This window comes from Bos javanicus, chromosome 2, assembly GCF_032452875.1.
Source record: "Bos javanicus breed banteng chromosome 2, ARS-OSU_banteng_1.0, whole genome shotgun sequence".
NCBI lineage: Eukaryota > Metazoa > Chordata > Mammalia > Artiodactyla > Bovidae > Bos > Bos javanicus.
In genome coordinates this window covers 84,232,757-84,793,791 of record NC_083869.1, presented here as the reverse complement: position 1 = coordinate 84,793,791, position 561,035 = coordinate 84,232,757, and the positions used below count along the sequence as shown (strand labels likewise).

Below are 561,035 nucleotides of genomic sequence, written 5' to 3'. Positions count from 1 at the left end.
GATGACTCTACACATGGACATCACCAGATGATCAGTAGCAAAATCAGATTAATTATTCTTTGCAGCCAAAGATGTAGAAGCTCTATACAGTCAGCAAAAACAAGACTCTGGCTCAGATCATCAGCTCCTTATTGAAAAATCAGGTTTAAATTGAAGAAAGTATGGAAAACCACTAGGTCATTCAGGTATCACCTAAATCAAATCCCTTATGATTATACAGTGGAGAAGATGAATAGATTCAAGGGATTAGTTCTGGTAGGCAGTGTTTCTGAAGAACTATGGATGGAGGTTTGTAAATTGTACAGGAGTCAGTGACCATCTCTAAAAAAAAGAAATGCAAGAAGGCAAAGTAGTTGTCTGAGGAGGCTTTATAAATAGCTGAGGAAAGATGAGAAGTGAAAGTCAAGGGAGAAAGGAAAAGATATACCCAACTGAAAGCAGAATTCTAGAGAATATCAGGGTGAGATAAGAAGGCCTTCTTAAATGAACAATGCAAAGACATAGAGAAAAATAATAGAATGGGAAACACTAGAGATCTCTTCAAGAAAATTGGAGATATCAAGGGAATATTTAATGCAAGGATAGGCACAAAAAATAACAGAAACAGTAAGGACCTAACAGAAGCAGAGGAGAGTAAGAAGAGGTGACAAGAATACACAGAAGAACTGTACAGAAAAGGTCTTCATGACCCTGATAACCACGATGGTGTGGTCACTCACCAAGAGCCGGATATCCTGGAAGGTGAAGTCGAGTAGGAAACATTACTGGGAACCAAGCTAGTGGAGGTGATGGAATTCCCCCTGAGCTATTTCAAATCCTAAAAGATGATGCTGTTAAAGAGCTGCACAAAATATGGCAGCACATTCTGAAAACTCAGCAGTGGCCACAGGAAAGGTGTTTTCATTCCAATCTCAAAGAAGGGCAATGCCAAAGAATGTTCAAAGTACCATACAGTTGCACTCATTTCACATGCTAGTAAGGTTATGCTCAAAATCCTTCAAGCTAGGCTTCAGTAGTATGTGAACTGAGAACTTCCAAACACATAATCCAGGTTTAGAAAAGGCAGAGGAACTAGAGATCAAATAGTCAACATTTGTTGGATCATAGAGAAAGCAACGGAATTCCAGGTAAACATCTGCTTCTGCTTCATTGATTATGCCAATGCCTTTGACTGTGTGGATCACAACAAACTGTAGAAAATTCTTAAAGTGATGGGAATACCAGACCACTTTACCTATCTCCTGAGAAATCTGTATGCAGGTCAAGAAGTAACAGTTAGAACCAAACATGGAACAATGGACGGGTTCAAAATTGGGAAAGGCTATATGTTGTCAACCTGTTTATTTAACTTACATGCAGAGTATATCATACTGACATGTGGTCAGCATGTGGTGACTGACCTGTGTGACTGGGGAGAGTCACTTTCCCTAGAGAGAATGTGGTGAGTGTGCTGGCATGATCAGAAAAGATCTCCATCCCTGGTCATTTCTTGGGGTTCCCTTGGAGTGACTGAGGAGCACCACTGTGTTAGTTTTCTAGGGCTGCCATAACAAATACCATAGGCTTGTTGGCTTAAACAACAGAAATAAATTTTCTCACAGTTCTTGAGGCCAGAAGTCAATGGTTTAAGTTTCTTCTGAGGCCTCTCGCCTTCTTTTACAGATGACCACTTTCTGACTGTGTCCTCCAGTGGTCGTCCTTTAGTCTGTGTAATCTGTGTCATAATCCATTTTTCAAAAGTTTTTTTTTTTTTTGTAAATTGAGGTATAATTGACATTAGTTTCAGCTGTACAACATAAGATTTGATGTTTGTGTATATTGCCAAATGATCACCACAATAAATGTAGTTAACATCTGTCACTTTACATAGTTACAAAAAAAAAAAATCTTTTTCCAGTTATGGGAACTTTTAAGATATACTCTATTGGCAACTCTTAAATGCGCAATATAGTGTAATACGGTGACTATAGTCACCACGGCGTATATTACATCCCCATCACTTGTTTATTTTATAACTATAAGCTTGTACCTTTTGACCCCTTCACCTTTTTCTCCTACTCTCCAGTCCCTGCCTCTGGCAATGATCAGTCTGTTTTCTGTATCTACAAACTTGGTGTGAGTATGTGTGTGTGTTGTTTTGTATTTAATTCCATGTGTCAGTGAGATAATACAGTATTTGTCTTTGTCTGTCTGACTTATTTCTATTAGAATAATGCCCTCGATGTCCATTTATATTGGATAAATGGCAAGATTTCATCATTTTTATGGCTGAATCATATTCCATTGTGTGTGTGTGTATAATATTTTTTTCTTTATCCAGTCATCTATTGATGGACATTTAGGTTGTTTCTCTATTTTCTCTATTTTGACTACTGTAAATAATACTGCAATGAACATGGACTGCATATACCTTTTCCACTTACTGTTTTCATTTTCTTCAGATAAATACCAGGAAGTGACATTTCTGGATCACAAGGCAGTTCTGTTTTTAATTTTCAAGGGAACCCCCATAGTTCCATCACCAATTTACATTCCCATATACAGGGTACAAGTGTTCCTTTTTCTCCCCATTCTTACCAACATTTTTTTTTTTATAATAAGTATTCTGAGAAGTGTGAGGTGATATTGCATTATGGTTTTTATTTGTATTTACCTGATGATCAGTGACGTTGAGTATGTTTTTCAAGTACATGTTGGCCGTCTGTATGTCTTCTTTGGAAAAGTGTATATTCAGATTGCCCATTTTTAAATCAGATTGGGGTTTTTTTTGCTATTGAGTTCTATGAGTTCTTTATGTGTTTTGGATATTAACCCCTTATCAGATACATGATTTGAAAACATTTTTCCCATTCAGTAGGCTGCCTTTTCATTTTTGCTGAGGTGTAATCTTCTCATCTTGGATTCTGGCCCACCTGTATGCTCTAGCCTACATGCTCAGTCACTTAGTTGTGTTCAACTCTGTCACCCAATGGACTATAAAGGCCCTATCTCCAGTGTCACATTCTGAGGTACTGGGGGCTAGGACCTCAACGCATCAATTTGGTGGAAACACATTCAGCCTATAACAATCACCATCTCTGGTCAGTGTGTGGTGTTCAAGGATCAGTTTATGGAACTGTGTGGTCAGCGGCAGTGACCACAGAATGACCAGGAGGTCACATGGGGATTTCCCACTCAAGGAATGAAGGCAAGGACATGCACCTTTGACATGACTATGAATGACTTTAGTAAATAAGGTAGGATGAAAGGGTGTTTTGACTCCTGAGTTTTACTGCAGAATCACAGATGGTACAGCCTGTTCCTCAATACCAGGAATTTCTTGTTACTTGTACCACAGAGCCTGAGACCAAGTAAGCATAGCTGAATGCTCTTGATATAAGATGATTCAGCAGGTAAAGAATCTGACTGCAATGCAGGAGACATAGGAGACATGGGTTCAATCCCTGAGTTGGAAAGATCGCCTGGAGAAGAAAATGACAACCGTCTTCAGTATTCTTGCTTGGAGAATCCCATGGACAGAGAAACCTGGTGGGCTACAGTCCACAGGGTTGCAAAGACTCAGACACGACTGAGCAACTAAGCACACAAGTGCTAGCCGGCAAATCTGACCCCAGGAGCAAGGATTAACAATCTATTGAGGGACATAAGAGAAACACAAGGAACAAGTATAAGTCCTGCACCTAGGAACAGAGGGCAAAGAGATGATCAGGCTGGGAGTAGAAAGCAGAAATCAGTAAAGATTTGTGATTTCTGGAGGGTGTAACTTCTTCAAGTTGGAAATTTATGAATAAGTGCTGATGAGGAAGATGGTGAAAAGCTGGAGCCTAGGCAGAGGTAGGAAAAAACAAGACATGAAAAGACTTACCAGCCTAGCAGGGATTGGTTAGAGCAGAGGGCTTGTGATCACAAGCAAGTTTGGTTTAAAGCAGTGATGGGAGAGGGAAAGGTCTGCAGTGTAAAGGGATGTGGTTAGATGGGATTTAGTGACAGAAGGGAAGATAGACTGTGAGGAGACTGCTAAGAGCTGGCTATTGATCAAATGTTGACACTGAGGAGGTCCAGAATTAAACACACACACCCACACACACACACCCCCCCACACACACACACACAAGCATAGACAAAACAGAAATCACCACCATACTGCAGGCATGAGATTTCTGTAGGTTACTGGCCCAGTGCTAAACCTTCTAGGAACTGCCCCGTGTTCCTAAAAGAAAAGATGGAAACAACAGTCTCACTGCTTTTTTATTCTTAGATAACGATAGCTGAAAAATCCATTTCAGCATGCAGCTTTATTTTTTGTCCATCTTAACTTTAGGCTTGTCAGTCCAATTGTTAGCAACAAGAAAGTAGATAGATGAAGGCAATATTCTCCAAGTGACAAGGTTTAGGGAATAGACACATTAAACTGGGATGAGTCAGTTAAGTAACAAGAAGACTTTTGTGAGTCATTTTATGTACTTATCTTGGGAAAAAATACAATATGGAAGAGGAAATGGATGGCTTGATGGGAATTTGCTTGGAGAAGTCTGTTAAAACACGATTCCCCTCCCCATATATGTTCCCAATGTTGTTGTTGTTCAGTCACTAAGTTGTGAACTCTTTACAAGCTAATGGACTGTAGCCTTCGGGGCTCCTCTATCCATGGGATTTCCCAGGCAAGAATACTGGATTGGGTTGCCATTTGCTTTTCCAGAGGATCTTTCCAGACCAGGGATCAAACCTGTCTCTTCAGCATTGACAAGCAGACTCTCTACCACTGAGCCACCAGGTTAGCCCTATTTTTCCAATAGTCTTATACAATTATTAAAATAGCCTTCAACTGTGTCTTCCACGAGACTTGCAAATTTTTCTTTCTCTTGAATATATAACATACCCTGAGTAGCTTGCTGAGGGGCTTTCATCTTCTCACTTAGCACCCTAAATGCATAAAGAGTCATTCATCTTATTTGGACTCTCCTTACACTGACTTCCGGAGAAGGCAATGGCACCCCACTCCAGTACTCTTGCCTGGAAAAATCCCATGGACAGAGGAGCCTGGTAGGCTGCGGTCCAAGAGGTCGCTAAGAGTCGGACAGGACTGAGCTACTTCACTTTCAGTTTTCATGTTCATGCACTGGAGAAGGAAATGGCAACCCACTCCAGTGCTCTTGCCTGGAGACTCCCAGGGCCGGGGGAGCCTGGTGGGCTGCCGTCTATGGGGTCGCTAAGAGTCGGACACGACTGAAGTGACTTAGCAGCAGCAGCAGCTACACTGACTTCAGCCACGCCTCAGAAGACCTCAATTCGCTGGAGCGGACTTGAGAGGTGGAGCCCAAGTTCCATAAATCCCCAAGCGATGTTGATGCTTGCCAAGTTACAGCAAACTGGAGTCTCCACTGGCCGAGTGTGTTCAGGTGATAAGGAAGATGACTGGGAACAGTCTGAAAACAGGCACAGAAGTTTGGGAATGAGTCCGAAGCAGCGACTAATTTTGCTTCTTCCCGGTCCCTAGTCTGCAGATACTCAGTCCTAGTGGCTTGACCACTCTGAAGGCCGGGATGCACTCGGTTGGAGTTACAGCCGTTGCGCGGTCAAGCTACTGCCCACCTCACTCTTCTCTCGCCGTCATTGCTGGAGCGCCCCACCTGCTGTGCAGCTCCGCCTAGCCTCCTACGGCCGGCGCCTGCCGCACCCCCTCACCGCTGAGCCCTGCCCCGCAGCACGCGCTGTAGGCCGGCGCTCCGCCCCTCCCGTCACGTGACAGCCCAGCCCTCCGCGCGCGCTCGGATTGGTTCTCGGGACCCAGGGGGTGGGTTCTAGCCTACAGCCCTGCCCCGCAACGGGGCTGCAGTTTTCAAACCTCAACTGTACGCTCCCGTCACCGTCTTCGCCGCCGTAGTCGGGAGCCACCTCACTGGGGAGGTCAGGTCACAACTGTTGGCCGTTGTCCGGAAGGGTAAAAGTGGGTCCTGCCACGCTCGGAGCTGCGCGGCACCTCAAAGGGCTAGAGCTGGAGAACGTGTCCTGTCGTGGCCACCTGTGTGGGGCGGGATTGGAGCCCCCTTGGAGGGGGCAGCCCCGGGAGAACCTGCTGCGGCCCGAGCGGTCAGTGTCTTCCGCCTCGCGCGTCCTCAGTCCTGCTGGGTTTGGCGGGTAGGCTCGGGGCTGCGACTCCAAACCCCTAAAGCAGCCCCCTTTACGGGTGGAACGGAGACCCAGAAGGTGGGAGGGGTCCCGAGGAGGGATGCCGGCAGTGTGGGCGGATCCGGGGTCGGCTCAGACCTCCGGCCTGGGGAAGATGGGCTCAGACACCGTCGTCCCCGGGTGGCCCGACTGCTCCGGACCCCTTGCCGCATTCCGGCTGGAGTCCTGCTTCTCTGGTTCCTTTGGGTGCGGCGCTCGGGGTGGCGGCTGGACCTCCCCGTACCTTTCTCAGCCGGGTCCGTGTGTGTGTGCGTGTGTGTTTGTGTGTGTGTGGCCCGGTCACTCCCCGGGTCGCATTCCGCGGGACACCCTTCGCCACCGGCTCGTTCGCGTCCTTTCCACGTCGCGTCGTCGTGGTCCCTTCAGGTCCCACCCAAGTTCACAGCTGGGGTGTGGGGCCCAGAACGTGTTCACATCTGGACTCATGGACCCGTCCTGCTCACAGCTGCCTTTCGTCGGAAGAAAGTTTGTGCTCATCTTCTGGGACATTTTCAGTTACTACTTATGAACAGATTTTTTTAAAGTCAGTGAATAGAGAAGTCGAGTTGCAGTTGTTTCCGTGATTTCCTGCGATCTGGTTTTATTTTGACGCCGTGTAATACAACAGCGTGACGGCTACGGTTTTGACATTTACTCAACTCTATTTTATGTAGGGAAAACGCTTCATTTGAATTCCCTTAGAGACGAAGCTGAAAGAGACTGTGGGCGGCTAGTAGCTGATGTTAGTTCTTCCTCTGGCTGTGATGGGACAGAGGCCCTCCAACATCAATCTGCAAATGGAAATTAAGGAAAAGAAAACATTTTAAAGCCACATACTGATAAGATTTCAATTATATTAGGTCTGTGTGTCACATTCGCTGATTGTTTTGCCAGCGTGTAATGTTTACATCTCTGGACTGATGATATGCAGTGATGTGTGATACATTGATTGCCCCTTTAGGTTCTCAAGAGTTTGAGAATGTGTGCCTTGAGACACACATGGTCTACTGAGATGTCTGGGCAAGTGGCAGCATATATAACCTGGCATTTTAGCCTGGGCACACAATCTTATTAAAAGATGATAAACCTACTTTGTCATTGATTCACCACTGGTTTTATAGTAAATTGTCCAGAAGTAGTTTTCAGCAACTTCCAAAGTGTTTGTTTTACAAATATTAAACCACATGCCCATAAAATGCTGTGTGTTTGAAAAAGTTGGTCCACAGAAGCAGTGTCCTAGTTTAAAACTCCTCTTCTTTCCCCTTCATCCTCCTCTGAGCAGATGTTCAATTTTTAATTTTTTTTCTGTTTTAATAGCTGAAGTTATTAATAGCTGCTTTATTCTTGAGGTACCTATCATACATTTTACATCACTTTTCTAAAATATGGGCTTGAAATTAAGATGAGCTATATATACGTGGCAATATATTCAAGTTTTAAAAGTAAAAATTGTGTTATCAAAGTCCTTTCATTTTTGTGTGTGGACAGAATAGTTGTAGATTCTCTTGAGCTCATTGAAAACTGAATTACCGGTTGGCTAAGATACAATCTGGCTTCCCTCATAGCTCAGTTGGTAAAGAATCCACCTGCAATGCAGGAGACTCTGGTTCGATTCCTGGGTAGGGAAGATCCCCTGGAAAAGGGATAGTCTACTCACTCCAGTATTCTTAGGCTTCCCTCCTGGCTCAGCTGGTAAAGAATCTGTCCACAGTGCGGGAGACTTGGGTTCAATTCCTCAGTTGGGAAGATCCCCTGGAGAAGGGAAAGGCAACCACTCCAGGATCCTGGCCTGGAGAATTCCATGGACTGTGTATTCCATGGGGAGACAAAGAGTCAGATGCAACTGAGCAACTTTCACTTAAGATAGAATCAGTTTTCAGGAAAGTTGAGGCTTGACTAATTGATCACTGTGTCAGAATATTAATAGCAAACCTGAAGAAGATACAGGCATTTGATGGCATGTTTCCAGTCAAACAATTCTATCTTTAAACTTGCACTGAGAGTTTTTTTTACTAGTGTTAAGTAAACATTTAAATACGTTTTAAATGCTTGGTTTTTGAAGCTGTTTGATAATTATAAGAGAGAATTTCCTTATCAAAATTTCCCTGTTTTTACTTAGAGACCCAATTTTAAATGCAGGAATCAAGGACATCCATTGCTGACACTTTCACTTAATCCTAAAATTGTCTTACAATTGCATGTATACTATATTGCAGTGCGTATTGGCAGCTAAGTAGGACAGTGCTACTAGATTTATTGCTTTTAAAGGATTTTGGGTTTTGTTTTTTTTTTTTAGGAATTCTTTGTGTTCTGTGGGTATTGGTTGTGTCAAAAACATTAACAATCATTTATGTACTTACTTTCCACTTGTGAAAACTAAATGTTTTAGTTATTTTAGTTTTTTACAATTTTGATGACAAAATTCAGTGATTTTAAGTATTTTGTATTCTATGAAGGACTTTTATCAAAGGATTTCTTTGACTATTTCAGTTAACAAATGTGTGTAAGAATTAAGTTACATGTTTTTACATAAATATGTTGTGACAAATGTAATTGTCAGGGCACACTTTATGAACTTCTGATTTTATTTATTTATTTATTTATCATTTTCCCCCAAAATACATGTAACCATGAACTTCAGGACCACTCTAAACATCTAAACTAGTGAGTTTCTTTTCATTTATATGCAGCATGTGTTGTGGTGTCCTAGACCCTTTGCAACTTCTTTAAAAGAGCAAATAGTTAATATTTTTAGCATTTAAAAATTTTAATATTAACAGTGAAATGATAGTTTCATCTTTAATCCTAGGATCATATTTCATTTTGCATTGTAATACTTACTGAATAAACAGTACTTCAGAGATGCTATAAGTAAACAGTACTTTATTTTGCAACAGAAACTTAATTTTCCATCTGATGAATGAAAAGCACTGTATGTTTGTTGGCCCACTATATTTCCGTTCTCAACATCTTTTCATCCTGGTTCACAATTATAGGGTTTAACTCTCCTTCTGAAGGTGGAAGAGACAGCACCTGGCCTTACTGAAGTGACACAGAATCAGGTCTAAGGTCATTACCTGGGACTTTAGCCCTTGGATAGTGTTTACTAGACTGGTTAGACTAGAGGCAGTTAGCTGGCTTCTTGTTGTGATTTTTCAAAGGATTAAATTCTTGGATTATACTTTCTATTCAGTCTTTAAAAAAAAACAAACCGATGAACCTGTTAGTAGAATACGTAGAAGGAATGGTCTCTTCCGTGAAATTGAAAATCATCATCGTCCCTTTGCCTACACCAATGCCTTTGCTTCTAATCAATGACTAATTAGAAATGGATCCTTCTGCCACACTAGCAGAAAGTTCTTTATTTTGATGGACTCCAGACAAATAAATCTCCAGTTCCTCTGTTTCATAGGGAAAACTTGGTAGCTGTAAATGCTCATGCAGAAAGAAAAAGTTTTTTTTCCCTGTAATCTTGTGCCTTGCTTTGCTTTCCATTGCCTTTCAGAGTTCTTCATGAGGATCTTAATTTATCCTCATGATCCAGGACAAGTATCTGGATTTCCTGATTGAAATAGCTCTTAAAATATTGATGTTCTTAGCTGAAGTAGGGCTATAACAACATGTGGCTGCCTAGTCTGGAAAGATAGGTAAATGCAAAATAAATGATCTGTTGGTATTATATTGCAATACATAATATAATAATTTTATCCATGTTTCCAGACTTCATGGCTGTCCTGTTTAAAACTGAAGTTCTCTGATAGCAATTTAAAATATTTCTTATTTTATTTAGCCAAATATTGAATTAAGCAGAGATTAGCTGCATTTGAAGCCCCAATATTATAATTTCAAGATGGATCTCAAATTCTGCTAAACCCTCAAAGACATGAGATGTACCTAAAAATTCTTCTTGCTGTATCTCTTAATTCTTAAGAAATATTAAGTTAATATTAACTTAATATTCCATATTAAGTTCAGTTCATTGGACATTTTAAAAAATTCCTACCAGGTGCCAGACACCATGCTGGGAGTTTAGGCATGAAAGCAAATGGTTGCTATCCTTTAGACACTAAATGTAATTGCAGTCTAACGTGTTACATGTTGAGGTAAAGAGGTATGTCAAGGGTCCTCCTGTTTGGAGCATAAAGGACAGGCATTAAAGACAACCTGTGAGTTTTAGGCAAAGCTTCCTGGGGGAGATGACAATCTTTGTTGAGTTAAGATTAAATAAAAAGTTAACCATTTAAGGAAAGGTAGAAAGGATGTTCAGACAGAAAATGTAACAGAGATGTGGAGGCAAAATATGACATACAAGTGTGGCAGGAAATGATACAAGCTGGCCATGAAGGGTTTTGTGTGTCTTGGTGTAAGGGCTTGAACTAGGTACCAGGGAGCTAATGCAGGGATCAAAGCAGACAATTTTATTTTTTAGATGTTTTTATTTATTGTCATATGATGTGTTAGATTTTATGAAATGTTTTTATAAGATAACTTTGAGGTGAATATTATGATGAGCATGTTTAAATAGAGCTATTTAGAGGTTTATAAGGTGGTTTTTTTTTTTTTTTTTTTTTAGTTTTACTATTGATCACATCATATTTGCTTTCTCCCTTCTAGTAAACTTAGGTCCAGATCAAGCCTAACATTTTCCCTCTTCCTCCCTTCACTGATCCCATCTGAATTCTTGTTGTAATTATTGTAATGAGAGTTAATGAAGAAAAAAATCTCTGCAAATAAACTTGAGATTCCATTATTCCTAGCAGTACTGTGTAACTGGAAGCTTTATTGTACCTTGCCTTGTTCTATTATCCTCTTACTGTTTTTAGTGCTTGATTATAATTGTGTACCTACTCACACATACACATTTTGCCTACTAAGTCCCTTGAGATTTTTTTTTTTAATGTAGCCTAATAAAGTGTTATGGGCTTCCCATGTGGCTCTAGTGGTAAAGAACCCACTTGCTAATGCAGGAGATGTAAGAAACAGGAGTTCGATTCCCGAGTCAGGAAGATTCCCTGGAGGAGGGCATGGCAGCCCTCTCCAGTATTCTTGCCTGGAGAATCCTATGGACAGTAGAGCCTGGTGGGCTACTTCTGTAGCCTGGTTGCAAAGAGTGGGACATGACTGAAACAACTTAGCACAAGGCAATGGCACCCCACTCCAGTACTCTTGCCTGGAAAATCCCATGGACGGAGGAGCCTGGTAGGCTGCAGTCCATGGGATCCCTAAGAGTCGGACACGACTGAGCGACTTCACTTTCACTTTCCACTTTCATGCATTGGAAAAGGAAATGGCAACCCACTCCAGTATTCTTGCCTGGAGAATCCCAGGGACAGGGGAGCCTGGTGGGCTGCCGTCTATGGGGTCACACAGAGTCGGACACGACTGAGGCGACATAGCAGCAGCAGCATGGAGTAAAGTTCTTTAAAGTGATACACTGGTAATTTGGGCTTCCCTGGTGGCTCAGACGATAAAGAATCTGCCTGCAATGCCGGAGACACCAGTTCAATCCATGGGTTGGAAAGATCCCTTGGAGAAGGCAGTGGCAACCCACTCCAGTACTCTTGCCTGGAAAATCCCATGGACAGAGGAGCCTGGTAGGCTGCAGTCCATGGGGTCGCTAAGAGTTGGACACGACTGAGCGACTTCACTTTCACTTTTCACTTTCATGCATTGGAGAAGGAAATGGCAACCCACTCCAGTGTTCTTGCCTAGAGAATCCCAGGGATGGGGGAGCCTAGTGGGCTGCCGTCTATGGGGTTGCACAGAGTTGGACACGACTGAAGTGACTTAGTAGCAGCAGCAGAGTAACTAGCACAGATTATTGGTAATTTAGAATCGGTTATAGGTCTGTGAATTATGGTAGAATGCAAGAAAAGGTCGATGATTGCTTGTTGGAGTTAAAGAGAATTTGGTGAGAAATTTAGGAAGATGCAAGACAGAAAATTAACTGATAACCTTCATGTACTCAAGAATTAAATCTTATGTATAGGATAGCATGGTGTTTGTGGAGGGATTGGTGGACAAATGTGACATTCTTGCTCTGTTATATACAAAATTGGCCAAAGGATAGGAAATAGAAAAATATCTAGGCTGTGGCAGCTGGTGCAAGTGCTGTAAATAGAATGAAGATATGACTTATGGCATGCTGTATGGATCCCTAAAGCAGTTTGTAATATAGGTGTATTAGCAGTCTGTAAGTAAGTTTAAAGTCTAACCTTCAGAAATGTGTCTTTCCTTTTTTCGGGGACATAGCTTGTGTTTCCAGCATGTTCAGAGCCAGAGTGAAATGTAACACAATTCAAAAAAATGATTTTTATACCAGCATGTGTTTTAAAAACTGCTGATTGTCCAGTGCTGCTTTCAGCTGCATTTATAGCCATACAAATATACAAATATCTATAGGCCATTCATCCATTGTGATGACCAACAGTACATGTGAGGGGAAAAAATTTGTTAGGGTAAAAGACTAAGCATACTCCAATGTCTAGTATTAGTTAATGCTGTTAAGTAGCTTGATTATTAGGCCATGTTTATATTACCACGATTTATTCCAGTCCTAAAAAAAACTAGCTTTTATTTTCCTTCTAATAACTAAGTAGGTACTATAAAACTTAATACCTGTTAGTATAGTATTTAAATATCACACTTTGGATTTTTTTTTTTAGAGGGATCCTGAAGTGAATTTGAATTTTCACAAGTAATATAATAGTAAAGGCATATATCTAAGATAAGGTTACAAATTATTATTTATTATATAGAACTTTGACATTAATTCAGAATTTATAAAATTGTTTTTCCTGGGTGGTATTAAACAGGGTATTGATTCTTGCTTAGTATTTACCCTAAATGCCTGTATGGTCTTTGCATAAGAATGGACCTGTTACTTGCATAATGAACACCATCTGCTCTAAATAAATGCAGAGAAAACATTGAGGCCTTAAAAAATCTGAACAATAATGGCTCATGTACTTTCAGCCAAGTAAACCCTTAATGTGTAAAGAGATATGTTTTACTGTTGCACGTGGGTTAATTTCTGCATGTAGTCACAGCCATCTTTTTTAGCCAAAGGCATTTGTTAGTTTTTTGTCTATACTAGCTTGATATAGATAACTTAAACAAAGGAGAGTATAAATACTGCCATAATTTCACAATCCAAGGATAACCACTGTTAATATATTGTCATAGTTTCCTGTATTTTCATCTATTTGCTTTTATATTATTTAAAACATATTTGAAAATTATATATAGCAAACATATATACTTATAACGAAATTAACATACTATATATAAAGTTTTGTCTTCCTTTTTTCATTATATGAGTTAAAATATTTGAAAGCACAATTTTTATTAGGTATGTAATATCCTGTTATTTAGGTATATTTAACCATTTCCTTATTGTTAAACTTTCGGATGCATTCACTCTGAAAGCTTTTTGGTTTTTTTCCACTATTATAAATCATGCTTAATTAAGCATGTCTTTGACAACATCTAAGATTCATATTGATTCTTTTGAAACTTGAGAACAGAAAATAATTATAAAATATATCTCTGTTTTACTAGATTCTTATGAATAGATTGCTTTTTAGCTGATGCATTATAGCATAAGATAAACATCATAGATTCTAGAATCTAGATGAGGTGAACATCTTAGAATCAAGAGCCTATACTCTGTCTCCATGGGTAAATTTGCTGTGTTCTTGTGCTTATGATTCCTAAGGCCTGATATGGAACAGTGTTGGGAATGTAGGCCAATTTGTATCTTTGATACAGGTATATCCCCTCTTTCTGTATATATGCTAATAACATAAATATTATCATAAGCATACAAATCTATAGACTTTTAAATTTAGGGAAAAAATTTTAAAGCCCAAGAATGACCTGAAGAAAAAAACACTAAGCATAGAAATTGGTAACCATATTGATTTTTCAGAGAGGAATATGTGAACAGTGAAACTGAGTGCCATCAGAACTAAAGTATATAAATAGTTCATCAAAACAATAAAAAAGACAGATTTTAAGAACTAGTTTAATCTAACTTGGGGTGAGAGTTTTGTACATGGAAATAGGGTACAGCTGTTCAACAGTGGCAGGGACTGTCACTGGAGAAGATCTTTCAGAGAGTACTAACAGGATTTGTTTATTGAACTCCATGATGTGCTTTCACGACTAGCACTGTACCAGTATCATTCTTCATGAGTTTGTATTTTAATTTTTATTATTTAGAGCACTGCAAGATAGATTCTATGATTCATCCATACTTTAGGGGCAGCAGAATTGCAGCTTTCCTCGCTAGTAATCAGGAGAAATGCAAAGTAAATCACAAAACTGTCTGAATGGGGCATATGTTGGCAAGGAAATGATAAGTTCTCCTACCCAGGGCTAGCGGGGTGAAAAGAAGGGACCAACTCTGTCTGTGATTAATCATTTATTTTTAATTTAAACAAAATAATAAGATTGAAACCCCCAAGTGTTTGTTATATTTGTATCCCTTCCGACACATTTGAAATACTACTTTCTTTTTAAAAGTAGCTGTATTACTTTGCTAGGCTGCTGTAACAAAATACTGTAGATAGGGTGACTTAAGCAACTGAAATTAATTTTCTTACAATTCTGGAGAATAGAATTTTGAGATCAAGGTGTCAGCAGGCTTGGCTTCTCTGTGGCCTTTCTCTGGCTTGTGAATGGCCTTCTCCCTGTGTCTTCATCTGGTCTTTCCCTGTGTTTCTGTATCCTAATCACATTTTTTTAATGAAGATACTTGACTTGGCGTATTGCTTTAAGGCCCACCCTAATGGCCTCATTTTAATTTAATTGCCCATTTAAAGGCCCTTTCTCCTAATACAGTCACTTTCTGAGGTACTAGGGGATTAGGACTTTAAGGTAGGAATTTTAAAGGGAGGGACATAATTCACCTCAGAACAGCAGCAAAGGTAAATGCCTCATAACTGGTATGATGGATAAATGGGATTCAGACTCAGATGTGGTTCAGTCCAAATGTTATTTTCAGAATGATACTCTGCTAATTTTGGAACACTAGAGATGTACCTCAAAACTAGTTAGGTCTTTGTTTTTCCAAAGTTTGAGAGAAAAAAATGCCGACTTAAAACCAAGGAAATACGGAAACTGAAAACACTCCCCTCTAATCACACTGTTCACTTGCTAAGTTGAATATAGGTGGCATTTGAATATAGGAAGGTATAGAACATGTCAAGTAGGAAATAAATGGAGGAAAAATGTGACAAGAAGGAAAAAACGTAGGGATTCTTGTAGGAGTGTGCTAGAAGAATAATACTGGATCTTCTATTACATAGGCATAGCAGAAGGAAGTATCTAAAAATTTGTAGTCTGTCATTATGATATGAATTCAATTAATGTGAAATAGTAGTTTTAATATTAAAACTGAATGCTTGTAAATATCATAAAAGTTCCAGATAAATATGAGCTTCAGATACAGATTAGAACTCCAGAATAGGGCTTTATGTGTAGTTGCTCACTCATCCGACAAAATTATACAGCTCTTCATACATAGCAGGCTCTGTGCTGGGTTCTGAATCTAAGACCCATGAAACAAGTCTATTTCTTTTAATGACTCAGATGTCAGTAATATAACTCACAACATGTGAATTTTCCACTATATTTGTTTGCTCATGTAAAATTAAATTTAAAATGAATAATTGTTTTTCTGTGTTAAATTATCTTGTTATGTGAAGATACAACTTTAAATAATCAAAGTTTTAAAATGAAATTGAATGATTATAGTACAATTTTAACTTTTTAAAAGAATTTGGTAGGTCTTACAGGCATTTTCAGTAGTTTTATTCTGAAATGAAATTCAGTAACTTAGTTCAGGTACCATAGGTGATACCAATTTATATGTCTGGTCTTTGTTTTTCTTCTTTTAGGGTAGAATATGCTTTTAAATCTTCTACCATCTTTTTTTTTTTTTTGGTTGCACCTTATAGCTATATTTGGAGCTGTACAATATAACGCATATCCTCTCTGAGATAACATCTTTTTTTTCCCTTAATTGCATATAAGTTATACCCTGCATCTTCTCTTTTTTTAAGCAGATAAAAATAAGTGACTGAAGAAGCCTATCTGGGAGTCATCATGTTGAGGAGAAGATTTGATTGCCGAAGTATTTCAGGCATGCTAACTACCACTCCTCAAACTCCAATTAAAGTGGAAAACTTTAATAATTTTTATACACTTACATCTAAAGAACTGGGAAGGTAAGGAAACTTTTGATGTGTGTGTGTTTAAAATCACAGGATTTGTCTATCCTTTTATAAAACTCACTTGATTATTATTTAGCAATGATTAGAAAGAAAAGTCCTCATCTCTGCTGGTACTATATAGGGATCTAGTCTTAAGTGACCTGGAAATCAAATCCATGGAGGGTTAGTGAGCATGTATAATATATCGTACCTCACTTCATAGCCCATGGTGGAAAGTCAGGGCTCTTACTGGAGTCTGTCCAAGGAAGAGGCAGCTTAGCATAGTGGACTGTCACATCCAGATTTGGGGTTAGCCATTTGCTATTTGATCTCAAATTACTGTTCCTCTCAGTACTGTAGTTTCCTCACCTGAAAAGTGGGGATGAAGGTAATCATATATATTTTATATGGTTGTTGTGAGTCTTAAACAAGTTAATATTTATAAAATAGTAGAATGCTATAAAGTCTTTTTGAATAGCTTTTCTAATTCTTAGAATATTGTGCTAGCCTAAAAAAATGTGGGGATTCTCTTCCTCTTTTCTAAACAAAATGAATTAATTCATATTTGATAGTATAATTCCATATGACAAACAATGCATGTTCTGTAAGTAAAACCTGTATTTATTTACACTGATACTGATCCGTTTTGGTTTAACGAAGGTGTAAATTCCTTCAGGCCAAGGAGTGACCTGAGATTATGAGATCTAAATTTAACACTACCATTTGAATATACATGAAAATTACAAAAGATATACCAAATAATTTGTTATGTATTCAGCATTTTGAGCTTTAAATTTAAATGCTTAACAAAGGGAGGATGGTGATCATTTTCTGTCTTTAGTTTGATTTTTATGTTAAAATAGTAAAAGCCCATGTTTGTGTTGATGGATGCACAGAAAAATAGTATGGATGATTTTTTGTCTTTGATAATCTCAATGTGAAAACAAAAATTGACTGAAACATGGCAAGTAATTCTGTTCTTGGTGGTCTTTTATGTCAAAGATGAAGGCAGGTCCTGGCTTTTTCACTTGTCAGATATTGGGAGCAGTCTTTCTTTTACAAAATAAGGGTGATAATATCTATGTCATTAGACTAAGAACTAAATATGAAAGCATATTTATTTCATAATTCCAGGCATATTTATTTATTTAATTTTGTGTGCAAAATATTTGGGCCTTTTAATGGTTTATGAAAAGATATAGTTTTTAAAACCTTTCAGGGTATTTTCAAGAAATAGTTTAGTTCTAAGTCTGTAATTATTTCTCTTTGCATTATACAGGAAAGAGTAAGAGTTAGTTGACTGTATCTCATTACTCATTAAATAGTCATAGAGTCTTTGCTTTGGAAGAACTTCAATGGTCAGTGGCCTTCTAATATAATTTTTTATGCAGTGCAGCAATTTTTCCTGTAATTTTCCTGACAAGTTTTTTTATCCAGCCTCAATTTGAACGTCTCAGGAATAGGGAACTCACTTCCTCAGAATATGTCTGTTCCATTTTGTGGGCACTTAGACACAGAATTCTGTTTTCTGCTAATCTCTACCTAATATACATAGTTCCCCTTTTGTAGCTGCATATAATACCCATGTAAAAATTCTTTAGAGATTTGAATGTAGCTAAATGTTGCCAGTTTCCTTAGATGCTCATCTTATGACCTGATTTCCAGACAGTGTTCCTTGATCCATGTATCCTCTTCTGGATCACTTTGTAGCTTTTTATCCTCAGTCTTAAAATGAAACAGTCTAGAATGGATGCAATATTGTTAATATCTTACAGTCCGGAATACAACAAAACTTTATTGAGATAGCCTGTGTGGGAGCTAGAAAGACTGATTTTTTTTTCTTTGATGGTTTTGGAGAACATAAACTTTGGGAACAATATTAATAATTTGAAATTGTTTTGTAAATAGGGTGCCATCATAAATCACAATCATAAACTTGACTCAGTTTATAACATTTTAGAGCAAAAACTCATGATAAACTCTGATGAAAACAAATTCAGATTCCTAATATTTCATCTTTTAATAACTTCATGAAAGAGACCTTTTTTCTTTTAGTTGATATGGCCTAATGAGTCACCTGGTAAATATTGATATGTCTCGTTAATAAACCTTGATAAATTGAAGTCATGACCTTTCATCTGCCATGAACTTGCTGTAAATTCTTTCAATATTTTACCAATTTTGATATTATCCCACACTTTTGCAAAGTGAAAATTAGGATCATAACCTTGTTTCTTCTGAGGCTTATACATTTTGAAACATATAAACATAATAATTCTAGCATGTGATAATTACAAAATTATCTTTATAAATCAGTTTTTAAATTAGTTTTAAGATGTTTAATGTTGTAGAATTTTTCTTTAAATTAGAATAAGATATGTAAAAGTTAGCAGTTAATTTTTGACTGTTCTCAAAAAAGTTTGCATTGTTCCTGTTTTTTAACATGTTGGGTAAGTTTTTTCCACCCCTCCCCCAACTGAATCAAGGTTTCATAGGACTTCTTGTGGTTAGAAGGGTGAGGCAGATGCAGAAATAAACGTCAGCTTCTTTTGTGGCTTACCCTCCCCCCTCCTTTCACATTTTATTGTCTGTTCTAGAATGTAGAAGAGTAACTAACCAGACCTTTTAGCTGCTGGAAAATCTAGTTAGCCTTGCCCTTTTAGGTTATACATTAAGTACTACTGTTAAGGTTTTAAAATTTCCTAAATGTTTCTGTTAAATTTCATATAGGGACATTATGTGTTAAGTATTATTTTATGAGTGTGCTTAGGCTCTCAGTCGTGTCCGACTCTGTGCAACACCATGGACTGTGTAGCCCACCAGGCTTCCCTGGCCATGGGATTCTCCAGGCAAGAACACTGGAGCGGGTTTCCATTTCCTTCTCCAGGGGATCTTCCTGACCCAGGGATGGAACCCACGTCTTACATCTCCTGCATTGGCAGGCAGATGTTTTACCACTAGTGCCACCCGGGAAGCCCTAACTATTATTTTGGATACTTCTAAATGACAATTAGCATATTAGAATGGAAAACAAATACTTGGTTTTTTCCACTAAGTCATCTGATAATTATGGTAAAAATATTTAAAGAGCCTCTGGAGAAGAGAATGGCTACCCACTCTAGTATTCTTGCCTGGAGAATTCCATGGACAAAGAAGCCTGGTGGGTTACAGTCCATGGGATCACAAAGTGTCAGACACAACTGAGCGATTGACACACATACATGAATATGTGTGTAAAATTTTGAGTCTCAAAGAAGGTTTAAAAATGTGAATGCTTTAAGTACAGTATACAGAAGAGCACAATGTATGGTACTGCACTAGGTCCATAGCTCTCGCATTCATTCAACAGATATTTCAGTTTCTATTATGTGTTAGTTAGTGAAGTGTAGATTTTATGATTAATAATTAGGACAGATAGGGTTTCTGCCCACATAGGGCTTTTACTTAGCGATGAACATTGACAAATAAGTAATTTCCAATATTGTTTGGTCATCTTTGCTCTGCATTAATGAGTACTATTCTTGTAAGCCTCATGAGAAAACCTGAAACAGTTAAGTGTTATTATTTAATTTTGCTCTTTGTTTCTGAGAGAATTCTGGCTTGTAAATATAATTATAAAATTACAGCAGAACTTAATTGTTACAGCTGGTACTATAAACTATTTCAGATGGACAGAGTTCTTGGCTAACTAGCTTCTGTTTCCTAAGTTTTACAAGGTGAATTTCTTCATAAAACTTAAAATTTCCTTTTTGTTTTAGACAGATTTTCACTTCTGAATCTAAATAAGAATTGGCAGAAGTGAATCTACTTCTTTAAAAAAAAAAAAACTATCTTAAAGGAAGGAATTGTTTTGTAGTGGTCAGAATAGAAAGCTAGGATTTCACATCCTGCAATTTAAGTCATGGCAGTCCATTTCCATATATGACCTTTCATGAGTCATTTACTCTTAGTCTGACTCAATTTATCCAGTATAAAATCTATAAACATGGACACTCTGAATATAAAACAAAGGGACTGATTGAGTTTTTTTGTGAGCTCATTGAAATGCTTTGATTTGTATTCCTTTTGCATATGGTGAGAAAATACAAATTAAACATTCTCAAATCTTAAATGAAAAGTTCTATCAAAAAAATAACTTTATGCATGCAAATTTTCTGAGTTGATATTTATTTTGATATATGTAAAAGAATCAAATTATAGCATGACCACTTTCTTAAAATTTTTTTTTTTTTGCATTAGTAGCTTTACCTTTTCATCTTGATTTCCAGTCCGTGCTTTTCATTGGCACCAATTTTGGGGAAATTGAGAATATAAAGAGTAGGGATCTTTGTCATCCTGCCCTTGACAATAGTAAGTTAAAAATGCATAAGCAATTTATTCTGTCCCTGACTTCTACCCCAAATCCAAAGTATATTAAAAATAGGTTTTTATTTATACCTGATTTGTTGGTATTCAGTAAGTCATTCGAGCCTTAGGATAGAAGTTCTTAATTTTAGAACCCATGAACCAGGCTTAGGAACTTTATGGATAGTCTTTGAAATCTAAAAACCCTCTGGAACTTTATGTAAAAATTTCTTTTTAAAGGCATGTGTACATTTTCTGGGTAGGCAGTCAATAATTTTTATTAGTTTCTTAAAACAATCTGACTCAGAATAGCTTGAGTCTTTGGGAAACTAGATGGGAAAACTATAGGCTTAGAATACACAGGCTTCTCTTGTGGCTCAGCTGGTAAAGAATCTGCCTGCAATGTGGGAGACCTGAGTTCGATCCCTGGGTTGGGAAGATCCCCTGGAGAAGGGAAGGCTACCCACTCCAGTATTCTGGCCTAGAGTTCCATGGCCTGTGTATAGTCCACGGGGTCTCAAAGAGTTGTACACTACTGAGCGACTTTCACAGTCTTTACTTTAGAATACATAAGTTTGCCAGAGTCTTTCAAAAATTGGCTGAAATGTTGAGCACTGTTATTGGATAGAGCTAAAACATGTTTATTCCTAAAATAATAAACATGACTTTAATAATGTGTTTGTACATAGCTTTTGATAACCATGAATTTTCTTAGCTAATCATGAAGTGTCTTTGGATACTTTCCATAAAACATGTACACTTTTGATATCTGTTACAAGCTTTGTGGACTACTGAGCAATACTAATAGATACTCTGGTAAAACAACTGACAAATTGTGATAGAAAGCTTCAAAGGTTGTCAAAAGTGATGTTGAAAGGCAAAATGTTTACACTAAGAGAAGTAAATAAGATGAATACCCATTTTTGCATTTAATTTTTTTTGTTTGAAGGAAAGCTAAAATTTTTAGCAGAGGGAAATAGACCAAGATACATATCTTCTCTGGAGTCTGCCAGACAGAATAATATTTACTCTATAGGATTGTTATCATACTTAAACAAAATAATTCATATCAAGAGTATGGCATGGAGTTGGTGGGCAAATGAGATCTCTCCCTACAATGGTAATGTATCATGTTAATAATATGATGGTGAAGAATAAATATAATTATGTCTTATATTACATTTGCCATTTGTATTTTAGTCTGATGATACTATAAATTTTATAAAAGTACATGTAGTATTTGATTAGATTAAGAGAGCAAAGGTAAATTCCTAATGGCATGCATGTTTGAAGGATTGATAAAGTTATAACAGTATCTGTGTTATACTAACTTTTGTTCTTACTTTTCCCCCAGAGGAAAATTTGCTGTGGTTAGACAATGTATATCAAAATCTACTGGACAAGAATATGCTGCAAAGTTTCTAAAAAAGAGAAGAAGAGGACAGGACTGTCGAGCAGAGATTCTACATGAAATTGCAGTACTTGAATTGACAAAATCTTGTCCCCACGTGATTAATCTTCATGAAGTCTATGAAAATACAAGTGAAATCATTTTGATATTGGAATAGTAAGTATACTCTTTAAAAAATTTAAAGTATACTCTTTAAAAAAGTTTATAGTACCTATTTGAATTGGGGGGTAAGGTTGCTTGAAATGTCAAGAACAAAAATGATAAAAGTATAACAAGAACTTGTAAAGATTCCTGTTAATAAAATATTAGAGGAACATAGTATATATTCATATATTTTCAGAAAACTTATAATGTGTAGCCTCACACAGATACCCCAAAATGAATTAAACAGCATTCAGTAAACAATGACAATACAATGTTTATAGAGTATAGTGAAATTGAGTATACTTTTGTTGCCAGTGGCACAGAAAATAGAAGTTTTCTGCAAAACAGTCTGATGGGCAGATAGGATTGAAATAATTTATATATTCATTTATTTGAAAAGCACATCCAGTGAAGTTACCCAAGGAGAATAAAAAGGTAAACTTGCGTGAATGAAAGGTAAACCATGTAGTTTGATTTTAATCTTCTACACATTAACTTTATTGTGTTATGGGAGTTTTTTAAATGATATTCTTGACTTCCTTACTAATTTCTAAACTGTGCTTTAGAAAGCTGTATAAGACAAATGTAGATATAAGTAGTATATAGTACATAGATTTATGTGACAGTGTAACTGTACTAAAGTACTGTTATCATATCCACTCACAGATGCACAACATATATACAAGCACATAAGCAAAAAAACATAAATACTCCAAATTTCTGAATTTCTTAGTTGAGTTCCTTCAAGGGGCAAACTTTTCAATAGAGAGGAAGGGTAGAAATATATCTGAGTTTACCTTTCAAGACAATAATGATATAAGTGGCTTCTCTGATTACAGAGAAATTTTTTCTTCTCTGTAGTCACTGCTCTGGGTGCCTTGTTTTAACAAAGGGTCTGTTAGTCTGCTGCTCCTCACTGCTTTCCATTTATGCTTCCAGTTTCTGCTAACTTCTGCTTCTTGTGTTATCGCTTCTTCTCCTCCTTTTAACTCCTCTTCATTTTCTGTTTACCATAGCTTCATCTTTGGAAAGCTATGGTAAATTATGGTAAAGAGCTTTCCCTCTTTCGTGGGAAAAATGGCAGTTCTACAAAAGACACTGATCAGCTGGTCAAACGAAGAGGTAGAGACAGTGTGATTGGCTGACAGTCACAGGGTTTGTTTGATCTCGTTACTGAAACAAACAAACCCTTAGGATACTTTTCCTGGTATAAACGTAACATCATTTATTGTGTTAGATTTAGAAAGTATAGAAAATAGAAATCATTTGTAAACAGTGGTTACTTTTATGACATATTCCTCTATTTTGAAATTATTTTATTTTTTATGTATGTATACTTTCGGAAACAAAATCGTGATCTATTAAGTGTATGGTATTATAATCCTTTTTTTCCACTTAAGAATATGTTGTGTGCATTTATCTATATCTATATATATATATGAAATAGTGTTTCTAAAAATGAATTTTAATTTAGCAAAGACTTTTAAAGTTGGCTTCATAATCAGAGTTTAACAAGCAGCCCCCAAATTCAGAAAGGCTGGATGTTGGCTAGATTTGGAATTAATATTTGTTGACTCATTATAATAATAGCTAATATTTATTGAATATTTACTGTGTATCAAACACTGTATTAAATACTACAGGTGATCCGCTTTGATCCTTATAACATCAGTTGTACTCAGTACTTTATGTGACTTACCTGATTTGATTCTTACAGCAAGCCAGTGAAGTTCGAGCTGTCATTTTTTGTTATGTATCACTATGTTACAGTAGAAGAAACAGAAGCATGTTTTGTCCCAGCTCAGGTAACTGGTTAGGCAGAGTCTGAATGGCAGTCAGGCTGCCTTGTTTCAGTAGGTACTTCCACAGGCAGCCTGCTGTTCTCTTATGTCTAGGCACTGGGAAGTGCTTTACGTATGTTTTCTCAAGTGGTTTTCTTATATTTTATTTTGAATTTTAGAATTAACGAGGATTCTGTCTATTGAATTAACTTTAGAGAGTGTAATGTCAGTGTTGGTATATAAATAATTATGAAGTGTTCAAGAATGAATTTTTCACCTAGGCATTTTATTCTGCCATATACTGCTGTATACTGAAGAATTTAGATCTCTCTGGCATTTCCCATAGTTTTGGGTATTTTCCATATTTTAATAGTGGCTAGGAATCCATATTCCATACAATTTTCTTTTAATTTTTAATTATTTTGTCTGATTTCTTATCAGATGTGTCTTATAAAGGGCCTAGCAAATAACTTATTCTAAGAGAATCTGAAGTATCTCTTCATTTTCTTGTCTGCTTATGATTGCATTATTAACTTTATCTGTAGTGTCCTTGCAGGAATATATTTTGACCACTTGTTTTGAGAAGATTTATTTCATTAAAGCTGAATAACATAACCAGAAAGGGAAGAAGTGAGGTATCCTAAGTAGCTTGGCCTGTGGAGTCCCTCTTCCCTCAGGAGACCTTGAGCAGGGTTTTGACAGATAATTGATGTGTAAACTGAGGGGCCACATGTTAATCTGAATATTAGCTATTCACAAAGATTAGTTTCTTTTTTAGATGAATGAATTTCTAACGTTGTCTTCCGGTACCTAACTTTGAAGGCCACTACTAGATGTTTTATAGCAAAGTAAATTTTTCATACTCAGATTGTCTTTACTGTGAAATCTTGAAGTCAGATCTTGAAGTTAGTTTCTTAGGAACTTTCTGGGAGTTTTGGGGGCTGGAAGTCATTGAGATATGAAGTAAACATTATTGAAGCATTACCACATGTGCCTTAGCAGCTGTCCCACAGATTTCTCTGAAATACTGTAAAGTGTGAAGCAACAAAGCCCTGCAGCTTCTAATTGGCATGCTCTGTACAGATGACCCGATGGCCTGCAAGTGTGAAGGATCAGTCCTATGATTTTCAATGAGACTCAGATTTGTGACCACTGATTCTTTTTCCATCTTGTGACTCCAGATATATATGACATACTTCTTCCTCTTGACAGTCACCAAGACTAATGGATTGTACTTTCAGCTGCTCTGAAGAATGACTGTCTATTCCATTATTCATTCATTCAATAGACACTTACTGTGTACCTTCTATGTGTCAGACACTCTTCTTGTTGCTGTGCATACAGGAGTGAACCAAAGGGGGGAAATAGTGTTCTGTGAAATAAATGAGTTTCTGATTTATCATATAGAGTAGGTTTTACTTGAGATATTCCCAAACATACCTTATAAGTTTTTATTAATAACCATCTAGATTTTTTTGCATGATTTCTGACAGTTTTTATTTCATTCATTTAGATTTAGTCCTTAGAAAAAAATCTGTTGAGTTCAGTTATATCTCTGTTTTACAGATGAGGAAGCTCAAATAAGTGATTGACCCTAAATTATATTGCTGGCAAATAGCAGATTTACGATTTAAATTTAAATCATTTGATTCTAAATCTAGGAATTTTTCATTATGCATTTGTTGGCATTCTTTAGATTTTCAGTTCTTATAAACAAAGGAAAAAAACTGGGGTTCTGGGCCCAACTATTCTTTGTAAAGCTGCAATGCAGGATATTGGTTAAGAATGTAGATTCTCATCCATATTATACAGATTCAGATTCTGCCCTCTCACTTAATTTCACCTATTTGTACTTATTTCTTTATCTGTAAAATGGGAATGATAGCCATGATTCACATGATTGCCTTGAGAATCAAAATATCTATCTATATACAGATGACAGGTATGTTTATATATAATGAATAAATGAGTAAAATAGAGCAGAGCTGAACTCATAGGTAAATACTAGCACCCAGACTTTAAACCATTCTTGTCATTTATTTTATTTCTTAAAAATCCCTCCCAGTACCATCCACCACCCCCCATTAAATGTGTGTATATAGAGAGATTAGAGTTTAGGTGGCCATATCTTTTACTTAAAAGTATATAGTATTTAAAAGTTGCCATTTTTAGATCAATGATTTTTCAAGTTTCTATTCTTTGAATTCTATTTCAGTGCTGCAGGTGGAGAAATTTTTAATTTGTGTTTACCTGAGTTGGCTGAAATGGTTTCTGAAAATGACATTATCAGACTCATTAAACAAATACTTGAAGGAGTTCATTACCTACATCAGAATAACATTGTACACCTTGATTTAAAGGTAATGTAATGTCGTTTTAAGTACCACTACATCTCTGTTCCTTCTCTGCTCTTGTTTGCACAACTAACTGCAGACTGGTATTGAGAGGAAACAACAGGTCATGCTTGTCTAGACTGTGCATGTGCTACGTGGACTTACTTCTGTACTGATTGATAGAAGACTGCATGTGTGAGCAGCTCAGATTAATCACTGGGCTTTTAAAAACCATCATTACATATGTTCTAATGCTACTGTCATGTCACTCCATCCTGTTCTTACTGCCATATCTTGGACTTTTTATTGCCACATCTTGGACTTTTTGTCTTATAAAACTATCTCTGAAATACTTAATTTTCAGCTACCTCTTGAAGGTAACCTGCTAGTCCTTACTCCTTTGCTCCCATTATACTCATTCATCTTTCTCTTGAGGCTTTTAGTCTTTTGGCTTTTCCTTTCTCCACACGCCACCCCAGACCATTCAGGCCCCTTCCCCCTGAGGTACCACTTCAGCCTCTCGTTTTACTATCCTTTCTCCTTATCCTTCCTCTGTAGCCATACAAGAACCTTGAAATCTGAATCAAATTGTCTCTCATTGTTTGAACACTGGACTCTTCCCTTCCTGGATGATCTCCTTTTCATATACCCTCCCATGCCTCTTTCTATCTCAGGTACAATCCTGGGAATAGTCAGACACAGAACCATACCACTGTACGGAACCATTAGCTCTTTCTGGGTGTAAATGTATTTTTATTTGTTCATGCCTTCTTTCGTGCTATTCCCTAGACCACTTTTCTCACTGGCATGCTTCTGTTTAGCCTTCAGGATTCATCTTAAGCATCATCTCTACTGCAAAGCCTTCTTGGACTTTCTTATGAGCAGAATTAAGCAGTCTTTACTACTGAGTATTCTGTATATCATAATCAGTTAATCAATCAGTGTATCCATCTTTTTTTTATTAAAACCAAGAATACTCTTGAAGTGTATTTTTTTTCTTTATTTGTCATTGACTATATAGCTCCTCCTAAGTAGTAGTTCAGTAAATGTTTAGTGGATGACTCAATAAATGTTTAATAGCTAAACAAATTCTACTTAAGTTACCTCTGATTTGAGTTTAGTATTCTTTTCTTGTTTTATATTATTTATCATTTCTTGTTGTGCTTTATTAGCCCCAGAATATATTATTGAGCAGCATATATCCTCTTGGGGACATAAAAATTGTAGATTTTGGAATGTCTCGAAAAATAGGAAATGCATGTGAACTTCGGGAAATCATGGGAACACCAGAATACTTGGGTAAGAATTTCCTTTATTTTATATACCACTTTGAAATGTATTAATAAGTGATACGTATATAGAACTATTTTAAGGCATGTAACTCCAGGATATATTTGGTTCAAGGATTTTAGTGCATTGAAATTCGGTTTTGACACATTTAAATGAATTGTAATGAATTGAGACAATCACAGTTTACAGGACATTGGACATATAAGTTAAAAGTTTAATGTTTGTGTGTAAAAGCTTTGTACATAAAGAAAAACAGGTAAAAAGGAAGTTAGGAAGCAGAAGAAAATAAAAAAAGGGGAAAACTGAATCAGTGTTACTGCATTTGAAGCCTTTTTGTTTGGTAGATGTCACTTTTACTTCTGTCCTAGTGAGGTTTTTGCTGAGAGTTGTAAAAGGAGGATTTTGAAAAAGAAGGGTGTTATGTAGAATCTATTAGTAGATAATCTAGGAATATTGTACTAAATCAACAAATTAGATCATGGAGATGAAAGATGTTTTTAAGTCCTGTAAAGCAGCGCATAAATGGTAAAGTATTTTAATTTGTACTAACAATCTTTTTACACTTTTTTCTTGTTGCTCATATTGATATCCCTATGCAGGCATTGAAAAGATACGAGTAAACAGAATACGTGCTACTCAGCAAGGGAGCTGACTTTGCCAAAATGAAAAACAAAGCAAATTACTAACTTCTGAATGCTGATAGAGGCTACAGTGTCCTAGAATAATGATTGTAATTATAGATAATATAGCTCGCAGAAGTATGTGAAAGGTAGCAGGTGGTGCATGCAGGCTGACAATATATGTGACTCACAGGCTTTATTAACCAGACTGTTATGCTTGGAGAAGTTATGAAATCATACTGTGAAACTAAAAAGTTATTCAACTATAGATACTAGTTTGGACTCTACTAATTTGAAATTTATAGTAATGCTCAGAAAGTATAGACAATTTATGTTGTACCATTAAATTCTTTTGGTGGGGGGTGGGCAAAGGAGGAGACAGTGGAAAATTAATTGCTTAGGAAACTAGGTTTTAGATAGTGTAAAAGGGATATTTAATCTGTTTGAAAATCTAAAGCACTTCCAGGAAGCTGGTTTGTTCATAGTGTCATTTTTGAATGCATATGAGTCTATTTACCCTGAGAAGAAAAACTGAAATTATTCTATTAAAATAACTCAAACTAATTCCTAACAGAGTCATAAAACTAAAATTGTAAAAAGATTTTAGCTTTTACTTCTTCATAATTGCTTTTTCTGAGGTTAATCTTAATCGTTTAAAAAAAAATACTGCATAGCTACTGGTTACTCCCAGAATATCATTGGTGCTTTTGAACCATCTGGTTATATAATTTTCTCAACACTAGGTATATCTAAATGTCCAATCACAGGATGATAAATACTGTGCTAAATTTCTACTGATATATTGGTAATTCTTTAAAATTAAATCCAGTTTACTGCAAAGTAATTTTCATGTCTTTAGATTTGTCAGTATTGAATTTGAATTTTATTTTATCTTTCAGCTCCAGAAATCCTGAACTATGATCCCATTACCACAGCAACAGATATGTGGTAAGATTTTGTTAGTTACTTGTATTCCTTTATTAAAAGCTGGTTAGTACATATTCTGTGGTTCTTTGGTTCAAAATGTAAATAGTAAGGCTATCTTTAAAAGATTTTATTTGAGTATCATTATTATGCCACAGGAAAAACATTTACCTGTTCATTCTTTTTAATAACACTTTGGCTCTGAGCCAAAGTACAGGAATAAATAGGAAAATCCCTTTCCTGGAGGAAGACTCCTTCTGGTAAAAGAACAAAATAGTCACACTATTGTGCTGTATGTTCTATAATAAAGATAGAATACTATTTAATAACCTTAAGGGAAGCAGCAGACAAGCACCAGATGGGAGACATATGATCTAGGTCTAGGAGAACTAGGAAGATATTTGCTCAATAGAAAAATGAGATTAGATCCATTTAAAAGTTTAGTTTTATAAGAGTGTATTTCTTGGGTATTGTGAGTTTATATGGTTGTCACAGAGAGAACATTATAGGGTAGAGATGGCATTGACACCAGAACTTTACTTGAGACTACAGTGGCAGACTGACTCCATCAGACCAAGAGGAAGAGTTTAGTTTGCCATGTAGGGGAAGAAATGGATTTGCTAAGAAAAAAGGGTCTTGTGGCTAAATAAGTGGGTGAAATAGGTGCTATATATGTATTGTCTTTTTCTGGTTCCTGAACACAGGAGTTGTCGTTAACATATTTATGGTTCTAAAAGTTTTGCAATTAAAAGGAAATCTGTCTGCCCAATACTGTGCTTTACCAAACCTGCAGTCTCTGTTTGTATGGAATCCTATTTATGTCTCACAGATCACTACTGTGTCATTGAACACCATTTTGGAAATGCCACTCAGGACAGCTTTGTGTACTTGATAAACAGGTATCTGTGTGAAGGGCAGACTGTAGATATAATGATACATATTTAATACATTATTTTTATATAACATACATGTGCATTCCCTCAGTCTTTTTCTGTGAGGCAAACTTTGAGACAGCATAATTATTTCAGCTTTAATAGTATACTATGGGAACTTTGAAAAGCAGTTTAGTTTAACTGCACAAGATTTGAGGACAGGAATATGTTGAGAATCAATTTTACTTTATATAAATGTTTTAAGATTAACACACATTTTAAGTTCCCATCTTCTCAGTTATTTGTTTTTTCAGGAATGTTGGTGTAATAGCATATATGTTATTAACTCACACATCCCCATTTGTGGGAGAAGATAATCAGGAAACATACCTCAATATTTCTCAAGTTAATGTAGATTATTCGGAAGAAACTTTTTCATCAGTTTCACAGCTGGCCACAGACTTCATCCAGAGGCTTTTAGTAAAAAATCCAGAGTAAGTAATATTAATTTACTTAAATACTATTACAAAATAAATTACATATGATTATTAAGAAAGACATATTATAAAACAGTATAAAATTATTGGATGTATGCTGTCTCAAGTTTCAGGTAAAATGGGAAGAGAGGTGGTATGAGAGATCATTAAATGGCAAATCCATAACTTCAAACATAGGACATATAAAATATATAACAAGAAATCTTGAAATGAAGAGAAGATTTGGATTATCTCTTCTGTCAATCTGCTACTATCCTCTGAAATTCCTTAAAATGATTAGTAGTAGAACTGATGGCTCAGCAGTAAAGAATCCACTGCAACGCATGAGACACAGGAGACGTGGGTTCAGTCCCTGGGTAAGGAAGATCCCATGGAGGAAGAAATGGCAACACACTCCAGTATTCTGGAAAATTCCATGGACAGAGTAGCCTGGTGGGCTATAGTCTATGGGGTCACAAAGAGTCAGGCACAACTGAGCAACTGAACACACACACCAAAGATTTATAATATACATGGCTGGTTATGATGAGACTTTGTTATGAATTATTTATAGTGAAATAACCATAGTTGTATAACAAGTTCACATACTGATTGTCAAGTTTTTAAGCAGCAGATACTCTTTGCCTACTAAAGAAGGTACTTGAAAGTATGTCTTAAAACTCTTACCTCGCTCATTGGCAACTTCAAAGCAGGAAAAGAAAAAGCTGACCTCCTTTTCTTTACCTGGATAAGTCCTGTATGTGTGTACTCAGTTGCTCAGTTGTGTCTGACTCTTTGCAACCCTATGGACTGTAGCCCACCAGGCTCCTCTGTCTATGGAATTTTCCAGGCAGGAATACTGGAGTGAATTGCCATTTCCTCCTCCAGGGGATCTTCCCAACCCAGGGATGGAACCCATGTCTCCTGCATTGCTGGTGAATTCTTCACTGCTGAGCCATCTGGGAAGCCTCCGGGTCAGCCCTTTTTACCTTAAAATGCCTTGGCTGCATGTAACTCAGAAGCTGTGATATACTGTCTTGGGCTGGGATCCTGGTTTTGTTACTTGTCAAGTCTTCTCTCTCTGACAGTTACTTAATCTCCTGGAGGATTCACTTTCCTTATTTGCTTAAAAAGAAGACCTACGCTTAATGCAAGTCTTAACAAACACTGACTAGCTCTATTTTGGGCTTCCCAGGTAGTGCTCTTGGTAAAGAACCCACCTGCCAGTGCAGGAGACATAAGAGTCATGGTTCGATCCCTGGGTCAGGAAGATCCCCTGGAGGAGGACATGGCAACCCACTCCAGTATTCTTGCCTGGAAAATCCTATGGGCAGAGGAGCCTGGCAGGCTACCATTCATAGATGGTTATTTAATAGAAATAGTGATTATTCTATGTGTTTATAGTTTTAAACTGTTTAGTTTTCTTAAATATTTTTCAGTCTGTAATGAGCACCTTAATTTTTTTATAATCATAAAAATGGAACATAAAAACAAAAACTAAGGAAACCTACGTTCTAATGGTAATGGTGGTTATGTTAAGGTTGAAGTTTTCTTTCTTTCTGAAATATTGTGATATTTGACCATGGTGCTTTCACAAGAGAAAACAAAATTTAAAAACTAAAAATATTAGATAAACATCTTTGAAGAGTAGTCTGTTTTCAAGATTTAACTGTTACTACTTTTTAAGAATAAAGTTTTAAGAATAAAATTTTATTATTAATAAAATTAATAATAGAGATTATAATTTACTTACATGTATTTTCCTTCAAAGGGTTTATAAACCCAAGAGTCCTTATAATTTTACTGATTTTTATTTGCAAGGCTAAAATATGTTCCCAAGTGTTTTGATTAGATAGTCCTGTCTGTAAGCTTCATGATAAATTGAATTTTTAGTACATGTCAGACTTAAACTGTAGGTTTCCACTTTTCTTATTCCATCCTGTACTATGGATATGTATTATTTTCAGAATAAATTTTAAAAAGCCTATAATGTACTGAACTACAGACATTTGCAACCCGATTTTTAGATCTCAATCTTTTCTTGGTGCTTTCGTTCAAAGGAAAAGACCTACAGCCGAAATCTGCCTTTCTCATTCTTGGCTACAGCAGTGGGACTTTGAAAACTTGTTTCACCCTGAAGAAACCTCCAGTTTCTCTCCAAGTCAGGATCATCCAGTAAGGTCCTCTGAGGACAGGACTCACAGGCCCTCTTGTAATGGCACCTGCAGTGACCGGGAAGACAAAGAGAACATCCCAGAGGACAGCAGCACGGTGTCCAAGAGATTCCGCTTTGACGACTCGCTGCCCAGCCCCCACGAGCTTGTGTCCGATTTGCTCTGTTAGCACTTTCCTCCTCACCCCATTTGAACTGAGTCTGGAATCTGAAATCCACTCCAGTGTGAGATTGTGGTTTGTAGCTTCATATATGGCATGTTTATATTGTAAATGCACTTTTGCATTGAAGAATTTAGGGAAATGTTTGAATGCTAAATTAGTAGTGACTAGCACAATTTCATTCCCTATACTGAGATATCAACTCTTCAAAAAATATTTAAATATATAACAAAAATAAAATTGTACGTGTGAGTTTACATGTTAATGAAAGAGTTTCACCCTGATGAATTTATCAGATGAATGAGATGAATCAGAATTATCAAATGAATTTATCAGAATGTCTTCCATATCAGGAAAAAAGTGATTTGGGTTATATTATGGTTGATGTAAACTAAACAAAATGAAGACATTTAAATTTAATAGATTCTCCAAGGTAAGCCCTACACCATGCCTCTATTGACATAATTTTGTTTAGGATGACAGTCTCAAGTTTAAATAAAAATATAGCTATTCTATAGATGCTCGAGATATTTAACACTTGAAAATGTTTTTAAATCATGGATATTTTGAAACTACATTACATATGATCTGCTATATGAGACAGGTCCTTTAACCAGAGCAGAGGAGGGGTTAGAAACTGGATTTAGGGATATTCTGTACAAGTTAAAACAGAGAAAAGAACAGCATGGCATCATTTTTAACTCAAATGTCTTTTGCCCACTCTCACCATACTTCAGATTTAACAAGGTCTGAAGGATGGAGAATAGAAGCTATACAAGTGTAGAGGGTTTTTGTCCTCCAGATTCTCTAGAGTAGAAGATACTTAGATGAAACTGAATGTGCTCTGTTTTCAGTCAATGAAACATATTAATTGAATGTAGAAGAAAGTACTGACAGAAACTTAACACAACTTGCAGAATTTTAAGTATCTTCTGAGTCTTAGAGTACAAGCCAATCATTCAGAGTTGTAAAAGTATGCATAAAACATATCATAGCACACTAGGACCGCTAGCACAATGCCAGTCAGCAGTAGCAAGGTGAATGTGATCATAAAACAGGATGACCTCAAGCTCTTCTAAAGTTGCGAAGAACTCTTCCTAGTGTGTGACAAGGCTCAACAGAGTGGCCTTTAATGGTGTTTTGCTGGGGCCACTGCAAGTAGCAGTCCAAGGACAGCAGAATTATGGGAGGCCAGTGACTATGTTCAGTCCTAAGGGGGTGGGGATTGACTCCTACTGGGTAATCTTTGATGACTTTCCACCTGGAGACTATTTAAACTCATGTTATCAAGTTAAGATAACTATAAGTTTGCAACCATAATACTGTGTCAAAAGAAATTCGGTTTTGTCAAAAGAAATCCTTGCGTTTTTTCCCTTTGAATTATATGTTATTCTAGAAAGACTTCTTGAAATTTTGTGAGATTCCAAATAACTTAAAAACTTTTAAATAATCATCAGATTGCTTTATTTAGGTAAATGGAGAATTCCTTTTACATCTTCAACATTTCTTGAAGGAAAAGTTATTTCTGCTTGTGTGTGTATATATGTGTAAATGTGTTTGTATAGATGTATGTATATATGTATAGATAGATGAAATAAGTCCTTAGACAACTTTCTGTTAGAGATTCTTCCCTCCAGTATATTGCACTCAGCTCAGGTGCTTAAGAAGCTCTCATCTTAAGACATGTAAATATACATTTAACTTCCTTAAGAAGTAGTTATCGGTTCAGTAAACTAGTCACTGCAGAAGCTAATTGGGCTTCTGTATATCTAAAACTGATGAGTTTTTTCTGAATCGTTGGTTGTCCATTTATTTGCCTTCAGTATTAAGCTAATGCAGGTAAAGTTTAGTAAGTCATTGGAGAAAGAGGAAATTATTACTTTTACAAAAGACCATATTATATTTTTTAATTTCCAGAGGAATTATGCCATACTAAAAATCAAGCAATGTTTGGATTTTGAATTATAAACTGTTTCTTAAAAAATATTTTATGCTAATTACTTTTATTCTGAGGAATCTTAAAATAGTTTATCTGCTTCCCCTTAGTTAATAGAATACACAGGGTTATAAATTCCCATACCTTTTTCCCTACCAATTTTCATTATAAAAGCAACTAGTTGTTACCCAAACAGTATAAAAGTTCAATTTTTTCATAAAGATGAACTTAAAATTTTCTCTGATTGATATATGAAAATAAACCAATTTTTAGAGGAACTTATTCACAAATAACTATTACTTATTAAATTTTTTCTTGATAATTATAAAATAATTCGTACTTTCTTCCCGCAAGATTGAAAGCAAGTGTTAATCAAAACGGTTGATATATGTCACTGAAGTGGGAATATGGAGATCCCCTCAGAGGTGAATAGATGTCAGTAATCATCTGAAGATTAATGTTATATTGTGATGAATTTATAAAGTATAATTTGCTTTTTGGTTAGGATCTTTGGATCAATGGGATTAAAAATAGAAGAGGTATAGCTGACAATCATGTGTCATTTCAACTTTTTCCCCCCACACTAAAAGTAACCTAACTCTGAGCAGTAAAATTATCACGGCACTTTAAAGAAAGTAAGCAGGACCTGTTCTCCAGGTTGTAATGAGATAAGGCACCTGTGCCAGAATATAAGTCAGCACACTGCTTCCTTTATCAAGAAAGTCTTGTTATAAAAGAAATAGCCAATTAGTGACATAATAGATTTCCATTCTGGCACAAGTTCTTTCTTTCATTTTGAATGAGTCACAAATCATTCATAGACCAAAATTTGAATAGCCTTTCTGTAAGTAAGTAACATTTATAACTGTTGATATTTTATAACTGTTTACATTTCCTCTGTTTGTATTTGAATTTTCAGTTTGACATCTGACTTGGAAACTTGTCCTTATTCATTGTTGTATAAGCAATTGTACTTTAATTTTGAATTGTATTAGAATAAGTTATCTGACTTCCAATTTGGGGAATTATTATTAGTTTATAATTTTATGAAAGTTTAAAGAACTTAAAACTCAAGTATAAATTTCACATAAATTACAATTGCCGTCCATCTCAACTTTTATTCAGTAATCATGTTGCTTAAGGCATATTGCCTACAATTGTTTTGAATACTCCAGTAAAAGAAAAATTACATCAACTTAATGATCCTTTTGGTTACAAATTAAAAAGCATTTTTTTAACATTTGTGGTTGTCTTTTGCTTTAAAGTACTTCTAAATTCTTTATTCCTAAATGCTAACCTCCTTGCCTGGAGCCTCTCTAGTCTTGAACTCACATCGTCTTTGAACTCCTTTTCTAATACAGCCATGTTTATTAGACCCAGTCTGTTGGATAAAGCACATAAATTTGAAAACAAGAAGGGCTGTTAACTTCTTCTAAGTAATAATACTTTTAGAAAATGTCAATGTATGGCAGTGCACTGTGTTGCATAGAGATGAGCAAAATCACCATGTAAGAAGTATGAAGTGTGATGAGAGAAATGATGTGCAGACTTGACAATTCGTAGGAAGGATGTATTGATAAAAATTTGGAACTTTTTTTCAGTTGTGTGAGCACCTTCAGGTTCCATATCTTCTTTTTCTGACACACAGGCACTCCCTAGTTTTTCTCTTTAGCCCCTTTTCCTCCTAGTCACTGAAGTTACATGTGTTATCTTTATTTGGATATGCTGCTGCTGCTGCTAAGTCGCTTCAGTCGTGTCCGACTCTGTGCGACCCCATAGAGGGGAGCCCACCAGGCTCCCCCGTCCCTGGGATTCTCCAGGCAAGAACACCAGAGTGGGTTGCCATTTCCTTCTCCTTATTTGGATATAAGTATCCTCAAATGTAAACTACCTCTAAGTAAATTGATGATCATATTCTCCCTTTCTGTATTACCTCCTCACCTGAACTTCCTGGATTCATGTTATCTCCCTTAGTTAACACAGCATTAAATCTCTAGGTGTCATTCTAAAAATTTTGTCCTCTTACTGCACCGCTTTCTATTAATTATTAATTTCTATCAATGATATTTATTTATATATTTTGTATTCATTTCCTTTCAGCTCGTACTGGTACACATTCTTTCACTTATATCTAGACTGTCTAGATCATCCAGAAAAATGTCAACAAAATTTTTCTATAAAGGGCCAGTTATTAAATCTTTTAAGCTTTGCAGATCAGACAATGCCTTGTCACAACTACTGAATTCTGCTTTAGGAGTATGAACTGTTTAAGAATATCTCTAATGTGCAAGGGTGGGCGCAAATGTGGTCAGCATCAAATGCATAATATCTCACATTTAGAGTCCATGCCAACTCCATGCTGTGGTCTACTTTCAGAATAAGCAAAAAAAGGGATTGTTTTATAATTAGTCGGAAGGATTCCGCCCTCTGTGGTTCACCACTAGAATTTAAATTTAGTGATTGCAATGCCCCTTTGAAAGGCCAAAAGAAAGATATGTGCTAATTATATCAATATTTCTAGCCAGATGGTAAAATACAAGTGGGTCACCAATTACAGATAAAATTGTAAGTTGTAGAGTCACTCTAGTTATACTGAGTAAACAAATGAGTGCAAAATGTATGTGGAAAAAATTACAAGACAGTGTTATTGAACAAAGATTCTTCATGTCACAGATGTATCTTCCTCTATTAATCAATCACTATGAGTAAATTTATGAGGCTTTCCTGATTTTAACTGAATTCACTGCCTATACAGTCATAGGAAATCAAATTTTAGAAATGAAACATTGCAATTTACTTGTTTCTTCTTTTGAAAGAAGTTGTTAGCCCTATTTATTAAGAACGTGATTGGTTTTTTAATTGGGATTTGCACAAAAAGGCTTCTGAAATAAATGAATATTTAAGTAATCACAGACTAAAGACCATTGAAAACAAGCTATAAAGGGAGAAAAAGAGCTGTGCCATTTATTTAGGGGCCTTTTGGGCTGCTTTAACCTGTGTGAACATCAATTACTTCTTCAACAAAACAGCAGTAATCAGCTGTTTGCTTCTTTGATTAGTTCTGGTCCTAATTCATTTAATACTAATGATTAAGCATGGGATACTGCAAATAAACCTGTCTCCTTTATTCCCAGAAATAGAATAATTACAATGGCCAGTGGCTGAGGCCATTTATATCATCAAATTTGTAAGAGATTTAATTACTTAGGCTTTGCTCCCGTGTCCCAAACAGCATACAACATTGTATCTAAGTATCTGGTGAATTTTGAAGATCTTCATGGTATGTGAATAGGTGTTTGTGTGTTTATATAAAAATATTGCCTGTGAAGATATCTATTCAGAGATATATAAGATGTTAATTAAAAGAGGAAGAATATAGTTTACTAAGGGCCCAAATTAGGGATACCAAGGGAACATTTCATGCAAAGGTGGACACAGTAAAGGACAGAAATGGTATGGACCTTAACTAAAGCAAAAGATATTAAGAAGAGGTGGCAAGAATACACAGAAGAACTATACAAAAAAGATCCTCATGACCCAGTTAATCATGATGGTATGATCACTCACCTAGAGCCAGACATCCTGGAATGCAAAGTCAAGTGGACCTAAGGAAGCATCACTACAAAAAAAGCTAGTGGAGGTGATGGAATTCCAGTTGAGCTATTTCAAATCCTAAAAGATGATGCTGTGAAAGTGCTGCACTCAGTATGCCAGCAAATTTGGAAAACTCAGCAGTGGCCACAGGACTGGAAAAGGTCAGTTTTCATCTCAATCCCAAAGAAAGACAATGCCAAAGAATGTTCAAACTACCACACAATTGCATTCATCTCACATGCTAGCAAAGTGATGCTCAAAATTTTCCAAGCCAGGCTTCAACAGTACATGAACAACTTCCAGATGTTCAAGCTGGATTTAGAAAAGGCAGAAGAACCAGAAATCAAATTGTCAACATCAGTTGGATCATTGAAAAAGCAAGAGAGTTCCAGAAAAACATCTGCTTTACTGACTATGCCAAAGCCTTTCACTGTGTGGATCACAACAAACTATGGAAAATTCTTAAAGAGATGGGAATACCAGACCACCTGACCTGCCTCTTGAGAAATCTGTATACAGGTCAGGAGACAACAGTTAGAACTGGACATGGAACAACAGACTTGTTTCAAATAGGGAAAAGAGTATGTCAAGTCTATTTATTTTTATCCTGCTTATTTAACTTATATGCAGAGTACATCATGAGAAATTCTGGGCTGGATGAAGCACAAGTTAAAGATTGCTGGGAGAATATCAATAACCTCAGATATACAGATGACACCACCCTTATAGCAGAAAGTGAATAAGAACTAAAGTGCCTCTTGATGAAAGAGGAGAGTGAAAAAGTTGGCTTACAACTCAACATTCAGAAAACTAAGATCATGGCATTTGGTCCCATCACTTCATGGCAAATAGATGGGGAAACAGTAGAAACAGTGACAGACTTTATTTTGGAGGGCTCCAAAATCACTGCAGATGGTAACTACAGCCATGAAATTAAAAGATGCATGGTCCTTGGAAGAAAAGTTATGACCAACCTAGACAGCATATTAAAAAGCAGAGACATTACTTTGCCAACAAAGGTCCGTCTAGTCAAAGCTATGGTTTTTCTAGTTGTCATGTATGGATGTGAGAGTTGGACAATAAAGAAAGCTGAGCACCGAAGAATAGATGCTTTTGAACTGTGGTGTTGGAGGAGACTCTTGAGAGTCCCTTCAACAGCAAGGAGAGCCAACCAGTCCATCCTAAAGGAAATCAGTCCTGAATATTCATTGGAAGGACTGATGCTGAAGCTGAAACTCCAATACTTTGGCCACCTGATGTGAAGAACCGACTCATTTGAAAAGACTCTGATTCTGGGAAAGATTGAAGGTAGGAGGAGAAGGGGATGACAGGATGAGATGGTTGGATGGCATCACCAACTCAATGGACATGGGTTTGGGTGGACTCTGGGAGTTGGTGATGGACAGAGAGGCCTGGTGTGCCACAGTCCATGGGGTTGTAAAAAGTCAGACATGACTAAGTGACTGAATTGACTGACTGAAGGGCACACATGAGAATTATATTTGACCCTTTTATTCAAGCTGTTTCATTTAATCTTTACAACTCTGCAAATTGAATACAGTTGGTCTTTTGTTATCCACTGGTTCTGCATCCATGGATACAACCAACAGCAGATGGAAAATATTTGAAAAAAATTCCAGAAATTTTCCAAAAGCAGAATTTGTGTTGTGACGATTGTATTAGGTCTTATAAGAAATCTTATTATTTAAAGTATATTGAAGGCTGTGCATAGGTTTGTTATATGAAAATATATTTTTTATAGGGAACTAAGCCATCTGCAGATTTTACTATTCTCAATTCTCCTGGAATCAATCTTTCACAGATACTGAGGGATGATTGTATTTCTTTCATTTTGTAGATTTCCTCAAACTGAGTCTCAGGGTTAAGCAATTTTTCAGTTACCTAATTATCACATGTGAGGATTTGAGCTCAAGTCCACCTGGGTTCATATGTCTTCTCTGCCCTTTCTATCACACCAGATTGGAATTAAATTTTCCAGTATTAAATTTTTATTTATTTATTTTTATTTTTTTAAATTTTATTTTATTTTTTTAAACTTTACAATATTGTATTAGTTTTGCCCAACATCGAAATGAATCCACCACAGGTATACATGTGTTCCCCATCCTGAACCCTCCTCCCTCCTCCCTCCCCATACCCTCCCTCTGGGCCATCCCAGTGCACCAGCCCCAAGCATCCAGCATCGTGCATTGAACCTGGACTGGCGACTCATCTCATACAAACAGGAGAAAGTGATTAGAATCTGCATCATTTAGGAAAATAGATTAAATTTTAATTTATACATGCTTGATTAAAAACTGAAAATGTATCATAAATCAATTAAAGTTAGGACTGAATCATCTAAGTCATAGTATTTATTTAGTGCTTGCTAAGTAGGAAAGACTAGTTAAATATTTATTTGACTGTGCCGCAGCAAATGGGATCTTTAGTTGCAGCATGCGGAACCTAGTTCTCTGATGAGGGATTGAACCCAAGCTGCTACAGTAGGAGCACAGTATCTTAGCTACTGGACCCCCAAAGAAGTCCTAAAAGCTGCTTCTTAGATAGACTGCATAAGAAGACCTTCTTCAGGCAGAATGGGCCCTGAGGCACAAAATGCCAGATTCATTGAAGACACCAAAAAAATCTCCAGAGATAGGTGAGACAAGGGCTGGAGAGGAGGGCAGCTGCTGGGGCAGGCCTTTTACTTGAAGGTCATGAGATGTCAGTTTTAAATGAGAGTTTCACATAATCTTTTTAAAAATATGTATTTGGCTGCACTGAATCTTAGTTGCTGATGCAGGATCTTTTTGTTTAGGCATGTGGGATTCTAGTTCCCTGAACCAGGATCAGACCCTGGGCCCCTGTATTGGGAACACAGAGTCTTAGCCACTGGAACACTAGGGAAGTTTCAGTTTCACATTATCTTAATTCATGTTTTTCGTTGTCTGGACACTGTGTGGAGAGTATTGAAAGGAGGTAAATTTGAAAGCAGAGACCTACTTGGGAGAATTATTTCAGTCACCCTGGTAAGAAATGGTAGTGGCTGAGGAAGCTGAGAGAAATGGACAGATTCGAGTGAGATTTGAGATTTAGAACTGCTAGAGTTCCTAATTACTTGGCTGTATAAGATGATAAAGCATATAAAGGATGATTTTCAAGTTTTTCTTCTGAGTAACTGTAGGGAAAGAGCAATGGCACCCCACTCCAGTACTCTTGCCTGGAAAATCCCATGGACGGAGGAGCCTGGTAGGCTGCAGTCCATGAGGTCGCCAAGAGTCGGAAACGACTGAGTGACTTCACTTTGACTTTTCACTTTCGTGCATTGGAGAAGGAAATGGCAACCCACTCCAGTGTTTTTGCCTGGAGAATCCCAGGGATGGGGGAGCCTGGTGGGCTGCTGTCTATGCGGTCTCACAGAGTTGGACACGACTGAAGTGACTTAGCAGCAGCAGTTAGCTGTAAGGAAAGAACAAATTAACTAAGAAGGCGTGGTCAGGCTCTCTCGCCCCACATTTTGTGAATAACGAATATGTAACAGTTGAGATCACTTATAGCATTGCACATTCGAAACAACAAGGTTGGTCACAGGCTACTTTGTGTGGTGCACCTATGTAAGCACCATCCGAGGAGGCCTTGAGACTGCAGAGAGGTTATGTTATGTTATGTGAGGTTAGACTGTGGCTGTTGCTACGGCTCCTGTGCTGCTGCTGCTGAGTCGCTTCAGTTGTGTCTGACTCTGTGCGACCCCATAGACAGCAGCCCACCAGGCTCCCCTGTCCTTGGGATTCTCCAGGCGAGAATACTGGAGTAGGTTGCTATTTCCTTCTCCAATGCATGAAAGTGAAAAGTGAAAGTGAAGTCGCTCAGTTGTGTCTCACTCTTAGTGACCTCATGGACTGCACCCTACTAGGCTCCTCTGTCCATGGGATTTTCCAGGCAAGAGTACTGGAGTGGGGTGCCATTGCCTTCTCCATGGCTCCTGTGCTAGCCAGGAGGAAATAAACAAGTCTGCAGCTCCTACTTCTGGAGTCTTCTTCCAGCCTCTTGGCACACACCTCACCTTTCATGGGTTCAGCAGTGTGCACAGTGAGATACTCGAGACAACTGGCACTATGAGCAGGATCAGCAATACAGTAACCATTTCAATGGTAATCAATCTAGTAATATAGGTAACAGTGAAGGAGGAGCATGTTTGAGAGGAAAATGAGTTTGGCTTTGGAATGTGTTGCTCAATTTGGGTCAACGTTGTGGCTGGCCATGAAGCCAAGGTGTTGTCCCTGCATAGCTGACTGAATGAGGAAACTAACTGCGGGTAGGCCAGTGAAATTGAACAACGCCCTTCAGTGCCTTCCGCAATGCAGCTCTCCATATTAGAGTCATATTAACCTGCAGTGAAGTCACGTCTTCAGTAAGGCATGGTTTGGGAGAAGGAGAGAGGTAATATAGGATGAAAAGAACTGATTGGATGAAGAATGGAATGAATTCAGACAGGTTTGTTTTTTTTTTAGTAGCATACCCACCATTTCTATCAACAGAGATAGGAGCATAAGACACTTAGGTGTTTATGGATTGCCCTGCCAGAGTGGTGGTAGGTAAACCTGTCTCTACTTCTGTAAGCACCTCATTTGCTTCTTTATGCTCCCTTCCCAATTCCTTTAAGGCTTTGTACTCAGGTTTTCTCCCTCTTATGAAAATTGCATCTCAGAAAGGAATATATTCATGCAAAAGTGAAAATGACTAATATAAGCTTTAAAAGTCATCCCTAGTGGCAAATTATATTTTCTGAAAAATAACCACAGAAATATTTATGGTCGCTCCCCTACCCCAGCCCCACTGTGTGATTGTAGGAATAGGTGTCATTTGTGGGTTGTCTAAAATGCCTGTGAAAATTAAACAACAAACAAAGGCCATCTAAATTAAACTGGCTAGACTACATTTATCTTAGAATGGTTAGAAATGGAAATAACCTTATATGTGAGATTTATGTAGAGTTTTTGTCAAAATGATTGCAAATGTAAATAAATCTTTTTCCAGTTCCTGGATAAGGAAGCTCACATTTACTTTGAATTATAGTAAAAGCCTGTGAGTTAAATTAATTTCTCTCAAAAATAACTCTTTCACTCAGGAAGCATAGTCTAAACTCTATTCTTAAAAAGGCAGGGATCTATGAGTGAACCATCTGAAACTTGACTAGAGACTGTAGTAATTATCTCCTGTGACTGTAAGAACATTTCAAACACGTTTAAAGAAATTTGATACCAAAGAGTGCTTTGCAGTCAGGCAAACTCTCTTGCCAAAAATATGGTGGGTCCTTACTGGTACACTTAAATTATGAAAAATGAGCCAATGTCTGAACATTTTCCACAATGCACTGAGTACTCTTTTTAAATAACAGCTTTATTGAAACATAATTTTCATACCAAATGGTTCACCTATTTAAAGTGCGCAATTCAATGATTTTTAATATATTTATTAAAATATATCAACCATCACCACTGTCTAATTCCAGAACATTTTCATCTCCCCACAAAGAAAACCCAAACTTCTCAGCTCTAGGCAACTGCTAAACTACTTTATGTCTCTGTATGTTTGCCTAGTCTACACATTTCATATGAATGGAATCAAAAAATGATCTTTTGTGACTAGCTTCTTTCACTTAGCATCGTGTTTTCAAGGTTCATCCATACAGTCATATATATCAGCACTGCATTCCTTTTTATTGCTGAATAATATTCTTCTGTATGGATATATCACATTTTGCTTACCCATTCATCAGTTATTGAACATTTACCTTTTTACTTTTTGGCTGTTAAGAATAATGTTGCTAATACAAGTTTTTGTGTGCATATATATTTTCAAAGCTTTGTGTGGATATATATTTTCATTTCTCTTGAGTATATAACTAGGAGTAGAAATGCTGGGTCATATGGTAACTCTATGCTTAAACTTTGAGGCACCACCGTGTTTTCCAAAGTGACTATATCAATTTACATTCCCACCAACAGTATGTGGGTTCCAGTTGCTCCATATCCTTCCCTATACTTGTTACTGTCCTTTTGATAATTGACATCCTAGTGAGAATAAAGTTAAATTTCTTATGGTTCAGATTTGCACTTCCTTAATGACTAACGATTTTGAGCATCTTGTCATGTGCTTACTGCTGCTGCTGCTGCTGCTGCTAAGTCACTTCAGTCGCGTCTGACTCTGTGCGATCCCATAGACGGCAGCCACTGGGATCCCCCATCCCTGGGATTCTCCAGGCAAGAACACTGGAGTGGGTTGCCATTTCCTTCTCCAATGCGTGAAAGTAAAAAGTGAAAGTGAAGTCGCTCAGTCGTGTCCAACTTGTAGCGACCCCATGGACTGCAGCCTTCCAGGCTTCTCCATCCATGGGATTTTCCAGGCGAGGGTACGGGAGTGGGGTGCCATTGCTTTCTCCGCATGTGCTTACTAGCCATTGATATATCTTCTTTGAAGAAATGTCTATTTAAATCTTGTGCCCATTTAAAAATTGGGCTATATTTATCTTTCACTGTTGACTTTTAGTTTTCTACATAATCGAGATTCAAATGAGTCTCTTTAATTTCTGAAGAACTGCATTAAAGAAAATAAATATAAGATAAATATTTTGTGTCAGCACCAAAACTGAGACAGATACATATGTGTGCAAATAAATATAATGTATAATACTTTCATGTTTTAAGCAATGAAAGCTCATTACTTGAAATAACAGAGCACCTAAAGTGTACAAATGTACTAAAGAATGTGCAAAAGATACAATAACAGGAAACAAAGTTAAGCAAAATGACGATTGTGATGTGTTCTCCATGACCTTGGATAATTCTATGATACACTGTGTGAAAAGACACGCCCATGCATATACGCACAGTGTAATCTCAACTCCGTTAAAAACGGACATATAGGAAAAAGTCAAGAAAAAGTAGTCAGTATACTAATCATATTGGCACATGGGTGGTGGAGTGATAGATGATATTTCTTCAGGCTTCCTGGTTATCTACAATAAGCATGCATTTCTTTTATAATCAGGTATTTGATAGGGGAAGGGGCAAAGCTGCTTCAGCAAAAAATGTAAAACTAAAATAATATATTGTCCTTAAACTCTGATGATTTTGGAAGTTCTTCATGACACTTTATTATATATCTTTTTGAGTAATGCCAGGAAGTTAGTCATTTTAGCGACAAAATCCCACAACCATTTATCTTGGACTTTATTCTTCCAAGACTTTAAGATACTTCTTGGAGGGTAGCTTGGCACACTGAAACATTTCCTTGTTCATAAACAATACTTGACAGTATTAACACATTCCACCACCTTGAAAGGTCTGTTAAATCCTGATCAAGGACAATTTTTGTTTGCCTTTTTTTTTGTTTGCTTCATATATTATTGAAAGAGCTGCCTATCAAGCTTTGAAAAACATATTTTGTGCTTCCATAACTCTATGTAGTTTCTTTCGTCTCAGAGGCCAGGGATATTCCCATGATGTAGGCAGGCCATGGGTCTCTGGCCACAATTCTTGCAACTGCTATCATTTCAAGACAAACCACTAATTGCTGAGGAATTCTCTGGGAGCTAAAAAAGAACTTTGCTTCCCTGTATACTTCTTGAGCTCTCCAGCATATTTCTCTTGTTCTCAGACCCCCACTTTTCATTATACATGACAGTTCTCATTCCCTACTCTCCATGTGAATGTATTTTAAGGCAAAACTACTTTTGAAAAACAGAATATTCTGTTGGGTTTAGATTTGTAACGACAGAGTACTGTTGGCACCGAACTGTGGACACATCTCCAAAACTGTTGTTTGTAAATGTGAGAGCAATTTTGCTAAAAATAAGGACCTTCTTTGCAATATATAGAGGTATGGATAGAGAAGCTGGTGTTGTCCTTTATTTTTCAAATGCCCTTTCATTTCCTGCTGTGTGCTGATGTTTCAAAGCCTCCACATGAATTAAAGTTCCAATGAGATTTGCCATAGTGGTTTCTTGGGAATGTCCATAAATATTTTTTTGCTTTGGTTTTTGTTCTCAGCAGAAAATGTTGCTTGTGATTATCCCTTTTCTAAATTATATCTCTCTTTAAAATCTGAAAAAAATTAGCTTTTGTCTTTTCCAGGAGGCAAACATTTTTTCCCCCCCTGACCTGCTCAGGACTGAGGGGTTTTATTACTTTAGGGAACATGGAGCTAGAGTTTTCAATTACTGATTTGACAAAAAGCATCAGTAAATTTACCAACATTTTCCTGGATTAAGTCAACTTTTCTTACATTTTTACTGTAAGTGATCATTGTTTTTACCAGGTTAATTATTTTACCACATAATGTGGTCACTGTTTCTCATGCTCAAGCTCTGAATAAATAAATCAGGCCCTTCCTTGTATTGAGACACTCATCTCCTGGCTTTAGCAACGTTTACCAATTTACTCAGTGACCTTCATCTGTCTAGGGTCTTAAGAGTTTGGTAGCATTTAAACAACCTTAAAGAAAAGAGAAGAATTATGGAATTCAAAAAGGATCCCTTGAAGCCTAACCCCTGCTGGGATCTGGGTCACAAAGCAGTGAGTATATTGTTCCCCAAGGCTTGGCAATATTAAATATGGTGAACGAAGCCTCTTCTTCCACTGCTTTTTTCTTTTTTTTTTTAACAAAAGAATTCCATTAAGACACACACACACACAAAGTAGGAATGCAAGGGTATTTCCAAGTTCAGTTCCTTTCCAAGGACTGCACTCTTTATTCCCTGGGGAACATGAGCAAGTAGAGCGACGTGGGTGGTTGGTGACGGATTTTGCTGTTTGACATCCTCCTCTGGCTGGGCACAAAGACCTGAGTAGGAGGCTTCAGATATACCGATCAGATAAGGAACCAATGGATGGGAATTATGGCTAAAGTTCACTTGTTTTGCATGTGTATTTCAAATTCTATTTTTGTTACTCCTTCTCTCATTTAAATCTCACACTCGCTGGAAGGAGTAGATATTATCGTTATTCCTGTTTTCCTGGAGTTAGTCGGCCAAGGTTATGCAGCCATTGAGGGGCAGTGACAGGAATGTAGTGCATCCACCCTTTATACCAATGAGTGTTGGCTTTCTACCCCTATTATTTTGGACTCAGTTACAAAAGTACCTACATCTGTCAGCTCTTCCTATTATTTCCACGTGCTTCCCATGGATAGGAGTGCAAGTTTGCAAATCTCAGCTCTTTGTCCACTGAAATAGCGCAAAACTACTATATTATACAAAATGTCTATGTTTACAGTGTCTTCAACAAATATTACATTCTAAATTACTTGAGATTGAATTGATATAAACTAGTAAAATATAAATTTTAATAAAGTTACTATCACAGAGATTTCAGGGTGAATACTAGGTATCTATTTTCTTTAATAGCATTTAGAACTTTATATTTAAGAAGTCTTGCATTATAGTTTATATACTTTTTAATAAAAAATACATTATAATTTATAATTTTTATTAAAGTGGTAATGCATTCACCTTAGAAAATACAGAAAAACAAAAATTGAAAAATAATGAAAAATAATTAGATCCCTTGTTTAGGTATAACCACTATAATGATACTTAATAAATCACAAATGTATCATTGCCACAAAATATATTTAATGATTATATTCTACATTATTGTATGGATATAGCATCTTCTATTTAACCAATCTCCTATTTTGGGACATTTAATTTTTTTTAACTTCATTATTGAAAACAATATAGCAATTATTCTTGTAGGCAAATCTTTGTGTACATTCATTGTTATTTCCTTTGAATATAACTTCTTAAATGTAGAATTTTAAAGTAAAGAATACATAGAATATTGGGAATTTTTCCCTTATGGGAAAACTGAATTAATATTTTAAGGTCCAACAGCTAAGTGAGAGTGCCTCTTACTCTATCCTTGCCAACATTGAGTACTTTCAGTTTTCAACAGATTACCAATATTATAGAAATATTATATTTTAATTTTCATTTTTTATCATTATGAGGCCAGGCATCTTTTCATGGTTTATCAGCCACTTGTATTTCTATTTTTATTACATTTTGAGAAGCAATATTTAAGAAAATTTGCCCAGTCTAAGGAACATCAAATATTGTGATGATAGGTTAACAAAAAAATCTTTAGATCTTTATTTTAGAGGAGTCTGCTTCCTTTATGCAGATGCCACAGGCATAGAATTTTGGGTTGGGGGGGTCAAACCTTAAAATTCAACACCAAGCTATGGCTTTGGTCAGCTTGGTGTGTTTTTCTGCTCTGATGGCCATGCACATGGACACTGCGTGAACATCTGAAAAAAAATTGTACAAACAAATGATTAATCAGACCCAAAGTAGACCTTTTCCTGACCTGACTCAAAACTAAAATGCTGAGTTGACAGTTATTTGTGGCTACAAAAATATCATTGGCAAATAATCTGGGGCTATCAAATTCAGTTCCATCTGTAACTAAATTAAAGACCCACATCCTTTTCTCCAAGGAGATTGGTATACCAAATGTCTTTGATGTTGAATAGTATTAAACAGTGCTTCAGCCAATGAACGAAGTTTCTATTTGTGTCAAGGGTGATAAGCATGAAGAGTGGTAATATCATTATTTTCTATCTAACAACTTAATAATTGAACAGAGATAGTGGGAAAATTCCTGCCAAACAAATACAAATGTTCTGTCCTGAGAAAGTGAGTTATAGTTTTGTGGCATCTTAAAGGATCCAAAACAAATGCAAAACAAAAATACTTCAGATGGTGGCAATTATAGGTAAAAAGTTCCATGGAATCGTGCATATGTTTTGGGTCATAAAAAACACTAAAAACAAACAGTTGTTTCTGAATAGGCAAGGTAATGCCAGTATTATTCCCTCTTGTGTTGTTGGTGTGCTTTCTAGGATTTGGAAATCATCATTTGACTGGTATATCTGCTTTCAGCCCTTACCCAGTGCTGCAGGCTCACACACATGCACACTCTTCAGTCAGGTTTGCAGTTCCTTAGCCATAAATTCCTCAAGGTACCAGACTTTGCATGTCCCAACTCCAACACCTAGTCTGGTACAGGGCAGTTGCTCACCAAGTGTGGGTCATGGAACGAAAGCACAAACCTGCCAAAATGCCCCAGAGTAAAGCATTCTGGCAGACCATCCTGGCATCATCCCCTCCACTGTCGGATAAGAAGACCAAGGCTGATAGAGTTGAGACTTATCCAAGGTTGTATAATTACTGACAGAGCCAAGACCTGAGCTCACATATCCTGGTCCTAGAATTATATTCTTAACCAGCTTCTGCATTTTTAAGCCTCCAGTCACTATCATAAAAGTAGATTTCCATTCTGTATTTATTTATATCTTCTCTCATTTCCCAGATAATTCAAAGCAACTGATGAATGTACACCCCACTCCAGTACTCTTGCCTGGAAAATCCCCTGGACAGAGGAGTCTTGCAGGCTTCAGTCCATGGGGTCGCTAAGAGTTGGACATAACTGAGAGACTTCACTTTCACTTTTCACTTTTGTGCATTGGAGAAGGAAATGGCAACCCACTCCAGTGTTCTTGCCTGGAAAATCCCAGGGACGGGGAAGCCTGGTGGGCTGCCGTCTTTGGGGTCGCACAGAGTCAGACACGACTGAAGCGACATAGCAGCAGCAGCAGCAGCAGCAGATGAATGTACAGTGAGGGAGAGAGAAAAGATTATGCACTGGGAAACTATACACCAGGATTATAATAGCTAATGTTTCATGAAGTACTATGTGCCAAACATTGTTCTAAGTGCTTTATGTAAATTAACTCATTTAACACATACAATGACTCTGTGAGGTAGTTACTACTGTTTCATAATTGTACAATCATAGGAAATGAAGCATAGAGAATTCCAGTAACTTTCTCAGGTCACAAAGCTAATAGGTGATGAAACCTGGCTATAAATCTAAGTAGTCATGGCCTCAGAGCCAAGCTAGTGCTGCTTTTAGATATCCTTGGGGTCTGTAATTTACCAACGTCTATCTTCAGATCCCTGCCCTGGAGAGCCATGCCTGTACATCTGCTTTCACATGTGGTTCTGAGAACCAAACTATAGGCTCCTCTCTCAGACTTATTACACTTCCACTTTTGATAGACACATATTTATTGAGATCAAGATGTGGTGAGATTTTTTAGTTGTGCTCAGGAGGAAGCTTGATTCATAGCAACTCTGGGTCCAAACTTTGAGCTCTCTTATTTACTGGTTGGGGCTTCCCTGGTGGCTCAGAGAGTAAAGAATCTGCCTAATGCAGGAGAAGGAGTTATGACCAACCTAGATAGCATATTCAAAAGCAGAGACATTACTTTGCCAACATAGGTCTGTCTAGTCAAGGCTATGGTTTTTCCAGTAGTCATGTATGGATGTGAGAGTTGGACTGTGAAGAAGGCTGAGTGCTGAAGAATTGATGCTTTTGAACTGTGGTGTTGGAGAAGACTCTTGCGAGTCCCTTGGACTGCAAGGAGATCCAACCAGTCCATTCTGAAGGAGATCAGCCCTGGGATTTCTTTGGAAGGAATGATGCTAAAGCTGAAACTCCAGTACTTTGGCCATCTCATGCGAAGAGTTGACTCATTGGAAAAGACCCTGATGCTGGGAGGGATTGGGGGCAGCAGGAGAAGGGGATGACAGAGGATGAGATGGCTGGATGGCATCACCAACTCGATGGAGGTGAGTTTGAGTGAACTCTGGGAGTCGATGATGGGCAGGGAGGCCTAGTGTGCTGCGATTCATGGGGTTGCAAAGAGTCGGATGTGACTGAGCAACTGAACTGAACTGAATGCAGGAGACCTGAGTTCGATCCCTGGTTTGGGAAGATTCCCTAGGGAAGGGAATGGCCACCCACTCCAGTGTTTTTGCCTAGAGAATTATGTGGGCACAGGAGCCTGGCAGGCTGCAGTCCATGGGGGAGCAAAGAGTCGGACATGACTGAGTGACTAACACTTATGTGATCTTGGGCACCTATATTCTTTGTGCCTCAGTTTTCTCATCTGTCGCATTTTGACAATATTACTAACTATCATATGTTTAGTGTGAGCATTAAATCTGACTGTGGATGAAAAGCACTTGACACAGTATTTGGCATACAGTAATAATTGATATTAGCTCTTATAATTAATTATAAGAAAATATAGCACTTTTAAATCTCTACAGCTAGGCCCCAGTGTGGTCACTTTCTCAGAGAAGAATCTGGATCATCAGGACTAAGAACGTAAAGTCAGGTCTAGGTAATATAACCACTGACTATTTGTAGTTTAGTGTCAATTAAACCTGAGCTTGTGATTCAATTGGCTGACTTAAATTTGGAAATACTAGCTCATCCAGACTCAGGTATAATTTGTCTTTTGAATTTTTATAGCTATAGGCTTTCTAGATTTGTTTATTGTTTTAAATGTAAATTTTTTAAGTATAATGCTAATTATAGAAATTAGAAATTGTAGAAATGTATAAAGGGGAAAAGTCATCGATAACCTCATCTACTAACAAATGTGAAAATTGAATAAATCATAATTATCAGTTGTGTCACATTGTTGTCAGTGGCTCAGCATAGACATCTTTTGTTTATTTATCACTGTATAGCGTAATGAATAGCAAAAGACCTTGTGCCCTGTCAGGAGCTACGGGGCAGGAACTGACCTCTATCTATTTGTATTTTCCCTATTCCTCCTAACCCCATGCCTCGCTGCCAGAGGGAACTACTGTCCCACATTTTTGTGTTTATCACCACTTTGTTTCTTAGTTTTGTCACACACACACAAGCATACACATGTATACCTACGTGTGCCTAAATAATGTAATATTTTGTTTAGCTTGTTTTGATATATTTATTAAGATCCATCTATGTTGCCTTACGGAGAAGGCAATGGCACCCCACTCCAGTACTCTTGCCTGGAAAATTCCATGGATAGAGGAGCCTGGTAGGCTGCAGTCCATGGGGTCGCTAGGAGTTGGACACAACTGAGCGATTTCACTTTATTTTTTCACTTTCATGCATTGGAGAAGGAAATGGCAACCCACTCCAGTGTTCTTGCCTGGAGAATCCCAGGGACAGGGGAGCCTGGTGGGCTGCTGTCTATGGGGTCCCACAGAGTCAGACACAACTGAAACAACTTAGCAGCAGCAGCCAGCAGCAGCAGCATGTTGCCTTAATATGACTCGTCTACTCATTTAAAAATTTAAAAATATGTTATCATGTGCCTATGTGCACGCTAAGCTGCTTTAGTTGTGTCCGTCTCTTTGCGACCCTATGGACTGTAGCCCAACAGGCTCCTCTTTCCATGGGATTCTCCAGGCAAGAATACTGGAGTGGGTCCCCAGGGCTTACTCTAGAGGATTTTCATGACCCAGGGATCAAACCTACGTCTCTTGTGACTCCTGCACTACAAGCAGATTCTTTACCACTGAGCCACCAGGGAAGCTCATCATGTCCCTATACCATAACTTATTTAACCTTTCTTTTGTTAATGGAATTAGGAGATATATTTCTTCCAGTCTTTAAAAAATGTTTTTTAATGTTGTTAAGATAAAATGCCAAACACAATGTTGCTTCTGCCTTCTGCCCACCTTGTACTAGTCAGTATATTTAAGAACTTTGTCATTTTGTTTTAAATTTTAGAGAGAATAACATTTTTTGCAGTGGATGTATCACAATTTGCATGTGTGCCTGCCTGCTAAGTTGATTCATTTCTATCCAACTTTTTTCAACTCTGTGTACTGTAGCCGCCATGAAATCAAAAGATGCTTGCTCCTTGAAAGAAAAGCTATGACCAAACTAGACAGCATATTAAAAACCAGAGGCATTACTTTGCCAACAAAGGTCTATCTAGTCAAAGCTATGGTTTTTCCAGTAGTCATGTATAGGTGTGAGAGTTGGACTATAAAGAAAGCTGAGCGCTGAAGAATTGATGCTTTTGAACTGTGGTGTTGGAGAAGACTCTTGAGAGTCCCTTGGACTGCAAGGAGATCCAACCAGTCCATCCTAAAGGAGATCAGTCCTGAACATTCATTGGAATGAGTGATGCTAAAGCTGAAACTCCAATACTTTGGCTACCTGATGCTAAGAGCTGACTCATTGGAAAAGACCCTGATGCTATGAAAGACTGAAGGCAGGAGGAGAAAGGGACGACAGAGGATGAGATGGTTGGGTGGCATCACTGACTCGATGGACATGAATACTAAGTAAGCTTTGGGAGTTGGTGATGAACAGGGAAGACGTGGGGTCACAAAGAGTTGGACACGACTGAGGACTGAACTGTAGCCCACCCGACTCCTCTGTTTATAGGATTCTCCAGGCAAGAATACTAAAATGGGTTACCATGCCCACTTCCAGGGGACCTTCCTGACCCAGGGATCGAACCCTGGTCTCTTTATGTCTCCTGCATTGGCAGGCAGGTTCTTTACCACTAGCACCACCTGGAAAGCCCATATCATAATTTATTTAACTGTATTTTGATTCCCAGGCATTTTAGATTGTATCTTATCTTGGCTAACAAAATTACCATATAAACAAATATTATTGGATATAAATTTGTTGGCGAATTTTGTGTTATTTCCTGGAAATGATTTTTGGAAGTGGAAGCATTGAGTCAGATACACAAACATTGTCAAACTCTTGTCATGTAAGGTAACATAGTCACAGGTTCCAGGGGCAGGCCAGGGCCATCTCTGGGACAGCTTTCAGCCCTCCCCTGCAGGTAAACTGAACCAAGCTTGGAGATGAAAGGGATGAGAGCTGCTGTCACAGCCAGATCACCCGTATACTCTGGAGAGAATGAGCATGATGAAGACGTTGTTAAATTGCAATTATTGTCTCCTTTATATTACCAGGCTCTGCTGTAATCTTTTCTAGTTGGTAGCCCTAATTTAACCCAAGATGATCAATCCTTCTTGTCTCATCTTCATAATAATAACATTTGACATTTAAATTGAGTCTCTGTGCTCTATTTTAAGAGCTTTATCTGTACTAAATCATCATAAACCTCGACAGTTGTTACTGCTGCTAATCCCATTTTACAGATGAGCAAATTCAACTGCAATTGCCTTGATTCACACAGCTCACTGTGCATGTGTACTTATTTTTAGGTAGGAGCTGATAGCCTGTGACTTGTAGCTCTCTTCCAGAGGTGGAAAGTAAATTTAGGTTCCTACCACCAGCAACCAGTAAGGCCAGTAAGAATGCTTTTCCTTGGCAATGTTCACCATATCCAATGGGGTTTAAATGATAGGAAGTATATCCTCTCCCTAAACAAGAAGTACAGAGGTAGGGTTGAAGGAAGGGTTAATCCAGCTGCTCAGTCATGTCAAGCTTCCTTTTATTAGGAAGGAAAACATTTCCCAAAGCCTCTAAGCAGTGCTTTCTTTTTTTTTTTTTTTTTTTACTTGATCCCTACACCAATCACTGGCCGAGAGGAATGGTAGGGCATGAGTCATCCCTGGGCCTGAGCCGATCTGCTGTGAGCACATTGCTGCCTGAGCTCTGAATGAGGGCACTGGTCTGTCAGCACAGGGGGACGAGAGGAGGGCAAAAGGACCTGCCTCCTGGGGCACACACCTCCACAGAGTGCAGAAGGGAAGCTGTCCAACACACTTAGAACAGACAACTCTCCAACGGATCCCAGGGTTATCTCCTGCCACAGGAAAACAATAGGCCCTGGGACCATTCATTGCTGCCATGAAAACAGACTTCACAGCTGCTCCTCGGCCGCATCCAGGGGGCAGCGCAGGGGCAGGCTGTCCCCACAGCCCAGTGAAGCGTCGTTGGGAGTGGTGTTTGCTTTCCTCCTTATCAGCACAACTCAAAGGATCCATGTGGTAAACAGTTCTCAACAACTCTGAAGATAATATTTTTTTCACAAGGAAGGAAGAAGTTCTTGTCATGGCCCAAATATGCACCTTTTCTGATAAGGCAACTTTCATATTGACTGGAATTTTTTTTGAAGTCTGTTTGCATTTTCCGCAGAATAACCTATTTTACCAAGAGTCGAGCACGTGACATCTAATTTATCTTCCGAGAACAGAGGCAAAGCTGAGTCATCCACACAGGAACTCAAACCTTCACTGCTTGTGGCTACAGGAGGCCGAGCAGGAGCCTATGCTGATAGCTCTCTGCTCCCGCTCCCACAGCATCAGCCCATGTCAGCGTCTGACTCTGGATGCTTACTAAACAAGTCATTCCTGCATCAGCATTCCCATTGCCATTGGACCATTTCCATGTTCATTTCTTAAGAAAAGTAGGAATGTTTAGCCTGGAGGTTCAGTCAGCTAGTCACACATATTGAAGCCGTGCTCTTTCTGTCTGAACATCCAGACAAGGAAGAGCAGACTCCTCATTGTTAATCAGTGACCCAACAACGGGCTGTCTGCTGGGGGGACTTCTCCTGTCTGCAGCGATGGCCTGGCCATGCTTCTGGCACAACCAGGGATAGGCAGGCTAGAACTGACAGGCATGTTAAAAAATACAAAAGGAGGCAAGCTGCAGGGACCACCTCTGGTTCTGACTTCAGCTCACATCACTGTGTCTCTTGCCTCCACTGCCGTTTCTGCTTTTCCCCTGTGGATCAAAGTCCCAGGAGCGATTACCTCTCAACAAGTTCAATGGTGCCCTGTGTACAGGTGGGGTCCTCCTTGAAGTTTGAGCCAGAAGGTGTTTTATGTGTAAATACAACCTTATGAAGAGTCCAACACGTTTCTGATAACTCCTAATAAATGGTCCTGTAGGTCAGCAGAGTCAAAGATGAGGTTAGATGGGGAAGTTTAGGTTTGGGGAAGTATTAAGAGCTTTTAGGCCCATTTGGTCACAGAGGTGCCCCCGCAGTCTCTGCTCTGTGGAGTTACCTTCAGTCTCTGGTCATTTTCACAGGCCTCCGCCAGGACTTGGCTGAATCACTCAGGTGCTGGAGCATCCGAGAAAGTCATTTCTTGTGCCAGTCACCCATGAAGAAAGCTGAGGGAGGCACTGGAAACAGTGTTCTTGTCTCTGTCACCCCTCCCCTCACCCTACAAGTATTGCTTTGCACTTTTCTTTGCTGCTTTGTATTGATAAATCCACACAGTGCCCTGCTGGCAGGTCTAAGATAATTCCTCTAATTGAAACTGAGAGGTTATCTGCTTTGCTTAGTTTAGCATGAGTCACTGGTATGCCTGAAAAATGAAGTCCTAGCTTCTGTTATTGACACTGGAAACTGCACAAAAGGAGTGAATCCCTGCAGTTGAGGGCACACATCGTGAGCCTCACACCAGTGGTGCCCTGGCTATGCAGGGCAATGAAAAGAGAGTCAGATCCCTAAGGTAAAGGTGATCATGAAAACCCCAGATTTTATTAGAGCAGTCTTTGGGGAGCATAACTTATTGAACTTTAATATTATGGACTTGAAGGAAAAGATTTCCTTTGTAGTAGGAAGCCTCTGTTATGTTTTGAAGGAATTTTCCAGTAAATCATCTAACAGCTGCTTTACTGTACAGGCCTTGAAATTTTATCCTTTCATTGGTTACATACTCTTTGGCTTTTGGAAACTTCACATGCGTCTCTCTACCAGTAATATTTTGTTCCCAAAATATCATCTCCTGGGGAGGATTTAATAAAGGCTGACCCAACAAGAAATGTTTCTGAGCAAACCTTTTGGGTATCTTTGGCTAGGTACCATGTCCTATTTAAGTACATCTCTATATAACATTCCATGGACAGAGGAACCTGGCTGGCTACAGTCCATGGGGTCGTAAAGAGTAGGCCATGACTGAGCACATCAGCACTATGTAAGATTATTACTAAAAATCCAAAAGACCATCCTATAGAGATAATGATTTTGTGGCAGTGTTCACCATCTTGTAACAGAAAAAAGTTTTGTATGTGAGTGTGGAAACAGTAACTATACTGGATGCTAGAACTGGTATATGGTCTGTGTGTGTGTGTGTGTGTGTGTGTGTGTTGGAGCAGTGGAAAGGCATGATGAGACAAAGCCTTGGCAGAAATGCGACCAGTGAAACTCTCTCCTTCAAACTGCAGATGGAAGATTCCCTTGACAGAGGAGAAAAAACCCTCCAGCAGGGATAGAAACAGATAACTTGCTCAATGCCACTTTACTGAAATGAGCCTGCAATTTTCCAAATTTATTCCACATGAAGGTCACCTGGAAGGTACATGATACAGAACAGAGTCATGATGTGTTGATTTCTAGAAGAGGCTCCTGGTCAGTAAAGATTGAAAAGTAGAAAAAAAAAATTAGACTAGAAACTCACCAAGCATGATCTCAGTTCCTAGGACAAGAATTATCATTTAAATTCTTTATGAAAGAAAGATTCCCACTGACAGGACAAGACAGAATTGGAGGGAGAGAGGGAGAAGCAAAAGACTTTGCTCTGAGAAGCCCACTGGACACTGGCCTCAGTGTGTTATTAGGCAGAAATATAGGAGGGCACGTGCTTAGAGAGGAGCTCGTCAATGAAAGCATTTTCAGATTTTTCAGTGACAAATTAGAAAGAATAAGCAGGAGAAAAGAAAAGAAGACTTGAAGACAGGTCATAGGAACTATCGAAACTGAAGCACATGGAGTAAGAACTGGGGTGGGGGGAGTGGGTGGAGCCTCAGAGGCCTTTGGAATAGATCCAGCGATCTGTGTGTGTGTGTGCATACATACAAACACATAAGGTTTACTCTTTGTGTTGTACATTCTGTGACAAATATATAATTACATATATTCACCATTATGGGTATCAATTTTTTATTTTTGTAATTAGAGAAAAGCTTATAAAAACAAAAATAATGATTATTACATACACTACAGTGATAAGTATTTCATTGACTCTAGTAGGCTTAATTTACTCTAAAAGCTATGGCTTAATTTCACTGAAAGTAGACTAACTCTGAGTGTTCATTTCTATTTATTTCTTCTACTAATAATACCAATTTTAACCTAGAAATATATCCTCTTTCCCTGTTAATTTATATGTGTATCATTTGGGTCTGAGAAGGCAATTAATTTCATTGAGGTCATTCTTTTCCAAAATATAGAGCAAATGGAATATTTTTGCATCTGTTCAATTACATGTCTAAAACTATGCCAGGTATATTTGGGGGATATCAGGCCTGGGAGGGTCAGGGAAGACTGCAGAGGAAGTGGACTTTGAACATGGTAACAAAGAGAGAATAGTATTCAAGCAAACAATAATGTTAATACATTGGAAGTTGACATTATATGAATTCTTATAACAATTCATTATATGAATTGTTTTAAAAAAATAGACCATTTGGATGCTTGAGCAAACACTTAATTGATAGAGTACCTTTGAATTTGCTTGGGATAAAGTTAAATAAAAAAGGATATAGAGGAAAAGTAAGCTCAGTCAAAACATTGTTGTTTTTAAGTCATTAAGTCACATCCAACTCTTTTGTGACCCTGTGAACTATAACCTACCAGGCTCCTCAGTCCATGGGATTTCCAGCCAAGAATACTAGAGTGGATTGCCATTTCCTTCTCTGGGGGATCTTTCCAACCTAGGGATCAAACTCAGGTCTCCTGCTTGGCAGGTAGATTCTTTACCACTGGACCACCTGGGAAGTCCCAATTGAAATTACGGGGGATCACAACCTGAGTAGTGCCAGGAAGTATTTAACAGGAGGCTTCCTGTGTGCTGTTTTGGATCTGTCAGGAATTCTCTGCTCCTTATTAATTCCTGAATATCCTGAGGCCTTCGTGAACAGAGCAAGCCCCGTGCAGGGGCTTTATTGGCTTTCTGTGTAAACCAAGGAATATCAGCCTCTTTCTCTCCTTTACTTTCTTATCGTTGACTCCAGACCACCAAGTTCCGGTCCATTAAAGGACCTCAACAGAGTAGAAGTTGTATGTTGCACAATATAGACTGTATAGGGAAGAGAGTGGTGGGAGATAAGACTGGATTGGTAAAGAGGAAGGAATTGGAAGATAGTCTTCTGAAATAGAATTTGATGACATCAAACCCCAAGATGGAGCTGTTCTGCATCATTTTAGTGGTTTTTTTCTTTTTTTTCTTTTTTTGCTTTTAAGTGTGTATATAGGATAGACTTCTAAGGGATTCCTGCCCACAGTAGTAGATATAATGGTCATCTGAGTTAAATTCACCCATTCCAGTCCATTTTAGTTCACTGATTCCTAGAATGTCGACGTTCACTCTTGCCATCTCCTGTTTGACCACTTCCAATTTGCCTTGATTCATGGACCTAACATTCCAGGTTCCTATGTAGTATTGCTCTTTACAGCATCGGACCTTGCTTCTATTGCCAGTCACATCCACAACTGGGTATTGTTTTTGCTTTGGCTCCATCCCTTCATTCTTTCTGGAGTTATTTCTCCACTGATCTTCAGTAGCATATTGGGCACCTACTGACCCGGGGAGTTCCCCTTTCAGTATCCTATCATTTTGCCTTTTCATACTGTTCATGGGGAAGAATACTGAAGTGGTTTGTCATTCTCTTCTCCAGTGGACCACATTGCATCAGACCTCTCCACCATGACCCATCCATCTTGGGTGGCCCCACACGGCATGGCTTAGTTTCACTGAGTTAGACAAGGCTGCGGTCCATGTGATCAGATTAGTTAGTTTTCTGTGATTATGGTTTCAGTGTGTCTGCCCTTTGATGCCCTTTCGCGACACCTACCATCTTACTTGGGTTTCTCTTACTTTGGACGTGGGGTATCTCTTCACGGCTGCTTCAGCAAAGTGCAGCCGCTGCTCCTTACCTTGGACGAGGTTGCCCCTCCTGACCTTGAACGTGGAGTAGCTCCTTTCGGCCCTCCTGCACCCACGCAGCCGCTGCTCCTTGGACGTGGGGTAGCTCCTCTCAGCTGCTCCTGCGCCATCGCAGCCTGGCACTCTTGGTCGCCTCCCCTGACCTTGGGCGTGGGGTAGCTCCTCTCCGCCTCGCAGTCCATCGCAGCCGCTGTGCTTCTGGATTATCAAAAAAGCAAGAGAGTTCCAGAAAAACATCTATTTCTGCTTTATTGACTATGCCAAAGCCTTTGACTATGTGGATCACGACAAACTGTATAAAACTCTTGAAGAGATGGAAATATCAGACCACCTGACCTACCTCCTGAGAAATCTGTATGCAGGTCAGGAAGCAACAGTTAGAACTGGACGTGGACAACAGACCGGTTCCAAATAGGAAAAGGAGTACATCAAGGCTGTATATTGTCACCCTGCTTATTTAACTTCTATGCAGAGTACATCATGAGAAACGCTGGGCTCGAAGAAGCACAAGCCGGAATCAAGATTGCCGGGAGAAATATCAATAACCTCAGATATGCAGATGATACTACCCTTATGGCAGAAAGTGAAGAGGAACTAAAAAGCCTCTTGATGAAAGTGAAAGAGGAGAGTGAAAAAGTTGGCTTAAAGCTCAACATTCAGAAAACTAAGATCATGGCATCTGATCCCATCACTTCATGGCAAATAGAGAAACAGTGGAAACAGTGTCAGACTTTATTATTATTATTTTTTTTTTGTCTCCAAAATCATTGCAGATGGTGATTGCAGCCATAAAATTAAAAGATACTTACTCCTTGGAAGGAAAGTTATGACCAACCTAGATAACATATTCAAAAGTAGAGACATTACTTTGCCAACAAAGGCCCATCTAGTCAAAGCTATGGTTTTTCCAGTGGTCCTGTATGGATGTGAGAGTTGGACTGTAAAGAAAGCTGAGAGCCGAAGAATTGATGCTTTTGAACTGTGGTGTTGGAGAAGACTCTTGAGAGTCCCTTGTCTAACCAGTCCATCCTAAGGGAGATCAGTCCTGGGTGTTTATTGGAAGGACTGATGCTAAAGCTGAAACTCCAATACTTTGGCCACCTCATGTGAAGAGTTGACTCATTGGAAAAGACCCTGATGCTGGGAGGGAATAGGGGCAGGAGGAAAAGGGGACGATAGAGGATAAGATGTCTGGATGGCATCACTGACTCAATGGACATGAATTTGGGTAAACTCTGGGAGTTGGTGATGGACAGGGAGGCCTGGCGTGCTGCAGTTCATGGGTCACAAAGAGTCAGACACAACTGAGCGACTGAACTGAATTGATAGGATAGACTAGGGACCAAAGCAAACAAAAGAAACAAACCAACCAAAGAGCCCCAATTTAAAGACTGATACAGTTACCTGAGCTTTTGGAGTGTAGATTTAAACAGTTGCAGTAGGATTAGAAAAAATAAATGATCTGTAAGACTTTCTGTGGAAAAGTAATGACAGAAATGGACAGGATTTGGAGGACAAGGAGAAAACCAAGATGAACTCAAGATACTGAATACAGACTGAAGAAAAAATGAAAAAACTGGGAAGAGAAGATCAGTTTTGTTTCTGTAGCTCTGGAAAGAATTACATTAAAAGGGAAAATTCATGTGGATCATTGGACATAGATGTTCAAGTGACAGAGAACATAGCAGGGGTCACAGACTTGGGAGCCATAAGCCTTAAGGTGATGAAGAAGCTTTAAGAGGAGATGAACCATTGGTCTGAGATCTGAAGGGTGAGGGGACCCTCTGAACTTTAAGGAATACTTACAATTGGATGGACAAGCAAAGAAGAGCCAGAAAAGCACGAGAGAACTGAAAGGAGGCTGGGCAGTCACACAAGATCACGAAGGAGAGCACTTTAAGCAGGAAGTAATTAGCAACATCGCATTCTGAATAGTGGCAGTTTTAGTTTAGTCACTAAGTCATATCTGACTCTTGAGACCCCATGGACTGTAGCCGTCCAGACTCCTCTGTCCATGGGGCTCTCCAGGCAAGAATACAGGATGGGTCACCATTTCTTTCTCCAATTCTGAATAGTAGTTAAGAAAAATGAAATGTGGGTCAAGGTCAATTGATGATATTAGTCTAGTTGAATGGACTGAGAAAATAGAAGCCAGAGTATAGAAGATTTTCAAAGAGATCAAGTGGCAAGAACTGGAAAATGGAGTAAATGGGTAAAGACCACTCATTTAAGGAATTGTATATGAAAGGAGGGAAAAATGGTGTAGAATTTAGAAGATAATATCAATTAAATTTTTGAGTCAGCATCTAAGAGACTTGTGAATGATTAAAAAGAGGGGGAAGGTTTCTGCTTCCATATTTTTTTCTGCATTTATTTTTTAAAAGCTGTAACATTTACCTGAGTATTCTTTAGGAAATAATTACCATATCACTCATTTGAAAATAATGTTGCTTCCATTATAATATTTAGTATTTGAAGGCACATTCCTGTAGTGTTTGTTTGAGGAACATGGAACCTTGTCTAGGTGCTCCTTAAAGGGAATGGGGCCAGCCTAAAACAGAGCCACATTGCATGTGGATCACATCACAGAGCTGCTCAGTAAAGATTTAGGACAATGACTTTCTTGTATTATGGTCTGACACTTGGGGAAGAGGTGATTCATTTCATGGGTGAGTCTTTATCCACTATGACCTTGAAGAGCATCCTTATTCCAGCTTCAGCACCCTTTTATTCTGCAGTTTGAATAATAATGATAGGAACAGTCTCATTGCTGCCTCTATGTACACTGAGGGGGGAGAGTTCAAGCCCTGAGCCTTTGGAGTGGGAGCACTGACTCCAAGACCCTAGACTACTGGAGAACTAACCCTAGGGAGTATCAAATAGTGAGAACTCACACAAAGGAAACCACTTGAATACAGGACCCGGCATTACCCAATCACCAGTAGCACCCTGTGCAGGATGCCTCGTCTAAACAATGAACAAAACAAAAATACAAACCCAATCATCAGCAGACAGGATTACCAGCTCACTCAGCCTTGACCAACAGAGGAAAAACAAGCAAACAAACAAACAAAAACTCAGCACAAATCTCACTCTATACAAAGCTTACACAAACCACTGGACCAACCTTAAAAGCGTAGACCAACAGGAAGAAAGAATCCAACCTTGAAGGCTGGGAAAAGGAGACCTCAAACACAATACATTAAAAAAAAATAATGAAAAGACAGAGAAATACTACACAAATGAAGGAACAAACTAGAAAGACAGAAGTCCAAATAAATGAAGAGGAAATAGGCAAACTACCAGAAAAAGAATTCAGAATAATGATAGTAAAGATAATAAAAAACCTTAAAAACAAAATGGAGAAAATGCAAGAATCAATTAACAAAGACCTAGAAGAATTAAAGAATAAGCATTCCTAGAAGAATTAAAGAATAAGCATTCAGAGACAGACAACACGATTACTAAAATTAAAATACTATAGAAGGAATCAATAGCACAGTATCTGAAGCAGAAAAATGAATTAGTGAGCTGGAAGATAAAATGGTGGAAATAACTTCTGAAGAGCAGAATAAAGTAAAAAGAATGAAAAGAACTGAGGATAGTCTCAGAGACCTCTGGGACAATATTAAACACACAAACATTTGAATTATAAGTGTCCCAGAAGAAGAAGAGAAAAAGAAAGGGAATGAGAAAATTTTTGGAGATTATAGTTGAAAATTTCCCCACCATGGAAAAGGAAATAGTCAACCAAGTCCAAGAGGCACAGAGTCCCACACAGGATAAACCAAAGGAGAAACATGCTAAGACACATACTAATCAAACTAACAAAGACTAAACACCAAGAAAGAATATTAAAAGCTGCAAGGGAGAAGCAACAAATAACATATGAGGGAAACCCCATACACTTAACAGCTGATCTTTCAGCAGAAACTCTGCAGACCAGAAAGGAATGGCAGGCTATAATTAAAGAATTGAAAGGGAAAAATCTGTAACCAAGTTATTGTACACAGCAATGATCTCATTCAAAACTGATGGAGAAATAAAAAGCTTTTCAGACAAGCACAAGTTAAGAGAATTCAGTACCACCAAACCAGCTTTACAACAAATGTTAAAGGGAGTTATATAGTCAAGAAATACAAGAGAAGAAAAAAGATCTACAAAATCAACCCCAAACAATTAAGAAAATGGCAATAGGAACATCAGTTCAGTTTAGTCACTCAGTCGTGTCCAACTCTTTGCAACCCCACAAACCACAGCACTTCAGGCCTCCCTGTCCTTCACCAGCTCCCAGAGTTCACCCAAACTCATGTCCATTGAGTTGGTGAGTCCATCCAACCATCTCAACTTCTGTCGTCCCCTTCCAAAGTATTGGAGTTTCAGCTTCAACATCAGTCCTTCCAGTGAACACCCAGGACTGATTTCCTTTAGGATGGACTGGTTGGATCTCAATGCAGTCCAAGGGACTCTCAAGAGTTTTTTCCAACACCACAGTTCAAAAGCATCAATTCTTCAGTGCTCAGCTTTCTTTATAGTCCAACTCTCACATTCATCCAGAACTAGTGGAAAAACCATAGCCTTGACTAGATGAACCTTTGTTATATCAATAATTACTTTGAATGTAAATGGATTAAGTGTGCCAAACAAAAGACACAGACTGGCTGAATGGATACAAAAACAAGACCCATATATATGCTGTTTACAAGAAACCCACTACAGACATCAAGATGCATATAGACTGAAAGTGAGAGGATGGAAAAATATATTCCATGCAAATGGGAAGCAAAAGAAAGCTAGAGTAGTAATCCTCATATCAGACAAAACAGACCTTAAAATAAAGATTACAAGAGATAAGCAAGGACACTACATAATGATCAAGGGATCAATCCAAGAGGAAGACATAACAATTGTAAATATCAATGCACCCAACATAGGAGCACCTCAATACATAAGACAAACACTGCTGCTGCTAAGTCGCTTCAGTCGTTTCCAACTCTATGCCACCCCATAGACGGCAGCCCATCAGGCTCCACCGTCCCTGGGATTCTCCAGGCAAGAACACTGGAGCGGGTTGCCATTTCCTTCTCTGATGCATGAAAGTGAAAAGTGAAAGTGAAGTCGCTCAGTCGTGTCTGACTCTTAGCAACCCCATGGACTGCAGCCTACCAGGCTCCTCCATCCATGGGATTTTCCAGGCAAGAGTACTGGAGTGGGGTGCCATTGCCTTCTCCGAAGACAAACACTAACAGACATAAAAGGAGAAATTTACAATAGCACAATAATAGTAGGAGACTTTAAAACCCCACTCACAGCAATGGACAAATCATCAAAACAGAAAATTAATAAGGAAACAAAAGTCTTAAATGATACATTAGATGAAATGGATCTCATTGATAGCTTCAAGACATTCCATCCAAATGCAGAAGAATACACGTTCTTCTCAAGTGCACATGGAACAGTCTCCAGGATAGACCACATCTTGTGTCTCAAATCAAACCTCAGTAAATTTAAGAAAATTGAAATCATATCAAGCATCTTCTCTGATGACAATGCTATGAGACTAGACATCAATTACAAGAAAAAAAACTGTTAGAAACACAAACAAATGGAGATTAACAGCACGTTTCTAAATAACCAACATGTTACTGAAGAAATCAAAAGGGAAATAAAAAAATTTGTAGAAATAAATGACAATGAAAACACGACAACTCAAAACCTATGGGATACCCCAAAAGCAGTTCTAAGAGGGAAGTTTATAGCAATACAATCCTACCTCAAGAAACAGGAAAACCATCAAATAGACAACCCAACTTTACCTAAAACAACTGGAAAAAGAAGGAAACCCCCCCCCCCCACAAAATCAGTAGAAGGAAAGAAATAATAAAGATCCGAGCAGAAATAAATGAAAAAGAAATGAAAGAAACAAGAGTAAAGATTAATAAAACTAAAAGCTTTTTCATTGAGAAGATAAACAAAATTGACAAACCTTTAGCCAGACTCAAGGAAAAAAGAGAGAACAATCAAATCAACAATATTAGAAATGAAAAAAGAGAGGTTACACAGACAATGCAGAAACATAAAGAATTATAAGAGACTATTATGAACAACTATATGGCAATAGAATGGAAAACCTGGAAGAATGGAAGAAATGGACAGATTCTTAGATAATTTCAATCTCCCAAAACCGAACCAGGAAGAAATAGAAATTATGAACAACACAATTATAAGCACTGAAATTGAAGCTGTGATTGAAAATCTCCCAAAAACACAAGCCCAGGATCAAATGGTTTCACAGGAGAATTCTATTAAACATTTAGAGAAAAGATAATGCCTATCCTTCTAAAACTCTTTCAAAGAATTGCAGAGGAAGGAAGACTTCCAAACTCATTCTATGAGGCCAATCACCCTGATAACAAAACCAGACAAAGACAACACAAAAAGAGAAAACTACAGGCCAACATCACTGATGAACATAGATGCAAAAATCCTCAACAAAATTTTAGCAAACAGAATTCAGCAACACATCAAAAAGTTCATACACCATGATCAAGTTGGGCTTATTCCAGGAATGCAAGGATTCTTCAAAATATGCAAATAAATCAATGTGATACACCATATTAACAATTGAAAGATAAAAACCATATTATAATCTCAATAGATGCAGAGAAAGCCTTTGACAAAATTCAGCATCCCTTTATGATTAAAACTCTTCAGAAAATGGGCATAGAAGGAAACTGCCTCAACATAGTAAAGACCATGTATGATAAGCCTACAGCAAACATTATTCTCAGTGGTGAAAAACTGAAAGCATTCCCCCTAAGATCAGGAACAAGACAAGGGTGTCCACTTTCACCACTATTATTCAACATAGTTCTGGAAGTCCTAGCTACAGCAATCAGAGAAGAAAAAGAAACAAAAGGAATCTAGATCAGAAAAGAAGTAAAGCTCTCACTGTTTGCAGATGACATGATACTGTACATAGAAAACCCTAAAGATAGTATTGGAAAATTACTAGAGCTAATCAGTGAATTTAGCAAAGTTGCAGATTACAAAATCAATACACAGAAATCACTTGCATTTCTATATACTAACAATAAAAAATCAGAGAAATTAAGGAATCAATCCCATTCACCATTGCAACAAAAAGAATTAAATATCTAGGAATAAACTTACCTTAGAAATCAAAAGAACTGTACAAAGAAAATTATAAGACACTAATGAAAGAAATCAAAGATGACATATACAGATGGAGAGATATTCCATGTTCCTGGGTAGGAAGAATCAATATTTTGAAAATGACTATACAAGCAAATGCAATCTACAGATTCAGTGTGATCCCTATCAAATTACCAATGGCCTTTTTCACAGAACTAGAACAAAAAATTTCACAATTCATATGGAAACACAAAAGGCCCTGAATAGCCAAAGCAGTCTTGAGAAAGAAGAGTGGAGCTGGAGGAATCAACCTTCCTGACTTCAGATTATACTACAAAGCTACAGTCATCAAGACAGTATGGTACTGGCACAAAAGCAGAAATATAGACCAGTGGAACAAGATAAAAAGCCCCAAAATAAACCCATGCACCTATGGGTACCTTATTTTTGACAAAGGAGGCAAGAATATACAATGGGGCAAAGACAGCCTCTTCAATAAATGGTACTGGTAAAACTGGACAGCTACATGTAAAAGAATGAAATTAGAACATTTCCTAACACCATACACAAAGATTAACTCAAAATGGATTAAAAACCTAAACATAAGACCAGAAATTGTAAAATTCTTAGAGGAAAACATAGGCAGAACACTTGGTGACATAAATCAAAGCAAGATCCTCTATGACCCACCTCCTAGAGTAGTGGAAATAAAAACAAAAGTAAACAAGTGGGACTTGATTAAACTTAAAAGCTTTTGCACAGCAAAGGAAACTCTAAGCAAGGTGAAAAGACAACCCTCAGAATGGGAGAAAATAATAGCAAATGAAACAACTGATAGAGGAGTAATTTCCAAAATATACAAGCGGCTCATACAACTCAATGCCAGGAAATGAACAACCCAATCAAAAAGTGGGGAAAAGACCTAAACAGACATTTCTCCAAGGAAGACATACAGATGGCTAACAAACACATGAAAAGATGCTCAACGTTGCTCATTATTGGAGAAATGCAAATCAAAACCACAATATATGTCACCTCACACTGGTCAGAATGGCCATCATCAAAAAGTTCTACAAACAGTAGATGCTGGAGAAGGTGTGGAGAAAAGGGAACGCTCCTGCACTATTAATGGGGATGTAAACTGATACAGCCACTATGGAAGACGGTATGGATATTCCTTAAAAAACTAGGAATAAAATCACCATATGACCCAGCAATCTCACTCCTATGCACATACCCTGCGGAAACCAGGGTTGAAAAAGACACATGTATCCCATTGCTCATTGCAGCACTATTTACAATAGCTAGAACATGGAAGCAACCTACATGTCCATCTACAGATGAATGAATAAAGAAGTTTTGGTATATATACACAGCCATAAAAAGGAATGCATTTGAGTCAGTTCTGATGAACCTAGAATTTATTATATAGAGTGAAGTGAGTCAGAAAGAGAAAGAATATTGTAATCTAATGTACGTATATGGAATCTAGAAAAATGGTACTGAAGAATTTATTTACAGGGCAGCAGTGGAGAAACAGACATACAGAATAGACTTATGGACATGGGGAGAGGAGAGGAGAGGATGAGATGTATGGAAAGAGTAACCTGGAAACTTACATTACTATATGTGAAATAGATAGCCAACAGGAATTTGCTGTATGGCTCAAGAAACTCAAACAGGGGCTCTGTATCAACCTAGAGGGGTAGAATGAGGAGGGAGTTGGGAGGGAGGTTCAAAAGGGAGGGGATATATGTACCTATGGCTGATTCATGTTGAGGTTTGAGAGAAAACAACAAAATTCTGTAAAGCAATTATCCTTTAATAAAAAAATTAAAAAGAAAAATAATGATAAAATTTCATTGTCTGTTTCCATTCTATGTATGTAAAAATGGAGTCATGAATGCCAACTCTCAGAGTTTTACAGGTGTCACATTACCACTCATACTTTTACTTACTGTTAATAAGATTTGACAAAGAGTTTTTTAAAAATGGCTTGCTGGTGATGAAAGTATTTATCATATACTCTGCTTTATCTGTGAGTGATAATCATTACATCATGGTAACTAATCTGTTCCAAATGAAAATGAATACTCATCAAAAATCATGGCAGAGATACCAGAGTATATGGTACAAATGTAAGCCTAATGTTATGCTTTTGGATTCTTTCTTTTTATGAATCTACGGTTTAAATAGAAGAGATAAATTTCAGATGTTGTCTTCAGAATGATCTAAACTACTTACACAGTTAATGTGAATGAGTTTCATTGTCAAGCTGCATACCACAAAGTAAACTGAACGCAAACTGACATGGAAATGCATCTAAACACAGCCTACCTCATGTAGAGCACTATGACAGAAAGTTAAGCACTACAAAATACGACATAATATCAACTGTGCCTTTTAAGAACCTACCTGGCTGGGGAGAGGAGTGTAAATGAAATGTTTAAGTATGAATGCCAGGCATGAATTGCCAGATGATTGAATTGGGTAAATGTTAGAGGTGTTTGGAGAGGTGAGTTTATTTAGGCAGGGAATATCTCTTGGAAAAAGGAGGATCTGAAATGGACCTTCATGGGAGTGGGGAGGTGGAATCTACATTTGTGGAGGGAAAAGGGAAGGCATTCCTCCAGGGACAGCAGTCCTCAGCAGACTTCCAATGCCACCTCTGCTCTCCTGACTCACGGGCCCATATTTAGGAGTGGTTGATCACATGGAAAGGTCCTATATATATCCTTGTCCTGTAGAGCACAGGACAATATAGCTGTGATGCAGCTCAGGTCACATTCTGTACACAACCCCAGCACTTGACCAATGCCTCAGAGCATGCAATATGTGAATATATGATTTACAGTGTTTTTTAAAGAGCATTTCACATGGAAGGAGAGGGAGACCCAGGGAACTTGGAATGCTTGATTTTTTCCCAAGGAGCTAAGCTAGATGCTTTCCCTACAATATCTGAATCAGCTTCACAATTCTAAAAGGTTGTGATTTCAATTTAGAGAAAAGAAAATAACAGTTCAGAAATGCAAAGTAATGTTTGCCTTCACCACCAGTAGAGATGAAGTTATGATTTTTTTTTGGAGATATAATTGTCACATAACATTGGTTTAAGTTGTTCAGCATAATGATTTGATATATGTCTGAAATGATCACTTCAATACATTTAATTAACATCCATCCAAAGTCAGGATTCACACCAGTTTGATTTCAGAAAATCACTTCTTTTCCTATACTAGATTCCTTCTCTATGAATAGAAAAGATATTTTTACCTGCTTCAATTACCAGAAGCATTTCAGTGTTGAAGTTACAGAAAGGAGGACTTATTAAATTAGTTACAAGGTCAAAGAAAGTATTTGGTAGGCTGAGAGTTGTTGGATCAGGCTCATATTCAACCTTTGATCAGGAAAAGAGGACACTCTAGAGTATGTTCCTTGGAAAGATTACCAAAGTAAATACAGGGAAAGTTTTCTAGCTGCCCCAAGCAATCATGAAAACACTACATATCTATGCGATTACCTAGCAAAGTTGAAGAGCATTTTATTGGGCAAATAAAAAGCCCAGAATGAAGTCGGTGCCGATGACCTTTAAGTCACCTGAGAAACACTGAACATAATGAAGTACAGCACGTTCCCAGCGTCCACAGACATAAGGCCCAGAGTCAAAGCTTTTGACACTTCAGATTACAGTGAGCACTGCCAGAATTCCTTGGGAGGAAGAACGGATGCTTGTCTAAATAAAAATGGCCTGAATTCTGTATTATTGCTTCACTTTGCCCAAGAGAAAAATGATTAAGATGTCACTGGAAAATATAGTATATAATAAACATATATGAAATAACTTTTCAGCAAAACGTGGTTTAACAGAGAAATTGGGTTACTTTCCAAACATGTGTAATTTATTTTACTGTTAAGATATGATTAATTTATCAATGATTGCAAGAATATCAAAATTTTTAATATTCTATGGTAAAAGACTAATTGTACAGGAAAAAAAGTTTTTCCTCTCTCTGATTTGCAGCTGTATATATCTCCCTCTAGTGTTCGAAGAAACCAAGTGCCATCACTTTGTGTTTTTCCAGATCTGGTTGTGATTAGTCGAAGGTCAATGTGTGGTAAGAAAGCAGCATCGTCACTCGTTTTTATGGGAATTGCTCCATATATAGGTCGGTATTTTCACAAACAAATACCACATGCATGAATTGTCAACCAAATGTCATAGGGTTCTTTTGTATCTAAGATATCCGCTGGAACTCTTTGTTCTTGCATAACTCTGTTAAAGGGTTGACAGAGTATGTAATTTTTAAATTCCTAGTTTTCGGAAAGAGAATATGAGAGCCTTGGGGCTTGATCCTTGGACCACCTTTCTTTCTTGTGTCTGTTTACTCTGTCTCACTCGATTCCTTTCAATCTCATGGCTTCAGTTACCATCTGCCTATGGCTGAACTTCTAATCTGTCCCTTGCCCAGAGCTGTACCCAGAGTTGTATAGCTTTCAGTGTCCTCAGTGTCTCACTTGGATGGCTAATAGGCATCTTACATTTACTGTGTTTGAAAATCCAGTGTTTTTTTAAATTTTCTTGCACTGTCCAGCATGTGTCTCCCCACCCCTGCTTTCCCTCTTTCAGTTAAATGCACTACCATCTACCAAGCAGCTCAGACCAAAACAAACAAGTAGCCAGACAAACAAAAAAACCCAGTCATTTCAGCCTAGTCTTATTACTTACATCTTGTCTATCAGAAAGTCCTACTGGGGTTTTCTCCCAAATATATCCCTTCTCTCCATATCCACTACTTTCTCCAAATTTGAGCACCACTGTTACTTCCCTGACCTACCCCAGTAAAAGTGTTAGCTGTGTCTGACTCTCTGTGACCCCTCCAGGCTCCTCTGTGCATGGAATTCTCCATGCAAGAATACTGGAGTGGGTTGCTATTCCCTTCTCCAGGGGACCTTGCCAACCCAGGGATCAAACCCAGGTCTCCTGCCTTGCAGGCAGATACTTTACTATCGGAGTCACCAGGGAAGTCAAAACCCCAAGAGGCTCCTAACTGGCCTTCCTGCTTCCACTCCCACCCCATTTCAATTCACAGTTTCTCCACCTGTTTAAAATAAGATCCTTCTTCACTTTGTTCCTGGCCTTCTTCAGGCCCTTGAATATGTCACATTCATTCTCACATTCGGGTTCATCCATTAGCTGGGAAACTCACTCCTGACATCTTTGAAAGGCTAGTTCCTTTTTGTCATTCAAGTCTCAGTTTAAATGTCTCCTCCTCAGAGAGAATTTCCTTGACTGCAAGTCTGTCTCATTACCCTGTTTCATTTTCTTTTTGTACTTTCACCATCTGAAATAAGTAATTGATTAATATACCAATTTTGTCGTGCTAGTTGTCTCTTTTTGTTTATGAGAACAGGAGCCAAGGTCTTGGCTGCCCCACTGTCTCTCTCAAGCCTAGAACAGTCCCTGGCCCATAGCTGGTGTTCAAGACATATTTGTCCACTGGGCAAGATGAGGATGAGTACAGGTTCATAAAGAAAAAAGGCATGGGCAGAGAATATGGTATTCTGAGCTCTGCTTTAAGTTGTACACTCGATTTTCTCAGCCTCACACCACGCCCCACAATCAAAAAAAGCTGTCACACCTCCTCAAAAGGAACATGTGTAACTCACACTCCTTCCTTTCACACATGTTACAGTTTCAGAAGTGGAAGATGAAAAGATGAGTAGTAACAAATAACTTAAGTCAGAACTCAGCAGCATAAACTTACATAATATATTTGAAAGGAAAATAAAATATCTTCTCATAAAAGATTGCCTTAGAACCAGAACAAATTTGGGCATAAAATCCTTAAGCAAGCATTTGTTCATGTCTAATAAAATCATTTTAGCAAAAAAATACCCAAACCATCAAAGAAAACACAAGGTCATAAAGGCAACTGATCTTGACACTCCAGGAACCAAAGTATCAGCAAGTCAACTTCTCTTCTTCATGTGGTCTTTCATATTTGGTTAAACTGAAGTAACCAGCTTCTATTCCCAGATGCCTTCTCTTATATGACTTCCATCTTTGTAGATTCGTAAGTCAAAAGCCTATAGATCATGCTACCCAAATTAAGCACTAAGTAATTGCATGATGCAGTCTTTCAAGGAGACAAATAACAGGAGTGATAAAGTGTCTTTCTGTAACTTTTGAGGAGTCCTATGGTCCAACACATCTAGTCAAAAACTTATTCCTAATATTTTTGGAAATACGTCAGGGTTTTGAGCCTGCCTTAACCTGAATGGTGAAGACAGAGATTATATCTCAGCTACAGTCTACTTGGTGACATTACTGACTGCTATGAGAACTACCATGGGAATTCAGTGCCAGGAGCCACATTCCTCTTGCTTGACAGGGATCACGTGTGTGCTGTGTGCTGTGTGCTAAGTCGCTTCAGTCGCATCCAACTCTTTGTACATAGACCCATGGACTGCAGACCCATGGACTTCAGCTTGTCAGGCCCCTCTGTCCCTGGGATTCTCCAGGCAAGAATACTGGAGTGGGTTGCCATGCCCTCCTCCAGGGGATCTTCCTGACCCAGGGATTGAACCTGTGTCTCCTGCATCTCCTGTATAGGCAGGTGGGTTCTTTATTACTAGTGTCACTGGATCACAATGTGACAAATACAAAAGAACTCTCTTTGCCAAGTTTTAAAAAAGTATTTCTTTCCATGATTCTGGCAAGGTGCACAACAGAAGACAAATTTAGAAACAGAATTCTGCCAATGAGAGATTGACCCCATGGGGAGCTAGAAATGAAGGCAATGTAGAAAGTCAGAATTCCCTGATGCTTCTTTCAATTATGGTTTTTGAGTTGAGGGTGAACGGACTGTGAGACAGCAGAGGACGGAAGAAGAAAAATTTGCACATGGGGAAAGTGTTCAGTTCAGTTCAGTCACTGACTTTTCCAGGTTCACCTCTGTCTAGATGATTGCTGTAATTCCTTCTGTCTCTCGCTGACCTGTAGACAAGTGCCCTCCATGAAGCAATCCAGTTGGTACAGGGATTCTACCAATTACCCTAATTCCTTCTAAACACCTGGGAGCTATTGGGATTAGTTCTTTTGTCAGCGTGTAGGGTGGTCACTTGGAGAAGGCAATGGCAACTCACTCCAGTACTCATGCCTGGAAAACCCCATGAGAGGAGGAGCCTGGTAGGCTGCAGTCCATGGGGTCATGAAGAGTGGGACAGGACTGAGTGACTTCACTTTCGCTTTTCACTTTCATGCATTGGAGAAGGAAATGGCAACCCACTCCAGTGTTCTTGCCTGGAGAGTCCTAGGGACGGGGGAGCCTGGTGGGCTGCCGTCTATGGGGTCGCATAGAGTCGGACACAACTGAAGCGACTTAGCAGCAGCAGCAGCATGGTGGTCACTGGGCTTCCCAGGTGGCTCAGTGGGTAAAGAATCCGCCTGTGATGCAGGAGATACAGGTAGACCGAGTTCAATCCCCAGGTTGGGAAGATCCCCTGGAGGAGGGAATGGCAACCCACTGCAGTATTCTTGCCTGGAGAATCCCATGGACAGAGTAGCTTGGTGGGCTATAGTCCATAGGGTCACAAAGAGTTGGACATGACTGAAGCAACTTAGCAGGCACATACAGGGCGGTTACTAAATCAATGACACCTCTGTATATCTTTTGGTTACTGCCAGTGGTGTGAGCACTTAAAGGTTTTTTTTTTTTTTGGTTTGCTTCTCATATTCTTACTTTCTACATTTTTTTTTTCTTCTCTTTGGCTGACTCAACCTTCCATTAATCTACGAGTATTCAGATCTTTTCATTGTGCCCTGGGGCTATGAAAGCATCCTACACCTTTCCCCAGTCTCTGAACCTTACCTCTACCTCCAGGTTTTGACTGAAGTTTGTCTCTCCCTGAAGATTTTTTTCCTATGTGGGATTTTCAATTCTTCCACATCCCAAGTTCAGGAGAAGGGGTCTTCAGCATTTATTCTCTGTTTTCTAGTAAAAAAAAAAAAAATCTTAACTAATTTTAGGTTCATAGCACCTGCTCTTCTTGTCTCCTGCTTCATTCATTGAGGACTCGCTCATGGTTTTCCTTTCCACTCTGCTACTTCAACATTCAGGGGAACAAGCATAGTCTTAGCAACTTAGTTCCTTGATCACCCATGGCCAAAGTCCTTTACTTCCATCATCTGTGTCTATGGCTATGGGGACCTTGTCAATACCTGGAATTGCGTGATTTCTGAAATGACAGTCAGTAGTCAACACCCTCATTCCTATCCTTTCTGCTTTGATGGTTAGTGCGTCCCAATGTGTTACCCTCATGAAGACCACCACCTAGTCTATTCAACAGCCCTTTCTCCTCTACTTATTTTAGGTTCAAGATTATTTCAACTTCTCTCTTATCAGATGCCCCATTCTCTTGTTCTGTTGTTGCTGGAGGTCATTGAGAGCATGTTACTGCAAGTTGACCCATAAGGTGGACCCAGGCAATCAGAGGCTCCCCACCTGCTCCCCCGTCCTTGAAATGTATGTTCTTCTGTTCTCACAGTGGGAGCTGTTTTCAAAGACACAGTCTTATAGAGCAATGCGTTGTTGAGACTACTTGGACCATATCTATGTGACTGAACCCTATTAATGCCTCTATATAAACTGAAGATACTGGCAGGTATGTGCAGAGATCTACGCATCTTGTGAGCACCCAAGACAAGTCTCATGTGTAAGTTCCCTGGTTTATTAAGCCTGGCACCTGCCAATCTTGAGTGCCCTGTCTGCTTCTTTCTTTAGTCTGTCTGTGAGTCAAAAGTCATCCTGCTGACATACCAGCCTGGTAAATGTGTTTTTCTTTTCTGAGCCTGAGCCTGGTCTGTTGAACATCTTTGGAGTGTAGGTTTCTGTCACTAATTCAGTGGCTTCAGCTTCATCTGGGTCTTTCCTAAATTTCCCCGATTGCTTCTGTTCTCTTCCCTTTTCTTCCAAGTAGTCATTTCAAAACTTCTCTGTTTCACTTAAATTTTCCTTTAACCCCTGACATATACTTTTCATCTAGTTCTTTTCAAGTGATTTTACTTTCTACATCACAAAGAAAATGAAACTCACTTTTGGAAATGCCCCCCCGACTACACACCAGCAAACTGGTGTAGTCAACACCCACACCCACACCACCACCCACATCTCCATTCATCCTTCTTACTTTTATGGGTGTCCTACAAGGTGTCTCTTCATCTGGAAGTAATTCTATCTCCTTTTAACTTTTCCTTCATCTTCATCCTCTCCCTTACTATTTTCATAAAATAGAAGCAAAACACTCCTGTTTGAAAAAATAAGGTCCTTGTATCCATACCTTCTTGGAGAAGGAAATGGCAACCCACTCCAGTGTTCTTGCCTGGAGAATCCCATGGACGGAGAAGCCTGGTAGGCTGCAATCCATGGGGTCGCACAGAGTTGGACACGACTGAAGTGACTTAGCAGCAGCAGCAGCATCCATACCTTCCCACAATCCCCACTCTATCTCACTTGTTCATAACTCAAATGTTTGTCTAAACTGACAGTCTCCCCCCGCTTCATTCTCCCACCTCTGGTATCTGGACCCACATCCCCCTGAAATCCCTTTGCCACATTCACCACTGACTTGTGTATTGCTTTATCCAGTGGATACTTTTGAATCTATGTGCCAAAGCATTTGACAGTATTGACCAAATTCTCCTTCTTGAAATATTTTTCTCTTTGGTTTTCATGAGTCTATATTCTCAGTTTTCAATTCTCTTTGGCCACTTTTCAGTTCTCCTTCCCAGGTTTCCTTCTGTCTAACATTGTTTGCTTTTTTATACTAGATTCTCCTCTGTTCTTGTTTTATACACTCCCTGGGTCATCTCATCTATGGATGAATGGATTGAATATCACTTATATGATAGAGTCTCAAATCCATGTCCTTAGTTCCCAAACTATCTTCTGAGCTTTGACTACTATGTATAATGAGTTGTGTGCTCAGTTGTGTGTGGTTCTTTGTGACCCCATGGACAGTAGCCCACCAGGCTCCTCTATCCATGGAATCTTCTAGGCAAGAATACTGGAGTGGGTTGCCACATCCTACCCCAGGGGATATTCCCAACTCAGGGATGGAACCTGTGTCTCTTGCATCTCCTACTTTGGTAGGCATATTCTTTACCACCATGTCACCTGGGAAACCCCCCAACTATGTACATTATCTACTGGCCATATGGGCACTTGCGTGTCTTGCAGATGTCTCATGGTTGCCATGTCCCTCACTGGACTCATCACTTTCTCTTTAAAGCCCACTTCTCTTCCTCTTTTCTCTACCTCATCATTCCATATGGGTATACAAAGCAGTAAAATGATCCTCAACATTATTTCTCCATTTTAAGCATTCACATTCTAATGAAACCGCATCCTAAATATCTCTTGAATTTGTCTACTTCTCTCTTTTACTTCCATTATGAGCCCAGTTCTAGCCACCATCATTTCCTGCGAACTCTCCTAATAGCCTCCTATCAGGACCCCTTCTTGCCTTCACCTCACATTTCCCTCTTCACTATAATGAAGCTAGTGTGCTCTTTCAGAAATGCAAATATGATCCTGTTATTTCTCCTCTTCCTCCTCCTCATTTGGCTTCAATTTTCTTCTTTTTTAAAAAAAGAATTTAGTCATTGTAAAATATACATAACACAAAATTTATATTTTTAAACCGTTTTTAAGTGTACAGTTCAGTGGCATTAAGTACATTTACCTTGTGTATCTATCACTGCCATTCATCTTTGGAACTTTTTTCATCTTGCAAAGCGGAAGCTCTGTACCCTTTGCTAAATAGTATCTCATTCCCCCTACTCATAACCCCTGACAACTACCATTCTGTTTATATAAATTGACTGTATACCTTATGTGGATAGAAGCATAGCATATTTGTCCTTCTGTGACTAATTTTAGTTAGCATAATGCCTTTGTAGTTCATCCATATTGTAGCATGTGTCAGAATTTCCTTTCATCCTAAGTCTGAATGTATTACTATTGTGGCCATCAATAATGAATTGTTTAAGAAATTGTGGAGAAACTGCAACAGAACACTATGCAGTATCAAAAAGAATGAGTGCCTGATATGGATCCATCTCTGAGATATATTGTGAGTAGGAAAAGCAAATTACAGAATAGATTGTGTTGTATGCAAGCATTTGTGCAAATGAAAGAGATATATATGTTTGTGTATAGACATTTCTCAAGGTCTGCCAAAGAAAGTAGTAACACTGGCTGTCTCTGGAGAGGTGAAAGATGGGTCAGGAATGCTAGGGAGACAGATTTTCGTGTAAAATTTTGCTCTATTTGGGAACTTTTCATGTGCCTGTATAACTTTTAAAAATAAATACTAGTGTGCACATGCTGAAAACTTTCCCATTGTATTACCACATGTTGTTTACTCATTCATCCTTTGATAGACACTTGGGTTTCCTCCACCTTCTGGGTTATTGTGCATAATGCTGCTATAAACATGGTGTACACATATGTTTGTGCTTTCAATTCTTTTAGGAAAATACCAGAAGTGGAATTGGATCATATGGTAATTCTATTTTTAAATTTTTAAGGAACTGCCATACCGTTTTCCATAATGATTGCACCATTTTGCATTCCCACCAATAGTGTGAAAGTGTTCCAATCTCTCCATATCGTCTATATCCAAGTGTTTCATCTTTCCATGTCTCATGGTTTTGATTTGCATTTCTCTGATGGTTAGTGAGTCAAGCATCTTTTCACATGTCTATAGGCCATTTGTAAATCTCGTTTTGGAAAATGTCTTATTGAATCCTTTGCCATTTAAAAAAATCAGATTGTTACTGTTGAGTTTTAGAAATTCTCTATATATTCTGGTTATTAATCCCTATCAGATGTGTGATTTGCAAATATTTGCTTCCTTCTGTTGGGTATATTTTCACTTTGTTGATAGTGTCTTTTGATGGACGAGTGTTTTAAATTTTGATGAAGTCTAGTTTGTCTATTTTTTCTTTTGTTGCTTATGCAATTTGTTTCATATCCAAGAAACCATAGCCAAATCCAGTAGCATAAAGATTTTTCTCTATGTTTTCTTTTAAAAATTTCATATTTTTATCTGTTACCTTCAGGACATTGATCCATTTTTAGTTAATTTTTGTATATAGTGTTAAGCCAGCTTCATTCTTTAACATGTGAGTATCCAGTTTTCCCAGCTCTATCTGTTGAACACTTTTGATTCTGTAGGTTTTTACTAAATTTAAATATTATGAAGTGTGAGTCCTTCAATTTTGTTCTTTTTCAAGAGTATTCTAGCTCTTCCAGGCCCCTTGAAATACCTTATGAATTTTAAGATGAGGTCTTATTTCCGAACAAAACAATTTTCCATGGCAGTCATTAATCCCTGAAGTCTAAACTCCATACCACTGTTAGAGGGGCTTCCCAGGTGGTGCTAGTAGTGAAGAACCCCCCTGCCAATACAGGAGATGTAAGAGACATGGTTCAATCCCTGGGTTGGGAAGATCCGCTGGAGGAGAAAATGGCAACTCACTCAAGTATTCTTGACTAGAGAATCCCATGGACAGAGGAGCCTGGTGGGCTACAGTCTATAGGGTTGCAAACAGTTGGACATGACTGAAGCTACTTGGCACATACATGCACTCTTACTCAGTCCAAGCTCATACCATTCACCACATGACAAGCCAATAGAGACATAAGTTGTTGGGGCAAGGTAACAACTTTATTTGGAAAGTCAGAAGACAGGGAAGATGGTGGACTAGTGTTGCAGAGAAACATCTTAACCAAGTTAGAATTCAAGTCTTCTTTATACTCAAAGGTGAGAGGGTGTTCTTGTTGTTGCAAATTTCATGGTGTCAGAATTCTTTGTTCTTGCAGCTGTCCAGGTAGACCAGGTCATGATGTTCCTGGAAAGCTCCCACAACACAAATGTTATTTTCTGTTCTGCAACATTTTTTTTTTCACTCTCTGTATGAATGGAAACTGTTACACCTTTACAGGTCAGAGCCTTGAGAATGGGCTATCCTGTGCATTTCAGGCTATAGACAACATTCTTAACTTGTAGTGAAAACAATAGAACACAAAAGTTAAAAGAAACAAATCCAAAATGGAGTCAGATTTGTTTTTCACTATTACGTCCTGTTTTAGAGAGGCCTTTAAAATACAGCACCTGCGTGTCACCTCAGTTTCATCTCCAGATTTTCTCTAAATTGCTCATCTACTCTCCAAACTTTCAGAACTACTTTCAGTTATTCCAACAGCCATCCACCCTTGTTTAGGGCCTTTTATTATATGCTGTGTGCTAAGTTGCTTCAGTCCTGTCTAACTCTTCATGACTCTACGGATTGTAGCTGCCAGGCTCCTCCAGGCAAGAATACTGGAGTGGGTTTGCATGCCCTCCTCCAGGGGATCTTCCCAACCCAAGGATCGAACCTGCATCTCTGAAGTCTCCTGCATTATTAGATGGGTTCTTTATCACTTGTGCCACCGTGGAAGGCTCTCTCTCTCTCTGTTTGTGTGTGTGTATGTATGTATGTGTCAATTCAGTTCAGTTCAGTTGCTCACTTGTGTCGGACTCTTTGCAACCCCATGAACCACAGTACACCAGGTCTCCCCGTCCATCATCAACTCCCGGAGTCCACCCAAACCCATGTCCATTGAGTTGGTGATGCCATCCAACCATCCCATCCTCTGTCATCCCCTTCTCCTCCTGCCCTCCATCTTTCCCAGCATCAGGGTCTTTTCAAATGAGTCAGCTCTTCACATTAGGTGGACAAAGTATTGGAGTTTCAGCTTCAATAGCAGGCCTTCCAAAGAACACGCAGGACTGATCTCCTCCAGGATGGACTGGTTGGGTCTCCTTGCAGTCCAAGGGATTCTCAAGAGTCTTCTCCAACACCACAGTTCAAAAGCATCAATTCTTCTTTATCAATTCTTCTTCATCAGCTTTCTTTATAGTCCAACTCTCACATCCATACATGACCACTGGAAAAACCATAGCCTTGACTAGACGGACCTTTGTTGTCAAAGTAATGTCTCATCTTTCTAATATGCTGTCTAGGTTGGTTATAACTTTCCTTCCAAGGCGTAAGCGTCTTTTAATTTCATGGCTGCAATCACCATCTGCATTGATTTTGGAGCCTAAAAATAAAGTCAGCCACTATTTCCACTGTTTTCCCATCTATTCCCCATGAAGTGATGGGACTGGATGCCATGATCTTCATTTTCTGAATGTTGAGCTTTAAGCCAACTTTTTCACTCTCCTCTTTCACTTTCATCAAGAAGCTCTTTAGTTCTTCTTCACTTTCTGCCATAAGGGTGGTGTCATCTGCATATCTGACGTTATTGATATTTCTCCTGGCAATCTTGATTCCAGCTTGTGCTTCTTTCAGCCCAGCATTTCTCATGATGTACTCTGCATATAAGTTAAATAAGCAGGTTGACAATATACTGCCTTGACGTACTCCTTTTCCTATTTGGAACCAGTCTGTTGTTCCATATCCAGTTCTAACTGTTGCTTCCTGACCTGCATATAGGTTTCTCAAGAGGCAGGTCAGGTGGTCTGGTATTCTCATCTCTTGAAGAATTTTCCACAGTTTACTGTGATCCACATAGTCAAAGGCTTTGGCATAGTCAATAAAGCAGATGTTTTTCTGGAACTCTCTTGCTTTTTCAATGATCCAGCGGATGTTGGCAATTTGATCTCTGGTTCCTCTGCCTTTTCTAAAACCAGTTTGAACATCTGGAAGTTCATGGTTCACGTATTGTTGAAGCCTGGCTTGGAGAATTTTGAGCATTACTGTGAGATGAGTGCAATTGTGCAGTAATTTGAGCATTCTTTGGCATTGCCTTTCTTTGGGATTGGAATGTATGTGTGTATATATATACACATGTGTGCACATGTGTGTATGCATATATATATATATATATATATATATATAAAATCTGCTTTCTGTGTTTCAACACAGTTTGGCTATGCACTTTTCACATCCCTTCCACATTTTCAGGAGGAAACTAAGAAGTTTGTATTTTGTGTTCTCCTTGAGGACCGCAATTCCATGTTGAGAGCACTGCATTTTAACTGCTTATTTCAGTACTCCCCTAGCCTGTGCTGAAGGGATGGCGCCTTGGTAACTTTGTACTCCTAGTGCCAAGCACAGCATCTTTCATTCAGTAGACTATCCAGGAATGTTGGTTGAAATGAATTCTTGATGGCTCTTTTTCTGGTATTTCTTCCAAGGGATAGTTTTCCAGTGTGTGGGAAAAGTCAACAGGGGGAGTTGGAAACCCATGGAAAATAGAAGAAAGGTGTTTACTTGTTCTAGACTTTGCATGCTTTGTTCTCCTACTTTGGCCCACATCAGCAGTGAAATTTGCAATCATTTCATTCCATGAGTAGTCCTCTGAGACCTTCTAGGTACAAAGTTAAATAGGAAAATAGGAGTTAAGGCAGGGACCTGGAGCACCCAGCCATGTTAGGAGGTTGCCGAAGTGTGATAGTCATCAAAGGGTATTTACTTCTCCAGGCAGAAGGAGGAGCACCCACCGCCTTTAGTTGTTCAATGCACCCGCTGCGGAAGTACCAGTTTGGCTCAGGTGCCACCCAGCGCCTTGGAAAGTGCCTGCCACCGGAACGCACTGCTAGTTCCACAGTGCGGTCCCAGGAGCACCCCATGACCGGAAAAGGAACGTGCGCGGGTCTGTTGCTTAGCAACGAACGCAGCCGGGACGCTAGACGGCCCCCGAGCGGAGGGAGCAGAGACTGCCGTGTGGCCGGGGGTCGCATCTCTCTCCGAGGGGTTTCGTGGGGGCGCTGGCAGGAAGGATCCAGGAGCCACCCGGTGCCGCCAGCGCGTCCTTGCAGCCATGAGCAGCGAGCAGGTGAGAGGTTGGCTCCTGGCTAGGCTCCTCCCCGCGGCGAAGCTTCCCTAGTATTTCAAAACTGATAGAAGCCTAGGTCTTCCGGACTTCCCAGTTGTGACCCCGCAGGCTACAGCTTCTTTATCGCGCTTGTGCTCTGGGATACAGAGATTTTCCGGTGAGAACTTTTATATAAACTCTTCCCAACCGTTTGTACTTGGTGTTGTCATAACAACCAAACACATCAGTGGAGCAGTGCGTCAGCAGTTTAAAGTACAGTTCCAGAGTGCTCCCATTGTACTAATGGTGGGTGTGTTTGGCTGGGGAAAGCTTCGGGTGGGGAATTGCCTTTGATTTGGGCTCTAGGACTGGAATACAAGCCCCTTCAGAGCGGTGCAATTTTGGGCAAATCACTTGATCTTTCTGTCTTCTCTCGCTTTTATGCAAAAGGGAAGAATCAGAACAACTTTTCTTTCCTTCTAAGGATATTATGAAATTCAAATAATATAAGATACCATGGTGTGGTCAGTGTCAAATGGAATTTCTTCTTAGGACAAGATTCCCATGGCATGTAACAAAAGATGCATATAAAACCTTGTGTTAGTCACTCAGTTGTGTCTGACTCTTTGCCAACCCATGGACTGTATCCCACCAGGCTCCTCTGTCCATGGGATTCTCCAGGCAAGAATACTGGAGTGGGTTACCATTCCCTTCTCCAGAATATAAAACTTTGTTGTTGTTTAGTCGCTCAGTCGTCTCCTACTGTTTGCGACCCCACGGTCTGCAGCACGCCAGACTTCCCTGTCCTTCACCATCTCCCGGAGCTTGCTCAAACTCATGTCAATCCAGTCAGTGATGCCATCCAACCACCTCGCCCTCTGTCATCCCCTTCTCCTGCCTACAGTCTTTCCCAGTATAGGGTCTTTTCTAGTGAGTTGGCTCTTTGATTCAGGTCACGAAAGTATCGGAGTTTCAGCATCAGTCCTTCCAATGAATATTCAGGATTGACTTCCTTTAGGATTGACTGGTTTCATCTTCTTGCAGTCCAAGGGACTCTCAAGAGTCTTCCACAGTTCAAAACCATCAAAACCTTGGCTAATCATTGTTAGTCAAATCCATTTCACCAGGCTTCACTCATCAAGTTCCCTTTTAATTTTTGCCACAAAAGACTTGCAGGCTCAGAGTTGTTTTCCAGGAGGTTGGAATCAGCTGTGACTATTTATGGATGAGCTAATTAAGACTGGGTAGGCTCGCTCACCTTCCAACTGGCCATGTGCAAGTATCTGGCTTGGTGACCTTTTGACATCAGAGGGCTGACAACTCCACCCTTATACCCTGTTTGTTCTTGTTGAGTCAGTATGTTGTCCTGTTCGACTGTTTGTGATCCCATGGACTGAAGCCCACCAGGTTCCTCTGTCCATGGGATTCTCCAGGCAAGAATACTGTAATAGGTTGCCATTTCCTTCTCCAGGGTGTCTTCCCGACTCAGGGATGGAGCCTACCTCTCCTGTGGCTCCTGCATTGCAGGCAGATTTTTTATCACTGAGCCACCGCGGAAGCCCCAGATCCTGTTCATCACATGTATCTTAGTTACACCTTGAAGAACTAATTGGGCTTTGGTGGCTCAGTGATGAAGTTCAGTTCAGTTCAGTTGCTCAGTCGTGTCTAACTCAGTGATGAAGAACTGGCTGCAATGCAGGAGCCACAGGAGACATAGGTTCCATTTCTGGGTCGGGAAGATCCCCTGGAGGAGGAAATGGCAACCCATTCCAGTATTGTTGCCTGGAGAATCCTGGCAAGAGGAGGAGCCTGGCGGGCTAGCTATATAGTCCATAGGGTCACAAAGTGTTGGACACGACTGAAGCAACTTAGCACGCACAGAACTAATTACAACGCTTACCACACCAGTTCCCAATCGCCTTTTCCTGGCACTAGGCTCCCCGGGCCTCCTCCGAAGGCCCTGCTGCTATCCCATGAATACCCCAGCCCCCAGTTTTGAGATTTGCTGTCTTGTCTCTTCCTTGGCTGCCTTGTGAGTTAAGCCCTGTTTTTGCTCCCAGTCTCATTGTTTTGGCTTGTTCTGCCTGTGGCCAAGGAACCTTGCTCTGTGACATAGTTGCAGTAGTTACTTTACAGAACTGTTTATTGAGGAATAGCTGTAAACAAGTGCTGAACAATGATCCAACTTTTAAGTGTCAGAAGAGAATAGGAAGATGTTAAGTGTGGACCTTATTCTGGGCTTGCTAGAAAACAATGGTTAACTCCCGGCTTGTATGGAAGAGGCTCTCTAAGCCTCCTGGTACTGAATGGAAAACAGTTGCTTTTAAGCCTGCAAACTTTGCTTAGCTTCTTGGTTTGACACTGAACTGTAATTCTTTCCTTTACAAGGCTTTATAGTATTTGAGGTGGGGGGTGGTGGTGGTACTGTTAGAGTTTACTGTGAAAACGTTAAAAGTAACATTGAGTTCTAGATTACATGAATCAATATTTTCTTGATGCTTGCATCAGTCTCTGAGCTAATCTTGAATCATATTCTATGGTGTAGAAATTTAAAATACACATTTAGGATATTTTCAGTGGTATTTCTCAGTAGCTGTTATTTCACAAAGCCCCAATTGACCAGTTTACAACTAAAAAGCTTCCACTAAAAACCATTTGGCAGTTAAGTTTTGCTTTATCTTAATAAAAGGGATGTTTGGAAATTATACTTCCCTCCCTGCAAAAGAACCTATATTATTGAAAAAGCAGTGGGCTTTTGAAAGAACAGGCATAAGCCTGTCTAGAATTATTCACATTTTCTATATACTATATTTTTTTAAACAGCAGAGGTCCCTGTCTCACTGCTTTGGTTGATCTATAATTTAAAAACTCTTGATACTTTCACTTATGCTAAGTTTGAGTATAGTTTTCCTTTTGAAAGGGTGGAAGTTTTTTATATTTTAACCTGAAACAAACAGAATGGATTAAACTTTTGGAAATGCCATTTTTATGTGACATTTACTTATGTATTCATTTAGTTTGAAAAGTGAGCAGGTGGTAAAATCATATTTGTTGAAGGAGATTTTAATATGTTCAGCTCATTAGTGGAAGGTTTAGAGTGATATGGCATTTTTCAGGAATAGCAATTTTAACTCTTAAATTGGGTATTTACCAGAAATATAAATCTCTTGCAACTGCTCATTTCATTTTTAAAATTACTTAAAACATAAGGCATTTTGAGTTTCAGTTGAAGAACTTTCCAGTGTTTAAAAATACAAATATCCAAAGAGCACGAAGCTCCCCCCCGCCAAAAAAAAAAAATCCACTACAGATTGTGGGCAAAGAAGAGGGAAAAACTGTCAGCCCATCTCTGCCCAAGTGCTTTTTCTAGTTGTTAAATTAAGTAGTTTTGCATTTATATGCTCATTCTGTTTTCCTTCATCCTATCTTCTTGATGGTATTACTTTAAAAAGGAGATGAGAGTAAAACAGTTGGGTATGAAGCCAACAGCTTGGTGATAATTTTAACAACCATAACTCAGAACATATTATAACTATATTTAAACCAACCTTATTAAATTTTGAGGGATGGTAGTTGATTAAACCAGACAACTTCATAACATTATTGTTGATTTTAACCAGGCACATTCATAGATTCTGGTCATTTCATCAGAATGGTTAAATTTGGATTATACCAGGCTTAAAATATCTCTGCCAATAGACCAGTATCTGAAAATCAAACTAAAAGCCCACTTAAGGAAGACTTTAACTCTTAAGCAGTTTTAATTCTGGTCATGTAAAATTATATTAGGAACCCAACAGGAAACAGATGGCATGCTCAGAAGGGTTAAATTGAAGAAAACTTATAAAAAGACCATTTGGAGAGGTGTGGGCAAGGTTAAGGGAGGAAGCCAACAGAGATAAGATTGCACTTAAGGATTAATAACAGGAAGTCTCCATTCCTAGGTCTTGCACTTCTGCTAAATTGATTCCTAAATATTTTATCTTTTCAATACGGTTGTAAATTAGTTTCTTAATTTCAGTTTTGGATTATTCATTGTTAGCATCTGGAAATACAGTTTTTATTTGTTCACTGTTATTATAGCATCTAGAAATACAATTTTTGTGTATTAATATTGAATCCTGTGATCTTGCTGAACATTCATTAACTATAATAATCTTTTGTAGATTTCTTATGATTTTCTGTACACAATATCCTGCTATCTGTAAAGTATGTTTTAATATATTTTAGATGGTAATGTGTTTTACTTTATATTAAACACTCAATAACATTTGGTTGAATTAATCAATTTCAGCATTAAGAGAGTAACAGTTTGGTTTGTGTGTGTGTTTTCATGCAGGATAAACCGCCCAGCAAAGAAAAATCCAAGACGCAAGTCAGATTTTTACCACAGTTGTCTACGGTAATTTACCAATATCGCATCACTTAAAAAAAATTTAAATTTACTTATTTTTTAATCGAATGATAATTGCTTGACAGAATTGTGTTGATTTGTGCCAAACATCAACATGAATCAACCATAGGTATACATATGTCCCCTCCATCTTGAACCTCCCTCCAACTCTCTTCTCCATCCCACCCCTCTAGATTGTTATAGTGCCCTGTTTTGAGTTCCATGAATCATACAGCAAATTCTCATTGGCTATCTATTTTACATATGGTAATGTAAGTTTGCATGTTACTCTCTCCATACATCCCACCCTCTCCTTCCTCCTCCCTTCTACCTCCCATGTCCCTAAGTCTGTTTTCTGTATCTGTGTCTCTATTGCTGCCCTCCAAATAATTTCATCAGGACCATCTTTCTAGATTCCATATATATGCATTAGTATATGACACATGGTACATATTTTATTGCTTTTGTAATAATGTTGTTTACTAGTTTTCACACTTGCAAATAAGTTACTGAATTTCTGATTAAAAATTTCTGTGCTCCATTTCTTTTCTGATGGAGAATACCTAGGAGGTATATATCTTAGGAAAAATAACTGTCTTAACAAAGGAGCTGTAAGCTGTAATTACCTAGTATGTGCAGAATACTTGAGTATTCTGAACAAAAGAATTGTGAAGATGAGCTAGCAGAAGTAGTTCTAGAGTTGAGAAACACGGGGTTGGATTACAGGTTTTTCACTAGTGGCTCTATGACTGTTGCAGAGTCACTTATCTCTCTGAGCCCCAGTTTGAGTTTAAAATGAGAATAGCTAACTTGGTTTCTGAAGAGATGTCTCTTCTAGCACTTTTAGCTACAGGAGATTTTTTAGATCTTCCCATTCTTTTTCATGATTTTGATGTTAAATTATCGTTGTCATGTGGAAAAGTTAGTTAAGAGACATTTTCAGCTGATCAAGTGCTGGACAAATTAGATTTTACTGCAGTAAGATTTATTGTCAAATAATTATATTGAGTTTAATATCATTGAGTTATATTCTGGTGATTCCTGGAGGTTGAGTGTAACTGGAGGTTCAAAGCAAACATTATTTGTTTTGGAACATATTTGAAAATCTCAGAATGAACTATGAAATGGAATGTGAGTGGCTTCATACAGAGAAGATTTCTAATACTTTGAAATTAAGGATTCTTTCAGATTAAAAAAAAAACTCCAAAGAAATATTTTAGGTGAATGTGCTTCAACATTTCAAAGTACATGTTTTAATTGTGAACCTATTTGTATTGATGATGTTAAGATTATCACACCATGTTGTATAAAATCATAGCATCTTCTTTTAGATTTGTAAATATCTAAAATATTCTATGTTGAGACAAAGATATGTAAAATGGAATGGACATTTTTCTCTTTAAAAATTTAAAAAATTTTAAGATGGAATAATATGGCAACTAGTTTAAAAAGATATTATTAGTTTATAGATTTAGAAATATCAACTAAACTTAAATTTACTTACTGAATAAGTATTCAATGGCCGAGATTAATAATCCTTTCTAGCCTGTGAAGCATATAATTGTTTAAAATGCTTATTTGGCTGATTTAAACCTTACACTGTGCTCATATTTGACTGTATCTTGCAGTTTTTCTTTTGTATCATTTGAGTTTTATGTCTTCTTAAGAGACCACCTGACCTGCCTCTTGAGAAACCTATATGCAGGTCAGGAAGAAACAGTTAGAACTGGACATGGAACAACAGACTGGTTCCAAATAGGAAAAGTCGTCTGTCAAGGCTGTATATTGTTACCCTGCTTATTTAACTTCTATGCAGAGTACATCATGAGAAATGCTGGGCCAGAAGAAACACAAGCTGGAATCAAGATTGCCGGGACAAGTATCAATAACGTCAGATATGCAGATGACACCACTCTTATGGCAGAAAGTGAAGAGGAACTAAAAAGCTTCTTGATGAAAGTGAAAGAGGAGATGAAAAAGTTGGCTTAAAGCTCAACATTCAGAAAACGAAGATCATGGCATCTGGTCCCATCCCTTCATGGGAAATAGATGGGGAAACAGTGGAAACAGTGTCAGACTTTATTTTTCTGAGCTCCAAAATCACTGCAGAAGGTTACTGCAGCCATGAAATTAAAAGACTCTTACTCCTTGGAAGAAAAGTTATGACCAACCTAGACAGCATATTCAAAAGCAGAGATATTACTTTGCCAACAAAGGTCCGTCTAGTCAAGGCTATGGTTTTTCCTGTGGTCATGTATGGATGTGAGAGTTGATCTATAAAGAAAGCTGAGTGCCAAAGAATTGATGCTTTTGAACTGTGGTGTTGGAGAAGACTCTTGAAAGTCCATTGGACTGCAAGGAGATCCAACCAGTCCATCCTAAAGGAGATCAGTCCGGGCTGTTAATTGGAGGGACTGATGTTGAAGCTGAAACTCCAATACTTTGTCCACCTAATGTGAAGAGCTGACTCATTTGAAAAGACCTTGATGCAGGGAAAGATTGAGGGCAGGAGGAGAAGGGGACGACAGAGGATGAGATGGTTGGATGGCATCACGGACTTGATGGACATGGGTTTGGGCGGACTCTGGAAGTTGGTGATGGACAGGGAGGCCTGGCGTGCTGTGGTTCATGGGGTTGCAAAGAATCGTACACGACTGAGTGACTGAACTGAACTTAAGAAATAATATTTGAAAGTTATTTCCTTTATTTTAAAAAATTTCATCTCAATGTTAAGGTTTGCACTCAAACTTTTCTGACATTAAAGATTTGGACAGGGGGATACTGATTACATTTGTTTAAATTTTTGGTAAAAACTGATGTGTTCTTAAGTAATAGACATTGTAAATGTTTGGAAGAGCAAATGGTAGAATTGGAGCCATCAGGCTAGTTTAGGAATACATAGCTTTTCTTTTTTTGGCCAGGGGTGAGGGGGTGGGGGGCAGTGGTGGTGGGTGTGGGTGTGGGGAGGGATTGCAGAAAACACTGAAGTTACCAGCAGTTTTTCTTTTAGCCGATTCTACCCTCATAGCTTCCATGACAGTAGACTCTTTCACTAAAGGAAGAAAGGTGCTGGGAGTGGGGTTGGGGTATTCGGCGCTGCTCTGATTACCCTGGGTCATAAAGAAACAGACTGCTTGCCCTGTGGTCTCTGGTAGAGCACCCACTTTTTTCCAAAATCAGCTTCTAGTACTGTGTGCTCCACCCATCCAGCAAGTTTTTAAGCATACTGTGTGATGACCAAAAGTTTGGAGTTCTCACAACTGGCAGAAGTTGCTGGTATTTAAAAAGTTACAGATTTGCATCCCATAAATTCGATGAAAAAATAAGCCCCAGGCATCTAAGCCCCAATGAGTACTTGAGCATATAAGGCCTTTCTATCTGAAAGACCTTGAATGATTTTCATTACAGACCTTCATGCTCTCAGGGATGATCCTTGTTAAAATCAAGGGTGCCCAGCACTGGTAGCTGCCAGACTCTCAGAGCTGGGGACCTGACTCTCACCCTTGCTGCCCACCTCACTCAGAGCCCTCCCACGAATCTGAAATCCTTTAGGGAGGAAGGAGAGAGTGAAAGAGTGGGGAGAGGTGGAAGGATAAAAGAGCATTGCTTTTGATGTCTTGGATGATTTCCTGTGAAAGAGCCTGAAGATAGGACATGTGTGCAGTTGAAGAGGTGATCCCAGAAAGCAGGAGTAAAGGATCAGGGAGAGTAAAACTAGGAGAAACCAATATGAGGCAGCTGGGATGATCCTGCCTGAACTTCATCCATCTGAGGATGGTTAGGGTGGAGGATGGTAGCGTCTAACCCATAAGCTGTCATCCTATGTTGATGAAGGTTATTCTTGAGGATGTTAATATTCCACCTACTTCTGGCTGCTCATGTGTGAGTGCAGAATGGGCTACCCTGAGGGTCTTGTGCATGCATACTCAGTCACATCTGACTCTTTGTGACCCTATGGTCTGTAGCCCACCGGGCTCCTCTGCCCATGGGATTCTCCAGGCAAGAAAACTGGAGTTGGGTAGCCATTTCCCTCTCGAGGGAATCTTCCCAACCCAGGAATCAAACCCATGTCTCCTGCATTGCAGGCAGATTCTTCACCACTTGAGCCATCGGGGAAGCCCCCGTGTTATAGCATCAAAGAAGCCTCACAGCACAAAGCATGAGACACTTTTCTGAGCAGCTCTGCTCTTTCTACATGAATTGAAGGCAGTACAGAACTATTCATTGCAGCCACATCTGAAATCAAGAGGTGAGGCCAAGAGGATGTGAAAGAAAGTGTAACAAGAGTTGTCTTGATGGAAAAATCAATGGAATTCTTAGTCCAGCCTCTCAAAAGTTACAAAGCAGAGAGAAGGAGTGGCATATGTCTAAGTCATCTCATGAATTGCTTATCAGCATTAAAAATATGTAGATATTTCTTTACAATTTACCCCTCTGATTTTATTGAAGATCAGCATTACTTAGCTAGATGATATTCTGGCTAATGCGTGGCTGCTCTTTTTGGTTTGCCAGAGGGCCACTATTTATAAAATATTATATGTATATGTATAATTTTTTGCTGCAATGCAGGGCAGAGAAAAACATGAAGGCTCTCACCACCCTTCACCTGGGGTGCTGCTGAGAATGGGGTGGTAGTTCAGTGTGCAAAGGGATGCTGTAGAGATTCCAAGAAGTCAAGTGTATGGGAATTGGTGTACAAGGCTGGGCTTATCTCCGTTGTACTTTTGAAGTAGCTCTAATGCAATAGACCTCATCTGAGTTGCCCCTGTATCCCTGTATGATAATTTTAGGGAACTTGGACTATGTATTTCTTTCCTTCTATCATTTGCAGCTGTACTCTTAGGCTTTTGCTACATCCTCATTCTCTCCAAGGAGAAGGCAATGGCACCCCACTCCAGTGTTCTTGCCTGGAGAATCCCAGGGACGGGGAGCCTGGTGGGCTGCAGTCCATGGGGTTGCTGGGAGTCGGACACGACTGAGCGACTTCACTTTCACTTTTCACTTTCATGCATTGGAGAAGGAAATGACAACCCACTCCACTATTCTTGCCTGGAGAATCCCAGGGACGGGGGAGCCTAGTGGGCTGCAGTCTATGGGGTCGCACAGAGTCGGACACGACTGAATCGACTTAGCAGCAGCAGTAGCATTCTCTCCAAAGGGAAGCCTTTCACTCTGAGGACACCTGTTGCACTTTTAGCTCATATATGTTTTGCCCTTGTTTCCCTTTATACCCTATAGCCTACTGGGGATTAAAGAAAACAGAGTCATTTGTGGTATACCATGGTATATGCATGAAACAGTCACCTAATTTGGTGTTTGTTCTTTGGGAAGTATTGTTTGAAGCTCATTGCGGTTTTCTTTCACTTCCTTCTTCTTCACTTCCTATGTTGTTGAGATACAACTGCATATATCTCACCCTCTCCTTCCTCCCCCTGCAGCTGTGTTCATATGTTCATTGTCCTGTTCTCTGTCCATTGCTGCTCTGCAAATAGGTTCATCAGTACCATCTTTCTAGATTCCATATATGTGTGTTAGTATGTAATATTTGTTTTGCTCTTCATGACTTACTTTACTCTGTACAAGAGACTCTAGGTTCATCCATCTCATTAGGACTGACTCAAATGTAGTCCTTTTTCTTGCTGAGTAATATTCCATTGTATATATGTACCACAGCTTCTTTATCCATTCACTGTGGATGGACATCTAGGTTGCTTCCATGTTCTAGCCATTGTAAATAAATGCAATGAGCATTATATGTCTTTTTCAATTTTGGTTTTCTCAGGGTATATGCCTCAGAGTGGATTTCTGGGTCATATGTTGGTTTTATTCCTAGTTTTTAAAGGAATTTCCACACTGTTCTTCATAGTGGCTGTATCAATTTACATTCCCACCAATAGTGCAAGAGGGTTCCCTTTTCTCCATACCCTCTCCAGCATGCGTTGTTTGTAGATTTTTTGATGAGGGCCGTTCTGACCGTGTGAGGTAGTATCTCACTGTAGTTTTGATTTGCATTTCTCTAATGATGAGTGACTTTATTTTTTTGGGCTCCAAAATCACTGCAGATGGTGATTGCAGCCATGAAATTAAAAGACGCTTACTCCTTGGAAGGAAAGTTATGACCAACCTAGACAGCATATTAAAAAGCAGAGACATTACTTTGTCAACAAAGTCCATCTAGTCAAGGCTATGGTTTTTCCAGTAATCATGTTTGGATGTGAGAGTTGGACTATAAAGAAAGCTGAGTGCCGAAGAATTGATGCTTTTGAACTTTGGTGTTGGAGAAGACTCTTGAGAGTCCCTTGGACTGCAAGGAGATCCAACCAGTCCATCCTAAAGGAGATCAGTCCTGGGTGTTCATTGGAAGGACTGATGTTGAAGCTGAAACGCCAGTATTTTGTCCACCTGATGCGAATAGCTGACTCATTGGAAAAGACCCTGATGTTGGGAAAGATTGAAGGCGGGAGGAGAAGGGGACAACAGAGGATGAGATGGTTAGATGGCATCACGGACTCAATGGACATGAGTTTGGGTAGACTCCAGGAGTTGGTGATGGACAGGGAGGCCTGGCATGCTGCGGTTCATGGGGGTCACAAAGAGGCGGACACGGCTGAGTGAACAGAACCGAACTGAATAATGAGTGATGTTGAACATCTTTTCATCTGTTTACTAGCCATCTGTATGTCTTCTTTGGAGAAATGTCTGTTTGGGTCTTCTGCCCACTTTTTGATTGGGTTGTTTGTTTTTCTGGTATTGATTTGTATGTGTTGCTTGTATATTTTTGAAATTAATCCTTTGACAGTTGTTTCATTTGCTATTATTTTTCCCATTCTGAGGGTTGTCTTTCCCCTAGTTTATAGTTTTCTTTGCTGTGCAAAAGCTTTTAAGTTTAATTAGGTCCCAATTGTTTATTTTTGTTTTTATTTCCATTACTCTAGGAGGTGGGTCATAGGGGAATCTTGTTGTTGTACATCTTTTTTGGACAAATGTTTATTCAGGTCCTCTGCCCATTTTAAAAGTTGGGTTATTTGTTTTTTAGCATTGAGTTTTATAAGTTCCTTGTATATTTTGGATATTAATTTCTTATTGGATACATCATTTACAAACAAATTCTCTGATTTTGAAAGTGAGAGGCCTTCCATTTGTTCATAGTTTCCTTTGCTGTGCAAAAGCATCTTAGTTTGATGTAGCTCCACTTGTTTATTTTTGCTTTTGTTTCCCTTGCCTGAGGAAACATAGAAAAAAAATATATATGTATCACTAAGATTGGTGTCAAAAGGCATGCTACCTATGGTTTCTTCTAGAAGTTTTACGGTTTCAGATCTTATATTTATGTCTTTAAATACATTTTGAGTTTTTCTTTTATATTGTATGAGAAAGTAGTCCTGTTTGATTCCTTTGTTCAGTTTCCTAATATTGTTTATTGAAGAGACTGCCTTTCCCCTTTGCATATTTTTGCCTCCTTTGCTGTAGATTAATTGAATGTTGTTTCAATTGAATGCACTGTAAAACTACAATAGTCAAAAACAGACACACAGTGCAATTTGAAATAATAGAATGTGATACCTCTAGCTTTGTTCTTTCTCTAGATTGTTTTGGCTCTTCAGGGTCTTTTGTGTTTCCACATAAAACAATTCTTCCAATCCATGATATTGGGAATCAGAGATACTGAAAAATACCTTATAAACTGAGAAGAAACTTTGAGGTTGAAAAATGAGGCAGGCAATTCATTAAGTGCAGGTAGGAAGTATATTGTGGGTATCTTACACACAGGCAGGAAATATTGAACAAATGATCTAGAGGCATTCACAGGTGCACTTAGACCACTGAAAGGGTGCGGGGGAGTTTAAAAGGACCAAAGCCAAAGACAGAATCTGACTACTGGAGAGAAGCATGTCAACACAGATGGGAACTGGGGATTTTCCCTCCACCTGGATGTCTTATGACCATTAACCATCTGTGTCAGCAGAAACATAGCTCCAGTTTTCAGGTATCAGACGAAGACAAAGGTAAAAGTTAAATGGGAATTCATCTGGCTTGGGCATATTCCTTGTGAATTAGGCTAAAGCTTAATCCTGTATAAAGGAGAGGGGGTTGGACAGTGGGCCTAAGTTAGAGTTGACAAAAAGGAGTTAGTTTGGTCCAGTCATACTCATGAGCATGGTGTATCTTTGCATTTCCTTGTCTTCAGTTTCTTATCAGTGTCTTGCAGTTTCCAAATACAAGTCTTCTGCCTCCTTATACTTATTCTCATATATTTTATTCTTTCATTGCATTGTAAAAATATTGTTTACTTAAATTCTCTTTCTGATGGTTTTTTAGTGTATAGAAACAGCAGATTTCTGTATTAATTTTGTATTCTGCAACTTTACCAAATTCATTGAGTTTTAGTAATTTTTGGTAGCATCTTTACAATTTTCTATACATAGTATCATCTCGCCTGCAAACAGTGAGTTTCCATTCTTCCTTTTCCAATTAGGATTTCTTTTCTTGTCTGATTGATGTGGTTAGAACTCCCAATACTATGTGGAATAAAAGTGGAGAGAGTGGGCAACCTTGTCTTTTTCCTAATCTTAGAGGAAGTTCTTTCAGCTTTTCACTGTTGAGTATGATGTTAGCTGTGTGCTTGTCATACGTGGCCTTTATTATGTTGAGGCATATTCTCTGGTGGCCCAGATGTAAAGAATCCACCTGCAATGCAGGAGACCTTGGTTTGATCCCTGGGTTGGGAAGATCCCCTGGAGAAGGGAGTGGCTACCCACTCCAGTATTCTTGCCTGGAGAATTCCATGGACAGAGGAACCTGGCAGGCTATAGTCCATGGGGTTGCAAAGAGTCAGACATTGCTGAGTGACTAACACTTTCACTTATATTCATTCTGCACCCACTTTGAGAGTTTTTATCATAATTGGATGTTGAATTTTGTCCAAGACTTTTTTTCTGCACCTATTGAGATGATCATATGGTTTTTATTCAGTTTGCTAATATGTATCATGTTGATTGATTTTGCAAATACTGAACCATCCTAGCATCCCCAAGATAAGTCCCACTTGTTAATGGTATATGACTCTTTTACTGTATTGTTGAATTTGGTTTGCTAAAATTTTGATGAGGATTTTTACGTCTATATTCATCAGTGATATTGACCTGTAATTTTCTTTTTTGTGGTGTCTTTCTTTTTTGTGCTGGATTGGTTATCAGGGTGATACTGACCTCATTAGAATGAGTTTGAAGGTGTTCCGTCTGCAATTTTTTGGAATAGTTTGAGAAAATGGGTACTGATTCTTCTTTAAATGTTTGGTATTGACTTGTGAAGCTGCCTGGTCCAGGATTTTGTTTGGAAGAATTTCTGTTTTATCACTGATTCAGTTTCATTACTGGTAATTGGTCTGTTTAAATTTTCCATTTCTTCCATTCAGTCTTGGGAGATTGTACATTTCTAGATTGTCCATTTTATTGGCATGTAACAGTTCATAGTAATCTCTTGTGATCCTTTGTATTTCTGTGATATGTTATAACTTATTTTTCATTTCTGATTTTATTGGGGCCTGATTTTATTTATATTTCTGATTTTATATTATTTTTATATTTTCTGATTTTATTTATATATTTCTTGATGAATTTGGCTAAAGGTTGATCAATTTTATCTTTTCAAAGATAAAAATTCTTAGTTTCATTGATCCTTTCTATTTTTTGTTTTTTTCTGAGTGTGTTTTGTAAAGGTCTGTCTAGTCAAAGCTATGGTTTTTCTAGTAGTCATGTATGGATGTGAGAGTTGGACTATAAATAAAGCTGAGTGCCAAAGAGTTGATGCTTTTGAACTGTGGTGTTGGAAAAGACTCTTGAGAGTCCGTTGGACTGCAAGGAGATCCAATCAGTCCATCCTAAAGGAAATCAGTCCTGGGTGTTCATTGGAAGGACTGATGCTGAAGCTGAAACTCCCAATACCTTTGCCACCTGATGCGAAGAACTGACTCATTGGAAAAGACCCTGAGGCTGGGAAAGACTGAAGGCAGGAGGAGAAGGGGACAGAGGATGAGATGGTTGGATGGCATCATCGACGCAATGGACATGAGTTTGAGTAGGATTTGGGAGTTGGTGATGGACAGGGAAGTCTGGTGTGCTGCAGTCCATGCAGTCACAAAGAGTCGGACATGACTGAGCAACTGAACTATTTTGTATATTTCTGCTCTAATCATTGTTTTTTTTTTCTTCTATTAATTTGGGGTTTATTCTTTTTCTATTCTTTAGGTATAAGGTTAGGTTGTTTGCTGAGGTTTTCTTATTTCCTGAGGTTGGCTTGTATTATTGCTATAAACCTGTCTCTTAGAATTGCTTTTTCTGTGTTTCATAGATTTTGGATTGTGTTTTCATTTTCATTAGTCTCCAGGTACTTTTTATTTCCTCTTTGATTCTTTACTGGCTCATTGGTTGTTTAGTAGCATATTGTTTAGCTTCCATGTATTTGTGGGGTTTTCTTTCAGTTTTTTTTCCCTTATAATTGATTTCTAGACTCCTACAGTTATGATCAGAAAAGATGCTTGATATGATTTCATTCTTCTTTAAGTTATAGGAACTTGTTTTGTGGCCTAGCATGTGATATATATCCTGGCAAATGTTCCATAGGCACTTAGAAAGAATGTGTATTCTGCTGCTTTTGGTTGGAGTGTTCTATATATATGATCTATTAAGTCCATCTGGTCTAATGTATTGTTTAAGGCCAGTGTCTCCTTATTACTTTTTCTGTCTGGATGATCTGTCCATTGATTAAGTCAGGTCCTAAAGTCCCTTACTATTATCGTATTATCATTACTTTCAATCTCACTACTTTACCTCTTAGTCTTCCTTCTAGTTTTGTAAGTGGTTGATCTTTCTTCACTGTGTATGTGATTTTTTTCCTTTCATAATTTCATATTTCACTTAAAGAACTCCCTTTAACATTTCTTATAAAGTCAGTTTTGTGATGCTGAACTCTTTTTAGTTTTTGCTTGTATGTAAAACTGATCTCTCATTCAAATCTGATTGATGACTCTGCCACATAACGTATTCTTGGTTGTAGGCTTTTTTCCCCTTTCATCCATTTAACTGTATCATGCCACCTCTCTTCTGGCCTGCAGAGTTTCTGCTGAAAAGTCAGTTGATAGCCTTACGAGAGTTCCCTTATCTATAACTAGTTGCCTTTCCCTTGATGCTTTTAATATTCTATCTTTAATTTTTTTTTTCCATTTTAATTTACAGTGTGTAATGTTGAGGCCCTCTCTTTGGGTTGATCTTGTTTGAGACTCTCTGTGCTTCCTGGACCTGAATGTCTATTTCCTTTCCCAGATAAAGAAAGTTTTTGGCTATTATGTCTTCAAATGTGTTCTCTTCTTTCTCTTTTATTCTGGGACCCCTATAATGTGAGTGTTGGTAAATTTAATGTTGTCCTGGAGAACAACATTAAACTCATAAACTTCTTATTGAAAACTTTTTTGCTTTTCAGCTTGAATGATTTCCATTACTCTGTCATCTAGTGTTGATCTATTCCTCTATATCATCTGTCTCCTAATTTTGCCTAATTCTGTATTTTTATTTCTATATAATTGGTAAGTTGGATACTTTCCCCAATCTTGGAGAAGTGGCCTTATGTAGGAGATGCCCTGTGGGGCCCAGCAGCATACTCATCTCTGGTCACCAGAGCTCAGTGCTCTAGGGTGCCCTCTGTGTGGGCTATGTGGGCCCTTCTGCCATGGCAGGCTGACTACTGACTACCTCCTCTCCAGACTGATTGGTTGCGAGGCCCTACCAAGTATGGAGGCTGCCAACAACTGGTGGACAGGGCTGGGTCATGAGAAGGCTGGTTGCACAGCTCCAGGCAGTCCTGGAGCTAGTGCCAGCCCACTGGTGGGTGGAGTGGGGTCTTGAGGGGGGCTGGCTGCAAGTCTTGGTGTCCCAGAGCTAATATCAGCCTACTTGTGGGCAAGGTGCCAGGACTGAGGGTGCTCCTGGGACTGGTGTTCATTTGCTGTTGAGTGAGGCAGTGTAATGTTGCTAGTGCTGGTCGACTGGTGGTTGGAGTTACATCTCAGGATCTCTGGCTTTGAGGGTCCCAGAGTTGCTGTTGGCTCCACTGGTGGGTGAGGCCAGGTCCCAGTGTTAATGCTGCCTCCCTGGTGGGTAAAGCCAGTTCTTGATGTGTCTGTCTGCAAGGTCCAGGATCTGGGATCTGATGTCTGCCTGATGGTGAGTGGTCCAGTTCCTGGGCCCCTCTGATGGCTAGGGCCAAATTTCTAGGTGGCTGGGAGCTGAAAGGGGTTGATGGCATCTAGTCTGCTGGTGGGTGAGGCTGTGTACCAGTGCTGGTAAGCTAGAGGGAGGGTTCTACAACAGCACTTGCTAGCACCAAGGTCCTTATGGTAGAATGAGCTCCCCCAAATGGCTGTCACCAGCATTTGTGTCTCCAAGTTGAGTCCCAGTTGCCTCCTTCCTCTCTGGAAGGCTGTCTGGTATCAGTAAGTGGGTCTGACTTAGGCTCCTTTCAAATTATTGCTTCAGCCCTGGGCCTTGGAGAGTGTGAGATTTTGCATGTATCCTTTAAGAGTAAAGTCTGGTTTCCTAGAGCCTTCTGGCTCTCCCAAAAAACAAGTATGCTGGCCTTTAAAGCCAAACATTCCAGGGGCTTGCCTCACTGGTTGGAGGACCTCTTGGCTGGAGAGCCTCATACAGAGCTCAGAGAGATTCCTTCAGGAGAATCTCTGCAATTGAGATTATTCTCCTTTTTGTGAGTCACTTGACTATGTAACATCTCTGTCCCTCATACATGTCTTATTGTGGTTTCTTCTTTATATCTTTAGTTGCAGAATATGTTTCTATAAGTCTTCAGGTCATTCTCATTGAGAGTTCTGTAACTATTTGTGATTTTGGTGTGCCCATGGCAGGAGGTGATCTCAGGGTTTTCCTGCTCTGCCATTTTTTAAAGGCTTGGTTAACCAATTTATAATTTTTATTATGATAAAGTCAATTATTTTAAGGTCAGTTTATCCAACTCTGTAAGACTGAATTATTAGTAGGCCGAGATGGAGCAGATTATCAGGGTAGGAGAGCAGGATAAATACATACACAAATTATATTTCAGACAGAATTTAAACAATAAGAGAATTACCAAGAGAGTGCTATACATATTTTAAAATTGCTCACCTGCAATTGGAGGGTTTTTTTTTTAAATCTAAATTTAGTATTGGTCTTGAAGAAAGTGTTGATTTTAACAGGGATATTGAGAGACACATTGGTGGCTCTGTTAGGATACTTAATTCTAGCTGAAATAACAGACAGACCCTCAAATCTCAGAGACTTAACCTAACAGAGATTACCCCTTGATCATGTGAAGTCAGATGAGAATCAGTTAGCTCTCCTTCACCTTAGAGCAACACTGGCAGAAACACTTGCCTCCTCACTGGCTGTGGCAGGAATGAGACTGCTATGAATGAGGCACACCTCTTCTTAAACTACCTGATGTGGTGGTCACTTTTCATTGGCTGATTAGAGTTACAAGGCTATGAAGTAACTATAACAGATGCTGAGAAGTGAAAAGTTTAGAGCATATTGAGGAGGCTTTGAAAACCAAGATGAAGACTTGTGTTTACTTTAATACAGGGCCTTTTGATCTTTCTGACCAGGGGAGCAGAGGTTCAGAGCTGTGTCTTAACAAGGTTATGTGACCTTCAGTCGCTAGCATTTTCTGTAAATCAAGGTCCATTATCTCCTATTGCCTGGTTTATTAAAAGCTGTTGAACTATCCTCGGTAATGACTCTGGTTTCCTTCTCACTGACCTTATTTATTGCTACCAGGACGGTTAATACACCTTTGTGTGTCATTGCGTGATAAATACCACGATGGTGTAATTTATCACACAAACTGTGATGCCATTGAGGGTGCAAGTGCTACTGCTAATGCTTAGGTAAGAGGTGTGAACCGGGACTGTCTCCAGCAAACCGGGACTGGAGGTTACTCCAAGAGGAGACAGTGATGGTTCTCTGCTGCCAGCCAGGCCGATCAAGCCTCCAAGCCCATGTCTTCTATAATATAGCAGCAACCCTATCCAGCCCTTTCTTGCCCCTGATTTACATCTTTACTCAAACAAAATGTCTGAAAAGAGGCCTCACTACCGTAATCTAACCAAGTGCTTCTCTGTCTTTCCCCACTCAATCCCTTTACCCAGTTTTATTGTTTCCTTTGTACTTACCGCTTCCTGAAATTGTGTTATATTTATTCTGAAGTAGCTATCTCTATCCCCACTAGAATGTAAGCTCCACCAGGGGAGGGACTTTGTTTTGTCCATATCCAGTGCCTTAAAGAGAGCTCGACACATGGTAGGAATTCAGTAAATCATTTTCTAATATTTGAACTGTGGTGTTGGAGAAGACTCTTGAGAGTCCCTTGGACTGCAGGGAGATCCAACCAGTCCATTCTGAAGGAGATCAGCCTTGGGATTTCTTTGGAAGGAATGATGTTAAAGCTGAAACTCCAGTACCTTGGCCATCTCATGCGAAGAGTTGACTCATTGGAAAAGACTCTGATGCTGGGAGGGATTGGGGGCAGGAGGAGAAGGGGACGACAGAGGATGAGATGGCTGGATGGCATCACCGACTCAATGGACATGACTTTGAGTGAACTCCGGGAGTTGGTGATGGACAGGGAGGCCTGGCGTGCTGCGGTTCACGGGGTCACAAAGAGTAGGACATGACTGAATGAGTGAACTGAACTGAACTGAACTGAATAAGAAAATTGTCATACCTTCTACTTCACCATCAACCCCAATATCCCCTCCCAAGTCATCATTTGTGCTACTGTTGTTGCTTGTTGCTGTCTTCAGTAAGCTTGTTGCTGCTACTCTGTCTTCAGTAAGCTTGTTGCTGCTACTCTGGGAGATGCAGTTGAGACTCAAGGCTAAGTTTCCATCCTTTCTCATTTTGGAAGTTTCTTTGAATACTGTGTTCCACACCATCTCCTATCCTGCATGAAAGCATATAACTTTTAATACTGACTGAACTGTGTACTTTGTGGAGGCAGAGACTACCTCATTGAAAAAGTCCTCATGGAGACTTCCCTGGTGGTCCAGTCATTAAAAATCTGCCTTGCAATGCACGGGATGTGGGCTCAATCCCTGGTCAGGAACTAAGACCCCACATTCCCCAGAGCAACTAAGCCACTGTGCCATGACTAGAGAATCCATGCACCACGACGAAAGATCCCATATGATGCAGAAAAATAAATATTTTTTTAAAAAGTCCTCATGCATACAATACTCACAAAAGTGGTACACTACTTACTCACAGAGCTGTAAAGAGAACTGAATGAGGTAATTTTTGTAAACTTCTCAATACATAACACATGGTGTGATCAATATAAAATATATTCTCATCAATATAAAGATTGACAAGATAATTAAAATTCTTTTTGTACTGTGTACTGTATCTTCAAAATCTATACTGTTAAACACATCTCACTTCATATGAGCCATATTTCAGGTGGTCAGTGGCTCCAGGTGGCTAATGGATGCTGTTTTGGATAGTGTAGCTGAAAACATAGAAATGGCAGATACAAAGCCATTCCTTCTGGGACTGTGGGAGAGAGGCTCAGGGAAGAGACTTGGAAGATGCATTCCTTCTCTGAAGCCTACATTAAGATCTCTTGGAGAGGAAATGGCTGTGGCCCACCTGGGTGGCAAAGGCATTTGCTGAAATTTTGTAGGCTTAGGCTGGGAGGTAAGAAAACCATGTGCTTGCATGTGGAAGAATTTGAAAGGAAATCTCCCTCTGCCATGTAAGGGCAACTTTCTGGAAAGCTGCCCTTAGGGATGCCCATGAAAACCTGCCACCCTGCTGGAGGGGGTCTGCCACTGGGTCAGCCACACACCACAGGCTGGGAAGGTGCCATGGGCAAGGATGCTAACTGGCAGCCATACCATGGAAACAATGATAAAACCCTGGAACCAGAAAGAGAGTCCCCTCCTCTCACAGAGTTGTTTTGATACCTTTTATTAGTTCTGGTTGGCAAAAGACAGATGTTCAGAGTCCTGTTCAAGAATCACAAAGGAGGGCAAAAAGGGTAGATTTGGAGCTGAGAGCAAATAAAATGACCATTAGCAAAAAGCATAACATATATGTATTTTTAAATTTATTTATTTTTAATTAAAGGATAATTGCTTTACAATATTAAATTGTATTGGTTTCCGCCATAGATCAACATGAATTAGCACAATTTATATTATTTGCTTTATAGATGGAAGTATGATTCTCGATAGTGCCTTCTCTTACTAAGTGAAATTCCTACCATGGAATCATACTCTACTCAAACGATCAGCACTTTTTCCTGAAAGTTGCTGCTAAGAAGTACATGTTACTTCCAGTAACTTGAGGATACGTTAACCTGAATACACTATCAGCTTAGTAAGTGGAGCATTCTGGTTATCAGAAGACAAAAATGGTATTTTAGTGATAGAGAAGGGAGATGGAGCAGAGTAAGACCTGGACACTAATGAGATTCAGATAAATTCCAAGGAGATGATGTAATGGACAAGAGGCTTTGCACATTTTTAAAGCTTTCTGATAGGTATTGTTGGATACGATTTTCCTTTCTTGCCTTGCCATATTCCAAGACAAACATTGAGAATTTAAAAAAATAGTAGAGTATGCCTTTGAATGAATATTTTGGATACTAAGTGCTTTACTCTAAAATTTGATTGTGAGAATAAGTTTTAGCTCTAACAGAGTAAACCTTTTTTTTTTTTTTTTTTTTTGCATGTAGGATAAATCAGCCAGCAAAGAAAAACCTAAGACACCAGGAAGAATTTTACCACAATTGGCTACGGTAATTTACATGTACACTCCCATTGGGTTTTAGCCCTTTTTAAAATGTTATTCGTTTTCAAACTCGTAAATAAGTAACTAAAATTATGATTTTTAATTTTGTGCTCAATTTGATTATTTTCTGTTTGAGAAATTCTGAGGTGCACATAAAATAAAAAATAACTATCTTAATAAATGTAACCTATAATTTCCTACTATTCTCTACTGAATATTTGAATATTCTGGATAGAAATGTTTCCAAGGTGGTCTAGCAGAAATATTTCAGTGTTGGAATTAGGGAGTGAAGCTGGGGGTTATGTCTTGTCACTAATGACTCTGCCATCTAAGGGAGTCACTTACATCTCTGAGCCTCAGTTTCTGAGTTTGAAAGTAAGAAGGGTTATTGATTTTTGAGATGCATCTTCCAACACTGAAATTTACCATCTTTTTAAAATTTATCGTTATGATTATAAATTGTCATTGTTCTGTGGAAGAGGCAGTTAACAAACATTTTCAGTTGACAAGTACTGGGAAAGATATACTTGACTGTAATAAATTTTTCCATTTAGTAGTTACATTGAATTTAATGACATTCAGTGTGCTCTTGTAACTCCTGGAAGTTGAGCTTAAGTGGAGGTTCAGTGCAAATAATGTTGTTGTTTTTTTTAAATTGTGATAAAATATGCATAACATACAACTGATCATTTAAACTGTTTTTAATCTATAGTTCATTAATATTAAGCACAGTCGTATTGTTGTACAGCCATCACCACCATCCGTCTTCAGAACTCTTTTTATATTGCCAAACTGAAACTCTACCCATTAGACACTAACTCCTCAGTCCACAGCAACCAGCATTCTTTCTGTCTCTATGTATTTTCCTATTCTAGGTACCTCATGTAAGTAGAATCATACAGTATTTATCTTTTGATGTCTGGCATATTTCACTTAGTATAATACTCTCAAATTTCGTCCAAATGATTATTTTTTGAAAGATATTTTAAAAGCTGAGAACAAACTAATAAAATTGAATTTATGTTGCTTTATACAGAAAGATTCCTGATAATTTAAGATGGAGGATGTTTTTCACTTATAAAACTTGACTTACTATTCTTAGATAAAGTAAATGAACATTTCAAAATATACATTTTAACTGAAAATTTTTTTAATAATGCCAGATTATGCTGCCAAGTTCTATAGGATTGAGGCATATCTTTTCTGTGGTTCTATAAAATCTATCTTAAATTTTCTAGCTTAAAATACAGGACTTGAAATGGAATAGACACATGTTTATTTATTTATTTTTTTTAAAAATCAGCCCCTGCTGCTGCGCATCGCCTCACCACACGTTCTCAGCTCAGTTTATGTGTCTACACCCTCTCTGCCTGTGAGGGCCAGGGCCCGGCCGTCCGCAGCTGCTGGGCTCCAGCCACCCTGATCTGGGGTTCCCCTAGACACATGTTTAAAATTTAATAAATTTAAAAACAAAATTACCCTCAGTTTGTTGCATCTTGTTAGTATACAGGTTTAGAGATGTAAACTCAATTAAAATTTTCTGACTTACTAGTCAGTGGCTGAGTTGAATACTAATCCCTTCTTGTCATTGGCATATACTAGTCTGAAATGCTTTTGTTGGCTATTTAAACCTGGTTTCATGTTCTTATTTGGCCATATCTTGCATTTTTCAGCCTTCTTTGAGTTTTATGTGTTTTAGGGGAGATCATATTTTTAAGAGATTTTAAAAAGTTCACTGACAAACAACTAAGAAACTTTTATTTGAATATTAAAATTTGTTCTTGGATAAAATTTTCCAGCAGTAGTTAAAACTACTGTAGTAGTGATTTTCATTCCAGGCCTTTGTTTCTGGTGGTGATCCTTGTTGTTGAAATCAAGGGTAACCCAGTGCTGGGGGCTCTGATCCTCTCTGAGCTGGGGACCTGATTCTAAACCTTTGTGAACATCTCACTCACCTGAAATCCTTTATGGAGCAAGATCACAGCAGAAGATTGGCAAGGCAGATGAAAGGATGGAAAAGCATTGACTTACTGTCTTAGCTTACTTTCCTATGAAAGAAGAGCTTGAAAAAAGGATTTGTGTGCAGGTAGTTTATTTAAAAGTAGCAATAAAGGATTGGGAAGAGTAAAACTAAAAGCCAGTGCAAACATGGGCTATCAAGTTCTGAATATGAAAGGAAGACACAGATTCAATTGTCAGTGCTTAAAAATAAGTACATTTTACTTCAAAGGCTGCCCATCTGGGTTTCTTGAAGAGCCGTAGGTTCTAGCAATAGTGGGTCTGTATTCTGGCATTGTAGTAGCTGGCTCGAGCTAATTAACTGTTGCATTTTTTTAAGACAGAGGTTTTCTCCCTAGGCCACAGTCCCCAAGGCCCTGTAACGTTTCCTAGCACTGAAGCTGGGTGCTGATTAGCTATCATCACTAGCTTTACTCCCTCTTTTATGATACTTGCCAGAACTGTGTAGGTATAAGAATTTATGACCCCTGCCTTAAATGATAGAATGAACGTGTGAGTTGCCAGGGTAATCTAGTTGATAAAGTCATGAGAATAGGAAGATCCTCTGGAGCTGGAATGTAGAGAAACTCATTAGCATTGGGGTCCAGCAAGATAGAAGGCTGAAAAATCACTTGCCAATGTCTGGGGCTGAGTAAACTCTGTGGAATAAACACCCATGTTAGGTAATAGGCACCCACATCAAACCAACAGCAGAGCGAGCATTTGCTAATGTATTCCAAATGTCACACACCATGCCATTCACAGGCTTTAATGTGATTTGCTGTTGTGTGTTTATGCCTTTTTTCAGTTCAGTTCAGTCACTCAGTCATGTCTGACTCTTTGAGATCCCATGGACTGCAACATGCCAGGCCTCCCTGTCCATCACCAACTCTCAGAGTTTACTCAAGCTCATGTCCATTGAGTTGGTGATGCCATCCAACCATCTCATCCTCTGTTGTCCCCTTCTCCTCCCACCTTCAATCTTTCCCAGCATCAGGGTCTTTTCAAAAGAGTTGGTTATTCACATCAGATGGCCAAAGTATTGGAGTTTTCAGCTTCAGCATCAGTCCTTCCAATGAATATTCAGGACTGATTTCCTTTAGGTTGGACTGGTTGGATCTCCTTGCAGTCTAAGGGACTCTTAAGCATCTTCTCCAATACCACAGTTCAAAAGGATCAATTCTTTGGTGCTCAGCTTTCTCTATAGTCTGACTCTCACATCCATAGACTACTGGAAAAACCACAGCTTTGACTAGATGGACCTTTGTTGGCAAAGTAATGTCTCACCTTTCTAATATGCTGTCTAAGTTGGTCATAACTTTTCTTCCCAGGAGCAAGCATCTTTTAATTTCATGGCTACAGTCACCATCTGCAGTGATTTTGGAGCCCCCAATAATGAAGTCTGCCACTGTTTCCCCATCTATTTGCCATGAAGTGATGGGACCAGATACCATGATCTTAGTTTTCTAAATGTTGAGTTTTAAGCCAACTTTTCACTCTCCTCTTTCACTTTCATCAAGAGGCTCTTTAATTCTTCTTCACTTTCTGCCATAAGGGTGGTGTCATCTGCATATCTGAGGTTCCTGACATTTCTCCTGGCAATCTTGATTCCAGCTTGTGCTTCATCCAGCCCAGCATTTCTCATGATGTACTCTGCATATAAGTTAAATAAGCAGGTTGACAATATACAGCCTTGACATACTTCTTTTTGTTCCATGTCTAGTTCTAATTGTTGCTTCCTAACCTGAATACAGGTTTCTCAGGAGGCAGGTCAGGTGGTCTGGTATGTCCATCTCTTTAAGAATTTTCCATATTTTTTTGTGATCCACACAATCAAAGGCTTTGGCATAGTCAATAAAGCAGAAGTAGATTTTTTTTCTGGAACTCTCTTGCTTTTTCGATGATCCAGTGGATGTTGGCAATTTGATCTCTGATTCCTCTGCCTTTTCTAAAACCAGCTTCAACATCTGGAAGTTCATGGTTCATGTACTATTGAAGCCTGGGTTAGATAATTTTGAGCATTACTTTACTAGTGTGTGAGATGAGTGCAATTGTGTGGTAGTTTGAATATTCTTTGGCATTGCCTTTCTTTGGGATTGGAATGAAAACTGACCTTTCCCAGTCCTGTGGCCACTGCTGAGTTTTCCAAATTTGCTGGCATATTGAGTGCAGCACTTTCACAGCATCATCTTTTAGGATTTGAAATAGCTCAACTGGAATTCCATCACCTCCACCAGCTTTGTTTGTAGTGATGTCTCCTAAGGCCCACTAGACTTTGCATTCCAGGATGTCTGGCTCTAGGTGAGTGATCATACCATCATGATTATCTGGGTCGTGAAGATTTTTTTTGTATACTTCTGTGTATTCTTGCCACCGCTTCTTAATATCTTCTGCTTCTGTTAGGCCCATACCATTTCTGTCCTTTACTGTGCCCATCTTTGCATGAAATGTTCCCTTTGTTTCTCTAATTTTCATGAAGAGACCTCTAGTCTTTCCCATTCTATTATTTTCCTCTATTTCTTTGCATTGATCACTGAAGAAGGCTTTCTTATCTCTCCTTGCTATTCTTTGGAACTCTGTATTTAGATACTTATATCTTTTCTTTTCTCTTTTGCCTTTCACTTCTCTTCTTTTCACAGCTATTTGTAAGGGTTCCTCAGACAGCCGTTTGGGTTTTTTGCATTTCTTTTTCTTGGGGATGGTCTTGATCCCTGCCTCCTGTACAACATCATGAACCTCTGTCCATAGTTGTTCAGGCGCTCTAAAAATCTAATCCCTTGAATCTATTTGTCACTTCCACTGTATAATCATAAGCGATTTGACTTAGGTCATACCTGAATGGTCTAATGGTTTTCCCTACTTTCTTCAATTTAAGTCTGAATTTGGCAATAAGGAGTTCATGATCTGAGCTACAGTCAGCTCCCGGTCTTGTTTTTACTGATTGTACAGAGCTTCTTCAAGTTTGGCTGCAAAGAATATAAGATGTCCTAATTTGTTGGAGAAAATGTCTGTGTTTATACATTCTTATGCATTTCATGAAAAAAAAAAGCCTTTTTTCTGTCTTGTTTTGTTGATGCTATCTAAAACTTCATATTTCAGGTGAGTACAAAGCCCCAGTGGCAGCAGGCAGCTCCATCGTTCCATTTGAATGTAAAGCAGGATGAAGATATTCCAGAGCAGTTTAGTGTTAAAAATGAACAGTCATATGGTAAGAACTCTAATATTCTGTCTTAGGTTTAAAGAAGTTTCCTGGAGGGAAAAAAAAATCACAACATGTAGTTAAAGCAATGAAAGTGGAAAGTTATAATTATGTTTATATCAAATGGAAAAATTTACCCCAAAAGTGTTTCCTCAGAAAATACTTGATATCATGTCTTAGTTGTTTCAGACTATTGCAAATGCTATAAAGGCTGATATTTTAGGAATTGCAATGTTTATAATAAAACTTTGATTAACTGTTTTCAGAATTTGCCTCTGTGTCAAAGACTAATATTTTTTCTAAGGGGGATTGTAATAGGTTGTAAACATTACTTCTAAATTATTTACATTAATATTTTTATTTTGACTTATTAGATTGATTACAGTAAATGTTAACATCTTTTCCTCATAGTTCTTTAAATTTGCTAAAATAATTTTACATTCTGTGTTTATAATGATTTTAATTTTAAGAAGGTTCTATGCAAAATCGTTGAAAATTTGAGTTTATTTGCATTTATCAAAATATAAAATTAATTGAGTATTCTTGAAATAAAGCTTTCTATTATGATGACATCAAAGGAGATTGAGATTAGTTTAACTTCAAGAAAGGAAATGTGGTTACTTAAGAACTTAAAGAATGTAGTTTTTTCATTAAAAGATACTTCAGTGTTTTATTTTAACCTCTTAAACATTTTAACTTACTTTTAAAGATGACTAATTTACACTTTTTTTTTCTTTTCTTAATTCAAGCTGAATACAAGGAACGCTTTGGGAAAAAGGGCAGGTTACTTGACCAGATTGATGATAGTCATGCTGGACCATCTACTTCCAGAGGAAAGAGCAAATCTCCACATAAAGAACGAGAGAACTTCAGAAGCACTCTTGTTAATGTCATCATGTAAGTTCTGTGAGCTAACCAATGTGTGTTACCCTAGTTAGAGTCCTTGGAAACTCTTTAATCTAAAATTACAAGAATTCTGTGCATCTCTAAGGATTCCTGAAAGCCTTGTTGAAATAAGGTTAGGTTATAAATAATGAAAGATTGAGCTTAACTCTATTAAGGTGTCCCATTTTTAAATATCATGAGCTGAAAAGGTATGCTGATGAGAATGATCAGTGAAATTCTGTAATGGGGGTAGAAGAGAGTTTTACTCAAGCCAAATTTAGGACTATAGTCTGGGAGATGCAGATTCAATATGCATCTGAATTCGTAGTCCTCTAGACTACAAAATGGGGGAGGCTTAAAAAGGCAAAAATCAAGAATTATATTTGGAACTGGCAAAAAGGAAGGATGCTTGTTCAGTAAGGATTGGTTGGGGTACAGAATAGTTGCATAGTTACAAGGAATTGTAGCTGACAGCTGCTGCTGCGTCGCTTCAGTCATGTCCGACTCTGTGCGACCCCACAGATGGCAGCCCACCAGGCTCCCCCATCCCTGGGATTCTCCAGGCAAGAACACTGGAGCGGGTTGCCATTTCCTTCTCTAATGCATGAAAGTGAAAAGTGAAAGTGAAATCGCTCAGTCGTGTCCGACTCTTCGTGACCCCATGGGCTGCAGCCTACCAGGCTCCTCCGTCCATGGGATCTTCCAGGCAAGAGTACTGGAGTGGGGTGCCATTGCCTTCTTTGAGCATAACTGGTGGTATCCTTGAGGTTGATAACAGTTCAGAAAATACAGGTCCTCAGTTATGCGGGAATATGTCTGAAACCACATGCACCTGGCTCAGTTTTAAATGCCTGAAACAGTTACTCCATTTAGATTTTTAAATTCAGTCTTCTCTTTAAGAAATTCAGTCTTCTCTTTAATGATTAAAACAGATGTACAACGCATGTTTGGTAGGTCATAAGACAGGCTGTTGAGAGTTAGCATGAAGTTCAAGCCAAATCATGTATAAGCCAGAATGACTTCCCTGAACCTCAATATGTGAAAATTTCTTCTGTCAGGTGTCAATATTAATACTTGTTATTGGTTGAGAGAATGGGCTCAATGGGCTTTCTGGTTTTAGGTATGGTGGTTAGTGGAAGATTTAGGGCAGTTTTTTCCCCCATCTTGTTTATTCAGGTGATGAGGTGAGTTCCCTGTAGTTGTAGATCTTTTTGTGCATAAAAGGAAGGAACTGGGGTAAAGTGATCAACAGCATGGTCAGGGCAGGGCTTGCCCAGTCTAAAGTGCAGATCTGTTTACAGAGTGCAGTACAGATGCAAGTTACCAGTTCCTCTTTGCCTGTTTTTTTTGTTGTTTTGTTTTTCCATTGCCTGGTGCTAGTTGTTCAGTAGCCCGTTTCTTTCAGTATGACTCAAGGTGCACACGTTGCCATTTGTGAACAGAGTTTAGTGACACATTACACTGTCACTCCCAGGAAAGCCCCGTTTTACTGTCCCCATGTGACATCTTACTGGCTGGATAGCCCTCCCTTGAGGGGAGGGCAGTGGTCACTGTGTGCTACAAAAGGAAGGCAGTCTCGTGGGCTCCTGTGCAGTTAGAACCCAGGCAGGCGCCTCTGTGGAGTGGCTAGGAGTTGGCTTTTGCCAGGCACCACTGGACATTACCAGCTTGGCCCACTTATACCACCTTTTTTCAGTTAAGCTCTCTCAGATCACACAAACTGTAAAATCAACACTTCAAGCCATGGGTGGGTAGGCCTCTGGTTACAAATTCTTAGAAGCGACTCTTTCACTTCCCAGTGTCCTGGTCAAAACAGACGGTCTTTTTGACACTACGTTCCTGTGCCTGTCATTTTTGGCCCTCCCCTGGTTGAAGATAGAGCCCATTTGGGGTTGCAGCTTTATACAGGGGTGTGAATTTTCCATTTAACTCTAGCCTACAAAGTCATCTCCTGACCCACATGAACATTAAAGTCCAAGGCTCTCTCCCACAAGGGCGGCCGTAACCTCAGGGCTTGGCCGTTCTCTGCCTTATCATTCCGTCTTTTTCCTCCTGAGTATTTCCTTTTTCCTTGAGAACTTGGCTATGCATTCAAAGGAACTTTGTGACATTCAGTGTTTATAGAATTGTACAGGGAGATTTTTCAGATTATCTTTTCTGCCGAGTTGTAAGAAACAGAAGTATCTTTTTAACCATAAAACTCAACGTCCATTGAGTCAGTAATGACATCCAACCATCTCATCCTCTGTTGTCCCCTTCTTCTACCCTCAATCTTTCCCAGCATCAGGGTCTTTTCCAATGAGTCAGTTCTTCCCATCAGGTGGCCAAAGTATCGGAGCTTTAGCTATCAGTCCTTCCAATGAATATTCAGGATTGATTTCCTTTAGGATTGGCTGGTTTGATCTCCTTGCTGTCCTAGGGACTCAAGAGTCTTTTCCAACACCACAGTTTGAAAGCATCTGTTCTTCGGTGCTCAGCATTCTTTATGGTCCAAGTGTCAAATCTGTACATGACTATGGAAAAATCGTAGCTTTTAGACAGTCCTTTGTCAGCAAAGTGATGTCTGTGCTTTTTAATACACTTTCTAGGTTTATCATAGCTTTTCTTCCAAGGAGCAAGCATCTTTTAATTTCATGGCTTCAGTCACCCTCTGCAGTCATTTTGGAGTCCAAGAAAATAAAGTCTGTCACTGTTTCCATTTTATTCCATCTCTTTGCTATGAAGTGATGGGACCAGATGCCATGATCTTACTTTTTTGAATGTTGAGTTTTAAGCCAGCTTTTTCACTCTTCTCTTTCATCTTCATCAAGAGGTTCTTTTGTTCCTTTTTGCTTTCTGCCATTAGGGTGGTGTCATCTGCTTACCTGAGATTGTTGATATTTCTCCTGGCAATCTTAATTCCAGCTTGTGTTTCATCCAGCCTGGTGTTTCACATGATGTACTCAGCATATAAATTAAATAAGCAGGGTGACAATACACAGCCTTGATGTACTGCTTTCCCAATTTGGAACTGGTCTGTTGTTCCATGTCTGGTTCTAACTGTTGCTTCTTGACCAGCATATGGGTTTCTCAGGAGGCAGGTAAGTTGGACTAATTACAATTCAGTCTGAGTTTCTGGACTTCAGTAGCATGTTTAATCCCATTATTAGTTATTGGTATTCTTTTATATGTAAGCTTAATTCTAACAACTTATTTTGTATTTTTTTACTATATGTTGCCTTATTTAATCTTTTTTATTATTTCTATTGAATTGGATTTTCTATTTTCTTCCTTTATTCCTATTGTCTTAAAAGTTATAAAATGTATTTTTATTGTTTTAGTGGTTACCCAAGCATTTGAAACCATGTATTACAGTTTATAGGGGGCTTCCCAAGTGGCACATTGGTGAAGAATCCACCTGCTAATGCAGGAGATGCAGGTTTGATCCCTGGGTTCCAGAAGATCCCCAGAGGAGGAAACAGCAATCCACTCCAGTATTCTTGGGAAATAATCCCATGGACAGAGGAGCCTGGCAGGCTACAGTCCATGGGGTCACAAGACTCTGACACAATTGAGCAACTGAGCACACACACACACACACACACACACACATTGTAATTTATATTTTCTTAAGTTTAAAATGCATTTGATTCATTTTCTTCCTGAATAATATGAAAGGACTTTGGAGTACTTTAGCTTAGCTCTGAACTTTCCTTGCATTTTTCATGTGATTGCTTATTTTATTTCTACCAATAGTTCTATAATACTTTAGTTTTACCAAGTCCTTAAATTCCCCATTCTCTTTTTTTTCCTAAAGTTAACACTTATTTAGATTTACTAACATGTTTTCTAGTTTTTTAGAAAATAGTCTTTGCATTCTGCTTCTTACCTCTAGATTCATTTTCTTTTTTGCTGAAGTCCATCCCTTAGTAGCTCTTCCAGTGAGAATCTGTAGAGAGTAAACCCAAAACTTTCATTTTATAAAGGTCTCTACTAATTTTGCCTTTCTCTTGAAATGATGAGTAAGCTGGCTGCAGAGTTAAAGGATAATAGTAATTTTCCCCTACAAATCTGGAAAACATTAGATTGAAAAATATTAACATTTTCCCCATTTGGTGGTGGTGGTTTAGTCGCTAAGTAGTGTCTGACTCTTGCACCCCATGATAGTAGCCTGCCAGGCTCCTCTGTCCATGGGATTCTCCACGCAAGAGTCCTGGAGTGGGTTGCCATTTCCTTCTCCAGGGGATCTTCCCAACCCAGGAATTGAACCTGGGTCTCCTGCATTGCAGACAGATTCTTTACCAACTGAGCTATAAGGGAAGCCTCCCCTAGCTTTATTGACAAATAAAATTAAAGCATATGATGTGATGACTTAATATACACTGTGAAAGAATTTCTACAGTCAATTTAGCACATCCATCACCTGACATATTTAAATCCCTCCCTTTTTTTGATAAGAATCTTTAAGTTTTACTCCATTAGCAAATTTTATTTACACAACACGGTATTTTCTATAGCCACATAATGGCATGTATTATTGTTGATGAGAAGCCTGTGTTGCTTTATTTGTTATTACTTTGCAGTCTGTGTTTGTACAGTTTGTCTTTTCCTTTTTTTCCCCTGAATGTTATATTTTCATAGTCTTCTATACAGGCTTTAAGAAACATAGCTTTATTAAGATATAATTTATATACCATTAAACTCACCTATATTAAATGTACATTGAATGAATTTTAGTAAATTTCTATTGTTGCACAACCTTCACCAAAATCCAGTTTTAGAATACTTCTGTCATCCATAAATTCCCTTTTGCCCATTTCAATTAATCCTCTCTACCACCGGTTGCCCGAGGCAATCATTGATCTGCTTTCTATCTCTGTAGTATTATCTTTTCTAAAATTTCACATAAATCGAATTGTACAATATGTATGTATTTGAAATCCATCTTGCTTATTGTTTGGGGCTATTATAAATGATGCTGCTATGAGTTTTGCATGCACGTCTTTTCGTGGACATATGTTTTCACTTCTGGGTAGATACCTAGTTGTAGAAATTCTGTGTTGTGTGTTGATAGGAGGTATATGTTTAAATTAAGACAATTCTAAATTTTCTTTTGCAAATCATCATACTATTTTACACTCCCATAAGAATGAATAAAGAAGTTTCTAATCTCTCCACAGTCTTGCCCATGCTTTGTCTTGTGTTTTGTCATTCCAGTAAATGTACTGTTGGATCTTATCACGGCTTTAAGTTGTTATGTCTCTAATGACCAATAACGATGGACATCTCTTTTGTAGTTGTTTGGCATTCACATAATTTCTTTGGGGAATTGTCAATTTAAATCTTTTTGTTTTTCAATTTTAAACTTTTTGCCCATTATTAAAAATCGGGTTGTTTGATTATTGCACTGTAAGAGTTTTTTATATATTTTCTATGGAAGTTCTTTATCAGATACATCCTTTGAAACTATTTTCTTTCAGTCTGTGGTTTATCTTTTAGTTTTCCTAATGGAATTTTTTAAAAAGCAAAAGTTTAAAGTTTGAAGCTTGATTTATTGATTTTTTAATAGTTCATTCCTTTAGAGTCATATCTAAGAACCTTTTCCTATCATAATATTGTAAATATTATGTTTTCTTAGATGTTTTAGCTTAACTCTAGTTTTAGTTTTGGCTCTCACATTTATATGTATGCTTTATTTCAGTATCTATGTTGTGAGGTAAGTGTTAAGGGTTTTTTTTTTTTGCATATCAATATCCAAATGTTTCAGCCCCATTGGTTGAAAAGACAGTTTTCATTAAATTACCTTGGCACCTTTGTAAAAAATCATTTGACTGTGTATAGGCTTCTATTTCCCTTCAACTGTCTGTGTTTACACCGCTATCGTGTTGTCTTGATCTCTATGGCTTTATATTAAGTTTTGAAATCAGGTAGTTTAATTCCACAAAATTCTCTTTCAAAATTGTTTTGGCTATTCTAGGTCTTTTGCATTTCCATGTATGTACACTTTAATATCATCTTGTCATCTTCTTTATAAAAAAAAGAAAAGCATACTGAGATATAGTAGACAATGTATTGAATCTGTAAATCAATTTTGAGAGAATTGCCATTTCGATAATATTGAGCCTTCCAGTCCATGAACATGTTATTTCCCTCTATTGATTTAGATTTTATTTAATTGCTGTCAATAGTGTCTTACATTTTTAATGTACAAATCTTAGACTTTGAAAGACTTATTCTTAAGTGCTTCTACTTCTCTTTTTGATGTGAATGAAGTTTTTTAATTTCATTTTCTGGTTGTTCTTTGTCAGTATATAGAAAAATTGACTTTTGCTTGTTAATTTTGTACCATGAGACCTTACTAGTTACTAGTTATGGAGCTTTTTAAAAGTTTCCTTAGAATTTCCTACATATCAACCATGTTCTCTGCAAATATAGATTTATTTCTTCATTTTCAGTTTAGATGTTTTTCTTTTCTTTCTCTTTCCATTTTGCTCTTGGTAGATCTTTCAGTACATTGTTCAATAAAACTTGTGACAATGAAATTTCAAATCTTATGGGGAAAGCATTCAGTCATTCACATTTATCTATCATGTTAAATGTAGGTTTTTAAGATATTCTTTATTAGATTAAGGTAGTTTTTTGTGAGGTTTTGTCATGAGTGGGTGCTGGATTTTTGTCAAATGCTTTTTTGATGTCCATTGTGATCATCATTTGATTTTTGTTATTTTTTAAATATGGCAGTTCAGTTCAGTCAGTCTGTGACCCCATGGACTGCAGCACGCCAGGCTTCCCTGTCCATCACTCTGTCTCAGAGTTTGCTCAAACTCATGTCCATTGAGTCAGTGATGTCATCCAACCATATCATTCTCTGTTGTCCCCTTTGCCTCCTGCCTTCAGTCTTTCCCAGCATCAGGACTTTTCCCAGTAAGTCAGTTCTTCACATCAGGTGGCCAAAGTATGGGAGTTTCAGCTTCAGCATCAGTCCTTCCAATGAATATTCAGGACTGATTTCCTTTAGGATGGACTGGTTGGATCTCCTTGCAGTCCAAGGGACTCTCAAGAGTCTTCTCCAACACCATAGTTCAAAAGCATCAGTTCTTCAGTGCTCAGCCTTCTTTATGGTCCAACTCTCACATCCATACATAACTACTGGAAAAACCATAACTTTGACTAAATGGACCTTTGTCGGTAAAGTAATGTCTTTGCTTTTTAATATGCTGTCTAGGTTTGTCATAGCTTTTCTTCCAAGGAGCAAGCGTCTTTTAATTTCATGGTTGCAGTCACTATGTGCAGTGATTTTGGAGCCCAAGAAAACAAAGTCTGTCACTGTTTCCTTTACATTAATTGCTTTGTATATGTTAAAGAAATCTTGCATTTCTTTTAACTTCGTCATTGTTTATTTTTGTGTAATCCCTTTTATACATTTGTTAAACTTTTAAGGATTTTCACGTCTACAAATGAATAATATGAGACTGTACTTATCTTGTGTTGTCTTTGGCTTTGGTATCAGAGCACTACTGGCTTCTTAAAATGAGTTGGGAAGTGTTTCCAACCACTCTATTTTCCAAATGAATTTGTGTAGAATTTGCATTAGTTATTCCTTACCTGTTTGATAGAACTTATTAGTGAGACCATCTGGACCTGCACTTTTATTTGTAAAAAGGTTCAGTTCAGTTCAGTCGATCAGTCGTGTCCGACTCTTTGCGACCCCATGAATCGCAGCACGCCAGGCTTCCCTGTCCATCACCAACTCCTGGAGTTCACTCAGACTCACGTCCATCAAGTCAGTGATGCCATCCAGCCATCTCATCCTCTGTCGTCTCCTTCTCCTCCTGCCCCCAATCCCTCCCAGCATGAGTCTTTCCCAATGAGTCAACTCTTTGCATGAGGTGGCCAAAGTACTAGAGTTTCCACTTTAGCATCATTCCCTCCAAAGAAATCCCAGGGCTGATCTCCTTCAGAATGGACTGGTTGGATCTCCTTGCAGTCCAAGGGACTCTCAAGAGTCTTCTCCAACACCACAGTTCAAAAGCATCAATTCTTCGGTGCTCAGCTTTCTTCACAGTCCAACTCTCACATCCATACATACTAATTCAATTAGTTCATTTGATATAGATCTCATCATATTTTTTATTTATTCTTGAATCATGTTTAGTACTTTTTTGCCTTTTAGGAATATTTTCTTTTTATTTAAATTGTCTAATTTGCTGGGATACAGCTGTTCAGATAACTTCCTTGTTCTTAGCCTTTGTGCTCATTTCCTCCCTTCGTACCTGTTGACTGCAAGTCCAGACCTTTTCCAGGAGTCTCTAAGGCAGATTTCAATCTCTCCTGCATGAGTTATTGTCTCTGGTGTTTTAAATTGTTTCAACTCTTCTGTGTCTTCTTTTCATGTTCCAGAAATTTGTTGAAATAATTCCTCAACTGATGACCCTCTAGTTGCTTCACAATCATGGGCTAACATTACTACCATTTTCACAGAAAAACTTGAAAAAATAGATGTTTGTGTTACTATCTTGAATCAAAAATCTCTATTGATATAGAGAAAAAAATATCAATTTTGTTCTTTCATTTTTGTAAAATAAAATACATCATATTTTCCCTTTAACCAGGTACAGTGTTTCTAGCATTGATTGATTTATTTCTGAAAGGGATGTTGGTTTGATGAAAAGAGCATGGCACTGTAGAAGCACTTATGGATAATTCAAATCCTTGTTTTTATATTTAATTAATGATGTGTAAAGGGGAAGTTATTTAATCTCTTTGACATTGTTTCTTCATCTATACAGTGGGAATAATTATCACTGTGCCCTGTAATAGTAGGTGTATGATTTAGAGAAAATATATGTGGAACTATTTAGGGCCTGACTAGGTGATCAGTAAAGAGCTTCTATTACTGTCTCCAGTGAGCAGAATTTTCGCCTGTGGCCACAGAAAAATAGAGTCATGGAGTGTTAGAGCTGAAAGGATCTTCATTCTGATGGCAAGAATTTCTGCAGCCTCTCTTGTTGCCGCCAGCCTCCTATCTCCTCCCCTCTCCCAACCTTGCTGCATCCTTTTAGGTCCATGTTACTCTCATAGAGGATGAAATTTGAATGCCAGGATTCAGCAAATTAGATAAGATAAGCATTTCTGCCATTAAAAAGAAAAACAACCCAGTTATTAAGGTCATATACTTTATAGTGGCAAAATCTGAGCCCAGATGTCCTGATTCCTGAAGAACATGATGGTCAGTAGTATCTTTTTACTATGCAAACACCAGAATAATAAGGTGATTTCTTTTGCCGTTAAAATAACCCTTCCCTTTCCAACCACAGAATATCTTGACGCTCTCACCAGTCCTTACATACGCTTATTCCCTCATTTGATAAACATTTATTACTTTGTCTTAAAAGACAAAAATCCTAAATCCTAAAGGATTTCAGTTCAGTTCAGTTCAATCACTCAGTCATGTCCGACTCTTTGCGACCCCATGAATCGCAGCATGCCAGGCCTCCCTGTCCATCACCAACTCCTGGAGTTCACTCAAACTCATGTCCATCAAGTCGGTGATGCCATCCAGCCATCTCATCCTCTGTCATCCCCTTCTCCTGCTGCCCCCAATCCCTCCCAGCATCAGAGTCTTTTCCAGTGAGTCAACTCTTTGCATGAGGTGGCCAAAGTACTGGAGTTTCAGCTTTAGCATCATTCCTTCCAAGAAATCCCAGGGCTGATCTCCTTCAGAATGGACTGGTTGGATCTCCTTGCAGTCCAAGGGACTCTCAAGAGTCTTCTCCAACACCACAGTTCAAAAGCATCAATATGTTCTTTTTATTTAAATTGTCTAATTTGCTGGCATAAAGCTGTTCAGATAACTTCCTTGTTCTTAGCCTTTGTATTCATTTCCTTCCTTGGTACCTGTTGACTGCAAGTCTTGACCTTTTTCAGGAGTCTCCTAGGCAGATTTCATTCCTAAATCTACATACTGAATTAAACTGAGACATTACCTGAGACACTGCTTGAGACATTGCCTTGACTCTTTTCTCTGGTCCATTTAATTGAAAAGAGTAAGTGTAAAGCTCACAGAATAGTGGATTCCTAGATTTTCAAAAGATAAAATAAGTCATAAGATCCATTCTGAGTACCTACTTTGGTATGATATTTAAGACAGATATTTAATAAACCACCTGTCTCCACTCACTGGACAGTTAGTGGGAAAAAGTATTTTATTACACTGTCACTAACCTGTATCCATCCCAGATGAAGTTGGGATCTGCAGCATGATACAGTCAATGATAAAGAGGATAAAGCTGTTTGAGAACAATTTATTGCTTTGAAGATATGAACATAGGAGCCCCACAGGAAGTCGCAAAATGTGGATCATATCTGGTACAGATTTTGAAGTAAATTATAGCTAGAAACATTACAGTATTGTGTGAACAATCAGTCAATAATAAATGCATCGCAGCGTATGAACTTCTATGTCACTTGTTGCTAACTTTGCTGCTAAGTCGCTTCAGTCGTGTCCGACTCTGTGCAACCCAACGGACAGCAGCCCACCAGGCTCCCCCGTCCCTGGGATTCTCCAGGCAAGAACACTGGAGTGGGTTGCCATTTCCTTCTCCAATGCATGAAAGTGAAAAGTGAAAGTGAAGTTGCTCAGTCGTATCCGACTCTTCGCGAACCCATGGACTGCAGCCTACCAGGCTCCTCTGTCCATGGGATTTTAGTCATACATATTTCAGGAATAATGCAAGAACATTTCTATAAAATTTCAGGAGAGAGATGATTTTGGAGCAGTGAAGAAGAATGAATAAAGCTTATCAAAAAGGATGTGGCCTCTGATTTAGATATTTCAAATCACTTCTAGTATACCTGGGTGTGTGAGACATTGTGTCTATGAATAAAGAGAAAGTAATCTGGGAGGAATATGGTACCAAGTAAATGTTTTACTATTTTAAAAATGTTCAGTAATGTACTTTTCTTATTTTTATAGACTGCAGTCTGATAAATCTATTGATATATGTTCTAACTGACCTTTATAGACATTTGAATAGTGTGTTTGTCATTTTCTTAGGCAACAAGATGCTGCCTTAGACTCAGCGACTCCTGATGAAAGCACACTTCCAAAACTAACCACTTCTGCAATAGAGAAAGACATCTTGGTAACAAGATATTTCTTTGTCAGTATAATTAAAAGTAAAGGAAGACCTTGAAGGTGCTTTTATGCTTTTGAGATTATTCTGCACTTCTTCCTTATGGAACTATGTGAATGTGAGAGTAAATATGAAGTTCTATAAAATTGCTCTGTTGGATGAATGGAGGAAATCGTACTCTCCCTTGTCTCCTAAGACCACAGAGAATCTCAAGTCTCCTTGCTCCTATGTTAAAGCTAGCCTCATCATGTATAGCTTTTCCATGTCTTTATTCTATGAGAAATTATCTTAGTTATGTAATGTACATTTCACAAACCATATCAGCTTACTTTATTTTTTTGTTTTTTTTTTAGCTTACTTTAAAAAAAGTGATTCTTCAAGGATTTCAAATATAAAAATTTTAAAAAGTAAATATCAAAGACTTTAACATTACTAATTTGAAAGTATTTTGATATTTGAATTCTTTTCTAAGTGACTTGTAAAAGCTTGTGAAAATACATTGAAGTTAAATGCCCATTACTAGAGAAATACTGTCACATCTTAAAATGAATTTCTCATGCACACATTTAACAACATTTGAAAATTATGGTCTGGACTACCAATAGGCCAATTGGAAATTTCATAAATCCTATGGTATAATATTTCTGAGATTAATGAATAGGGAATATTGATTCACTTACAGCTTTTAATATCTACTTCTGATTGACAATAATACAAGGTCCCTAAAGCCAATTTTCACACAATTCTACTTCCACGTGGGTTCTGTTTAGCGTATTACATATTTGGTAATCTAACTTCTTTGAACTGTGGTGTTGGAGAAGACTCTTGAGAGTCCCTTGGACTGCAAGGAGATCCAACCAGTCCATTCTGAAGGAGATCAGCCCCGGGATTTCTTTGGAGGGAATGATGCTGAAGCTGAAACTCCAGTACTTTGGCCACCTCATGCGAAGAGCTGACTCATTGGAAAAGACTCTGATGCTGGGAGGGATTGAGGGCAGGAGGAGAAAGGGATGCCAGAGGATGAGATGGCTGGATGGCATCACTGACTCGATGAACTTGAGTCTGAGTGAACTCCGGGAGTTGGTGATGGACAGGGAGTCCTGGCATGCTGTGATTCATGGGGTTGCAAAGAGTCGGACACGACTGAGTGACTGAACTGAACTGAACTGAACTTCATGTTTTATAACATAGTTATGAATTAAGATAAGAGCTTTGACTTTCATGAGATAAAAATCATCTTTTTAATATAAGTAAGTAAGTGAAGTCACTCAGTCATGTCCGACTCTTTGCAACCCCATGGACTGTAGCCTACCAGACTCCTCTGTCCATGGGATTTTCCAGGCAAGAGTACTGGATGGGTCGCCATTTCCTTCTCCAAGGGATCTTCCCGACCTAGGGATCAAACCCGGGTCTCCTGCATTGCAGGCAGATGCTTTACTCTCTGAGCCACCAGGGAAGCCCCAAATAGGAGAGATCAGATAATACCAGGGCTTCTAAGGTGGTACAGTGGTAAAAAACCTGCCTGCCATGCAGGGGACACAAGGAAAGTAGGTTGGATCCCTGGGTCGGGAAGATCCCCGGGAGTAGAAAATGGCAACCTACTCCAGTATTCTTACCTGGAGAATCCCATGAACAGAGAAGCCTGGCAGATTACAGTCCATGGGATCATGAAGAGTTGGATTCGACTGAATGACTAAACAGAGCACACACAAATAATGGCAATACAAATTGCAGAAGACCATTTTTTATAATTTGTAAATTATTTGTTCTAAAACTTTAATTTTGCTAAGTAGTTTTATTTTTGATAAATACTTCTCTTATTATAGTACTAAAGTGAAAGTGCTAGTTGCTCAGTCATGTCTGGCTCTTTGCAGCCCCAGGGACTGTAGCCCACCAGACTCCTCTATCCAGCAAGAGTGGGTGGCCATTCCCTTCTCCAGGGGATCTTCCCAACCCAGGGAATGAACCCAGGTCTCCTGCATTGCTGGCAGATTCTTTACCATCTGAACCACTAGGGAAACCCATTATAGTACTAAACCCATCTCCATTTCTTGCTCTCTTTTCTATAGAGATATTACTATTATATCCACCATGGAATTGATACGGACCATGTAGCACCAATGGAAGATTCTTGGCTGGAGCATGTATTGAATTTAGTCCCCCAGCATCTGAAAGTCCTCACTAACAGCATACTTGCATTGTCTGATGAAATGAGAGAAGATTATCTTCTTAGTGTAAAAAAATCCATAGGTAAATCAGTGTTTCTCTTTGCTTTATGATTTGAATGTATCATATTAAATATGAATTTTTGAAAGTTTAAAATTAACATCTATACTTGAAGCTATTTATTATATTTATTATGCTGTTTATTGTTTTGCTGTTATATTGCTTCAGGTCTCAGGCAAATTTCATTAATAAAGTGTAGCAAAAAAATTTCAAAACAGTCTTTCTATTTGTAGGGGTATATCCCCTCAACAAAGAACATAACTGAAAATTTTAATGTTAGTTAGCATTCAGTTCAGTTCAGTTCAGTCACTCAGTCGTGTCCGACTCTTTGCGACCCCATTAATCACAGCACTTCAGGCCTCTCTGTCCATCAGCAACTCCTGGAGTTCACTCAAACTCATGTCCATCGAGTTGGTGATGCCATCCAGCCATCTCATCCTCTGTCATCCCCATTCTCCTCCTGCCCCCAATCTCTCCCAGCATCAGGGTCTTTTCCAGTGAGTCAGCTCTTCGCATCAGGTGGCCAAAGTATTGGAGTTTCAGCTTCAGCATCAGTCCTTCCAATGAACATCCGGGACTGATCTCCTTTAGGATGGACTGGTTGGATCTCCTTGCAGTCCAAGGGACTCTCAAGAGTCTTCTCCAACACCACAGTTCAAAAGCATCAATTCTTCAGCGCTCAGCTTTCTTCACAGTCCAACTCTTATATCCATACATGACCACTGAAAAAACCATAGCCTTAATATTACTGATATCATAAAGTAGAGTGTGATCAGCTACAAAATTATTGCAACGGATCAGAGGTTAGCAAACTACAGCTCACAGGCCCAATTTGGCCCACTTCCTGTTTTTGTAAATAAAGTTTTGCTGAACACAGCTACACACATTAACTTGCATATTGTCTTTAGCTGCTTTTATACCATAAGAGACTGAGTAGTTGTGATATAGATCTTGTGGCTCACAAGTTGAAAATACTAGCAATCTAACCCTTTATATAAAAGTTTGCTGACTCGTGGTATAAACCAGTAGACTCTAAGACTGACTAATAATCAGCATCATTTAAAAAATGCTCATTTCTGCACCCATCTGAATTAAAACCTCTGGAGGCAGGTCTTTCATATCTATGCTTTTTTAAAGAAAGGTTCTCCAGTTGTTTGTGGTGGTAAGCCTGATATAACTGACTCTGTGTCAGAGCGGGAGAAATCATATTGCTTTGAAATGGTCTGGGAACCCTTCAAGGAGGAGACCATTCATTGCATTTAAGACTGCTTTGAGTGTGTCAGTCATATCAAGAGCCAAATTCTTGCCCCTGAAGAGTTCATAATGTAATAAGAGGGATGGACAGATTACTAAATGATAAAGCGGAGTAGCAAGTACAGTGAGGAGAGAAATGGAGAACATGTTCTAAGGGAGAAGAGGCCACGTCTGATTTGTTAGGAAGGACTCGGGGGTACCTGGACCGAGTCATGAAGGATGAACATGTACTAGGAAACGTGCATGGCCTAAGAAGTGGTGGGAATGATAGTAGACAAAAGTGAAAGGCTCTTCTGGGCTTGCAAGCCCTTCTGGTGGCCCAAGAAAAGGGTGCATTTCAGGAAAGAATATTAAGGGCTTACAAAAGGCAACTTCTTAAAAGCATTTGAGGGTAAAGGAGAGTCACTGAAATATTTTAAGCAGAGGGGTAGTAACATATTTGCATTTTAGAAAGAGCATCTTCAAAGAAAAGTAGGAAGAATAGAATTAACTGAATTAAGGACCACAGAAGCAGAGGGAGCTCACTTTACTGATTTCTTAACAAGATAGTTCTATGATCTTAAGCAATTTAAAAGAGAGCAGAGCAATATTTATCTTTCCTCACTGAAGAGAAACTACTGCTCTGTATTGTTGATTTTCAATTCAATAAGACTACTTTCAGTGGTACATAGCTCAAAAGGAAAATATAGTATTACAAGAAATGATTTTCAAATGAAAGAATGGGACATCATTAAGAAAGAGTACATACATTCTCAAAGACACAGACATCATAGATTTTCTCAAAAAAAATTTAAAAATCTCTTGTGTTTATAAATACACACATTGCTCATTATTTTAAAAAGCTTAATGTAAACAATTTTAAAGGAGTTAATTTTGCAGTTGTTTGGGAAATACTGTAATTACTGTAAGATTGTTGATAGGAACTTTTCAATTTTCTTTTAGTTGATTTTGTTTTGAAAGATCCTAGAGAAAAGGAAGATGACAAAAAGGTAGAAGAACTTCCACCCCATCGTGCTGAGTAAGGAATCAATTTTCTCTAAGAATATTGACTTTGTGATCATCTCTGTGTATGTGGATATCTTTATACACTGGTTATATTTTCTCATATATATGTTTATATGTGTACTTCATTTATACAAGTGGTTGTATTATCTTTATGTATTTAAGCCCTAATATGTTATGTCTGGGCTTCCCAGGTGGCTCAGTGGTAAAGAATCTGCCTGCCAATGCAGGAGACAGGGGTTCCATCCCTGGGTCATGAAGATCCTCTGGAGGAGGAAATGGCCACCCACTCCAGTATTCATGCCTGGAAAATCCTATGGACAGAGGAACCTGGCGGGCCATAGTTCATGGGGTTGTAAAGAGTCAGACATGACTAAACATGAACACATTATGTTTACAAATTGTTGGACAAATGGATAGACAAGCAGACGTACTGACAGATGAATGCCTATGTGGTTAAAATATAAGTATGCTGGTGAAAGAACTTGATACAGTTATTTGTATTTGCACAGCTCCAAGCATGGGCTTCAGATATGATGCAGACATGAAAGCTTGATGGCATTTTGAATGCCTCAAAGCACATTGGGAATGTTACAGAAAATATGCAAATATAGAACATATTTCATTTGATTACATGGATTAAAATATAGAATGCCCATAATACGAAAATTCACTTGCTATATATTTTCCCTAAAATAATTAGCGTTTTTAGGAATACATTTCTTAAATAGTTTCAATAGAACTTATGTGATTAAGTAACCACTTCAATTTTGCTTTGTTTCTTTTATATCATTTAAAATTGCCCCAAATCGTTTATCTTAACAACTAAAAACAGAGTCAATATATTTTCTATGGAGAATATTTTTCTCCCAGGTATAGACAAAAATTATCCTTTGTAATTGTAAAGGTGGTATGGCCACAAATGACAAACTGAATTAAACTTACTATATATTACAACTAGACTAAGTGTTTAAAATTAATGAGTAAAAAAAATTACAGGCATAGAATATAAATGTTTAAATACACTCTGAAAGATGAAGATGGCCCATCTTTAATATATAAAAGATGATTATTCAAGTTGGAGGAGTTACAAAATATTATTATTAAACCCTCTATCATTCGTGTCTGACTCTTTACGACTCCATGAACTACAGCCTGTCAAGCTCCTCTGTCTCTAGAATTGTCTAAGCAAGAATACTGCAATGGGTTATCATTTCCTTCTCCAAGGGTTCTTCCCGACCCAGTGGTCGAACCCTGGTCTCCTGCATTGCAGGCAGATTCTTTACCATCCAGCCATCAGTTACAGAATACATGTCTTTAAATAGAATGTTAGTGTTCCTGATTTTGTAATGACCTTTAAGTCAGAGGTGAAATTTAAGGAGATTTCCAGGCTAGACTATATTCTTAAAATGTTTTAAAACTGATAGGGGTATAAAATGTTTAAATGTTTCCTTTTAAAAAAGTCTTTGAAGATGTACATAAAACATAGCTGGCTATTCTTTTCTGCTTAATTACTGTTAGTTATTTGTGGACTCCATCAGATCAATCATTTAGGGAAAAAATGTCCTTATATAATAAAAATTCAAATCTAATTTTATATGCATTAGAAAGTATACTAAACCATAATGAGTATGACCTTTATATACTTTAAAGCATAATTATATAACATGTTTTATTATTACCATGAGGGATCGTTTAAATTAAACTCAAAAAAGTATTACTCAAAAAGTATTTTGAATATTAGAATATTTTTTGATTTTTAAAGAAGATAATTAAATATTTTCTCTGTTTTCAGGATGGAAATTCTTCCAAAGCCTTGGAGGAAATCATTTTTAGCTGCAAGCACTTATATTCGGGATCACTTGAATGCAATGAACCCTACAATGTTGTCGGTGCTAGATTTGTGGCACAGTACTTTTAAGTAAGTATTTCTGGCCTTACTGAAGTTTTTTTTTGTTGTCTTTTTTTTAAGAGAGATGAAAGCTATTCTATCTTAATTATTTCATTTATTATTTTAACTATAAATTTTAAAAGTCTTGCAAATTTAACCCAAGTATTTAAACATGGTTGTAAATAACATAGAATTATATAGAGCAATAAGTGAGCATCACCATCATCTCTAATCCAATTCTCCCTTCCCCACCCCCCACCCAATTACCACATTTATTTTAAGGAGTAGTCATAGTTAAAGGACCGAATTGCCATACCTTGTTTTAAATCCCATGGAACATTAGCTGCTACAATAATCTGTATTGTTCAGAGACCTAGGAAGTACTGCCCATGTGACTGGCATGAGGTGAAGTTTCTGGGCAACTGTTGGAGATTATACCTCTCTGTGTGGGTGATGTCATGGTGTGAACACTGGGGGGCACTGTGGTGCTAAGGGTCTTGGCCCTAGGGCTGAGGACAGTGTACCTCACAGTTTAGAAGCTCGAGCTTTGTATGCTTCCCCTGTGCCATCCCTTCTGAGGCACTGGGGGGCATCCTAGCAATAGGCACACGTGGACATATGTATTTATAAAATATGCAGAAGTAATATAGTTTTATATTATTTTTGTCAAAGAAGACCTCTCAAAACCTGGGTGGATCTTTGTCTAGAGGACACGGCACCCAGGTCTCCAGGGTGGTCTGTGAACCTTTTCTCACCCTCCCAGCCAAAGCCGCCACAGTTTACTAGCAATCTGCTCTCCAGGGTCTCTTGGTTCTTAATAGTAGGTATTGTTATGAGGGCACAATAATGAGCACATTTTCTTGCCTCCTGCAGACCAGCGAAGGGAAAGCTAAGAGCTCTGTGTGCTACAGAAGTGCAGCTGTTGTTTCTATTCTGGGAAGCCCCCTGGACATACACTGGGGAGGCCTCGATGACCAACTTCTCTGAATTCCTTCCGAAGTTGGGATCCTTAGCACACAGGAGCACTTAACCCAAACCGGGAAGTCAAGCCACCCAGAATCACCCCAGCTCTGCCACCCTCTCATCAGAGGCTCTCCAGTTCCCACCTGTGAGATGAATGTGGGTTTGCGGTGTCTGAGGCCCCTCCTCACCCTCCTTCTGTTCCTCTTTCCCCTTCTTCCTTTGTTTAACAAATTTTAATTTAATCTCTTTGTACAGATACATATGTAAAGTGCAATGTTCTTTACTTTACCTGACTTCATCAACCTGGACTTTCTTTTCCTCATGGCTTCCCTTCTTTCCACCAACCCAATGAAAGAAATGCTAACCATTAGTGGGGCATCTTCTCTCATATTTTGCTCTGGGCTCTTGTAGCCAAATGTATATGTGTGGCCACACACATGTGTATACATGCTGCTGCTGCTGCTAAGTCACTTCAGTCGTGTCCGACTCTGTGCGACCCCATAGACGGCAGCCCACCAGGCTCCCCCATCCCTGGGATTCTCCAGGCAAGAACACTGGAGCAGGTTGCCATTTCCTTCTCCAGTGCATGAAAGTGAAAAGTGAAAGTGAAGTCGCTCAGTCGTGTCCGACTCTTTGCAACCCCATGGATTGCAGCCTACCAGCCTCCTCCATCCATGGGCTTTTCCAGGCAAGAGTACTGAAGTGGGTTGCCACTGCCTTCTCCAGTAAATAGTATATGTTATGTGTCCAAAATTAGTGTTCAGGGTTGTAGTGGCAGAGATAAAATTGGCAGAGATATATTTAGTTGTAGCAGCTAAAGCAAGGACAAGTGAGAAAGGAGCTTTGTGGTCTGTGAGTGGGAAGACAGCCCTACCAACTCCTATGTTGCCTTTGTTGGTGTAAGTCATTTTCACTCTGTGTGAATATTAAGAGTGGGCTGGGCTGTCATAGTGCTGCTCCTCTGAGTAGAAGCCAGCGTTGGACACACAGGGCATCCTTACTCTGAGTCTGCCCTGAATCTCAGCAGGTCTTGAAAAAATAGGCCATCTTTGTGTGACCGTCTGGTGGTAAGATGGTCAAGAATCTGCCTGTAATGCAGGAGACCTGGGTTTGATACGTGGGTGGGAAGATCCCCTGGAGGAGGGAATGGCTACCCAATCAGTGGGAGATCCGAGCGACTAAGCATACATGCTCTGTGTAACAATGAGTAAGGGGTGAGTTGGGAATGGTAATACAGAAAATCATCGGAATGACTCTAAAATGCCTGAATGTGGAACCCTAAAGGGATGCTCTCTAGATGAAAATGTGCAAATTCTTGCCATTCAATATTTAGGCTTATAGAACCCACTTAATGTCAAAAATCGTATTTATAATGTAGTCAAAAACGTACATAGCACCCAGGTATTTTTGCTTGAAAAATGATGTATGCCAGGACACACACACACACACACACACACACACACATATATATATATATATATACATACAATGTATATATTAGTGTAGAAATTATCATAGAAATTACAGTAGAAATCAGAGGATGTCAAAGAAAAGATAAAGTGGATTTTTTAAATTCATGGTTTGACCAAGGTGAGCCCAATAAAATATTACTAAAACACCATGGATTAATTTACTGTACAGTACTCAGAGAGGATACAACTTGATTACCCTTTAAATTAAGGGTGCTTAAAAAGGTGCTTAAACTAACTCATAATAAGAGAAATACAAAGAGATTGAAATAAAAACTACATTGAGATATCATTCTATTTTCCATTGGATTGACAAAATTCCAGTATATTAACATCATGCATTGTTAGTGAAGCTTGGAGAAATGGGCACCCTTTTGAGGGGAATCTGGTCATATCTATCAGAATTATAAATTCATTTACTCTTGAATCCTGCAATCTCATTTCTGGGAAATTAGCTTACAGATGAAAACCTGAAAATATAGCAAGTGATAGAGATTAAGGGTTCTTTATTGTACCAGGTGTTAAGAGGATAAGCCTGGAAACAGCCAAGTAACCATTGATAGTAGACTGGTTCAATAAATGATGGTGCAGTCGCACAATGGAATACAGCCATGAAATACAAATGAAAACAGTATCAATGTGCTGCTATGGAAAGGTCTCCAGGATGTTTTAGTAAGTGAAGAAAGCAAGTGCAGAGCACTGCCTAGAGTGTGCTACTTCGAATGCAACAAAGGGGGATAACTGGCAAGAGCACAACACGTTTCTAAATTCATGGAGCAAGCAAGAAACGTGAGCACTTGGGGTGTGATTGAAGAGGCAACTTGGGCCCAGTAAGAAGTGAGATTGTAGCAATTCTCTGGTGGCTCAGAAGGTAAAGCATCTGCCCGCAATGTGGGAGACCCAGGTTTGATCCCTGGGTTGGGTAGATCCCCTGGAGAAGGAAATGGCAACCCACTCCAGTACTCTTGCCTAGAAAATTCCATGGATGGAGGAGCCTTGTGGGCTACAGTCCATGGGGTCACGAAGAGTCGGACATGACTGAGCGACTTCACGAAGAAGTGAGATTAGCTTTGAGAACCAGAAATCAAAGTCAGAGGCTGACTTGATGTTAAGTCCAGAGTGTTGGGCCAAGACTGCTGAAGACCCTTCTGCCTGAAATCAGTGATGGATCCAAGAATTAGGGTAGGTTACAGACTGTGATGAGCATCAAGTGGCGGGTGTGAGGATGGGAGGGATCCATGACTGACTGCTGAGTCTCCAGAAATTGACATCTGCTTGCTTGCAGCAGGTAAAGGATAGGAAGAGTTCAGAGAAGAACCCGACATTCAGTCTGGATGATTTGGGACTGTTATTTGTTGAGTATCTTTTTTTTCCTAACTCTTTTGTAGTTTTAAACCAGTGATTAAAACTATTGTTCTACTCCTAGATTGTTGTAGGAATTGTCCTGAGAAAGTAGGACCAATGTCCGGGAGTATTTTTCCCATCTTCTTAACAATTCAGCTTTTTGACCAAATAGGGGGCGTTATCAGGGATTTCATGGGAAAGTTCTATAAAACTTTTGTAAAAGCCTATCAGTCTCAAAACAGGAAAGATGGGTGCCCTGTGCTTAGAATTGTCTCTTGTCTCTAAATCAAACACCAAGGAAATGCAGGGAAAATTGGTCTGGTTGCTCAATGGCACAGTGGATTCCAGGGCTCCTGCCCTAGCAACTGCCCTTATTCAGGGCTGCTTCACATGGCATGCCCCTGCACCCTGATTTATAGGTACCGCTTTAAAGCAGAAAGTCACGTTGAACATGTTGAGCTAGAAGCCTAAAGAGAGCAGATTATGTTTAGTATGTGCCGTCATGCTACATTTTAGAAATATTTTATGTAAAACTTTGCTTTGCTCTGCTCAGTTGTCCAGAATAACGCATTACCAATGATTCTTCAGCAATGGCTATACCGACTTTGAGCATAATATATCACTGATGTCATGTACTGAACTCATTATAATCTAGGAGATGGACTTCCACTTGTGAAAGGAATCTAAGTAGATGTGAAACGTGTTTTATTTACTAACCAACATTTTATATTGGTCTTTAAGCAAAAATTAAATGTAATGTTTTAGTAGTGTTTACTGCCTTTCAGATAACATAGAAAACATTTGATCATGTAGAAATTGAAAAGCAATTTCTTTAGGAAAGTAATCTGTAGTTAAATTGAGGTGAATAACAATGATACTAATAGATACTATTGCTCTTTAATGTGCTAGAGAAAATTCTCGAGTGAAGCATGTTTGTAACAAGGATCATAGTGTTGTAGTCAGAACTGAAAACTATTGGCTGAAGTAAACACAGTTTTCTGAAAAAAAAAATAAAAATAAAAATCACACAAGTTCAAAAGATTTTTTAATACACTGGATCATAATTAGGTGTGAGAACTCCCTCACCTCATGGATTTCCAATATCCAGGATTGTTCTCTTTTCAGAATGGGTACAGTTTTTGTTTTAGGAGGAGTGGACCTTGTAAGCTTTGAGCCCTACCTCTTTTCCTGTTATAATTATTCTAGTTTGAAGAAAAAGTCAGTCTAACTAGGCATAAAATTTCAGTTATTATATCCTTCTATTGTATAGCATGCTTTCATTATATCAAACTGTGTTCCTGTTGAATTTAATTATATTATTTTAAAATTAAAATAATTTATGTTCTAGAATATTTTTAGGAAACACAAATTTTAGTGATAAAACCTAGGAATATTGTTTTTGAGAAGGGAACAACCAACTAGCAAAATATCAAATACCAAACAAAGCCACTCATACATATATCACTGTTCATTGACATCTCTTGCAGAAAGTTACGGTTAGTTGATATAGAAGAATTTCACAATCGTCAGGATGCATTGGAGCTGTCAACTTTTCAGACAATTGTCATGAAACACATGGAATCTGCCAAAGAGACTCTACTGAAAATGTAAAGTTTTGAAATTTCATGTACAAAAAACATACATTTTAAAATGTGATGATTGAGCTACTATAGTTTAACTGCTTTCAGAAAATCTCATTTTAACAAGTTTGTAATCATTTCTGATTGAGAGTTAAATATGATGTCTTTAACTGTCTTGCTCTGTGATGTCTATCCAGATGTTCTATGCAGCATAGATAGTATAGAAACTAAGATGGTTATAATTGATGTTTTTTTTCCAGTGTCTTGTTTCTACCCTCTCCTCTGAGTGTAGGGTTGGATAACACGGGGGCGGGAGGGTAATGATCATCAACTAATCGTTCTCCAGATACTTCTTTGAGTCTGCTATGAATACATGCAAAGTAATATGCCTATTACATCTTGATTTTGAATGGAGGATACAGAAGAGTTTAAAGACGATTATAGGGGAAAATATTCTTTAAAGGAGTTTACAATTGTACTGGGAGGTTAGACCTATCAAATGAGAATTAAACATCATTTTGATTTGGCCCTTCAAAATGCAATAGCCACATATGATAATTATTGATACTGGTGCCAGATAATATGTTCTGAAACAATACAGGAAAATTGTCTCTGTTAGAGGTCATTAAGTTATTACAAATAGAACATTGAAATTGGATCACATTTAAGATAACAGAGGACATGAAACTCCAGCTTGGTTTTATGATTTCTGAAAGGTACTTATAAAGGTATCTTTTAACAGCTTATGGCTAAATCTTTCCTTTCTGTTTTTTCTTCACTAATACATTAGAAGCAAATTCTTTGTTTGATATTACTTGAAAGAACTTTAGACTTTTATATAATATTAGTATTTATTTCTTATAAAAAATAGAGGAGAAGTGTGGAATGAAACTTCATAATTAATTGCAGAGAAGAATATGACCTCATAAGCACAGAATAAAAATAAATATAACTTATTCTATAACTTTAAGGTTCTACTCCAGGAATACATTTCCACTGCAAATTTTAGTAGACTGGATGTCAAAGAAAAGAGTAGAGGATAAACCTTTATTGAATTATTTTGATGAAAGATGTAGATTGATTAACTGTATCTCTTGATGCTGCTTAATTGATTCTGAGGGAAGATTGCTCTGACCATACTTTAAATAGGGATCCAGAATGTGTTTTATCGTGGCTGAAAGGCAGAACATCGGCTCACCACAGTGGAGAAACAATTAGTAAATGATTAATCATGACATCTATGCCAAACCCTAATGTCTTCTTAGTCCTCATCCTTCACTTCTATTCAGCAGTTGCTGTAGTTTATCACTACCGCCTTCTCTAAGTCTCTGTTCTGTGTCCCTGTGTCTATTTCTTTTTTGATCTCTTTTTCTGACTCTACTTAATCTTACTATCTTCTCTAAGAGTAGAGGCTGTGCAGGTATTTGCTTTCATTTTTCTTCTCTATATTCTCAACAGTTTCATGATTTCTTCTCTCTTAGCTGTCTTAAGAGTTTATGTTTTCTGAGCTCTGTGTCCCTCTTATAAAATTTCTACTGTATATCTCCAGTTGAATGAAATGTCAGCACCTGATTCTCGACATTTCCATAACAGTATTTACTCTTTATTCCAGACCTGCCATTCTTCTTCTTCTGGACCGTTCCCAGGCCAAGTTGAAAAGTTTTTTACTTTTTCTATCTCTTTTACTCATCATCTACATCCTCACCATCCCCAGGCTGCCTCTAGCCATATTCAGTGTATCTCTAACTATTCTTTTTTTGTTGAGATACATTTCACTTGTCTTCATCTCTTGCCTGAGCTACTGGAAACTTCTCAGTCCCCTTAGTATCTGCTGTATCTGGCTTTGCTCTCTCCCCTTAGTATTTGCTACCTATCCTCTTTACCTGTTGCTTTAGCAATCGTGCCCCATTGCAGAAGGATATGCTGTTTATTCATAGAACATAAGCTTGTCCCAAGTTCTTGTGTTTAGCTCCGAAGTTCTGCAAAGTCCTGCATACTTTGCCCCACTTACTTATTCCGATTTTCTAGTCTGTTAGCTCTGATATGGATAGCAAAATGATTAGATATATTAGCCCTACCTCTCCCACCTATTTTTCATATCTTGTACTTCAGATCCTTTTCTCATTGTCTTTGCTTCATTTTTATCTATTCTTTAGTGAAATTGCCCTCTTCACTAGAAAACTCTTCTCTATTACCTAGGTAGAAAATATGACTCTATCCTTTGATTTCAAATGTATCTGCTTTTCTGCTATGACACGTTGCCTTCCTTATTCTAAAGATAAAGGATTATGTCATATTTTTCATATCTCCTGAGGCACTGTCCCTAGCACAGAGGCACAAAACATGTATTTGTTAAAGGGACAAATACATACATTTAAAACTTTGATCTCTCTGGGAGCATTCAGGCAACTCCTGAACTTATACTGACTGCTTAAAAATTCTATCTTATAAAAGAGGTACAAATATTCCTTAATTTTAGTGTTGGGCAGTGGTTTTGTAAACTGAAAACTTGGCTTATCACAACGTGTCTGTGAATATTAAATTCATTGTTTTCCTTTTATTACAAGGATGCATATACATTTGAAACTTGTTTTAAATCAGTCACTCTTTTAGAATTTCTCATTAAGGAGGATAAGAAAAGAACATACTTGATTTTGTTGTTTTGTATCTTGTTTTCAGCTATCATTGTGAAATAGAATAGCATAAAATATCAAGTGGGTTGAACCAAAAAAGGCTTCCCTTGATTTAATGTTACTCATATTTTAGCTTTAAATTGACAAATCCATGGGAGGCATGCCTTGTAATATCCAGTAAAGATAATTTTTATAATATCCAAAGAGTGTCATACATGGAGTTCAAGTTACGTTTTTATCACAGCATCATGTCATTGAGCCATTTTCCATTGTCTATGATTAAAATTTCTTAGGAAGGATGAAATATGCTAGCACTTACATTTCGGAAAGTGGATAATGTCACTTGGCAATATACCTCTCTATGAAGACCTTTGGATGTTCAGAAGTTACTGTCAATGTAAGAGGAGTAATTCACTGAAAGTATTAACTTTTAAAAGTCTTTTGTTCTTTGAAGGTGGTTTCCAGAAGTGCAGAATATTTATTACCAAGGTAATAAAAAAAAACTATTGCCAACTGGTGACAGCAGTGCCAAAATGGAATCTTTTTTCAACTGTGCTGCTACACTTATGACTTTACAGCTGCAGGAACTCGCTTTGGTTTCCATGCAAGATTACACAGACTTAATTGCACAACCTCCAGTAAGTAAGATTCAGTCATACCAATATTCACTTACCAATTTATTTTCAGTTCTTTGAGAGTGGATAATTATAACTTTTACCAGTGAGAGATCAGAAAGTGTATCTTTAGACCTATTACACTTACCTGTTTTAAAAAAGACTTAATGTCAACCTACATGTGTAGAATATATTATTATTATTATATTAGTGAGGTTAGTGGGAATAAGTGAAAGTTCCCATCATTGGGAAATTTGGGTCATGATGACTGGGGAAGATTTCTTCAAACAACTCTTTTCTTACTGTAAGAAGGTCCTGATACAGGGTGAACAGTCTGGGAATTTGAATATTCTCCTCTTGGGCTCCTTCTTGCATGATTCTAGAGCCCCACTGCTGTACACATCTTCCTTTTTCTGGCATCTTGACCCTATAGTAGATACCAAAAAGTCTAGCTGGGAATGGCTCTTATCTTTTTTGGTACAGCTCATCCTTGGGTTAACTGTCTAGGTCATGAGAGGAAGGGTGTATTCTAACTGGACCAGTGCCCTCCTTAGTCTCTCACAATTGATATGCATATTTATGGATACTTTATAATATATATATATTTTATATAATTTCTTTGTTGCAGGATTCTGTTAGGGCCTTTGAACATCCAGGTTTTGTCATGAGGCTGATTCTTGATAACGACACCATTAAGTTTGAACCTGATTTCAATGATTATACAGACATCCTTCTAAATGTTTATGATGTCATGATTAAGGCTGTAAATTTTGTGCCAAGAGTTGAGACAAAATTGTATTCCAAATGGGTAAGTAGCAACGATATTCTGATTGCTTGAATTTGCATGACAGTATTTCCTTCAAATAACTTCTAGAAGGTGTAGACTGGTATCCTCCACTTAACAGAACATAAATGACTTAATCACATTGGCTTATAAGGCAGTTTTGCTTGAAAACATACTATTTTCCCATTAGCTTCTCTTTAATACCGGTTTCTTAGAACAGTCTTTCATTGAACTCAGCTGAAAACTTTCTGAGGGGGAAGAATTAAAGTTGTGATCAGGTCTGGCCTCCCTTCTCTCTTTGGCCAAATATTTAGCAACATTCTGCTGAACTACAATATTTCAACAGTAGTTATTGCAATCTAGTATATGAAATGAGCATGTCTGAAAATTCATTTACTTAAAAGCTTTTCAAGTTTCCTAAGTCCAACCGTTAGCTTTCTTTTTCCTTTTTTATTTTTTAAATAGTTTATAAGTATTTCATGCATAAAAAGAGTACAGGACTCTTTAAAGTTTTAAGGCTAATGTTTAAAGTTTTAAGTAGTAATAAAGTTAACACCTTCATGCCTTCAATCTGACTCATACAATGACTGTGACCTTTAAACTCTGCCCTTCAGTTGTCCTTCCCTGTTCTTAGTTCTGTTCTTCTACCTTCTAGCAAAGGATTCACTATCTTTCATTTTATAGTTATTATTCTGAATTTTTAAAGATAAACTTACTATCAATACACAGCTGCATATTACATTTCTTTCTAGTTTTTCCATATTGTTGTATAGATGGAGTCATCTTATAAATAGTCCATGACTTGTTTTATTTTACTTAACATTGTGATTGTGACATTATTCATTTTGAGAATATTATTGTCTCCATAGATATAACTTTTATTTTTGCTTTCTCAGGGCCCATTAACTTTTTTTTTTTTCAAATAAGCCTGATCATTTTTGATAGTCTCTTGTACTTGGTTATATATTCATTACTCTTCTCTGTTTGCTGATCTGAGTCCTGCTCCTGGTGGTTTATTTCTGTAAGTGCCTTTCCTTTATTACTGTGGCCTTGTACAAGTGAGAACTTTATGCAGGACGTCTTTGAGGCCTTGATTTGAATTGGTTCCTCTGGAATTTACATATTGATACGTGCTCTTGAGGCCCCTGCAAACCCAGTACCCTTTTAAACAAAACTTTTGCCTGAGGATTTGGTGGACAATACTGATAGTATGAACATTTACCCAAATCTGTATGAGAACAGGTCTGTGGCTACAAATTCTTAAGACAACCACTCTTTTTCTTCTCCACTGAAAAACAAGGCCCAGATAAGACATTTTCTCTTTATTGCCCCCTCAACTTGCAGCATTCTGAAATTTTATGTCCCGAGAACCTGCATTTTGAGGTTGTGTCACCTCTCAATGTTCCTGGTTTTTTGTAGGGATACCAGTTATGACTTCCCACCTTACTTATTTTATGATGAATATTATTAAGATTCACATTGTTGTTGTTCAGTCACTGAGTCATGTCCAATTCTTTGTGACCCCATGGACTGAGTACACCAGGCTTGCCTGTCCTTCACTATCTACTGGAATTGCTCAAACTCATGTCCATCGTGAGTCAGTGATGCTATCCAATGATCTCATCCTCTGTTGCCACCTTCTCCTGCCCTCAATCTTTCCCAGCATCAGGGTCTTTTCCAGTGAACCAGCTCTTTGCATTAAGTGGCCAAAGTATTGGAGCTTCAGCTTCAGCATCAGTTCTTCCAGTGAATATTCAGGACTGATTTCCTTTAGGACTGACTGGTTTGACCTCCTTGCAATCCAAGGGGCTCTCAAGAGTCTTCCTCAGCACCACAGTTCAAAAGCATCAATTCTCTGGCATTCAGCTTTCTTTAGGGTCCAACTCTCACATCCATACATGACTACTGGAAAAACCATAGCTTTGACTATAGGGACCTTTGTCAGTAAAGTCTGTGCTTTTTAATACACTCTCTAGGTTTATCATAGCTTTTCTTCTCAGGAGCAAGCATCTTTTAATTTCATGGCTACAGTCAGTGTCCACAGTGGTTTTGGAGCCCAAGAAAATAAAATCTGTCACAGTTTCCACTTTTTTCCCCATCTACTTGCCATGAAATCCTGGTACCAGATACTGTGATCTTCATTTTTTGAATATTGAGTTTTATGCCAGTTTTTTCACTCTCCTTTTTCACCTTCATCAAGAGACTCTTCAGTTCCACTTCACTTTTGGCCATTAGAGTGGTATCATATGCATATATAAAGTTGTTGATATTTCTCCTGGGCAATCTTTATTCCAGCTTGTGATTCATCCAGCCTGGCATTTTGAATGCTATGCTATGCTATGCTATGCTAAGTCACTTCAGTCGTGTCTGACTCTGTGCGACCCCATAGATGGCAGCCCACCAGGCTCCCCCGTCCCTGGGATTCTCCAGGCAAGAACACTGGAGTGGGTTGGCGTTTCCTTCTCCAGTGCGTGAAAGTGAAAAGTGAAAGTGAAGTCGCTCAGTCGTGTCCGACTCTTAGCGACCCCATGGATTGCGGCCTAACAGGCTCCTCCGTCCATGGGATTTTCCAAGCAAGAGTACTGGAGTGGGGTGCCATTGCCTTCTCCGTCGAATGATATACTATGCATATAAGTTAAATAAGCAAGGTGACAATGTACAGCCTTGTTGTACTCCTTTCCCAATTTTGAACCAGTCCATTCATTGTTCCACGTCTGGTTCTAACTGTTGCTTCTTGACATATAAGTTTCTCAGGAGACAGGTAAGGTGGTCTGGTATTCCCATCTCTTTAAGAATTTTCCACAGTTTGTTGTGATCTACATAGCCAAAGGCTTTCATGTAGTCAATGAAGCAAAATTAGATGTTTTTCTGGAATTCCCTTGGTTTCTCGGTGATCCAATGGATGTTGGCTACTTAAGCTCTGGTTCTTCTGCCTTTTCTAAATCCAGCTTGTTTATCTGGAAGTTCTTGGATCATGCACTATGGAAGCATAGCTTGAAGGATTTTGAGCATTACCTTGCTAGCCTGTGAAATGAGTGCAATTGTACGGTAGTTTGAACATTCTTTGGCATTGCCTTTTTTTGGAATTGGAATGAAAACTGACCTTTTCCAGTCCTGTGGCCACTGCTGCATTTTCCAAATTTGCTGGCATATTGAGTGTAGCATTTTAACAGTATCGTCTTTTAGGATTTGAAATAGCTCAGCTGGAATTCCATCACCTCCACTAGCTTTGTTTATAGTAATGCTTCCTAAGGCCCACTTGACTTCACATTCTAGGATGTCTGGCTATAGGTGAATAACCACACCATTGTGGTTATCCGGGTTGTTAAGACCTTTTTTGTATATTTCTTCTGTGTATTCTTACCACCTCTTCTTACTCTCTTCTGCTTCTGTTAGTTCCTTGTCATTTCTGTCCTTTACTGTACCCATCTTTGTATGAAATGTTTTCTTGGTATCTCCAATTTTCTTGGAGAGATCTCCAAGTCTTTTCCATTCTATTGTTCGCCTCTATTTTTTTTGCATTTTTCACTTAAGAATGTTTTATCTCTTCTTGCTATTCTCGGGAATTCTGCATTCAGTTGAGTGTATCTTTCCCTTTTTCTTTTACCTCTTGTATCTCTTCTTTCCTCAGCTATATGTAAGGTCTCCTCAGACTACCACTTTGCCTTCTTGCATTTCTTTTTCTTCAGACTAGTTTTGGTCACCACCTCCTGTACAGTGTTACGAACCTCCACCCACAGTTCTTCAGGCACTCTGTCTACCAGATCTAATCCCTTGAATCTATTCATCATCTCCACTGTATAATCATAAGGGATTTTTTTTAGATCATACCTGAATGGCCCAATGGTTTCCCTACTTTCTTCAATTTAATCCTGAATTTTGTAGTAAGGAGCTCATGATCTGAGCCACAGTAAGCTCCTGGTCTTTTTGTTGTTGTTGACTGTATACAGCTTCTCCATCTTCAGATTGATTGTATTCTTTGCAGTCGATTTCATTGTTGATCATCTGATGATGTCCCTGTGCAGAGTAGTCTTTTGTGTTGTTGGAAAAGGGTGTTTGATATGACAGTGTGTTCTCTTGACAAAGCTCCCTTAGCCTTTGCCCTGCTTCATTTTGTACTCCATGGCCAAACTTGCCTGTTACTCCAGGAATCTCTTGATTTTCTCCTTTTGCATTCAATTCCCTATGATGAAAACGATATCCATTTTGGTGTTAGTTCTCGAATGACTTGTAGGTCTTCATAGATCCATTTAAGTTCAGCTTCTTCAGCATTAGTGGTTGGGACATAGATTTGGATTTTTATGGTTTTGAATGGTTTGCCTTGGAAACCAATCAAGATTATTCTGTAGTTTTTGAGACCGCACCAAAGTACTGCATTTTGGATTATTTTTTTGAGTATGAGGGCTCCTCCATTTCTTCTAAAAGACTCTTGTCCATGGTAGTAAATATAATGGAATCAGTAAACTAAAATGGACAAGCTTCACATTAGACCCAACAATTTCACATAAATTTTGCATATGCATATCACACATTGCATAAATTTTACAATATGTATTTATTTATCCTAAAATTCTTTTTCAGAAAGGATGACACCAAACATCTATTGTGCCCCAAGAGTAGGGTTGAGATGAGGGTGAAGGTGGTGGGATTCACTAATATTCTCATGAAGCATCTGGTTCTTAAAAAGTGTGATTTCTTGAAATGCCCACTAGGGGACATAGTGGGCAAACGCACCCTGGATACCTGACCAAATTACCCAGTTCGCTGAGGAATCCTTTGATATTATCAGTTTAAAAGCTGTAGGATATTCACTACTGGCAATGATTTTTGTTTGTGATAGTTAAACATCCCTTCTCTGGAAAACAGGCAAAGAGAGAGAGAGAGAGAGAGTGTGTGTGTATTTAAAGTATATCTTGGTTCAAGATAATAAACCATATTTGCACATTTACTTGTCTGTAGAGATTTGTTTGCTTATTTAAAATTGTTGTCTGATAGTTTGTCCATGTTATTCTAATGGTTGTAGCAGAATGCAAATTTTGCAACTAGGGATTTTAGTCTGTTCTAGTTGCTGTTCACAGAATCAAAACTCAGGGTCGAATCAATGAGTAAACAGTCTTTCTTTGTTCCAGATAGATTACTCCTCAAGGTGACTAACTATTGTGACCAAAGACTATAATCAAATGACATTGAACTGACTTATTAAAAAAAAAAATAATGTACAATGCAAACACTACCTTTTAAGCTAGCATATACAGTTGCACAAATAAAATGTGAATTTTGCTGTTTTGATATTCTAAATCTTAATCTGTGCATGTTCTCAAGTGACTGCTCTTTGACCCATACAGAAAAACAAAATACACCTAGATAGCCTCTAAGAAAAACAAAACATTATATGAAACCTAGGTATTTAAAATATGCTGTGATTAGACTGAATTTCCTTCTGTAGACATAGATTAGAAAAATCAGAGTACCTTGAGAGTAAAAAGACAATCTGCTAAGATGGGCATTTTTATATAGCTAAATGATATGGTGTGCTTACTTTGTGGCTCAGCCCTCAAGAATTCGCCTGCAATGCAGGAGATGTGTCTTTGATCTCTGTGCCAGAGAGATCCCCTGGAGTAGGGAATGGCTACTCACTCTAGTATTCTTGCCTGGGAAATCCCATGGACAGAGGAGCCTGTGGCAGGCTACAGTCCATGGTCTTGCAAAAGAGATGGACATGGCTTAAGTGACTAAACAGCACAATACAAATGATATGGTTACCTTAATTTAAGGTATTTTAAATGACTCATATGGTTTTTATCCTTTTGTTTAGGAAAGTAAGTCTAAACCAACAATCTTGAAGCCAATAATTCTGAATGAAATTGTCGAAGCTCATAAAGAAAAGATTAAGGAGGTGGTTGTGCGTGAGAGCGTGGCACCCATTGAGCACCTCAGATTTTATGACAAGTATAATTTTTTAATTACCAGAAAAGCTGAGCAAGATGCTGATGCTTTCCTTGCAGAAAATCATCATTATGAGAAAATAATACAAGAAATTCGCAAATACCAAAAACTCATAGAGGATATACAGTACACATCTAGAAAGGTAAATCTCCCATTTTGTACAGCTGGTCTTTGTACCTAGTGATCTTTTCCCTGGTTTATTAGGATGTATTTCTACACTGTACAGTGAAAGAATCAGACTGTTATTGTCAACAGACAACTATGTACTGGACTTTTCTATCTGCCAAGTATATGGTAAGCCCTGGCTAGATCAGATCAGATCAGATCAGATCAGTTGCTCATTCGTGTCCGACTCTTTGCGACCCCATGAATCGCAGCCTCCCTGTCCATCACCAACTCCCAGAGTTCACCCAGACTCACGTCCATCGAGTCAGTGATGCCATGCAGCCATCTCATCCTCTGTTGTCCCCTTCTCCTCTTGCCCCCAATCCCTCCCAGCATCAGAGTCTCTTCCAATGAGTCAACTCTTTGCATGAGGTGGCCAAAGTACTGGAGTTTCAACTTTAGCATCATTCCTTCCAAAGAAATGGAAATAGGCAAAACAAGATTCTTCTGCTCAGAGAGCTGAAGGTCTACCCTGCAAGCCTGACTTTTAAGTACTTTCTTTAATTTGACCCTTCAAAAATATCAAGAACTAATTTTTTAAACTGCTTTGGTGTTTGTAAATACTTTGGAAAATAATGGTAATTATACCAAAATGTGGTTACTTCTGTTTAGTAGAAGACTGGTAATTAAACATTTTCTACTTTTGTCCTTTTTTAAATATTTTCCAAAATTACTACCATGAACATTCATTACTTTTTGTACAGAGCAAATATAACATTTAAATCTTGCACTGTCTATATAGCAATAACTTAGTTCTCCGAAGTTTTTATAGCCATTATTGTCCTGAAATAGAATTGGCTTAAGATATACTATTCAAGGAGATTTACTGAGAAGATAGTGGTAGCGTATTTAAAAACCCCAGCCTACATCATATTAAAAAAAAACTCAATTGTATTAGATCATACACACAAAATCAATATTGTGGAAAAGGCAAAATTGTGGGAATCATTTATGTCATTTCATGTTTATTAAACTTTTAATACCCAACGTTGCAGACTGTTCGTTTAGGAATGTTTGAAGTGCGCTGTGAGGAATTAATCAGAGCTTTGGTGAAGCGAGCAGATGTCATTTGTGGAAAACTTATTGCTAAAATGTTCAGAGATCATCAGGAAGTAAATACAAGGTATTGTGTGTAATACTTTTATTTGGTGTGGGGGCGGTTTAAATAGAATCAACTGTCACCTAAAGTACTGGATAAAGCAGTGTCATAAATGACCTTAAAGAAAAGATAAAGCCAGACTTACTCCTACTTGAATCTATTTAGTATCTTTTTTTCACCATGAATATGTCTTCCCAGTTGTCTGAATTAAGGTGATATTAAAATGCGTTTGCATTTCTTTTGTACAAGTCATGTGGACATTATCTAACTTCATATTTTTAAGTTTGTGTAATCAGTACACAGTGAGTTTTCAAAGTGGATATTCAGAGTAGTTGTCAAGGATCCCAAATTTGGAACATCATTTTACTGTAATTATCCTTCATGTCCATGGGAACATGTTATCTTAACTACAAACTCATTTGTTGTTCAACTTGGAGATTTTAAGGAAAACTAACGCTTGTTAAGTAAACTCAAAAATTCTGATTGTAAAGCAGAATACCTATTTAAGACTAGAAGTGTAATTAGTGTAGTTTTCTAACACTGGTGATAATGTGGCTCCATGAGCCTCTTTCATGATATCAGTTACACGGAATAAACCCCCCCAAAATCAGAATTTTGATAGTTATAGTGTTAGAGAAAATATTATTAAAAAGAATATTTATTTTAGCCTTTGTAGAAGCCTGGAAGAAGGTCAGGCACAGCATTAGGGACATAGACTATGAACAAAGCTGCTGAAGTTACGTTGCAGAAGTGGACACCCAATCCAGTGAATTACAACAGGATGTATTGAACCACACAGAAAAAGAACAGTAGTGAAGGAAATGATCAGTTTCCTTCACAGTGAAGGTTGGAGGAGAGGGGAAAATCAGGGAAGGCTGAAAAGTGGCAGTGATACATGAATTCCTTTTGAAGGTTGAGTCCACCAGGTGAACAGTGTGGGTGAAAGAATTCCAGTTAGAGGATATAGTATATAGAAGCAAGTGAGGTATGAAATGGCATGATGTGCTCCAGGAACAAGGAGTGGGTTATGTTGCTTTCACAGATACTGTGAGGGATGAGAGGGGGGGTCGAGGGGAGGCTGAAGAGGGTGGCACCACATGCAAAAGGGCCAGGACTTGGGTGGCTTATCTAAGACCCAGAATCATACATTCATCTTAAAGTACCCTTTCCTCTGCAAGTGTAGAATAGTGAATGTCTTTTACTTATAATATTTCATGCTGAGTGAAATATTTTATTTCATAGCGATTTCCCTGCCTCTTAGCTGCCCCTAGAGCTCATGCTGGTTCTACTTTTTCCCTTTTTCTCCTAAGTATGCCTCTCACCAGACTCAGAGTATGTACAGAGGACATACCAGGACTATTACAGGAGCTGTTAGGTACAAATACCCTCAACTCCTTGCTCTCATGTGTCTCAACTCACCTCTGCACAGACCCCTTCCTGTCTGACTCCCCACATTCTCACAGGGCAAGAGTCTGGCAACCATTCAGTGTTCTTGTCTCCACCCATAAGCCCAGCCTCATTGCCTCCCATCTCTCTGGACCTGTGTTTTTGAGTTGTCCCCTCTGTGTCTCATCTTAAGTCTCTCCTTCACTGGTGATTCTGCCTCTGAAATTTGCAAACATGTTCAAAACCCTCTTCCATTCTCCATCCTCCACTTCAACTCAACATCATCACCATTCATTCCCTCTCTTTCACCTCACAGCCATTCTTCTTGAATAAATTTCTACACATTATCTCAACTTTCTTAACCTCTCACAACTCTTTTTTTTTTTTAATTTCATGGTAAGTTCATTATTTGTATTGCCCACAACTCAAGTCAGTAGGAAATATTTACATACCAGCAGAAGTTTATGAGCACACCAGCCCATTTTAACTGTGCCTTCCAAGTAGACCACCTTTTTGTGCCCTCTCAACTAAATCTCTGGTAGTATCCTTGAAACTCTAGGTTGGAATTGATTGTTCATAGTCTTGTCTTTCATACTGGAATGTGGACTGTCTGAGAACCATTACTACATCTTCCACGTTTCTGTATCTCTGTCACTTAATACAGTAGTTAGGAACATGATGAATGATTAAATGTGTATTGAATGAATAACTAAGTGAGCACAAATTTGCTTTTAATTAATTAGATGTCATATACATAAGATAATCTATTTTTCATGTAATGGAATATTAAAATAGTATACATGAATATATTTAGGAATAAAATTTAATTATATAAATGGCTTTTGTCTGGTTTTTCAGATTATGTGAGGAATTTGAAAAGATATCTGAAAAAGCTCTTAGCACACCTCCAAATACAGCAGAACTAATGGAAATGAAGGTATTGTTTATAATCTCTGTATAGTCATATGTGTGAGTAAATTGTTTTTCTTATTTTTCCCAGTTTTTTATAATTACTGACATGATATATAGTAACAAATCACTCCAAAAGTTAAAACAGAGGCTTAAAATTGTAAGTTACACACATACACTCTCTCTCTGTTTCTCTTTGTCTGTCTGTCTCTCTCTGAAGCTTGGTGATGCACGCTGGATACTCCTAGATGGTTCTGACTTAGATCAACTAGTTCTCAGATGGATTGACCATTATCATTATCTTCAGTAACTTTCTTCTGCTCCACTTTCCTCTCAAACTTCAGCAGTCTCACCTGCGTGTGTTTTCATGGAGTGATAGAGACAGAAAAGCAAGCCCAATTGTACATATGGTTTTTAAGTTTCTACTTGTGTCAGAATAGCAACTAACCTATTGACCAAAGCAAGTCACATGGCCACAGAGTCTGTGAGAGGACACTCTAAGACTAGATAGTGGAAGAGGTGAAATATTGGAGTTATTAGTGCAGTCGTCTGTCTACGAGGATCTTTTTGAGAGCACTATTAATAATCATTACTACGCTAACAGGCGTAAACCAGGGCTGTCTTGGGAAACCTGAAATATGTGGTCATCCTTCATTTCTTAAACCAATGAATGTTTAATCCTTAAATAATGTTTTGCTCTGTTTTCTATAGATTATCTTTTATTCTATCATATATTAAACATTTCTGTGGTAGTTTGCTGAAAAATATTTTGAGCATAGGACTTATGGTACTGAAAATATTAGATAAGTCTCCTATGCTTGAGGTCTGCCTGATGGTGAATAAAATAATATAAGACACCTGGCTAATCATCTTTTCCATTTGTGTAACGTTAAGCTTTTATAGGAGTTTTTTTTCCTTTTCTAGCAGTCGCAAGATCCAAAATAGACCTTGTGTTTCTAGATTTTAAAATATTTAAGCAAACCCAGCAAAACACGTAAAATCATTCAAAAGTTTGTATAGGTAAGAAATTACAAAAGGAGTTCATATGATTATGTACATTAAATTAATCACTTAAATAAAATTTTATTAAAATCATTAGAACCATCTTTTATATATCAGCCTCTGTATATAATTCCTCTATTTCCTTTTCAAGTATTTATACTTGGATTGGGGCTCTTGGCACCTGAATGTATGTGTGTGTATCAAATACAAACATACCTATTGTATTTTTTTTAGAATCTTTTATATTTTATGTTAGTTCTTGTAAAAGTGATATTTTAATATGAATGATTTTCAAGGTAGCTAGAGAGATCCATAGCTGGAAATTCCTTTGAAAAATAATGAATATTGAGTATGAAGAGTGTTACTTATTTACGCCCTTAGCCATCACTGGAATTATGTAGGAACTTGGAGCTATTTGGTGTGAATTTCTGTTTATAGCAACATTTAACAGAATTAGCAAATAGGGCTCACTACTGATGTTATATTTCTGTATCTTGAAAAAGTTTATTTCTGTAAGGTCATAAACATCTCATTTTACTCAATACAGAAGTCAGTCATTTTTTATCAGTGAGAGGAAATAAAAATCCAGTTGTTTGACTGCTTAGAAAGCTGATTAACCAAATTGCAACAATGTATTTTCAATTAGACCTTTATTTGGATTTGCAACAAAAAAACAGCCTAATTAGAATGACATATGGAAAGATTTCAAGACAATGTCTTTTTTTTTAACTGAAAGATAATTGCTTTACAGTATTGTGCTGATTTCTACCAAATATCAACATGAATCAGCCATAGATTTACCCATGTCCCCTCCCACCTCCCTCCCTATCCCACCCCTCTAGGTTGTTACCGAACCTCAGTTTGAGTTCCCTGAGTCATACAGCAAATTACCATTGGCTATCTATTTTACATATGGTAATGTATGTTTCCATATTACTCTCTTTTTCTCTTTATTTATAAAAGTGAAAAATAATATGGAATTGTATGAAATAAAAGTTCCTCTTTTCCATAATTTCTTTCTTTGAGGGTAATGGTTCTCTCCAATTGTGTGTATGTGTATGTAGATAGGTAGATAGCAGAGTGACAAAAAGGAAGAGCAGGAGAGAGCTGGTTATAAGAAATTTAAAAGAACTTTAAAAGCATTAAAAAAAGGTACTTACTTCCTGGACAGGGAGATATGGGGTATAACATAGGTTGGTATAAGTAATTGCCAGTTTTCTCATTTTTCTGTAGGGTAGTAGGTTTCCTTCACCATTTATATTTTTAAGATATACGCATAAGTTAATGGTTCAAAAGAACTTTGAGAGAACCACATGTATATATGTACATACACATGGGCACTTCCATGTGCATGCACATGTGTACACACACACACACACACACACACACACACACACACCTATATATTCACCCACTCACACAAAAAGAGATCTGCTTTTGCAAAAATACAATCATTACTCCTACAAATTATTTTATTCACTTAATAGTATACCTTCTCTGTACTTCTACTAAGTAAATAGGCCTCTTAGTTTCTTCCAAAATCAATAGCCAATTACTTCAGTACAATATATTAAATGATTTGTCATTTCACTCCTGATTTGAAATGCCTCTTTTTCAACAGTAAATCTCCATACATACTTAAATCTATTTCTGAGCTCTATTCTTGTCCATTCTCTACTCCTGAAGCCAAACAGGAACTGTTTTAAATTACTGCATCTATAGTGCATTTTGCTGTTTAGCAGAGCTAGTCTCTATCATTTCCCTTTTTCATGATTATCTTTGCCTTCTCAAGTATTTGGGTTTCCTTGATGGCTCAGAGGGTAAAGTGTTTGCCTGCAATGTGGGAGACCCAGGTTCGATCCCTGGGTCAGGAAGATCCTCTGGAGAAGGAAATGGCAACCACTCCAGTATTCTTGCCTGGAGAATCCCATGGACAGAGGAGTCTGGTAGGCCACAGTCTATGTGGTCGCAAAGAGTTGGACATGACTGAGCGACTTCACTTCTTTCTTTCTCAAATATTTACTCTTGAGTACTTTCAGAGACTTAGAATCATATCAAATTTAGTTTCTTTTAATACCCTTGCAATTTTGATCGAAATTGCATTGACTTTCTAGACTGGAGGAGAAACTGTTAGTCGCTCAGTCGTGTCTGACTCTCTGCGACCCCATGGACTGTAGCTCACCAGGCTCCTCTGTCTTTCTGTGGAATTCGCCAGACAAGAATACTGGAGTGGGTTGCTATTTCCTTCTCCTGAGGAATGGCTTCCTTCATAGCTCAGTTGGTAAAGAATCCACCTGCAATGCAGAAGACCTCAGTTCAATTCCTAGGTTGGGAATATCCCCTGGAGAAGGGATGGGCTACCCACTCCAGTATTCTTGGGCTTCCCTTGTGGCTCAACTGGTAAAGAATTTTAAATAGTAAAGTAACATGTTAAATAAAACTAATTGTTGTTTTTGAAATTTAAAATCTGTTCTGTTTTTGGGGGGTATAAACTAGAATTCTGCCAAACTGTTGCTTATATATACTATCTTGTAACATGCTTTCTTGAGATATTTTTGTGTTCTAGAGATGAAGATTCTTACAGATGTGATACTGGGGACTGTGAAAGTGAAAGTCACTCAGTTGTGTCTGACTCTTTGCGACCCCATGGGCAGATTCTTTACCAGCTGATCCACAAGGGAAGTCCACTGGGGACTAAGGAAATCGGCCTGCAGTGCAGAAACCCTGGGTTCAGTCTCTGGGTTGGGAAGATCCCCTGGAGAAGGGAAAGGCTACCCACTCCAGTATTCTGGCCTGCAGAATTCCATGGACTGTAACTATGGGGTCACAAAGAGTTGGACACAACCGAGTAACTTTCACTTTCTCTAGGGATCGAACCCAGGTCTCCTGCATTGCAGGCAGATTCTTTACTGTAGCCACCATTTACATCTTTATAATGTTATGTCTTAATATGTATTTCAATATTTGGTGCTTTAAAAATGTCCCTCAATGAAGTACTGTAGTCTTCCTAATAGGTTTAGCACATTCCTTGTTAAATTTGTCTATAGTTATATTTTAGTTTTTTGCTCAGCTGTGTCTGACTCTTTGTGACCCCGTGGACTATAGCCCACCAGACTCCCCTGTTCATGGGATTCTCCAGGCAAGAATACTGGAGTGGGTTGCCAAGTCCTCCTCCACAGGATCTTCCCAACCCAGGGATCGAACCCTGGTCTCCTGCATTGCAGGCAGATTCTTTACTGTCTGAGTCACCAGGAAAGTCCATATTTTAGTTTTTATAACTAAAGTCTTGCTGCACTTTTGTCCAATGCAGATTTGCAATTTTACATTTGTTAACGATGGTTATGTGACTGTCTCCTCCACTAAACCTTAAGCTCTCTGAGGGCAAAGCCCAGGTCTGTTTTTGTCACACTGAATTGCCAGCACTTGGCACAGTATCAGACATACAGTAGGTGCCACAAAATGCTATTCTGAAAGAATTAATGGTATCACTCAGCGTCTGCTTCTTATGTTCCAGAGAACTACAGCATTCCTTGGTTTTCCAGTGCTTTTTGTCTGTTGTTTAGTATTTCTGTCCCCCCACCACCACCCCCTGCTCTGTCAGTAAAGGTTTTCAGGAGGGATGAGAAGCAGACTGTGCTGTAGTCCCCGATTTAAACCAAAAGTCTGTCCTAACAAGTCTGTACCTATTTATGCAATGTATTTCTGCAGGCTATTTTTTGACATGAGCTATTCCTTAAAATGCCATCTGTAATTTTTTTCCCCTCAGGCTTATATTCAGAAAGTAGAGACAGTTGATATGGTTGAACTGGGACAAAGATTGGTGGATTCTAAAAACTGCCTCACCTTCCTCATTGAGTGTACCAACTTTTCCCCAGCTGACATTAGGCTAAATAATAATGTCTTCCAGTGGTATGGAAGAATGGAAGAAATTTTTGATGAACATAGGAAAATCATTAAGGAGAAAACAGAACAATATCAAGAAGGTCTTAAGGTAGGCATCGTGGATATTTTAAATTATTTTCATTTTCTGGAAATATTTAGCTTCCTACATAGCACTGTCAGCGCCTCTATTTCACAGTTCACATGTCTTAGCTCTCTCTTCCCATTAATCTTAGTAGAAGATAGTATGCATATTGGATGAATGTGGCATCATTTCTTGATTTTTCAAGGGAGAAAACTTTTTAATATACTGCCCACAAATGACCATTAATAAAAATATTATCTTATACAGTTTATAGTATTCTCTTGAGTTTACTTTTGTTAAGGCCAAAGCTCCCTTGGTGAGGTATGCCTTCACACTGTGTAATTGCCAACTTGCCTAAGTACTCCACCAACTCTAATGTTCAGTAATTTGAACCTTTTGTGTGTGTCCTACAAACAAGATGCTTTGTGGTTCGCCCTGTCTGTCCAGCCTCATCTCCTACCTCTTCCCACTCCTTGCTCTTGTCTCTTCAGTAGCCCTGAGCAACTTCTGGTACCCACTCTCCTACACCTCCCATCTCTTGCCCACACTCTCCATTTCTTCTTCTTCTTTTTAATGTTTGTTATTCACTTGCTTGCGCTGGGTCCTCATTGCTGCACAGGCTTTTCTCCAGTTGCAGTGCACAAGCTTCTCACTGTGGTGGCCTCTTGTTGCAGCGCACAGACTGCACGATGCACTGGCTTTGGCAGTTGTGCACACAGGCTCTGGAGCACAGGCTCAGTAGTTGTGGCACATGGGCTGAGTTGCTCTTAGCATGTGGGAGCTTCCCAATCAGGGATCCAACCCGTATTTCCTGCACTGGCAGGCAGATACTTATCCACCGAGTCACCGGGGAAGCCCCACACCCCCCATTTCATCTGGAGTGCCCCACTGTCCCTCACACATGCCTGTCTATCCTGCAAAGTCCTTGACTTCCAGAGAAGCCCTTTCAGTCAGACCTCAATGCTTCTTCTCCTCTGCTCCCATGGTAGTTTTAACACATCTCCATTGGGCTAATTATATTATTATTTTCAGTTTTTTCTCCCACCAGTTGGTCACCTCTTTGATAGAAGGACTTTTGTTTTTACTTTTTCTCTATTTTTTAATCCTCCTGGCTAGCACAGTGCCTGACACACAGAAATGCCATCAGTGCTTCACAGCTATGATCTGAATAAGTGACACCGTATTTTCAGTCTCATTTTGCAGATGAAGAGACTTAAGGTTCCCAGGTGAAGGTGAACAGACTTGTTTCAAGTCAGCCAGTAGAGCTGTTCTTTGATAGCAAGCCTAGCCTCTGTCTGCCACACTATAGCAAATACAATTTATTGGCAGAATATGTTTGGAGCATAAAATATAGACTTAAAAATTTCTTAATCCTTCATTTTAAACTGTAAGGGTATATTTAAGGATTTATTTCTGTTTTACATTTAGGCCACTTTAAAATTTTTTAAAACCTGTAGAAAACATCATGAATATTAGATGCTTATGCTACAATATAATAGATTCTTAGGAAATCACTGGGTGACCCAGAATTATCTATACTTTGTGGTAATGTACACCATTCTACAAACTATACTTCACATTAATGAATTTTTCTTCTCATTTTCCTTCTCTCACTGGGCCAGAGCAATAAATTGCCCAGGAAACTAAAGAGGACAGAAATCAACCTAGATAATCTATAAAATATAAAATTATTTTTAATAACCTAGATTTGAGTTTTGAGTGTTTTATCAAGAGCTCTTAAGGACCATTTAATTTGGAATGTCTTTCCAATGACAATTTTGTAAGAAACCTCTCATTAAAAAAACACACATGTTTGTTTTACACTGGAAGGGTTTAGTTTTTAGGCTTTTAAATCTGTATATATTTTTCTTTTCTTTATTTCCTGTGAAGTGAACTCATGGGACAAGAAAAATAAATTCAGAATGCCTTGTTTTAGCATTACTAATTGAAGAGATATCTAAATATTATAATGCAAATAAAGAAATTCAGTTTTTTCCAGTTAGTAAAAATGCTGCAGTTGCCTTTATAAGTCTTTAAAAAATTGGAGTTCTCTTAGTCCCATACTTGATTATCATGAGATTTTTTTCAAGTGAATATATATTAGCATACTAAAGAATACCATTGTTTGTTCTTATACATTTTATTAGTTAGAATTTCTTACACTGATGATAGAGGGGTAAACTTTCTCTGATTTATGAATTATAGGAATCTTAACCTATTAGGTTTAAATCCAGACTCTTAAAAATTCTACATGTTTTGGATCCCAGTCATCTTCAAGATTGTCCCTTTCTTTATATTTTGCCAGTGATGAAGTGTAATAATTCTGATAACCCCTATAAATTCCAAAACTTTCTCTTGATGCTTAAGGGTTTTTACTCTTAAAAATAGTAACAAAAAAATTGTTTTTTATTAGTTACGGTGTGAACGGTTTGTGGAGGAATTGGAAAGTTACGCTAAACAGTCAGAAGAATTTTACTCCTTTGGAGATCTTCAGGATGTACAACGGTACCTGAAAAAGGCTCAGACACTGAATGGAAAGTTGGATTTAGCAGCAGACAAGGTATAATTTAAAAATTCTTCTAGGGTGAATTAGTTCAACAGAAAGAGCATTTGACTTTGTATTGGGCATTCACCTTTAAGAAATGGATTCAAAGAATTTAATGACATTTAATTAGAGATTAACATATATGGCACAAATAGATTTTATAGCCGTGCTTCAGAGAGAAGCAACATTGCTGTTTTCTATTGATAGTGATAACATTTTAGGGGCCTTCCTCTTTTATTTTACAGATAGAGTTGTATGTGCATCTGCTTTTGAAGTTGTATTTTGTGTCACTTGATCATTTACATTATGTGATAGCGCCTGGTTACTGTTTAGATTTCCCACCTTCATGGAAGCCAGCTTAGATTTCATGGCTGTGTTTTAATGGTCCATTGTTTTCTCCCATCAAGCCACTTTGTTTCCAATACTACTATCTCGGAAACCAGTTTTCTCAATTAGAAGCTGGGTGGGGAAAAGCCATACTCTTTGCCATGTAAGATGTTTGAAATTTTTAATTATATTTTTTTATAAAAAGGGGAAACAGAAAAACGGGCTTCTGTGGTGGTTCAGTGGTAAAGAACCTGTCTGCCAATGCAGGAGATGCGGGTTCAATCCCTGGCTTGGGAAGATCCCCTGGAGCAGGAAATGGCAAGCCACTCCAGTATTCTTTCCTGGGAAATCCCATGGGCAGAGAGGCCTGGTGGGCTACAGCCCATGGGGTTGCAGAAGAGTCAGACACAACTTAGCAACTGAACAACAAAATATGAAAACAGACCATATTACGATTCTCTAACATTTCTAATATATTGCAAGATTTTGATATTTTAGTTCAGGTAATTAAAGCGTTTATAGTAGTCTCAGATGTGTAAATATATGTTGAGAAAAGAAACATTGTAGTTTTTTTAAAATTGATGCCACTGAAATTTTAAGTAACATGCATAATTTGCATATCTAGCTCACTCTTTTCAAATCAGTAGATTACTCCTGTATACCCCCTACATCCTTACAACTTCACTACTTTACTAAGAGGAAATTAATGCTTTCTTTGCATCTCTTATCCTACTTACCTTTAAGACCCAGCTTCAGTTGTAACTTCTCTACAGGAGCATCTATGATTGTGCTATTTCAGAAGGTTCTCTTGTCTTTGAGTGATAGCATTTAAAAAAAATATACTATTCAGTTTATATTAAATGGCTACTGTTCTAAGGCATTTCTTCTGTTGCTTATTTAATAAATAATTGGTATTTAACTCAACTGGATTACTAACTCCTTGAAATTGGCACTTTGCAATATACTTTTTTTCTATTTTCCATAGTACCTAACACAATGCTGTGTGTTTAAAAGTATTTAAATTCTTATTAATTAATAAAAGAAGCTATATCCTCAGTATATCTGGAAGGGCAGAGACTTCTTTATATGTATAAATTTACTATTTTAACTAACTTAAGAAGTCACTGTTCTCTGAAAACTGTAATAAAAAATAGGAACAGAAAAAATGAACAAACAAAATACCTAGGAAAAAGAGATTATTCTTTTCCAGGCATGGCCTAATTTTAGTTTACCTTCAGCATTTGATGAGAGATTTTGGGGGTCACATTGGATATATTTTTAAAACCTAATTTTGAATATCATTCCCTTTCAGAGTAGTGTGTTTAATACTTGTCCTTCCAGATTGAGCAGTTTAATGCTGAAGAGGAGGCATTTGGTTGGCTACCTTCAATATATCCTCAGCGTAAAAAAATCCAAGATGGTTTGAACCCTTATCTCCGTCTCTATGAAACTGCTGTAGAATTTAGCACCAAATATAGAGCATGGACAGAAGGACCATATAACAAGGTGAATCCAGACCAAGTAGAAACAGACGTTGGAAATTACTGGAGAGGACTCTATAAGCTGGAGAAAACCTTTCACGATTCTCCCAATGCGTTGGCAATGACCAAAAAAGTAAGAGCAAAGGTGGAAGATTTCAAGCAGCACATTCCTCTCATTCAAGTGATTTGTAATCCTGGTTTGCGCCCCAGGCACTGGGAGGCCATGTCCAGCATTGTTGGTTATCCGCTGCAGCCAGCAGATGATTCCACTGTCTTCTCTTTCTTAGATATGAATCTGGAGCCATATTTAGATAGGTTTGAGGGTATTAGTGAAGCAGCTAGCAAAGAATATTCTCTCGAAAAGGCCATGGAGAAGATGATTAATGAATGGGATGCAATGGAATTTGTCATTCTTCCTTATAGAGAAAGTGGGACATCTATTTTGTCATCAGTTGATGAAATTCAGATGTTGTTGGATGACCACATTATTAAGACACAAACTATGCGAGGATCTCCCTTCATTAAGCCTTATGAAAAGCAAATGAGGTAACGTGATATTTTTATGACAGTGTTTGTAGTATGTTATCAAAATTATCACTCATATATAATATACAGTTCTTTTTGAAAATTGAGTCTGCACTTTATACTTAATATTTTAAATAGTACATTGAAAGGGATATTAACCTTTATTTCTTTTAGAAGAGTCTATACTTTTGCTATCATCTATATTTAGGGCAAAGGTAGTAGACAGTGTCCAGATATATTCTTTTTTATTGCCCACAGTCTGGTCTCATATATTTGATGCTCAAATATAATCTTGTGCCTATGAACATAGTTTATAGAACATATAAACAATAAATTGAAGATATTATGTATTTTTCCAGACTAATTAGTTTGGTGTAGATGACCCTTATCCTGTCAATTTTTTTCAGTTTTTGTAATCTGTATTGAGCAGTTTATATTTTACCTTAAAAAAGAGTAAATCCAAATCAGACTGCCATCTTTATTGTGAATTTACATGGCAAGGGAAAGCTATATGCTTGGAGATATCAGCCTCTGGTTATGGGTACATTATCCTAAACCTGAGCTTGCCCAGCATTTGTTGTTGGCTCAGTCTCTGATTGCTCTGCCTCCTGCCCAGCTTGCTCCAATGTGTTCATCAAGAGTAATTTTTGAACTTCTTTGAAATTGGCACGTCTAGATTCTATTTTTAAGAATTATGCATGGGCTCATTAGCTAGTAAGAAATTTTCTGCATTAGCAGGGATTAGATAGAGAGAGAGAGAAGAGCACCAGAAGGAAGCAAAGGCATTCATTTCCTTGTGTGAAAGACAGATTTATTGATGAACATGGAAAGGAATGGCATTTTTAAAAGACATTTTAAAATGCCTGCTGACTTTTTGAACTCCTATATACATTTCTTGGTGTTTATAGTCTAAAATTACAGATCGCCACTTATAAATGATGAGTAATGTATTAATCTACACATAAAGCCATCCCATATCTAAGTTTTGTTGCCTTTAACCAATCATTCTTCTTTATGGCTGCGTTATCTCATAGCATAGTGATAACAACTGTCTAGGTTCAAATCTGGCTCTTTTGTTCATTAGCTTGATGCTTACCTCTATGTACCTTAATATCCCTACTGGTAAATAAATATTACATTCTGGACCCTGCCTCTGAGGGTTGTTGTGAGGATAGAGCAAATACACACAAAGACCTTAGAACTGTGATTGTAAAATTGTTAGTTTATGCTATAATTATAATATTTATTCTTAAGGAAATTTAGTCATTTTTCCCTCTGTATTTATAAATGAGCCAATAATTCATTTTAATTCAAAAATGCCACACGAATATATGGGGTCACAAAGAGTCAGACACGACTTAGCAACTGAACAGAACAGAATATACTTATGATTGTGTAGAATTTTCTTTAAATGCCTGTTATATCTTATCAATTGAATATTTTCTCTTGGAAAGATAGCTGTTATGGGTCCAAATTTTTAAAAAAATGAAAAAACAGAATTCATTCATCCAGAATGAATCTTGGATGTAATTACCTTTCCTAAGAAGAAGTTCAGAGTGCCTTTGATTGAGAATACCATTACTATCTCCAAAATCTCATTCTTAACTCATACTCTTTGGCATGGAATTGGATTGCAGAAAGGTTTATTGAGATGACATATATAGAAACCAATCCGTTTGTAGATAGGTGCATCTGTATTAGCATAAATGTTGATGCTATTATTTAGATACAGACTTTATAGAGCCCATCTAGTGATTTATCTTTGATTGTAGGTAGATGAATGGAAATTGGCATAACAACATTGCATATACTGTTAACAGTCTAGTTTTGAGTTTTATTGTGTGAAACATTTCTTGATTTGCTATTGATAAGCACCACTGTGTTTTGCTCCTCAGGGAGTGGGAGGGCAAGCTCTTGCTGCTTCAGGAGATTCTGGATGAATGGCTCAAGGTCCAAGCCACGTGGCTGTATTTGGAGCCCATTTTTAGTTCTCCAGACATTATGTCTCAAATGCCTGAGGAAGGGAGGCGATTTACAACGGTGGATAAAACATGGAGAGATATAATGAAAAGTGTCCTACAAGTAGGTACAAATCTGTGAGAACATGATTATTTTGTTGAAGTAACATTTTTTCCAAAACAATCCAAGTAAGCCATTGTCTTTCCCCCACATATGTAATATCCCACATTAGATATTATTTTAGAATCCCAGGAGCAAGAAACATCAAAAGGAAAATAGGTGTTCTGTCCTGATTACTTCTTGAGGTCCAAATTGAACTTGCATTATTTAATGACAGTGGTTCTAGCAGTGGTTCTTACCAGATGCTCTGGTAGAAAGATAGCAACGCATACCCAGCATGGGATGTCCTGTCTATTCTCTGGCTCCCACATTATGGCTGCACCACCTCTGAAGTGCTCTGCGGTGAGAAAGAAAGCAGCATGCCAATCACTCAATCAAGAAGTTTCTCTGTAGGGACTTAAAAAAAAAGAGCTGCAAAGATATATATATATATCTCTAAAGAGCCCAATAAATACAAACAAAATGCAGTCTATCAATCAAGCAATGCACAGATACAGTGGAGAAATTATACTTTAAGAGAATTTAATGAAAACCAGTAACACTCAAGAAAGTATGGTTTATGTTCAGTTCAAAAGACATGCCTGCAAAGCATAGTTTGTGTGTTAGTGGATGTTAAGATTAAAATAGAAGAAATATTAGTTATTATATCATTAAATGAATGTGAACTTCTCTATTGGTATTTTGATCAAATATTGATACAAGTTTATTATAAAGTAGGGAGAGGATTATCTTAAATTTTTTTCTATCCTAAAATGGAAATATGTTTATTTTTATAAACTTTTAAAATTGTGACTATAATCCTAAATGTTGATAATATTGTAACAATGACAACTATATGATTTGATAGGAAAATATCCCATAAGATGGACATGGGTTTGTTTATTTAATAAGTTTATTTTATGTAATAATACTTGAAGCAAAACATTGTATAAACCAAAATTTTGTAGAATTAATCCCATTGGAATTCCATATTTAAAGAACCTACTGATAAGTCACATTTTTTTAATTCATTTCTAATTAATTTGCTTTGTAAATTTAGCTTCTCCTTTTATGTATTGTTTCCTTACAACATGGAAAAATCCTTGTAACATGTATATGTTTTTGTTTGGAAGAGGATGATGTTGCCCCCCATTTTCATTGCCCCCCCCCAAAAGAATAAAGCAGATGCTTGTATTCTTCTAGTTAATATACTTTTAAAAGTTAAAAAAAATTTTTTTTGGCATTTGATCAAGAGAAGTCACTCAGTCGTGTCAGACACTTTGCAACCCCATGGACTGTAGCCTACCAGGCTCCTCTGTCCATGGTATTTTCCAGGCAACAGTACTGGAGTGGATTGCCATTTCCTTCTCCAGGGGATCTTCCCAACCTAGAGATTGAACCCAGGTCTCCCGCATTGCAGGCAGACGCTTTACTGGCTGAGCCACCAAGGAATCCGAATCAGGCATTTCACCAAAATGCTCTTCAAAATTCATATTGCTAAGAAAATTTAATAGTTCAATGCCTTGAAAGAGCAGCTATACTGAGACTAGTAATAATGGAAACAGACTTTTAATTCTATAAAACTGCTGAATTAAAAACATATTAACAAAAAAGCATTACTTACTCTCATTCCCAAATAAACAGTTTTCTTTGCATGACACTTCATTTACTTTTGCTATAAGTTTTGATTATCTTCCTCAACTTCCTTTACATTTTCTTTTTTTTTCAGTATGTTAGCATCAGGACAGCTTTTGTCTATACTCTCCAAAGCCTTAAAAATAAACCTAAGTCCATATTCTCTTAGGAAGGCTAATGAGGATGATCTGTACAATCCAGAGGTCACTGGATTAAGTGCTTGGTACAAAAAGTCATCACTTTCACCCTTCAGTTCAGTTCAGTCACTCAGTCGTGTCCGACTCTTTGCGACCCCATGAATCGCAGCACGCCAGGCCTCCCTGTCCATCACCAACTCCCGGAGTTCACTCAAACTCATGTCCATCGAGTTGGTGATGCCATCCAGCCATCTCATCCTCTGTTGTCCCCTTCTCCTCCTGCCCCCAATCCCTCCCAGCATCAGGGTCTTTTCCAATGAGTCAACTCTTCACATGAGGTGGCCAAAGTATTGGAGTTTCAGCTTTAGTATCAGTCCTTCCAGTGAACACCCAAGACGGATCTCCTTTAGAATGGACTGCTTGGATCTCCTTGTAGTCCAAGGGACTCTCAAGAGTCTTTTCCAACCCTACAATTCAAAAGCATCAATTCTTCAGTGCTCAGCTTTCTTCCCAGTCCAACTCTCACATCCATACATGACCACTGGAAAAACCATAGCCTTGACTAGACGGACCTTTGTTGGCAAAGTAATGTCTCTGCTTTTGAATATGCTATCTAGTTTGGTCATAACTTTCCTTCCAAGGAGTAAGCATCTTTTAATTTCATGGCTGCAATCACCATCTGCAGTGATTTTGGAGCCCCCCAAAAATAAAGTCTGACACTGTTTCCACTGTTTCTCCATCTATTTCCCATGAAGTGATGGGGTTTCTAAATGTCCTTTTAGAATTATGCCAAGAGAAAAGGCTCAGAGGTTAAAAACAATGTAAATGATATTGTTAATATAAATGGCTTGATTGAGGTTGTTTTGATTCCTCATGGCATAAACATGAAATAATTTTATGTTTTGGTATCTTCTCCCAACTATGCTTGGCCAAAGGCTGTTTCTCACTGGGAAAGGATCTCCTACTGAAAGTTCAGTGTAATTCCAGAATTTTCCAGCCACTTTTGGTTAGGATAATTTTGCCTTTGAAGACTGAGCTATACCTATTTGAGAACCTCAGTCTCATGTTATATTTAGAGCTCTTCTCTTCCACATAGTCAGGTACACCTGAGGCCTCTTTGGAGTGTGTGGGTGGGGACTGTGCTGTCCTGCACTGCTTTTCTCTTTCCTGTTCTTATCACCAGGTACTGGGACAGGGAGGAGGTATGGATGAGGTAAAGGGAGGGGGAGAAAGTAGAAAGAGGAAAGGAAAAAAATAAAGGGAGAAAGAAAAATTCACTGGTGTAACTGATCCAGCCAAATTATCTGCTCTTTTTGTTGGTGGTCATGATTTGGATGACATCATGTCTCTGATGCCCACGCGCTGTGCCTTTACTCTTGGTCATCACAACTGGTCTAGATTTTTGACCAACTATGGGCAGGTGAAGTCCACAGATTAACTCGTAGTGCACAGGTGAAGACCCGGACAAGTTCTGGTTGCCAAGAGATTCTACCTTGAGCATCTCCCCTAGGTTTTGTCATCCTTGGCTTCATCTTCACACTGATTGACCAGTGATGGCTTTTGCCACGTTCTTCTCATATGTATTTTGCCCCATGCTACAGCAGTATTTCACAGGTTTGTAGCCCTTAGTTTCACCTGGGGTCTGCAGCACGTGGGATCCATCTTCTCTACCTCTTAGTAACCTTGAGCACATGGCCCTTGCCTCTCTGGTCATCCCACCACACCATCTTCTCCCAGAGCCTTTTTTTGTTCTGATAGCACTGGAGCAGGTCAGCAGACTGGTGATAGCACAGACTTCTGGATGAAGACATTAGCCTTCTGTCTTTACATGCACTTGAAACGTTTTCTAGGGGCTCTCTGAGAAGAGAGAATGTGGGAACTAATATGGGAACAACGAATTGCCTATCATTTGGAGTTGAAAGAAGTGGATGATCATTTGCATTTATCCAAATATTACTTTTGATCCACATGAATCTTTTTTATTTCCTGAGTTCAGTTCAGTCGCTCAGTTGTGTCTTACTTTTTGTGGCCCCTTTCATACAAGGCAGGAAAAGACACTCTTGAAATTCTCCCCAAACTTTTTCCTTTTATAGTCTAACCCCATCTCAATAAATATGAACACTACTCTTTCTGTTTTTCAGGCCAAAAGCATATTTTTGGCCATTATTTTTTGGTCATTATTTTTCTTTTTCCTTTTACTATCATAAATATGACTTGGCACCAAGTATCTCACCAGTTTCTAGGGAGCTCGAAAGCTAAAAATTATGTCTTCCAAACTCCTTAACAGCTAAGTTTCTGGAAATAAATTTGATTTTGATGGTTAGGTGGGGATTTGGAAGGCATACAACAGCCATCTTCTTGCCATTTTAGCTATTTCTGCTGTCAAAAAATGTCTCTTTTTTTCCTTTTCTTAAATGTCTGGCCACCAGTTTGATGGGTACTTAAAGATGATGATGGTGGTGGCTTCCTGACCCCGCTCTCTGATCCTAGAATCACAGCCACCACGGTGTGTTTTTGAATGCAGTTGTCCCACTGGTGGTGTCCTTTTGTTCTTACTGGGGCAGAAATAACCCTTCCGGAAGATCAGTTCCACAGGGTTCTCAGAGTTTTTCTGGAAAATCAGACTGGAGTGTGCTCCCTTAGACCTTTTAGTGATTTTTTAATCACTTAATTCCCTATGTTAAATTTCGTTTTTGCTTAATTACCTAGAAAGATCCTGCACTGAATTCTGAATACAGGTATCAAAACCTCAAAGTTGGGATCTAGGATTGTCTACCTGACCCACTTGGGCTTTAGGGTGGTTAAAATCTAGTTACCATCTGAAAGTGGAACACTGGTTGTACCTAGCAGGCGGGGCAAAATTCCCTTACTCAAATTATGCTACTAGTCTCGTGAAGAGTCTGTTTCACAAGCAATGCTTTGGTGGACCAAGTGGCTGCTGGAACAGGTCAATACAGTACAAATTTGAAATACAAGGGATGTGAGATGGGCGGAATTTTTTCTAAAACCCTGGGAAAACTAAAGAAATGGTCTAATTAAAGGCTTAAATTCTCTGCTCAAGATATGGTCAGAGGATTAAGATGCTTCTATGATTGCCCTCAGAGAGCCTCTTAATTCTCATAGCTACAGTTCTGACATAGCCAAAAATGACAGTCTGATCCAGCAGGTTGCCAAATTACAATGTAATTTAATTCACAGCCTTGTCAGATCTGTTCTGCGAACGATAATTTCCTTATTGGGAAAGAGTGGGATGGTGAGAACTAAGAATTGGGGATATTTGAGGGAACTTGATGAACTCTGGTTGCCCTGACTCTCTTCCCTTGCCAGAAGCCTTTTCAGAATTCTAAGGAGTGTGGGAGGTATTGTATTGTAATAGTGCTTGTCTGGGGAGAACCAAAGTTAGATGCAGTCTAATGGACTGATGTGACTGCACTTACCAGACATTCATGTTTCAATGAGCTAGTCACGGAGATGTGAGTCATTCTGTTTACTTACTTATTTCTGCCAAAACCTGCCTTAATAAGATTTAAACAAAGACTGGTTTATAGGTTTCTGCAAAATATGCTTGCATTATTCAGAAGCAAAAATTACAACCCCTCCCCACCTTAGGGGATTGACTCAAAGCGTACTAGGAGGGGAATCCTTTCAGAGGGTACAACTTCAATTAATATTAGTTGTTTGGGGTTTTTTTTGACCTTGCCTATAGAGATGGTCAGAAGTATGGATCTACATTGATCATAGTCAGTAGTAAGCAGTTTGGCTATATGATCAAGGACTTAGAAGAAACAAGATTGAAAGATTGGTAATAAGGAGATCTATCAGGAATCACAGAATGACTAGAATATATTTGTGCTCCATGTAAATGTGTAATAAAAGGTAGTGCTGCCAAAGGAGGCACTTAATAGAGTTGACCAGTTGATCTGTTTGTGAATGTCAACCAGCATACGCCATTGTATGCACAGTGAGCTGTGAAATGGAAAAATCACATAATATATTGCCCAAACTGCAGAACTTCTGAAAGTCAGAGCAATTAATAAGTAAGCCAGGAAAGCAAGCATAAGCCAGAAGTCTCCGCATCAAACTGGGAATATGTGGTCACCCAGGCTACAAGCAAAGAAGTCATAATGGCAGAGATGGGAATTATGGAAATATTTGTCATCATGGGCTGTCCCTTACCCAACACTGCAGAGCATCCAAGCTGCCAACATCAGAAACAAACAAAATGCTTCTGACACAGGATCACACCTGAAGGGACCAGGCAGCCATTTAGAAGGAATTAAATACAGTGCACCTGTTTCAAAATAGAAGGGATCAGTGATTTGTCTGCACCAGAGGACTTTCCTTTCTTTTCCAAGTTTCTGCCAACACTGTCATTCATTGACTTACTGAATGACTTATTGTCTCAGTTTCCATACGATACTGCTTCTGCTATGGAATTCACATTACAGAGGAAATGAGGCAGTTGACTGATACTCTTTAAGATTTACAGATCCTAATGTGAACATTGACCTTATAAAAAGTGGAATGTCTCATGTTGAAGACTCAGTTGCTATATGAGCAGGAAGAAAATAGCTTGTGAGTTTGGCATGCAGTTCTAGAGGATACATAGCCCATATTCTCAACCAGCTCCCATAGGCACAGTTCATGGATCTGGGAATTAAGGAGTGAAAATGATGTTGACTTTTCATACTAGTTCACCCAATAAACGACTCACAACAGTTCTGCTTCCCAACTTTTGGTCTTGCTAGTTGAAATATCGTAGTATACAGGGGATAAATGCTTCTGTATGGGACATAGCAGTAGTTTCATTGAGCAGGAAGTTCTTGATTTACTCACTTTACCCTTTTACCTCTCTGTCCTTATAACTTTGCACCTTACTTACTCTATTCTAGCCACGCTAGCTTCCTTTTTTGAATCACACATGCCAAACATACTCCACCCTAGAACCTTTGTACCTACTGGACCCTGTTCTTCCAAATATCTGCAGAGCTGATCAGTGTCTTTGCTTCCTGGAGTCTTTTCTCAACTATTCCCTTTATAAAGAGGCTCACACTGAGCACCGTGTTTAAATTGAAACCTGCCTCTGCCTTTTCTGGCCATCCTGATGCCCCCTTTTCTTGTTTGCAGCATTCATCACCTTCTAACTGACTGTATGATGTATGAATTATTTTGTTATTTATCACCTGTCTCCTCTTGGAGGCTGGGGTCTTTGCTTTGTTCACAGTTGTGGCCCAAGCACTGAGATAGCCAGCTCTCCAAAAATATTTGTCCAGAGTGAATGAATAATTAAATTGAGATTGATCCTTGAATTATTGCTAGTTCTAAGAATTCTGAGTTCATTCTGAACAACCTTCTCTAAAAATTCAGTGTTAGATAAGTCCTGAGTCCTAAGAGCTGGAGTAATCCTAGAAACATCCTGCATCTTGAAAGGATTTCTATTTTTGGTAAGGTCGAAGGATCTGAAAGTTGTAAGAGAGCAGAAAGATCTACTTGGTGAATCCATGTTTCCTTTCTAATACTTAATAGGTTTAGTGAAGATCTGACCAGTTTTCTGTTGTCTAGAGGTTTCTGATTAGGAAGTTTATGCTTCTGGAAGTTTAGTGAACTGGCTTGAGCTTAATTCCATTAAGTGTACTTTCTATGCAGCCTCTCATGGCAGCAGTAATTAGAATGCCCTCTGTATACCCCCAATTAAAGTTTCAGGCCCTGATATCACCGGCGTTTGGTTTAGAAATGTAAATTAGCCAGTAGCTTGTCATTTCAGCTGATGAGAGTGGTGATACTTGGGAAGCAAAAGAAGACACCTAAAATTTGTAGAATTATCCTTTAACCAAAAAAAATATGGTAGTTAATAATTTCTTTTCCTCTCCAGAAGATGAAAAGTAATTAAAGTGTCAAAGGAGTTGCACTTAGTTTCACATTTCTGGTAGCTTCCTGTTTTAATATCTTACTGTTCTATCTTGACAGCATTAGCTAATGAGTTGGTACAGTAGGAAAACTTCAAAACTTTCTTTTGTTGGTACAGAAAAACTGAGTTGCTTTGTGTGTCTGTGAACTGAACTCATCCTCATTCACTCAGTCAGTCAACAGATATTTATGGAATGCTTACTCTGTACCAGAATGTTGTGGCAGTGCCAGTGTGGAACTTAAAGCCAGTTTTATTTCACTATGATAATTATCTCACCAGAAGGAAGGCAGTTTATAAAATGTTCATTTTAGCTCCATTGAATAGATAGCAGGGTGTAAGTGACTCGCTCCATCCATTCCCCCAGGGTAGTGTCTGTTTGTCTGTTTTTCTTCAAGAGACATTTGTAGAAGGTGAAATGGAAAGGGTGATTTTGAGTGTATGTGTGTTCTAGGCACCATACTAGGTGCTTCCAATATTTTGTCTAATTTGACCCTCATAACAACTTTGACAGACGGCTTTTATCCCCATTTTAAAGATAAAGAGACAGAGGCTCCGGTTAAATGATCCAAGGTCACACAGTAGTAAGAATGATGTCGGTTAGGAACAAGGCTGTGATTTCCTTCATCAGATGCAGTTTCTATTCTGTTTACCTTCTCATGGAAAGAGAGTTCCTAGTCAGGATAATGATTACTTGTCTATATTTTTTTCTTAAGACCATATACCAAGATACATAGGTTATCACATATATTCATTCAGAACTAGCATATTTGGTTCAGAGTCTTAAGCTGATCTAGATTAATAGGTTTCACCTGAGGAATTCAATAAAATTTTTTTCCTGCTCAAATGCTAAGTGTTTCCAGAAGTATTTCTTTTGTAATTATAATATTTAGGGAAAGAAATATGAACCATTGTTTTAAATAACTGAATTTTTTAACTTTAAAATCTCCAATCTAAAATAGCAAATTGTGGTATATTCTTTGGCTGAAAATAAAACATTGTTAATTTGTGAAAGGAATTTTTCGCATTTATTAACAACTCTTTTTTTTTCCCCCAACAAAGAAAAACATACTTCTCCAGAAGGTGGCACTCTAAGAACATCATTTTAGTTTTTTAAACGAAGTACAAGAATACTACTCCATACTTTTTTTTAATGAATTGCACATTAAATTATTTTCCTGAGTCTCTGTCATGCTGACTTTTGTGTGCACTTTAAAATGTTTATTTGAAGTATAAAACTCTTAGGAAATATAATAAAATGCCTTTAGAAAATTGCACCACTTTAAAGATAAGTGAATTGTATGTGTTGCATATTTCATATGAACCTGTTCTACTGAAAAAACAGGTATTAATGATAATTATTTTGTTCTTTGATTAAATTTCTGTGTTCCCATTATATTGTTATATTTTAAAACAAAGCAGAAAATTATCTTTCTTTCCAGTCACATTGAAAATCTATTAACAAAAACATTTTCCTGCAGTGGAATCAAATTTCTGTATGAAACAATTTACAGTTGAAATTTTTGATTGATCTTTCAGTGAATAGCAAACTCACTTTGGCTAAGTACCAAAAATAAGTTTAGTTAACTGAGGATCCAGTTAACATGGCTTTTATGTAATTAAAGACGCTGGTTAGATCTACACCATGCAAGAGCACTTTTTAAAAAAAAAAGTATTCACTTTAAAATTTGTGTAACCTTTGTTATATTAAAACCATGCAATCTCAAATATAATATGAAGTCAGTATCTAGCATTTTTGAGTTGTGAATTTTCTTTTATTTTTAGGATAAACATGTTCTGTCAGTTGTAACTATTGAGAGGATGCTGGAGAGGCTGAAAAAATCCAATGAGCTTTTGGAACTCATTCTTAAAGGACTTAATGAATATTTGGAAAAGAAACGTCTCTTCTTCCCCAGATTCTTTTTCTTGTCTAATGATGAACTTCTTGAGATCCTATCTGAGACTAAAGATCCCACTAGGTAAGTAAGGCATATCAATATTACTATATATATCATAATGCATACATCATACATGGCTAAGTTGATCTGCTTAAATTTAATTTTCAGAATAATGCAGAACTTGTATATGATTGTTGTTGTTTATGTTAGTTGCTCAGTTGTGTCTGACTCTTTGCGATCCCATGCACTGTAACCCTCCAGGCTCCTCTGTCCATGGGATTCTCCAGGCAAGAATACAGGAGTGGTTTGCCATTTCCTTCTCCAGTTATATATGATTATGTTTATGTAATAACTTAAGACTGTTGTAAATCATTCCTGTAATCAACTTATTTGATGATTAAAACATAAGAAATACCATTGAATGATATTTTTCTAAGTCTGGGGTGGGTTTCTCTTTTTATCACATATTGTGTTACAGGTTTTTCAGAACACATCACTATTCTGCATCCCATGCAGAGGAAAAGTTAGTGCCCTCTCGGTGCCTTGCAGTCACTCACCAGGTGCTACACCATGATCCTTCCTATTCATCCCCCACTAGTTTTCTTCTTGTTTATTCTGCTACAGTCCTTGCAGTTCTTCCATAGAAGAGTCAGCCTCCTCTCAGCATATTGTTCTCTTGGCCTAGGATCCTCCTCACCCAAATATTCATAAGACTTCTTTTGTTGTTGTTATTCAGTTGCTAAGTTGTGTCCAGCTCTTTGTGACCCTGTGGACTGCAGCACGCCAGGCTTCCCTGTCCTTCACTATCTTCCGGAGCTTGCTCAAACTCATGTCCATTGAGTCAGTGATGCCATCCGACCATCTTATCCTCTGTCATCCCCTTCTCTGCCTGTCTTCAATCTTTCCCAGCATCAGGGTCTTTTCCATTGAGTTGGCTCTTTGCATCAGGTGACCAAAGGTTTGGAGCTTCAGCTTCAGCCTCAATCCTTCCAATGAATATTCTGGATTGATTTCCTTTAGGCTTGACTGGTTAGATCTCCTTGCTGTCCAAGGGACTCTCAAGAGTCTTCTTCAGTACCACAGTTTAAAAGCATCAATTCGTCAGTGCTCAGCCTTCTTTATGGTCCAGGTCTTACATCCTTACATGACTACTGGAAAAACCATAGCTTTGACTATACAGACCTTTGTCAGCAAAATGATATCTCTGCTTTTTAATACACTGTGTAGGTTTGTCATAGCTTTTCTTCCAAGGAGCAAGCATCTTTTACTTTCGTGGCTCAGTCATCATCTGCGGTTATTTTGGAGACCAAGAAAATGAAATCTGCCCCTGTTTCCATTTTTTTCCCCATCTATTTGCTGTGAAGTGATGGGATTAGATGGCATGATCTTAGTTTTTTGAATGTTAACTTTTAAGCTAGCTTTTTCACTCTCTCCTTTCACCTTCATCAAGAGGCTCTTTAGTTCCTCTTCACTTTCTGCCACTAGAATGATATCATCTGCATATCTGAGGTTATTGATATTTCTCCCAGCATTCTTGATTTCAGCTTGTGTTTCATCCAGTCTGGCATTTCACATGATGTACTCTGCAAAACCTGCTCAAATACCTGCCACTCAGGAAGGCCTTCCCTGGTCACTAGATTGCAACCCCTTCCAGCACTCCCTAATCACCTTTCCTGATTACCTTCTCTGCCTTTTTTTTTTTTTTTTTTTCAGCATGCTTCTTTTGTCATCTGGCTTACTGTATAATGTGCCTATTTGCTTACTGTTTGATTTCCTCCAACAGAACATAAGCTCCATAATGGCTGAGGTTTTTTACCTTTTTCTCCCTACAGCTGATTCTTGACTCTTTATAAGGGTATCTAGTATATATCAGACAGTGATTAGATATTTGTTACAATCCTTAGTTTTGTGTCTTGTGCTTTCAGAGTAAGAGATAAGTAATCCAGAACATGCCAAAAAGGAGGAATTTAGTCAGTTCCATCTATATTACAGTGTGTAGACCAAAGTTGGGCACCTTCCAAGTAGTTGATTTATTTAAAGTTCTAATCCTGTTGTATAATTTGCAAGCAGTCTCTGAAGATCCCAGTTGAAATATCAACGTACTTTGGTGCATTTGAAGATTCTTCAGATTAGTGTTTTATCTGTTGGTCAAGATTGATTTGATCCTTATATTACTTTTAATGTCTTTCAATTCATTGTGCTCGAAGCAAAGCCTCATGTAGCTCTTATAATAGCTGTAATTTTATAGGTCTTTTGTGATTATTCAATTAATGATGACCTACCACTTGACTCATGTATGTATATTCTGTATATATGTTTTTTTTTTCCCTTCAACACTTCATCTGCAGCATCTAGCAGGGACATCATGCATAATGCACATTTATGAATTTTGAATAAAGTTTGGAATACACAGAACATTGATATTTAGGGAATTCTTTTATTTGGTTAATTCTTTTAAATATTCTTTTTCCTGACAGAGTGCAACCTCACTTGAAAAAATGCTTTGAAGGAATTGCAAAGGTGGAATTTACAGAAAGTTTGGACATTACTCACATGAAAAGTAGTGAGGGAGAGGTGGTGGAACTCGTAGACACCATTTCAACAGCTAAAGCCAGAGGTCAAGTGGAGAAGTGGTTGGTTGAGTTAGAGAGAGTTATGATTAAATCCATCCACAAGGTAGCTGGCTATATTTATTATTATTTCTAGTAAAGATGATAGAATGTTAATGTATTACTGATAAATGCACTGTTATTTAGAAACTGAGTCATAAATTATCAAATCAATTATAATAGATTGAAGGCAAAGATATGGTCTGTGGTATTATTTTTGTAATGACTCACTTGACAAGCAATGCATATTACAAAAAACTTGGGTTTTAGTCTTGAGTCCGTCTCATTTCTTGTGCTTTTGATATTAGATACACTTTAATCTGGAGAAGGCAATGGCACCCCACTCCAGTACTCTTGCCTGGAAAATCCCATGGACGGAGGAGCCTGGTAGGCTTCAGTCCATGGGGTCGCTAAGTGTCGGGTACGACTGAGCAACTTCACTTTGACTTTTCACTTTCATGCATTGAAGAAGGAAATGGCAACCCACTCCGGTATTCTTGCCTGGAGAATCCCAGGGACAGAGGAACTTAGTGGGCTGCCATCTATGGGGTCGCACAGAGTCGGACACGACTGAAGTGACTTAGCAGTAGTAGCACACTTTAATCTACATGGTCTATCTTTAGTCTTGTCCAGGAAGCACCTCTCTACAGTTTCACATCAGTTTCGATGGTGCTTTCTTTTGTTCTGTGCATATGTAACATATGTACCAAAATGTTAGAAAATCATTAACAGTTACTTCACATCTCACATTAACACATTATCATCTCAATCATTTGTAATATTTTTTTTTTGCTACTAGAGAATTTTAAGTCATGGAGGCAAATAGACATTAGTTGAGCAGTTAAATTCATTTTTTACCATAGTGTGAACTTATCATGCAAGTTCCTTACCAGGAGTAAAAATCATGATTCATCAGGGAAGCTTGAGAGCAAGAACTAAAAGGAAGCATGGCATCAGGTCCTAATCAACACAATTTTCACTAAGTTTTCAAATTCTATCATATATTATTGAAAAACTCATTGGAATCCAGGTATTTAATATACATCATGTACCTTAATGCCCCTTTCTCTCAAATATAATTTGAGTATCTGCTTGAATTATATTTTTTCAATAGGTATAAAATCTTTTGGACAGTTTCCCACTTCTCCCTCAGTTCAGTTCAGTTCAGTCGTTCAGTCATGTCTGACTCTTTGCGACCCCGTGAACCTCAGCATGCCAGGCCTCCCTGTCCATCACCAACTCCCGGAGTTCACCCAAACTCATGTCCATTGAGTCGGTGATGCCATCCAGCCATCTCATCCTCTGTTGTCCCCTTCTCCTCCTGCCCCCAATCCCTCCCAGCATCAGGGTCTTTTCCAGTGAGTCAATTCTTCGCATGAGGTGGCCAAAGTACTGGAGTTTCAGCTTCAGCATCATTCCCTCCAAAGGACACCCAGGACTGATCTCCTTCAGAATGGACTGGTTGGATCTCCTTGCAGTCCAAGGGACTCACAAGAGTCTTCTCCAATGCCACAGTTCAAAAGCATCAATTCTTCGGCACTCAGCTTTCTTCACAGTCCAGCTCTCACATCCATACATGACCACTGGAAAAACCATAGCCTTGACTAGACGGACCTTTGTTGGCCCTTACTATTTTTGGTTGATATAATAAATTAGACTGATTGAAAAAGTGGATCTATGGATCCACTGAAAACATATGTAGCAAAGCACATGACTTAGACTTCCTGAATTTGCAACTCTCAACTCTCTGTGAATGAAGTCTACATCCACCCTGTCAGCATAGCCTTTGTCATCAAAGGGAGCGAGATATGGAAACATAGGAAAAACTTTAGAGGAGTTATGTAGTTTGCCTAATGTGCATGTACACATGTCGCGTGGCTGAGTGGGGATCTGATTAAGTTCAAAGTAAGTAATTATCTGAATTTGAAGGATCTCATTTTGGATTTACTTGAACTTACGTTTTGTAATAAAATTGCCTTTGTTTTTCAATCCAAAAGTATCTAAGACATCTTTGGCTGGTCAAAGAAATATTTCATACAATATAGTTCATACAAATAGATTATATATCAGCAAAATAAAATGCAATATAAAATATTTTTTTGCTCACAGGTGTATGAAAAAACTTTAAATAGTCTTCTCACATGATTTGAATATTCATAATTGGCTAAAATGTCAGAAGTAGAGCAGTACAAGTTAATCCATTTAGGAGTTAGCTCTTCATTGTTTAGCTTGTTCAAGTAAAGTGTGAAACTGTTTACCTGTAAGCATTTTCTTTTTCAATTAGGTAATTAAAGATGCAATTCTTGCCTATACACAAAATGAACGAATTAACTGGGTAAGAGAGTGGCCTGGACAAACAGTGCTCTGTGTATCCCAAACCTTTTGGACGTTAGAAGTACAGACAGCTATTGCAAAAGGACAAGAGGTAAGTTTTTATAGACCCAGGGTTTTTCAGCATTTCTTTAATAGTGATTATTGCCAAAATACAATTATTCTAAAAAATTAAGACCATCCACCCAAAATCCAAGGATACTGGAGCCTCAATCTTGTTATTATATACATTTTTATGCTTTCAAAAATAGTGATAGTAGGACAAAGAAACTTCCTAAACTTAGAAGGATTAGGAGGAATTACATAATATAATTCTCTTTTATGCCCTCAATAAAACTACACTATGAAGTATGCTGTGCTAAGTTGCTTCAGTCATGTCTGACTCTTTGCGAGCCTATGGACTGTAGCCTGCCAGGCTCCTCTGTCCATGGGATTCTCCAGGCAAGAATACTGGAGTGAGTTGCCATTTCCTACTCCAGGGGATCATATACCCATGTGAATGCAGAGTTCCAAAGAATAGCAAGAAGAGATAAGAAAGCCTTCCTCAGTGATCAATGCAAAGAAATAGAGGAAAAAATAGAATGTGAAAGACTAGAGATCTCTTCAAGAAAACTAGAGATACCAAGGGAACATTTCATGCAAAGATGGGCTCAATAAAGGACAGAAATGGTATGGACCTAACAGAAGCAGAAGATATTAAGAAGAGGTGGCAAGAATACACAGAAGCACTGTACAAAAAAGATTTTCATGACCCAGATAATCACAATGGTGTGATCACTCACCTAGGGCCAGATATCCTGAAATGTGAAGTCAAGTGGGCCTTAGAAAGCACCACTATGAACAAAGCTAGTGGAGGTGATGGAATTCCAGTTGAGCTATTTCAAATCCTGAAAGATGATGCTGTGAAAGTGCTGCCCTCAATATGCCAGCAAATTTGGAAAACTCAGCAGTGGCCACAGGACAGGAAAAGGTCAGTTTTCATTCCAATCCCCAAGAAAGGCAATGCCAAAGAATGCTCAAACTACCTCACAACTGCACTCATCTCACACACTAATTGGAGAAGGAAATGGCAACCCACTCCAGTATTCTTGCCTGGAGAATCCCAGGTACGGAGGAGCCTGTTGGGTGCCATTTATGGGGTCCCACAGAGTCAGACATGACTGATGCAACTTAGCAGCAGCAGCAGCAGCAGCAGCACACACTAATAAGTCAGTCAGTCAGTTCAGTCCCTCAGTCATGTCTGACTCTTTTCAACTCCATGAATCGCAGCACGCCAGGCCTCCCTGTCCATCACCAACTCCTGGAGTTCACCCAAACTCTTGTCCATCGAGTCGGTGATGCCATCCAGCCATCTCATCCTCTGTCGTCCCCTTCTCCTGCTGCCTCCAATCCCTCCCAGCATCAGAGTCTTTTTTGATGACTCTTTTCAGAGTCAACTCTTCACATGAGGTGGCCAAAGTATTGGAGTTTCAGCTTTAGCATCAGTCCTTCCAAGAACACCCAGGACTAATCTCCTTCAGAATGGACTGGGTGGATCTCCCTGCAGTCCATGGGACTCTCAAGAGTCTTCTCCAACACCACAGTTCAAAAGCATCAATTCTTCGGCACTCAGCTTTCTTCATAGTCCAACTCTCACATCCATACATGACTACTGGAAAAACCATAGCCTTGACTAGATGGACCTTTGTTGGCAAAGTAATGTCTCTGCTTCTGAATATGCTATCTAAGTTGGTCTAACTTCCTTCCAAGGAGTAAGCGTCTTTTAATTTCATGGCTGCAATCACACTAGCAAAGTAATGCTCAAAATTCTCCAAGCCAGGCTTCAGCAATACATGAACCCTGAACTTCCAGATGTTCAAGCTGGTTTTAGAAAAGGCAGAGGAACCAGAGATCAAATTGCCAACATCCGCTGGATCATTGAAAAAGCAAGAGATTTCCAGAAAAAGATCTATTTCTGCTTTATTGACTATGCCAAAGCCTTTGACTGTGTGGATCACAATAAACTGGAAAATTCTGAAAGAGATGTGAATACCAGACCACCTGACCTGCCTCTTGAGAAACCTGTATGTAGGTCAGGAAGCAACAGTTGGAACTGGACATGGAACAACAGACTGGTTCCAAATAGGAAAAGGAGTATGTCAAGGCTGTATATTGTCACCCTGCTTATTTAACTTATATGCAGAGTGCATTATGAGATACACTGGTCTGCAAGAAGCACAAGCTGGAATCAAGATAGCTGGGAGAAATATCAATAACCTCAGATATGCAGATGACACCACCCTCATGGCAGAAAGTGAAGGGGAACTAAAAAGCCTCTTGATGAAAGTGAAAGAGGAGAGTGAAAAAGTTGGCTTAAAGCTCAACATTCAGAAAACTAAGATCATGGCATCCGGTCCCATTGCTTCATGGGAAATAAATGGGGAAACAGTGGAAACAGTGTCAGACTTTATTTTTCTGGGCCCCCAAATCACTGCAGATGGTGATTGCAGCCATGAAATTAAAAGATACTTACTCCTTGGGAGGAAAGTTATGACCAACCTAGATAGCATATTGAAAAGCAGAGATATTACTTTGCCACCAAAGGTCCGTCTAGTCAAGGCTATGGTTTTTCCAGTGGTCATGTATGGATGTGAGAGTTGGACTGTGAAGAAAGCTGAGCGCCGAAGAATTGATGCTTTTGAACTGTGGTTTTGGAGAAGACTCTTGAGAGTCCCTTGGACTGCAAGGAGATCCTGGGAAGCCCTATGAAGAGAAGATATTAATGGACTTGTTTTGACTATTTTTATTTTTTTGTATTATTTTTTAGTTAACATTTTGAGTAAAGTTTCATTTTAATTATTCTAGAAGATATATGAATATACTATTATTAATTGAATTGCTATTATTAATTACAAACAGAAACTGCCTTCAGTGCAACATTCTTATCCTTAAAGTAGGATTTCAAGCAGATCAACTTTCACTTGACTGATGGGCCAATCAGAATCCAGCAATTGCAGATGTTGTTTAAAACCATGAGTTTAAACATTTTTTTTTTTTTTACATGGAGTTTGGCATTATTGTGTGTAAGGTATTGTGGAACACTGAGTGTTGGGTTTGAGAGTCTTGTATTCCTTGTAAGCAAGCAGATGTCATAGAGGAAGGAGCTGAGTAACACATGCTTAGTTGATTCCAACTTACCAACAAGTCACTTATTTCTCCTCTGGGGAAAAATGAAGATGCGGGGCAGGAAATCGAGGATTTTAGGGGGAAAAGTCTTTCTTCCTGGAAATCAAAGCACGGGAGTGAGGGTTTCTCTTACTGCAATAAGCCCTTGGATACTCCTGGAGTCTTGGCTCTCTGTCTCCATGTGCATTTTCCTTTTTTACCCAGTGGGTCCAGAAACTTCATTTCGTCTTTTCACTCTGAAGCTACCATTCAGCCACCTCCCCACACAAAGGGATTCCTCCACTGCCAGTGTGGGTTACTGGGGATATGTGTGGCCTTCTGGTTCTTACTCCTTGCTGTCCCCAAACCACCAGGACAGCTTTCTCATTCACTGTTGTGGGAAATAGAGGGGACAAAGGAACAAGTGTGAACAAATTGGGCAAATTCACGGGCATCTTCCATGTTTCTTCAGTTTAAATGTGTCAATTAAACTGCACCCGTCTGCCAAAACCATATTTTTCTCTGGTAGGAGTTGAAGTAGAGGATTTAAGTGTAAACCTTTCTTGTTTCTACTTACGTCCCAAGCATAATTTGAATCTCAAGAGACACACAATTCAAGTCATTCCATTTCAATGTGTCCTCTGCTCAAAACTGCTGCTGCTGCTGCTGCTAAGTTGCTTCAGTCGTGTCTGACTCTGTGCGACCCCATAGACGGCAGCCCACCAGGGCAGGTCCCCTGTCCCTGGGATTCTCCAGGCAAGAACACTGGAGTGGGTTGCCATTTCCTTCTCCAATGCATGAAAGTGAAAAGTGAAACTGTCATTTTTATTAGTTTTTATTAGTTTATTATTATTATTTATTTTTTTATTAGTTTACTCCATTTTTTCTGTCACTTAATATGGTACACATATAGAACCATTCACACAGAAAGACAAAAGGAGAATCCATGCCGTGAGTGACTGTTATTCCAGGGGAACTCAGCTTCATAGATGTAGGTCCTCTAAAGCTGTAATTTAGTGGGATTCTTCTCCAATATTGGAGAAGGAAATGGCAACCCACTCCAGTGTTCTTGCCTGGAGAATCCCAGGGACGGGGGAGCCTGTTGGGCTGCCATCTATAGGGTCGCACAGAGTCGGACACGACTGACTCGACTTAGCAGCAGTAGCAGCAGCAGAGAGTCTTTGCCGTTGCTTGCTAGATTGTTCTCTTCTGTTGTATTTTGTGGTGTTTTACATAGCTAAATTTCATGGAATGAAATTAGGCTTTGTATGTGTCCTTAAAAATTCTTTTCTTTTTCCTCTACTTGTGAATACTCTGCATGAGTATGCCCTTCATCTGCTCCTGTGTGCCTTGTCCCTGTCACTTCACATGCGTATTTGGCTTATTTAAGTTCTGTAGCAGCATCAGGAGGGGCACATGTTTTAGGATCCAAAAGCATTGATGATTTAAGAAAATTTCGTATGTAGTTCTATCTTGGGAGGATAGCATATGTTTTTGTATTTTATGTGTTGATAACTTTTCCCCTAATTAATGTGTGGTTCACATCTGAAACCGATGACTTTACTTGAGTAGCTGGAGACTTCTTGGCAGCCTCAGAGAAGACTAAGCATTTCCACTCGCTGCAGACACCCCAAGTTGTCTAGAGCTTAATGCTATAATGGCACCTTGTTGTCTGTCCTGCTCCCAGAGGACCTGTTCCCCTCTGGATCCATTTCCATTTATTTATTCAAAGAATATTGACTGTGGAACTAGTCAGTATGAGGCATTAGAGGGCTAAAAATACATGAAGTAATAAAAACTTGGGTTATTGAAAATATTTATATGATTTTAAGTAAATGTATCATTGTGCATATCACCAATTCAATGGACATGAGTTTGAGCAAGCTCCAGGAGTTGGTGATAGTCAGGGAAGCCTGGTGTGCTGCAGTCCATAGGATCAGAAAAAGTCGGACATGACTGAGCAACTGAACTGAACAGAGGTATGATAAAAGTATTTTATTCCAGACCAGGTTCATTTTGGCAGATTATATAATAGTAGTTATTTTTAGATTCATTAGTTTACTGTACAGAACAGTTTACAATGAGGAAAATATAACAAAAACAATTTAGTATCATGATTTTTTCAATTTAGCTGATCTGAATTCTCATTGATTCATATGGTATAGTTCCTAAAGAACTTAATTTATCACAGTTTGAAGCTAAATTTTAGTTCTAAGTTTGGCTTTTCTAGTAAAGAAAAAATATATTCTGCTAATGTAAATAGTAGATTCTTGTTGTTCAGTCGCTAAGTCGTGTCTGTGACGTAATGGACTGCAACACACCAGTCTTCCCTGTCCTTCACTATCTCCCGGAGTTTACTCAAACGCATGTCCATTGAATCAGTGATGCCATCCAGCCATCTCATCCTCTGTCGCTGCCTTCTCCTCCTGCCCTCAGTCTTTCCCAGCATGAAATCCTACTCAGAAGCTTTTGGTACTCACAGCTCCCTGTGAGTACTAGAAGGACTCATGGGATCTAAGATGGAGCATTTGGAATTAGAATCTCTGTTCATCACTGTTGCAGTTTCTCTCTTGTTGTCTGTTTTTCATCTCTGCTGGTCTCTATGGGCTTTATTCTGCAGTGAGGGTGAAGGCTTTCAGTAACTTCAGATTGGTGTACTCAGAGTCTTCCAAGTCTTGTGAAAAGCACTTTTCTTCCTATCAGTATAGTAGTCCTTGGAAAGAATTGTGATTCTCTCTGGTTAGTCACACATACCCTCCTTCATGTTGCTTTGGAGATGGGACAATATGACTGACAGCTCACCACAACCACAGAACATACAGGCGTGAAAAGCGGAAAGGGAAGGGTGTTGGATAGCCACAGACCATGTATGTTTACTCAATCTGGCCTGATTGAGATTGTTCACCTAATTTGTTTTTCTTGTTCAGTTGCTAAGTCATCTTCAACTCTGTGACCTCATAGACTGTAGCATTCCAGGCTCCTCTATCCTCCACTATCTCCTGGAGTATGCTCAGATTCATGTTTATTGAGTCAGTGATGTTATCTTACCATCTTATCCTCTGCTGCCTCTTTCTCCTTTTGCCTTCAGTCTTTCCCACTGAAAGATTTTTCAATTGAAAGATCGTTGCCATTGAAAACCTAATACCTTTGTAGTAAAAAGAAATTGATTATTTTTAAGTTATGTAGTATTGCAAGTTATGATAAAAATGTAGATAATACTCTACTCTGTATATGTGCTAGGTCAAAAAATTTTTGTTCAAAGGGATTCTGACCACATTGAGTAATTATATCTTATTTTCTTTCAGGCCCTTGAGGAATATTTGGAAAGATGTAACAAGCAAATTGATGATATTGTCACGTTGGTTCGTGGCAAATTGTCCAAGCAAAATCGTGTTACTCTGGGAGCCCTTGTGGTGCTGGATGTCCATGCTAGAGATGTTCTCACAACACTTGTTAAAAAGAAAGTTAATGATGACTCGGACTTTGAATGGTTAAGTCAGCTTAGGTACTATTGGCAAGTAAGTAATATTACCGAATGTTATTACACAGCAATTTCAGATCACACCTGTTTAATTTGTGCTTGCTAGCTCACATAGGTGATAGTATTGGTAATACAGGATTTTTCTTGCTGATGGCTAACTATACCCAAACAAGCCTTCACCACATTGAAGATTAAGGCAGCCAAAATTTGTATGTCATGTGTATGAAAACTATGTGTATATCTATATCCAAATACATAGTTACATAGAAATATATATTCACATATAGACACACACAAACTATGAGGAATTATAAAAACTTACTCAGTTGAAATTAGTCATTATGCTTACTGAATCTGCAAAATGTTGAAACTAATCAGTTAAAATTTTTTTTTGATTCCTGATACATCTAAAGAATATACAAATCAGAATGTTTTAGTCTGATTTAGTCATTAAACTTTTCTCATATTGATCAGTTGAAGGAACCTAAAATATGATCTGGAGGAAGGCTTTTATCAGCAGATCTGGGTGGCTGGTGATGGCAGTCACCATCAGGGAAGCGGGAGGAGCAGGAACAGTACAGTGAACAAGCTTGGGCCTGTTGAGAGTGGGAAGAGAGAGCTGATGATTGGAGATACAGACTCGAAAATTCTCATCATAGTCACTTTTGTGAAAGGTTTTGGGGATGTATGCAGTGGAAGGAGAAGAGATAAAAGAACCAGAGCCCTGGAACACTATATGAGGCTATGTGCATGGTGGTTAGGAGCCCAGACTGTGCATTCATAGTTTCTAATGCTATATCTTCCCCTTACCAGTTGTGTGACATTGGAAAGTTAAGTTGCTCTCTTCAGGCACCAGCTTCCTTAGATATAAAATGGTGATGATGATAATACTCTACAGTGAAAACTCATGGAACAAATGATTGAAAATATAGAAGAATAATGAACTATCTAAAAGAATAATTAAGAAAGCAATCCCGTTTATAATTGCTCAAAAAAATAAAATACCTAGGAATAAATTTAACCAAAAAAGTGAAGGCCCTATAAACTGAAAAATGTAAGACGCTAATGAAAGAAATTTAAGACATGAATAAAGGCAAAGATCTGTGTTCATGGATTGGAAGGATTAACATTATTAAAATGTCCATCTGGCTTACTTCACTCTGTATGATAGGTTCCAGTTTCATCCACCTCATTAGAACTGATTCAAATGTATTCTTTTTAATGGCTGAGTAATACTCCATTGTGTATATGTACCACTGCTTTCTTATCCATTCATCTGCTGATGGACATCTAGGTTGCTTCCATGTCCTGGCTATTATAAACAGTGCTGCGATGAACACTGGGGTACACGTGTCTCTTTCCCTTCTGGTTTCCTCAGTGTGTATGCCCAGCAGTGGGATTGCTGGATCATCAGACAGTTCTATTTCCAGTTTTTTAAGGAATCTCCACACTGTTCTCCATAGTGGCTGTACTAGTTTGCATTCCCACCGACAGTGTAAGAGGATTCCCTTTTCTCCACACCCTCTCCAGCATTTATTGCTTGTGGACTTTTGGATCGCAGCCATTCTGACTAACGCATATATGTGGAATTTAGAAAGATGGTAACAATAATCCTGTATATGAGACAGCAAAAGAGACACTGATGTATAGAACAGTCTTATGGACTCTGTGGGAGAGGGAGAGGGTGGGATGATTTGGGAGAATGGCATTGAAATATGTATAATATCATATGTGAAATGAGTCACCAGTCCAGGTTCGATGCACGATACTGGATACTTGGGGCTGGTGCACTGGGACGACCCAGAGGGATGGTATGGGGAGGGAGGAGGGAGGAGGGTTCAGGATGGGGAACACATGTATACCTGTGGCGGATTCATTTCGATATATGGCAAAACCAATATAATATTGTAAAGTTAAAAAATAAAATTAAGAAAAAATGTCCATACTTCCCAAAGCAATCTACAGATTTACTACAATTTCTATCAAAATTCCAATGGCATATTTCACAAAAAAAAAAAAAAAACAGAACATTCCTAATATTTTTATGGAAACAGGAAAAATCCCAAATAGAAAAGCAGTCTTGAGAAAGAGCAAAGCTGGAAGCATCACACTTCCTGATTTCAAGTTATATTACAAAGCTAAAGTAATAAATTAAGCTAAAGCTAAAGTAATAAAACCAGTATGGTATTGCCATAAAAACAGATACATAGATCATTGGAACAAAACAGAGTCCAGAAATAAATCTACATATGTATGGTAATTTATGACGAAGGAACCAAGACTATAAAATGTGGAAAGGACAATCTCTTTAATAAATGGTGTTGGGAAAACTGGAAAACCACATGCAAAAGAATGAAGTAGGACTGTTATCTTACATCATACCTCAAAATTAACTCAAAATGGATTAAAGAATTGAGTGTAAGACCTGAAACCATAAAACTCTTAGAGAAGTAAGCTCCTTGACTTTGGTAATAGGGATTTTTTTTTTTTAAATTTGACACCCAAATCAAAGCCAACAAGAGCAAAAAAAAAAGAAAAAAAAAACAAACAAACAAGTGGGACTACATCAAACTAAAGGCCTTTTGTACATCAAGGAAGACCATCAACAGAATGGGAAGGCAACCTACTGAAAAGGAGAAAATATTTGCAAATTATATATCTGATAAGAGGTTAAATCCAAAATAAAGAACACATACCATGGGATCTCACTTATATGTGGAATCTAAAAAACAAAAGAAAATAAAACAAAGAACAACATGAAACAAGCTGATATATAAAATATACTAGGGGTTCCCAAAGGCTGGGGGTGCGGGTTGAGAGGTGAGAGAAATGGGTGAAGGGAGTCAAAAGGTTCAAACTTCCAAGTACAAAACAAGTAATTCATGGGGATGTAATATATAGCATGACAACAATAGTTAATAATACTGTTTTGCATGCTTGAAACTCACAGGAAAAAAATTCTGTTACTATGTATGATGATGAATGTTGATTTATTATGATGATCATTTTGTAATAAATATAAGAATGGAATCATTATGTTATGTACCTGAAACTAATATAATATTGTATGTCAATTATACCTTAATAAAATAGTGTTAGCAAACTTAAAGAAAATATGAGAATGAACAAATATATTTTCCAAAGTTCTATGGGAAAAATTGAGGCCAGTAACTTCAAATCTTATCCAAGGAAATTAGATATTGAATTGTTCTACTTAATTAAATGATGTCTGAAAAGTCAATTTTAAAGATATTGTTTATAGCATGGCTATTATTTATTAAAGAGCTTGAGATTTCGTATTATTTAAATTTTACAGTTTAAGCTAACTTCATTTTATCTGATTTATATTAGGAAAATAATTTAGAAACAAAGATGATCAATGCTGGCTTACGATATGGATATGAGTATCTGGGCAATTCCCCTAGGCTGGTTATTACTCCACTCACTGACAGATGTTACAGGTAAACTCATTAATTTAAAGATCTAATTGGAAAAAAAGCTTTCACTTATCTCTAGATCACTTAATTTTTTTAAGGACCAAAATATATCCTCTGTTATCTTTCCTGGACTATTCTTTTCTCAACTTGATCTTCAATTTCTTTTTTTTTTTAATTTATATTTATTATTATTATTATTTTTTTACTTTACAATATTGTATTGGCTTTGCCATACATCAACATGCATCCACCATGGGTGTACACGTGTTCCCCATCCTGAACCCCCTCCCACCTCCCTCCCTATCCCATCCCTCTGGGTCATCCCAGTGCACCAGCCCCAAGCTTCCTGTATCCTGCATCAAACCTGGACTGGCGATTCATTTCTTATATGATATTATACATGTTTTAATGCCATTCTCCCAAATCATCCCCCCACCACCTCTCCCACAGAGTCCAAAAGACTGTTCTGTACATCTGTGTCTCTTTTGCTGTCTTGCATACAGGGTTGTCGTTACCATCTTTCTAAATTCCATATATATGCATTAGTATACTGTATTGGTGTTTTTCCTTCTGGCTTACTTCACTCTGTATAATCGGCTCCAGTTTCATCCACCTCATTAGAACTGATTCAAATGTATTCTTTTTCATGGCTGAGTAATACTCCATTGTGTATATGTACCACAGTTTTCTTATCCATTCATCTGTTGATGGACATCTAGGTTGCTGCCATGTCCTGGCTATTATAAACAGTGCTGTGATGAACATTGGGGACCTTCAGTTTCTTTCTCTGCTGACTTCTTCCTCTCGGCTCTAGACCTCTCAGCCCTAAGTATTGTTGGGCAGTGCTATTGCTTTTTTACATTGTTAGTTTCTCCTTCCTTCTTGAAACTTTTTGACTGTTCCTTTGGATCATTTGAGGCATCCTGTTTCATCCCTTAAGTTGTATTTTCATGTAGTGCTTTGTGTCATGCTTCATGGTTTCCTGAATGTTCTCATCTACTCTTAGACTTTTTAAAAATTTTATTTATTTATGTATTCGGCTGCACATGGTCTTAGTGGTGGCACGTGGGAGGCTTGATCTTTGTTGTGATATGAGAACTCTTAGTTGTGGCATGTGGGATCTAGTTCCCTGACCAGGAATTGAACCCAGGGCTATCTGCATTGAGATGCTTGGAGCCTTAGCCACTGGACCACCAGGGAAGTCTCTACTCTTTAGGCTTTAACAGCCTACATCCTGAAGATCCCCAAACCAGTGCCTCCAGCCAAGGCCTCTCTCCTGTAAGGTTTCACCACACACATACTGGTAGATATCTCCATTATATATCTCATAGGTGTTTACATGTACATTATTTTCTGTTGTCCTGAATAATAAAAGACCTTTATTTTTAACTTCCAGTTTGCATTCACCATATTCCAGATTTGTTAAATACTAAATTAAACTTCATTTTTTCATTTTCTTCCAATGTAACTAGTTTATTGACTAATTTCAGGATGCAAGCAGAAAGCAGTTTTATCCTTTTTTATCACTATTCTTTTAAACTTGCTCTATCAAATATTATCCCCATTTATGGATAAAATCTAGGATACTCTACTGTTTCTCAGATATTCCCTACTCTTTCTGGTGACTCTAATATATTAATAAATAGAATTATTCTTTTCAGATGTTAAAAGTCCATTTAGGTATAAAATCAGTTACTATTTTTCATCCAATTTAAAACGTCCCTTCCTCCCAGGTCAAGCTTGACTCAAGCTTGTGGCCTGCATTTGGGAAGGTACTGATAAATGTGGTCAATCTTTTGTCATTATTATCCCTATCCATTGCACCCTCCCCTCAATAGCCCTTCTTTTGGCCTCTCCAGCGTTGGAATTTGATAGAGGAGAGGCGAAGGAAAGGGAGAGGTAGGTTTACAGGTGACCGGTGTCTTGGGTAACAACTACCTTTTGCTGTCTAGTGCCCGCCATGATGGCACAAGTTCAGACGTACCAGATGTCCCAAGGGATGTTTATGTGGATTTGGGAAGCCCCCAATCACCTGATCCTCCCACCTGTGGAAAATGCCTTCTCTGGCTGGCTGCTGGTGACTTTTGCTTCAGCCTCTACTGAGGTCGACTACACACAGACCCTCTTCCTGGGGTCTTCTCTGATTCTACGTGGGTCTACTGCACCTGGGCCCATTCAGCTTAACTCAAGACTGGCTCCCTACCAGTGGGATCTAGACCTTGTCAGATGATACATGTGTTTTACCATCAGTAAGAGTGCATCTTTCTTACTGTCCCTGTTTTCTCCTACTCTGCCATCAGCAGAAACTGCAGGCATCCTCTTGACTAAATATTTTAAAGCTCTCAGCTTGGGGGTTTAGTCGAAATTCTAATACAAGCTGATCTCTATTTATATACTGTTACACATTTTTACAACTAATATGTAGGTGAGTGAAGTTGCTCAGTCGTGTCCGACTCTTTGCGACACCATGAACTGTAGCCTACCAGGCTTCTCAGTCCATGGGATTTTCCAGGCAAGAGTACTGGAGTGGGTTGCCATTTCCTTCTCCAGGGGATCTTCCCAACCCATAGCTTTGACTATATGGACCTTTGTTGGCAAAGTAATGTCTCTGCTTTTCAATAGGTTTATTGTAGCTTTTAATACGCTATCTAGGTTTGTCATAGTTTTTCTTCCAAGGAGTAAGCATCTTTTAATTTCATGGCTGCAGTCACCGTCTGGAGTGATTTTGGAGCCCAGAAAATAGTCTGTCACTGTTTCTGTTGTTTCCCCATCACTTTGCCATGAAGTGATGGGACCGGATGCCATGATCTTAGTTTTCTGAATGTTGAGCTTTAAGGCAACTTTTCCCCTCTCCTCTTTCACCTTCATCAAGAGGCTCTTTAGTTCCTCTTTGCTTTCTGCCACAAGGGTGGTGTCATCTGCGTATCTGAGGTTATTGATATTTCTCCTGGCAATCTTGATTCCAGCTTCACCCAGCCCTGCATTTCGCATGATGTACTCTGCATATAAGTTAAAATGCCTTTTGCTCTTCTTTTTTTCTTGGTCTTCACTAGATTGTTGTTGTTCAGTCTCTCAGTTGTGTCCAACTCTTTGCTACCCCATGGACTGCAGCACAACAGACTTCCCTGTCCTTCACTGTCTCCCAGAATTTGCCCAAACTTATATCCATTTAGTCGATGATGCCATCCAACCATCTCATCCTCTTTTCCTCCTGCCCTAAATTTTTCTCAGCATCAGGGTCTTTTCCAATAGATTAGCTAGGTGTAAAACTGTAGATGAACAGTAATTTCCCCTTAGCTCTCCAAAGATACTATTCTACTGGCATTTATTGCTACTGCTGATTAGTCTGTTATTCTAATTATTAGTTTTATTCCTTTATAAGTAACTTTCTCTGTTGTAGTTTTTAAGGTTTTCTGTTTATTGTTGATGTTCACTGGATGTTATTAGATGTGAAGGAGTTTTTATTTATCCTACTTGGGACTTTTTCTAGTTAATATCTTTCTTCAGTTCTAGCAAATTTTCAGCCATTGTTTTTAGAATTTTGCCTTTTCCCCATTCTTTTCCTTCTTTTTTCTATGTCTTTAACTTTTCTTATTGTTGGCCTCTTTCCCTGGGTAATATCCTCCTACTTATCTTCTAGTGTGCATAATTCTATTTCTGCATGTTTTCTCTGCTATTTATTCTGTTCATTGAATTTTCAAAAGTTCAGATATTATGTTTTTCATTGCTAGATTTCAAGTTTCCTCTTTTATGAGATTGACTTCTTTTTTTCCCTCAGAATTGTCTGATGTCTATTGCTTTTTATTTAAAATCTTCCTAAACCACCAGGATACGAAAGAAGGCAGAGTGCCATATATACAGTAGCCCTCTCAGACCATTGTCCAACTGCCTAACTGCCTTTGTCATTGCAAGTCTGATTCTTAATTTTGATCTCTCTTTCTGGTTTTAACTGTGAGCTCATTTTAGTAGGACTGTTTCCCCAGGTGGTCTTCCATTTCTCATTTGTGGAGGTGTCCATGTGGAACAGTTTTACATTTGTCTCTGTGGAGGGCTCTAGGGTTTTCTCTGGTCCAGAACAAAATTTTAATGTTAATTTCTCAGTTTGGGTTCATGTGCCCATCAGTAGCCATTCTCTTCTCCAGTGGATCTTTCTGACCCAGGGATCAAACTGGGGTCTTCTGCATTGCAGGTGGATTCTTTACCAGCTGAGCTACCGGGGAATGGAAATTTGATGGCACCCTTTATGAATGATGTCGATTTCTCACTGGGCACTGCATGAAGTATAAGCTTCCTGTCCCTTCATTGACTCTTCTTTGTCTCCTGAGTAGGCCGCTAAAGTAATTTTAGTTCCCATTTATACCCAAGGCAACCTTTCAGATCTTCTGGGTTTAAATAGTGAATCCAGCTCCTCAGCTTGCTCAGTTCTAAGAACTTTTGTTTCTGTGTGGGTATAAATGCACTGTTTATTTACAAATTCCAAACCAATGTGCATCTCTACAGCTTTATCACCTAATTACTTTTCCAGCTATGCATTGTCTCTTCTTTGATAATTTGCTTTTCATTCTCTCAAAAATGGTTCTATATTTCCAAAGTTATCATTTTTTATGTAGCATTTCCATATGCTTGCAGTAGGGTAATTGCATGGTTCAGGATCAACTGAATTCTCCAGAAGTCAGCATTGAATTTCAAAGATGAGTTTGTTCTGATTTTGTCACATATACAGCTATTCAGAAGTAAAATATAAAACAGACAAAGATTTTCATGGGTTAGGAAGGAAGGAATTTTTGCTGAGGAAGTATAAAATTTGGCTCTTGATTTAAAGTTTTTTCTGAATGTATATAAAAATCACATTATTATACAAAGATTGTTTATTTCTTATATTTCAGAACCTTATTTGGAGCCCTTCATCTGCACCTTGGAGGAGCACCTGAGGGGCCAGCTGGCACTGGAAAGACTGAAACTACTAAAGATTTAGCCAAAGCTGTAGCCAAGCAGTGTGTTGTTTTCAACTGCTCTGATGGGTTGGACTATCTGGCTCTAGGAAAATTCTTTAAGGTTTGAGTTTACTCCTCATTTATGATATGATAACTTCTCAGAAAGACTTTTTATAATGAAACATAATTTGATGCATATAAAAGACTTCCTGTAAGTAGAGTTATATCAAAAGCTTATTTGAGAAGGAGTTCTACTTCCCTCTCAGATAGTAAAGAATCCACCTGCAACATAGGAGACCCAGGTTCAATCCCTAGGTCAGGAAAATCCCCTGGAGAAGGGAATGGCAACCCACTCCAGTATCCTTGCCATAGAATTCCATGGACTGAGGAGCCTGGTGGGCTGCAGTCCTTTGGGTTGCAGGGTGGGACACGACTGAGCTGACTAACACTTTCACACTTTCTACCTCCCTCTTCAGTCCTTGCTTTATAAAGGGTCAGTATTCCTGATAGTAATGAATGAGTGGTATCCCTTCAATACACTGGACAACTAGAAGTTTGAGAACCATTAATTTAAGTGAAAGTTGCTCAGTTATGTCCGAGTCTTTGTGACCCCATAAGTATAGTCCATGGAATTCTCCAGGCCAGAATACTGGAATGGGTAGCCTTTCCCTTCTCTGGGGATCTTCCCAACCCAGGAATTGAACCCAGGTATCCCTCATTGCAGGCAGATTCTTTACCAACTGAGCCACAAGGCAAGCACAAGAATACTGGAATGGGTAGCCTATCCCTTCTCCAGTGGATCTTCCCGACCCTGGAATTGAACCTGGGTCTCCTACATTGCAGGCAGACTCTTTACCAACTGAGCTATATTGCATCATGTAAATACTGAGTTCTCTAAAGACTTCATTATTAATAAGTTATGATTCAATAATTTACTTTTATAGACACATTCTATTTAATCTTTTTGGTGAACTTGAAATCCTTTTGTTTTTTTCTTATTCTGAGTCAGACTCCCACTCTTACGAGTTAGTAAGATTGCAAAAGGGGGAGTGAAAGATATAAAGTCCCTGGCTAAGTTCACTGAGTAACCTTTGAACATCTGGTCATTTTGATGCCTTGTTGCTATAGTTTGTTGTTCTTTAAAATATTAGGTGGCACAGTTGAACACAAAATTATCCATGTGGGATTATGAGTTCCACTTGCTTGTTTTTTTAATTTCTATTTTTGTATACTTTGCAAATTAAAATTTAATGATTCTTTAATCCTTAATTTTCAAAGAAGCTCCAGAAAAAGTTAATATTGAAAAAATACTCAAATCATTTGTGTACCTATGACTGATTTGTGTTGATGTCTGGCAGAAACCAATGCCATATTGTAAAGCAATTGTCTTTCAATTAAAAATAAACAAATTAAAAAAAAATTACTAGGCTATCCCACAGTATAAAAACATTATAAATAAAGAACAAATAAACATGTTTTAGGATAAAAAAAAAACCTACTCACACTAACAAAACATAACAACCGTACCCTATGAGTAAACTATTCCTGACTGAAATATGGCCTAGTCATTTTATAAAAGATTTGGAACATAAGAAGTTTCTATATTTTTGACACTGAAACAATTAGAATAATAGTAAAAGAAAGGAAAATATTATAATAAGTAAAATATGAAGAAAACATTTGAATGATCAGTAGCTATTTCAATCATCCTCTATAATGATATACAACCTCACTGTAATGATTATTAAAGAAATAAACAGCAAATCTAAAAGATTCTCTGTGTACTTTAAATAGCCATTATATTCCTAAATGTTTCAAGAAAATTCTGGTATGCACTAAGTTTTCAAATCCATATAATAATATTCTTAATTCTTTGAAATAGATTCATATATTAAAATATTGGACTCTATGGGAGAGGGAGAGGGTGGGAAGATTTTGGAGAATGGCATTGCAACATGTAAAATATCATGTATGAAACGAGTTGCCAGTCCAGGTTCGATGCACGATACTGGATGCTTGGGGCTAATGCACTGGGACGACCCAGAGGGATGGTATGGGGAGGGAGGAGGGTGGAGGGTTCAGGATGCGGAACACATGTATACCTGTGGCGGATTCATTTTGATATTTGGCAAAACTAATACAATTATGTAAAGTTTAAAAATAAAAAAAAATATTGTTTTGTTATTGATAAGTATTGACTATATGGACAATTTATATTAGAATCATGCTGAATAATGGGGGTACAAAATTAAAAAGACAGAGATCTTACTAGAACGTCACAATCTGTATAACTCTGAAGACGTGAATTCATAAGCATTTTGTTCTCTGTGATTTCTAATCCTTTTATTATATCATGTGTTAGATTTCTAAGTCTTAGAGTCTTCACTAAATGGTGAAAATGTACTATTCTTTGACATGCATGGTGTTCATGTTTAATCCAGTGTGTTTGAGTAGATGGAACTGTACATAAATCCAAGGTTAGCCACTATTAGATATGTGGCATTGTACTAAATACTTAACATCTTATGTGACATAGCCCTACTTTCCTTGTATAAAAGATATATACAAAGTGCCATGCATCATGTCCTGCATATTATAGGTACTTAGGGAAATACACATACATACATATACAATCTGGAGGATGTACACTCAATAATCATTTTTGCATTTCTTAAAAATTTAATTTGAATTTGGACTCAGCTACTCAAGTTTGACTTTCCAGTTTTTCCTATGACCACATGGCACATAGTTACTTGTGAGGTAGCTGTAAGTTAGAACTGCAAGCTGGGGCCTCTGACAGCGTTAGCTGGTCATTAAGGTACTCAGGTTACAGGGTAGTCTCATTGACAACAGGGGTCACCTTATTTAAAGGATTATTACAATCCATTCTATGGAGTCCATAAGGAAAAAGCGAATAAAATCAACTTGTAACTAAAAAATAAGAAAGGCTTTGAAATTATAGATATACATCTAAATGCCAAAAAATACACAGAGAAAGTAAAAAAAAAATCAATTGGAAAATTTTTCAATTCATCAGACTCTTTATTCATGCAGAATAATGAATTGGTAATAAAAGAGTAAGCTGTCTTTAAAGATAAAGGTGAATAAGCAATTTCCTTGATAGGATATTAAATCTGTGAGGAGATGAGGTGAAAATACAACATTTCAATGTAATATTCAATCAGATAAAATTGAAATTTTTCATTACTCTTTTCTCCCAGGGACTGTTATCTTGTGGTGCCTGGGCTTGCTTCGATGAGTTTAACAGAATTGATTTGGAAGTGCTGTCTGTGGTTGCTCAACAAATTCTTACTATCCAAAGAGGTAACGGACTAGTTTGTCTCTGCATTGTGTGAAAACAGTAGAAATATAGGACATAATGAATGGCACGAGTCACATTTATATGTGGAATTGCTAAGTCATTTCATTCTTGATTACCCACAGGTATTAATGCAGGCGCTGATTTACTCGTGTTTGAAGGAACTGAATTAAAACTTGACCCCACGTGTGCTGTCTTTATAACAATGAACCCTGGATATGCTGGACGATCAGAACTGCCTGATAATCTAAAGGTACAGAAAAGGCAATTATATAATCTGTTTCCTTGCTGTGATTTACAAAGTTAATATATAAAAAGAACATGCTCTTCTTGAATTTTACATAAAACATTTCCTTTTAGATGTTATATTTTAGACAACTGTTTTAGAAAAATTTTAAAGCTTTGATTACCTTTAAAAAATATGAAATTTCCAGAACTTCTATTTTAAAACTGATGATAAGTATAAAAATTGGAAAACATAGGAAATATTGGAAAAGGTACCTATTCAACTGTTTGCTGCTGCTGCTGCTGCTGCTGCTGCTGCTAAGTCGCTTCAGTCGTGTCCGACTCTGTGCGACCCCATAGACGGCAGCCCACTAGGCTCCTCTGTCCCTGGGATTCTCCAGGCAAGAATAGTGGAGTGGGTTGCCATTTCCTTCTCCAATGCATGAAAGTGAACAGTGAAAGTGAAGTTGCTCAGTTGTGCCCGACTCTTAGCGACCCCATGGACTGCAGCCCACCAGGCTCCTCCGTCCATGGGATTTTCCAGGCAAGAGTACTGTTTACTGTATGGTATTCCTCAATATTAAATGTTGAAATCAGACAATTGTGAATACTGGGGGAAGGTCTGTTCATGTTAATATTATAATATGAGCATTTTTCTATCTTCATGAACATAATTCAAACTGTAAATAAGTTTATTGAACTGTGTTTACAGTTTGAAATTTCTATTGCATTTAGTTTTCCTTCTTTATAGATAATACTGCAATGGGAAATTTTTACTTAAGTAAAAAAAGCCTTAAGGCTTTTCTCTATTTTAAGGTATTTCATTAGGAGATTCATAGGACCAAGAGCTGTGTTGCTGAATTGCCTCTAACAGAGGTTGAAACAATTTACATCCCATATCAATTCTCAGTTCTCCTTAATATCTAGCATTTTGTTTTCTTGTAAGAACAAAATAGCTAATTGACTAGACTAGAATCTTCATTAAAAAAAAAAAAAACAACTTTGCTTATTAGTGAAATATGATCTTTCCCCCTTATCTTTGTTAGACCTTTTATATCCTTTTCTGGTGAACTGCAAGTTTATGGCTAGTGCATGGAGAAAAAAGGCTGAATAATAATAATACAGTGGTAATTGCAGATCCAAAACCAAGTTTTCAGACTCTAAATCCTACATTCCTTCCATTATTCACATTTTTAGAATGACAGCTTCTTAGATTAGGTGAGGTATTTTTCTTTTCCACCAAAAAAATTTTTGATTGGACCAACGGCTGCCAAGAATTTTTGTGGTATTTCTGTTCCTTGGACTTTTCTTTGCTTGATGTGATGTTTTAATACTTTGCCTTTGTGAAGGAAAGTATGATTTAAAAATGGAAATTGGTAAATCCTCCTTCATCTAAGAAGCATTTTGCGACTTTTTATTCCAATGTACATTTGGAAAAATATACATTCCAATATATATTGGAAAAAAGCAAAATGGCTGTCTGCACAGGCCTTACAAATAGCTGTGAAAAGAAGAGAAGTGAAAAGCAAAGGAGAAAAGGAAAGATATACCCATTTGAGTGCAGAGTTCCAAAGAATAGCAAGAAGAGATAAGAAAGCCTTCCTCAGCGATCAGTGCAAAGAAATAGAGGAAAACAATAGAATGGGAAAGACTAGACATCTCTTCAAGAAAATTAGAGCTACCAAGGGAACATTTCATGCAAAGATGCGTTCAATAAAGGACAGAAATGGTATGGACCTAACAGAAGCAGAAGATATTAAGAAGAGATGGCAAGAATACACAGAAGAACTGTATAAAAAAAGATCTTCACAGCCCAGATAATCACAATGGTGTGATCACTCACCTAGAGCCAGACATCCTGGAATGTGAAGTCAAGTGGGCCTTAGAAAGCATCACTATGAACAAAGCTAGTGGAGGGGATGGAATTCCAGTTGAGCTATTCCAAATCCTGAAAGATGATGCTGTGAAAGTGCTGCACTCAATATGCCAGCAAATTTGGAAAACTCAGCAGTGGCCACAGGACTGGAAAAGGTCAGTTTTCATTCCAATCCCAAAGAAAGGCAATGCCAAAGAATGCTGAAACTACCGCACAATTGCACTCATCTCACACGCTAGTAAAGTAATGCTCAAAATTCTCCAAGCCAGGCTTCAGCAATACGTGAACCCTGAACTTCCAGATGTTCAAGCTGGTTTTAGAAAAGGCAGAGGAACAGAGATCAAATTGCCAACATCCGCTGGATCATGGAAAAAGCAAGAGAGTTCCAGAAAAACATCTATTTCTGCTTTATTGACTATGCCAAAGCCTTTGACTGTGTGGATCAGAATAAACTGTGGAAATTCTGAAAGAGAAGGGAATACCAGACCACCTGATCTGCCTCTTGAGAAATTTGTATGCAAGTCAGGAAGCAACAGTTAGAACTGGACATGGAACAACAGACTGGTTCCAAATAGGAAAAGGAGTACGTCAAGGCTGTATATTGTCACCCTGCTTATTTAACTTATATGCAGAGAACATCATGAGAAATGCTGGGCTGGAGGAAGCACAAGCTGGAATCAAGATTGTTGGGAAAAAATATCAATAACGTCAGATATGCAGATGACACCACCCTTATGGCAGAAATCGAAAAAGAATTAAAGAGCCTCTTGATGAAAATGAAAGAGGAGAGTGAAAAAGTTGGCTTAAAGCTCAACATTCAGAAAACTAAGATCGTGGCATCTGGTCGCATCACTTCATGGCAAATAGATGGGGAAACAGTGGAAACAGTGGCTGACTTTATTTTTCTGGGCTCCAAAATCACAGTAGATGGTGATTGCAGCCATGAAATTAAAAGACGCTTACTCCTTGGAAGGAAAGTTATGACCAACCTAGACAGCATGTTAAAAAGCAGAGACATTACTTTGTTAACAAAGGTCCGTCTAGTCAAGGCTGTGGTTTTTCCAGTGGTCATGTATGGATGTGAGAGTTGGACTATAAAGAAAGCTGAGCGCCGAAGAATTGATGCTTTTGAACTGTGGTGTTGGAGAAGGCTCTTGAGATTCCCTTGGACTGCAAGAAGATCCAACCAGTCCATCCTAAAGGAGATCAGTCCTGGGTGTTCATTGGAAGGACTGATGTTGAAGCTGAAACTCCAATACTTTGGCCACCTGATGCAAAGAGCTGACTCATTGGAAAAGACCCTGATGTTGGGAAAGATTGAGGGCAGGAGGAGCAGGGACGACAGAGGATGAGATGGTTGGATGGCATCACCGACTCAATGGACATGAGTTTGGATAGACTCCGGGAGTTGTTGATGGACAGGGAGGCCTGGCATGCTGCAGTTCATGGGGTCGCAAAGAGTCGGACACGACTGAGTGACTGAACTGAACTGATACATTTGGAAAGCTCTTTTGGTCTAATTTTTTTATTCACTCATGTTTTTCTTTTATTCAGTAGGATTAATCTGAATACATAAGTATTCGTAAAGGCAAAATATCTGGGGCCATCATGGGTCGAGTCTGTTAATGCCCTGTGTGGACTCCTCCATGTTTTATTTATTGTGCATTTTGAAACAGTGGTGCTTGGAATAGTTTCTTTCTATTTTAGGTCAAAAGCTGTTCTCAAATTCGAATAGGTTTTTGTTGTTTGCATTGTTCCTTTTGTGCAGTCTTCTTGGTTAGAGCTGCTATAAAACATGTCTTTTCAAGTATATATGGAAGTGCCTAACAATTTGGAAAAATGTCTTAGCCGGAAATGAAAGATATATAGATATAAATGTACGGGCTTCCCAGATGGGACTAGTGATAAAGAATCCATCTGCCAATGCAGAAGAGGCAAGAGACACAGGTTCGATCCCTGAGTTGGGAAGATTTCCTGGAGTAGGAAATGGCATCCCACTCCAGTATTCTTGCCTGGAAAATTCCATGGATGGAGGAGCCTGGCAGGCTACAGCTCATGCATCGGCCTGCAGACAATCAGACATGATTAAATGTCTGAAAACTATCTATTTAAAGCCTGCTGAGACCCAGAAAGTGTTTTAATGTCTTCAGGATCATCCTTGAAGCTTCCCTCTTCTTCACCCAGCATTTTCAGCCAGTTACCAAAACCAGTCTTGTAACTCCTGCTGTTCCTGGCCAGTGCTATGGTCATGCCTTGCTCCCACCCCTCTTCAGTATTCTCTTACATGTCTTACTGCAATGTTTCACCTATCACCATTGTGATAGCTCTTTCTCTCTATATATATATGATGTATATATGTTTCACAAATTCTTAAACATATATATATATATATATATATATAAAACATATTCTTATTTCAGTCATCAGCTTATGGTCAGTTGGGTTGTTTCCATGTCTTGGCTGTTGTAAATAGTGCTGCTGTGAACACTGGGGTGCATTTATCTTCTCAAATTAGAATTTTCATTTTTTTCCCCTAGCTGTATGCCCAGGAGTTGGATTGCTGGAGCCTATGGCAACTCTTTTTAGTTTATGGAGTACCTCTGTACAGTTTTCCATGGTGGCTGCACAAATTCACATTCCCACCAACCATGAAGGAGGGTTCCCTTTTCTCCACACCCTCTCCAGCTTTTATTATTTGTAGACCTTTATATGATGATCATTCTGACCACTGTGAGGGGATACCTCACTGGAGTTTTGATTTGTATTTCTCCACTAATTAGAGAAGTTGAGCATCTTTTCAGATGCCTATTGGCTATATGTATGTTCTTTGGAGAAATATTTATTTAGGTCTTCTGCTCATTTTTTGATTGGGTTTTTGCTTTTTTGCTGTTGAGTTATATGAGATGTTTGTATATTTTGGAAATTAAGCCCCCGTTGGTTGCATTGTTTGCAAATATTTTCTCCCAGTCTGTTGGTTGTCTTTTCATTTTATTTATGGTTTCCTTTACTGTGCAAAAGTTTTTAAGTTTGATTATTCCCATTTGTTCATTTTTGCCTCTATTTCCATTGCCTTGGAAGACTGACTTAAGAAAATATTGGTACAATTTATGTCAGAGAATGTTTTGCCTGTGTTTTCTTCTAGGAGTTCTATGATATCCTGTCTTATATTTAAGTCTTTAAGCCATTTTGACTTTTTTTTCTTTTGGTGTGTGTAAAATGGGAGGGAATGTTATGACTTCTTTGATTTACAAGTGGCTGTCTAACTTTTCTAACACTACTTGCTAAAGAGACTATCTTTTCACCATTGTATATTCTTGCCTTCTTTATCAAAGATTGACTGTAGGTGTGTGGGTTTACTTCCGGGCTGTCCATTCTGTTCCATTGATATGTCTGTTTTTGTGCTATTTTGATTAATGGAGTCTTGTAGTATTGTCTGAAGTCTGGGTGGGTATGCCTCCAGCTTTGTTCTTTTTCCTCAGGATTGCTTTGGCAATTCTGAGTCTTCTATGTTCAGTTACTAAGTCATGTCACACTCTTTGTGATATAAATTTTAGGATTTAGTTCTGTGGAAAATGTTATGAGTAATGTGATAGGGATCGCATTAAATTCATAGATTGCTTTGGGTAGTATGGAAAATAGGCATATTCTATATCTTCTGATGTCACAAAGTCAATAACATGATACATTGTGGCATCCAACTCTAAAGGCACAAGAAGAAGAAAATGCAAGTGAAACTGGGCTCAGTTCCAGTGACGGAGCCTGGCCTCTGTGACACAAGGCTGCTTTGCACGACAGAAGTAGGAGCTAAAGGACGTGTGAGCATCTGGGGAGATTTGAGGGAGTCTGGTGTTCCAGGTGAACAAGAAGTCAGGGGTTCATTGAGGGTTTTGTCCTACAGTCAGGAGGATTTGCAGATGCTAACACATTCTGATACATAGCTTTCCTCAGAGTAAGCAGTGTGAAACACTCCGTTAGTATAGAGAAAAAAAGTGAAATAGATCCTGAATCCTCCATTTCACTCAAGCAAAACCTAGCTCATTTCTGAACAGGTCGCAGCATTATAAAATCTATTTCTAATCTCTAAAGGAAGAAATGGTAACAAGTTACTGCTTGAGATTTTGTTGTTGTTCTTCCAAACATGTAGTTCTTTGAAAGCCTCCTCTAGGAAGTATTTATAATTCCTTATGTATTGCCCTTCTTCTTCCACCCTATAGGGCAGAGGCAGTAGAATAATTATTCTCAATCGTTTATTTCTGCTGAGGTAAACATGGAGGGTAATGCTAACACTGATTACATGTACTGGAATTTATTCAAGCTCTGGCAGTTTACCTGGATCTATACTTTCCCGTTCTTTTTTTTTTTTTTTTTTACACACAAGAAAGTATGCCATGGGGTAAGCCAGAATCCAAATTAATTTTTAAAGCACTAAATTACCCTTTCATTTCATGCAAGGATGCTCATGATAAAGGACATAAATGGCAAGGACCTAACAGAAGCAGATGAGATTAAGAAGAGGTAGCAAGAATACAAATAAGGAAAGCAAAAAATATCTTAATGACCACTATGGTTTGGTCACTTACTTAGAGCCGGACATCCTGGAGTGTGAGGTCAAGTAGACTTTAGGAAGCGTTATTATGAACAAAGCTAGTGGAGGTGATGGAATTCCAGCTGAGCTATTTCAAATCCTAAAAGATGATACTGTTAAAATGCTGCACTCAGTATGTCAGCAAATTTGGAATACTCAGCACTGGCCACAGGACTGGGGAAGGTGAGTTATCATTCTGGGACCAAAGAAGGACAATGCCAAAGAATGTTCAAACTACCATACAGTTGTGTTCATTTCACATGCAAGCAAGGTAATGCTCAAAATCCTTCAAGCTAGGCTTCAGCAAAACGTGAGCCGAGAACGTCCAGATGTACAAGCTGGGTTTACAAAAGGCGGAGGAACCAGAGATTAAATTGCCAGCATTGGTTGGGTCATGGAGAAAGCAAGAGAGTTCCAGAAAAACATCTGCTTCATTGGCTATGCTAAAGCCTTTGACTGTATAGATCACAACAAACTGTGGGAAATTCTTCAAGAGATGGGAATACCAGACCTCCTTACATGTCTCTTGAGAAACCTGTATGCAGGTCAAGAAGCAACAGTTAGAACCAGACACGGAACAATGGACTGGTTCAAAATTGGGAAAGGAATATGAGAAGGTTGTATATTGTCACCCTGCTTTTTTAACTTATATGTAGAGCACATCATGTGAAATACTGTGCTGGATGAAGCACAAGCTGGAATCAAGATTGCCGGGAGAAATACCAACAACCTCAGATATGTATCTCATGTCACTCTAATGGCAGAAAGTGAAGAGGAACTAAAGTCACTTGATGAGGGTGAAAGAGGAGAGTGAAAAAACGGATTTAAAACTCAACATTCAAAAAACTAAGATCATGGCATCCTGTCCCATCACTTCATGGCAAATAGAAGGAAAAGGTGGAAGCAATGACAAGTTTTATTTTCTTGGGCTCCAAAATGACTGTGGACGATGACTGTGCCATGAAATTAAAAGACGCCTACTTCTTGGGAGGAAAGTTATGACAAACCTCAGTTCAGTTCAGTTCAGTCACTCAGTCGTGTCCAACTCTTTGTGACCCCATAGACTCCAGCACAACAGGCCTCCCTGTCCATCACCAACTCCTGGAGTTTACACAAACTCATGTCCATTGAGTCGGTGATGCCATCCAACCATCTCATCCTCTGTCATTCCCTTCTCCTGCCTTCAGTCTTTCCCAGCATCAGGGTCTTTTCTAATGAGTCAGTTCTTTGCATCAAATGGCCAAAGTATTGGAGTTTCAGCTTCAGTATCAGTCCTTCCAATGAGTATTCAGGACTGATCTCCTTTAGGATGGACTGGTTGCATCTCCTTGCAGTCCAAGGGACTCTCAAGAGTCTTCTCCAACACCACAGTTCAAAAACATCAATTCTTTGGCACTCAACTTTCTATATAGTCCAACTTTCACATCCATACATGACTACTAGAAAAACCATAGCTTTGACTAGATGGACCTTTCTTGGTAAAGTAATGTCTCTGCTTTTTAATATGCTGTATAGGAGAGTGAAAAAGTTGGCTTAAAACTCAACATTCAGAAAACTAAGATCATGGCATCTGGTCCCATCACTTCATGGCAAATAGATGGGGAAACAGTGGAAACAGTGACAGACTTTATATTTTGGGGCTCCAACATCACTGCAGGTAGTGACGGCAGCCATGAAATTAAAAGAAACTTGCTCCTTGGAAGAAAAGTTATGACCAACCGAGACAGCATCACAAACCTAGACAGCTAATTAAAAGGCAGAGACACCACCTTGCTGACAAAGGCCCCCTGTAGTCAAAGGTATGGTTTTTCCAGTAGTTATGTACGGATGTGAGAATTGAACCATTAAGAAGGCAGGGTGCCGAAGAATTAATCCTTTTTAAATATGGTGCTGGAGAAAACTCTTGAGAGTCCCTTGGACAGCAAGGAGATCAAACCAGTTAATACCAAAGGAAATCAACCCTGAATATTCATTGGAAGGACTCTTGCTGAAGCTCCAACCCTGATGCTGAGAAAGACTGAAGGCAAAAGGAGAAGGGGGAGGCAGTGGATGAGATGGTCAGATAGCATCACTGACTCAGTGGACATGAATTTGGTCAAAGTCTGGGAGATAGTGGAGGACAGGGAAGGCTGGCGTGCTACAGTCCATGCAATCACAAAAAATTGGACATGACTTAGTGACTGAATAAGATAAAAGAAAGTTTGTATCACCCTAACTTAGGCATTGACCAGCTAAATCACTAGTTCATTCATTCATTCTCTATTTTATTGATTAAAAAAAAGTTATTGAGAACCTACCTTTTAAAAGAGGTACCAACTTTATAGTAATTCTCTTGCATTCCCCACCCCCCCCAGGTATGTAGTAGTTTTAAGCACGTGCTTAAACATCTCTGTTACAAGTTATTTGTTCATGCTCTATACTTTTAATATTTTATTATTTCCTTTCTTGAATTCTAAACTTATTGATAAAATAGCAATGCTAAGACCTCTAGCTAGTAATTAATGTAATGCATTGGAAGGATCTTGCTTGATGCAAGTCTTTTCTTCTCAATTAAGTGTCATAACAGATCACTAAGGCAAAATGTCCTTATTCTCAACATGCCTTGTGTTTTCTGTAACTTAGCTAGTTCCCAAAAGGTATTTATAACCTGTCTGAATGTGACTGTAATTCCGTACAATTATTATTCATTATTTGAATATAATTGTAATTTTATGTAACACTGTTGTTCTCCTGCTTTAGTATAGGAAAGCCATGTTTTCATGCTTGAGCTATTGAAATAAGTTCTGATTGAAACTCACCTTTTAAAGTTAAATTTTCTTATTCTTTCCAAATATATTCAGTTTTCTATTTGCCTTCCATCACACAACATTTGTCCCACAACATTTAAAATACCATGAGGAAAAATTATCTTAGAATTAGGAAAATGGATTTATCTCTAATAATAATCATTCCATACTTGTTTTCAGCTTTTTTCCCTTTATTATGCTTGAACTGACATGGTGACTGAAGACGCAAAAAGGTTAAAAAATATCTCAAAATTCATCACTTATGTAACATACCCTTGTTATTAGGAGTTACCTTAATCAATTAGATATCTAGAGATCTTCACTTAGAGCACAGTCTCCCAATACCAGCCACTTTCTAACAGCTCCAATGAGAAACCCAACATCTTAGCAGAGTCTGATGCTTTTTCCCTGTAACATGTCACTTTCTACAAAGGAATAGAATATAATGGATACTTAATACTTAAGTAAGTTGATAATTCACCAAAGCCCCAGGTATGACATAAATTTGAAGTGTTCTCAAAGCATAATTTCAGAAAAAATATTTGGATAAAAAGTTAATGGTTTCTTCATTATATAACAATAATAAGAAGTCACATTTTAAAATGTTTTATCTATAGGATATGGATATTATAACAACAGTATTACAAAAAAGCTATAACACTGTAGCATGCTATAAAGAGTCGAGCTATCTTCATGATGGCCTGTTTATAAAGCACCTTTTCTCCACTCCCATAGGCGCTCTTTCGGACAGTAGCAATGATGGTGCCTGACTACGCTATGATTGCTGAAATCGTCCTGTACTCCTGTGGCTTTGTCACAGCTCGGCCACTGTCAGTGAAGATTGTGGCTACATATCGCCTGTGTTCAGAGCAGTTGTCGTCACAGCATCACTATGACTATGGAATGAGAGCTGTGAAGTCAGTGCTTACCGCTGCCGGGAATCTAAAGGTAAAAAACTCGAGTAACTTCTTTATTTATTTATTTATTTTATTTTATTTTTTAACTTTACAATATTGTATTGGTTTTGCCACTTCTTAACTCATTCATTTCCTGTTTGTAAATCACAGGACCATGTGTCTTTACAGAGCTCCAATAACTGATTGGTTCCATCAACTGGAAAAAAAGTTCCCTATTGTACTAAAATAGTTGATCATTTGCATACATGAAAAAGGAAATTTTATGATTTGTAAAACCTTAGCCATGTGATTTGGAGAAGGCAATGGCAACCCACTTCAGTACTCTTGCCTGGAAAATCCCATGGAGGGACGAGCCTGGTGGGCTGCTGTCCACGGGGTCGAAAAGAGTCGGCCATGACTGACTTCCCTTTCACTTTTCACTTTCATGCATTGGATAAGGAAATGGCAAACCACTCCAGTGTTCTTGCCTGTAGAATCCGAGGGACGGGGGAGCTTGGTGGGCTGCCATTTATGGGGTCGCACAGAAATGGACATGACTGAAGCGACTTAGCAGCAGCAGCAGCAGCAGCCATGTGATTAGTGATTTGAGTTCCATCCCACAGTTTTAATTATATGAAACTGAGTACTACTGAGGAATAAAATTCCTTGCTGCTGAGAAATACTTTGAAAGCATTTAGTCTATGTGAATATATGTAACTTTAAAAGCAACAATGTGTGTATAATTAATACAAACGTACAAAATTCCTAGACATTGTTATTTAATAACTATGGACTAGCAGTAATGTATTTGCAAGGTGCAATGGTAAAAAATCCACCTGCCAAGGCAGGAGACATAAGAGATGCAAGTTCTATCTCTGGGTCAGGAAGATCCCCTGGAGTAGGAAATGGCATTCTACTTCAGTATTCTTTCCTGGAAAATTCCATGGACGGAGTAAGGAGCCTGGTGGGCTAGAGTCCAGGGGGTTGCAAAGGGTCAGACATGAATGAGCATGCACACACTCATACCACCTGTAACGGATTTGCAGTATAATGTGTGCATTTTAAGATAGTATGAATCATAATTATATTGATAAAAAGGCCAAATATTTTAAGATTTGGGTAACTTTTCATTGGAAGTATTTTGTAGAAACATAAAGTATAACTGTTCTTTTTTCTTTATGAAAGTAAGCAAGATAGGCCACGTGTGCTAAGTCGCTTCGGTCATGTCCAACTCTTTGAGACCCTATGGACTGTAGTCTGCCAGGCTCCTCTGTCCATGGGATTAATTAACAGCAAAAGGCAAACTTTGACCTTGTAGCTTATAAAAATTTTCATGTTCATGACTGGAAGATTTTAAAATATATCCTGTGTGATTAAAAACAATGGCATGCATTTTTGACTTCTAGATGATGTTACCAATAATTCTGATATATAGTAGTGATATTCTATTTCACATTTGTCTAACGACTTCAAGTCATTACTTTTAGTAATAAACAAATGCAACTAGAAGCAACAATTTGTATTAACCTGACGTGTCATGATTGCATTGTGGTCAGATAATGGGAAGGATAATGCTTTGTCCTACTGTATGTCATCACTGACATCTTGACTGTGGAATTGAACTATTAAAGTTATGCAGCAAATGAATTCTGCAAATGAATCCTATCATTCTTTGTCAAAAGCTAATTTAGAATTGTTGAATGTGTTGGCTTGAATAGTTTGAAGTTTGTTTCTATTTTATCAGGAAACAATTTAAATGTTTGTTTTAAGATGACAGCCTTTTGACAAAACAGACTTCTGACACTTCATAATTGATGTGTGGTTGCTGCTGCTGCTGCTGCTGCTAAGTCGCTTCAGTCATGTCTGACTCTGTGTGACCCCATAGACGGCCGCCCACCAGGTGCCCCATCCCTGGGATTCTAGGTTGATGCAAAGACAAAGTCCATATTAGCAGAGCCAGCTTTAGGTTTGGGAGCTCTGGTAATTCAGAGACAGCAGGACTTAACTGCCAGGCATCATTGACTTTGTACAGTTAAAGCCAGTTAAGTAGAAGTATGGAATTTACTAGAAAGATTCCAGAGAACAGGATGAGGGTTCTGGAAACCTAAACTGATGATGGCGGGAATAGCTTTGGTGTGAAATTTTGAATAAAGTATAGAAGTTGAGAGAAACATTTCTGAGTTCAAATTTTTTTGTGAATTACATGAACCATCTTATGGGCATGAGCAACAAATTGAGTTCAGCCACGTTTTTAGTAAACCCTGGGTGTTTTGGAATTTAATATATATTTTCCAAAGCATCCTCCACTCAAGTGACAGTGCATTAACCAGCCCTCTCCACTCTGCTGGGGGAACACCCTCAAGCATGCTAGTACCAAGTGTGCAGTCAGAAGGTGGCATGCCACCCTGCCCTCCCACTTATGGTCAGGTGGCTTGTTCCCAAAACTTTCTGAAGCTAGTTGGTTATGTTATTATTGTTATGTCCTTTAATTAATTGTCATTGAAACTGATGGTATATGAGCATGAAAAGAAGAGGTTTGTATTTATGAAAACTGAGTTCCTTGTTTAAGAAAGACTGAGTAAAGATGAAATGCTAAACAGTTTAGTTGGAATTAGGTGTGGATAAGAAAAGAAAGACTGAAAAACAACAATTCATGGGGATGCTACATTTAGATTGTCTCCTAAGTATCTTTGAAGAGAATGATTATCTTTAAAAAACAGAAACAACAAAACACAAAAAACTAGAGTGATGACTCATTATTGATTGTTTTTGCTTTGTACAAGAAAAATTGTGCAGAACTCCACCCTCAGAGAAAAAGCCTTGGCACCAAAATATGGGCAAATAAGTGAATATTTATATGTTTTAACTTTAAATCTTTTAATGAGTCCCCATTTTTAATGATTATTTACACTTTATCAACTGACTGCTGGTTTTGAATGCATAGGACAAGCAAGGTCTTACCCAGGATAGAAGCAATGGCAACTCCCAAACTCATTGAAAATCATGACCAATAGCTTTTTACCCAGAGCATCTGTGAGAAGGCAGTTAGTTAAACTTCAAATTTCATTATAAACTAGTATAAAATTCAACAAGTATAATCGTCAGCTTCTAAAATTAATAACAGCCCAGTGAAATGAAAATAAATAACATCTTTGCATGGGTTTGAATGCCCTCTGGGGCCTGGGTGCTTGTGTGTATGAACATGCATGGAGTGCGGTTAACAGATGCAGATGTCATCATGACTATATTTTCTTTCAGCTGAAATATCCAAATGAAAATGAAGAAATTCTGCTGCTTAGATCTATTATTGATGTAAATTTGCCGAAATTTTTATCCCACGATTTACCACTCTTTGAGGTAAGAACATTTCTTACTCTAATGTATCAAAACTCTTCTAATAATGTATTTATCAAGTGTCCAAGTTTTCAAGTCCCATTGAGAAACTTCCAGTGTAGAAAACAGAGAAAGGTAGGTCACTCCATGTTTTATTTGAAATGTTTTTAGCTAGCTTTGTTGTTACAAGTAACTTTTAACAACTTGGGATTTTTTTAAGTAGTACTTTTTTTCTACTGCAGAATATAATAAGCATCCAAAAGTCACAGAAAGTTTGCTTATAAATCTCACTAGGAAATAGACTCCATGGAGGAAAGTAATTGGTGAAACACACCATTGAATCCTTTACACAGAGGGATACTTTGCAAATGTTTGTCAAAATTAATGATCGAAGAAGTGAAAAATAAGCTTAAGAGTGCAGTGTCTTTTATGAAATTGGTTTTTTTTTTTTTTCAGGATAATTTAAGAACTAGGGTTAGTAATATTGTTATATTTTAAAAATTAGATTATAAGTAGTAGTAAAGAATTACAGAGTGATGGTTAAAGTTCCTGTATTGCCATGTGATGTCACTGTTTTTCCTTCCCCATTCCCAGTAGAAGTGCCTGGGGGTGGTGGGTAGTGGGCTGCTGACACATGGGAGAGTTACTCTGTCTTGCACTGCCTTGAGGTATGGACAGTTAGCTTCTGATGTGTAGAGACTGAGATCAGAAGACTCTCATGGGGAGGACAGAAGTGGCACTGCCACTGTGGTGTGCCCCAGTGCCCTTAGCTATCCATAGGAACAATGTTTCATCATTCTGAAAGAAGCTCCCGTTAGTATTTGGAATTGACAGTGCAAATATTTTATAGATCAAGTTTTCAGGGAATTGGTTCAAAATTTCTTGTTAAAAATTTCCCTCAGTTTCTTTGGTACTAGTACACTGTACAGATTTTCCAGGAATAAATATAAGTAAAGCTCTATTTATTTTTATGAAGTAGAGGTATATCTTATTTAGATGTGTCCTCCTATAGCTGTATATTCATTCAGCAAATATTTCTCGAGCAATATTTCACAAATGGAGCATAGCTGGCATTTTCAAATAGGACAGTTCCCTGTTTTGAGAGACTGTCCCATATGCTACAAACTCTTGGCATCCCTGGTCCCCCCAGTGTCTCTGGACTTTCACAGTAATACAACCAGAAGGACAACTCCATGTATTCCCAACTCTCTACCTGGCAGAGAGGAACTGGTGAAAGGAACTGGTCTTGATTGAGACCCACTAGCTACCAGATATGATCTGGAATTGTCTGCTTCTTTAAGGTTAACCATAAATAATTTGAACAATCTGAGAAGATATTTTTGTTTACTTGGCAAACAGTATGCATTTACAATGTACCCAACCCTGTTCTAAGAGTTTTATGAATAGTTACTCCTAAGCACTGGTGACTCAATGATAAAGAATCTGCCTGTGATGTAGGAGATCTGGTTTTGATTCCTTGGTCAGTAAGATCCCCTGGAGAAGGGCATGGCTACCAAGCAAGGCTTTAGCAATACGTGAACCCTGAACTTCCAGATGTACAAGATGGTTTTAGAAAAGGCAGAGGAACCAGAGATCAAATTGCCAACATCTGCTGGATCATCAAAAAAGCAAGAGAGTTCCAGAAAAACATCTATTTCTACTTTAATGACTTTGCCAAAGCCTTTGACTGTGTGGATCACAAGAAACTGTGGAAAATTCTGAAAGAGATGGGAATACCAGACCACCTGACCTGCCTCTTGAGAAATCTGTGTGCAGGTCAGGAAGCAACAGTTAGAATTGGACATGGAACAACAGACTGGTTCCAAACAGGAAAAGGAGTATGTCAAGGCTGTATATTGTCACCCTGTTTACTTAACTTCTATACAGAGTACATCATGAGAAACACTGGGCTGGAGGAAGCGCAAGCTGGAATCAAGATGGCTGGGAGAAATATCAATAACCTCAGATATGCAGATGACACCACCCTTATGGCAGAAAGCGAAGAAGAACTAAAGAGCTTGTTGATGAAAGTGAAAGAGGAGAGTGAAAAAGTTGACTTAAAGCTCAACATTCAGAAAACTAAGATCATGGCATCTGGTTCCTTCAAAGTGAAGTGAAGTCGCTCAGTCATGCCCGACTCTTTGAGACCCCATGGACTGTAGCCCACCAGGCTCCTCCATCCATGGAATTTTCTAGGCAGGAATACTGGAGTGGGTTGCCATTTCCTTCTCCAGGGTATCTTCCCAACCCAGGGATCAAACCCGGGTCTCCTGCATTGCAGACAGATGCTTTACCACATAGGTTGCTGTGAAGTGAAATGAATGTCGCTCAGTTGTGTCTGACTCTCTGTGACCCCATGGACTGGGGTCTCCAGGCCAGACATGAATTCCGCAGACATGAATTTTCCAGGCCAGAATACTGGGGTGGGTTGCCATTCCCTTCTCCAGGGGAATCTTCCCAACCCAGGAATCGAACCCAGGTCTCCCACATTGCAGGCAGATTCTTTACCAACTGAGCCACCAGGGAAGCCCTAAGTTGCTATAATGCTTATGAAATAGCCTTAGTGGTTTATAAAGGAATGTTTCTTAGACCTTAAAAGTGACTTTATATTCTCATATAAACTATATGTGGAATTATAATTCTTTCCAATCCTATATTATGTGATTATATTATTTTTCTAAAGCTTCCATAACAGAGAACCACAAACTTGGTGGTTTAAAACAACAGAAATTTATTTTCTCACAGTTCTGGAGGAAAAAAGTCTGAAATAAGCTGTTGGTTACCTCTGAAAGAAGGTAAAGATTCTTTAGGAAAGAACCCTTCCTTGCTTTTTCTTAGCTTCTGATGGCTACTGACGATCTTTGATGTTCCTTGGCTTGTCATTGGTGGTTCCCTGGTGGCTTCAGCTTCTGTCCCCATCACTAGAGTGGCCTTGTTTCCCAGGTGTGCTTGAGTTTGCATCTTCCTCTCCTTTCTGTTGTATAGATACCAGTCACTGGAGTTAGGGTCCAGTAGGATCTCATCTGATCTAATTACATCTGCAAAGATCTTATTTCCAGACAAGGTGACATTCTAACATAAATTTTTGAGGAACACTAAAAGGATTAACATACTACCCACTACACTGATTAAAATACTGTTAAACTTATTTTTATATATGATATGAGGTATGGATTCAAGTTCATTATTTTGATAAATCCGGGTATCCTAGCATACTTTGTTCAAAGACTATTTGTTTAATCTTTACTGGATTGTTTTTGCTTGAGAATGAGTTTTCATATGTGTCTGGATCTATATCTGGTCTCTCTCTTCTATTCCATTGTTATATTTTGTCTATTTTTATGCTAGTATGATACTGTTTTTATAATAAGCCTTGAAATCAGATAATGTTCATCTTTTAACTTTTTAACTGGAAAATATGTAAAACCACAACATCTGAAGAAGAAAACAGGAAAAATCCCTTGTGAATTTGGGTTAGGCAAAAATTTCTTAAATACACCACCAAAAGCACAATGCATGAAACAGTAAATTGATAAAATAGGCTCATCAGAATTAAAAAGTTTGCTCTTTGAAATACACTGTAGGAGAATGGAAGACAAGTTAGAGGTATAAAAAACACTTGCCTATTAGATGTATGGTGAAGCACTTGTAAGTAGAATGCTTAACAAATGGTCAAAACTTACCATGAAGAAAATAAACCAATTACAATAGGCAAATGATTTGAGACTGAGCAAACTCCGGGGGATGGTGAAGGACAGGGTTGCCTGGTGTGCTGCAGTCCTTGGGGTCATGAAGAGTTGGACATGACTTGGTGACTAAAGAACAACAACAACAAAAAATTTGAACAAACATTTCACCAAAGAAGACATACATATGGCACAAAAGTAACGCGAAAGTGTTACTCTTTAGCAAATGCAAGTTGAAGCCATAGCAAGATACTGTTACACACTTATTAAAAATACTGATTATACCAAATATTGAAACTCACACTGCTGAGGGGAATTTAAAATAGGACAACCATTTTGGAAAGCAGACTGTTTCTTCAAATGTTAGACACGTACCTGCCATTGTTGTGTTGTATCAGTCATTCATTAGTGACTGACTCTGCGACACCATGGACTATAGCCCACCAGGCTCCTCTGTCCATGGAATTCTCCAGGCAAAAATAGTGGAGTGGGTTGCCATTCCCTTCTCTGGGGGATCTTCTTGGCCTAGGGATTGAACCCAGGTCTCCTGCACTGCAGGCAGATTCTTTACCATCCGAGTGTACTATCCAAGTATTCCACTTCTCAGTATTCACTTGAGAGAAATGAAAGCATTTGTCCATGCAGAGACTTGTGTGTATGTGTTTATGGCATCTTTATTTATTTCCAAAACTAAAAACAATGAAAATGTCCATCAGCAGGAAAATGGGTTTAAAAACCGGCACCTCAGTATGGTGGACTTCAATGCAAAGAACTATAGATATATGCAGTGACGTGTTTGAGATTTCAAATCCTTATGCTGAGTGAAAGAAGCCAGATTTAAAAAAGTAGTACCCATAATGTGTAATTTCATCCATATTAAAGTCTAGGCAATGAAAATAAAAATAGAAACAGAAAGCAAATTAGTGTGTGTGTTGATTGTCTGGGGATGGAGGTGGGTGTCAGGGAGAGGAGAGAGGAGGATTACAAAAGATCATAAGGAAACTTGTGGCAATGGTTGATACGTTGATTATCTTCATTGAGTTGGTGGTTTCACTTATCAAATTATGCCCTTTAAATATAAGCAGTTCATTGTATGTCAGTCATACCTCTATGAAGGTGTTAAAAATACTGAGCTATTATTTAATGGCTCTATTTTCATCAGTATTAAATATGAGGATGTGAGAAATTTTATCAAGTTTATAAACATATACATATGTGTATAGATGTACACATATACATGCAAACATATATAGAGAGATAATATGAGAGTTTATAGCTATGTAATGTTAATATAAACATCTGAATCATCTATCATCAGGGAATTACTTCAGATTTGTTTCCTGGGGTGAAATTACCAAAACCAGATTACAACGATTTGCTGGGAGCTATCAAAGACAACTGTGACTCCATGAATTTGCAAATGACCAGATTCTTTTCTGAGAAGATTCTTCAGATATATGAAATGATGATTGTGCGTCATGGCTTTATGATTGTTGGAGAACCATTTGGAGGAAAAACCAGTGCATATCGCGTCTTAGCTGGAGCATTAAATGACCTATGTGAAAAGGTAAGTGTGGTATTGATCCATTAATTTACCAATAGTCAGCTTTGTGTAGGATAGAATGTATGGTCACTTAAAAGGATACTTTAATGCAGCAACTTAAAATTATCAAAATACAGAGAAAATAGAAAAGTAATATGATTCAAGTAGGAAGTTCAGCATATAAAGAATATGCCACATATTTGCCTCAAAGCCTTAGGTTCCTTTTTAAAAAGTTTAATTATAAAGGTAACATGTTCATTGTATAAAAAAGTCTGAAAATGTGAAAAAATTTTATACTTTCATAGAGTATTTTATAATTTCATAGGAGAGTGTATTTTATTTTCTTGGTGTTAAGATTCAAATTCAGATTCAATGCAAACTTCCTCTAGTGCTGTCTGTTAGTGGTATTGAATTGAAGTGTGTGTGTTGTGTGTATGCGTAATATAATATGTATATAAGCATAGTAAATAATGATAATTATATTATTCAAAATTATTGTCTTAGTTGACTCAGTTTGATCTACTTTGATATGCTAAAGGAGTGAGGCTATTTTAAATTCTCCAACTAATACTGCATTTGTGTCTACTTATCTTTGTATTTCAAATAATTTTTGCCACATATATGTCAATGTTTGTAGCCAAATGGGATTTGTATCATTATACCTTCATTGTGGAGCCTCCCCCTTCAGCCAGTATAATACTGTGTACTTGTATTATTTGCCATGGATCTCCTGTGTCTAATTTCAGTATTGCAACCCCCGCTTTTCCCCTGGATACATATTTGCCCATGCTTGTAATTGTGACTCTGACTGTCACTGTGATTTACTTTTTTATGGGGAGTAAATAGTTTGACTTTTATTTTCTCCATTTGATGGCCTTTATCTTCTCATTGGGGAATTTAGATTCGTTTGTATTTATTATCAAACTGATGTGTACTTATTTCTGTCATCTCTCCCTCTATGCTTTTATCCTTACATGTGCTTTCCTCGCTTCGCCTCCCTTCCTTTCCCTTTATCCGTCTTGCCCTCTTTCGCTGAGTTTTTGTTTGCATTCTTCCTCCTTTGTTGTTTCATTATTATATGAACTAATTATTTTGCTATAAAAAATAAATCTCTAAAAGCCAAATGTGGTGCCACTAAAAGATTTAAAAAGGTGAAGGCTATGACCATGTATTCTGGTACTATAAAGCCTCAAAGTGACTCATTACCAGGAAATTCTAAGAGTGACATTGTGGTAAGGTAAATGGGGCTTCATAGTCACTGCCTACAACCTGCAGCTTCACACTGGCTTTGCTGCATTTGGGACAAAAGTCTTTCTTTGATGGCAGCAACTTTGTCCTGACTGAGATATTCTAATGGAGCTTTCCCATGCTTCCGAATTAAGGATGACATATTGTTATTCCCTTCCTGGGAACAAAGAAGAAAGCAATGACCTTGAGTTTATTTTACTGCTTCATATTATTATTCCCATATCTTTTCTTCAGTTTGGTATTTCATGCCCCAAGCTCCACTGCTGGTGGGCAGAAAGCAGTGTGGGAGAGTTGAACTTAGTGTGTTGTTACATTCAGGTATGACCTAAATCAAATCCCTTATGATTATACAGTGGAAGTGACAGATAGATTCAAGGGATTAGATCTGATAGATAAAGTGCCTGAAGAACTATGGATGTGGGTTCATGACATTGTACAGGAGGCAATGGTCAAGACCATCCCCAAGAAAAAGAAATGGAAAATGGCACAGTGGTTGTCTGCGGAGGCCTTACAAACAGCTGAGAAAAGAATAGAAGCAAAAGGCAAAGGAGAAAAGGAAAGATAGACCCATCTTAATGAAGAATTCCAAAGAATAGCAAGGGGAGATAAGAAAGCCTTCCTCAAATATCAATGGAAAGAAATAGAGGAAAACAATAAAATGGGAAAGATTAGAGATCTCTTGAAGAAAATCAGAGATACCAAGAGAACATTTCATGCAAAGATGACCACTATAAAGGACAGAAAAGGTATGGAAGCATAAGATATTAAGAAGAGGTGACAAGAATACATAGAAAAACTATATTAAAAAGATCTTCATGACCCAGATAACCACAGTGGTGTGATCACTCACCTAGAGCCAGACATCCTGAAACGAGAAGTTGAGTGGGCCTTAGGAAGCATCACTAGGAGCAAAGCTAGTGGAGCGGATGGAATTCCAGTTGAGCTATTTCAAGTCCTAAAAGATGATGCTGTGAAAGTGCTGCCCTCAATATGCCAGCAAATTTGGAAAACTCAGCAGTGGCCACAGGACTGGAAAAGGTCAGTTTTCATTCCAATCCCCAAGAAAGGCAATGCCAAAGAATGCTCAAACTACTGCACAATTGCACTCATCTCACATGCTAGCAAAGTAATGCTCAAAATTCTCCGAGTCAAGCTTCAACAGTACATGAACCGTGAACTTCCAGAAGTTCAGGCTGGATTTAGAAAACGCAGAGGAATCAGAGATCAAATTGCCAACATCCATTGCATCACTGAGAGAGCAAGAGTTCCAGAAAATCATCTACTTCTGCTTTATTGACTACACCAAAGTCTTTTACCGTGTGGATCACAACAAACTGTGGAAAATTCTTCAAGAGATGGGAATACTGGACTACCTGACCTGCGTCCTGGGAAATCTATATGCAGCAGGTCAAGAAGCAACAGTTGGCACTGGACATGGAACAACAGATTGGTTCCAAATCAGAAAGTAGTAAGTCAAGGCTGTATATTGTAACCCTGCTTATTTAACTTCTTTTTTTTTAAATTTAAATTTATTTATTTTAATTAGAGGCTAATTACTTTACAATATTGTATTGGTTTTGCCATACATCAACATGAATCCGCCCCTATGCAGAGTACATCATGCAAAATGCTGGGCTGGATGAAGCACAAGCTGAAATCAAGGTTGATGGAAGAAATATCAATAACCTCAGATATGCAGATGACACTACCCTTATGGCAGAAAGCGAAGAAGAACTAAAGAGCCTCTTGATGAAAGTGAAAGAGGAGAGTGAAAACGTTGGCTTAAAACTCAACATTCAGAAAATTAAGATCATGGCATCCAGTCCCATCACTTCATGGCAAATAGATGGGGAAACAGTGGTTGACTTTATTTTCTTGGGCTTCCAAGTCACGCAGATGGTGACTGCAGCCATGAAATTAAAAGACGCTTTCTTCTTGAAAGAAAAGCTATGTCCAACCTAGACAAAATATTAAGCAGAGACATTACTTTGCCCACAAAGGTCAGTCTAGTCAAGGCTATGGTTTTTCCAGTAGTCATGTATGGATGTGAGAATTGGACTACAAAGAAAGCTGAGCGCTGAAGTATCGATGCTTTTGAACTGAGGTGTTGGAGAAGACTCTTGGGAGTCCCTTTTACTGCAAGGAGGTCCAACCAGTCCATCCTAAAGGAAATAAGTCCTGAATATTCATTAGAAGGACCGATGCTGAAGCTGAAACTCCAATACTTTGGCTACCTGATGTGAAGAACTGATTCATTTGAAAAGACCCTGATGCTGGGAAAGGCTGAAGGTGGGAGAAGGGGATGACAGAGCATGAGATGGTTGGATGACTTCACCGACTATAGACATGAGTTTGAGTAAACTTCGGGAGTTGGTGATGGACAGAGAGGCCTGACATGCTGTAGTCCATGAGTTCACAAAGAGTCGGACATGACTGAGCAACTGAACTGAACCAAACTGAAAAAGAAAATGGTTGTGAATAAGTAGAGCACAGTGAAACTATTCTGTGTATGTTGTAATGATGGATACATGATATAATGTATTTGGAAAAATCCATTGAACTGTCCAATACAAAGAGTAAAGCTTAGTAAGCCATGGGATTTGGTCAATAACAAGGTATCTGTATCAGTTCATCACTCATAATAATGCACTGCACCAATGCCAGGCTTTAATAATAGGAGCAACTGTGCGTGGGGTGGGAGGTGGAGGGAATATATATGAATATATATACAGTACTTTCTGTTAAATTGTTTTGTAAACCTAAAGCTCTTCTAAAAAATCTATCAGTTAGAAACATAAAAAAGGTTATGCCCTAGGTCTACTAATATCTCTTATTAATTCCACATAACGGTTTTCAAAGTTTTAGTGGAAACTGTCAACTTACCAATATAAACTTTTTCACAACATGAAAATGGTACATATTTCCATATCTTTTAATTATTTAATTTTCACTCAAAGAATGTTTTGCAGTGAGAATCATCCAAGTTCAGCCCATGGGGCAAATTCAGCCCCAGGCCTGTTTTTATAATGCCAGTGAGTTTAGAATGGTGTTAACATTTTTAAGGTTTGTAAGGCAAAACAGAAAAGAATATCTAACCTGTAAAGCATATAATAACTACTGTTTATAGATCTCGACCAACATTTACTGATTTATTCCTAAGTATCTTATGAGTTTTTAAATCCTATTGTAAATTGTACTTATAAATTTTATTGTTAAGTTTTTCATTGACATTATTTAGAAAATACAATCGATGTTTAGATAATGACCTTGTACTCTGGAACCTTGTTAAGTGAACTCTTTACTTCTGATAGTTTCCTTTAGAGTCTTTAGGATTATCTACATACACCATCATGTTTTCCATGAATAAAGACAGTATTCTTTTAAATAAATAAATAATTGTTTTCTATTAAGGGGTTAATGGAAGAAAACAAGGTTCAGATTACTGTTTTAAATCCTAAGTCCGTCACCATGGGTCAGCTGTATGGACAGTTTGATTTAGTGTCCCATGAGTGGTCCGACGGGATCCTTGCTGTCAGTTTCAGAGCATTTGCTGCTTCATCGGTAAGTGCTAACACTTTGCATGTCTATTTGGAAAGGCTGTGAGAGCTCTGATTTTTTCAGTTTCAAGTAAACTTTTGTATTTATAGTTCAAGGTACATGTTTAAAGTGCAGTACTGAATAGTCTGGCAGAGTTTCTATGAAGAGCACTTGTGAGTCTCTACAAATAGACGGCCAGAGACCATGGGGGCAGGCATGTCCTCCTCAGTATGCACAGAAGAAAGGGCACAAGGAAAGGAGACTGAGGAGAGCATTTCTGGTGCTCATTTTCCAGGCTAGGTGACCCAGCAAGGGGAGCATCTGAATAACAGGATCCTTTTGATCCATCAGCAACATTCTTTGCCCTGCTGCTCAGCTGGCTGTCACTGTCACACCTACTAATTGTTAGATAGACTCTAGTGCTGAAAGAGCAAATTGCAGACCAATTCCAGTACTTCCATCTAGTGTGCTGGGAGAGCATGAGCTGTCTGTGGAAAGAAAAAGTGAGGGATGTGCCAGCTGCTGACCTCTGGGAAGGGGAGTGGGAACTTGCCCCTTCCTGGCATACCCTGCTGAGGGGCTGCTGCCCACTCTAAGAAAGGCCACAGACCAATAAATGCTAACTTGGTTGTTGTGTTAGCAGTCTCTCCATGGACTATGATCAGATAGAGACAGCTTGTTAAGGCTAGTCTTACAGGAAAAGGGGCCTAGGCTAGAGACATTTAATTGTTTTGTTAAATCATATATATATATATGTTAACCTTTATTCTGACTACCATACATCCTAAATTTGGTGCTGTCTACTCGTCTACTCATTTAAGGACAAGACAGTCATGAGTCAGTGTAATGACAGAAAAGCATTAAATCGCAGCTGAACTTTTATTTTCCTAAAGGACCTTGAGCCATGAATAACATGAGGATCGGCTCTAATGGGGCAGAGATCTTGTGCAGTGTCAGGAGGCACAGGTGGGGCACACAGAGATCTGGGACCACTGATGAAACTTCTCAGATCCTTTCTTGTCACAGTAAATGTGCTCTGGCCCAGATTAATGTGTGAAGTCTCTAGATAATGTGTGCTATTGCATCATTTATACAGAAATAATCATGAGATACCTCTCATTTTATATTTAGCTACATAGTATGTGTTATATTTTCCAGGAAGCTACATCCCATAAATATTAGTCTCAGGAAGGTTAAGTAGCTGTCCCCAAGTCACACAGCTGGGAAATAGTAAAGCCAGACTAAAAGTGAGGTCACTCAGTTGTTGCAGGGCCCACCTGCTCACCGCCAGGGGAGTGTTTCTCAGAGTGGAGCCTAACAGGCTTAAGAACCCAGCAGCAGGAGGAAAAGTTGATCTGAAGGTTTTCTCTCCAGGACAACGCACTCTTCCATGCTTCCTGAGCATGGCCAGAGCTAGCTTCTGAGTGTGGGTATGATTAATGCTTTTGATCACAGGATGAAGTTGTTGAGGTGGATTCAAATCCCTCACTACTTCAACGCAAGTGTGCATTTGCTGAAGGTGAACCCGAGGCATCATCTGTGTCCACAGGATGGCTTCTTCATTAGGGTCTGGAAAAGAGAATCAGTTTTTCTCACTGTGGGACTGTGAACATTATATTGATTTTTAATGCCAGATATTATACGACCACAAGACAGTTTAGCCCAAGAAGGATGTGTATGTGGGTGAATTCATTCAGTGGAGGGAACAGAAAATTTGACTTAACACACAAGAATAATTGATCTGTATGAATACTAAATAGAATGTCTATACAGTCAGACAGTCTGAATGAAAATTGTTTTCCCTGGCAGTTGCATTTTTTTTTCACTTTTCTAAAATATGTTGTATATGACTTCAGAGACATTAGAAAACATGTTATAATTTGTTATAAGATGTTATAATTTGTCTCATCCATGGCACATATAGGCTTCTTTAGTGCATATGTATGTATATTCACACGCATATGCACTCTTTTCCAAAGGTGCCTTTACATTTTGATGGTGAAATTAGTTTTAGGAGATACATTTTAAAATTGTAAAATAACATGAATGAACTGTTTCCTTCCATAACCATTTTTGCCCTTTATTCACCATCTGAATGAACCAGACACCAGATAGAAAGTGGTTAATTTTTGATGGGCCAGTAGATGCAGTATGGATTGAGAATATGAACACTGTGCTGGACGACAACAAAAAGCTATGTCTGATGAGCGGGGAGATTATCCAAATGTCGCCACAAATGAATCTTATTTTTGAGCCGATGGATTTAGAAGTTGCTTCTCCTGCCACTGTAAGTTCTCAATTTTCACATCTGCTAATAAATTTGAAATGTTTTAAATGTGTTTATTGCTTAGTAATTTTGACTCTAGCTGAAAAAAAGTATTTATAGAATTCATTTTAACAGCCATCTGTGATTCTCCAAGGGCAGACATGTCTGTTGACATACTTTGACAATAATAAGAGTCAGGGGTATTTCCCTCTTTGTCTAGGACCATTTGGTAAAGTCATACATGAAAATTTAGATGAGGAAATTTTATAAAAGTATGCCTTTTCCCCCACGAGTTTCCTGAAAACTGTAAGAAATAGATGTACCGAGTCATCCTTCTTTTATAAGCAGTACCTTGGTGGTAAACAGTGATTGTTTTTCCAGGTTTCCAGATGTGGGATGATATACATGGAGCCTCATATGCTAGGCTGGAGACCGCTGATGTTGTCTTGGATAAATCTTTTACCTGCTACAATCACTATTATTCAGAAGGAATTTATAATAGGCTTATTTGACAGAATGGTTCCTGTTTCTGTTGAATTTATTAGAAAACATACAAAGGTAAGAGGGATGAAAGTTTTAAGATTTAAGAAATAAATGGAAAATCCAAATTAGCCATATATATACATTTTAATGTCTACTTTATTGTCAACTACCAGATATTAAAATAATTTCTTAATTATTTTGATTAAAAACTCTTATTAAAGTTTAAAATTTTTAATTAATATAGTTTCTCAAAAAAGTATTTTAAACAAAGCATCATATGGTTTGAGAAAATGTATGGATGATAATCTTTTCCCTTAAAAAAACAAACTTGAAGTCCTACCTAATCACATCTAGGTGAAAATATTCTAAAAGATGATCTCTCATTTCTGATGAACTATCATTTTAAAAATAGTTTCCCTCTTGTAAAACTAGAATTATAATACTAACACCTTTTCGTAGATGTTATGGCTGTTATAACTAAATGAGTTCAATAAAAATTAGTTGATACTGATACTGTTTCAATTAGTGCCTCATTTAAACTGCTTCATGGACTTTTTTCTCTGATTTTTCAGGAATTATCTCCTACTTCAGATACAAACTTAGTCCGATCCCTAATGAATCTGATAGACTGTTTTATGAGTGACTTTGCTGATGAAGTCAAAGTAAGAGAGAGAAATGATCGAGAAACTTACTCTTTACTTGAGGTAAGTCCATGTACTCTTTACATGAGATAAGTCTTTGAATCTTGCAATAGAAAAGAATTGATTGCTTTCCCCAGTAAATTTTCCTAAGTAATTAACCTCATTTTTCCTGGAACTGGAGGCTGGATAATGGGTGGAAGCTGAACAGTGAGAAAGAATCAGATCCCAAATACCAGGTGCTGATAGGAAAACTCCTTGCCTGGTGTTGTATTAAATCATGAAGTTTGGGTGGAGCCCAGTGACCCCCACAGATCTGCTACTGATACCTTGAATCATTTGGCCCAGTCTCAAAGATGATGGCAGCTCTGTTGGTAAAGAATCTGCTTGCAGTGCAGGACCTGGATGCGATCCCTGGGTTGGGAAGATTCCTTGGAGGAGGGAATGGCAACCCACTCCAGTATTCCTGCCTGGAGAGTATCCATGGATAGAGAAGCCTGGTGGGGTGCAGTCCATGGAGTCACAAAGAGTTAGACAAGACTGAGCAACTGAGCACAGCACACGGCAAAGATGATCAGTCCCCAAAATGTCAATGATCATTTGACAACAAGATTCACTTCCCTCTTCAACCTCCAAATTATAATTTTTTTTTCTTCCCTAATGTTTCTCCTTTCTCATGAGATATAAATATTTAAAATATATGTGTGTATATAAATATTAAGAATGAAGAAAGCAAGAAGATATATAATCTATATTGTTTTAAATATAGCAATAAAATTATCAACAGACCTTGAATCTTCTTTAATAAAAAACTACATATTGCTAATGGTCACACTTCTAATATAGTCAGTGTTACTTTTCTGCTTATTTTTTTTATGAAATGCATTTTAAATTTCATTTAAAATAGTTTTCAAAAAGAGTCTGAATAATCTAGGAGTAGATGAATAGTGTCAAGCTAGAGTTCACAACTTTTATGAGTATAGTCAGAACTGTTTTAGCTTTGGCATGGAAAAGGAGATTTGATTTTAAAACAAGCAAACAGACCTTCTTATTTGAGCGGTCTCTTGTTCTGTTCCCTCTGCCTGAGTTTGATAAGAAAGCTTGCAGGACTGTGGTTCTAATGATATAGTCAATGCTCGGGTAATTATTACAACAGGTAAATAAAAGTATATGAATTTGTTTTACTTTACAAAACATTGTATCAAAATTTAATAAACATATATTGTGAGTTGATTATTCTTTATTAAAATATGCTTTTTTACTTTAATAAAAAGTTATCTCAATATTCTTTTTAATATCAAAGTTCAGCTGTATACTTGAATTAGCACCTGATTTACCAGACTAATCATTCTAAGTTTTTACTATGCCTAGAATTTATGCTTTGCATTATATTGTCTTCTCTGACAGTCAGATTTTATGACATGTAACTTAATAGAAAAACTAATTATTACAAAATCCCTAGATTACCTACTACCATATATCAGTTTATTCATTTCCATTCAAAGATATTAATCTGGCTGATCTGATTTAAGCTTTAAGGATGGATTAAAGTTATTCTTTAATGCATTCTATCTTCTCATCTCTCCAAATCAGGGCATTTTTCTGTTTTCTTTGATCTGGTCTGTCGGTGCTTCTTGTAAAGATGATGATCGGTTGAAATTTAATAAGATTCTTCGAGAACTAATGGAAGGCCCGATTTCAGATATAACTCGAAATAGATTTAAATTACTGAGTGGAACTGAACAAACATCTTCAAAACGACTAACTGTTCCATTCCCTGAAAAAGGAACAATTTATGATTATCAGTTTATCACTGAGGTAAGAGTTTTGAAGCAAGATCTGCACCTGTCAATCAGGCAGGGTTTCCCTGGGAGACACATGGCTCAGAATGGCTCTGTGGCCACCTTGTCACCACTGTCTACCTAAGAGACAGCATGGAGTAGGAGACGGTGTGCTGGATGTGAAGTCAGGCACATCTGGGTCTGGTTTCTTTCTGTACAGCCTTGGACTGGTTTTTAATCTCCCTAAGTCTTGTTTTTCTCATTGATAAAATGGGATAAATAAAAGTGCTGATTGGGCCAGTTGTGCCACTGCATAAAATCACACATTAGGACATCCAGTCCAGCAGCAGGTGAGGACTGCTCAAGGACACACCTCTGGGAGGTTCATGGTGAAGGTTAGCACATCACAGGCTGAGTTCCTGCAGGACCACAGATGGATTGTTAGGAATTCAGCACTTCCCAAACAGAATGGACAGTATACCCTGGGGTGGTGTTTGTTCACTTGTTTGTTTAGGCAGTACAGTAATTGAGGGCAAAGTTTAGGCATACGTGTTATTTAAATATGGGCTTCCTGGGTGGCACTAGTGGTAAATGACCTGCCTGCCAATGCGAATTCTGTCCCTCCTGGGTTGGGAAGATCCCCTGTAGGAGGGCATGGTAGGCCACTCCAGTATTCTTTCCTGGAGAAATTCATGGACAGAGGAGCCTGCTAGGCTACAGTTATAGGGTTGCAGAGTCAGACACGACTGAAGTGACTTAGCATGCATGCGTTATTTAAATATATGCAGATTTTAGTGAAATTGGAATCACTCTATATCCTCACTGGGCAGTTTCATATCCTTCTTCTTCTTCCCTTAATAAAGAGAACAACTCTATTTCACTGATGCTTCTTTAATAAAGCTTATTTTTCTAAAACTCCCTATATTCTACCATTTCAGTGGACCATGATCAATTCAGTTTCCTAATCTTGCACATTGAAGTGTTTTTGTTGTTTTAGTTTTAGTGCTTTGGGGAGTATTCTTGTATTTAAGTCACCCAGGACTGATCTCCTTTAGGATGGACTGGTTGGATCTCCTTGCAGTCCAAGGGACTCTCAAGACTCTTCTCCAACACCACAGTTCAAAAGCATCAACTCTTCAGAGCTCAGCTTTCTTTATAGTCCAACTCTCACATCCGTACATGACTACTGGAAAAACCATAGCCTTGACTAGACTGACCTTTGTTGACAAAGGAATGTCTCTGCTTTTTAATATGTTGTCCAGGTTGGTGATAACTTTCCTTCCAAGGAGTAAGCGTCTTTTAATTTCATGTCTGCAATCACCATCTGCAGTGATTTTGGAGCCCAGAAAAATAAAGTCAGCCACTGTTTCCACTGTTTCCCCATCTATTTACCATGAAGTGATGGGACCGGATGCCATGATCTTCATTTTCTGAATGTTGAGCTTTAAGCCAACTTTTTCACTCTCCTCTTTGACTTTCATCAAGAGGCTTTTTAGTTCTTCACTTTCTACCTCAAGGCTGGTGTCATCTGCATATCTGAGGGTATTGATATTTCTCTCAGCAGTCTTGATTCCAGCTTGTGCTTCTTCCAGCCCAGCATTTCTCATGATGTACTCTGCATAGAAGTTAAATAAGCAGGGTGACAATATACAGCCTTGATGTACTCCTTTTCCTATTTGGAACCAGTTTGTTGTTCCATGTCCAGTTCTAATTGTTGCTTCCTGACCTGCATATAGGTTTCTCAAGAGGCAGGTCAGGTGGTCTGGTATTCCCATCTCTTTCAGAATTTTCCCCAGTTTATTGTGATCCACACAGTCAAAGGCTTTGGCATAGTCAATAAAACAGAAATAGATGTTTTTCTCGAACTCTCTTGCTTTTTTGATGGTCCATACACTAGGACAAAAGAGTTCCATATGTCAAGATCCAGGGACCTGGGGCATTTTTGGAAACAGTAGACTCATCAGTGGGGCTGGGTTGTGGGACACTTGAAGATGTGAAGGAAGATGGGTCTTAATTTTAATATACTTTGAATGACCACGAGTTTAAACTGGATTTTGTAGAATGGAGAGGGCAGTGGTGTTTTTCTAAGGAGAGTTAACATATATTTGAAATTTTTTTTTATAGACACTGCCTTAGCAAATGAAAACTTTAGTTCACAAAGCTAATAGGATACAGTATAATGTTACTTCATAATAATAATAATCTCATATTAAGAAATCTTGTCTGTTCTGAATATCTCTTACACATCAACATGAATTTAGCTAATAATATTGAGCCATACACTTAAAAATGGTTGAAGGTAAATTTTAGGTGTTTTTTCTTTACTACAATTAAAAAAGGAGACATACTACCATAAATAAAATAGATAACCTATAAGGACCTATATTTAGCACCAGGAACTTTACTCAGTACTCTAATGATGTATATGGAAAAAGAATCTAAAAAAGAGTGGATATATGTATATGTGTAACTGATTCACTTTGCTGTACAGCAGATACAGAACAGTGTAAATCATCTATACTCCAATAAAATTTTTTTTATTTTTTTTATTTATTTTTTATTTTTTTATTTATTTTTTTTTTTTAAAGAAAATTTTTTTAAAAGAGAAAGAAATCTTGCTTGAAATAATAAGCTGATGTTGCAAGTACCATTATAAAAGTCAAACAAATGCAGCTGGTGGTCTGTGTAGAAAAATATTCTATATTGGTTAACATTTATTGAATAAAATTCTTTACTCTTTAACACATTGATTAGATCAGTTTTCTCAGTGCTGTTAAAGAATCTAATATTTGGCAAAAGTAACTGATCTTTGGGTTGATATAATCAGTGGTTCCAGGACATCAAATTATTACATCATTGCCATTTCATTTTTATCCATACAAAACCCCAATTTCTCTTTAATTTAACACAAAATTTAAAAAATTAGAGTGAAGAGTTTTAAAGGATAAAAACAAATATGTACATATTAAGGATTGTTGGTCTTGATCTTTCATCTTTTCTGCAGTGATACAGAAGTACAGAGCTTCTGAACGTATTTTACAACATGACATTCACTATTTGGTTATTTGTTATAAACAGGGAATAGGAAAATGGGAACCATGGGTAAAGAAGTTAGCCGAAGCTCCTCCAATTCCTAAGGATGTGATGTTTAATGAAATCATTGTGCCAACTCTGGACACAATTCGATACTCTGCACTAATGGAATTGTTGACCACCCATCAAAAGCCTTCAATATTTGTAGGACCAACAGGAACGGGAAAGAGTGTTTACATTATTGTAAGTATTGTAGAAATATACATATTAAAATGTGCATAATAGTCCAAAGAATATTATTTCTTTAATGACCTGAACTGGTAGGCAGTGTTTTTAAAATACTTATGTATTTCTACATTTCTATGTTGGAACCATAGAGAATTTTTGAGTAATTATCAAATTATCAAAATTACCAAAATGTCTCTTTCCAAAGAGAATTTATCTTTGGAAATTTATTAAAGATATGCTACTTTATATCACTAAATTATTGTCCATTTAAAAGGTATTTTAATGAAAATAGCTTATATAAGACAAAGAATTTTATCTGCCTTAAAAAAACAGTGTTTTGGTTGATATTTAATTTTCTAAATTATTGAATATGTGAACATTGCTTTGTGGTAATAAGACTGATTTTCTTTAATAATTTCTGGGATCATACCCACTGTGTGTTAAGAAATTGTTACCTGTTATAAAAGATATGGCCCAAATCTCAGTACCTTTATGAAACCTGAGTTCTCTTATGTTTAAGGGGTCATACTAATCAAAGACCAGTTCTTGCCTCTAGTTTTAGATTTCTGAAAGCAGAAGGCTGGCTGGAACTAAGAGTGAATAGCACCTCCAGCCTTTGGCATGGCAAGTAAGTGCAAGTTTCTCCCGGGTCAGTTGGACAATGTGAAATATAAGTGAACCTGATCATTCTTGGGCCTCCATTCCATATAATTGCCCACAGCAGGGAGGGAATGCCACTACTCCTCTTAGGTCAGCAAACTTAGGTCAGCAATGTGAATGTTCCTTTGGAGTATCTAAGGAACCTTCCCATCTGCTCTTCTCAGAGAGTAAACATTTGGAAGCTTCCATGGGAGCAGGCAAGATAGCCTTAATCAGGAGGAATCACAATGACCCCAATGAATAGGACTTTTGCCTACTCCCTCCAGCTGTGCTTACTACCCAGCTGTGGGATAAGAAGAAGATAGAGGAGGCAGGTGAAGGAGAGGGGAGGGCCTGTTAGTGGCCCCTCCCCCGTTGCAGGTTCCCAGTCAATTCTTATTTTTCCAATTGTGGTAGTACTTGTTTATAGTTCTTTATTGATTCTATGTTTAATACAGTCCCCCCTTTGGGTTATATAGTCAAATAATTGTTCTGGTATTATTTGTTGAATAATTTCTTCCCCAACAGATTGAAATGTTGCTTTTCTTGTACTAAATGCTGTATGCATCAGGGAATATCCAAGAGTGGGGAGGGAAGAAGTTTGGACTGAGATTTTAAATCAAGGTGTTGAGTTGGACTGAATTTAAAAAAAAATAAGTGTACAGAAAGCTGAAGGATTTATCTAAGATACTATCAAGAGTTAGGAAATGAAGACATGATTCAAGGAGGCGGGTGGGGAAAAATAAAGCCTTCTGTCATTTGTACTCCCATCAAATGGCAGTCCAGCTAATAAACTGCCAAGGCCAAAAAAAAAATTACTTTTCACAACATTGGAAACATACTTCGCATATTATTTTGTAATCTGATTTTTTTCTTCTTAATGTACTGTAAATACTTTCCTGTTTTATTATTCTTCTACAAGATGATTTGTAGAACACAACATCTTGGTTAAGAATCATTGTAATTGTACCTGCTTTCCAGCAAATTCCATTTTGAAAGTACAAATTATATTATGTAAGCTTCCTAACTTATAGTCAGATAACTTGTAGAAAGATAATAAGCTGTATTACAGAGAACATTGATCTGCAGAGAGACAAGTGGCAGTCTAAATTCTTGTCTCATTTCTGAGACCTTAAGCCAAGTTTCTTTAGCTCTGAGTCCCTATGATTTTATGGAGAGTAGGAGTGTGTACTGGAAAAGGAACTGGCACCCCACTCCAGTACTCTTTCCTGGAAAATCCCATGGATGGAGGAGTCTGGTAGGCTGCAGTCCATGGGGTTGCTAAGAGTTGGACACGGCTGAGCGACTTCACTTTCACTTTTCACTTTCATACATTGGAGAAGGAAATGGCAACCCACTCCAGTGTTCTTGCCTGGAGAATCCCAGGGACAGGGGAGCCTGGTGGGCTGCCGTCTATGGGGTCGCACAGAGTCGGACACGACTGAAGCGACTTAGCAGCAACAGCAGCAGCAGCAGCAGCAGCAGCAGCAGCAGGAGTGTGTACTCTGCATGGTGTTTTTAGAAATCAGAGAAGCCATGTGCCTAGGGCCTGGACAGATAAAGACATTCCATTGACTTGGTAGCTGTTATGTCTATTGATTCCATCTCTTTTCACATTATGACACTTGAAGATTAAATTTGAGTACGTCAACAATGATGCTTAGTGTTATTTTTAAGTGTCAAAACATAATGGCAACTATGGCTCATCTTATTATTTCTTGCTATTATACAGAATTTTCTTTTAAATCAACTCAATAAAGATATCTACAAGCCTTTGCTGATTAACTTCTCAGCACAAACTACAGCAGCTCAAACTCAAAATATTATCATGTCAAAACTGGACAAAAGAAGAAAGGGAGTTTTTGGTCCTCCTTTGGGCAAGAAAATGGTAATTACTCTCTGTTTCTATACATATAATATGGCACTTTCGCTATTCCTGGGCATTATTACATTCAGAACAAGGAAACCAGATATACTAGGACTTGACATCTTTCTGTAGTACAGTTTTTATTAATGTATCACAAGTGTTGGTTAAGAAGTCTTCTTAAAAGTGTTTTTATATTGTATGTGCATTTGGCAACTTGACATTAAAAACAAGCAGTTGCCTTTTGAATTCAAAGTAGAATATTCACCTGGGAAATTATCTACCTTCCTAATTCTCTCATTAACATTTTTACTCAGCAGAGTCTTTGCTGCTTGCTCTCTAGGCCTTTAAATAACCAAGCTATCAATTGACTTTTCTGTGTTCCTCTGCCAAGAATACCCTTCTCAGCCTTACTCTTATCACTCAGAGTTTATAATCATTTGAAGATCACACCTTTCTCATTTATTTAATGTATCGAAGTTGTACAAGGAAAAAGAGAAGGCATATTGAGAAACAAGTTATATGAGAGGATTAATAAGTTCTAAACTGTTAACTATAAATGTGAGTAATAAGACTGTCTCCCTGTTCCTTGGTAACATGGATGCTAAGAGATAGTCCTGATGTGCAAAGAAATCATCACTTCTCACTTATGCACTTCACAAAAAGGAAACTTATTCTTTGCCTGAACATTGTTTGCACCACAGGACACTATATTAAGATGCTAATGTTTTCTAATACCTTTTCTCCTTTCATTCTCAGGTTGTCTTTGTAGATGATGTCAATATGCCTGCTCGAGAGGTGTACGGCGCCCAGCCTCCCATCGAGTTACTTAGACAATGGTTAGATCACTGGAATTGGTATGACCTGAAAGACTGTTCTATGATTAAACTAGTGGACATTCAAATTATGTGTGCTATGGGACCTCCAGGTATGTGTTCAGAGTTTGTGATCACTCTGGCTATATATAAAGATCAGGAGAAAGAGAAATGCTGTCAGACAACCTGAGTTACAGTGTTTTGTGTACATATTTTCTATGTCTCTTTGTTTGTTGTGACCTAACAGTGACTGCAATGATCAGCGCTGCACAGTGGACTGCCTTCTTTGTGGTCTGTGCTGTGTACGCTGTGTTTGGTCGCTCAATTGTGTCCAACTCTTTGCAATCCACTGGACTGTAGCCTGCCAGGCTCCTGTGTCCATCCAGTTATTCAGGGAAGAACACTGAAGTGAGTTGTCCTTTCCTTCTCCAGGGGATCTTCCTGACCCAGGGATCAAACTCATGTCTCCTGCATTGCGGGCAGATTCTTTACCTGCTGAGCCATCAGAGAAGCCCTGTTTGGGGCGATTCTCTCCAAATCATACGGCTCTCCCAAATCCTTTTTCTTCCATGTTCTCTTCCATGTTTGCTCCCCGTTTCCTCTTCCTGCATTCTGAGGTCTCAGATCCCCTGAAAATCCAGATTCTCCTGCAGAAGCTCATTTTCCTCTGTTTCATTCCTTAAAGTTTCAGCTGTATGAAACATCCCTGCTTTCCCCTATCCCAATCACTTCCCATTTTAGTGAGTCCCTGGATTTAGACAGACTGTGGAGGGAATTTAAGTAGGAAATGATGAAAAGAATGGATCATTAGATATTCTTTATACTTTTCAAGGGAAGTTTATAAACTCAGAGATCTCTATGTAGGAAAAAAATTTCTTTTATTCTAGAATATCTGAAATAGCTTGATTTAACTAACTGGACATCTTTAACTGTTCTTTTCCTGAACTCAAGCTGTTGTTCTATATTTTTGATAACTCCCTTTTTGTGCCATGTCTTAGGGAATTTCTCCACTAGTTGCTTCTGAACTCTTGACCTTTATCTGACCTGTAATGCATACAGTTTGCTCTGAGTAATTGCTCTCAGCACCCTCTCGGGGCCACTTTGAATGCTATTCCCCCTTCTTTTTTTTTCTAATTCTGTTACTCCTGGGTCCCAGGCTTCAGTTCTGCTCTGCCTCTTCCCATCCCCCAGCAGTCATTTGTAGTAAGTATCTACTTTCCCTGCCTCTTCGGGGACTAGACAGGGGAGCAGACTGAATCCATGAGATATCTTTTCCTCTTGGACCTCATTTTCTAAGAAAAGACCACCATTTCTGAGTGTTCTCTGGGAGGAAAGGCTGAAGACACAGCTGGGTATATGATCTTACACCTTTCCTTCTGTAGCCCTTTCTCCATCTCCTTAAACTTGCCCAAGTAAATCAGTGTTTATTATGAGCTTCTAAATACATAGCAATACCTAACTGTTTTGATCTATAACTGTAGACTACTAGTTATATGCTTTCACACATTATGTTTTTAGAATCAGCACAGTATAATGCAGTGATAAAAGCAAAGTACAGATTTACTTGGTTTAAAACAAACATAAAACCTGAACCTATAGGTTTTTAAGCAAAATATATATTAAAGATATTATTCATTTTTAAAACCACTCTTTACTGGAGATTTCATGTTAGAATCCCTTTAAAGAGACAGTGCATTTTATTGATACATGTGAGGATGATAATATAAACCAATTTTATAAAATGGTTTTACATTCTAAATCTGTTTTTAAAATTTCATATTTGAAATCATAATAATTATTTTGTGAAAATGAGATATTCCTCCAATTTTTAAAATCGAAAGCAGCCAGTGAAGTGGCCATGTGAACCACAAAGACTAGTCTTAGGGAAATTTATTTCAAGATGTGAGGGAAGAATGAGGCTGTATGTCAAGGTCATGCTGAATTTCAGCCATGTGAAAATGACCTTACAGTGTGGTCAATCACAACCATCAGGATTATATTAACATTGCATACAATATTATATTAATATTATATAGTATTGTCCTAATATTGTATTGTAATGAGAATGTTTGACAGTTTACTACCTTGGGCTGTGTATGAATCATGGAGAAGGTGGACACTGGGTCTTTCTGTCTGGTTGGATTTCCTTTGGTAAATAGACCTGACCAAGATTATATCCGATTGAACTTATACAGATCATTTTCAACTAGAAAACAGTACTTTGAGGTTGAGGGGGAAAACTGTTTTAAGATCAATTTTATCCAAATAATTGATTTCTTCTCTCTTTGTGCCATAAATTTGTCCATCTTTCACGCTGTTTTATGCTGTAAAGTGTAGAGAAAATACTCTGTTATATACGAGTAGCAACGTTAAGGATTGTCCTTTTTGATATTTAGGTGGTGGTCGAAATCCAGTAACTCCTCGATACATGCGGCATTTCAATATTATAACAATCAATGAGTTTAGTGATAAATCTATGTTTACAATATTTTCTAGAATCTTAACCTGGCATTTAAAAACCTGGTAAGTAATTGAAAGTGTGTTTGTTTTTTCCTTAGTGGGTATAAAATCTTTGGGGAACATGTCAGTATAAGTAGTGCTTCTCAAACTTCCACAAAAGCACCTCTAGACAAGGAAGAAGGTAACAGGCAGCAGTTGCTTCCCTCTGCTCCCATCTCCAGGAATGGGAACAGAACACAAAAAGCCTGCAGGATCTTTCTCTTTTTCCTTTATTTGAATGAAGTCTTAGATTTTAACCTAAAAATTCATACACATTTTGCATCCCACTTTATAATATGTCCATATTGGAAGGATCAATATTTTGAATTTTTGCCATGTAGTTCAGTTAATGCTGGAAAGATTGCCAGGTTTATCCTGTGACTTTGACAGCCTCTAGTAAAACTCTTGAGTTCCCCAGGGGTGTCCATGTCTAGGTTTGAGTGTAGCCTTGGAGCCTGTGCCCTGGGAAAATGTTGCTCCCTAAATCTGGACACTCAGCACTTCTCCATAAGATTCTTGGGGGTAGGGAGCCAAGTGGCCCTGAGCAGTACAAGTGTTGGCTCCCCGACGTGGACACCATTCTTAGGAAATTGTCATTCCTTGTCTTATGCAATGGTGATGGAAGGGAAAGCTGACTGCTCATCAAGCCAGAAGTGAAATAAAGCCAATTTTTTCAAATGGATATTCTCTCCCCAGGTTCTTCTACCTTAATCATTCCTTTGCCCTTTAAAAGAAATCTTGGTTCACTATTTCACTTTGTTTTAACTCTCTTTTTTCTTTTTCCCCTTTCTTTACTTTTTTCTGATTTTTTTTCTCCCTTCCCTTTCTCTGAAAATACCCATTTCACCAGTGTTCTTCATGGATCCTATCTATATGCAGCTAAGAATGCCAGGTAGTGGAAGAGGTTAGGAAGCATCATCTAGTAGATCCTGGGTTTAAGTTACATAATATGGGTTCCTTGGCTGGCTCTTCTGCCCATTTATTTAAGCAGTTTTAAGCTCATTAAACTGGTCCTGCTTACTCATGGAGTTCCTTTGAACATAAAATAATGAATGGAAAGTAGCTTTAAAAGAAGCAAAAACTCTATTATTATTATTATAGCAAGAAAGGGTAATTTTGTAAACTAAATCAATTGATGTAATATAAGAAAAATTCATGTTAGTTGTACTAAATATCACTATGTGTCATAAGTCTATGTTTCTAACATATTCTTTCTTTTCACTTAAAAAAATTTTAAGTTATAAATTTCCAGATGACTTTCTAGATTTGACAACACAAATTGTAAATGGTACAATGACTCTGTATAAAGAAGCAATGAAGAATCTCTTGCCTACTCCAGCTAAATCTCACTACCTGTTCAACCTCCGAGATTTCTCCCGTGTCATTCAGGGTGTATGTTTGTCAAGACCAGAAACAGCAGAGACCAAAGAAGTGATTAAACGTCTTTGGGTTCATGAGGTAAATCTCTGTGCTACTAACACATGATTATGCAAGAAACAAAGATTTTACCATGCCAAAAACTGGGTGAAGAAATATCCAGCAATTGTTGAAATGCATTCCACTATTTGGCATTATGAAGGTCAATGGTCAGGATAATTTTTTAAAATACTTCACACTAACATATTCTATGACACTTAAGATGCTTTATCTCTGATTTTCAGGACTTTCTATTGATTTATAGGCTGTTTCAAAGGAGCTATCATTTTAAGTCTCCTTTAAGTGACTTTAATCCTTTCAGTTTGACTTCAAATAATTTTGAGACAGAAATACTTTTGTTTTTTGTTAGTTCATGAGTGTTAGCAGACTTATTCATAATAGCCAAAAAGTGGAAACAATTCAAATATACATTGGCTGATGAACAGACAAACGAATGTGGGCTCTGTGTGTGTGTGTGTGTGTGTGTGTATACATACACACAATGGAGCTCTTTTCACATACACACAATGGAGCTCTTTTCAGCCCTAAAAAGAAATACTGATATATGTTACAACATGAACAAACCTAGAAAACATTACACTAAGTGAAAGAAGCAAGACACAAAAGGCCAATACAATATAATATTTTTCCATTTATATGAAATGTCTGGAATAAGCAAATGCATAGTGATAGAAAGTAGATTAATGGTTGCCAGAGGCTGTGGGGACATGGAGTCGGAAATAGTAAGGAGTGACTGCTAATGGGTATAGGGTTTCTTTGGGGGGTGTTGAAAAAGATCTAGAATTAGATGGTGGTAATGGTTGCACAACATTGTGAATATTCTAAAAGCTGTTGAATTATATGCTTTAAAAGTGAATTTTATGATATGTAAATTATACATAATTAAAAGAATTTGTAATCAAGACTTTAAGATAAATAAGTTCAAAGCACAAATACAGGATAAATTCTTCCCTGCAAAGGTTTAGATTTATAATGGAAACTTTTAAAAACATAAGGGATGGCAATAGAATAAAAGTTCCCTGTGGGGGAGGCAGGAGGGCAGCTATCCACAGAAGTGAGAGTGAGAGAGTCTGCTGAGGTACTGAGGATGTTCTGTATCTTGATCTTGGTGGCAGTTATGTGGGTGTATAATGTGTGAACGTTCCTGGAGGTGTACACTGAAGATTTTTGTACCTTATGGTAAGGAAATTTTAAAAAAGAAAAGGAATCTTCCTAGTCATCATCCTCAAAATTTGTAAGTCAGCAGATACAGAAGGGGGCCCTAGATGCAGGTGTGATGACTTTGAGAAACACTGTCTTGGGTTCTCGCTTAATTGCAGTTAGATAATATTATACTTGATTCATGCTTAAGCATCGATGCCCAATATATGTGGTTGGCTTAATTTAGCTTCCTTTCCTCATTAAAAGAAAGGGGGCTTCAGTGTCTCAAGCTGAGGAAGTGACTGTTGTCATATTTTGGGAAACCCAGTCGTCCAGGAGAGTAATAGCTTTTGGACTACTTGGTCATAGTAAGTGGGAAGCTTCAATCATATCATTTATGCAGCCACTGGTGTTATGAAAAGGAATGACACTAGTATGTCAACTTGACAGCAGTGAAAATACTAAAATCATTATTCTTAAACATAATCAGGCTGATTCCAAGGCAGTTTGTAATAATTATTTCTCAGTTCTTAGTGTTTTCAGACCTGTTGTCATTTCATTTTTGCCATGCATCTATGAGATTTGCAAGGCAAGTATTACCACTTCTATTTTATAAGGTGAAGAAGCTGATGCAGACAGGATTAATGTTAGAAATTTTGCTGACAGAAATATGCATTACTTGTATCATATGAGTATTAGTCTGCTAGTGTTGTCATAATAAAAATACCACAGACTGAGTATCTTAAACAACAGAATTTTACTTTCCCATACCTCTGGAGGCCAAAAGTAAAACAATGAAGGTACTGTCTGTGTGGATTTCTGGTGAGGCTCTCTTCCTGGCTCACAGAGGGTTTCCTTCTCAGTGTCCTCACAAGGTCTTTCTTCTGTGTTCCTGCCATGAGAGAATGAGGGCTCTAGTGTCCCTTCCTTTTCCTACAAGAACACCAATCCTGTAGGATTAGGGCCCCACCCACCTGACCTTTTCAAACTTAATTACCTTCTTAATGGACCTCTCTTCAAATACAATGACATTAAGGGATAAGGCTTCAATGTATGGATGTGGGCACAGGGGAAACAGTTCTGTCCAAAACAGACTGTAAAGTGAAAGTAAAAGTCTCTCAGTTGTGTCATACTGTTTGCAATTCTACGGACTATATAGTCCATGGAATTCTCCAAGCCAGAATACTGGAGTGGGTAGCCTTTCCCTTCTCCAGGGGATCTTCCCAACCCGGGGATCGAACCCAGGTCTCCCACATTGCAGGGGGATTCTTTACCAGCTGAGCCCCAAGGGAAGCCCAAGAATACTGGAGTGGGTAGCCTGTCCCTTTTCCAGGGGATCTTCCTGACCCAGGCATTGAACCCAGGTCTCCTGCATTGCAGACAGATTCTTTACTGACTGAGCTATAGAGATATTCATACCACTTTAAGGAAGTATTAATAGTTATGTAGTAAACTTGATTAACTATTTTTGCAGTCTCTCAACATGTGCATGTAAGTGGAGATCTATTTTAGTACATTGCATCTGCAGTTACTTACAACAAAAATAATTAACATGTCCAAAACAAAGTTTTATCCATCTAAGACATTCTTATGTTTTCTATAAAATATGCTTTTATAAAGACAGTAATATCTATAGATTTGCCAATAAATTCAAAATATTATATGGCTGGGAAAAGGAAACAATCACTGCAAGGGAGTTGCAAAACCCTAGACACCGGGGCCCAGTTCTGTTACCTGTATCTGTATGACCAGCAAAGGCAGTCACCTCCCTTCTCTAGTCTTTTTTCCCCTTCTCTAGTCCTTAGCACCTTAGTCCTTAACACCTCTATAATCTGCTGCAGTTTCCCTAATCTACCTTCATTTATCGGTAACAATGTAACTATGTTTTATTCCAAATATATGATCAAATTTAATATTTAAAATAGATATTATGCCATTCCTTGTTTAGATGTGCTTTTAATAAAACCCATGGAAATCTCTTGAGAGTACTTTTTATATTTACTTCAGATTAGCACAGAAATAGCACTTTAAAATAGGAAAATCACTTCTTAAAGCTGCTTTTTAATTATTGTACAGGTCCTGAGAGTGTATTATGATCGCCTTCTGGATAATGCAGACAGAAGTTGGCTTATCACCTACATTCAAGAAATCTTAAAAACATATATGGAAGAAAATTTTCATGAGCTTTTTCAAAGTTTGGATTTTGATAATGATGGGATAGTGGAAGAAGATGATTTACGCAGCTTAATGTTCTGTGATTTCCACGATCCCAAGAGAGAGGATACCAACTACAGAGAAATTGCAGATGTGGATGCTCTCCGGGTGATAGCAGAAGCTCACCTAGAAGAATACAACAACATGAGCAAGAAAACAATGAACCTTGTCTTGTTCCGGTTTGCCATCGAGCACATCAGCAGAATTTCCAGGATCCTGAAACAGCCTCGCAGCCATGCTCTTCTGGTTGGTGTTGGAGGGAGTGGAAGGCAGTCCGTCACCAGATTAGCTGCCCACATGGCTGATTCTTCAGTATTCCAGGTTGAAATTTCCAAGGGCTATGGTAACTCTGAGTGGCATGAAGATTTAAAAGTGATCTTAAGAAAATGTGCTGAAGGGGAGATGCAGGGTGTTTTCCTATTTACAGATACTCAGATTAAAAAGGAGTCGTTTCTAGAAGATGTCAACAATCTGCTAAATGCTGGGGAGGTTCCAAATCTCTTTGCATTGGATGAGAAACAGGAGATATGTGATAAGATGCGTCAGATAGATCGCCAACGGGATAAAACCAAACAAACAGACGGAAGCCCCATAGCTCTTTTCAACATGTTTGTTGACCGCTGCCGCAACCAACTGCATGTTGTCCTTGCCATGAGTCCCATTGGAGATGCCTTTCGGATTCGTCTTAGAAAGTTCCCTGCTCTAGTAAACTGCTGTACCATTGACTGGTTTCAGGTATTGTCATGTAAATTTTAGACAGACTTCTAGAAATATTGATTCTCCATCATCAGCATGACTTATTTTAAAGTCCACCCCACCCCCCACAATTGTGGCTCAGCAGAATTTTCTGATCAATAATAATATATTTTATGAATTAAAATTCAAAAATCATTATAACAGAAAAACCTTTTATTACTAGTGTATACAGTCATTGACATCAACTTATTGTAGAAAGTTTTAGGATAAAGTTGTATATCTGTCAGGTTCCTGACAGGGAAGAAAGAATACCTGGGAAGGCCTCACTGAGGAAAGTTGAATGAAGGAACTGTTCATGAAGGTGTAGGCAGGATTAAAGGAACTTGAGAGGGATGGTGAGGCAGGAAATGGTAGAGCATAGCAAGAAGATGTTACTACAGCTGGGTTTAAAGGGGCATAGGGAGGAAAATGTGTTACTGGAACTTGAAGCTGTGGAAGTAGGAAAGTCTGACGGGATCAGGAACCCCAAACCTAGAGTTCAGCTTCTGCTAGAAAGCAAGAGGGATAGAAATGCCTCTACCTCTCTCTTCTCCCACCCTCCAGTCTCTTTCCATTAGAAAACCTGGCAGAAAGTCAAAAGGAAGAAACTCCCAGTGACCACTTTTTCTAATGAATTTCAGTATCAGAAGTACAGAACATACAAGGGCATAGGGTAGGAAGTTTGTGAGCTGTGGCAGAGATCCTGTGAGGAAGATCTAACACACAGGAATTTTTGACCTTGGGGAATTTACATAACCCCTTTGTCCCTCCAATTTCTGCTGAGATTTCATGAAAAAACATATTTATTGAACCCTTGCTTTGTAGCGGATCTTATTCTAAAGCTGGAGATGAGTCAGAAAATGAAATAGACTAGGCTTCTGCTTTTCTTGAGTTTACTTACATGCTTGCAAATTAGTGAAAAATAATTCCATCATACAGGGTAGCATAAATGGAGTAAAAGGTTTTCTGAATCAGTGACCTTTAGGAGGAAACATAAAGGACAAAAAGTGCCAGTACTGAGAGGATCTGGTCAGAGACAAGAAATTAGTGAAGACAAGGAGCTTCATAGGAAGATTGAATAGAGTGAGAAAAACTCAGGACAAGGGCATAGTACCTGAGGGGGAAATTACATAGAGTGGGGTTGGAAAGGTGGAAAGGGCCAGATCAAGTAGGGATTTACAGATTAGCTTTGGATTTCGTTTTGAATATGTTGCGAAGTCTTCAAACAGTTGTAAATTGAGAGTGTGAAATTAGCTGTTAATAGTCTGCATTTGATGAGATCACTCTGGCAACTCCACAGAGCACACAAGCAGGGTGGACAGTTAGGACACTGTTGAAATATTCCAGAAAAACTATAACAGTTGAACTGCGATGGCAATTATAGGTGTAGAAGGAAAAGAGTTGGAAGCTATTTTAGGGATGGTGCCCATAGAACTGGATTTTGAGATGGATATAGAATTGAGGTGTTTACTAAGTTGGGAAGATCACAACCATTTGGGGGGAGATATGACCATGATTCAGACTTGTTGAGTTTGAGGCAATTATGAAAGAAATCAAGGAGGCAGTTATTCATCAACTTCTGGAGTTTAGGGTAGAGGATAGTAACATTTACCTCGGAAATTTGGGGAGAAATAAATGAGATAATAATAGTAGAATGTGCAAAAAAGATACACATTCTATAAATTTGGTTCCTTTTTTCTTCCTTTCTCCTGCAATACTCATGTACAATTTCTCTAACTCCTGAACAAACCAGAAAGAGTTAACAACATTACATGCATTAGCTACTGGCTCCCTGTCCTAAGCAGTCAAGTACTTGGGGGAAGTTTCTCCTGAGATTCTGTCCCACCCCATTTCTCATCCTTTCCCCTGCATTTCCACCATCTGTGAAGGACCTCAGTAGTAACAGACTCCTGTCAGTAACTTCGATGATATGCTAAAGCGTTTATCTTACATTCAGTCCTGGCCTGAAGACGCACTACAGGCAGTTGCCTCCCGCTTCCTGGAAGACATTGAAATGTCAGAGGAAATACGAGATGGCTGCATTGAGATGTGTAAAAGCTTCCACACTTCTACTATAGATTTATCCACATCCTTCTATGTTGAACTTCAAAGATACAATTATGTGACACCTACCTCTTATCTTGAATTAATCTCTACCTTCAAACTGTTGTTGGAAAAGAAAAGGAGGTAAAAATGAAATTTCTTATTCCTAAGTAAGCTATGGTGGTTTTAAAACATTTATGTGGACAAAAATGACATAGCAAAAATGAATATTTTTATTTCATATATGTGTATACTGTGAGTTTTGTTGAATCATTTAATGATTTACTCCACAAACATTTTTAGGTTAGGGAGCAAGGCTTATTCTTTTGTGCACATGATTGCCTAGCACGTCATAAATGTATAATCATATTTAAGGAATGAAGATGTGCCACTCAGAGCTGCAGTAAGGCCCCAGGGTACTTTGGCAGTGTACTGGGTAAACATCACTAGTGAGTAATTTTTCTTCAATAAGTAATTAGATAATAAATAAACCTTCTCTTTAGGTACTGAACAGCTGGAACCTAGAGACAGTCACTCAATATACATAGCTAGCTTTCCTTCTTTAAGTAAACTCTTATTTGAGAACATCAATACAAACATCAGTAAACTTATATACTATAGAATGTGTCAATATGAGCTTTTTTGATGTTGTTGACGTTAACCTATACATGCAGAAAAGTTGATTCAACGGTTTCTTTGATTCTAAAAATTAATACTCCGTCTCCTTGGGTCAGGAAGATCCCCTGGAGGAGGAAATGACAACCCATTCTGGTATTCTTGCCTAGAAAGTTCCATGGACAGAGGAGCCTGGTGGGCTACAGTCCGTGGGGTCACAGAGTCAGACATGACTGAGCACATAACACACTTTCCACACAGACACACATATATATTATAAGATGTAAAAGTAAATTACTTATAAAGTTAGGTGTTTAGAAGTTTTACTAACCACCTTTAAGGAGGTCTTTTACTAGTGAAATTTATTTAAGCAATTTATATATTACATTTATAAATTTTAATATTATTATTACCCTGATTTAACAAACTGAACTTTCCTAGGTACTTAATTTATATAAAATCTGGTAAGTTAAACTTACACATATGGTAAGCCTTAAGTTTTTTTAAGTGTTTGACTATTACCTATAGACTTGATGGGATTTTTTTTTTTACTTAAAAATACAAATTAACTCTGTTGCTCAATTATGCTCAATTATCAGGGCTTCCCTGGTGGCTCAAACAGTAAAATATCTCCCTGCAGTGCAGGAGACTCATTAGGAAAGTCTCCTGGCGAAAAGAATGGCTATCCACTTGAGTATTCTTGCCTGGAGAATTCCATAGAGAGAGGAGCCTGGAGGGCTACAGTCCATGGGGTTGCAGAGTTGAACACATCTGAGCAACACACACACATATATATATATTGAGGTACAAGTTCAGTTCAGCTCAGTTCAGTTGCTCAGTTGTGTCTGGCTCTTTGCCACCCCATGAACCGCAGCACGCCAGGCCTCCCTGTCCATCAACAACCCCCAGAGCTCACCTAAACTCATGTCCATCAAGTTGGTGATACCATCCAACCATCTCATCCTCTGTCGCCCCCATCTCCTCCTGCCCTCAATCTTTTCCAGCATCAGGGTTTTTTCAAATGAGTCAGCTCTTCGCATCAGGTGGCCAAAGCATTGGAGTTTCAGCTTCAACATCAGTCCTTCCAATGAACACCTAGGACTGATGTCCTTTAAATATTAAATATACTTGAAACACCAAATGTGCACAGAGTCCTTGACAAAAAAAAAAATAAGTTAATTTTTGCATATTAACTGTAAATCTTTCTAAATTTTCCTATGGCTATCTCATTATCTCAGGCATTTTGAAGTACTTTTTCTTGTATTATCTAAGATGCTATCTAGACTGGTGGGAAACTTCTCAGCAATATTTACAGTGACTTTGGTAATGCCTTCTACAGCAGAGGTGTCATAGCTTCCTATGCATCATGGTCCACACCCCATATTGAATCATACCAATAGCATTCTTTCCATCTCCTAGTGAAATCTGCAAGTTCCACCCAAGGCTACTACATAACTTGACTGAATTTTATTATTTCTTTGACTGTCAAGATATTATCTTTCCATTTAGATCTTAGGATTTTAACCTAATGGAATCTTGCTTTTCTCCCCCAGTATTTTCCTATCCAGGAGGATCAAAACCTCTTGGAGAGTCTGATTAATTGGGAGGTATCACTTATATCTCTCTTTGACTATATGCTCACAGTATTTCAGGCCACCCTAACTGGAAGAAAGATTGTAAAAATGAGATACAAACAGAGAAAAGTTGAAAATAATACTTTTCTAGGCATTTTTATATATTCTTGATGACATTGCAAATTTCCTCTTCTTAAAAATGTTCTCCTTTGCCTCTACTAGAGTTCCCCACCATATAGTTCAGTTAAGTCACTCAGTCGTGTCCAACTCTTTACAACCCATGGACTGCAGTGTGCCAGGCCTCCCTGTCCATCACCAACTCCCAGAGTTTATTCAAACTCATGTCCATTGATCTGGTCATGCCATCCAACCATCTCATCCTCTGTCATCCCCTTCTCCTCCTGCCTTCAATCTTTCCCAGCATCAGGGTCTTTTCCAATGAGTCCGATCTTTGCATCAGGTGGCAAAAGTATTAGAGTTTCACCTTCAGTCCTTCCAATGAATATTCAGGACTGATCTCCTTTAGGATGGACTGGTTGGATCTCCTGGCTGTCCAAGAGCCTCTCAAGAGTCTTCTCCAAAACCACAGTTCAAAAGCATCAATTCTTCGGCTCTCAGCTTTCTTTACAGTCCAACTCTCACATCCATACATGACTACTGGAAAAACCATAGCCTTGACTAGACGGACCTTTGTTGGAAAAGTAATGTCTCTGCTTTTTAATATGCTGTCTAGGTTGGTCATAGCTTTTCTTCCAAGGAGCAAGGATCTTTTAATTTCATGGCTACAATCACCATCTGCAGTGATTTTGGAGCCCCCCAAAATAAAGTCTGTCATTGTTTCCATTGTTTCCCCATCTATTTGCCATGAAGTGATGGGACCAGATGCCATGATCTTAGTTTTCTGAATATTGAGTTTTAAACCAACTTTTTCACTCTCCTTTTCACTTTCATTAAGAGGCTCTTTAGTTCTTTGCTTTCTGCCATAAGAGTGGTGTTATCTGCATGTTTGAGATTATTGATACTTCGGCTGGCAATCTTGATTTCAGCTTGTGCTTCATCCAGCCCAGCATTTCTCATGATGTATTCTGCATAGAAGTTAAATAAGCAGGGTGACAGTATACAGCCTTGACGCAATCCTTTCCCAATTTGGAACCAGTCTGTTGTTACATGTCCAGTTCTAATCGTTGCTTCCTGACCTGCATACAGATTTCCCAAGAGGCAGGTCAGATGGTCTGGTATTCCCATCTCTTTCAGAATTTTCCACAGTTTCTTGTGATCCACACAGTCAAAGGGGTGGCATAATCAATAAAGCAGAAGTAGATGTTTTTCTGGAACTCACTTGCTTTTTCGATCATCCAGCAGATGTTGGCAATTTGATCTCTAGTTCCTCTACCTTTTCTAAATCCAGCTTGAACATCTGTAAGTTCACGGTTCATGTATTGCTGAAGCCTGGCTTGGAGAATGTTGAGCATTACTTTACTAGCGTGTGAGATGAGCGCAATTGTGCGATAGTTTGAGCATTCTTTGGCATTGCCTTTCTTTGGGATTGGAGTGAAAACTGACCTTTTCCAATTACAGTAACCCTGTAGTTACTCTTCCCTTAATAGCTGAAGTCTTCAGATATCTTTATAGCCAAGTAGTATTGTAACCTTCGGAGAAGGCAATGGCAACCCACTCCAGTACTCTTGCCTGGAAAGTCCCATGGATGGAGGAGCCTGGTGGGCTGCAGTCCATGGGGTCGCGAAGAGTCAGAAACGACTGAGAGACTTCACTTTCACTTTTCACTTTCATGCATTGGAGAAGGAAATGGGAACCCACTCCAGTGTTCTTGCCTGGAGAATCCCAGGGATGGGGGAGCCTGGTGGGCTGCCTTCTATGGGGTCACACAAGAGTCAGACACTACTGAAGTGACTTAGCAGCAGCAGCAGCAGTATTGTAACCTAGAAGCAAGCGCTCAGATTCCCTCCCAGGAAACCAGTGTTTTAGCCAACAAGGGGTCCCGTGGGTTGAGCCACCACACTGAAACTGCTTCATGGTGGCCGGGGGCCAGACCTTTCCTGTGCTTGCTCCACAAGGGTTCCACTGAAACCAAACTCACAGATTATATGGTATCCTCTCTCGAGTCTCCTCAGTTCACATTGCTGTAACATATTTTGCTCAGAGGAATCAACTTATCACAGAAGTGTAACAGGTCCCAACTTGCAATGTTTTCTTTTTTTTTCAGTGACAGCCTTTTCAGTTTTCTGGCTCAAACCAGTTAATCACTCAGTTGAAGAGTATGCTTCCATCTTTAGACAATTATCGGGTTGGTTAGTTACCAATGCCAACCTACTTTTTGAAGAGAATTTCTAAAATGCGTCACTTTTTACTTTGAGACATTATGGCATCTCAGATATTTAAAATGAAACAAATTATAAAGAAGCATTTTTTCTACTCATGATGTGTAATTATCTCTGTAACATATATGAATGCAAATCAAAAATTTAAAGTATATTAAAATATTATATTATTTTGAAATCAATTATTATTACTTTATAAGAATTTTGTACCAAAAAAGAGTTGAACTTTATTCTTTGGCCACTTTTATTTTAAATGAAAAATTCCTATTTCAAGATACTTAACACATATTAAAATTATGTGCCACATTTGGCAATGTTCAAACACTATATTTTGGGTACTGAAGTTTATTTAAAATAATTGATTATAAAAAGATCTTAAGGAAAATATTGTTGTTGGAATAAACTTCCCAAGATGACTAATTACAGAGGCACATCATTCATCTTGATGGAGGAGGTTCCTTGCTTTATACTTAGTATATTTTTCTTTTGAATTTGTTATATGCCTGGATACTGTGATAATACTGGCAGTACACAAAACCCCAAGACATACTGTCTGCTTTTAATTGTACACAATCTAAAATTCTAGAGTTCATATTTTTTACCAACTGTTGATTTATGCAAAAATCTTTCAAACCACTTTTTTAAAGTTGAAGTATGCTTGGTTTACAATGTTGTGTCAGTTTCAGGGGTTAAGCAAAGGGATTAAGTTATATATATGTGTGTGTGTGTGTGATTTTTCAGATTCTTTTCCATTATAGTTTATTACAAGATATTGATTATAGTTCCCTGTGCTATACAGTAGGTCCACTTGTTTAGTTATGCCTTGAAAAAAATCTGAAAAGCTAAAGAATACTTATTTTTTTCCTTGAAGAAGAAGCCTAGAGCCTGACAGCTAGCCTTGTTTTATCTCTTTGCTTTCAGTGAAGTCATGAAAATGAAAAAGAGGTATGAAGTGGGTTTGGATAAACTGGATTCTGCTGCATCTCAAGTAGCCACAATGCAATTCGAGTTAGAGGCTCTACATCCTCAGTTAAAAGTTGCTAGCAAAGAGGTTGATGAAATGATGTTGATCATTGAGAGGGAATCGGTAGAAGTTTCCAAAACTGAAAAAATCGTGAAAGCTGATGAAACTATAGCAAACGAACAAGCTATGGCTGCCAAAGCCATTAAAGATGAATGTGATGCTGACCTGGCGGGGGCTTTGCCCATATTAGAGTCAGCACTGACAGCCCTTGACACCCTCACTGCACAGGTAAGAGCGCAGCTGTGGGCTTGCTGGGAGACCTGTTAGCATAACTTAAGGAAGTGCTTACCATTGTGTGCTGCAGTTTGGTCTATCTTTCCAAAGTCTCCACGTTGAATGTGATTAAAATCATTTTCAAATTGGCCAAAAGATTCCCTAATTGACCTGGAAAAAGAAATGGACATGCAAGACTAAGACAGTTTTGAAAAGAAAGTTTCCAAATGTTCTAAACAACCATACAACAATCATTATTTCAGGAACTTTGCAGAGCAACTTTAATTGACAGGGGCATGAATATACACTTTTATTTTATGTACACTTTTTCATATTTAGAAACTGTAGCTAGATATGCCTTACAGTATATATGGTAAGGTGGGGTGTCAGTGTTTGTCAGTGGGTTTTTTGTGTGTGTGATACATATGACAAGTTATGTATGATTTTTAATAATTTATAATAATTGTTAGTATAAAATTTATAATGTTATAAAATAAAACAAAATGTTTTGTTTTATAATATAGCTTTGACAGTATTAAAAATTAAAACATGAAAGGGAACATTTCATTTAAGAAAGATTAAGATGAATTTTGAAAAATAGCGTTGGCAATCTCAGCTAAACTTTTGCGTAAATTACTAGAAGATGGGACATCCCTTGTGGCTCAGCTGGTAAAGAATCCACCTGCAATTCAGGAGACCTGGGTTCAGTCCTTGGGTTGGGAAGATTCCCTGGAGAAGGGAAAGCCTACCCACTCCAGTATTCTGGCCTGGAGAATTCCATGGACTTTATAGTCCATGGGGTGGTAAAGAGTTGGACACGACTGAATGACTTTCACATGCACACACGGGAGAGGATGTGTTAGATCCTTTCTTCACACCTTCCTCCAAAATAGGTTTCAGATAGAAATTTAAATATAAATAGTTATATTATATTATAAAATAGTATCAAATGTAGGTCAGATGTTAATAATTGTGGAATATAAACTAGGACTGAAGATTTCTTTGGTATAAGAGAAATCAGAGAAGAAAACACTAAGCAATATTGTTTGTAATATATGTGCTCTGGATACTCTCTTGTATTTTTCAAAAATAAGAGAATTTTTGTACCTAAAAATGTAATGGTACATTTTTGTACCTAAAAAAAGTAATGAATTTTAGTACCTAAAAATCAACACATTTTATTTCATATAAACACCACGGATAGAAGTTTAGAAACACTAAGGGAAAAAATCTTTCAACTGCATGGCAAATAAAATATTAATATACTTCTGTGTGTAAAGCTCTTACAAATCACTAAGGGAAAAAAGTAGCTCTAACATAATATAGTAAATAATATAAAGAAGTACCAATTCAAAAAGGAGGAAACACAAATAGTTAATAAGGGTATGAAAATACATCATATCTCACTTGTATTTAAAGTCTATACAGTTCATGGAATTCTCCAGGACAGAATACTGGAGTGGGTAGCCACTCCAGTAAAACCACTGGTGGTTTCTTTACCAGTTGAACCACCAGGGAAGCCTAAGGAATACTGGAGTAGGTAGCATGTCCCTTCTCCATCGGATCTTCCCAACCCAGGAATTGAACCAGGGTATCCTGAATTGCAGGTGGATTCTTTACCAGCTGAGCTACCAGGGAAGCCCCCAAAGAAATACAAATCAAAATAAAATTTCTTTTGCCTGATAGAATGCTTACCCGTGTTGTTAAGGGTATATGTAATAAAACAGGCACCCTTATATATTTTCTGCAGGTCAGTTTGTCAATATTTGTCAAAAGCTTTAAAAAAAAAATTAAGATTTTAATTGTAATAGTAAAAAAGAAAAAGGCATGGAGTGTTAGAATTATGGTTCATATCTATACATCAGAAAGCTATGCAGCATTAAAAATGATGTAAATGTTTACTAGCACAAGAGTATGTTTATTATATATTATTAAAACAGAACAGTTTAAAACAGCATGTATATTAGATATACTATGATTCCACCGGTTAAAATAGGGCAGATACACTGGTTTATAGCATATACACATGAAAAAGATGTAGAGAAATATAAAGTAAGATGTTTACAGGAGTTAACTATATGTGATTGGTTTTACAGGAGACATATGTACAGTTTCTCTATATTTCTCTGTTTGCATCTATAACTTGTATAGTTTTTAAGAAGCAGCAAAGCTCTTACTTTGGGACAGTCAATAAAAAGCTCTTTCATGTGTTCTTGAAGTGGATTTCATGTCGTGAGTGATCTCAGGGTATTTTCCCATTACTCTTTTTTATTTTTAACTTTGCCTTTGAGATAAACTTCTCAGCACTTCATGATACAATTCTATCACTGTCAGCAGTTTCTGACACTTCACTGTCAGTGAGTAGCGAGTTTCTATCTTATGGCTTAGTTTGAAAATAGGAACCACACAAGTCAATGTAAACAATTCTTGCATGTTGTTATTTCAAGGACATTACAGTGGTAAAATCCATGAAGAGTCCTCCCGCTGGTGTCAAGCTTGTTATGGAAGCTATATGCATCTTGAAAGGCATCAAAGCCGACAAAATCCCTGACCCAACAGGTACAGGGAAAAAGATTGAGGATTTCTGGGGTCCTGCCAAAAGACTTCTGGGTGACATTCGATTTCTGCAGTCACTTCATGAATATGACAAGGACAATATTCCTCCAGCTTACATGAACATCATAAGAAAAAATTATATTCCAAATCCAGATTTTGTTCCAGAAAAGATAAGAAATGCTTCCACAGCAGCCGAAGGTCTGTGCAAATGGGTCATAGCAATGGATTCATATGATAAGTAAGTAGTGAGAAAAAAGAAAACAAACTTTTTTTTTCAGGTTGGTTCTTCAGGTAATATAAAACCTATGAACTACATAGGTGAGAGACTCCTCAGAAAGTCAGGTCTAATGTCTGCTCTGACATGTTTACTGGAGGCAAGATTATACCAACTACATAGTATAACACAATGATATTTACACTTTTTGGACTCAGCAACATTTTGTTGTTTTTGTTCAGTGGCTAAGTCATGTCTGACTCTTTGCGACTCCATGGACTGAGGAGCACCAGGCTTCCCTGTCTTTCATTATCTCCCAGGGTTTGCTCAAACTCATGTCCATTGATTTGGTGGTGATGACATCTAACCATCTCAACCTTTTACACTCTAAAAAATGATTATAGACCCCCAACCTTTTTATCAATATATTAGAAATTAAAAGTGAGAATTTTAAAAAAATTATTTACTGATTCATTTCTAAAAAGCAACAAATACTTTACATAAATACTTCTTTTTTAAAGTCCACATTTTCAAAAAATTTTGGAAGAAAAGTGGTGGCATTTTATACTTTTGCAAATTTCTTTACTATGTTCTTTAAGAGAAGACAGCTGGATTCTCAGATCTGCTTCTTCATTCAATCTGTGGTGGGCTGTTGTTTTGACTAAAGTATATGAAGAAAATACAGCCTCACACAGATGTTTAGTTGACAGGGAGAGCCTCATTGGAGTCCCCAGGGGGAGGGGACATGTCTTGGACCACATTTTGAAAACAACACCTAACGTACAGTCTTTGATGAAACAAACAGCCTATATGGATGATTATATGAGAAACATTTATATCATATACAAAACAGTAAAAACTGTTGGTTATTCCTTTGAAAAGCAACTATTACAGGATATCTTTAAATCTCACAATTCTATTTGTGAGATGTGTACATCTATATTACATGCTATATATGTTTTGGACAATGATGTATTCTGTTAATGATAAATTTTAATTTAGTGTTTTATCATTTATTTGGATTTCCCTGATGGCTCAGCTGTAAAGAATCTGCCTGCAATGCAGGAGATGTGGGAGACACAGGTTAGATCCTTGGGTTAAGAAGATCCCCTGGAAGAGGAAATGGCAATTCACTCCAGTATTCTTGCCTGAAAAATCCCATGGACAGAGGAGCCTGGTGGGCTATAGTCCAAAGGGTCACAACGAGTCAGACACAGTTGAGCAACTGAGCACACATGCACACATACATTTATTTAGAATGGTAACCCCGCTGATTCCATTTTCTAGAAGAGAATTTAGATCTGTAATTTCCCCTATATAGTCCCTTTTATTACTGACATACATATTTATAAGATATCTGGTTTTAGTTAAGGGTATATTCTGATATTTGAAAAAAAGTAAAATATAAAGACAGGAGCATCATTGTTATATGTATATAATAAGCCTAGAAGAGAAAAAACAAAAGAGTTGGGGAACTGAAGAAGTGGGTGTATACAGTATCATTTTAACTATTTTGAGATGAAAATAAAATAATAAGATTAATCTACAAAATAATAAGAATTAAAATGAAAGAACAAAATGACATAAATAAAATACCCTTCCTTTCTTCATTGTTATTAAGCCTTAATGAGTTAGACTGGTTTACATAAACACTGTAATATTTTACATGTATGTGCTTATTCTCCTTTTCCAAAATCACCAAAATTGACACTGGCAACAATTTAATATTTATCTATGGTTTAAAAAAAATCACTTATTTAGGGGTTTTCCTGGTGACTCAAACAGTAAAGAATCTACCTGCAATGCAGGAGACCTGGGTTCGATCTCTGGGTCGGGAAGATACCCTGCCTGGAGAATTCCATGGGACAGAAAAGCCTGACGGGCCGTAGTCCATGGGGTCGCAAAGAGTCAGACATGACTGAGCGACTAACACACATATGCAATCACTTATTTGAAAATATTATATATATTTGATATCTATTTTGAGACTCATTTTATTGCTGGTATTAACTTTGTTAAATGTAAGATATAGAAATCAGTATAGGTTTTATGTGAAGATGTGTTTTGAGTTATAATAAGGATTTTAGAAAAGTAATTCATGTATTCTACTATTGTGTGAAAATTGTGTAAATCTTAATTATGTTGAATTGGTTCACAGTGCTCTTCAGGTCTACTATATCCTTCTACCTTTCTGTATGTTCTACTAATTTGGGGAGTTTGATATTGAAACTCTACCTAAAAATCTTAATGTATTTACTTAAAATAATTGTAATATATAGTAGAGCTATACATAATCTTGTTCTGTATTTTCCAAGTTTCCTGTAAATGTGTTATCATTCTTTCATAATTTAAAAAAATTAAAAAGTAAATTCAGTGATGGAAAGTACACTAGAATATTAAACATGTATTTAATTTTCCAATTTTACTTTTGGCAGAGTGGCAAAAATTGTAGCTCCCAAAAAGATAAAACTGGCTGCAGCTGAAGGGGAGCTTAAAATTGCTATGGATGGTCTCAAAAAGAAGCAGGCAGCACTTCGGGACGTTCAGGACAAGCTGGCCAGGCTTCAGGACACACTCGAACTAAATAAACAAAAGAAAGCTGACTTAGAAAACCAGGTATAGTATAATACAGAAAGACATAGGCACATCTTCAGTTACTCTAAATAAGAATAATGTTCACGCAGCTACAAAAACAGCAATACTGTTTTCTTCCTGGTCAGGAGTTGGCAAGCAGTGGACCACAGGATAAACCCACCTTTGTATGGCCCACAAGCTAATAATAACTTTGACATTTTTAAATGATTATACAAGTTTCTATATAATATCCTCAGTTTTGCCTCTTGGTCCATGAAGCCTATAATATTTATCTTCTGGCTCTTTATCCCACAAAAAGAAAAAAATCACCAACCATCTCTACTATAGATTACTAGAATATTGAGCTAAATTATTTAAATCATTCTTCATTATGAGTGAGAGAATGGAAAACCAAACTGTTAAGTAACAGTTATGTGAAAGTTAATGGCAGAGCTGAGATTAGAACTCAACACCCAGAACCATACTGTGTCCACTGGAAATGTTTTTAAGACTAAAATCATTACTCCAACTTAGTGATACCTTTTGTAAAAAGTAATTGCTAGGATCTGATTATGTTCCCCAGAAAAGTCCAAGTATCTTGATATACAGTCAACATTTATTGAGTGCTTATCATGTGCAAGGCACTGTTGTTCTGAGAGCAATGTATATTATGTTACTGATTCTCACAAAAGCTTTCTGAGGGAGGTAATCTTTTTAGATTATTTTCTAGAAACTAAAGCACAGAAAAGTTAAGCAACTTGCTCATGGTCAACCCAGTTTCTAAGTTTAGATCCAAGTCCAGGCAATCTGACTCTAATACTTTTCTCTTTCCCATCCTACTAGGCTGCTTCTTTCTGTACAATATGTGCACAAATTCTGTATTTGTACAATCTGTGATATTGTGCTAATCTTAAAAATGTGTCCTATTATTTGACATGGTCTTCAAGTGATCAATTTTTGTTTAAATAATATAACTAACAGATAGATATGTGGTTGCTCACTGTAAACATTTTTCAACTGTGCTGTATGTTTGAAATTATTTGTTTTTCATAATAAAATGTTATAAAATTATGGTAATGTAAAATGAATATGTGTACTAAAAGCTTGCTTTTGGAAGAGAAATTTTGGTTAAAATTTTTTACATAGTAGTTTCTGATGACAACTTTATTATGGTCCAAGACCTGATTTAACATTTTAGTTGAGAGAAGAATGTGTGAAGAAAGAAACCAGGATGCAAAAGGTAATAAAAAGAGGGAAAATTAAAAAAAAAAAAAGAGGGAAAATTAACAGGAAAGGTTTTTAAAGAAGTGTCAAAAATCTTACTAATTACATACCTTCTGCTTTTTTTAAACCCATCTTGATATAAACTCTTATGGTATTCTATATGTTTAACACTAAAGGCATTTGTTATTATTAATATAAATATTAATAGCATAGGAAAAAGTACAAGCCAAATTCTCATTCTAAAATAATCTAAATGTCTCTATTTTTATCAATAATTTACTTCTTTTCATGTAAATTATTTTATTTTGAACTTTAAGATAACCTTTACTTAATCTTGTCATCCTCTAAAAATAATGATAAGTCACTTATAATTAATCAAAATAATTCAGATATTCCACTGGAACATTGCTATTGCATGGTTTAAAATGACTTTTGCCCAAGTTTTCCACATTTGTAATTATCCTTCCTCTTTTTTGAAAATAACATTGCTTAATTATGTATAATCAAACTTGGTTGACAGCCTTATGCACAAAGTAGGCTCTCAGCTATTGACTGATGTCCTAATTTAAGGTTAATTGCAAGTGTCTGAGTAGGCTGACACAATTTAGCAGCTTGGAAACTGTGCTTTGTAAGTAAGCATAAATTATTAAAACCTTTAAACATTTAACCTTTAAAATTATCATTAAATCAACTGTAAGTTAAATTAGGGGGAAACGTTCATAGAATATTTAAAATAAAATGCACTTTGATTATTAAAATGGAGGGCAAAACTTTCAGTGTCTCATAACCGTAGCTCATTTCCTTAAATAGAGCAGTTGTTTGTGTTATATGATAAATACCTGTTATGAGTTTCACAAATTAGATTAAAACACTCTCTTTACTATGAAAAAAGTCTAAAAGATCATGGACTCTCCCGTCTTCACAGTGAACTACTACTGCACGTTTTTCTTCCACAGAGAGCTAAAAAAGGAAAACTCGAGGTGTGACTTTGTAATTTAAAAATGTATCCCTGGGGTTAAAATCTGGCAGAATTTTTAACTTACTCTACTTGTAGGTGTTGATAAAAGTTTACTTCTATTTTTGAGGTTGACCTGTGCAGCAAAAAGCTAGAACGAGCTGAACAATTGATCGGAGGCCTTGGGGGTGAGAAAACACGATGGAGCCAGACAGCTCTGGAGTTGGGGCAGCTGTACATCAACCTGACGGGGGACATCCTTGTTTCTTCAGGGGTCGTGGCTTACCTTGGAGCCTTCACATCTAACTATCGACAGGTAGGGAATACTTGTCCACCTCTAGGGTCTCCTCTTGATCCTCCTGGTACATCCAACATTAGTCTTGGATTTTTTGTTGTTGTTGTTTGGATTTCTTGCTAAGTATGAGGGAGAAAAATGTTCGCAAGTGATTTTTAGTTGTGTATTTTAATTATTCAGTAAGTTAGCTTGGTGACAAAAAAATACTATATTAAATACTCTTATAATTGTTTTAGAACTGTTTTTGAAACAAAAAGATCTACTTTAGCACATCATGTGAAATGGTAGGCCCTAGTAATAAAATTTTAGTTCTTATAAACAAGTATAAAGGTATCAGGATTTTTTTTGATGTTTTTAATCAACTACTCTCAATGAGTCTCAATAATAAATCATTTTCAAATGATTTCAGAAGCTAAAGCATCTTAAACCTTCAGTTTTAGTTTAGGAAAAGATGAGCCTGCCTAAAAACAATTGATCAGGGGCATCTTTCCTAAGAAAATAAATACCAAGTTCCCTGCTTCAAATTCCTACCCCTCTGATGAATTCTGCCTCAGTCTTATCCTTGACCCCACTGCTAACCCTACTTCTTCTCCCGGCTTTTTTCTTCCACTTTTCAGTTTCTTTCTCAATGAGACCCAGCATATTCTTCAGCTCTCTTTAGGAATACAACCCAGGACATGGCCCTTCCAAAGCAGAAGAAGGCAATGAGAATAAAGAGAAATTTGAAGCATTTGGCAATAGCTTCTGGTGTCAAGGGAGGAGAGAAAAATGAAAACCCACTTCTAAAGTGGGGCTTTGTCACTTTACAAAGCATTTGTTTTGTTCATGGTCTCAGTTGAGATTCACTTGATTTCAAGGTTTCTCTTAAGTAGGGTTGATTCTTGGAGGCCACTATTTTGGTTTGTTTGCTTGCTTTTAACCAAACTGGTTTAAATTCCTCATATTGATCATGCTTCTGTCTTCAGGCTTCTGAGTTCTCGAAGCCCTTGTCCTGGCACATGAGTTTCATATTCTTCTTAGCTTTCTGTCTTCATTTGTGTCTGAACAACTATCTACGATTATAGCCTCTACATGAAAGTGAAAGAGGAGAGTGAAGAAGTTTGCTTAAAACTCAACATTCAGAAAACTAAGATCATGGCATCTGTTCCCGTCACTTTATGGCAAATAGATGGGGAAACAATGGAAACAGTGACAGACTTTATTTTGGGGGGCCCCCAAATCAGTGCAGATGGTGAGTGCAGCCACAAAATTAAAAGATGCTTGCTCCTTGGAAAAAAAGCTATGACCAACCTAGACAGCATATTAAAAAGCAGAGACATTACTTTACCAACAAAGGTTCGTCTAGTCAAAGCTATGGTTTTTCCAGTAGTCATGTATGGATGTGAGAGTTGGACCATAAAGAAAGCTGAGCACTGAAGAATTGATGCTTTTGAACTGTGGTGTTGGAGAAGACTCTTGAGAGTCCCATGGACTGCAAGGAGATCCAACCAGTCCATTCTAAAGGAGATCAGTCCTGGGTGTTCATTGGAGGGACTGATGCTGAAGCTGAAACTTCAATACTTTGGCCACCTGGTGAGAATAACCAGCTCATTGGAAAAGACCCTAATGCTGGAAAAGATTGAAGACCGGAGGAGAAGGGGATGACAGAGGATGAGATGGTTGGATGGCATCATCAACGCAATGGATGTGAGTTTGAGTAGGCTCTGGGAGTTGGTGATGGACAGGGAGGCCTGGTGTGCTGCAGTCCATGGGGTTGCAAAGAATTGAATATGACTGAGCGACCGAACTGAACTGATAGCATTGACATCTTGTAGTTCAAATAATTAACATTTAATATGACACTATTTACCTAGTCTTAGACTTGTTTGCTTGACAGTTTTAGAGCCTGAGGCTTATAATGATTAAGAAAATTGCTCATAACCACACAGCTGGTTAATGACAGAGCAGAAATGAGACTTGTCATCACCCGAATCCTCACTGAGCCCTCTTTCTACTCTTCTACGTCAACTTGGACTAATGGAAGAAGTAGCTGCAGAGCTTCCTACACTTCTCTGTTAGTCCCCACTGTACCCTGAGTGTCTGCACTGCCTCCAGTGCCATGCTGAAAGTCAGCATTCTGGGGCACCCCTCCAAATCCAGCCCTCTCCAATGACTCCTTCCAAAACACAGCATCTTGTTCTCACTCCCTAGTCACCTGCTTCCACTAGAATGAGGGCTACCAGTTGGACCACCCACACAAATGCTTCTGAAAAGCATTGAGACCAGAACTGAGACCTTGAAATTTACTGACAGAAGCAAAGCAACACTTCAGCTAGACAAAAGATCTAAGCTCATAGCTTCTTCCATGAACTCACATCCACTGTCCCCACCTCTGATTCAAGTAGACACATCATCCCATCCCATCTAAGAAGACTTGAAGGCAATTTTATCTCTTCCTTGTTTTACTGTAGCAACCTAGGCTTTTACTTATCTAGTCTCTACTGTCACTGTTCCTTCCTTTGAATTTATTCTCCACGTCCTACACTGTAATCATTTATCTCTTTCTCCTGGGTCAGGGCAGCTGGCAATTTATGCTGCATCAAAAGTTTCCCATTTGATTCTAAACACAAGGGTAATAGTAGCAACTTCAGTTCTCTACCCAGATCCCCACCTGGCTTCCTGTGCTTTCACATCAAACAACCAGTGCCTGTGGTTTACTTTGGCTGACTTCCCTTGGGTTCTTAGAACCCACTTTGCCCAGCATCCAGTCCCATCACTTCATGGGAGATAGATGGGGAAACAGTGGAAACAGTGTCAGAGTTTTTTTTGGGGGGTTCAAAAATCACTGCAGATAGGGACTGCAGCCATGAAATTAAAAGACGCTTACTCCTTGGAAGGAAAGTTATGACCAACCTAGATAACATATTAAAAAGCAGAGACATTACTTTGCCAACAACGGTTCGTCTAGTCAAGGCTATGGTTTTTCCTGTGGTCATGTATGGATGTGAGAGTTGGACTGTGAAGAAGGCTGAGCGCCGAAGAATTGATGCTTTTGAACTGTGGTGTTGGAGAAGACTCTTGAGAGTCCCTTGGACTGCAAGGAGATCCAACCAGTCCATTCTAAAGGAGATCAGCCCTGGGATTTCTTTGGAAGGAATGATGCTAAAGCTGAAACTCCAGTACTTTGGCCACCTCATGAGAAGAGTTGACTCATTGGAAAAGACTCTGATGCTGGGAGGGATTGGGGGCAGGAGGATAAGGGGACGACAGAGGATGAGATGGCTGGATGGCATCACTGACTCAATGGACGTGAGTCTAGGTGAACTCCAGGAGTTGGTGATGGACAGGGAGGCCTGGCATGCTGCAATTCATGGGGTCGCAAAGAGTCGGACATGACTGAGCGACTGAACTGAACTGGAGAGCTAAAATTGCCTGGGAATTTACTTCCCTTTGAGATGGGCCTTAATGAAAGACAGATGTGAGAGCCTGAAGGTCTGTCTCCCTTCCTTCTGGTTGACACAAATCCATGGAATAACTTACACCCACTATAGGATAAAGCTGAAACTACCTGTGCAGAACTTTGGCCAATCCACCACCTTTTATTGGCTTCTTCCCCATCCTTATACTGACTCTCTTAATATCTCTTCCTTAATAAATCACTGCGGGGAGCCAGCGGGAGGCACTCCGCCCGTGGCAAAGGTCGTGAGGAAGGAGGCTCGACATACGCAAAGGCGGGATTGAGCCTCAGGAGTCCCCCTGGAAATCCTCGAGCATCTACCCCCATAACCAGAGCCTGCCTACTTTACTACTTTGTGCTCTCACCTACACCTCTGACTTTACGGGGGGTTGTCCCCCAACACCTCTTTCGGAGAAGGAGTTAACTTAGAGCTCCAGTTAATAATAATTCCTGGGCATGACAGGAGTGTTCCAAACTTACAAACTCCTCTGAAGGTTCTCTAGCCTGCCTGACAGGCTTGTCCGGCCACATGTGATTGCTCACAGCCTCCCAACCGTGAGAGGCACGAGATGCTTTAAACCTTCTAAAAACAGGTTCCTTAGAAAAGTTAGAAAACCATTAGTATAAGTATAGTGGGCTGATTAGAAATTGTATTGGTGAAGGGTTTTTCATTTGTTGAGCCAATGTTTGTTGCTAAGACTCCACATCCCCTGCCCTTATACACATTAATGAATATATAGAAGAAATAAGTATTAACCTTTGATATAAATCACGTTAGACCTTAGGCTAAGTAAATTATTTCCTTAACTAAAACCCACTACACCCTCACCCTATAGGAATGTAACTTTATTTGGGTGGCGTCTGTTTTAAGAATAATCACCCCTGGAGAAATAAGTGTTGACTGACCGCTGTCACAAGGAGAGGGTCATAAATTGTCAGCAGGCCCCCTGGCCAGAAGATGATGTAACACCCCTAATACCTCTGTATACATTTGTATGAAGCACCTGACTTTGATAAAAGTCAGTACTGCTGACCCCGTGTGACTTTTGTATAACATCTCAGTGTATAAAAACAGACTCTGGAAAATAAAGAATTGGGATCAGTTCCTCGAAAGACTGGTCTCCCCATGTCTCTCTCTCTCTCTCTCAAACTCTGGCTGAGTCTCCATCTGGAGTGCAGAGCTCGCCATGCTTACTAACTTTGCCTGGGCTTCTAAGATCCAACCAGGGAGGCCTCAGTGTCTCCTCTCCTTCAGGAGAATGGAAGGACACCTGCGGCCTACGTAAGTGGTGCAAGCTTCTTGTCTTGAAGTTTTATTGGTTTCCCGCGTAAACCGAGCTACTCAGCCTCTTTTCTCCACTGAATTTTCCTGCTGAGCTATCCTCATTCTATTACTCTTTATATCTCTAATTAATATTTAAATAAGTCGCCGACACCATCCCCGCTTCAAATACCCTGGATCAGCTGGGGCTGGACCCCGACAAATCACTTCACGTAAATCTTCATGTCAGAGTCTGCTACTAGGAAACCCAAGTGAGGCAAAAGGCTTTAAAACAATCTTGGTTTTTTTATTTTTTCACTCTAACATCAAAGGTTTTGGATACCAAGAGCCCATAGTAAGTAGCTACAGCCCCTCTGTCCAGTCTTGAACCTGAGTAGTTGTCAATTATTCATCCACCCTTTTAGATTTTCTAGTACTCCTCATGATAAAATGTAGAAAATTCCAATTCTCCTGACATTACTGGGGCCACATGTTTGATTGTAATGCCCATGCCAGTCTCAAAGACAAAATTCTACGTTGCTGTAAGGACATACAGGCCCTGGAGTTGAATTAATTTGAACTTTTCTTTTTTTTTGGGGGGGGGGGAGCGTTTAAAATTGATTTTTAATGTTAATTTTTCTTTTTTTTAAATTAATTAATTTATTTATTTTACTTTACAATATTGAATTGGTTTTGCCATACATCAACATGCATCCACCATGAGTGTACACGTGTTCCCCATCCTGAACCCCCCTCCCACGTCCCTTTCCATACCATCCCTCTGGGTCATCCCAGTGCACCAGCCCCAAGCTTCGTGTATCCTGCATCGAACCTGGACTGGCGATTCATTTCTTATATGATATTATACATGTTTTAATTTGAAATTTTAAAGAGATCTTTTCCCTACCGATAATCAAAGTCAAAACTGCTCTGGTGGTGGTACATACTTTCACCAAATTGTTGTTCAGTCACTCAGTCACATCTGACTTTTTGTGACCCCATGGACTGCAGCACACCAGTTTCCCTGTCCTTCACCATCTCCTGGAGCTTGCTCAAACTCATGTCCATTGAGTTGGTGATGCCATTCAACCATCTTGTCCTCTGTTGTCCCCTTCTCCTCTTGCCTTCAATCTTTCCCAGCATCAGGGGCTTTTCTAAGGAGTTGGCTCTTCACATTAGGTGGCCAAAACATTGGAACTTCAGCTTCAGCATCAGTCCTTCCAATGAATATTCAGGGTTGATTTCCTTTAGGATTGACTGGTTTGATCTCCTTGCTGTACAAGAGACTCTCAAGAGTCTTCCCCAACACCACGGTTCAAAAGCATCAATTCTTCGGTGTTCAGCCATTTTTATGGTCTGACTCTCACATCCATACATGACTATTGGAAAAGCCATAGCTTTGACTATATGGACCTTTGTCAGGAAAGTAATGTCTGCTTTTTAATACACCGTCTAGGTTTGTGATAGCTTTTCTTCCAAACAAGATATCACCCTGAATGGTCAGTTTTCCATTTCCACCATCTATTTTGCCACCTGATTATTAGCCAGGGTTCTTGGCTTGTATTTTTATGTGCTCGTTCAGAGGCCCTCATGTTAATTTAACTTATTCTCTGCTGCTACATTCCTATAGATGTTGAATTGAGCCACTTAAATTTCTAACCAGAGTTCATCTGTGATGACATACTATACCTGTCAACTGTGGCTCAGACCATGAACTCCTTATTGCCAAATTCAGACTGAAATTGAAGAAAGTAGGGAAAACCACTAGACCATTCAGGTATGACCTAAATCAAATCCCTTATGATTATACAGTGGAATTGAGAAATAGATTTAAGGGCCTAGATCTGATAGATAGAGTGCCTGATGAACTATGGAATGAGGTTCATGACATTGTACAGGAGACAGGGATCAAGACCATTCCCATGGAAAAGAAATGCAAAAAAGCCAAATGGCTGTTTGGGGAGGCCTTACAAATAGCTGTGAAAAGAAGAGAAGCAAAAAGCAAAGGAGAAAAGGAAAGATATAAACATCTGAAAGCAGAGTTCCAAAGAATAGCAAGAAGAGATAAGAAAGCCTTCTTCAGCGATCAATGCAAAGAAATAGAGGAAAACAACAGAATGGGAAAGACTAGGGATCTCTTCAAGAAAATCAGAGATACCAAAGGAACATTTCATGCAAAGATGAGCTCAATAAAGGACAGAAATGGTATGGACCTAACGGAAGCAGAAGATATTAAGAAGAGATGGCAAGAATACACAGAAGAGCTGTACAAAAAAGATCTTCATGATCCAGATAATCACGATGGTGTGATCACTGACCTAGAGCCAGACATCCTGGAATGTGAAGTCAAGTGGGCCTTAGAAAGCAGCACTACGAACAAAGCTAGTGGAGGTGATGGAATTCCAGTTGAGCTATTCCAAATCCTGAAAGATGATGCTGTGAAAGTGCTGCATTCAATATGCCAGCAAATTTGGAAAACTCAGCAGTGGCCACAGGACTGGAAAAGGTCAGTTTTCATTCCATTCCCAAAGAAAGGCAATGCCAAAGAATGCTCAAACTACCACACAATTGCACTCATCTCACACGCTAGTAAAGTAATGCTCAAAATTCTCCAAGCCAGGCTTCAGCAATACGTGAACCATGTTCTGATGTTCAAGCTGGTTTTAGAAAAGGCCGAGGAACCAGAGATCAAATTGCCAACATCCGCTGGATCATAGAAAAAGCAAGGGAGTTCCAGAAAAACATCTATTTCTGCTTTATTGACTATGCCAAAGCCTTTGACTGTGTGGATCACAATAAACTGGGGAAAATTCTGAAAGAGATGGGAATACCAGACCACGTGATCTGCCTCTTGAGAAATTTGTCTGCAGGTCAGGAAGCAACAGTTAGAACTGGACATGGAACAACAGACTGGTTCCAAATAGGAAAAGGAGTTCGTCAAGGCTGTATATTGTCACCCTGCTTATTTAACTTCTATGCAGAGTACATCATGAGAAACGCTGGACTGGAAGAAGCACAAGCTGGAATCAAGATTGCCGGGAGAAATATCAATAACCTCAGATATGCAGATGACACCACTCTTATGGCAGAAAGTGAAGAGGAACTAAAAACCCTCTTGATGAAAGTGAAAGAGGAGAGTGAAAAAGTTGGCTTAAGGCTCAACATTCCAAAAATGAAGATCATGGCATCCAGTCCCATCACTTCATGGGAAATAAAAAACGCAGACGATACTTAGTAAGTATTCAATAGTGTGCTGTCTTAACTCAATCTTGAATCATGATTAACAACTCTGAATTCCCCTTTATGGGCAGTTTGCTAAGCCCTCACCTCAACCATTTGCCTTATCAGGCTATGATAATCCTGGGTTACAATAGGCACATACCCAACTTCCAGAGGGCTTCCCTTGTGGCTCAGCTGGTAAAGAATACACCTGCAATGTGGGAGACCTGGGTTCAATTCCTGGGTTGGGAAGATTCCCTGGAGAAGGGAAAGGCTACCCCCTCTAGTATTCTGGCCTGGAGAATTCCATGGACTATATCGTCCATGGACTCACAAGTAGTCGGACACGACTGAGTGACTTTCAGTTTCACAACTTCCAGAGACCCCCCAGATACCTAGTCCCTTCTTCCCAGTGCCTGTGGAACTACTCCAGAGACCAGTCCTCAGGAAGCCCAGGAAACCTAGCCAACTCCACCCCACTCTGCTTGACATTTGTAAACTGCCCCCTGCAGTTCAAGCTCACTATTACCCTGTGTCAGGTGTAGCCTCCTGTTGGGGAGGTTTCTCTTATTTGGAGCTTTGAGTAATGGAGTTCTGCCTCTCATCTAATGAGTGACTTTATGTTGTGTCCCACCATCCAAGAAAGCCTTAATCATACCTAAGATCATATAATTATGACAGAAAAGCCTGGTAGGAAACACTTGAATCAAAATAAAAGTATCATCTATAAATGGACAGTGTGAAATTCTGTGCCATGGATGGGCTGCAGTGAGAAGAACACAGTATCATTTTGTCGATATTCCTGACAAAGGTTCATAATCTGAATTGACTCTTGAGAGAACATCACACAGACGCAGCTGTGGGCCATTCTAGGGAATAACCAGGTAATCAAGGTCATGAAAGGCATCAATTGTCCCCAAACCATCATAGTGTTTTCATGTACCAAAGGAATATTGGTCCAATCTACTCAGCAGGAACCTGAGGGAGATGGTAGTGCCTACCATGCCCTCTTGGCTAGGCACACACTTGGCACACACAGCATCTTTATTTGCCCATGGACTGGTATCAATACCACATATATATGCCCCTTCCTAACCTATTTTCTCTCCAGTCATGTTTTTCACTATTTCTGAACCCTTTGGTCTGTAACCTCATATTGGACCTTGATTTCTGATTTTCTGAGTATGAACCTAAGCTTGATGCACCATTTTGTATTCTTGAGCATCCTAGCACACTGTGCCCCAGGTGAGGTATCCAAAACTCCAGTGTGTGGCCTGATTCTTATTTGTGCCCAAGAGCCCTGCTATAGTCCCACCCCCAGAATAAGTGAGAGTCTGATACAGGTGTTTTCTGTGTCCCCTACTGGTTCAAATTGGATTTACTTTCGTACCACAATATTATAGTAATACTGATTTTCATAACTTAAAGAAAATATATAGAAAAACATGGTAACCTCCATCTACTTTGTCAAATGAAGCTTTAGAATCATAATTGGCAATTATTTTTTCCATATACGAAGTTCTGAATTCACTAGTAAGTGATCTATCTAAATTTTACCTTAACAGTAGATATAATTTTCATTTGAATACATAGTAGAGCTTCTGAATTATAATTTTACTTAAAAATATGATGAACACAAATCAACTTTTAGGTAGTTTCAACCATGATTTGTTGGCTCAAAGTATAATTGAGGATTTTACAAAACAGCCTCATTTTTATATCTCTCTGTGTATGTCTCAAAGAACCAAATCAAGGAGTGGACAAATTTGTGCAAAAGAAGAGATATCCCCTGCTCTGAAGATTATTCCCTTATGAATATCCTGGGAGAAGCAGTGACAATTCGAGCCTGGAATATTGCTGGATTACCTTCTGACTCATTTTCTATTGATAATGGGATTATCATAATGTAAGGAAATTTTTTTTTCTCACAAATGTTCTCTGTCAATCAATAGATTTGTTTATCTGTATACCTTTTTTTAATGCAGCTAGTAAACTTTTATAGTATTGAAAAAAATTGCTTAATAAATTAGTTAAATTAAATATGGATGAGCACATCCTTCTCCAATTAATGTTGGAGCAGTTGAGTATTGGAGACAGTAGTAATTAAACTAAAAACCTCAGATGACTTTTGCTTAATTTTTAATCAATTTTTAGCAAATAGCGCAAAACCCTGCCATAAGTGAATGAAGTCCCAAATTTTTATTCTCATAGAACACAGGGTTTGGTTATTGTAGGTTAATGAAACATCCAGGGGTAAGTTTGTGGTGATGATGTCTTAGTCCCTGCTGGGTGTGGGACCACCTTAAGTGGTATGGATATATTTCTGGGTCCTGGACTGACTGGGGCTTTTCAAAAAGTGGTGCTATTCCTAGAATCTCCTGGTTAGTAGATAAAACCCATGGAGATGAGGTTGGGAGAATACTGGAGGCTCATCCATCCTTACCTTTCCTTGGGGTCTTGCCTTTCAGAAGCCAAGAACTTCACTCTGCCCTACGGTAAGGACAACTATTAATTGTGTTATGTTCAAGGTCACATTATGAAGGGTCTTCTATCACTGGGCCAGTCTTCTTGGAGGTTTTAGCATGTTAGGAATAGCACAAGTAAACCATCAGTAGCAAACATTCGGTTTTGTGTTACATGTTTTGATTAGTTGTTAGTTTACTACTGATAAAATACTTGATATGATATTACTTAAAGTAAAAATGGTTGAGGCATGTAAATGTTTAAAACAGAATTAGCCACCATGGGTAAAAACCAGTTATTATTAAGTTTTTATGAGTAATATTTATGAAAATTATTCTACAAATTAAAATTATAGTGAACAAATTTCTTAACTGTTCAGCAAATGATCCTGACGTATGGATTTTTATAGCATTTATTTACTGGATTATTGTAAAAGGACTAAACTTTCCCAGGAAATACTACTCAGCCACAAAAAAGATGAAATCCTGCCACTTGTAACAACATGCTGTTTCCCTCTCAGAAAAAACCTTTGCTCTTCTCAAACGGTTGTGAAAATAATTGATAATGTCCCATGTAGTAGTAGTTATGCATTTATTATTTTGGTTTGTGATTTACATTCCTTTGTTCTACCTAGTAGGACATCTAAACCTATTCCTATAACTGTTATCTATTCAGTGGAGAATAATACACTTGTTAGTTTCCAGCAAATAACTACCCTTTCTTTTAGGTCCAGTCATATTTCAATAATACTGGAACTGTTGATGAGTATTTCCACTTTTAAGATTCCAAATCTTTCAGTGATTATTTTTCAAGATGAACTCCCATTTCAGGAAGTAGAAAAATAGTTTTAATGAGCCATAACCCCTACGTGTTTGCTATTTGTTTGTAAAAGTGTTGTATTCTTAGCAAGAAGTAATGGTAGAAACCTTACTAAGAAGGAAATAGTAACATTTTTCATTCTTGGTTTTTTTTGTCAATGATTTTGGTAATCTTTTACTGAGAGGTTTCAGGAAATAGGTTAAGGTGATCATTTTGAGGGTCTCCCAAGTGACTCAACGGTAAAGAATCCATCTGCCAGTGTAGGAGATACAGGTTTTTATCCCTGACTGGGAAGATTTCCTGTAGTAGGAAATGACAATAGGCTCCAGAATTCTTGCCTGGAAAATTTCTTGGACAAAAGAGCCTGGCGGGCTACAGCCCAAAAAGGGTCACAAAGATTCGGACACAACTGAGGGAGTGAGTGCGCATGCTTGATCATTTTGAAGTGTCAGATAAGTGTTCCTTGTCAGTGTCTTCTTCCTTCCCCAGAGATACTTACTTGATAATAGTATCTAATACAGAGCACTTACTAAAGACCTGATTTTGTGTTAGATACTTTTCACATACTATCTCAGCTGAAGGAGGAGTCAATAATTTAGGAAACTGGAAGAATATATAAAATTTGGACAAGTTAGAACATACTTAACTTTTAGAGCTACTGACACTTGAAGGTCCTTGGCTGATCAGAATTTCAAGGACTAGTGATAACACTGAATGTAGTTGGATAATATCTGAATGTTTCACAGGGAAAGTATTGGGATTATTTAGCAGTTTGGTGAGTAGGTCATACCTATATCCAATATAACTCTGCTTCTAAAAAATGTCTTTAAGTTTTAATTTCTACAGGAGTCAGATAAATTAGGTTTATTTCAGCAGCAATAATAACTGAGAAGAACACCCACCTTTATTTGTCTGTTTTGATCTAATTTTGTGTATGTATGTGTGTGTGTGTAAAGAGGAAAACAGCAAAATCCTTTGAAATGCACCACTGCTATATATCTAAATTCCTTCCTTCCATGCAGACTACATATATCATCATGTTGTTCAGTCACTAAGTCGTGTCTGACTGTTTGTGACCCCATGGACTGCAGCATGCCAGGCTTCCCTGTCCTTCACTATCTCTCAGAGTTTTCTCAAACTCATGTCCATTGAGTTGATGATGCCATCCAACCATGGTGTGGTTGATATCATTGAAATTAGATGTAACAGATTATTATTTTTCTGTTTTTACATCTGATTTTTTGTTGCCCTCTTCCCCATTTCTTGTTATTTTAGAATATTTGAATGATCCACCATTTTTAGTATCCCATTTTAATTAATCAATTTTTAACTATAATACTTTGCATTATTTTTCAGTACAAATTTTCACAATCTATCTAGAGATGTTATACCATTTCGGTTAAAACGTAGAAGCCTTGTAACTGTACAAGTCCCCTCCACCCTCCCCTGATTATGCTATTGTAGTCATAAGTATTGGAGAAGGCAATGGCACCCCACTCCAGTACTTTTGCCTGGAAAATCCCATGGATGGAGGAGCCTGGTAGGCTGCAGTCCACGGGGTCGCTAGAGTCGGACACGACTGAGCGACTTCACTTTCACTTTTCACTTTCATGCATTGGAGAAGGAAATGGCAACCCACTCCAGTGTTCTTGCCTGGAGAATCCCAGGGACGGGGAAGCCTGGTGTGCTGTCGTCTCTGGGGTCGCACAGAATCAGACACGACTGAAGCAACTTAGTAGCAGTCATATGTGTTACATGCATTGAAACTCTGCCCGTCCACACACACTCAGTGTTTTGCCTCAGTATTCATATACATTTGAAAGAACTTAAGAGGGGGAAATAGCCTGTTCTATTTACCATTTTTGCTCCTCATTTATTTCTAAAATTCACTGTAGCATCATTTCCCCTAAGGGTGAAGAACTTTAGCATTAGCATCTGTTTAGAGTAGATCTGCTGGCCCATAATTTTGAGAACATCTTCATTTTGCCTTTATTCTTAAAGGATATTTTCGGTGGACATGGAATGCTGGGTTGACCGTTCTTTTCTTTCAACACTTTAAATATGTTTTACTGTGTTCTTGTTCCATGATTTCTGATATAAAATCTGCAGTCTTTTGAATAATTGACATCTAAATGTAATATATCATTACTCTCTGATGCTTTAAAAATATATTTTTTTCAAATCTTTGGTTCTCAGCAGTTTGATTATAATGAGGCTGGGTGTGGGTGGGGGTTTTTTGGTTTTTTAGTTTATCCTTTTCAGAATTGAGTTTTGTGAAGCTGTGAATTTACGTGTTTCACTGAATTTAGGCAAGTTTCAACAGTTTTTTAAAATATGTTTTCCACACCAATCTGTTTCTTCTTTCTAGCCCAAATGACATGAACATTAAACCTTTTAATATTTTCTCACAAGTCTTTGAGACTCTATTTCTTTTTTTACTATCCTTTTTATTATTCAAATAGGGTAATTTTTATTCATAAGTCATCAAGTTCACTGATTGTCTACTATTGAGTTCTTACAGTGAAATTTTTATTTCAGATATTTTCCTTTTCAGTTCTAAAATTTTCATTTGATCTTGTCATACTTTCTATTTATCTGCTAGAATACCTCTTTCCATTTGTTTTTAAAAGTACTCACCTTTACCAAATGAAGTGTTGTTATAATAACTGCTTTAAAGGGTTCTTTTTTGAAGTCAAATTTATCGTTGCTTTCCTTTATTCCTTTTTTTTAATATAAATTTATTTATTTTAACTGGAGGCTAGTTACTTTACAATATTGTATTGGTTTTGCCATACATCAACATGAATCTGCCACGGGTGTTTGAGAATTAGTCACATTCTGGTGCTTTGTATATTGAGTAATTTTGGATTGAATCCTGTAATAGCAGCATGAACAGGTTATGACACCCCTCAGACTCTAGGCACAACAGAGGTCCCCTTTTCCAGCTCTTCTATCCAGAGAGAGAGATTTTCACTCAGTGTTTTAGGTGACTGCGTCACGAGCGCTCTGCTGTGGTAATGCTGTAATGTGGCAGGGCTGACCTGCGGGCAGGGGAGAGAGAACAGAGAGATCCCCTCAGTGCTCTCTGGCTCACGCGTGATTATTTTCTCAGTCTTCTGTTTTGAGTTTCTGCTACCTGTGCCTGCTGCACGGATCCCTGCATTAGGCCTATTCTCAGATCAAAACCAGAAGACAGAAAACACACACATGCACGCACACATGTACAAGAAGGTCACCACTCCCTTATCGGTCATTCCTCAAGCTTTAACTTTTCTTCCGTTCACTTCTTATTACTTACTTTTTAGAATCTGCAAATAGTTGATTTTTGTATTTTGTCCTACTGTCTTCAGTGTAATCAGTGACAGATACAGGCTCTAATGAACTTCGCCAGGTTTGGTCAACACCAGAAGTCCTTTCTTCTGATTTTGAGATGGTGTTCTTTGGACCAGTATTCTTCATTGAGGTGTAATCTCTTATAAACTGTTCATTTTTAGAATGTGTTAACTTGTATGGTCTTTATCAGATTTTTTTTTTTTTTTTGGCTGTTGCCACTTCAGTGGATTATCACATGCAAATTTTATGTGATTTAGGAAAAGAGGATAAAAAGAGTCAGCATGGTTCCTCCCTCAGGATATATAATTTAGTTGAGTGATGCAGCTAATAAATTATAGAATTACCATAATAAAATATCATTATATGGAAGTACATAAATGTAATATGGATGAATGGCTAAAGAAGTTGCATGACAAAAGATATCAAGACAGGCTTTGTGGACTGATAGCATTTGAGTTTGCCATGAAATGTAGGTAGTACTTGAACATGAGAGGATGGGAAAAGGTACATTTTGGACAAAGAAACAGCATGAACATGGTATTGTACCTAAAAAAATGTGGAAGCAACAGAAGGAAGAGTGAGTCATTTTAGTTTCTTTAGGGAAGCATAAATGCTGTCTAACGCTCACATAATCCTCCAACCTTAAATATATTTCTAAAGTGTGTAACAGAATGAACTCTTAGATGTAAGTTTTGTTTCTAATTTCCCTCTCACTTCCTTTAGTTTCTTATGGATAGGATCCCCTTTTTATTAGTTTGTTGCATCTAAGATATTGCACTATTCTTTTGGTCTCATTTCTTCCTCAATGTAATTAATATTATAACATGAGTTCTGTCCCCTCACCCACTACGAAACCATATGTTGAAGATATAATCCACTGTGTTATTATATCTGGAGATAGGGCCTTCAAGGTGATAGTTAAGGTTAAATAAGGTCATAAGTGCAGAACCCTTTTCCAGTGAGAATGGTGTCCTCCTAAGAAGAAGGAGAGATACCGTGGACATACGTGCAGAGCAAAGGCCACCTGAGACACAGCAAGAGGTCTGTGTTTTCTGCAAACCAAGGACAGAGACCTCTGCTAGCACCTTGATCTTGAGCTTCCAGCCTCCAGAGATGTTAGAAACTAAGTTTCTGTTAAGACAGTCTGTGGCAGTTTGTTATGGCTGCCCAGGCAGATTAATACATTATATAATGCTAATATTGGAGAACTGTGGTTACTTCCATTTGGGACAAATTATCCAATGAAATTCTAAGTTTGTATTATAATGAGATGGAAATGAATATATTATTCTGGTTCACCCCAAGCTTTTTTTTTCTTTTGTCCCAGTCACCTTTTATTTCCTCCTCCTGCTCTTCTGATGCTCTGCATGAATTTGCTGTGCTAACTTATGGAAGAGTACTCTTCCCTAAAGAGTATCTTTAGGGAAACTGGCCAAAGTGACAACTCGTGTTTATTGAAACTTCTAAGAAAAAGAAAAAGAATGGTTATCTTAATGCTGTTTACGTTTCACAGAAAGCAGAAAGCTATGTGGTTGGATACTATGTCCAGATGGCTGAAACTGGTTAACTCTTTGTGACCCAACAACACCCTGAACTGTAAACTGGGTGCCTTGTGGTGGTTCGCTGCTCTTGTTCTTATCCCAAAAAAGGAGATATGAGTGAGAATAAAGCAATAAGTATGAGCTCTCTCATGGGGCAAACCTTGACTTTCATAGAATATATTTCAGTCCATAAGAAGCTCACACTCTCTGGGCAAGTATGTAGTGAACTATTGGATTGGCAAAAAAAAAAAAAAAATCACTTGGGTGTTTCCATAAGATCTTATGAAGAACTCGAATGAATTTTTGACCTACCCAATACAAATGTGACATTAAGTTTACAAGTGCTGGAAGTTACGGGGTCACAATTGTGTTAACACTTAAGGGTTGATTGTCATTATGAAGATTAGATGATACAAAATTTTGCTTCACATCTTTATTTTTTAGATCATTATATCTTTAATGGTCTAAATTTCAAAGAGATATGATGTCTCCATCTTTTCTCTTTCCCTCTTGTACAAATGCTGGCAGATAGAAGATGAAGAAATGAAGTGGCTTGCCCAAGGTCACAGGAGTAATAAACAGCAGGGCCTAGTGAAGAATTGGAGTTTCCTGATTTCTGGTCCTCTTGACGGTTATCATTGTGATTTAAGTAGCAAGAACAGCAAACATTTTCAAAAATATCCTTTAACATTTAAGAAATTGTTATTTTCCAAAAGGAGTAAAAGAACTTGTGTTAAGTTTGCCAGATGGCTTTTATAGTTGTCATTCTAGTAGCCTGTTCAATTTAAATGTCTCTGCTTCAAGAACCACAGTTTCTCAAAACAAGTTACAAAATAAAATAACACTGTAAAGTATAAACTGTAAGAAAGTGATACATGCATCTTTAAATAGAGACAAATTGTGACTTGACCAGCATTGTCTTCCTTTCCCTTTCAGGAATGCAAGAAGGTGGCCTCTGATGATAGATCCTCAAGGTCAGGCTAATAAATGGATCAAGAACATGGAAAAAACCAATAGTCTTCACCTAATTAAATTAAGTGACCCTGACTATGTCAGAACTTTGGAAAACTGCATCCAATTTGGTACCCCTGGTATGTAGTTGAACAATAAGCATGAATTACAGAAATATCTGGAAAGGGCACTGCTGCTAAGTCGCTTCAGTTGTGTCCGGCTCTGTGCGACCCCAGAGACGGCAGCCCACCAGGCTCCCCCGTCCCTGGGATTCTCCAGGCAAGAACACTGGAGTGGTTTGCCATTTTCTTCTTCAATGCATGAAAGTGAAAAGTGAAAGTGAAGTCGCTCAGTCGTGTCCGACTCTAGCGACCCCATGGACTGCAGCCCACCAGGCTCCTCCATCCATGGGATTTTCCAGGCAAAAGTACTGGAGTGGGATGCCATTGCCTTCTCCAGGAAAGGGCACAGTTAAACCCAAAATGGCATAGGGTTTTTTTTTTTAAGGTATTTGAATCAGGCTCATCTTAAATGATTACTTTGTTAATATCTTTCATTATTTATTGATAATGAATCAAGTGAGAACTTTAGAGATTATAGCTCTAACAAGTTAGGATGCTTTTCTTTTCTCAAGATTCATTTGGGATGCGTCTTCTAATTTAAATTAGCTGATTTCTAGTATAGCTAATTTAGCTGTTGTAATTTTTGTCTGTTGTTTGCCCTTCCTTAGTTCTCATGATAGCTCTACTTCTACAACGAAAAGGGCCACCTGATATGCCAAAAATATTTTAACACATTAGTCCAAATATTTCTTTATTCTTCTCTCTACTTATCCTACAAAAGTGGCAGAGAAGTGGGTATGCATTTTATGTGTCTGACTTGTCATTTACAATGGAGAAATTAAAAACATGCCAAGAATTTTTCAATGAAATTCTAAACACAGGCCACACTTGTCTATGTAAACCAAAGTACTTATGATTTGAGTACGTTGGGGTTATTAGTCACATTTTGACTCCATATTGTCTATCAAATTTTGACTATTTACTTGACCAAGTAAATTGTCAACATTAGGAAAAGACAACATGTTTAGCCCTAGGACAAGTTAAGCAAATCCCAGTTGTAATAGAACCAGTGACAGATGGAAAGAATAAAAACAGATATACCAAATAGACTTACTGACAGTTTATTTTTGCATTATATTAATTTATTTTTGCAATATATTAATTGCAATTTTAGGCTTGGTTTGGATAAGAATGAGATGAAAAAATCTAAGTCTACCTATAAAATGTTGTGTTTATATATATGGACACACACAAACACTTACACAAGTAGTATTTCATTCATCTGACTGGTGTTCTTATAGTATAATGATATGGAGTTACCAAAAAAGAGACAACCTGATCTCTGTATCAGATATTTTGCTTGTTTAATGGGCAGGATCAGACAATATATCTGTTATAAAAGTATAAATTGAGCATACTTCACTAACCCTTGTTAGGACCATTGTGCACTGGCTCTGGAATCAGAGTACCTGCCTCTTTTACTCAGAACTTGGTTCAGTCACCTTTCTGAGACTCAATTTCCCCATTTATATTTTGTGCAAGGAAGAAATGAGTTACTGTAATTTGGGTACTTATGACAGTGTCTGATAAAATCAACTTATATTAGTTTTTTTGTTTGGGATTTATTATGTGGTTTATGTATCAGTTCAGTTCATTTTAGTCCTTAGTCATGTCCAACTCTATGCGAGCCCATGGACTGCAGCACGCCAGGCTTCCCTGTCCTTCACCAACTTCTGAAGCTTGCTCAAACTCACATCCATCGAGTCCATGATACCTTCCAACCATCTCATCCTCTGTTGTCTCCTCCTCCTGCCTTCAATGTTTCCCAGCTTCAGGGTCTTTTCCAGTGAGTTAGTTCTTTGCATCAGGCGGCCAGAGTATTGAAGTTGAGCTTCAGCTTCAGCATCAGTCCTTCCAATGCATATTCAGGACTGATTTCCTTTAGGATGGACTGGTTGGATCTCCTTGCAGTCCAAGGGATTCTCAAGAGTCTTCTCCAGTACCACAGTTCAAAAGCATCAATTCTTTGGTGCTCAGCCTTCTTTATGGTCCAACTCTCACATCCATACATGACTACTGGAAACACCATAGCTTTGACTAGATGGACCTTTGTTGGCAAAGTAACATCTCTGCTTTCTAATAGGTTTGTCATAGCTTTTCTTCCAAGGATCAAGCGTCTTTTAACCTCATGGATACAGTCACCAGCCGCACTGATTTTGGAGCCCAAGAAAATGAAGTTTGTCATTGTTTGCTCATCTATTTATCATAAAGTGATGGGACCAGATGCCATGATCTTAGTTTTTTGAGTGTTGAGTTTTAAGCCAACTTTTTCATATATTATCTCTTAATTACATTAAAATCATACATAGTTACATATAATATAGTTTGTATAATGAGAAAGGCCATACAGACAATCTGTCCACTGTTTCTTAAACTATGGGTCACAACTGTAGGAGAGAGAACCAACATAGTGGGTCAAGACCAGCATTTGTAAACGAAATGCAGTGGAGTAAAACATATTAAGCTATATAGCATAGAGTAAGCATTATTTCATGAAATTTTTAAAGTTTTATATGCACATGTGTATAGTAGATCAAGATTTAAAATGTATTTCTTACTTGGAGTTGTGACCACAAAAGTCTAAAATCTAATTGTAATCCTAATCCGTCAGTTCAGTCGTGTCCGACTCTTTGTGACCCCATGAATCGCAGCACGCCAGGCCTCCCTGTCCATCACCAACTCCCGGAGTTCATTCAAACTCATGTCCATCGAGTCAGTGATGCCATCCAGCCATCTCATCCTCTGTCGTCCCCTTCTCCTCCTGCCCCCAATTCCTCCCAGCATCAGAGTCTTTTCCAGTGAGTCAACTCTTTGCATAAGGTGGCCAAAGTACTGGAGTTTCAGCTTTAGCATCATTCCTTCCAAAGAATACCCAGGACTGATCTCCTTTAGAATGGACTGGTTGGATCTCCTTGCAGTCCAAGGGACTCTCAACAGTCTTCTCCAACACCACAGTTCAAAAGCATCAATTCTTCGGCTCTCAGCTTTCTTCACAGACCAACTCTCACATTCATACATGACCACTAGAAAAATCATAGCCTTGACTAGACGGACCTTTGTTGGCAAAGTAATGTCTCTGCTTTTGAATATGCTATCTAGGTTGGTCATAACTTTCCTTCCAAAGAGTAAGCGTCTTTTAATTTCATGGCTGCAATCACCATCTGCAATGATTTTGGAGCCCCCAAAAATAAACTCTGACACTGTTTCCACTGTCTCCCCATTTATTTCCCATGAAGTGATGGAACCGGATGCCATGATCTTAGTTTTCTGAATGTTGAGCTTTAAGCCAACACTTTCACTCTTCTTTTTCACTTTCATCAAGAGGCTTTTTAGTTCCTCTTCACTTTCTGCCATAAGGGTGGTGTCATCTGCATATCTGAGGTTATTGATGTTTCTCTTAGCAATCTTGATTCCAGCTTGTGCTTCTTTCAGCCCAGCATTTCTCATGATGTACTCTGCATATAAGTTAAATAAGCAGGGTGACAATATACAGCCTTGACGTACTCCTTTTCCTATTTGGAACCAGTTTGTTGTTCCATGTCCAATTCTAACTGTTGCTTCCTGACCTGCATACAGATTTCTCAAGAGGCAGGTCAGGTGATTTGGTATTCCCATCTCCTTCAGAATTTTCCACAGTGTATTGTGATCCATACAGTCAAAGGCTTTGGCATAATCAATAAAGCAGAAACAGATGTTTTTCTGGAACTCTCTTGCTTTTTCCATGATCCAGCGGATGTTGGCAATTTGATCTCTGGTTCCTCTGCCTTTTCTAAATCCAGCTTGAACATCTGCCAGTTCATGGTTCACGTATTGCTGAAGCCTGGCTTGGAGAATTTTGAGCATTACTTTACTGGCGTGTGAGATGAGTGCAATTGTGCAGTAGTTTGAGCATTCTTTGGCATTACCTTTCTTTGGGATTGGAATGAAAACTGACCTTTTCCAGTCCTGTGGCCACTGCTGAGTTTTCCAAATTTGCTGGCATATTGAGGGCAGCACTTTCACAGCATCATCTTTCAGGATTTGAAATAGCTCAACTGGAATTCCATCACCTCCACTAGCTTTTTTCGTAGTGATGCTTTCTAAGGCCCACTTGACTTCACATTCCAGGGTGTCTGGCTCTAGGTGAGTGATCATACCATCGTGATTATCTTAGTCATGAAGATCTTTTTTGTACAGTTCTTCTGTGTATTCTTGCCACCTCGTAATTCTAATAACCACTACATTTTATTAACAAGGTAAGTAAGATGACAGAGGATGTTAGTTATGTGGTTTAACTAAGACTGTGTCTTCAGGTAAGGGAAGTTTTAAAACTAGTCTCCAAATCTTCTGCCTTTGTCCAGTGCTTTCTGTGTCACTCACAGTTGCTTTAACCTACTTTTTGGAATGAAATACTTTAAAAATGGATGATGATTATTCACAATGCCTTCTACCATTAATCATCAGGGAGAAATGAAAAGTTTTAAATCTATTATAGAAAGAGAAACAGATGGCAGATTTTATAACTGTTTTTATATTTAGCCTTCAAGGAAAAGAATCAGTTACTATTATAATTTTAAAACAGAACCAACTAAAGATTCTTCCATTTAAGAAGTTCTCTTTAAGTTTTGACCTATTCCAGGAAAGTGACTTCTGATCCCTGCCAGGTGGGCTGGGTAGAGAAGGCAGAGGTTTTGCCTTCACCCACCTGCCTCTGCAGACCTCCCTTTTTTGTTGTTTATATTGAGCTTTAAGATAGAATCCTCTTTGAAAAAAGTATCCTGCTGCTTAAATAAAAAGTTTGAAAGCCAATGTTCTAGAAAATAAAGGTACATCTGTATTAGCTACACCAGTGGTCAAGGTGTGTGTAGAATGTTATTCATGTTAATATTCTGATAAGTTAACCAGTTCACACTTCAATAAAGCTGGAAAAATAAAAGAATACTTTTTAATTTTTTAAAAAAGAAATCAGTTTTAGAGGAGCTTTTAATGGCTTTGCATTAACTCTGTGAAAAAAATTCTTTGCATTTAGAGCAAAACTTATCGTTATTTGAGCCTTCCTTGGGCAGAACTACTTCTGGTTCAGTGTTTGTTTCATTTTCTCATTTCTTTGTTCATCCATTCATCTTACAAATATTTATTTTGCAGCTGGCATGTGCCACTGAAAACACAGCATGAAAATACAGACTTGGCCTCTGCTGTCTTTGAGCTTATTTGTTTAAAGAGAGATACAGAGATTATGCATGGGATGAGGGTTAGATGGGAATACATGGCAGCTGGCAGTACATGTAACAAATGACATATTTTCACATCTCTTAGCTTTCATCTGTACTCTTCCATAATTTTGGTGAATTCCTTCAAATTTAATATGCAGTTCAAACATCTCTTTCTATGACATCTCTCTCAAGCTGTTCAATCAAGTGCCAAGATTAAAACATTTGCAGATTTCTACAACTGACTTTAGTGTTTTGTATATAGTTGTTTCTCAACACCAGCTCTTTGAGGGTAGTCAGTAAGTGCCCACTAATTGCTTAATCAACTTTGAATGTAATATGCTGCATAGCTGAACACAGTATGCAACTTTTTTCCTACTAATTTGAAATCTCGCATAGGATAATGTAGATTGTAGTGTAGTGTTAGTAGCTCAGTCATGTCCAATTCTTTGCGACCCCATGGACTGTAGCTCGCCAGGCTCTTCTGTCCATGGGATTCTCCAGGCAAGAATACTGGAGTGGGTTGCCATTCCCTCCTTCAAGGGATCTATCCTGACCCAGGATTGAATCCAGGTCTCCCACACTGCAGGCAGATTCTTTACCATCTGAGCCAGCAGGGAATACTATATTGTAGATAATTCATTAAAAAAAAAAAAAACACAAAAACGACGTCAGTTACAGTGGCTCAGTGGTAAAGAATCCGCCTGCAATGCGGTAGACTTGAGTTTGACCTGAGTCGGGAGGATCCCCAGGAGAAGGAAATGGCTGTCCATTCCAGTATTCTTGCCTGGAGAATCCCCATGGACAGAGGAGCCTGGCGGGCTACAGTCCATGGGGTCACAACCAAGTGACTTAGCACACCGCACATATGAAACAAAAACCTAGGATGACATTAACATGCAGAGTAAAGAAATAACAAAATTTCACACACACACAAAACAACGAAAGACTTGAGTAAGGCATTGTTTTTTCACTGATCAAATCATAGTCTCACCTTGTACCAAAATGTGCTTCAGATGAACTAAAGAGTTAAATATGAAAGACAAAAAGAGAAGACCTAAATGCTAAAATAAAACTTGAGGGAATAACAATTGTCTTTGGAAAAGAACTTTCTAAGAAAATATTTTCTAAGAAAAACATTTTTTAAGGTAAAAAATAATAAATTTGACTCTACAATTTATAATTTAAGCCAAGAAACATTGTATTAAAAAAACTTAGAGAATATCAATCACAATTTATGGAATTTATTTGTATCCCAATTTAGCAATCCAACACTAATCAAAGTATTTTAAAACAATGGGTAAACATATCCCCTGACTTGATATTTGATGAAATTGTGAATTACTGATAATTTTTAAGATATATTAATTTTTAAATAAGAGTCCTTAACTTTCAGAGACACCTACTCAAATATTTGCAGATGAAGTTTTATGATGACTGGGATTTGTTTGTAAATAATCCAGAGTGAGATAAGGAATAGATGAAACAGGATTGGGTGACATTGGCAAGAGTATACCATCCTTTTTACCTCTGAAAAAAGTTTGAAAATTTCTACAGCAAAAAGTTGACTTTTAAAAAGAAATATAAACAGATTTAAAACCAAGCAGAAAACTGGGGGTGATGTTTGCTACAAACAATATTAAAAAATACAAATCAAGTTTTAAAAGCTAGCACATTGTGACACTTGGTGCCCACTGTTCCCTGATAATCATTCTTGCCTCCTTACTATTAGCATCTCCTGTGTTTACCTGGGCACATTCTATTCAAAGTAAAGGAATAAATTTCCTAACTTCTGTGAATGTAAGTAGAAGTGCCATTTGTGATTCCCAGAAAATCCCTTAAATGATGCTTCTTTCTTTTCTGTTTCTTTCTTTTTTTTTTCTTTCTGATGGCTGCAATGTGCATTTTCTTTGAAAGACTAATTTGGCCCAAAAGATAAAGCCATATGCCAAAAATGGTGAAGCAGCAAGATAGCAGGAACTTGGATCTCTGAGAGTTAAACCCACTGTGCTTTCAGTCCTGGACAGATGACCTCAGGCTCCCCTTTACATGAGAGATAAATTCCTTCTTGCTGTGTCACTAGTACTTGGGGTTTTTTAATCACTTGCAGCGAAACCTAATGGTGAAAACATGCCACACGACAGGAAAATAGGCAAATATTTTAGCATACAGTTTCTAGAAGAAAAAGTATAGTTAGGCAAAGAGCACCTAAAGCATCAAGCCCAAAATACACATTTTGATTGTATTTTTTACCTATCAAATTATAGAAGTCATGAATGTAGTTTTGAATGCTTGCAGTATCACATGGTGGTTAAGAGAGCTGTGTAAGGAGACAGATTGCTTGGTTCAAGTTCCTGCTTTTGTCATTCACTAGATGAAAACTTTATTACAGTCACCTTGCTTCAGGTTCCTCATCTGTAAAACTAGGGTAATAATATTTGATGCTTTTCAAAGTTGTGAGGATGACGAGAAAAGGCCAACATGATGCCTAGTGTTTGTGAGTACAGTGATATTGAATAAAACAGGTTTAAAAATAGAAGAGCTGCAATGAACATTGAGGTGGATATATCTTTTCAAATTTGCAGGATCATATGGCAACTCTATTTTTAATCGCTTGAGAACCTGCATACTGTTTGCCATAGTAGCCGCACAAATTTACATTCCCACCAACAGCAAAGGAGAGTTCCCTTTTCTCCACACTCTCTCCAGCGTTTGTTATTTGTGGACTTTTTAATGATGGTATGGCGCACTTCTTTATACTCAGAAGACAAAAATAGTTTTATGGGCAACCAGAAACAGCAGCAATTTAGAAGGCTGAAAGAATTTTGAGAGTTGGAAGTTTATAGTCACTATTTAAAATAACATGAAATCTTTTTCTGATTTTATTCCAGTGTTGCTAGAAAATGTGGGAGAAGAACTGGATCCGATCCTGGAACCTCTTCTACTAAAACAGACCTTTAAGCAGGGTGGAAGTACATGCATACGACTTGGGGACTCTACCATTGAATATTCACCAGACTTCCGCTTTTATATTACTACCAAGCTAAGAAATCCTCATTATCTTCCTGAAACTTCAGTAAAGGCCAGTATCTAAAATAAATGTTTCTTTACCAGCTTTTGAAAGTCTGTATTTTCCTCCTGAGCCATGAGGAAAACAGGTCTTTCTAAGTAAAATGGATTTTGTCCTTGTTTGGCATTTCCTGAAATTGCTATAATAATTTCCAAATGTTGCTTTTGTGTGTGCATGTCAATAATAAAGGAGCCTTCAGTATGCAGTGAAAAAAGACCATGATAATTTAATTTCTGCAATCAATATTATTCTTGGATTTTCACTGTTAAAAATAGATGACACACATGCACATTCTTTCTTTGCCATAAATGATAATATGCTAATTCTTAGAATGGGGATTCAGGAACAGAGCTTCATTCTTTCTCAGAATAAGGTTGCTTTTATCTGATTTTAAGGAACTTTTAAAATACTCAACATTCCTTTAAAAAGTAAAGTTAAAATTACAGTCAGTGACTAAAATGACTTGAGATGTTGAACTGTAACCAAGCTTCAGGAGCTTATTCCATTCATTATTCCCAGTTCCTAGCCCGGGTTGGCATTTGATGTTTGACACATTTTTGTAGAATGAATGAATGAGGGAGGGAAGGATAGTTTTCATTTATAGAAGCCCAGAGGAGAGGACGTTAAGAAATATTCAGATTTTGAAAGAAACATATATAGAGATGAGATTTATTCAGAGAATTCAAACACTGTTCATTATTAGAAATATTTAAATTAACATAGGCATCTCTCTATAGAGCCAGAGAAAACACGAAGATGAAGTAATTCATGCTCTCAAAGGTGAAAATACATGAAAGGTAAAAAGCTCTCAAGAGGCTTACACTGTAAATAATGTATATGTCAAGTGACATTTTTTATGACTAAAAAGGCATAGAGTGACTCAGAGTTGGAAACACACTTTAGACTGGACGTTCAGGGAAGCCAGGAAGACTGGGGGAAGGTGGAGTGACCCTTGAGCTTAGTTTTTAAAACACAGTGTTAAAATATGAAAATTCTTAGCCACTGTTTTTAATTATTAAAATAAATATGTTATCCAAACACTTAAAAATTGTGTTAAGTACTACTAGGAGAGGCAACATCTGCTAGTAGTGAAGAGCACGGATTCTGGAGTTAGACCTCCTTGATTCAAATCTCGGCTCTGTCACCTACCAGTGGTGTGGCTTTGGCTATGTCGTTTAACCTCTCTGTGCCTCAGTTTCCTCATCTATAAAATGGGAATAATTAGTGTCTAGCTCATAGAGTGATGTGAAGACTAAATAATCTATGTAAAATGCTTATAATAAGACCCACTAATAGTAGTACGATTGTTAACTATTAGAATTATTATTTAACTTTCAAATTTAAGTGGAAAAGAATGACTCATAAAAGAAAATAAAATCCTGAAGCTGCATTACCAAAAAGCTTTTTTAATAAATCACATGGAATATCTTTTTTTACTTTTCAGTAAAATTTATGAAAAGATCACAGATAACATAAATAACAATTTATGTACAGTAATAACTAGTTATAGTTGAAGTCATAAACCACTGTGGATAGGGAACTATTTTATGATTGAAATCCTTGAGATCCCTAGAGTGTCTTATTGCTTCATTATTTTTAATTGCTGGGATTGATTAAAGAGGGATTAGAAAACATAGTGAGGCAGTTACTTGCTTTCATTTACAAATTAAAATACTTCCTCTTGATCTTATTTTTAGGATCTTTTATGTACCTTTTGCTTTCAAAAGTACCCAGGGGATGATACTGTGCTGCTATAATTCATTTGAATCTAAATGAAAATGAAATTTGAAGCCATATTTGTATGGTTTTAAATGTTTGTTAGCAAAATGGCTAGATTTGCAAAATCTTGATGTCAAAAGATCTAACATGAATGGGATATGAATGAATACCTCCTTGTGTCTGAGGTAAAAGTTGTCAAACAGACATTTCTCTGAGCACTGTGACACTGGTTTGGGGATTGAAACGAATGTAATCTGTATACTTGGTTTCTCAGCCTAACAGGGAAAATCTCTTAGAAACATTAATGGTAATTTTTCCATGACTAAATTCTGAAGCAGTAGAGAGTTGCATGACAACATTTAATCATTTTTAATCGCTCAATTTAAAGGAGTGTTGCTTATTACTCCATATAAATGTATGATTACAAGTGCCTATGTAATCACACTTAGTGGAATCCAAGGCCTGCCATGGGGCAAGCTGGGGGAGAGGTTTAATTGGAAGACAGTACCGTGGAGAAGGTGCCTGGTTGTGTGTGGAGGAGGGCGTCACCCTCACAGGGGTACATCAAGGAGCTGTTTTACACTTCCTGCTCGCAGGTAGGAAATTTCTCACAAAAACAGAATTACTCTGTCTCCAAAGAGGAAATAATTCTCTTACAAGGAAGGTGGGAAAACACAAGTTCTCCCAGCTCAGCAGTCAGGGCTGAAGCATATGCAGATGGTTTATAGTCTGCGTGTCTGAGATTTCACAGTCAGTTCAAGGTAAGTACATTGAAAGGCATGTGAAAGGGAGAAGTGGAAAGTGATGCTCAGGACACAGGTGCAGACCTTAATTCAAGACGTGAAGGCAGAAGACTGCACAATAGATGCTTAAAAAAGCAGGGGAACAAGGGAGGTCAAATTAAGCCAAGATCAGGTGTTTATTGGTTTATGGATCCATTGGTGACCAGAGCTAGAAAGTTGCTATAATTTATTGCTGTGAGTATTGATGGGTATGTTGAGGCAGGAATGAGAGCAGATTGTAGAGGGCTAAGGAATGAAGTGAGGCAGAAACAAAAGAATATACAAATAACATTTTCAGTTATGCATTTAATAGTTACGAAGGCACAAAGAGAGATCCTTCAAGAGCTGAAGGAGATTGTGTGGATGATTTGTTTTTTGCTTTTTACAAAGAGAGACCTAAGCATGATTACTTTCCCACTTATAGGAAAGACTTAGGAGAGAGGTAACTTTAAGACTCAGGCAGCAGAGACCTGTGTGTAAGAGCCATTAAATGCTGAGATGAAGCAGGGTTAGCGGACTGCATCCTGAGGGATGCTGGTGAACTGTGTATTCCTTTGTTCATAACAGTGGCTGAGTATCATATTGTAACATGATACAATATAATGTGCTATATTGTGATATGATTATATTATAGTATGTTGTGGTTGCTGTTGTTGTTTAGTCACTAAGTTGTGTCCAACACTTTGTGACCCCATGGACTGTAGCCCACCAGACTCCTTCATCCACGGGATTTCGCAGGCAAGAATACTGGAATGAGTTGCCATTTCTTTCTTCAGAGGATCTTCCAGACCCATGGATTGAACCCTGGTCTCCTGCTTGATAGGCAGTTCTTTTCCCGTGAGCCACCTGGGAAGCCCCTAGGTTTTTCTGAAACATCTTAAGGAAAAATCCAAACGAACTTTTTGGCAAACCTAATATATACTCATGACAAGTCATCACTGTGTTCTTTTTTCTCTTATATCTGTTTGTTTCTCTTATCTCCTCTGCTTTTGGACACCACAAGGCTCCTTAAAACATAAATCAGCTGGTCCAGCCAATATGTAGGTTGGCCTGCAGCCTGATTCTGACTGATTTTAGGATTAATGGGTTGTCAGAAGTTGGACGAATTTGAAATAACAATTAACTGATCACCAAACACAACTCTCTGAAGTATTACATTTATGACCATGAGAAACTTTTGCAGGTTTTTAATTCAACAATCCAGTTTGCCTATATCCTTAATCACAGTCTCCACAAATTTACCTTTCATATATACTGTGCTCAGTCACTCAGTCATGTCTGACTCTGTGCAACCCTATGGGCTGTAGCTCACCAGGCTCCTCTGTCCATGGGATTTTTCAGGCAAGCATACAGTAGTGGATTGCCATTTCTTCCTCCAGGGGATCTTCCCAACCCAGGAATTAAACCCACATCTCCTGCGTTGCAGGTGGATTCTTTAGTGCTGAACCATCATGGAAGCTCCTTCATGTATACTACTATGATATTAGAGTCAACTTTAAGATTAGAATTTGAAGCATATAAGCAGAGGCTTTCTCAACAGAAATATTGATGCAATTGTTGTTTACTCTCATTTACAGGTGACACTGTTAAACTTCATGATCACTTCTGAGGGGATGCAAGATCAGCTTTTGGGAATTGTGGTAGCACGAGAAAGGCCAGATCTTGAAGAAGAAAAGCAAGCCTTAATATTACAAGGAGCTGAAAACAAAAGGTTTTATATATTATAAAATACAGAATTATTCTTAACTTGTTTCAAGATCACTTAGAATCAATTAAAGTACATATTAAAGATCTACGTTGTTAAATTTAATAAGTGCATTGAATGAAAAGACTTGAGTGGAAAATAAAAGGTATTACAGTCTGTATGTTAATTTGGAAAATTGCATTGCAGAGTATATTTTTACATACAAGTTCTCAGGCACTGAAAGGATTAGAAGACCTGCTGCAAGTCAAGGCAATGTATTTTCAACTATTCCACGAAGTTTTACCACAGAAGTTTTAGTATTCATTATGTAGCTGAGGATATGTGTTTTTACTGGAGCATAGTCTGAATGAATATGTTGCATATCACTTTCTGCTTGTTCTATCTATATCATAGGTAGAAAGGGTAATGCCCTATAAGTCATGAAAAATTTCAGAAAATAAATGGAGTGATACTTTCTATTCAATTGGGAGCTGAGCTACTTGATGGCGGAGTAGATGGCTTACTATCTCTCTCTAGTTACCACATAAATGATCATTAGAAAGAGAAGTGGAGCAGAAAGGCCTGTCTTTTTGACATTTTGCAAGATAAGAAATTAATTATATGGCATCACCGTTCCGGATATTTGTCACAATGTGATGTATTTCTTTAGATTACATGCTCTCTGTTTCTTATAAAAGAATATATACATGAAGTGATTTTTAATGATTTCTTCTTCTGAGAAATATTTTTTTTTATTCCAGGCAGTTAAAAGAAATAGAAGACAAGATTTTAGAAGTTCTTTCATCTTCGGAAGGCAATATATTAGAAGATGAAACTGCCATTAAGATATTATCTTCCTCCAAGGCTTTGGCTAATGAGATTTCTCAAAAGCAGGAAGTAGCCGAAGAGACAGAGAAGAAGATTGACAGCACCCGCATGGGCTATCGACCTATTGCCGTTCATTCCACCATCCTGTTTTTTTCTATTGCTGATTTAGCAAACATCGAGCCCATGTACCAATACTCACTGACCTGGTTTATTAACCTTTTCATCCTGTCTATTGAAAATTCAGAGAAGTCAGAAATTTTGTCAAAAAGGTACGTAAAAGCAATGCTAATTAATACAAATAATAACTAATGCATGAAATGTAGTAATTGGTGGCCTTCACTGTTGTTTCAGCATGGTGTTCACCTTACAACCATATAGCTAGAATGCACTTGATTAATCATTGAAACAGAAATAAATTTGAGGGTTAGACATTGAACAGATGTGTCCAAATTCAGTCTGCCAGGAAATTGTTTACAGAGATATGGGATTATAATGTAATACTGAAAAGAGGAAGCATTATTCATCATTTGCAAAATGTATTTATGATTGGAGGTATGGAAAGAGGAAGTAATATCCCTTAAAGATACAATTCTTACTTTCTGTGAGCTTGCATTCCAGAAGTTACAAATTCACATTTTAATATACACATATATAAAACTGACAGATAAAAAAGTTTTAAAAAAAACCGTCTGCTGCGATTGTGATATTTGTTTTCATAAATACCTATTTTTCTGTTGGCTATTGAAATAAGTAATGGAATAGTCTATGAGAGAATAAAAATTTCATTTTTTTTGTTATCAGTGAGATAAACTTTAGCTCAGTTAAAACATGTTTTTAATAGAGTCTAACATTAAATTATTTCTTAAACAAGATAATAATTACAATCTTTGCCCTTTATAACTTTATTGATCAACACAGAGCTAGATACTTCAGTTTTCTAGCTGTTCATACTCACAAAGGAAAGTCAATTTACTAATATCATTCACATTTAAGAATTACCTTTTAGAAGTCCAAAATGCTCATCTCCTAAGTCTAAAGTGAATTCTTTCATTTATCATGGTAGAATTTTGCTAAATTTTAAATATTCTTAGACTGAGTAATCTTTGGTTAGTATCATTCATTATTTTACAAGCCTGTATAGGAGACTAATGAAGGTGTAACACTGACACTTGGCTTAGCAAACAACTTTTCAAATACCTGCCCATGAGAAAGAGAAGAAAGGGAGGAAGAGGATATCTTTGGGGAAGGAATGCACGATGGTAGAGTTTAAAAGTTTCTCTTTATATTATGAAATTTGAAAATATTTCTCTCAGTATCTGACATTTTCAAGATGTGCAAGGATTACTGAAATACAGAAAACAGAAATTTAAGTGACCTTTCTTATGAAAGTTCCCAGCCATTTACATTATGTTACTTACTTGAACAAGCATGTCTGGTTTTCACATTAGATTCTGAGTTCCCTGAGGCAATAATTTTTTTTTAATATTCCTAGAATCTAGAACTTATCACAGAGCTAATCACATAGAGTGACACAGTAAATGATGTTCTGCTTTTTATCACAGTTCTTAATTTCTATCTTGATTAAAACAAGACTACCAGAGTATTATCATTTTAATTAATTTAAAATCTGTTGGAGTCTAGAGAAAAACTGATTTTTCTCTTAAAGACCTATTTTGTATATAAGTTTTATAAATTTGGACAATTTTAGACTTTAAAAATAGTTACTGGTTTCTTTACTATCTCATTTATATGAAATTAGTATTTACTCACAGATATGATATCTCTTTCTTCATAATTATAATATAGCTCCTTACAATTTATAGAAAATCAAATTCTTTTACCCAGATGTAAGATTTGAATAAAGTCCAGAAAACAAAATGTGCCTTTTTCTTTTAGTTAAAATCCTTTCATTTGGAAACAATGAAAATCATATTTATGACTACAGTGATCTTAAAAATATAATTCTGGAACCAAAGAGTAAATATTAAAAAGTACATTTGAAAACTTTGAAGTTATTACTATACATAGAGAAACATGCAGAAATCAGAAGCATTTGCAAAATAAAATTTTATGTGAGCACACCTGTGTAACTAACACCCAGGTCAAGACATAGGACATTATTAATGGCCCAGAAACCACTCCGTGTCCCCTTCTAGTCACTATAACCCACATCCCCCCAGGTAATCACTGTCCTGACTTTTCAATGCTAGAGATGAGTGTTGCCTAATTTAGAATGCTATTTAAATGGAATTACATGGTCTGTGCTCTTTTTTATCTGACATCTTGCACTTAACATTGTGTTTGTGAAATTTATATTTTTGCACAGTGCAAAGAAGTGGTTTATTCACTTTCATTGTTAAATGTGGGTGCATTCCCTATGATCCTATATTGTTGGGGAAGTGTAAAAGCAACTCTTCTCCCAATCCAGAAAATTTCTCCACAAAGTAGTTGAGAAAGAAAACAATTTTTTACTGATTAAGTATTAAATTAGAATGTGATCTGCAGCACCAGCAGCAGTTCACTAAGAGAGTACAAAGACAGAAATCTAACTTTCCCGACTTTAGCAAACTGGCTTCATCCAGAGGAAAAACAAATGTCTTATCTTTATGATAGGATGTAGTTTGGCAGCTCAGAGTCAGGTGCCCATGAAGTTAGCTCATGAAAATGGCTCAGATCTTTAGAAGGGACATTCCTGGGTCGTAAAGTTGACAAAAAGCCTACCTATATTTCAAAGAGAAGGTACTTACAATTTTAAACTTTCAAAAGTAAATGCTCTAAGGAAAAAGAGGAGAGGGAAATCTCGTCTTAACATTTTCAGTATAAAAAGATTGGGCCTCTTATTTTTATTTGTCCTTTCACTATACCACAAATTTTACATTCCTTCTACTGCTGAGGACATTTGGGTAGCTTCCAGTTTGGAGCTGTTATGAATTTTTGCTGTCTTGTACACTCTTGTATGTGGCTTTTGTATGTACATTTATCTGGTAAGTACATATCCAGGAGTGGAATTAATCATAACAGAGTATATATATGTTTCATTTTAATAAATATTGCCAAATAGAATTCCAAAATGGCTACCACAAGGGAGACTCTACTAGTAATCTTGTTTAATCTTCCTTTTTTTATTTTTAAGTAAAAAGTAGGAGGAAGCAAGATCTCATTCAGAAATTAGAGTTCTCATAGAAATCATTTTTTTATTTGTCAATCATTGACAAACATCAGATAATCTATTAAATATGTACAATTTTTACTTATCAATCATACCTCAATAAAGCTGGACAAAAAAACATTAGATAACCTGTGGTCTCTGGGCACTGATTAGTTTATAGCTAAAACAAAAGCATAGGAAGGATATGACTATTAACAGTAGACTACTAACTTGTTGGAGAATCTTAATATTGGTCTAAAATTATTTCTAATTTTCTTTCATGAGAGATAAAAATATCTTTTTTTGTTTGTATTCTGATAGTTACTATTCATAATAATTATTATTTAATAATACCAAACATATGTTATAACTAAATATATAAATATTATGTATATACTATGAAATAACCATAATAATTGGAATCATCTGTCTTTATAAAATTTTAATGCATTCGAATTTATTATGGAAAATAAATAACTGTAGCAAAAAAATACAGAAACAAAAATCTAACTAGAATATAACTTTATTACAGGAACCACACTGAAATCAATCTCTCTGACTCTCACTCTCAAAAGTACATGCAAGATCACACATGCCTGTGTGCACACACAGAAATTTTTCTTTCCCTTCTACTTCTGTCAAGATAATTTTCCCATGTTATTAAATATTCTTTTGAAATATAATTTTTAGCAGCTGTACAATATATTTTTAATGAATGCACCATAATTTTCTTCATAATTTTCTTATTGTAAGATTTGCAAGTAGTCTCCAGCTTTTGTATTATAAATAACACAGTAATAAATATAAATGTCACCATCATCAATTTTTTCCTTTGGCTAAATCCCCAAATTAGAACAAATGTGTTCACTTCTTTCAGATTCCTGATATAAATTCCTTTTCTGTAAGGTTATTCAAATGAACAAATTCATCAGAGGGAGCATGAATACCTTAAACACTGTATCACACATCAGCATTGAAAATAATAATTTTTCTCATGTTAAGGCTTACTATGAATACCAATCACACAAGTTAGCATTTACTAGGATGTTGTTAGTTGCAAATATTGTGATTATTCATATTTCTATGACTTGTCTATGTGGTAAATAAAAATGTAGTTTATCAAGTTGTATTATTAGTCCAGCTTTTATGGATTTATAAACAGAGTAGCCCTCTTCTAAACTTAATTTAATAAAGAAACTATTAACTTTAGTCTGTTCATTTATAATAATATATCATATAGAACATATGTAAAAGTTTATGAAATATGGAAATCCAGTTTTACCCCAAGAAATGTTTTATAGTTTTAAATAGTCCAAAAACTGTTAAATGTAATAGATTAATATACCATGCATTGACCTTTTTTCCAAAAGGAAGATTAAGTTTTGTAAAAAAAAGTCAGTTGATGGTAAAAATGCAATTCTACTGAAGTATTCCTACATTGTGTAACTCTCAAATTGGTGCCCCCAGTTAATGAGAATCCTTGATTTGTTCTGGGAATAATTAACCAGAAAGTTTATTAGAAAAACACACATCTAAATGGTTTATAATAGGTTTCCCCAAGAGCATTTTTTGAGAGAATAATGCATTTTTATTTATTTACTTTTCTTTCTGTTGACCCTTAGGCTTCAAATTCTCAAGGATCACTTCACTTATTCCCTTTATGTTAATGTCTGCCGATCCCTCTTTGAAAAGGATAAACTACTTTTTTCCTTTTGTCTAACTGTAAATCTGCTGATACATGAGCGATTGGTCAGTACTGTTTTAATTTATGGGGAGAAAGTATTAATGTGAATTCATTAATTTATGAATTTGTGTGGGAATATATATAAAAGGATTGTTAATAGTTAGCAATTATTATAGTGAAGGCAAGATATCACAACTAGACTGAATTTCACAGAGGTGAAAAATAAATTAAGCAGAATTCCTTATGTAACTATTACTACTTAAATTTTTGTATGGTTTAGCTTAAAATAGTTTCTGTCAGAATCTCATATATAAGGATGCATATAAACTTACTAAATGTATTGATATATGTACCCCAAGTAATAGGATAAATGGTCATGTTTTTAGGAACTTTTGCAAGTTTGTCAAAGCTAACCATTGGGCTTAACAATACCATTCAGTAATTTTAGCTATGTTTCAAATCTGTTTACTTAAAATATGGGAAGCACTTTAAGAATGGAAGAGAGGTGTGTAAATTCATTATTTTATACACATGTGTTTAAGCTTTATTAAATTCATATGGCGAAGTATTAGTTGAATTTTGAAGAAACATTTTAGTATTTCTTGCAAAAATTTCATAGCAGTAACTCATTATATTTTATAGAAAATAATTGAAAACATGGCAGATACATGGCTTTCTGTCTTCCCACAACTTTTACAGACAATAAAACTCTTAGCAGTCATTTTGGAAGGCATATATTAAAAAAGAATAAAATTCAGATTTCCATGTTTAGATGAGAAATTCTGGAGGAAAATTATCAACAAGTAGCTCTCTAAAATGGAACTATTTTGAAAACTAGTTATAATGAATACATTGATTTCTTATGAATCAATACTGACCTATACCAATAACTAGAATTTTATGGGGGAATATTTGAAACTTGAAAATCAGTCAATTTTTTTAAAATGGTTGTAAGTTACCTGTGTATATGATGAACTCATTTCTGACTCTTCACGCTACTTTGTTTTCCAAAGATTAATAAAGCTGAGTGGAGATTTCTGTTAACTGGTGGCATTGGCCTGGATAATCCTCATGCCAACCCTTGTACATGGCTTCCTCAAAAATCTTGGGATGAAATATGTCGACTGGACGATTTGTCTGCCTTCAAAAACATTCGTCGGGAGTTTATGCGCTTAAAGGATGGATGGAAAAAAGTATATGACAGTTTGGTATGTTTAACTCTCTTGCTTGTTTCAAAGTTTTTAAATGGAGAAAATAATGTCAAATAATTTATTCTTGTCTGTAAGTAAGCATTAAACAGCTCGTCAAATATAATGTTTCGATTAGGCTATCCCCACTTTCTAATTGGTACTGTTTGTACTTCTCTTTAAATTCTGTGGAATCTGTAAAGATGCAAAAAAGTTGCCTGGTCCTTAAAAGTATTCTTTTTGGATTTTCATGCCAGGTTTTTATTATCAACTTAGACTTTGGCAGTCATAATGGCAGATGACTTAAAATTTTATAGAACAGGTTTTGTTTAGATTTTCTGAACACAGGGCACAAACTAATAAATATTTTTGTCATTTGATGAGAGGGAAAAAATATTAGTTCCCAAATAATTTTCATGAGACCTGATCTTGCTAGTTGGAGATTACTGTAGCTAACATATGCCATGATGCTCAGTTTCCCTTCTGGAATATAAACAAATTGTTGCCTTCCTTCACTTTTTTCCTTAGCACAAGGGCTAACATTGTGATTCCCGGTTAATTTTTTCTACTGTTTCTACTTTTTTGATATTTTTCTTTCCTTGGGCTTAATATGCAACAGTTCTTTTGGGGGGTGGGGATTGGAGGGGAGAAAAAGCAGGATGCGTAGAGAACACTTTGGTGACCTGTTTATTGTACTATACATGATAGAATGTGTCTGCACATGAATTTAAATATTTTGGTTTGGATCTCTTTTGGATTGATCCTTGTTAATAATAAAAATGCTTTTTCCAGAGGCAAATATGTTTTTGTATGTAGTTGAGTCTAGTTTAAATAGAAATTTCCCTATGCTGAAGCATGGAGATTTCTGACCTGAGATACTATAGCTTTCCCAGCTGTTTCAAAAACACAAGGGTCTTATTTTCCCATGTGTATTCCTCCTCTTGGGATCTTGATACATCTCTTCTTGCATATTTGTAATAACATTCTTTGGCTGCTTCTTTACATTGTGTGTGTGGCGGGGGGAAGGGGAAGGAACGCTCATGTGCTCAGTCGCGTCTGATTCTGCAACCTCATGGACTGTAGCCTGCCAGGCTCCTCTGTCCTTGGAATTTTCTAGGCAGGAATACTGGAACAAGTTGCTATTTCCTACTCCAGGGAATCTTCCTAATCCAGGGATCCGACTTGAGTCTCTTGAGTCACCTGTATTGGCAGGTGGATTCTTTACCACTGTGCCACCTGGGAAGCCCCTTCCTTAATATACACATTTGAAAATATTCCTTTCTTGAAAAGGTATCAAAATTTATCAAAATAAAAAGTAATGCATAGCCTTCATTGTTTGCAATAAATGTTTATTTTTGTAATAGATAATGAGAGTAGTTTTTGCTGACTATATAGAGCTTCTCCATCTTTGGCTGCAAAGGATATAATCAGTCTGATTTCGGTGTTGACCATCTGGTGATGTCCATGTATAGAGTCTTCTCTTGTGTTGTTGGAAGAAGGTGTTTGCTATGACCAGTGTGTTCTCTTGGCAGAACTCTGTTAACCTTTGCCCTGCTTCATTCTGTACTCCAAGGCCAAATTTGCCTGTTACTCCAGGTGTTTCTTGACTTCCTACTTTTGCATTCTAGTCCCCTCTAATGAAAAGGACATCTTTTTTGGGTGTTAGTTCTAGAAGGTCTTGTAGGTCTTCATAGAACCATTCAACTTAAGCTTCTTCAGCATTACTGGCCGGGGCATAGACTTGGATTACTGTGATATTGACCGGGAGCTGACTGTGGCTCAGATCATGAACTCCTTATTGCCAAATTCAGACTTAAATTAAAGAAAGTGGAGAAAACCACTAGACCATTCAGGTATGACCTAAATCAAATCCTTTATAACTATACAGTGGAAGTGAGAAATAGATTTAAGGGACTAGATCTGATAGACAGAGTGCCTGATGAACTATGGACAGAGGTTCGTGACACTGTACAGGAGACAGGGAGGAAGACCATCCCCAAGAAAAAGAAATGCAAAAAAGCAAAATGGCTGTCTGAGGATGCCTTACAGATATACCCATTTGAATGCAGAGTTCCAAAGAATAGAAAGGAGAGATAAGAAAGCCTTCCTCAGCGATCACTGCAAAGAAATAGAGGAAACCAATAGAATGGGAAAGACTAGAGATCTCTTCAAGAAAATTAGAGATACCAAGGGAACATTTCATGCAAAGATGAGCTCAATAAAGGACAGAAATGGTACGGACCTAGCAGAAGCAGAAGATATTAAGAAGAGGTGGCAAGAATGCACAGAAGAACTGTACAAAAAAGATCTTCACGACCCAGATAATCACGAAGATGTGATCACTCACACTCACCTAGAGCTGGACATCCTGGAATGTGAAGTAAGGTGGCCTTAGGAAGCATCACTACGAACAAAACTAGTGGATGTGATGGAATTTCAGTTGAGCTATTTCAAATCCTGAAAGATGATGCTGTGAAAGTGCTGCCCTCAATATGCCAGCAAATCTGGAAAACTCAGCAGTGGCCACAGGGCTGGAAAAGGTCAGTTTTCATTCCAATCCCAAAGAAAGGCAATGCCAAGGAGTGCTCAAACTACCGCATAATTGCACTTATCTCACACGCTAGTAAAGTAATGCTCAAAATTCCCCAAACCAGGCTTCAGCAATACATGAACCATGAACTTCCAGATGTTCAAGCTGGATTTAGAAAAGGCAGAGGAACCAGAGATCAAAGTGTCAACATCCACTGGATCATCAAAAAAGCAAGAGAGTTCCAGAAAAACATCTACTTCTGCTTTATTGACTATGCCAAAGCCTTTGACTGTATGGATCACAATAAACTGGGGAAAATTCTGAAAGAGATGGGGATACCAGACCACCTGACCTGCCTCTTGAGAAACCTGTATACAAGTCAGGAAGCAACAGTTTGAACTGGACATGGAAGAACAAACTGGTTCCAAATAGGAAAAGGAGTACGTCAAGGCTGTATATTGTCACCCTGCTTATTTAATTTACATGCAGAGTACATCATGAGAAATGCTGGGCTGGATGAAGCACAAGCTGAAATCAAGATTGTCAGGAGAAATATCAATAACCTTAGATGTGCAGATGACACCACCCTTATGGCAGAAAGTGAAGAACTAAAGAGCCTCTTGATGAAAGTGAAAGAGGAGAGTGAAAAAGTTGGCTTAAAACTCAACATTCAAAAAACTAAGATCATGGCATCCAGTCCCATCACTTCATAGCAAATAGATGGGAAAACAGTGGAAACAGTGGCTGACTTTATTTTTCTGGTCTCCAAAATCACTACAGATGGTGATTGCAGCCATGAAATTAAAAGACGCTTACTCCTTGGAAGGAAAGTTATGACCAACCTAGACAGCATATTCAAAAGCAGAGACATTACTTTGCCAACAAAGGTCCATCTAGTCAAGGCTATGGTTTTTCCAGTGGTCATGTATGGATGTTTGAGTTGGACTATAAAGAAAGCTGAGCGCCGAAGAATTGATGCTTTTGAACTGTGGTGTTGGAGAAGACTCTTGGGAGTCCCTTGGACTGCAAGGAGATCCAACCAGTCCATTCTAAAGGAGTTCAGTCCTGGGTCTTCATTGGAGGGACTGATGCTGAAGCTGAAACTCCAATACTTTGGCCACCTGATGTGAAGAGCTGACTCATTTGAAAAGCCCCTGATGCTGGGAAAGATTGAGGGCAGGAGGAGAAGGGGACGACAGAGGATTAGATGGTTGGATGGCATCACCAACTCAATGAACATGAGTTTGGGTAAACTCCGGGAGTTGGTGATGGACAGGGAGGCCTGGCGTGCTGCTTTTCATGGAGTCACCGAGTCGGACACGATGGAGCGACTGAACTGAACTAAATGAGAGTAGTTAGTTGGCAGGGTTTGAAATGCCTTTGGAGAAATAATGGGAAAAATTCTCCTAATGCACATTTATTGTAGTAACAGGAAGCATTTGTGCTATTGATTAATGTTCATATTGACACTAACCTACTTATTTAATGTCTTAGTTTTGATTTTATGTGGCAGTTAAAATTTTCTTTTTATTTCTTATTTCATAGCTTTGCCCCAACCTAATAAAATTTACATTAGCATTCTTAATTTCATTTAATCATTTTATCTTTTCTTTAAACTCAATTTAAAAGTCAAAATACTGGGTTTTTGGGTTTTTATTAAGTCTTCCAAATAATATTGAATTATATCCACTGTCATTTTAGGAACCACATCATGAGGTTTTTCCTGATGATTGGGAAGATAAAACGAGTGAGTTTCAACGGATGCTTATCATTCGTTGCTTGAGGCCGGACAAGGTAAATGCTGTCTTTGGAAGCTGCTCAGTGAATTCCAGACCTTCCTAGCTCCACATACCAGCCAAACATGTGTTTCCTTAAGTAATCTTTGGGGGTGGGGTGGTAAAGGAGTCTGCAGGAAATAACCCCAATTCCCTCTAATGCAGTCATTTTGTAAAAAGTGTATATTTATTATAACTGTATTAAATTCGTAATTAACCAGATTATGTTTAATAGTTTATTTATGTTACGGCTCTTCCTGTTATCCCTGGAGAAGGGAATGGACAATCTACTTCCTTTACATTTTTGTTCTTACTGTTTTGATGAAATTGGTCAATGTTGTTTACATGAAGCTGATTTACTACACCTTCTGTTTCCTCAAATGCTATCCTGTACATAGTTCTTTACTGGCTTTTGGAAAGCTAGTAGAATATTGTTTTTAAGATGTTCATAATCACTCACCACAAAGGAAAATGTTAACACTATTAATTTTCATTTCTTTAAGTAATAAATTATATAACCAGTGGATCAGCTGACCTGTCATATCAACAAATGAGAGCACTCATTGATATCCTCATTTGTATTATTAAACTCTATTTAAAAAAACAAACTATTCACTTAAGTGTAAAGACACGTATCCACAGAGATATCCACATAATTCTGAGGAACTGTAGACACTGGGAATGTTGGAAGAAAAACTGAAAATATATTCTAAATGTCCACTGTTACTACTCAAGTAAAAGTATACATAATTACTTCAAAATTTACTGTATTCACAATTTGAGTTGCTAAGGATATAAGATAATGCTTCCATTCTAACAGCAATAGAAAGATCAACACTTGTATGATGAAGACAGTCTTTATTTTTTAAAAAAATTTTCTACACATCAGTGATAATACAAGATAGAGGCATTCTTTCCTCTGTAAGTCAGGGTCTGTTCGATGAACACTTGTCATTCTTTCTTGAATTGGCAGTGTGGCCTTAGCCAGGGCCAGAGTATCCATTAAGCATAGAACCTCGGGTCCATGATACTCTTAGGAGTTCATGAAAGTAAAATGAGAAAATATACCAGTCTGTTATATTTTAATTATACAAAAACAGTTGAAACATACATTTTTTCTATTTATTGATGGAAGAAGGGGTCCACAATGTGCCAAGGGTCCCTGAATATCATAGTGCTGCCCAGCTTTTAGATGTTGGAAATAGTTCTCATTGTTGAAGATCATTATTTAACTGCAGCTTGGGGGCCCTTTTAAAAATGAATCTTCACTGAAACTATTAGTGTTAAGCCTCAGAAGTTTTCACTGCAAATATTAAATATGAAAGAATATGAAATAGTTCAAACTCTTGTCTAATATGACTTCTTCCTTTAAAACTTTTTTTTAATTTTCAAAGATTTTTTACTTTGTTTTCTAAGATAAAAACTGTTACACTAAATGGCTCTTTGTGTACCATTAACCTTCTTCCCTCAATATTTGACAGAGAAGTTTCTGATCATAGTCTATATTGTTTAGTTAAAAGTGATTAATGAGCTGTTTCCTAACTGCAGCAGTTTCATCTATAAATTTCTTTTCCCCAGTTTGTTTTTAAAAATTTGACATTTTAATCTGAAAATACATTGAGTACCAAATAGATCAAATATTATTTTCCATAGTCACTCTCTTTTTCAAGTGAGTATGAGGGAGCTGGGAAATTTAGATATTCAAGCTGAGGGACTTTTGTTCATTTTTTGAATCAGTCGAGATTAATCTTACAGTCCTACTTCTCTTAACTCTGTTAACTCCTCTGCAGAATGCTTTAGCACTGTGTGTTATAACTTTTTCTTATATGTTTACATGTCTCCTCTAGAGTTTCCTTTGCATAGGTGGAAGAGTGTAAACATTAATACTTCTCAGCAATATTCCTGGTTCTCTCCTGTGTATACTCGAGGTGGGGGCATTGTGGCCATTAACCTTGTTTTGGCCAGTAAAATGTGAGCAAAAGTGTCAGGGTGGAAGCATTTAGCTATCATTGTGAGATTTTCCAGAATATTCCTCTTGCCATCAAAATTGTGGAATCACATGTTGATATTTAAGTGCCATAAACAGGCTGGAATGCTGAGTCAGAGCAGGGAGAGTTTGTTGCCTGGACACTCAGATGACTTTTCTGAGATGGTAAGCTTTTGTTGTGTTAAACCACTGAAATCTTGAAGCTGTTTGCTACTATAGCATAGTTCAATTTATCCTAAGTTAGCTAGTTACCATTTAATTAGTTACTATACTATCATACCTGTAATCCTTAATATATAAATAATTATCAGATTTCCTTGGTGGCTCAGATGGTAAAGAACCCACCTGCAATGCAAGAGACCTAGGTTCGATCCCTGGGTTGGGAAGATCTCCTGGAGAAGGGAATGGCTACCCACTGCAGCAGTATTCTTGCCTAGGAAATCCCATGGACAGAGGTGCATGGAAGGCTACTGTTCATGGGATCACAAAAGAGTCAGACATGACTGAGTGACTAATACTTTTTGGACATCTTTCATGGGTCAGATGGTAAAGAAACTAGTTACCATTATCTATACCATCATACCTACAATCCTTAATATAGAAATAATTATTAGTATGCTCTTTTATTACTTGCAATCTCAAACCCTTCAATCTTGCTGTTACCAGGTACTTTAATTCCTAGTCATAAATCACTGATTTTGGAACTATGTATTTAAAAATGATATATGACTATAGTATTATGCTTTGAAAAGAATAATTTTCCAAAGTAAAAATGGTATTAGCATGCCAGAGAAAGGAACAGTGCTATATAAGGCTAACAATTGGGCTGCTGCTGCTGGTGCTAAGTCACTTCAGTCGTGTCCGACTCTGTGCGACCCCATGGACTGCAGCCCACCAGGCTCCCCCATCCCTGGGATTCTCCAGGCAAGAACACTGGAGTGGGTTGCCATTTCCTTCTCCAATGCATGAAAGGGGAAAGTGAAAGTGAAGTCGCTTAGTCGTGTCTGACTCTTAGCGACCCAATGGGCTGCAGCCCACCAGGCTCCTCCATCCATGGGCTTTTCCAGGCAACAGTACTGGAGTGGGGTGCCATTGCCTTCTCCCAACAATTGGGCTAGTACTACATAAATAGATTTTATTTCTTTGCTATCTCTAAGTCATGAGATATATATCTCCACTAGGGAAATCTGTAATTGTTTGATCTCTAATATAAAATATATATTATTTGTCACCATAGTTTTTTTCTGTCTCCTTTCCACGGCTCTCCCTTCAAAACCGACTCCATCCCATGGTAAGAAGCCACAAATGCTAGGTTCTCTAATGCCATAGTTTGGAAAAATGTAAAAGATTTTCACTAAACCACCAGTAGAAAAAATGAAATGTTTGCACTTTCCTTCGATTTCAGTAGTTTATACTGCTTTATTGACAAAAGCATATCAGATGTATAAATACTGAGGTATGGAATGTTTTGAGCCCATTTACAAAATGAAGAGCTTCTGGCCAGTTTTCTCCTTCTGGACTGTAAACAAAAAGCAAATTAAACAGCTTTTAATAAGAAACTTATCAAATATAAGCTAATATGTTTCTCTAACCTCAGATAAATCTTGTAGGAACTGGAAAGACACAGAAAAACATACATAGAAGACCACAAACTTCTTTTCTGCCTTTGGGAAGATGGGTTCCTAAATTAGTCTGTAATTTTTGTTCCTGACAGATTTTATTTTATAGTTCTTACACTTGCATAATCAGATTGCAGAAGCAAACCCAATTCCATCACCTTCCAAATTGAATAGCTTGCGGTTTCATTTGCCTCAGAAGTTACTGTTTAGTCTTGGGAACAGCTGGTCTCATTCAGTTGTTTTTTTGTTTTTTAATTTTTGTGTTGACTATTGTGTTTTAATTTTTTTAATTGGAGGAGAAAATTCCATGGACAGAAGAGCCTGGCAGGCTACAGTTCGTGGGGTCACAAAGAGCTGAACACGACTGAACGACTAACACACACACACACACAACTGCTTTACAATGTTGTGTTGGTGTTTGCTGTATAACAGCATGAGTCAGCTATAAGTATACATATATTCCCCCTATCTTGAGCCTCCCTCCCCCCGTCCCACCCCTCTAGGTCATCACGGAACACCAATCTGAATTCTCTGTGTCATACGGCAGCTTCCCGCTAGCTAGCTATTTTACACAGGGTACTGCATATATGTCAGTCTACTCTCAATTCGTCCCACCCTTTCCTTTTCCCACTGTATCCACAAGTCCACAATTTCTATGATCTTATTTAGTTTTAATGTTAAAAATAAAACAATGAAAATTATCATTTGAGCACCCCTAACTGGGTCTTCCTGTACTACGAGAAGACTCACTTCCCATCTGCCATGTTTGCACAAATTCAGTGAATGACCCCAGCCTGAAACACTCAGAGCTCAGACTTCCTAAAAGTGAAACCATGTACTTAAAAGCCATGTGCTTTCGATTTGTTTGTAAAATTATAATTCAGTGAAGAGGTTAGCCTTGAGAGGAGAGAGGTTATTAAAAACTATTTTGTTTTTCTTTGTTAATTGTTATTGTTCTTAACCTAGGGAGAAAAGACAGCCATAGGAAAAGAATAATAGGGAAAAGGGCGAGGACAAGGCCTGAGACAGGAAGTGAGGATATTTTCAGTTTTCTACCATCAGCTTGATATCTGTTCCCATTCAAAATATCTGAAACATGAAATAATTTCCTTGGAATAGAAACTTTATGCATAGGTGAATTTATTGTTCAGTAATATTTTTTAGAATTCCTATAATTAGAGTCTCACCTTCATAAAAGAGAACATCCTAATTTATTCATTTACTCAGTAGATTTTTATTGTATAGGAACAATATATGAGTAATCTGCTTAGGTATATCCATGCCATTGTGGCATTTACACATTTGTTATTACTCTTCTATACCTTTCTGTAGTTTTAAATTTTGTATTGATGTACAGTTGACTTAGAATATTGCATTAATTTTTGGTATACACCAAAGTGATTCAGTTATACATATATATATATGTTCATTTTCAGATTCTTTTTCATTATGGTTTATTATAGGATATTGAATATAGTTCCCTGTGGTATAGAGTAGGATTTTGTTGTTTATCTGTTTTATATACAGCAGTGTGTATCAGCTAATCCTGAACTAATTTATCCCTCTCTCACCTCCTTTCCTCTTTGATAACCATAACATTGTTTTGTATGTTTGTGAGTCTGCTTCTGTTTTGTAAATAAGTTTACTTGTATCGTATTTTAGATTCCACGTGTAAGTGATAGCATATGATATTTGCCATTCTCCAACTTCACTTAGTGTGATCATCTCTGGCTCCTCCATGTTGCTGCAAATGGCATTACTCCATTCTTTTTTATAGCTGAATAGTATTCCATTGTACATATGTACCACATCTTTTTGAAAAGTTTTAATTTTGTATTGGAACATAGCTGGTCCTACCACTTCATGGAAAGTAGATGGGGGAAATTTTGAAACAGTGTCAGATTTCTTTCTGGGGGGCTCCAAAATCAATGTGGATGGTGACTGCATCCATGAAATTAAAAGACACTTGCTCCTTGGAAGAATAGCTGTGTCAAACCTAGATAGTGTTTTAAAAAGCAGAGGCATCACTTTGCTGACAAACGTCCATATAGTCAAAGCTATGGTTTTTCCAGTAATGTATGGATGTGAGAGTTTGACCATAAAGAAGGCTGAGTGCCAAAGAATTGATGCTTTCAAACTGTGGTGTTGGACAAGACTCTTGAGAGTTCCTTGGACTACAAGAAGATCAAACCAGTCCATCCTAAAGGAAATCAGTCCTGAATATTCATTGGAAGGACTGATGTTGAAGCTGAAGCTCCGATACTTTGGCCTCCTGATGCAAAGAGCTGACTCATTGGAAAAGACCTTGATGCTGGGGAAAATTGAGGGCAAGAGGAGAAGGGGGTGACAGAGGAAAAGAGATTAGATGATATCACTGACTCAATGGACATGAGTTTGAGCAAACTCAGGGAGATGGTGAAGGACAGAGAAGCCTGATGTGCTATAGTTCATGGGGTTGCAAAGTCAGACACAACTTAGCAACTGAACAAAACAACAACATAGCTGATTAACAATGTTGTGATAGTTTTGGGTGGATATGTACCACATCTTCTTTATCCATTCATCTGTCAAGGGACATTTAGGTTGGTTTCATGTCTTGGTTATTCATACCTTCCTGTGTTTGAATGAATCTAATTGTGGAGACATTAAAAACATTTAAGTAAAGATATTTAAGTAAAGATATTCCTTCACTGTTTCTTGTCTCCCAACCCTCACACACAACCCTCACACACTTAGTCTTTCTTTCCCTCTCTCCCTGTTTCTCAATACACACATTTACCTGCACATATATCTACATCAGGACCAACACTGTTTTTAAGGTATATATATGTATATATGTATATGTATATATATCACCCACCTTTTATTGTTTAAATAATGTATACTTTCCATCTAAAAGACAACTGTGCCTTTGACTCTTTATCAATGGTTACAAATACACAAACAAATGGACAGTCTTTTGTTATAAAATACCTTTGAATATAAGTTTTTAAGGTTTTAGGCAGATTTCAAATATTCCTTCAAATCCTTTCTTTTCCCTTTCTAGGTTATTCCAATGCTGCAAGAATTTATAACCAACAGATTGGGGCGTGCATTCATTGAACCACCCCCATTTGATCTCTCCAAGGCATTTGCAGACAGTAACTGCTGCGCACCCCTGATATTCGTACTGTCTCCTGGAGCGGATCCCATGGCTGCCCTTCTGAAATTTGCTGATGATCAGGTACCTTAAAACTCTATTGTTTTCAGCTGCTTGTGTCAATAAACTGTGGCTATTCAGACAGGGCATTCTCCTCTACTGCTCCCATAACTCAAGGACCCTTCTACTGTGGCATTCAGATGGTAATTGTTCTAGAAATAGATGGGAGTCACAGACACCATCTCCTAAAAGTGTAGATGAATAAGGATATAGGAGAAATGAATTCCAGGCAAACATTCCCACAGATTTCCTTAAATGAACTTGAATGGAAATTAGAGGCTATAGGCATTTTTACCTGAACTTTATGCAAGTAACCAAATTAGTTAAGATATAATTATTCAAAGATCTGGAGGAGACTGGGGTAAGTTCATCTCTTTATTCATAGTTTTCAGCTTTGAATTTTAGGAGTTGCTGCATGGTAGCAGGGCTGGTCCATCTCCTCATATTGAAAGTCTGTTTAACTTTTTTCTGCCTCTGATCTCAGCAATCAAAGACCCTACAGGATGTTTTGTTCGTTGCCATGACTGTTTCCTTCATGCTCTGGCTTGTGTTGTATCTGTTTATTGGCTTCTTAATCAGGAAAAGTTTTCTAGAGCTGTGTGTGCTTGGGAGCTCTGAGGGATGCAGCATGATTAAATTTTAATGTATTTAATATGAGCATTTCCTGTGATGATAATATTGATTCTTCTTCAAAATTTGATTTTAAATGACATCTTCACTATCCTCATACAGGGATATGGAGGAACAAAACTTAGCTCTTTATCTCTTGGTCAAGGCCAAGGGCCCATAGCAATGAAGATGTTAGAAAAAGCTGTCAAAGAAGGCACATGGGTTGTTCTTCAGAACTGTCACCTTGCCACCTCTTGGATGCCAACCCTCGAGAAAGTTTGCGAGGTAAAAATGCAAGCTTATTTTGATGAGATGGTCGTCTCCCAGTGTAATTAGTGATGCATATACCATTTAAATAACTCCACTCCTGTCCTGTGATTTGTGGGTTGCAGGTTTAGTGGCCTGGCTGGATTTTAGGGGAGGTGGGCTCAAGTTGGGAGTGGGAGGACAGCCCATGGCCAGGCCTTGCCTAATTCCTCCTACTAAGGGCGAGTTCTCATCCCATGGGTCAGAAATATCCTTCATCCAGAGGCACAGGCTCAAAGATAAGAATAAACCACAGGGCAAATAGAAAGCAATTTTTTACAGCAGTGGAGCAAAAACAATGAAAAAAGCTTTTCGGGGGAAATTCATGTGGCCCCTCTAAACTGGAAGGCTTCAGGATGTAACTTTTCTGAAATTCACTTGTCACCCACACAGCCTGTCACTCTGCCACAAAGGCTGAATCTGAAACCAGAAGAGCACTCCTCCCACCCACCTGTTGTAGTGGGTCATGATACTTCCCTCTCTTTGTGGTCAGAGATTCCAGAAAGAAAACCCCATGTAGCTCAGCTGAGTAAATAGAAAACCTGGCACTTGGTTTCAACAGAGAAAAATGTGTCCAAATAATTACCCATGACTCTAGCCCTCTCCTCACTTCCAGTCCTTCAGGCTTAAACTGATAGAACTTGCATTATCCAGACATCCACCTGACGCTAAGGAGCAGACTGTGGTGTTCTTTATGCCACTTGTCACCATTTTGCTTTGTCTGTCTCCCACTAGAATGTAAGCATGCACTGTTTTTGTTCCCTGGTTTACCTCTAGCACCTTGAATAATGCCTGGCTCATGGGACATAATCAGTCAATAATTACTGAACTTGTGAATGAATAATGCTTCACTGCTTAGAGCCTTTCCGTGGCTTTCCATTGTGTGAAGACAATGTTCATGCCCCCATCATGGTTTCTTCATCTGAGCATTGCCTGCTTCTCAGGCATTTCTGTCTTGACTTCTGTGCTCCAGCCACTTGGCCTTTTTTTCACGTTCATTGGGAGAACATGCTTTCTTGAGAATGTAGGCCTCCATAATAAATCTTATTTCTATCTGAAAAACTTCTTTAGTATTTTTTGCCTTACTAACATCTTCTCATGCTTTGGGCCTTATATTAGAGGCTTTATGTTTGTGCCTGTTTCCTCACAGTTCCTCTGTCTCTGGGCTGTTCTCTTGGCCTGTCAAATCATATCATATACCCATTAGAGAGTCAATGCAAGAGACAAGAGCTGCCTTCAATGATGAGTGAAGTTGACCCAAAGTCCCATGAGTCATGCCACCTAAGTCACCAGGCATAGGCCAGCCAGCAGGAGAAAAGGATGGCACCTTCACTGTTCATTAAAAAGCATCCTTCCAATCTCCCCACCCACCCCTTTACCACATGAATGCTCAAAATTTTTTTTTACTGATAGAGATTTGCAATTTAAAAAGCACAGATATGACTGACATGGACAGTTTGGAGGAGTTAGTGAAACAGGAGAGAGGGAAAGCCCGGTGATATTATTCCAAGGCCTGATAGTGCCTTCACAACAGTCATGAGCGTTCTGTCATCCTTTATCCTCCTAGCAGGCCTTACTGTCCCCATAAATAAGTATCACTAATAATGGTGTGGTTTAGTGCTTCAGGATACACCAGTTATTGTCTTTCAAACCTCCCCCTTTTTGTTCATCCCTCCTTGGCTTAATATTGATTTATCTGAGTGTGTGGCTTATTCTCACAGCTTGGCTACAGCAAGAGGACATCATTCTTAATATGGCTCTGGGGCAGAGAAGTATTTCTATAAATATTTCAGCAACAGCAGTGAAGACACAAGATTTTTTGAATGTCTTAGTCTTTGTCATGGCCAACTCTGAATTATGTAATACCTTTGTAAACTTTATGGTCATGTGTTTTAATTGTATCAGGGAAAGTGGCAACCCGCTGGGCCTTCCCAGTGACGTATGTCCTTTCAGTGGCAGTATTAGATTTTAAGGCTTTTGCCTTCAATTGCAGCAGTAACCCCTATTTTGTACAGCTGTTTCCTCCCACTTCTGGCCCACATGATCCAGAGATTTTCCTTCCATTTTATGTATCTTATATATCTGACTTTTTGTTTTTGTTGCAGGAGTTAAGCATAGAAACAACGCATCCAGATTTCCGAATTTGGCTGACAAGTTACCCATCTCCAAATTTCCCCGTGTCTGTGCTGCAGAATGGAGTGAAAATGACCAATGAAGCACCGAAAGGTTTACGGGCCAATATCATTCGCTCCTACCTCATGGACCCGATCTCTGACCCCGAGTTCTTTGGCAGCTGCAAAAAGCCTGTTAGTAATGGCTAAGTCTTGTTACCTCAGCCCCGTAAAGCAACTCAAGTGGCCCCCGGTGGTCCTGGATGTGTGTGCTGAGTAAAACTGCAAATTAAATAGGCCTCGTGCACTGCGGTGCAGTTGGTTTTGATTACTGATTATTGACTGTGCCGAAGTCAATTTTATTAATATTTTATTTTAATCTTACCACTAGGCTCATTCCTGCTCAGCTGATATCTAGTGGGGTATTATTAATTATGCAGCCTTCTATTTAGAAAGTCAGCTGCAAGCCATTCGCCATACAAATCTGCAAGGTTGGAGAATCCTGTTTCAGGATATTAGCTGAGCCCTTTGCTATTTGAAGCCATATCTTTAAATTAAAACATAAAAATATTTCCTCCATATAACTATAATGAGAGCTAAAATGATTTTACTCCCTGATTGATGGGACTCATAAGGGTCTTTTTTTTTTAGCATCACCAGGCAGGCAGGGAAGCCACCCACTGCTTTCATGATTAGAATTCTATGTGTGAATGTCTGTGACCTAAAATTGTTTCTCAGTGTTTTGCCATAATTAAAAATGAAAGAACTTCTTTTTAAGAGGGTTATGAACCATTGTAAGTTTTTGCCATTAAAAAACCCACACTCTTGATGTTGGAATATGTTTTAAATACACATCAAAAGAAAACATTAAGAATAAAGAAGTGCTTTCATTAAACAAAAGTCTGGGGTAATAAAAAAAGGGAGCCCGTATTTAAATGTAAGTCAGACCTTTATAGTTCAAGCCCTGCTGTATGACAAACTTTTGTATTGATTTGGCCCAGAGAGAGCAGGTTACTCCCAGGTAGGTGATGAGGGCATTTCTGCACATGATAGCTAGACAGAAGCCCTTTTGCAAAATGTCACTCCCTTCCTTCTAGATCCATAGGTCTCTCCGATAGTTGTCACAAACATGAGAAGTCCAGACATTTATGAACTGAAATTCAAACCAAAAATCTCAAATGCCGAAACAGCACACCATAGTTCATATATTTTAGTTTTTCATTTGGAAATAATTTTAAACTCACAGAAAAGTTGCAAATATAAAAGTAATATAAAGAACAGCCCTGTGCCCTTTACTTATATTTGCTTCCTGTTAACATGTACCATCTGCAGGAAAGTTAGATATGTCACTGCCCTTTATTCCTAGATAAATATTTCAGTCTTCTTATTTCTTAAGAACAGAGATATTACCTTATCCTATTACAGTTATTATTGTAGTATTATTTTAGCAGGGATACACTATTGTATCTAATCTACCCAAATTTGTGTTTGTGTCCCAAATTTGTCAGTTGATGAAGTAATGTCCTTTAGAACATTTTCCCTGATTTACCGGGGGATCGGTTCAGAGTTAGGATCACAGTTAGTTGCCATGGCTTTTTTGTCTCCTTTAATCTGGACCATTACCTCAGCCTTCCTTTGTCTTTGATGGCCCTGACATTTCTGAAGAATTCATCTCCCTGGACTGTTTTTAATAGAACATGTCTCACTCCTTGAGATTAGTTTTAGGTTACAAGTTCCGAGCCCCAGTGCGACAGGGGTGAAGTCATGTCCTCAGAGGCTTGTACTAGGAGGCATGCAATGCCCATTTATCTCTCACTGATGATACTAATTTTGATCCCCCAGACGAAGTATGGTTTGATTTCTTCACTCTATAATAACTGCTTTGTCCCTTGCAACGAATAATCTGTGAGAAGACACTTTGGATCATGAAGATATCCTCTTCCTCATCAAAATCTACCTGGGACCCAGATTTAGTAGTCAGTGATAATTCTTGCTGGACCCACTTATTTCCTCTGGTGATTCCAACTCCAGAACTCCCTCTGCATTTGACACTTGACATGCTGTTATCAGCAGCGGCCCTCCCTTCTATCTCATCTATTTATCTTTTATAGGTGTGAACTCATAAATTCTTTACATCTTCTCCAGTGGTTAGTAATTCATTACTATTCCTAAGGTTTTTGCTCAAGTTTTGTCCAGAATTGGTCAGCAGGAGCTGCTTTTGTCCTTGTTATAGGTCCCGTTGTTTATTACTATTATTTCTCTTTCTGTTATAAGCTGCTCCAGGCTGATCTGTACCCCAGTCTTGGAACCAGCCATTTTTCTGAAGAGCGCTGGTTCCTGTTTCATGGGGAATGGTATCAGAGACCAAGATTTGGGTGTTAGACATGTAGCATTTGTAGTTCTTATCCTTTTAGAGAGAACTTTGAAACATATACATGTAATCACAATATGTGTATGCAAATCTACATACACACATATAGTGCATACAGACAACCCCGTGCACACACAGACATTCATATACATGTTTTAGAAGTAACAAGTTCCTACCAGTACCTCCAATTTCTGTTGCTCTACCCTGGGTTCTTTTCAGCTTTTCTTCATTCCATATTCACATGTCCCTTCTTCAATGGTTAGAAGCCTGGCTCCCACCTCAACACATTTATTGATTTGCTCAGTTCTCTAATATATCCAGAAGAGTTGCAGAATCAGCACAGCATGTTTAACTTTGCTTCTCCCCACTCTGTGGTTAAACTTATGCTCCTTTCTGCTCATCTCACACTTTCCCTTTCAATTTTATTCCACGGGGGCAACCTTCACCCTGCCCTTGTTTAAAACTTTGGGCAGTCTCCTGGCTTTCCTGATTAGTGTCAGGTAATTAAATGACCTAGAGTCATTTTAAACTGCAGAGCCAGTCTTGAATCAGAAGTCAGAAGGTACAACATGATACATTAATTGATATTTCAACTTTTATTAAAAACAGGTTTCTACTCTCTAGTATCTCACCTTGAGCCTGGTGAGGCTTCATACCGTAGGGGAAAAAGGATAGAGTTGGCATCTTTCTCTTTTTTTGTTGAAGTGTAGTTTATTTATAATACTGTGCTAGTTTCAGGTATACAGCAAAATGATTAAGTTTTTTTCAGGTTATATTCCATTGTAGGTTATTATAATGAATATAATTCCTAAGTGCTATATAGTAAATCCATGTTGTTTATTTCATGTTTGAAAGTGAAAGTGTTAGTCACTCAGCCATATCTGACTCTTTGTGACCCCATGGACTGTAGCCCACCAGGCTCCTCTGTCCATGGAATTTCCAGGCAAGGATACTGAAGTGGGTTGTATTTCCTTCTCCAGGGGATCTCCCCCAGGGGTCACACCTGGGTCTTCTGCATTGCAACCAGGTTCTTTATTATCTGAGCCACCAGGGAGATTTATGTTTATTTTATGTTTACTAGTTTGTTGATCCCATACTCCTTCCTCTTTTCTTTGGTAACCATTAGTTTGTTTTCTGTGTCTGTGAGTCTGTTTCTGTTTTGTAGATAGATCTATTTGTTTTATTTTTTAGATTCCATATATAAGTGATATCATACTGTATTTGTTTTTCTCTATCTGACTTTTTTCACTAAGTAAAATATTTTCTAATTTCATCCATGTTGCTGCAAATGTCAATATTCCATTCTGTTCATGGCTGAGTGATACTCCATTGTGTATATGTATACATCATATCTTCTTAAGCCAATTATATGTTGATGGAAGCCTAGGTTGTTTCCATGTCTTGGCTGTTGTAAATAGGGCTGCCATGAACCCTATTGTAAAAAGAGTGCACGTATTATATCATTTTGAATTAAAATTTTCTTTTTCTTTCAGATATATACCCATAAATGGAATTGCCAGATCATATGGTAGTTCTATTTTTAATTTTTGAAGGAACCTCCGTACTGTTTTCCATAGTGGCTCTACCAATTTACATTCCTACCAACAGTGTACGAGGGTTCCCTTTTTTCCTCACTTTCTCCAGCGTTTGTTACTTGTTGTTACTTGATAGCCATTCTGACTGGTGTGAGGTGATAATACTGCATTGTGGTTTTGATTTACATTTCTCTAATAATTAGCAATGTTGAATATCTTTTCATGTGCCTGGAGCCCTTTTGACTTGGCTGGGATTTGAAGCTGACTGTTTCTGCCTTGTGAGTTCTCTCAGGGGTTCTTCCTTGGCTCCCTTTGCTGCTTGACTTCTCTGTGACTCCATCACCTCGGCAGCACCTCCCCTTCATCTGACTGTCTCCTCTCAGCCTTTGATTCTCCAGCCTTTGCTTGATACCAGCTCTTACTGTTGGGATTTCCTTGCCCCATGACATAAGTCCCCTTGAGAAGAAAAGCACTGAAATGACCACTGGCTGACATTCCTAGTCCAGCTCCCTGTCTGCTCCTTGGGATTCACTCCAGATTGGCCCATCATGTGAAGGAGAGCTACTGATTTCTGCACCAAAGTCCACAGTCCAAGGCCGTAGGCTGCTCCATACTCCTAGGCATGAATTTTTCATTTTTCCACTCTATCCCATGGAGAAGGCAATGGCACCCCACTCCAGTACTCTTGCCTGGAAAATCCCATGGACGGAGGAGCCTGGTAGGCTGCAGTCCATGGGGTCGCTAAGAGTCGGACATGACTGAGTGTCTTCACTTTCACTTTTCACTTTCATGCATTGGAGAAAGAAGTGGCAACCCACTCCAGTGTTCTTGCTTGGAGAATCCCAGGGACAGGGGAGCCTCATGGGCTGCCGTCCATGGGGTCGCCCAGAGTCAGACATGACTGAAGCGACTTAACAGCAGCAGCACTCTATCCCAGATGCAGGGTGCATGTATCAGCTCTCTGAGTGGCCCCATGAATTCTTTCCTGGTAGCTTGGACCCAACATACTCTTCTCCTCTTCCTGGATATAAGGACAAGGGGACTCCCAGTACAGCAGCTGCACTTTCCAAGGAAATCTCTTCACAAATCCTTTCTCAGGCTCTAGTTTGACCATTCTTATATCCTTGTGAAGGGTACAAATAATTAACATATTGCATTGTACATTCTGATTTCTGAATCAACACTGAATTTTTGTTTGACAGTGACTCTAGAACTGTTATGGGCTTCTCAGGTGGCTCAGGGGGTAAATAATCCACCTGCCAATGGAGAAGACACAGGAGATGCAGGTTCAGTCCCTGGGTCGGGAAGATCCCCTGGAGGAGGGCATGGCAACCCACTCCAATATTCTTACCTGGAGAATCCCATGGACAGAGGAGCATGGAGGGCTATAGTACATAGGGTTGGACATGACTGAAGCGACTGAACATGCACACACGTGTGCACATAGGACTTCTGGAGTAACATAAACACTGTGAGGCTCCCAAAACTTCTATCCAAAAGTGCTTATAGAGTTTCTCTATTGATTTGAACTATCTCCTTTGAAATTTCTCCATGGTGATCTGGGAACAAACATTGGAATTCATAGCTTTTGCCTCGCAGTGCTTAAGTTGAAATCCTCCAAAATCATATATATAATCATATATCTGGAGAAGGAAATGGCAACCCACTCCAGTATTCTTGCCTGGAGAATCCTATGGACAGAGGAGCCTGGTGGGCTACAGTCCATGGGGTTGCAAAGAGTCAGACACGACTGAGTGACTTCACACACACACACACATATATAAGGTAACATTGAATTAGACAAGCTCACTATACTTTCTGAAACCTGGTGTACGTGGAAGCTGTGTGTGTCAACTGAGCATGTATACAAATGAGCATATTTTTGCCTAAATAGCCAGTGAAAAAGTTAATTCTGTTTTAGTTTCACTTTGACATGGATATATTTATAAGCAAAAGTAATTACTTTGGTTTTAAAGTATGATAAGCATAATGCAATGTTGGGGAAGAAAGAATGATGCTATACCATTTCTTCTCATTACAGGAGGAATTCAAGAAACTACTATATGGCCTCTGTTTCTTTCATGCTTTGGTACAAGAGAGACGGAAGTTTGGCCCCCTGGGGTGGAATATTCCTTATGAGTTCAACGAGACTGATCTCAGAATCAGCGTACAGCAGCTGCACATGTTCCTGAATCAGTATGAGGTACTATAACAGTTACAGCAAGGACATTACCTGTTGTGCACTTTATCACAGAGTGTTTGTACAGTGAGCAGGGACGTCTGATTAATTTCTCCTTTTATAGAATGAATAGCAGGATATGCATTAGCTAACAGGGTTCTGAATGTATCGCAGTGGTCCACAGAGGAGGTGGGACCTAGGTAGCAATGAGAAGCTGTATCAGCTACTGCAGCCTTAAAACAAAGTTGCTGTCTCTTTGGAATTTAAAATTGTTCCTGTGCAGTTTATTTTTGTTTAAACAAATGAACAAGAGGATTTTTCCGTGAGGGGGAAAATAATGAATAGCAGGATAGTTTCCCAAAGTTTCTTTAAATAGGATTTTGTTGTAATAGGATATTATAAATGCCCTAGTAGGTAGTTAGGATGTAGTTTATCTATTAACAATATGTATTTTATCATTTATTTTGATACATAAACACCTATGGCAATTTGAAAATACTGTACGTATTTTGTAAAGGGTTTGGGAAGACCATACATCAGCCAGTCTCCAAAATAGAAAAAAAAAAAAAAAAGACTGATTTCCCTCTGTTCATGGCTTTATTTTGAGGGAAATGTCATAATACTATTTTTCTAGGGTTTGGGCCATTTGTCCCAGATGAGACAAACTACTTAAGCCAGTGGTGTTAACGTGAGGTATAGATCCTGGGAAGAAGCCCACAGCGTCATGTTGTCATATCAACCACATTTTGCCCCCTTGCTCTCCCTGCTCTATCTCTTCTCTCTATCTGTCTCTCTTGTTCTCTCTCTGTCACAGGCATGTGCACACACGCTTTTTCTCTCTTTGCTACTTATCAGTTGGATTTTAATGTTTGAATTAAAAATAAAAAACTGTTTGGGTAAGTCAGTCTAAGTGTCCTACACGACTTTTGTTCAGAATTATCTGGAAATCTTTTAATCAATCAAAAGTGTATCAAAAAAACACTTTAGTTTTTGAAACTTTTAGTGAATTGTGATTATTTTTTTAAAAAGGTTTATGAACAGGAAGTCACTGAATTCTTTTTCTATAAAGCAAAGGAAAAATCGAGCAAGATAAATAACAAGAGTTCAAATAACATATCTAAACTAAAATGAACATTTTATCTGGTCTTCTGTGTTTCTGTGGACAAATTTGTATTCTATACTGAAATGAAATAAGTTGAGAAGGCCTTTGATTTTGCAGCATTAAAATTTGGTGAAGCATTCAAAAGAAGCATAGGTTTGATGAACTTCTTTCTTATAATAATATTTATTTTAAAATTATACTAAGAATGGAGGCAAAAAGTATAATGATATAGTGCATGTGGAAGTATCTGAGGTAAAATAGAGTTTTCAATACAAACAGAAAGAACGAGGAGCTCCTTTAGCAATTTGTTCAAAAATCTGTAGAGTATATTCTAATTTAAAATATTATAAACCTATAGTGGAGTCAATTAAAAGTGTCAACAATTTAAAATTAAGTAACCATAAAATGAAACTTTGAAAAACATTATAGACAGTTTTACTTTAAAAATTAAAAATCTATGAGACCATATGAAGCAGAAATTTTATAATGATTGTCTTCAGTTTCTTTATAATTTTAAAAGCAGTGTTTGAATAGAACCACTTACAGGTCTGCCAGTATGAAAATAGATTTACTCACACACACACTACTTTTAAATTCCATATTACTAATCATCTTTAGTGCCCACGTTCATTCTCAAAGTGTTAAAATTTTTTGACAATAGTTTATTTGGTCACCCTAGCTTTTTAAGCATCTGAACACAAACAAGGAGGTAAACAACTCAATGGATGTGATCAGGGAAGGTTCCAGAGACGAGGAGTTGCTTAGGAGTCAATGAATAGAAGGTTTTCAGGTAGATGATATAAAGAAGCAGCAATAAAAAGGTTTAAAAAAGTACAAATAGGTGAAAAGGTTTGGTGAAGGATAAGTGATTTGCAACAGTTACAACTGGACATGGAACAACAGACTGGTTCCAAATAGGAAAAGGAGTATGTCAAGGCTGTATATTGTCACCCTGCTTATTTAATTTACATGCAGAGTACATCATGAGAAACGCTGGACTGGAAGAAACACAAGCTGGAATCAAGATTGCCAGGAGAAATGTCCATCATCTCAGATATGCAGATGACACCACCCTTATGGCAGAAAGTGAAGAGGAACTAAAAAGCCTCTTGATGAAAGTGAAAGAGGAGAGTGGAAAAGTTGGCTTAAAGCTCAACATCCAGAAAACTAAGATCATGGCATCTGGTCCCATCACTTCATGGGAAATAGATGGGGAAACAGTGGAAACAGTGTCAGACTTTATTTTTCTGGGCTCCAAAATCACAGTAGATGGTGATTGCAGCCATGAAATTAAAAGACGCTTACTCCTTGGAAGGAAAGTTTTGACCAACCTAGATAGCATATTCAAAAGCAGAGACATTACTTTGCCAACAAAGGTCCGTCTAGTCAAGGCTATGGTTTTTCCAGTAGTCATGTATGGATGTGAGAGTTGGACTGTGTAGAAAGCTGAGAGCTGAAGAATTGATGCTTTTGAACTGTGGTGTTGGAGAAGACTCTTGAGAGTCCCTTGGACTACAAGGAAATCCAACCAGTCCATTCTGAAGGAGATCAGCCCTAGGTGTTCTTTGGAAGGAATGATGCTAAAGCTGAAACTCCAGTACTTTGGCCACCTCATGCGAAGAGTCATTAGAAAAGACTCTGATGCTGGGAGGGACTGGGGGCAGGAGGAGAAGGGGACAAGAGAGGATGAGATGGCTGGATGGCATCACTGACTCGATGGACGTGAGTTTGGGTGAACTCCGGGAGTTGGTGTTGGACAGGGAGGCCTGGCGTGCTGCGATTCATGGGATCACAGAGAGTCGGACACGGCTGAGCGACTGAACTGAACTGAAGTGATTTGGAGCATCCTTGTATGCCATGCTAACTGATTGGGAATTATTATATTGTTATTGGTCTCCTCTTAGGAGAGCATTTGCATTTTAGAAGGACCACTGTAGCAACAGAGTAGACTTAGATGACAGGCTAGTTTTGGGTGATGTGAGTTGAATTGTGTCCCCTATGCCAAAAGATATGTTGAAGTTGTAATCCATGGTACCTCGGACTGTGAGCTTATTTAGGAATGGAGTTGTTGCAGATATTATCAAGTAAGCTAAGATGAGGTCATACTGGAATAGGGTGGATCCTTAATAGAATATGACTGATATCGTAAATAAACCTTCCCTGATCACATCCAGTGAGTTCTTACCTCCTTGTTTGTGTTCAGAAGTTTAAAAAGCTAGAGTGACCAAATAAACTATTGTCAAAAAACTGTTAACACTTTGAGAATGAACGTGGGCATGAAAGATAATTAGTAATATGAAATTTTAAAATATTGTGTGTGTATTATGTGTGTGTGTGTGTGTGTGTGTATGATTCATAGCGGGACATTTGCGTACACAGAAAAGATAGCCAGAGGCAGAGATTAGAATTATGCAGTGACAAACTAAGGAACACCTGGGGCTACAGAAGCTGGAAGAGGCAAGAAAGGATCCTCTTAGAAGTTTTGGAGGGAGTGTGGCCCTGCCAACACCTTGATTTCAAACTTTTAGCCTCCAGCACTATCAGGCAATGAATTTCTCTTGTTTTAAGCCGTCTATTGGGAGACCTAGGGAACTAATACAGAAGACCATCACAATAACCCATGCAAGAGATGCTGAGAGTTTAAACTAAATCATTTGGACTAGGATGGGAAATGTGGAAGAGATATAATAGATATGTAGGGACAAGGATTGAAATGACCTAGATATTAAATGGTAAAGGGTTAGGAAGAAGTCTCTTAAAGTCATGTTTTAGGTCTCAGTTGGTGGTCCATCCACTTATTTATCCAGACAGGAAATAGTACCAGGAATTAATAGTTGTATAGTAGATGGGTTAGTGAAATGGGGATGGTTGAGTGGATAAATAATTTAGTCTTGTACATTTTATACATCTGAGATATCTAGGTTGATAACCATGATATTTGATAGGCTTTTGGCATATAGATATAAAGCCCAGGAAAAGAAAGCACAAATAGAAAGCTGTAAGTTGTTAATGTGTAGGGAGAAGCCTGAGAACACCTGAGATTTAAAAGAAAGGCCGGGTAGAGTAAAAATGAACTAAAGCCTGACTGCTGGTGAGCATCCAGTGTCAGTAGTAGGAGAGAGGACAGGAGAAATGGAAAGTGCAGACAGAGCAGCCAGAAGAAAAGGTGAGAGAGCACACTGAGTAAATAAGGAATATCAGGGATTGTCTGTCATAGCAAATGCTACAGGGACTCTCTCACTGACATACAGAACTGACTGACCAGATTCCTGCTGTTAAATGACAATTGAGCAGCACTTCCCATTCCTCCAACAGAGTAATCATACAACAAACCGAACAAAACTGCTATGCACTCATCTCATATAACCCATCAAGAGATACAGAGATTTTTTTTTTTTTTGAGGAATGTGATTCACAGTTCCCTTTGATATTGAATCTAATGTGATTCTTCTTCAGCAATCAAAATTTTGTTCTTTGTATTGAAGTGCAATTTACCCGCAATATTCTATTAGTTTCAGGTATACAACATGATTCAACATTTGTATATATTGCAAAATGACTGCCACAATACTTCTGGTTATCTGTCACCATAGAACTAAAAAAAAATTTTTCTTGTGATGAAAACTTTTAAGATTTACTTTCTTAGCAACTATCAAATTTGTAATATGATATTACTAATGTCACGATGCCGTACATAGATCCCCTGAATTATAACTGGAATGTGTGTCTTAGTCTTTTTTACTCATTTTGCCTTCCCCGCAACCCCTTGCCCCATGGTAGTCATCCATCTATTCTCTGTATCTGTAAGTTTTGTTTTGTTCATTTTTTTTTAAGAGTCTACATTTAAGTGAAATCATACAGTATTTGTCTTATCTCACTTATTTCACTTAATACCCTCAAGATCCATTCATTTTGTCACAAATGGCAAGACTGCATTCTTTTTATGGCTGAGTAGTATTCCATTGTGTATTCACATCTAGTTCACATCTCCTTTATCCATTCATCCATCAATGAACACTTACATTGCTTCCATGTCTTGGCTATTTAAATAATGCTGCAATAGACATAGGGGTGTATATAGCCTTTCAAATTAGTGCTTTCATTTTCTTTGAATAAATACCCAGAAGTGGAATTGCTGAGTCATATGGTGGTTCTATTTCAAAACATTTTTTGAGGAACCTCCATACTGTTTTCCACAATGGCTGCACCAATTTACATTCCCACCAACATATGTATTATTTCTTGTCTTTTGATAATAACCATTCTGACCAATGTGAAAGAACATCTCATTGTGATTTTGATTTGCATTTTCCTGGTGATTAGTGATGCTGAGTATCTTTCCATGTGCCTGTTGGCCACCTGTATGTCTTCTTTGGAAAAATATCTATTCAGATCCTCTGCCCATCCTTTAATCAGATCATTTGGGTTTTGTTATTGAGCTGTATGAATTCTTTATATATATATATTAATTTTTTAAGTGAATAGGAAAAATTATAAAAGAAGAAAATGCAAGTAGGTATATATAATGTACTTGGCTGATGGGTAATTCCCAGAGGTGTGTGTATGTCATTGTGTGTATGTGACTGTGTGTGAATAAAAGTCCCACCCCTCACTGTCACCCTAACTTCACCCCAAAGCAACCAGTTTCACAGTAAGCCCTGTCCAGACTTCTTGTGCACAAATAGTTAACATATATACATATGTATAGTATATGCACAAATTTTCCTCAAAAACATAATCGTATTTGCATATCATTTTCAGCTTGCTGTTCTTACTCACATATGTTGTGGACAATCATAGTAGAGATCTTTGTCTCAATGGCTGCATACACAGCTTCTCCTTTTTGACTATCAGGATTTTATTTCCTTTTTATTTCTTACTATTCAGTAATGGTGGTGATGGTTTAGTTGCTAAGTCGTGTCTGACTCTTGTGACCCCATGAGCAGTAGCCCGCCAGGCTCCTCGGTCCATGGGATTCTCCAGGCAAGAATATTGGAGTGGGTTGCCATTTCCTTCTCCAGGGGATCTACCCAACCTAGGAATTGAACCTGGGTCTTCTGTATTGCAGAAAGATTCTTTACCAACTGAGCTATGAGGGAAGCCCTCCACTATTCAATAATAAGCAGAGTTAAAATGAGTAACTTCATATATTAATATAACCTTGCATACTCATTGCCTGATTCTACACTCTCTCCCAGTCCATGGTCTCAACCCTCTTTTTACAATGAAGCAGGGAAGCAGTCCCAGCATAGAGCTGCTATTTCTACAACCCCAGACGATGGACCTGGGCCTCTAAGAGAACACATTCCTGGGTTTGATTGATTGGCCCTGTTGTGATGAAGCAGCTGAGATAAACACCAGTTTACCCATCAGTTCTCAGGGGAATGTTGGCAGGTTTAACCCTTTATACGTAAATCAAATTCTTCTCTCTCCAGATATCATTTTATGTCTGCCTCACAAAGCACTCCCAGGGGCCAACTCATCCTCATATACTAACTATTTAATTTGTGCAGGAGTTTTTTTTTTACCACAGTTTTATGACCTATCAGCAAGGCAAACCCAAGCAGTGCCTGCATCTGCAAACTCCCCTCATCACCATGCCGGCTTCTCCCTCCTGGTTCTGCTTGTTTCTCGACCAGGTCTTGGTCCTGAGGTGTTCTCCTAAATTCACTACCTTCCCTTCCAGTTCTACCAGAGAACTAGTCTCAAAATTCCCAACCCTGAATTCAGTAAATTCTTCCTGTGTAATTAGTACCACCTATTCTTTCCAAAAGCTATTTTTTTCTGTTGAAAGGATTCCTCAAAGTGGATCACTGGGATGTACGATGTATACACTTAAACCTTTAGCAGATAACTGCAGGAAGATGTGTAGAACAACAACAAAAAAAAGCGATAGGAAAATATCCTAAAGTAAAAATTTTCTATATTTTAGTAGCAAACATTTAAAAACATCGCTATAATAAAAAGCCATAAACAATTAAACATCATAAAAACAAAAGACAAGACGACTTGGAGAAAATATCTAAAATTTGTATAACAAACTGATTCTATATCTTTATAGAACTTTTAATAATAAGAACAAAGATACTCATGTGAGGAAAACAAAAGAAAAAAGTGGATTATTTAACAATAAGAAATACAAGTGGCAAATAAATATTTCTCAAATGTCAGTATCAAAAATAAAATTAAGATATGTAGCGTACAGTATGGTGACTATTGTTAAACTATACTGCATATTTGAAAGTGGCTAAAGAAAACAGATCTTAAAAGTTCTCAACACAAAAAAATTTTTGTAACTGTGATGATGAATGTTAAATGAGCTTGTTGTTATCATGTCACAGTACATACAAATACCAAATCATTATGTGGCATACCTGAAACAAATATGTTATATGTCAATTATATCTCAAAAATTAATTTAAAAATTAAAAACAATTCTATTGCTTAATTATCATTTTATCTAAATGATAACAGTTTTGTTGTGAGCAGTGAGAGAGAATTCTTTATATTTCTGGTGGGTATGTAAGTATTTAGGCTTCCCTGTTAGCTCATCTGGTAAAGAATCTGCCTGCAATGCAGGAGACCTCTGTCAGGAAGATCCCTTGGAGGAGGGCATGGCAACCCACTCCAGTATTCTTGCCCGGAAATCCCCATGGACAGAGAAGCCTGGGGGCACAAAGAGTTGGACATGACTGAGCAACTAAGCACAACACATGTAAGTATTTATGGTTAAGCTAAATAAAATTGCAATATGAAAAATCAGTTTATTTGCATTCATAAACATTTAGAAATTATGTATATTAGTGAATACAATAAGAAAGCAAAGTAACAGGGAAAAATATCTCTACAAATTTGATGGTCAATTTATAAAAGAGTTTATACAAATAAAATAAAACTATTAAAACTTTAATTGAAAAAATGGATAGGAGGCTACTTCATAGGAGAACAAATGTTATTAGAAATTAAAAGATCGTAAATTTTATTAGTATTTTAGAAAATGCAAATGAACATAGTATTATCTTTGGGCAATCAAATTATCAAAGATTTTAGAACTGTTTTAGCAACTACACTTGCTAAGCTTGCTACACTAGTCTTTCAGGAAAGTAGTTTGATAACATTAATCAATTGCTTTTTATAAATTCCTTTCCATTGATGTTATAATTTCCTTTTTAGGAATCTAGACTAAAGAATCATTAGAAAATTTAAGAAATGTATATTTAGTGAAACATAAGTTAACAAAGTAGAAAATTAGGAGCCACTAAAGTCTTTAATGTTAGAATATGATTATTAAGATAGTACTTCCCAGTGGCTCAGAGGTTAAAGCGTCTGCCTGCAATGCCAGAGACCTGGGTTCCCAGGTTCGATCCCTGGGTCAGGAAGATCCTCTGGAGAAGGAAATGGCAACCCACTCCAGTATTCTTGCCTGGAGAATCCCATGGATGGAGGAGCCTGGTAGGCTACAGTCCATGGGGTCGCAAAGAGTTGGACACTACTGAGCGACTTCACTTCACTTCATTAAGATAATATTTTCATATACTATTTTAAGGAACAGTAAAATATATAATGAGATTTGGTGAAAAATTATATGCAAAATTGTACATACAGTATGATTCCAGTTGCCAAAATATCAATATATACAGGTATAAAAAGGTGGTGAAGGAAATTAAAACTGATTGTCTCAGATTTGATTGGTTTTGAACGTCACTTAGCAGTGCTGGATTTTCAAGGATGGGATTATGTTCTAATTTATTTTGCATCAGGCACATAGTAGGTGGTCCACTAATGCTGGTCGAATAGTAGGTGAGTTCACAAGTTAGGAATCTTCCCTGGTGGCTCAGACGGTAAAGCGTCTGCCTACAAGCCTACCATGTAGGAGACCCGAATTCAATCCCTCCTCCGGAAGATCTCCTGGAGAAGGAAATGGCACCCCAGTCCAGTACTCTTGCCTGGAAAATCCCATGGATGGTGGAACCTGGTAGGCTACAGTCCGTGGGGTCGCAAAGAGTCGGACACGACTGAGCGACTTCACTTTATCACAAGTTATAGAGGATTTCTTTTCTTTGTACTGACGGATTGAAAATGACAGACCACAAAAAGAGAGAGACCCTGGGAAAAATCACAGCAAATTAGCTGGGAAGTGAACATATAAAGGGAAACTGTGGTGATGCAAATGTTTTGTAAACTGTTTAATAACATGAGCAAACAAGAAACACTGTTTTGTATGATGTGGGACTGCTAAGTCTTGCCTGGTTGAGCAACTCGAGCTCTCTATAGGAACTGCCCTACGACGCCCTACGCTACATGACCGGCGAGTGCAATTACGGCGGCCGCGTGACTGACGACTGGGACCGGCGCACGCTGCGCAGCATCCTAAACAAATTCTTCAACCCGGAATTAGTTCAGAATCCGCACTATAAATTCGACTCCAGTGGCATCTATTTTGCGCCTCCTTCTGGGGATGTAAGTACATATGCTCTTCAAGAAAACTGAAAGCCGTAAAGCATGAAATTCCTCTGATACAGAAAATGGTGAATTTTTTTCCAGTGGCCTTTTTTTTTTTTTTGGTTAACTATTGTGTGACCTTCAGTCTTACAGGGACAGAGCAAACCCTATGCAAAGATGGAGTTAGTGGCTTCCTGTTTGCTGTAATGTGAGGACTATCAGAAACGTTCCTCACCCAAGGATGTCTTCCTTGGTGACCTGAAATTCTTACTGTGAATTCAGTCCTTTGGGTCAAAAGACATTGGCCCCATTTAAAATGGAAATACACATGAGAAGGGAGTTACAAAATAGTATTAACCGTAATAGTTAATATGTAGATCATGCTTAATTATTTACAAAGCAGTTACATGTAATTATCTCGTTAGAGCATCAAATTAACATTGATGCTATTATTCCTTCTCTTTTACAAGGAAGAAAGTAAGTTCACTAAACTTAAATGACTTGCCCAAGATCCCAAAGGTAGAAAGGGACAGAGCATCACATCTGCTTCACAAGACCAAGGTTGTCGGCTCCTATTTTTTCCAGTCCTGTCTAACAGATGCATTTGCCTTCAGATTATCACAAGTAGACTTCTGGGGACTGCCAGTATAATTAAATTGGTTCTCATTTTATTCCCAGAAGTCAAAAGGGCACATATTGAAAGTTAAACACATAGCCGCAGGCAACAAAGGCGCATACCTTGACTCCACATCCACTTGGAAGAGTTCTAGCTGAGGGCAGACACTGAGAGAGAAGAGAAACACCAGTACCAGAGTCCAGGTCACAGATTGGGTGGGGCAAGTCAACACAGGGCGTCATGGTAACAGGATTTCCAGTGATGAATCGGAAAGTAAGAAGATGGCAAGATAAAGTCAGGTTGTGTAATTAGCCCCATATTGAAAAATCATCAATGACCAACTGCCCCACCTCACTGTATGTGTATGTGTATATATATTTGTATATGTATATATATGAATGTGTATAATTATACATATCCTTCCCTGATTATACATATCTTCCCTGGTGGCTCAGATGGTAAAGAATCCGCCCTCAATAAGGGAGACCTGAGTTCGATCCCTGGGTTGGGAAGTTCCCCTGGAGGAGGGCATGACAACCCACTCCAGTATTCTTGCATAGAGAATCCCCTTGGACAGAGTAGCATGGCAGGCTACAGTCCACGGGGCTGCAAAGAGTTGGACATGACTGAGCGACTAAGCGCATATGAGCATCAAGAGAAGTATGGAATCTTTTTTTAAAAATCTTTTTATTAAACTTTTTATTTTATATTGGAGTATGGCTGATTGACAATGTTGTGATAGTTTCAGGTGGACAATAAAGGGACTCAGTCACACATGTACATGTATCCATTCTCCTCCAAACTCCCCTCCCCTCCAGGGTACCACATAGCATTGAGCAGAGTTCCTGTGCTCTAAAGAGAAGTATGGATCCCTAGGTTGGGAAGATCCCCTGGAGAAGGAAATGGCTACCCACTCCAGTATTCTGGCCTACAGAAATCCATGGACAGAGGAGCATGGCAAACTACAGTCCATAGGGTCTCAAAGAGTCAGACACGACTGAACGACGAACACTTTCAACACTCATGGAATCTTGTTGGAAGTTTATGTAAATATAAAATATGTGTGCATGAGTATAAAAGATTTATATTAATGGTGGTTATCTCATGATAAAATCTCAGATAATTTTTACTTTTCTGAATTAAGTGGATTTATCATAATAGTAAATAGAAAAATCAGAGTAAAGCTGAAAAAGAAACTACTGTGGTAAATTAAGAACAGTCATCAGCAAATGCAGCACAGAAAGATTTCTGTGGAAGAAATTTCTAAATGAAGTAGCCACGATATTCCTCTCTCCATTTAAAAATTCATTTCAACTGAGTGGGGCATTTTTTTTCCTCTTTCTAAATGTATCCATATCTTCCCCTGCCCCACTTTTTTTTAATGCTTTGGGCCTGGATGAAAGAAAATGAAAACATTCAGTGTCCAGTCTGACAGGCTCATCCACTCAATAACCTGAGTACTGAAAATTACCTCTTTTCAGTGAGCACGTTCTACAGGATAATTGATTTCTAACCTCCTGGCTCCTTGTTATTTATCTTTGCAGCACAACAGCTACATTGAATACACAAAGACACTGCCTCTGACCCCAGCTCCAGAAATCTTTGGGATGAATGCCAATGCTGATATCACTAAAGATCAGTCAGAAACTCAACTGCTGTTCGACAATATTCTTCTCACACAGGTGTGTGATCTGTGCAGCAGCTGGATTCTGAGGCTGGAAAGGATGATCCCCAAGCAGCATGAGCCCACACGGGAGAGGCCCAGGCACAGAATTACATCTGTTCAAGTGGAGAACCATTTTCAGGAAAAGAGGAAAAAAAAAATACGTACCTTAAAAATAAGTTTAAACATAGAGTAAATGAATGTGTGAGCTTTGTTTTCATCAGGCTTTTGGTTTGGAAAGCATATTTGAGTATCATTCTGCTGCCAGCAGTTCTTTGAGGAGCATTATCTCTGAGTATTCTTTGATATCATTCTGCTGCTAGGAATTCCATTTTGCCTCTCTTGGCTTGAATCATGCCCCAGAACATATAATATGTCCTTTATAAATTTCTTAAAGTGGAAGAAGACTTTCAAAGGTGCCTGGAAGCAGTTTGATGCCAGAATTAATCTAGAATTTTCCCTATTTAATTTTCTAGTCTCTTACTAATGCAGTGTTTTTAATGGCTTATCTTTATCAATGTTCCAGAACATTTAACCTAGTTTGCATAGTTTTTTTCACATCAATATTTTATCAGATTATATAATATTTAAAATATAATAGTAAGTATGAAATGAATTAAAAGATTTAGGAGAACTATTGCCTCTGAGACATGCAACTCTGTTAGTGAGAGCATAAATGTAGGGGCACATCAGAAAACGACCTCTTAAGGCACCAGGATTCAGCATGCCATGGCACAGGTTAGTTCATTTGAATGAAAGATGTTTAATCTTACTTGTCTGTTAAGAGATCTTCTCTTGTATTGTTTTCTGTTAGAAGATATGCTTGTTTGTTTTAGTTCTGAAAGCAAATTAGTCCAAATGGTGAGTTCCCTTAATGATTACACAAAATTTTAGTAAGTTAAGGATGATTATTCATCAAGTAAATTATTCCCCTAACTGATTTCAAGCTAATCTTTTTTTATTTTTATGGAATCTCAAAGTAATAATAATGGTTAATTATTTTATAGTGCTTCTTGTATGGGAGCACTGTTCTAAATGGTTTATGCATAACAGTGTAATGCTTACGACAGTCCTGTGAGGTAAGGTGCTAATTATTCCCATTTTGCAGCGAAAAGACAGACACAGAAAGATTAAGTAGTTAACTCAAGGTCAGCTAGTACAATTTGAAGCCAGGACTCTGAACCAAATAGTCTGAGTCCCACTAGTTTGGCTCCAGAATCTGTGTTCTAAGCTGTGTGATACTCTTTCTAGATTCTAAAAATGGAATAAACCTCAAAGGCAGATAACCAGAGATGCTAGGGGAACTAAGAACTGGAATGAAAGAAAGAAAGAAAGTTAAAAAACCGGGTTGAAAGAAAGAAAATGAAGTCGCTCAGTTGTGTCTGACTCTTTGCGACCCCATGGACTGTAGCCTCCCAGGTTCCTCCGTCCATGGGATTTTCCAACAGTAATACTGGAGTGGGTTGCCATTGCCTTCTCCAGGGGATCTTCCCAACCCAGGGATTGAACCCGGGTCTTCTGCACTGCAGGCAGACTTTTTACCATCTGAGATACCAGGTAAGTCCAAGAACCAGACTTCTCTGGTGGCTCAAATGGTGAAGAACCAGATTAGGAGAATGAAATAGTGTGCTATCATTGATGAAGAGTTCATGGAACTTCTGGCTCTGGTCTGTTGTAAAATAACATCTGCTAATAAGGCAGAAAGGACAAAGACCGTATTTTAATGTCCCTTTTATATGTTAATACCACTAAGATCAGTTATTGCTCGAGCATGAAGTCATATACAGACAAGAATACGTAGATCTTTAGCAACATTCGTGCATGTAGTATGCAATAGTCTGACAACAGGAGAGTTATAGAGTCTTTGGCTTTTTTTAAACTTGACGGACTGTGCCATATTACAGAATACATAAAGCAGTGGTCTTATTCCAACAGAAAATGACTCAGAATCAAACAAACAAGTTTAAATACACTTGGGGTATTTTCTTAGTATGTGATTAAACAACGTCTTTCAATATTCTCCAAATCAAATTGTCAAATACAAATTAATGTAATGGGTAGGCAGGAGTTCAGTGATTCTACATTGAGTTTACCACAGTTCAGAGGCAACAAGATAGACCAAAACAGCAGAGCAAGGTCATGAGGACAGGACCTTCACATTGTGTATTGAAATAAAATATCTTTTGAAGTGAGAGGAGCTAGTGAGGTTGAGAATGTTACTTTTGCAGAGCTGTCTTACCTATGGTGAACTGCCTGACTTGCTTTTGACTAAGAAAATTGTTTCAACCTAAAATATTGTTAAACTAGAAATGGAAAGGTTGAATTCCATGATGTCTCCTTGAAAATGGATCCCACTTATCTTTATTTGATTAATAAAAGGAAAACAACTGTTAGAAGATTTCAAGTGGTATTTGTGAAAACTCTTAAAAGACGATTAAAAAAGAACCCAAGTTAAATAATTACAAATAACACCCTTTTGCTCTTAATTCTCAATATCAGTTGGATATTACTTTTAAAACGTATCTCCCCAACTGTGTGATTTTGGTGTGTGAGAAATAGGTATAGGAATGTGTGTTACTAAAATATTTTTCTTACATTTTTGAAGGGTTATAGGCCTAGGATTTATTTTGGGGGGTGGTGGTTGGGGGGTTTGGTGGAGGTGCAGCTCTTGTTGGAAAACAGAAATGTTTTAAATGAGTTTATAGTACATTGTATGCACATCAAAATACAAATAGAAATCAGCATATCATTCTTCAAATGCAACAGAAATAGGTATTTCACTAGTTTTGACCAAATATTCATTACTTTCTTTGTTATCTGTAATTTGTTTTATATATTTGGTTGTAAACCTAGTACTTTGGGATTGTGGTAAAGGATTACTATATTGGCATAGTCCCCCCCCCCTTTTTTTTCTAGCTTGTAATTAATACTAACATTTAATTTTTTTTAATTTTATTTTATTTTTAAACTTTACGATATTGTATTAGTTTTGCCAAATATCGAAATGAATCCGCCACAGGTATACATGTGTTCCCCATCCTGAACCCTCCTCCCTCCTCCCTCCCTATACCCTCCCTCTGGGTCGTCCCAGTGCACCAGCCCCAAGCATCCAGTATCGTGCATCGAACCTGGACTGGCGACTTGTTTCATACATGATATTATACATGTTTCACTGCTATTCTCCCAAATCTTCCCACCCTCTCCCTCTCCCACAGAGTCCATAAGACTGATGTATACATCAGTGTCTCTTTTGCTGTCTCGTACACAGGGTTATTGTTACTCTGGATATATGAACAGGAGTGGGATTGCTGATCACACGGCAGCTCTGTTTTTAGTTTTTTAAGGAACCTCCATACTGTTCTCCATGGTACTGAACCAAGTTATATTTCCACCAATACTGTGGCAGGGTTCCCTTTTCTCCACATTCTGTCTCCAGTATTTTTTGTTTGTAGATTTTTTTATGAGGATCATTCTGACCAGTATGGAATGAAACCTCTTTGTATTGTTGATGTGCATTTCTGTAATAGTTATTGATGTTTAATTTTTTATTGCACATTTTTATAGGAAGGTGTTAGGGTACCATTAAAAATCTTCCTAGAAACTTAAGTAGAAGTTATTGTCAATATGTATGGAATAGATCCAATATAGAAACTAGAAAATATAAAATCTGAAATAAAACTAAACACAATTTCCTGGGGCTGAAAAAATATGAGATGCATTCATTTATATTCTAATAGTGCGTATTCTCTCTCCATGCACACACACACACACACACACACACACATTTATTTTGAGGATTTAAAAGGTTTTCTCAGAAAATATAGATTCATTTATATGGTGCCACTATAAACATAAGAAATAAAAGTTGAAATGAAATTCCCCTTCCTTGCTTACAGTGTGAATTACTAAAGTCTGCTCTATTTCTATAACTCTTCCAACTGCTTGGAAGATTAGAGCTTATTTTCTTTGCCCTCTTGGGTTCAAGGAGAAAGCTATATCTCTGTTTTTGGCAACCAGTAGGCACCAGAGTTATTATTAGCAAATATATTTTTGGCAAGCTTTCTCATAGCAAAACCAGATTTCCTCCTTCTGGGCTTTGATGCCCATCATCACTTGACCACCCCACCATGGTGAATGCTTTTGCTCCCTCTGTCCACAGCATCTGCCCTTCCCTCAATTCCTAGAGAGCATAGTGCTTCCTCCAGACCTCCTTTTGCCATTGAACATTGTACATAACCTTCTAACAGTTGTTTTCCTCCTGAAGCTTCATTCCCCATGCCTGTTACCATCACGTCAATAAATCTTATGTGGAGAAGAATCATAGCTAAAATAACAAAGTAGTACTCATTCTTACAAAATTTACTTTAGGAATTTTCCCATCCAGCAATTCTTAGACCTTTGTGAGCATTTCTGATTCATAGTTTGAACTCTTCCCAGTCTCGTTCAGCAGATGCTGGTGCAAAATCATCGGATGAAGTGGTGGATGAGGTTGCTGGTGACATCTTGGGTAAACTTCCAAACAACTTTGATGTTGAGTCTGCAATGAGGAGATACCCAACCACTTACACTCAGAGCATGAACACAGTGCTTGTTCAAGAAATGGGACGGTTCAATAAGTTGCTGCAGACCATAAGAGACTCGTGCATTAACATCCAGAAAGCAATCAAGGTAAGGGCAAGTCCACCAAGAAAAAATTCATTGAAATAAACAAATCGTTCATTTACTCAGCCAGCATGTATTGGGCACAGATTCTGTGAAAGCACCTTTCTTGGTTCTGGGATAGAAAGAAAATCCCTGCCCTTAAAATGTGTATGGAATTCTGGGGCTGGCAGTTAATAAGTGGGTAAGTGAGTATAGAATATGGTACATAAAGCAGTCATTTGCTGGATGAGATACATGCTCAGAAGGCAGAAAGCATTAAGAGGTAAGAAAAACAAAGCTTCTGCCCTCACTGAGCTTACCTTAGTGAGGGAGACAAACAATTAACAAATAAACTTGCAGTCAATGGTAAATTCTATGGAAAAAAATAAAATGGGATAAGGATGTGGAGGGTAAGAGGTGGGAAACGCAGTCATTTGGAGTCAGGCCGTTCTGAAGAGAGGCCTGATGGAAGGGGCAGGCCATGGAATGTCTGGGCAGTGGGTTGAGCCAGCAGGAAGGCCCTGAGAGCAGCAGCCTGGCATGGCCGAGGGGTACCGTGGGGAAGGCTGGCTTGGCTCGAGTGGAGTGAGCACAAGGGAGATGGTAGAACAGAGAGAGGAAGGCACAGGCTCGCGATGGCCTTGTCGGCCAAGGTTGGGATCTTCAATTCTATTCTACAGTGTAGAGGCAAAGGGAGGCCTTCAGAGGAATTTAAGCAATAAAGTGAAATGACCTGTTTTGTATTTTTAAAGATTGCTCTGACCTCAGCGGAACGGATTGTAGGGAAACCAGAACATAGGCAGAAGCCAATTATAAGATAGAGGTCTTCCAGCTGAGTTGGTTTCTTGTAGGAGCCGTGGAGGTGGAGGAGAGTGGTTGGATATGAGTTATTGTTGAAAGAGGAGTCTATCTGGCCGGCTGTGGTATGACCTGGCAGGGCTGTTTGGCTAAGTATTCGGTATCCTGTGTTTCTCCTTAACCTGGTTCTCCCTATTTCCTTCCTGCAAAATGAAGGCCTGGCTTTCCACATTCTAGGAGATGAAAGGGGAAAGAGGCCCGAGGGAGCTCGGCAGCCGATATACATGGATCCACTTAACTCCCAGTTTGGGTATGGGAATTCTGACACCAACTAAGCCTGGCTGGCATTCTTCCCCTCCAAGGGTTTCTTCATTTTCCTTTCCAGGTTTCATTCAAAGTAGGTGATGTGTAGTTTTGTGGGGAAAGACCCAGGAGTCTGTTTTTTAAGGCAGATCTCAACAATCTTCATTTTAGCACCACCTTCTTCTCCTCCCTAGCTAAGGCCATCACTTCCAAATATTTGGAATATCCTAGTTGATTCTCAGCTTTGCCCTCTACCAGTTTAGGATCGAGTTTCTCCTGACAACTAAGTCAGCTACCAACAGTCCCATGCTTTCTAGCTCCCAGTATTGTTTTGCTTCTTCCTGCACCTGTAGGCTTATGGGGGTTTTTTGGAGGTGTAGTATTTTTTGTTTTCAGGGGGTGGATTTGGCCATACCACACAGCATACAGGATCTTAGTTTCCCACCAGGGATCGAACCTGTGCCCCCTGCAGTGGAAGCATGGAGTCTTAACCTCTAGACCACAAGGAAAGTTCCTAGGCTTGTGCTTTTAAGAAGGAGCCTATTATACAGAGTGAAGTAAGCCAGAAAGAAAAACACCAATACAGTATACTAACGCATATATATGGAATTTAGAAAGATGCTAACAATAACCCTGTGTACGAGACAGCAAAAAAGACACTGATGTATAGAACAGTCTTATGGACTCTGTTGGAGAGGGAGAGGGTGGGAAGATTTGGGAGAATGGCATTGAAACATGTATAATATCATGTATGAAACGAGTCGCCAGTCCAGGTTCGATGCACGATACTGGATGCTTGGGGCTGGTGCACTGGGACGGCCCAGAGGGATGGTATGGGGAGGGAGGAGGGAGGAGGGTTCAGGATGGGGAACACATGTATACCTGTGGCAGATTCATTTTGATATTTGGCAAAACTAATACAATTTGTAAAGTTTAAAAATAAAATTTAAAAAAAAGACAAAAAAAAATTCCTTTACTGTTGTTTCAGGGTTTGGAGAATGAGGAAAATGAAATGTGGGTGTTTAATCCATTAAATTTACTCTAAAATTTTCTCCATATGTTAGTTGGAATGATATTGTCAGCTATGGAGAAAACAGAAATGATGGCAACTGGCCCAGTTGCAAGATCACATAGGAATTTTCAAGGGCTTCAAAGTTTTACCATCTGTTAGGATCTTCAATTTTATTCTAAAGTGTAAAGGTAAAGGGAAGTCTTCATTATGCAATGAAGTAAAATGATCTATTTTACATTTCAAAATGGGATAAAATCAATTAGACTTCACAGTTGCAATCCAGGATATTCAACCTTTCAAGGCACTTTGTATCATTTTGCTCATTTTATAGTTATCACTATCCTTTTAAGAAGGCCAGGACAGAGGTATGTTAGTTGTCTATTTAATAGATAAATAAACTAAGTCAAAGTTAGGCTGTGACTTAATAGGCAGTGAGGAGCCAAGTGTTGATTAAGATCTTCCAAGCTGGGCCGAATGGGTAAAGGTAGTCAAAAGGTACAAACTTCCAGTTACAAAATATGTCCTGGAGTTACAATGTACAGCTTAGTGACTACAGTCAATAATACTGTATTGCGTATTTGAAAGTTGTTAAGAGAGTAGATCTTAAAAGTTCTCATCACACAAAAAAATGTAACTATGTATGGTGATGAATGTTAACTAGGCTTATTGTAGTGAACAATTCACAATATACACAAATATTGAATCATTATGTTATACATCTAAAACTAATACTGTATGTTAGTATTATTTATATTTCAATAAAAGAAGCTTTCCATTAAAATTTGATTAGATTAAAATTAATATTTTTCTAAGAAATAATTCAAAGATTCCATGTCTTGTGAGTCAAAGAAAATACCTTTTCTTTCTCCCTTTTTTTTTTTTGCTATACTTAACTAATCATAACTGTAAACAAGTTTAATTATAAAATTATTCAAATGCTAGAATACTGTCATGTCAAACAATGGTTAAATGTGTTTCAGGGGCTTGTAGTGATGTCTACAGATCTTGAGGAAGTGGTTAGCAGTATTCTGAATGTCAAGATCCCAGGAATGTGGATGGGGAAATCATACCCAAGCCTTAAACCACTTGGGAGCTATGTGAATGACTTCCTTGCAAGACTAAAGTTTTTGCAGGTGAGTTCATCCGAATGCTCATATATTAGGTTTCTTTTGATTTCATTTTCTTCACTAGGATTTGCGACCCCATGTACGGTAGTCTGCCAGGGTCCTCTGTCCATGGGATTCTCCAGGCAAGAATGCTAGAGTGGGTAGCCATTCCTGTTCCCGGGGGATCTTCCCGACTCAGGGATCAAACCTGGGTCTCCTGCATTGAAGGTGGATTCTTTATCATCTGAACCACCAGAGAAGCCCATAATGAGCATTATTGTCTAGTTTTTATGTGTATCCCAAGCATAAATGACCACTACTCAATATCACATATAGTTTACGTAACTGTTGCAGTAAATTGTCAAAATACAAATATTGGAAGTAGAATCTCTGGAAGCTTCTTTAGGAGAGGTGTTCATGTTCAGTGAAATTAGAAATTCAAATCAATGACATTTGAAGAGAAAAAGGGACTCTCTGTGTTGATATTTCTACTGACTATTTAGCTTTAAGAGATCCCTACAATGGAGCATCCTGCAAGGCCAGACAAGCTACTAGTAAGGAAAATGATTTCTTCCTTGTGCAGCAGTCTTCCAGGTCATGAAATCACTAGATTGCTATTTCAGCCCAAGTCAGTAATGGGCCAATTGTCTTGGAAACGTAGAGTGGGCAGAAGCCTGTCTCCTAATTACCTGGCAATATTGGTTCTTAACTATGTTCTTATTAACAATTCTATTTGTTAGAAGTATTAATTTCCTAAGTACTATATATAATGCATCAAAAGTTGCCTGTGAGGAAATTTCTCCAGGGATGGACTGACTAAACTCCCTTTCTATAATATAGGCCTTCTGTAGTACTAGACTTGGTACTAAAGAATTAAGACTGTTCTTGAAAAATGAAGACTCTACCTTGGATGCTTATGGGGAAAGTTCTTCAAATTCACTTCTTCAGACTGACTTCTATAATTTACCACTTAGTCAGTCAATACTCAACTACTTGTTATATGATATGAACAGAATTACCCAGGTATCTTGATACTTACAAAGATCTCAAGCTCTCACTACCCTGTATCTTCTGGGTGTTTGTTGTACAATATAGTGTCTTCATACATTAGATTCATTGTATTTTAGTGAAGTAGAAGGGAAAACTTCTAAAGGAATATTCTACCGGGTACTATAAACCAGAGAAGAAAAAAGTGAAAAAACATTATCATCTAATCAAACCTTGTAGGAAGATCTTCCTTTATTCAACTAAACATGATCTAGCAGGCAACAATGTATATTAGACACTCACTATTGTAGGGAACTTTTCTGAAAGAATCACTGTGCTGCACTCAGTCATGTCTGACTCTCTGTGACCCAATGGACTGTAGCCCATCAGGCTCCTCTGTCCATGGGAGTCTCCCAGCAAGAATACTGGGGTGGGTTGCCATTTCCTCCTCTAGGGGATCTTCTGGACCCAGGAATCGAACCTATGTCTCTTACATCTCCTGCATCAGCAGGTGGATTCTTTACCACTAGCACTGCCTGGGAAGCCCAAAACAATCACTGGGCATGTATAAAACAGTCATTTGTATATGCATTCATATCACTGCACAAGCTGGTGCAATGGATACGAAATTGACGCCAGAACACATGCTGAACATGCTGGCTGTTTTTCAAACTTTGAGAGTATGGCTTTTTATTCCTCCAAGTGTTAGCTTATTAGTTTACTAGAAAATAACAGGGGGAGTGTTTGGGGCAAATTTTATTAAGCAATGTTGTATTCAAAGTTGAAAGGCTCCAGCGTCTGGACACTTGTGCTTTGATACCACAGCAATGGTACGAGGTCGGGCCTCCTCCAGTCTTCTGGCTTTCTGGCTTCTTCTTCACACAAGCTTTCCTGACTGGTGCCCAGCAAAACTATGCCAGAAAACACACCATCCCCATTGACCTTCTTGGGTTTGACTATGAAGTAATGGAAGACAAAGAATACAAGCATGCTCCAGAAGATGGTAAGTGGCAGCAGTGGAATGAGTTGGCTTATATCTTGACACTGAACAAAAACGTCACCTTCTTGCTTAATTTTCTCAGCTGTTAAAAAGGCAGAATGAGCAAAAGAGCAAGAATAAGAAAAAAATGGGGATGAAATGAATCTGAATAAAGAGTATTTGTCCCTTGCATTGTTGTAGTTTTACACTTTGTAATTCTGAAGTTATTTCTAAAAAAATGTGTTGGCTAGAAAGTAATCATCAAATTAACATTACATGGGATAATCAGCCATAATCTTTTTATGGCTTGTTGTTTTAATTGATATACAGTTGATTTCCCATGTTCTGTTCATTTCTGATGTACAGCAAAATGATTCAGTTACACATATATGTATATATAATATATACATGTTTTATAAGTATATATATATATATACACACACACACACGTCCTTTTATATTCTTTTCCATTATGATTTATCATAGGATACTGAATATAGCTTTCTGTGTTATGCAATAGGATTTTGTTGTTTATACTTTCCATATATAATAGCTTACATCTGCTAACCCCAAACTCCCATTCCACCCCTTCCCCAACTCCTTCCTCCTTGGCAATCACAAGTCTGTTCTCTATGAGTCTGTTTCTGTTTCATAGATAGATTCATTACTGTCATATTTTTAGATTCCACATATAAGTGATATCATAGGGTGTTTGTCTTTCTGACTTCACTTAGTATGACAACTCCAGGTCATCATGTTGTAAATGGCATTATTTCATTTTTAGTGGTTGTGTACATGTACCATGTCTTCTTTATTCATCGATGTATCGATGAACTTTTAGGTTGCTTCCATGTCTTGGCTATTGTGAACAGTATTGAAGTGGACGCTGGAGTGCATGTATCCTTTTAAACCATGTTCTTCTCCAGATATATGCCCAGGAGTGGGATTGTGGATCATATGGTAGCTCTATTTTTAGTTTTCATTATTCTGAGAGATGAATCAAAAAAAGATATTGCTGCAATTTATGTCAGAGTACCTATGTTTTCTACCAATGTTTTCTACATTCTACCTATGTTTTCTTCTAAGAGTATTTTAGTATTCATTATTATGTCTGTAATCCATTTAGAGTCTACTTTTGTGTATGGTGTTAGTGTTCTAATTCATTTTTTTTTAACATGTAGCAGTCCTTTTCCCAACACTATTTATTGAAGAGACTGTCTTTTCTCCACTGTATAGTCTTGCCTCCTTTGTTGTAGATTAATTGACCATAGGTGCATGGGTTTATTTCTGGGCATTCTATCCTGTTCCACTGATTTGTATTTCTGTTTTTGTGCCAGTACCATACTGTTTTGCCGACTGTAGCTTTGTAATACAGTCATAAGTCAGGGAGCATTGCTCTGGCTATTCAGGGTCTTTTGTGGGGTCTTGTGTATTTTGGGGCCATGAAAAAAGCTACTCACTCTTAAAGTGACTTTTAAAGTGGCCACAATGCCATTGTAAATCTATCTAGATTTAGTATCATATATTCTACATGTGTTTGCCTAAGATTTGTCTTAACTGAATCACCCTCTAGCACCCAGTAGTTCAGGTATCAATGGGAAAAGCACTACAAAGCAAGAAGCGGGCAGGAAGGAGTGAATAAGGGCTGGGGGTGCTGCCACCTCCACTCTGTGCTGACCACAACTCACAGAAGCAAAGTGACTCACAGACCATGAAAGTGAACGTCACTCGGTCATGTCCAACTCTTTGTGACCCCAAGGACGATATAGTCCATGGAATTCTCCAGGCCAGAATACTGGAGTGGGTAGCCTTTCCCTTCTCCGGGGGATCTTCCCAACCCAGGAATTGAACAAGGGTCTCCTGCATTGCAGGTGTATTCTTTACCAACAAAGCTATCAGGGAAGCCCCACAGACCAGGAAGGGCTGTTAAAACAGGACCCAGTTAGTATCTCCTGTCATTTTGTTTTGTGTTTTCCATATGGCCCGTGAGAGACAAAAATTTATTTGTCCCCATCACATTTCTTATAAAATTGTTGCTAGGTTGGAGGGAACTTTTATCCCCATTGCCGCTGTTCTTAAGCGGTTAAGATGAATTCTTCTCTTTACTCCCTCTGACATAATCTTTCTTTTCCAAGTAAGAAATAGATCACCCATTAGTTAAAGCCAGACATGTACTGGGCTGTGCTTACCAGTCAGCAAGGTCAGAGTATTAAAAGCTCTCTGGGACCTGACTGCAATCTCCTCTACTTTCTCTGTTCCCATCTATTATTGTGACTGGCCTGCAGACTAAGATCTGGCTGGAGATGTGGGCATGTAGGATGTGCTTGCAGATCTCCCTGGCCCCCTCAGGCAGATCCACCCCTGACCTGGCTCCAGGCTCAAGATGCATTTTGCAATTCAGCTTTACTAGAGTTATTCTTGGGAAGTTATTGGATGAGTGCTTTACCAGCAAATAAAATTGACCTTTTATTCCAGCTATTCTTTCCATCAGTTAAAACCTAGAGAGAACAGAGGGTAAGTCTTCCCCTCAACATCCATCACTGGGCTATCCACATGTGGCCTTTTAAATTTATAACTAAAATTAAATTTAAATCTCTTGGTCCCACTAGCCATGTTTTCTATGTTTTAATAGCCAATCATATTGGAAAACATAGATATAAAATATTTCCATCACTGGAGAAAGTCCTATTGGACAGCACTGCCCAAGTGGATTTTCATATCCTATTTTCACAAACTGCTTTCGTCAGGAGAGCTGATTTGATTCTAACTGTACAAGATAGAAACAGACATTCAGTTCAGTTCAGTCGCTCAGTTGTGTCTGTCTCTTTGCGACTCCATAGACTGCAGCACACCGGGCGTTATTATTTTACAAATATCTTCCAATTGTTCTCTGGATAAAAAAACATATATAGAGTTAAATGAATTGTTCAAGATCACACCTCACATTAGGAACTCTTCACCTATGTCTTCCTAAGTTCTTCAAGGCCTCCCTTCATATCTGTGCAACAAATTACAATGAATATTTTTGTGTGCAGATACCCATATTCAATTCATGAAACTTTACACAAGTGGATAGCCAGGGATGTGATCCAGGTTTCATGGATTCCTTAATTTTTGTTCTTCAGTTGATCATGTATGACATTGCCTTTGGGATTCTCATACAGACTGAGGTGCAGCCTTGGAGTGAGAAGATTCTAAAAGGGGAGGAGAAATTTAACTCTCAGGACATAAGACATCAGCAGAAGGGTGTTTTGTTCCCATGCTGCCTAGAAGCCACTGGGTCCCTACAATGACATTAAGAACTTCTGTAGATTTTGTGGACTCGACATTATAGTCATTGGTCAATTAAAATAGAAACCAATGTTTACCCAAACAGAGAACTTCATGTAAACTAATTTAAAATTCCTTTCCTCTTTTTGTCTCCCACATCAAGTTTTACTAGGCAAAGTATAGCTATTCTTAAGAATATTAACACAAACTCAGAAACTGACTTTAGAGCAGATCTTCGTTTGCTGAACTAGTGTCACTTGGACAGTAGTCACCTGTAGGAATTTCAGCTTCACAACTCAATCTCAATCTGTATGTATATGCAAAGTGTTGTATTAACCTGCTTCTTTTATATTTAGGTGTTTTCATTCACGGACTATTTCTGGACGGAGCTTCCTGGAATAGAAAGATCAAGAAACTTGCAGAATCACATCCCAAAATTCTTTATGATACAGTGCCTGTGGTTAGTATTTTCTAATGATATATATGTGGGGGGCTATTTTATACACATACATACACATATGCAGTCAACTCTTTTTACAGTAGTTATGTTTTATAAACTTGCTACCAACATTAGTGAATACCGAACTCCTAGGCAAAATATAAGGTTTTTGCAAAAAACCTAGGCAGAAACACCTAAGCAAAAATCAGGTGGCCACATTTTTGTTAACTGATCAATATATAACTTTATTTTGTGCTTTTGTTTAAAGATACCTTATTTAATATATACTGTTGATTCATTAACATTGAACTCATGGACTATAACTCATTCCTAAACAGTATTTATAAGGCATATCGCAACCTTCTTGTATGAGGAACATAGATAGCACCTCAGCCCTACACTTAGGGGCCTTTTTAAACAGAACAATTACCAACTGAAAAACAAAATGCAAAAAGCTTAGCATCGAAAGGATACTTGTTTATATTATAGTTGCAAGAGTTGAAACAAGGTGGCAGAATGTCACCAGGTTCAACTTCAGTTGGGAACATGCTTGCTGGTGACTTAGTTTTTGCTGCTCTGGCATGCTTACGAATGAACATGAAAGCACAGAATATCGATATTAGGATTAGGACTAAATTTTAGTGACAGGCAAATTTGCAAATATGGAATCCAGGAGTAATGAGGACTGACTGTATACATGTGTCCACATCCACACATAGGTTTATGATTTCTCTTACATATACATTGACCTAAAAATGTGAAACTTGCAGATTAAAAGATCAGATCAGATCAGTCGCTCAGTCGTGTCCGACTCTTTGCAACCCCATGAATTGCAGCACGCCAGGCCTCCCTGTCCATCACCAACTCCCGGAGTTCACTCAGACTCACGTCCATCAAGTCAGTGATGCCATCCAGCCATCTCATCCTCTGTCGTCCCCTTCTCCTCTTGCCCCTAATCCCTCCCAGCATCAGAGTCTTTTCCAATGAGTCAACTCTTCTCATGAGATGACTAAAAGATAGTTATATGAAAACCATCCATTTAAAAAAATTGTTTTCTAGGCACCAGTCTTTAGCATGGGCATACTAAGCTATATAAGTACTAAGTTTCCAGCTGTTACTGCATTATGAGAAGATGGCTAGAGAGATTTTCACATAATTTGAGGGGTCAGTCTGGGATAGTGATAAAATATAGGCTGAGTTTTACATGAACTTATATGAATTCTGTTTGTGGGACACTGGGAGCCACTCAAAGACAGGCAATAATCCTTCAGAGCAGTTCTAACAGGTACAGAGAGGGACCAGCTGACAGCCGATTGCAAGAAACCTGCCATATATATACCAAGATACTGTGGACAGATAAAGTTTCAAATAAGAGACCCAAACTGAAAGTCACAAGGGCAAAATGTCTGCAATTTCAGGAGTCGATCTGGATCAATTTTTTTCTTTCATATAGAAACTCAAGTTTGTGAATAGGATTTTAAGTAGATAATCTTCTGAAAAAGAAGTCACTAGTAAGAAAAACTCCCATTAAAAAAATCCACTTAGTTGAAACAAACCATGTCCAACTTGAGTGTGAAGTCCTTGTATTCAACAGTATCTGAAGAACAGCTTTCTAGATCTCCACAATTATGTGGCAGAGAGACTAGTACCCTTATTAGCGCCTTTACACAGTTTGTGCTTAAACCTGAGAAACAACAACAAAAAAAGGAATTCCAAACAGTGGGGACGTCAAGAATTGCTATTAGTACTGGACAAAGGTATTCAAGTTCTAAAAATGAAACACTGTTTCCCCTTTTTGATCATAGTTTGTTCTTTACTCTTATATTCAGAAATTAACTTGCTCTAAAATTTTATTGAGATTAGTGAGGTTCAACTATACTTAACATTCTAGGAACTTGACTAATGACTCTTTAAGAATAATCATAGAGTTGTATTGCAGTTATAAAAGCAACTGTGTTTTAAACAGCACAAAATAATAGCCCTTTTAAAATAGTCACCTAACATGGGGGAGGTGATCTAGTTCAACAGTCACTGATAAAAATCCTTTCAGAGTATTTTGGGATTGGCCTTTAATAAAGCAACATAATTTTGAATATCAGTGGTAGCAGTTCTCACCTTTGAAAAGTATATCTGATTTTATTATTAGTGTAAGCACCAAAAGTCATCCTCAGGTAGGTACGGTAGGGAGATGATGAATAGATGGGTAGTATGCTTTCTCAGAGTAGATCACTATTTTTTCTTATTTAGCTTCTAAACTGGTTCTGAAGATAATTCTGAGAGCTCTAAATGTTTTAAGCAATGGCAGCACTGCTGACAAAAATAAAATCAATTTAGCCCATAGAAATTTGCAGACATAACTAACCTTATGCCAGTAATCCCACATTAAGTTCAAATATATATAAATATAACAAACAGCCTTGACTTAAATTTTGTCTACTTCCTTCTAGATGTGGCTAAAGCCCTGTAAGAGAACAGATATACCAGAACGACCAAGTTACACTGCCCCATTGTATAAGACAAGTGAGCGGAGAGGAACACTGTCAACCACTGGCCATTCTACGAATTTTGTGATTGCCATGATTCTTCCCTCTGACCAACCCAAGGAACACTGGATTGGACGAGGTGTAGCGCTGCTGTGTCAACTTAATTCATAATTAGAAGGTGTCATTTCCCTGTTTTCGTATTCTTTGTTAGATGAGTCAGTAGAAAATATATTTTACTTTTTAAAGAAGTTATTTGGTTTAAGTCAATTTGACTAAAGTTATACTTAATATTTAAAATGACTCATACTTCAAAGTTAGGAACTATTCTAACAGATTAAATAAGACACACTGGTATAGTTGCTCTTTTTGAATAACTTTATTTGGGGAGCGTTCCATAAGCATTAGGAACATACATAAAATGACACACCACTGTTGACAATGAAAAAACAGCATTTGATCATTTCCAGCTTTATAAATTTTAAAAAAATGATTCCGTTACAACAACAACAAAAAGTTTAGATATTTTAGCAAGTATCACCTTGCAGGACCATAATCACATTTAAGCCACTGACTTACTGTTAATGGAAAAAATTCACACTGCATCTAGTTACTATAGTATTTCTAAGCATAATCACAGCTGATTGAATGCAATGTGATATACACCAAAATTCATATGAATGTCACACAGTGACAGCATTGTACAAGTAACATTAATGACCTCCAACAAACACATGTTAAATTAGACTGGTCAAGCTAAATGGAATGTTGGAGCCAAACAGAAATGTAGTGGAATTCAGATTGTCTAGTAAGACTTGAAATTATACATTAGGATGATGTAAAAACTAAATACTGGTGGAACCCCAAGAAAAATACTAGCAGCAACTGTTACAGCCCTCTTAGAAGTTTAAAAAAAATCTAGCAAATAAAGATACTACCATTTTTGAGAGAATATAAAACTTTATATACTTCAGCATAACCTATTTGCTTTAAATCAGGCATTTGTTTTTAAGACTGGGAGTATATTCCAGCTGTTGCTTTTCATAAAAGTTTTAAAATTAAGCAGATTTAATGCTGGAATGCAGAATTCTCCTTGGGCATAAAGACCCCAAAATGAACTATAAATATACCTTGGTTCAGAAAGCAAGATATCTGAATCACTTGAAGTTGGCAGTACTAAATAAAATATCAGCACCTTTTAGCTAGGTTGCTTGAAGGGTCAAGCAATGAGATGAGGACTGTCCTAATTCAGTGCCCAATGCTGAAAGTAATCTAAGTATAAAACTCCTACTTGTTATAGAAAGCCATGAAGAAAGCAAGAAATAATTTTTCAAATTCAAGCATAAATGAAGGAACTAACACCTAATGAACCCCTTGCTTACACCATACAGGAGAAACACTGGCAATACTCTTAATACCTGGATGCATGTGCTGCTCAGTTTTGTTTTAAAGTTCATGGAGTAAGAGAAAAGGAACTGGGGAAAGGAGGAGGACCAACTGAAGACAGTTTAAATGGAATGGAACGAGTTTGGCTCTTAAATATCTGAACAGTAAGATTTTTAAAGCCGCTACACAGGTAGCCAAGCAGATCAAAACAAAGCTGCCCGCAGGTAGTTCAAATACAGTTTACCTGGCATAAATGAAGACCATGTGGCACAAGATGTAAACAGAAAAGCTACATGCATATGATTAGTACTACAAATTATTAGGTCAAAATTCAGGATAAATGTGGCTTGCACTTCTCACAAATCATTCACCATTTATGGCAGGAGAACAGGGCACCTAAAAAAGAGACTAATTCCTACCAGGCACGAAAAGCACATGTTGGCACAAAATGATAAGTGATTTCAGCCGAGTTACTTAACTGCATCTTCCAAGTCACCCGGTACCATGACAGCCAGGGCATCAATGGAGATCACCCTCAGAACCATTCTTACACTCAACGTACAGATTATGGACATGGTAAACTTGCTGACTTACAGCCTTACTGCCAGCCACAGCATGTGCTCTAGCTCCCAGTGCCAAACTGGTAGAGCACTGGGTACATTTAAAACTTAAATTTCCCAAATAACTAATTATTTCTGTTAAAGTAGGGAATCTGAATATTTAGACCATGTTTGGGTTCTTCATTTTGCTGATATATTCTAAAGGGTTACAGTTTTAAGGAAAAAAAAAAAAACATTTTACCACATGCTCCAAACCCCTTACCCTCACCAAAAAACCTGAAACAAAAATAAAAGTTAAAAAAAAAAAAGCCCAAACACCAAGTATAATATTAATACAAAGAACCATTATGAATCTGTCATTAAACTGAAGCTCACACAAATGTACAGTCACAAATTTCAGTAGTTTAGGCTGCAAGTTTAAACCCTATGCAAATATATACAAAAATAGTAACTCTAGATTTAAAGAATAAGGGCCTTTTCCCAATGCTAAATCCATACTCTAATGCAGCCTGAGCTTTCCTCTAGGTGCTACAGTCCTACTTTATGCAGCTTCAAAGCTGTGTCATGTTGATCCCATATGTAGCTGAATTAAAGGACACTACAATTCACTTTTAGCACAAAGAAAAGTCTGCCCGAAGTCCATTTAAAATATTTTTAAAGTTTAAGTGATTTTTTTTCTTTTTGGTTCAATTTCTATTTCTGCATAGCCACAGAAGTTTCTACTAATAGAGACTACTTTAGTGTTTTTTATATGATTATTTCTTTATAAAAAGTCTTAATCAAACCTATATCAACATTGGTTCATGGAGTCCCATTTTCTCCTTTCTTTATCACAAGTTTTATATTTTTAAAAGACCCCTTCATGCAGGGAAAACAGTACTGAGCACTGGTCTTTGTGGTTAGGCTCAAATCTATGAACTTGTAAGTAGTGCAAGCCACTGACTTTTCTTTGAGCAATGTGCTTACAGTACAAGGAACAGATGCAAAGCTGCATGGTAACATTCTCATCATCAGCAGTGATTGCTGGGAATGGTCAAAACTGGAGGTCAAACACAATTTTGTCTTCATAGAGGGCAATTACCAGCATAATGGCAAATCCAAACAGCAATCCTAAATTCTGAAGAATGAATTGCCCCACTGGACAGAAGCCATGTTCTTCATTGTCACCATCACCATGCAACATTTCTGGAAGCTAAAAAATATTTTTTAAATATTTTAAAACAATTTTGTATAATCTCATTTTTTAAAACATTTTCCTATTTAAGAAAGTTAGTGACTAAAGCACAACTACTAATAATTTTGAACATGGTGCTAACCATATTTTAGTCAAACACTTAGAAATTTTATGCTCTAGCTATGTACTAAATAAAGACTAAATCTGTGCCCTCCTCACCTCCCAACAGAACACATCATATATGTATTAGTTACTTTTTAAAAGTTTTACTGTCTGCCAACATTTCTGCTAAAGTATAAAACTTTAGCAGTTTTGCCAATGAAACTCAGGGAAAAAAACACCACCATTCCCACACTTACTGATATATCTTAAGCTCACTGAGAAAGTAAGATTCCTTTGGGGGATATTTCATTCAAAACTATCATTTATTCACCCTTTTCCATCTAAATTCTCATTTCCAACTGCACATTTCATCAAGGATACACAGTAACAAGACAATTCCAAAATTGATACCTTTATGCTCTTAAAAGCCATTATTTTTCTTCCAATAATAGACAGAAATAGTGTATCAAGGCTGTGCAGCAGTACTACCAAGTTATGCATGCTATCTTCACAAGGTATTCTATTCTCTTAACAGTGGTAACATTTTTAAAATTTGAAAGTTTCCAATATCTTTAAAGGCACAGTACACTGAAAAGTATAGTTCAGCTTCTAAAGCACAAGCATATACCACATTTAAAAATAATCCATAGAAAAGTATAAAACTAAAATCTTTAATGTGTCTAAGTAAAAAGGATTTGCTGAAGAATGAATGTATGTGCATTATTATAAGCATACATTCTTCCCACCCAAACATAATCAAAATTTAAAAAGAACTATTTCCAATTCTCATATTCATTTTTGTTTGTTGTTTGTTTTTCAAGTTTGGAGTGAATACCTACAGGACACTGATATGCTATCTACTTGACACTAAGCTTTTACTCCAAACAGTATCTTGGTACTCTGGGGTTTAGGGAGGAGAAATGCAGTGTTAAGTACATAATGTCTACAAGGAAGAAATATCATTATTCATTATTAAATAATGAGTACAATTAATCCAATTACCATGCTCTGACAGTGCTACAGTATATTTAACAATCTCCTGAGAGTCCTATTTAAGAACTACTTCATGCTGGTTATATGTTCGGTTTATAGAAGTCTGTGCAGTAGTGTATGCTAATGGAGGTTACTGTTCTTATCCAGCAGAATTAAGTAGTAAAGACCATTATAAATGTCAAAGGTGAATAACTGTGACAGACATTATATGGTCCACAGAGTTTAAATATTTATTATTGTTTCTTTTACAGAAAAGTAAAAGAAATAATAAATATTTAAACTCTGTGGTTTGCCAACCCCTAGATTAAGACTACAACTGGCAGGTTCTTACCTATCATTTTAGAAAGAAGACTACTTTTATTGTTACAAAAACTTTTTTCCCAAGATTTTATGGTTACAAAAACTTTTAACTGTCCTTAGTATTTAAACATAAACAATGTACATTTCACAGAAATATTCCCTCTAGACATGTGCAGATACCAACAAGAAGAGGCACCACAGTGCCTCCCTCACACTCAATTCTGTCCTGAATGCTAACACCAGTACTGTCTGTCATAACCAGTTAAGAGCCAGCCAGTACCTACCTGTATGACCACAGGTGTTAACATGCAACAGTGCTTGTTGATAAACAGGTGCTATCCAAAGCTTCCAAAAACCAGAAACTTCCAATTTGTTATCTGTCTAAAACTAAAACTACTGGTATTGATGCTGTCTTACTTAATGACTATATAAATCAATATAAACTTCTTCCTTTTAGCTAAAGTGATCTTTATAAAACAAAAATGAGATAATGTCTGTCATTGTTGCTTAAACCTTTTAATGGTCTCCCAAAATTCGTAAGATAGACTAACCTTTTTAGCATGGAAAATTGTATGACTCATGATCTGATCACCATCTACATAATTAATGTCACTGTAGATATATTACCTAATATATGTCCTAAATGAGTCCTAAAATATATGTGGATAGTTTGTCCCTGTCTTTTAGAATACTTAGGTGTTTTCAATTGAGACATTATAACTACTCTGCAAAAAGTATTTTTTTTTGAAATATGAAATATGATTTCATTTTTATTTGCTTGCTTTATTAGCAATAATCATTTTATTTCCTCAGAATATAGTCCCAGGAGTAGACTGACTGGTAAAAGAAATGTTATTTCTTACATGCCCTTTCCTCTTGATTCTGATAAACTCTTCTACCTCTTTAAATACTTGGCTCAAATTTCCTATTCCAGAAAAACTTGCCTAATTTTATTTCCCAATTTTTTAGCTAGACTCTAATTTCACAAACATGGTACATCAGTCTATCATAATGTGCATACAAAAGATTGTAATTGATGGCTACTTTTCTTTTTCATTAGACTATTAATTCCTTACTATAATGACACTCTTGTTCTTTTTACAAGTTTAGCTCTCTAATATAAGAATTAGCTCATTCACTCTTCATTCAATTAATTATGAATTAATTATACATCTCCAGCAGTAACTGAAATATTATAAAAATGCCTGCCTTCCGAGAACTGATTGCCTAATGGGGCACAAAATGAACTCAATAAATAAAAAAAATGTTCAGTGTGTTATTAGTAAATTTAGATGCAAGTGCAAATGAGAAAAAGTAAAGTAGGAATAGAGGATGTGAAATGTTGGTGTGGAGACTGAAATTTTAGATAGGGTGCCTCAAGAAGTAAGGGAACTGGCTGGGAGAATGTCTCAGGAAAATATTCCACAGGAGTGATCAGCGAGAGCCAGGACCCTGAGGCAGAGTGTGCCTCCTGGGGGAGCAGAAGTGAGGTAAGGTTAGGAAAATCAGGGATGGAAAAGGAGGATAAAAAACCTTGAAGATCAAAACAAGAACTCTGTGCTTCTGCTTTAATGAGATGGAAAATCACTGAAGGGTTTGAAGCTCACAAGTGATATGATCTAATCTAATCTTACAAGGATCACTTGGAAAAAAAAGTCACCCAAGGTGTGGTGATAGATATAGAGTGTGGTGGCTATGACAAGGGCAAAAAAGCAGGGAGAACAGTTAAAAAGAGATGATGGTGCCTGGAAGGAGACTAGAGTATAGGTGATGAGGAGATGGAGCCCCAGTAGATGTGGAAGGGACAGAAAAAGGAGAGTCAAAGAGTGATACTCAAGGGTTTGATCTGAGAAAGAATAAAGAAGAAGAAAAAAGTTATTGTTAATAGATGGAGGATTTTAAAAAAATAGATGGAGGATTCTAAAGGAAGTGCTGGTGTAAGGAGTAGGGTTGGCAAATATCAAGAGCTGGTTTCTGAATATATTAAGTTTATAACACCTTTTAGATATTCAGGTAAGCTGGTAGATAATGCTAATTTGGAGTTAAGGAAATGGCCTGGGCTAAAGATGTAAAGAAAATGAAAGTGTTAGTCACTCAGTCATGTCCAACTCTTTGTGATCCCATGAACTGTAGCCCGCCAGACTTCTCTGTCCATGGAATTCTCCAGGCAAGAATACTGGAGTGGGTAGCCATTCCCTTCCCCAGGGGATCTTCCCAACTCAGGGATCAAACCTGGGTCTCCTGCATTGCAGGCCAATTCTTGACTGTCTGAGCCACCAGAGAAGCACAAAAAATGTGATGTGATACACCCTCATTGTGTGTGTGTGCTCAGTTGCTCAGTCGTGCCTGACTTTTTGTGACCTCATGGGCTGTAGCCTATCACGCACCTTGGTCCACAGGGTGAGGGTTGCAAAGTTAGAAATTATCAGCCAATAAATACTTAAAGCCATGAGACTTTAGCCATGAGACCAGGTAAGATTACTGAGAGGACTTTCATCAACATTCAGAGGTAAGGGAAGAGAAGAAAATCCAGCAAAAGACTAAGAAAAGGCCAGAAACATGGGAATTCAGGAAATGGTGGTGGTACAGAAGCCAATGGCCAAGGAAATATTCCAAAGAGAAGAGCATGATCAACAGCCAGATGCTGCTGTTAGGAAAAGTGAAATGAAGACGAACAGGGTAAGTGACCAGCGGATTTAGCAATGTTCTGGTGAATGGTAGATCTGACAAAGTAACCTGGCAGAACAGTCAGGAAAAAAACCTAATGAGCTAGACTCATGAGAGAAAAGAATTAAAAAACAAGAATGGGTAATTACTATAACTGGGAAGGAGAATAATAAATAGGGCAGTAGCTAAAACTGAAACTGGAATTTAAAAAGATCCTCTTCCACCCTCCCTTTTTAAGATAGGAAAAGTAACACGAGGTTTATACACTGATAGGAATGATCCAGCAGGAGGGAAAAATAAATGACGCAGGAAAAAGGGAGAAATTTAAGGGAGTTGGGTGAGAGAGGAGATAGATAAGATCTAGAGAACAGTTTGAAGGAGCTGGATCTAGTAGGAACACAGACGTTTTTTCATAGTAACAGGGACAAAGGTAAACAGGCATTGACACAGGGAAATGAGTAGAAATGGTGACAGGAACTAGTGGGAAGTTGTCTCAGTGGCTTCAGTGTTCTCCATGAAATAGGAGGTAAGGTCATCAGCTAAACATGAGGACAGTAAGTGAGGTGTTAGAGGCTTAAGGAGAGAGGAGGTAAATGGCTGCTTCTGGATATAAAATAAAAATTATTTTTTCTTACTGTCCAAACTTGCTATAATAAATATTCTGTAATTAAAAATTTAGGCTATATAACTGAAACGAGACTATCTACTAGAGTCTACTAGGTAGAAAAGTGAACACAGTTATCTAGTTAAAAACAGAAAGTAACCAAATTATTTTGCAAACACACTGCCTAACACATATAGGGTATAAAAGTAAAATTAAAATTAAACTAATTAGTGTTACAGATTTATTAACTTTAAATTGAAGTTAGAAATAAGGGCAATTACATAAACCCCTTGGAATATAAACCATTTTCTGCAGAAGGCTGGAGAAATATAGTACTTCCTTCCTATTTGCTATTAAGCAAGCTCAAAGAATTATTTTGTTAACCATAAAAAAACACTTCCACCTCAATATTACAAAACCTTCAAAGTACTATAGTAATTTTTTAATTATACCTTTAAATATTATTGATGGTTACTTTGAGTAGTAATATTATTTGATCAAAAATGTTCAAGATAACTGGTTGCCAAAGAAGGAATCCTCCTACTTAAATGTCTTAATAGATTATTTAAGATATCATATGTCTTTAAAATGGGTTATATTTATTAGTCTTTCAAACTACATCCAAAGAGTTCTTCCATTTTTGGAAGTTCATTCTATTTACAGGTTTAGTGTAAGAACAAAAATATAAAATAAGCTGTCTTACCATATCCACCAAGGCTACGTAGAGGAACATGCCTGCAGTGATTGCAAAGATCCAAAGTGTGATGTTATTGGCATACTGACCAACAGCTGTGCCTATGAGCATGCCTATGTAGGCCATCATGGCAGAGAGGAGGTTGTATACAATTGCTTGCTTTACAGTCATGCCTGCTTTAAGAAGAACTGCAAAATCACCTGCAGTTAAGACATAAGGTAAGTTTTAAAACCACAGGATTTTACTTACAAATTCAGGAAAACACCAACAAAAAAACAAAATTAAGAATGACATTAAAAGATATACCTTTATAACTGAAATTTTATAATGAAATTTTACTTATTAAACCTTAATACATGCAAAACCTTGGGTGAATCTCAAAGGCATCATGCTGAAAAATAGTCTGGAAGGTTATATATGATTCCATTATATGATATTCTCAAAAAGATAAAACGATAGTGATGAAGAGCACTTGGGGTCACCAAAGGGCAAGGATAGAAAAGGGATGTGACTACACAGGGACAGCATGAAGGGGTTTGTTGAGATGATGGAACTGTTATCCTTGATGGTGGTAGCAGTGACACAAATCTATATACATGTTAAAACTCAAAGAACTGTATATCAAAAAGCAAGGTCAATGTTACTTGATAACTGAAATGAAAATTTTACAGAACACCAAAAAGACATAAGAAAAAAGAACTTCACCACAGCACTTTTTGTGAGCAACAAATAAAGCTCTCTACTCTGATGTCTGCCCCTTCTAAGGGAAATGGGCTAAGAAAGAACAGAGGTAACAGATTCTAAGTATATTGTATGCAGTTTACATTTATGTTTTCTTTATTCCAAAAGAAAAGTTAAATCTTAATTCTGAAAATCCTAAAAATGTAAAAAGAATAGAGAGACTTTTCTCACTCATCTGTCTAAAGCTGGTAATAAAGGATTAAATATTGATTAGAGAGACATTACTAGAAGGGCAAAATGTTGCTAGAACTAACAGTCTTGAAGCTAAAGGGTCAAAAGCAATAGTTTCATTAATTGTAACCTTTTTTGTTTTAGCTACTAAATATACAAACATCCAGTCAATTACTGAATGTTCAGTAGATGCAAGTTACTATACAGAATACTGAGGGCTGTTTCCCATGAGAATAACTATTTCTTTCCCATGAGAAGAATACTGTTTCTTTCCCATGAGAAAGGTACCTTACATGACTAAAAGCACATGATCTAGGGGGGTGTGTGTGTAAGTTATGATTACATGATTCTCATTTATAATAGATAAGTAGAAGTTAACAACAAAGAAATTAGTGCAAGGCATTATTTTCCATGTTCTAATGAAATGCTACAAACTACATCCTGCAACATTATTGGGAAAGATAATACAATCGAGATTACCTACCAACGGCTTCTAAACTGCCATTCTCCAGTTTCCACCTAATATTACTATACATCCTATAGCTTCTCTCTCTCATCTTAAATACTTAATTCTCCTGCTGAGACTTGGATTCAATGTCAATTTTTATCTCTTCTCTAGAGTTTTAATTTCCTCTGGCCTTTCTTCCTCAGCTTCCTCTAGGGAAAGAGTTCCCTAACTTCTTCCTTTACAAAGTTCCTCACCATACTTTCAATAATTCACCCATCTATTGTGTTAAAGGGACAATTTCATTTAGCAGGGTTTAGGTAATATAAAATGAGACTACAGAAGTGACATTTAGATTATAAAATACAGTGTTTCCTTTTATAATTTCAAATAGAATTTTTAAAGGAGCATTATTGAATACTCATTGAACCAAAGTATTGTTAAGTACAAACATCAGTTCTGATGCCTTCCTGATATTACTGGGTGGGAAGATGATTACTTTCATCCCTGAATAACTACAAAACAGCATGAATTAACTAGACAAGATGCCAGATGAGATATTTAGTTAATACTTTTTAAAATTAAGGTATAACTTACATATATAATCCTCCCCTTTTGTGATGCTGAGTTTTAACAAAAGTATATATTTTAAAAAAGTATATACATTATGTAAACATAACTATCAGACTCTGTTTCTTTACCTGCCCAAACCCCCAAATTTCCTTAGGCCCCTCACTTCTAGTGATCTGCTTTCTGTCCCTACAGTTTTGTCTTCCCCAGAACATCACATAAATTATGTAGTCCTTTGAGTCTGGATTTTTTTTTTTTTTTTCACTTAGTGTGATCTAAGATTCATCCATGTTACAATTTATATCAGAAAATCATGGCTTTTTACCACTAAGTAATATTGCATAGATGAACAATAGCTTATTTATCCCTTCAGTAGCTTAAGGACATTTAGGTTGTTTCCAATTTTTGGTAATTATGAATAAAGCCACTATACACATTCATAAATAAATTTCTGTATCAACCAAAATTTTTGTCTCCTGTATGTAGACAGGAGTTCTGGTTGCTCCTGATCCTTTCCAGCCCACAATGACAAATCCAGTACTGAATTCTCATGTGTTTATCTGTTATCTGCATAACTTCTTTAGTGAAATGCCTGTTCAAGTATTTTACCCATTTTTTTTAAATTGTTGAATTGTTGGTTTCCTTATTACTGAGTTGAGAGGTCTTTAAACTTCCCAAAAGACTTTGATCAGATATATATTTTCCGAATACTTATTCCTAGTCTTTGGCTTGTCTCTTCATTCTCTTTAAGTGTCTTTTGTGTAGAGTTTTTACTTTTTAGGAAGTCCACTTTATTGCTTTTTTCCTTAGTAGAGCATGCTTTTGGTGTTGTATAGAAGAACAACTTGCTTAATCCAAAATACACAAGATTTTCTGTGTTTTCTTCTAAAATTCTTTTATATTTAAAATTTTTTTCATTTAGATCAATGATCCATTTTTAACTTTTGTCTATGGTAGGAGGACTTTTTTTTGCAAGTAGATATCCAATTATTGCAGAAACATTTGTTGAACAAACTATTCATCCTACATGGGATTTCCTTTGCACTTTTGTTGCAAATAAGTTGCTATATGTGTGTGGATTCTATACCTTGTTCCACTGATTTATGTACCTATTTTTTAACTAATATAAATTGTTTTGATTATTGTGGATTTACAAGTCTTAAATTTAACCTTGGTTTACTTTTTAAAATTCTTCTGGCCATTCCTTTCCCTTTCCATGAAAGTTTTTGTAAAAAATTCATTTATCTCCAAAATAGTCTATTGAGATTTCAATTGGGAATGTACTGAATCTATAGGCAGAATTAGTATCTTAGAAATGCTAAGTCTTTTGGTCCATAAACTTACAATAGATCTTCACGTAAGTTTCCTCTGATTTCTTTTGTTGGCAAATTGTAGTTTTCAGCATACAGATTCTATTGTATATTTTGTTAGATTTAACCAAAGTATTTTGTATTTTTTGGTGTTACTGTGAACATTACTTTTTAAAAATTTCAATTTCTAATTGTTCAATGCTAGTATATAGCAGTATAAATGACTTTTATATGGTGTTCTTATATCATGATGGATCATTTAAGAATCTATCTTTGTCCTACTTTTATCTCAGGTTATAATTTCCTCAAAGTTATCTGCATATTTTTCTACCCTTCTCTTCTCAGTAAGAACCTATATAAACATTTGAAAAATAAAGGAATCCTCAGCTGGAATTTACACTGAATAAGCAAATATATTCATCTTTTGACAAATCAATATTCTTTCCTTTCTGCTGACAATGGATATCATTAGCACAAAGAATGAGGTGTGCCTACCAAAGCTGTTATATTAATGCAATCCAATGTTATAATGTTAATATCTGCTAATATGAAATCTTTGAGTTTTTTTTAAGTATATACTGTAAGGTTTTTTTTTGTCTTAACTAATGCATGTATACACATGTATAAATCTAAACAGTGAATGTTCAATTTTCCCTGGACAATTTATTTAGCACATTATGAATATCTTATTTTGAATTTATTTAATTCTTAATACTCATGAGAAGGAAGGAAAAAATGGACAGCATTATAGACAGCCACTCTAAGCTGAGTCTTAACACATTATTGACCAGGGATTTTTTTAAAAAACTAATGCCTGTGGCATTAATACATCTCTGGTCAATAATGTATTAGTAACACAGTTACATTTATTTATCAAAATGTTATTTCCTTAAGTTAAAACATTGCTAAATGTCAAGAAAAGAGTTTGGATCATCTACCTTTTTGGATTATCCTCAATCTCACTTCCCCTTTATACATTCTTATATAGGTTTTCTTATAAATTATTTTTCAAATGTTTCAAATATAGCTCCTTATGAAAAGGGTAGAAAAAAGTGGAAAGAATGCAAAAGAATAATATTACAACTTACTTAAATTCAGCTACACAAGTTTGGCAAAAACAGAAGAAGGAGTAATAAATCAGGTAATCTCATACACCACAGCAAACATGAAATGAGAAATCTGGGTTTTCTATTTCCTCTGATGGCTTCAGTTTCTGCACACCTCTTTCAGGGGACCTCCCTATATTCTAAGGTTTAAAAGTACATGTTTTTTTTTATAATACATTCCCAAACATACAAAAACCCTACCTGGAACACAATTAGAGAAAGAGAAATCTGTTCAGAAGAGGAACATCAAAATTTGGAATTACTGGGTGGACTGAGGATCAGTCTCCAAGGTACTAGAATGTAAGTGATCCTTGAACGATGCAGGGGCCCAGTTGAAAATCTGTGTCAGTTCTTCATATACTCTATTCCACATGTGCAGATTCAACCAACTGCAAATCGTGTAACACTGTGGTATATACTATAGACCTTTAAGACACAGTAATGGGCACTTTGGTAAAATAGGGCCTCTACTGATTAGATTATCCACTCATATTCATTTGGAGAAGAACGGAGTGTAGAGAGAGGCATAGAAGCTTCTGAGTCAAAATTCCTAGACAAGGAGAAAAACCAGTCCCTTGGAGGCTGAGACAGATGCTTGGCAGTTGTGTAACTTCAGTGGCTCAGTTGGTAAAGAATCTGCCTGCAATGCAGGAGACCTGGGTTTGATCCCTGGGTAGGAAAGATCCCCTGGAGAAGGAAATGGCAACCACTCCAGTACTCTTGCCTGGAGAATCCTATGGACAGAGGAGCTGGGCAGGCTACAGTCCAGGGGATCCCAAAGAGTTGGACATGAATGAGAAATTAACTTTCACTTCACTTTCATATACTACAGAAAAAAAAATTCTGCACAGTTCAAACCCATGTTGTTCAAGGGTCAACTGTACATGTTTTTTCCCTTAGGGTATCACTTTAGTATAAAAATCTCAGAATAGTTTTAAGAATTCATAATCAAAAATTTAGCTAGGGCAAAACAGGTTTTATATCAAAGAATCCTAGAATGTGACATATTAGGCTGCTTTGCCAACATCTTAAACTGCTAAGTGGAAAGAGAATTTGTCCCTATCCACCTGCCTAGTGTTTGTTGCAGCCTCAAAGGCATGGGTTTTTCTCTTTGCCTAGAAATTCTGACTCAGAAGCTTCTATGCCTCTCTCTACTTTCTGTTCTTCTCTAAATAAGTATGGATAATCTAATCATAGTAGAGACATATATCTGGCCCTGTTTTACCAAAGTGCTCATTACTGTGTCTTAAAGGTAAAAACTTCCTTTAGACCATCTCCACATTGTAGATGGATAAAAAAGCCAAAGCCCTTCAGGCCCACTCCAGAGGAGGAAGCTGGGTCATTTCTTTATGATCTTCCTTTCCCAGGAGCTTAGGCAACTAGCATGGGGCAGTTTGTCAACTTAGCACAAGGCACTGGGGAAAACATACATTTTCATGTCTCCTCTCCTTCTGGCAGAGCAGATGTACGTCTGGATTGGAGTTTCCTCTTACAGCAATAGTGTTAGTTGCTCAGTCGTGTCCGACTTTTTGTGACCCCATGGACTGTAGCCAACCAGGCTCCTCTGTCCATGGGATTTCCCAGGCAAGAATACCAGAGTGGGTAACCATTCCCTTCTCCAAGAGAGCTTCCCAACTCAGGGATCAAACCTGGGCCCCCTGCATTGCAAGCAGATTCTTTACTGTCTGAGCCACGAGGAAAGGCCCAAATAGTAACATCTTAATCTCTGGTTTGTGGGGTAGAACAGGTAGAGATTTGGAGTCTCAATATTTCACTGAGGTGTCTTGGCTCAGGCTTTCACCAGAACTCTGCACTGGGTAAACAAGGGCTTACCTAGCCAGTAAGCTATGTACTACATTTGTCTTATGTGTAGTTATCATTGTGTGTCACTCCTTCAATAAGAAAGTACAGGGGGAAAAAGGAGTAAGGTTGAGGAAGGCAACCCTCCCTCATTTCCAACATCTCTGCTGTCAATTCTGTGCTGAAATGGAGCATGGCAAGTGGTTAAGAAGAATTCGGTATAACCATACTTAATTATAAAGTGGCCTGACATATTCCTTTTAGGGGGTAGTGGGTGGTAGGAAGGAAGCTGAAGGCTTTCCTGGCATACTATGGATGTGCATGTGACTATCCAAGTTTATTACTAAGCAAACTTAAAAAAAAAAAGGGTTAAAACAATTAGGCAATGTTTCTTATATATAAAAACTGACAGACAGTCTTGATTTGTGTTGCTCCTGAAATGCAAGGAAGGTATTTGGTACATCATTCTCTTACTAGCATAGGAAAGCAGTTAAATATAACTGAGAAATAATATCTCACAATGTGAGATATAATATCTGCACACAAAAAAAACCTACATTATAAGCAAATAGGATGTCTAAAAGGGAAATATACTAAGCATTAAAAGAAGGACCTAGAGAAAGTAAGTGATAAAGTTTAGAGGAAAGATAAACCTGAGGCATGGTGTACTGGAAGGCAGTACTGAAGTTAGAGGGAAAAAGACTTAACATGCTACACTAGGGACAGCCCTAGCAGGACAAGCCAATTAGGAGGGAATAAGCAAAGAAATAGGTCAGGCACCCAGAGTGCAGGTTTGATGAACTAACTGTGTTTGGGTGAAGTCGAAAACAAGTAACAGCAATTCGGTGAGTGAGGCTGAAAAGGTAGCTGGAAGCCAGATGTGAAGGTCACTGAAAGGAACATTAATGCCTCTCAGCTTTTACTTTATATGTAAAGGAAGGGGACTGAAAGATTTTGATTAAGTCACATCTAGTCATAGAGTAACATAGGCATATGTCAAGAAAATAGGTATATAAGATACACTGGAACAGAATGAAACCAGAACTATAAGTACTCCCTAAGGAAAATGCCCAAGGAAAAGACAATGAAGGGTCTGGATAAAGGATTATGGGGCATAAACAAGATATATGATTATATGCCGAATGTTGACAAGGTAAATAAAACTATAGGGAATCAAGTCCTAAAGAATCAGCACCAAGTAAGCAGTAAGAGATTTTTTTTTACTTTATATGAGCAGTTAGTAATTAAGAAAATTATATAAGTTAATTCTACTCAAAGTGGGCCAATCAGTATACTACCAATCAAGATAAACAGTCAAAATGATAGACATTTCAGTCAGAAGGAGGGGCACATGAAGAAATTCCTTGGATACTCAAGAGATGCAGTTTTTTTTCTTTCAAATTTATGTCACCTTCATATCCCTCATATTTTCTATGTGAATGTACGTTCATATTTTTTCTTCCATTTTTCAATTTATAGGAGGAAACCAAAACATAAGAGAAATTTAAAAAATGATTGCTGGATCAAAAAATGCCTATTAATACAATAAAGAAATATCACTGTACACCTTATAAATTGGCAAAAATTAGAGAGTTAATGCTAAGTGTTACCAGGGATGAAGAAACAAAGGAATTCTCAGTTATTACTGCTAGAGAGGACATTAGTTTGGTCATTCTCGACAGTGATATGATACTCTCAGGCATGCATATCTTAGGATCCATCAGTTCTGTTCCCAGGTATATACCCCATACGATGTTCTCACAAGGGTCTCTCAGCATCAAGTCTACAGATGTTCAATGCAGCATTATCTGTGGTGGCAGGATACATGGTAAGTCCAATTACTGGGTGCTAAGTATGTAAAAGTGTGGTAAATACACACCTTCAAGTACTAGGCAGAAACAGCATTAAATTAATTCATGGAGTTAAAAATACACTGATTAGTAAATAAGAAACAGAGTGGGCTATAACAATATTGTTTATATAAAATAAAAATACATAAAAACAATACACACTTTTGGAAGCACATTAACAAAAATTTCAGTAAATAAGAGAATGATGATACTGAATACTTGCCATCAGCCATTTTTTATGTTTTAACATCTCTAAAATTTAGATGCATTTATATTAACTCTTACATTTGATGAAATCTGATAAATTTTAAGATCATGTTACCTAATTCATGTGGCAGTTCATGACAGAAGACAGCTATAGAAGTACTGATTCCTCCCGTCAATCCAGCACTGAAAGCCGCTCCTAAGGTCAGGGGGGTGGAAAAAATCCAAGTGACATTTACAGATCTTCTCTTTTTCTATTTTCATTCATAATGGCAGGTGCATTCTCTTTTACCTAATTTCATAATGATGAGTGACTCACTAATCTCATACACTATAGGTTTTGAACACACAGAGAGTAAAGTACAACAGGTATGTGACAACCAGAGAAAGCTAATCAATGAAATAAATATACCCTATTGAATTAAATTCTCTATTTGTGTAATCTTCTAATTCACCCACAGTGTCAGAGCAGTAACAGTTTTAGTGTTTCAATCTCTGACCTCAATTTTAAGTCACGTAAGTCTATAACTGTGCTTGTTCTTACAAACTAATATTTATAGATATTCAAATATTTAAAAGCATCCATATCCAAATTTTTCTAGGTCTAGAGCATGAATGGTATAAATTATTATTTGTCAGAATGTCCTGAAAACTGAAATCAGAGGTATACATGCATTTGCTACTACTAGTAAAATTCTTTATTCTTTAACAATGACAGCCACTGTAGCTTCAAAAATATGGTCTCTCCTGAAAGAAACCAAAGCCTACTTCTGAATAATTATTTAATAGTCTGGATCTCAAAAGAAAATTATGTATTAATCACTTTTAATGTTCTCCTAAACTGGTAACATCAGTTTATATTAACAAGACTCTAATATATATTTGAATTTGATATAATGGATTTTTACCATTGTAAAGTTTTTCTTCACTTTTTAAAGTATAAAAAAAATTTTAAACCCAAGATTCAAATTCATTTGTTCTCATTCGGAAATGTATAAATGTATTTGGAAATATGTTAAGGTAGCTTTTTCAATATGGTAACTATCCCTTCAATAAGAAATCAAGTTACTAAAGAAGTATACTGCAGACATTTGTTTACATGTTCAAAGAAAAACCCACTGAAAGTATACCTTTATGCCCCCAAGTAAACTTACCAAAGACGCTGACATCGCCTTTGGAAAAGCCAAATGACAGGACTAATATATAATAGTATACTTGTTAAGCTCCAAGATTAGTACTAAAACAGTGGAAAACAGAAAATGGTCTTAAGGAATAACAAATTATAACCCAAGTTTTAAGCCTACTTACCAATTGCTAACCCATCACTGAAATTGTGGATGCCATCTCCCATGATTACCATCCAAGCAATATTAGCTATTCCTGTTTCTTTCAGATCTGATCCAGAATGACAGGGACCATGTGAATGATGAGAATGTTTGTGGTGCCACTGATGATTATGCTTCCTCAGCACAGTTTTACTCTCATCATGGTGGTTATGTGCAGCAGCATGGAGGTCATGCTCATGAATGGCATGCATTCCATCACTGTGAGAATGGTCCATGATTTTCTCCTCTTCTATACGAAGGTAATTTTTAGGAGGGGATTCTTGCTGGCCTTCTAAATCAGTCAGTTCAGTTTCATTAAGTCGATCTTCAGAAACAACCGAGTCATCAGTTCCTATATTTATAATGGCAAAGGATATGCTTTATCAACAAGTACATGAATGCATATTTGCTTAATTTAAACCCAGACAAAATAGCAGTGTAATGAACATTTCCTAGGTGAAAGTCTTTTATAATTCCTAAATAGATATTAAAAAACCAAATAAATAAGGAAATATACATATGCATACACATAAACTGGGGTTTTGAGAGTCTAAAAGATGAATCAGATGAAGTAAATGAAGGGAACTGAAATCAATAGCAGAGAGGAGAGAAACTGGCACTCATGAAGACATGTGAAGCTTAAGGAGCACATCACCAACAGTTGAAAATAAAAGTGGAAAGTTACTGTAGAATTCCCATGGTAACAAAATAAACCCATAATTTTTCAGAGAACAAAGGAACCTTAAAGTTTACCCACTCTAACTTTCTCTTATCATTTAAGAAAACAAAGAAAAGTTAAACCACTTGCTTCCTCTGGGTGCTTTACATATCTGAACAAGACAATTTCTAGATCTTTATGAAAATGAAGTTTAAAAACCCATAAGTGATAACATCTGTCACATTTTTTTTAAATGAAAGTTGGCCTCTCACCTAGTTTACAAAAGCTATTATATGACAAAGATTTGCTTCACAAATGTATTTTGGGGCAGAGTCTACAGTTAATATCTAGGTTGCCTCTTCTACAGAAAATCATTAGTAATCAGGGGAAAACATAAGCTCACAAACGGGAAAAATTATAGTTAAATATTAGGTTTTCCTGAAAATTTTAAGCTACCTCATTACATCAATACAAAACACAATAGATGAATGGATGAGCAGAGATTTTTATGTACAAGATCACTCTCCTTTAAGTATAAAGGCCTACTCTCCTTTTCTCACATGAAAACAATCATATATGGAGGGCACAGAGATTTTTGCATTACCAAGAAATAAAACACTAAAGATGTTTTGTTTCATTTTTTTTTTTTTCTGTAAAAAGTGCAATATCTTCCTTGCCTGGTAATATAATGAATTGGCCCTATATCCCAGTATAATAAATAAGGCTGAAAATAATCATAACATGAACAAAATCAGTTGAGACACATAAGGAAATAAAAGAAACTAATATTAGAGAAGCCACAAAGACAAATTTCAAACAACACAGGTACAGTTTAGATGTAAAATTTCAATTTTTATATTTTAAAGGTTTCTCTTTAGTCAGAACTGTTGTCTACCGGCAAGAGGCTTGAGCTGAAGCCAGTCAGCATCTGGTGTATTATTTAACTTATGATCTGAAAGCTTCCTTCCAATAGCCGATTCTTCTGTGTTCTGCTTCATAAACCATTTCTCTTTTCCCTGAAAAAAAGAAAAATCTGGTATGAGCATTAAATTTGCAGGCACAATTAGTAACAGTATTCACTGTTAACATCTATGGGAATAAATGGTGGTAATTTTATAAAATATTTATAAAAGGAGAAAAAAACTTTTAGAAATTAATCAAAAGACCTAAGCAGATGAAAACTCCAACCAAAGTTGCATGTTTTTTTTTTTTTTCAAATATTCAACTAAATGGTCCAATTCATATACTTCCAAGATAAGAATAGGGTAAAGAGTACTGTATTATTATGTGCAACCCAAACAAAATGCATGAAATATATGTAATATTGCTCTCATTTAATACTGTGTAGAATGGGAAATTTTAAAAAATGAAAGCTTATTCCTTTTAATTTCTTTCTGTATTTATCACAATGTCACTTTCCCCTATATGTGACAATAATAGAGACAAACTTGAATTAAAATCTTAAGGCTACAGTTTACCTTTATGACACTTGGACAAGCTAAGTTTATTAACCCTAAAAATATTCATCTATAAAATGAAAATGAGATTCTTACAAGGATTAAATGAGGTGATATATGAAAATGACCAATTAATTACTGACTTAACAGCTTTGCAATAAAGACAACTTTCCTTTTTCATTTAATCTGTTCTCTACTAATAAAGTCTGTTATATTTCATTGTTTTGAATTTTCCTACATTATCTCTTAATAGTCTGGCTTCTTCTCATCAGTCTATCACTAACAACTCTTCTGACTTAAATTTATACTTCTAATCAATGTTCACTTTTTAAAAAGTAAATAACTATTTTAGAACAGAATAAAAGTAAATCCTTGCTGGTTTTGCTTATAGGCTGTGAACTACGTTTCAGATGTTTAAATCTTCTAACTGCTGCGTAAGTAGATTTGTTATGGCTAGCTGAACATGCAGTAGAGTCTCCAAAAGATGGTTACCATCAATTTCTTTTCTCCCTGTATAAGTATTCTATTCCATCCATAAGGAATCTTACGGTGGAATCTATTCAGAAAACTAAGATCATGGCTCCACACCATGTGGAGCAAAAGAACTGTCCCACTGAATCCTGCCTATTTTGGGGGCTTGGGGTTGTTCTGCTTCATAGCAGTAGGTAATAGAAACTGAGGAAACAGAAAATGTTCAAAAGAAAGTAATATGGAGACACCCTAAAGAGAAGAAAAGAAACAGCAGTTTTAACATGAGATGAAGAAAAAAAAAGGAAGGAAAAGACAACAACAATACAAAAGTCAATGAGACAGATATAGAAAGTAAAACACCAGCTGGGAGTCTGTTTAACTGCTTTGTTTCTGACTGTCGATTTTCCTAAAAACTTGCCAAGTGACTACCCACAAAGCCCCAACTTGCTGAAACTAGTCAGCATCTGGTATGTTACTTGTGTTCTGAAAGCTTCCTTCCAATAGTTGATTCATCTACGCAGAACAACAAATGTCTGTTCTACTCAAGTATCATTAATTGCCTTTCTTCAAAAAACACTATATACTTTTTCATCTTAGGTTACTTATTGTCCTATTTATTATAAAGGAGGTGAACTGATTTATCTACCTAGACTCTCTGGTATACTTGAAGAATTCCTTACTATTACATTTAGAATGCCACATAGATTTTTACTTCCCACAATTTCAAATTTATAAAAAATTGCCATGTTTTGACAATTCTCTTCTCATCCATCAGTTTGCTTTATAAAAATGTGTTCAATTTTGTCAGTAAGTCTAGGTTCAAAACGCGTTCAAGATTAAATTATAAAAATTTATTTACTTTGAACTTCTCTTAAAGGACTACATTTCATGGTTCACGTATTGCTGAAGCCTGGCTTGGAGAATTTTAAGCATTACTTTACTAGCATGTGAGATGAGTGCAGTTGTGCAGTAGTTTGAACCTTCTTTGGTGTTGCCTTTGGGATTGGAATGAACATTGACCTTTTCCAGTCTGTGGCCACTGCTGAGTTTTCCAAATTTGCTGGCATATTGAGTGCAGCACTTTCACAGCATCATCTTTTAGGATTTGAAATAGCTCAGCTGGAATTCCATCACCTGTACTAGCTTTGTTCCTAGTGATGCTTCCTAAGGCCCATTTGACTTCACATTCCAGGATGTCTGGCTCTAGGTGAGTGATCATACCATCGTGGTTATCTGAGTCATTAAGATCTCTTTGTATAGTTCTTCTGTATATTCTTGCTACCTCTTCTTAATATCTTCTGCTTCTGTCAGGTCCATACCATCTCTGTCCTTTATTGTGCCCATCTTTGCATGAAATGTTCCCTTGGTGTCTCTAATTTTCTTGAAGAGATCTCTAGTCTTTCCCATTCTATTGTTTTCCTGTTTCTTTGCATCAATGTTAGTACACACAATCGAAGAAAATTAGAGCCTCACAGTAAATCCAAAACTTTTTTATAACCTTGCAATTTGTATTGTGTTCTAAATTTGTTATTTACAGAGAGGGACTTTAAATTGTTTATCAACTTCTTCTGGATTCTCTCATTTAAATAATTATCTTAATCACATTCTCTTCCCCATGTCATGACTCAAGACCTCTTCACCTTTCCTCTAAATATCCTGCAGTAATCTCTGATTCATTTCCTTCCAGTCAATTTTACCTTGGCATCGCTCCCACCATTGTCAATTCTTCACCTATCCACATGACCTTTCACATGGCCCTTCACAAGCCAAAGGCTGTTAGATCTTTTCACTTTTCTCTAAGTTGATCCTTCCCAGGTCCTTTGACCATTCCTGAGATAACACTTCACTGAATGCACCATCTTGATCAAATCTCCTCTAGAAGCAATTAAATACAATGCCCTGACTAAAATATGGCCATTAAAATTAAATACACTACTTGGAATATAATATGAAAATACAGATGAGAAGTAGAATTTATTTCCCTATGCATTTAGATAACAACTGGAAATCATGATGCATGAGTCAAAGTTTCAGAGCTAGTTTGTGGCTAGACAAGAAACAGAATCACTTTTCCTGAATCCCAGTTCAGAGTTCTGTTCTAAGCCATATTTCCCAAGAGGATATATACAAAACACATACATACACAAACAAGAACATATCTGTAAAAAAACAGCATTAAAGTTCTATTATAAGAGTGGACTGTATATATTATGATGACAATGACTATCCACTGTTCTTGAAGATTTTTTTTTTTAATATTTGTAGCTAACTAAGAAAATGTAAAAATTTTCTAACTTGTTACTTTGTGAAGCTTTCTAAAAATGTCCTCTAGGATTTACTTAAACAAAATATACTGAAAACAATCAGCATCAATATCACAATCATTTTAATGAGATGTATTCAAGAACAGCCTTAGAGACAGATGTGAACAGGAAGTGTGTAAATCATAGTGAATGACAGTATCTTATTTTCTTGTGGGAAAAATTCTTTTAGATATTTGTCTTATTCTAGTAAATGTGACCCAAAAGACAGTTCATGACAAACAGGGCATTTAATCAATAGTCCAAGTACCATCTCCGAAGTGTTTTGTTACTTTAAATGAACCACCAAATCCTTAATTTCATTAATAATTTCTTCCTACAAAGCCCTCTGAATCTAAATTCTTTTTACCTTTAGTACTTACTTACACTACTGGCAAGGTATTTCTGGTATAGAAATTTGTTGTGTGAAAACATTTTCATTAAAAGATATGTCAGTGAAAGCCTCTAAAACTTGAAAATATTACCTATGAAGACCAATTAGACTTGCTTCTATTTATATATTTTTGCATTTTTAGTAACCATAAATTGGTCAGTATTTTTCCAAACTATTTAAGTTAACTAGATAAGAAGCAACACAAAATTAACTGAAACTGGACTCCTATAGCTTGATTATAAATGCTAAAACAAATGTAATGACAAAAAAAACTGGCAAAGATCAGTTTTTCCTCTGAAGACAGTTTATTCAATGATATTTAATACATACCAACACCATGATTAAGAAAAAACAAGGCCTTCCCAAAAATAAAGGTTTTTGAGTTCTACCTTTCGGAAAACAAATAATTAAAAAATACTTACCCTTTGCTGTTTGTAGTGCTTAAACATTCTAATGCAATGTTCAATGATAAATAATAAGTAAATGCCTCCTAGAGCAACAAGTCCTTTCAATACAGCATCATATTCTTCCAGAAACTTCTTAGATTCGTGTCCATGAGAATGTCCATGCCCATGTGCATGTTGATGACTGTGATCATGTCCACCCTGAGACTATTAATGAGAATAAGAAAAGCTTCTAAACCAGCAATTCAATGCTACTTTGCGAATATAATCTCCAGAAAAGAAAAAAATCCCCTGTTACATCACTTGAATATAAGTAGTCTTCCATTTAATTTTGTTATACTCAGTGGCCTGGAAAGTACTACACTTCATGGTAACTCTAAAACAAAGACCAAAAATTTCAAACAGCTATCGGGGTTAAAATATTAATACATCCTATAGTAAGAATCAATCCAGGAGTAAGAACAGAGGGAATGATGGGTCCTTTGTAAACTGAAGTAAAACTAAAACAGACTAATTCACCAGCAGGTAACCATTTCTAACTCCCTATAATCTAACTTTCTCTTAAGCTAATTTTTATAATACTTTTCTTAATTATTTCAAAGAAGTGATGAGATGTTATGTCTGCACATACTGTTGAACATGAGCAAAAGTATATACTTAAACATGCATTTAATTTTCTACATTTTAAATCTTTAGCAAAAATAAATGTGTGTACAGAAACAAAGCTCTTTTAAAACTGCAAAACATGTAAGTTCTATCATATTAATCTTAGAGAGTGTAAAAGAAAACTGGTCCTCAGTATTTTCCCTCTTTGTAACATTTATTTACATTCTTTCCTTATTTGCAAGTGGTCAACAGAAGAGGTTTCTAAACCTCTTAAAGAAGATAAGACCATTACAAAAGGTAATAGCTTCATTTAATTAACACTTAAGAAAATAAGTTAAACAGCACTTAAACATTGTTTGCACTTCAACTGTTGGCCCAGTTCTGAAGCAGACTGTTGCTATGCTTGGTGGCTGGGGAGAAAGGGCAGGCAAGGGGTTAAAATAAATGGGAAAATAAGTTATATATAATGAATCAACAGCAAAAAAAAAAAAAAGCACATTCACAGTCTTAATATTAATTTTTTAAAAGGCAATGCCATACACTGTTCTAGACACTAGATTGGGAATTCTCAACCAGGAGTGCAGAAAGGAAGAACAGGTGTACACAACACACAAATACAATACTGTCTTCCAAATACTCCAGAAGGGAAGAGATGAGAACATAAATGTTCAAATCTATAATTTTACATTCAGAAAAGAAAAAAGCTCTGTTGTTTTCATAATTTGAAGGACAGACAGTAATACTGGTTCAAACACTCTTAACTGGTGATAAACCTTTTAAAAGGTTGATAAGCAAGGAAACAGGAGTGTGATGCATGTGCCTGTACAAGTGCTCAGTCATGTCTGACTCTTAGCCCACCAGGCTCGTCTGTCCATGGGATTTTTCAGGCAAGAATACTGGAGTGAGTTGCCATTTCCTCCTCCAGGGGATCTTCCCTACCCAGGGGTGGAACCTGCGTCTCTTGCGTCTTCTGCATTGGCAGGTGGATTCTTTACCACTGCACCGGCTCAGAAACCCAGGAGTGTGGACTTATGATCATATCATTAGAAGTGTTCCCAAATGGAAGAACACAAGTGGTACACCAGGTGAAAAGATAAACGGCCCCATGAGTAAAGAGCTTAAACATCTAAAATCATTAACTGGAGATATCTGCCTATTCCTGCTCAAATAAAGATGCCTGTGGAGCACTGGTTATGTGTACAATCATTAAAAAATACCATATGAAGAGTGAAGGGAAGTCACTTAGTCATGTCTGACTCTTTGCAACCCCATGGACTGTAGCCTACCAGGCTCCTTGGTCCATGGGATTTTCTAGGCAAGAGTACTGGAGTGGGTTGCCATTGCCTTCTCTAGGGGATTTTCCCGACCCAGGGATCGAACCTGGGTCTCCCACATTGTAGGCAGACGCTTTACCGTCTGAGCTACCAGGGAAGCCCTTTATAAAATACTATATAGATTTCTTCTAATGGCTTTCTTGAGAAACCACAAAAATAAAACACTCACTGATCACTAAATATTCACTTTCAGAACTAATAGAGCATTTTTAAAATTTCAGCTTCACTAAGGTGTAAGTGACATATGTAATTGTAAGAGAGTGAAAACGTGCATTGTGATGATACAATATGTATATGTTGTGACAAGTAAAGATAAAACTGACACTATCAGTTTTTGCTACTTTAAAATCTAATAAATTCAATTTTAAAAATACTACTTAATTTAAAACTGTACAAATAAAAAAATACTTCATCCTATAAGCAATAAAACAACAGAAATATTAGATTAGTATGCTACAGCTTGCTAATAAAGGACCCTTTTAGCTGAAATACTTTTACTTCTTAAAAAGATTTAAAAGGTTTCTTACATGGGGCAGTAGATGAAGAAGGGCGTCTCCACTCATTGTTCCTACAGCTAGTGCAACAAGGAATGTAAGAAGGAATTTGAAGCATCCTTGGTTAATGATGGGAACCAAGATCACGCCTAGCAAGGAAAGCAGGCTAATGACAGTGATAGAAATGATACCACAAATCCACGCTGTAGGAAGAAAGTAATGATCAATATTAGTATGCCATTATAAACAAAAAAGCTCCAAAGAATAAACATAAGATAAATGAGTCATGGAAGACTGATTATCCTACCCAGACTATGTTTTTTAAGAAACTTTGTATTTTGGCACTACTGTGTTTAAAAACAAAACAACTATATTCAAGGTGGTTACCTTGAATACTTAAAAAAAGAATTAAACTCAGACCAAGTTAGAAATAGTATTTTCAGTGGTCCACCTTATTAGAAACAGGGGCTTAAAATGACTTAAGGCTGTGGTTCACTTACACTATTTAGATTTAAATAAAGTTTTGCTAATGTCTAAAGGCACAGTCATAGCAATAAAACTGTTTACTTAGAGACTCTAATTATAAAACTCTCCTGTGAGCATTAAAGAATCTAAGCATCCAACACACTATAATCTATGGAAATCTTTCTAATACAAAGTCTAAGAAACTTTTAAATATCAGCTCCAAATAGAAATATACTCAGGTAAGACCAAAAAAAGCCTTATTACTGGTTGCTTTATTGTATTCCTTATTTTTACAAAGGATAATTCAGTCCTGTTTTCCTTGGTATCATCTGTCTTCCATACCCAGTTACAAATTCCCTTTCCCCCAATTTAATTTTCTGTACAATTTACTACTTTTAAAATTTCACTATATAGTTTTAACTGGATCAGAACACAGGAGAAATGTTTTCATATGACTTGTAAGAAACAGGTGGAATTTTGTGCACATTTCTTTTTCTAGGCTATTCATAAGTAGGTATCACAAATTAATGCCAGTGGTTCAGGGAGTGAGGCATTTTCATTTAAAATGAGAGATTACTTTTTTTAATGGCCTAAACAAATGTGTTAAACTTTAATACTTACAGCAAATTTCACTGAAGAGTGATAATTTTGAAAAGGTTTAATCTAAAATGATATTTTCCTAATCAAACCTAATAGGACTATAAATCTGCTGAAAGATTTTATGTTAAGTCTTATGATAAATGAACAAAGGAAAAATGCATTTCTTTATCAAGATAACTTAAAATTTTGAAAGACAAACAGAAATAAAGATAGATTAAAAAAAAAAACTTTAATTGACCTGCTAAATGCTAAACTATCAATAAAACTGTGTTTATTCACTGGACATTTTAGTCACACTATCCAATAACCTTAACACTACAGCTAGTGTTCTCGTTAGCTAAATTAGTTCTGAATAAAACAATAGGTCATCTGTTATTAATGGAAGTACTGTGATTTATGCTAAATGTAACAGATAATTACTATGATATAAACACTGGGAAGCTAAAGGGTCAAAAAAGATTGAAACACAGCCAGAGACTGAATACACTGGCTTCTATCCTTCTTAAGGATTTGGGGGCAATAAAGGAACAGAAATTCAATTCTCAAAGAATCAAGGTCAGGGAAAGATTCATTATAAAGGCAACATCCTGGTTAGTGGATCCAAAAAATAAGGAGATTTCTCCCAACTATGGTTGGGACTACCAGGCACAGGGAACTGGAGTTAAACAAACAAAAAATAACCTGTTGTATAAAGAAAAATATAAGGTCAAACAAGTTTAAAGACTGACTTCATAATGATGACCAAGTTAAGTTACTTTATTTGTGTGTGCCCCATGTAAAGATTGGAAGGATCAAATCAATGGGTGGGAGAGCCTGGTTGGAGAAAAGAGACTAAGTATACATGAAGTCAAGGAAACAATAAAGTTACTGGTCAACTAAACCAAAAAAGGTTTGTCAAAACTACTGCAACTCTCTAGCTCCAATCAAACTACTGGCGGGAAAATAATTAAAAAGGGAGAGAACAAAAGATACAATAACTAAAAGGGAAACACCAAGGCTAATAATGAAAACATTAAACCTGAAGATAAAATGTCTTACATATTAATATACAACTCTCCCTTCCCAAATATATTTTTCCTTAGTTTGTCTATAATCCAATTTAGAGGCAATATATCTCAAGAGCCAATCTAAAAGATACTTTAATCAAGAAATTAAAGAAAAAGAGCACAGAATAAAGAGTCTATGAAGCCATAAACATTTTAAAATGTTCTATGATGATTTACAATCTCAAGTGACTTTTGGTCAATTAGTCAAAACTCAAGTTACCAAATAAATCAAAATCGAATTCGGTGAAAATCAATCGCCAGTATGCTAACAGGTGAGCTAAATACATTGTAGTGTAAGTGGTTCAGTTGTGTCTGACTCTGAGACCCCATGAACTGTATGTAGCCTGTGAGGCTCCTCTGTCAATGGAACTCTCGAGACAAGAATACTGGAGTGGGTTGCCATGTCTTCCTCCAGGGGACGTCCCAACACAGGGATCAAATCCAGGTCTCTTGCGTTGCAGGCAGATTCTTTACTGTCTGAGTCACCAGGGAAGACCAAATACATTATAACTGAAGACCAATCACTGGCAGATTGATACACATATAAATTAGACAAGTGTTTACACATGTAATTAAAGGAGAGTCTGTGTTAAAGGGTAAACAAGTTCATGTGTGCACAAATGGGTATATGTCACATATTACACACTCCCAGGTACAATTTCTCACTGATCAGTGCTGATAATTATATCTCCTCCTCATCCACCTTAGAAAGCAAATCTGTAAACTAAAAGAGATGTCTGAAAGAGAGCAGCTCATTTAATGATTAGAAAATCACTGGTATTTGTGCTGACATCTGAAACTCAGAGAATACAAGAAAACATAATCCCTCAAAAGCAAAAGCATTACATGAATCAATCCCAGGTCACAGCATTGCCCAACTTCCAAGATGAAACTCAGATACATGCATGCCTGTATTCATTAGAGGATTATTCACAATAGGCAAGCATACATTGATGAATGAATGAACTAACAAAATGTGGTGTATATATGCCATGGAGTATTACTCAACCATAAAAAGGAATGAAGTTCTGATACATGCTATAACATAGATGAACCTTAAAAACATTATACTGAGGGCTTCTCTGGTGGCTCAATGGTTAAGAGTCTGCCTGCTAATGCAGGAGATGCGGGGTTCATCCTAGATCCAGAAGGATCCCACATGCCACAGAACAACTAAGCCTGTGCACCACAATTATAGAGCCTGTACTCCAGAGACCAGAAGCCAAAACTACTGAGCCCAAGCGCCACAGCTACTGAAGCCCGAGTGTCCTAGAGTCTGTGCTCCACAAGAGAAGCTACCGCAATGAGAAGCCTATGCACCGCAACTAGAGACTAGCTTCCACTCGCCACAGCTAAAAAAAGCTTGAACAGCAGTGAAGATCCAGCAAAGCCAAAATAAATAAATAAATTTATAAAAACAAAAATAAAACTAAACAATTTCCTACATTAGGAAAAGAACCACTATGTTAAGTATTTCACAATAAAGCAGACAAAAAGACAAACATTGTATGATTCCACTTAAATGAACTCTCTAGAACAGTCGAATTCAGAGACAAAAGATTAGAGGTTACCGGGGGCTGAGGTTAAGAGGGAAATGAATTACTGCTTAATGATTATATAGCTTTTATCTGAAAGTGAAAGTTGCTCAGTTATGTCCAACTCTTTCCAACCCCATGAACTATACAGTCCATGGAATTCTTCAGGCCAGAATACTGGAGTGGGTAAGCCATTCTCTTCTCCAGGGGATCTTACCAACCCAGGGATTGAACCCAAGTCTCCCACATTGAAGGCATATTCTTTACCAGCTGAGCCACCAGGGAAGCCCAGCTTCTATCTGGGGTGGTGGTTAAAACAAAAAGTTACAAAAATAGTGTGATGGTTGCACAACATTGTGAGTGTAACAAATGCACAATGGTTAAGACAGCAAATTTGATGTTATATATATTTCAGCATAATAAAATAGTTAAATAGCTAAAATGGCAAAGTCAAAACTAAACCCAAAGTCCCCTCTTAATCCATTGTTATTTCCAGTAAATCATACGATTTTCAGAGAATTCTTGGCCAAGTAACTCATTTATCACTTTTGTCTCTCTCGGAGTAGCTTTATATAAAAGGGAAGACAGCTTCATATAAAAGGATTTACATGAAAAATAAGTATAATTAAACATGAAAATAAGAAGAAATACTAACTTTATTAATCCAAATGGCAATCACTCTTTCAAAATTGGAGCTAATTAGGACAGAGGAAGAGGGACACAAGATTACTACCAAACTTGTAGCTATACAAGATTTTCAGAATATATGCCATTGAAAATACATGTAAGCGTAAAGCTAATTAATTTCACATATCTACTACTTATTTTTGCCAGTGCCAAGAAATAAAAGCTAGAGCCAAATTTCCTATTTCAGATAATTCAGAAATTTTTTAGTTATTTTCTATAGATTACAACTATTCCACCACAACTGTTTCACTAGCAAAACAGCCCTATTATCCCGTAAATTTACGTTATCATACGTGTTTTCTTATGCTGATTTCTTGTTAATTTTAAATAATAATTTTAGCTTCCTAGCACAAAACTTTAAGGAATAGTGATTCTCCTAACAAGTTATAAGAAAATTACTATTTCTTTGACCTATGAGTAATAAAAGTTGTTTTGAATTTACTGTCCTTGAAATACTTTCCCACGCTATTTAAGTACATACATATTTCCACAATTAATAACATATACATTTAGAGTTCAAATATCATAATTTCCTAGATGTAAAAAAAGCCAATAAAATTGTTTTGATTTCCAACCAAATTATGTCTTTTTTAAGTCACAATTTGTTTGGTATAAAGCCAAAAGAAACCCAAAATAACAATAAATGATAAACAATGAAAGGAATTTTTGTAAAATTTATACCAACCTAACACTATGCAAACTATTAAGTACAACTAGCAAATGTTTTCTTTATTTGTACCCAGGATACCACATGCAATAAAAAACACTAAATGTCTGAAACAAGCTTCACTTATTCTGCAAATTAGGTTGCTTAAAACATTAAAGGTCTTCAAGCTTAGTTATTCACCAACTCCCTTTCTCATTATCTAGAGAGAAAATGCATTCTTTTAAAAAGAAGCGCTCATCTGTGGAAACTTTCTAATTAACTTGGTTCAAAGCATGTGCAAGATGGCAGTTTTCTACACTGTTTCAGCATTTTAATTGGTGGAAAATGCTTAGCAGCCTATTTACAACCTCCCCCACTCCTTGGTAATTAAGCTAGGGTCAACTCTATGACTAAATGAGCTAATCTTGAGAAACAAATGATTTCTAACATACACAGTATATAGCATATTTGGTTTACAGCAGTCTTTGAACAGTTAATGAGGTAGTAGCTGTGTCACTATGGGAGATTTATACAGAACAAGTTAACCTTCTTAAATGGTGCAGCAGTCATTAAAAATAATTACTAGCAGGGCATTCTAACAATTATTAACATCTATCAGGACATAATTAATTCAAGTTTCATTTCTGACAATGCTAATAACCACCTGCAAACAACTAATCAATATTCACTATTAGTAATGTACTTGTTTTCAAAGCAAGTACACTTTTCTCTAAGGCTTTTTAGATTGAATAAAGTGCAATTTTCAATATTACTATAGTTAAGCATCTGTCAACAGTTTTGTTAAAATATGTAGATTGTATCAATACTATGACATAGACAACTCTAAGTCATAACCCACAGCTAATGTGAAAATAAATAACCAGAGTTTTCTAAGAAACTGCACAAATAGAAAAGGCTATTAGTTTTAACTCTAGATGCCTCAATCTTTTCAGCCTCCATTTTTCCCCTGTAAAGAACAAATGAATTTTATTTTTAATTAAGATAAATAATCTTAGACCTAGCACATACTTTTATTCCTGCCAGTGAGAATTTATGAGTGCCTGAGAGAGCACTGGCTCTCAAGGTGTTTAGTTATCTACAAAGATCAATGAGCATGAAGCCAGAAAGGGGACATATGTTGTCTATCCAAAGATCATTAGTCAAGTCTAGTGTGTGGACTCACTTTCTCTGCCCTTTCAGATCTAATCAGACTGAACCCAGCTTGTCTACTAGAAGACTATTCTTAGATTTTTTTTTAATGACTAATCTACACTTAGAGTAATACTTACATCAATATTTACCTGTACCACTTTCCTGTCTACATCTGCTTTATCTGTCAAAACACTAAACTCTCCTTATCTCCCTGTCGCTTACATTCTAGCCAAGAACACTTAAGAGCCTTTTCAGCAGGAAGCAGTAGAGCATAGCACAGGGAAAGAGCACAGTGGTTACATTACAGGCTTTAGATGGAGAATACTCTAGTTTCTATCACAGCTCTGTTCTGTGATTTGGGCATGTTACTTAACTTCTCAAACCTCCTTTCCTCAGTAAAGAGAAGTAAAGAAAAATGTCTAGCTCATGGGAATAACAAATTAAACTCTTGTAAAAGTGGTGTTTAAAATAGCACATTGTAATAAGGCTCTAATAAATATAGGCTATTATGATTAATTTATCCATTCTGAGGTTATTATTTTCCTATTGCAAAGAAATTAACCAAGAATAGGTAGGAACCTAAGAGACTTAGTTATGTATTGAGAGCATCTCCTGTATGTGTAACTCTTTTAAGCATTAAGGAATGTCTCTGTCTCAAACGGAACTCTTATACTAGAATGCGATATTCATAAACATGTCTACCTTATTGCTCTACTGCTCTACACTATGAAAACTTTTAAAATGCTGCCCTTTCAGTCTTTTATCTATTTTATCAAAATTCTGTTTTTTTAAGCTCATATTCATACACATAAATTTAGTCACTTTAATTACTATTCAATTGGTACAGAATCTGCCTGTGATGCAGGAGACCCTAGTTCAATTCCTGGGTTGGGAAGATCTGCTGGAGAAGGGATAGGCTACCCACTCCAGTATTCCTGGGCTTCCCTGGTGGCTCAGCTGGTAAAGAATCTGCCTGCAATGTGGAAGACCTCAGTTTGATCCAAGGTTGGGAAGATCCCCTGGAAAAGGGAAAGGGTACCCACTCCAGTATTCTGGCCTGGAGAATTCCATGGACAGTCCATGGGGTTGCAAAGAGTCGGACATGACTGAGTGACTTTCATTTCATTTCAACTATATCTTAGGCATTTCAACCAGAAGTGCATTCAACATGATTTTGCACATATGAAGTTCATGAAATACTACTCATTCTTCTTGAGAACACTGTATTATCAACGTACACTAGGCTGACTTACAAGTGTTCTTTCTAGGTTAGAAACAAAAGCTTATAGACTAATATTAAGTAATTTATTCATTCAATCAATATATGAGTGTTTACTTTTTGTCCAAAGTATCTTTTATCTTAGGCACTAGTGATGCTCAGATGAAAGACCCAGTCACTTGCTTTAAGCAACTAAAGGCAAACAAAAAGATAACTAATCCAATTATTAAGATCCCTGAACTCTGTACCATGATGGCAATATCCACAGGGTGTCAAGGTAGGGGACTTAATTAAACCTAGTACAGTCAATTAAGTTATTCCAGGGAGACCAATCATTGAGGAATCACAGTGGTCAGCCAAGCAGAGACACTTACAAAGTAAAAATGCAGAGAAGAATCAAGGAAAACCAGCATAATCTATTATCATGGTTTGTTAAAATTAGAAGGAAGGGGAAGAAATGAATGGTGGAAAATAGAAATGTGATAGTAGGTAGACATGGATCATATTCTGAAAAGCATGATAAACTTTGAACATAGCATAATGCAGTATTTTAAAATAAATGAGGAAAACTATACCTAGCACATCACATCAAATCCACATCCTCATAGCTACTACTACTTACAATATTAAAAAATGTAAAGAAAAATACTAGAGATCTAATGAAAATGTTAAGTAGCATTAACAATATATGGCAAAAATCACAAAGGGGATATCAGAATTTCCTAAATGTGGAAAACAGCACAGTGATTAACCTCAGACTTGGCGGATTTTATCATTTATTAGGTCTGGGAACTGTGGGCAAGTTACTAACTTTTCTATACCTTACCTTACTTATTACCCATAAAAACAAGAATCATATAATAGCTTCCTCAAATAATTCAATTAGTATTAAAATTTAGTGAAGAAAAGTATGTAAAACACTTTGCACATATGAATACCAAAATGATTAAGCTTCCCAGAACTGAACTCTACCACTATCACTCACTAGTTTTAAGACCCTGGGAAATTTTTTAGGGTAACATTCTCTATTTCATATTACTGTTACAAGGAGTAAATGAACTGAGTATAGAACAGTGCCTACAATACATGTTTGTAAATAAATAAAAGTCCATGTATTAAATAAATACTGGCTATCACTAAAAAGAAAAATCTATGTCAGAGTGTCCAAATAAATCTAGCTTAAGTGCTAAGCATGATCTATGAGGGGAACAGAAACACAGGCAGGGAAAATTATGGAGTTATTTCAACAATTCAGTAAAGAACCAAGGAGGATATGAACTAAAGTTATGACAGAGTGGAGAGAACTGGAAAATACTTAAGACTCAACTGGACTCAACAACTGATTATACAAGTGAAAATAGAAAATGAAAACAGAAACCACAGATAGAGAAAAATCATCAAAGATTTTCAGATTTTATCAAAAGAATAAATTGGAATGACATTTGGGATTCAATAAGAGGTACAAATTCTTATGGAATAGAAGTTTCAGAAGGAGGTACCTGTAAACATCAAGGTGGAGCAATGTAGCCAACTGGATATGATGAAAAAGTACAAAGAAAGAAGTTTAAAAATAGTTTTGATTTTACTCATTTGGTTTTACTAAGTGCCCATGATGAAATTCATGTGCCAATCACTGGCATTCTGAGACATTCCTAGAGTTTAACCACACTAGCTTCCCTTTTCATGTCTTTAAAAATTTTGTAATCTTGGCTTTTCACTAGAGCCCCTCATCTTGCTAAATATTAAGTAATTATAACATCATGTAACTTTAATTAATGGCCCCCTTATTAACATTTGCCCATAAAGAAGAATCTATTCATGAAAAACCTGCATTTCCTTTCCAATCTATTAGTTCTCTGTCCACAACAAAATGTTCCTATGTAATGCCAGAAGAGATGAGTAAACTGTATTATGCCTGTCTTCCTCCAATCTTTTCTAAACACAAATGCTTAAAACATGATTAAAATATACTGAAAGACACAAAAATAAGGCAATCATTTGGAACTGCTTTCTGATTCCAACTATATTTTTAAAAAAAAGTACAGAGACTCTTGTGAGGAGAAAGAACTTAAATCCTTCTTACCTGATGCCCCTATATTTGCCTTATCTTCAGGAACCTGATTTTTATCCTTATTTAAATCTTCAACTAAAAGTTTGTCAAAATGCTCAATACAAAGTCGGCTGTCAATCTGATATAACAAAGCAGGGCAAAGGTATGTAAATAGATCAGATGAGATTGGAGAGTTGGCACGATGACCATGGTATTTTAACAACTGAGTGACGTTCAAACACTGCAAGAAAATTGATAAAACAAATTAAGAGTACTTTAAGAAGATTAGGCAGAAAAAGTACTATATAGTAAAATATATTCTAAATTTTAAAACAATCTGCAATATAAATATCTACTACAAAGAATGATTTTTAATAGGAATTTATGAGAGGAAAGAATTCAACCTGATTACCCCAAACTTTTTATGGATTTTAACCATTCTCCACTGCAACATATAAAAGACAATGACTTTTTGCCATTAATGATTTAGAACTATATTCCCAAGATCCTGAAGGAGTAAAGAAAAAAAATCACTTCCCTAGTCAAACTGCAATCATCAGTTGCTCGAGATTCTTATTTGGTGAAACTGTTAAATAGACTTAAGAGTACTTTAATAACTTTATATTAAAATATAAAAAGATACAGACATTTTTACTACCTAAGGTACCCCAGAAGAATATCGTATAGTGAAATTCTATCCCAGTGCTAAAACCGCAAGATTAAAAAATGCAGCTTTATACACTAGAACTTTTTAAGTACAAAGTATAAAAAAACTAAGAAGAAAACAAATAACAAAAAAAAATCTGGACCCATCACTATACAAATATCTACAACTAAGGGAATGGAGTATCTCTTTTCCACATATATGCACTCTGGTTGCATGCTTGCTTACTGTATCTATAATGTAAAAACACAAAATCAAAACACAAATGATTTTTGTCATGTCAAGTCTTTACATGAGGTACTACTACCCTATCTAATGCATAGACCATTTCCAGAAAACTTGAAAAAATCCCCATTATGCATCAGGCCTATAAGGATACAAAATAATAAGATTGATGATCCAGACCCTGCAAGTAGAATCCAAAGAGTAAACACTAATGTTTAGTTATGATAATGTCTAGTTATTATCAACAAGAGACTCTAGGATATTACCCGTGGTAATAAATTAACAATTTCTTTAAAAGTACACTGAGATTTTAAAATTTGCTGAAAACCCAATATCTAGTGATTTGTCTAGTTAAGAAACAAAGATATTTACTTAGATGTAAAACACATTTCAGTAATAAGAGACCAAAACAAAGGCTGAGGTCATCTTCCACAATAGGTGCTGCTGCTTTTTATATATCTGAACAATAATAAATTCAACAGCTTTTCCTACACTTTAATGAGAGCTAAATATAAGAATAAGTGTATTGATACACTTTTAATGAAACAAAAATGTTTTTAAGGTGAATAGCTGTTTAAAAATCAAGAAGTAACAAATCAAATGTGAAAGTATTCAAAGGAGAACAAAAATTTAGAATAAGAGAACCATCCCATTGCTATTGGCATTTCTCATTATTATATCTTTTTGCATTCAGTGTTCAACTGTCAAAAGCATGAGAAAAGACTAATCTGAGCATGTAGGTCCTGTGGTAAAGTGACAGAGAAAACAAACCTACCACATGTGCAAAATACCTGACTTTGGAGCTAGATCAGTGACTAGAAATCACTCTGTAGTTAATTCAATAAGTTAATTATTTTGAAAGAGAAACTGTCTAAACAAAAAAAGGACTTCAATTTTCAAGCATCTAGAAACTGGTTAACAGTAACAACACATAAGCTAACTTGGAGAGTCAAAGCAAGTCTTAAGCAAGAGAGTAAAATAAGGAATAAAAGAAATATATTTCCTGACAACCTTTAAACATTTAGAATTGAAGGAACCCAAATGTGAAAACAAACAATGCAAGTAAAAATGCAGATAAAAATCTTTAATCTGATTTTTATCCCTTAATGTATTTTGTAACTGGAAACAAGTTTAAATACGGTTGTCTATTCCTCTGTTACTTTTCTTTTTACCTAAGAGTACTTCAGAATCATCTGAGAGTTACAGAGCAACTACCTTATTCTGCTTACCTCATGTTGACGATCATCTTCATTATGATCTTTGTGACTAGCAGCTGAATAAATTGCACTTTTTTTAACATGTGGTGCTTCTCGCTTTCTAGTATGTCGAAGTTCACCTTCAATATCAGGATCAAGATCTTGGTGTCCATGACCAGGATCATGACCATTATGTTCTGGAAGACGTACATGAGAATGACCTGGGTTATGTACACGATCAGGTTTGTGGACCCGATTATGTTCATACTGTTCACCCTGATCATGGTTAGAGGGAAAACCTGGTGTAATAACCCCAGAATTTTCATTACTTTTCTTCTCTTTTCTCTTCCTCTTTCCTTTTGGTAGCTTACTTTCAGATTGCTCCTGTGTTTTATTGGTCTCTGTTGAAGGTTCATGGCTAGGCTCCCCATGCTCACTGTGAGTAATGGAATCATTAGGAAAATGGCGAGTAGTGTTATGATCAAGGTGATGACGCAAACAGTGGTGATGACATAAGCGATGACTGTGGTCATGCATATGTTTATCATCAGATTTTACAGACACTTCAATTGTCTCTTTCTCTGGATCACACTTACGGTTTCTTTTTGCTGATACACTGGTCACAGTTTGATTTTCTGAATTTAAATGATTATGGGAATGCTGGTGGTTATGTGAGTGAAAATGCTTTCCCTCTTGAACTGCCAAAATATCTAAGTGAGAAACATGATCGTGGCCAAGATCCTCATGATTAATCTCAACTACTTTTATCTCTCCAAGGCCCAAGTTTGTTAAAAGTTTCTCCAGACCAAAAAAGGATAATCTTCCATTTTCACCATAACGGTCAAAAAGTTTTTCAATATAATATTTTTTTTCATTTTCAGCATCCAGCACTGAAAATTCGCTTGACTCCGATTCTGTCATTCCACGATGGTGTCTGTGATGCTCTTCAGAACCATGGTCATGTTCTTCATGGCAATGGTTGCAATGATGGAAAATAAATGTCAGCAAACAAATGAGGCAAAATTTTGTGTGCATATGTACCTTCATTTCTATTTTTCCTAAAGGGAAAGAAAAACAAACATTAGTTTATACTTATGTACATTAAAAATAAACACAGCTTTTCAGCAGTTGTCAATTTACTAGGTAAATGTTTTACCTCATTTCTTTCATGATTATGAATTATCCTTTCCTAATTCAATCCCCTATAAAAATAGCCCCTTTTAATTTATCAGAATATTGTATAGCCCTTCAAATTAATACAAGTTTGCTTAAAACACACTTGCAAGATTACTGACTCCCTTTTAAGCACAATACTTTATAGTCTATGTACATTTATACAGGAAATGTTGGCTTCCTTCCTATCTGGTCCTTTACAAAAAAGTTTATTGGTTTCTGTTCTTGAGATCCTGACCAGTACAATAATGCAGTAAGATGAAATACAATAAAAAATGTGTAAGAATCAGAAATGAAACTGTCATTATTCACAAATGGCAGGACTGGGTATGCAGAAAGTACAAAAGAAACTGTAAGAATTAATAAGTTAATTTAGTTCAATTGCTAGACCTAAGGACAATTAACTGTATTTCTCTACACCAGCAATAATTAGAATATGAAATTAGAAAGTTTATAATTCATAGCAGCAAATAGCTAGAAATAAATCTAACAAAAGATGTGTAAGACTTTTTCATAAAAAAAAGGATAACATATTACTGAGAGAAGTGAAGGACCTAAATAAATGGATGGCTTTATCATGTTCAAAATTGGATGTTATAGAGATCCAATGTAATGCCCAACTAAAATTCCAAAAGTTATTTTATGAAAATTGATGAGGTATTTTTTTAATTTTTATTTATTTTTTTTTGGTTGCCCTAGATCTTCATAGCTGTGCATCGGCTTTCTCTAGTTGTGGAAAGCGGGGCTACTCTCCAGTTGTGTGCATGCTTCTCATTGCAGTGGCTACTTGTGTTACAGAGCACAGGTTTGAGGGTACATGGGCTCAGTAGTTGCAGCCCTTTGGCTCCAGAGCACAGGCTCAATAGTGGTGCCACATGGGCTTAGCTGCTCTGTGGCATGTGGGATCTTCCCAGACCAGTATCAAACCCGTATTTCCTGCATTGGCAGGCATATTCTTTACTACTGAGCCACCAGGGAAACACCTTGATGAGGTATTTTTAATGTTTATATGGAAACAGAAAGGGTCAATGAACAAGACACTCATCTACCAGTTGCTAAAGACAGTGTGGATATTTGGTGTAAGAACAAACAAATAATGTAGTATGAAAACAGAAAAATTCTCTTTTCCTTGGAGCTTAGTCAACTAGATATCCATACAGAAGAAGAAAACTTGACTCCTACCTCACACCATATGTAAACATCAATTATAGATGATTGTAAATGTAAATCTAAAACAGTAAATTGTAGAGTAATAAAAGGGTCCAAAACTGTATTGCCCAATATAGTACGTTAAAAAAAAAACTAAGAAGCACCTTGGCCTCAGGCTTAGTTTGCTCTTAAGCAGACAAAACAAGTATTTTAAAATGTGTTTTATATGGTGATATCATTAGTTAACACAATGTAGCTTTTTACAAATATCCATAAATACTTTAAATTGGGTTATCATGTAATTATATTACGTACCTTTCAACAAGAACCCGTAAGCAGCAAGTTAATTTCACATAGTCCAAAACTTTAGCAGACTCTCATTGAATTGAGTGCTATTCATTATTTTTGGAAGTAGCCACATGCAGCTACTTAAATTTAAACTAACAAGTTAAATACAGGACTTCCTTGATGGTACGTTGGATAAGAATCCGTCTTCCAATGCAGGGGACAAGGATTCAATCTCTGGTCCAAGAGAATTCCCCATGCTGAGGAGAAACTAAGCCCATGCACCACCAACTACTCAGCCCATGTGATCTAGAACCCATGAGTCACAACTACTGAGCCCACATGCTGGAACTACTGAAGCCCATGCTTTTAGAGCCTGTGCTCCACAGCAAGAGAAGCCAAGACAATGAGAAGCCTGTGTACTGCAACTAGAGAGTAACCCCTGCTCTCTGCAACTACAGAAAAGTCCAAGCACAGCAATTAAGACTCAGTGCAACCAAAAATAAAAATTAATTAACTTTAAATAAACAGCTTCTTGGGAGATCCCTGGCAGTCCAGTGGTTACAACTCGGTGCATTTGCTGCAGTGGCCGATGTTCAATCCCTGGTTGGGGTATTAAGAACCCATAAATCACATGGCACAGCCCCCCCAAAAATAAATAAAATAAAATCTGCTTCTCAGTCATGAAAGTACATTTTAAATATTCAACACTAGTACATGGCTCATGGCTCTCACACTAAACAGGGTAAACACAGATCATGTCCATCATCACAGAAAGTTCTCCTAGAAAACATATTTCCAGAATATGGAAGTAAGTGAGCCATTCAAGCAATTTTAAAGTTCTCTAGAATAAACAGATCAAAGTCATTTTCATCCTGTATTTTATTTAACCCACTATATCTTAAGATATTATCATTTCAACATGCAACCAAAATTAATGAAATTTATAACATTTTTTAATACTATGCCTTTGAAATCTGGCATTTATTTTATATGTCAGTTCAGTCGCTCAGTTGTGTCTAACTCTTTGAGACCCGATGGACTGCAGCACACCAGGCCTTCCTGGGTAGCCATCACCAACTCCTGGAGCTTGCTCAAATTCATGTCCATCAAGGTGGTGATGCCATCCAACCATCTCATCCTCTGTCATCACCTTCTCTTCCTGCCTTCAATCTTTCCCAGCCATCAGGGTCTTTTATAATGAGTCAGTTCTTCCCATCAGGGAAGAGAGTATTAGAGTTTCAGCTTAAGCATCAGTTCTTCCAATGAATATTCAGGACTGATGTCCTTGAGGACTGACTGGTTTGATCTCCTTGCAGTCCAAGAGACTCTCAAGAGTCATCACCACCACCACAGATGAAAAGCATCAATTCTTCAGCGCTCAGCTTTGTTTATAGTCCAACTCTCACATCCATACACGACTACTGGAAAAACCATAGTTTTAATTAGACAGACCTTTGTCAGCAAATTAATGTCTCTGCTTTTTAATATGCTGTCTAGGTTGGTCATAGCTTTTCTTCCAAGAAGCAAATGTCTTTTAATTTCATGGCTGAGGTCACCATCTTCAGTGATTTTGGAGCCCAAGAAAATAAAGTCTGTCATGGTTTCAATTTTCCGCATCTATTTACCATGAACTGATGGGACCTGATGCGACAATCCTAGTTTTCTGAATGTTGAATTTTAAGCCAACTTTTTCACTCTCCTCTTTCACTTTCGTCAAGAGGCTCTTTAGTTCTTCTTCACTTTCTGCCATAATGGTGGTGTCATCTGCCTATCTGAGGTTACTGATATTTCTCCCGGCAGTCTTGATTCCAGCTTGTGCTTCATCCACCCCATCGTTTCACATGATGTACTCTGCATGTAAGTTAAATAAGCAGGGTGACAATATACATCCTTGACATAATCCTTTCCAGATTTGGATCCAGTCTGTTATTCCATGTCCCGTTCTAACTGTTGCTTCTTGATCTGCCTACAGATTTCTCAGGAGGAAGGCAAGGTGGTCTGGTATTTCCATCTCTTGAAGAATGTTCCCGTTTGTTGTGACCCACACAGTCAAAGCCTTTGGCATAGTCAATAAAGCAGAACTAGCTGTTTTTCTGGAACTCTCTTGCTTTTTCAATGATCCAACTGATGTTGGCCATTTGATCTCTGGTTCCTCTGCCTTTTCTAAATCCACCTTAAACATCTGAAAGTTCATGGTTCACATACTGTTGAAGCCTGGGTTAGATAACTTTGAGCATTTCTGTGCTAGCATGTGAGATGGCTGCAATTGTGCAGTAGTTTGCACATTCTCCGGCACTGCCTTTCTTTGGGACTGGAATGAAAACAGACCTTTTCTAGTCCTGTGGCCACTGCTGAGTTTTCCAAATTTGCTGGCATATTGAGTGCAGCACTTTCACAGCATCATCATTTAGAATTTGAAATAGCTCAACTGGATTTCTATCACCTTCACTAGCTTTGTTCATGGTGATGCTTCCTAAGGTCCACCTGACCTCACATTCCAGGATATTTGGCTCTAGGTGAGTGATGACACCACCGTGGTTATGTGGGTCATGAAAATTTGTTTTCTGTAGTTCTTCTGTGTATTCGTGCCACCTCTGCTTAATATTTTCGGCTTCTGTTAGGTCCATACCATTTCTGTCCTTTATTGAGCCCGTCTTCGCATGAAATGTCCCCTTGGTATCTCTAATTTTCTTGAAGAGATCTTTCCCATTCTATTGTTTTCCTCTATTTCTTTGCATTGATCACTGAGGAAGGCTTTCCTATCTCTCCTTGCTATTCTTTGGTACTCTGCATCCAAATGCGTATATCTTTCCTTTTCTCCTTTGCCTTTGACTTCTCTTCTTTGCACAACTGTTTGTAAGGCCTCCTTGGACAACCATTTGCCATTTTCCATTTCTTTTTCTTGGAGATGGCCTTGATCACTGCCTCCTGTACAATGTCATGAACCTACATCCATAGTTCTTCACAAACTCTATCAGATCTAATCCCTTGAAAATGTGTCATTTCCACTGTATAATCAAGGGATCTGATTTCTGGCCTTACATGAATGGTCTAGTGGTTTTCTCTACTTTCTGCAATGTAAGTCTGAATTTGATAATAAGGAGTTCATGATCTGAGCCACAGTCAATTCCTGGTCTTGTTTTTGATGACTGTATAGAACTTCTCCATCTTTGGCTGCAAAGAACAGAAACAACCTGATTTGGGTACTGACCATCTGGTGATGTCCATGTGTACAGTTGTCTCTTGTGTTGTTGGCAGAGGGTTTGCTATGACCAGTGCATTTTCTTGGCAAAACTGTTAGCCTTTGCCCTGCTTTATTTTGTACTCCAAGGCCAAATTTGCCTGTTACTCCAGCCATCTTTTGACTTTCTACTTTTGCATTCCAGTCCCCTGTAATGAAAAGGACATCTTTTTTGTGTGTTAGTTCTAGAAGGGCTTGTAGGTCTTCATAGGACTGTTTAACTTCAGCTTCTTTAGCATTACTGGTCAGGGCATAGACTTGGATTACTGTGATAATGAATGGTTCGTCTTGAAAACAAACAGATCCTCTGTTGGTTTTGAAACTGCACTCAAGAACTACATTTTGGATTCTTTTGTTGACTATGACAATTCCATTTCTCGTAAGAGATTCTTGCCCACAATAGTAGATATAACAGTTATCTGAGTTAAATTCACCCATTCCAGTTCATTTTAGTTCAGATTCCTAAAATGTTGATATTCACCCTTGCCATCTTCTGTTTGACCACTTCCAAATTTACCTTGATACATGGACCTAACATTCCAGGTTCCAATGCAATATTGTCCTTTACCTCATTGGACTTTACCTCCATCACTAGTCACATCCACAACAGGGCATTGTTTTTGCTTTGGCTCTGTCTCTTCATTCTTTCTGGAGTTAGTTTTCCACTCTTCTCCAGTAGCATATTGGGCACCTATTGACCTGGGGAGTTCATCTTATACTTGGACTTCCCTGGTGGCTCAGATGGTAAGGCGTCTGCCTACAGTGTGGGAGATCTTATACTTATAGAACTTTAAAAAAAAATGTATTTATTTTTAATTAAGGATAATTGTTTTACAATATTGTGTTAGTTTTGGCCATACAGCAACATGCCTAAGCCATCCCTCTTGAACCTCCCTCCCACTTCCCATTGCTCTAGGTTGTCACACAGCCCCGGTCTGAGTTCCCTGTGTCATACAGCAAATTTCCATACGGTAGGGTACAGGTTTCCATGGTACTCTCTCCATTTGTCCCACCCTCTTCTTCCCAGCATGGTGTCTACAAGTCTGTGCTCTATGTCTGCGTATTCACTCAGCAGTCAGTTCAGTCGCTCAGTCGTGTCCGACTCTTTGCGACCCCATGAATCACAGCACACCAGGCCTCCCTGTCCATCACCAACTCCCGGAGTTCACTCAGACTCACGTCCATTGAGTCAGTGATGCCATCCAGCCATCTCATCCTCTGTCGTCCCCTTCTCCTCCTGCCCTCAATCCCTCCCAGCATCAGAGCCTTTTCCAATGAGTCAACTCTTCACATGAGGTGGCCAAAGTACTGGAGTTTCAGCTTTAGCATCATTCCTTTCAAAGAAATCCCAGGGCTGATCTCCTTCAGAATAGACTGGTTGGATCTCCTTGCAGTCCAAGGGACTCTCAAGAGTCTTCTCCAACACCACAGTTCAAAAGCATCAATTCTTTGGCGCTCAGCCTTCTTCACAGTCCAACTCTCACATCCATACATGACCACAGGAAAAACCATAGCCTTGACTAGATGGACCTTTGTCGGCAAAGTAATGTCTCTGCTTTTTAATATGTTATCTAGGTTGGACATAACTTTCCTTCCAAGGAGTAAGCGTCTTTTAATTTCATGGCTACAATCACCATCTGCAGTGATTTTGGAGCCCCAAAAAATAAAGTCTGACACTGTTTCCACTGTTTCCCCATCTATTTGCCATGAAGTGATGGGACCGGATGCCATAATCTTCATTTTCTGAATGTTGAGCTTTAAGCCAACTTTTTCACTCTCCACTTTTACTTTCATCAAGAGGCTTTTGAGCTCCTCTTCACTTTCTGCCATAAGGGTGGTGTCATCTGCATATCTGAGGTGATTGATATTTCTCCCGGCAATCTTGATTCCAGTTTGTGTTTCTTCCAGTTCAGCATTTCTCATGATGTGCTCTGCATATAACTTAAATAAGCAGGGTGACAATATACAGCCTTGACGTACTCCTTTTCCTATTTGGAACCAGTCTGTTGTTCCATGTCCAGTTCTAACTGTTGCTTCCTGACCAACATACAGATTTCTCAAGAGGCAGGTCAGGTGGTCTGGTACTTCCCTGCAAATAGGTACATCTGTATCATTTTTCTAGATTCCATATATATGCACTAATATACAGTATTTTTTTTCTCTGACTTACTTCACTTTGCATAATAGGCTCTAGGTTCATACACTGCATTAGAACTGACTCAAATGCATTCCTTTCTATTACTGAGTAATATTCCATTGTGTATATGAACCTCAGCTTCTTTTTCCATTTATCTGTCAATGGACCTCTAGGTTGCTTCCATGTCCTAGCTATTGTGAACAGTGCCACAATGAACATTGGGTACATGTGTCTTTTTCAATTTCAGTTTTCTCAGGGTATACACCTAATATTGGAATTGCTGGGTCACATGGTAGTTTTATTTCTAGTTTAAGGAATTGCCATACTGTCTTCCATAGTGGCTGTTATCAATTACATTCTCACCAAAAGTGCAAGAGGGTTCCCTTTTCTCCACACCCTCTCCAGCATTTGTTTGTAGATTTTTTGATGATGGCAATTCTGACCCAGGCGAGGTGATCTCTCATTGTAGTTTTGATTTGCATTTCTTTAATAATTAGTGACGTTGAGCATCTTTTCATGTGTATATTAGCCATCTGTATGTCTTCTTTGGAGAAATGTTTAAGTCTTCTGTCCACTTTGGATTGACTTGTTATTCTGGTATTGAGTTGCATAAGCTTCCTATGTATTTTAGAAATCAATAATTTGTCAATTGTTTTGCTTGCTTTTTTCCCATTCTGAGGGTTGTTTTTTCACCTTGTTTATAGTTTCTTTTGCTGAGCAAAAGCTTTTAAGTTTAATTAGGTCCCATTTGCTTAGTTTTGTTTTTTTATTTCCACTACTCTAGGAACTGACTCTAGTATTAGTCATAGAGGATCTTGCTGTGATTTATGTCATAGAATGTTCTGCCTATGTTATCCTCTAAGAGCTTTGTAGTTTCTAGTCTTACATTTAGTTCTTCAATCCATTTTGAGTTTATCTTTGTGTATGGTGGTAGGACGTGTTCTAATTTCATTCTTTTACATATAGCTGTCCAGTTTTCCAAGCACCACTTATTGAAGAGACTATCTTTTCTCCATTGTATATTCTTGCCTCCTTTGTCAAAGACAAATCCACACATCTATGGGCCCCCTATCTCTGGGCTATCTTGTTCCATTGGTCTATCAGTCAGTTCAGTTCAGTCGCCCAGTCGTGTCCGATTCTTTGCAACCACATGAATCACAGCACGCCAGGCCTCCCTGTCCATCACCAACTCCCGGAGTTCACTCAGACTCACGTCCACTGAGTCAGTGATGCCATCCAGCCATCTTATCCTCTGTTGTCCCCTTCTCCTCCTGCCCCCTATCCCTCCCAGCATCAGAGCCTTTTCCAATGAGTCAACTCTTCACATGAGGTGGCCAAAGTACTGGAGTTTCAGCTTCAACATCAGTCCTTCCAATGAACACCCAGGACCTATATCCTTTAGGATGGACTGGTTGGATCTCCTTGCAGTCCAAGGGACTCTCAAGAGTCTTCTCCAACACCACAGTGCAAAAGCATCAATTCTTTGGCGCTCAGCCTTCTTCACAGTCCAACTCTCACATCCATACATGACCACTGGAAAAACCATAGCCTTGACTAGACGGCTATCTAGGTTGGTCATAACTTTTCTTCCAAGGAGTAAACGTCTTTTAATTTCATGGCTGCAATCACCATCTGCAGTGATTTTGGAGCCCAGAAAAATAAAGTTTTCACTGTTTCCTCATCTATTTCCCATGAAGTGATGGGCCCAGATGCCATGATCTTCGTTTTCTCAATGTTGAGCTTTAAGCCAACTTTTTCACTCTCCTCTTTCACTTTCATCAAGAGGCTCTTTAGTTCTTCTTCACTTTCTGCCATAAGGGTGTGTTATCTGCATATCTGAGGTGATTGATATTTCTCCCGGCAATCTTGATTCCAGCTTGTGCTTCCTCCAGCCCAGGGTTTCTCATGATGTACTCTGCATAGAAGTTAAATAAGCAGGGTAACACTATACAGCCTTCACATAACTCCTTTTCCTATTTGGAACCAGTCTGTTGTTCCATGTCCAGTTCTAACTGTTGCTACTTGACCTGCATATAGGTTTCTCAAGAGGCAGGTCAGGTGGTCTGGTATTTCCACCTCTTTCAGAATTTTCCAGAGTTTATTGTGATCCACACAGTCAAAGGCTTTGGCATAGTCAATAAAGTAGAAATAAGATGTTTTTCTGGAACTCTCTTGCTTTTTCCATGATCCAGCAGATGTTGGCAATTCGATCTCTGGTTCCTCTGCCTTTTCTAAAACCAGCTTGAACATCAGGAAGTTCACAGTTCACGTATAGCTGAAGCCTGGCTTGGAGAATTTTGAGCATTACTTTACTAGCGTGTGAGATGAGTGCAATTGTGCGGTAGTTTGAGCATTCTCTAGCATTGCCTTTCTTTGGGATTGGAATGAAAACTGACCTTTTCCAGTCCTGTGGCCACTGCTGAATTTTCCAAATTTGCTGGCATATTGAGTGCAGCACTTTCACAGCATCATCTTTCAGGATTTGAAATAGCTCAACTGTAATTCCATCACCTCCACTAGCTTTGTTCGTAGTGATGCTTTCTACGGCCCACTTGACTTCACATTCCAGGATGTCTGGTTCTAGGTGAATGATCACACCATCATGATTATCTTGGTCATGAAGATCTTTTTTGTACAGTTCTGTGTATTCTTGCCATCTCTTCTTAATATCTTCTGCTTCTTTTAGGTCCATACCATTTCTGTCCTTTATCGAGCCCACCTTTGCATGAAATGTTCCCTTGGTATTTCTAATTTTCTTGAAGAGATCTCTAGTCTTTCCCATTCTGTTGTTTTCCTCTATTTCTTTGCATTGATCGCTGAAGAAGGCTTTCTTATCTCTTCTTGCTATTCTTTGGAACTCTGCATTCAGATGCTTATATCTTTCCTTTTCTCCTTTGCTTTTCGCTTCTCTTCTTTTCACAGCTATTTGTTAGGCCTCCTCAGACAGCCATTTTGCTTTTTTGCATTTCTTTTCCATGGGGATGGTCTTGATCCCTGTCTCCTGTACAATGTCACAAACCTCCATCCGTATTTCATCAGGCACTCTATCAGTTCTAGTCCCTTAAATCTATTTCTCACTTCCACTGTATAATCATAAGGGATTCGATTAGGTCATACCTGAATGGTCTAGTGGTTTTCCCTACTTTCTTCAATTTCAGTCTGAATTTGGCAATAAGGAGTTCATGATCTGAGCCACAGTCAGCTCCTGGTCTTGTTCTTGTTGACTGTATAGAGCTTCTCCATCTTTGGCTGCAAAGAATATAATCAATCTGATCTCGGTGTTGACCATCTGGTGATGTTCATGTGTAGAGTCTGTGTTGTTAGAAAAGGGTATTTGCTATGACCAGTGCATTTTCATGGCAAAACTCTCTTAGTCTTTGCCCTGCTTCATTCCATATTCCAAGGCCAAATTTGCCTGTTACTCCAGGTGTTTCTTGACTTCCTTCTTTTGCATTCCAGTCCCCTATAATGAAAAGGACATCTTTTTTTGAGTGTCAGTTCTAAAAGGTCTTGTAGGTCTTCATAGAACCATTCAACTTCAGCTTTTTCAGCGTTACTGGTTGGGACATAGACTTGGATTACTGTGATATTGAATGGTTTGCCTTGGAAATGAACAGAGATCATTCTGTTGTTTTTGAGATTGCATCCAAGTACTACAGTTCAGACTCTTTTGTTGACCATGATGGCTACTCCATTTCTTCTAAGGGATTCCTGCCCACAGTAGTAGATATAATGGTCATCTGAGTTAAATTCACCCATTCCAGTCCATTTTAGTTAGCTGATTCCTAGATTGTCGACGTTCACTCTTGTCATCTCCTGTTTGACCACTTCCAATTTGCCTTGATTCATGGACCTGACATTCCAGGTTCCTATGCAATATTGCTCTTTACAGCATCGGACCTTACTTCTATCACCAGTCACATCCACAACTAGGTATTGTTTTTGCTTTGGCTCCATCCCTTCATTCTTTCTGGAGTTATTTCTCCACTGATCTCCAGTAGCATATTGAGCACCTACTGACCTGGGGAGTTCCTCTTTCAGTATCCTATCATTTTGCCTTTTCATACTGTTCATGGGGTTCTCAAGGCAAGAATATTGAAGTGGTTTGCCATTCCCTTCTCCAGTGGACCACATTGTGTCAGACCTCTCCACCATGTCCACCCGTCTTGGGTGGCCCCACAGGGCATGGCTTAGTTTCATTGAGTTAGACAAGGCTGTGGTCCTAGTGTGATTAGATTGACTAGTTTTCTGTGTGTATGGTTTCAGTGTGTCTGCCCTCTGATGCCCTCTTGCAACACCTACTGTCTTACTTGGGTTTCTCTTACCTTGGGCGTGGGGTATCTCTTCAAGGATGCTCCAGCAAAGCGCAGCCGCTGCTCCTTACCTTGGACAAGGGATATCTCCTCACCGCCGCCCCTCCTGACCTTGAACGTGGAATAGCTCCTCTAGGCCCTCCTGCGCCTGCGCAGCCACCGCTCCTTGGATGTGGGGTTGCTCCTCCTAGCCGCCGCCCCTGTCCTCGGGTATGGGGCAACTCTTCCCAGCTGCCGCCCCTGTCCTCAGGCGGGGGTAGCTCCTCTCGGCTGCTCCTGTGCTTCGCGGCCTGGCACTCTTGGGCACTGCCCCTGACCTCAGACGTGGCATAGCTCCTCCCGGCCGCCGCCCCTGACCTCGGACGTGGGGTAGCTCCTCTCGGCCACTGCCCCTCAGGCACGGGGTCCTCCCAGCTTCTGCCTGACCTCGGACATGGGGTAGCTCAGACCATTGGTCTATAGTTCTGTTTTTATGCCAGTACCATACTGTCTTGATGACTGTAGCTTTATAGTATAGTCTGAAGTCAGGACAGTTGATTCTTCCAGCTCCATTCTTCTTTATCAAGATTGCCTTGGCCATTTGGGGTCTTTTGTATTTCCATTCAAATTGTGAAATTTTTTGTTCTAGTTCTGTGAAAAATGCCATTGGTAATTTGATAGGGATTGTAGTGAATCTGTAGTTTGCATTTAGCAGTAGAGTCATTTTCACAATATTGATTCTTCCAACCCAGGAACATGGAATATCTCTCCATCTGTTTATATCATCTTTGATTTCCAGCATCGGTGTCATAGTTTTCTATATACAGCTTTTTTGTTTCCTTAGGTAGGTTTATTCCTACATGTTTTATTCTTTTTATTGCAATGGTAAATGGGATTGATTTGTTAATCTCTGATTTTTCATTGTTAGTGTATAGGAATCCAAGTGATTTCTGTGTATTGATTTTGTATCCTGTGATTTTACTAAATTCACTGATTAGCTCTAGTTAATTTTCAGATACACTATCTTTAGGGTTTTCTTTGTATAGTATCATGTCATCTGCAGTGAGAATTTTACTTCTTTTCCAATCTGGACTCCTTTTCTTTTTCTACTCTGCCATAGCTAGGACTTCCAAATATATACTGAATAATACTGGCAAGAGTGGGCACTCTTGTCTTGTTCCTGATCTTAGAGGGAATGCTTTCAGTTTTTCACCATTGAGAATAATGTTTGCTGTGGGTTTTATCATATATGGTCTTTACTATTTTGAGGTAGGTTCCTTCTATGCCCATTTTTTGAAGGTTCTTTTCTTTTTTTTTTAATAAATGGGTGCTGAATTTGGTCAAAGGCTTTTGACATCTATTATCATATGGTTTTTATCTTTCAATTTGTTAGTATGGTGTATCACATTGATTGATTTGCATATATTGAAGAATCTTTGCATCCCTGGTATGACCTAACTTGATCATGGTATATGATCTTTTTAATGTGTTGCTGAATTCTGTTTGCTAGAATTTTGTTGAGGATTTTTGCATCTATGTTCACCAGTGATACTGGCCTGCAATTTTCTTTTTTTGTGATAGCTTTATCTGTTTTTGGTTATCAGAGTGATGGTGGCCCCATAGAATGAGTTTGGAAATGTTCCTTCTTCTGTGATTTTCTGAAATCTTCAGAAGTATTGGCGTTAGTTCTTTTCTACATGTTTGACAGCATTCACCTGAGAAGCAATCTGACCCTGAGCTTTTGTTTTGGGGGAGATTTTTTATCACAGTTTAGATTTCAGTTCTTGTGATTCGGTTGTTCTTAATTTCTTTCTCCTTGGTTCAGTCTTGGAAGGATGAACTTTTCTGAGGATCTGTCCATTTCTTCCAGTTTGTCCATTTTATTGGCATATAGTTGCTCATAATGGTCTCTTATGATCCTTTGTATTTCTGTATTGTCTGCTGTAATCTCTCTCCTTTTTCATTTCTAATTTTGTTGATGTGATCCTTCTCCCCCTTTTGCTTGATGAGTCTGGCTAATGGTTTTTCAATTTTATCTTCTCAAAGAACCAGCTTTTAGTTTTATTAATTTTTATTACTGTTCCCTTAATTTCTTTTTCATTTATTTTGGCTCTGATCTTTATGATTTCTTTCTACTAACTTTGGAGTTTTTCTGTTCTTTTTTAGGCTGTTCTAGGTAAAGTGTAGAAGGCAATGGCAACCCACTCCAGTACTCTTACCTGGAAAATCCCATGGATGGAGGAGCCTGGTAGCCTGCAGTCCATTGGGTCACCAAGAATCAGAAACGACTGAGTGACTTCTCTTTCACTTTTCACTTTCATGCATTGGAGAAGGAAATGGCAACCCAAACCTGTGTTCTTGCCTGGAGAATCCCAGGGACGGGGGAGCTGGGTGGGCTGCCGTCTATGGGGTCGCACAGAGCTGGACACAACTGAAGCAACTTAGCAGCAGCAGGGATAAAGTTAGGTTCTCTATTCAATGTTTTTGCTGTTTCTGGAGGTAGGATTGCATTGCTATCAACTTACCTCTTAGAACTGCTTTTGTGGCAGCACATAGATTTTGGGTCATGTTTTCACTGTCATTTGTTTCTAGGAATTTTTTGATTTCCCTTTTAATGTCTTCAGTAATGTGTTCATTATTTAGAAACATATTGTTAAATTTTCATGTTTGTATTTTTTTTTACAGTTTATTCCCCTGTAATTGGTATCTAGTCTCTTAGTGTAGCTGCCAGAAAAGATGCTTGGTATGATTTCAATTTTCTTAAATTTACTGAGGCTTGATATGTGTCCAAAGACATCTTAATTCAGACTAGTCACATTTCAAATGCTCAGTGGCCACATGTGGCTACTAATTACTGTACTGGAAAGTATAGACCTAGAAGATTTATTTGGGAAACTAATTTCATGACTTTCAAGACAGGACATAACATGCATTATAAAGGAAAGACTGATAAAATATACTACATTAAAATAAAGAAATTAATATTCATCAAGAGAAAAAACAAAGGCAACAACAGATTGGCAGAAGAGTATGGCAATGTTAATAGTCAAGAATATATAAGGAATTGCTACAAGTCAATATGAAAATTATGAGACAACTCAATGGAAAAATAGGTATTGAACAGGTATTTTATAAGAGGTTAGCCAAATTACTAAGAAGCATATGAAAAGATTCTCAACCTTAATAGAGAATTGTAAATTAAAATCACAAGTAGATACTACCACATACCCACCAGAATGAATAAAACATAAAAGATGTAGGCAAGAATATGGAGTCAACTAGAACTTGCATACACTACTGGTGGGACTGTAGATTGGTAACCTTTGGAAAGCTGTTTGGCAGGATCTACCAGAAGATGAACATAAGCATATCCTTTCACATGGCAATACTTCTCTTGGATGTATGCAGAAACCCAGGTACAGGAACACCAAAAGAAATGAAGGAACATAAAAATTCACACAATCATTATTCATCATAGCTCAAAACAAGTAAAAGGCCAAAGGTCCATCAACAGTAGAATGTTAATAAACACATAAATGAATAAAACAGAACAATTTTACAATGGAATACTACACAGGAATGAAAATAAAATTAAAGCTTCACACACTAACATAAATGAATCTCACAAATCGAGACTAAGCAAAAGGTAACTGTATATTTTATCAGTCTTTCCTTTATAATGCATATTATATCCTATATTGAAGGTCTTGAAGCTAAGTCTCCCAAATAAACCTTTTAGATCTATACTTTCCAGCACAGTAGCCAGTAGCCACATGTGGTTACTGAACACTTAAAATGTGACTAGCCTGAACATCACTTTGCTGACAAAGGTCCATATAGTCAAAGTTATGGTTTTTCCAGTAGTCATGAACAGATGTTGAGAGATGGACCATAGAGATGGCTAAGCACCAAAGAATTGATACTTTAGCACTGTGGTGCTGCAGAAGACTCCTGAGAGTCCCTAAAGACTGCAAGGAGATCAAACCAGTCAATCCTAAAGGAATTCAACTGTGAATATTCATTAAAAGAACTGTTGCTGAAGCCCCAATACTTTGGCCACCTGATGCAAAGAGCCAACTCACTGGAAAGGACCCTGATGCTGGAAAAGATTGGGGGCAGGAGGAGAAGGGGACAAGAGAGAATGAGATGGTTAGATGGCATCATCAACTCAATGAACATGAGTCTGAGCAAACTCCAGGAGATAGTGAAAGACAGGGTAGCATGGTGTGTCACAGTCCATGGGGTTGCAAAGAGTTGGAAACAACTTAGTGACTGAACAACAACAAAAAAAGATAACAAACACTAAATAAAACACTGACTTATAATAAATACAAGTCTATTTATATATAATTTAAAATGGGCAAAACTAAACCAAGATGCCTTAATAGTTATTTTCTGAAGGGAAGGTAGGGGGTAATAATTGGGATTGGAAATTGTAATAATGTTCTCTTTCTTCAGTAACGGTAATGTTTGCTGCTGCTGCTAAGTCACTTTAGTCGTGTCCGACTTTGTGTGACCCCATAGATGGCAGCCCACCAGGCTCCACCATCCCTGGGATTCTCCAGGCAAGAACACTGGAGTGGGTATGGTAATGTTTACTTTGTGATAATTCACTGTACTTATCATACTGTTTATTTTTCTGTATACATATAGTATTTCAAGAAAAAGTTTTTAAATATCACATTTTATCCAGTGAAAACCAATTAGAAAACACAATGATAAACAAAAATTACTAGGTTCCTAGACAGAAACAGAGTAAGACCATTAAAAGGAGAAGTGTATAAGATACTGTTGAAGGACAGTAAAGAAGAATTGCAAAAACTGTACAAAGACCACTTACATGAATGGAATAAACACCTTAAGATACATAGTCTAATTCAATGTCAGTCAAAATCCTGCAGCTTTCAACTTTTCGTGAGACTGCATAAGCTCATCCAAAAATTCAAGAGCAAAACCGAAGGGCCATCAACAAAGTTCAGAAAATTAACAAGATGACAAAGACTTCTTTTTAGAAAGTTACAATAACTAAAATAACAAAGATAGACCAAAGAACAGAGTCCAGAAAAAGAATCAGTAACAATGATTTTGTATATGATATAAAGAAGAACATAAGACATTAAGAGGCAAAAATTAATACCTGAAAATACCAGATGTTAATCAAAAATCTGATGTAAAGAAACAGAAACTACCTTACACTGCTGCCTCAATCCATCCTAACTTGAAAAATATCCTAAGTTGAAAATACATTTAATATACATTATCTATTGAACATCATAGCTAGCCCAGCCTACTTTAAATGTGTTCAGACCACTTACCATTAATTAGCCTACAGTTGGGCAAAATCATTTAACATAAAGCCTGTTTCATAATAATCTCATGAACTTTACTGAATACTGAAAGTGAAAAACAGAAAGTTGTATGGAAAAAAAAAAAAAGGTTGTATGAATCGATACAGAATGCCTGTTTACCCCTGTGATTGAACAGCTGACTGTGGGCTACAGCTCCCTGCCATGGCCCAGCATCATGAGTGTACTGTACTGTGTATCACTAGCTTGGGCAAAGATAAAAATTTGAAATTCAAATATTGAATGCATACTTCTTTTTCACCACTGTAAATTCAAAATACCCTAAGTCAGAGGTCACCTGTACAGTATGTACTTTTTTAAAGTTTGATACCTAACCACCATCAGTGATTAATCAACATATATTGGAGGAGCAGCAGAAGCCATATCATGATTACCTGAGAATTTCTTAGAAATGTAAATTCTTTCACCCCACCCAGACCTACTAAATCTTGAACTCTGGGATTAGGCTCAGCAGTGTCAACCAGTCTTCCTAGTTGAGTCTGTTGCTAGCTAAAGTTTGAGACACTACCTATACAAGTAAATTATCAAACACTCCCATTTATATCAAATGATACTCAATTAAATTGAGTATTACCTGAATAAATTAGGTTTAATTATCATATGTGGCTTATGGGAGTTAAGAATTTTGAAAAATAGTCTATAAAATATATTTAATCCCAAAGCTACATTAAGTTGGAGATTTTGGTTTTTAATCCAAACACTTCAGTTTCTTATATAATAGTCTCAAGGATAAAGTCACCATTTAAAACATATCAATTTTATAGACTAATGAAAATGAAAGAGCATAGATAATTAAGACAATTGCTATTAATAGCAGAAAGAGGACATTACACACCCTACAATTACCTTGGTTTTCCACTAGAAGATGCTAGTGAAAGGCGATACTCAGAATGAACGTTGCTCTGTTCATCTGACATGTAAATGTCTTGCCGTTTCTTCAGTGCATATTATCCCACTGTCAAATGAATAAGTACCAGTGGTGAAAATAAAACATACATACATATTGATCAGGCAACAGCAAATGAATGACTCCATGCAACACAAAAAATGTCAGTGATCTATATGAGCTTTAAATTGTCATTTTTAAACACTTTTTAAATGTATTCAATTTGTTTACTGAAAAGATTCTGATATCTTGAGTCCCCTAATCATAATCATTTACATTCAAGAAAGCATCACAGGAAGGCAAATAAATACATGAATGACATTATACAGGTAATATTTAAATCTGTGCTAAGTATTCTTAAAAGTAAATCATACATTAACTTTGCAACTTTAGAACAGCTATAGCAGATATGTGCCTAAGAATCACTTGGATGAAGTATGCATTTGTCAGCACAGACTAAGCAGCTATTGCAAAGAAGCCTTTCTCAAAGGGTAGTGGCTTAAGAAACAAGCAAGTTTATTTCTCTTAATACCCGTCCAAGATGACTGCTCCAGGTTTGTGAGTCCCAGTCAGTCAGAGACACATCCATCTTACATGAGGGCTATTCTTGTCAGTGGTAAAACAATGGAAATCCAGGTTCGGAAATTTCTGAAGCAGCAAATAAAGTAGATATTGCTTTCATCACTTCTCAGACTTCATTGGCAAGAACACAGCCACATCGGCTCAATCAATCAAATAAATAAGGAGACTGGAAAATATAGTCTCACCTACAACTTACAGTTTCCCAAGCATTCTATGGAATCCTTTTCTTAAGGATCCTTTTCTATCCATAGCAAAAAGAAGATCTTCGTGGTAGAGGCAGGAATGGTGGAAATGTTGCCCAAGTCCATTTACCACTCAATCCTAAATACTGGCCTTTACAGGACTCAGTTTTGCCCTAGACAAAATCTTTTGCTGTCACTTACGTCTCACAGTTTTTAAAGTTTTGGGAATTAAAAGTATTAGTTTTATAATTGATTTGGTTTTCAATTCAGCAAATATACATTAAGTTATTCACTCAAGACTTCTGGGTACTACAGACAGCTATGCATAATCCTACTGCACAAGAAAAGAATGGTTTCTGGAAAATAACTCGTAGTTGCCACCACACATTTAATTTCATCTTTTGTTACTGATTTCCAATTTACTATCACAGTGAAAGGTTTAAGTATTCTCTCATTGTATAATTTCTACATGAAGGGTCAGTTTAATTCACAATTAAGTACTTTAGTCATTGTGCTGTGTACACTATTTCTGATGTAAATACATTACATTTGACACAAAGAAAAAATGAAACCCACATTTTTTATAAAATTCACTAATATTTTAACACTAACATCAGACCTAAATATTCAGTGAGGCTAGTGGTTATTCTTTGGTGTGGAAAGTGATGAGAGGAACCAGCCAGGAGTTCTGTGCTGTAGTTTGTGTTCTATCTTTACCCATGGGTGCTGGTTACCCAGATGTGTTCACTTCATAAACTTGTCAAGGTTTACACTTAACGGCTACCCACTCCTGGAGAGTGGGGTATTCTGGCCTGGAGAATTCCATGGACTGTATAGTCCATGGGGTCACAGAGAGTCAGTCACAACTGAGCGACTTTCACTTTCACTTCACTTTCACACTTAACATCTGGGTGCTTTTCTAGAGGTGTTCTATATTTCAGACAAAACATAACTTTTAATCCATTAAGAATACATATTTCAACTTTCAATTAGTAAAATCAGTAATGTGCAGTTTCTAGAAACAGACCCATACTTAACCATACCCAAAGATAAATTTACATTTTATAAAATAATTTAAGGCTCACAAGAACTTGAACTTGTGAAAATAGTTCAGTTTACCCATGTACTCTTTACCCAATTTTCCCCAGTGAAAACATTTTACACAAGCACAGTACACTTTCAAAACCAGGAAACTGACATTGATATAACACTGTTAACTAAATTAGAGATCTTATGCTAATTTTACCAGTTTTGCATGCATTCCTAAAAATACCATAACAGAAAATCCATTTTTTAACCAGAGAAAAAAAATCACTTGTAACCAAGAATCTTGCTTAACAAAATATATGATTATACCCAAGGAAAAGGTTAACTAAAACTTTAAAAGGAAGTAATCAGGATTGATAATCTCCATAGTAAGTTCTTCTATAAAGATTTACAAAAATTTTTAATTACAGGCTTTCAATTGTAGTTTTCCTACATAAAATGGCAAAAAATTTTTTCAATTTTCAAGTAAGTAAAACACTTTAATCAAGAACATATCTAAAGTACACTAATCTGTCTATAGGTATTTTGCCTCAAGAAAGATAATGATCTTTATTTCATACAAATGAAAATAGGGTTGTAGAAAGTTTAAGATGAAAAGATTCTTAAGTATAATCAACTAAACACTTTTTTTTAATACATGGATATCTAAGACCCAGAAGTATACATATGATTAAAGTGATATTTCAAGTTTATGGCAGTCCCCTGACTTGAAAGTCAGGGGCTCTTTCTGCTACACCAGCGTATCTGTGTATCTTAAAAACCAGAACACTGTGGGATAACTACTAATGCAATCCATCTAAAATATACTACCAAAACATTTTAAAGGGAAAAGAAATGGTCTCTAATATTTACAGTTAGTTTAAAAAAAAGTTTATATCACTATGAGTATGCGTGCTAAGTGTCTGACCCTGCAACCCCGTGGACTGTAGCCTGCCAGGCTCCTCTGTCCATGGGATTCTCCAGGCAAGAATACTAGAGTGGGTTGCCATTTCCTCCTCCAGGGGATCTTCCTGACCCAGGGATTGAATCCACATCTCCTTTGCAGGAGGATTCTTTACCACTGAGACACGGAGGAAGCCCTAATATCACTATATTACTTAACAAAGTGATTGACTGATGTAAGAAAAATAATTCCCAATATGTGGTTCCTGTTACTAGAGAGGCCAACTAAGTATATCCTGTGTATACTTTATTCATTTGTTTAAGAACAAAGCAAACAACTTCTACTCAAGGGGATTTTTTTTTTTAAAGGAAAATGTAGGCCAAATGAAAGAACCAGAAGTTAATGTCTGTCTCAGGTTCTTGACTCTCACACATACAAATACATATATATACAAACTAACAATCAGAGAAAAAATATTATAAGTCACTTAGCAATGTTGTAAAACTAGCTATTTCAATGTTCCAGATTGATATTTTAAAGGTCAATAAGGTGGAAACCAAGAGAGAAATCACTAAAACCCTCAACCTGGATTATAGAAATATATCATGTATTAAGTAAACTTAACATGAAAATCTATTCAATAATATACATGGCACCCTAATTTCAAAGAAGACTTCATTTTTTGGGATAGGTTTCACTATTATGGCAGAAATTTGTTTATATCTTGAATCACATAAATATAATACAACTGGTATATTACTAAATTACTTTAGCAAAATTTATCCATGTAGTCAGACATCAATTTAGTTTCCTTCTATGATTCAACAGCAGTACACACAAAATGCATGAGAAGCAATGAGACTAGAGGTAAAGATCTCAGAAACCTGGTCTTGCCACTTACTAGCTATAAGATTGGAGAAGGCAACGGCACCCCACTCCAGTACTCTTGCCTGGAAAATCCCATGGACGGAGGAGCCTGGTAGGCTGTAGTCCATGCGGTCGCAAAGAGTAGGACACGACTGAGCAACTTCACTTTCACTTTTCACTTTCATGCATTGGAGAAGGAAATGGCAACCCACTCCGGCGTTCTTGCCTGGAGAATCCCAGGGACGGCAGAGCCTGGTGGGCTGCCGTCTATGGGGTTGCACAGAGTTGGACATGACTGAAGCAACTTAGCAGCAGAAGCAGTTATAAGATGCTGGGCAAATTACTTAGCCTCTTTATTACATCAGCTATAAAGTGGGGGTTTTAATTCCTGTTCTATTTCACGGTAATTATGAAGACCAAGTAAAATAATGTGTATACTTTTTTTGTAATGATAAAAATTTTTAATGTTTTTCCATTTTATTGTAAATGTTTAAATGTTATTTAAGTGCAAGTTATTAATAGTAATATAACTTGGATCTTCCTGGATCCAAGTTTACTTCGTAAACTCCAGGAGTTGGGGATGGACAGGGAGGCCTGGCGTGCTACAGTCCATGAGGTCACAAAGAGTCGAACACCACTGAGCGACTGAACTGAACTGAAGTTGGATCCATTTTAAATTCCATTTCTGATACAACCACCCAATGTAATGCACATAGAATAGAATCAGGAGTCAGAAACCTTCATCTCTAGTTCATTGTCACTGTTTCCTCTCGGAAGAACAGGGGAAATAGTCCCTTCATATATCCACCAACTGAATTAATGTATATGAAATGTGTACTCTGTAAAGTTTATTAACCTGAAGTATTACCACTATTTGATGTGGTACGATTACACGTCTTTCACTTAACTTCTAAAAAGTACAGAACCAGAGTGGAAAAAAGGTCCTTTTGCTCTGACTCCTTCCAAAGAATGCTATCAAAAATATTCCGAGAGCATATGCAGTGTTAGTACATCCAAGAACAACTCTTAGATTACAGGAGGCGTCCAACTGAGAAAAAGTTGCAATGAATTACCATGACATACAAGTTTCACTGACTTTATAAAACTTCATGGCATAAAATTACTTCAGTAATGAGTCCTTATCAAGAACGCTTAAATCCTCTTAGAGCTTCAAGGTGTCCTTTTTCATTCCCCTACTTTACCTCAGTTTGGAATGTCAATAGAGCTATTACCAAAATAAGCACAATCTCTAATATTTACCCTGCAACTCATTTATATGAGAATAGTAGAGGCATGCTAATGGAGCTCAGGCAAAATTCAGAGCTCCTTCTGTTTCACTTTTATTTTTCAAGAGACAGAATATAAACATGAGCATTGATCAAATGTACTAGATCAAGCAATTACACATCAAATCTATTATTGTATTCTAAACATTCATGTACAAACCTGCATTTTCTCATTAAATGTTCAAACTATCTGAAGTCTCTGCTTTTCAAGCATTCATTACAGGGAATCTGGAACCATATTGTAGAAAGCAACCTTTGACATTCCTGTGTCTGTTTTGCTGCTTGTGAATACAAAGAACATCCGAGATTTATAAATGTATGAGCTGGCTGACCTTTATTAATCACAAAATATTGTGATGCCTTTTGAAGCTACTAAAATGTTTATAATTTTAGTTAGCCTTTCAATTTAATAAGCTTCAATCTCTTTCCACTACAAATGCATATACACCTACACAACATGTGGTCATAAAGAGGACTTAAAGACAAGGGGCTAACCTTAGGACCTGGATGAGAAACACATGCCTTTTCCTTTCAACTTGCAGAGCTGTGTTCTCTTTCCATTCATCATCCCTGACCGTTGCCTTCATTCTAAGAATAGTTACTGCCACTGCCTCAAATCTTTATTACTCCATTCGTTGTCACTGTTCCTATTTTCCTTTTTCAGCATCTTGTCACTGTTACACATCTCCAGTTTTGTACCAACTTACCATTCATAAGCACTGCCCGGTAAAATGATCCTTCCTTTCCATAAGATTAGGGGGAAAAAAAACACAGAATCTCCAAGGCAACATTTTCATAACATTAACATTTTTTGATGCTGCTGACAACACAGACTACTACTTCTCCACCAGGAAAGCTTTCTATGATAAATTTTAGCTGTCCTTACAGTTGTTTGAACAAAGTTAAATGGTTCTGTTCTGCCATTTAGCAGAATCTTACAAAATTATAATTCAAATGTCAAAACTACTTAATTTCTACTAGCAAACACCAATTTCGTTAATCAATTATCAATCCATCTTTATGATCAAGTTCAACCTTCTCCAGTATAAAGAAAACTACACAAAATTCTTAAACAGAGTGTTTTAGGGCACATTCTCTGTCTTAAAGAATCACATTCAGATACACAGACTGGGGTAGATTTTGTGATATATAGACATTTAGAAAAAGAAAAAATAAGAAAATTATTAATGCCGGGGGAAAAAAAGTTGTGCAGGGTAAGTACCAGTTTGCAGCTGCAGATAACCTTTATAGCCATAAAAATATAACACTACTGTTCTAAACCAGAATTACAATATAACTGTACTGAAAAACTGGGATATAGGAAATGAGAGGGTTCGTGGAGAGGTGGGAAGAGTGCTAAATCCAAAGCAGACAATGACTAAAATTGAAAATCAACAAGCTGTGAATATATTGGAGACATGGCAGTGAACAGCAAAACAACTAAGAAACCAAAAGAGTTCTTTATATCTCTAGGCAGAATGTAAAAGACAGAGAACTGATTTTTTTCTTTCCCCAACCTTAATTTCATAGAACTATTTCTTTAAACTATATTCATGTATAATTCTGACTGAAAAAACTAAAATCCAGCAATTATAAATCTTAGTTTCTGTTGAACAAAGTCACATTGTGTCACATGTGGAGGAAAGTAAATTACAGTTTCAAGATTTCACAAGCATTTGTTTATAGAGTTTTAATCACATTATATAATCATTTTAACTTCAATTTGTGCTACTGTTTTTAGTTACCTGCTTGGTTGGATAAGTCCAAGATATGGGGAAAGACCACAAAATTCTGAATACTTTTCAGGCAGGTCTTGTTACATACTTTCAAATTGTTTTCTAGACAAATTAAATTTGGTTATACTGCCACCAGCTGTATGGTCATAGTATTCTCATTAGTTGCTACTATTAATTTTGGAACAGGTAAAATTCCCAGGTGGCAGAGGGGTAAAGAATTAGCCTGCCAATGCAGGAGATGCAAAAGAAGGAAGCATATTTGATCCCTGGGTCAGGAAGAACCCCTGGAGAAGGAAACAGCAACGCACTCCAATATTCTTCCCTGGAAAATCCCATGGACAGAGCCTAGCACACTACAGTCCATGGGGTTGTAAAAGACTGAACACACACACAATACAAAATTACCTTATTCTTATTTACATTTTCAAATTATTCCTGGTGTCTCAATATTTTTATAAACATGCACGAACTTTGTATATAACATTACTAAGTCATATTTTCTGCAGAAAACATCTTCGATTCTGTCCAATGCCTTTTTACTTTGATTACAATATTTTCTCTTTCATGGATAGATGTGTTTCCATGTACATGCACTGATGTCTATAATTTATTTTTTCAATTTCTTTACGACTTCTCAATTTAAGAAGTTTTTTTTTTCCTCCCTATATTTAATATTGTTTTCTTAAAAAAAAAAAAAAAAAAAAAAAGCCGTAATTAAAATTAACATGACCCATAACATCCATTTCTTTTTTAGGGAAAATAAAACAACTGCTGAACCAACAAACAGTAGTCTTTTATCTGTTCACTAAGGAAGTTTACATTTTAGCCTTAATAAAACTTTCAAGTATGTGTGTTTAAGCAGAAATCTTCAGAGGAAAAGCTCTAAACATGTTTATATACAAATCATAAATTATATTGTAGATAATATTATATTTACGGTGCACTTAAACATTTTTTCTTAAAATCTCTTTCAGTGATTTGATTTAGTGGATTTCCTTCTTCAGTTCTTTTTTTAAATTAATGATTATTTTCTCGAAAATAAACTTACTTATGCCGGTTGTTATTGTTGCTATATATATCAAATAATTCACCTTACTTGAAAAAATAAGAGTATGTTAATCTAAAACAAAAATCTTAACATATATATTCTAAACATTAACAAGTTATGAAGTCAGTTGAAATTCTACATTAAACAAGGTCCATGGAAATAGAAAACATAATCCTGTTGCTTTGCAACATACATTATATATAATACATGGTATCTGTTCTCAATTTTGTTGTAATTATGCATACAATTATGTAATAATTACATTATAATTACATAAAATGTATTTCAAATATTACACTTTTACTGACCTCACTGATTTGCAAAGTAATAACATATCATATCTTACTCTAAATATCTTGATACAGTACATAAATCAATCTTTCCTTCATCATGAGGCTATGTTCTTCTACAACAAAGCACAAAGTATACTTATTCACATGTAAACAGAATAAAATAATGATTCACCTTCATGGCTGTATGAAATGTTAATGCAAAATCATGTGATAGCTTCTCTTTCGGCAGTAAAACATATATTATAAAGGGTAAATATAAACCATAACAGTTGTTGTTTAGTCACTAAGTCATGTCTGACTCTGGGACTCCATGGACTATAGCCTATCAGGCTGCTCTGTCCATGGGATTTCCCAGGCAAGAATACTGGAGTGGGTTACCGTTTCCCTCTCCAGGAGATCTTCCCAATACAGGGACTGAACTCCCTTCTCCTGCATTGGCAGGCGGATTCTTTACCACTGAGCCACCAGGAAAGTCTATAAATATAAAATCACAAAATCATATACGACTAACTCTTCCAAGACACCTGCTTCTTGGAAGAAAAGCTATGATTAACCCAGATAGCATATTAAAAAGCAAAGATATTGACAACAAAGGTCCATCTAGTCAAACCTATGGTTTTTCTAGAAGTCACATATGGATGTGAGAGTTGCACCTTAAAGCTGAGCGCTGAAAAACTGATGCTTCTGAACTGAGGTGTTGGAGAAGACTCTTAAGGCTCCCTTGTACTGCTAACAGATCAAACCAGTCCATCCTAAAGGAAATCAGTCCTGAATATTCATTGGAAGGACTGATGCTGAAGCTCCAATACTTTGGCCACCTGATGCAAAGAACTGACTCACTGGAAAAGACCCTGCTTCAGGGAAAGATTGAAGGCAGGAGGAGAAGGGGACGAGAGAGGATGAGATGGTTGGATGGCATCACCAACTCGACGGACATGAGATTGAACAAGTTCCAGGAGTTGGTGATGGACAGGGAAGCCTGGCATGCTGCAGTCCGTGGGGTTGCAAAGAGTCAGACATGACTGAGTGACTGAACTGAAAAATCTGAAACCATCATCCCATTCAATAATACCTTTTCACATGAAAAATCTAATACTAAAAATCTATTAAGAGTTTGACACTGTTATGTTCTATGATGTGCTGACAATAAATTATTGTGTTCTGAATATTAAACATGGTCTCTTAAACAGCTGAAAATAATTTCAATAATGCTATTGTTATTTAAACTTTACAATTTCAGTTAAAAATTGCCTCATATTTACTGACACACTTGAATATTCTGGCTATAGTAAATATTTGTTATGAATATTTGCTTATATATTTTGCTTATTTTGGAAAAACCTGTTTTGTGTGTGTGTGGTCTATTTAGAGAACTTACAGAAAATGAAAATGAAAAAAGTAGTTTGGAATACGGATAACTGGTATAACTTGACATTTTAATATAAGAGTTTACATAAATGACTACATGAAATCTTATGGTTATTAAAGGTCCTTGAGACTATTTTTCAAATGTCATTCTATAAAAGTCAAAGTTCCAAAAAACTTGAACTAAAAAATAAAGGCTATGTGATTTTAACATTTTCAGTACAGTGGAGGCAATACAGTTATATGGGACTAAGTTAAAAGAAGAAACCCAGAAGAAAGCAGAAGAAACCCAGACTGAAGTAACTGCTACTATTCATATACAAAGTTAATCTCAAAGATACATATTTAACATACAGCCCTCTTTCTGTCCGAAAAATTCCTCCAACATAATTTGCAAGAAAACAAGGACTTATACTGTTCAATCTCCATTCAAACTCACCCTCTATTTGAAACATTAGGATGAAAAGCAATAGCTTTTTAACAGTTCAAAATGACTCATAGCAACATTAACCAGCTGGAGGAAATCTCAAAGTAAACTATGTAAGTAGCACTAAAGAATCTAATTGCAACTTTAGTTTTGTTTTAGGGAAAGGTAAAGATGAAGGGAATGAAAACTTCAAGGGGAATCAAACACTAGGGGGCAGCATCAAACTGTTAGGACAAACCCGAACTCTTCAAACAGCTAAAGTTAGTATATTTTTAATAAGAATTACTGGTAATGAAAGATGACCTTATAGGTTATAAACCTGTTATAAAGCAAAATAACTAGCTGTTTTGATCACCTATATCTCTTTGCCATTTCCTACTGTATACTCTTTTGTAACTTGTAAGTTTAAAATACTACTAGTGATAGTCCTTTTTTGATATATACATACAAAAACATTTCCATTCTTGAGATAGCCACTACACAGATAAGGGCTGACATATAAAAATCCAAAGTATTTCCTTTGATTAGTACTGAATTTAAATTTTGTATCACTCAATTAACATTTTTAATTTGATTAAAGAGTTTTGTACATTCACTGGATAAGTTTTGTACATTCACTGTCACAAGTACTATTTGACAAAAAGCTATGGAGTATGTGCCCCTCAAGGAATTTAGTTTGGCAGAAAAAAGACATATGTAATTATAAGTTAGTAAATGCAAAATAAGAAATTCTATGGATTATTACATATGAATAATAGAATAACAATTGTATCCTCTTCAGCAGCCCAGTAGAAACCATTAAACCTCATTCTGGAATCAAGATAAAAAGTAGTCCTTCAACCACTAATGAACTGTAAGATTTGTATGTAGAAAAGAAGGTAAAATGAATCATCTGTAGCCCTTTGATTCATTACGTCATTTAAAGGTCACAGTAAACCATGAGATAGATTTTTCTGGTACTTCCAAGTTCACAGATAAAAGATTAAGATAAAGAAATTTGCTCAAGGCAACCAAACTAGTTAATAATGGATCAGTTTTGAACTTTAAGTCTCACTCCAAGCCCTACATTCTCTCCAATAGTGGCCAAAACAAGGGTCGAGGAAGTGAGGTAATAGAATGGTAACAACATAATTCTCTTTTAATTAAAAGTAAATAATCATTCCTGTTGTTGAATAATTACCCTTGTTATAACACCTATACCCTATATTCTTCATGCTGCTGCTGCTGCTAAGTCGCTTCAGTCGTGTCCGACTCTGTGTGACCCCACAGACAGTAGCCCACCAGGCTCCCCCATCCCTGGGATTCTCCAGGCAAGAACACTGGAGTGGGTTGCCATTTCCTTCTCCAATGCATGAATAAATCTGTTTAAAAATGAAAAGAAAACACCACTTAGAGAAGTACCTGCATACCAAACTGGAGGCCTCCTAAAAATGGCTTCAAATCAAGTGCTCAAAAAAGTGGAGGAAGTGTGTTGACTTTTAAGCTGTTAGTGGAATACAAATTAACATGAAGAATAAGTAAAGGCTGTTGTTTAATGGATAAGTTGTGTCCCGCTCTCTGTGACCCCATGGACTGTAGCCTGTCAGACTCCTCTGTCCATAGGATTTCCCAGGCAAAAATACTGGAGTGGGTTGCCATTTCCTTCTCCAGGGTATCTTCCTGACCGAGGGGTCAAACCCTTGTCTCCTGCATTGGCAGCCAATTTCTTCATCGCTGATCTACCTGGGAAGCAAAAAGTTATCAGGTGATATATTGACGTCGCCTCATAACTAACCACTCCTTCTAAAGTAGCACAAATTACACAGGGGTTATTAACCAGGGAGCTGTATATAAAATTCAGGTTTGAGAATCTGGATGCGGAAGGATATATTGTAAAGTAACCTTAGTTATCCCTTCAGTTATAAATATAGGCCAAAAAAAAAAAAATCGGTTAATTTGCAGCACCTGACACTATTAATATAAATCATTCAAATTAAATTCTATATTTACAGTCCTCACTAGTTTGAAATTAGGCATTATGACCTGCCATTACTCTTGATATTTAATGCTTTACTAAAGCATGAATTCACCATTAATATTTAAAATGTTGGTAATTATATTTCAGTACAACTGGATTCTCCGGAATCTTATGTATTCCGTATACTTAAAATCACCATTCTGAACTTCACCATACAAAAGTTTAAAAGCTCCTCCAGTACATCATTCTTTTCTTCTAATCACTCATCACTGATAATACATTGATAATCCTCTTTCAAGTATTTAGTGCAGGTAGGGATGTGAGATAACTGGTATGGACCCAAGGTCTAGAACAAGAGACTGACTCAAGATGACTTAACATCTGCAGAATTAAGTCCTAACAAAAAACAGCACACAAGAATCTTCAGGCTTTCAATTGAATTACTACAATCAACTACATTTTAAATCTCCAGTTTTTCCAATATATTACTTGCTAGTTCTCAATTACGTAAATTTAGATACCCGTCCAAAAAAAAAAAAAAAACCACACACACAAAAGGAACGTAAACTTGTCTCTTGCTCGTTTTGCTCCATCAAGAATGACTCAGTTCCTAGGTGAAACTAGAGAACTGAACGGCGTAAAAGACTTTAAAAAAAAGTCCACAGTATAACCTACCATCTTTTTAAATTATGTGCTTTAATGTTACTTTATTACTTAAAACAGGGATCTGAGCGAGGGACACTTCCAACTGAGGGCTGCGGATCCTGCGGAGATCTCTCTTCCTTGTGCCCGGCTCATAAAGACAGCCATGTGGACAGGCTCCCTCCCACGTGAACAGTTCTTTAGAGAAGCCACAGGAAGCCACATGTCGCCTGCGCCCTCACCAGGCCTGGGCACTCGGGGATCCCAAGGGAGAAGCAAGGAGTTCAGCAGATCCCTGGACCCGTAGAGGGGGCTACGAAGGTTCCCCGACGTAGTGCAGCCTGGTGGGCCCCCTAAGGTTCTCCGCCAAAGGGCTTTCACGAACAAAGCCCAGGCAGCCGCGCCACCTCCCGGCTCACCCGGCCTCGCCCACCGACCCAGCCCCACCCGAGCCCTCAGCTTCAGGGACCCCAGCTGGCTTCAGTATCAACTCCCCCGCGCCCCGCCTCGGCTTTTCGGTTGGTCGGGGAGAAAGTAAGCCCCCACGAGGCCTCCCGCGGTAGGAGCAGAGGCGCCACCGTCCGTTAGCCAGCCGGGCCGGAACAGCGGCGCCCAGGCTCCCTCCCGGGGATCCCGGTGACACACAGGAGGGGAGCACGCGAGGGGGAGAATCGGGGGCGTTCGCCGCCGCCTGTCTCCAAGCCCCTCCGAGACCGGACTGCGGACCCTCCCATTCTCGGGCCAACGCGTCCCTGCCTCCACCGGCCACGCCAACCTCGGCCCCTAACCGGCCGCGCGCAGCCCCCCAACCGCCGCCGCCTGCTCAGCGGTGACTCCCCCTCTCCCCGCACGGCTCCCCAGCCTCGGCAGGAGGCTGACTCCGGCGCGGGTGCCGCACGCGGGGCGGAGGCTCCCCGATCGCTAACCCGGCAGCAGCCCAGAGCGCACACGAGGAGCGGCGGTGCCCCACGCGCAGCCCACCGCGCGCGCTGCCCGGCTCGCCGCCGCCGCCGACTGCAGCAGCTGCGGGAAGCCCAGCGCCCCGATCCCCGAAGGACTCAGCCCCGACTCCCCGGTTCCTGTCTCCCTTTCCACCCCCCCGCCGTCCCGGGACTCGCAGTCTCCGCCGCGCACGGGGCCGGTTCTGGGGGAGGGAATGTAAACAAATCGGGGTTTTATAGTTACCTCACACTCGAGTGCCGTGTGCATCTCCTCTCCGCTCGGTACCAAACCCCGGCTGCACCAAATCGTGTATTCACCAAAGCCGCCTGCGCCAACTGCGTCGCGGAGACCCGCGCGTCGGACACCACGCTACGCTAGCGGCGTACACAGCCCACTCAAGTTCTTGCGCAGCCGCACCCCGTCCGCCTATGGGCGCTACGCTCCGGGCGTACACGCACCACCCAGCCATTCACTTCGAATAACGCAAATAGCGTAGGGGAACTGCCCCACTCGAGGATTCCACACGGACCGTGAGAGCAATAGGAAATTCGAGTCTACGCAAACTGCGGAGCTCCGCGGCTCCGCGCTAGTTTTGTTCCAAGAAAAGACGCCGCGGGGGAGTTGAGAAGGCTTCTCACGCATGCGTGGAGCGACCATTTACCCTAGCCTTTTCCCCGGGCTTTGCATGTCGGTTGCTGCCGCCCGCGGGAGGCGGACGAGTAAGGGAAGCTCTGAACGAAAACGCTTCAGCCAGGTTTCAGATTGATAAATTAAAATGTTTATCTGTACAGGAGTTAAACATCTACGTTAATTTAACCCTTCGCCTTTATTAAACTAACCTTTCAATCTCCGAGGGGAAAAAGGAACTAATACTATTTAGTGCTAAATGCGAGGTATTTTGCATAGTTCTCCCACCCCCACCTCCCAGTTTATTCTAAAGAGCACTTCCTGTGGGCCTTCCAAGCCTAAAAGAAAAAGTTGAATCCAGAGAGCTTGTCACCCACGTAGAGGAATTCTCGAGGCTTCTGACAACTTTCTAACTTCTTCCATTACCTCCCACTGCTTAATCGATTATTCTTAACACCCAATAGGAAAACCTCCGGATTCAGCCAAGCAATTCCAAGGACTCCTGATCATGTGCTCATTCTTGCTCCCATTGATTTGCTCACACCATACTTGACATGTGAATTGTTTCCTCCCCTCTTCAGGAGCAATTCACAGCCGGTACTTTCTTAAAAGGTGGCTGCCTTTACTCCATTACCCTGCTTTTTGGCATTTGATCTTCATGGTGAGACTTATCTATTCTGTCTGGTGTGTCTGATTCTGTATCCAGCCAGAGAGTTACAGGAATGCCTTACTGATATCTACCAGAGTGCATAAAACCATGATCAATAGTAATAGCAAGATTTACTCTGTGGCAAGTATTTCCTGTTTGCTCTACATGTGTATTAGTTTCATCCTCATAACACAAAGAAGTAGGTATTATCCTGCCCCAGGAAACTGAGACACGAGTAACTTGCCTAAGACCACTGAACAGGTAGGGAGGAGAGTTGAGATCCAAACCCAGTTAGGACTACATATTCTGGTATTCTGTATATTTAATGGAGGAAGATTGTTTTGTTTTTGTTTTGTGTCCCTATAAACAGTATCTTTTAGGTGCTCAGTAAAGGCCTACTGACTGCCAGGATACTCAGCTTCTCATATCCCTTTGTTTCTTTGAAAAAGCCAACCCATTGACCACCTCACTCCTGCAGGTTTTCACTGCTGCTATTAGGGAAAGGGAGAAGTCCTGAGGTTTAAAGAGATCAAGTCTGAGTACTAGCTTCAGGTCTCACCATTGTCACTAACTGTGGGAGGCAATGGCCATGGTCCTCAGATTCATGGATAAATTAAAGGAATTGGTCTAAATTTATTCCGAAGTTTTTAGAGTTTATAAAATCAGAACAAAAGTCTTTAGGTTTCATAAAATCAATATAGAGTACTTCTTTTGGGTTCAGAGCATAAAAAGCTTCCAAATTATCTATCCTGATATTTTAAGGCTATAATTATTTTATTGAACATATTATTTCAGGAACTTTAAAGTATATGCAATATCTTTCTCCTAAATTTCCATAAGGTAGAGCACTTACATTCCTGATATTAATATTTTAAGGTACTTACACCTTCACTGCTTTCTAAGAAGATCCAGAGATCAAATTGCCAACATCCACTGGATCATCGAAAAAGCAAGAGAGTTCCAGAAAAACATCTACTTCTGCTTTATTGACTATGCCAAAGCCTTTGACTGTGTGGATCACAATAAACTGGGGAAAATCCTGAAAGAGATGGGAATACCAGACCACCTGACCTGCCTCTTGAGAAACCTGTATGCAGGTCAGGAAGCAACAGTTAGAACTGGACATGGAACAACAGACTGGTTGCTGGGGTACGTCAAGGCTGTATATTGTCACCCTGCTTATCTAACTTCTATGCAGAGTACATCATGAGAAACACTGGGCTGGAAGAAGCACAAGCTGGAATCAAGATTGCTGGGAGAAATGTCAATCACCTCAGATATGCAGATGACAGCACCCTTATGGCAGAAAGCGAAGAAGAACTAAAGAGCCTGTTGATGAAAGTGAAAGAGGAGAGTGCAAAAGTTGGCTTAAGACTCAACATTCAGAAAACGAAGATCATGGCATCCGGTCCCATCGCTTCATGGCAAATAGACGGGGAAACAGTGGAAACAGTGGCTGACTTTGTTTTGTTTTTTTTTTTTTTGGCTACAAAATCACTGCAGATGGTGATTGCAGCCATGAAATTAAAAGACGCTTACTCCTTGGAAGGAAGTTATGACCAACCTATACAGCATATTAAAAAGCAGAGACATTACTTTGCCAACAAAGGTTCGTCTAGTCAAGGCTATGGTTTTTCCTGTGGTCATATATGGATGTGAAAGTTGGACTATAAAAAAAGCTGAGCACCAAAGAATTGATGCTTTTGAACTGTGGTGTTGAAGAAGACTCTTGAGAGTCCCTTGGACTGCAAGGAGATCCAACCAGTCCACCCTAAAGGAGATCAGTCCTGGGTGTTCATTGGAAGGACTGATGTTGAAGCTGAAACTCCAATACTTTCACCACCTGATGCGAAGAGCTGACTCATTGGAAAAAACTGTGCTGCTGGGAAAGACTGAGGGCAGGAAGAGAAGGAGACGACAGAGGATGAGATGGTTGGATGGCATCACTAACTCAATGAACATGAGTTTGGGTAAACTCTGGGAGTTGGTGATGGACAGGGAGGCCTGGCATGCTGCAGTTCATGGGCTTGAAAAGAGTTGGACACAACTGAGCAACTGAACTGAACTGAACTCTGCATAGAATTAAATAAGCAGAGTGACAATGTATACCCTTGACCTACTCCTTTTCCTATTTGGAACTAGTCTGTTGTTCCATGTCCAGTTCGAACTGTTGCTTCCTGACCTGCATATAGGTTTCTCAAGAGGCAAGTCAGGTGGTCTGGTATTCCCATCTCTTTCAGGATTTTCCCCAGTTTATTGTGATCCACACAGTCAAAGGCTTTGGCATAATCAATAAAGCATAAGTAGATGTTTTTCTGGAACTCTCTTGCTGTTTCAATGATCCAATGGATTTTGCCAATTATGTATTTACAAGACTAATAATATCCAGCTGGTACACACAGGTACAGAGGACCGTTGACCAAATATACAAGTTACTCAATAACAGCTACAGCTGAATTGAATTCCACCATGATACTCATCCCTGTTCCAGCCCTTTCTCTCAGGATTCCCTAGACGTCCCACATTTTAGAAACTATAGAGTTAATGCCTGGCTAAGAAAGATGTCTATTTTAATTGGTAAGTCTTTATGCTCTATTAATTTTATATATTTTAAATATCATCTCACTCAGACATTCATATATGCTCAAGTATCAGCATATTGATTAGGGCAGGAGTTAGAGGAAAATTACTATGTAGGATAAATGACTGAGTTGCAAACCAGTATATTGCTTTCCCTGTTGGGAAAAGCAATCTCAGACAGTGATGTGTAGGCTTACTCAAAATCATCTGCTAAGGTAAACAATGAGAAGTGCAGCAAAATATCACTATAATGTTTTATTTTAATCAGTTGCATATTCATATCAGTTTTAGGGAAAGGAATTTCTAATATGTTAGAATCATGGAACTTTCTGAAAGGTCAGACTTTTTTTTTTTGCAGTTATCTCATTTGATTCATAAAGAAGCTCAACTGAACTATAAAAACAGTTTAGATGATTTGCAATATGTGGGGGGAAGAGAAAGTATTGAATTGTGTGTAAATGGTTGACCCTCATTTGCTTTGCTTCAGTCACAATTTTATTTCACATACCTAAAATTTCAAGCATGACCAATCTACCTTTGTGAAGCAATAGATAATAAATCCAATGGCTTTTTTTTGCACCTCAGAGGGTTAGAAAAGAACCAGCTACAATAAATAAAGAAAATAAGAACCATGCTTCATACCTCAATTTTTAGCTGTGAATAAAGAAAATCTGTCATAAAACTTTTTTTCCCCTCTAGTAGAGGAGAAAATTGACAACATACACAACAAAATTAAGAGCCTTTAATTAAATTTATTAAAAATGTGAGTGCTTCTAAGAAATTAAGCCTTTCAAACTCAACAATTCTTTCCATGAATCAAAATTAGTAATAATCAAAGATAACATAAACTCCTTAAATCCATATTCAGTTTAAACTGATTTTTACATGACCAAAAATGTTTGGTTCAGACAAGTTTATACCTGAGAAGGAAGACTAAATTATATTGGTATATAGCCCTGATGTGGAGAGCACTAAGTACTAGGAATAGGTGTTAAGGAATTGGGAAAAGAAGATCTCAGGAATATGTTCTAAATCTAGACTCAAAATTAACAACTGCTTATTCAGTTGTAGAGACTCCACATTTTAGCCTGGAAATTAAAGCTTCAGCTTTAGATCTAAAGCCAGAGAAATATAAAAGGTATATTTCCCTCCTTGTTCTTTAAGGCCTGTAACATTCTGTGACACTAAACATGTCAACGCTAGGGTCAGGATGGGAATTGAGGCCTGTGGGGTCATCTTTTTCTGATCCCTTGAGGAATTATGGCTCTATCTCATCTAAAGCCTTGCCATTCCTAAAGGGAAGATAAACAGACCCTCAGAACTTACATGGAAATTCCCAGAGAGACACACAGAAGCCCTGTGTCTCTTTCTAAAAAGCAGGACTTATGAAATAGAGAAGGCCATCGTCTTCCAGAGAGCCCACCACTTTGAAAGGGTACACAAAGGCAGAGGGAAAGGCGCCAGGGAGAAAGGCACCCTAGTGAGAAACACATTTGATTGACACGCCTGGCAAGTGAGGTCATTTTAAGCTGGTAAGTTAATTCAATAAAATCAGTTTCAAGTTCTCTGCAGAAATAAAAATAGATTAGAGAAATGAAACAAAACGACAAGTCAAGCAACTCACCCAGCCAGGGTAGAAAATTAGGTTAAAAATTTTTTTTTCTTTTATATGCTTTGCCTAGATAATGCTAACAATAGACTTGCCAGATCCCTTAGTTTTAATTCACTGTGATACAAACAAAAGACCCTTAACATTAGATATCCCTACTGGGAGAAAGACAATAATGTAGAAGCTTAGAACCTCTGATTTCAGCCTCTGATTTGCGGTGACAAATCCTTTCAAAATAGGAATGAGACCTAGCCTAGGAGAAAGGGGAAGACCCACTCAGAAGAATAAACAAAAGCAAGAAGCTCAGTGCTAGAGCAAGGATATCAGGCCAATAACAGATTTGACCATGTGACAATGATGGAAAAGCTTCTCCCTCAAACCTACTCTATGGTCCTCACCAACCCCGGAATTCCACATTTAGAACTTCGTTCCTGGGCCTTGAAACCAAAGAGACTTTGAGGGAAGTTTACTACCATTTTATTACTTATCTAGTGAGAACATACTTTTTAAGGTCTTTACTGAAGAGAAAGTTTTTAAGAAGGGAGGAAATTTGATTATCCAGATTCTTATGGGTAGTGTGGTATAAAAAGCACAGGAGGAAAAACAGACATACTGCCAACTTCTCAATCTTGCTTCTAGCTACCTTGCTCACTCACAGAATACTAAAAAGAAGAAAAACAGAAGGCTTGGTAAGCAGCCCCTTGTACCAACCAAAGAGACCTAGAGGCCAACAGACAGTCATCTTGAAATTCCAGGAGCACAGTGGAAATCAACTTTCCAAACCTTAACTCTTATTCCAAAGGAATATGTATTTATCATGTAACATAAATAGCCACATTAATATTACAGTAAATCTGTAATATTTTTTTAAAAAGCAATTTTTTTTTATTATAGACTTTTTATCCACATGAATGTTAAAGAAACTACAACAGAGTTAAATACCATTTTTGATAACATGATTATATTCTTAATTACACTCAATATTAGACTGTAAAATATTTCCAGAGGAATACAATCTTCATTCATACAGCAGGCAAAGTACCAAAGAGGAAGGGGCCACACAGAAGTCTGTCCAGTTTGCTAGGAAAAGCAGATTCGTACGGCCGATACCATCCTAGCTGCTGAAACATGATCCCCGCTCCTAGGACAGGTCTTGTGTTGTCTTTTCTCCAAGAATCACTTCTTCAGATGTAAAAGGCAGTCTTGTAGAGCTGCTCTCTCCAGTTGTGCAGCCCTGAGATCCCCGAGGACTTCCATGGGTTTCCCACCCCAGTTGGCTAACAGCACTCCCAAGCTCAAACTACCCACAATTGCACTCATCTCACATGCTAGTAAAGTAATGCTCAAAATTCTCCAAGCCAGGCTTCAGCAATATGTGAATCGTGAACTTCCTGATGTCCAAGCTGGTTTTAGAAAAGGCAGAGGAACCAGAGATCAAATTGCCAACATCTGCTGGATCATGGAAAAAGCAAGAGCGTTCCAGAAAAACATCTATTCCTGCTTTATTGACTATGTCAAAGCCTTTGACTATGTGGATCACAATAAACTGTGGAAAATTCTGAAAGAGATGGGAATACCAGACCACCTGACCTGCCTCTTGAGAAACCTGTATGCAGGTCAGGAAGCAACAGTTAGAACTGGACATGGAACAACAGACTGGTTCCAAATAGGGAAAGGAGTACGTCAAGACTGTATATTGTCACCCTGCTTATTTAACTTCTATGCAGAGTACATCATGAGAAACGCTGGACTGGAAGAAGCACAAGCTGGAATCAAGATTGCCGGGAGAAATATCAATAACCTCAGATATGCAGATGACACCACCCTTATGGCAGAAAGTGAAGAGGAACTAAAAAGCCTCTTGATGAAAGTGAAAGAGGAGAGTGAAAAAGTTGGCTTAAAGCTCAACATTCAGAAAACGAAGATCATAGCATCTGGTCCCATCACTTCATGGAAAATAGATGGGGAAACAGTGGAAATAGTGTCAGACTTTATTTTGGGGGGCTGCAAAATCACTGCAGATGGTGACTGCAGCCATGAAGTTAAAAGATGCTTACTCCTTGGAAGGAAAGTTATGATAGCATATTGAAAAGCAGAGACATTACTTTGCCAACAAAGGTCCATCTAGTCAAGGCTATGGTTTTTCCTGTGGTCATGTATGGATGTGAGAGTTGGACTGTGAAGAAGGCTGAGTGCCGAAGAATTGATGCTTTTGCACTGTGGTGTTGGAGAAGACTCTTGAGAGTCCCTTGGACTGCAAGGAGATCCAACCAGTCCATTCTGAAGGAGATCAGCCCTGGGATTTCTTTGAAAGGAATGATGCTAAAGCTGAAACTCCAGTACTTTGGCCACCTCATGCGAAGAGTTGACTCATTGGAAAAGACTCTGATGCTGGGAGGGATTGGGGGCAGGAGGAGAAGGGGAAGACAGAGGATGAGATGGCTGGATGGCATCACTGACTCAGTGGACGTGAGTCTGAGTGAACTCCAGGAGTTGGCGATGGACAGGGAGGCCTGGCGTGCTGCGATTCATGGGGTCGCAGAGTCGCACACGACTGAGCAACTGAACTGAACTGAATGGTTCAATTTGATTGACATGCCTGGCAAGTGAGATCATTTTAAGCTGGTAAGCTAATTCAATAAAATCAGTTTCAAGTTCTTCAAGGACTTCCCTGGTGGATCAGAAGGTAAAGCGTCTGTCTACAATGCGGGAGACCTGGGTTCGATACCTGGGTTGGGAAGATCCCCTGGAGAAGGAAATGGCAATCCACTCCAGTACTATTGCCTGGAAAATCCCATGGACAGAGGAGCCTGGTAGGCTAGAGTCCATGGGGTCGCAAAGAGTCGGATACAACTGAGCGACTTCACTTCACTTCACGGTTCAATTTAATACAAATTATCAACATGGAAATGAATTAACAGTAAGTTACCAAGGGTCCATCTAGTCAAGGCTATGGTTTTTCCAGTGGTCATGTATGGATGTGAGAGTTGGAATGTGAAGAAAACTGAGCACCAAAGAATTGGTGCTTTTGAACTGTGATGTTGGAGAAGACTCTTGAGAGTCCCTTGGACTGCAAGGAGATCCAACCAGTCCATCGTAAAGGAGATCAGTCCTGGGTGTTCTTTGGAAGGAATGATACTAAAGCTGAAACTCCAGTACTTTGGCCACCTCATGCGAAGAGTTGACTCATTGGAAAAGACTCTGATGTTGGGAGGGATTGGGGGCAGGAGGAGAAGGGGATGACAGAGGATGAGATGGCTGGATGGCATCACCAACTCGATGGACGTGAGTTTGAGTGAACTCCGGGAGATGGTGATGGACAGGGAGGCCTGGTGTGCTGCGATTCATGGGGTCGCAAAGAGTTGGACACGACTGAGCGACTGAACTGAACTGAACTGACCATGTAAATATGTTTAAAAGCAAGTCCATTTATGTAACCAGTTAAATTAATAAAGTCATTTTTAAATTCATTTTAAAATGTCATCATATGAGAGCAAATTTCAAATCTTGCCTAGGGCTTCCAAATAATTAATAATGGGACTCATTCCACTAATGACATTTATAAAAATAATCAAATACACCTTTTAAAGCCAAGATACACTTGGTTTATCTTAACAAATATTGCTTACCTTTATTTATTAAGAATCTGACAGCAAGAAAGCAGCAAAATTCTAAATATTCGGGAAGTCAGTAAATGAATTGTCAAAACAAACTTGTAGCGATTTATGAAAAATTTTGCACTGTTTCTAAGTAAAGCTCAAATCATATTTTACTTTTATTAGAATAAGCCACTTTTGCATTCTTCATAGAATCCCATAAATCACCTCTTCTTACCAGCATACATCTTTACAAGTTTTTGAAACTTCCTAATACTTTGTGAGGAATGATTCTGGCATACTCAGTAGTTAGCAACCTACTATGCTTCACCTTTTCCTTGTAAATCTCACTTATAGCCTCTAATGATTTCATCACATTCAAGTTTCATTCCAGTTACAATGATGGTTGCTTTCTCTAAACAGTTAGATTTCAGTTTTTTTTCCCACCCTAAACACATGAAGATATATGGTTTAAAATGTGCCAGGTGCCATTTCTGTACTGTGAATATGGTAACTAATTTTATTCCTATGACAGCCCTGCAAGGTAGATATTATTATGCCCATTTCATGGATAAAGAAAACTGAGGTAGTTAGCAAGGGGTTGGAGCCACAAGCCCAATCCAGATAGTCTGGCTCTGGAGGTTATCCTTACATTACTTTATTCTTATCTAGATACTATGTGCAGGTCCCAATTTTTCTGAGAATATCTCCATACTTTCTCTGCAAAATTTGGTAATAAAAAAAAAAAAATAGTAGAACCATAAAGTGGTAGTTTTCCAGGCTGTAAATGTAACAGGTCAATGAAAATTGTAAATGGAATAGAGAATAAAAACATTTAAAGATACTTATAATGTGAACATTTGATTTATCTTTGAGCTTGACTAGCTTGAATCAATTCCCAGGGAGATTATTCCAGTTTCTTAAATTAAAATGTTAATTAGCCAATTTGGTTATACATTTAGATGAAAGCTTTCCCGTCTTTATGGTGACTTGATGTAATTGTTCAAGTATTTATTTATGCTAGTTAAGTCATTAAAAATTAGGCAGAATCAGGTGTATGTTAATAACTTTAATCACAGTCATATATATATGAGTTATTAATGTGGTAATCAATGAAGAACTGGTCAAGTGCAGGCAAATATATCCCAGCAGATTTAAACTAAAATTCAGTTAGGGGATTAAAGGTTCATTTCAGTCCTTGGATTTAGATGAATCTACCTCCTCTGCAAGTCTACCTTGGGGAAAAAAGGCAAATTTTAAGGGATGAAACTATTTACAGGTAAAAGTTTGTGCTCCTTTGATGTGCAGGCCACTACATAGCTGGAAAATTAGGGCAAAGAAAATATGATTCTTTACCTAAAGTTGCTTACAGCCCAGTCAGGGAGGTAATTGAAAAGACAATTACAGTACAGAGTGATAAGGGCTGTGTTCGCGATAATATGGGTTGCTATGGCTGCAAAAATGCTAAATGGCACTTCTAGCTTTATACAAGTTCCAAACAAAATCCCCTTCACTCACACTCACTCTGCCTCATTGGAGGCACAAGTAAACTGAGGATTCTGCATGAAGAATACCAAAATCACGTGTCTCCTGTTCTACCTTATGTGTGGGGTGTTTCCAGAGAGACCAGGAATGTGTGCTCTGAGGAAAGCCTTTTAAGTTCTTAGGGTGGAGAGAGTCCACAACAAACATTATACATTATGTTTTCAGAGAATCACGTGTGTGCATTAGTCTTTACTTAAACTTTCTAGAATTTACATCAAACAGTAACTACTTTTGATTATGATTTTAGCATGAGCCTCTCTTCCTGTATGTTTCCCAGTTCTTTACATTTTTTAAAATACCTGATTCGTGAGCAATGTTAGAAATGTAAGTAGAATGTATCTGACCATTCCAGATGATACTGATGGCAAAATAACCAAGCTTTGTAGCAGAGATATTTGGGATTTTTCCTCTACACATTTTTATTAAGGTGTTTTATTATTTATTATTCCTATATTTATTATTATAGGGAGCACATTTGGGAAATATTTGCACCTTTGCTATCATCAAAAAGAGATGTTATAAATCACCTGTATTGTATTCTATGGCCTAATTTTCCTTTTTATAATTGTATAGGCATAAGGGAGTAGGAAATAGAAATTAGGTATCAACAGAATCATAAAAATTTCCAACTTGCTTTGCTCTATGAAACCCCTGGAGAACTAGCCAGTCAGTTCAAAGACTAGATGATACCCTACATCCTAGACATTGGCTCCTCCAAATTAGGTACTAGATCCAACATGTAACTGTGTCCACTGTAACTTTTAATAAAGGTTGAAAGAAGTTAGAAAGCCTAAGTTTGGAAATCCATATGTGTAATATTAAATTGGTTCAGAGAGCTTGATTGCCTGTGTCAGGCCAGATGGTATTTGTGCTTGTGAAATGAGACCCAAATTGGAAAACTATACCATCACTTGGGCTTCCCTGGTGGCTTAGCAGTAAACGATCCCCCTGCAATGCAGGAGCTGCATGAGACACGAGTTTGATGCCTGAGTGAGAAAGATCCCCTGGAGGATTGCATAGCAACCCACTCCAACTTTCTTGCCTGGAGAATCCCCATGGGCAGAGGAGCCTGGCAGGCTATAGTCCATAAGGTTGCAAAGAGTCAGACACAACTAAAGTGATTTAGCATGCATGCACCCAACCATCACTTAGAAAATAATCTCTTTGCAATTATGTTCCTAATTTAGTATCTGTCAAAGACTGTCTTTGAAGCATTTCAAATCTTCTTATCTAGAAGCTATGCTGAGCCAAAATACTAAATAATGCAATACTAAATGATAATAATTATTAATCATAATTATAACAGTTACAGTATAGTGTTTACTATTGCTGACACTAATATTCCAAAGTTACATTATTGATGGTCAACAAACAAGTAATAAATATGGGAAAAAGTATTCTTAAACCCATTCCCATGTTTTGCATGGGTTAAAAAAAAAAAAGACTGTTCAAAAAAAGACCGGTTTGGTCAAAAGTTGCTTTGGTCAGTAATTTGAATCCTAGTTAGATTTTAATATTCTTTTTCTAGGTATAGGTAGGAGATTTAGGTAGACTAATAATTATTAACTCATTTGAGACATTAACTGGGAATCATGTGTGTTTTGGGCTTCTCTGGTGGCTCAGCAGTAAAGAACCTGCCGGCCAATGCAGGAGATATAGGTTCGATCCCTGGGTCCAGAAGATCCCCTGGAGACGGAAATGACAACACACTCCAGTGTTCTTGCCTGGGAAATCCCATGGACAGAGGAGCCTGGTGGGCTACAGTCCATGTGCGAAAGAGTCAGACACAACTTAGCAACTAGACAACAACAACATGTGTTTTCTAGTCTTTATACTGCCAGCAGGACCGGCTATAAAGCTTTCTAGGGCCCAGTGAAGAATGAAAATGTGGGACCCCTTGATCCAAACTATTAAGAATTTCAAGATGGCAACAACAGAGCAATATACCAAGCACAGACCCTTCTTAGCATGGTGTCCCATGTGATTGTACAGGTTGCATGGCCATGATGAAGCCAACTCTGGCCATTAATACTTTAGTGGTTTTTTTTTTTTTAATTCTTCTCAAACACAAAAAAAAAAAATCCTGAGAATAAATTTATTTATAAAAAGGTAGTCAATAAATTAATCAAAATCTTTATAGATTTTATAAATTCTTTACATGATATGGCAAGTTACTGAGGAGATAACCCCTTAGAAGGTATGGATCATGTGACATTTTAGACTGTTGAAGTTATAACCAAAGTATTCAACATATAGCATTTCAACATGGGAGCCTGTTTTGTCCTAATTTGAAGAATTCAGTTGTAAAATGAAGTATGAGACAACTAGGAAATTTTTAATACTGATGGAACATTTGATAATAAGGAAATATTATTAATTTTTAAATGTATGGTAATAAAATTGGGCCTAAAAAAAGAATTCTTCTCTTTTAGAGGAATAGAAGAGAATTAATAGATGAAATAAGATTGTCTGAGTTTTGCTTTAAAATAATCCAATGAGAGTACAGATGATGCAAGGTTATTTCTGTATAAATTGTTGAAGGGGTTGATGGTTATATGGGTACTCATTCTATTTTCTCTACTTTTGTGTTTTAAAAATTCCATAATAACAGTAAAATATGAAGCACTGTAATAAATGCAAATTAACCAAATATACCTAGTGTCTATAATGTTCCAGTAATTGGACCAAATAGGCACATTGATAATTTTATAAATGTAGAGCTCTTTAAGTACAAGTTTTCAGAATTAGTCTGTATTTTTTCCCTATTTTAAATAAGAAGTTCAAAAACTAACAATAGCCTTAGAGCTGGAGCAATTCTGAGATAACCAAAATGGATCAGTAAAGACATCAGCCAATATGATGCAGTCATGCCTGTGCCTAACACTTGTTTTTTTAATCAAATAGACTGGTCATTTGTGGGGCAAACTGGGCATGTCTTGAAAGTGATGCAGATGTGACTTTCAAATTATTTGGCTCCATTCTAAAATAGACCCACCCTCTTCGAAGGAAACAAACAAAAAATAACTAATTTGCACCTAACTTAAACTTTCAGCTGTATTTAGAACAAAACTCTAGTACTCCTATTTATATTGCATTTGAATTTTTATGCTTTCTAGCATTCCATACTGGAAGCAAAGGGCATCGTTTAAGTATTTACTACATTTGTGCACTATTTAAACTGTTAAATTTAAATAACAATTTAACAGCATTGTTAATGGAAAAGTTTGGTGATTATAATCAGTCACTTCTAGATTAAACTGGTAGTGGGAATTGTGTTAAGAGTTAGAGAGGACGTGTAGCAGCTAACCCCAAATTACTTTAACAATGAAGCTCTGGTGAGCTTGTCTTTATTGGCGACAGGTGAATTGACTTGTGGACTAACCATGGTTAAGAATGACAGAATCTTACCAGTTTGGGGCTGATGAGGCAAGTTCTGCCAGTGAAACACGATTGAAATGTAGAGGACAGGTAAGAAGGAGACTGAGAAATTCAGGTTCAAGTTTCTGGTTTCTTCTTTCTTGTCTCCCTCATCCAACCCCAACCTACGAAAAGTTGGCACTTCTTTCAAACCATTAATAATTATTCTGCAAAATGATTTATCCATTCCAACAATTTGTATAAAAGGTGATAGAATGACCAAATATCATTTTGCTGACTTTAATGTATAAGCAAAATAATATTATTTAATAACTATCTTCTATGAAAGATGAATGGAGATTTACGGTATCAAATCAATCCACACAACACAAATGAAACAAGGGCATGTATTTCGGAAGAAGGGCATGTATTTCTTATTATTTTATGAGTAAACAGTGGATATTTATACATTCTGACTTCTCTTTCCTTCCTTTCATAGCCAAGATTCTTAAAAAGTTGTGTTTTTTGTTTTTTTTCCAAACTCATTCAGCCCACTTTCTCAACTCACCTACTGAAATTGAGCTTTCACCACTAGCAGGTTACCCAAATGCCACCTTAGTTGCTCACTCTAGTGCTCACTTTTAACTGTATTGTTTCATTTCTCTGCTCCTTTTCAGGCAGTTTAAAACCCTTCCTCCTTCAAATACTCAGGAAATTTGATGGATCTGATGATAGGTGAAGAAGACTTGCTCAGGACACAGAGCATGAAAAGTAACCAGAGAGGTGGTACCTTTCTACCAGACTGACTGCCCAACAAGTCAGAAACCTGTCTAGTTGTCCCACCATCAGCTTTGTTCCCCTTCAGGTAAGAATCCTCCCCGTTCATGTTAACAGAAGACAGCACACTTCTGATAGTTTATCAACTTGCTAGAGACTCCTTTCCTATCTTCTTCATGGTCTTCTTTTCTCTAAAGTCCCACACATGTAAGCAATTTCTTCTGGGTCCTCTTAATTATCATTCTACACCAGTGTTTGTGAAGGAGAGTTCTAAGGATGACTTGTATCAGCATCGGAGACTATAAGGATTCTTATGAAAAGTGCAATTTACCACCCTTACCCTAGTGAACCAGCATCTTGGGAACGAAACTCAAAATCTGTATTTTAAATCACCTCTCAGGTAATTCTTACTAAGAAATCAGGGCTGAGAATTACTGTTTTACCCACTCAACCTAGATTATTTTATCCAATCCCATGGCTTCAGTTACTATCTATATGTTGATGACATCTGTCTCCTTGTTTTCAGATATAAAGATTCTACTTGATATCTCAGGCAACTCTAATTTAAGATGTCCTAAATTGAACACACTGTCTCCCAATCCTGCCATTCTTCCCTTGTTTCCCCCATAGTTTTCTACTTCACTCCCAGAAGGGGGGAAAAAAAGTAGTAGTGAAATAGTCATTCTTGCCTCCTCTCTCAATTCATTCTCTCCTTATAACATTTTTTCTTGGCCTCATCACGAGGCATGTGGGATCTTAGTCACCCAACCAGGGATAGAACCCACGCTGCCTGTATTGAAAGGTGGGGTCTTAACCACTGGACCACCAGAGAAATCCTCCTTATGACTCTTGACTCCTACTTTTCAGTACATCCAAGTCACTCCCCTAGAGCTAGACTAGTAGCCTAAAACTAGTTGGCATCTTTTCAAGCCCACCTCTGATCCATCCTCCACAGTGAAAATGGGAATCATCACTAACTCAATCAGACCACTCCCAGGCAAAAACTTTTCAAAGCCTCACACCACCCTTTCACATTATCTCTGAAGATTTATCTATTACTTCACCCTAAAACTATACTGTCCAACATAGTAGCCCCTAGCCACATGTGACTGTGAGCACTTGAAATGTGGTTAGTCCAATTTGAAATGTGCTTTAAGTGTAATTCATCTATTAGACTTCTCAAACATTGTACCCAAAAAAAGTAAAAATGTGTCATTGATAATTTTCCATATTGGTTACATTGCTGAGATGATACAATTTTTTAAAACATTGGGCTAAATAAAATATTGTTAAAATTTTTTACCTGATTCCTTTTATTTTCTTAATGTGACTTCTAAAAATGTTTAAATCACATAGGTGCTTCACATTATACTTCTAGAACTCTATAATCCAGCCAAGCTGAAAGACTTACTCCCTTAAAAGTTACACTTTTCCTTGCTTAAAGTGTCCCCTCTCCTCTGTACCCCTTTCCCTTCCTTCATCTGATTACCTCCCACTTGTCCTTCAGCAATGACACACACACGAAATTTCCTGCCCCTTTTCCTTCCCAAATCAGTTCTGGGTTAGCTGTACTTCCTACACACTTGCACGAACAGCACATAGCTTGCAATGTACCGCACTTGTGGTTTACTTGTCTACCCCAATCTTTGTCTCCTATGCACTCCAATTGCTTGTTAGCAGGACTGTGGCTTGTTCAATGCGGTATCCTTAGTTTCTAGCACATTTCTTGGTTCAAAGTAGATATGGAGTAAATACTAGTGGAATGGCTGTAGAAAATGACTTCCATGAAACATGGCTAATAGTATGTGGGGAAAGAGTAATAGGCTAATACTCTTAACTTTATCCTTAATTTGTCTACACACCCTATCAAACAGCATCCCCAAGCCTCTCTTGACTCTAGTAAAAATTTTAAATGTCATCAGTTAATTCAAATGATCAGAGAACAAAATGAACACAACTTTTGTCTTCTAAATATTTTTAAACTGCTTTACTGCTAGATGTTCATTGTGAGAAAAATTACCTATTCATTGGAAAACATTTTTATACCATTTCTGAAGATCAAGTCTTTGGAGGAATTTAAGTAAGACCTAAAATCAAATGATTTTTCTCTGTAATCTCGCACTGCTGGCATTCACAGAGAAGTTTTGAATACATCAAAAATTCTGGCATACTCACATTATAATTAACATTTACCACATTACTCTCTGTTAAAAGGAAAAGTTAGCAGATAGCAAATATAAAAACTATATAGTCCATGGAATTCTCTAGGCCAGAATACTGGAGTGGGTAGCCTCTTCCTTCTCCAGGGGATCTTCCCAACCCAGAGATTGAAGCCAGGTCTCCTGCATTGCAGGTGGGTTCTTTACCAGCTGAGTCACAAGGGAAGGCTCTAAATATAAAAGTAGTAAGAACAGATCATAACTATTTTCTCAGTCTCATCAGATATAAAATTTAAGTGACTCTTCAGTGTTCATCCAATTAGATCACTCTGGGTTTTGTTTTGTTTTGTTTAAAACTTTGAGATTTTTCATGCCTGTGTTCACCATGCAGATGAAATGGCTAACTCAAGTCACCACTGAACTGGAATATATAAAAGAGACACAGGAGTCACTGAAAGAGATCCTAATGGCCAAGGCTGGAACAATTTGAACAACAAAATAAATACAGTTTTGGATTACATGTAAAAATATGAAATAAGTATCCAGGAATCCATATGGATATAAATAGATAATTAGATATATATTAAAATGAGGGAGAATAAACAAATATCTCAATATCTCAATAAACAAATATTGTAAAATAATTGCAAATTATTTATATGATCCTCTGTTTTCAAGAAGGGGGTCTCCTCATCTTAGTTGTGGGTTATGCATAATGACTTCCTTTTAAAGAGGACAGTATGAAGAGAAGCTGGGAGAGTAACTTCATAGCGGGGAAATCTAACAAACACTAACACAGCCAGCTGATCAAAAACACCAACACTGATAAATCATGCGAATAGTATGTACCTTTGAAAGAAAGTGATTAAAATGGCACTTTCCCAGGACTTTGCAAATAGTCCAGTGGTTAAGACTTCAAGGCAGGGGGTGTGGGTTCAATTTCTGGGCTAGGGAACTAAGATCTCACATGCCACACAGGGCAACCAATAAATAAATAAATAAAATAACACATTCCCTCTGTGATCTTCCTTCCTAAAAACTCCATAACCCCAGCCAAAATCATGGGAGAAACATAGGACCATTCTACAAAATACCTGGCCAATATTCCTGAAAACTGTTATTATCATCAAAAACATGGAAAATTTGAGAAACTGTCAAAACCAAGAGGAACCTAAGAATATATGATGACTATAATGTGATAACCTGGATGGGATTCTGAAACAACAACCATGACAAAAAAAAAAGACATTGGGTAAAAACTAAGGAAATCTGAATAAACTATGGACTTTAGTTATTAACAGTGCATCACTTCTGGTTCATCAGTTGCAGCAAACAGATCATCATAACCAAAGAAAGATGTTAATAGGAAAAGCTAGATGTTGGCTATGTAAGAACTCCCTGTGGTATCTACTACATTTCTATGTACCTAAAAGTATTAAAAACAGATGTTTTAAAAGTCATCATCTATTTGTTACTTGCAAAATATTGCCTTTTCATAATCATTCTGTACTGTAGGATAATTACCTAGTGTAAACTCTCTCTTCTTTAGCCTCTTCACTAATACTTCTCTTTATTCTCTTCCTGAATAGCACTCTTTTCCAGTCTTTAATAGTGGATTATTCTTCCCATTTCCTGACATTTCCTACATTTCTACCTTTGACTGCCTCATCTTATCACTTTATCTCTCACAGGGAAAGAAATCTTACCAGTTCCAACAACTTCAACTATGACTTTCATGATGAACATTCCAAGATCTGTATTCCAAGCCTAATCTCTCTTTTACAAGTCAGACCAGGACGTCCCTGGTAGCACAGTGGATAAGAATCTACCTGTCAACGCAGGGGACACATGTTTGGTCCCTGGTCTGGGAAGATCCCACATACCACGGAGCAACTAAGCTTGTGTGCCATAACTACTGAAGCCCATGCACCTAGAGCCTGTGCTCTGAAACAAGAGCAGCCAATCAGTGAGAAACCCATGCACCACACCTAGACAGCAGCCCCAGCTGTCTGCAACTGGAGAAAGCCAGCACGCAGCAATGAAAGACCCAGAGCAACCAAAAATAAAATAAAAATAAATAAATAAACTGTTAAAAAGCCAAACCATAGTTCACCTACCTAACAGACATATCTACCTACTGACTTTCAGGGATATCAATATAAGTATGTTCAAAGAAGAAGCCCTTGTTTTAAACCTTAATTCTGTGACTCTTATTTTGTTCTCAATCACAATTAAGAGAATTATAATTGTCCAGTCATGTAATATGGAGAAGGAAATGGCAACATTTCAGTATTTTTGCCTGGAAAATACCAGGGACAGAGGAGCCTGGCAGGTAACAGTCTGACATGACTGAGCAACTAAACAATAAACAGGTCATTTCTTCTCCAATTTCATATGAATATTGTTTAGTTCTGTTTCTACTGCATTGATCTTCCCAGATAATAAGCCCCCTTGTGACTCAGACAGTAAAAAGTCTGCCTGTAATGCAGGAGACCCAGGTTCGATCCCTGGGTTGGGACAATCCCTTGGAGAAGGAAATGGCAACCCACTCCAGTAATCTTGCCTGGAAAATCCCATAGATGGAGGAGCCTAGTAGGTACAGTCCATGAAATCACAGAGTCAGACACGACTGAGCGACTTCACTTTCACTTTCTATTTCTACTGCATTGATCTTCCCAGTTAATTACCAATTTAACAATCAAAATAGCCTTGGCTGACTTGCAGAACCTAGAGGTGAGTCCATGGACAGCTGAGATTGCCAGTCCTGTGATGAGACAGTGATATGAGATGTTATTTTTTTATGTTCCCTGGGAAAGAAAGAAACATCCCCAGCTTGGAACCAAAGAACACCACTGCTTTTGAGAGCCAGACCAGAGACTAAGGCTGATCCCCAATGGACATGAAAGGCAACTAACCATCTCTATTTTCTGTGTGCGGCTTTTCAAGAAAGAGTTCCCCTAGAATCTGGCAGTCCAGGAGCACTGCAGTATGGGGTCTCTGTCCCTGAGACCTGAGAACCTTTTGCCAACATTTCCCAAAGACAAGTCATAGTTTGTGGATGGCACTGGAAAAATTCTCCTTCAGCTTCAAGTGTAGCCAGATGACTGATTTCTAATGAAGCCATTAACCATCCTGTCAATAGAATCCAGATTTTATTGAGACAACATAAAATCATCTACCAGGGCCCAAATGGTAAAACCCTGGACTAAACCAGGTGGTTTTCAAATGTTGGGGTTTCAGTAACTTTTTATACTCTTAAAAGTACTGAAGATTACAACGTACATTTGTTCACATGAGTCACATCTATCAGTATCTACCAGTTTAGAAACTAAAAGTCAAAAACCTTAAAGATATTAATTATAAAATAAAAATAATAAACCTGTTATATATTAATATAACTGACATTTTGGGGAAAATATATTTTTCAAGATAAAAAATTAAGAAATCTGGCTTACAGGAAAAGTAGATTCTCATATCTGCTTCTGCATTCACTCTGTTGTTTGGTTGGAGTGCATTAAGAAAATCCAGCTTCATACAAATAAATAGTTGAAAAAAAGTATTTTAATAGCCTCTTCAGATACTTTTGGATATTCTTTGATACTACACCCAAACTCAAAAAATGTTTGTTCCTCAAAAGTTAGTTACAACACAGAATCTGAAACAGATCAATAAAATTTTATGCTCAGTTACCCTTAAATCTTTTAGTCTGTTTTGGTCTTTGAATCACCCATGAGTAATTTTATAACATGCGGTGATCATTGGGAAAATACTGATTTACTGAGTTATGAAGATCTTTCAAATGCTGACATATTTCATCACACCATATCAAAAAATCATTTCTGTTAATACTACTATAAATATCATTAGAAAATATATTTGAGTACTGGGAAGCTGTCAAGTCCACAGTGGTGGATATGAGTTATCCAGCATCGTAATTTTCACCTGAAACCTTGAATTTTATCATTTGCAACAAATATTGTCAGTTGTTTTCCTTGAAGTGACAGGCTCCCTTTGTTCATTTTCAAGAAAAATGTCAGCAAAACACCCATGTCTGAATAACCATACTTTGTTTGTCAGTCTTTTAGGTTGGTTTTTTTTTTTTTTTTAAGCGTTCCATGAAAAAAGCAGCCATTTAAGCTCACAACTTAAATCATACAATATAAGACTGAAATAACAAAAGCACTTCAGTATGGACCAGAAAACAACAAACTTTATGTGAGAGCCTGGCAGTAAAGAATACAATGACTACTAATACATGTTGATATCACAGGCTTTGATTTGTGCTAAGCAACCAGGAGTATTACCCACCATTGCTGTTTTTCACTACCAGTGGAGTGAAAAAGGCAGGAAACACCTTAGCATTTATTAGGGAAACCAATTTTAACCTTGTGAACTTCCTGAAAGAATCACTGGGCTCTCGGGTTTCATAAAACACTGCTGACTTAAGTCAATGTGATATTCCATTTCATTTACCAGTATGTTCTGGAATAGGTATGTGACATAATTCTGGTCAATAAGCCAAAAGGGCCTCTGAGATAGGTTTTTCCTTCCAGTAAGACATGTGGAAGTAGAGATTTCCTCTTTCTGCCTTAGGACTTTTTATCTACATGGGAAGTCTAGCAATAATCTGCTTACAAAGACAAACAACACACTGAATTTGGAAAATGGAAAGATGGAAAACATCTGGGCAAAGTGATGTTATTATTAAATCACTGAATTATTAAACTTTGTTGAACCTTCTACTGTATTCAACTTTTGTCCTATCTCTAGAATTCTTATGTGAAGTCATAATTTCCCTTATTGTTTAAATGCCTTTTGACAGGTCTTATGTTCCTTAAAGATGAAAGCATCTTTATTCATTCATTCATACTTCCTGTCAACCTATCACTATTCAAAAGACCCCAAAAGTTTGGTCATTACAGCTTGATACATTCCAAACTCCCTGAATTGAGCAGCAAAACAAAATTATTACAAGCCATTTAACAATAGCTGAAAGAGGCATACCAAGTTGAACAATTTAAATAGCTCACTTATATGGAGGCAGATCAAATACAAGACAATGAATTTTAATAAAAACATGAGAACCATTGAAAGGATTAGAATATAACACCGAACTCTGAGGGACTTAAAAAACAATACTTCGGAATAACAGAGTAATCAGGATCAGAAAGCAACCAGGCATTCAAAGTCAAAACACTTGGAATCTATCCAAGTTTCAAGAAATCAAATGGCACCTGGAGATTATCATACTAAGTGAAGTAAGTCAGACAGCAAAAGACAAATGTCATATGATATCACTTACATGTGGCATCTAAAAAAAAAGATACAAATGAACTTATTTTCAAAGCAGAAACAGTCTCACAGACTTAAAGAACAATTTATGGTTATGGGAGGGGGAAGGGTGGAGGGAGGAATAGATTAGGAGTGTGGGATTGACAAGTACACAGTGCTATATTTAAAACAGATGACCAATAAAGACCTACAGTATAATATAGGGAATGCTGCTCAATATTCTGTGATAACCTAAATGGGAAAAGAATTTGAAAAAGAATAGATACATGTATATGTATAACTGAATCACTTTGCTAACACAACATTGTTAATCAACTATGTTCTGGTATAAAATAAAAAGTAAAAGGAAAATTGCAGCACTATTTACAATAGCTAGAACATGGAAGTGACCTAGATGTCCACTGACAGATGAATGAATAAAGAAGCTGTGGTACATATATACAATGAAATATTACTTGGCCATAAAAAGGAATGCATTTGAGTTAGTTCAAGTTATGTGGATGAACCTAGAGCCTATCATACAGACTGAAGTAAGTCAGAAAGAGAAATATAAATATCATATACTGATGCATATATATGGAATCTAGAAAGATGGCAGTGATGAATTTATTTGCAGGGCAGCAATGGAGAAACAGACATAGAGAACAGACCTATGGTCACGGAGGGGAAGAGAGAAGGGAGAGGGTAAGACATATGGAGAGAGTAACATGGAAACTTACAATACCATATATAAAATAGATAGCCAATGGGAATTTACTGTATGGATCAGGGAACTCAAACAGGGGCCCTGTGACAATCTAGAAGGGTGGAATGGGGAGGGAAACAGTAGGGAGGTTTGGAGGGAGGGGATATGGATATATCTATGGCTGACTTTTGTTGATGTTTGACAGAAAACAGCAAAATTCTGTAAAGAGATTATCCTTTCATTAAAAAATGAGTAAAGTGGCAAAAAAAAAAAAATCAAATTTCAAATTGTGTAGCGGATGAATAAGGAAGTATTCATTATTCTATGTTAACACAACAAACATATACCACCAAAATTGAAGATGTATTCATGAGTAAGAGATGTAACAATACATTTTTGAATTGTCAGGTTACAGTAAAGAGTTCTTTTCCAGATAAAACAGGCCCATCTTTTGATACCTATATATGGGTTTGAAGATTTCTAATTCAAATTCTTTAACCTTTGAATCAAAGTGTGAGATTTAGAAAGGGAAATAAGTCCAAGAAATAAAAGAGAAACAAACTGTCTTCTAGACAGGAAAAATTATTATCACTTTCATTTATTTCTCCCATCTATTTCATCTCTGTGTGTCAGTGGAAAAGTAGAAATGGCCCACAGCTATTTGTGCCTTGCAAGATCAGAATTCCTGCCTCTGCACGGAAAATATAGTCTACCATATAAAGAATGGCTTTAGGGAAATAATTATCTCTCTCTGTAAAAGTCAACATTCAATTCCTCTAATGTAGTAATATAACAATTCTATAACTAAATGACAGAAATATATGTTTTAAACTCAACAATAAGCGCCATTGATTTACTTATGTATTTTACTTGAAACTAGCTCTGGAATGAGTAGAGTTACCACATCAAGATCTATTATTTTAGATGTTTCAAAATAGAGAAGTGTAATCTTTTAATCACCAAATGAAGTAACAGCCTTTGAATGATAAAGTAGCTTCAGTAACTCTGCTTTATAAGCATAATTAGTGGTCTTATATATAGTAGCATTCTGCATTTACTGAAGTTTTCCATCCTGTGTCGTAAATATAATCTAGTTGTTTTGTCTTTTATACCTTATAAACATTGATCATCATATCCATAAAATTGCTTGTTACCTTAGAATGTAGTAAAATTAGGACTTCCCTTGTGGCCCAGTGGTTAAGACTGCTGGTTAAGAGCTTCCACAGAAGGGAACACAGGTTTGACCTCTGGTCTGCCTCTTGAGAAACCTGTATGCAGGTCAGGAAGCAAAAATTAGAACTGGACATGGAACAGACTGATTCCAAATAGGAAAAGGGGTACATCAAGGCTGTATATTGTCGCCCTGCTTATTTAACTTCTATGCAGAGTACATCATGAGAAACGCTGGGCTGGAGGAAGCACAAGCTAGAATCAAGATTATGGCATCCGGTCCCATCACTTCATGGCAGATAGATGGGGAAACAGTGGAAACAGTGACTGACTTTATTTTTCTGGGTTCCAAAATCACTGCAGATGGTGATTGCAGCCGTGAAATTAAAAGACGCTTACTCCTTGGAAAGAAAATTATGACAAACCTAGACAGCATATTAAAAAGCAGAGACATTACTATTCCAACAAAGGTCCATCTATTCAAGGCTATGGTTTTTCCACTGGTCATGTATGGATGTGAAAGTTGGACTATAAAGAAAAGAAAGACTATAAAGAAAGCTGAGCACAGAAGAATTGATGTTTTTGAACTGTGGTGTTGGAGAAGACTCTTGAGAGTCCCTTGGACTGCAAGGAGATCCAACCAGTCCATCCTAAAGGAGATCAATCCTGGGTGTTCATTGGAAGGACTGATGTTAAAGCTGAAACTGCAGTACTTTGGCCACCCGATGTGAAGAGCTGACTCATTGGAAAAGACCCTGATGCTGGGAAAGATTGAGGGCAGGAGGGGAAGGGGACGACAGAGGATGAGATGGTTGGATGGCATCATCGACTTGATGGACATGGGTTTGGGTGGACTCCAGGAGTTGGTGATGGACAGGGAGGCCTGGTGAGCTGTGGTTCATGGGGTCACAAAGAGTCAGACATGACTGACTGACTGAATTGAACTGAACTGGAAGTAAGATCCCATGTGCCATGCAGCAATGGCCAAAAGAAAAACAAAATGTAGTAAAATTCATCGTGTGACGATATCAGTATTCTCCCATATTCCTATTGCAAAGGACATAGATATTATATATTGGTAAATACTTGTTTTTTTTCTTTTTCTAGCTGTACCACAGGGCATGGGGGATATTAGTTCCACTCCCAGGAGTTGAACTCAAGCCCCCTGTGATGAATCCTAACCACTGAACCACCAAGAAATTCCTATACTGGTAAACATTCTTAATCACTAACTGAGATTTTTTCAAAAGTTATTTTCAGAGGTGACTCCAAATCAAAAGCCTAGCAAGGATTAGTCTATTTCCATTCTTTGCAGCCAAAGATGGAGAAGCTCTATACAGTCAGCAAAAACAAGACTAGAAGCTGACTGTGGCTCAGACCATGAACTCCTTATTGCCAAATTCAGACCGAAATTGAAGAAAGTAGGGAAAACCACTAGACCATTCAGGTATGACCTAAATCAAATCCCTTATGATTATACAGTGGAAGTGAGAAATAGATTTAAGGGCCTAGATCTGATAGATAGAGTGCCTGATGAACTATGGAATGAGGTTCATGACATTGTACAGGAGACAAGGATCAAGACCATTCCCATAGAAAAGAAATGCAAAAAAGCAAAATGGCTGTCTGAGGAGGCCTTACAAATACCTGTGAAAAGAAGAGAAGCGAAAAGCAAAGGAGAAAAGGAAAGAAACAAGCATCTAAATGCAGAGTTCCAAAGAATAGCAAGAAGAGATAAGAAAGCCTTCTTCAGCGATCAATGCAAAGAAATAGAGGAAAACAACAGAATGGGAAAGACTAGGGATCTCTTCAAGAAAATTAGAGATACCAAAGGAACATTTCATGCAAAGATGAGCTCGATAAAGGACAGAAATAGTATAGACTTAACAGAAGCAGAAGATATTAAGAAGAGATGGAAAGAATACACAGAAGAACTACAAAAACGATCTTCACGACCCAGATAATCACGATGGTGTGATCACTGACCTAGAGCCAGACATCCTGGAATGTGAAGTCAAGTGGGCCTTAGAAAGCATCACTACGAACAAAGCTAGTGGAGGTGATGGAATTCCAGTTGAATTATTTCAAATCCTGAAAGATGATGCTGTGAAAGTGCTGCACTCAATATGCCAGCAAATTTGGAAAACTCAGCAGTGGCCACAGGACTGGAAAAGGTCAGTTTTCATTCCAATCCCAAAGAAAGGCAATGCCAAAGAATGCTCAAACTACCGCACAATTGCACTCATCTCACACACTAGTAAAGTAACGCTCAAAATTCTCCAAGCCAGGCTTCAGCAATACGTGAACCGTGAACTTCCTGATGTTCAAGCTGGTTTTAGAAAAGGCAGAGGAACCAGAGATCAAATTGCCAACATCCGCTGGATCATGGAAAAAGCAAGGGAGTTCCAGAAAAACACCTATTTCTGCTTTATTGACTATGCCAAAGCCTTTGACTGTGTGGATCACAAGAAACTGTGGAAAATTCTGAAAGAGATGGGAATACCAGACCACCTGACCTGCCTCTTGAGAAACCTGTATGCAGGTCAGGAAGCAACAGTTAGAACTGGACAGGGAACAACACACTGGTTGCAAATAGGAAAAGGAGTTCATCAAGGCTGTATATTGTCACCCTGTTTAACTTATATGCAGAGTACATCATGAGAAATGCTGGACTGGAAGAAACAGAAGCTGGAATCAAGATTGCCGGGAGAAATATCAATCACCTCAGATATGCAGATGACACCACTCTTATGGCAGAAAGTGAAGAGGAACTCAAAAGCCTGTTGATGAAAGTGAAAGTGGAGAGTGAAAAAGTTGGCTTAAAGCTCAACATTCAGAAAATGAAGATCATGGCATCTGGTCCCATCACTTCATGGGAAATAGATGGGGAAACAGTGGAAACAGTGTCTGACTTTATTTTTCTGGGCTCCAAAATCACTGCAGATGGTGACTGCAGCCATGAAATTAAAAGACGCTTACTCCTTGGAAGGAAAGTTATGACCAACCTAGACAGCATATTTAAAAGCAGAGACATTACTTTGCCAACAAAGGTTCGTCTAGTCAAGGCTATGGTTTTTCCAGTGGTCATGTATGGATGTGAGAGTTGGACTGTGAAGAAGGCTGAACGCCAAAGAATTGATGCTTTTGCACTGTGGTGTTGGAGAAGACTCTTGAGAGTCCCTTGGACTGCAAGGAGATCCAACCAGTGCATTCTGAAGGAGATCAGCCCTGGGCTTTCTTTGGAAGGAATGATGCTAAAACTGAAACTCCAGTACTTTGGCCACCTCATGCGAAGAGTTGACTCATCAGAAAAGATCTGATGCTGGGAGGGATTGGGGGCAGGGGGAGAAGGGGACAACAGAAGATGAGATGGCTGGATGGCATCACTGACTCGATGGAAGTGAGTCTCAGTGAACTCCGGGAGTTGGTAATGGACAGGGAGGCGTGGCATGCTGCAATTCATGGCGTCGCCAAAAGTCGGACACAACTGAGCACTGATCTGATCTGAACATGTATTTGAACCACTCTGAAGTTCTAACAGAAGACAATATATTAGTAACTTTTAAGTAAATTATGGTTAAATGTTGTTGATGTTCAGTCATTCAGTCATGTCTGACTCTTTGTGACCCCATGGACTGTGGCACACCAGGCTTCCCTATCCTTTACCATCTCCCAGAGTTTGCTCAAACTCATGTCCAATGAGTCAGTGATGCCATCCAACCATCTCATCCTCTGTCATCCCCTTCTCTTCCTGTCCTAAATCTTTCCCAGCATCAGGGTCTTTTCTAATGAGTCAGCTCTTTGCATCAAGTGGCCAAAGTATTGGAGCTTCAGTTTCAGCATCAGCCCTTCCAATGGATATTCAGGACTGATTTCCTTTAGGATGGACTGGTTTGATCTCCTTGCAGGCCAAGGGACTCTCAAGAGTCCTCTCCAGCTTCACAGTCCGAAAGCATCAATTCTTCAGTGCTCAGCCTTCTTTATGATTCAACTCTCACATCTATACATGACTACTGGAAAAACCATTGCTTTGACTATACAGACCTTTGTCAGGAAAGTAATATCTCCACTTTTTAATGGTTAAATGAATTATTAAAAGTTCATCTAACGACTTGCTCTCATTAAGACTCTACATTTCCATTGCAGGGGGGATGGGTTCAATCCCTGATTGTTGGTTGGGCAGCTAAGATCCTGCATGCTGCATGGAGCAGCCAAAAACAAAAATAAATTTTAAAAATAAGTTTCTTTAAACTTTGAAGTAATGTTGTGTTTTGAGAAAACACCTTTAATTATTTTTAAAGCATATGCAGAGCTTGGGGCTAAGATGTGTTTGGTGTTTTAATTAGAGACTGAATGTTCTAATCAGGGATTCAATTTGCCATTTTAAAAATAGATGTCAAGTGAGATAACTTAATAATTTCAGCAGCAGTATGGAAATTTCTTTCTTCAAACTGCCCCTTTTAATCAGGTGCTACAGGGGAAATTATTGGTAGCCTTACTAGCATCTGAAAAAAATTGTAGATCATTTGTATAAGGGCAAAGCTTTTGTCATAAGATACTCTGGAAAATATTAAGTGAAAGAGTTTCCTCTACAAGTCTGACATGTTCATTCAGTGGCTCCACAGCTGTGGTTGTACCAGGCATAGGTGTTAAGTATAAACTCTCTGATTTATAAACTCCCTTGGATTACTGTCATCACAGTAATCCAAGGGAAACATATTGGTATAGAAATAATGTCAAGAATAGTATCAGATTTGAGATATATCTGGGAGGTAGAATTGATGAGACTTGATCAATTGATGAGACCAGATAAGAATGTGTGTAGGGTAGGGAAGGTGATCAAGGATAATTTTTGGGTTTCTGGTATGAATAACTGTACAGGAATCTTCTACCACGAGTGAGAAGACTGGAGGAGGGACAGGTGTAGAGGCTGGGGAAGAGGATGAAGACTTAATAGTTGGAGATATTTTAAGTTTGAGATACGTAAAGGACATCTCAGTAGAGATTTCAAGTGGGTAATGTGATTTCCAGTTCAAGCTCCAAGGATAAGTGTAAGTGAAAGTTGCTTGGTCATGTCCAACCCTTTGCGACCCCATGGACTGTCCATGGAATTATCTAGGCCAGAATACTGGAGTGGGTAGCCTTTGCCTTCTCCAGGGGATCTTCCCAACCCAGGGATTGAACTCAGGTCTTCCACATTGCAGGTGGATTCCCTACCAGCTGAACCACAAGGGAAGTGTGAGGCAGGTAATTAATTTCGAAGTTGTCAGTGTTTAGATGAAACCACAGGACTAGATAAGATTGCTCAAGAATAACTGGGTAGAATGTAAAGAAGGCCCAGGACCTCTGCCTGGACAACTTGAGAAATTGTCCTACTCTATTTTTATCTAACTCCTTTCATATTTAGGTCTCTGCCTAATTTTTACTTTTTTAAAAAGACTTCTCTGGACTACTTAATCTACATTAGGCAACGCTCTGCCCATATGTTTTCATCAAAGTTCTTACCACAGTTTGCAATGAATTATTTGTGATTATTTATTTTGTATTTGTCTCTACACTAGAATGTATGTTTCATGAATGTATGCTTCAGGGCAGAGGCCATTTGCTTTAATTTGTATTCCCAATGCCTGGCACATATAAATACTAAGCATTGAGTAATGAAAGAAAGGGGATGTGAATAATGAGTGAATGTAAGATGAGTCTGTTGAGGTGATAAAAATTTAGCAGTTGTTAAAATATAAACCATATATAAAACAACTTGAGGTATTATCATTTATCTTGAACTTTTCTAAGGAAAAAAATAAATAGCAAAGAATTTAAGCAATTTACTTTATAATTTCATTCTTTACTGAGGGTTTCTATTGAGGGTCTTATATGTAAATGTTTATGGAGAACTCTGTATGCTCAGAGTACAAACAATTCATCAACTGTACAAGTGTTCTATCATAAACTCCCAGAGTTTGGATCCTGTGTTATTCATCCTAATCTCTTCTCCTTCAAGGTTCTCTTGTGTATGATGAATGGCCAGATGTGTTTATTGTTCTAATGTATGCTTTAATTGGAGAAGGCAATGGCACCCCACTCTAGTACTCTTGCCTGGAAAATCCCATGGACGGAGGTGCCTGGTAGGCTGCAGTCCATGGGGTCGCTAGGAGTCGGACACGACTGAGCGACTTCACTTTCACTTTTCACTTTCCTGCATTGGAGAAGGAAATGGCAACCCACTCCAGTGTTCTTGCCTGGAGAGTCCCAGGGACCAGGAGCCTGGTGGGCTGCCGTCTATGGGGTCGCACAGAGTCGGACACAACTGAAGCGACTTAGCAGCAGCAGCAGCATGCTTTAATTGTTACATTGAAACGTCTTTATACGTTTCAATTATAACTTTAGAATAAAGGGGACATGACATTGATTTTGCTCGAGTTTTGCTTATCTTGCTCAATATTCACATCTTTATAAACGTTCCTTATACCAGAAGTTCACTTCTAAAGTTCATTTTAATACATCTGAGAGATTTCTTCCACAAGACACAATAGATTATACATAGAGCCACCAGAAGTATGAAGTCTGCAAAATTTGATATTGACAACCATCTGTTCCTATCTGTGGCATTACTAATTCCCTCTACCATAATCAGTGGCTTTTGGCTGTCCCTCAGACTCTCAATGCAGCATCGTCATTCGGTACACTATGTGCAGAGGTACGTTTTCCTTCTTTCAGAATTACTACCTGTCTTGTTTGCGATTCTGTCCTGGTCTTATTTCCTATATGCAAGAAATGTCCAGTTGTGTTTTTACTTTGTTGTGAAATAAAAATTATTCTGATAATTATAGAATGTTAGAATTAGCAAGTCTTTAGTCTCCCTCACTTTTCAGCTATTGATATAATTAGTTTATTTTCTGGGGTTTGTTACTTTGGGTAATATAATTGCCTTTAGGGTGTGTTGCTAATGGTGGGAAGCTGCTACTGCTCAAATCACATCAGTAGTCCTTTCTACACAAAATGACGTCAACTGGCCACTTATTTAAAAGAGTGTCTTCATTGTTTACTCCATTTTAAAATAGAAGGATGGACAATTATTGAAGTTGTAGCTATTCTGTTTAAATGAATCACAATGGCAGTTATGAGTCATAGAGGATGGTTTGGTTTGGTTTTAATGCAGATTTCTAAACCTACTGTTTCAAATGTTTTGAGAGAACGATCAGAATAAATTATCCAGAGTCGTAGAAAATTAGAATTAACATATATCCTTGGTTTAAAACTCCCAATTTTTTACATTTTATATTTCTTAGGCAACAGTTAACCCTTCATTTAATGCAGTAATGCAGTAACATTTTTTTTTAACATTTTAAAATATAATTTTAAGGCAATCTTTGAGGTGTTGAGAATTTACTGATGCATCATCATGAATTTATTTCTGCCAAGAAACACAGATTAATGCTTGAAGATAAAAACAGCCAGGGGACATGGGAAGACATTTATGTGCAAGGAGAGGAATTGTATCTCTAGGCTAAAACTATTTATCAATTTTCCTGCCACTAAAACTTGCCAGCCAGTTTGTGAGCCCGAGATACAGATGAGTAACTCTGTATAGAGAACTCTTCTCTGTGGGGAAAATGCACTCAGGGAAATTACTACCCATTGACGATATTTTCCCTGACGTCCTCTTCACCCTTATCTGCACTTTGCACAGTTACTCTCCAACCGACCCTCTCTAACTATCATCTATGCCCTGCAATAGATCTAAACCCTCTCTAAAATCGAGAAGTGGTTTCATTTTTAAAAGGAAGCTCTTTTACTTTCATTTCCACAGAATTACAGAAGATTGTTGTTGCTGTTTTTTTTAAGAATTTAAACATATATTAGTAATGTATATTTTGTGGCCATGAAAATAAATACTTGTATTATTTTCTTTTTCATATGTCAAATTAAAATGTTCATTACTTTCTCATCTCAAAGCTTCAGGAACAAAGCATCGAGAAGGAAATGGTAAATAGCAAAGTCGCCCTCTAAACAGTCAGACCATCAGGACGGGATGAGATTTATTGCTACCAGGTTTTCACTACTTGAATCTTGCTGAGGCCTTTGTATCCCTAAGGGAATCTGATAAATTTTAGGGTTTCTGATCACACAGCTACTGTCTCTTGGAAAAAATAAAGAAGAATATGTAACAGAAAATATCAGAGGTTTTTCATCTCAAGATAAAGGAGGTAAGAACAGGGTCTCATTTAGAATTTTTTGAGGTCTGGAACTCTGAAAGATTGTGATTCTTCACGTGTTGTTCAAATAAAGTCAACACCAGACTGTAAAATGCAAAATACAAAATTTACATGGCATGTAAATTAAGAGTTTCTCTCCAGTTATTTTTTTGTATGTAGAAATTCGGACACTTTATCTTTGTTGAGCTCTCTTCAGTTTTTCACATCCCTGCTTTGCTGGTGTCCATTGAGAAGCAGGTCCAGGATGGGCAAAAGATCTTATCTTAGGCATGCATTTTCCATGTTCCTCTCTCCTCACAGAGCCTCATACACAATAAGGGCCTCATAAATGGCTCGGAAGTGGGGATGAAGAGGGCAGATGGATCAATGGCTAATTGGAGTTGTTAACAAAATTTTAAACTGCCAATGCCTTATTGGACAAAGACGATGATTATTCTCTAATAGTCACATAAATTGCTAATTTATAAGTATAATATCTAACCTTCATTCCTTCTGGGTAGGCAATTGCCACATTTTATATCTTTAGTGCGTGGACACAACAGGCTTTCCTTCACATCTGGATACAACTGAAAGGGTCACCAGATTTTGGCTAGTGAATGATCTCCCTAGTAGGTGATCTTTATTTTCTTCCTGAGTGCACATTTCCAGGAAATGATAAAGCCTTTATTTTACATTTTAAATCCTCAGTCTAATTTTTCCCAATCTATATACCTATGAGGGTGTATACATGTGCATGTGTGGCGGTTTTGGTTTGTTTGCTTGAATTTGAATTTTTTGAATTAATGACTAAAACATATTTACTTTGATAAAATACTTTTGCATTGTTACAAAGTACATTCACAATGTTTTCAGATTCTTTCCTTTCCAAAGCAAGTTTCTGAGAAAAAAACATTTTACAAATAAAGGTATATAATATAGTGTGTTCATTTTGCCCCATTTAAAATTTGATAATAAGTTATTTTATAAAGCCAAATGTTTTCTTTTCAGGGCCAAATTTCTTTTTGAGAGCTAAAGCATGCCAGTAATGGGCTGCTTCAAATTTTAGTGATGTAGAGCCAAAATAAAATTGTTCCTTAAGACTCTGTATGTGTAGAGTACTGATTATTTGTTCCACAGTAAATGCTTGCTTTTCATACTGTTCATGGGCTTCTCAAGGCAAGAATACTGAAGTGGTTTGCCATTCCCTTCTCCAGCGGACCACATAGAGGAAAACAACAGAATGGGAAAGACTAGAGATCTCTTCAAGAAAATTAGAGATACCAAGGGAACATTTCATGCAAAGATGGGCTCGATAAAGGACAGAAATGGTATGGACCTAACAGAAGCAGAAGATATTAAGAAGAGGTGGCAAGAATTCACAGAAGAACTGTACAAAAAAGATCTTCACGACCCAGATAATCACGATGGTGTGATCACTGACCTAGAGCCAGACATCCTGGAATTTGAAGTCAAGCGGGCCTTAGAAAGCATCGCTACGAACAAAGCTAGAGGAGGTGGTGGAATTCCAGTTGAGCTATTTCAAATCCTGAAAGATGATGCTGTGAAAGTGCTGCACTCAATATGCCAGCACATTTGGAAAACTCAGCAGTGGCCACAGGACTGGAAAAGGTCAGTTTTCATTCCAATCCCAAAGAAAGGCAATGCCAAAGAATGCTCAAACGCCCCCACAATTGCACTCATCTCACATGCTAGTAAAGTAATGCTCAAAATTCTCCAAGCCAGGCTTCAGCAATATGTGAACCGTGAACTTCCTGATGTTCAAGCTGCTTTTAGAAAAGGCAGAGGAACCAGAGATCAAATTGCCAACATCTGCTGGATCATGGAAAAAGCAAGAGAGTTCCAGAAAAACATCTATTTCTGCTTTATTGACTATGCCAAAGCCTTTGACTGTGGATCACAATAAACTGTGGAAAATTCTGAAAGAGATGGGAATACCAGACCACCTGACCTGCCTCTTGAGAAACCTATATGCAGGTCAGGAAGCAACAGTTAGAACTGGACAGGGAACAACACACTGGTTCCAAATAGGAAAAGGAGTACGTCAAGCCTGTATACTGTCACCCTGCTTATTTAACTTCTATGCAGAGTACATCATGAGAAACGTTGGACTGGAAGAAGCACAAGCTGGAGTCAAGATTGCCAGGAGAAATATCAATACCCTGAGATATGCAGATAACACCACTCTTATGGCAGAAGTAAAGAGGAACTAAAGAGCCTCTTGATGAAAGTGAAAAAGTTGGCTTAAAGCTCAACATTCAGAAAATGAAGATCATGGCATCTGGTCCCATCACTTCATGGGAAATAGATGGGGAAACAGTGGAAACAGTGTCTGACTTTATTTTTCTGGGCTCCAAAAACACTGCAGATGGTGATTGCAGCCATGACATTAAAAGACGCTTGCTCCTTGGAAGGAAAGTTATGACCAACCTAGATAGCATATTCAAAAGCAGAGACATTACTTTGCCAACAAAGGTCCGTCTAGTCAAGGCTATGGTTTTTCCAGTGGTCATGTATGGATGTGAGAGTTGGACTGTGAAGAAGGCTGGGCGCCAAAGAATTGATGATTTTGAACTGTGGTGTTGGACAAGACTCTTGAGAGTCCCTTGGACTGCAAGGAGATCCAGTCCATTCTGAAGGAGATCAGCCCTGGGTGTTCTTTGGAAGGAATGATGCCAAAGCTGAAACTCTGGTATTTGGCCACCTCATGCGAAGAGTTGACTCATTGGAAAAGACTCTGATGCTGGGAGGGATTGGGGGCAGGAGGAGAAGGGGACGACAGAGGATGAGATGGCTGGATGGCATCACTGACGTGATGGACGTGAGTCTGAGTGAATTCTGGGAGTTGGTGATGGACAGGGAGGCCTGGCGTGCTGCGATTCATGGAGTCGCAAAGAGTTGGACACGACTGAGCGACTGAACTGAACTGAAATGCTTGCTTTAATATGGCCTCTTTTGTTTAAAGAAATGTATACTGAGCCCAAAAGGACACACTCCAAAGTACAAAGATGCATCATTAATAAGCAATCTAGGGCTTCCCTGATGGCTCAGTGGTAAAGAATCCACCTGCCAATGAAGATGTCAGTTCGATCCCTAGTCTGGGAAGATTCCACCTGCCAAGGAGCAGCTAAGCCCATGGGCCATAACTATCGAGTCTGGGCTCTAGAGCTGGGAACTGCAACCACTGAGTCCACATGCCGCAACTTCTGAAGCCCATGCACCCTAAAGCCAGTGCTCCACAACAAGAGAAGCCAGCATAATAAGAAGCCTGCATACTGTAACTAGAGAGTGGCACCCCTCTCCCCACAACTAGAGAAAAACCCACGTAGCAACAAAGACCCAGCATAGCCAAAAATAAATAAAATTATTATAAAAAAGAAGTAATCTATTTAGGTAAATTATATAATACTGGGCAAGGTTGGAGTGGTGAGGGGTGAGGGGTGAGGGGAGGGCAAGGAAACTTTATTCTTGTAAAAACGTCTAAGGTCACTAAGGCAATTCTAAACAAATGTTAAACAGAAATATTAACATTTAAATATTACAACTTACACTTAGGAGAAAAGTCTGATTATCGATGGAACAGAACACTCAAATTCAATCATGTCAACAAAACACATGCCCTTATATAATCTGGCAGAACAGCCCTGAATACAATACGTTTTATTAAGTGGTTTGCAAACTCTACCTGAAAGTGACATCATTTATTAACATACAAACTTTCACCTTTAATTTCCTTGTATCTCTTTCCATTATGCCTTCTGGGCTCAGCTGATTTAGCCTTCCTAATTAATCTCTGCTATTGTCCTTCTGGGCTTCTCTGGTGGCTTTGACGGTAAAGTGTCTGCCTGCAATGCGGGAGACCTGGGTTCGATCCCAGGGCTGGAAAGATCCCCTGGAGAAGGCAATGGCACCCCACTCGAGTACTCTTGCCTGGAAAATCCCGTGGACGGAGGAGCCTGGTGGGCTGCAGTCCATGGGGTTGCAGAGAGTCAGACACGACTGAACGACTTCACTTTCACATTTTCATTGTCCTTGCTGGTTTCTCACACAGGTGTCATCAATGACATCCAAACTGTTTTTTGGCTTTTATTTACAAGTTCCTTTGTCACATTCACCACAACTTCTCTTTCAAACACTTGAGTTCTCTTTAAACCCTCTGTCCTTAAAAATATCCTCTTGATCTGTGTCTGGGAGGCATGGCTGACTAGTAACCATTTTGGTGATGTCATATAACTGCTTCAAACTGGAAAAGCTCACTTTAATTTAGTAGGTCTGCTTAAACCAAAACAGTTCTAGGAATGTTTGGAATGCTTGAACTTAAGACGAAAAGTCTAATTCACTTGTTTTCTAAAAAACTGTGCTAATAGTGAGGACCAATGTGACATACGTTAAGAACAGTTTTCAGATCAGATCAGATCAGTCGCTCAGCTGTGTCTGACTCTTTGTGACCCCATGATTTGCAGCACGCCAGGCCTCCCTGTCCATCACCAACTCCTAGAGTTCACTGAGACTCACGTCCATTGAGTCACTGATGCCATCCAGCCATCTTATCTTCTGTTGTCCCCTTCTCCTCCTGCCCCCAATCCCTCCCAGCATCAGAGTCTTTTCCAATGAGTCAACTCTTCGCATGAGGTGGCCAAAGTTCTGGAGTTTCAGCTTTAGCATCATTCCTTCCAAAGAAATCCCAGGGCTGATCTCCTTCAGAATAGACTGGTTGGATCTCCTTGCACTCCAAGGGACTCTCAAGAGTCTTCTCCAACACCACAGTGCAAAAGCATCAATTCTTCGGCGCTCAGCCTTCTTCACAGTCCAACTCTCACATCCATACATGACCACTGGAAAAACCATAGCCTTGACTAGACGAACCTTTGTTGGCAAAGTAATGTCTCTGCTTTTGAATATGCTATCTAGGTTGGTCATAACTTTCCTTCCAAGGAGCAAGCGTCTTTTAATTTCATGGCTGCAGTCACCATCTGTAGTGATTTTGGAGCCCAGAAAAATAAAGTCAGACACTGTTTCCACTGTTTCCCCATCTATTTCCCATGAAGTGATGGGACCAGATGCCATGATCTTCGTTTTCTGAATGTTGAGCTTTAAGCCAACCTTTTCACTCTCCACTTTCACTTTCATCAAGAGGCTCTTTAGTTCCTCTTCACTTTCTGCCATAAGAGTGGTGTCATCTGCATATCTGAGGTGATTGATATTTCTCCCGGCAATCTTGATTCCAGCTTGTGTTTCCTCCAGTCCAGCATTTCTCAGGATGTACTCTGCATATAAGTTAAATAAACAGGGTGACGATATACAGCCTTGACGAACTCCTTTTCCTATTTGCAACCAGTGTGTTGTTCCCTGTCCAGTTCTAACTGTTGCTTCCTGACCTGCATATAGGTTTCTCAAGAGGCAGGACAGGTGGTCTGGTATTCCCATCTCTTTCAGAATTTTCCACAGTTTATTGTGATTCATACAGTCAAAGGCTTTGGCATAGTCAATAAAGCAGAAATAGATGTTTTTCTGGAACTCTCTTGCTTTTTCCATGATCCAGTAGATGTTGGCAATTTGATCTCTGGTTCCTCTGCCTTTTCTAAAACCAGCTTGAACATCAGGAAGTTCACGGTTCACGTATTGCTGAAGCCTGGCTTGGAGAATTTTGAGCGTTACTTTACTAGCATGTGAGATGAGTGCAATTGTGGGGGCGTTTGAGCATTCTTTGGCATTGCCTTTCTTTGGGATTGGAATGAAAACTGACCTTTTCCAGTCCTGTGGCCACTGCTGAGTTTTCCAAATGTGCTGGCATATTGAGTGCAGCACTTTCACAGCATCATCTTTCAGGATTTGGAATAAGCTCAACTGGAATTCCATCACCTCCACTAGCTTTGTTCGTAGTGATGCTTTCTAAGGCCCACTTGACTTCACATTCCAGGATGTCTGGCTCTAGGTCAGTGATCACACCATCATGATTATCTGGGTTGTGAAGATCTTTTTTGTACAGTTCTTTTGTGTATTCTTGCCACCTCTTCTTAATATCTTCTGCTTCTGTTAGGTCCATACCATATCTGTCCTTTATTGAGCTCACCGTAGCATGAAATGTTCCTTTGGTACCTCTGATTTTCTTGAAGAGATCCCTAGTCTTTCCCATTCTGTTGTTTTCCTCTTTTTCTTTGCATTGATCGCTGAAGAAGGCTTTCTTATCTCTTCTTGCTATTCTTTGGAACTCTGCATTCAGATGCATATATCTTTTCTTTTCTCCTTTTCTTTTCGCTTCTCTTCTTTTCACAGCTATTTGTAAGGCCTCCCCAGACAGCCATTTTGCTTTTTTGCATTTCTTTTCCATGGGGATGGTCTTGATCCCTGTCTCCTGTACAATGTCACGAACCTCTGTCCATAGTTCATCGGGCACTCTATCTATCAGATCTAGGCCCTTAAATCTATTTCTTACTTCCACTGTATAATTATAAGGGATTTGATTTAGGTCATACCTGAATGATCTAGTGGTTTTCCCTACTTTCTTCAATTTCAGTCTGAATTTGGCAATAAGGAGTTCATGGTCTGAGCCACAGTCAGCCCCTGGTCTTGTTTTTGCTGACTGTATAGAGCTTCTCCATCTTTGGCTGCAAAGAATATAATGAATCTGATTTCAGTTTTGACCATCTGGTGATGTCCATGTATAGAGTCTTCTCTTGTGTTGTTGGAAGAGGGTGTTTGTTATGACCAGTGCATTTTCTTGGCAAAACTCTATTAGTCTTTGCCCTGCTTCATTCTGTATTCCAAGGCCAAATTTGCCTGTTACTCCAGGTGTTTCTTGACTTCCTACTTTTGCATTCCAGTCCCCTATAATGAAAAGGACATCTTTTTTGGGTGTTAGTTCTAAGAGGTCTTGTAGGTCTTCATAGAACAGTTTTGGAACCAGATAAATTTGAGTTTGAATGCCAGCACTGCCATTTTCTAAGTAGGGAAAATTATTATCTGAGCCTCAGGTTTTTCTTCTGTAAATATTCCTTACATTGCAAAATGTCTATGAAGATTTAACTGGCTAATGTTTATTAATCACCTGGCATATTTTACTATGCTTGGGAAATTGATCATTGGATTTATTATGGTCATAAATAATTGTTCTATAAAAACACAATTTGGGGATTTCTGGATCCCTCCCCCAACACTTTACATTTTATGTTCTCGAATAGTCATCAAAGTCTGCCTATTTATGCACAGTTAAAAAATCTATAGTTTCCAAGCCAAACTCAGTTCCAGTGCTAGGTCGCTTCCTACTTTCTGCTACAAATTTATTCTGGTTAGTTTGCACATCTCTGAATGCTGGAGAAATTACCAGTAAAATGATCTTTTTGATCTCACTGACCCTACAATCTTCTCCTTAATCCTACCTTCTGCTACTGCCAGGCCCTCTATCTGGAGAATTGGATCAAGTGATATAGGGCATCTGTAAATAAAAATTATGGGGGGAACATGTCTTTCTATCCTACAGGTAACTTATAAATCAGCATGGCTGACTTCAGCATGGCTGACTTCTCCAAAGATGGAAACAATCCTGTGCTCCTACACTGACTTCAGTGCCAAGGACACTAACTCCATCAAATACTATCTTCAAAGAAATCAAAGAATTCACAATCCATATGGCAATCAATTTCCAATTCTAAATACGCCTGTAAAAAACATTCAGCTAATTTCTAAACATGTATTCTGGTAGCAGCTTTCCTTCCAAGTATTTTGCATTTACTAAGCATCTAAAAATACATATCTATATGTATTACATAAACAGAGTACCTACACGATGTATATTCTGATTTTGCCTATCTGAGCAATTAAAATTTACTCTCTTTATTAAAATAAATCTTCAAAAACCACCATCTTTTGTCACATTCACTGGTGACTGTCAAAGAGCAGATAGTCAAAAGGAAATAAGGAAGCTCAGCGAATAAATTATGTCTTGAATGATTCTGAGACAAATTAAAACTACAGACAGTCTGTGTTCTATTTGAAAAATATTAAATCCAGACTCTTGAATTTTCTACTTATTTTTGGAGCAGTGGATCCCCAAGTGCCCTGCACTGACCGCTGAGATACCAGACTCAGGCAGGAATTTGGGAGGAATCAGAGGAAGGATCTAGGAAGTGGGAACTATGACAAGAGATAGCTTTTCAAGAAAGTGGGTTTTAGAGGTGAGCAGCTAGTTGCTCAGTACTTGATAACAGGGTCCTACTTTATCAGCTTTGGATACATTCTTTCTTCTCTTTTATTCACTCTCTGCCCATTCTTAGCATGCAAAATAATGTCTCATGTGTATCATTTAAAAATATCACAGAATAAATAAATGGCTCTTGAAGGGGCCCTGATGGTGGAGATGGCCTTCTAGAATAGGGATCTTATGGCAGCAACTTGCACAAGATTTGTGCTGGATTTTTGCTGACAGGATCAGGAACTGGATTCTTAAGTACAGAGTCATTTGCTAAATAGAAGATTTCCCATGTAGCTCTCTATGCTTTAAAGACTCACAGACAGAAGATTTCACAACCTCCAGATAACTTGTACTACTAAATGTGACTGTCATCTAATACTTAACCTTCATCTCAGAAAGTTTTGCCCCATTATCTCATGTATATCAATTTACAATTTACTCCTTTTCTGAACTCTGGGCAAATACTTATTTCTCCAGTGGCTTCATCTATTGTGAATAGAGTCACCATTTTTTCTCCTCTTCTCCAGGCCAACTCAAGTACATTTATTTCATGCCTCAGCTATTATTTCTAACCTTTTAATTATCTTTCTTGCTCTTTGAATGTTCACCAGGATTTAAGTGCCTAAAGTCCTGGAGCCTAAGTTCAGATATAATGTGCGGGGACTGGCATGTGGAACAAAGGCTAAATTATTATTGTTAAGATCGCCTCATGCTTCCTGTTATAGTTTATGTAGACTTGTATCAGCTTTTGTTGTTTTTATTATTACATGCTCTATTTATCTTTTCCCACAATTTCAGAGGCAGTCATCTTTTATACTGGGAATTCATAGACCTTTTCTCTAGAATCTCTATATGTAATTTCTTTCCTCAAGTAATTACCTTGTATGAATCAACATTAAATTATATATTTATTCCTAAATACATCAGAATCTTTGCCCAGTGGCAAGTAAATGCAAAGAGTTCAAATATAGTGTTGCTTAGTCACTAAGTTGTGTCCGACTCTTGCGACCCCATGGACTGCAGCCCACCAGGTTACTTCTGTCCATGGGATTTCTCAGGCAAGTATACTGTAGTGGGTTTTATTTCCTCCTCCAGGGGATCTTCCCAACCAAGGGATGGAACCTGCGTCTCCTGCATTGGCAGGCAGATTCTTTACCACTGAGCCACCAGGGAAACGCTTCAAATATAGTACTGATATCTAAAAGCTTAAAACCAAACTCATTTTGATATCTAAAAGCTTAAAATCAAACTCATTCTTTTTATTGGAGAAGGCAATGGCACCCCACTCCAGTACTCTTGCCTGGAGAATCCTGTGGACAGAGGAGCCTGGTAGGCTGCAGTCCATAGGGTCGCTAAGAGTTGGACACAACTGAGCGACTTCATTTTCATTTTTCACTTTCATGCATTGGAGAAGGAAATGGCAACCCACTCCAGTGTTCTTGCCTGGAGAGTCCCAGGGATGGGGGAGCCTCGTGGGCTGCCGTCTACGGGGTTGCACAGAGTCGGACACAACTAAAGCGACTTAGCAGCAGCAGCAGCAGCATTCTTTTTGTTGTCTTTTCCTCCCTAAATTTGTTCCTTCTCTTAAGTTCTCTGACTAGGTCTCAGCACCACTACAAGGTTGCCCAAGGTTGAGAGATTAATAGATTTTTTTTCTACCTTCTCTTTCATTATGTACAATTAATTGGTTTCCAAGTTCTGCTGAGTTTATCTCTTAAAATGGCCCTTCCTTTCTATTTCACTCTACTACCCAAGTTCAGGTATTCAACACTTCTGGATTAGACTATGATAGTTTTTGACTTCTCGCTTCCAATCTGTCATTCCCTCCTTTCTCAGAACATTTATCAAGTCATTTTTGTCCTTAAAAAATCACATTGTCTCCACTGTTTAATATGTATCTCCTGCCTTTTCAGTCCCCTCTTTTGCCACTTCTCTTCTTCCTCTATTTCTCCCAAATCAAATCCAACAAGGTAAAAACAAACAAGCAAACAACTAACAAAAATGCACAACACTTTAAACAAATGCAAAAGACTAATAGATACTAGTATTCACATTCAAAAAGTGAAAATATAAAGAGCCTTTAAAAATCAGTAAGAAAATTACTAAACAACTGAATATAAAAATGATAAGCAATAAGAAAACAAGTTCACAGAAAATATATATATATAAATGGCTCTTAAACATAAGCTGTTCAACTTCACTCATGAGAGAAATTCAAATTAAAACTATTAAGATATCACTTTTACCTGTTAGATCTGAAAAACATTGAAAAGTTTGATAACATACTAATGAGAGCTGGTAGGGAAAAGAGGTCTTATATATTTTTGGTAAGAATGTACAATGATACATTACTTATGGAATGCAATCTAACAGAACAAAATCACACATGCATATGCTCATGAATCGACAGTTTCTCTTTGGATCAATTATCTTATAGATAAACTTTCCTGTGTGAAAAATATCTAGATTACGAGGTTATTCATTGTGGCATTGTTTGCAATAATAAGATATTACAAGCAACACATCTATTGGGGATATACTTAACACATGCACACAATATAATACTGTTTAAAGACAATGTTTTCTTATGAAAACTAAAGAAGCACTCTCTGTACTGAAATGAGAAGAAATACAGAAAAAAAACTGTGAAGGGGGAAAGAGCATGGTTCAGAGGTGAAAACACAGTGCTTAGTGTACATTTGTTTGAACATACTTAAGGAGAAGACTCTGAAAAGATTCACTGGACACTAATAATAGTTGGCACCTCTCTGGGGACTTTAGTGGGCAGAGGTTAGGGGTAGTAAGATTTTTCAGTTGAAAAAAGTGTAATTTATTTTAAAAAATCGTATAAATGCTAGTTTTCTCTCTCTGAAATATTATTTACTCTTGTTCCCCACCTCTACCTGGACATGTGTCAGGCCTTAATCACTTCCTCCAAAAGACATTCTTTCTAATCTGGAAAAGTTCAGGTTCCCTCAAGTCTCAGTCAAACTCTTAATGTTAGTTTTTGCAAATTACTTGTGAATATCTGTCTTCCTCATTTGACTGTGAAGCTCTAGAAGCAGAGAGGAATGCATCATCTTCTGCTTGTCTCACCAAAGCCCGGGCTGCTTGGCACATCAGCTCATGAATGTTTGTTGAGTGAAGACATGTGTGCTCAGGGCACTGTGTGGGGATGGGGGTAGAGAAGTCCTGCTTGCAGGGAAAGATAAAAGTGGTGAGACAATGTCTGCCTTTAGGTAGCTTATCAACTAGGGAGGTAGATAAACACCCATATAATTATAAGGCAGAAAGAGGTCATTGCCTTAGGAGTTACAAATTTAGTTATATGAGACTTAGATCAAGGAGACTGCAAGAAGAATTTTTTTTAACATGTTATATATCTGATAAATGCAGTAATATTTGCAAAGGGGTTTTGAAAAACCCATGTGATTTCTTCAAGAAAGGGTGGGCTATTTAATGCACAAAATCAAATATGTACAGGGGTCAGGCAGCTGAGGCATGCCAGTGAATGGATTGCCAAGTGGAACTGGTTAAAAACAAGATCTAGAGGTATATTAGCTTGGCTGGATAGTAGCATCACTTGGGAGATTAAAAAGTAAAAAATCCTTATGCTAAGACCATAATGCAGGTCAGTTCACCAGGGGTAAGGAAGGGGATAGGAGGATAAAAATGGAGGAGGAACCCAGGCATCTGCAGTTTTAAGAAACTGCCCGGGTAACAATAACGTGGACCAGGACAGGTCTCATTAACAGTGACTCATTAAAAATGCAGAACTCCAGCCCCACCCTGGATTTACAGAATCAGAATCCGAATTGTGAAGATACCTCCAGTGCTTCTGGTACACTCTGGCAAGTTCAAGAAGCTCTGCTCTAAACAACTTTGTCTTTTTCCAAGGGAATGACCATTCATTAAGTAGTATCAGCATTTCCCAGAGGGCATACATGTTCTAGTTGTCAACGTTCTAATTTTGCCACTTATACTGCTACTACTGGCAAAAATGCAAGTAACTGAGATCAGGTGGAAGCCGTCAAAAGGTGACTGGATCCTGGCAAGTTGCTAGAGAGGGGATAGTGAATTATCAGGGTTTGTCTAAGGCTTATATTGTTCTAAGGCAGAAGTTTTTTAATGTCGATTTTTGATAGTTACTTAAATTTTATTTTGAGCAGTTAAACCATCCCAGTCAACAACACTGTGTGTGTGACAAAATTCAATATGAAACTCTGCTCTGATTTAGGTGGGCAGGATTTTGGAGCACCACCAGCTCAGCAACTTTCCTTCCCCATCTCCCTGAAGCAAAATTTTAAGGATAAGATGAAAATAAAGCGAGGAAGGTTTGGAGGGCTTGGAATGCTAGAGTAAAACCTTTTTACTTAATTTGAACAATGTCAAGTCACCGTATTTTTTAAGCGAGGCTTATAACTGCAATACAAACAAAAAAGAAAACTCATTCCCTCATGATCTGGTTAGGAATATAACTGGTATAAAAGAAAGTTGAAAACTTTTATCCAACAAATGCTTATCAAGCTCCTACTATGAATCAAGTACTATTCCAAGTCCTTTGATTTCATTCCTTTGGTGGTAATCCTAGTCAGCCAGCCTCCTGGAAAACTGATGTCACTGTTCCTAAAATGAATGATCTCAGAAGATAAAAGTGTGGATGAGTCAGATCAGCCCATGGCTCCAGCTGGACACTGTGAGCAGCTCAGGAGCCTGTCTTTGAATATCAAGAACCACTGAGACTGGAGAGCAAACCCAGGGAGGGGGAGTAATTCAGAACTGGTTACCACACACCTCTGGTTTCAACTTTGCTGCGGAGTTTCATAACAGTTTAAAAATTTTAAATAGCAATACTAGGACATGACTTTCAAAGAATAATATCAGCAACTCTTTTTTTCTTTTTTTCTTATGTGGGATTTTAGTTCCCTGTTTCCAGGTGACCCAGTGGTAAAGAATCTGCCTGCCAGTGCAGGAGACACAAGAGAGACAATGATTCAATCCCTGTGTTGGGAAGATCCTCTAGAGTAGGAAATGGCAGCCTGCTCCAGTATTCTTGCCTGGAAAATTCCATGAGTAGAGGAGCCAGGCAGGCTACAGTCCATGGGGTTGCAGAGTCAGACAAGACTGAGCACTATTCCTTCCTTTCTTAGTTCCTTGACCAGAGATTCAATCTGCGGGCGCCTGCGTTGGGAGCACTCAATCTTAACCACTGGATTATCAGCAACTGTTATGTTATTCTTTTATTTTTTTTTAAGTTGTTGCATTGTCTAACATTTTTATCTACCTCTGCTTAAATATATAAAAGTCACTCCATAGATAAATGTACAGAGTAATTGCAAATGCAAAATCAGTCAAAGCCTTAATCTATTGAACCTCCACTATGCTAAAACATTCATATTTCTGAAACAGTAGGTATTTTTATAAACAATTCATAAGGACAAAAATTAAAAGCTTCACAAAATTTGTTTCTGTTAGAAGTTTTCCAGTTGTTTTTTTTTTTTAAGAAATTTCTCAGCACTTTCAAAACTTTAAATGCTCAAAGAATATAATCACTGAGAACAGTTATATTATCCCTTTATTATTTTAAGTGTTAGCCGCTCAGTCATGTCTGTCTCTTTGCAGCCCCATGGACAGTAGCCCATCAGGCTCCTCTGTCCATGGAATTCTCCAGGCAAGAATACTGGAGCGGGCAGCCATTCCCTTCTCCAGGGGATCTTTCCAACTCAGGGATCAAACCCATTATTATTTTCGAGCATGCATTTATTTTGTATTATTTTGATAATGCATTTGTTTTTAAGATGTGCACTGTGCACTGAGTAACTAAAAAGCAAAAAAAAAAAGAGAGAGAGAGAGAAAGAATGCAATGTATCAGACAAGCCACCAAAAACAGAAGGAAAAGGGGAAAAAAAATTCTCCTTCTGAGCTAAATAGAAAGAGAAAAAAGTACTATCATTAAGGCAGAAGAAAGGCATCTCTGAAGAAGGAATAAATATCCCCAGTGAGCTGGGGGCTGTCGAGTGCAGTAGCAGAATAGAAGGGTATTGGGTGAGAAAGCATACTCCTCAAACTCCCTGTGAACAGAACTTCACTGTGAAGAATAAATCAATCCACTTACAGGGCATGCTTAACTTCACCTGTTGGGAGGTAAGTTCAGTTTCTTTCTCCTTCTTTGAATGAACCGGGAAGGCTTCCGTTTTGCCTTCAGCCTCCCGCCACAGGAATGCGTGCTATCTGCATGGTGGTTTTGAAACCAAAGCTCTTAAAGGAGCTGTATCAACAGGTTTTTTCTCCTTAACACTGAGTCAATTGTAAATGTTGAATGGGAACCTTGAACAAGCTGAAAACTATCATAGGAATTTAAAACCAGCTCTCTTGCCAAAGTGTTTTTTTTAATAGAATCACAATTTATATTTTTATCACTTCAGCCTTTTTGGATCCAGAACTACAGAACTAACAAAGGACTATTTCCTGACAGCTTAATACAAAGGGAAGCCTGAGAGCTGGCCTTGCTGTGTCAGTTAGGACAGAGAACTCTTTCCCAGATGGAAAGAGTTCTGCTAATGTGGTTTTTAAAGAAGACACAGGAGACTCAAAAATGTCCTTCGAAGCAACACAAGATTTGCCAAGCTTTTTCCATATTTATCTAATGCAGTTCTATGTCCATTGCCTTTCACCCAAATACTTTTCTCTTAACTTTGGCCTGTATACTTTCCATTCTTTCTTTAAATAAAACTGTTTCCAAAGGTGAGGCAAAACACTCAAAGTTTCACTTATCCAGCCCTACATGCTGGTGGCCAATGTCATAGGCAAATTCTAAGCACATTTTAAACTTTTACCCATGATTGCTAAACCCTGAAATTAACAAGTTTTTCTTGTTGTTGTTTTGCTTTTGTCTTTTTTTTTTTTTAGATTAACTCTTTTTAATTAAAGAGTTGGTGTCCAGAATTTGGCTCCTCATGTTTGCACAGCTATTTGTTACTGTTTTCATATCATTTGCAATTTATTGTACAGTACCAAGTGGCTCTCTTAAGAGGTTCTATGGCTTAATATAACTCGATTTCTCATGAAAACTCTCAAGCTTCGTTTGGCATGAACTTCATTGAAAATGACTATAATCTGATTTCAAACACTGAGCGATGATGTTACATACAATATGTATATTTCCTCATAACTGAACAAGAATACGATTAAAAATAAGCCAACATTCCCAAAATGAAGACACAATTAAGAACTATCCTAATGATAGGAAGTTCTCTGTAACAAGAAAAAACTGTTGAAAATTAATTTGCTAATTACCATGCACTGATTATTGTAACTGACCAGTTTCTAAGATGATCTATATATAAAATTTAAAAAGGGATAGTGTTTAGGTAATTGTTTAGATAACTTATTAATGTAGTAGATTCTAGGGCTCAAAGGAACTAAGTTGAACATTTAATGACTTTCCACATTTGAGGAAGCAAGATTAAGCAACAACAAAAGTGGAAAAATATGGGGGGAAGTAGAATAAGGAATCAAAAGATAAAAAGTCAGCAATAAAGCTTCATAAAAGAGTGACTAACTACATTTCACTGTTTTTCATAGTCTCCCTGGGAGTTTGTTTGTTTAAATGTTTGGACTCTTCTTGAAGTTAAAAAAATACAAAAAACTTTTAGGAAAAATACTCAAAGTCAACTAACCTTCCTAGTTAACCTGGCTCTGGAAATTGTACTTGACACTATGACTTTATCACATCTTAAAGGGATATGTCAAAGCTCTTTAAATCATTTCCAGAGGGCATGGATTATTTCCAAGAGTGAGGTAAAGATGTCTGTAATCATGTAAGCATTACTTATTTAGCCACTGCAAATTAAGATGATCAAATACCTCTATAAAGTGGGAATTATGAGTTTAAGTTTTATACTGACATGCCTACACATTTCCTTCCTTCCTTCTTTTCTTTCTTTCTTCCTCCCTCCCTATTATTTTTTCCTTTTAATTTGAATTCTGGTACCAAGGTAACCCAAAGAATAAACCTGGAACAAGAGTAACTGGTGCCTGTAAATCCTCTCCACAATTCTACTCAACATATCCTACAGAGAAGAGGCCTGGAGAAAATTAAGAATCCACAGTGGAGATGCTCAAGGCAACTTTACTAAAAACAGCCAAATAATGGAAACAACACAAATATTCATCAACAGGGAAGGATAAATTGTATATTCACACAATGGAATACTATAAAGCAAAAGAACAAATTATTGATATATAAAACAATATGTATGAACCTCATTGACTTAATTTTGCTCAAAATAAACTATATACCAAGAAAGTACAGTTGTGGTTTAATTCCTAGGAAATTCAAAATCAGGCAAAATTTAGAAGTAGTTCAAAGAATGTTTATCATGGAGGGGTTATTGACTGGGAAGTGACTCAGGGAGCCTTCCATGAGTGATAAAAACATCCTAAGGTACTGTTCTGCTTGAATTATACAGATACAGCAATGTATAAAAATTCACTGAGTTATTCACTAAGATTTATACACTTTATGTATGTTATTTGCATTTAAATTTTCTTAAATGAAATTTAAAGAAAACTCACAATGCAGAGAGGAAAAACAAGCTAGAAATTCTCCACCAAAATACCAACAGTTTCAACAAAAGTGAGAGATAGTCTCATTTTGAAAAATATATAAAAATTTCCGTTCACCCAGGGTTATCCTTTTTGAAACTGAAACTGAAGTCACTCAGTCGTGTCCGACTCTTTGTGACCCCATGCACTATAGCCTACGAGGCTCCTACATCCATGGAATTTTCTTTTTTAACATTCCCTAAATCATCGTGTGTGTGTCAGTGGCTCCGTCATATACGACTCTTTGCCACCCCATGGACTATTTAGCCCATCAAGCTCCTCTGTCCATAGGATTTTCCAGGCAAGAATACTGAGTATTCTTGGGTTTCCATTTCCTTCTCCAGGGGATCTTCCCCACCCAGGGACTGAACCTAGATCTCCTGCATTGTAGGCAGATTCTTTACCATCTGAGCCGCCAGGGAAGCCCAAAAGTGTCTGAACTTAACAACCACAGTGATTCTCACTGCCTCTTTCTACAGCTACCCCACACTACCCCAGGACTTCCTAGTTCTTTCCTGCTGTGTGCTGTGCTTAGTCTCTCAGTCATGTCTGACTCTTTGCGACCCCATGGACTATAGCCCACCAGGCTCCTCTGTGCATGGGGATTCTCCAGGCAAGAATACTGGAGTGGGTTGCCATGCTCTCCTTCAGGGATCTTCCCAACCCATGGATCGAACCCAGGTCTCCCATATTGCAGGCGGATGTAGAAAGAGGAGAATTAAAGAATGACAAAGTCTTCCCCCTAGACTAGTAGGGTTTGAGGACTTTGGTTAAGTTTCAAGATTTCTTGATTACGGACACCTTTCTGTCTTCTCAATCATTATAGCAAGTATCCCGATTCTCTTTTGAGGGAGACCATGACAAAGAGTGACCGGGAGGACAAAAAAGAAGTTGACTATCTGGGTTTCAGATACACAATTAAAGTTTGGCCTTAGGGTTACTTCCCTTATGGTTCAATAGAATTCAATAAAATGGGAAAGGAGGGAGAGCTGTCCAGGAATGAAAAGACTTCTCTTTGTGTTCTCTGTGAAAAGCTACACAATGGATCTGGTATGTTGGGGCCAGAAGGGTGAGAAGCCCCAATATTTATTTCTAGTCAAACTCTATTGATATAATTTATGTGCCCCCCTTTTTTAAAGAGAACACTGGGAAAACAAATCCGTATCTCCTTAGCCACATTTCCCCAGGATTTTTAGAAACACAAAGAATCTTTTTCTCCTGTTCTTCTCCCTGGGGGCATTCCTGACCCTGGCAGACCATTTCTAACAGTGGAGGCTGTGACTGGGGTGATGATGTGTGAGGGTTGTGGTGGGGCTCTTGAGCTTCAGGCTCTTGCATTCCAATATGGTCTTTGAATTTGAAACAACTGGATTGCTGCCTCATTCACTACCCAAAGTACAGCCAGATACAACCTGGCTGCATTTATGAAATTATTTAAAAATCCTGGACCAAAATTAATGGAGGAAATTATGGACAATTATCAAATTGAGTATTTAAATAACATATATGGAGATGGGAGAGGCTAAAAATGTAGGGCTTTGAAGGAGATCAGCCCTGGGATTTCTTTGGAAGGAATGATGCTAAAGCTGAAACTCCAGTACTTTGGCCACCTCATGCGAAGAGTTGACTCATTGGAAAAGACTCTGATGCTGGGAGGGATTGGGGGCAAGAGGAGAAGGGGACGACAGAAGATGAGATGGCTGGATGGTATCAATGACTCAATGGACGTGAGTCTGAGTGAACTCCGGGAGTTGGTGATGGACAGGGAGGCCTGGCGTGCTGCGATTCATGGGGTCGCAAAGAGTCGGACACGACTGAGCGACTGATATGATCTGATCTGATCTGATCTATGGTGATGGGATTCCCAGGTAGCTCAGTGGTAAAGAATCCACCTGCCAATGCAGGAAGGAGATGTGGGTTAGATTCCTGGATGGGGAAGATCCCCTGGAGGAGGAAATGGCAACTCGCTCCAGTATTCTTGCCTGAGGAATCCCATGAACAGAGGAGCCTGGTGGTTCATGGGGTCACAAAGAGTTGCACATGACTTGGTGACTAAGCACATCTATGGTGATAGATGTTTTATATGTATTGTTATTACACAACATTCTTGACACCTCTGTAAGCTAAAAATTAGCATCCCCATTTTATAAGTGGAAATCTCAGCTTTCAGTAAACAAAAGTCCTAAGAGTGCATAGCTGAGGTTCAAGCCCAGGTCCATCGGACTTCAAAATCCTTTTATCTCCTGACCTCTCAGGAGAGGTGCCCTACTCAATACATAAAAAACTTAATTAATCTTTCATCCTATGAAAAGAATATAAATTGTAAATTAGATCAGCTAAAATAGATGGTAATCTCCTTGAGGGCAAAGGCTGATGACTCATCTTTACTGTGACATAGATAATACCTCAGTATGTTAGTGAATACTTCTAAATAGGTGTCCATGAGAGAGATGTTGATTTTCTCTGTTACACGTGCACACACACACACATGTGTAAGCATCTACAAAATTGTTATTATGGATTCAAATAACTGCATAAAAAATAAAATTTACTCATTTAAGTAAAAAGTGAAGCTAGTGAAAAGTATGGGTAAATGCCAAGTAAGATAACAAAAAGAACTTTAAAGAACTTTAAAGCTCACATATTGAATTACATTTGCTGGTCTTTTAAGCTTTAAAGGTACATTGGCTAACATTCCTGTTATACCAGGAATAACAAGCAAGCACAAAGCCTTTCAAAGAATAACTGACCCTAACTGTGGAATTATTTCAAAGAAAAGAACATACAAACATGGGATGTTCTGCTTATACAAGATGGAACCTAAATAAGCGGAGTAGAATCCAATGATTAGTAAAATTCCACTCTGATGACCAGTTCTTTACACCAAAGAACTAAAAAATGTACTAAATGCTTTTTCTTTCCAGGACTTTTCTCCCCCATTTCATTTTAATTTGTCTCTGTGGAAGAAAAGCACTGAACAAGATTGAAATTCTTAGTGCCTTATCCCTTCCGAAACTTACAGTCTGAAATTAGTTTATTTACTTTCAAATTAAGTCAGAATTTGTTACTGAAAGAATTGTACCTGGGTCTTTAGTTACAGTATTGCTAATGATTCTTTTCAGTTAAAGACATGCAGAATTCCAAGGTGATGTGCTTTGTTATTTACTTTTTACTGGTAGAATTCTCGGTTTGCTGAATGTAGAGTAAACAAGAATTTGAAATTATATCATAGAATAAAAGGAATCCCTTTAACATTGGAGGCTCATTTGTCTTTCAGGTAGAATCATCCAGGTTTTCTTTCATATTTGTGATTGCTGAGTTTTTGCTTCAGAATTCTCTAGGATAAATTTGCTTGTGACCCACTCTTAAATAATCCACTCTTAAATAATCATTTAATCTCCATTAACTAAAAACATGTCTGGTTAGGTCCATTTCTAAGAGTATAAGAAACAAATCAGTATTTCTTTCTTTCCAGATTTTGTCTTCCTGATTTTTTCATGTTAGTTAAAACAGTAAGCAGATATTTCTGAAATTTTAATAATGTATATCTGTGCAGTGTAAATGTTTTCTTCATTATTCCAAAATGTTTACTCTCAGTGTTTACTTTTGTGGTTCTCCACAACTTTTAGAATGGTCATTACCTGTCAAAAATGATATTGATAGAGAACAAACTTGTGGTTGCCAAGAGGGAGGAAGTGTGGGAGGGTGGAGTGGGACTTTGGGGTTAGAGAAGGAATAAACAACAGGTCTTACTGTATAGCACAGGAAACTGTATTCAATAGCCTGTGATAAACAATAATGGAAAAGAATATGAAAAAAGAATGTATATATATATATATATATAAAACTGAGTCACTCTGCTGTACAGCAGAAATCAACCAACATTGTAAATCCAATATACTTTTAAAAAAGTCTATGTTAGTTCATTATTTATATAGTTGAACTAATGAATATTAGTTCATTTTTTGAGGGGGTCCCAATCTTTTTGGATTATTTTTGAGAATCTTCAACTATCTCCTGCATTAAAAATTTTTTAAAATATAAAAACCCTTTTCTACATTATGGTTCTTTAATCTGTCTTGGCACATAAATCTCCTTTCTATTCCTAAATTTTTAATGCTTTCCATAGTCTCAGCATTGTCTTAACTTTAATTCACATTTTTTCCTATTCTTTTGTATGAATTTATATATTTCTTCACTTTGATTGGCGGCCGCTTCATTCTATTTTCAAGTTTTAAACTTTTGGTTCCCATTGAGTCCCCTAGTGATGGCAATTCATTAATACGTCAAAGTTTTCTAGCACAGCACACTCCCTGAATGTGACACTTCTGGTGTATGTGGGGTGGCGGAGTGGACATGCTCAAGACAATGTCACCCAAAAATAAAATACTAAAATAAATATTCAACATTTTAGCTTATGCATATACTTTGCTAAGTAAGTATATAATTTTTTTAAAATTGGAAAATAAATGAAACTTACCCTTTTAAGAAGATTTCAGTGGATGATTTAGGATGTTTATGTCTTTATTTTAGCTCCATCCAATTCAGTTAATAAGAGTTATAGGGTCCTGTCGGGTCCAGAGGCTGTGGAGACCACAAAAGGAAGGATAAGGGAAGGTCCTCCCCGCAAATTTACATTCATTTAGATCAGTTGGAGTGCTAGGGCTTTCAAATCCCAAGCTTTATATGTGTTTCCTTAAAGAGTGAGTAGTAACTGTTTTCCCAGCCAGCGAGGATCTAGGTTCCCCACTTATAAAGCTTCAGGTTGTTCTTCAACTATCCTTTTTACGTTGTATAACCCTTAGGGGTTCATATCCGACTTCCATATTTAATATATTTTAATTCAGCTTTGTAATGATCTGTATATGCATTCATGAGCTCATCTTCCCCTTAGGACTCACTCAGGTAGCTGAGATTAAATTGGCATTCCTTACTATTTTCTGGCAAGTACAAGTCTGACTTCATGAATACCTTCATTTCTGTGCTTGCATCCAAAGGTTTCAGAAAGAGAATGATTACTTGATTAAATAAATAAAACAAGGTCTTTTGGATGGAGTTTTTCTAACACCATGACTAAACTAAACTGGCAACACACATGTGCTAGCTTTTCTGCTTTACTTGCTCCCCTTCCTTTTTTACTCCTGTGAGTGATCCTTTGAAATCTCAAAAGATTTGTATCCTTTCTCATAACATGAACTACGTCCTTACCTCAACTGTATTTTGTGAATAGTTTGTCTACCTTACTGGCCCTTAGCCAAATAATACATTTTGCATTTGAAGAGAAAGAATTTTCCCTTTCATTAAACGTTTGGTGAGGGAAGCAAGACCTAAAAGGAGAAAGCCTGAGTGGGAGAGAAGCAACGCCCTAAACAAAAACCAGTGGTCTTGATACAGTCCTGTGTGCTGCCTTCAAGGCAGTCATGGTCTAGAGGAATTCTATTTACTTATTTTTTTGGCTGCATCGTCTTAGTTGCAGTTTGTGGGATCTTGTTCCCCAACCAGGGATCAAACCGGAGCCCCCTGCATTGGGAGCTCAGAGTCTTAGCCACTTAGACCACCAGGGAAGTCCCGTGGAGGAATTCTTAATTGAAATGGTATCATAACTGTCTTCTATCACCAACTCCATCATACTCTCCTCCCACTGCCCCACCACCAACTGCAATATACTCTCTCATTTATTTATTTATTTATTATTTGTTTATTTAACTTTTTAGCTACACTGGGTCTTCGTTGCTGTGTGAAAGCTCTCTCTAGTTTCACTGAGAAGGGCCTACTCTAGTTGCGGTGCAGCGTGCAGGCTTCTCATTGTAGTGGCTTCTCTTGTCACGGAGCATTGGCTCTACGTCCACAGACTTCAGTAGTCCTGGCGTGGGCTCAGTTGTTATGGTTCTCGGGCTCTAGAGCACAGGCTGAGTAGTTGTGGTACACGGGCTTAGTTGCTCTGTGGCATGTGAGATCCTCCTGAACTTGGTGGGTGGATTCTTAACCACTGGACCAACAGGGAAGTCTTCCTCTCTCATTTAAATAATTGATCTACTCTATAATATCGTCATTGCTATATTGTCTCAGGTCCTCATTTAGCGTCTACTTTTCTGCCTATAGCACCTAACCTGGTCCTAGGCTTATGATAAATTTTTGCTGAACTGAAATAAATGGGTTGGCCTTGCTTAGGATTACATAGAAAACATTTGTCTCGGGTGACATCTTCATCTTGACTCTACACAGTGACTGTATAGTGACCAAAAACAACCTACAGAAGAGAAGCATGGTTGACTTCAAATTGCAGTATAAGAAATTTTAGTATTTTTTTCCTGAAAAAAAACTTTTTTTTTCTATTTTTCCTAAAAGATGAGCCACTTTTAATGTTTGGTGGTATAGGCCTCAAGGTGCAGACAGAAGTGTTTTTGTGATTTTAAATACTTTCTGATTAGCATGGATAATAACCAAGAGGATTTAAATATATGAAGCACAGGAATTACCTGGCAGTCCAATGGTTAGAACTCTGTGTTTTCACTTCTGCAGGCTGGGAACTAATCCCCAAAATCATACAATGAGGCCAAAAACAAACAAACAAACAACAACAACAACAACAAAACCCACAAAAAATATCAAGTACAATGGAAATGGCAACCCATTCCAGTATTCTTGCCTGGAGAATCCCATGGAAGGAGGAGCCTGGTGGGCTACAGTCCATGGGGTCGCAAAGAGTCAGACATGACTGAGCGACTTCACTTCACAAAAACTTTACTAAATAAAATGCAGCTTAAACTTGAGTTCATCTTTAGCCATATCTTTGTAGTCCACATAATCATAAAAAATTAGGTGAATCATTGGATTATATGTTTCCAAGTTACCCCCACATTCAGATCTGTAAAAGTCAGACTGAGTGGCCTGAATTTCCTCATTTGCTAGATCCAGAAAGACAGAGACAGTGAAGGGGAATGGACTCCTCTGCAGTGCTCCTCTGTCCCCTGCTTTGTGCCTGTGTTCTCTCGTGTGCAAGCTAAGCTACCAAACCACCACAAGGCCACAGAGAAATAAATCAAACGTCCTGTGGGTAGGAGGTCTCTATGTCTGACTGGCTTATGAAGGGAGGCAGGCTATTAGGATTTGAAACAGAAAGTCAAAATATTCCCTTGTATCTGGGTCTTGTGATGAATAATCACAATTAGATTTTAACCTCTTGGAGTTGACTGGTTTACTTTTATTTCTTCCCTGTCACCTAGGCCTTCACACATGTTTAAATAATGAATTCTAAAAGTTACAGTGTCATTTGCATATATGGAAAAGTTATGTATATATATAATTATCATAATGTTCTACCTAGCAAGTAAATATGAAGCACAGATATGTATGAAATTGGTTACAAAACACTTTTTGGTAATTTTTAGTGAGGAAATTTAGTAAACTTCTCTGATAATAGGTTCAAGGAGGAGTTGCCTATGCCAATATGGAAGTGGCTGACATGTCCAGGCCGCCAAGGGCTCTGGGCCACCATAACAGTGGTTTCAAAACTGAAAGGCAAAGAAGGTGGTAATTTTAAGGGATCATTAAAATTTTAGGAAAAAACATCTGACCAGACACTGAAGATTGTTTGTTGTTAAACTGTATAACCATACCCCTTGTACCTTGCTGAGGGTGACAAAAACTTAATCTGGCCCCAGGGTGTGGACGCCATGTGGTAGATAGCTCTTCCCATAGTGTGAAGAGTAAATACCAACAAGGAAGAAAATAAGATAATGGCCAGGGAGGCAGTGATTTTGCTAGATTAGGACATAGGTGGAACCGGAAATCCTCCACTGTCCGGAAAGACCAAATGTTGACTGGGTAATTAGACCCAGACTAAGTGAGTTTGTAATAGAAGCTTGCATTTTACATCTCTTGCTCCATCTCAGTGTGTTCAAGATAAAGGCATAATTAATAATGTTTGAGTGTGATAATTGGGGTCAGATAGACCTGGGTTCGGATTTCCCTGATGACTCAGTGGTAAAGAATCCACCCGCCAATGCAAGAGACATGGGTTTGATTGGAAATGGCAACCCACTCCAGTATTCTTGCCTGGAAAATCCCATGGACAGAGGAAGCTAGTGGGCTATAGACCATGGGGTTGCAGAAGAGTCAGACACAACTTACTGACTAAACAACAAAGACCTGAGTTTGACTCAGGTAATTTATTATGTCATTTATTATGTTAGTTATGTGGCCACCACCTCCTTCCCAACATTCAAGTCTCAATTTCCTTATATGTAAAATGAAATAATAATTATACCTTCCACATACTTATTGGGTACTTGTTGTGCAGGTCATATAACATAATATATGTAAATAAAACACTTAAATGCCTGGTATTCTCAGTAGATGTCAGCTACAAACAAAAAATGGAACATCAACTGCTCAGCATCTCATGTCTATAAAAAGGTGGCAGAGTCAAGGAAAGCCCTGAAGTCCAAGATATCAAACAGATTCATACCTTTGATACAATTCAGCTGCTGTTCACTCTCTGTCCTCTTGTTATTTTAGATCGCCTTCATGCCACTGGCAGAGGCTGTGAAAAACATTCATTCATTCAAGTAGTATTTATTAAATGCCAACACTATATCAAGTAGTGGCTTTGTTTTTGGAGACTGTGAATACCTCACAAAGATAGTTGAAAACATCCTTAAGACAAACACACAAATCCAGTCATTGTCACTTGTAAGAAGAAAAGACATGGGACTCTAATTTAGATGTGTTGACAAAGGAAGACCTCTCTAAGGAAGGGAAATTTAAGCTAACAGGCCAAAGAAAGAGCAGACATGGTTTCCACAGCTTATGGCCTTTCTCTATGGTGCTTGTGATAATTGCCAGACTTATCCATCCTATATCTTCCCTCTATCTGCTATCATAATACAGAGGTGATCTCAAGAGACATCCAGGACAGATTTCCTGCCAAAAATGACCCTAGGGTTGTGGTCACAGATGTAGCTACAGAGCAGTCACATACACACTTGAACAGGCTGTTACCACCTGAGGACGCTAGTCCAGCAGAGTGCCCTGAACAGACTGCATTCACCTGCCTTTTAGGAAGGGATGACTTTTCAGCTTCAAGGCAGAACATGTTAGTGGTCCTGTGCAGCCTCAAAATGAAAGCACAAAGGTGAAAGGTTCTTCAAAAGCAGGCTGGCACTAGGGACTCAAGGTACCATCCCAGAATATCCCAGCTGAATTTCTAAGTATTGGTGACATAGAAGACCCATATGACTGTAGACTTGCATCATGATTTATAACCCACTTATCAGGGGAAGAATGTATTTCTTCCTCTTGACATCAGAGGGATCAGGGTCCTCGCTGGCTTTCTAGCTGAGTGGAACCCTGGGGGCTGTAGCAGCCTGGGGAATGTTAGCTGGGGCCCCTGTTGCTCAAGTCCCCACAAAACCCACTTCCAGTAACTGTCCCCACAACTGGCCTCAGTGGGCCAGCGCCAGTCCCCAGAGCTGTGACGGGTGGCATCCCTCTCAGGTTCTCAAAACAGAGCAGTTGTTTTTGGATTTGGAATAATTTTCCTTCATTCCAAAGCAGAATTACTCTTCCTGATTATCTATAAAACAAGCCACAAAGAATCCCACCTGGGTTGTAGTAATCTGTGGAAGTAATAAAGAAGAAAAAGTGAGGGGAATGGAGAAGGAAATGGCAACCCACTCCGGGATTCTTGCCTAGAGAATCCTGTGGACAGAGGAGCCTGGTGGGCTGACGTCTATGGGGTCACACAGAGTCAGACATGACTGAAGTGACTTAGCAGCAGCAGCAGTGAAGGGAAAATTGTGGAAGACCATGAGCTAAAGACGAGAATGTTAGGTAATGTTTGTACACTTACAGCAGTTGTCTAAGAAAAAGATTTCAGGGAGGTAGAGGAAAGTTTTTTACAAAGAATTGTGTTAAATTACTTTCAAGAGGTATAACCAAAGGGGGGAAAAATCTACACACAGTGTTCTCTTGGCTAGCTTTCTCACATATTAAAACTTAAAATTATGCAGATAAATTCTCAGGCTAAGACATGTTTTGGCCTAATTAGCAGTACCTCAGACTTGCTAGCAGGACTCTATGATTTTAAAGATAGCACTTATACTTAAGGCAAGAACTAACAAAACTGGCCAGACCTGATTTGCTATCAAGGTTTCCTTGGAGGGAGTTAAAATAAAAAAAGAAGAAATAGGTATTAGTTCTCTTAGAGAACTGAAGTGACAGAAAGCAGAGCTGGACATTAATAATGCACCAATTTTTTGTAGATTAATTTAGATTCATTAACTAAGAGAAATATAACTCTCCTACCACTTTTGGAGACTACACAATTATAACTCTAGTTTATAGGTTTTGCAATTACAAAGCAGTTACAATTCCAATCCAGAAATCTCAGAAATTTACTTCAGAGGGCCAGGAAGGAAGTCTTTGAGAGTGATGACAGTGTTCTGTATGTTGATTTCTGTAGTGGTTACAAGGCTTCCTACATTCACTGAAACTCCTCTAAACATACACTTAAAATTATTGGACTTTATTGTATGTAGCTTGTACTTCAATAAAGTTGCAAAGAAAAAAAAAAAAGGAAAAGAAACTATGACTTGAAAAATCCAGTATAATAAATGGTACATGCTTTTTTTTTTTCCAACATGTTGCTAAATTGATTTTTACACTAGGAAAAATCTATCAAATCTCTCTCTTCTTTTGAAAGAGGATATTTAAAAGCAGCATATTCATCTTTTAAATTGAAGTAATATAATTACTGAGTAAGATGGGGAAAGCAAACAAAAAATGAAAAAGTGAGAAAAATGACTTTGATAGAAAATATTTAAGACAGTTAAAAGAAAAAATAAAGAGAAAGGATATTATTCAAAATCAGAAAGTAAGGACTGTTTGTTTCTAGAAAGGGGGCATAAGTAGGAAAGTCTAACCAGATGGACAGGACTCTGTGGGCAGCCTTAGTTTGAGTTTGTGGCCGCCAAGTAGTGTAGGCCATTTCCAGAAATTAGTTTGTACATATATTGTATGAATAGATTATCTAGAGATCTGATATTAACTCGATCTTGAGCTTTAATACAATAAGTCTTATATTCAGAGCAGACATCTTGTTTCTGCAGAACACACTGCAGCCACTACATTCATATTCAAAAGATTTGTTTCTTTTATTTCAGGACCAGTGTTGTGTCCCTGTTTTTGGCAATTAGACCTGCAACTCTTTAAGGAGTGAAAATTCCCCGCAGATTCACTATTATCCTAACGCATCCTGCCATATTCCTGCTGCCTGGCACTCCCTTGCTGATCTGCCGGATCCACCCTGCTGCTCACATCTGATGAAGCCCAAAACTGAGGACATCTAAAGCCAGTGTATTGGTTGAAGATATTTCGTTTTCTCCTTAAAAGTGAGAATCCTTTTAACCTAAATCCACTGTAGCAGAACTTTCCTATTTCTTAAACTCATTAAAGGAAGGCACTATGTGCCAAATGATCGTTTTTTCACACCCAGTCATTTTGGGGGCTGCTCATTCCTGATGTACGTGCTGTCCTAAATACTTCAGGGCAAACGATTCTGAAATGCTATGACCTTGAATACCATCCTTTATATCTAATGAAAATAAACACATGCTTGAAATACTGCACAGCAGGCACAGAAATAAATAATTCTGATGTCACCAAACCTTTTTTCCAACAGTTTGTGAGGATTTTGAGAAGCCTTGATGGCTTGTGGGAGATGGCACGGAGATAAAGGTTGATCCCTAATTTGTTCCAAGTCTGATAGGACTGAATAGGCCACTGCAATGATGGGCAATGAGTTTGAGAGGCAAAGTGTGCCAGCGGTGAAATCAAGTGTGGGCTTGACTAGACTGTTCAAGTTCGACTTCCTGGAGTCTCATCTCATGACACTGATGCTGAGCCCCTACTGCTGCCCTGAGACTACTCTCCGAGGCCAAAGGTCCAAGGCATCCAATGTTTTGGGTATATTGCCTAAACATAGTTCTCATTCTGATAGGGACAGAGCGAAGAGATTAAGTAGGTAATTAGACAGTTAATCCCACTTATAAATAGTTAATATAGTTAATCCCAATTATAAGTAGAAAAAGTATGGGAGACCCCTGTAAGTCAATGATTACTTAAGAAAACAGGCCTCCTTAACTACAAAAACAAGCAGGCTTGCTTAACATCAAAACCATGCAACAGAAGCATGGGATGTGACCCCAAACAGTCAAACAAATGGTGGCATGAGCCTCACATCCTGCCCAGTGAGCTCAGTAAGTTAATGGTCTCTAGGACATGCTTTCTGCACACAGGAAAAAACAATAATTTGTGGACCTAGCTTGATCATGTAGGGACAAGAAAACTCCCCTGCCCAACCTGGAAGAGGAGCTAATGATGAAACATGATGTCTATTCAAGAAAGTCAAAGAAGTTCTTCTCCCCACTCCTCACTTTTCCTTTGATTGTAAAACTGTAGCCCAGTAAGTTCTTGGGGTATGGCACCCCCTCACCTGCTGGCTTGTAAGGCTCAAAAGTGTCTATTCTAATAAATCACTTCTTATCACTTTGCCTCTTGCTGAATTCTTTTCTGTGTTGAGACATTGTTACTGTTGTTGCTCAGTCATGTCTGACTCTTTGCGACCCCATGGACTGCAGCATGCCAGGCTTCTCTGTCCTTCACCAACTCCCAGAGCTTGCTCAAACTTCTGTCCATTGAGTTAGTGATGCCATCCAACCATCCTGTCCTCTGTCATCCCCTTCTCCTCCTGAGTTCAATCTTTCCAAGCATCACAGTCTTTTCTAATGAGTTAGTTCTTCGCATCAGGTGGCCAAAGTATTGGAGCTTCAGCTTCAGCATCAGTCTTTCCAGTGAATATTCAGGATTGATTTCCTTTAGGATTAACTGGCTTGATCTCCTTGCAGTCCAAGGGACTCTTGTCTTCTCCACAGTTCAAAAGCATCAGTTCTTTGGTGCTCAGCCTTCTTTATGGTCCAACTCTCACATCCATACATGACTACTGGAAAAACCATAGCTTTGACTAGATGGACCTTTGTTGGCAAAGTATTGTGTTGAGACACAGAGGACTATGATACTGGAGCTCTTTGGAGACCCTGAAGTGATGCCAAATGGTTTCAATTCCACTGAGGTGTTGTGACTGATTTGTGTGAGATGTGTCTCAACTAATTTGTTCACAAGTCCTAAAACTGCAGTAAATGTTCTGAGATTTATTTAAAATATACATGAGTGGATTGATAACTTTCCTTATATTTTCTTGTATTCTACAAGCCTGAATGCAAAAAAAGGGTCTGCATGTGTTAGATCCTGGGATTATGTATCACCTTGAGCAACCCCACATGAACATCAGCCAATATGTGCATTGGCAGGAAAATTGAGAAGCACTCCAATAAGGCAAATGATACTATTATGTATTCAGTTCTTCATTTTTTTTAAAGATTGGATAGGACCCATGAAAAAGCACTACAGTCTCCAGACTTTAGTTAGACAAGAGACTTGGCTAAAATAGAATCAAAACTAGATTTTTAATTCAAAAGAATACCTTTATTCAAGCTGGTTATCTGCCCAGAAAGCTTTTCTTATGGCTTTCTTCAGCAATCAAAGATGAAGTCTCAGAAGACATATATCAAAATGCTTCCTTCCTTTTGTCATTTTCCCAGCACATTCAGTCTCAGACAGTTTGACAAATAAGGTCAGAGTTTGAACTTGTGCATGCTGATCATTAATTCCTCAGAAAGAAAACCGCTGATCAAGTGGGAGTGTCTCTACAGTTTCCATGGGGTTGAAACTAGGGCATTTTGGTTTCTGATATGAAATGAAAAAGGAAACCTCAGCAAATAGCATCGAAAAGTTTTTCATTTCCTTTGGAAGACATCACTTAGAAGTGTCACAATAACTCTTGTTTTCTCTTTGTGTAGCTTTTCTTCTTGACTACCATTGAGAAACCTGGTTTCTGTACTTTTAGGCTTCAATAGCAGGATAAGCAACTCTTATCAGAACAACTTTCATTATTGGAGTGTATTAATATAATTTTCTTGATGTTTTATGTTTAAATCAGCCAGGTTGCAACTTGGCAGTGGTAAAGATCATGACTTGGATTAGAGGTTGGCAAAGATTTTCTGAAAGGATCCATAGTGAATATTGTAGGCTTTGAGGCCATATGGTCTCTGTGGCACCTGCTCAACTTTGCTTTTATGGCAAGAAAGCAGCCCCAGACAATGCATAAATGAAGGAATATGGCTGTGTTCCAAATAAAACTGTAAGCCTGAAATTTGAATTTCATATAATGTTCACATGTCATAAAATATTCTTTTAATTTTTTTAACCACGGAAAAATGTAAAAATCATTCTGAGCCTGTAGACTGCAGAAAAATAGGTGGTGGACCTGATTCAGCATTTGGGGAGTAGCTTGTTGACCTCTGGCTTAAAAGTCACACCAAGCCACCCTCTGCCTTGGAACTTCTATAAAAAGACAAACCAGAAGGCCCCAAACCAGATGTAAATAATTAAATAGTAATTTGGGGCTACTGGCACATTGCACTGCTTAGATTTGTCCTCAGGAATCCTCAAAAGACTGACTGAATGGTGGTTTCTCAAAGTTTTCCCAAAAGTACTAATAGAATCACAGGGGAGGTCTGGGAGATACAGGTTGTGTGAAGCTGTCCAGCCTCAAAAAGGAAATTTTTTTCTAGTTCTGTCTTTTGTCTTAAATGTTGTTGTGAATTTGTCATTCTATTCATAATCTGTTTTCCCCTCAATTTTCTAAAAGTAAAGCTAATGCTCCAATAGAGCTAACAGGCAATGTCTGTTTACACAAAGCCCTGTTCTTCCAAGGATATGGTAGTTGAATCTGAGAAACCAAAGAGGCAGGTTTTAGCACTACCATACTAAAAAAATGTCCCATTATTTCATGGCAAATAGATGGGGAAACAATGGGAACAGTGAGAGCATTTATTTTTGGGGGGCTCCAAAATCACTGCAGATGGTGACTGCAGTCATGAAATTAAAGGACACTTGCTCCTTGGAAGAAAAGTTATGACCAACCTAGATAGCATATTAAAAAGCAGAGACATTACTTTACCAACAAAGGTCTGTCTAGTCTAAGCAATGGGTTTTCCAGTAGTCATGTATGGATATGAGAGTTGGACTATGAAGAAAGCTGAGTGCCAAAAAACTGATGTTATAGAACTGCGGTGTTGGAGAAGACTTTTGAGAGTCTCTTGAACTGCAAAGAGATCCAGCCAGTCAATCCTCAAGGAAATCAGTCCTGAATATTCATTGGAAGGACTGATGCTGAAGCTGAAACTCCAATACTTTGGCCACTTGATGTGAAGAACCAGCTCATTTGAAAAGATCCTGATGCTGCGAAAGATTGAAGGCAGGAGGAGAAAGGGATGACAGAGGACGAGACTGCATCACTGACACAATGGACATGAGTTTGAGTAGGCTCTAGGAGTTGGTGATGGACAGGGAAGCCTGGCGTGCTGCTATCCACAGGGTTGCAAAGAGTTGGACACGACTGAACAACTGACCTGAGACTAAAAAAAAAAAAAAATTGGTCGCAGAATTCCATATAGTTAAATAGTTTCACCAGGAATAATTGTTATAAAAGTACACTGCTGCAATATGAACTTCTTTCATTTATGATTTTCTGTGAAAAGGGGAAAAGCTGAATAAAGTTATTAATACATAAAAGCAATGTTTCAGAATGAAAAGAATATAGGAAAATAGCAATATCAAATCCACTGAAATGGAGTCTTCCATAAGTGGCAACCCCCTTCATGGACCACAGCCTTGTTGTGGTGAAGGAGCTTGCTAACTCAATGAAGCTATGAGCCATGCCCTGCAGGGCCATCCAAGAGAGACAAATCATAGTGGAGAGTTCTGACAAAACACGGTCCACTAGAGGAGGGAATGGCAAATTACTCCAGTATTCTTAGCATGAGAATCCTATGAACATGAACAGTATGAAAAGGCAAAAAGATATGACACTGGAAGATGAGCTCCCTAGGTTGGAAGGTGTCCAATATACTACTGAGGAAGAGCAGAGGGCGACTACTAATAGCTCCAGAAATAATGAAGTGGCTGGGCCAAAGCAAAAACTGTGCTCAAGCATGGATGTGTCTGCTGGTGAGAGTAAAGTCTGATGCTGTAAAGAACAATATTGCATAGGAACTTTGAATGTTAGGTCTATGAATCAAGGTAAATTGGATGTGGTCAAATAGGAGATGGCAAGAGTGAACATCGACATTTTAGGAATCAGTGAGCTAAAATGGAAAGGAACGGGTGAATTTAATTCAGATGATCATTATACCTTCTACTGTGGTCAAGAATCCCTTAGAAGAAATGGAGTAGCCCTCATAGTACAACCAAAGAGTCCAAAATGCACCTGCAGTATCAGGTGCAATCTCAAAAATGACTGAATGATCTCGCTTCATGTCCAAGGGAAACCAGCATCACAGTAATGCTTTCAAACTGTGGTGCTGGAGAAGACTCTTGAGAATCCCTTGGGCTGCAAGGAGATCAAGCCAGTTAATCCTAATGGAAATCCACCCTGAATGTTCATTGGAAGGACTGCTGCTGAAGCTGAAGCTCCAATACTTCAGCCACCTGATGCAAAGAGCCAACTCATTGGAAAAGACCTGATGCTGGGAAAGATTGAGGGCAGGAGGAGATGGGGACGGCAGAGGATGAGATGGTTCTATAGCATCACTGACTCAATGAACATGAATTTGAGCAAATTCCTGGAGATAGTGAAGGACAGAGAAGCCTGACATGCTGCAGTCCATGGGGTCACAAAGAGTCAGATACGACTTAGCAACTGAGCACACACGCACACATGACACCAGGATGACAACAGAGAAGGTAAAAGCAGAACACAATTCCTCTTTATATCTTCAATTCTTATGAGAACATGCATATTTAAATTACCAAGTGCCTCCAGAAGTTTTTGGCTTTCATATTCTTTCTTTTATGTCCTACTCCCCTCATGTGAATCTTCTCTTCTCCTCTGCTACCCTCCTCCCACCCCACCAAAGATTTAGCAAGATTTACCAATTGACGTATTTATGTTGTTTTCTCCCAAGGTAACTACTGTCTTAAAAGTCAAACTAAAATCTGAAATCAGTTTTGATACACTTCTAAAAGACTTTTTTTTCTGACTCTTTTAATGTAAGCATTTCATATCCTCTTTTAAGAATATAGCCCAAAATTGTACCCTGAAACTGACAATAGTCTTATATCCTGGTTACCATGACAACCCTCAGATTAGCTTCTGAAAAACAGAAACAAGAGTTCCACCCTATTTCCATCACTGTATTACACAGCTCCATCCTGTCCTTTGGGTCCTATAAGGAGAAGATGGGTGCTAATTCTTCTGCTTCAACTGGCTTCTTCGAAGAGATGAGAATGGGGGAAGAAGCTATACTTTCCTTGAATGATTGCAGCCAAGTAAAGAAGCCCTGCCAAAATCCTGGCATCAGCAATTTGCTTTGGAAGGTAGTTCTGATCTGGCTTTTCAGGTTTTTTTTAATTTTTTTTAACCTTTTCCTCTTTTTAATGTGATGAATATGGTTACATACCTAGAGGAGTTATGTTTTATAAATGGAACACCTCACCTCACAGCTTTACAAAACCCAGCAAGGACCCACTTTGGAAGGCTGTTATTTTACCTTGAAAAGAGTCTGGAAACAGACTCATTACAGCAGCTCCAAGTTTTGGTTTTATTTGTATAGCAACCAGATTGTTACCCTGGAGAAGGAAATGGCAACCCAGTCCAGTATTCTTGCCTGGGAAATCCCATGGCCAGAGAAGATAGGAGGGCTACAGTCCATGGGGTGGCAAAGAGTCAGATATGACTGAGTGACTAAACAACACAACATATAATAGTATTAGTTTTTCATCCTTGGGGAAATGATGTTTTAACAATTGGTTGTCCTCTCCAAAAAAGAAAAGAAGAGTACAAATCAGATTTTCAGTCAAAAACAATACATTGCCCTTCTGTCACCTTGGACTTTAAGTCTTCAGTTAGTACATCTAGAAATGTCTGATAACTAAGAAGTCAAAGCATTTGGCCAATAAGATGATAAGCCAGAAACAGTTCATTTCTAGGCCAATGTTCATGTTTAATATATTATTAAAAAAACAAAAAAACAAAAAAACAACACCAAGAATGAAATGCTAACCTTGGCTCTTTTAGGTCTTTAGAATGAAGTACTAAATACTGTTAAGTCTTGTGCTCAGTCATGTCCAAATCTTTGGGGTCCCATGGACTGTAGCCCACCAGGCTCCTCTGTCCATGGAATTTTCCAAGCAAGACTACTGGAACTACTCCAGGGAATCTTCCCAAGTAGTTGATCCCAAGCCAGGGATCAAACCTGTGTCTCCCCTGTCTCCTGCATTGGCAGGCGGATTCCTTTACCACTAGCGCCACCTAGGAAGCCCTGGGCAGCCTGCACACATTTCATTTTAGAGCTCTGCTGCTGCTAAGTCGCTTCAGTCCTGTCCGACTCTGTGTGACCCCATAAACGGCAGCCCACCAGGCTCCCCCGTCCCTGGGACTCTCCAGGCAAGAACACTGGAGTGGGTTGCCATTTCCTTCTCCAATGCATGAAAGTGAAAAAAGTGAAGTCGCTCAATCGTGTCAGACTCTTAGCGACCCCACGGACTGCAGTCTACCAGGCTCCTCCATCCATGGGATTTTCCAGGCAAGAGTACTGGAGTGGGTCTCAAAGCTCTAGTGAAAGTGAAGTGAAAGTGAAGTTGCTCAGTCGTGTCCGACTCTTTGCGACCCCGTGGACTGTAGCCCGCCAGGTTCCTGTGTCCATGGGATTCTCCAGGCAAGAATACTGGAGTGGGTTGCCATTGTAGAGTTCTAGAGAGGTGTTGAAAATTAGGGATTCAAACAGTGAATTCCTAAACAGTGAATTTAGGGATTTAAAGCATCCTGGTCCACTGAAGTATTGTAGCAACCAGGGACCTGCTGACAAGTGGCCCTAACATTTCCCTTCATGTCCTCCTTCAGGCTCTGCATTCAGTGACTGCTGTGTCTGTGGCACACTTCTTACACATCTGCCCTGCAGTCCTTGAAACCTCAGTTGTTTGCGTTTCACAGTAAATGTGGGCTGTTTTCTTATTGATGGGTACTTCGTCTCCTACCTGAGACATCCTATGGGAACTTCCATGATGTACAGCTTTATTTCTCAACTCTATTTCCTGAAACCTGAATATTTTAGTATTAGCCATTGCAAACTGAAAAGTACTTCTGTTTATGGTAATTTTAAAAGAGGGAAAAGGGATTTGAGAATTGAAAACTGAGTTGAAGAGAATGCATGTTAGTAAAAAGAAAGGAAACTTAAGAGGTAGAAGAGATTCCAGGCCACTGGGCAGTATTTGGATGGTATCCTGTGAGAAACAACTGAGACCGGAGTGAAATAATCAGTGTGAAGCTATAAGAGGAGAGTTTAAGACTAGATCACCTTAGGGTTTAGAGAGGATAGGAAATAGATGGGGAAACAGTGGAAACAGTGTCAGACTTTATTTTTGGGGGCTCCAAAATCACTGCAGATGGTGACTGCAGCCATGAAATTAAAAGACGCTTACTCCCTGGAAGGAAAGTTATGACCAACCTAGATAGCATATTCAAAAGCAGAGACATTACTTTGCCAACAAAGGTCCATCTAGTCAAGGCTATGGTTTTTCCAGTGGTCATGTATGGATGTGAGAGTTGGACTGTGAAGAAAGCTGAGCCCCGAAGAACTGATGCTTTTGAACTGTGGTGTTGGAGAAGACTCTTGAGAGTCCCTTGGACTGCAAGGAGATCCAACCTGTCCATTCTGAAGGAGATCAGCCCTGGGATTTCTTTGGAAGGAATGATGCTAAAGCTGAAACTCCAGTACTTTGGCCACCTCATGCGAAGAGTTGACTCATTGGAAAAGACTCTGATGCTGGGAGGGATTGGGGGCAGAAGGAGAAGGGGACGATAAAGGATAAGATGGCTGGATGGCATCACTGACTCAATGGACGTGAGTCTGAGTGAACTCTGGGAGTTGGTAATGGACATGGAGGCCTGGCATGCTGTAGATCATGGGGTCGCAGAGTCAGACACGACTGAGCAACTGAACTGAACTGAAGAAATAGAAAGTTCTATGACCCACAACAGATTTTCCAACCTGGGGATCTGGCAGAGGGACTGAGAAACCCCAGAGAATTTGACTTTGGAGGCCAATGGGAGACTGAGTCAGACTTGCCTATGAGTGTCCAGGAGTTTTGGCCTCAGGCCAAACAACAGGGAGGGAACACAACCCTGCCCATCAACAGAAAATTGGATTAAAGATTTACTGAGCTAGGCCCCGCCCATCAGAGCAAGACCCAGTTCCCACCACCCTACCCCCCCACCCCCACCCAGTCAGTCTCTGCCATCAGGAAGCTTTCATAAGCCTCTTATCCTTATTCATTAGTGGACAAACAGAATGAAAACCACAGTCACAGAAAACTAACCAAACTGATCACATGGACTACAGCCTTGTCTAACTCAATGATATTGTGAACAATGCCATGTAGGTCTACCCAAGACAGATAGGTCATGGTGGACAGTTCTGACAAAACATGGTCCACTGGAGAAGGGAATGGCAAATCACTTCAGTATTCTTGCCTTGAGAGCCCCATTAACCATATGAAAAGGCAGAAAGATAGGACTCTGAAAGATGAACTCCCCAGGTTGGTAGATGCCCAATATGCTACTGGGGAAGAGTGGAAAACTAACTCCGGAAAGAATGAAGAGACAGAGTTAAGTGAACACAGTCCCCAGTTGTGGATGTGACCTGTGATAAAAGTAAAATCCAATGCTGTAAAGAACAATATTGCACAGGAACTTGGAATATTAGGTCAATGAATCAAGGTAAATTGGATGTGGTCAAACAGGAGATGGCAAGACATTTTAGGAATCAGTGAATTAAAACAGATTGGAATAGGTGAATTTAATTCAGATGACCATTATATCTACTACTATGGGCAAGAATCCTTTAGAAGAAATGGAGTAGCCCTCATAGTCAACAAAAGAGTCTGAAATGCAGTACTTGGGTGCAATCTCAAAAATAACAGAATAATCTCTGTTCATCTCTAAGGCAAACCTTTCAATATCACAGTAATCCAAGTCTATGCCCCAACCAGTAAAGCTGAAAAAGCTGAAGCTGAACAGTTCTATGATGAGCTACGAGACCTTCTAGAACTAATACCAAAAAAAAAAAAAAAGTCCTTTTCATCATAGGAGACAGGAATGCAAAAGTAGGAAGTCCAGAGATACTTGGAGTAACAGGCAAGTTTGGCATTGGAGTACAAAATGAAGCAGAGCAAAGACTAACAGTTTTGCCAAGAGAATGCACTGGTCATGGCAAACACCCTCTTTCAACAACACGAGACAACTTTACACGTGGACATCACCAGATGGTCAATACTGAAATCAGATTTATTATATGCTTTGTAGCCGAAGATGGAGACGCTCTATACAGTCAGCAAAAATGAGACCGGGAGCTGACTGTGGCACTCAGATTGAAGTGAAAGTGAAGTCACTCATTCGTGCCCAACTCTTTGTGACCCCATGGATAGTAGCCTGCAGCAAGCTCCTCTGTCCATGGGATTTTCAAGGCAAGAGTACTGGAGTGGGTTGCCATTTCCTTCTCCAGGGACCTTCCCAACCCAGGGATCGAACCCAGGTCTCTTACATTGTAGACAGGCACTTTACCGTCTGAGCCACCAGGGAAGTCCAATTCAGTCCAAGTCAGATTATGAACTCCTTATTGCCAAATTCAGACTGAAATTGAAGAAAGCAGGGAAAACCACTAGACCATTAAGGTATGACCTAAATCAAATCCCTTACAGTGATTATACACTGAAAGTGACAAATAGATTCAAGGGATTAGATTAGATAGATGGAGTGCCTGAAGAACTATGGATGTAGGTTCATGACATTGTACAGGAAGCAGTGATCAAGACCATCCCCAAGAAAAAGAAAGGCAAAAATGCAAAATGGTTGTCTGAAGAGGCCTTACAAATAGCTGAGAGAAGAGAAGCTAAAGGCAAAAGAGAAAAGGAAAGATATACCCATTTGAATGCAGAGTTCCAAAGAATAGCAAGGAGAAATAAGAAAGCCTTCCTCAGTGATCAATGCAAAGAAATAGAGGAAAACAATAGAACAGGGAAGACTAGTGTTCCTTTGGCCACCAAGGGAACATTTCATGCAAAGACGGACACAAGAAAGGACAGAAAAGGTAGGGACCTGACAGAAGCAGAAGATATTAAGAGGAGGTGGCAAGAATACACAGAAGAACTATACAAAAAAGATCTTGACCAGAAAACCATGATGGAGTGATCACTCACCTAGAGCCAGACGTCCTGGAGTCCAAAGGCAAGTGGGCCTTAGGAAGCATCACTACAAACAAAGCTAGGGGAGGTGATGAAATTTCAGCTGAGCCATTTCATGTCCTAAAAGATGATGCTGTTAAAGTGCTGCACTCAATATGCCAGCAAATTTGGAAAACTCAGCAGTGGCCACAGGACTGGAAAAGGTCAGTTTTCATTCCAATCCCAAAGAAAGGCAATGCCAAAGAATGCTCAAACTACTGCACCATTGCACTCATCGCACACAGTAGCAAAGTAACGCTCAAAATTCTCCAAGTGAGGCTTCAACAGTATATGAAATGAGAACTTCCAGATGTTCAAGCTGGATTTAGAAAAGCAGAGGAACCAGAGATCAAATTGCCAGCATCCATTGGATCATAGAAAAATCAAGAGTTCCAGAAAGACTTCTGCTTTATTGACTATGCCAAAGCCTTTTTGTAGATCACAACAAACTGTGGGAAATTCTGAAAGAGATGGGAATACCAGACACCTTACCTGCCTCCTGAGAAACCTGTATGCAGATCAAGAAGCAACGTTAGAATCAGACATGGAACAACAGACTGGTTCCAAATCGGGAAAGGAGTACGTCAAGGCTGTATATTGTCACCCTGCTCATTTAACTTATATGCAGAGTACATCATGAGAAACGCTGGGCTGGACGAAGCACAAGCTGGAATCAAGATTGCCGGGAGAAATATCAATAACAAATATGAAGATGACACCACCCTTATGGCAGAAAGCAAAGAGGAACTGAAGAGCTTCTTGATGAAAGTGAAAGAGGAGAGTGAAAAAGCTAGCTCAAACCTCAACATTCAAAAAAGGAAGATCATGGCATCCAGTCCCATCACTTCATGGGAAATAGATGGGGAAACAATGGAAACAGTGAGAGATTTTATTTTTGGGGGGCTCCAAAATCACTGCAGATGGTGACTGCTAAGTCACTTCAGTCGTGTCCGACTCTGTGTGACCCCACAGACGGCAGCCTACCAGGCTCCTCCGTCCCTGGGATTCTCCAGGCAAGAACACTGGAGTGGGTTGCCATTTCCTTCTCCAATGCATGAAAGTGAAAAGTGAAAGTGAAGTCGCTCAGTCGTGTCTGACTCTTCACGACCCCATGGACTGCACCCTACCAGGCTCCTCCATTCATGGGAGTTTCCAGTCAAGAGCACTGGAGTGGGTTGCCATTGCCTTCTCCGGCAGATGGTGACTACAGCCTTGAAATTACAAGATCCTTGCTCCTTTGAAGAAAGGCTGTGACCAAGCTAGACAACATACTAATAAGCAGAGACATTACTTTGCTAACACAGGTCCATCTAGTCAAAGCTATGGTTTTTCCAGTACTCATGTAAGGATGTGAGAGTTGGACCATAAATAAAGCTGAGTGCCAATGAATTGGTGGCTTTGAACTGTAGTGCTGGAGAAAACTCTTGAGAGTCCCTTGGATTGCAAGAGGATACAACCAGTCCATCCTAAAGGAAATCAGTCCTGAATTTTCACTGGAAGCACTGATGCTGATTGGCCATCTGTTGTGAAGAACTGACTGATTAGAAAAGAACCTGATGCTGGGAAAGATTGAATGTGGGAGAAGAAGGGGACGACAGAGGATGAGATGGCTTGGTGGTATCACCGATTTGATGGATGTGAGTTTGAGCAAGCTCTGGGAGCTAGTGATGGACAGGGAGGCCTGGCGTGCTACAGTCCATGGGGTCTCAAAGAGTGGGACAAAACTGAGTGACTGAACTGATTGACTGAAGAAATAGCCTGCTGCTGCTGCTAAGTCGCTTCAGTTGTGTCCGACTCTGTGCGACCCCATAGACGGCAGCCCACCAGGCTCCCCGTCCCTGGGATTCTCCAGGCAAGAGTACTGGAGTGGGTTGCCATTGCCTTCTCCGAAGAAATAGCCTACTTGGCTATACTGAGTAGCTTAACTAAGAACAATATAAAACCTAAAATTTTTTAATTCTTAGAATTATTTTATGACAAAGCAACTTGAGGATTGGGATCAGGGGTCAAACATGCTAAAACAAGCCACCACCATGCATGCCAATAGAAGAAAACAAAACTCAAGATTCACATTATCTGGAACAATACAACCTCATTGAATCTTGGTAGAATTGAGACTTTGAAACCCTATAAATATCCATCATTATTGATGTGGCACAGATATTAGGTTTATTTAGTCTGCTCACGTCATTGCTTTGTTTCTGTGGATGGTATAATAACCCTCAAGACTTCTTTCTGTAAGGCTCTTCCTGACCTCTATTTCCTGGACACTATTTCTCCTTAATATTTTAATCTTCTTTTTAAAATATATTTTATTTTATTTATTTAATTTATTTACTTGTCTGCGCCAGGTCTTAGCTGTGGCATGAAGGATCCAGTTTCCTGACCAGGGATCAAACCCAGGCCGCCTGCACTGGGAGTACAGAGTCCTAGCCACTGGACCACCAGGGAAGTCCCAAGGTTTTAACTTTCTAAATCACGTATTTTCTAAGAAGTTTTCAAAAATCTAAACTTGGGATTGGCCTCCTACATTTGGGAGCTGAGGATGTTTCAAGTTGACAAAGGGTTCATATCCACATGAGTTAATTCACACTTTGACCTTTCCAGGAGCCTGGAGTCTGAGCTTCCATCCCAGGGAGCAGACACCTCCATACACTTTGCAGTTGGCATTGACCCGAAACACCCACAGATCTGTCTGGGCCTGTAAGTAATTTTCTTTTATTTTTAAAATTGTACTCTTGGCACAGCTAATCTGAAGGTGCCACATACAAAAAATAATCTGAAGAGCACAAAACAATTCTAGCAAAAAATATTTATATAAGGCAGGAATTGAAAAACTGTTACGTATCTTCTGAATTCAATATTGGTTCCCAGGAAACACAAAAACTGTGTAATAACCTTATCATTCATTATCATAGTCTTTGTATTATACAATTTGTATTATTTTTGATTATTCCACTTTTAATGTCAGCATCATAAACATTGCACATGCTTTGAAAATATTTTAATGTGTATATTTTACATTATATGGAAATTTATCTGCATTTTTTCCATTGTCTGTTCTTTCCAAACTTGATGTTCATTTACTATTCCATTTCATTAGTTCATAAGTGTTTGGCAAATCAAATCACACCTTCTAATTGATTGGCTTATAACAGGAAAATTTTTTACTGTTTAGCCTTTTGTCCCTTGATTTTTCTGAATATATTCCCTCATCACATTATTTAAGTATTTTGAGATTAATGATCAATTCAAAGAGATAAGTCATGCCAGCAGTACATCTTTTTCATTACAATTTTACATATCTCACTGATTTAACAATTTTCTGATCAGCCTGAAAATCTTTGTTGATCAAATTGCTTATTTGCTGACTAAATTATGCACAAGCCTCAGTCTATTTATCCGGCTATTAACTGAAGGATTGTGGTGTGTTTGCTGTGCAAATTACCATGATGTTACGAACAATCAGCATACATATGCACCACTATCTGTGGATTCAAAATTATTTCATAGTAAGAATTTAAAAGATTTTGTTGTTGTTTCCTTTTTCTTGATTTGAAAAGTTTATCAGGTGAAGGGATTCAGAACATCCAGCCCCAAATATGCCACTTTGGCATATTGATTATTTTGAGTGAAAGTACTTGAGAAACAGCAGATGTATGAAGACTGTTGGACCTCCCCCTTTCTATCTAAAAGCAGTTTGCAAAATTTCCAATGAGAAAGGAGCCTTCCCTGTATCAGGAAGAGAACATTTTTATCACCAGACTGGGAGTTATGGCTGAATTGGACCTGTATAAGCTTCCTAATAACCTTTATCTTCCACTAATTTCATTTAATTTCTAGTCACTGTCCCACAACTTACTGCCCCTAGACCAAGCCCCATCATTTATTGTTTTTTGTGTAAAAAGGCATATAAGCTTTGGGGATAGATGGCTTTTTCAGGTTTTTATTTTCCATCTGAAGACTCCTATAAATGTAAAAAAAAATTAAATAAATATGTATGTTTTTCTTCTGTTAATCTGTCTTTCCTTTCCTTATTGCTTCAGTCGTGTCCGACTCTGTGCGACCCCATAGATGGCAGCCTACTAGGCTCCCCCATCCCTGGGATTCTCCAGGCAAGAATACTGGAGTGGGTTGCCATTTCTTTCTCCAATGCATGAAAGTGAAAAGTGAAAGTGAAGTCGCTCAGTAGTCTCTGATTCTTCACAACCCCCATGGACTTCAGCCTACCAGGATCCTCCACCCATGGGATTTTCCAGGCAAGAGTACTGGAGTGGGTTGCCATTGCCTTCTCTGGTTAATCTGTCTTGCTGCTGCTGCTGCTGCTAAGTCACTTCAGTCGTGTCTGACTCTGTGCGACCCCATAGACGGCAGCCCACCAGGCTCCCCGTCCCTGGGATTCTCCAGGCAAGAACACTGGAGTGGGTTGCCATTTTATGTCAGTTTAATTCTTAGGCCAGCCATAGAACTAAGAAGGTAAAAGAAGTTTTCCTCCCACATGAAGCAAAGTCACACACACACACATGAATTCTTCTGCACTTTTGCACAATACATTATATGATATTGCCTGATAACTGTGTTATACATCCAGTCTTCTACATCATCCTAGAATCTCAGAATTGAAGGAAATTTTGAAAGACAGGAGGGAAGAGGGCAGAGCACAAACCTTAAAAGAATAACTGTTTGAGGATGAGACCGATTAGACCCAAGATGACAGAAGGTTTGACTTTCAATAGACCTTGATCATTATTACACTTCCATTGTAAAACACTAGCATATGCTAAACGACACACCCACAGGCGCTATGATAGCTCCAAGTTCAGTTCAGTTCAGTCACTTAGTCATGTCCAACTTGTTTCGATCCTATAGACTGCAGCACTCCAGGCTTCTCTGTCCATGATAGCTCCAAGGCCAACAATAAAAGGTCGAAAAGTGGGCAGTGGTCAATTCCTGGAAATCCCCACCCTTCTCCCCAAATAGTTGGAATAATCCTGTCATTCATTAGCTTATGAAATTACTCAGCTCATAAAAATGAACTAGCATTACTGACTCAGTGGACATGAATTTGAGCAAACTCCAGGAGATAGAGGAGGACAGGGAAGCTTGGCGTGCTGTAGTCCATAGGATCTCAAAGAGTCAGACACAACTTAGCAACTGAATAATAACAACAACGAAAACTAACCACCCCATATTTCAGGGCTCCTGTTTATGGAATGTTATCTTCCAAGGCTTCTTGGCTTCTGAGAGGATGATCTACATTCTGTCTATGGAGTGAGTATCTCTCTCAATATACCTACTTCTTACCTAGCACTTTTCCTCTCTGAATTCTTTCTGCACTGAGACAAAGAACCAGTTCAAGTCTCAGTCTGAATTTTGGCTGGGTTCCAATTCCATCTAGGTTCAAGTCCCAATCTGAGACCAGTTTCAAAATCAAATTTGTAATCTTTGTATTATTTGGTTCCTTAAAATTATAATTACAGTAGGACTATACTATTGATTCATTAATACCTAGATGAACACTTAAACTGTTTAGAAAGATGCAACGAACTAGTCACTTGAGTTTTGTTACTCTTTCTAACCTCCTTTAAAAAACACAGATCAAACAATTTAAAGCTTCAAATGAAATAATTCCCTGCGTATACAACAAACATCAATAATTTAACTTCCCATGTGCTAAACTTCATGTAACTGGGAAGAGTTAATTTTGACTCTAGGCTAAGGCTTTAGCCCTGTTTTTGCCATTTTTGTTATTACAATCATACATAATGGCCTGCCTCAGAGAATCCTGTCCCCGCTGCCTGACCTTAAACTAAAGTGCTTTGTTTAGCTCACAGGGAGATAATCTGACTATGCCCACCTGTGAATGACTGTAAAGGGAGAAAACTAACACATACCTCTAACTGAGACTTGCCATTCCAGGAGATATATGCATGAAGTAAATGGTCTTTTTACTTTGTTTCCTTACCTCTCCCTATCTCCAATCCCTGAAAGAACCTGGCACCCAGGCCTCAACAAGATGGTTACTTTGAGACATTAGTCTGCCATCTTTTCAGTCAGTTGGCTTTCCAGATAAAGTCATATGCCTTACTTCAACACCTCATCTGTGGGATTTATTGGCCTCTCAAGTGCCCAGCAGAGAGACCTTGGATTCGGTAACATTCACTATAGTTAATAGTTCCTGGATTTGCTACTCTGTTAAAAACATGAAAAAGAAGATTGAAAGAGAAAAGGAACAAGGTATAAGAATCTCAAAATCAAAGGTGGCAAAATTTCTCCTTGGATACTCAGTTTCTAAAATGTAGAAATTCAGAATTATGTCTTCGACAAAATATTTTACTAATACCCTGGAAGTACTCTGCCATTGCTGAATCTTGGTTGAGCGCCATACCCCATGACATCAAATTTAAAGTTTTAAATAGTAAGGAAATACACAAGCAGGTTACAGAGGGTTATTAGGTCAGTTGTTCAGTCGAGTCCAACTCTGCGACCCCTTGGACTGTAGCCTGCTAGGCTCCTCTGTTCATGGGATTCTCCAGGCAAGAATACTGGATTGGGTTGCCATTTCCTCCTCCAGGGGGTCTTCTTGACTGAGGGATCAAACCTTGGTCTCCCACATCGCAGGCAGATTCCTTACCATTTGAGCCACCAGGGAAGTCCTTGGTAATGTCTTAAACCTGTAGTGGGTTGGACATAAGACTCACCCTGGCAACAGCTTTTCAAGATGCTCTAGGTTCAAAAAGAAAGGAGGCAATTCTGCTCTACCTTAAATAAATTTTCTTCTATCTTTTTAGTTTGGTCAAAACTGTCTCAGCCTGCCTCAGTCTAAAGTTTTCCTGAGAAGGTCTTTTGGGAGGGGTTTGCTGTTCCTAAATAGTATAACAATAGCTCCCCATCAATCCTACTTCACTGCATATTCAAGCTTTTGTGATTTTTATAGCCTGTTGATTCTCTTTGGTTTCCTCAGCACAGATACTTCCAAACTCCACTTTATAATTTTATGAAACTCTACAGGATTTTGTCTTTGTGTTTGAGATATATCCCACCTCAATATTTACACCTTTGAAGTGACCAGTCTCAGGACTTTGGCAGGCTGTTTTCACTGCAAAGTGAACAAATCTAAGAAGAGAGTGCTGGTTCTGTGGGTTCTCCCCTTCAGGTGGGGTTCCCATATGTTCAGGAATGGTCTTTTCTTTCTTCGTGTCTGCATACTCCTTAAGTAAACATTACTGATGTGTGAAGGTGTTAGGAACAGGAGAGTGGAATTCTAACCTTTTACTTCTGTGCAGGTATTAAGTTCTTAAGGACATGAAGGGGTGAGGCAGGGGGAGATTTATCTTTTAGTCTCAGGTAAAACTAAAACCTCAGGAAGAAGTTCAGAATCTTTGTAGGATATACATCATCACCATCACAATCAACAACAATGTTATTGGAACTGATAATAACATGTCTACTGTGGCCCAGGCTTTGCACTAACCATGAAGTATCTCAGCTAATTCTCTGAACAACCCTACAAAGTGGGGGCTGTTAACATCTAAGTTTAAACAGGAGAAAACTACAGTTTGCTCTGGGAGTTTAAGTTTGTAGTACCATATCATAATTAAAATACAGACTGACTCCTTAGTTCCTGCTCCAAAGCACTCACCATCTAAAACTGTGCTTGCTGAGCAATTGATTTTTCGAGACAAAAGCAATCCTAGATGTCCAGTGTCTCCTCGAATTGGAAGGATTACCATGGCCACAGTGTATATCTTATTTATTAATTAAAAAATTATCTATGACTCAGCCCTAAATAATGAATTGTGCCATTTGTGACAACATGGTAGGGCTGAGTTCCAGTCCTCCCTTCTCTGGAGGCCCAGGGTAAAGTCCCATAACGCCTGGGTATCTGCGTGCGGCAGGAGACGTCGGTAAGGCCACCCCTTTAGCCCCTCTCTCTCTCCTCCTCCCTGCTCCTCCCCTTCTTTCAGCCCGGCTTCCTTTCCTCCCTTTGATTCTTGTATTTAAGGGAGTGTCTGATGAGGACTGCCAGGTCTCTATGTGTGTTTTAACTCTGTGTTCTGTGTTGTGATTTTTCATGGCCATTTTGCTTTGTCTGGCTACCATTTGGTTTAGACCTGCCACCATTTTGTTAGAACTTGATTTTCTTTCCCTGTGTCTTGAGACCGGGGCTCTGGCTCTGCTCCCAGGAACACTTATCTAGACCATCTCTAACCCCTAAGACTGAGGAAAAATGGGAAAAAGCCTTTAAAAGTTTTATTTATTCCAACTGTTTTTTTTATAAACTAGTAAATTTTATATTGTAATATCTAATTCATAACTAAAAACTTAGAAAATGAAGCTCAATCTTGCACTGTGTCTGTCTAAATATGTCTTGGTATGTCTTTGTCTCTGGGTAATATTTTTGAGGTTAATTTGTAAATGAGCCCTATTTAATTGGCTTAAACAAAGGTAAGCACTTACAAATCAAATAATTCTGAATTAAACAATAAATTTTAGGTTCATATGAAGTGGAAAATATTCAGTATTAAATACCTGATATTAATGTTTGTTTGTTGATCCATCTAGTATAGACATATCTTAGAGTAATTAACATTAAGTAGAATATTTTCATTGTACCTAGGTTTAATATAAGTTAAATATTATCATATCAGTTACAAGTTTGTCAACAAGAATATCACCTCGAGTGAAGAAACTTCTAAAAAAAATGTAAATGAAATATGAGCTTTTAGATAAGCTCTATTAAAAATAATTATTCTTTAGGAATATCTGTCTAAAATAGTCTCTCCAGATTGGTGTAACTTGAATTTCTAAAGGTTGTGTTAAGTGTGCTAAGTGTTAGAAGTCTATTGAATAGTTAGGTCGTTTCCAAATAAAATAAGATTTTGAAACATTTACTGTGGCTGCTGCTGCTGCTAAGTCACTTCAGTCGTGTCCAACTCTGTGCGACCCCATAGACGGTAGCCCACCATGCTCCCCTGTCCCTGGGATTCTCCAGACAAGAACACTGGAGTGGGTTGCCATTTCCTCCTCCAATGCATGAAAGTGAAAAGTGAAAGTGAAGTCGCTCAGTCGTGTCTGACTCTTAGCGACCCCATGGACTGCAGCCTACCAGGCTCCACCATCCATGGGATTTTCTAGGCAAAAGTACTGGAGTGGGGTGCCATTGCCTTCTCCAGAAACATTTACTACTAAACACTAATTTCCTTTTACAGAGAGACAAAGAGATTTGGGACTATAAGTGAATAATGTTTGGTGCTATCCTAAAATGTTATAAAAAAGCAAGGGTTTTAGAAATTATCACTGGTATTTATGCTCAACAATCTATAAAATGCTAATATAAAAGTTAGTTCTTGGTTGCTAAAGGAAAGTAGGAAGTGTGTTTTCAGTTAAAAAAAAAAAAAGGTATGAAAAATACTAAAAAGTTATGCATGATCAGGATTTTCTAAAATTGGATTACAATTAGTTAGATAAATAGATTTTGTTAGGAATGACACAGCCATAAGAAAACTGGTTAGAGCCAATTAGGTCCAAGATGGTAGAGCTGACTTTCACTAGACCTTGAGCCTTGGTATTTACACCCATTGTGACATATCAGCAAGCTAAATAATACACCCATCAACGTTGACTAAATCTGACCAAATGGTCTAAACCCTTTTAATTGATCTTTTTGATAAAACTAAATCAATTTCTTTTGAAGTTGTTTTGACCTCTAGCTAACTAGAGGTGCTTCAGAGGGCCCCTGAAACATCCCAAAGAGCGATATTAAACTGTATTTATTTGGTCGGTTAAATTGCATGAAAAAATTATCAAATGAGTAATAAATCCACTCATGTTATAATTTATGGTAAAATTACTAATACAGATATCCTAGAAATTATATGGAGTTCTTAACATTCTGATATGTCTTGGTATTCTAATGGAAAACTTGATGACTTCACAAAAGCTAACAAAAGGACTGAATGAACCAGTGAATATGCTTATAACTTTTATAGTTTCTGTCTGAAAAATTATAGGTTTGAGTCTTATGTTTTCCGGGAGTAGGGAAAACCTTCCTCTCAAACTAATTATGACAATACTTTGGTAAAATTATACATTATAAACAAAACAATTATATTTTCTCTCTAACTCCTCCAGAAAAATTGGAAACTCTTAGGTTTCCAGTGAGTTTATCAAATGAATTAGAAAGGTTATCTCACTATCGTGTACAAAAATCTCAAGGAATTTTTGAGACCTTAAAGAGGAAAGAATTCACTTAGGTTTGTTAGGCAAAATCTGTGATAAGCCTTTGGTGTGAGTTTCCCAGCCCTGTTTTATTTTAAAAGTTCAGTCTGAGACTCTATAAATGTTTCAACAAAATAAAAAGTCTATGATCAATTATGGTTATATAAATCATCAGGCCAAAATTAGTGAGAACAGACCTATATCACAAAAAAACTAGCCTTAATTTGGTTATATTTGATAAAAATGAGGGCAATTTTAGGGAGAAAAAGATGTTTCAATAAATGTTAAACCCCAGTTTGTTAATGGAGGTCTGCGTGTAGTAAGACTCATTTCTTGGATAGTTCTTTGCTGTTATGTGATATTAATGTAAAATTTAATTGAATTCTTAGAAAACACCCTAAGTTTGTTTCTGAAGCTTATCTCAGTAATCTATCTTTGGATGAAGATCAGATGCCTCATGACCTGCAACCAGGACTGGAAAAATGCATAATTTAAGGGACTGTCTCCAACCTGGATGAAAGGACTTTTCTTATCAGGAGAAACTACACTACGCCAGGATGAGAAGATGACATCAGAGGTAGAAAGCTTGCCCAAGATGGTGGACCTGATTCATATGATCATTTATAATGTTTTCTTGAGTTCTTAGACATTTGTATATAAATCAAATGCTTTTCTATCATAGGCCTGATCCTATGCTAGTTTTAGAAATCAATCCAATTGTTGGGTTTGTGGCCAATTACCTGTGTCTAGTTCTGGGTTACATTAGTAAATTTCTCTACTACAAGACTCTAACTGTTTGGCCTTGAAAAAATTTACTTAAAAAATAAAATTACAGTCATATTCAGGTCACTGTGATATTACTAGATGGGATCCCCTCACCAGGCCAATTAATAATGCCTGCTCTGACTCTGGCCATGAATTTGAGCTTTTTTCTATTACTCAAGCTCAATCAGAGCAACAAGAAAATTGTCAGCAAAGGAAGAAAAAAATCTCCCACAATTATGGGATGGATTTATATAGATAACACCAGGCTATGGTAATTTAGGTTTAAAGTCTCCTCTGTTGGAAACAATTAAATCATACTGAGGATAATCAGTCTAGTAACACTAGAAAACTGGGCTATGTGCCTTATAGACGGTGGTGCCAATATATAATTTCCCTGGAAGATAAAGATTCTACAGAGTAGACTAAGTCAGATGACCAGAGATATACTGGGCTACATCTAATGGAAGCTCTTAAGTCTTACTTGTGACTTTACTAATACTGCTGGCTATGTTATTTGTATTTCACCTGTTTTATAAAATTACTGTTTCTTACACTGCCAAATGTGTGACTGAGGCCTCTGATAGAATAATGTATCGTTCCATATGAGATTGATGATGGTAACAGTGTAACTCTAGATATGGGAAGAAGCAACAAGAGGAAATATTTTCCTGGACCAAGAGGCTAGTAAGACAGGTGATCCAGAGAATTTTGGATACTGTTTTATGGCCTAGTCCAGTAAAGCACATTGAGTGGCCTGTCAACAAAATCTTTGCCAAACTTGAGAATGGACATTCTCAGCACCATGAGATAAAATGGTCATGAAATGCCCCCTCAAAATCATGGTCAAGTTTATGAGCAATGGGGGCTCTGCCAACTGAAAACTGACACTTGCTATCTACATCTACAAAGATTAAATCATGGCCACTGCCACTGCTGACCTTCAATTCCCCTGAAAGGAGTTCAGGGTGAAAATCAGGAATGAGGCACTCTGTGCTCTGGGGAAAACTGGCAGAACAGGCCTTCAGATGGTTAGATCTTTTCAGGAGAAGATTTTATGAGTTCCAATTCTTGCATCTTCTCATACCTAGAGAAACACTGATGTTATTAATGGTGACATCTGCTTTGGCTATTAAGAAAAATTTTACAATTAAAAGTCAAAATAGAGTAGCAATGGTTCAGACACCCTGGGAAATAACTATTTCCTAGATATCCTGAGAAATGATATTATGGGTGTAATTTCAGATTAGACCTTGTATTGCTCAACACTTGAGTTTTCTGAGTCGTGTCAGGCTTAGATGCCACCATTCTCAAAACAGTGTCTGCTGGAAGCTAGTAACTGCAACCTTACTTTTTATAAAACTAGGCAACTGGCTACCTGGCTACAAGTCTCCCTGAAGTGCCAGGTCCAGACTAGGTTTCAGGCCTATTCTTCTAAAAAGAAATGAGATTTACTTTGTCTATTAAAATTCCAGTTATCCCTCCTTCAGCTACTTCTAACTGGATCTGTTACAACAAAATGGCAGACCAAGGGATTGAGATTTAATCATACAAGGCTCAGATCTAGGACTTGGAACTCAGGAATACTTCCAATTCAGTGTCTCTTCTCCAAGCTGAGACAGTCCTATGCCCCATTTTGACAGGAAGTTATCACAGTCATAGTTGCCCAGTTCCCTAAATTAAAACTGAGCAGGACTCTGTGGGGCTCTGGAGTACAGATCTGTTAAGTGTTCTCCATTTCTTATCTATAGGATATAGGCTTCATTCAGCCTCCTTGACCTTCCCTGAGTTCCAATGGGTGTATTCAAACAATTGCTAATCAGGGAAGGGAGGGGATACAAAAACAGAGGAGAAACAATCAAATGGTGGTTCAGCCTTGAGACAGGCTCCTTGTTCCTACTCAAAGAAATATGCATAACAATGTCTTTGAGTTCTTCTACAGAACTGGAGCCCCCACCCAGGTGGAGGATGGTAACTTCCGACTAAACACAAGATTCCTGGAGCACAGCTCTGTTTCTTCACCACCAACCAATCCAAAAATAAAAATTAAAAAAAAAGTCATAAACCCTGCAGCCCTCACCCCAAATGTTGCCTCCTGTTTCTGGGGACCAGTGATGACCATCCTGTTAGGTCTCCTATTTGGCCCCTTTCTATTTCATCTCTGAGAGGAGCCAACAGTTTCAAACTAAACTGCTGTTATTACTTGGGTGAATGTTGATTTCAGGCAAAAAATACCTTGATTTAGATCAGGTAGAGAGAGACTTCTGCTCTGCTAGGCAGGACTATGACCATGCACAGGAGGAAGAAGTTACAGAAGAAAGAGACCTCCGCCCCAATTCCCAAGAAGTATCTTGAGTTTGAAGTCTCTCAGGGGGGAGTTGTTAGGGGAAGCACACTGAAACTGCCCACCCTGGCCAGGCACCACAGTAACCATTTGCATGAGTTGTTTTATGACAGGAGATCCTGATAAGGAATACAGAACTAATAAGCCACCACCAAGCAGAAGAGTTTGGGAAAGGTCGAAAGGAGACACGGTGTCCCTCCACTTCCCAGAATCCCTCTGCTGGCATCCATCTTGGCTGAGCGATGCATGCACCACCAGGAAAGACTCTGAATTAGAATGATTGGCCAAAGACCACCCGGAAACTAATCCCATCACCATAAAACCCGAGACTTCCGTAGGGCTGTTCTCCTGGGTTCCCTTACTCTACTGCTCTCCACCCGGGTGCCCTTCCCAATAAAATATCTTGCTTTGTCAGCACATGTCTTCTTGGACAATTCTTCTCCGAGTGTTAGACAAGAGCCCAGTTTGGGTCCCCTTCGCTGCAACAGATGGACCTAGAGGGCCCTATGCTAAGGGAAATAAGTTAGACAAAGACAAATACTGTATGATCTCACTTATATGTGGAATCTGAAAAACAAACAAACAAACAAAACAGAAACAGACAGAGATACTGAGAGCAAACTGGTGATTGCCAGGGTGGGAGGGGGAGTTGGGGAGGGTGGGTGAAATAGCCGAAGGGGATTGAGAGATACAGACTTTCAGCTATAAAATAAATAAGTTGCAAGTATAAGATAAATACAGGGAATAGAGTCAATAATACTGCAGTAATTTTGTACTGTGATAGGTAGTTACTAGACTTTTTGTTGTGATCATTTAGTAATGTGTTTGATTGTTGGATCACTATGTTGCTCACCTGAAACTAACATAATGTTGTATGTCAATTGTATTTCATTAAATAAATAAATAAAAAGAGTAGCACAAGCAAAACAAAATTATCTACTTTCTAATTCCCTGACCTGATTGATACTGATAATGAATCAAGAGTATCAGATAATTTATCATTTGCTTACTTAATGGAAAATATGTTATAAGGAAAGTTTGTACTGGTGATCATTTTCACAGAAAAGTTATTTTTACCAAGCATTTATTGTTCTATGGAAGAAGGGGAAAACTTTGGTTTTTGACAGTTACCATTTCTGTTTCAGTTTTATACATTTACAGGAATATTAGTCAAGAAAGTCTAATCAATTTATTGTGTCAGTCTTCTGCATCTAAAACTTATTTTTGCTCTAGAATGCATTCTGCTAAAAAATGACTTTTCTAATTATTGTTGGTTTTCTCAGATCTCCCACTAATATCTTCTGCACATCTGCTCATCAAGTTGCATAGATTTACAAATGGGATTAGCAGTCTCAACAACTTTGCTATTAGCTATACCAATAGCATCCTTTAAGGGTGCTTTGCTTATCTTCTGCTTTAACAAATGCTTTACTGTTTTAGTATCATTTAGTATGCAAAACAATCTGGAATTTGCATCTGAAACATATGAGTGTCTTATTTTTTAAAAACCATACAAAAATAATTAATAATAATAATAAATGCCTGAAGGAATTTAATTTTACTGTATTTATCCCAATTACTGGAATATTGTAAAGAAAGCAGTCACATAAGTCTTTCTAAAACATTTATATCCATGCATATATCATTTAAATTGTATACATATATTTAGTAGTATATGCATATATATTCAGAGAAGGTCTTAAAGAATCTGGGAAAGATTTGGTGAGAAAGTTGACAAATCACTTTTCTGTGGCATAAAAATATATAACTTCCCTCAAGAATTGAAGGAGTAATTTTGAGATAAGGTTTTTTTTTCCAAGAAATATCTTCTCACTTCTAATAAACTGTCATCCTCACAATAACACAGAAAATAGGATAGTTGCTGAGCTTTTCCACTTAAAATAGTTTCCTTTTTTCAATATATAGAACTATTTAAAAAAAGACTGAGAATATTAACTTCTAAAATGCTTATGTTATTTGATGTCTTACATCATTTTTTTCATATCCTTTTCCATTTTAGTTTATTACAGGATACTGAATATAGTTCCCTGTGCTATACAGTAGGACCTTGTTGTTTATCCTTTCTGAATATAAGAGTTTGCATTTGCTAATCCCAAACTCCCAATCCAATCCTCCCCTACTCTCTCCGCCCCTACCGACTACCACAAGTCTATTCTTCATGTCTGCGAATCTGTTTCATAGTTAAGTTCATTTGCATCATATTTTAGGTTCTACATATAAGTGATATCATACAATATTTGTTTTTCTCTTTCTTACTCTTTTTTTGGCTGCTCCGCACAGCATATAGGATCTTAGTTCTCGGACCAAGGATCAAATTCGTGCTCCCTGCACTGGAAGCACAGAGTCTTATCACTGGACCACTAGAGAAGTCCTATCTTTCTCTTTCTGACTTTTCTTAGTATGATAATCTTTGTGTATCCGTATACTTGCAAATGGCATTATTTCACTCTTTTTACAGTTGAATAATATTCCACTGTATATACATATACCATATCTTCCTTATGCATTCATCTGTTGATGGACACTTAGGTTTCTTTCCATGTTTTGTTTATTTTAAATAGTGCTGCTGTGAACATAGGGGTGCATGTATCTTTTCAAATTGTAGTTTTGTCCAGATTTATGCCCAGGATTAGAATTGCAGGATCATATGGCAACTCTATTTTTGTACACTTACATCTTTAGCATTTCTGTCATCTGTATCTACTTCAAAAAGAGTAACATGACATTTTTTATACTATGTGGAATTTAATTTGCTTTAAAATTTTTTTTGGCGGGGAGGGGAAGCAACAGGTACTCAGAGTATTGAATCTTGCAAGTATAGCTTCTTTTTAACTTTGAGGAGATGATCTTTTCATTCTGACTTTTTTATTTCTTCCTTCTTTCCTCCCTCCTTCCCTTTCTCCCTTCCTTCTTTTCTTTTCTTTCCTCAAACTTCCCTTCCTCCTTCCTTTCCTTCCTTCCTCTCTTCCTTCTTTCCTTTTCTCTTCACTTTCTCTCCTTTTTTGAAAGAAAGGTGGCTTAAAAGAAGGCAATCACTGAGTCCTGAACCTGTTAAAGGGTGTTTAGAAGGCATATGTAGCTTTATATATTTTTGAGAGGAGGAATATTGCACATTTTGTTGACTTCAATACCAGGCTCATGACTAGATAACTATAAATTATTGAAAATCACAACCCTTGTTGGGAAACTAAAACAGTGTCTAGAACATCAGGAGAATTGGGTAGTCCTAAGGTTATGGTTTTTCCATTGGTCATGTATGGATGTGAGAGTTGGACTGTGAAGAAAGCTGAGCACTGAAGAACGGATGCTTTTGAACTGTGGTGAACTGAACTGAACTGCCTCTTGAGAAATCTGTATGCAGGTCAGGAAGCAACAGTTAGAACTGGACATGGAACAACAGACTGGTTCCAAATAGGAAAAGGAGTCCGTCAAGGCTGTATATTGTCACCCTGCTTATTTAACTTACATGCAGAGTACATCATGAGAAACGCTGGCCTGGAAGAAGCACAAGCTGGAATCAAGATTGCCAGGAGAAATATCAATAACCTCAGATATATATGCAGATGACACCACCCTTATGGCAGAAAATGAAGAGGAACTCAAAAGCCTCTTGATGAAAGTGAAAGTGGAGAGTGAAAAAGTTGGCGTAAAGCTCAACATTCAGAAAATGAAGATCATGGCATCCGGTCCCATCACTTCATGGGAAATAGATGGGGAAACAGTGGAAACAGTGTCAGACTTTATTTTTTTGGGTTCCAAAATCACTGCAGATGGTGACTTCAGCCATGAAATTAAAAGACACTTACTCCTTGGAAGGAAAGTTATGTCCAACCTAGATAGCATATTGAAAAGCAGAGACATTATTTTGCCAACAAAGGTCGTCTAGTCAAGGCTATGGTTTTTCCTGTAGTCATGTATGGATGTGAGAGTTGGTCTGTTAAGAAAGCTGAGCGCTGAAGAATTGATGCTTTAGAACTGTGGTGTTGGAGAAGACTCTTGAGAGTCCCTTGGACTGCAAGGAGATCCAGCCAGTCCATTCTGAAGGAGATCAGCCCTGGGATTTCTTTGGAAGGAATGGTGCTAAAGCTGAAACTCCAGAACTTTGGCCACCTCATGCGAAGACTTGACTCATTGGAAAAGACTCTGATGCTGGGAGGGATTGGGAGCAGGAGGAGAAGGGGGCGACAGAGGATGAGATGGCTGGATGGCATCACTGACTCGATGGATGTGAGTCTGAGTGAACTCCAGGAGTTGGTGATGGACAGGGAGGCCTGGCATGCTGTGATTCATGGGGTCGCAAAGAGTCAGACATGACTGAGTGATTGAACTGAACTAAATGTTCACTTTGAAATCTACAAACACTGTGAGAGGGAGTAAATACTCTTCACTGTGCAAAAAGGAGAAGTCCATCATCTTACTTGTTTGATATCCTAATATGGTTAGAGGTCAAAACAGGAAGTGCCATTGTTAACAGGGAGAAACTTGAAAGTTCTGTTCTTAAAAACATCTTGAACCTCCTTACCCATGAGGACATTTTGAATGCAGGAACTTTGGGTGGGACCATATGATTTCCTGCATTGTCTTCAATCAGTGTGGTAAAGTTTGTTTTGTTTTAAAATGCAGTTAAAGGAAAGATATTTGCCATTTCAGAGGAGAACAACATTCATTTCCTTTTAGAGTTTTATGAGCATCTGTGATCGTTTGTCATATGTGGCTAAAAAATGACCAGTACTGATGAAATACCATTTTATTTTTAGAGAAAAGCTTCAGCACACTTTCCCAAAATAATTTCTTAAAAAAAAAAAATCTTTGCTTCCTTCCAGGAAGTTTTGTCTATGGCTAAATGTGGGTGCATATACTTTCATGATAAAGACCATCATTTTACCTAAATATACTTATGGTAAAAGCCTTAAGAGCTGTGAACTCTGGAACTAGTGAAGTAGAATTCCATTTCCTAGGTTCCTTGTGCACAAATATTGTCATTCTTATAACACTTGTTGGCTTGAAATAATAGTTTAAACAAAGATGAAAATGTCATAAACCTAAAAAATAAAGGTGAAGAAAGACATAATGTGGTAAGTAGATGTTTTAATCTCTAAACTTTCATTTCCAATCTTTCAAATTTTCTCCTAGACCATGTCTTATGGTAAGCAAATATTTTAAAACAAATCTAATCATTCAAAATAAGGATAGGCATACATTTTTTACAGGTAAATGAATCCAAGCCACTTTTTCTGTTTTCCTAACTAAATAAAACTATTTCAAACAAATATTATATAATAGATTGAGGGAACATTTTCAGCTCAGATGCTTAATTAGAAGTTTGTCTTTACTGGTAAGTCATCATCGTACTAAAAATACTGTTTAATACACTACAGAATATGTATACTTACAGCTGATTCACATTATTGTACAGCAGAAACCAACACAACATTGTAAAGCAATTACCCTCCAATTAAAAATAAATTTTAAAAAATTAAAAAGTTAAAAAAATACAGTACAGAATAGAAGACAAAATCCCCAGATAATGGACCAGGAAACTAAGATAAAATTTGTCTCTATACAAACTCAGATCCAGTTAGGAACTTGACCATTTTATGTATCTTTCTTTGTGGTCTTAAATATATTGAGTTCAGAGTTCCTTATGTATTTATTTCTTCATACAACCTGTAGTAAAAAGTTTTCTGATCTACCAGCGTAGAATATATGATACTTTCTGCCTTAAAGAAAAATAAGGAGCATTTTGCAAAACTACTGAACTAGTCTAAGAACAGGGGATGTTGTACCAAATCTCATAATCCAATAATCAATTAGAACCTTTAGTTTTTTTCTACCATCAAAATGTGGAAGGGGTGAAGTTGTAGGACCTGAATGAAACTCCCAAGAGCTCTCTTTTTTTCACATGTGTTATTATAACAGAATTCACTTAAAATTACATTTTTTAATATGTAAAAAACAAGAGAAGCAGCAAGAATGATTACATTAAAAGAGGGTAAGGGGGTAATCCTAGAGGCTCCATGTTTCAGAGTCTGATGTGGTCACAGGGCTATTTAGCTTAGCCCCTCACCTTTTCTCTTTCCAAGCTCATGGTGCTTCTGTTCACTTTTTGTTTTACAAGGTGAGTTGGACATTTAATGCTTTTTGAAATTTCTTAATACAGCAGGAATTTTGAAATAGATGGGAATTGAAAAGGGAGAAAACACTCAAATGCAGGATAAAAGACTGATTTTTAAGTTGATATTTAAAAATTGTGGGATTCTTATAGGGAGAAATTAAAAATCTTAAAAATCTTTAAATTTAAAATATTTTACAGTTTACAAAGCACTTCAAGTAAAATTATTTTATTTGAATGCTCAATAAGGGAAGAGTAGGACTATAGCATGAGTTACTGGCAGAGCGGTGACCACACATCTTGATTCCTAGTCTAAGACTCTGTATTCTCTCTTTCTCTCTCACTTGCCTTTCTCCCTCTCCCTCTCTTTCTCTTTCCCATTCTGTCCTCCCAACCTCCCATGATTGATTCTGAAACTTACTTTATGGATGTTTAACAACATAAAAAATTAAAAGTTTTTTGAGGGCAAATTCAGTGTTCTATTTTGCATCTCTAGTATCTAACTCAACATAAATACTCAGCTAAATACTTGTTTAATGAATGAATGAAATAAAGTAAGACAATTGAAACAGAAATGCCTTTTCAAGTAATAAATAAGAAAATGAAAATAAAAGAGCAATATTATAGATTTTAGACAACTATTCAGAATATCAAGTATTGTATTAGACACTATCTTTTTATCTGTCATCTATTTTGTTAGTCTTATTCCAGATAATACAATTTATTATATGTTATTATTTATAAATTTTCAGGTTACTAAGTCATAATTATAATTTAGAAGAATTGGTCCTGTTTTGTTTACAACATGGAAGTCAGAATTCATTCTTTAGTAATATAAAGTTCATTGGGACACAACAAATAAAAATGGTCATACTTACCTATCACATCTGGGAGAATAAAAGATTGTGATCATTAACTCATATTTACAACCATTTTTCTTATTTAGTCACTCATATTTTTTTTATACATTTCACAGGTTTAAAGCATCAACTGATCATTATCATATTTTCCCATCAATATGTCTTATCCATGACTAGATTTCAACTGACCTTTCTCTTATATAGCTTTCCCTACCTGCATGTCTAGATAAAGATCTTAATGTGAGGACATTTATTTTAGTTCTACAAAGTCTCTATAAGTAAATATTTGTGTATGTGACTTGGAAGAGAATTTAGAGGAAGAACTAATTTATTATTTATATAAGACTAGTTGCTGGCTTCCCGTATCACCCAGATACACCAAGGAAAAAGAATCTCAAACAATGTACAAATTTTACAAAGCCAAATCTACACGACCAATAAAGATGAAATACCCAGGATCTGACTGAGATTCTTAGATTCATACCAAAAAGAAAATAACAAAAAATGGCCCAAGCTTCAACTTTGCCAACTTAATTACTTCTGTCAAGAAACACTGCATGATGCCATCTAGTGACAAATAATCAACATATGATTAGTCACTTAGAAATGATGGGTCAAGGAGGTGAAATTTCCAGGATTTTAGATGTAAAGGGGAAAAAAACCTTCTGAAAGAATTACATTTGATAGATTAGTTTGTTTCTCCAGGTGTATGAAAATTTATCACTGATCTGCAACGTGGGAATTTTTATATTGTCACCTACCTCCAAATCTGCACTTCCACCTCCTCAGCTTCTGCCCTTCACCATCCAGTCTGCAGTTGAACTTAGAAGTGAGGGGTGCTGTCCACGTTGCAGCCCCCGGTACAGTGACAGGTGGTGGAGGTGGAGCCCTTTAGAAAGCAGTCTCAACAAATGTTTTGCTTTGTTTTGTTTTTAAAAAAAAGTGCTTCAAAAAAGGGAACCAAGATGATTCCTGAAACAATCTGTGCCCAATTAAAAATGATAACAACAATAATAAACAAACCGTTGAAAGTTCAAAGGGTAAAACTAAAATAGGGGCCAGAGGAAATCATCTTTGTTTTTCTCAGCCAGAGACTGTGCAGATCCAATGCTACACTGTTTCTTGTACCAAGTCCTCACAGAAAATGCCAGAGACCTCTCTCTCTGAAAGGCTGTATGCAGCATTATGCCCTAAGGAAATTAATTTTCTCCACCATTTCTCATCTTTTGTAAACATATGGCATAGATTTTTATTTTAAAGAGAAAGACCAAAGATCTGTCAACTGTGGGATTCTCACAGTCCAATAATTTCTTTTTGGTTAATTTTTTTACAGCTAGATTAACCAGTGCTGCTGCCATAGATATAAGAAAACAAGATACTTTGCTGTGTTCACATATATCTGATTAAAGCTCAATAGGAATATTTTGGGTGCCTTGGAAAAATATCAAGTTAAAAAATCTTGGTGAAAAAAAAGCTTATCAAAATCTCCAGCTTCAAGTGTGTTTAGTTGTTTTCGTTTCATTGTTGCCTACATGCTGTGATTGGAGCACAATGTGTGGAAATTGCATAACCATTATTTCCACAAATCAAAGCTCTTGAGAAATGGGAAGGCTGTGCAGGAGCTGCTGCATGAAATGTTGATGAAAAAAAAATTCAGCCTTTATGTCTAAAGTCTTCTTTTCAACTATTGTTTAGTTGTAACTATCCCAGGGCTTCATTTTGCCTTTAAACTAAAATCAGAATTAACCATGGGTGAAATAACAGTTTTTAAAAAGTGTTTTCTCTGAATTTCTTATATTTTCCCTGAGTTCAAGTTTCTTTTATTATTTTTGATATCTTGGTCTAGTCTAAGCCATGGCTTCTTAATTCGAATACTAGAACTGTTGAGAAGATATTCGGTGGAATCTCTAAGTCTCAGAGAGAAGTGTGGATACTCTCAGCCCAGTCCATTCCAGACTTATGGGAGCTAGGGAGAGTCCTTTCTCTAATTTGTTCACAGTTAAAATAGTAACCAGTCAGATTGTTACTTGGGTCTAAATGAGCCTGAATGCATTATAAGAAAGGGAAGAACAACTTCTCTCTCTCCAGCTTCCAGCATTCCTCTTTTGCTCCAGCAGAGAGGTTTGGTTGTACTACTCTGATAGTCACATGCTTCTTGCCTCAGATGCTAATAAATGCATCTTACTACAGATGCAATGGCAGCGCACTCCAGTACTCTTGCCTGGAAAATCCCATGGATGGAGGAGCCTGGTAGGCTGCAGTCCATGGGGTGGCTAAGAGTCGGACATGACTGTGCGACTTCACTTTCACTTTTCACTTTCACTTTTCACTTTCATGCACTGGAGAAGGAAATGGCAACCCACTCCAGTGTTCTTCCCTGGAGAATCCCAGGGACGGTGGAGCCTGGTGGGCTGCTGTCTATGGGGTCGCACAGAGTCGGACACGAATGAAGCGACTTAGCAGCAGCAGCAGCACAGATGCTAATAACAGCAATTAAGAATATCAACAAAAATCTTGAGGGGAATAAATAAAGGTCTAGCTATTATTTCACTGATGTAAAACAAAATTTTTTTCTTTTAAAAAAAGGAGTTACCCCAAATGAAGTAAAAAAAATTCTTTGAATGGTTAGAGTGAGAAAAATAAAATAGACATTTATATGATTAAAACAAGATTTGATATTGCTACACTACCTAAAGTCAGCTTCCCTGGTGGCTCAGACTGTAACGAATCTGCCTGCCAATGCAGGACACCCAGGTTCAATCCTTGGGTTGGAAAGATCCCCTGAAGAAGAGAATGACAACCCACTCCAGTATTCTTGCCTGTAGAATTCTATGCACAGAGGAGCTTTGCGGTCTACAGTCCACGGGATCACAAAGAGCTGGACATGACTGAAGGACTATCATTTTCACTTTCTTGCCTCAGAGCCACCCACAAGCACCTATGAGAACTTGGAAATTTCCCCTTTGGCAGCGAACACATCTGAGTTAGTCTGGGAATGGGTGGGAATCTCTAACATCCTTTTAGAAATCAGGAGATGAAAATGGTAATGTACTTAAAAGTGAAATGCCATTATGCTGGGAGAAATTCTACTGGGGTGTTTTGTTAGCCCTTTCAATGTGCAAACTCATTTTGAGGAAGTTCATCTGCAAGAAAGGCACAAAATGCAGCTGTGCATTCACACTTTTCACTACCTGAGATATACCGAGCATAAATATCTTTTTAGGTTCTGGATTTTTGATCAAAGTTTGTTTTCTTCTATAAAGTTTCTGCTTGAAGAGTGTTTCAGTGTTCTTCAAAGTAAATTTCCAAGATTGTAAGGCTAAAATAGTGATTAAAACAGAAGTCTGTGATCAGTCACCCAGTTGAACTTTAAATCCTTGTGGCAGTTTTTCTTTTATCTTTAAATTTGGTGCCATTTTCTTCCTAATATTTCCACCCCTGGGATTTTTCTGGTTAGAGATGTATATAATTTCCTTTCTGCCCACATCCCCTTCTAAAAGAAACTGTCCCCACCCACAGACCCTGCTGAACAGATGGGCCAAGTCACCCATGATTACATCAGATGACCCTATTCCTTGGGCTGTAAGAGTTGAGGACCAGCGTGTAGAGGCCTATGATGAGTGTCCATCTATACATTAGACTAAGCCAACTGGATGATATCATTTGAGAATTTTAAACTATGTTGAAAAAGTTACATGGGTGATGTTAATTGGATTTGCAAAATCACAGGTATTTGGTTTGGGAGTTGTTCCAGAACAAGCCTCAGCCATGTGTAAATCAAATTTATGAGGGATTCCAAATTTAAAAAACCTTGTATAGAGAGCCATGCTAAGAGAGTGACATAGAATAGATATGCAGAGAGAAGGTGCTAACAAGAGCTGTATTTGACATTTGTAAGATCCCTCCTTGTCATCCAGGCCTCGTTCTACTTTCTAAATAGTTTTCCAGCATTGTTTGCGGTGGATTTGCCCAGCTGCAGGGTTAATTTCTGACTGTTTTAAGCCAATCAGCAATATAACATACTCCTGTCCAGGTGATTGGTTCACAGTAGGCAGGTGAATGAATTAGAGACAAGTGAGGTCAAGCAGACAGTTGCAGGCTGTTTCTGGGGGAAGTTTCTTCTCTCTAATCCATGGGAATTGCCTCAAAAGTACTTTCTGTCTTGGTAAATAAGAACTAAGAAGCAAACAGCAAATAGCTTTTTCTGACGACCTTTTTAAAACCATGAGAAGAGACAGTATTTTAGCAGAAAAGCACATTGTAGAAGAAAGTGCACAGTAATAGAAAGTATGTCTTTGTTGACATTATGGAACCAGTTGTTTTTTAAAGCCTGCTCAGTTTTTGGATTTCTTGATAATATAAACCAATAAAATCCTTTGTTTAAACTATCAGGTTCAGGAGGGGGAACACATGTATACCTGTGGCAGATTCATTTTGATATTTGGCAAAACTAATACAATTATGTAAAGTTTAAAAATAAAATAAAATTAAAAAAAAAAAGAGCCATTGACTCAGGAAAAAAAAAACAAACTATCAATATTTGGATCTTAAATTTGAGTGAGACTAATGATTTTCCAGGTCTCAGAAAACCAAGCAGTCCCTTGAATTTTACCAGCCCCACAGATGAGCAATTCTTAACACAATTTTCTCCATTTTTGCCTGGTTTGCCTGGTTATGCATTATCTAGCAAGGTGCCTGGCATATTTTAGTTGCATCATCAATATTATTAAACAAAAAATCTCTTCCTCTCTCAATAATATTTTCTGCATACAGTCTTTGAAAGTGGTACATACGCTTGGAGGAGGCATCTGACTTTCAGGTTGTATTAATATGAAGTGGCCTTAGAGAAGACAAAAGAAAACAAAACTAATGATGAAACTAATAATGAAATGAGGGTGATTGAGGAGGAACCCAGTCAACTTCATTGAGACCAGGAAAGGTAGAGTGATAGTGCTATGAAAACAGACACCATAACACATGCTTCCTTTTCATATGTATTCTATAGACACCTTCATTCCTACCACGGTAAGATTTCATTCTCTGCATTTGAAATGCAAGTAGATAGAAAAAAAGAATATATTTTTTTCCTAATCAAAATCAAAGAGTGTATCTGGATTTTTGGAACATGACTTTACCTAATCCTGACAATCCTACCTGGTTACCAAGACCAGGAAAAGTAGACCCACTCCAGTACTCTTGCCTGGAAAATCCCATGGACAGAGGAGCCTGGTAGGCTGCAGTCCATGGGGTTGCACAGAGTCGGACACAACTGAAGCGACTTAGCAGCAGCAGCAGCAGTGCTATGAAAACAGACACCATAACACATGCTTCCTTTTCATATGTATTCTATAGACCCCTTCATTCCTACCATGATAAGATTTCTTTCTCTGCATTTGAAATGCAGGTAGATAGAAAAAAAGATTATATTTTTTTTCTAATCAAAATCAAGGGGTGTATCTGGGTTTTTGGAACATGACTTTACTTAATCCTGATGATCCTGCCTGGTAGGGATCATTCATTCCATGATATGGGTGGGGAAGTGAAGAAGAGAGATTAACTCACCCAAGAGAGTAAGTGACAGAACTGAGATTGGAATTAAAAGTTATACTACTGCTTTATGTTAATTATTAAATTGTGATTAATTGATGGCTTCTCTGGCCTTGCCAGGTCTGGTTTTCTTGCTGATATAGTGTCATCTTAAATGTAAATTATTTCTGGAAAAATCATAAAAAGATGGTAACGCTGGTTTCCCCTCCAAGGGCACAAACTGTGTGACTGGGAGTGAGAAATGTTTATTTTCCACTGCCCAGTGTTTTGTGCCTTTTGACATTTGAACCATATGCTTATATTACTTTATCTAAAAAAAAGTAATAGATTTGGAAAAAAAAATCACATCATGAAAACTTTTTGTCTGATAAAATGGTAGGCTTGTTTCAGACGATTTGTAGATTCTCTCCAGCTCTAAAATTATTTTATTGTGTTCTCCCAGTTTATGTTAATTTCAGGGCATTAAAAAGTTTTTGGTGTTTCAGGCAGTTTAAAAATGCGAATGCTCAAGTAGGTGTAATGAAAAGTTGTGCCACGTTTGGCCAAATAGCTTCTTATAACATTCAATTGGGATCTCTGACCCTTAAAATTTTATAGATGTGAAGCATATGAAACTGTCTTTGGTAAAAAGAGGCAAGGTCAGCTCCAAATGTTCTGTCTCCATGCATGTTCTCCCAGTTTAGAGAAGAGACAGATTCCTATCCTGAATGTTCTCCAAACCACTGAAATTGCTTAAAGGGATCTTTAAAATGTTACTTATATTTTTGGCAGTATTAATTACTTTTTTTTGAAAAATCAGATAAATTAAAATTTGGAAGTTAACCTTTAAGATTCAGATTAGGGCAAATATCTGGAGAGTACAATAAAGCCCAAAGGGACCTGCCAGCATTTTCACTTGAAAGGATAACTTTGCTGTGATTAACACTATCTAAGGAGTGGCTTGAGCAGCAGTTAGGAATCTGGCTATTAATCACCCTGGATATCTCCTGTGGGTGAGGACAAGCTGAAGGCAAGTGTGTTTTGCACAGTTTATTTTCTCAGGAACACAGCAGGCACCTTGTAAAATCACTAGGATTGGCCCCACAACCAAAACAGAGGAGGATAAAGAAGATTCATGAACACAGGCACTGGCAATTTGCCTTCATTCTCTAATGGCAAACCCTGCAGGAGACAGGAACATTTGGAGCTGACCTTGTCTCTTTTTACCAAAGACGGTTTCATATGCTTCACATTTATAAAATTTCAAGGGTCAGAGATCCCAACTGAATGTTATAAGAAGCTATTTGGCCAAACGTGGCACAACTTTTCAGTACACCTACTTAAGCATTCGTATTTTTGAACTGCCTGAAACACCGAAAACCTTTTAATGCCCTGAAATTAACATAAATATGGGCCACACAGTTAAGTTCCACTCTTCTGAGCACTGAAGACAGTCACATGTAATTTTGCTGTTATATGAAGCAAATCAGTTCTGCTAACTAAAGCCCACAGTATTTTGCACATTATTTTTCTGAATTCTATTTTAGTATTTGAAATGCTAAAAAATTCTGCCCCAGCACTCTTTCTGGAGAAGTCTTTGTGTTGTCTTTTGATCTCTGTCATTGGTTCACAAGTCACTCATGGCTAAGTTATAATGATAAAAGGGGGAGGCTATTTATGGACTTTTGTATTATTTTTTTTTTCTATTTATCATACTGCATTTCCCCTTCTGAGGCTTCAGAATTCTGCTGCAAATTACAAGCAAGGACATTAACAGCCTTTGCTAAGACCTCAGAGTTATAGGAAAAGATCCCTGCATAGGATCCTGACTTAAAAGGTATTTCTGCCCTGTTGTATAAGATATTATACTCAGAATCTTAATTTTTATAAGAGAAGGAGAGAAATGCACTAGTGGAAAAATCTTCTGCATACTTATAGCTGGCAATCCAGTAAGCCTGGAGGAAATGCCAAAGTCATGCCTCTTTTTCTCTTTGTCCACAACGGACTTCTATAGACAACTGTCCCAAGTCAAACTAGGAAATCTGTGCACTGATTTCACAAGGGCAGTGCTGAATGGAAGGCATTGAATGAACCACTTGTATTATTGTCAGACATGAATCTGCCGATGTTGCTCTAAGGCCTCACCTGGACATGCTACCTGGCCAATCTAATAGATTTTCTTCCAAACACTCATTCTTATCTGTCAAATATAGCATAACTTTTAGTTTATCTCCCTCTTTTCCAATTTAGCTATAGCTTCAGGGTGCTCATAAAGCTTCATTGATTCAGTTGTCTCATTTAGTTCACCACCACGAGAAACTTCTGCTCCCTACTGTAAACTCGAATCTACAATGTGGCATCTTCTCTACCTGTGGCCTGATTTCTATTCCCTGGGTAATTGTTTAATGGAAGAAGGTAAAATCCTTCGAGAAAAGTAGTTCACAACCTTCTCTATCTCATCTGGATACCTTTGTTCTGTTTCGCTCGTTATAGTTAAAGTATTGAGACTTTCCTTAATAAAGATAACTCAGAGCCTCTCTCATGAACTTTGCTGAACTCAAATCAGAAAACCAGAATATATAAAACCCATTAGTTCATGAAGACATGTCAAGTTCTGAAATACAGATGGAAATGCCTTCCTTAAAGGGATGTTATTATGATAAAGGAGAAAAATGTGCATAACGTGTTCTTAGTTCCGGAAGCAAAAGTCCCATATAAGAGAGATGTTATTATTTATTATTACTATCCAGATGCTGGGACTATATATTTCCCAAGGACAAAATAAAATGTAGGAAAGATGTAAAAATTCCAGATTATTAACAAGCTCTAGGGAAACTAGCATATGGTGGCTATCCTTTGATAAATATGCTAAATATCTATTTATTTGATAAACTGACTAGTGGAATTAGAGATGCATTTGAACGCACCCACCAGAGTTCTGTGAATTCCCTGGTGCACTAAATGGAAACTTCTACAGAGAGGAGGTAGTTTCTTGCTAGTGTTTGGAATAGATCCCCTCCCCTTACTGTTGCTGGGAGCAATGACTAAGCAGAGAATCAGTGCTATTGGGGCTCTTTTATTTACTGTTAGTGGGAGTAAAACTTGGCATAACTCTTTAAGAAGGCAATTTGACAATACTTATTGAAATCACAAATTCATATTCCCTTTGACCCAGCAGTTCTACAAGTAGGATTTTACCCTGTGGATATACTTGCATTATACTATTGTTTATAAGAGCAAAAATTAGAAACCACCCAAATGTTTGTTAATAAGAGGATGACCACATAACCTATTGTACACACATTCTATGCTATATTATGCAATTAAGAAAAAAAATAATGAGGAAGATTTGTATCTGCAGATAGGGAAGGATGTCCAAGATATGCTTTTCAACAAGATGTAGAGCAATATGTGTGGTATGACTGCAGTTCTGTAAATAAGAAAATGGAAATGTATGTAAGTTGGGATATACATAAAAGATTTTTATATGTATATACACAACACAACTATTATCTGTGGTTAATTTTCGGAAGAGAAACTTGGAGTGCTGAGAGGGGGAAACCATCTCCTTATTTCATACTTTTTAAAACCATATATACATAATTTTAAAAATAGATTGCTTTTAAAGAAAGAAGAGATCCTCTTTGCGTTCTCCTGCAGCCTGGAAGAAGGCAACTTGGGGGCCGAATGCTACTCGGCAGGTCACAGCGTGGCATTTGTCTCCTCGGTAGCAGCACCCTGGGCACCTACACTGCAGCGGTCTCCAACCTTTTTGGCACCTGGGACCAGTTTAGTGGAAGACAATTTTTCCATGAACTGAGGCAGGGGGACAGTTTCAGGATGATTCAAGTGCATTATATTTATTGTGCACTTTATTTCTACTAATACATCAGCTCCACCTCAGAGCAGCAGGCATTAGCTCCTGAAGTGGTGGGGTACCCCCTTGCTATAGAGACCTCACTGTTACCTGAGTGGCTTTATCAGAATCACCTGGCCCTCATGGAAAATACCTGTGAGGCCAAACATTCTCTAAGCCAGGGTGAGGGTGTGGAGATAAAATGGTATTTATTTCCAATTTCATCACCTGTGATTTTGTTTAAAAAATCTATTTGTCTCAGATTCACCTCAGATATACCAGTGACTATGTAACTGATAGTCACAATCTTCATTTCTCATTGCTATAAATGTTTTAAAACCTGTAAATATTGCCTCTCCCTCATTCATAAAACCCCTGTTATTATTATAGTTAATAATCTTGAGCCTGTACATTTAAAGTAACATGCTTCCAACAAAAATATGAAAACCTAACACACATTATTTCCCATGATAGACTTCCTTATATGAAAGTCAGCATATAACACATATTTGAAAAAAGTATATCCAATTGTGTACAAATGTACAACTACACAATTACAAAAATACACAATTATGAAGGAATCTTATACTTTAGTGTGTTACAGTAAATGCATCATACAAAAACTATTTCAGGTTTCTCATTTTAAAGGAATTTTAAGCTAGTTGCTAAAAAAAAAAAGGCACAGAATAGACCCATTATGCAAGTATGTAAGTATGACTCATTTATGGGCATAGTCAGTTAGCCTTTATCATTATCTTAATCTTTATTTTAGGTTCTTACACAATATCCCAGAGTTAGAGAGGAGAAGAAATCCTCAAATTATTTCTCCCTTGAAGTATGCTTTAATTGAAACAGGTCCTTTGACAAGGGCTGAACCCAATGCCCTTGCATATTTCATATATGGTTTCCTAGGGCAGTTTGGGGATGTGTGTGCAAAACTACTGTGATGTAACTGAAGGAACAAAATGTTGCTCGTTTTTACCTTGATCCATGTGGAATGGCTGTGAGACCTCGTGGTGCAGTTGATGTGTGGAATCATTCTTTTCCTTAGCAAATAATGTTGTATGACACTTGCCACGATAACTTCACTTTTTATGCTTTTAAAAATACATATAAAGAGCTTGATTTTCTTCATGTTCCTGGCAGATTTAGCAAACTATTATCATTTTATGAGGCTGAAGAGCAGTAGTTCTCAACTACTCAATGTGTGGTTCCTGCATCAGCAGAATTAAATCATCTGGGAGCTTGTTAGAACTACTGTTTCTTGGACCTTGCCCCAGACCTACTGAGTCAGAAACCCTGAGTGTGAGGCCTAACGATGTGTATTTAACAATCCCTAAAGCTAGAGAACAATATCTGTGTAGGAATTCCTACAGTGTGGGATCAAGTACTACAAACTATTTTGCTGTATCTAGCTTTGGAAAAGGGCAGGTGATGTTGAATGACAGGAGAAGGTGAATAAATAATAAATTTTGTGAAATGTATATTATCTACTTGAAATGTTTCTCCCAGCCTGTGAACAACTGGAAGTTGATTAAATTGAAACAAAATGCTAATTCTTCATGCTACACCTTCCCGTTTAGGACAATTATTTACAGTCATTATGAACCTATACAGGGAGCCTAAACCAGCACAAGGCTGCAGAGGAGGGCTGTACTCTGACTTCTGACCTGCTTTCACCGCTTCTGTGGCTTTGTTGCACTGAGGTCTGCCTCTTGATGGCCAAACCATCTATCTAACCATCTCTGTACCTTCCTGATGGAATGCCCTTTCCCATTCTGCATTTTCAAGCCTCAAAACAGGATCAATACATGCAAATTGTTTATGACAACTAACTTATGCCACTTCAATATGACATATATATCAATATTTTGTAATCTTAACACCTATGGCTTTTATTTACTTAGATATGTTGGTCTCCCTTGACGTGTGATCTCTGAGGAAGACTATATCTTCTTATTTTCCTATTCTCAGTGGCCTGATGCAGGCTGCACATTCAGAAGTGGCTCATGAAGTAATTCTGGAAATAATAATAGTCATCCTTACTGAACAATTACCATCTGACAAGGCAAGTCAAACTACGAAGACATCGCACAGAAAACTATATATACCACTACTTCTCTGTTTTAGAGATTTCTGTAATTTTGTGATACTTTTAATCATTTTAAAGCCCTGTTTTTCCTGCCATAGCAGTGGTAAAGCCCTTAAAAACAAGAATGTATTATACGCTGGTTCCAAGAAGTGGGGAAATAGGGGTAAACCACATCCTACTGTGAATGGAACCAATGAAGACAGCGAATGATGACATTCGAAAGGCAGGCGTGAAGGAGCCCAGGGTGTTGATGTGGATCTAGTCCTGTGAGGGTTTATCAGCAGTGAGCTGTTCAAAAACATGACAGATTCCCTGTATTTTCACATAGCCAAGTGAGACATGTCTTGGCTCATTTGTGGGAAGGAGACACAAGAAAGCAACAAAGAGATGCTCCCAGTTTCAGTTTCTTAGGGTTGCTGTTCCAAGATACCGCAAACCTGATGACTTAACAAACCAAATATCATGCTCGTGCAGTTCTGGAGGCTAGGAATCTTAAGATCAAGGTGTCAGGAGGGTCTGTTCCTTCTAGAAGCCCTGAGGGAGAAACTGTCTCTCTCTTATCTTCTGGTGGCTGCTGACAACCTTTGGCAATCCTTGACTTGTAGTTACACCACTCCAATCTCGCATATAGGCCTTTCCACTGCTTTGTGGGTGGAGGCATGAAGGGCAGTGACGAGCTGAGGATGGCTTGGGAATACCGGGGTTCTGCTTCATAGACTCTCTCCCCCGACTTCACCCACCTAGGAGGATAAGGATAAGATGCATTATTTACTTCTATTTTTTAAAGTTCTGAAATCATATTTGAAATAAATATGTATTTGAGTTTAATTAAAATAATTCTAAAACATATTTGCTATGAAGCATTAGAGTCAAGAGTTTAATGATATTTTTTAGATTTTTAAAGTCATTTCATTGGGAATTCCATGGTAGGTGATTCCGGCTAAGAGTTTCTCAAAAGGTTGAAGTCAAAATGTCAGTGGTAGCTGCATTCATCTGAAGGTTTGACTGGAGCTAGAGAATCTATTTCCAGGATGGTTCATCACACAGCTATAAGCAGAAGGCCTTAGTTCCTTTAGCTGTTGGCAGAAGGCCACATGAAATTTTTCAGAGAACTGCTTGAATATCCTCACAAAATGGTAGGTGACTTCCTTCAGAGTGAGTTGTTCGAGAGAGAGCAGGGAGGAAACCATAGTGCCTTTTACGACCTAGTCTTGCTACTCAGACACTATCACTTCTACCACAGTCTGTTTGGTCACTATCTGTTTATTCTGTCTAGTCACTAAGTCCAGCCTACACTCAAAAGAGGAAGAAGTAAGCCTCATTCCTTTAAAGAAGGAGTATCATAGAATCTGTGGACGTATTTTAAAATCACCATAACCATTAATGAGCAGGACATCATACAAAAATGAAGAGGGAACTAAACTGTATTATCAGTCATTAATTAACAACTGACTTAGCCTCTAGGGAAGAAGATGTGGTAAGCTACATCTAAACACATTCTGAAAATTTCCCTTTATTTTCCTTTTCTTGATTTCGGATTTCTTTTCTCCTTGCTACTGCATCCCAAATAACCTGAAGAATTTTCTAGCTGTCCTACTTCAGTGTTCTACCCAGACAAGTCTTCCTCTTCAAAAAGTCCACTATACTTATGAATTATTGTCTAGCCATTTGCTTCCCATTAAATCTAGTTATAATTTCTGCTTCCTAGTGCAAACTATAGCAGACCTAGACTTTTAAAATCCAATTACATTTTTAAACGTGGATGAAATGGATCTGTCAAATCATTCGACCATTAGAAAAATCAACGTCAAATTTATACTTCAACAAATAATAAAAATAAAAGAGAAAAGGCAACAGATAAACTGAAGGATTATGAAATAGGAGAGCTGTAAGTACTCTTAAAGATTTTCTCATTTAGGTGCATGGCTTTCTCTTCAGTAGATGAAATGAGGCCCATTTAAACATTTTGTTCTAAAAGTCACCCAGCTAGTTAGTGGGCACAATTTAGACTATCTCTCAAGTTTTTTTTTTTTTTTTAGCTTCCAGTTTAATATTCTTTCCAATATATCACAGTTCATCTTGATCTTCATTGTTAGACATTTTAATGGATTATTTCAGAATTTTATTTTAGCTTTACGTAGAGAAAGTCAAGTTGCAAGGTGAATCTAGGTTCTGTAATTCATGGTATGTTTAGTTCAGAAGGTAGAGTTAAGCAAACATTTTGTTGTCCCAAGTAGGACTTCTTGGGAATAAAAGGTGTTATTAGTAGTTGTGTTAGGTTGACAAATGTGAATTGGAATGTCTTTGGGTAAACTGTTATAAGTGGCAACCCATTAGTAGGTGTATGATGAATAGAGATGCTTCTGGGTTGTTCTTACATTGATACTATATTTATGCTTTCTAAATATTTTTAATGCATATGTCAATTTTACTATAGCACATAACAAACAAATAAACAAAAATCCAAGAAAAGGGTTTTCTTTTCCATCATTATATTCCAGATAGTCCTATAGTTCCTTTAAAAATGGTAGGAAAGAGAGGTCCAAATTCCTGATTGAGAGTAATCAATCAATCAATTAATTCAATAGATATGTATTGTTCATTGTATACCAGGCATTATTTTAGGAGCCAGAAATATGATAATGAACAAAACTACAAAAACCTCTATGTTCTTGAGGCTTTTATTCTTGTAATGAAACAAAGCTGATTTTATTGATCTATGTAAGATTCAGGTTTTGCATTGTTTGTTTCAGTGGTGATGCATGTATTACTGAGAAAACCCTGTTCTTAGGCCACATTCTTTGGAGACCCATATTCTCCAAATCAGTAGATTGAGATATAGTAAGGAATGCAATGGAAGTCATGGCTCAGACAGTTTTTCCGTGTGTGAAAGTATCTGAGCAATATGGGAGCTACTCCTATGACCTTGAGCTCTGTAGTCTGGTTGTCTGATCCAGTTAGCTGATTGGCTACAACACGGTAAACTCATTTGTCTAGCCTAAGGGAAATATTTTGCCAATTTTACAGTTGGATAGTTTCTTTAAAAAAAAAATGCATTAGTAGTTATTTCAGCATAAATCTGTATAGATTTCCAACTGAGCTAGAATTTCATGAAAATGATAGAGTCCTACTAATTACGATGTTAAGTAAATCCTCATCCTCTCTGTAAATAACGTAGGTGGTAATTTACTCTTCTGTAGATGTATAAATTAAGCCACCAGGAGGTTAACTAATTTGCTCAAGGTCACAGTATGTGGCAGGGTTGAAACTAAATCCAAAAACTTTGATTCCTAATTTTTAAAATCAGATGTTCTTTTTTCCCATGTTTAGCTATGTTTATGAATAAAAATCTCTATATAAATAATAGTCTAATATACAATTAATATCCAATTTCTAGAAATAATTTATCTATTTACCTACTGTAATATCAATATGAATATAATATTAACAATTAATAATGTTGGGATTCATCTGGTAAGATCTTTTAAGTGATTATTTATTCTAGTGATCTTCAAGAAGAGAAAACCTCAGAGAGGTGAATGAGTTCAAAGTTAAAAAACATTTATATTTCCCAACTTGTTCAGCTGTTTGGAGGTAGAGTATAGGAAGAAGATTAACTGAACTTTCCTCATAATGTTTTATTCTCCTCCTAGGTTTACACTAGGGAAGAGTGGCCTGTAAATAGCTTTCTGAGCTGTACAGAATGTCTGATAGTTACTTTCTGACATTTGACAAAGTTCCAGAATTTGGTGCACAGAATATATTTTTGTAGGAAAATACCATCCTTAAGCCATTTATGAAATAGAAAGTTTAGTGGTATATTTACTTCTACCATAATCACCATTATCATCTAAACATTGTTAAGCACCCACATGCATTTAGAAGTCCATAGTGTTTAAAAATTAGCTTTTTAAATTATAGACAGTAATACATATCAAACTAATATGCACTGACCTTTTCAAAGCCTAGTCCCAGAGAACACATTTTGTAGAGTATAGGGGGAGTAGAGGAAGGGAAGGAATAATTTTTTATTTAAAGTTAACTTCTGCACTATCTTTTTTCTCAATTATCTGCATGAATAATAATGAGGAACATTTTGTGACTTAAAAAAAGTCTATGATGTTTATAGTGATAGATAAAAGGGAAGCAAAACAAAGATCCTCAAATGTTTCTCCAACTCTTGCTAGAGAATGATGATAGAACTTTTAAGAATTCTTGTGTACTCTAAAATAATTAATTAAAATAATTTTATTCCAATTATTCATCCAAACACTTTTTATTTAATAAAAATACAAATAAGTTTAAGGACATCAATGGGTAAAGATTGCATATAAATCAGCAAAAAGAAAATCTGCAATGATTTTTTTTTTTAAACCATAGCCCCAGAAAAGCAGTGTACAGATCCAATGTCTCAAACCAAACAAAAATATCCCAAGCACCAAAATAACCAAAATGTATACAGGCACTATTTTTGTTTTATATATAAAGGATATATTTAGGGCTCATACTGCTCAATATATTTATCCAAACATAAATTGTTTGTCTGAAAACTTATTAGACCTTGAGGAGGGTCTGGTCATAAAATTGATTCACACTCACAAATTTTATTGATATCTTTCAAAAATCTCCACAGGAAATAACCAGGATTGAATCCTAGAAATCATACATGGCTAAAGTAGATTTAATTTTGGATGTGTTAATTTGGAAAGTTCAAGGGATTAAGGGGGATAAATTACTGCATACAAAAGAAAACCTTAATCTAATTTTCTGGGTGAATTCTTTTGGTCAGAATGGATGACAAACTTCAAACTTTAAGTAAAATGCTGTTTGCTTTCCAAATCTCTCTGTCTTTCACACACACACACACACACACATATGCAGAATCCATCTTCATCATCAAAAAAGTAAGAGAGTTCCAGAAAAACATCTATTTCTGCTCTATTGACTATGCCAAAGCCTTTGACTGTGTGGATCACAACAAACTGTGTAAAATTCTTAAAGAGATGGGAATACCAGACCACCTGACCTGCCTCCTGAGAAATCTGTAGGGAGGTCAAGAAGCAACAGTTAGAACTGTACATGGAACAACAGACTGGTGCCAAATCAGAAAAGGAGTATGGCAAGGCTGTATACTGTCACCCTGCTTATTTAACTTATATGCAGAGTATATCATGCGAAATGCTGGGCTGGATCAAGCACAAGCTGGAATCAAGATTGCTGGGAGAAATATCAATAACCTCAGATATGCAGATGACACCACCCTTATGGCAGAAAGCAAAGAACTGAAGTGCCTCTTGATGTAAGTGAAAGAGGAGAATGAAAAGTTGGTTTAAAACTCAACATTCAGAAAACGAAGATCATGGCATCTGGTCCCATCACTTCATGGCAAATAGATGGGGAAACAATGGAAACAGTGAAAGACTTTATTTTTGAGGGCTCCAAAATCACTGCATATGGTGACTGCAGCCATAAAATTAAAAGACACTTGCTCCTTGGAAGAAAAGCTATGATCAACCTAGACACCATATTAAAAAGCAGAGACATTGTTTTGCTAATAAAGGTCTGTCTAGTCAAAGCCATGGTTTTTCCAGTAGTCATATATGGATGTGAGAGTTGGACTATAAAGAAAGTTGAGTGCCAAAGAATTGATTCTTTTGAACTGTGGTGTTGGAGAAGACTCTTGAGTGTCTCTTGGACTGCTAGAGAATCAAACCAGTCAATCCTCAAGGAAATCAGTCCTGAATATTCATTGGAAGGACTGATACTGAAGCTGAAACTCCAATACTTGGCCACCTCATGCGAAGAACTAACTCATTGAAAAGACTCTGATGCTGGGAAAGGTTGAAGGCAGGAGGAGAGGGGATGACAGAGGATGAGATGGTTGGATGGCATCACCAACTCGATGGACATGAGTTTGAGTAAGCTCTGGGAGTTGGTGATGCACAGGGAAGCCTGGCGTGGTGCAGTCCATGGGGTTGCAAAGAGTCAGACGAGCGACTGAATTAAACTGATGAATCCAGCGCAGGTAGCATTATAGAATGGACTAACAAATCAGTAGAATCAGATCAGATCAGATCAGTCGCTCAGTCGTGTCCGACTCTTTGTGACCCCATGAATAGCAGCATGCCAGGCCTCCCTGTCCATTACCAACTCCCGGAGTTCACGGAGACTCACATCCATTGAGTCAGTGATGCCATCCAGCCATCTCATCTTCTGTCGTCCCCTTCTCCTCTTACCCCCAATCCCTCCCAGCATCAGAGTCTTTTCCAATGAGTCAACTCTTCGCAAGAGATGGCCAAATTACTGGAGTTTCAGCTTTAGCATCATTCCTTCCAAAGAAAGCCCAGGGCTGATCTCCTTCAGAATGGACTGGTTGGATCTCCTTGCAGTCCAAGGGACTCTCAAGAGTCTTCTCCAACACCACAGTTCAAAAGCATCAATTCTTCGGCGTGAATATGTTTCTTATTATATGAACTACTGTCAGGTAGTTCATTAGAAAGTTGTATAAGCAAATAATATACCAAGAGATCAATGAGTCACTTTGTACATCAAGAAAATTCTAAGAGAACATAGGCAAATTCATCTGAAGCCCTTGAAGTGTTTGTTATTGAATGATGAAATATACAAACAAGTTGTAATTTCCCCTAGATTAAAAAAACATAAATGAATCTCTTTGATTCTTATCTCCCTTTGGCTACTGCTTCATTTCTTTGCTTCCTTTTATAACAAACTTCTCTGAAAATGTTTCCAATTCATATTCTTCCCTTTCATGCTGGAATCTACTCCAATCAAGTTTTTGCTCTCATTGCGCCACTGAAGTGGTTCATGTCAGGGTCACTGCTGACCCTCTTTTTGTAAAATCAAATGCGTTTACCCAGTCTTCAACTTATTTGATGATTTGACTACAGTCACTCTCTCTCTCTTTCTTGAAGCACTTACTTTCTTCACTTGGCTTCTGAAATAAACCACTATCTTGGTTCTTCTATCATCTTACTGGTTTTTCCTTCAAAACTCTTCAATGATTTCATCTCACTCACAGTAAAAGCCAAGGTTCTTACAATGGCCCATAAGGGACTCTTTTTCTTCCAGTCTCTTTTCTGTCTTAAAAATTTTGTTTTACAACTCATTCTGTCATTTCCTTCACTCCTGCCATTTTGGCTTCTCGGTTTTTTATGCACAGGCCAGGTATGCGCCTACCTCAGAGCTTTTGCACTGGCTGTTCCTCCTCCTCGGACATATACATGAATTGCTCCTTTACTTCCTTCAGGTTTTTACTCAAGTTACACTCTGTCCATGAACTTCCAACTCTCTCTATGCTCTTTATTCTACTTAGCTTTTTTCTTTAGAGTTTATCACCACCTGACATATTACATATTTACTTTTAAAATTGGCTATTATCTATCTCTGTCAGTAGAATATAAGTTCAATGGGCAAAACCATCAGCTTATTCCATGCACACAATGGCCCTCAATAAAAATGCACTGGAAAATGAATGCATAGAAGAAAGAATGATTGACTAAATGAATAAACAAACACAATTTTGTTCATTAAAATACCTGGTAGTAGATGATAACTAACAATTAATTACTTTTTAATAAGTATCAATTATGCTAAATGGGGATTGCTTTACTTAACCGACGTTTTCGATACTCTAGCTGATCCAGAATTTCCTTATGCAAAACTAAAAAATTTGTACTGTTATCTGAATCATAATGATTCCCTCAGTGAATTAAGGGGAATAGTTACTGTATATTATTGATTTATACATTGTTCACTCTGAGAAGGAAAACCAACTGCACTGGAAAAGAAAAATGCATTTAAAAATTTCTACCTAAAACTTATAGCAATTTTAATGCACTGACCGGTACCATCATTGATAGACATTGAAAATTCTACTTTATTCTACTTGGAATTTGGGAAGTTGCTGAGGGTCCAGTAGTTCCATGTACAATTATATTGGCTTGATAATTAGACTTTCCTGGGTATAGAGATAAAAGGTAGGTGAAATAAAGTGCTCAAGTAATTTTGAAAATTATTTAGAAAAATAAAATAAAAGTAGCCCTTTATCTACGTATTTATTACCACTCTTTGCATGCTTCAGTTAAATTTGGAAACTGATACATAAAGCCTGAAAAGATATAAAGCCCTCAGGATTCAGTTTATGTACTTTCTTCCTCATGCTCATTTCTGCTCATAGTCTTACTGCATTTAGTCTCATTCTGTTGTTCTTCCAGCTAATGTATAACTTAATGTTGATGTTCTCAAAGCCTTTCAGGATATGATTCATTTCCCTCTTTGTTCTACTCTCTGTTCCTGTAATATACTTATTGACCTTACTGCCTTTTTTTTACCTTAAAAAAAAAATCCATCTCCCATCAGATTGGGAGTTCCTTGGCAGGGCCAAGACTAATTCTTCATTTGTATTCCTGGTGCCTTGCACAGTGCCTGGCACATAGTAGGCTCTCCATAAGTATTTGTCAAAGTAAATCGACTGGGCCTATTTTCAACAGTGACAGAAGGGTAAACATCTGCTACCTTCTTGTTTTTAGAATGAAATGCATTAATTAGCTGCTGCACTGAATTGTTTTAAGCACATTCTTACATAGTTGCTTATAACAGGGGTTCAGCCCTATCATTTTCAGCTGTGTACCTTCTAGGCTTCAGTTTCCATGGAAAATGGACATAATAGTCCACAATAGAATTATGATGAGGAGTAAATGAGACAATATATGGAACGGATTTTGCATGGTGTCCAGAATGTAGTAAATATTCAGTTTATGTTAGCTACCTTTGTTCTTCTCATTAGTAATTTTGGTTTGGTTTTGGTAAACAGTGCATTGTAACAGACAAAGAACACAATAAGCATTCAGTTCATATTAGCTGAAATTATTATTGTTTTGGTTTTGGTTTTAAGGCATCATCCAGTTGTAGAATTCATTATGTGCTTGCATAACTCTTCTTTTCACGATGAATGAGGTCCTGAAAGAATTTTCAAGCATAGCAGGTTGCCCTTCCCTGAGTTAGACTTGGCACATGTGTACATATGTGTGTTTCCTTCTTTTCTCTGTTAAGAGCATTAGAAAATTACTTAAGCCTCCATAAGAAGGCAACTGACCATTCAATCACTGAATCAGCTCTCTTGTGAGGTGTGGGCAACAGATTCTCTGGCAATGCTGAGGTTAGCCACACTTGGGACTGAGGAAGAGGATAGGTGATGCCATGTTTGGATAAAGAGGCAGCATTAAATACAGATCATTTGAAAGCTGGTAAAAGAGCATCTGCCTGACTATGCCTGATGGGTGGATCCTTGGGTAGGGACAGTGGATTGTGATTCTTGATCTTCAAGGAATAGCACAATGTTCTTGAAAAACCAAGACCTTGGGGGGACAGCAGGAACATCTGGTGTGAAAGGTCTGAGCTCCAAGCTTCTTCTTCTTTTTTTTTCTTTTAATCCAAGCATTCTCTTTCTTGCCTTGGCTAAGTTCAACATGGAAGACCATCAAATAAGCACAGTGTACCTTGCTATGAGGTAGACAAGTAAGAATCATCTCAGAACATAATGCTAGAGGGAAAAATCTTTGTCAGTGGAAATAAAAAGAGTTTCAAAGCGTAACTGAGGAAGATCAAAACCACAGGTAATGCAGATTCAATAGTATCTAAATAACTGCCTTTTAATTGAATTTTTGTGATATAAGTTTTTTATTGTGGCAAAATGTAACATAAATATTACCATTTTAACCATTTTCTGGGTGGGGGGGGCACCATTGTGTGACTTGTGAGATATTAGTTCCCCATCCACGGATTGAACCCGGGCCTTCATCACTGAGAGCAAGTACTCCTAACCACTGAACCAGAAGGGAATTCCCATTTTAACCATTTTTTTTTTGTTAGTTTGAAATGTGGTTTGCTTTATTATTATTTAGTTTTAGATGTACAACATAGATATTCAGTGCTTTTATAGATTATACTCTATTTGAAGATATAAAAAATGATGACATTTCCCTGGTTGTACAGTGTATCCTTGTTGCTTATTTATTTTATACTTAGTAGGCTGTCTCTCTTAATCCTCTACCCCAGACTGCCTCCCCTTCCTATGGGTAACTGCCAGTTTGTTCTCTATATCTGTGAGTCTGTTTCTGTTTTGTTGTAGTCATTCATTTTTAGATCCCATATATAAGTGATAACATACAGCATTTTTCTTTATCTAGCTTATTTCACTAAGAATAATATCCTCAAGGTCCATCACCTTGTTGAAAATGACAGAATTTCATTCTTTTTATGGCTGAGTAATATTCCATTGTCTATGTACCACATCTTCTTTATCCACCTATTGTCTCTTCTACATCTCAGTTGTAAATAATGTTACTATGAATATTGAAGTGCAACTTTTCAAATTAGTGTTTTTGTTTTTTCAGATATATTCCCAGTAGTGAAATTGCTGGTTCATATGGAAGTTCTATTTTTAGTGTTTAGTGGGAACTCCCTACTATTTTCCATAGTGGCAGCATCAACTTACATTTCCACCAACAGTATACTAGATTTTCCTTTTCTCTACATCCCTGCCAGTATCTGTTATTTTTAGACATTTTAGTGAGAGCCTTTCAGACAGATGTGAGGTTTTTGATTTACATTTTTCTGATGACTAGCAATTTGAGCATATTTTCATGTGCCTGTTGGACATCTGTACATCTTCTTTGGAAAAATGTCTATTCAAATCTTATGTCCATTTTTAAATTGAGATCTTTTTTTATATTGAGTTGTATGAGCTGTTTATATATTTTGGATATTAACCTGTTATCAGTTACATCATTTGCAAATATTTTCTCCCATTCAGTAAGTTGTCTTTTTGTTTTGTCAGTACTTTCTTTGCTGTGCAGAAGTTTTCAGGTTTAATTAGGTCCCATTTGCTTATTTTTGCTTAGTTGAAAAATCTAAAAAGCATTGTACAATTTATGTCAAAGAGTGTTTCATTTTCTTCTAAGAGTTTTATGGTCTCCATTCTTACATTTAGGTCTTTAATCCATTTTGAGCTTATTTTTGTATGTGGTGTAGGAAAAGGTTCTAATTTCATTCTTTCATGTGTAGCTGTCCATATACCCAGCACCACTAATTGAAGAAACTGTTGGTTTCCCATCATATATTTTTGTCTCCTTTTTCTTAGTTCAACTGACCATAGATATTTGGGCTTATTTCTGGACTCTCTATTGATCTTTTTGTCCGATTTTATGTCAATACCAAGCTGTTTTGTTTGCTATAGCTTTGTAGTATTGACTACAGTCAGGGAGAGTGATATTTCCATTTTTGTTCTTTTTTCTTAAGATTATTTTGGCAATTTGGGGTCTTTTGTGGTTCTATATAAATTTTAGGAATATTTTTTCTAGTTCTGTAAAAAAATGTCATGGGTGTTTTGATAAGGATTGAATTAAATGTGTAGATTGCTTTGGGTAGTTTGGACGTTTTAACAATATTAATTCTTCCAATCCATGAGCATGGGATATCTTTCCATTTCTCTGTAACATCAGTTTCCTTCATCAATATTTTATGATTTTCAGGGTATAGGATTTTCATCTCCTTGGTTTATTTTCATCTCCTTAAGTTTATTCCTATACCAACTTTGATGAGAGTTTTTATCATGAATGGATGTTGAATTTTGTTAAATGCTTTTTCTGTGCCTATTGAAATGTTTGTGTTATCTTATCCTTTGTTAATAATGTATTATATTGATTCATTTGTAGATATTGATTCTTTTTATATATTGTTGAATTTGATTTGCTAATATTTTGTTCAGGATTTTTGCATCTATATTCATCATAGATATTGGCCTATAACTTTCTTTTTTTGTAGTGTCTTTGTCTGATTTTTGTATCAGGATAATGTTGGCTTCATGGAGTGAATTTGGGAGTGTTCCTTCTTCTTTAATGTTTTGGAATATTTTAGAAGTTTAGGTGTTAGCTTTTATTTATGTTTGGTGAAGTTCCCCTGCAAAGTCATCTGGTCCTGGACTTCTGTTTGTGGGGAGTTTTTTTTTTTTTTTTTTTTACAAATTAATCTGTGTCAGTTCTGGATTGGCATTAATTAATTTTCTACTTATTATGAATTGTGCTTTCTTATGTTTTGTTTTCCTGTTTCTGTGGATGATTGGTTGATGGACATTGTGAATTATACCATCTTGGTACTGAATATCTTCATATTCCTGTAAATATTATTGAAATTTGTTTTAGAATACACTTAAATTACTTGAAAACAATTTGTTCCCATTGGATCTTGTTTTTAATGTCTGTTGGTAGAATCAGTACAGTATTTAATTTAGGTCTAATTATTCCCCACTTTCCAATAGTCATATATGGATGTGAGAGTTGTACTGTGAAGAAAGCTGAGTGCTGAAGAATTGATGCTTTTGAACTGTGGTGTTGCAGAAGACTCTTGAGAGTCCCTTGGACTGCAAGGAGATCCAACCAGTCCATTCTAAAGGATATCAGTCCTAGGTGTTCTTTGGAAGGAATGATGCTAAAGTTGAAACTCCAGTAATTTGGCCATCTCTTGTGAAGAGTTGACTCATTGGAAAAGACTCTGATGCTGGGAGGGATTGGGGGCAGGAGGAGAAGGGGGCGACCGAGGATGAGATGGCTGGATGGCATCATCAACTCGATGGACGTGAGTCTGAGTGAAGTCTGGGAGTTGGTGATGGTCAGGGAGGCCTGGCGTACTGTGATTCATGGGGTCGAAAAGAGTCAGACATAACTGAGTGACTGAACTGAACTGAACTGATTCCCCACTACTGAGGTAAGAGTACTACTCAATGGGAAAGGGACAGGGATACCCAATTTAATGAAGAATTCTAGAGAACAGCAAGGAGAGACAAGAAGGCCTTCTTCAATAAACAATGCAAAGAAATAGAGAAAAACAACAAAGGGGAAAGACTAGAGATATCTTCAAGAAAATTGGAGATATCAAAGGAACATTTTATGCAAAGATGGGCACAATAAAGGACAGAAACAGTAAAGACACAATAGAAGCAGAAGAGATCAAGAAGAGATGGCAAGAATACATAGAAGAACCGTACAGAAAAGATCTTAATGACCCGGATAACCCTGATGGTGGATGGTGACTGCAGCCATGAAATTAGAAGACATTTGCTTCTTGGAAGGAAATTTCTAACAGACCTAGACAGTGTATTAAAAAGCAAAGACATCACTTTGCTGACAAAGATCTGAATGGTCAAGGCTATGGTCTGTCCAGGAGTCATGCATGAATGCGAGAGTTGGACCATAAAGAAAGCTGAACACTCAAGAATTGATGCTTTTGAACTGTGGTGCTGGAGAAGACTCTTGAGAGTCCCTTGGACAGCAAGGAAATCAAACCTGTCGATCCTAATGGAAATCAACCCTGAATACTCATTGGAAGGACTGATGCTGAAGCTGAAGTTGAATCTCCAATACTCTGGCCACCTGATGCGAAGAACTGACTCATTGGAAAAGACGTCGATGCTGGGAAAGATTGAGGGCAAGAGGAGATGAGGGCAATAGAGGATGAGATGGTTGGATGGCATCACCAATTCAATGGACGTGAACTTGGGCAAACTCTGGGAGATAGTGAGGAACAGGGAGGCCTGTCATGCTGCAGTCCATGGGGTTGCAAAGAGTCAGACATGACTTGGCAACTGAAATATAAGAATAACACTACTCAGTGAGTAATATACCCCAAACCCCACAAATCAAAAGATATATCCATTATGGTTGAAAGTAGAGACTAGTCCTGGTCTTGTTTATGTATAGGACACTCTTCTCTTTAATCCTCTAGTGGTTATTTCCTGGCCAGGAGTAATTTCCTCACATGTTTACACTGATCAACACTCTTCTAAATACTCTAGTGGGACACTGAAAAATCTCTGGAGTTCTTGTTTTGTGCAACTCTCCCCTCTCTGGCCTGGCAAGATATACCTGCCTTGAATCTTCTGGACTGTCAGCATTATCTCCTCAACTCAGGCCTGTGCCAGGATACACTGCGTTTATGATATGTCTTGGAAATTTTCTCCCTGTAGCAAGCCATAGCACTGGTAGGGCTCACATCACTTACTTCCCATATCTCAGGAATCACTCTTCTTCATTGCCTAATGCTCAATGCTTTGAAACTGTTATTTAATATGTTTATATGTGTTTTGTGGGATTTTTTTGGTTGTTACAGCCAGGAGTAAAAATTCATTCCCTGTGCTTCCATCTCTGCTGGAAGCAGAAGTTCCAAATTAGTGCCTTAAAGAAAAAGCATGTCAAGGGAAGAAGAGGAGGTGATAGCGCTGGCAATGTTAGAATAGCAGAAATGCTTATTGCTAGAATTCTGTTAGTCATGGCTGTGGAATGGTATTTGTGCTGATAGTAACCAGTCTGATAAAATAAAAAGAATATGGCTTCGCAGTTAGTGATTTGAATTCCAGTTCAGTCACTTACCAGTTGCATGACTTTGAACAAGATACTTAGTCCGTCTGAGTCCTGGTTTCTTTATCTATCTATGAAAAAGGGGAGGAGAAGGGAACAACAGAAGATGAGATGGTTGGATGGCATCACCAATTCAATGGTCATGAGTCTGAACAAACTCCAGGAGACTGTGAAGGACAGAGAAGCCAGGCGTGCTACAGCCCATGGGGTTGTAAAGAGTCAGACATGACTGAGCAACTGAATAGCACCATGAAAAAACAGAAATATAACTATTTGACTCATGGTACTATTGTAAAGATTAGATGAAATGATATATGCAAATTATCTGCTACAATGTTTGGCACAAGGTAGCCCCTAAGCAAATGTTTATTCCATTTTTTATTCACCACTCTTATTCCTCATTCTCTTTATTTTTTTCTATAAAATGATTGTTCATTATTTTCTACTGTGGTTTTAAATAGTCTGGAAGAAGAGCAAAAGGTTTCATTATACATTTCTTTGGGATATGGGACAAAGTGTTCTTGCTCCTTTCTTCCTTTATTTCTTCGTACATCAAACATCCACTATATAAAAGGCAAGGTACTGCAAACTATGGAATAAAAATATGCATGGCAGAGCCCTTGCTCTCTAAGAGCTCATAGAACAGCAATCAAGGTGGGCAAGTGACCCACAATATGATAAGATGGCACCGCAGAAGCACTATTTCTGTTTGCAAAAGAGAAAGTTGGCAGGTTGCTGGCTGACAGATAAAAGCACCATGTCTGTATCCAGTCTGTCTTCAGCTTCTTTTGTTGTTTACTTCTTCAATATCTGATTTATTTCAAGGCTCAGGCTCTGATCTAGCTGACCCTGTCACTGCAGAAACCATTTGATTTTTCCTATTTAGTGTGTTCAAAAGTCACTTTGTGGTAGAACGTATCCTTAATGAGCTGACAAAGCTGGGGCCAGAGTTCCCTGAGTCACGGCACCTCATCTAGGAGACTCATTGCCTCTGGACAAGAAGTGATTACCTAAGGCACCAACTTTAGGAAAAGATGAAAGGCATCTCTTTATAAGCTTCCCTTGATCTTGACACTGAAGGCCTAGATGGCATTCTCATCAAGCTTTTACTAGCTCATCACCAACCAATCAATAGGAATTTGGCAGAAAGAAAGAAGGACAGGATTCTTCTCCTTCAAGCAGGGAATTAAATCCAGCAGAGTTAAAGAAGGACATTCTCACAGTGGAAAGAGCATAGGACTGGGAGTGAGGAGACCTAGCTTTCAATTCAGTCCTTTTATGTAAAATGACATTATACAATTACTTTGAAGTTTTAAAATTCTAGGTTCTAACAACTGTGGAAACAATTAAATACTGTTTAGTGATATGCCTATCAGGAATACCAATAAAGATTTAACATTTTTATAATTCAAGAAAGGTTTTTCTTGCAATGTAGCATTAAATTAGTCTAAGACCAACTAAGATGCAATCTTACTTTTGATTAAAGGAGGTAAAATAAATATGTGTCTCTTTCTTTTAATATTACTTTGATAGAAATAGAAGGGGAGATGCCTACAAACCAGAGAAGAAGTCGCACCTTCTGGAGAAACAGATTGACTATCTGTAGCCCCATCTGCGTGTGGGTGACTTGGGTTGTAGGTGTGTCTCTTTTGCTCTGACATCCTGCCAGGAAATTACCCCACTGGCTGTAGATCCAGGGTTCACTTAACTCTTCTGGGGTGGATGCAAACGGCCATTTGACCCTGAATGTCTCTGAAATACACCTCTGGTTATAAACTCCTGGAGGCAGGAACTAGTCCTTAATATATGCCTGTTGAATGAGTGCCAGACACCCTAAACCCACCTTAGTATCTGAGAGGCAGCTTAGAATGAAGGCTCAGCATGTGGTCTTTGGAGCTGGATTCCTGCTTTGCCACTAATTAAGTGTGTATGTTGATGAACCTCTCAGGGTTTCAGTTTTCTCATCTGTAAAATGGGAATCACAGGTACCTCATTAGGTTAGCATAAGTATTACACGAAACAAAACAAGTCAGTACCTGACACAGGGCTGAGGAGACACTTCACTAATCCCAGACAGTATAGGTGGAGCCAAGGTAGAGCAAAAGATGATAACAATCGATAACTTGATAGTATAGGAAGAACAGGAATTGTTATTTTGTTTCTCAGATGAGGAGACTGAATTTCAGTGAACTAAAGCAGTAGCTTGTCTCAGCCACACAGCTAGGATGGGCTAAACCAGTGCTACATCTCGTGTTTTTAGGTTCCTGTCAGGCCAGTATTGTCCCCATATGTCCCCGTAATGAGCTGCTAAAAGGTGGATAAATGTTATGACTTGTTCAGTAGGTCAAAGTTAACCTTGGAATACAGGGTAGTCTTCCTGCTGCCTTCCTCTCAGGTATTTCAGGTCAAATGGTATGTGCCATATTTAAACAAGGGACTGAGTACACTTTTCTTTGATAGTAAAATGGAATATGTCTGCCAGTTTCTATAGAATACAAGGCTCAGGCACCATCAAGGAGAACTTGGTGTTTACATGAAAGATGACATTGTTTCCAAATAAGAGAGACCTTTTACAGAGATCCCTGAGAGTAGCAATGATCTCCTCTTAGAAAAGGGCTGAGAAATGACAGATGCTGACTTTTTGATCATCATTGGACATAGCCATAAATCAGTTCTTTAAGACTAAAAAGGAAAAAGTAGTTAATGTCCATGGAGCTAAACATGTTAGGTGATTTACATACTTATTTGTCATCACAACAGCCTAGAGAGATATATTATATTATCTCTGTTTTATGATTTTTTACCATGGTTATATATTGTGTAAGGGGGTTAGGATTTGAACCTGTGACTTCTTCAAAGAAGCATCTTTCAGGCTTCTTCTCTTCAAGTGTATGATACTGCTTTGCTCTTAACAAACAAACCAACAAATTAACAAACAAACAGATATTTCATTCCATTTTCTTCATCAAAATGCAACTCAGAAATTATTTGTTGATATGCTACTCTATGTCCAGCCCTGTGCTATAGTTCTAAGCATCCTAAAACCTTGTTATGAAGTTTAAGTATCATTATGTTTTAGATTGTGCTTTTGAACTGTGGTGCTGGAGAAGACTTGAAGGGCTTCCGTGGTGGCTGCCTGCAACGCAGAAGACCCAGGTTCAATCCCTCGGTCACGAAGATTCCCTGGAGAAGGGAACAGCTACCCACTCCAGTAATCTTGCCTGGACAGAGGGAGAGTCCCCTGGACTGCAAGGAGATCAAACCAATCAACCTAAAGGAAATCAACCCTGAATATTCATTAAAAGGACTGATGCTGAAGCTGAAGCTCCAATACTTTGGCCACCTGATGCAAAGAGCTGACTCACTGGAAAAGACCCTGAAGCTGGGAAAGGTTGAGGGCAGGAAGAGAAAAGGGCAGCAGAGTATTAGATGGTTGGATGGCATCACTGACTCAGTGGATGGCATCACTGACTCAGTGGACATGAGTTTGAGCAAACCCAGGGAGATGATGAAGGACAGGGAAGTCTGGTGTGCTGCAATTTATGATGTTGTGGAGAGTTGGACAGGCCTTAGCGACTGAACAACAACAGCATTTGAGGGAAAGCAGTAATTTAGGTTGTTCAAAGCTGCTGCCTGGCATGTCTATTAGGCTTGATAATTATTTTGTGGAGGTGGAAGATAGATAGATAAAAAGCCAATTCATGCCAAAGAAAGACCTCCATGTACAAGATCATTGGCTCTTTGTAGACGGTATGAAAAAGAACATGAGATGGCATGTATTTTATTAGGATAAGACACTAAGGGTATAATATCAAGTTCTGCGCCAAAACCAGATACTGTACTTTTAGACATCCTTGTATCACTATGAAGTAATTTAGTGCTGGAGCAGGGGTGGCTAAATACAGCCTGCAGGCCAGATTAAGCCCACAAAGATGTTTAGCCCGCACTCACTCCCACTGAGAAAAAGCAACAGCATTCAGCTGTGGGTGGATGCTGACTCACCGACTCAGAGCTCTGCCTGCGCCAACCAGCTGCAGGAAGACGAGAGAGGCCAGTGTGAACCTGGCCTCCCAAGCCCTTTGACTAGTATCCTCCAGGACTTGATGATTCAGTCATGCCTACCACAGATCCTAGACTGGCAAGCTCACCCATGGAGACAGGCACATGAGAGTGGCTGGTGGCAATGGCAGAGAGGGGAAAGTAGCAGAGCTGCTGTAGAGCACGTCTGCCTTGCTTTTGCAGAACTTCAGTTCTCCTAGAATGACCCTTCAGTGTGTCTGAGTCCCCAGGGTGGGATTCATTGTGCTTGGACCAGTGTGTGCCTGCCGGCTGCTGCCCTTCTTGGGAATCTTCTGCCAGTCATTCACTAGGAACCACCAGCTCCATTGTAACTGAGTCAGGAGCCTGCAGAGGCCACAGCTGCACCTTGCTTTGCTGCATAATGGGAAAAATGTTATTCTTCAGTTTTGAGTTACGCTTTGTGTTTGCTCATGGACTCTTCTCACCATGGGCCTTAGAAAGGATACCTTGGGGGTCAGCCCTGAGACAAAGCAGAGCAACAGACACAATACTGGACTCTGAAATGCTGCTTTTCTCTGACGGCCAAAGCTCTGTGCCTGCCTTCCTGTTCTGTTAGGGATGAGCCCTTTGCTAAGGGACTCTGAGTGCCTCATGCAAACAGGTTTCTGGAGGACCCAGCTACCAGCCTGCCAGACATATCCATGTCTGTGTGAGCCCTAGAAGTGGGCACAATCTAGATCAAAGGGGACCTTTCATGCACATGAGTATGCATCCACGTGGGCTGATATAACAGAAAACTATAGGCTGGGTGCCTCATAAACAACTGACATGGATTTCTCAGCGTTCCTGAGGGTGGAAAGTCCAAATTCAAGGCACAGGCAGATTCTAGGAGAGCCCATTTCTGGTTTGTAGATGGGCTATCTTCTCTCAGTATTCTCACATGGTGAAAGGGGCAAAGGAACTCTCTAGGGTCTGTTTTATCAGGGCACTAACCCTATTTATGAGGGCTCCACTCTCATGACTTAGTCATTTCCCAAAGGCCCCCTCCTAATACCATCACACTAGGTGTTAGAATTTCAACATATGAATTTGAGAGGGGGATGGGAGGGGCACAAACATTTAGTCTATAGCAGCAAGTTATTAATTAAAGTGTCAAATCCACTATTACTGTCCTTGAGTCAGCACAATGTAAGTAATCAGAATTCTAAGATTCTGCCTAAAATTAGGGAAAATTATTTTAAAGAAATCTCTCAACTCTGAATATAACATGATATGGGGTGAAAAAATGCAAAGGAAAAGAAAAAATATCAGGTAATACAGGAAGAGAAGTTGATAGGATGAAGAATACTAAAGAAACTGGATTTTTAACCCATTTTAGGCTTAACAGAGGGATTACACTTTTGCAAGAGTCACAGCATGATGCACTTGCATTCTGTAAATAAAAATTGACTCTAAATTTAAAAATCAAAGTGGACAATAGAAAACATCGACGTGTTAAACTATAAAAGAAAACCAACTGTTATATAGAATGGAGAAGACTATGTACCTAATTGTATCAGTCTCTTTTAACTTTCATTTTCAAGGTTATCACCCTTTAGTGAAGATAAACACTACTAAAAGCTTGTCAGCTCTTTTTGAGACAGGAAAAAGAATTCATTTCTCTGCCTGTCTCAAGGAGATAGATGTGGACACCAGTGTCCTTCTACAAAGCAGTCAATGAGTCTAAAGAAGATGAAGTGGCAGCATGTTGATGGAGTATATTCAGAGGTGACAAGCAGTCTTGCAGACAGTAATGTTTTCTTCATTATTCTGCAAACAAGACTTTAGGGAGCTCTTACAACAGGAAAAGGGAAAAAAGTTCCATGCCAAGGTTAGAAGTTAGGGACGTATTGTGCTTTGACGAGGGCCAGCCAACAGATGAGGACAAGGAGTTTCTTTTGCCTGAAGGACAAGAAGCACTTACTTAAAAAAAAAAAAAAAGATGAATATATTAAACATTAATTTAGAATATTCACAGGTTGAAATATGCTTCTGACTTTTTTTAAGGTTAGATTCAAAGTTCTTTTAAGAGAAATGTTACAATTCCCTTGGCAAAGAGTGTTCTGGGTAGCTCTTTGAACTGTGTAGGTAGTTAAAGCTGTGAAGGTTTTAAAGTATTATTTGGTCCAATTGCCTCTTTTAAAAGAGTAGGAAGCTGAGACCCAGAAAATGTTAATTAAGTTACTTGGAGTAACAGAGCTGTGAGGAGATCCAACCAGTCCATCCCAAAGGAAATCAGTCCTGAATATTCTTTGGAAGGACTGATGCTGAAGCTGAAACTCCAATACTTTGGCCACCTGATGCGAAGAGCTGATTCATTGGAAAAGACCCTGATGCTGGGAAAGATTGAAGCCGGGAGGAGAAGGGGATGACAGAGGATGATGAGATGGTTGGATGGCATCACTAACTCAACAGACATGAGTCTGAGTAAACTCTGGGAGTTGGTGATGGACAGGGAGGCCTGGCGTGCTGCAGTTCATGGGGTCGCAAAGAATCGGACACGACTGAGTGACTGAACTGAACTGAATTGGAGTAACAGGGCAGGGCAAACACCAGAACTTTAAGTTTTCTAAGTTTTATTCTATGCTATACCGAATATATACTATGGCATGCAAAATCACAGGAAATGTGTGTTTGTGTGTGTGTGTGAAAGAGAAAGTCTGTTGGGCTACCACATAATGACATTTTTTTCCTTCAACTGAGGCTCCCCCTGCTGGGTAATACTTAGGTAGGGCATCATCTCCAGAAAACATGGCTGCCATTTCCTCTGTGTCCTAAGTGGGACTTCTCAAGGTACCAACAGTGTTCTGTGGAGAAGAGTACTTCTACCCTCCTCCCCTTTTTTGTCTTAAACTCTTGAATTTTTTTTTTTTTTAATATAAGATTTTTAACATAAGCAGGCATGGGGCATAAGACTGTCATCTTTCCTTGAAGAGGGCCAGCCAACAGATAAGGTGGCCTCTGTGATCCATACACTGGACAATTGGCAGGAATTAGAATAATGTGTGGAATTGGTTATTGTTGCTACTTGAGTAGCTTTTATGAATTTCATGGGTGAAAAAGGAAACAAAGGGCTATAGCTGTACATCTGTTTTCTTGGAGTAACTTGGGCCTGTTGTTGTTCAGTAGTTAAGTAGTGTCTGACTCTTTGTGACCTCATGAACTGCAGCACACCAGGCTTCCCTATCCTTCATTATCTCTCTAAGTTTGCTCAAACTCATGCCCTTCAGTCAGTGATGCCATCCAACCATCTCATTCTCTGTTGCCCCCTTCTCTTCTTGCCATCAATCTTTCCCAGCATCAGGATCTTTTCCAATGAGTTGGCTCTTCACGTCAGGTGGGCCTCTAAAGGGGCTCAAATTTATTGGCAAGAAATCTGTTTTGACACAAGCAGTTGATACAGGAGTGGGTTGGGGGAAGCTCTTTGCCGTTCTCTTCATGTTTTGGCTCCAGTGCTTACTTGCCATGTGACCCTGGGCAAGCTATTTAATTCCTCAGAAACTTAGTTTCCTCATTTGTGGTATAGGAATAATAAGCGTATTTCAAATATCTATTTTGAATGAAAAGAGAGAAAGCATTAAATCAACTAACACCATGCTGATTCAATACACATTGTTATTGGTATTCTTTCAGCAGGAGGCAATGATTAGGACAAAAAGACTGGCAAGAATCTGGGAAATTATTTTATTTCTTCATATATTTAGTTGTAGGCAAAGAGGCATAGGAGTGTTTACTGTTGATTATCTACTAAAAATTTAAAAAAAATTTGATAGGGCTGTCATGACATAGACAGTAAAGAGATCAGAAATGGCTTAAGGAATCCAAATTTCATCAGATTTCACCATTTACCATGAAAAAATGAGGTGCAGATGACATTGGTGCTCAGTTTTTGCTAGCTCAGTATGCCCACTAATGGGTCTGGCCCTTTAATCTCTTAAAAAAATTCCCTTTGACTTGATTTTTGGAAGACCTCTGCGGTGTGTCACATGCATAACAAATTTGCTTTCCAGAGCGGGTGTGGGCACTGCATGCCTGTTGGAGTCTTGCTTGTTTCTGTAGAGTATCCTGGAATCAAAGGGTTTGCTATAGCTTCCTCTGCAGGCTTCCACCTTCAGGGATCCTCAGAATAGCTTAGGTGTAGGGACTGCCCTGAGTAGCAGAGGAAGTAATCCTCTTCATTTCACCCATCTTTGTTTCCTGGTTCCCCTTGAAGAAAAACTCTCCATAATCCCTACTATCCCTATACAAAGCAAGTTATTTATAAAGATAAGAGAGCTTGAAAATAGAATAGGCTCAGCAAAATTCCTTTTACTTCACAGTGTGTGCGAACATACACACACACTGAAACACACACATAGGCATTCTTGATGTTTTTCATCTGTTTAGAGTTACAGGTCTTAAAAGACAACCTGGTAGTGTTTCTATAAGCACAAGGTACTACATTCAGATTCAAGTAAATCATCACATTATTTATGTTTCTTGGATGACACAATTCTGTTCAAACTGTAGGACCAATGTTCTGATACTCTGCCTTGGAAATAATTACATTTGGTGGTGGTAAAATAAATTTGGGCATGTGTTATTTCTGTATCCATAAAAACACTTACTCTTGTTCATTTTCCCAACTTGTTGGTTATTTAAGAATGTATCTAGAAAGTAAATCTTTTTTATATTGTTTCATTATCAGCTCATTTTTCAGATGTCTGTGTAAGGCATAAAAATTAAGGTATGATATGTGCTGATAGTGTTAAAAATACCCATTCTCAAATGAATGAAACTGCAATACTGATTGCAGCAGCTCTTATCTAATTGATATGGATATACAGAATAATGAAATTTGTTATGACATCATTCCTCTGGAAGAACGCAGACAGCTCAACAGGTACAAAGCAAACTACTGATGAGAATCGTCTCGGAGGATGTTACATCTGTGTACATGGTATTAACCTTAAAATGATCAGATTGTTCCGTGAACAGATGGTGATGCCACTTTGCTCTCCCTTTATTAATGGTGTGTAGATATATTTGTTCAGTTCAGTTCAGTTCAGTCACTCAGTCATGTCCGACTCTTTGTGACCCCATGAATCGCAGCACGCCAAGCCTTCCTGTCACCAACTCCCGGAGTTCACTCAAACACACGTGCATCGAGTTGGTGATGCCATCCTCCATCTCATCCTCTGTCATCCCCTTCTCCTCCTGCCCCCAATCTCTCCCAGCATCAGAGTCTTTTCCAATGAGTCAACTCTTCGAATGAGGTGGCCAAAGTACTGGAGTTTCAGCCTCAGCATTAGTCCTTCCAGTGAACACCCAGGACTGGTCTCCTTCAGGATGGACTAGTTGGGTCCCCTTGCAGTCCAGGGGACTCACAAGAGTCTTCTCCAGCACCACAGCTGGAACCTTCTAAAACGAATTTCTATAGTTAACCTTTATAGTCTGTTGGGCTTAATGACTTACTTATACATTTCTCTTTAGTTTTCATTGGTTTTAAAATTATGGTTTTAGAATCTTTTAGCTAACAGTACTTTATTTTTATTTTTTGTTGTCTTTCTAAAAAGTAATGTATATTGAAATATTCATTCTACAATAAACTACAACTTTAAATGTGTAGTTTGTTGAGTTTTGACAAATTTGTACACTCATATAATCACCATCACAATCAAGACATAGCACTTTTCTATTATCCCAAAAGGTGCCTTTGTGCCATCCAAGTTCCATCATGGTCCCATCACTGTCAATTCCTTTTTGTTTTTTCAGTAATAGCCTCCTGTTTTGAAAAATCAGAGGAGTGTATATATGATTCTAGTTATACTTAATCAGATTTCTTCAATAAGTGTGAAACTTTGGCTGCAGAAAAGATTGAAGTTGGTTTAAACAAATTTATTTCCAGAGAGGATGTTCTGGTACTCCTGAAGCTCCCTTGGATCCGATTCTTCAGCGGGGCCATCAATTATGAGAACTATTGCAGATATTTATGATAAATTCTCTTTTTGGGTAAGCAAATCATATGTAGAGAACTAACAGCAGGAATTATTTAAATAAACTAGCAATTCTCTTGATAGAAATATGAACAAAATAGACAATTGATGAATTCATATGTTGGAAATTCTGCTTTGTTTTTTGGTTATCGACTGCATTTGAGTTTATCATCATAAGCATAAGTGAGAATGTGTATCTGTGTGAGGATGCATGTTTCTCATAGGCCAGAAGGGGAATCAGAAGGTAGGAAAGGGTGATAGAAGATCAATATAGTGTGATAACCCTTTAGATTCTCTATATATTGTGAGCCTAGAAATATGCTTAGAAAGTGTAGCTTAAAACAATATGAATTATAGAGTCGTGGAAGCAGAATAATATAAATCCCTTCTTTGAAGAATAAAGGTAAGTTAGATATGGGAATCTTGCTTTAAAAAGGAAATCAACTTTAATGGAAGAAAAATTGTGAGGCAAATGAGACCTAAAAGTACTCTTTGTTGATTCAAGCATTATGCTGTTAATTGCTTCTCTTTGATGATGAAAAAAAAAAAAGTGCAAATAGAGTCTGTAAGCCCATGGACCTAAACAAAAAATCTTCCTTCTAACAGATCCAGTTGAGACAGCCTCTCAAGTAAGATGAAAACTTGGTTCCGCTCAACAGTAATTGGCAGATTCCTGGGATGTGTTTCCATTTATTATAAAAAAACAAAAGCAAAACCCCCACAGATTCTCCTGCTTTCATACTGTTTTATTAGCTAACAGTCAACCTTTGTATTGTCAAAATGATAAAATATATTTGAAAAAGTTATGAGGGGACAGAAGGCATAATTATCATAGGAGATGATGACTCAGAAATAGTACTTAGCTTTCTTCAGTCATAATAAAATTTAAAATTAATTTAAGCTAAATTTTGGTTTTAACATGTATACAAATTCAGAATATTTTTCTTTTTGTTTATAATGATCACCCTTTTATTTCACTGTCTTCCTTTTGCTCAAGATGAAAAAAAAATGAGAGTGATTCTGATCATGTCTAAATCTTAAAGTAATTTGGAACTTTGTTTATGCTTTATCATATATAATCCCTGTCCCTCTATGCCAGGGAATCAAGTTATTTCTTCCCACCAGGTGAAAGAAAGTTGAAAGGGATGTTGGAGCAGAGCTCACAGACTCATTATAGGCCACTATTCATTTTGTTAATAATAAAATCATTAATATATTTTTCATGTGATTCTTAGTAAATTATAAAGTAATCTCTTTTCTGTCATCACAGCTGAGAGTCCATGAACAAAGACTAGCAGTTGATACGATTAATACAAGGACCAGAGGAATCTTGGAGTTGGAATATTAATTTCATTAAACTACAGTCATTAGTTGCCTACCTATTATTTGAAAATGTCTAGCATAAAATTATTTAAGAATTTAAAAAGCATAATCAGATAATCAAAGTAAGATTGTGTCAATAATTTTTAAACCACTTTCTTTTCTAAACTAGCATACTCCAATTATAAATGAAAAGAACTTGAAATATTCAGGTTCTCTCATTGCAAGGGAAAGGAGAATAATAATTTTCAAAAGTGTTTTGTGATAAGGTGGTACTGCTTCTTGAGCCCTGCCATCAATCTTAAGCCCAAGAGATACATCTCTATGAAGTGTCATATCGCTGGCTCCGAATCTAACTCTATCAAATATTCCCATGTAATCAGCTGTCATCCTTGGTAAACTAGTAGGAGACAAGCACCCCACTTTCACTTTATTCCTGCTTGAGAGCTCCAGCTCGAGAGACTGGCTGAGACCAAGGACAAAACAGGGAGTCTGGTTTACATAAAATAAAGACATAAAATTCCTGCTTTGTTTCCTCCGCTTCCTCATCCCCTCCTCTTCTCGAACACATCCTTATCTCCCTCCCAGGCCAATAAAGTTTGGTGGAAGGATAGTGAGATATCCCTTATTATCATCCTGGCATCATTTAATTGGGTCATTCAGAGGTTTCATCTCCTTAGAGAGAGGAGTGAGACTACACAGGCAGCTTTTCTCTTGAAAATTCTAATTAAACCCACTACAGTATCTTGAACCATTTTTCTATGTAGTTATTGGGTGTGACTATAAATTCTGATCTGTTCTTTCTGTGCTTGGTATAATTCCTGCTTATTTTTTTAAAGAGAGGGTTAATCTTGGTTCTTTACATCTATTATTTCCTCTTTAACAAACACAGCAATTCATAGTCATAATTTATGTGCTTTACACATGAAACAGGATATCTATATACAATGAAAAAGAAAAAAAACATATTTTATATCTAGATGCCCACCCATACATCATAACCATGATCACAATTATTTTTTCATGAAGATAACTTCATTGTATGAAGTCATTTTCACAAAAGATTGAAAATAAGAAGAGGGTATGTAATATTGTTTGATGGTTTTTATTTTGTCTCTTCTAGATTCATGTAACAAACTAGATAACTTGTCAAGATCTCTTTTATCTTTATAATAACATACAAAATGTTGTTACTTTCTGATTTTAAACAAGAAAAAAAGCAAAATCCCAGCACGGCCTCAAAGAAGGTTTTCATCTAATTTTAGGAGACTCAGTTACTTTAATCTTTTTTGGTAGCTTGAGGTTTCACAAAGGGAAACAGTAAGTGGATAATCTCCTATATGTTATTAAAAGACATGTGAGAAGTTGTAATATAAAACAGATCAAGAGATAACAAGAGGACAGAAAGTAAATGGGAAGGCACTGTAGTGAAAAGAAAGAGAAAGGTAGGAATTTACATATTATTTTCAGTGTATACTGTCGTTCCAAAGATTAGTACATGCCATCTTTCCAAGATGATCACCTTTCTCTAATAGGGGCTTCAGAGGTCCTTCTGAGTTCAATTCAGGACGATTTATTCTGATGAACAAGAAAGAAAAAAGCATAAATATAGCAGTTAATCATTTGGGAGAGAAAGCCATAGTTTCAATTTGTTCATTTCTTGATGGAATATTATACTTCTGATTTAACAGTAACAACTTGAAAATTTTAGATATTGTTATAATTGTCCTCTTTTGGCGTCTGACATCCTCTCTTCATAATTTCAATGCTTTAATTCTTTTTAAATTTCCCACATTCTCTTATTTATACATTGACTTCACTTTTGGAATAAAATGAGATTTGTCTGAAGCAGCTGTAATTTGATCTTTTAACTTCATTAAGAGTCTGGCACTGAATTTAACGTTTAGATATTTCTGGGTGTCATTATAGAGTATTAGGAGTACCTCAATGGCACCCCACTCCGGTACTCTTGCCTGGAAAATCCCATGGATGGAGGAGCCTGGTGGGCTGCAGTCCATGGGGTCGCTAGGAGTCGGACACAACTGAGCGACTTCACTTTGACTTTTCACTTTCATGCATTGGAGGAGGAAATGGCAACCCACTCCAGTGTTCTTGCCTGGAGAATCCCATGGACAGAGGAGCCTGGTGGGCTGCCGTCTATGGGGTCGCACAGAGTCGGACACGACTGAAGCGACTTAGCAGCAGCAGCAGCAGTCCTCCTATGCCCTCTCAATCCCAACTCATTTCTCCCTGACCTGATTGCTAATATCTGAAAGCTTATATGATGAATTTGCTTCCTTTGATATTAAAATGCAGACACTCCTGGGAAGAATCAGTCACTCACATTTTATTATGAATAAGACTTTCAGTTTCATTGAGGTATAATTGACATATAGCAAAGGTGCACAACATACTAATTTTACTTTGGAAAAAATTTTTTCCTTATGATGAGAACCTTAGGATATATTCTCTCAACAGCTTTCCTATATAACACACAACAGTGTTAATTATATTTATAATGTTGTATATTACATTTCTAGTACTTATTTATCTTGTAACTAAAAGTGACTTTGTACCTTTTTACCTTTTGACCACCTTCACCCAATCCTCCTCCTTCCACTCCCCTACTCTGGTAATCACAAACATAATCTCTTTTTCTATGAGCTTGTTTTTGAAGTATAATTGACTCCAACAAACACTATGTTGGTTCCTGTTATATAACAGTGACTCGCAATTTCTATACATTTCAAAATGATCACCACAGCTAAGTCTGTTTACCATCTGTCACCATATAAAGATGTTACTTGATTATTGACTACATTCCCCACTCTGTGCATTTCTTACCCATAACTCATTTATTTTGCAACTGGAAGTCTATACCTCAACCTATCTCACCCATTTTTCTACTCCTCCCATCCCCCTTTCTTCTGGTAACCATCTGTTAGTTCTCTGTATCTATGACTCTGTTTCTGTCCTTTTTGTTCATTTGTCTTGTTCTTTAGATTCCACACATAAGTGAAATTATATAAGCATTTATCTTTTTCTATCTGACTTATTTCACTTAGTTGTAATACTCCATCCATGTTGTTACAAATGACAAGATTTCATTCTTTTTTATGACTGAGTAGTATTCAGTTGTGTATATGTAATATATACAGGTTCTTGATCCACTCATCTGTTGATGGACATGTAGGTTGCTTCCATGTCTTGGCTATTGTAAACAATACTACACTGAACATAGGGTTATATATATCTTTTCTAATTAGTGTTTTTCTTTTCTTTGAATAAGTACCTGGGAATGGAATTGCTGGTTTGTATGGTAGTTCTATTTTTTAAGGAATCTCTATAGTGTTTTCCATAGAGGCAGTATTAATTTACATTCTCACCAATCGTGCACAAGGGTTCTCTTTTTTCCACATCTCTGTCAACACTTGTTATTTGCTGTCTTTTGTACAATAGCCATTCTGACAGGTGGTAGCTCACTGTGGTTTTGATTTGCATTTCCCTGATTATTAGTGATGTTGAGAATCTTTTTCATGTGTTTGTTGGCCATCTGTATGTCTTTGGAAAAATGTCTGTTCAGATCCTTTGTTAGGAGCTGGGTTTTGATCAGTGGTAGAGATTGAAGCAAGAGAACTCTGGCAACTGGTGCTGTTGTTATTGCCATGGTAGAAAGACTGCCGAATGCATAGTTGGGTCTGCCACTCTTGAGCTCTGCAAACTTGGAGTCACTTCATTCTCCTGAGCCTCAGCTATGACATCTGAAATATAGAGTGATCACGCTTGCTTAGTTTACCTAGCAGGATTATTTGGAGCCTCAAGTGAGAATATATGTGTGACAAAAGATTTGCAAACCATGACATTCTATACAAGGTAAAGACCAAAACAGAAAAGAAATGTGGCCAAGGCAAAGTCTACCCATGTCACAACAGAGGTGGATCCTGGCACCACTTTATAATCACACTCAGAATTCTGAGTCTGAGAACACTCAGGGCTTCCCTGGTGGCTCAGACAGTAAAGAATCTGCCTGCAATGCAGGAGACCTGGGTTCAGTCCTGAGGTTGGGCAGATCCCCTGGAGAAGGGAATGACAACCCTTTCCAGTATTCTTGCCTGGAGAATTCCATGGACAGAGAAGTCTGGTGGGCTACAGTCCATGGAGTTGCAAAGAATTGGACATGGCAAACAGATGGGGAAACAGTGGAAACAGTGTCAGACTTTACTTTTTTCGGCTCCAAAATCACTGCAGATGGTGATTGTAGTCATGAAATTAAAAGATGCTTACTCCTTGGAAGGAAAGTTATGACCAACCTAGACAGCATATTTAAAAGCAGAGACATTACTTTGCCAACAAAGGTCCGTCTAGTCAAGGCTATGGTTTTTCCAGTGGTCATGTATGGACGTGAGAGTTGGACTGTGAAGAAAGCTGAGCGCCGAAGAACTGATGTTTTTGGAGAAGACTCTTGAGAGTCCCTTGGACTGCAAGGAGATCCAACCAGTCCATTCTAAAGGAGATCAGTCCTGGGTGTTCATTGGAAGGACTGATGCTGAAGCTGAAACTCCAATACTTTGGCCACCTGATGTGAAGAGCTGACTCTTTTGAAAAGATCCTGATGCTAGGAGGGATTGGGGGCAGGAGGAGAAGGGGACGACAGAAGATGAGATGGCTGGATGGCATCACTGACTTGATGGACATGAGTTTGGGTAGACTCTGGGAGTTGGTGATGGGCAGGAAGGCCTGGTGTGCTGTGATTCATGGGGTCACAAAGAGTTGGACAGGACTGAGTGACTGAACTGACTGAGTAGCTAACACTTCACTTTCACTTTCAGAATTCTGACAAATAAGATGGTCAGGATGCATACGTTGCCTTCTGTGTTTCTCTGAGTCAAAGTAAGCCACTTTTCTTTCCTCTTTGCTTCCCTTCTCCGGACCAGTCCATGCTAGGAAAGATGAGAGAGGATAGTTCCTGGAGCACAATTTATCCTTCACCTTAAAGGTTTGTCTTTGCCCAGGACCTGAGTCTTTAATAGCAGAGAATTATTTAGGTTTGTGGGAAGCAGTAATTCTTTAGGAACAATCTTCTTCAAGATCGGTCTAAGACTAAAATTGGTAACTGTAATGTAGCAAATTGGAGTGATAGTATATTTCAAAGAATGCCCTAACATCTTCAAATGAACAAGCCATCATTTAAACATGATCAAACTACAGGACTTCTTTGGTGGTCTGGTGGTTAAGATTCTGTGCTCCCAAGGCAGGGGGCACAGGTTTGATTCCTGATCAGGGAACTAAATCCCACATGACACAACTAAGATTCTCATGCCACACTAATAATAAGATCCTGTGTGCTGCACAGCATGGCCAAGAAAGCAAAATAAAATTAAAAAATTATCAAGCTGCAAGTGTGTTAGTTGTTATTTTTCTTGTTCAAGAAGGCCAATAAGCACTGATAAATGAATAAATGCCTGCTACCACACAGCGATGTGCACCAGAGCTGTCCATGTGTAGTAGGCAGAAAAATGGACCATAACGAGTCCACATCTTAATTTCTAGAACCTGTGATGATGCTATGCCACATGGAAAAAAGGACTTCGCAAATTGAATTAGGACAGAGAGTTATCTTGCATCACCCATGTGGGCAGAATCTAATCACATGAGCCCTTAAAAGCAGAGAAGTCCCTCCAGATGGAGGCAGAAGAGATATGTGGAAAGAGAACTTAGAGTATAAGTGTGAGAAGGATTTGACCTGTCATTTCTGTCTCTGAGATGCAAGGGACCATCAGCAGGGAATAGATATGGCTCTTTAAGAGCTGATGATGGTCCCTAGCTGACAGCCAACAAGGAAATAGGGACCTACAACCACAAGGGACTGAATTCTGCCAATAACCTGAACTAGCTGGGAAATAAAGTCTTCCCAGAGCCTCCAGATAAGTCCAGCTGGCTGCTGACACCTTGGTTTTGGTCTTGTGAAGTTGGGAGCAGGGAAACCAGCTGAGCCAAACTATAGGTTAGAATACATCTAACCTATAGAAACTGAGGGACTAAAGTTTTGGTAACTAGTTTCGGTGAGAATAGAAAATTAAAACACTATGTGAGAGGCAACTGGATAGCAAATCAATGTCTGCTGTTTCAAATAGCCACTCTATGATTTTCCATTTGGTCATGTTTTAATCAGTTTTTTCTGATTACAGCATATGAACATGTGATATATGATTCTTTAAGCCAGCAAGTACCTCAGTTGCAGATGCTCTATACCAGAGCACAGCATCTTTCATCTTTTAGTTACTGCCCCCACTGAGGCCCCTCATGGTGAATTCTGTACACAGCTCTTTCTCTATATATAGAACTTAAAAAAATTGGGTTATACATACATACTTCCAGTAAAATGCACTATTATTAGATGTATAGCCTGACGAAGTTTTCATATGAAAACACTTGAGAGCCACTACCCAGGATCAAGATGTAGAATGCTTCCATTGCGTCATTGCGTCCCATAGGCCTTTTCTAGTCAGTCCTTTTCCCATTCAGAGTCCTCCACTATTCTGACTCTAATCATCTGTTAGTTACTCCTGCTGAAATTCACATAAATGGAATCACAGAGTGGCTTCTTTTGATCAGCATGTTTCTGAGATTCATTCATTGTAATTGTTGTTGTAGTATCAACATGTAGTTCATTCTTTTTAGTACTGTAGAGTTTTCCACTGTATGCCTATGCTTGTTCAGTCTCCCATGATGGCTAGGTGGTTTGTTTCCAGTTTGGAGCTATTGTAATAAATTTGCCATAAGCCTGCTTGTACATGTCTTTTTGGTGGATCAATCAGTTCAGTCACTTAGTTGTGTCTGATTCTTTGCAACCCCATGGACTGCAGCACACCAGGCTTCCCTGTCCACCACCAACTCCCAGAGCTTGCTCAAACTTATGTCCATTGAGTTGGTGATGACATCCAACCATCTCATCCTCTGTTGTCCCCTTCTCCTGCCTTCAGTCTTTCCTAGCATCAGAGTCTCTTCCAAGGAGTCAGTTCTTCACATCAGGTGGCCAAAGTATTGGAGCTTCAGCTACAGCATCAGTCATTCCAAGGAATATTCAGGACAGATCTCCTTTAGGATGGACTGGTTGGATCTCCTTGCAGTGGGTGCAAGTATTCATTTTTCTTGGATACATAAACATAAGTGGAATTTCTGGATCATAGGGTGAATCAATCTATATTTTAAGTCAGGTTAGCCTAAATACTGGAGAAGGAAAAGGCAACCCAGTATTCTTGCCTGGCCAATCCTATGGACAGAGGAGCCTGGTGGGCTATACAGTCCATGGGGTCGCAAAGAGTCAGACACGACTGAAGCGACTTAGCACATCCTAAACACAGACTGGATAACCTGACTTAAAATATAGGTTGATTTACCCTATGATCCATGCTTCAAAATTGATAAAGTATGTCTAGCCGTTTTCATGTGATGTATTACTGATAGAAATACTTCTATTTTTACAAATATACCACGGGTATCATAACATAGGTGTGTTCTCTGTATGTAAGAAGAGCTATATTTTTAAAAAACAAGTACTGATTCAGAACTTTCTGTGATTTAAAACAAGGTAGATACAGGAAAGCTTGATTTCTCAAAACTTAGAAGGGCATAGGGAAGGCAGTTCTACTTCCCTTTCTATTGTGTTTTGCTTTGCAGCATTTTCTGTTTTACTCAGTAAAGACCATACTTCTCATCTCGTGACCTTTGCTCTCAGCATGAGCAGGCACAACATGAACATTCATGATTTCACCAGTGCAGCCACTTTCCCTTCCTTATCTCTGAATACCTAGGAACCCAACCCTTTGTTTTGCAAAGAGGTTTATATGTGCTCTGGACCATAGAGAGGTTGTTTTCACTTTGGGCAGTTTGAGTGATTTCTGAAAAGTCTAATAGTCCACAGGCAACATACGGGCAGTTATTGTGGACACAAACACGGACACATTTTAGTCACGAGACGAAGCTAATGTGGTTCTCTATCCACGTGATGTGAGCTGCTCCCTCAGATGGTCTCTCCAGGCCATGGGTTGTTTCCCAAGCTCAGGCCACTCCACCACAGAGTTCTTCAGACTTTGAGTGTTAGCTCTGCTCCTCTCAATGTGCCCTATGAAGTTTTGCTCCACCCTTCTCACTTCCTCTACTTTCTTTATAATTTTTCTGTTATTGTAGAACCTCTGGGTCTTCTTTAAACTTCCTCTTTTGATTCATTGGCAACATTCAGAAGTCAAAGGTAAACATTGTTTATCCTTCTTGAAGCATGTGGAAGTTTGGATGTCTCTGCTGATTTGCAGGAGGAGTGTGTGTGAAGGGGAAGAAAAGCAGAAACAGTATTTCAGTTATGTCACGTATTAAGTCTCTGGGGGAATTAATTATTTATTAATGATAAGGAATTGGCTCACATGGTTATGGAGACTGGCATGTCCAAAATCTGCAGTGTGGGCCAGCAGTCTTGAGATCCAGGAGAGCTGCCAGTTCCAAGGCAGTCTGCTGGACTGCCAGCCGTCCAGTCTTCTACACTGCTGCTCCCCTTGTTCGGGAAGACTGGCCTTTTGTTCTATTTAGGCATTTAACTGATTGGCTGAGGCCCACTCACATTATAGCAAGCAATCTGATTTAATCAGGGTTCACTGATTTAAATGTTGATCTCATGGGAAAATACCCTGCAAGCTGACACACAATATTAAGCATCACATGTCACAATACTCATGATCTTCCAGAACACATTGTGTCTAAATTGAGGTCTCTCTATGCCCCACTAGGGCAAGCTTTCTCATTTTAGGGGGAAGAACGAACTGTAACTTAAAATGATATGGATTTGAATCCTGGTGATCCTTAGTGGCTAGGGCTTTCCAGGTGGCACTAGTGGTAAAGAACTCACCTGCCAATGTAGGAGACACAGGAGGCATGAGTTCAATCTCTGGGTTGGGAAAATCTCCTGGAGTAGGAAATGGTAACCTACTCCAGTGTTCTTGCCTGGAAAATTCCATGGACAGAGGAGTCTGGTGGGCTATAGTCCTTGGGGTTGCAAAGAATTGGACACGACTGAGCACACACACATGCATGCACGATCCTTAGCAGCTATGTCATTTGGAAGGATCTTTAGTTTCAGTAATTACCGAGCAGTGGTTCTTAACTGGGGGGCAATTTGTCCCTCCTTTTACCTCCTTAGAGGATATTTGATAATGTCTGAAAACTTTTTTGATTGTTATAAACAGGGTGGGAGGAGGACTTGCTTCCTGCCTGTGATAAGTAGAGAGGCCAGAAGTCCTGCTAAATATCCTATAGGGCACAGTCCAGCCTCCCCAACAGGGACATTCTGTCCCAAATGTCAACAGTGCTGAGGTTTTGAAACTTTACACCAGAGGCACAGTGATCTAGCTAGCATATAATACAATTGGAAAGGAATAGAAGATGGAAAATTTAGATGGCAAGGTAACCAATAAAATGATGCTCAAATTTCTAAAACTAATGTGTACACACTTACATGGGTTTTTTTTCCCCCACCAGTTTATAAATAGAAAGTTGGGAAGGTGACATTGTAAGTTGAAGAAAGCATTATTGGAGGGTAAGCTATACTTGGGGGAATAGAGAGCAGACTCAGGTAGGTAAGAAAATAAGCAAAGATAATTTCTCCCTCATGTCATTGGCCTGTAGGACACCACTACGGTTTAAAGCCCTGGGGAGGCAATGGTGAAGGTGACGTCACTCTGAGAAATTGACTCAGGTCAAAAGAGGGAAGTGAACTGTGGCTAAGAAACCTAAGAGAATATTTTTGTAAGAAGATGTAAAAGGATAACTACAGTATGACTTACCAAATGTCTTAAAGTAATAGATTACTATTTTGTTAGTTCATAATTTATTCTGGCAGTCTGTTTAACCATATGCACAGTCTCCTGAATATGATTTAAATGTTAAATCCTAATTATGAAACTCCAATTCAAAACAATTTTAGGCAAGCCTGTTGAGAATTAATGGGAATGCAAATTATGAAGTCAGGCTCATTAGGGAAATTCACATTAATTTTAATTTTGGACAGGTGTAAGCCTCTCTGAACTAATACCAAGTAGATCTAAATTAAAAATAAAACTGGTCAAAACTTTTAAAAGGTTATATTCCTCTAACCTGACTGATCCAGGAATATGTAACATAATCGCTTAATGAACAATTTTGAGATAATTAAAAATGTATAGATTATTAGGGGTCTTTAAAACTTTTAGGACTGATTTTCATGACTTAGTTACCTCTTGTCTTGTTTCAACAGGTTTTCTTTGTACATACTGGATTACTGGAGTCAACTAACTTAGCATGCTGTGAGGTCACTATATGTGCCCTTTTGTTTAATCAGTCTCTAATAAAAAGAAAGACAATTCAGTTCTACAAACTGTGACAAAGAGAAGAAGGAAGGCATCAAAGCAAATGTGAAATTCTTTGCAGTAGGAACACACAGTGAATATTGCTAATAACTTCTTGAATTTTCTGTCATGCCGATCAATATACCCCTTTATTCACTACAGTCAGTATTGTAACATTATTGGATCATTCATCCATTATTCTTGCACTGACCATTTATTGTAACTTTAAATTTGTGCTCAGCCACTGCACTCTGAATGGGGACAGAGAAACAACTAAGAACAGCTCACAGTCTGGTGGGAGAGACTGACATTACCAAGCACGGTCGTGCTCTGCATTCTATGTCATAGCTATTTATGGAGGAGAGCTGGAGGATGCCTGCCAGTGGCCTGGGACAAGGAGAGTGCCTTAGGAAACCCCTAAGACATTGGGATTTATTTTAAGAGATGACAGTTGCTTAATTAGGGTGGCAACATCGTGGTAATGGGAAGTGATCGTACCTGGGAATATTTTAAAGGTAGAGCTAACAATTTATGGAATGGAATAAAAAGAGAGCAGTTAAGAATGAGTTCAAAGATTTTAGTAAAAACATTGAGGTTAGAACTGCTGTTTACTGAGATTGAGAAAGCTTAAAAAGTAGATTTGGGGAGGAAATGTCTTTGGTTTTGTCACATGATAAGTGTGACATGACAGTCAGACTGGGTAGTTGGGGTAAATAAGCTTGGAATTCAGGGAAGAAATGACATTGAGTATATATATTTAGGAATTTCAAGCATACATATGATATTTAAAACTGTATAACTGGGATAACTCCCTAACCAGCAATTATAGACAGCAAAGTGAAGCAATGAACTCTTCAGTAAAGTAATGTGTAGAAGCTAGAAGATGAAGAGAATCAGCAGAGAAGACTGAGATGGAGGGACCATTATGAGAGGAAGGAAATCTCAAGATGGTGTGCTCTCCAGAACTCCAAGTGAAGACAGTGTCATGAGAGGGATCTCCTTCGTGGTTCAGTGACTAAGACTCCATGTTTCCACAGCAGGGGGCATGGGTCTGATCCCTGGCCAGGGAACTAAGATCCTTTATGCTGTGGTGCAGCAAAAACAAACAAACAAACAAAGACTAAAAAAGAAGAAGACAATGTCATGAGGAGGCAGCGAGGGGCTGAGTCAAAGGCTCCTGATATGTAATATGATGACAGAATTAAGCCCTGAACCTGGTAATGTGGACGTCACTGTAATCTTGTTAAGAGCAGCTTTGGTTGGAGGCTTGAGCTAAAAGCTTGATTAAAGTAGGCTGAGGAGAGAACGGAAGGTGTTGAATTGAAGAAAGCACAGTCTATCTTCTAAAATAGACTCTTAGAAGATATTTTTCTGAAAGAGAAGCAAAGAAATGGGATAGTAGCTAGAACACGAGCAAAAACAGAGGTGATGTGTGCATGTGTGTAGACTGGCTGGCAGCTGATCCGGTGGGAAGGTGTGTTAGCACTCGTAAGCACTAGAATATGGAGCAGAATCCTTTCTTCCACCTTGGTTAATTGTGTGTGCTCAGTCACTCAGTCAAGTCTGACTCTATTCAACCTCATGGACTATAGCCTGCCAGGCTCCTCTGTCCATGGGATTTTCCTGGCAAGAATACTGGAGTGGATTGCCATTTCCTTCTCCAGGGAATCTTCCTGACCCAGGGATCTAACCCGTGTCTCTTGTGTCTCCTGCCTTGACAGGCAGATTGTTTCCCACTGTGCCATCTGGGTTGTAATTGTGTTTTTCCTGAAAGCCTAGAATGTTCTCAATCCTGGTTGCAGTTCAGAATCCCATGGAGAAATTCTGAAAAAAATACTGATTCCTAGGGTCCATCCCCAGAGTTAATTGGTTTGCATACTGGCATTACAAAAAAAGAAAAAATATTCTCCAAGTCATTGAGAACCACTGGCTCAGATGTTATAACATTTTATGTATTGTAAGTGACTGGAAAATTGGACAATTTTGTGTGATGGCAGCATCAGCACTGTAAGAAACAGGTCTCTTGTATTTCAGAAAGATAAGATTATGTAACCGCAAGCTGAGTTCTCAAGGAAGCAGGTGTTGAGACAGGCTGAATGTTTACTATGAAGGAAAGGAAAGGAGGCAGGATTGAGCTGAGTGAGAAATCGAGCTACAAAGCAGCCCCACAATGACCTCTGCAGACCTCAGAGAGAGACCGGGAGCTAAAATGCTGTCAGCGTTGTCCTGTGTTGGATTGGAACGACCAGTACTATATGGCTGACTCTTATGGGGTTCTCCCTGGGAAGGGTGTAGCTCCTTGTAGTGGAAGCTGACCCTGAAGCCGGTGGTCCAAAAGTCCCTGAAGGGGGCACCCTGAGGGGAGCCTCACAGTGTCCACCATGTATGTTAATGTCACAGGTTAGGTACCTGGTTTTGGTCTGCGAGACAGGCTAGCGGGACAACATGAGCTTCCTTCTTAAGTCCCAGGAGACTCAGCCAGAGTTAGGTTATTTTGAGGAACTTGTTTAAATAACAATATTTGAATCAATGTTATCATTTTTCTTAAAGTTCTGTTCTGCACATATGGAAACATAACTGGTTCACTAATGTGATCAAAGTTCATCTATGACTGCAGTTGAAGAAATATTAGTTCCATTTCCTACAGTATGTTCTTTGATAACTAAGAAATATTGAAATTGTGGGAAGTTTTGGACAATTTTTTCTGTCAGTCCATTTATAGTTTAAGTATGTAACAATTTAAAATTATAAATACAACTAGGAAGATGGATCAGTGGATAAAAATAAGATGCTTGAGATCAGTAACAGTATTCATGGTAATGAGGAAAGTTTAGAACAACCGAAGACCAGGGAGGTGTGTTTTGTCCCTGAGACATTTTGCACTATTATCAGTGGTGCTGCTCCCATCACAGTGAGAAAAAGGCATGGAGAAACCAAATGAGAAGAGACAGTAAAAGAGAAAGATATACTTAGAAGTTTATTTAAAATGTGAAGCCTGTCATTGAGGAGATGCAAATGAGTCTAAAACACAGCTCTTCTTGTAGCCATTATCATTGCAATGCTATATATGTATTTTTTAAAGCACAGATTTTGAAGGAAAAATCACAAGATATCTTTCAATTAAATAGAGACATCATAGCTAGAGGTTATGTAATGAAAAGCATAAACCCCACTCAAATGAAGTCTTGCTTGATAGTCCTTTTAAGGTCAGATAAACTAAGACTCTGGCTTCATTGCTATGAAGCTTTGAAAGTCTTCCCTTGAAAGCAGAGCCATTGTAGGATAAAGGAGGAGGGAGAAATGTTTTTATAGAGATGTATATCTTGAATTGACTCAATATCCACTTAAACGAGTCTGAAGCAGGAATATGTGAATTGCCTTTAATTGGAAAATTTAAATGTAATTTCCCTCCCCATCATCAGAGAGATAGGGTCTCACAAGGTGGTTTAATTCAGTTATAGAAATTAAGAACACTACCTGATTACTTACTCTTCTGTGTGTAATGTTAATTTTTCAGGTGACAAAAGTATTACTTATTTTATTGAAAAAGAGTAATTATCCAAATGAATTTAAACATTTAGTTTATCTTTTATTTACATGATAAAATGACAATATTTATAATGAAGTAAAGAACAGCATCCACTATCTTTATACACTGAAAAAGTGATTTAATGAGTCTTTCCTTTGAAAGTCAAAGACATTATATCATTGACCATATGATGCCAGAGATTCTACTTATCAGCAAACTGGCACAGTTATAAAAATATCCACCAACAAGTACCTAAAATTATTTTTCATCCAACACACTTTTGGCAACATTCTGGCAACAATTATTCTGATGTAGCTCATAAAGTAATTAAAAAAAAAACTGTTGTCATCAGTATCCACATCTTATGTGAACCCTAGTTCTCAAAATATTATGACATTCATACCCAGAAGAGAAACTGATTGGGTGTCAAATCTGAAGTGTGCACCAGCAGCAGCAGTTGTAATCTTTCATTCAGCCAGATTTTCTCAAATTGTTAGTAGTTAATTTCATTAGTGACTTCATTAATGCACTAACTTTTCATCCATTAATCAATAAAGGAGGTAGGGAGATTTTATTGTTTTGGCTGATGGTAAGAATTTTTTTAAATTATTTTTTTATTGAAGGGTAATTACAATATTGTGTTAGTTTTTGCCATACATCAACATGGATCAACCATAGGTATACATATGTTCCCTTCCTCTGGAGCCTCCCTCCTACCTTCTATCCCATCCCACTCCTCTAGGTTGTCACAGAGCTCTGGATTGAGTTCCCTGAGTCATATAGCAAATTCTCACTGGCTATCTATTTTATGTATGTTTCCATAGTATTCTCTCCCTTTGTCCCACCCTCTCCTTCTTACCTGCCATGTCCACAAGCCATTCTCTATGTCTGCGTCTCCTCTGCTGCTCTGCAAATGGGCTCATCAGTACCATCTTTCTAGATTCCGTATATGTGAGTTAACATACAATATTTGTGTTTCTCTTTCTGACTTACTGTACTCTTTAGGCTCTAGGTTCATCTATCTCATTAGCACTGATTCAAATGCATTCCTTTTTATGGCTGAGTAATATTCCATTGTATACATTTACCACAACTTCTTTATCCATTCATCTGTCAAGTGACATCTAGGTTTTTTCCAGGTCTTAGCTACAGTAAATAGTGCTGTGATGAAAATTTGGGTCTTTTTCAATTATAGTTTCTCAGGGTATATGCCCAGTAGTGGGGTTAGGTCAATTGGTGTTTTATTCCTTGTTTTCTAAGGAATCTCAATACTGTCTTCCATAGTGGCTATAACAATTTACAGTCCCACCAACAAAGCAAGAAGATTCCCTTTTCTCCACATCCTCTCCAGCATTTATTGTTTGTAGGCTTTCTATGATGGCCATTCTGACTGGTGTGAGGTGATATCTCATTGTAGTTTTGATTTGCCTTTCTCTAATTATGAGCGATGTTGAGCATCTTTTCATGTGTTTGTTAGCCATCTGTATGTCTTTGGAGAAATGTCTGTTTAGGTCCTTTCACATTTTGATTGGATTGTTGTTTTTCTATTATTCAGTTGCATGAACTGCTTGTATTTTTTGGAAATTAATCCTTTGCTATTTGTTTCATTTGCTATTATTTTCTCCCATTTTGAGGGCTGTCTTTTCACCTTGTTTATAGTTTCTTTGATGTGCTAAAGCTTTTAAGTTTAATTAGGTCCTTTTTGCTTATTTTTCTTTTTATTTCCATTACTTTAGGGGATGAGTCATAGAAGATCTTGCTGTGATTTATGTCACAGAGTGTTCTGCCTATGTTTTCCTCTAAGAGTTTTATAGTTTCTGGTCTCACACTTAGGTCTTAATCTATTTTGAGTTTGTGTTTGTGTATGGTGTTAGGAAGTGTTCTAATTTCATTCTTTACATGTAACTGTCCATTTTCCCAGAACCACTTATTAAAGAGACTGTCTTTGCCCCAAGATGGCAAAAAATTTTAGACCTTTATATTTTAACAGAAATTTGACCTCATCACATAAAGGATGGCAAAAATCATACATATTTTAAAGATAAGGACACTTTAAATGAATTTTCAACATGTCGTCTTAACTTAAACACCCAAACTCCTTAGGAATAGCTCTACAGCCTTTACAGTTCAGTTCAGTTCAGTTCAGTCGCTCACTCGTGTCTGACTCTTTGTGACCCCATGGACTGCAGCACGCCAGGCCTCCCTGTCCATCACCAACTCCCGGAGTTTACTCAAACTCATGTCCATTGAGTCGGTGACGCCATCCAACCATCTCATCCTCTGTTGTCTCCTGCTCCTCATGCCTTCAATCTTTCCCTGCATCAGGGTCTCTTCAAATGAGTCAGTTCCTCACATCAGGTGGCCAAAGTATTGTCATTTCAGCTTTGGCATAATTCCTTCCAATGAATATTCAGGACTGATTTCCTTTAGGATGGACTGGTTGGATCTCCTTGCAGTCCAAGGGACTCCCAAGAGTCTTCTCCAACACCACAGTTCAAAAGCATCAGTTCTTTGGCACTCAACTTTCTTTATAGTCCAACTCTCACATCCATACACAACTACTGGAAAAACCATAGCTTTGACTTAAACAGACCTTTGTTGGCAAAGTAATGTTTCTGCTTTTTAATATGCTGTCTAGGTTGGTCCTAACTTTTCTTCCAAGGAGCAAGTGTCTTTTAATTTCATGGCTGCAGTCACCATCTGCAGTGATTTTGGAGCCCCCAAAAATAAAGTCTGATACTGTTTCCAGAAGAAACTTCAGAAATACTGATGTGTATAAATGGGATCCAGGAGAATTTCAAAAAAATTGACTTTACTTTTTGGAACAGCAAAATTGAGCAAAAAGTACAGTTTCCATAGATCTCTGCCCTATACATGCATAGCTGTCTCCATTATCAACATGCCCCACCAGAATGGTATATTTGTTATAGTTGATGAAACTACACTGATTCAGTATTATCACTCAGAGTCCATAGTTTACATTAGGGTTCATTCTCTGTGTTGTACATTCTATGGATTTGGGCAAATATATGAGTATTTAAGCAAGGGAGCAGAGTTGTTTTTAGAATTATTACTTTGATAGTCATATAGGCTGTGTTGTAAAATATTATAGCCTTAAAATTAATAATAGTAACATATGAGTTGATAACTGTAGTCATATATAGCTTAATAGCTACATGTGGCTACTGTACTGGACAGCATAATGCAGGACTTTCTAATTGACAGTTACGTATATAAAGGATGAACTATAGAGCAGAAAAACTGGTAGCAAGAAAAACAACTAAAAATTTATTAATGTAGTTGGATACTGACTCAAAAAATGAGGTAAAAATTTATATTCCATAATACTTTTTGTTTCTTTCTGGCTGTGCCATGTGGCATCTTAGTTCCCCAACCAGGGATCGAACTAATGACCCCTGGCATGGAAGCTCGGAGTCTTAACTACTGGACCACCAGGGAAGTCCCTCTATAATACTTTTTTACACAACATATTTTAAAAAATCATAATTTTTCAGGAAGAAAAAAGAAGAGAAAGTAATCTACTAAAACACAATTAAACTTTAGACTGATTTTGTTATAATCACAGGATTTCCTCTAGAAATGAACTTCATAGTCTTTTTGTCTAAGCCCCTATTTGACTGAATCCACTTCAGTAGGTCATTCAGCTTATGTTTGAACATAAAGCAGTGAGTACATGGTCTCCTGAGATGTGACATGTCACCTTGGAAGACTGTCCAGGTGATATCTGTCCTGAAGTGGCCGATGCAGCCTTCTGGAAAGCTCAGGGCTTTCAGGGTTGTGTGTGATGATTACCAGTTAGGGAAGGAGCTGAGTCAGATCAGAAGGACTCCTGCATTTAGGTCCAAGCTCCACCTCTGAAAACATAAGCAGTCTCTTTTTCTGTATTTATCCTCACTTTCAAATAGAATAAATAAATAAATAAACCCCAAAAGACAAAACCCTCTAAAAAGAGTCACAGGATAAAGTATATGGGGTAAGATGCTTGAGAAATTTGAAGTGCTGGGGGTGTAGAATTTTTTATTATTAGAAAGCCCTGGGGAACTGTGGTGACAAAATCAAGTCCAAGAAAGCTGACATCATAGCAGGGTAACCCCTTAAGGAGTTGAAAGTTGTTGTTACAGCAGGTCCACTTCATGAAACTTGTGAAAGAATAAGACTACAAAGTTATATTAGGTTATTAGAACATGCATAAGTAAAGATTAATATATTCCTAGTACAGGAGATCAGAAAAAGGCATTCTCTTAAATATATTTCTTATTACTGGCTCAGGTAAGAACAGGAAAATTCAGGTCTATAAAGCAGTGCAAAAGCCTTAAGACAGATAGACTTGGAGGACTAAAACTCCTACAAAACAAAATTCTAATTTTTTAAAAATAGATGAATCCTTGATCCCTATGTTGATTTTTAAAAATGGATTCTTCTCTTTATTAATTTCAACAGAATTTTGTGCACTTGGAAGTAGTATGTATGTGCGAAACATACACAATGTTAGGTGCATTTATGGTTTCAGGTTTCTTATGAGAACTGTATAACTTCTCACCCTCCCTCCCACAAAGGATCTTCTGGCCACAGGTTAAGGGCATGTCTTCCTCACCATGTAAGCCCGTCCTTCTCTCATCTGCCTTTCACTAGCCTCCCCTTTGGCTTCATCACCATCATTTTTCTAAAGATCTGTGGCTTTTGACATGAAGCCACATGTCCAAGAGTGCTTGGACACTCTTTTCTTCTTTTGGTTCCTAAGACTTAAGACTGTCTACACAGAGTTTTGCCAAGAAAATGCACTGGTCATAGCAAACACTCTTTTCCAACAACACAAGAGAAGACTCTACACATGGACATCACCAGATGGTCAACACCGAAATCATTGATTATATTCTTTGCAGCCAAAGATGGAGAAGCTCTATACAGTCAACAAAAACAAGACCAGGAGCTGACTGTGGCTCAGATAATGAACTCCTTATTACCAAATTCAGACTGAAATTGAAGAAAGTAGGGAAAACCACTAGACCATTCAGGTATGACCTAAATCAAATCCCTTATGATTATACAGTGGAAGTGAGAAATAGATTTAAGGGCCTAGATCTGATAGATAGAGTGCCTGATGAACTATGGAATGAGGTTCATGACATTGTACAGGAGACAGGGATCAAGACCATCCCCATGGAAAAGAAATGCAAAAAAGCAAAATGGCTGTCTGGGGAGGCCTTACAAATAGCTGTGAAAAGAAGAGAAGCGAAAAGCAAAGGAGAAAAGGAAAGATATAAGCGTCTGAATGAAGAGTTCCAAAGAATAGCAAGGAGAGATAAGAAAGCCTTCTTCAGTGATCAATGCAAAGAAATAGAGGAAAACAACAGAATAGGAAAGACTAGAGATCTCTTCAAGAAAATTAGAGATACCAAGGGGACATTTCATGCAAAGATGGGCTCGATAAAGGATAGAAATGGTATGGACCTAACAGAAGCAGAAGATATTAAGAAGAGATGGCAAGAATACACAGAAGAACTATACAAAAAAGATCATCATGACCCAGATAATTACGATGATGTGATCACTCACCTAGAGCCGGACATCCTGGAATGTGAAGTCAAGTGGGCCTTAGAAAGCATCACTATGAACAAAGCTAGTGGAGGTGATGGAATTCCAGTTGAGCTATTTCAAATCCTGAAAGATGATGCTGTGAAAGTGTTGCACTCAATATGCTAGCAAATTTGGAAAACTCAACAGTGGCCACAGGACTGGAAAAGGTCAGTTTTCATTCCAATGCCAAATAAAGGCAATGCAAAGAATGCTCAAACTACCGCACAGTTGCACTCATCTCACATGCTAGTAAAGTAATGCTCAAAATTCTCCAGGCCAGGCTTCAGCAATACGTGAACTATAAACTTCCTGATGTTCAAGCTGGTTTTAGAAAAGGCAGAAGAACCAGAAATCAAATCGCCAACATCCGCTGGATCATGGAAAAAGCAAGAGAGTTCCAGAAAAACATCTATTTCTGCTTTATTGACTATGCCAAAGCCTTTGACTGTGTGGATCACAATCAACTGTGGAAAATTCTGAAAGAGATGGAATACCAGACCACCTGACCTGCCTCTTGAGAAACCTGTATGTAGGTCAGGAAGCAACAGTTAGAACTGGACATGGAACAACAGATTGGTTCCAAATAGGAAAGGAGTACGTCAAGGCTGTATATTATCACCCTACTTATTTAACTTATATGCAGAGTACATGAGAAACGCTGGACTGGAAGAAACACAAGCTGGAATCAAGATTGCTGGAAGAAATCTCAATAACCTCAGATATGTAGATGACACAACCCTTATGGCAGAAAGTGAAGAGGAACTAAAAAGCCTCTTGATGAAAGTGAAAGTGGGGAGTGAAAAACTTGGCTTAAAGCTCAACATTCAGAAAACGAAGATCATGGCATCCGGTCCTATCACTTCATGGGAAATAGATGGGGAAACAGTGGAAATAGTGTCAGACTTTATCTTTTTGGGCTCCAAAATCACTGCAGGTGGTGACTGCAGCCATGAAATTAAGACGCTTACTCCTTGGAAGGAAAGTTATGACCAACCTAGATAGCATATTCAAAAGCAGACACATTACTTTGCCAACCAAGGTTCGTCTAGTCAAGGCTATGGTTTTTCCAGTGACCATGTATGGATGTGAGAGTTGGACTGTGAAGAAGGCTGAGTGCCAAAGAATTGATGCTTTTGAACTGTGGTGTTGGAGAAGACTCTTGAGAGTCCCTTGGACTGCAAGGAGATCCAGCCAGTCCATTCTGAAGGAGATCAGCCCTGGGATTTCTTTGGAAGGAATGATGCTGAAGCTGAAACTCCAGTACTTTGGCCACCTCATGCGAAGAGTTGACTCATTGAAAAAGACTCTGATGCTGGGAGGGTTTGGGGGGCAGGAGGAGAAGGGGACGACAGAGGATGAGATGGCTGGATGGCATCACTGACTTGATGGACGTGGGTCTGGGTGAACTCCGGGAGTTGTTGATGGACAGGGAGGCCTGGCGTGCTGCGATTCATGGGGTCGCAAAGAGTTGGACACAACTGAGCGACTGAACTGAACTGAACTGATCAGTCATCAAACATAGCTTACACCTGTGGTGAATTTTTTTTTTTTTTTCTGGTTGAGATATAACTGACATAGAACTTTGTATTAGTTTTAGGTATACTAAAACCTTTATTTAGAATGACTTTACAGAAATAGAATGAGAATGTAAAATGTCCAGATATTTCTGGAAAAGTCTGCTAGTTTTAACATCAGGTCAATTTCCATTAAGGATAACAACCAGAAAGCTCATTTTCCACCAGTAAAGACAATGACTGTACTGACACAATTTGGATTTTAATGAAATAAAAATTGGCTGAGGGGCTTGACTGTTTCACTGCTTAAGAAAATTTAGAAAAAAATGTCTACAAGTACTGAAGTTTGCTGTATTGCTATTGAGACAGAGGGAAGAAAGTGGTGCTGGTTTTTAATCTGAAACTAACAATATAACAAAAAAACTGTATGTGAAATAAATGCATATTGTTAGAAGTTGCCTAAGCAATTTTCTTTGGTAATTGAATCTGTCCTCATTTATGAAACAAATATACTGTGTATAGTATCACCTGGGTGCAGTGGGAGAATAAAAAGTAGTAGAATAAGAGGTGATTTTCTTCAGATACTTAAAATCTTTCTTTTGTAAAAATGGGACTGGCCTTCCAAAGACAGTGTCCTGTTCCTCACCCAATAGGCTTCTTTCTGTCTAGCCTCCAACAGTCACTTTTCCTGGCCTCAGATTTCTCTTTCATGTAATTCAGGAACTTGATTAGGTGAGCTGAGAAATATCATTATGGCTTTATTTCTACTTAATAGCAATAATTGTTTGATCCTTTAATAAAGCCATTTATTGACATATTTTATCACATTTAATTTTCACAAAAATTATTCTTACACCATTGTATATGCCTGACTTTGAGAGAGTAAATAATATACTCAAGGTCACAGATCTTGCAGGAGACAAAGACAGGATTTGATCCCATGCCCAGGACACCATGACATGTGTTTTGCACAGTGTTGACCACTTTTGCAGCACAACCTGTGACTAACCAGAATAAATTTCTCAATCTGTTAGCAACCAGGGGGATCATAGCAGGACAAAGAAGCTCTCACACACTGTATTTTTTGTTTTTTTTTGTCATAAAGAGTCAAAATATGGTTATATGAAAGAAATTATCAGGTTCAGGTGGTTAGGAGTGGTGACAACATGACTATCCCAGCTCAGCTTATCTAAAAATCATTCAACTTTTTGTGACACTCAATTCACCTTTATCAAAAAACATTTTACTTTTAGGTAAGTGTAGATTCCCATGTAGCTCTCAGAAATAATACAGAGAAATCCCAGATGCCCTTCGCCTAGTTTCTCTTATAGTTAACTCCTGAATTACTGCTCTTGGGGAGGAAGACATTTTCCTCTGCCTTCTAGGTTCTTCTGGCTGATTTAAGAATATAATTTACATGAGAGAGACTCATAGGAGAAAAATCAAACCAAAGCTTAAAAACATGTATATGCTGGAGAGGGCTTCCCTGGTGGCTCAGTGATAAAGAATCCGCCTGCCAATGCAGGATAGACGCTACTTAGCAACTGAACACCAACAACAAATGCTGGAAAGACTCAGGAAAACTGAGTAATTCACCAAAGTGGCCAGATATCTTAAATTCCATCCTCTGCTAAAGATAAAACAGGATGTTGACAGTGGGGAGAGTCAGTTAAGGGAAGGCTGAGTACTAAAGAACTGATGGTTTTGAATTGTGGTGCTGGAGAAGACTCTTGAGAGTCCCTTGGACAGCAAGGAGATCCAACCAGTCAGTCCTAAAGGAAATCAATCCTGAATATTCACTGGAAGGACTGATGCTGAAGCTGAAGCTCCAATACTTTGGCCACCTAATGTGAAGAGCCAACTCACTGGAAAAGACCCTAATGCTGGGAAAGATTGAGGGCAGGAGGAGAAGGGGGTGACAGGGGATGAGATGGTTGGACGGCATCACTGACTGACTCATTGGACAGGAGTCTGAGCAAACTTCATGGGATAGTGAAGGACAGGGAAGCCTGGCATGCTGCAGTCCTTGGGGTTGCCGAATGGGACACAACTTAGCAACTGAACAATGTACAACAAACCAGGTAAAGCACAGTAAACAAGGATAAGGTTGTTATGCAGGCTGAAGTCTATGCCTTTTCTATTGATAACAGTTTCTATAGATTTGGAAATCCTCTTCTTCCTGCTACATTCAGGGAGACATCCTTAAAAGTGGAGATTTCCCTAATAAAAGCAAATGTTTCCTAAAAGGGGTAACTCCTCCTTCTTTTTTAGTTTTCCCATGGCTATTGTTTCTTAGAAAATGACAAGCTTAAAATAATTAATATGCCAAAGAGACATATTTTGAGGTGGCAAATTCTCCCCTAGACTGTAGTACAATGCCACAAAATTGACATTGGTGCAATCCATAAGTTTTATTCAGATTTTACCAGTTTACAAACACTCATTTGTGTGTATATGTACTTTGTCCTATGCAATGTTATCACATGGGCACACTCATGTGACCATAACCACAGTGGTACACAGAACAATTACATCCTCAGGATCCTTTGTGCTACCTTTTTAAAGCCATAACCACTCACCTCTAATCCCTGACAATCGCTAATCTGTTCTTCATCTCTTTCAGTTTAGGTCAAGAATGTTAGATAGGTGGAATTATACAGTATGTAATCTTTTGAGATGGCTTTTTCCCCCTACTTGGTATAATTTTCTTGAGATCCATCTAAGTTTAGTCAATTCCTTTTCATTGCTGAGCAGTATTCTATTTTATGATATACCACAATTTGTTTAATACTCATTTATGGAAACACATTTGGGTTGTTTCCAGCTTTGTCTATTATAAGGAAAGCTGTTACAAACATTCGTGTACAAGTTTTTGTGTGAACATAAATTTTTACTTTCTTGTGATAAATGCCCAAGAGTACAATTGCCTGGTTGTATGATAAAACACATTTAGTTATGTAAGAAACCACTACACTCTTCTTCAAAGTGACTACATAATTTTTCATTCTCATTACCAACATAGGAGTGATCCAGTTGCTCAGCATTCTCACAGCATCAGGTGCGCCGCTTGCAGAGGAGCCTCTACTCTACAAAGGGGTCTGAGTGGAAACGAGCACACTGACCTTCAGACTGCATGGCCTGCCCCTCCCTGGGAGAGATACCACGGCCCTGGAATGTGAGCTGGAGGGTGAGGAATGGGTTTTTTTTGTTTGTTTGTTTACATATGCATTTTACATATGTATTTTTGTTTATATATGTATTTTTTGTTTACATATGTATTTATTTTTCTTAAAAATAAATATTTTTCTTGAGGGATGATAGTTGATTCTCAATGTTGTGTTAATTATTGCTGTACAGCAAAGTGATTCAGGTATACATTTACATACATTCTTTGTTTAAATATTCTTTTTCATTGTGGTTTATCATAGGATATTGAATATAGTTCTCTGTGCCATACAGTAGGAACTTGTTGTTTACGCATTCTACATAAAAAAGTTTACATATGCTAACCCTAACTTCCTACTCCATTGCTCCCCTAATCCATTCCCCCTTGGCAACCATAAGCCTGCTCTGTATGTCCCTGATTCTGTTTCTGCTTCATAGATGGGTTCACTTGTGGCATATTTTAGATTCTGCTTATAAGTGATATATAGTATTTGTCTTCCTATTTCTGACTTACTTCATTTAGTATGATAATCTCTAGTTGCTTCCAAATTGCTACAGATGGCATGATTTCATTTTTTTAATGGCTGAGTAGTATTCCATTGTATATATGTACCACATCTTCTTTATCCATTCATCTCTTGGTGGACATTTAGGTTGTTTCCATGTCTTGGCTATTGTGAATAGTGCTGCTGTGAACACAGGTGGTACATGTATCTTTTTGAATTGTAGTTTTGTCTGGATATATGCCCAAGAGTGGGACTGCTGGATCATGTGGTAATTCTATTTTTAGTTTTCTAAGGAACCCATACTGTTTTCCACAGTGGCTATCGCACCTTACATTCCCACAACAGTGTAGGAGGGTTCCTTTTTCTCCACACCCTCTCCAGGAATTGTGTTCTTGGTTGCACCCACCTAAAGTGGCAATTCTGTCAGGCTGAGTTGAGAGGGGCAACTGGGAAGTGGGATATGCTTCATTTCACAAACTCTTGCTGTTCTTACTGAATTTAGCAGATTTTCTTGAATAAATGTTTCTTCCAGAGACTTTTCTTAGGAGTAATTTGACAAGTTATGATAGTTTCTCTGGGGAATAGGTCTGCAGAGCCTCCTAAGCCATAATTTGGTGAATGGAATGCAGTACTGTTGAGTTTTGAGCTTCTCTATATATTCTACATGAAAGTCCTTTGCTAGATATATATGTCTGGAAATTCTCTGCTGCTTTTCTTTTCGTATTCTGCACAGGTTCTTCTGCCAACAAAATATTTTAAATTTTGATGGGGTCCAGTTTATCACCCTTTTCCTTTTTACAGACTGTGTTTTTAAGTGTCAAACCTAGTCATTGGTTCTAAAGATTTCCTCCCATGTCTTTGTTTAAAAGTTTTAAACAAAGTTTTTAAATTTAAAAATTTAAAAAAATTTTACATTTATGTCTATGATTCTTTTGAGTTAATTCTTGTATAAGGTGTAAGGTTTAGAGAGGTTTTTTTTTTTTTTTTTTTTCTTTAGGCTATGGTTGTCTAATATCTTTAGCAATATTAGTTGAAAAGGATATATCTTTCCTCTATCAATGGCTTTGCACATTTGACAAAATTCAGACACATTCATTTGGGTCTATTTATTCATTCTCTGTTCTGTTCCCTTAATTTTTTCCTCTATCCCTCTACTAACACCACACTGTCTGGATCACCATCACTATGTAGTTAAATTATCATGGGGTAGAGTGATGTCTTCCACTTTACGCTTCTTTTGCAAAATTGCCTTAGCTGTTCTGATTCCTGTGCCTTTCTGTATACATTTTAGGTTAAGCTTGTCCATAACTACAACAACCCTGTTGGGAATTTGTTAGGAATTGCAACTATACATGAATTTGGGGAGTATGGCCATCTTTACTATATCAAGCTACTTTTGAATCAATAGAACATTTAATTCATTTTTTGTTGGGTAAGTAAAGAATTGAGAAAACTTTCATCTAATTCATGATAAAAGCACATTGGTATCAATTTACTCATCATTAGGTGATTGTGCCTTTTTTCCTCCTGAACTCTTTGGATTGATTTAATTTTATATATTAATGTTTATGTGCACAGTTTTATTTCTGTATTGACAAAGGCATGAATAATCAAAGGAACTATGCTGCTGTTGCTGCTGCTAAATCGCTTCAGTCGTGTCCGACTCTGTGTGACCCCACAAGACGGCAGCCTACCAGGCTCCCCCATCCCTGGGATTCTCCAGGCAAGAACACTAGAGTGGGTTGCCATTTCCTTCTCCAATGCATGAAAGTGAAAAGTGAAAGGGAAGTCAAGATTCTTCACGACCCCATGGACTGCAGCCTACCAGGCTCCTCCATCCATGGGACTTTCCAGGCAAGAGTACTGGAGTGGGTTGCCATTGCCCTCTCCTATGTCTCCTATTCAAAATACAATTAGAAGTATGAGTTTTTGGGTGAAAGCAGATTACTTAGCCAAATAACTCATGGATTATAGCCCTCCAGAAAGGACTGGGAGCACATGAAACCTTTCTAAGCTCCTCAGGATGGAAAAATGTGTTGCTAAATAAGGATTTTTTTTACCATATTCCCTCCATTAAATAGTGTTGAACTCTACCTCAATGTAGCTTTTCCATTTTGTTTTGCCAGTTATATTAAGTGAGTGACCCCACACAGAGAGAGGGGAAACTGAGCTCCTTTGGCTGGTATTAGTATTCCTCCTAGCTGAAAATTGGTATGCATGACTTGTTTTGTAACTACATTTGGGGATCACAAGAACTGTGGATAAGTATGCATGCAGTTGGTGTTATAGTCATCAATTTTTCTGCCTTAAGAATAGAAACAAACCTTCAAATTGATCTTACTATATTGTGCTATAGTTTTTTTATTATACTATGTTTTTATATTAAAATTTTTTTTCATCAACCAGTAGAAATAGAAATCTGATTCACAAGATGTTTTCTTTTGAACAATTTATGGTAGTTATTTCCGCTAGAGATTAGGATGGAAGAAAGTGGGTTAAATGATTAAAAACTCAGGCAATAGGGTCCTTGCTTTAAATTGGAGCCAAGAAACTTGTTAACTATATATTTGTATTGCTCCTAGCTTTAGCCTCTTTTATTGACGGTAAATGAAAGTGAAATGCTTTATTCTTGCGTGTTCAAATAACTCTGTATCAAATATCCAGCTATTT

General features: G+C 37.9%; 3 protein-coding genes across 9 annotated transcripts; 2 read left to right on the top strand and 1 right to left on the bottom strand.

Annotated features, from left to right (window-relative positions):
- Positions 1-5,830: 5,830 nt before the first annotated feature.
- On the top strand, positions 5,831-36,088 carry STK17B (serine/threonine kinase 17b). Of its 4 annotated transcripts, none has more exons than XM_061440737.1 (8): positions 5,831-6,090; positions 16,239-16,400; positions 22,084-22,296; positions 26,281-26,425; positions 27,571-27,697; positions 29,208-29,256; positions 30,419-30,598; positions 32,641-36,088. In XM_061440737.1, the coding sequence occupies exons 2-8, from the start codon at positions 16,279-16,281 to the stop codon at positions 32,921-32,923; spliced, it is 1,119 nt and encodes a 372-aa protein (XP_061296721.1). In that variant the 5' UTR covers positions 5,831-6,090; positions 16,239-16,278; the 3' UTR covers positions 32,924-36,088. The 4 variants fall into 4 exon arrangements, with proteins under 4 accessions (XP_061296721.1, XP_061296731.1, XP_061296752.1 ...); XM_061440747.1 differs by having other exon boundaries at positions 16,236-16,400; XM_061440768.1 differs by lacking the exon at positions 5,831-6,090 and adding an exon at positions 13,702-13,938.
- Positions 36,089-82,749: 46,661 nt separating this feature from the next.
- On the top strand, positions 82,750-335,499 carry DNAH7 (dynein axonemal heavy chain 7). Of its 4 annotated transcripts, XM_061440686.1 has the most exons (65): positions 82,767-83,237; positions 87,556-87,618; positions 104,392-104,454; positions 109,545-109,653; positions 110,394-110,541; positions 121,565-121,652; positions 123,713-123,893; positions 126,066-126,141; positions 127,921-128,046; positions 133,280-133,399; positions 136,460-136,643; positions 137,248-137,427; positions 143,219-143,491; positions 144,510-144,637; positions 146,858-146,936; positions 151,677-151,901; positions 154,288-154,434; positions 156,088-156,773; positions 158,648-158,834; positions 168,273-168,466; positions 170,863-171,061; positions 173,279-173,419; positions 179,775-179,987; positions 183,302-183,411; positions 188,274-188,442; positions 191,543-191,645; positions 191,766-191,893; positions 201,848-202,060; positions 205,267-205,365; positions 210,346-210,594; positions 215,230-215,379; positions 217,460-217,642; positions 218,003-218,179; positions 218,677-218,808; positions 220,336-220,560; positions 223,602-223,799; positions 226,156-226,311; positions 227,047-227,215; positions 229,499-229,625; positions 230,840-231,059; positions 234,255-235,127; positions 237,085-237,314; positions 242,620-242,950; positions 245,383-245,729; positions 248,141-248,321; positions 250,589-250,774; positions 260,412-260,575; positions 267,762-267,916; positions 275,979-276,169; positions 280,236-280,369; positions 281,104-281,439; positions 285,941-286,067; positions 287,016-287,210; positions 291,421-291,513; positions 298,147-298,323; positions 299,032-299,193; positions 301,320-301,520; positions 307,273-307,434; positions 316,787-316,972; positions 319,115-319,252; positions 323,671-323,901; positions 326,968-327,120; positions 328,906-329,083; positions 332,686-332,789; positions 335,216-335,499. In XM_061440686.1, the coding sequence occupies exons 1-65, from the start codon at positions 83,223-83,225 to the stop codon at positions 335,420-335,422; spliced, it is 12,075 nt and encodes a 4,024-aa protein (XP_061296670.1). In that variant the 5' UTR covers positions 82,767-83,222; the 3' UTR covers positions 335,423-335,499. The 4 variants fall into 4 exon arrangements, with proteins under 4 accessions (XP_061296700.1, XP_061296681.1, XP_061296670.1 ...); XM_061440697.1 differs by lacking the exon at positions 316,787-316,972 and having other exon boundaries at positions 82,764-83,237; XM_061440708.1 differs by lacking the exon at positions 220,336-220,560 and having other exon boundaries at positions 82,768-83,237.
- Positions 335,500-335,612: 113 nt separating this feature from the next.
- On the bottom strand, positions 335,613-373,900 carry SLC39A10 (solute carrier family 39 member 10). The gene is made up of 9 exons (XM_061440728.1): positions 372,887-373,900; positions 370,802-371,009; positions 361,402-361,571; positions 358,953-359,141; positions 354,804-354,924; positions 353,234-353,602; positions 352,044-352,124; positions 343,738-343,928; positions 335,613-338,386 (listed from the first exon to the last, which is right to left on the bottom strand). Exons 1-9 carry the CDS (start codon positions 373,898-373,900, stop codon positions 338,228-338,230), a joined length of 2,502 nt encoding a protein of 833 aa, XP_061296712.1. The 3' UTR covers positions 335,613-338,227.
- Positions 373,901-561,035: the final 187,135 nt, after the last annotated feature.

Bases quoted from the DNA above. Each gene is read 5' to 3' on its own strand.
- STK17B (XM_061440737.1), top strand. From the start codon at position 16,279: ATGTTGAGGAGAAGATTTGATTGCCGAAGTATTTCAGGCATGCTAACT. The intron at 16,401-22,083 runs GTAAGGAAACTT...CTTTTCCCCCAG, and splicing joins ACATCTAAAGAACTGGGAAG to AGGAAAATTTGCTGTGGTTA. The intron at 22,297-26,280 runs GTAAGTATACTC...ATTCTATTTCAG, and splicing joins ATCATTTTGATATTGGAATA to TGCTGCAGGTGGAGAAATTT.
- DNAH7 (XM_061440686.1), top strand. The intron at 217,643-218,002 runs GTAAGTTCTCAA...TTGTTTTTCCAG, and splicing joins AAGTTGCTTCTCCTGCCACT to GTTTCCAGATGTGGGATGAT. The intron at 286,068-287,015 runs GTCAGTACTGTT...TGTTTTCCAAAG, and splicing joins TGCTGATACATGAGCGATTG to ATTAATAAAGCTGAGTGGAG.
- SLC39A10 (XM_061440728.1), bottom strand. From the start codon at position 373,900: ATGAAGGTACATATGCACACAAAATTTTGCCTCATTTGTTTGCTGACA. The intron at 359,142-361,401 runs GTAAGAAACCTT...TCTCATTAATAG, and splicing joins TTCTTCATCTACTGCCCCAT to TCTCAGGGTGGACATGATCA. The intron at 338,387-343,737 runs GTAAGACAGCTT...AATATTTTTTAG, and splicing joins ACGTAGCCTTGGTGGATATG to CTTCCAGAAATGTTGCATGG.